The 452,663-nt window shown below is 41.7% G+C and overlaps 40 protein-coding genes across 55 annotated transcripts; 19 read left to right on the top strand and 21 right to left on the bottom strand.

The window, feature by feature from the left end:
* Positions 1 to 11,273: 11,273 nt before the first annotated feature.
* Positions 11,274 to 18,895, top strand: saal1 (serum amyloid A-like 1). The gene is made up of 13 exons (XM_071904794.2): positions 11,274 to 11,413; positions 11,959 to 12,155; positions 12,888 to 12,989; positions 14,233 to 14,316; positions 14,467 to 14,546; positions 14,646 to 14,705; positions 14,799 to 14,914; positions 15,110 to 15,269; positions 15,811 to 15,893; positions 16,054 to 16,239; positions 16,499 to 16,683; positions 16,859 to 16,951; positions 17,838 to 18,895. The coding sequence occupies exons 1-13, from the start codon at positions 11,410 to 11,412 to the stop codon at positions 17,913 to 17,915; spliced, it is 1,428 nt and encodes a 475-aa protein (XP_071760895.1). The 5' UTR covers positions 11,274 to 11,409; the 3' UTR covers positions 17,916 to 18,895.
* A 6,587-nt stretch (positions 18,896 to 25,482) lies between these two features.
* Positions 25,483 to 32,014, top strand: tph1a (tryptophan hydroxylase 1 (tryptophan 5-monooxygenase) a). The gene is made up of 11 exons (XM_071904770.2): positions 25,483 to 25,631; positions 28,329 to 28,463; positions 28,662 to 28,845; positions 28,945 to 29,045; positions 29,148 to 29,215; positions 29,299 to 29,495; positions 29,969 to 30,104; positions 30,205 to 30,331; positions 30,447 to 30,542; positions 30,811 to 30,944; positions 31,072 to 32,014. Exons 1-11 carry the CDS (start codon positions 25,542 to 25,544, stop codon positions 31,244 to 31,246), a joined length of 1,443 nt encoding a protein of 480 aa, XP_071760871.1. The 5' UTR covers positions 25,483 to 25,541; the 3' UTR covers positions 31,247 to 32,014.
* A 555-nt stretch (positions 32,015 to 32,569) lies between these two features.
* Positions 32,570 to 41,936, top strand: sergef (secretion regulating guanine nucleotide exchange factor). 2 transcript variants are annotated; one of them, XM_078283168.1, is made up of 11 exons: positions 32,570 to 32,652; positions 32,908 to 33,046; positions 33,613 to 33,765; positions 34,458 to 34,552; positions 34,754 to 34,814; positions 34,898 to 35,011; positions 35,149 to 35,211; positions 35,816 to 35,974; positions 36,073 to 36,239; positions 37,929 to 37,961; positions 40,516 to 41,936. In XM_078283168.1, exons 1-11 carry the CDS (start codon positions 32,611 to 32,613, stop codon positions 40,663 to 40,665), a joined length of 1,176 nt encoding a protein of 391 aa, XP_078139294.1. In that variant the 5' UTR covers positions 32,570 to 32,610; the 3' UTR covers positions 40,666 to 41,936. The 2 variants fall into 2 exon arrangements, with proteins under 2 accessions (XP_078139294.1, XP_071760902.1); XM_071904801.2 differs by having other exon boundaries at positions 37,929 to 37,965.
* Positions 41,937 to 42,826: 890 nt separating this feature from the next.
* Positions 42,827 to 52,700, bottom strand: kcnc1b (potassium voltage-gated channel, Shaw-related subfamily, member 1b). 3 transcript variants are annotated; one of them, XM_078282846.1, is made up of 4 exons: positions 52,125 to 52,691; positions 48,024 to 48,939; positions 46,954 to 47,127; positions 42,827 to 43,289 (listed from the first exon to the last, which is right to left on the bottom strand). In XM_078282846.1, the coding sequence occupies exons 1-4, from the start codon at positions 52,689 to 52,691 to the stop codon at positions 43,180 to 43,182; spliced, it is 1,767 nt and encodes a 588-aa protein (XP_078138972.1). In that variant the 3' UTR covers positions 42,827 to 43,179. The 3 variants fall into 3 exon arrangements, with proteins under 3 accessions (XP_078138972.1, XP_071752755.1, XP_071752754.1); XM_071896654.1 differs by lacking the exon at positions 42,827 to 43,289 and adding an exon at positions 45,794 to 45,933 and having other exon boundaries at positions 52,125 to 52,700; XM_071896653.1 differs by lacking the exons at positions 42,827 to 43,289; positions 46,954 to 47,127 and adding an exon at positions 45,794 to 45,958 and having other exon boundaries at positions 48,046 to 48,939.
* A 1,844-nt stretch (positions 52,701 to 54,544) lies between these two features.
* On the top strand, positions 54,545 to 161,152 carry LOC139909490 (CD81 antigen-like). 2 transcript variants are annotated; one of them, XR_011784522.1, is made up of 9 exons: positions 54,545 to 54,702; positions 56,760 to 56,874; positions 62,090 to 62,187; positions 62,389 to 62,463; positions 62,626 to 62,739; positions 62,941 to 63,039; positions 63,723 to 63,806; positions 64,034 to 64,153; positions 161,143 to 161,152. XR_011784522.1 is itself a non-coding variant. In XM_071896604.2 (8 exons), the coding sequence occupies exons 1-8, from the start codon at positions 54,637 to 54,639 to the stop codon at positions 64,094 to 64,096; spliced, it is 714 nt and encodes a 237-aa protein (XP_071752705.1). In that variant the 5' UTR covers positions 54,545 to 54,636; the 3' UTR covers positions 64,097 to 64,770. The 2 variants fall into 2 exon arrangements, 1 of the variants encoding a protein (XP_071752705.1); XM_071896604.2 differs by lacking the exon at positions 161,143 to 161,152 and having other exon boundaries at positions 64,034 to 64,770.
* pkp3a (plakophilin 3a) lies at positions 66,424 to 85,056 on the top strand. 2 transcript variants are annotated; one of them, XM_078282845.1, is made up of 14 exons: positions 66,424 to 66,534; positions 70,201 to 70,378; positions 74,356 to 74,447; positions 75,737 to 76,527; positions 77,404 to 77,527; positions 78,125 to 78,329; positions 79,703 to 79,877; positions 80,021 to 80,138; positions 80,334 to 80,498; positions 80,594 to 80,776; positions 80,935 to 81,088; positions 81,301 to 81,496; positions 81,725 to 81,812; positions 83,603 to 85,056. In XM_078282845.1, the coding sequence occupies exons 1-14, from the start codon at positions 66,532 to 66,534 to the stop codon at positions 83,642 to 83,644; spliced, it is 2,514 nt and encodes an 837-aa protein (XP_078138971.1). In that variant the 5' UTR covers positions 66,424 to 66,531; the 3' UTR covers positions 83,645 to 85,056. The 2 variants fall into 2 exon arrangements, with proteins under 2 accessions (XP_078138971.1, XP_071752765.1); XM_071896664.2 differs by lacking the exon at positions 66,424 to 66,534 and having other exon boundaries at positions 70,028 to 70,378.
* On the bottom strand, positions 85,311 to 92,360 carry sigirr (single immunoglobulin and toll-interleukin 1 receptor (TIR) domain). The gene is made up of 10 exons (XM_071896663.2): positions 92,151 to 92,360; positions 90,671 to 90,976; positions 90,135 to 90,342; positions 89,902 to 90,029; positions 88,678 to 88,818; positions 88,432 to 88,575; positions 87,946 to 88,048; positions 87,563 to 87,713; positions 86,356 to 86,533; positions 85,311 to 86,206 (listed from the first exon to the last, which is right to left on the bottom strand). The coding sequence occupies exons 1-10, from the start codon at positions 92,218 to 92,220 to the stop codon at positions 86,034 to 86,036; spliced, it is 1,602 nt and encodes a 533-aa protein (XP_071752764.1). The 5' UTR covers positions 92,221 to 92,360; the 3' UTR covers positions 85,311 to 86,033.
* LOC139909522 (anoctamin-9) lies at positions 92,942 to 104,324 on the bottom strand. The gene is made up of 24 exons (XM_071896662.2): positions 104,213 to 104,324; positions 103,379 to 103,453; positions 103,131 to 103,253; positions 102,839 to 102,975; positions 102,585 to 102,634; positions 102,435 to 102,493; positions 101,384 to 101,463; positions 100,295 to 100,429; positions 100,118 to 100,211; positions 99,976 to 100,036; positions 98,913 to 98,995; positions 98,716 to 98,820; positions 98,173 to 98,337; positions 98,054 to 98,090; positions 97,601 to 97,712; positions 96,698 to 96,755; positions 96,489 to 96,586; positions 95,722 to 95,918; positions 95,449 to 95,601; positions 95,170 to 95,317; positions 94,932 to 95,054; positions 94,458 to 94,551; positions 94,199 to 94,311; positions 92,942 to 93,531 (listed from the first exon to the last, which is right to left on the bottom strand). Exons 1-24 carry the CDS (start codon positions 104,231 to 104,233, stop codon positions 93,516 to 93,518), a joined length of 2,337 nt encoding a protein of 778 aa, XP_071752763.1. The 5' UTR covers positions 104,234 to 104,324; the 3' UTR covers positions 92,942 to 93,515.
* On the top strand, positions 107,161 to 129,830 carry ano5a (anoctamin 5a). 3 transcript variants are annotated; one of them, XM_071896596.2, is made up of 20 exons: positions 107,161 to 107,232; positions 110,889 to 110,956; positions 117,992 to 118,099; positions 118,999 to 119,067; positions 119,467 to 119,751; positions 120,119 to 120,238; positions 120,439 to 120,554; positions 120,655 to 120,789; positions 120,922 to 121,027; positions 121,180 to 121,240; positions 121,911 to 122,062; positions 122,901 to 122,975; positions 123,492 to 123,720; positions 123,901 to 124,079; positions 124,204 to 124,301; positions 125,062 to 125,192; positions 125,627 to 125,832; positions 126,037 to 126,239; positions 127,212 to 127,317; positions 127,511 to 129,830. In XM_071896596.2, the coding sequence occupies exons 1-20, from the start codon at positions 107,163 to 107,165 to the stop codon at positions 127,739 to 127,741; spliced, it is 2,748 nt and encodes a 915-aa protein (XP_071752697.1). In that variant the 5' UTR covers positions 107,161 to 107,162; the 3' UTR covers positions 127,742 to 129,830. The 3 variants fall into 3 exon arrangements, with proteins under 3 accessions (XP_071752697.1, XP_078138970.1, XP_071752698.1); XM_078282844.1 differs by lacking the exon at positions 122,901 to 122,975 and adding an exon at positions 122,438 to 122,518; XM_071896597.2 differs by lacking the exons at positions 107,161 to 107,232; positions 110,889 to 110,956 and adding an exon at positions 116,772 to 116,906.
* Positions 130,084 to 131,553, top strand: LOC139909501 (P2Y purinoceptor 6-like). Its single transcript, XM_071896615.1, has 2 exons — positions 130,084 to 130,104; positions 130,492 to 131,553. Exons 1-2 carry the CDS (start codon positions 130,084 to 130,086, stop codon positions 131,551 to 131,553), a joined length of 1,083 nt encoding a protein of 360 aa, XP_071752716.1.
* On the top strand, positions 132,708 to 140,125 carry slc17a6a (solute carrier family 17 member 6a). The gene is made up of 12 exons (XM_071896598.1): positions 132,708 to 132,793; positions 134,321 to 134,576; positions 135,113 to 135,231; positions 136,339 to 136,453; positions 137,586 to 137,673; positions 137,898 to 137,984; positions 138,079 to 138,221; positions 138,310 to 138,459; positions 139,109 to 139,241; positions 139,331 to 139,441; positions 139,549 to 139,676; positions 139,796 to 140,125. The coding sequence occupies exons 1-12, from the start codon at positions 132,708 to 132,710 to the stop codon at positions 140,123 to 140,125; spliced, it is 1,746 nt and encodes a 581-aa protein (XP_071752699.1).
* On the bottom strand, positions 148,907 to 150,732 carry fancf (FA complementation group F). Its single transcript, XM_071896599.2, has 2 exons — positions 150,663 to 150,732; positions 148,907 to 150,488 (listed from the first exon to the last, which is right to left on the bottom strand). The coding sequence occupies exon 2, from the start codon at positions 150,318 to 150,320 to the stop codon at positions 149,298 to 149,300; it is 1,023 nt and encodes a 340-aa protein (XP_071752700.2). The 5' UTR covers positions 150,321 to 150,488; positions 150,663 to 150,732; the 3' UTR covers positions 148,907 to 149,297.
* Positions 151,350 to 168,943, top strand: gas2a (growth arrest-specific 2a). Of its 3 annotated transcripts, none has more exons than XM_071896601.2 (9): positions 151,350 to 151,514; positions 156,159 to 156,320; positions 158,643 to 158,773; positions 161,784 to 161,925; positions 163,710 to 163,773; positions 163,923 to 164,121; positions 164,273 to 164,380; positions 167,212 to 168,051; positions 168,144 to 168,943. In XM_071896601.2, exons 2-8 carry the CDS (start codon positions 156,176 to 156,178, stop codon positions 167,419 to 167,421), a joined length of 999 nt encoding a protein of 332 aa, XP_071752702.1. In that variant the 5' UTR covers positions 151,350 to 151,514; positions 156,159 to 156,175; the 3' UTR covers positions 167,422 to 168,051; positions 168,144 to 168,943. The 3 variants fall into 3 exon arrangements, with proteins under 3 accessions (XP_071752702.1, XP_071752701.1, XP_078138973.1); XM_071896600.2 differs by having other exon boundaries at positions 161,781 to 161,925; XM_078282847.1 differs by having other exon boundaries at positions 161,781 to 161,925; positions 167,212 to 168,061.
* Positions 168,944 to 169,302: 359 nt separating this feature from the next.
* Positions 169,303 to 172,836, bottom strand: svip (small VCP interacting protein). The gene is made up of 4 exons (XM_071896605.2): positions 172,367 to 172,836; positions 172,013 to 172,063; positions 171,126 to 171,242; positions 169,303 to 170,388 (listed from the first exon to the last, which is right to left on the bottom strand). The coding sequence occupies exons 1-4, from the start codon at positions 172,427 to 172,429 to the stop codon at positions 170,374 to 170,376; spliced, it is 246 nt and encodes an 81-aa protein (XP_071752706.1). The 5' UTR covers positions 172,430 to 172,836; the 3' UTR covers positions 169,303 to 170,373.
* A 9,321-nt stretch (positions 172,837 to 182,157) lies between these two features.
* Positions 182,158 to 209,608, top strand: ano3 (anoctamin 3). Its single transcript, XM_071896614.2, has 25 exons — positions 182,158 to 182,203; positions 191,399 to 191,605; positions 194,487 to 194,617; positions 194,782 to 194,937; positions 195,130 to 195,230; positions 195,354 to 195,398; positions 197,532 to 197,663; positions 198,326 to 198,432; positions 200,727 to 200,782; positions 200,887 to 201,008; positions 201,863 to 201,997; positions 202,154 to 202,250; positions 202,483 to 202,543; positions 204,401 to 204,483; positions 204,667 to 204,807; positions 205,450 to 205,614; positions 205,847 to 205,883; positions 206,001 to 206,112; positions 206,423 to 206,480; positions 206,743 to 206,840; positions 207,136 to 207,290; positions 207,437 to 207,589; positions 208,543 to 208,690; positions 208,798 to 208,993; positions 209,426 to 209,608. The coding sequence occupies exons 1-25, from the start codon at positions 182,158 to 182,160 to the stop codon at positions 209,606 to 209,608; spliced, it is 2,925 nt and encodes a 974-aa protein (XP_071752715.1).
* Positions 209,609 to 213,353: 3,745 nt separating this feature from the next.
* slc5a12 (solute carrier family 5 member 12) lies at positions 213,354 to 219,715 on the bottom strand. Its single transcript, XM_071896648.2, has 15 exons — positions 219,362 to 219,715; positions 218,821 to 218,886; positions 218,653 to 218,704; positions 218,216 to 218,283; positions 217,751 to 217,905; positions 216,596 to 216,736; positions 216,338 to 216,467; positions 216,154 to 216,242; positions 215,931 to 216,043; positions 215,651 to 215,718; positions 215,465 to 215,551; positions 215,050 to 215,222; positions 214,211 to 214,314; positions 213,718 to 213,842; positions 213,354 to 213,635 (listed from the first exon to the last, which is right to left on the bottom strand). Exons 1-15 carry the CDS (start codon positions 219,713 to 219,715, stop codon positions 213,462 to 213,464), a joined length of 1,899 nt encoding a protein of 632 aa, XP_071752749.2. The 3' UTR covers positions 213,354 to 213,461.
* Positions 219,716 to 220,476: 761 nt separating this feature from the next.
* fibina (fin bud initiation factor a) lies at positions 220,477 to 222,490 on the top strand. The gene has a single exon (XM_071896647.2). The coding sequence runs from the start codon at positions 220,518 to 220,520 to the stop codon at positions 221,136 to 221,138; it is 621 nt and encodes a 206-aa protein (XP_071752748.1). The 5' UTR covers positions 220,477 to 220,517; the 3' UTR covers positions 221,139 to 222,490.
* Positions 222,491 to 224,885: 2,395 nt separating this feature from the next.
* On the bottom strand, positions 224,886 to 227,375 carry tmem276a (transmembrane protein 276a). The gene is made up of 4 exons (XM_071896690.2): positions 226,742 to 227,375; positions 226,208 to 226,321; positions 225,966 to 226,103; positions 224,886 to 225,722 (listed from the first exon to the last, which is right to left on the bottom strand). The coding sequence occupies exons 1-4, from the start codon at positions 227,136 to 227,138 to the stop codon at positions 225,475 to 225,477; spliced, it is 897 nt and encodes a 298-aa protein (XP_071752791.1). The 5' UTR covers positions 227,139 to 227,375; the 3' UTR covers positions 224,886 to 225,474.
* A 1,439-nt stretch (positions 227,376 to 228,814) lies between these two features.
* spi1a (Spi-1 proto-oncogene a) lies at positions 228,815 to 232,715 on the top strand. The gene is made up of 5 exons (XM_071896674.2): positions 228,815 to 228,956; positions 229,240 to 229,333; positions 229,415 to 229,599; positions 230,519 to 230,684; positions 231,439 to 232,715. Exons 1-5 carry the CDS (start codon positions 228,930 to 228,932, stop codon positions 231,756 to 231,758), a joined length of 792 nt encoding a protein of 263 aa, XP_071752775.2. The 5' UTR covers positions 228,815 to 228,929; the 3' UTR covers positions 231,759 to 232,715.
* Positions 232,716 to 234,269: 1,554 nt separating this feature from the next.
* LOC139909527 (protein regulator of cytokinesis 1-like) lies at positions 234,270 to 240,261 on the top strand. 2 transcript variants are annotated; one of them, XM_071896668.2, is made up of 14 exons: positions 234,270 to 234,402; positions 234,832 to 234,964; positions 235,061 to 235,183; positions 235,923 to 236,156; positions 236,300 to 236,470; positions 236,592 to 236,741; positions 236,883 to 237,030; positions 237,138 to 237,274; positions 237,418 to 237,513; positions 237,915 to 238,061; positions 238,164 to 238,274; positions 238,375 to 238,482; positions 238,574 to 238,747; positions 239,635 to 240,261. In XM_071896668.2, the coding sequence occupies exons 1-14, from the start codon at positions 234,392 to 234,394 to the stop codon at positions 239,704 to 239,706; spliced, it is 1,815 nt and encodes a 604-aa protein (XP_071752769.1). In that variant the 5' UTR covers positions 234,270 to 234,391; the 3' UTR covers positions 239,707 to 240,261. The 2 variants fall into 2 exon arrangements, with proteins under 2 accessions (XP_071752769.1, XP_071752770.1); XM_071896669.2 differs by lacking the exon at positions 238,574 to 238,747.
* A 262-nt stretch (positions 240,262 to 240,523) lies between these two features.
* Positions 240,524 to 242,346, bottom strand: LOC139909511 (uncharacterized). The gene is made up of 5 exons (XM_071896645.2): positions 242,215 to 242,346; positions 241,302 to 242,006; positions 241,012 to 241,182; positions 240,772 to 240,873; positions 240,524 to 240,658 (listed from the first exon to the last, which is right to left on the bottom strand). Exons 1-5 carry the CDS (start codon positions 242,344 to 242,346, stop codon positions 240,524 to 240,526), a joined length of 1,245 nt encoding a protein of 414 aa, XP_071752746.2.
* Positions 242,347 to 243,269: 923 nt separating this feature from the next.
* On the bottom strand, positions 243,270 to 253,641 carry clpxb (caseinolytic mitochondrial matrix peptidase chaperone subunit Xb). Of its 3 annotated transcripts, none has more exons than XM_071896642.2 (15): positions 253,296 to 253,640; positions 252,645 to 252,716; positions 251,757 to 251,917; positions 251,514 to 251,628; positions 250,033 to 250,187; positions 249,752 to 249,911; positions 249,215 to 249,256; positions 248,241 to 248,417; positions 247,931 to 248,095; positions 246,565 to 246,653; positions 245,745 to 245,909; positions 245,326 to 245,625; positions 244,902 to 244,994; positions 244,710 to 244,816; positions 243,270 to 244,581 (listed from the first exon to the last, which is right to left on the bottom strand). In XM_071896642.2, the coding sequence occupies exons 2-15, from the start codon at positions 252,697 to 252,699 to the stop codon at positions 244,491 to 244,493; spliced, it is 1,875 nt and encodes a 624-aa protein (XP_071752743.1). In that variant the 5' UTR covers positions 252,700 to 252,716; positions 253,296 to 253,640; the 3' UTR covers positions 243,270 to 244,490. The 3 variants fall into 3 exon arrangements, with proteins under 3 accessions (XP_071752743.1, XP_071752744.1, XP_071752745.1); XM_071896643.2 differs by lacking the exon at positions 253,296 to 253,640 and adding an exon at positions 253,105 to 253,147; XM_071896644.2 differs by lacking the exon at positions 249,215 to 249,256 and having other exon boundaries at positions 253,296 to 253,641.
* A 4,892-nt stretch (positions 253,642 to 258,533) lies between these two features.
* On the bottom strand, positions 258,534 to 266,594 carry LOC139909516 (uncharacterized). Its single transcript, XM_078283207.1, has 16 exons — positions 266,220 to 266,594; positions 265,128 to 265,179; positions 264,999 to 265,016; positions 264,842 to 264,913; positions 264,194 to 264,286; positions 263,672 to 263,818; positions 263,322 to 263,402; positions 263,031 to 263,201; positions 262,310 to 262,489; positions 261,542 to 261,718; positions 260,439 to 260,582; positions 260,033 to 260,119; positions 259,573 to 259,635; positions 259,361 to 259,486; positions 259,120 to 259,270; positions 258,534 to 259,034 (listed from the first exon to the last, which is right to left on the bottom strand). Exons 1-16 carry the CDS (start codon positions 266,556 to 266,558, stop codon positions 258,572 to 258,574), a joined length of 2,364 nt encoding a protein of 787 aa, XP_078139333.1. The 5' UTR covers positions 266,559 to 266,594; the 3' UTR covers positions 258,534 to 258,571.
* Positions 266,595 to 269,085: 2,491 nt separating this feature from the next.
* Positions 269,086 to 271,897, top strand: cyp19a1b (cytochrome P450, family 19, subfamily A, polypeptide 1b). Its single transcript, XM_071896656.2, has 9 exons — positions 269,086 to 269,212; positions 269,555 to 269,705; positions 269,808 to 269,962; positions 270,371 to 270,547; positions 270,654 to 270,768; positions 270,851 to 270,965; positions 271,069 to 271,231; positions 271,318 to 271,559; positions 271,646 to 271,897. The coding sequence occupies exons 1-9, from the start codon at positions 269,086 to 269,088 to the stop codon at positions 271,895 to 271,897; spliced, it is 1,497 nt and encodes a 498-aa protein (XP_071752757.2).
* Positions 271,898 to 272,933: 1,036 nt separating this feature from the next.
* Positions 272,934 to 285,329, bottom strand: ap4e1 (adaptor related protein complex 4 subunit epsilon 1). The gene is made up of 21 exons (XM_071896660.2): positions 285,028 to 285,329; positions 284,744 to 284,815; positions 284,484 to 284,607; positions 284,253 to 284,326; positions 283,975 to 284,096; positions 283,615 to 283,774; positions 283,265 to 283,431; positions 283,068 to 283,141; positions 282,844 to 282,966; positions 282,633 to 282,742; positions 282,398 to 282,537; positions 281,839 to 281,951; positions 281,587 to 281,705; positions 280,342 to 280,644; positions 279,569 to 279,680; positions 279,338 to 279,476; positions 278,966 to 279,221; positions 278,317 to 278,865; positions 277,821 to 278,011; positions 277,551 to 277,711; positions 272,934 to 274,922 (listed from the first exon to the last, which is right to left on the bottom strand). The coding sequence occupies exons 1-21, from the start codon at positions 285,166 to 285,168 to the stop codon at positions 274,762 to 274,764; spliced, it is 3,411 nt and encodes a 1,136-aa protein (XP_071752761.2). The 5' UTR covers positions 285,169 to 285,329; the 3' UTR covers positions 272,934 to 274,761.
* A 1,081-nt stretch (positions 285,330 to 286,410) lies between these two features.
* Positions 286,411 to 289,857, bottom strand: gnb5a (guanine nucleotide binding protein (G protein), beta 5a). The gene is made up of 11 exons (XM_071896612.1): positions 289,722 to 289,857; positions 289,023 to 289,159; positions 288,830 to 288,871; positions 288,630 to 288,706; positions 288,158 to 288,290; positions 287,486 to 287,629; positions 287,295 to 287,386; positions 287,062 to 287,110; positions 286,821 to 286,917; positions 286,519 to 286,685; positions 286,411 to 286,422 (listed from the first exon to the last, which is right to left on the bottom strand). Exons 1-11 carry the CDS (start codon positions 289,855 to 289,857, stop codon positions 286,411 to 286,413), a joined length of 1,086 nt encoding a protein of 361 aa, XP_071752713.1.
* A 289-nt stretch (positions 289,858 to 290,146) lies between these two features.
* myo5c (myosin VC) lies at positions 290,147 to 300,978 on the bottom strand. Its single transcript, XM_071896684.2, has 40 exons — positions 300,854 to 300,978; positions 300,260 to 300,370; positions 299,978 to 300,149; positions 299,715 to 299,859; positions 299,470 to 299,626; positions 299,141 to 299,284; positions 298,970 to 299,051; positions 298,670 to 298,777; positions 298,476 to 298,582; positions 298,112 to 298,377; positions 297,932 to 298,013; positions 297,691 to 297,831; positions 297,456 to 297,578; positions 297,217 to 297,300; positions 296,932 to 297,063; positions 296,682 to 296,779; positions 296,487 to 296,573; positions 296,286 to 296,397; positions 295,979 to 296,190; positions 295,706 to 295,871; positions 295,467 to 295,613; positions 295,223 to 295,387; positions 295,001 to 295,094; positions 294,845 to 294,908; positions 294,453 to 294,727; positions 294,274 to 294,337; positions 294,104 to 294,181; positions 293,726 to 293,906; positions 293,524 to 293,617; positions 293,323 to 293,386; positions 293,074 to 293,242; positions 292,869 to 292,953; positions 292,687 to 292,785; positions 292,222 to 292,376; positions 291,833 to 291,922; positions 291,586 to 291,736; positions 291,188 to 291,473; positions 290,921 to 291,095; positions 290,750 to 290,830; positions 290,147 to 290,621 (listed from the first exon to the last, which is right to left on the bottom strand). The coding sequence occupies exons 1-40, from the start codon at positions 300,878 to 300,880 to the stop codon at positions 290,469 to 290,471; spliced, it is 5,226 nt and encodes a 1,741-aa protein (XP_071752785.2). The 5' UTR covers positions 300,881 to 300,978; the 3' UTR covers positions 290,147 to 290,468.
* A 439-nt stretch (positions 300,979 to 301,417) lies between these two features.
* LOC139909557 (unconventional myosin-Va-like) lies at positions 301,418 to 320,442 on the bottom strand. 2 transcript variants are annotated; one of them, XM_071896700.2, is made up of 40 exons: positions 320,330 to 320,442; positions 319,547 to 319,657; positions 318,780 to 318,951; positions 318,346 to 318,490; positions 318,042 to 318,198; positions 317,816 to 317,959; positions 317,339 to 317,420; positions 317,001 to 317,108; positions 316,734 to 316,840; positions 316,314 to 316,579; positions 316,147 to 316,228; positions 315,922 to 316,062; positions 315,666 to 315,791; positions 315,331 to 315,414; positions 314,892 to 315,014; positions 314,350 to 314,447; positions 314,140 to 314,226; positions 313,887 to 313,995; positions 313,555 to 313,766; positions 313,315 to 313,471; positions 312,366 to 312,605; positions 311,593 to 311,841; positions 310,731 to 310,812; positions 310,502 to 310,644; positions 310,010 to 310,123; positions 308,841 to 308,975; positions 308,659 to 308,715; positions 308,139 to 308,366; positions 307,950 to 308,017; positions 307,795 to 307,869; positions 307,515 to 307,713; positions 306,960 to 307,053; positions 306,716 to 306,859; positions 305,970 to 306,124; positions 305,798 to 305,887; positions 305,555 to 305,705; positions 305,131 to 305,413; positions 304,306 to 304,480; positions 304,135 to 304,215; positions 301,418 to 302,963 (listed from the first exon to the last, which is right to left on the bottom strand). In XM_071896700.2, the coding sequence occupies exons 1-40, from the start codon at positions 320,354 to 320,356 to the stop codon at positions 302,811 to 302,813; spliced, it is 5,454 nt and encodes a 1,817-aa protein (XP_071752801.2). In that variant the 5' UTR covers positions 320,357 to 320,442; the 3' UTR covers positions 301,418 to 302,810. The 2 variants fall into 2 exon arrangements, with proteins under 2 accessions (XP_071752801.2, XP_078138979.1); XM_078282853.1 differs by lacking the exons at positions 317,816 to 317,959; positions 318,042 to 318,198; positions 318,346 to 318,490; ... (1 more) ...; positions 319,547 to 319,657; positions 320,330 to 320,442 and having other exon boundaries at positions 317,001 to 317,076; positions 317,339 to 317,391.
* An 875-nt stretch (positions 320,443 to 321,317) lies between these two features.
* arpp19b (cAMP-regulated phosphoprotein 19b) lies at positions 321,318 to 323,466 on the bottom strand. Its single transcript, XM_071896676.2, has 3 exons — positions 323,316 to 323,466; positions 322,624 to 322,746; positions 321,318 to 322,532 (listed from the first exon to the last, which is right to left on the bottom strand). The coding sequence occupies exons 1-3, from the start codon at positions 323,358 to 323,360 to the stop codon at positions 322,362 to 322,364; spliced, it is 339 nt and encodes a 112-aa protein (XP_071752777.1). The 5' UTR covers positions 323,361 to 323,466; the 3' UTR covers positions 321,318 to 322,361.
* A 928-nt stretch (positions 323,467 to 324,394) lies between these two features.
* On the bottom strand, positions 324,395 to 326,521 carry rsl24d1 (ribosomal L24 domain containing 1). The gene is made up of 6 exons (XM_071896678.2): positions 326,378 to 326,521; positions 325,693 to 325,806; positions 325,539 to 325,611; positions 325,373 to 325,436; positions 325,076 to 325,161; positions 324,395 to 324,919 (listed from the first exon to the last, which is right to left on the bottom strand). Exons 1-6 carry the CDS (start codon positions 326,456 to 326,458, stop codon positions 324,843 to 324,845), a joined length of 495 nt encoding a protein of 164 aa, XP_071752779.1. The 5' UTR covers positions 326,459 to 326,521; the 3' UTR covers positions 324,395 to 324,842.
* A 2,687-nt stretch (positions 326,522 to 329,208) lies between these two features.
* LOC139909498 (protogenin B-like) lies at positions 329,209 to 344,049 on the bottom strand. The gene is made up of 19 exons (XM_071896611.2): positions 343,983 to 344,049; positions 342,834 to 343,133; positions 339,404 to 339,548; positions 339,100 to 339,233; positions 338,695 to 338,991; positions 338,174 to 338,333; positions 337,763 to 338,010; positions 336,951 to 337,115; positions 336,350 to 336,655; positions 334,734 to 334,919; positions 332,470 to 332,565; positions 332,162 to 332,348; positions 331,678 to 331,805; positions 331,314 to 331,484; positions 330,728 to 330,910; positions 330,300 to 330,423; positions 330,038 to 330,176; positions 329,707 to 329,811; positions 329,209 to 329,622 (listed from the first exon to the last, which is right to left on the bottom strand). Exons 1-19 carry the CDS (start codon positions 344,047 to 344,049, stop codon positions 329,209 to 329,211), a joined length of 3,555 nt encoding a protein of 1,184 aa, XP_071752712.2.
* Positions 344,050 to 346,515: 2,466 nt separating this feature from the next.
* rfx7b (regulatory factor X7b) lies at positions 346,516 to 360,364 on the bottom strand. The gene is made up of 10 exons (XM_071896689.2): positions 360,130 to 360,364; positions 359,447 to 359,480; positions 356,125 to 356,210; positions 355,593 to 355,631; positions 355,374 to 355,496; positions 355,120 to 355,236; positions 353,974 to 354,058; positions 353,648 to 353,855; positions 352,870 to 353,165; positions 346,516 to 352,744 (listed from the first exon to the last, which is right to left on the bottom strand). Exons 1-10 carry the CDS (start codon positions 360,255 to 360,257, stop codon positions 349,367 to 349,369), a joined length of 4,494 nt encoding a protein of 1,497 aa, XP_071752790.2. The 5' UTR covers positions 360,258 to 360,364; the 3' UTR covers positions 346,516 to 349,366.
* Positions 360,365 to 369,305: 8,941 nt separating this feature from the next.
* LOC139909530 (transcription factor 12-like) lies at positions 369,306 to 380,478 on the top strand. The gene is made up of 13 exons (XM_071896672.2): positions 369,306 to 369,377; positions 371,768 to 371,867; positions 372,691 to 372,830; positions 372,917 to 373,040; positions 373,151 to 373,221; positions 373,615 to 373,711; positions 373,819 to 373,892; positions 374,527 to 374,703; positions 375,513 to 375,630; positions 375,834 to 375,981; positions 377,801 to 378,030; positions 378,896 to 379,070; positions 379,471 to 380,478. The coding sequence occupies exons 1-12, from the start codon at positions 369,306 to 369,308 to the stop codon at positions 379,036 to 379,038; spliced, it is 1,494 nt and encodes a 497-aa protein (XP_071752773.2). The 3' UTR covers positions 379,039 to 379,070; positions 379,471 to 380,478.
* A 1,944-nt stretch (positions 380,479 to 382,422) lies between these two features.
* Positions 382,423 to 393,337, top strand: LOC139909506 (cingulin-like protein 1). Its single transcript, XM_071896623.2, has 19 exons — positions 382,423 to 382,476; positions 383,621 to 384,700; positions 384,774 to 384,868; positions 385,637 to 385,745; positions 385,872 to 385,967; positions 386,075 to 386,223; positions 386,729 to 386,870; positions 386,957 to 387,169; positions 387,285 to 387,491; positions 387,601 to 387,705; positions 387,881 to 388,033; positions 388,389 to 388,559; positions 389,353 to 389,505; positions 390,655 to 390,744; positions 391,759 to 391,842; positions 392,228 to 392,352; positions 392,672 to 392,780; positions 392,888 to 393,051; positions 393,203 to 393,337. Exons 2-19 carry the CDS (start codon positions 383,654 to 383,656, stop codon positions 393,279 to 393,281), a joined length of 3,291 nt encoding a protein of 1,096 aa, XP_071752724.2. The 5' UTR covers positions 382,423 to 382,476; positions 383,621 to 383,653; the 3' UTR covers positions 393,282 to 393,337.
* Positions 393,338 to 394,085: 748 nt separating this feature from the next.
* aqp9a (aquaporin 9a) lies at positions 394,086 to 398,524 on the top strand. The gene is made up of 6 exons (XM_071896624.2): positions 394,086 to 394,208; positions 394,869 to 394,995; positions 396,089 to 396,226; positions 396,519 to 396,637; positions 397,231 to 397,448; positions 397,895 to 398,524. The coding sequence occupies exons 1-6, from the start codon at positions 394,107 to 394,109 to the stop codon at positions 398,100 to 398,102; spliced, it is 912 nt and encodes a 303-aa protein (XP_071752725.1). The 5' UTR covers positions 394,086 to 394,106; the 3' UTR covers positions 398,103 to 398,524.
* A 4,764-nt stretch (positions 398,525 to 403,288) lies between these two features.
* Positions 403,289 to 417,799, bottom strand: LOC139909509 (disintegrin and metalloproteinase domain-containing protein 10-like). Its single transcript, XM_071896639.2, has 16 exons — positions 417,667 to 417,799; positions 415,258 to 415,408; positions 413,621 to 413,739; positions 412,770 to 412,928; positions 412,120 to 412,220; positions 411,384 to 411,542; positions 410,695 to 410,787; positions 410,407 to 410,590; positions 409,239 to 409,402; positions 408,948 to 409,131; positions 408,294 to 408,444; positions 407,924 to 408,107; positions 407,712 to 407,820; positions 407,005 to 407,225; positions 406,772 to 406,898; positions 403,289 to 406,167 (listed from the first exon to the last, which is right to left on the bottom strand). The coding sequence occupies exons 1-16, from the start codon at positions 417,731 to 417,733 to the stop codon at positions 405,965 to 405,967; spliced, it is 2,376 nt and encodes a 791-aa protein (XP_071752740.1). The 5' UTR covers positions 417,734 to 417,799; the 3' UTR covers positions 403,289 to 405,964.
* Positions 417,800 to 418,005: 206 nt separating this feature from the next.
* On the bottom strand, positions 418,006 to 424,428 carry fan1 (FANCD2 and FANCI associated nuclease 1). 2 transcript variants are annotated; one of them, XM_071896691.2, is made up of 13 exons: positions 423,028 to 424,428; positions 422,804 to 422,944; positions 421,667 to 421,859; positions 421,348 to 421,581; positions 421,107 to 421,238; positions 420,880 to 420,988; positions 420,647 to 420,766; positions 420,341 to 420,505; positions 419,774 to 419,936; positions 419,576 to 419,679; positions 419,289 to 419,483; positions 418,988 to 419,116; positions 418,006 to 418,884 (listed from the first exon to the last, which is right to left on the bottom strand). In XM_071896691.2, the coding sequence occupies exons 1-13, from the start codon at positions 424,208 to 424,210 to the stop codon at positions 418,747 to 418,749; spliced, it is 3,006 nt and encodes a 1,001-aa protein (XP_071752792.2). In that variant the 5' UTR covers positions 424,211 to 424,428; the 3' UTR covers positions 418,006 to 418,746. The 2 variants fall into 2 exon arrangements, with proteins under 2 accessions (XP_071752792.2, XP_078139318.1); XM_078283192.1 differs by having other exon boundaries at positions 420,880 to 420,955.
* Positions 424,429 to 426,524: 2,096 nt separating this feature from the next.
* Positions 426,525 to 433,313, top strand: apba2a (amyloid beta (A4) precursor protein-binding, family A, member 2a). Its single transcript, XM_071896680.2, has 11 exons — positions 426,525 to 427,754; positions 427,994 to 428,110; positions 428,475 to 428,514; positions 428,613 to 428,758; positions 429,401 to 429,487; positions 429,594 to 429,779; positions 430,036 to 430,215; positions 430,419 to 430,631; positions 431,252 to 431,371; positions 431,541 to 431,681; positions 432,961 to 433,313. The coding sequence occupies exons 1-11, from the start codon at positions 426,525 to 426,527 to the stop codon at positions 433,030 to 433,032; spliced, it is 2,532 nt and encodes an 843-aa protein (XP_071752781.2). The 3' UTR covers positions 433,033 to 433,313.
* A 905-nt stretch (positions 433,314 to 434,218) lies between these two features.
* On the bottom strand, positions 434,219 to 436,741 carry duoxa (dual oxidase maturation factor). The gene is made up of 7 exons (XM_071896699.2): positions 436,595 to 436,741; positions 436,277 to 436,334; positions 436,018 to 436,152; positions 435,353 to 435,560; positions 435,029 to 435,243; positions 434,693 to 434,883; positions 434,219 to 434,373 (listed from the first exon to the last, which is right to left on the bottom strand). Exons 1-7 carry the CDS (start codon positions 436,739 to 436,741, stop codon positions 434,362 to 434,364), a joined length of 966 nt encoding a protein of 321 aa, XP_071752800.1. The 3' UTR covers positions 434,219 to 434,361.
* A 1,141-nt stretch (positions 436,742 to 437,882) lies between these two features.
* Positions 437,883 to 451,410, top strand: duox (dual oxidase). 2 transcript variants are annotated; one of them, XM_071896683.2, is made up of 33 exons: positions 437,883 to 437,949; positions 438,094 to 438,177; positions 438,261 to 438,425; positions 438,648 to 438,835; positions 439,348 to 439,549; positions 440,343 to 440,509; positions 440,828 to 440,891; positions 441,328 to 441,424; positions 441,620 to 441,710; positions 442,730 to 442,832; positions 442,944 to 443,116; positions 443,243 to 443,418; positions 443,577 to 443,695; positions 443,821 to 443,958; positions 444,076 to 444,189; positions 444,303 to 444,505; positions 444,897 to 445,082; positions 445,345 to 445,570; positions 446,067 to 446,160; positions 446,249 to 446,424; positions 446,531 to 446,600; positions 446,822 to 446,866; positions 447,436 to 447,614; positions 447,834 to 448,064; positions 448,731 to 448,830; positions 448,933 to 448,982; positions 449,100 to 449,227; positions 449,371 to 449,524; positions 449,703 to 449,935; positions 450,041 to 450,199; positions 450,348 to 450,503; positions 450,696 to 450,824; positions 450,957 to 451,410. In XM_071896683.2, the coding sequence occupies exons 1-33, from the start codon at positions 437,883 to 437,885 to the stop codon at positions 451,077 to 451,079; spliced, it is 4,590 nt and encodes a 1,529-aa protein (XP_071752784.2). In that variant the 3' UTR covers positions 451,080 to 451,410. The 2 variants fall into 2 exon arrangements, with proteins under 2 accessions (XP_071752784.2, XP_071752783.2); XM_071896682.2 differs by having other exon boundaries at positions 446,819 to 446,866.
* Positions 451,411 to 452,663: the final 1,253 nt, after the last annotated feature.

The following is a 452,663-nucleotide window of genomic DNA, read 5'->3' as shown; positions in this document are numbered from 1 at the left end:
GCATTTGGTGTGAATGTAAATGGTGCGTCAAATTTGCCTGCAAATTATTTGCAATTTCGTGTCGTTTATTTGCGTAATTCTTGGTGTGTTAAGATCTTTAGTCTTGAGCCTGGACTCTGGGGAACCAGTGCAAGGATGCAAGGATTGGAGTGATATAATTCCATTTATTTGCTCTGCATCACTTTATTTTGATAGCCCACTGTTAACTGTCAACAATAGTTATTCAGTGTCATCAACAGTGTATCACCTAACTGTCGACAATAATTGTTTTAACAGACATCAGACATCAACATCACTCAGCGGTTATTTTCATGCCAAGATAATCTCTGACTGTTGGGACATCATCATTAAGATCAACAGGTGCTTGAATAGTGTACTCACTTCTGCAAATAGTTATAATTAATAATAATTATACAACATAGAAGGTTACTAATCTCACCAACTGGTAGGGGAAATCAGATCTGCCATCATGCATGTTTAGCCTTACAGAACGTCCCATCAGGCATGTTTAGCCATTCAGGAAATACTGCTGGCTAAATTGTGGTTAACTATACAGTCATTTTGCATGTTGTCAAACAGCTACACAGAGTGGGAGCTCCTCCAAGGGCAAACAGATTTTTGGACCCCTTCCATAGTTAGACAGCTGCATTTTGAGAAGTGTCTGTACCTATTCTTATCTAACAGCACACACTCTGTTGGTTCAGGGAGGATGTTAGCCTAGAGGGTTAAATTACGTGAGATAGGCATTTGTAGTCTTAGCCTATTTAACATCAAACAATTGTCATCATTTCCCACTAAACTAGATTGCTCAATAGAGACTGTGTACCAACTAGAGTCCATCAATGCTTGACTGCGTAAATTCCAATAAAAATTACACCCGTGCTGCTTGCATATTAATGTAATTTATGAGTCATGAAGGAAGGTGTCAACATGGCAGTCATGTTTTAAAAACTGGAAAGGGGCTGATTGAGTCTGACCTGTATATTGTGATTATAGTGCAAGTCTGTGAAAGGTTTTGTAGTGTACTAAACTACATGCCTATAGGAACATGTATCATAGGTTACTACCTGTATAAATGTGGCTAAGACTAGGGTAGCCCATCCTGTCGGTTGTCGGACACACAACCCGCTTGTGCTTTGCGCAGCTCAGGTGTAATTATTCCAAGTGACAGTTGACTATCACATCCCTCTTGACACCAGAGGCCGGTTAGACGACATTAAGAAGTGTGACCAAGAGACAATATAAGATAAATTATTTTGTCACTTGCAACTTTATAAATGTTATTTACCTGTTGCAATGTACCTGTGGTCTTTAATATGTTGGTAAAATTAGAAGGCAAGTCAAGACACGCATTATTGAGCATCAGAGCGCTATAAGATGTAATGATGATAAGTCGTCCATTGCAAGGCATTTCTCTGAATATGGTCATGTTCTCAGATTTATCCTTCTCTGTGATCAAACAAATCAGATGGCCAAGGAGAGGATGGGTGTAGACATATTGTTATTGAGAGAGGAATGCAAATGGATATAGTTTTTTGAAAATGTTACATTCCCAGGTTATGAATGAGCAACTGGGTTTTCAATGTTTTGTCTAAATTGTAATGCTTTCTATGGAATTTCTCCAATGTATATCATTAACTGTTTGGACATACTGATAGGATCTTTACAAATAATTTTGAATTCTGATGTGGGTTTCTTGTTTCCCCCTTTTTAGAGAGGCTCTATCCTGGGAGGTGAAGCCTCACTTCAGTAAACTCTACATTCTAGTCTGGCTTAATTCTGTTTCACGAAGGCATCTTGCGCCTCCCTCAATTAAGGTAACTGAAGTATGGTTTGGGCAATAAGGTGACATGTGCGCCCCTGCTGCTTAAAAGCAGGCCAAGTAGTGGAGAGTAGAGAGTGAAACGTTTGGCAGAGAATAAGATCCTTCACAGCCATGGAGCAGCGACTCATAATGGGAGTTTTATGAGAAGTATAAACATATAATTGCCAAAAAGGGAAACACTGCAGTGATTAATAAGGCAACAGCAGCAGCCTGGCAATTGATTTCCACATGCATAAATGCATAAGTTGCAGTTGTTTATGTTCCCATGCAGATTAAATTGATCTAACAGAGTGTACAATTGCAAGTTTTCACTATCCAGGAATTGGAAATTTGCATCTGTTAAAAAAACCCTTAATTTTCACTCAATAGGCCCATACGTGTATCCAAATAGGCCTACTGGACAGACTTCCATTTAATGTGGTTGGACCAGTGGAAGTGGGGTGAAAAGGACTGGCCAGCAGGTAAAATAAATTAATTATAAAAAGATCCTTACAACTGGTGAGTAGACGACGAGCAGAAATGTGCAGAACTCTTATCTTCAACTCTTAATGTTAATGTTAATGTTTGCTTTTAAGCGGTAGGAGAATATACTGCATTGGGCATCTGGATCATGAATTGCACAGGATGGCACCAGTGTAATGAGCTGGTACACACTTGATAAGACTTGTCCTCTTGTGCAGTGTCTCTTGCAGTTTACTGAAGGGTGTGTTGAGAAAGACAACACTGAAGAGCTTATTGAACATTGGACCATACCACAGAACGGACAGACAAACACATTGAAACAACAATATTACTTAATAATATTTAGTAACAATAAACTTTATTTGTATAACATTTTTCTAAAAAAGAGTTTACAAAGTTCTTAATTGTCAGTAAATACAGAAAACATTTTCAATAGAGGAGATTAAAACAAAGTAAAAGGTCCATAGGATAAAAGAACACAAGATTTTTTAAAAAAAAAAAGGGTAAAACAAAGTAATTTATGTAATGTCACATAAAAGCAAGTCTATAGAGATATGTATATGTATATACTGTATGTATATATAATAAGTAATTTAAAAGATGATACTGATTCTGTTAGTCTAAGCTCCTCGAACAGGTTACCCCTTAGCCCACTGTTGACTCTCAACTATGAAATTAATATATATTCAACGATGCATCAGCGGACTGTCAGCAAGAATTGTTTAAACAGGTAACACTTTATTTGTATAGTGCAATGTTGATACTCAACTTCCACGTGACAAAAAGGTTAGATTTAGTTTAGTCACATAAAAAACTGGTTAAAGTTATTGTTATAGGACAGAAATTGACTCATGAAACAGTTTCATATGTAGGAATGTGTTTCTCCCTAGCTGACAGATACTCAGGTGATGAAGTCTGTTGATCATCAACAGTGGACAATCAAAATAAAATGTCACCATTGGCTCCAGTTAAAATCCAAGAAGCTGTGTTTTGTACAAGCTTGAGACGAGGAAGAGACTTTTGACTGATACCAGAATAAAGAGAATTACAGTAATGTAGACAAGAGGTGATTAAGGCATGAATGACTGCTTCCAGATTATTGAATGACAAAAAAGGTTGGATTTTAGAGATGGTTCTCAGTTGGATGAATAGGTGTAAGAATGGAATATGGAGTATTTTTGGGTGCTGATGAACAAGAAGAATGTTGTATGTGATAGGTATGAGCTGAACCAATTTTAAAAAATATGGTGGTCAATTAAAATTTGGCGGTCAGTGGTGTCAAATGCTGCACTATGATCTAAAAGGATTAAAACAGAACTTTCCCCCACATCCGCTCCTAAAAGAAGGTAATTGGTTACTTTGAAAATGGCAGCCTGGGGAGGACTTCCGTGTGGCGAATGGAGTAGACGCGTGTCCCTCAGGCTCCCGCTACATTTTATAGACAACTCAACTTTAAAGCCTCATTTCTGCACACAGCAAAGTGAAATTTTATAGTTTTTTCTTTTTTACATACTTTTTTGCTAAAACAATCGACCAAAAAAGACGTTCGCTCCCACCACCTCCGTTGCGAACATGGCCGCCCTGACTAAGCTACTGGAGGAGCATAGAGCAGCCCTCTCCATGGAATTTAAATAGGCCATAACATCACTTGAAGCGAAATTGGACTATGTCCAGACAACGGTCACAGACCACGGACACCGCCTGACTTCCCTCGAAGCTAACGCGAACCAGCTCAGTGACAAAATGGAGACGAGGGAGGCGTACCGGGAGGTGATGTCGGCGCTCTACCAACGGGGGTTTAAACCATCGCTCCTGTACCCAGTCCTTGTCATTACGGGTTTGGACGAACTACCTCACATAAGACTGAGCACTACATATGGACATTCTTATCATGGGGCTGCGCTTCTGTGATACAGTGACTGATGTGCGCATAACACAATTGCGGTTGTCGAACTACTAGACCTGAAAGACCATAAATGCAAAGTTCCATTTCTTATGTTTGCAATTCTCTTACACATGCTGCTTTCATAGAGAACTCTAACTGAACTATACTTAGTGTTTTATCACCTTGTTTTACTAATGCAATGCTTAGTAATGGTTGGCCTGTCACCCTTTCGACTGGATGTCTTATTCACTTGTTAATTTATCTAACCCTAACCCAACCCTTATTTTTATTTAATTATTAATGAATATTATTATTATTATTACTTTATTTATCTCGAAGACTGTTCTTTATTCTGAGGCACTTGTACCAATACGGGATCGAGGCCTAAAACTGCCGGGAAGGGTATGTACGGATTGGTAAGAGTTAAGAGCTTGCGACTGTTCAACACAGTTACTATCTGGGATATGGTTATATGGGTAGTTTTTATTGTGCTTTCATGTTCCTTGGAAGCTTTCTGGGGCTGGGGGGTAGGGAAGGGACAGTTTTGCTTTAACATTGGCACTCAATTAGGTTCTTTCTGTAAATGTTGCAGGGGGTCTGGTTTGGAATGTATGCTATGCATTGTCTATTTCCCTTTTAATGCTACTACATGGAGTCTACACCACACTGTTACTCTTCAACACGCATTCTTTACAAAATATAATCGGTAGCTATCTTAATATTGTGAGTTGGAATGTCAAGGGGTTGAATCACCCAGTTAAAAGGAAGAAAGTATTCACCCATCTTAAGCAGTTTAACACAGATATTCCCTTTTACAGGAAACAAACCTGCGTTCCTCAGACAACTCCAGATTTCTGGCAGGCTGGGCGGGGCAGCACTTCCACTCTACTTTCCAGGCGAAGGCAAGAGGGGTCTCTATCCTTGTAGCTAATAACGTACTCTTCGAACCAACCAAAATCACAGCCGATGGGAACGGCAGATTTATAATTGTCTCAGGGAAACTATTCAACACAAATGTTGTCTTGGCCAACGTATATGCCCCAAACATAGATGATGTCCGCTTCCTCGATCGCCTGTTTTCTCATTTCCCTGACCTGGGCTCCCACTACTTAATACTCGGGGGGGGACTTCAACTGTTGGTTGGACCCAGTGCTGGACCGCTCTTCCACCAAACCTGGTGTAGTGAGTAAATCTGCTTCACACATTCAGTCTTTTCTCTCTGAGTATGGAATTTCAGATATATGGCAGTTCCACCACCCTAAAGAGAGACAGTATTCTTTTTTCTCCCATGTTCACCACACGTACTCCAGAATAGATTATATTTTTATTGACAACAGGTTAATCCCCCAAGTCCGTTCCTGTACATACCAAAGTATTGTTATATCTGACCATGCCCCTGTTGTGATGTCACTGTCACTTCCTGGTATTCCACGGCCCATTAGGCACTGGCGTTTTAACTCAACCCTGCTTTCCGACAATGAGTTTGTAAAGTATATAGAGGAACAAATCCTTTTTTTCTTGAAACCAATAATACTCCAGATGTCTCTGGTCTTATGGTCTGGGATGCACTCAAAGCCTATCTAAGGGGGCAAATTATATGATTCACTGCAAACAAGAAAATACATTCTCAAAAGGAACGATTGGATCTGTCATCTAAAATCCTAGATATCGATAAGCAATATGCACTGACCCAAACCCCAGAACTATATAACTAAAGACTAGAACTCAAAACAAAATTTGACCTCCTTACTACTCACCAAACGCAAAATCTTTTATTAAAAAGCAGAAGTACATTTTATGAACATGGTGAAAAGACAGGGAAACTGTTAGCTAATCAACTAAAAGGACGGAGGGCTAAGCAACTTATAACAAGTATTCATACAGAAAGTGGAGATGTCACTTCAGATCCCATTAAAATCAATAATACATTTAAAGATTTCTGCTCCCAACTATACTCCTCCCAACTATACTCCCAATTTGATGGAGATGAGATGACAATCAAAGCCTTTCTTGATCCTCTGCCCATCCCAACTATTCCCCCAGACTTGGTGGAGAAACTAGAAGCGCCTCTAACGCAAGCAGAAATAGCCCTAGCCGTATCATCAATGCAATCTGGAAAATCACCAGGGCCGGATGGATTTCCAGCCGAATTCTTTAAGAGGTTTTCTGCGCTCCTCTCCCGGCAACTAACAACCGTTCTGTCTGAATCCCTTCGGCTGGGCTCACTCCCTCCATCTCTAAATGAGGCATGTATAATTCTCATAGCCAAGAAGGGGAAGGACCCTGCAGAGTGTGCTTCGTACAGGCCAATCTCGCTACTGAACACAGATGCTAAGATTCTAGCGAAGGTTTTGGCACACAGGCTGGAAGTCCTCCCCCAAATAATAGCAACTGATCAGACAGGCTTCATTAAAAATTGTCACTCCTTTTTTAATGTCCGACGTCTTTTTGACATACTGTATTCACCCTCTGAAAAAGCCCCCGAGTGCATTGTATCCTTAGATGCGGAGAAAGCGTTTGACCGAGTCGAATGGAAGAACTTATTTACAGTTTTGGAAAAATTTGGATTAGGGTCGTCGTTTATAGCTTGGACTAAATTATTATATGCATCTCCCACCGCAACAGTTCAAACTAACAGTACATTTTCTCAGCCTCTTGCCCTAGGCCGTGGAACCGGCCAAGGGTGCCCACTAAGTCCATTCCTCTTTGATCTAGCTATCGAACCGCTTGCGATTGCTCTTCGTAACAGCGTAGACATTGCCGGCATTTGGAGGGGGGGTATGGAGCACAAAGTGTCTTTATATGCATGTTATACGTCTCAGACCCAACAACCTCTCTACCAGCAGCACTCTCTCTGCTTAACCAGTTTGGATCCCTATCGGGATACAAGATAAATTATTATTATAAATTAATAAGGAAGCATCTGACCTAGACTACAATGACATACCATTTCAAACTGAAGAAAAACAATTCACTTACTTGGGAGTAGCAGTCACACGGAAATTCAAAAATCTTTTTAAAGAAAATTTCTTGACTCTACTAAATCAGGTTAAAACATCGCTACTGCAGTGGTCCCCTCTTGCATTGTCCCTTGCCGGTCGAATAAACTCTATAAAAATGAATATACTCCCAAAATGTACATATTTATTTCAGTGTGTGCCAGTGTTTATCCCAAAATCATTCTTGTTTCACTAGATTCGACTATCTCCTCTTATATATGGCAAAATAAGAAGCCGCGAGTAAGCAAGATCCTACTTCAGAGACTCAAACGAGACGGGGGCATGGGGCTCCCTGATATCTGCCACTATTACTGGGCTGCTAACATTCGTTGTCTTGCCTTTTGGAACCACTTCTACCTTCAGCCCAACAGCCCAGAATGGACATCTCTGGAGCTAAAATCATGCCAGGATATTTCGCTTCCAGCACTCCTCGGTTCACCGCTTAGCCACTCTCTGACTACATCAATAGACAACCCAGTTGTGTGCCATACCCTGAGAGTGTGGGCCCTGTTCAGGAGGACCTTTGGCTACAGAGACTTCTCTCTTTTGAGCCCTGTTGCTTCCAAACATCTTTTCACCCCATCTCGACACGACTCAAACTGGCACAGGAAAGGCATCAGATGGTTTAAAGACATGTTCAAAGATAACTGTTTTATCTCTTTCAACCAACTGTCAGAGAAATACGACTTACCCAAAACACATTTCTTTCGATATTTACAGGTCAGACACTATGTGCGCTCTGTCCTACCGTGCTTTCCTGAAGAACCTGATACTAACCCTGTTGACACATTTCTTTCATTCGACCCACTATCTAAAGGTGCATTGTCAACGTTGTACAGAAAAATTTCCATGCTGACATGTCCACCTCTGGACAGGATTAAAACAGCTTGGGAACATGATTTGGGGCATACACTATCTGCTGACCAATGGGATTCCATCTTCACATCAATACACAAATCCTCACTCTGTGCAAGACACTGCCTAGTGCAATTTAAGGTAGTTCATAGGGCACCACATGCCCAAGGTTAAATTGTCTAGCATCTACCCTGATATCACCCCCACTTGCGACAAATGCAAAAACAATGATGCTACCCTTATCCACATGTACTGGCTGTGCCCTCAATTACAAAACTTCTGGAAAGACGTCTTTCACACCCTATCCAACATCTTAAAGTGGAATCTAGACCCGGACCCTCTGGTAGCTCTGTTTGGCATTACTGATGAAAACGATCCTCATCTGACATTTGCAGAGCGCCGCATGGTTGCCTTTGCCTCACTCTTGGCTAGACGCGCAGTCTTGCTCAAATGGAAAGATGCTTCCCCGCCCACACTTAGTCAGTGGCTTCGAGACATAATGTCCTGCCTTAAATTGGAGATGATACGCTTCTCAATCAGTGGCTCTGGGGAGAAATTCTATAAGATCTGGGGACCCTTTTTGACATACTTTCATAATACCCAAACGACATAGTGTGACATGCATTCTAGCCCTGCCCTTGACACGAAAATAACATCTGACTTCATGAAAATAGCTACATCTTTAGTTTTATTTCTTTATTTCTAGATTCTGTGCCTCGTACCTATTCTAGGTAATCAAGGGGGTGGGAGGGTAGGGACGTCTTACTTTATTACTGTCACTATTGTCACTGTTTTTATTTTTATATGATACTACATTGGTGTATATTTTATAACAATGTGGAATATGCCTGCCCAACCCTGGAAACTTTTGTTGAAAATCTCAATAAAAAGATTTTGAAAAGAAAAGAAAATGGCAGCCTCTATGTAGTAGGGATAGGACAATATATCAAAATTCAATATATCGCAATACAAAAATGTGACAATACATATCGTGGGGCAGAAAAAATGAATCGCGACATTAGCTACATTTTGCCCATCACAATTTCACAAGCTCTCCGTTGAAATTATATTATTTGCACTTTGTAATGACATTTTTGATTGTTTACATTCTGGCAAGCCAATGCCATTGCTAGAAAGATCTGTGGCTCATAAATAAACATAATTCTGCAGTCAAACTTTTGAACATGAACTTTTATTTATTACATCGTATCGTGGTTATATCGTGAACCCCATATTGTGTATTGAATCGTGTCATGAGATAAGCATATCGTCCCATCCCTACTATGTAACGCTCTAAAACCAGACTGGAATTGTTCAAAGATCTTGTTCTGATTCATATAACATATACGTTGAGTTGAAACCACCTTCTCTAAAACCTATAAAAGTGGATACTTGCTTGATTATATCAACTTAATTCGGTATTGGTACATATCAAGTGACATTTCTGTGCTTTTAAACTACGTTAACTGCGTAACTCAAAATAAGTATTATGCGTATGGTAACTCAAAATAAGTATTATAAGTAATTATAATATAAATAGATGGGGAGGGTGGGTGAAGATTGTTGCACCATGATAATATTCATTGTTGATTTGCAACAACAAATTTCCATCACAAATTCTTTATAATACTGCTGCAATGTGTATTTTAATTAGATAAACACAAATAATAACAGATCTTTGACAACAGTATTGTGCAAAAAAAAAAAAAAAAGTGGTATCCTTTGAAGACCCAGGAAATTTCAAGTCACAGTTTTACTCCAACATCACTCAGTGGTTATTTACATGCCTCTGACTGTTGGTCAACAGGTGCTTGAATAGTGAACTCACTTCTGCAAATAGTCACAGTTATACAACACAGGAGGTTATTAATCTCTCCAACTGGTAGGGGAAATCAGATCTGACATCATGCATGTTTAGCCTTTCAGGAAAAACTTGTCATAAGTCGGAACTGTGGTTCTGCCTTGGAAACCAAAGCGTAATACAGTCATTTTGCATGTTATCAAATAGCTACGCAGAGTGGGAGCCCCTCCAAGGGCAAACAGATTCTTGGACCCCTTCCATAGTTAGATGGCTGCATTTTCGAGAAGTGTCCGTATAGCCTACCTATTCTTATCTGACAGCACACACTGTTCAGGGAGGATGACAGCCAAGCCAAATTACTGTGAGATAGGCGTATGTAGTTTTGATTAGGGACAGGACTATTAATCTAAATTGACATTAGCCTATTTACCATCAAACACTTGTTATCAAGTCCAATTAAACTAGATTAAAATGACTGTCACTCGGTGGCTTCAAGACAGGAGTGTGTCTGAATACACATACTTTCACACAGCAGCACATATGCCTGTAAGTGGACAGGAAATATGTGAAAATATGTGACTGATTTCCTATATACTCATTCAGCTGCTGTAGTGCCCCCAAAGCTGAAATTTATATACAGTATAGATTGATGACAAAAGGCACCATACCATAGAGCAGCAGAGAAATCTAGCTCACCTATACTCCACCAGACTGAACGAAATGGCAGACAAGACAGCTACAGACATTTCCCACTCAATAACCAAGAGTTTGAGGTTCTCCCACCTGGGCGCAGGTTCAGATGTCCACAGACTAAAAGAAATAGAACTAGAAACTCATTCATCCTTTCAGCCATCACTCAGTTAAATAGACAATGATTATAAGCTGGAGCCATAAAAGTAGCCATTTAATGCACTCCAGTTCTACAAACTATATGTACTTTAACTCTGAGACTGCTTGCACTTTTTTTTTTTTTTTTAGCTTTCTTCTAAATGATTTTTTATATGTTATTTTGAACTACTTTGCACTTAAATCTGATACTACATTAATAGTTGGTAAAAGGAGGAGTAGGGAACAGAAACACAAATGAAGAGATTATCATATCAAGGTTAAGGATAGGACATAATAGATTAAATAAAACTTTGTACATCATCTCGAAACATCCAACAGGCTAATGCGAATATTGTCAAGGAGTCCGTAGAACATAGGCCTACTAGATTTCAGAGAAAGGGAATTGATGGTTACAGATTGAGAGACAGGTTGGCATGGATTAAAAGGAATATTCTATTTTACTGATGCAAATTTTTTTTTTTTTTTTTTTTTTTTTAAGTGAAACTGGTGCAGTGCATAGGTTGTAGCCAGGCTAGAATCTCTGGTCGCACCATGATTCAGAAGATGGCGGTAATGCACCACAGAGTCGGATACCAACCGCCTTTAAACCTCACGAAGAAGAAGACTGCTTACAGTTCTGCATTCAGGAGGTCGTTTGAAATCTTGTCTGGGAACTTCATTGAGACAAGTTCATGCCATGACACTGCCGTTATCGTTTCCTACTAGCTAATTACATTTATCCAGGGCGATCACCATGGGTGAGTTGATCTGCAAGAGTTTGATCATTACGCGTTATTAGCAAACGTAATCTTTGTGTCAGTTTCACAATAAACAAGCTAACGTTAGCCAAACGCTCGGCGGCTAGCTAAATTTGTTGGCTACATCGGACGGGCTAACTTAGGAGCATCGCATGAGATAAAACATGTAACATAGGTTTGGAGGAAATGTAACGTAACGAATTATTTTAAACTTTACATTTTCTTTAGCAGTGGTGGTATCGGCTGGATAGTCCACTGTTTTATTCTGCCTTCACTTGTTGATTATTACTGATGCCCATGCATAACGGATGATGCTAATGGGGGCTGTCAGACGTATTGTTTGACTCTTCTGTATAGCAAATAACCTAAATACCCTAACTACTGGTCAACTTGCTAAACTACCATATTTCACCAAAGCAAAAGAAAGCGGTTGCCAGTTGAATTTATGTAATTTGTCCATTATTAATATCAGCAACAGCAATGAATGCTAACTATCCCCCAAAACGACTTGCCAAGCCACTTCATCCATCTGTTTTGTTTGCCAGACCACAGTGTTGATGGTGCTGAGGAAGTGGAGGATGATAGCTCCTTGTCTGCAGGGAAACACTCTCCTGTGATGGATCGTAACCCCTCACCACCTCCAGACACAGCCGATGGACAGGAGGACGAGGATCTGGACGCCATTGGAGAAACTGTTTACAGCAAACACTGGCTTTTCAGCACTCTGACCCGACTCATCCAGGTACTGTGGCGTCGGGAGGGTGTTGCACTGATTTTCGTTGCTGATGTCAATATTGAGCCATAAAAAGTGAACAAAGGCTGAGAAAATGTACTGTTAGTTTGAACTGTTGCGGTGGGAGATGCATATAATAATTTAGTCCAAGCTATAAACGACGACCCTAATCCAAATTTTTCCAAAACTGTAAATAAGTTCTTCCATTCGACTCGGTCAAACGCTTTCTCCGCATCTAAGGATACAATGCACTCGGGGGCTTTTTCAGAGGGTGAATACAAACAAAATGACATTGGGATCTCGTGTGGAATAGTTGTATTTCATTGGAAAACATCAGCCTAACATATTGTGAACCTATTTAGAAAAGCTAATGGTATGTACAAATGATGACAAACAATGTCATTTTATTTCAGAAACCAATGTCCATCAATAACCAACACTATCTGTGGCTCTTCCCTGTATACTTAACAACTATGAGTTTGAGTCTGAATGATGTTACAGCTTGAGATTACTAGGCTGAGTCTTGAAATATATGATAATACATAATTATGATCATAATGGGGGTGATCTGGGCAAGTTGCATACCATACATCTACAATGTCATGAGTTTGACCCATGACCTGTGTCACAAGTTATCCCCTACCAGCCCTACCAGCTATTTGACCTGTCGCTCTCCACTGTCCAACTGTCCAATACAGCTGGAATGTCATAATCTTTTAAAAAAATTGGCATGTCTTCCAGATGGTGACAGAGCATGCAGAAGAGGACTCTGATGGTCAGATGCAGCTCCCTGAAGACGAGGAGGAAGATCTGTGTAGAGTTTGGGATATGGCAATGGATAAGGTGGAGTATTTTCTCTCCGTCTCATACCTTTTTAAGATTAGGCTATCTTTGGTTTGCCATACCTTTCTGCTTTTCTATCCTCGTTATTTCATTATTTCATGTGAGGTTCAGATGGATCCTTTTGGTGTTAGAGTAGTCTTAACAAACAAGTGAGATTAGAATGTATTATTGCGTTTCTGGTAATTGTCATGCAAAATGTAGTTCCCACTAAATGGTATTCATAAAGGTAGCTACAACCCATTTCAAAGTTTGGTCAAAATCCTTATTTAGCACATAACCTCTTTTCATTAGTATACAAAAAGTAAGAGGGCCTGAATAGTACTTCATGTTCTGGCCTTGGTCTTCAAAAAAAAAAAAAAGTAAAAAAAAGAGAATCCACACAGCAGAGGTTGTGTGGGAGGCACTTGGTTGTCAATTGCATTGGACTGCAACCAAGTACATCCAGTGATGTACAAGAGAGCTTTTGAAATATAAACAGAAACTGTACATTTGGTGAATAATTATTCCCATTTTTGTAAACTAGCATGTACAAAATTGTATATATGAGAAATATTTACAGCCAAATAATATAAACAAAAACCACAACAAGAAGGGAGCCCAAAATTGATTTTCTTCAGGAAAGTAGAAGATATCTACCTGGGAAAACTCACCAGGATGTTCAGCATAAATCAAATTGTTGTTGTTGAGGCTTTTTTTTTTTCCAGAATTAAAAAAATTTCAATGATTTAGTTGGCAGAATGTTCTTCAACCTCAGTATATTAAAATGCTATACTTTTAGCACTATCCAGGGAGTACTATAGTAAGGCAGGCAAAACTGCTGTGTGACTTGCATCATGGTAAAACTAACCAGTCAACCAGTCAAAACAATAGTTTGATGGCTGACATGGATTGGCGTTTGGGCTTCAGCTTTTGAATTCACTGTTAAAGTTAATTAATGTTAATGTTCTGGGTATATAAGCAGTGCACTGAGTTAATGCAGCATGCTTAGTGCTCAGTAGATAACTGCTGAGTGCAGCATGTAAATTGTGTGAGTGCAGTTTTTGGACATAACCAAGGAGATGTAACTGAGAATTATGAAACAAGTTGCTGGTTGCCTTTGTGTCTGCCATTCATATAGCATTACCAGAGAACCAAACCATGTGTGGCAGTTACCAGTGAACCATGTATCAGTTTAAGCAGCTTTTTCTGGATGAATAGGTTTCTGTGGTGCATGGATGGATTTTTATTTACCAACTGTGTGCAGGATGTGGCTGGTTTCCTACAGGAATTCAAAGCTGCAGATATCCTTCTTGGAGTGATAGCCAAATCTCGCTGTCCACGTCTCACAGTGAGTGAACTGTTTTCAGTTTATGCATTCTGCGTCAAAATGTACTCCTTGCAAATTTACTTGTTACCTTTTATGCTATGCTGTATTTCTGGGCTTTGAGAATTCCCATGGCAGTTCATAGATTTCTCTTTTGCTTTCCCCCTTCTCCAGGAGATTTGTGTAGGAATCCTCGGGAACATCGCTTGTTTCCCTGATACCTGTCTGACTCTCAGCCAAAATGAAGACCTAGGGTGGGTAAGAGGCACCAATTTATAATTTTCCTGAAACAGACCTTGTAGTAAAATATATTGATTCACATCTCTTTAATGCAACTCCTTTTGTGTCCACAGTGCTGTGCTGTTGCTTCTCCTTGGAGACACTGATCCTCCTACTATTTTGGAGACGAGCAGGTGACATCTGCGTTTTCAGTGAATGCGTGTGTTTGAGAGAGAGAGCGAGACTGAGAGAGACAGATATTTATGTTTTCTTTATGATGTTTGCAGATTGCTGCTTACCTGTGTCTCTCAGAAAGATGTCTGCTCCCTGTGGCTTCAACGAATACGACAGCAGCCCTCTGTGTGCTCCAACCTCTGTTTCATCATGTGCAGTTCTACCAACAGTACTCTGCTTTCACTCCTCACCTTCTATATAATTAGCTGCCAAAGTGTCATTTATGTATACGGTATCATGATGGTGTACAATAATATGTAGTCCCTGCAAGCTGCTTAATCTTCTGCATCTTCACTATTTGTAACCTTTTTGTATGCTTTTTAAACTGGTTGATATAAATAGTTTTTGTGTATGTTTTCTCCAGTGGACCTGCTTGTGAAGGTTGGAGAACTGATTGACAAGTTGTTTGACCTGGATGAGGAGCTGATGAAGAATTGGATCACAGCTCAGCCGAGTGAGGAGGATGATGGTGAGAGCCGTCCAGATGTGGCCTCATCCCTTCTTGAAGCTGCCAAGCAGCTTAGGTGAGAATCTGTTTGCAAGAGCCATTTACATTCTTTCAAATGCTTTAGAATTGGGAGGGTTAAATGCTTAAATTTTGATGTTTTTTTTTCTCAACAATGGAAAAGTGTTTTATGAAGAAATTGCTTCAAATTAGAGGTCAGCCAATTAATCAGTTTAGTCAATTAACACAGATTAGAGATTTTATAAACAATTAGGAATTTGTGAATTTGAATGCCAGTTGTGCTCTAAGGTGTTGAAAACAAACAATGTGCAGTTTGCAGGAACTTTCTCAATATTTGGAGTAGTTTTGCACTTTCAGCTCGGCGAAGAAGTTTTAAAAGTCAAGGCAGCAACCATGCACTGACTGAATTCTTCATTCTGTGTGTTTGTTTTGGTGACGTGACATTTATTCTAGCTATTGAGCCAGCTAATCAGTATTATTTTGGAAATATTTTGCCTTTAGTGCTGATGCAGCACGATTCAAACTAAATATATGCTATTTGTGAATCTGATGTTGCAGATGACCATGAACATTTAAGAACATTATATTGTTTTTTGCAGATCAGAGAGTCCAGATGGTTTAGAGGTGTACCTGCATGCGCTCCAACTCCTCACTACCATAGACGAGGGGATTCAGACTTTAGGTGAGACACATGAACTTAACACAATTATGTTCAGCGGTTGTTGAATGGTTTCTGTACTTAAAGGTGTTTACCAAAGTTGTTTACATATCTAAATAAAATATAACACTATAACAAAATACACTCTTAACAGAAAGGGCATCATTCCACTTGTTTCTTCCAGCTGCCCCCGATGGGCCAGGCAAAGCAGTGTGGGACTTTCTGTGCGATGTTGTGTGTGAGGACCTCTGCCAGCCAGACGATCCCCCGCTTGTCTTACAGGAGCAGAAGGTCCTTTTGGTCCAGGCTTTCGCTGTGCTGTCGGCTCTTTATAGATGCCGGGATCAGTGGCATAGCACAACTGACACATGTAAGACTTCTAACAGCTCCTTCTAAATGAACCAGGTGTATAAAGATGGTTGTTTCCTGGTTTGACGTACTGTCCCATAGTACAGAAAACATTCTAGTGTTTGGAAACAATCAGAAACATTGGGTTCATTGATTATGGTGCAATATTAAGTGTATGTTTGCTGTTTTTCATAATAGACGGCATTTTAATTTTTAACGCGCCTAGTTCTTGGTAATAATTAGATGTGTTTTGTCCAAATATCTTTGTCTTTTGTCTCTAGGTCTGCCCCTTATTGGATCTGTTTTGCGGGTGCTGCAGTACCACAGTGAGTACCAGGAGAATAAGGCGGAGGACTGTTCCAGCAAAGGAGACAGCCAGAAAGAAGAGAGTAAAGACGAGCAGCTCCAGGCCCTGGTAGAGACCACATCTGAGTTCCTAGCCGACATCTGCTTTCAGATCCCCAAGGTAATGCCAAAGGAATGCTTTGCTCACATCCTATTGGATCAGATTGTTGCATAAGATGCTCAAATGTAGAGCTTTCCCTCCCTGAGCAGGTATGCAAGGGTTAAGGAAAAGATGCACCAGAATTTTCTTTTCTCTGATAAAGGCTATTAATCTGTGTCTTATTTGTTGTGTGTAGGATGCAGTGGCAGAGTTGGTGAAGAAAGGCTACCTGACAGAGAAGACGTGTCTCTCAGCAGTGGGCAGTTTACTTCCCCGGTTCAAGTCTGCAGTAAGTGCTCTCTCTCTGTAGGGTGGGAGAGGCTTGGTGGATGTAAAAATTGCTTAAATAAATATGATACAAAAACATGCATTTCACTCAATCATGGAGTCATTGGAAAGATAGATTTCCCATCTTAAATTTGAGAATACTTAATACTTGTCAGGTGATCAGAGCTGTCAGTGGAGCTCATGAAATTGATCCTTCATCCATTTTATTTTTACATATTCACCTATTCTTGCCGAAGCCACATTGTCTTTCTCAGCTTACTGTGACCTCTAGGAATGATTTTCAGACCCCAAGGTGTCAAATGAGGTGTAATAAAACCAGGTTCCAATGTGTTAGATAGTATGTTGGAGCCTTGAACTCCTTGAAGATGATTTAATTCCCTTTTCAAGAAGCAATAGCAGTAACTATCACAAAGAGGTGGGGAAACTGTTGTTTGAGGTATTCAGTTGTTTACTGCGGACAGGTGGGAAAAAATTTAATTGACTTGAATCACAATTTCCCAATGCTCAGATTAGTGGAATTAATGGAATCAGTCCACAAGAATTGAAATTTAATTGTGAGATCCTTGCCAATTCCCACGCCTACTCTCTTACACTCTTCATCTCAAAACAGAGCATACTTTATTTGTATTCTCACAGCCTCCATATGTGCCTTCTTTATAGACTTTCACCTTGTTCACATGACATTCATCATGAGTTATGTAATTGTTATGTGTACTGGATGTATAGTTCACCCGCGGCATGTTTACGTGCATGAGGCCATTGTCGGTCGGGATTTATTCTAGGCTTGTGTCAAGTTTAGACCTGTGATGGACTGCTGCTTTATGCCCCCGGCTCCTGTGGAAAATAAACATTGTGTTTTCCACTCCACCCTTCCTCCTCTTGTGTAGTTTCAGCACCTGGAGTCCGTGCTGTCAGAGGCTGATCCCCAGTTGGCAGACATGGTGAGGAAACGGTTTCCTGTCTGAGGCGCCCAGCAGATCTGCGCTCAGCTCTCCAGACTGCGGCAACTGCCCTTTATAGTGTCGTCTTTTTTCCCCTCCAAAGACCTCACTTCAGTCGGACTGTTGGGATTTCCACTGTAAAGACTCGAGACATGAGGTTGTCTCATCGTCACAACTGCCTGACAGTGTGACAGAGACAATGGATGGTGTTAGAAAAGTTGTTATTCATATCATGAGCTAAGCTTTACTTAATTCTCTGAATTACAGTTGCGTTTGTTGTTTTGAGAATGCTATTTTTGTATTGCCTTTGCCTTTTTATTAAAAACATTTTTTCCCTCCAAAAATGGAGGATGGATTTTCTGTGTAGAAATTAGTTGGACTTGTATGTGTTTAGAGCCTTTTACTGACCAATCATAACCGTCACATCCCTGCTATACCAATACATTTTTTTCTTTTAAATCAAGAGGAAAGACAAGTAGGCATCCCAGAGTTCTTTGCTGGCTGCTCTGCCTCAAGCAAATGGAGGAACAAGATAACAGTCCCTTGAAAGAAGGAAAAAGCGCCACTCTATTGATCAGTGAATAAAAAATTAGTGCAATGAAGATTTGAGGTGATGATTTTGATCAATGGAGTGCACCTTTTTTTTTATAATTGTGAACATATCTCTCATTGGCTATTTTTGTTTAAATGCAAACCTGTTGATAATTATACTGTTTTTAAAGCTGTAGTTTCTTCTCTAAAATGTCAACATGAATTGAGAGAGATCAGTAATGAAGTTTGTTCATGAAAAGTCTCCTCACAGAATGCGGCTTTGCCCTGTGGAGGCGAGTGTGTCTCCTGAAAATGCAGTTTCAGTTTGCGGCTCTCCTCTCCAGAGGGATGTACTGCACCTAATGCAACTTCTCTGTAGCTTCACACAACATGGCCAAAGGTTTTCCAAAAATGAACAAAATTCTTTCCATTTTTTTTATATGTTAAATACCTCCACCACTGTATATTTTTATGAATTCCCTCTCATTTCACAATAAATGTTTTTGAAAATGTAAATTTATCTATAAGAGGAAACCGCATTCAGTGAGTATTGAGTCATCCTTTCCAAGCATATGAGTAATGGACATGCTGATGACAACATCAAGTGTTTACCAGAGGGTGACAGTCACTCGGTAAGGACAATAAAATTAGATGAAAGGCCTGAGCCTGTTAACAATGAACTCATTTGGTTTCCAAATGCAGCATTTCGCCCACTCATGGGAGGAGAGCAGGACAACCTGCGCATTTCCAGCAAGCTTACGAAGGCTCTGTGAATATAGCAGCTTTTTAATTAAAGGCTGGATTGATATGTAGAACACTCTTTCTAATGGAAATCCAGAGTTGGTTAGAGTGTATTCGGGACGGAGATCACCCTATGGCAAAAAAATTGTCTTTTAATCCCGCTCTGAGCAGGATCTGAGCGATGACTAGGTGCGTGATGCACATAGATGGCCAATGTGCAGAAATATTGCCTTGATCTGCAGAGTTGAGTCCCTGTTTGTGCTGTAAAGCGCTGTACTGATGTAGATGTAATCATGCTTGGCCTTTCCAGATTGCCTGTGGCCAGTGACTTGCACTTTGCACGGTGCTCTGTCTTCAGGACTCGCTCCCAGTCGTGTCATGTCACAGAGATCAGGCTGAAGCCCAGATGTTTCCTGCTGCCCTGCCAAACTCCATTGTCAACCTGCCAGTCTTCACAGAGGCAGATATGATCTGACTCCATGCTCACGGTATAGTGGGCCTCGCCTTATGTAGAGCCTGGTGCTTGCCAGAGACTAATGGCAGAGAGAGATGTCAGGGTTGTGTGATGTTGATGCTGCATGTCAGTTATTTCTTTTTCTGTTTACCTCCGCCCACACAGCCTGCTGTTCTTTTAAGTGACCTGACATTTTGCCTGACAGTGAAATCTGCTCTATTTTTGTCTCACACACATGTATGAACATTCATATCATATTTGATCGAAGTCCTTAAATCACCGGCCATGAATTTTAAAGATATAAAACTACCATCAAAGAGAATTCACACGACATACCAGTGAAGCTGAGCGTTATTTCACTGTTGAACATTTTAATAATGTTCACTGAGTGATTCTTGGAGAAATTAACGGATCCTCTAAAATTAGAAATCAGAAAATGAAGGTTCAAATCTGGGATCAAGTGGCATTTTCTAGGAGACTGACTTGAACTGCCCATTCATGATCGAAGACAGCTCCCAAATGTCTATAACAATTTTCTTTTTCATTTAAAGTCATAGGATTGAGATTTGCCCATTTGCCCCTGAGCTGTCCAAGATGATGAAATTAAAACGATGACGAAATGATGTAAACTTTATAATTTTGTGAAGGCTGGATTTTCTCTTGAATTGAGCAGACCTATATGTGGAAAATGGCGTTGTCACGTACTGGTAGAGTACCTGTTGCTGGGAGAGCACGAAGGATAATGAAGGGATAAAGAATGCATGTGCAGTGTGTCACGTTCCCTCTCCTTTGATTCCAAGGCCCAGCCTATTCACAACCACCTGGGCAGGCCGTGTTAATAAAGAAACATGATGCTACTGGGTGCAATCAAAGCCCCTTCAGCTCATTTCCTGAGTTCCCTGGCTTTCTATCTCATGTCAACAGAATCACAATGAAACTTTCCCCTCCGTGTTGCCTAAATATCAAAGACACTGACGTTTCCTGTACCGGTGACGTTGATGCTTTCATTTGCCCGTTTCTCCCCCGCAGCCGTTTACATGTAGTTCTGTTTCTCTAACTAGCCTTTTTGTTACATCATTGTAATGATAACAAACTAGACAGCAAGGATGCTAAACAGTGCACAACCTTTGTTAATGACTGTGCAGGTTTATTTCCATCAGCTGTTGTCCGTCACTAACAACAAATAGAAAGAGTGTGCGTCATCAAGGGTCGTCTTCCATGAGGAGTGCTTGGTGAGAAAAAAAATGGTAATTCCATATGATAGGTTACACATCCCAAGATAAAGGCAAGGGTGATGCAGTTCATTTTGACCTGCACAAATGGAGAACTGCTACAGTGTCTAAGCAGTGTGACACAAGTTTCATTTCAATTTATTTCTCAAAGTGAGGTGCTGTGCAAAGTAAGCATTCAAACATCCTTGCCTTTATTTTTGGGTTGTGTTTTTCATTTATTGTATTGAATAATTAATGTGTTATTTGGGGATAAAACATGTACTGGAATGCTACCGCTGGAACAGAAGATGCAAATGTTCCCTTAATTGATCTGGTAAACTACCTGAATGAATAATTAAAACCCATAAAAAAAAGACGTGTGGATTAAATGCGGAGTTTAACTACACTATACTTTTAATAACCTTTTCCCCCTAAAAAGTGATGCACAACTGTATCACTTCTGTGTCACCTTTGCATTTTTTTTTAATGTATTGCCCCTCTCTGTTTTGAATGTGGCAGGTGTTTATGGGTGCAGCTCCATCCTGCTCTGTCCTTGTGTACACTGACGCCTGTCACCAAGTGGCATATGCTGCTGTTTGTTCTGCAATGAAAGAATTGGAGCTAATTAAAGAGACCGAGGCCTCCTTCAGGAAGTAGACGCAAGCAGGAAACCATTCGCCGCTCCGATGGGTTAGTTGTTCAAACAACGTTCAGTATCAGGTGAAAGACTGGAATTCTATTGATGAAGTGCTATTGTAAGACCTTGGATTCTTTATGGAAATTCAAATAACACAGGCATTACAATCAGGGGTGGAAAGAGTGCCCAAACATCCTACTCAAGCAGAAGAACTGTTTGCTGAAATTTGACTGAAGAGGAAATAAAATGTACTCAGAAATACTTAAAAATACACAAGGTTCCATATGATCTTTCCCATGTAATTTACAAAGGATGAGAGGACAGTTCAATATGTTATATTGCACATGTTACAGACTGTTGACCATTATAAAATAAGATTATGAAATTCATGTCATTATTAGATTTGTGATTTTAAAAAATGAAAATGCTTTTCCCTATTATTCAGTAACGTTATGACACTGATGTTTCATTTGCTATTAGCTCTCCAACCTAGCTAGCAAGCCTAGCAAACTAGTTATACAACAACCAGGAAAACACAAACCAATAAAACTGCAGCTGGATGGATGTGAACTAAGCTGCTGTCATGGATAAATTTAGATAGATTTTTTAATGTTACAGTTAGTTAACTTTTCCTCCATGGGCTTGGCAGGTTTTATGCAGACAGAATTTACAATTTTACAATTACAATTTTTGCTTAGCGAGAGTCTACAAAATGTGTACTCTGCAATGGATGGGATTTATAATGTAGTCAAGTAAAATACTTCAGTCAAAATATACTTAGGTAAAAGTAAATTTACTGACTAACATTAAAAACAAAAGTACAAGTCCACAAAAAAGATACTCAATTACAGTAACAAGTGTAAATGTAATGAATTACTTCAGCACTTGATTATAAACAAACATGAGGTGATTCTAAACTTTAATGGGTAACTGCTACATAAAAAAGCAGTCAAACACAAACCAAAAATGTTAGAACAGCAGAGGGAGTGATAGGCCTACAGACTGTTAGAATAAGTGCAGCAGTAGTGTTACACTGTTGCTATACTGTGAGTTGTGGTGGTGAAGACTGGGAATGGGTGAATGAGTTCAAACCCCTGTGTCGGCAAGTGCTGTGACCTCTGACCCCCCTCTGGTCAGAATTTGCCTATGGGTATCAATAGAGTATCACATTACGTCGATGATACTATTGCTACTACTTCTACTAATAATAATAACAATATGATAGATGCTTGGTGAGGTTAGTGCAGTTACACGTTCTGATGCGTGATGCATGTTGGGCAGTTTCTCAGACAGTACCATAAGTGAGATTAGCCAGAAGGAGCTCTCGCAGCTCCATGTTCAGACACTCAGTGTCTGAACAGTAAATCCGTCTGATTGAAGTGAACAGAATTGGGACAGACTCCCCACAGTGCAGCTCTCACACCCAGACTCATCCATAACATCTATACATTTGTGCTACTTTGGGCAGTATCTCCCCTTCACTACTGGAGAAGATCTCTGCCACTGTCAGAGATCAGAGATGAGAGCTTGTCAGAATAATAAACAGGCAATGTTTTTTAGGTGAGAAATGACATTTGGGTATTAAAGGCGATAGATGTGTGACTCTTCCGTGGCCCGGTTTCCTTAGCAGGAGTTTGCGGTTTGGTAATGAGATGGGTGACTGTAATGAGCACTCTCACCCCGTCTCACTCCAGTGAAGCAGAAGAGCCTCATCAGGAGCCACAACAAAGGCAAAGTAAAAGCCTGCTGCCCACTTCTGTAGACCGCTAATCAACATCAAGTCCAATTGTGTTTAAATGTGTGCATATGCAGACTCAGCTATAACTAGCCTCTACAGTACAGTTTACAGTACAGTTTACATATATTTTTAATGAAAACAGAGTAAATGAATTAATTAATGAAGCACAAAATTACACTGCACATTTTGAATGCAATGAGTGTGTGATAGGAAAGGATTTTGTGCACAAATTGTAAAATATGAGGAGGTAGAACTTTTCAATTCATAGCATAGATGGACTAGCGGTGGTGAGAACGACCTAAATCTTCTGCCTGGACAATGTTCATTCATGAGTGAATTCTTGCAGCACATTTCTCCCCCTGAAGCACCGTGCACTAATTATCCAAAGACCTCTGTCCAGATACACAAAGACAGACGTGTCACCAGGAGAGCCGGCGACAATGAGGCGTCTTATTCATGCTGCGTTCTCCGACCTCATCGAACTGCTCAGAGGCTTGAAGCATCTCGTAGCACCTGTGTCAATTACCCTCTGAATGGCAGACCAGAGATGTGCTGGACGGCATGCGCCACATCACATTCATTTATACATGAGTCAGGACTAACTGTTTTTTTTTTTCATACTTGAATACAGCCTAGGGGAATAAAAGGATTAGGTAACATTATAGTCACTGGAGTCATATTTACTGCAGAAAATGTCAGTCAGCCAGTAGAATTGAAAGTGCATTTTTAAAAGAAATATTCCATAGATTTGTAAACTGGATGCAGCAAGAAATCCAGTTAGCACCTGCCTCTTATATAAGACATAAAATGAAGGAGATGTGGTCCAGGCATGAGAAGATCAAAGACTTGGCCACAGCATCTGCAGCATAAAAGTGATGTCTGTGGCTATTTAATTATAAGCAGACTTGGTTGTGGTGCTTGATTCCTGGATCGCAGAGGGCCACTTCAGAGTTTGGGCTTCGATCATCAATGGGCAGAATCATAAACTTCAACTTTATGATGGTATTGCAATGAAATACCATGGCAATAAAATTCCCTCATGCGCTTCTAGTCTTTATCCCATACCCCACCCCTTTTTCTCACCCTTACATAAGAAAACATGTAAAGATACTCGCAGTCTTTTTACAGGGGGCTGGCCATTCTGTATCATGGCTGGATGATAAAAGCTGGTCCTGCTGCAACACTGCTGTAACATCAGAGAGCAGACCAGCCCCTGTTTCCCTTCACTCGCCTCAGTCCCTGAGAAGAGGAAGTGCCCTTCACCGCCTCCTCGGTTGTGTAAAGCTTGTGTCCGTGTCACGAGTGACACAGGCCAGAGACCACCTGAGAGAAACATCATGCGCATCAGCCATGTGTATCACTGCCCTACAGTTGTGTGGAGCTAAAAGTATAAAGGCAGACTATCTCATTATACAGTTATTTTCTTTAGCCGAAAAATATGTCTTACCTGTCACGTTTGTAAAGTAGTAGGTGACTAAGACTTGAGGCTTTAGCGCTCCTTCGTCTCCACTCTGCTTCAGCTGAGTCCTCTGAGCCCTTTTACAGTTATTTTCCTGATCTCATTCAACAGGCTTGCAGTGTTGAAGAAAGCAAAACATCCAGATTATTCATGTCGTGTGCACGTGAACCCATGGGTGCTTACAGTGCAAAGGGATGGATTGTGAAAGGGGGGCGGTGAACAATGAAGGCCAATGAAGTGGGCTAAGATTGAATCCTCTTAAGCCTTGACCTCTTCTGGGTCTCAAGGTGTCAACAAACACTGGAAAACAAAGAAGAAGAATTCAGTTACTTGTGCCAGTATATTGTGAGGAAAGCCTGTGTCCATAGTGACTGATCAGTCTGTATTAAACGTTTTATCTCAGGACATTTTTCACAATTTAATTTCAATTGTGTATTCACTTGGCAATAGCAGCAAATAAGTCTACTTAATAAAATATCCATTTTACCCATATCTTCTTTTTCAACAAAGGCTACGCTTTTAGGACTTTTTCAAATATATTGAGGTGTCTAATAACAAAAGCTACCAATCTAATTTATTCTCTCAGCAAACAGAACTTTGTGCTTTGATCTCATTAAAGATTCCCAGTGTTTCAGGCCTTTAGTTAAAATAAAAGGCAGCCTTTTCCCCCAATGACGTGAGCGTTGCTGCTCTTTTTCCATTTGCTGTTGTGGGTGAGATTATTGCTCCCCTGTGCCCCCTCCTATTTCCTCTGTGTGGTTAAATAGCAAAGCGCGCAGCTTCTCGGGGATAGACAGCCCACTTTACATAGCTGTGGTTATTTAGATAATCCACCCAGAAGAAGTAGCTACATAAATAGGCAGAAAACAGCACTTCAACATGTATTCAAACAAAATCGAGGGACCACGTAGAGGAAGGTCTTTTGACTCCATGAACATTGCCTTTGAGGAAAAACTGCTGAACAACGAGGTAAGAACTTCTTCTGAAAAGACAAGAAAAAGAAAAATATGAAAGAGTACATTAGATTGAAATGAAATGGACTTTAACCAATCTACCAGCGGCACTGATATTTTACTATTCTGTGTCCTATAAGAGAGCTTCGGTATGGCTAACCCGAGGAGCTGAATGATGTTTTCTTCTGCTTGATTCTTTGATTAAGACCACTATTTTATTTGACAGTCATGCGGAGATACGTGGTCTGGGTCTTCTTAATAAATAAGCCTTCAATTCGTCATCAGCGCAGATTAATTTAAGCCGTTTTGTGGTAATAAAGTCTACGTCAAAGCGTTAAGAAGGTTAAAGTGGGATACCTCTGAATTTCATGGTAGAAAAACACTGTCGTTCTTATGCTGCATGTGATAGCTTTGTATAGTAAACATCCTCCACTGATTTCCATAGTAAAAGACGAGAGATAAAATATGATGTCTCAACAGTTTGGCACAGGTGTGAAAGGAGACTGACAGTCGCCAGGCTCCTCTGGGGATAAGAGTTTATTTTCTGGAGCTGTTTTGAATGGAAACGTTCCGACAAAAAAATAGATTGCATGAATCTCCAAAGTCTCTTTTCATTGTCATTGGAGGATCTCAGATGTTCTGTGTGATATCTTATTTGAGGTTTGGGACAGAGATGCTCTTGCTCACCAGTTGGTCTGTGCATTGTCATAAGTATAATTTATTCTTAAATGCAGTGTCTTTCCATTTCAAGGGTGCAAACCGTGCAAAATTAGCAACAAAAAATAAGCTGACAAACAAATAAAATGATTATATTAATAAACAGACAGGCAGACAGACAACATATTGTCTAAACTAATTTTCTAAAGCTTGAGCAGGCGATTTAAAGAAAACAATCCGAATTTATTATTATTATTCTGATTATTATTATTAATAAACTATTATCATTATTTATAATGCAAGAATAAAGGTTTTTTAGAATAGGAGCAGCTTCACAGCAGCACACAAATTATGTGGCCAGAATAGCCTATCATTTGCAAAAAGTACGCACAAATCTTTCTGTGATACAGACATAATTGTAATGTTGCCTATCTCAAAGAAATACAAAACATACTGTAGGCCTATATAAATTCAGTAATCAGTAATTGATTGAACATAGTGACATGTTCCAGTAAACTGAGATTATGACTTAAATTTGGGAGTTTTGATAACACTTGTCAATTTGGAAGGAAGAAACAGTTTAATTGGGGTGCAGCAGGTGGACCCACAACAAATATCAGCCCACTTTATGATAAATGCGCGTTGGATTGATGAAATGCTGCCTAATGTCGTGTAAGATTACAACATGGAGGGAGCTAATAATAGGCTTCCCGCTGTCTAAATGAGATTGCTGTAAGGCGCTTCCTCGAGACAGAGACAAGTTCATCTTCGTTAAACCGAGACGCAAAGAGTTGACCCTGGGAACCGACCTGGGCTTGTCTCCATGCACTAATGCCTTCAGGGATACTACTGACAAGGGTCCACCGACAACTGGTCTGCCGTGCTGTCTCCACAATGCTGGAAGGGCGAAACATGGTAGGCCGCAGTGAATTTAACTGAATTTAACCGATTCTTGTGACCGGCCTGTGCGCTACTTCCCTTCCACAAATAAAGAAAAAAAAGTTTTGTTGAATAGACTAGGCATAGGTCTATGTTTCGAAATGAATTCATAATGCAATTGTGCATAATATCAATAAAGTATAAAATATACATATATATATATAATAATATAGGCTAATATAAAAGTGTCTAACTGCTTTTAATCTTAAAATAATCGGAAACGTGCCTTGCTGCCTGTGGTTCAGAAACACACTGCAGTGCCCTAATAAAAACTATTACAGTTTTGCTACGATATTGATATAGTGTACTTTAAAATGTATTACAGGATTGCTATAGTTTTTCCCTAAGCGTGTACACAATGCAGTCTGTGCGTCAACGCGAGAGTCGCTGTCCGAGGTGCTGAAATGGAGGAATAGAGCGAGAGGAGGGGGCGGGGGGGGGGGGGGTTTAGCTTCGTGTGATCCACTAATCTCAGCTCACTGTCTGCGTGCACAGCGTGCATGCTTCTGCATCTGCATTGTTATTTTTGTCAGTTTGCATGCAAAGATTCAACCCAGAGTTTTTTAAAGGATCACAGAATTGAAAAATGCAAGGCGCGAGGACTCTTACCTTGCATTCCTTACTATTTGTTGCTTGCATTGCATGTTCATAAGATGTTCATAGGATTTTGGGTTGGCTAGATGCTCTTAAGTGATTAGAAGTTCATTCACGTCCTTACTTCTCCTGAACAGCGGTTCAGTGCATGAGTGTCAGCTTAACCCAATATTAGATACATAGGTAGGCTATCAGTTCTTTTAAAAAACCTAATACCTTCATTTCGATTTACAAACAGAACATACTTAATTGTACAATGCTTTTCAAGAGTTAACTGAGAGTTAAAACATTTTGGCATATGTTTTCATGAGAATTAGGCTACTTTTATACCAGCATTCATTTTGTCAAAGTGGGTGTCACATTTCTAAAATGCATACATCTGCAATGAACAGCTGTTTGCATGACAGCTGAATATCTCCCCATAAGTCAATATGAAAGGAGCACAAACATCGCTTGTTGAATCATGGTGCTATGTTGGTGTTCGACAAATTAAAATCTAAAAATCATTCATGACTGTTTTCAGATAAACAAATCAACCTTCACAAAAATTGAAGAAAACACTGAAAAGAAGAACACACCAGAGAAGGGGAGAGCAGCAATAATCTTTTCCCTGAAGAATGAAGTGGGAGGACTTGTAAAGGCGCTCAAACTTTTCCAAGTGAGGACTGAGTTATTATACTGGTTCCTGTAGCCTCTATCTATCTATCTATCTATCTATCTATCTATCTATCTATCCATAATACAGTATCTACATTATAGATCATTTAAATTAGTTGAATTATATCATTTATCATTGTGCTATAGATGTGAAAGATAATGTAGTGTAAAAAAAACTAATTGACAATGTTTTTTGTAGGAAAACCACGTCAACCTTGTGCACATAGAGTCCAGAAAATCCAAAAGACGCAACTCTGAGTTTGAAATCTTCGTGGACTGCGACAGCAACCACGAACAGCTGAATGAAATCATCCAGCTGCTGCGTAAGCATGTGAACATCGTGGATATGGAGCCTCCAGATAACTCCTGTCTGCTTGAGGAAGGTAGGCAAGCAATGAATGAAACGCTGCAGACAGACAGACAGCCTTTTATGATCCTCATTACAATATCCTATATCACCTGATTTATTTTTTTCTTTTCAGATATGGATAATGTTCCTTGGTTCCCAAAGAAAATTGCAGACTTGGACAAGTGTGCTAACCGCGTTCTGATGTACGGCTCAGATTTGGATGCTGATCATCCGGTATGTAGGGAACGAATAAACCTGCTCTGTAGGTGTTGACTAAACATGTAAACTCCTTAAGTTTACAGCATTCTCATATTCTTGTATGTTTTTCTCGATCAGGGTTTCAAGGACAACGTCTACCGGAAAAGAAGAAAGTACTTTGCTGATCTTGCCATGAGCTATAAACAGTGAGTGAAAAATTAAATATTTTGAATATTTCCAAAACATTCATTTTACAGTTTGTAATTTAAATTATTGTGCCTTGTTCCAGCGGGGATCCCATTCCTCGTATTGAGTTCACAGAGGAGGAGGTCAAGACTTGGGGTGTCGTATACAGGGAGCTCAACAAGCTGTACCCCACCCACGCCTGTCGGGAATACTTGAAGAACCTGCCTCTGCTGTCCAAACACTGTGAATGTCGGGAGGACAACATTCCTCAGCTGGAAGATGTCTCGCGCTTCCTCAGGGGTAGATTGCACTTCCTCAATAAAACACGTTTCTTGTCACTTCAAATACAAAATCAGGAACGTAATTGTCTTTGAATTGTTTCAGTTTTGTAAGTTCTACTTTAAGGTCCCTCATGCAGGACCATCATTACAAACACATGTTTCACGGCCAAGCTTTGTTCAAACCCACAGAACTTTATTTTAAATTCTAGATAAGATCCTAAGGTTTCTAAAGATACCAAATATGCTTAATTACGGCATCATATGTATAAAATCATGCACAAACTATCTAGATTTTTTTCCATTTGATGTAATGGTGCAGTGATAAAAAAAATGGTGCTTTGGGTTTGAATATGTCACTCAATATAAGCAGCTATAGCTTCAATGAAGTGTTGGAACGAGCAGATACAGAATATATATGTGACGTAAGGGGAAACTCAGGGAGCAAGGGAGATAAGTCACTCATGTGTGTTTTCCAATGCCTTATCTTCTCAGAACGCACTGGATTTACCATCAGGCCTGTGGCGGGCTACCTGTCCCCCCGAGACTTCTTAGCTGGTTTGGCCTTCCGTGTTTTCCACTGTACCCAGTACGTGCGCCACAGCTCTGACCCCTTATACACCCCAGAGCCGTAAGTAAAGTCACACTAAATTAAGAAAAGCGGCATTGATGAACAGCAATGCTCATATAAAGCTACGGGCCCTAACATCCTGCTGTCTTTCATCATGTAGGGACACATGCCATGAGCTGCTGGGACACGTCCCGCTGCTCGCAGAGCCGAGCTTCGCCCAGTTTTCTCAGGAGATTGGCCTTGCATCACTTGGAGCCTCTGATGACTCAGTCCAGAAACTGGCCACAGTAAGTGATGCTGCTGCCCAGGAGGATTTAGCCAAATCAATTCAAGGAATATATTTTAAAATTTAAGGATCAGAGTAATCATTTTTTTTCTGTTTTACTTAATCCTGTGTTTCAGTGCTATTTCTTTACGGTGGAGTTTGGCCTATGCAAACAGGAAGGGAAGCTACGAGCGTATGGGGCAGGGCTGCTGTCCTCCATCAGTGAACTTAAGGTAATGGCAGTTTAAAGGGATCCTACAGTGGGAAAAGCAGTTGATAATGGAAGTAGATGATTTCTTTTATAGAAGCCAAATATTTATTTAAGAGAGGAAAATATAAGTCAATTGGCATATTTGACCAAAAATACAAATCTGTAACAAATTATTTGTAATGTAATGTTAATCAAATGAGCCAAGTTTATGCAAGTTTATGCAGAATGTGTGCCAGTGTTTACATACAACATTTGCACCTTCTTTATTATGTTTTTTCTCTTACCCACAGCATGCACTCTCTGGTAATGCAAGGATAATGCCTTTTGACCCCAAAGTTACATCCAAACAAGAATGCATCATCACAACATTTCAAGACGTCTACTTTGTGTCAGACAGCTTTGAGGAGGCCAAAGTCAAGATGAGGTGAGTGACATCTAGTTGAAAAATATGTATAAATACAGTAGTTATGCTTTAGTTCAATGGTAATATAATTGCCACTGTAATTAATGTTGAACTTTATCTGAAAGCTTTATCTTTATCTTCATTTCAGGGAGTTTGCCAAGACCATCAAGCGTCCCTTCACGGTCCGATACAACCCCTACACCCAGAGTGTGGATGTGCTAAAAGATACTCCCAGCATCAACAGTGTGGTGGAGGAGCTTCGACATGAGCTGGACATCGTCGGCGACGCCCTCAGCCGGCTTAACAAGCAGCTGGGTGTCTGACTGCCCGAGATCCAGCTCCAGTTATCCACTTACAGTCCGTCAAAGCTTGCCATGTCCATCCCCCAGCACTGCTGTAGAGATACTGCTTGTAGCTTGCCCTTCGTCAGTACTATGAATGTGCATTGCTTTTGGCAAAACGCCCCATTGTTCCCACTGTACAGTATGTAGGCTTTGTACAATTTACTGAGACACGTTGGGTTTAGCCATCGATATTAGTAAACTGAACAAACCCAAGGGACTGTTTAACCCGAGACACTGCTTTGCTTCAATTATACTTGGCTGAATTGGCTTCTATATTGCATCAAGCAGATTGTGCGCTTTCAGGGTACGTAACAGCCGTGGTTAACTGTCCATGGTAAAATATCCCCAGCTATTACAAACTCTGAAGTGCTCCGTCCCCATATTGTTAAAGCTACTGTTGTATATGATCATGTGAAAGTTTTTTGTAATTCATTTCATCGTTATTATTCTTCCTGTTTAATTCTCCACACTTCAGTATGAAATGTACCTTGTTTGTATTCATCTGGTGTATGTATCATGTTCCTTTTTGTGCACTGTTGCTGGAGTTTATGAAGGTGAATATTGGTATTGTGAGAATGTTTTCATGACTGATTGTGACAGAATTGGTACATGTACCCTGTTTCATTTTACAGTGATGTTCAAAAATACCTCCTCTTGAAGTGAAATATAATTGTAGTACTCCTAAAAACACAACAAAACATTATTTTTCTACTGTAAAGAAATGTAGACTATGAGTAGACTATGTATCGAATTATAAAAAAAAATAAAATAAAATGTGCATTGTGGTTTCACTATGTGTCTTATGGTCTGGTCTAAGTATCTATTGTATTATTACCGTTTCCTATCCTTATAGCGGTGGTTTGGTTATGGAAACTGAGGTTGGAATCAGGATGATGCTGCTGCTGCTGCTGATGATGATAATAATAATAGGAATGGTGATGATATGACGACCATGATGATGATGATTATATTAAGGTGACAGTTCTGTCTCATCTCAACTTTACTCTGAATGTTGAATGAATAATTATCCCCAAGGGCCTGAGAGCCACGTCACCTTACCAAGACTACTTAATCAAAAACTCTATTTAAAATGGCTTGAAATAACCTCACTCAACGCTGTAGAAAGACACCGGTTCAACATCAAAACCTAATCAATTGCTTCTTGGCCCAAGTCCTATCTTTCCACCAAATTTCATGGGAATCCGCTCCTAAGTTTTTGAGACATCCTGCTGACAAACTAGCCTACAGGGGGCGAAAACAACCTTCTGGTCAGAGGGAGCAACTGCTTCACGACACTGTCGTAAAGCGTATTGGCTAGTAGTGGCTACCAGGCGAGGTAATCCATGGAAACGAGTCCCCGGACAGAGTTTTGTTTACACGCGTGGGTAAGTTTACTACATAACATGATAACTTAATGTGTTATTAGCTTATGCGTGTAGTTTAATACATAATAATAATAATCTCAGATACTCACCACCAGAAGAGTGACAGTTCACGTGCGAACGTTAACTTTAACTTAGCGTTTTGCTAGCCAGCGAGCAAACTAGCATAAACAGTGCAGCGACAACAAACTTCCGTTAACATTAGCAAACTGAACATTAGCAGTGTTAGCCTGTACATGCATATTTGTGAACATACAGGGAGCCAACAGCTACGGCCAGCTGGGACAGGGACATGTGGAGGACCTGTCGGTGCCCGGGCTGTCGGACACCGCGGCTCTTCATGACACAGCGGTCCGGGTTGTCAGTGGAGGCGGAGGGCATTCCGTGGCTGTCACCGGTACTGTAGGTTCCCATGCTGCACTTTCACTTTATCACTGTTACTATAAAAAATGTCTGTCTCTGTCTGTGGTAACTGTGTTCAATAATGGAAACCAAGTCATAAAGTCTGGTAGAGAGACTGGACTCCCCCTCCTGGGTGAATTAATTATTGCTACATTTTAAATCATATCCAGAGTACAAACTTTCTAGGCTCTACATAAGCATTGCATCAGAAACTGGCCAGCCGTAATTTGGCCAAATGTGGAGTCAGAAGAGCAGAGTAATGTGGCTTTACGTTATTCTGTATCCCCCCCCCCCCAACTAGGCCTTTTAGAATTGTATGGATCACATATAACAATGTTTTCCTTTGTAAAAAGTAACTCTGTTACTTTCACTCAGAGTACATTTTAAGAAAAGCTACTATTTACTTTTACTTAAGTAGATTTTTACACTAGTGATTTTACCTTTACTTAAGTAAAATGTCAGCAAAGCAACTACTTCTACTTGAATAGAATTTTGTTGGTATTTTTTCCACCCCTGGTTGATGATTTGTGTGATTTATGTGGTGGGTTTTGTACTGCACAGAGAATGGAGAGGTGTTTGTGTGTGGACAGAATCACAGAGGACAGCTGGGACTTGGCCACACCGCAGACGTCTCTACGCTTCACCTCTGTCCTCACCTGAGTCAGAGGGTCACAAATGTTTCCTGTGGTTGGGACTTCACTCTTCTTCTCACTGGTGAGCAGCTAACGCTAGGAAATGGTTCAGCGTTTACTAGGGCTGCCATATTATGTCCAGAAATATTTCTGATCTTCCAGTGGATCAGAAGTTTGATGGTGGAAAGTCATGTTCGATATTGTAAGTCTTCTGTTCACCTCACTGACACACAGCTTCCAAGACTCATTTACACAGTGAGATGCCCAATGTGATTTGTCCGAGTTGGTAAAAATGTATCAGTAATTCTCAAAAAATAAGATGCATATTTTGCTTTATCACAGGTGTGTGATAGACGTAAGTAATGACAGCACTTTGCTTGGTGGAATGCTTTTGCTTGTTTCACTTTTGAATCAGAAAGCAGCATTGGGAAAGCCACGTTTCTCCTCAGTTGAGCAGCATATTTGAGTTTGTAAGACAACAATACTTTCATATAATTGTTGAGTTGCAAGCTGCTTTTAAGTTTTGATATCGCATATCGCTGACACGGCAAGTTACTAGATTACCAAAGTTATTTTTTAAGTTATTAAGTGTGGAAAAAGTGGGTTATCACCACCCTGATTTAAATAAAATTTTAGAACTGCAAATGGACAGAACAGGGCATAATATTCATTTAATTAAAAAAGGTTGATAGTCAATTGCTGAAGGATTTAGATGAATATTATGTGGTCACAAATGGTTTGTGTTTTGACTTGAATTGTTTTCCACACTGACAGATTGTGGTCAAGTACTGGCATGTGGCTCCAATGCCTTTGGACAGCTGGGTGTGGGACAGACAATCACACACACTACAGATCTACTGGTTGTTGAGGTGAGTGCAGGGTACTCTGTTAAGTTTTTAAGGAATGCAATACAATATAGGTGTGATTTTGATGATTCGCCTCTGGAATGTGTGTAATAATACCTTTTATCTAATCAATCATGAGTGATCGAAACTACCTCAAACCACACTACTTCTTGACATGATTGGTGTCTTTGAAGCAGATGTCATTGTGCCGTCTTTCCTCCTCAGAGTCTGAAGGAGCGAGTGGTCAGTGTAGCAGCTGGACTTAGACACTCACTAGCTGTCACTGGTAAGTTTGCATTGTAAACCATCCTCAGTCTGTTTTCACTGGGCAGTCAAACCACAAAACCTTTTTTTCTGTTGTGGCTGAAGACTCAGGCTGTGTGTACCAGTGGGGTACAGGTCTCGCCAGTCACGCCAAGAGAGCGCTCAGTCCACTCCCCGTCCCTGCACACCTCAGCTCAAAGGTTCCCTCTCTGGTACCAGGTAACTCAAACTCCCACCAACACTGTGCAGCAAGATGTTTCATTGAAAGCTAAATTTTATAGGCCTTAGGGACATTTATGCTAACTCACTGTACATGTACTGATGAATGTGGCCAAAAAACTGTGCCCATGTTGCAGGTCTGGATCATGTGACATCACGCATAGTAGCTGCAGGCTCCTTACACTGTGTGTGCCTTACAGGTATGACATCATCAGTTATGACAGTCATTATGCTGCGTTCACATCATATCAACTTTACCGTAAATATGAGCTGCCAACTGAGAAAAAAACATAACAGAAAAAACATTCACCTCAGCCTGCTAATGGTAAGTGCCAGTAGGACATGTGAAAATTGTTTGTAGGCTCCGACGTCACATTTGCGTCACACAAGTCTGTCAACATAGGCTGCAAACATGGTGATTACCTTGGACTGCCACTGATGCCGGCAGTACAAGGCAATAAAAATTAAACTTATCAGTTATATTTACACTAATGCAATCAACTACTTACAAAACGTGAGCAGTATCTTCTGCAGTTCATTTCTGGTTGATTTTACATTCATAGATATAAATGATTTTGGTTGTGAGCGTTCCAACAAGTTCAACACATAAACTTGATGTCATCCTGTTCTTCCACTTCTTCCAATGTGGCGTGAACGCAGCATTAGGCACGGTCATACATCATGTCTGGCCTCCTTTGTGCCTTGTAACTACTTGACCGGTACCACTCTATAATTGCTCTACCTTTCTTCTGCTGCTACTGCTGGACAAAGAGTAATGTTGCTCTTGTGGTATTGTATGTGCAGGAGGGGGTGATTTGTTTCTGTGGGGAAGCAATAAGCACGGCCAGCTGACCGCCACAGAGTCCTTCTCCCCGTCTCCCACTCTTCTCAAGCGCTCACTCCTGGATGGAGAGAGAGTCACGCATGTGTGGAGTGGCTGGACACACATTGTTGCCAAAACAGGTGCGACATAATAATGCACATTATGTTGCTGAGTTATGCTGAGCAATTAATTAAACAGGATTCATAGGACAGATGCTGAACAAGATTATCCATTTCAGAGAGTGGGAGAGTTTTCACATGGGGCAGAGAGAATTACGGGCAGCTGGGCAGAACAGCAGCAACCAGCCAAAACCCAGAGCAACAGTCGGCTGGTCCATTGGTAGAAGCTGGCAGGCGGGAGGCTTGTCTCCCTGCTGAGGTTAAGGTTCTTTGTGGAGCAACACAGGTAAGACTTTCAGTGTTTCACAGTTCTGCAGATTGAATAACTTCAAGCCCACAAAACATGTTGTTAACGTATTGTTTATTTTATATAAGATTTATTTAACTGGCATAATTTACTGTTATGGGCTGACAATGTATTGATTATATTGTATTATATTGGCACAAATATATGAATATACAATTAGATGTATTGTGTGAGTAGAAAGTACAATGATGGGGATTTCTCCTTCTCCTTTACTGTATTTTGGCACTCTCACCTCTTCACCACTATAGCTGTCCTCCTCATTTTTAGCAGAACAGTTCTGCCTCAGTCCAGCAGGGGGAAGCAGACACCTACAACTGCAAAACACTTAAAACTGTAGCTGAAGGCTGTTTTATGCGAGGAGAAGCAGACAGTGCCGCTGAATGAGAGCCAGGCTTATCCAGAGTGGGCTCTTAATGATTTGCATCGCTATATCTAGTGTGTAAAGCACATACGCCCTGCCATTATCTTCCCCTAGAGAGAGAACCACTTGCATTTAGTCAAGGCAGAGGTCTCTTCTCCCATTGGAGCAATTATGAGTGAGTAGCACGGGATTGCTGCAGTTAACCTGTAGTCTAAATAGCAGCTGGGAGGTAGGAGATCCTTGCCAATAAAGCAGATGTCAGGGACAGGCAAGGGCGAGCACTGGATCATTCTTCCACCGAATACAGATCATTGCGGCAGCGCTGGCGTATATAAAGGCATAGTCACCTTGTGCACGTAAAGCGAAAGGCAAGATGGATTAGCTGAGTGGACTATGAATCTCTCAGCCCTCCCCACCATGTTAGTTCTCCTAACATGCACACACAGACTCACCCACAGAGTCAATATTTAGTAAACTGTCACATTTTTATGAGGCCTATGAAGATTGTTGCCGTAATAAATTATGACCTGCCAGTGGTTCAGAAATCGATGGGTCTTTATCTATTCATGGCTTGCCACAGCTGCCTGCTATATCAAAGTTATGAAGGGAGGAATGAACAGTCTGGTCCATATTAGCTATAGGCTATATTAGCTAGGCTATATAAAATCCAATGACTTTTATTGCTGGTAAGAAAGCTATAGCAATCTAGAGCGTCATCTAGAGAAGTGTGTCTCAGTGTTTTTACTCTTGTTTGAGCTTAAGAGATTTCAGGATCAGCATTTAAATTTGACCTCCAATAATGTTGGCTTTTCCTTAGCAGTTGCTGAAAAAAAAAAAAAAAAACGGTCCACTGAAAAAAGCATTAAATTGTAAAAGGGTTTGGTCAGCAAAGGCAGGGCACACGCAGCCATGCTGAGATAGTTGCATTAACTCCTCAGGACAGCCCAGCAGGGTGCTTTAGCCTTCGTGATGGAGCCGGCGTTTCTCCTACAGTTTTCTGCTGCGCTTTTTGATGATGCAGTATATAGCGAGGGATGGTGTATTGAGGGTGACTAAGATGATTAGATATGAAAACATCGTCAATATAGTTTGCGCTTGCTGCACTCGTGTGACTAATAGCAGTTGGATAAAAGCTGGATGACTACATCCAGCCACATGTCACTTTATATTTCAGTTTGAGAGCAGGGCAGATTGAGGGGTAATCGGTATCATGTTATCTGTGTTATGTGTTAGTAATTCTTTAACTCGGCTGTCTGATTTCAGCATACATTTGTTAACACCTTTATTCAATTTCATTTTGTTTCCAGATTGCTTGTGGATCTGAACATAACCTTGCCATTGTAGGTGAGTGTATAGGTTTTTCCTTTCTAAAAACCTCCTTGTGTACTTTTTCTTATCTTTTTCTACTCCGTTTGCTTCTGTATGTGTTTTTTTATATGTCCACTACCACAAATCTATGATGTTGGGAGAAAAAAGGCGGAGGAAATAAAGTCTGACAACGTAATATAACAGCATTGGAAAGCTACATAGAGAGGGAGAGGTTTCTGGGAAATGGAGCAGAAACATTGAGAGCCTATTGGTTTCAGTAAGTGGAAGTGACTGAAACAAGAGACACCATTTTTGGCCCCGCATGACTCTGGTCCTGAGTACCTAAATGGCTTGGGAATACACAGATGTCAGGACAAACTATTTTACGTGACCCTCCTCACTATACCATAGGTTTAGCAAGGGACCTGTCTACTACTTTACAGTTTAACATCAGTGTGAAATATTAATCCTTCTGGTGATGCTTATGAGGATTTCTGAGGTCAGCTCATTGCTCTGTGGCCTTTGCTTCAGGAAGTAATTACAGCACAGTTAGATGGGTATCATTGACAGAAGCAATTACCCGAACAGGCCTGTAAAAGAGCTGAATTGACCACACACACATTTATAGGCATGTTTTTCCAGTTGAGTGTTTGGAGAACAGTCTTCCTTTATCCCTATAAGAACAGAACACAGCCAACACGGTCACACACACCTGTAAAATAATATTAAACAAACACTGACATGTTTGAGTATTTGTGATTGTTGTTCAGATTTCCAAAGAGATCAGATTGCTCTATTTGCTCTCTAGGCTTGCCAAAAGTCCTTTTCTTCTCCTGGTTTGCCATAGTCACCAGCTAGCACTCTAAAAACATTTTGGAAGTAAAATCTCTTGCATTAAATTTTGAACGCTGACCCAGTTTTCAACATCAGCGTCTGTATGAATAGCGCAGAAGAAGATTGGAACATGTTTTGAGGAGCATGGGGTCCCATTAGAGTGGAGTTGCTGGAGATTGCTACAAGCAACTGGCCATCCACTTCCAGTGTCCTGACCAATTTAACCAATTTACTGAGTATGCCATTACATTTGGGAAATTACCGATGCAGACTCTGTCCCTCACAATGACAATTCTCACGAGGCGCTGTGCTTTCCTCTCACTCTGTTAAGGGATGAGGAAACAGAACCAGTAAAGGCAGCGCTCATGTGAACCTCCTGCACCTTGCTCCTCTGCCATGCTCTCCTCCTCCTCTCCTCCTGTCTTGAGCATGGTGGCAGGAGCAATGAAATAGCAAAACAGGATTGGAAGCAGAGACCTGAGTGCTGCTATTTCGGGTGCTGAAGTAGGTCAGGCGGAAAGGAACGGAGAGCATTGCACGCTGCTTGTGGGAAGATATCTGTTGCTGCTGCCTGCTCAGCCCTTGCTCATTTACACCTGAGGAAGTTCTGCTCACGTATGAAATTCAACTGGCCATCCAACCTTGAGAAAGTTCTTTTTCAGTGTGAATGTGAGCTCGTCGGACATTGTTATAATGGGAAAGGTCTTAGATCAGATCTTATTCCACCTGTACTGGAGGCATGGTGTAAGTCAGGGGACACGTGTGAAACGGCACCTCCTGCAAATTATGCCGCTCTATTATTGTTAATCAGGCGTGAAATTTTAAACTGTCGAATGTAGAACCCAGAGAGTGGTTTTGTTTACAAGGAAATGGCTTTTGGTGTGAGTGTCTTGATTTTCATCCCTTTGTTGTACAGAATATTGTGCAGGCACTTTGTTTCCATGGAAACACTGATGTGCTGTATACCAGTCAGTGTGTCCATGAATTAAGCTCAGCACCAAAACAAGGCTTTTTTTTTCACAGACAAAAGACTTCAGTACATAAAGTTCATTTACCAATGGGAACCAGGATGTTTATTGAATTATTTTCATAAAGGCATTACATTCCAATTCCAAATACATGTAAGGTGTTTTTGTAAAGACTGGGCCTGTGTGTGTGCATGTAATGCATAAGCCACGGCTGGCAGAATGTCACACCGACATAAGCTGCTGGCGTGACATCTTGGTCTGGTAAGTGGCGAAAGCATATGTGTCTGTTGGCGAACCCAAAGCTTTTGATACCGCTGATTTCAGAGAGGAGCTAGAAAGAAGAAAGAGAATGAAATCCCTCGATGAAATAAATGAAAAGATGGCATAAAAGAAACACAACTGTGGGATGGGGATAGCTTGAAGATGTGTTACCCTTGAGAAAGCAAGCTCGCTTCTGTTGCCATGGCAATGGAACCTATTAGGTAACTGTGTTGCCATGGCACGTGTCTCCTCGGTGATGCAGACCTGACCACACCCACCAACAAGCTCACCAGCTGTGAAGAGCAGGGAAGCTTTGTTGCTGGCTGAGAGTCAGTGTTAGGAACAGAGAGGCTGTATGTGTGATTGCGTGCAGCCTGTTTAGAGGTTTTTTGGTTGTTTTTTTTGCACCCTACCTTTTTTCTATAGGCTGCTATTTTAGCCGACACGGTACAATGCTGCAGATATACTGCATACTGTATTCTCTATACTGTAAGCTCCACTGACCAATGTCTCTCTTTTTCAGGGGGTTGTCTCTTCTCGTGGGGCTGGAACGAACATGGCATGTGTGGAGATGGTTCACAGGCCGATGTCGTCCAGCCGCAGCTCATTTCAGGTCTCAGACCTCTTCTCATCGGCTGTGGAGCCGGTCACTCTGTGGCAGTGTGTGCAGTGAAGGCTGATTGAAGACAAAACTCTGCAGCAAACACTCCAGTAACTTTGGAGCAGGAGAGCAAGCATTTATTAAACATGTGACTGTCAGAGAGATGAGAAGTTTATTTTGAGAAGGAAAGACTTTGTGAGAAATGTGTGAATGAATACATTTCTGAACGATTTAAAGCTTGTCATTGCACTTAGCAAAACCCACATGCTCCACATGAACTCTAAGGTTAATCTAAGGTTTTAAGTGCCTTTGAATATAACTCTCACCTTCTGATAAGCTATCTGAGCTCCTTGAGCAGCACTGTGTTCAAACTGTAATGGTCATAAATATTGTTCTGGGGTTTGGATACAGGTTGAGTTATGGTTCATGTGGACAGAGGCCATCATTTCCCTGACCAGCCCGTCAGTTTGATGGACATGATTTGGGGGGCGGCTTTGCAGGACATGGCCATGCCTATGGCCGCCTGTCCACCTGCCATGCTTGTCTTCCCACTGAATAAAGCCGTTATGGATTGTGTGAAAGATGGGCTAGACTGGTGCTATAGCTCCATCTTCCCATGTCAGGGGTTTTATTGCTGTGATCTTGAGCGTCAGGAGGCACTCAATCTCTGAAGGATCCATACTTGATACTGAAATTGTCACGGTCATCTAATGATTCACCACTTAAGAATTAAGTGCAGTATTTATCTTTGCCTACTGTCCATCACATATTTATATTCTTGCATGCTATTTCATATTCTATGAGGTTGTCATATTGTCATATGTGCACATGAGGGTAAGAAGCAATGTTAGGATTCAGAATGGCTCATTGATGTTATTTTTGCATTGAACTATGTTATGCTTTTTTATATAAAAGTTAGATTTTATTATATAAAATTTATGCAAATTGTTTATGGATAACATCAATGTCACATAAATTATGCTTTTGAAAATTAAATTAAGGCATTCTTTTTAGCTAGATTAGTTTGAAAAAATAAATCAACACTCACTGAAAAATGATCATTTCTGTGTTTTTTTTATTTATCACTATTTATTGTACAAGCCTGAACTGTATTGGTCAGAAAAGACACAAAAAAAATCCCTAAACAACAAACCAATCAAAATGATCACTGAACACCTTATTGAGATAACTAACCACAAAATGCATGGTGTTCAAAACACACACTCTGAAGTCTCACTAAACGGCACACAGTCGCCTAACTGTTAAGTTATTGATTCCAGTAATGATAATAGCTGCTGTTTATTTCCATGTTGGACAATGACCAGCACAGAGTTCCCCCATTTGTGCTCAGTTCCATTGGCAGAGCCAGATCTGCTGTACCTGGCTGCACGCAGATCTCAACAGGTTGTTGGCAGTGTGTTTGCAGTGGTTTGATAAAAAGTTGGTCCCTTTCCACTGGAGTAACTTTTTCTGCACAAAATATGAAGTTGTACTTTGTAACCAATGGCTGTCCTTTTAGTTTTTGATCAGGCATGCCCATTGCTTGCCTTCAGATACTGATGCATTTGGGGGTCTGTGCTTTTTGAATATCTCATGATATGATCATGGCTCCTTTCAATGGTTATGTGACTGATTACTACTTAAAATGAAAATTACATTAGCTCACCATGTTGATTAAACTATATTACTGGAATGGTATAAGGGATTTGTATAACAGAGGCACTTGTCCAGTGTGATGTGTATAAAGTTTGGCATTGGTTAGTATTACCAATTTGCAGAAAAAGTGCAGAAAAAGAAGAATATGTCAATTCCATATGATTGTCAGTTGAAAATGTACCGCAGAATAATTCCAGTATCTGAGCTATGATATCTGAGCTATGATATGAGATAATGTAACTTGAGCTATCAGTTATTCAAAGTACAGATACATTTGTAGATATATCAACATTAAAATAATGTTGAATATCAAATATTCTCTGAATAAGCCCCAAATAGGATTTGCTTAACCGAGATTTGTTTACCAATTCATAACAGCAAACGTAGCCATTTTAATGCCTCATTAATACAGGTATAAGGTAAGAGTGGTGTTTTTGAAGTATGAACTTCTTTCTTTTTTGTGGACGTTATCTCTTTTGGATGCCTGAAAACATATCAAAAGAATGTTAAAGTTCACTGGTGCAAAACAGTGCAAAAGGCTATTCAGATGTGACCATGACAGTGCAAAGTTAACGACTTGTTTTCATCTGTTTAGTTTGCTGACATGACAAGTGACAAGTTTTTGCTGGGAGTGATAAAATCGGAGCAACATTTTTTTTTCAACAGAAGCACACAGATATTTGATGATCACTCAAAAAACATTGGTATACACAACTTGAGCACACAAAAGCGTATTTACAGCACTGGCACACACCAAAAATAGGCACACAAATTACAACACAGTAACCAGTCACAGATACTGAGCTACATAAGGCTTGACAACAAAACTTCCTCAGTGCTACATCTATGCTGAGTTTGTGATGTACAGGTTGTCACTGTCACACCCATTCAAAAATACTAAGTAATACACACAACAAAGCTACAGGACTATCAGGTGGGGGATGGGCCATTATGGGTCATACACATAGTGGTTGGTACACCATGGTTCATAACACAAACTGATTCTGCTGGTTGTCTGCTCCGGTGCTGTCGCTGGGTCTCTATAAACATATAAAAAAACAATAACACAAAAAGTAAATTATTACACAAAGTATGTATAATGGCGGAAATGATGGCGATGACAGGTACCTCTGAAGTGCGGGGGGTGATGAAATGACACTAGCTTTGAGAGTAAAGAAAATGTGCTCCGTTAGTTCCTCATGGTAAACGACAAGTTTACCATGTATTTCCCATGCTTAGCCAAGGCATCAGACGAAGATGTACTGTCTGTGTGCAGAGGTTGGATTCTGAGTAGGTTAATCAACATGCCCAACATGCTGTTTTACAGGTTAATGTTCAGTAGTTCAGTCATTGTCATGCGTTTGTGTACTTTGCATCATGCTCTCACAGTCACCTCGTTTTTAAGCTCTCTTTGACCCGAACACAAGTAGATAAAGGGCCAAACAGCTGCTGAATGCACTAGCTTTAAGCTAGTGGAAAAGGAAAGATGTGTATGCATGTGCTGTTGAATAAAAACGGAGTCTAAACGCTCATTGTGTACAAAATTTATTTCATGCAAGGACTTTTATTTACATATGTTATTTGAATACTTTTCTGTTGCATAAATGTAAAATACATGCATTTACCTTTCCCCAAGTAGACCCACATCCCATACTGTATCGTATTGTACTTTTTTTTTCACTTGAATTGCATTAAGTATGAGCATATAATTCACCTGCATCTCTTTACATCAAATCTTCACAAGGGTTTTTAAGTGTCCATTAATTACCACAGCAAGAGACATGACTGGAAATGTAAAATGTAAAACTCTGCTCAAATAGAATAAAAAAAAACGTATATGAGTTACTATACCTATATTTTCTAGAAATTAACACTTCTGAATTGGTCAACTTAAAATTTGTTAAAGTGCCCTGAAAATTTTGTGCATAAGTAGTGGGACAATATCACTACATGTAACAGTATTGATATGTTAAATCAATACACATATACTAAATACATACTGTAGGAGTCATCATGACATCTCTGGTAGACCATAAGTCGATATATTTTTGGCTCTGTAGAGTTGCAGAGTTTGTCCCCTTTAATAACATTTTGTGCTGTATCATACAAAATCTTTCTAAAGTTGGGGACTATTAATTCAGTAGTTTCAGCTGTCGTTTGCTTGGAGCTGTGTATCCCCTAAACTTAAATCCTAATAACTGCTAGATGCCTATGATCACTGCTTTATTGTAGCTATAATAACCAAGAGAGCATTCTTTACTGTGATTAAGGGTACGATGGTAATGCAACAGGTACGAGGCGCACCTTATACAATAAAGCTTTCGTTACACTGTTATGAGCATGATATTAAGTGTATTGATGCTACAATGTGAGCACTTATGTTATCTCATGTCAATTTATTACTCACTTTTACTTTGCCTCACCAGGTTTGAAGGCACCGTAGTTATATAATAGATGAGTCTAGCCTTAATTTAGGCATCACAGCAATAACAGAAGTTGCTGCAGACTATTGATGCGGTTTAAAAACTCATAACTACCACTAAATATATTTGTATAAAAATTATTTATGCTCATAACAGCATTAGTTGGCTTTATGACAAAGAATTCAAGTTAAATCACACTATTTTAGTTGGGAGGCCCCAGTCAAATAAATACAAGAAAATAAATATATGAATTTGGGGAAAGGCAAAGAATGGCAGCTACATAAAAACCTCTGCTATGACTGAGTCTCTTGTTGTAAAGCTGTTTCAATATGCATAAAAATGAAGAAGCTTTTGAAAGAAAAAAGATTTTTCTTACAGGTACTGCGATACAGTTAGCTTCTTGTTGAACATAATTTCTCATGCAGTTCATGCAAATGAACAAACAGTTTTAGTTCTGTTGACATTAGATTCATCACTAGTATCATAGGAATCGTCATCATTTCCATATTGCATCAGACATTAGAACATCATGCTCAAAAAATTTGAATAGCCACTCAGATAATATTAAGTCTTGTCTGGGTTGCACTTTCGGAATTATAACGTCTCTACTTTGCAACGTACAAAGCACTTAAGAGTTCCCTTAACAGCTGGCAATGGTACCTTTTAGATATGTTTAAAAGCCATAGATTGTGAATGTCCAGCATATTATTAGCAGGGGTTACATCTTATGAAATTGTTTTCTTTCACAAGTTTTTAAAAAGCAGATGAGATAAAAGTTATTGGCAGAGAGTATGAGAGATCAAAAGCAACAGAGCAACAGGCAATGATGTAAACGCAGGTAAAGAGTGGGGAGTAGCCCGTGGTAAGAGTAGAACAGTGCTTTGTCTGCAACTGAGGTGACCCATGCAGAGTGGCATGTGCCAATGTATTCTAGTCTAGTATATGATGACACACCCAAGGAGAACACTTGGGAAGTTTGACAGTTTAGATACAGTTTTCCAGAAAAGAAAAATGAAAAAAAGCAGGAGCGAAGGCAAGTGTAAAGCAAAATCTGACAGGAAAGATAAAAGGAAGAGTGTGAACAGGCCTTCCAATGGCATTGTGTCTGCTACTCAACCATGCTACATAATGGATGGGATGGGAGAATGTGAGTGCTGCATTAGACAGGGTGGGCTGCAGGGCAGGGCGGACACTGAGGACACTCCAGAGGCATCCCCGCTCATGCCAGACATGCTGTTAAGGCTCCAAGGCTTTTCATAACCTTCGGTTGAAAAACAGAGAACGTTCTGAGTACACTGCAGCGCTGAATCCATGACAAAATGTTTTGGTGTTCCTCATTGATATGCTACACCTGTTGCTTTCTTGTTTTTGTCTCCAAAGAAACAGGTCAACACAGACTTCAGACAGATCATTATTCTCCATGCGTTGAGTGCATCAGGAGTACAACAGCATGCACCGGGTGGTATTGGAATGGTTTGGAGTATAACACTGTAAAAGACTTGGTAGGCACCTCAGGCAGGGAATGTATTGTCAGCTTTATGCCAGCTAGATGTGCTTGTTGCACATAGAGCCAAGGCTGGAGACTAACTTTTTAGAGGATTTTTTTGTAAAATCTTTTGTACATTACTATTACAAAGTAAACAAAATGTTCAACCCTGTTGTTTTCAATGTAAGAATCGATGATGGAATTTGGTTCGTCATAATAATGCAATTTGACTTTAGCCTTCCTCCGTTTGTGTTGTGCTCCTTCACCATACTGATAACACCCACCAGCAAGACACTTCATGCACCATTATGCTCAAGACCAACGTACTCATAGTCAGGATTCCGCATGATATTTATCATTAAAACACATATACATACATGGTACACGCATAGCACGTAAATACTTTCTCAGGCAGTTAAGACAACACATTCTAGATCATATAAAACTCTGAAAATAGTTTTCTTACTCGTAAATAAATAGGGGTATGCAATATGCATGGTATCAAAAAATATATTATGTAGATGTGGACAATTATTACTGACAATAGTGGTGATTGTGCTTGGGCTTAATTAACAGATGTTATCGTGACTTGGAATTTATACAATACCCAAGGGGATGAGTGAAGAGAAGCGGCTGTTGTGGAGGTGGGTGAAGGTTGTAAGAGGTTTGTAGTTGTGTGTGTGTGTGTGTGGCTGTGATTAATTGAGGTGTTAAGAAGGAAAAGAACATAGCATGTCTGTTGTCTATGGTGTCAGTGTCTTACGGGGGCCTGTGATTGGCTGTTACTGTACGTACCCCTCCTCACTCTTCCCCCTGTGTGGTTGGGGCGTTCAGCAGTGGTGACCAGGAAGCAGGGCCGCTCTCTCTCACTGGGGCTGAAGATTTCCTCAGGAGATATGGCCTGGTCTATATGAGGGCAATCTTCATTGGCCAGAGCTGCGTTAGCTGCCTCACCGTTCAGTTTGGAATCTTAAGACAATGGGAAACACAAAAAAAATCTTCTGGTTTAATATCTAAGAATGCCAGAGCTAGAGGGATTGGTCTGTCGCACTTGTGGACACCTGGGGGTCCATGAAACATAGTTAGTGGTAGTACAGATAGTATTTCAGCAAGGTGTGTGGGATGGGATTGACATGACAGAAGTATGTTACTCCTAAATCGCCTCGATAACACAAAACAAAAACAAAAAAACATGCACACACACAGAAAAAACTATCCCTATATTACAAGAAATCACAATGTCAATCTCTTAATTATATCATCTGTAAGTACCGGCTGAATTTCTTTTTTTCCCCCCACAATTTAAGTAATAAGATTTTTGTCTCAATTGTTGTTTGTTGCCATGTGTGTCAGCATGTACTGTATCACATATGTATATGTATCACATGTACTATATCAGTTGTCGATATGTCTTCGCACCAATACCACCAAGACAAATTCCTGTACATTTCTTGTACTTGTACCAATCAAGTGATTCTGATGTCTTCTTACATGTTCTTAGCATTACAATATATGACAATAACACCAACTCTCAGTTAGTCTTAAGAGAAAGGATGGGTGAGTCAGTTAAGAATTGCAAAATCAATAGCAGGATCACTCATGGTCTCCCTCAATCTCTCTATTCTCCCATCCAGTGTCAAATAAGCTTCTCATCACATATTTTATCGATTCTTCAGTGGGAATCTCATTTGTTTAATCTCATGCCTGAATCGTCTGGTTGAACTACTAAGTGGGAACAGATAAACAATGAAATGGCTGAATAGTGTTATGACTGCATCAGGAGATAAGGACAGTGGAGTGATGAGGCAATGATATATATCAGCATATATTGGTTATATATGAGGATGTTTTCTTTTGTTTCTTACCTTGAAACTTTATCTCGAAAACGTCGTCATGGGCTAGGGGGCTCGGTTGTTGTGAACTGATGCTTGACTTACAGTAGTTTGGAGAACCTGGTTGGGGGGCCCGAGGGATATGCCTATTTTTTTTCTTTGGTAGTTTCTGTTTCGCCATGGCCAGGGAGTAATACATTCCAAAGTTGTTGACAATCACAGGGACGGGCATGGCGATGGTCAGCACACCCGCCAGGGCGCACAAGGCTCCAACCAGCATGCCGGAGGTCGTCTGAGGGTACATGTCTCCGTAGCCGAGGGTAGTCATCGTCACCACAGCCCACCAGAATCCAATGGGGATGTTCTTGAAGTGCGTGTGGTCACTGGCTCGAGGGTCGTTGGGATTAGCTCCGATTCGTTCAGCGTAGTAGATCATAGTGGCAAAGATGAGGACACCGAGAGCGAGGAAGATGATGAGAAGCAGGAACTCGTTAGTGCTGGCCCTCAATGTGTGGCCCAGCACCCTCAGCCCCACAAAGTGACGGGTCAGCTTGAAGATACGCAGGATCCGCACGAAGCGCACCACTCTCAGGAAACCCAGCACGTCCTTAGCTGCCTTGGAGGAGAGCCCACTGAGGCCCACCTCCAGGTAGAAGGGCAGGATGGCCACGAAGTCGATGATGTTTAGGGCATTCCGGATGAAGTCAAGTTTATTTGGACAGAAAGTTATTCGCATTAGAAACTCAAAAGTGAACCACACCACACAAACGCCTTCAATGTAGGTGAGGTAGGCCACGGTCTCGACTTCCGGGTACACATGCTCCACCGTCACGTTGTCCACCAGCTCCAGCTCGGTGCGGTTGATGATGGGGTTGAAGGCCTCATGGGTCTCCAGACAGAAGGTGGTGATGGACACCAGAATAAAGAAGAGCGAGGCAAGAGCCACCCACTGGGCAGGAAATATGTAGGGTGCAGGAGGAGGGAGAGAGGAATGGGGGGAAGGGAGGGGGGTGAGGGAGAAGGACAGAGAGGAGAATGAGCACAGTAATACATGCAATGTAATCAAGCTCAACGGCCCAGCAACCATTCATAGCAAGACTCAATGCAATTCAATCTATTGTCTGAGACTATGGCGTCTGGTTTGACAATAACAATGGCACTGACTCTCTCTCTCTCTCTCTGTCTCCACTCTCTCCCTGTATGTATGTGTGTGTGTCTTAATTCGGTAGTGTCACTGTAAAAGGGAGAATCAATGTGAGCCCGCTATTCTTGCTTGGGCCTCTGTTCCCTCTGCTGTATCTCAAGGTCACGGCATGTTTCAAGGGTGTGCTACACTCAGAATTACAAAGAGCCGGCAGCAGGCGGGTCATTAGTGCCGACCCACACGACTAAATTTAGCTGGAGTTCTCCTCTTCAGCACTGTTACTACAGCAGGTCTTCCCTACACAAGGTCATACTGTCCAGATGATCAACTCTTGGGAATCAGTGTGAGCTGAGGCTGTTTGGACAGATGCTGCACTCCTTTTATGAGAAACCTATATTTCCCTTAATGGCAGAAGAGTACCGTAGCCTTCATTATGTATTGATTAGATGATCACATTTCATTGCATTTAGGTTCTGGTACGCCTGATGTATACATCACTGGTATATAGAGAGATATATAATATTCTCTCTTGGGTATTGATTGCAACCCTGTCCCCATGTTATCATCCTCCGATCCTGCTGGTTTACAGTATATATTACCATTCATGCATTTTATTTTGAATATCGTCGCAGTAAAAACGGCAAAAAAAAGGCAACTTTTCAGAAACTCAGAAAAAAAGCCTTGTTTTCAGCTTGACCACCATGCATTTTTCTTTCATTTTTATCCAATGAAGTTTGAAACATTTCCATCAGACAGAAGGGGTGTAGAATTTTCTCAACCCATGGAGGAGCATGTAGTCCTTCAACTCCATTTAAAATATGAAAATTACCAAGATTGGCGTTACGAGGAGTAGCGATATGAAAAAACAGGCATATTTTCATTGTAATCTAGGGTCAGTAGGTCACTGTTTGTAGACAAAGAAACAGACAAGCAGGAGAAATCTACTTGATCGTCCTATGAATCTCACAAGTTAGAGCAATAGCAGTTTGCTCATGCATGACGATGTCCTAATGAGTGCTAGTGCAGACCTTTAGTGCTTCTCTGCCAGTGTGGAGCATTGTAAGTAGACAAGAAGACTAATGAACGACATCAGGGAAGTGAGCTGGAGTGGGGCATGTTGGGGCATGAGGGAGCGGCTTATGTTCCACTGAGCGAAGGAAACACAGGCTCAGTCAAGTCCATGGACCACGTCTTGCTAAGGCAGGCACATGAGATGGAAAACAGACACTCATCATGACATCCCATCATTGGCAATTCATCGCATTGTGCTGAGGAAATCACTATTGCTTATGAATGTCTGTTTCCCATCCAGCTATTCCAATGGTCCAGAGGGAAACTGTGTGTTGGCAGTATCTATAGTACACTGAGTTCTGTTCTGTCAGCAGCCTGTCCATTTTGTTCAATGGAGCCAACATTACTGTTCACCTTCTGCATATTAACATCGTTTTTCAAATGCAACGATCATTTCCACACTGTAATATGTTAATTGTTTTGTATATATTTTTTATTTACATTCAGTAGCTGGAAATGTGCATCTTTCAAATGTACATCCATATCCATTCGCAAGAGAGATCAAAAACAGATCAAACACACCACACCACCAGTAGCCTACTGTCCAATATGATAAAGCCTCATTCACATCAGCTACTTTCATGTCAACCAAGCTCATTCCACTGATGTATCCTGACACAGGCTCTCTGCCACCAGGACACAGCACCATAAACATCCCATCCATCATTATTTAGTGCATCATCTTAGGAAGATTGCCTCTTAAATTATATGTATTTGTGACATTTGGGACAACTTGGTATGGAAGGTGACGGCCAAAGGGTGTTTTGTCCTTATTGGCTAATTCTCACCCTTGCTCGCAAACCACAGGCCCAGAGTAATGTGCAGTGACAGGGGTTTTCTACTGATGTATCCACTGTGAATACAGTCTGTAATTAACTCAGACCCTGAGATCTAATTAATCTTCTTGCCAGTCTTAGTTGAGCTCTGTCAATCCCTGCTCTGCTTTGTCTCCCTCAGTGTTAAATGTAGGACACTTACGAAGAGTTCTCTACTTTGAGAAATGTTCCCGCATTCAGAAGGCGATTCTGAAAGACGTGTGTGTGAGTTAAACCACATTCACTATTGCTTACTGTAAGAGTGAGAACATGTCAATACAGTTTACACATGCTGGATGGGGCCTGATACCTAATTACACCAATCACCATGCTACAGCTGTTAAAACAGCGTGCGACACAGCGGTCTTTGTAGGGGGTACTGGTCGAAAAAGCAAAAATATCAGAAGGTGTAAAGTCATTTCATTATCGCCAATGAGAGGCATTAAGCCTGGATGGAAGAGTGCCCATAACAAGTCCAAAAATGTCACCTCTAACAGCAACCCAGTTTTTGTCTGGAGGTCTGCCATTAAATTCTGGTGGTGCCAAAGATCTGGTTTACTAATGTGTGGCTGACCTATTTAACCAAACTGCCAGCCTGCCCAGAGATCCTGCTGCCCTGGAAGTATCTATTCAAAGACCTGTGGGACTCAGAATGAGTTCCTCATGCTCTCCTGTGAGATAGAAGTGGGTGGAGGTAATGATTTGCATGTAAATGATTCTGACGGATGATGAGGTCATTGGTCGATATTTTTCTCCCTTTCTGTACAGTAACATCCCTGCTGTGGAAACCCAGGAGAGAGCAATTTCAAGGTCATCAACAGCCTCTCTGAAAGCCTCAGCTGAGGAGGCTTCATCAATCTTTCTTTCACCATCAAGCAATCTGGGCAGACAAATTCACAATTTTGATCATGTTCATGCAGCTTTGATTGTTACAGCTCAGTGAAATATTAGACCACTTTTACAGCATTTAGATGATATTTACTCCAGAATTTGCTCATGGTGGTTGTACTGGAGGCTCCTAATGAGCTCCCTGAACATCAAGTGTAGCAGGAATGCCACGGCCATGGCTTGACATAAGCAAATATCTTAGATAAGGCTACTCACCCTTGCATATCTAGAGGAGTAAGGGTCCTCAAACAGAGCCCAAACACGTCTCTGCCACCGGCTCCACAAGCTCCCATGCCTGGCATCAGGAGAGTCTCCCTGCGCCAGCCTCCTTGTCATTTCATCCACATCGTCCCCTTCGGCATGCTCTGCCTCTGGCTCCGCATCATCATTCCCCAGGTCTAGCAGGGCCCCCCCGCCGAAACTATCAAGGGCCTCCTCTGCCTCCCGGTGCTGACGATAGGTCATCCAGCAGCATGGCTCCACGTCTGTCTCATCAATGCCCCAGAAGGCCAGCTCCTCCTCATACAGGGGTCCACAGACATCAGCAGGGCAGTGCAATTTACCTGTCCTGTAGTAATTAAGGATATGTGCAAAAACGCCAGGGTGGCGGTCGAAGAAGAATTCCTCGATCTTGGCATCATAGTCAAAGTGGTTGGGTGCATCAGGCTCGGCCAGCCAGGATAACCGAGTGCCAGGTAGAGTGCGCAGGGTGCTGCGGTATGTCTGATGTCTGATCCCTCCCACGTTTATCACAATGCGATCCTTGTCGTCGCTCAGGCCCATTGCGTCCCTTAGGCATTTCTCCAATAAGTTCCCTTCATCACAACGGTAAGTCTAAGCGCACCGTGCAACACATGCACAGCAATGATTAGACAGAGAGAGATACAATTATAAAAGGATAACAGCGTACAAAGCAACCGGTCGTTTCTTACCAACTATGAAAGAAAGGATGCGTGAGACGCATCAGGCTACATTCCCTCTATACCCGATCAGGTCGACTCAGTATTTCTGCACGCACCTGTCATGTAGGCTACTGGAGATCATAAACGCTTATAGCTGCCAGACTCACTACAGTGTAGAATCGAAATCCAAAATGATTGCAGCCAATGGCATCACATTAAGAATGGACGTCACATCATCGGTAAATCCAAGATGTTGAGATAAAAGGGCAAATGCTGGCAATTTTTCCCCCCTCCGCCAACATAAATCCAGCGCATTAGACTCCCGGGATGCGGTAAAACTGTAGATCAAATCAGTCTGTGCGTTTTTGACTTTCACAGCAAGGTGACTGCGGTGGTGCTGAGCGGACAGCGCCTGTTCAGTTCAGCTCTCCTGGAGACTCAGTCCCCTCCTCTGTTGCCTACCAGCTCACCTCCTTCCCACCCGACACTCAATCCGCTCTCTCCGTTTAAGGAGATACCGCCGGTAGATCTAGCTCTTTGTCTCTGCAGCCTTGGCAGATGCGCTGTTGGCCAGGAAGGATAACACTTTCTGTTTTCATTTAACGCATTGTTCGCTTGATTCCCCCGTGAGCGCCGAGAAGAAAAGATCCGCCGTCTGCTGTGAAAGAGTCTTCTCTGCTGACCAATGTGTGGTAAGCAAGAGATGGACAAAAAACAAAGAGCGTCCTCAAAAACACCCAAACTGCCTGTTTATTTATTCGCAGCTTCTTCACACCCTGCCCAGCTCAAGCCTACTCACATCATGTGGAGCATGCCCAGTAAAGAGCCTTGTATTTGTTAAAACAGGCTGTCAAGTTTTCCCATTTAGATGAAATTATCACTGCCGCCCAACCTTTCCCTCGTCGTTTGGAGAGTTATGGTCAGTCCGCGGCTGAAGCAGACAGACTGACGATCTTCATGCACAACTGGGCAGAGAAGGTGTGACCCTGCAGCCATGAACGCGCATCCACCCCCAGCAATAAAGAGTCGGATCTCATAGGCAATGGCGCAATGATTCGTTGATTTAAGAGTTCAGACTGTATTCACTTGGTTATAGTTAATGGGAATCTGCGTAGTATTTTCATATAAATCTGCATGGATAGCTGACACCGTTAGTGCTGACATTTTGAAAACAAAGAGTTGTGAGAATTTCGTTTCTGCTCACCTATGGGCTGCACTTGGTCTGTCTAATTATCCAATGAGGCCCCTTGTATCAAAGCTGCCAGCAGATGGCGCTATCGCTCACCGCAGCTTCCAGCACGCTGTTGCTCTACAGAGTTATTACCTGTATAGTAGACCTATAGTTTAATACATCCATGCCTATAGTAGGCTATGTTGAAAAAAATGGCTAAGGGTTAAATAAACGCTATTTATTTTTATATGTTTCATTTTTTTTCCTACTTTCTTTCTTTCTTTTTTTCTTTCTTTTCTTTTCTTTTCTTTCTTTCAAGCAGACTTTTCACAGGAAATGATTTGTGCTTTGGCCTACATTTGGCCTAAATATATTTTAAATTGCAGAGGAATATAGGGTTCACTTGTGCCGCTCCTCGCTCTTGCAAATGGAGAGCTTGCCGTTTTCTTAGCCCTTGCTTGCCCGCATCAATTGGTGGGCAGTTCTCCGTCTCGGTTTTCACTCTTGATTATAAGGAGGAGTTTGCAGCATAGCGCCTATACCCCGAGTGACTGAATAAACTGAGCCTAGCAGAAACTCTGTGATCCCCGGACAGTAGACTGGCACAACAAACCTTTTGATTTGGTCAAAAAGAGGATCTGATCATACTGGCAACATGGCTGTGGCGGGCTGCACGAAATGCATTAAATATATGTTATTCTTCTTTAATTTTATTTTCTGGGTGAGTTGACCATGTTTTACTCTGTATCCTAAAAGTTGTTGTTGGATATGTAACCTCGGATGTTAGTTAACATATTGTTACTGTCCTTACACTTTCCCTCTTCTTTGTGACTGAATGGACTAAGAGCTTTACACGTCTGTAGCCAATGGGTTTATGCCATAATTCATAAATGATGAATCCTGGAGGAGATGCAGTGAGTTTCCAGTCCTGCTATTAATTATGCTGCTCTGTCTGGGGCTGCTCTTAGAGAGGGAGGCAGCATCAATAGAGTAAGGAGGCACGGCACAAAGCCTTGGCCAGGCAGAGCAGAAATGCTGTTACCCATGATCAACAGTTATTTTCTGCTTGGCCGAGCAGCAGTGCAAGGTGGCTGAAAGAGAAGCAGAGAGGAGCGCTCCAGGCTGTGTGGGGTTCAGGCTCCTCTGTGTTCTCACGGAAAAGGGACCGAGATAACGCCGCTTTTTCCCTCCAGCATGTCTCATTTTTTTTTTTTTAAGACTCTCACATAAGCTCTGGTTCAGTTACTTCAAACAGTGGCATCATTTTGTTATTGAAATTCAGTTATGTTCAGTCCACTCTGGGCAAGAAGGTCTGAACTCTGACATTAGTTTGGGGAGAACGGAAAACATGAAGTTAACTGAGTAGTGGGGGATTTGTTGCTGAGAGGAGAGTGGTTGTCCTCAGATTAAACATACATGCAGGAAGAATGAACAGGGGCAACAGAGTTTCTGGGGGAGGGGAGAGCTGTTTTCCCTCTGACATTTCCTTTGTTCCCACCTGGTCGTCAGTCTGTGGCCTTTGCTGTCTGTGAATGCTCATGAGTGCTCAGGAAAGACCTGTACCGCTGAAGCATTTTAATTTTCCAAGTAGCTGTACATTCCCACTGCAAATTGTATTCTCCTTCCTCTTGTTTTCTAGGAAGGCTGTGTAGTTATTTGAGTCATAAGGGACTTACCACAGTAGTCGTACCCTTTTGCCCTTGTATCTGCCCTTCAAGCTTCATTACACCACATCAGAACTCAGGCAGATATAAATTGCACTTCCTTAATATTCATGTGTTCATTCATGGTCTTACACAGTGAGAATCGATCACTCAATTTGTGAATTTCCCTTGCTTTCATTTTGTTCTCTGTGAACAAGAACTTTTGTCTTTTTTTTTTTTTTTTTTTTTTTTTTTTTTTTAGATAAGCAGAAAGTCGGCGTATCCTGGACACTCTCCACTTGATTTAGTGCTTCCTCTGTTGTTTTTTCTGGAGTGCCTGTCATTGTCAAAACTCTGAGTGCCCTCTCTTCCCCGCTTCGCTATTTTTCACATTGAGGATTCAGCTTCCTGTTTCTTGGAGAACAATGGGAAGCAGGCATGAGCCTAAATGTGCTGATAACTTGGTGTAAACATTGGCATAAAGTAAAAAGGGGCCCCACCATATGAAGAATAAACTACACGACTTGGTGCTGGATGTGATCCTTCTGCTTTTACGCTCCATCACGTTTTTTATCATCACTTTTTTTTATCGGGGGGTTTCTGCTTTATTAGATACGGACGGTATAGAGGAGAGAGACAGTACAGTTGGGGGATTGAGAGAGGGGATAAGATGCAAAAAAAGTTCTTGAGTTGGATTTGAACCAATGACCCATGTTGTGAGGACATGGTATGTACTGAGGTGCCAAGATGTCCTTCCAAAACTTTTTTTTTAAAGAGCATTGGACAGCGCATTCCCTTGAGGCCGAGCTGAGAGACAGAAACATTAGAGAAAAGGTTCGGACACTGATCTGACCTTACAGAGTAAATGTGCGTGTGGTTCCACATGTGAGGCCGCACACTGCTGCTGTCATATAAAAGCTTAATGTTTCTTTAAAAAAAAGTATTAAAAATTGATAACTACAGGTTTATTTTAATATTTATGGTAACATATCTCTTGAATTTCAGACATTTTGAATGGCTATGATCTACCACAGGTTATCACCAAAGTAAAGCAACATGAAAGAAAGTAATAAAACCTCTCTCTCTCTCTCTCTCTCTCTCTCTCTCTCTCTGTCTCTCTCTCTCCCTGGGACAGCTGGCTGGAGGTGTGATCTTAGGAGTGGCGCTGTGGCTCCGTCACGACAGTCAAACCAGCAACCTGCTCATACTGCAGTTTGAAGGCCACCAGGCACCAGGCACCTTCTACATCAGTGAGTATACCGTCATCAGTAAACTACCTCAGAGCTTCCCAACCGCTGCCTTGTTCATGTCTGTGACCCCAGTGTTTAAATCAAATGAAAATATATATCTTTTTTCACATCTTTCATTCCTCAAGGGAACAGAACTAAAGCTGAGCTGAACTGTGCTTGTTAGTGAGACTGCAAGGCTTCTGCAGAGCGGCTTTTTTTTTGCAGTGCAGTGCCATCAGCAGTGAATTTTCATTTGACAATTAGATATTATCATCATCATTATCATTTAGCTGGACTTCAAATTGTTCTAGGGACAATGTTTTCATTTCATTTCATTTAACTCTTTCCAAGGTTGGGAAAGCCCGGACTGCTTGTCATTATTTCATGCTTCATTGCTAACTGTCCACTGACAGTGATGGGTTCAATTTGGACACATGCTGACCAGTAATTTTCATGTGTCCCAGGCTGCTCATCATCACGAGCATTCACCTTGACACAGTAGTTACCTTCCCTCTTCTGCTCTCAGGATTAGTCCTGGGTCTGTTTATGCCACTCCCCACACTTTGTTCTCCACACTACAGGAAGCTCCCTGTTAATAGAGCGGCCATAGTTAACTAATTCACAGAAATGCCCGCTTTTCATCTTCAGTTGGGATCATGTGAGTAAGTTCCAGAAATAGCAGGAGCGGAGTGACCTCTGAGAAAAGACAGGAAACAGGACCTGCGTAAATCCGCAGTGTGACTAAGAGTGGCTCAGCAAGTGGCTATTGCACAGTAGATGTGTTTTACTTGGCTGTCATGCTGACACTGATGACCGCATACGTGGTCAGACTCTGATAAACACACATGCCCCGTCCTGAAGAATAGCCTCCAGATCCCACGACTTTAATAAGTCTCCGCATCGATGTACTTTGAAGAGCAAGTGCCAGATGTTTTGGACAGATGTAGAGGCGTGTGTGTAAGTGTGTGTGGGCAGTGAGTGTACGAACAGTCTGTGTGCGTGGTGCACAAATAAGAGCCATAATGTGCCTTCTGTCCCTCATGCTGTAAGCATCTGATTCACAGGATCTATCGGGAGGTTTGTGTTCATGCAGTGCAGCTTGTTCTCTATCTACACTACCAGTCAAAAGTTTGGACTCACTTGATTGAATGTACTATGTTTTTCCATTATCTTAAAGCCTTTTTGATGTAAAGGCTTATGCTTAAATGCTTGAAATTTGTTTCTTAGACAAATATAAATAGTGAAGTTGATGCCTATGTATGAATTTCTTTCCAAAGCCTTTGCCTTTCCATCAAGGCAAAGGGCGGCTACTTTAAAGAATCTAAAATATAAGATAGTTTTGATTTATTTAACACTTTTTTGGTCACTGCATAATTCCATTTGTGTTATGTCATAGTTTGATTTCTTTCCTATTATTCTAAAATGTGGAAAATAGTAAAAATAAAGAAAAATGTGGTGTGTCCAAACCTTTGACTGGTAGTGTACCTCTGTAGAAATTTTGCCCCACTGCCATGTTCTACCAAAGCACAGACTGAAGCGTGCTCCTGGTTGTGTTCATCCCTCATACCAGAGGCATAAATCCTCCTTCACTGCCCTCAGCCGTCTACAGATGGACCCCAAAACCTACAATATATGATATGATTAGAACATTTCAAAGGTCCATCGAGTCAGTTTGTTGTGGTGGTGAACTTTAGTGCGCCCATTAATTTACATTTGGGCTGCTCCACTCCCATACTTATCCTCAGTAAGTATACGGAGCGCCCAGAAACCCATGCTTTTTATAGAGGAAAGACACACTCTTGATTTTAAAGGCAGGGCGGCAAGAGGGGCCCACCCAAGGGAGATCAAGGGAATGTTCCTTTTTTTCCCCCCATGAACACACGCCCTTGCATAATTCAAATAACCTTGTACATCTGCTCATTACCCCTCAAATTAGAGTCTGGAGTGGATGTTTTTAGCATGCTGGCACACCAAAGTGGTATTTATGTAAGGCTGAAAATACACATTCTCCAGCAGCTGAAATCGTTATTGCTGGCAGTTGTCGCTGGTCCAGCCTGGTCATCCCTGCTACTGAGAGAACAGCATGCTATAGCTGATATAGGTGTGACAGAGTTTGGTAGACAAGAGGACAAGATGTTTCAGTGGCTTTATATGATGCACTAAATGTATAATGCTGAGCGGCTGCCAGAATAGCTTTTGTGCATTTTCCATAATTTAAATAAATAAACAAGAGGGCTGCATTGTGGGAAAGAGTGCTGTAAGAATGATGATGTAAAAAAAAAAAAATGCATGTATATAGTTTTGTACAAGAGCCATTTTCTGAAGCCCATTATCCCTGTCCCAGTGGCCCTAACACTAACCCCAGCCCCGAGTTTACATAGTCACTTAGTTACTTTCCTCTTTAGAAGCCTGCATTGTTGATGTTTTAACCACTTTGTCTAAATGGCAAATTTCCTATTCAAACTGATTCATTGCAATCCTGTTTGCCATATTCTTTTAGTTGTTTATAAAAGTTAAAACCAGAGACAGACAGAGTGACTCCATTAAAGAGTAATGCTGATTCCCACTTCTCTCAGTGTGCGGTGTGTGCGTGCATGTGTGTGTGTGTGTGTGTGTGTGTATGAATGAAAGAGAGGCATTGGCAAGAGAGCCAAATAATGCTCAGTAGTGTAATCGGCTATACAAACCTGTTTTTTTCATCCTCGATTGTTTTGATGCTACATTCAGGACCAAGCTGTCCTAGAATATGTTGGGATGGAACGAATATAATGTTAACTCAAAATGTCTTTACTGTAGAAGGATAGAAAGACCCACTGAGCATCTTCTTTCCCGTATCTTTTTTGGTAACAAGATGACATGTAGGGAGCTTTTTGAATGATTAACCCTCATCTCAACAGTGACATGTGATTGGGTTTTTCTCTATTTTTTGATGTCAATCTCTGACAAAGTGGACTCGGGTTCGCAGCTCATGCTCTGTGCTCTTCTTGCAACAGCGAATGGGAAGTGAAAATCTAAATGGGGGTTTTAGCTGGTGTTCACCTCCCCTTTTTTTCCCTCTGGAGATTACACTGAGCAGACAAGAAATAAATGAACTTCCCTGGTGGTATAAAATTGCCTGTCTCCCTTAAAGTCTCAATACCCTTCAAACCTCAAAGGGTGTTGTCATAGTAATGGAAGGTAGTGGAAATAATGCCTGCTTTGCTGCATTGCTGGGTTACTGGCCCTGGTAGCCATTTCCCTCCTCGACAAAAACACCAAGTCCTGAAAGAGAGAGGGGAATAAAGGAAGAGGGTCTTAGTTTGGTGGAGAGGGAGAGAGAAAGAGAGAGATAGAAAATGTGAGGATGTGGAAGGATAGTGCGTGATATGTGCGGTGGACTGGGAGGTGTTGGGAGTCCGTAGACGCAACAGAGTCAGAGCCTCTTACTGGGTCTGTCTGTCCCTTTAGACTGCTCTGTCAGGGTGCATTAGATGCTACGTCTGTGTGTGTGTGTGTGTGTGTGTGTGTGTGTGTGTGTGTGTGTTTGCGTGCGTGTGTGTGTGTGTGAGAGATCTGTGATCTGAGAAACCCAGAAAAGTGGTCACTTTTCTAGGGATTTTACTTTGAAGGGGTTTTTAGGATTACAGTTAAATTCATAGTTAGACTAATTTTAAGATAAGGGTAAAGGTTGCTATGGTAAAGTTAAGCACCTAACTGTTAAGGTTAGGGAATGAATGTAAGTCATTAGATTGTCCTCAAACATATTGTTAGGGCTGAAGACTGCTGACCCCTAAACTTTCTGGAATTTTATTACCTTTAAGCCTTTTATTTATTCAGGTCATTTAGGTTTATTAATTCCTGTCAGAGCTGAGCCATCCAACCTCTAACCTCCGCTGCACCAACCCTCCTTTTATTACTCTAATGAAGAGATGACCAAAGGATCTGCACTAAATATATTAAATATTTACCCCTACATGAAGTACAGCCTAAACTTAAAGGGACCCTATTGCAGGAATTCACATTTTCCTCTATTTATATACATATGTGATTAAAGATGTTTAATGTAGACATTGTTGAAATTTGATTTTGTTGGTTAAATTTAAAGTTATTGCATTTTCAAAAATCTATCTGTTTCTAAAGCAATTGACGACTTAGTCTTGATTGGCTCTCCTCACTCAAGAATCACTCAAATCCCTCCAATCAGGCAAGTTTGCAGCATTTGAACTGACATTCCCCCGGAAAGCCTCCACTCAGCCGTTTACCTCATTTGAATTAGAGGAGCTGGTGTTGTCAGCCAATCAGAGTCCAGTATTGTGACTGCTCTGCCTGTGAGGATTTCGTCCTCATATTCATTAAATACCCTTTTAACCGAACTACATTTATTTGCAAAACTTCATGAAGAACATTATTATCCTGAGCTATAGTAGATTTTAAAACAGAATCGTGAAAATGGAATCATATGGGACGTTTAACCGCAGTTGTTTCTCTCAGCTTTATCTCCTTTTTTCAGGCCAGTGTGATGCATTCAGTCAGCCCACAGCTGATTGGTGGGATACAGCTTGAAAATCTATTGATGTTAATGCCTTAATGTCAATATGGTCACCTTGCGGTTTATCTTTGATGCAGAGAAAGTCCCTGTTTCTCCATACTCTCTTATTTCTTTAAGTCTACAGGAAAACACCAGACGTTAGAAGTCAGGAAATGTGTTGCTACACATTGGCTTTTTCTTGCACCAGCACATTTCCTCTCTGTGTCTGTCGCATACTTTTGAATATCATTAGAAGCAGAGGCAATTGTCTCAGTATAAAGGGTTCTACGTTCCTCAGTATAACAGTTTAATTACACAAGGGTATGTGTGTGTGTGTGTTCACATGGTTCGCCCCTGTTTCCTGGGGAAGGTTAATGCTGGGGGTCAGGGGTCAGGGCAGAAGGGGTTTTGTGGGGGATGGGGTGTCTGGAAGGCATTTCCTGGCCTGGCAGCATAATGCAGTGTGTGCCCCCCCCCCTCGCAGGACCTGGGAGGTTTTCGTTTCCAGGATGTCAATAATGTCATGTCATCCTACAGGCCAGGCAAGAGAAACATCCAGGAAGTCCATTACCAAACAATGTATGGATCAATGAGCGGGCACCAGCCACCCGCAGCTCTTACACTGCCTCCTAGTGGTATTGCACACACAATGCCACTGAGTTGACCACATTCTCTTAAAATACTCATGTTTGACGCACAGTTTCTTCCTCTCTTTGCCTCTTTCTCTAGGTGTGTACATACTGATAGCTGTCGGGGCTGTGATGATGTTTGTGGGCTTTCTCGGCTGTTATGGTGCCATCCAGGAATCTCAGTGCCTCCTCGGGACGGTGAGTGTGTGGAGGAGGACTCTCTTCTGTTTTGCATGTCAGCCAAATGTAGCTCCGGCAGCTGTGTGATGATCCACAGTTGATGTTAGACTACTTGAGTTTCAGTATGCAGGGAATTTAAATAGACTCATTTGTTTACGTTTTATTTGGCACTTTGGGGTTGAAATATTTCATGTTCTTCCCCCTTTCTTCGTTATTCAGTTCTTCTTCTTTTTGGTGGTCCTCTTTGCTTGTGAAGTGGCTGCAGGAATTTGGGGTTTCATGAACCGGGACACAGTAAGCAAACCACACACACACATACACACACACACACACACACACACACACACATTGGAGCATTTAATGACGTTTGCATTGATTTTCCACCCACACCTCTGTTACAATGAACCCTTTCTATTTCTTGTGTCACTAAGCCAACCTACCCAACTCTCTCCACAGATCTCGAAAGAGCTGATCACCTTCTATGATTCTGCGTACATCAAGGCTGTGGATGTGTCAGGGTCTCCGAGCAAAGATGCTGCCATCAAGGTGCTGGAGGTTTTCCACACTACGGTACGCCATCATTTCCTCATTTGTTCCTTGTGTGTTCTTATACATATCGATGTTTGTTCTATGTGTGAATGCAGCAGTAAGATTTCAGTGTTGTACTGAAATATTTCTATTCATAAGGCAATCTTTCCATTGCGCATTTGTTGAGTGAGTGAGGGAAAGAACTGGCTGACCTCTGGTTTCTGCTCTCGGTCTCTTCTGCAGCTTGACTGCTGTGGTAAAGGAGATGACAGCCCTCTCTTCACACAAGTCACCAGCTCCTTGTGTCCTAAAAAGACTGTAGAGGACTTTCAGAAATCTCAGGTACGTACAAATTCTTATTCAGTGATAAAGACGTGGTTCAATTGATTCATTTGAGGCTACAAATATCTGGTCTGGATATCTCTTCATTGGCTTTGCTTCCTTCACACTTTTTGACATTTTTGTAACAAAATATTTGTAGCACAGCTGACTGATAACGTTATACATTCTCCTCAGTGATTTTTCCTACCATCCAAACTGAATTTATATTAGTATTATACAGTGGACTGAAGAGAAGGCAGTGGACTGCTTAGCAACATCACTTGATTGGTTGTGAGACAGGGAAAAACATTGGGAACAACTTTGGGATTTGTGAAATAGCAAGTTGAAATGAACATCAGTCAACCTTATTTTTAAAATCAGCAGGTTCTGATTGATTAATAAAACAAGCATTTGCTCCTAGTTATAACATCTATTGAACCGTGTAGCAAATGTCACTAATGGATGGGATATCTATTATATTATCAATTATGGATGATGGGCTGTTGGATTATTTACTCATCATTTTGCGATGCTAAAAACATTTGTCATTTGACAACTTTATATCTTACTTGACAGTGAAACCAGCTCTCTATTATCCATAAGAATGTCCTATGAGTCAGTAACTACGCATGAACAGTAGAAAGTTGTCACTTCTCATGCTGGTGTGGCAGTCGTCTTTATTTTCTCTCTCCCTCCCCTCCCAGAGCTGTCACGACAAGCTGATTGAGCTGTTTTCTGAGAAGCTCTACCTGATTGGCCTGGCTGCCTTGGTGGTGGCTGTCATCATGGTGAGTGTCAGAGCGAAGGCGAGGCCTGTAGAAAATGTAGATAGATATTTCACATCCACTATTGTGTGCACAGGCTTGCTACACTCCCCTCAGCCTGTTCGGTCACCATATATATTCCCAGAGATTCATTCTTGAACTCATACTCTTATCTCTTAGCTGTGATAACAAGACAGGTGCTGAAATGCAGACATATTGAATTAAGCTGTCCTGTTCTTTCTCCTATTTAGATCTTCGAGATGATCTTCACCATGGTGCTTTGCTGTGGGATCCGCAACAGCCCAGTGTACTAAGAGCCAGCCAATGGGCAGCAATGGCTGTGATGGCATCATTTTATAATGTGTTTCTATGTGGCAGTTCCTCTTCCTTATGATTATAATACAGCACAATGGATATTTCTCCCCATATTATAGATTAGAAAATACAAATTGCTTTTTTTTAATAATGCTAATCCTAATACATGCAATGGTGTCACGCATTTTTCTTACACAGCAATTCAGATTCTGTATGTTTCATGCAAGACTTCTTTTGGGTCTTTTATATATGTTGTGAAATATTTCTCTGAAGTCATTGAATTCAATGCTCTTTTTACGGTTGTATAAATTGTATATATACTCATCATATGTTAATAACACTTAGTCAGGAGAGTTCTTATGTTCGCTGTTTGATTGTTTGTGATGTACCTCCCTACAGTGTGCCAGTGTTGTATAATTTAATTAAGCAGCAGGGTTTCAGTTGTCCAGGGTAATGTACTGCTTTACTCTAATGATTATCTACAGGTTGTTATTATTACCGGTGTGTTTGCTTTTCACTGTGTGTATCTCTTCTTAGTGCCTAATGAACTGTCCTCATAATGTTATGCTGTCTCAAATAACTTGTGAATCCCTCTCCTTAAATGATGACCCCTCATGCCAAGTCCTCTTACTCAAGCTGTTTTAATAATGCTAATAAATTATGTCTTCTCTCTTATACTTTTTGGGTGGGTCAGTGTGCGCTACACAGAGTGCGAGGAGTCACCTAATGAGAACAGGAAGCTTTGGACAGTTTCAGACGTGGATTAAGCCAAGTCCTAAAATAAGTGTAGCTTCCTTCCAATGACAATCTCCATTGTGATATTTTCTTAGGTCTAGGACTTGGCTCAGCCCGTGCCTGTGACACACGTGCAACATGAACCCTCCATTTTACTAGAAATGACCTTATCTGCAGGAGGATCCCTTTTCCCTCAACGTCCCTCCGGCAGATTCCTGACTGTTCAGTGTCCATTTGGCCTCATGTCACCACCGGGGGGCAGTGTGATATCACTACCCCTCTTGCCCAATCAGCACATTCCCATTGCAACACGCAATGTGGAATACATCAGAAATCAACTGACGGCACTGCTGGTACATCCTTGGCACTGTCCACCACCAGCTTTTATGGCAGGAGCCACACCTAGCATTCATTCTGCCAACAGGTTTACTTTCTCATCAGAGGAAGGAGCAGTTATGTAATCATGTCACGAATAATGAAATATCTAACTCATTCATGATGCCTCCCCCTCCCTACACACACACACACACAGACACACACACACACACACACACACACAAAAACACATCAACATACATTTATTATAATGCACATTTGGTGCAAGATGTTTGCGTAACTTTTGTAGTCCTGTACCAAAATCTAAAGCAATGGTTGTGCAAGTTCAAGCTAAGCAAAAATAAATGCCACACAGTATATAAAAAATCCAATCTATCCTCTCTGTAACAGCTCTTCTCATTCACTCAACAACTTCTGTTTCTTCCATAGTTCAACTTCAAGTTAAGTGACAATCACACTGAAATCAACTTAGTAAAATGCATGCAAATGAAGAGTCAAAAGTGACGCAATAGTTGGTGTCAGAGATCCACACTGGGTGGATCTCTGAATGAAACTTGGGGCTGTTTACTGTAGTGAAGTTACTGCAATATTGATATTTTTGTGTTTATTTTATTTTATTATGCTTCAGAGATTACCTAAGCAGTTTCTCAGTGTCTCCACAGACTCACAGCTGGCTCCTGACGCATCAGACTGTAGACAGAGCAGAGATGTCACTCTCTCACTCGCTCTCGATCACTTTCTCTGACACACACGCTCGCACTCTCTCTCACACACACACACACACACACACACACACAGACACATACGCACACAGGGACACACACTACTCTTGAGTCACAACCTGTGGGCTGATTTCTGTCACTGTACTGTGAACTGGGCTGTGACATCAGTAATACAGCTGGTTTGACTACGATCGTTGAGTCATAGGCCTATAGCACAGAGCCTGAATGAAATAGTGCAACAAAATAAAAATAAAAACTGATGTGGATTAACACAGAAAATAAAATACTGTATCAAACATTTTTGTCTGGCCTCGCAGTCTTTCCTCCTCACAAGAAGAGCAACAGCGAGGCTAAGTGTGTTATTTCTTTTCACTCGTCCTCCCCCTGTGTCAGACACTTCTCCCCCCCTCCATCTTCCACTTACACACCCTGTGGTTTCCTCTCTGAGTCATCCTTTTCTTTTACGTCTGTCTGTATTTACCTGGACCCAAGGAAACAACTGTAATTGTCAGGGGGAGGGCGGGCCAGAACAAGTGAGTTTCACTATAACTTCATTACTTTCAAATATCCCATCAGATCAGATCGCTCGGTTAATAGAGCAGCACTAATCACAGGAGAACCTGCAGAATCCCTCAGCCTTAATGGTAAGTCAAGATTATATATTGTATACTGTATTATTTTAGCTGATACCCATTTTGGTTATAAAGCAAAATTCCTGTCACCACCACAAACTCATTAGTGAGTGGCACTGAGTACCTATGGAAGTTTTTATTTGATATATTATATTTCCCCATCCACAAACATGTATTTTTCACTTGTGTTTTGTAAAATCATACCCACAAAAATATCAGTAAATTGGATTTGAATGAATGAATTTGGTTCAAAGCAGCCTATTGCATTCATATTCCAGGACTTTATCAATAGAAAATGTTTTTACAGTTAGTGATCCATTTCTTTCTGATACCCACGTGTTGAAAACGCAATATGTAGACTATTAGGGCTTATATAATCCTATAATTAGGTCTATTTATTGTCTATGGCTTTTATTGTTGATTATTTTATTATTTTCGCCTAATACTTCTTTTTATAGTTTTGACTATATTTTATATTGAACTCGCTTCGTGAGACAGGCCCAGAAAAATGTTTTATTGGCAGGCACATGTACAGCATCTGGTAAAAACACAAATGAAACGCATGAACATTGAGAGCTCGGACAATTGCTTGATGCAAAGGACCAATCGTCCAAGCCCAACCGCGTGGATGCCTCAATTTTAGGCCTTTTTTATCTTCATCTTGTCGAGCTGATGTCCATTCACTATACTCACAGATATTGATAAGTTTCCTCACCATTTGAGAGATGTAATGTTTGGCAAAGTTGGAAAATCTGCTTTTAGAACTTTGGTGGCCAGTAAGAGCAATTTCTTGAGAATGTGGAGACTGCGAGGCAAAAAAGGCCTTCAGCTTAGTCTGCACTGACCTGAAACTGGTAGTAAACAGGAGAATGCTATCACCTGTTTACTTGCCTCCAGTCTTTGTCTCATCAGATCCGGAAGTAGTCTGCAGGTCTTTGTTAATGGTTTGAACAACATCAGACACTGCAGCATCAGCACACAGAGAGATACTGGATGGCAGCACAGCAGATGAGGCCTCTGATTTTGCACTGCCAGCTCTATTAGTAGTACTAGTAACTGAGCCAAGAGTCAGACTACTCTCACTGGCCCGCTTGACAAGGATGCCACTCACAGCTTTGGTGACTGTGGTGACAAAGCTGTCTGATGCCAGTTTCTCCATGACCTCCCCTGACTCTGACTCTGCTTTGTCCTCGACATTCGCATTGTTTTCAGTGTCGGCCTGCCAGCACTGCTGTCGTGTGCGGCTGCTCTTTATTTTACCCACACATCTCTTCAATATGGTAGCAACATGACCTCCCATATCACGCAGAGCACTGGTGCAAGAGATGCAGCCACTGACAAACACCACGGGCACCTCATTCCCCCAAGTTCACTCTCAAGAAATCTGCGACTGTCTGTGAAGCTACAGTCTGCCCTGTGGGAGAAGAGCTCCTGGACCCCCTCTTAGACAGTGGAGAAATGTCACCATACTTCCTGATGTAACTATAACCCCAAAGGCATTATAGCATCCAGGATAGACGTGGAGACCAACTTAATCATCTCCACACACCTGTCAGGGCAGCACAGTCCTCATGGCACAGTCGACGGTGCCAGCTGCGATCATTTGCCACTGCTCTGGAGTCAGTTCATCCAGGCATTGGGTGACCAGAGGGCGGAGGGCCTCTGATCTAATTATGGGGATTTCTATAATATTGGGCCTCTGGGATCCTGCTGATTTTCCACCGCATCCAATAAAATCTAACAGAGATAAAAACAATTAGTTTATAGGACATATCAGTGTGACATCACAAGATGCGTTACGCTGGCCAGAATAATCAGAAAATTAGACTTCCGGTTTGGGCGTACAGCCTTCAAAATAAAAGCACAATATTTTAAACGTGCAGAAATATTGTTTTAAGCCAATTCATTTGTATTTAATCGTCAAATCCAATAAGTGAGCACCCAGATTATTATTTGATGTAATAATAATAATGAAAATGCTATAATATGTGCCATTTGTAACTATAAAGGCTGCATATATTGCACTGTGCAGAATACAGAGCACAGACTCAATTCGGTAGTGTACAGTTCACCTTTCATTGCTACTCCACAAGATATGTGTCAAAACACTCCTCTACCTGCCTGTCGTCTACTGAAATCGGTGATTTGGCAATTACTTCACAATTACTGTAACACTGGTGGTGGTGAAGAGTGTAAGATTTGGGTGGAGCATGGGGAATTCCTTGCATGAATGCCACCATGGAAGGTGATTTCACCGGAGTTGATGGGTTGAGGAGGGAGGAAGCAAATGGTCATAGATCTACTGCATCCTGTTCAGCGTAAACATATTGACTGCGATCTGCTTGGGGAAATGAAGCCCTCTGCTATCCTCAGGGGAAATGATTGGCTGATTGAAGACATGGTACTCTTGATTTTCAGTTCAAATGCATTGAAACAAAAGAAGAAGAAAAGCAGTCAGGAATCCAGGAAATAAAGGAGTTATGGAGGAGTTTATTCCAGCTCGGCCAAATCCAGACAGATTGATACTCCATTTACTCACACTCTCACTATCAATTTATTGCTTTGACTCATGGTTGCTATGCACAAATAAAACAAGCTAGATAAAACTAAGGTGTGGCACCAACTTAATAATAGAGTAAGACTGCACCACACCTTGTAACAGACCTCCATTCACGTCATTTGCAAAACTGAACTTAATTTCATGTCAATTTGTGAAATCATCATGAAAAACAGGAATGGGAATATACTTTTCAGAGCCCTAAAATGGCCCCACTGGCATTTACTGTTATATAACATAATGTTAGGCCTTGGTGGTAGGTTATAAGCTGTTGTCTTGTGATTACAACTATAAAAAGAACAGCAATATGATAAATAAGTTAACAGCAACATCACACACCATACTGGAAAAAAATGACATAAGCTATACCTCAGAATATGCTTACATATATGTTTCAAAGTCTATAAAAAATGGCCAAAAAGGGTGACTGAGAGGACAAACATGAGGGTGACCTGCTCTTTCTATAGCTGACCAGGTGAACCAAGGTGAAAGCTTATTAATTTCACTAATTAAATCCACTTCAGTCGTGAAGGGGAGATGTAGATGAAGATGAGGCAGGTTAAAGAGGGTTTTAGTTCTCTTTATCATGGATTGTACACAATGGGATGCAACTCAACAGTAGGAGGAGTTCCTAATATTTTGTACACTGAGTGTATATTTTGGACACATTTTCTTCTTATGACCCATTGGCAACATATCTCAAAGTATATCCAAATTATATTTTGGCCACATATTTAGGCTGAACGTAATCTAGTACATGGCTACAAATACAGTTTTCCAAATTTATTTTGAAATATAAATATTTAAACATAATCTGAAGCATGTACACTGTACTTTATTTTTATTTTTTTGCCATGGTAAAGAGACTGTAAGGCGATAGCTCACCTGTGTCAGGTAGTCTGGCCCCCACTCAGTGGCTCCACCCTCCTGTTGATCTGCAGCTGAGAGCTGTTCTTGACTCAAAGCGTCAACAGCGAGCTTCCACGACGAAGTGCAACATTTCTCCACTAATATTTGCATAGACGCCCGACTCGGGACCGACCTAGCCGGCTTGTGGGTCCCAGTAACTTCTCGCAATGAGTGCCGTAACCTCAGAGAGCGTGTTTCTGTCCGCTTTACAGCCCAACAACTCGGTCACCACCTACGGTCTGCCCTCCGAGATACAGATCGGGAATGGGGGCACCACGCCGGACGCGCTGTCCAAGGCCCGCCGGGTCCAGCAGCAGGTCCAGATGAGACTGGCGGAGAAGTCCACACTTCCGCGACAGAATGGTGCAGCCGGTCATTATGCCACATCAGGTAAACACACACTCATTTTTTTTTTTTTTCCAAAACGTTATACCCGCATACGACCTACTTTATTTCCTTATGAGAGAGTAGTTTTAATTTTGAGGAACTGGCTTAATCATCCAGTGCGAATAAGGACAAGTGGTATTTAATGTACAAACTATCAAATTGGAGTGAAATGCTTATGGAGGCTATTACATAGGCTATTCATGTCAAGGCTCCCCAGATAGATACACATAGACCACCATTTGATACAATATTGTCTGAGACAGCCCTATCTTGTCGGATATGCCATGGCACTAAACTGGCTTGAACTGGCCAGCTGTCTATATTGTAGGTGGGCGAAGTGAAACTCTAATCAGAGCAGTCATTCCCCTATAACATTTTCTCATTGTCCTTACTTCAAATGGATGAAATAAAAGTGAAATTAAACAGCTGGTGAGCTTGGAATTATAAGGTCCTATCTGGGTTAAGTGCAATTCTGACATTTTGAGCATCAAATATTTGACATCCCTGCTGGCAAAGCTGTTATGTACTTTATATATTTTTAAAAAAAAATAGGCCTATTTAAAACCCAAAGGGTATTTTTTCAAAAGTAATGACACCACGACAGTATAAATAACATTCAAAGTTCAGGAATATGTGGATAACAAAATTTTGAATGCACATAGAGCCTTATAATTCCACACTCTTCATGTTGCTCATTTTGCTGGGACCCTTGGGAACCCCCCCTAAAGCCCCCTAGAGGTCCCCACACCTGACTTTGGGAAGCATTGGAGTAGCCTATACTTCCCTCTGCGTGTGTGTGTGTGTGTGTGTGTGTGTGTGTGTGTGTGTGTATCTGTGGCGCATGCATGTGCGTCAGTGTCTATAAGCCTATGTACCGTATGTTCCTGTGTGAGCTTGTTCATGCAGCATTCCTGTGTCTGCTTGAGCCTCTGAGTATCTGTGTGTGACTTTCCATGCCGGTCGGCTTGTTCCCACTGCTGAATAAGCTAGAGGGAGTTTGTCCATTCACCCCAGCAGGTCTGTACAGAATGAACCTGAGCTGAAGCCACAACAACGATCTACCTAGCTCATGAAAAAGGGTTAATGTGTAACAGGCCCAAACAAGCGTCGCTTTCATGAACTCCCAGATAGCAGTCTAGGGTGAAAGCCTCTTTCTGTGAGATTGGGTTTCAGGTCTTAGTCAGCTGCAGGAGGTGAGGGTTCAGGGACACCAGACAAATGACAGTGTGTGAGAACCAGCTCTTCGTGATGCCTGTTGAAAGACGTGGCTCAGTCAAATGATTGCCGTCAGTGGTCTCTTGGCACGCAGTCAAGCTGAATGTCTATGTGGGATTGTTATGTAAGCAGTGGTAAAATGCCTGCAGGGGAAATTAAAGGTTTCCTGGAGTGTTTGGAATTAGCTTACTCAATTGTTGGCCGATACCACACCTCTGAGGATTTCATGCGGTTAAAGAACTTGATGAGTCTCAAATGTACGCATATCTTGTCTCATGACGTATTAGAAATCTGATTACGTCTAAAACATTGCTCATACCACGCAGTGCTGAAATTTCACTGACATGTCTCTTTTTAAGCTCGCCCTTCCTGTTTGTTATGTTGTCCGGGCTGTTGGATGTACGCAGACAGTCGCACACCGTGATTCATTGTATTTCCTTTAAGCAAAACTACAGGGAACAGGATGAGTTATGGCCCTTATATATCACCTCTAAGAAGGGCCCTTTTCTCGCTGTTCTAGTTCAAGCGTTTACCCGAGGCGCCAGCACTACCTGCGGCCCAGGACAGACCTACTGTACTTTGTTACTGTACATTTTTACTGAGAGAGGAACATGCAGCACTTCTGCTAAAAGGGTCAACGTCTAAGCAATCTTTTTTACCTCTCTTCCACTTGAGCTAAACGCTTTTTGTCAAAATATGGCCACACTGTAAACAGGCTCACTGTGGTGTTTTTACAGTGTGTCATCTCCCTCTACCCTTTGCTCTGGGCATTGCTGGGAGGAAAGCAAACAATCATTAAAAGCTGTCATGCCATATCCATCTTCCTTTGGGACTGTGTACTGTATAAGAGGGAGAGGATAACTCCTAACAATACAGCAGATAGTGTCACCAATATAGTGGTTTGTGGCTTTAGAAGAGCACATTAACAATGCATGAGCATCGAGCCTGTTCACAGATGAGGAAAACATCCAGAGGGCTTTGCAAGGACCGCCTCCCTCGGTGTCCAAAAGCTGCCTGCAACTCTGCGTTTATGGGAGTGACTAACCGGCGGCCATAAGCAGACAAGTCATAACAGAAAGTGAGAGCAAAGAAAAGGGAAAAATATTTACGAAGAGTGTATGAAGTGTTAGCTTTATGACAACTGCTCATTTTTCAGGTTGGAAAACCTGTATTGGCCAGTAAAAAAAAGATCAGTATCCTCAGTGAAGGAGCGTTCAGGGTGTGTCTTATGTGCATTGTAAAGCCTGTTGACTGGCAGGTGTACTTGGTGTTTGGTGTTTGGGTGTTGTCAGGGTTGGGCTGGGGCCGGGCCAGGGAAGTGTCTTTCATTCTCCTCTACTCACTGCTATACCGACCGGTTTGCTGTCAGTCCCCCATACCAACCAAGCATGAAGCCAGTTCACCCCTCCCTTCTTCTTACATGGGAACACACACACACATGCTGACTATTAATACACACAATTAAACACACACGCACACTTTTCTTTGGTTTTTAAAGTTTCCTCAGATTATTTTGTTATTACTCTTGGCACATGTAGTTGCAGTCTTACAACAATAGCTTATTTTTATGCTTTCCTATATAAGTGTTTGGTCTCGCTCAAGGCGAGGGATTAGTCAGTTTTGAAGTTAGACGTTTCTGACTGGATCAGCTTGGACTCTTTTAGGTCACTCAAAGTAAAGAATGTGTTAGGCATTTTACTGTCTTATCGATCACTGATCTAGCCCCCTTTCAGAACTTTGAAAGGGTTTTTTCGAAGGTGTTGTAGGTCCTCAGAAGTTGGCTGCTATCAGCTTTCTTTCCCATTGACTAGCGCTGCTAGTAAAAGTTAATGGAGCAACAAATGATTTCTCTCGTAATCAGTTGAATTTGAAATAACAAATACTGATTTGGCAGAGCTAGAGTGCCTTCCAAAGAGTTCAACAAACAACAAATGCAAGCAACTCTTTTGGTTGTTCTTTCTCTTACAATTTTAATAACAGCTTATATAATTAAATAGCTTGCATGTGATTTGCAAAAATTAGGTTTGGTGCATGGTGAGTAAGAGATAGTTAGTTTACACAATCAATATAATACAGACAGCTAACAGGATTGTTTCACTGTTGTCTGACATGTTCTGCTTTCAGCCGGTTTAGATATTAGTGTCGATGAACTGTAGGCATCGCTCAGGCCTTCTAACACAGAACGCATTTTGCCACATGCCTGTGCTATCAGACTCACTGCATGCCTCTAACGTCACTCTCTATTCTGGTAAGAGAGCAACATTCACACACTTTATTCAGAAAGCGGGGCGAGTGGCTACATGTACTGTATATGCTGCGAACCGTTCTGTTGCCCAGGTGTAGGATAACCAGTGAGGTCATGCTTTGTGACTGATCGGGTATTGCAGTGACAGCCTGTGTTGGTAATTGTATCTTGTTCAGTGCAACAGGAAACCTGGTTGTTGATTCTGTATTCAAAATGAATGTATTTCATGCAAATGATTGTAAATTGAAGAACTTTGACACCTTGCCATAGTCCTGGTATTGTGATTAGATCTACCTTCACCAAATTCTTTATCATATAGAGAATGTTTATGATAATTATAAGGAGTGAATTAAAGAATTTACTCACCATACCCTTGATAAACTTTGGATGTTTTACCATATTTCTAAGAAACAAGACTTATAAAATAATTCTTGTTTAAGGGTTAGGGTTAGTGGAAATCTGCCTCTAGGCTTTGACTGAAGTGTCCTATTATTGTATTCCTTTCTTTCTTTAATTCCAGAGTATGGCGGTTCTTCAACATTGAAGTACCAGACCTACAACCCAGGCTTCACCTCCAAGTCCCATGTGTACACAGCCTCCAGACCAGTCATGGTATGCACATCAGAGTTATCTCACTATTTCAGCATGTATTCACACATATCATGGAAATATTGAGCTGATCATCCAATGTGTCAGCTATCCCGGTGTTCCAAAAAAGCAGTAGTTCATCACTGACCTGCTGGCTTCACAGTGGGCTCAGCATGTGTGGTATTTCACAGTAGGCTGTAATGAGATCAGCTCAGGGCTTCAAGTCCGCCCTCTAGATTCCTCCATTTTAGTAGTTCAACAGGAAGGCACTGGCTGCATTCGGATCCATATTACTATCTTGTCTTCCCATGATGTCTTCCCTTCAGTGAGCCGCCTAGTGAGGAAATGTCTGACATACAACAAGCAAGGGAAGAAAGGCGAGAGATCGGCACAGGTCAAAACTGAACAGCCCTCGCTACTTTATACAGGAAGGAAGTCCTATTTACTTCCAGAAACCAAATAAAACAAGGCTTTTTCAGCGAGACGTTTGACTCTCATGTTTGAAACCAAATAAAACTGCAGCTAGTCTCTATAAACCAAATAAAGCCTTTTTGAGAATATTGGGTTATTAGAATACTTAAAATGCTGCATCTTTCCACATCTGCCCACTTTTGAATGGTGCAGCATTGTGAAAAAATGAAACACTTGCACGAATGAGATGAAAGCTTGCATTTTCTACCCTTTGTGGAAGGGAGGAAAAACCAGAGATAAACAAGGGCGATAAATGCTCCCTTGTTTAACAGAAGTTGAAACCGAATTCCACTTTGTTTGTCATCCATTTTTCATCCTGGCATTTTGGGGATTCCCCCCCTGATTCTTTGGAAGACAGCATCAAGAAGAAAGCTGAAAGTTCATTGTAAAAATGAATCAATTCCATGTAAAATGCTGCTTTCAGTTCCATGTGGATGTGGATGTTTGTGTAGATTCCATTATGCTTTATGTTTTATGCTTTATGTGTAGATTCCATTATGCTTTATGTGTAGATTCCATTATGCTTTATGTGTAGATTCCATTATGCTTTATGTTTTATGCTTTATGTGTAGATTCCATTATGCTTTATGTGTAGATTCCATTATACTTTATGTTTTGCCACAAGAATGCTTCTGAACTTGATTGGAGAAGAGATTTTTAGAGGAACCATTATGTTGATGTTGTCGTTATCAACCATTTTCATCACCACAGACTCAAACTATTTTTGTGAAAGTCACATATGACTCATGTCAACAGTTCTGTTTGATCCACCTACACAGACAGTACACTGTAACTCTGCTCACCCATTTCAATGTAAGAATCACTTCTCCTCTCTGCCCCAGGCTCCACGCATGTCCCACAGCTCTGCTGGCTTCACTTCCCGGTCTGCGATGGATCTGGGCCAGCTCCAGAGGATGAGTGTTGGGGGTGGAGGTGGCGGTGGTGGCAGCATGTACCAACATGATGACATGCGCCTGGGGGGCTACCAGGGGAGCGGCAGGCAGCAAATGATCATTTCCTGCCCCGTGGGCCGAGTCGACACAGAGACCATCTCTCTGCACTCCATGCGCCAACAGCCAACTCAGGTGAATGCCTGGATGATGGATAGCAGCGATGCTGGCAGCATGGTCTCTGACCGGGACGCCACCTTCAACCGCCAGTATGTCCACAACACAATGAACGGCTACGGCTCCGCCTCCGCCAGCCAGATAAGGCAAGGAGGGGGCACCATGACCTTGCCGTCTACCATGCGCCGATCCCTCAGCGGCACTCTTTCCCGCGGCGGAGGGATGATGGGAGGAGAGGTGGAGATGGCCCAGACACATTCCTTCAAAGGCCCAGCCTTCCGCACCATTAGCAGGATTAACAACCGAAACCGAATGAGTATGGGCTCCATGTCTGGGACCGGCACCCTGCAGCACCAGATGTCCTCAGGTGGCAGCAGCTATGGGGGGGCAGACAGAGGCTTCATCGTAGGTGGAATGTCCTCTGGTTCCCAGGGAAACCTAACGATGCAGCGCCAGGGCACCCTGTCCCGCGCCATGTCTGTCAAGAGCATGCACAGTGTGGGCAAGGGCATGGACATCTTCGATGGGCAGATGGACTTGGGAACTAGCATGGGCAACCTGAGCGGGTGAGAAGCTTACATGACTAACAAAGTCTCAACTATAACGTTTTAATTTGCAGCACTAATAATATCAAATGTTCTCACACTATTTACAAGTTTTTTAATGTCAGGTGGTACATGCACACCAGTATCTCCAACAATTCCTTATCTCTGTGATCTGTAATACTGAACAATCTAAAATAGAAACAAAATTTTCTATCTAAGTTCCTCACAGAATATAGTAAATGAAAATACATGTACCTCAGTGAGTGTCTATATTCAGATTCCACTGGTTAGGTTTTTGCATTAAGGCAACCAAAATACATGTTGCTATCGACAGATATGGAGAGATTAATCAAGTTGGTTATGAGCAAAACAATAGTCATCGTCAGAGCAACAGCAACTTGTCAAAGAACAGGAAGACCAGAACCCTGCTGTGATTCTTGTGACCCAGTTCGAGGTATTTTTATGACCTTGAATGAAATTCCAATGAATGCAATATTCTTGACGAGTGGTGTCACAGCATTCATGTGTCAAGAGGTTTCAGGGAGGGAGTGCATGATGTGAACAGTGTATTTCCCAAGAGCTGCGGATTGGGAGGTCGCTCTATAGTGGCAGGACTGGTTTGGGTGTGGCAGCGCAGTTTCAGGCCTCGCATTTCACACACCAACAGCTTGTGGTTAGCTAAGAAGATTTAGAGGCCGCAGTGTGAAATGGAAGAACTTCTGCAAACTGAATTTTGCTTACCAGAGGCAAATCATCTATGATTAATTACTGTGGCTACTCAGTTGCTGGGACTATGTTTATCGAAACATCCAAAAGACATGTTTATAGTAGCAGGGCAATAAAATCACTGACGTTTTAAATTCCTTGGTTTAATTTGCTCATTTGCTGGTTTGACAGGATCAACAGCTTGGACATGCCCACGGCGGTGCAGTACCTGAGAGAATCTGACCCTAACATGCAGGTCCTGGGAGCCGCCTATATTCAACATGAGTGTTACAACAACAGTGATGCCAAACATGAGGTACTGGAGACAGATTGGATTTGTGGTCAGAATTCCTCTGTTTGTCCTCTGTCTGTCTGCAACTCAGCCATGAATTGTTTTCCCTCAAATGTAGATTTCAGTAGATAGATGTTTCTCAATTGTTAACATAAATTAGCTACAGCATTGTTGTCATACTGGCGTTCTCCAGTTGTTCCACGAGTTGCACAATTTTATCATCGCTGTAAACATATCTGGACTTTGCCCTGTATAGGTGTCAGATGGCAGATATAAAGATTAAAAATCTTATCTGATGTGACAGACATCCTTTTTGTTTTACAAAAATGATAAGTAGTTTGACCCAGATGCTTTAGCTTGTTGAGTCTTGTCATTATTTTCAGCTCTGAGGATATTGTTGGTTTAATGCCCAGAGTTCTTTGAGAAATTACATGAGATGCAGATGCTTTGAGATCTGTGAGATGACTGTTCATTGTTTCCTTGTAGTTTTGATATACAGAAACAATAGGCTGGAAATCATGACCTTTAATCACCTCATTATAGGAGAGAATAGAGTCACCAAAACTTTATTAAAGCAAACTGTACACGGCCTAAGAACTTTCCCTGCCGCTCCATCCTAAGGTGCGTCGCTACAAGGGCATCAGTGACCTGGTGAAGCTGTTCAACTGCGACAACCAGGAGGTGCAGCGTTACGCCACTGGTGCCACACGCAACCTCATCTATGAGAATATGGACAACAAGGTGGCTCTGATCGAGGAGGGCGGCATCGCACAGCTGGTTGAGGCACTGAAGGAGCCTGACGATGAGCTCCGCAAGAACATCACCGGTAGGACAAAGTCTCTGTCACTCCCTTTAAAACACGACAACACTATTAAGCAGAGTTCATCTTGGACTATGGAGCTGGCTGCTTGTTTTGGGCTGTTGACCCAGATACAAATGATGCAAATCATTAGTTACAGTACTTGGATGCAGCACAATCCTCGTAGTTGACACACTCACTGTCAGTAGAGTCCTTGTAATTCTTAGAGCAAACAGTAGCCTCTGAAATTACGTCATTATTTCACATAAAACAAGATGAGAGGAGAGTGAAAAATTATATTCAGACATTTAGAGAAGATAGTGGATGAGAAACAGGAGCCAGGGTTGGATCTTTTGGAGTTCCTGTCTAATACTTGTTTATGATACTAGTTTTTCTGGTACTTAAAGCTGTCTGTTGGCCATTAACTTCCAAAGTACACATCTCCTTCAAGTTTTTTCTCCATTTGGCAGAGCCTTCTCACCCTTTAGCAATCATACATGCTCATGAGTTCATCAACAGTCATTATCCAACATTAGCAACCCTGGGAATCTGCTGTCAGCACTGGCACTCAGGCTTTTTCTCCCAACTGTTTTTAATGATAAGCCAAAATTGAAAATGGTGACAACGGACACACAAAAAGAAAAAAAATCATCAAGGTTTGCATCACCATAGGGTGGAGATTTGCTAGGTCGGTAGTGTGTGTGTGAGTACACGCAGGGTAGGAGGCGGAGCTGCTGTTTTTTCTGAAGGGTGTGTGAAGAGGAGGAGAAGGGAGTGTGTGGGAGTTGTCTGGGCCTGTGGACCTACAGTGTTTTTGCCGCTCCCTTTTATGAGTTGAGGCCTTGTCACTGTTACAACTTGATCTGTATCTGTCTGAACACTCAGAGGCTCATGTCTGCGTGACATGTTCAGTAAGGAACTAACAGAACAGCTGTGCGCCGTCTTCTGAGTAATTTACCAAACGTGACACATTGGTCTCGTCGTCTGTATGTCGTCACTGTAGGATGAAAACCTTGTATTTCCAAAATGTCAACTTTTCAGGAACTAAGAAAATCAGCTTTGCTTTTAGCTTGACTGCCATTTTTGAGTTTATCCCATGGGTTTTGAAAGGGTTTTATAATTTTCTCAAGCCATGCAGGACCATGTAATCTTTCAATTAACATTAAAACACGAAAACCAGCAAAAAGTTACAAGGCTTTCATGTGACATCAGCAATATGTGTGGCTACAGTGTTTCCACAAGAATCTAGGCTTTAGCAGCCTGTCCTCAACCTTTTTTGCCTTACAGCCCTCAAAAACCTCAAAAGTCCCGAGCCTCAGGTGGCTTTTAAGAAACTGTTGAACTTTTGAAAGCGAAACTGGCAGTTGTGCTAACGCTCCCCTTGGTGTGTATTTCTGTAGGCATCCTGTGGAACCTTTCATCCAAAGACAACCTCAAGGAGAAACTGGCCAAGGAGACCCTTCCTGAGCTGACTGAGAGGATCCTCATCCCTCTGTCGGGCAGCGGAGACTCTGAGGTCATCCATCAGAGCCCGTCCGAGGCAGACATCTTCTACAACACCACCGGATGCCTCAGGTGTGTCTTCTCACTATGGATTGCAATTTATGCCTCGCACGCTTTCACCTATGTCTGCTATTTCTCCTGTGACCACTTTTTTTCCGCTGGCTTTAATGGAAATAGCTCTCTAACCTGCCGCTCCCTCTGTGTGTGCCCCGCAGGAATCTGAGCTCCGTGAATGAGAAGACCCGTCAGCAGATGAGGGAAACCCATGGACTGGTGGACGCTCTGGTGGGCTACATCAATGGCTCCCTTGAAGACAGCAAGGCAGAGGACAAGGTGAGACTGAGTGACAAGGGAATAGCAGTTGAAGCTGCATGTAGGCTAAGTGTTTGGGTTCAACTCATAAGGAAGAGGATTAGTGCCACGTGAAAAATGTATTTGAGTTCTGAGAATAAAGTCAGAATTTTGACTTTAATCTCAGAATTCTGACTATTCTCAGAATTCTGAACGCTTGCGTGTTTGTGTTCTCAGGGGGTGGAGAATGCAGTGTGTGTCTTGAGGAACCTCTCCTACCAGCTGTACAGTGAGATGCCGCCATCTGCCCTGCTCCGTCTGGAAGGACCAACCAGAGCTCAGGACACAGGGAAAGGCGAAGCCATTGGTTGCTTTACACCTCAGAGCAGGAAAGCCAAAAATGTAAGCACACATGAGCTTTACCTGTCAACATTTTTTTAAGTGCACTGAGAAGTCGATCTCAACGCCGTCTTCCTGCGCCTTTCTTGCCCTTCCAGAGGAAGAACCAGGACCTCACCACTTTCACTGAGGTTGCTCGGGTGCCGAAGGGAGTGGAGTGGCTGTGGCACCCGCAGATCGTGCAGATGTACAACCGCGTGCTGCATCAGTGCGAGATCAACTCCACCACCCGCGAGGCTGCTGCTGGGGCGCTGCAGAACATCACTGCTGGAGACAAGAGGGTAAGCACCACTCTTCACCTCTTTTTTTCCTTTTTCTTTACTATGCCCTGCTGTTTTCTCTGTCTGGTGTTTCCTCTGTGTGTAAAGTGCGTTGAGACATTTCTTTGTGATAATTGCACTTTAGATAAATATTATCTTGACTTGACTTCTTCCTTTAGTGGGCGTCAGTGCTGAGTCGGGTGGCTCTGGAGCAGGAACACATGCTGCCAGTGTTGCTGGATCTATTTCGTACCAACAATGACCTGGAGCTGCGCTCCCTCACCGGCTTCCTCAGAAATCTGTCCCGCCACGCCAAGGATAAGAATCACATGGGTCAGTCCTTCACGTCTCTCACCTTCTTATGCATAAAGAATTAGATGACACATAGATGTGATTGAGGAGGGCATGTGGACTACAACCCCCCGAGGATGATCAGTCCGTAACTCACTGCCATTTGTTTGAATTTTCCTGTACTGGATCAAGTGTACAGACCAATAACACAATATGAAGCATATAATCTTAACAGTAGTTATTTGTTTGTTTAGCCACAAAGGTAGTGAACAACCTGGTGACCAAGCTGCCCAGCGATGGCCACCAGAAGGAGCCGTCCAGTGAGGTGGTGGTCAACATCTGTGGTGTCCTCAACAACCTGGTGACCAGCAGCTCCTACGCTGCCAGAGATATCACCTACTTCGATGGCCTGCCCAAACTGGTTGGCATCAAGAACTCCCATGACACTAAGTAAGTGGTCTTTAAAATGGCAGATTGGAGGTGAAAATGATGCGTACCTGCACTTCTGCTACTTTGATATTACATTGATACAGAAGTTTGTATTATTCAATGTTATATCTCACCCTGTAGTTCACCAAAAATGTTGAAAAAAGATGAATGTTTGACAGCGTATTTCAACCTGCTGTGTCAGAAGAGGTTATTTGTGCCGAGTGTTAATCTTCAATGTGTCTTTTCTAGTCCTGGGAAGTCGAAGGCAGCCAGAGCGGCAGCCACAGTTCTCTGCAACATGTTCCAGTACAAGAAGTTGCACAAAGACTACAAACAGGTAAGAGACTAGAGAAAATACCAAAAAGGAGTGCTATATGATTGGCAATAGTATAACCATGCTGAATTGTTATTGAGCAACCAAAAAATAAAAATAAATAAACAAAAATATATCACAGGTTAAATCATATCTAGTTAGATACCTCAAGAGAGTGTCTATCAAAATATAAATGTTCAAATCAAACAAAAATTAATTCTAATTCTGTATACCTAACTATCAAATCACACTGAAGCATGTTTAATAAATGGATATGAACGTAAGTGGAATTTGAATGGGTGCTGTGGGTGCCTGGCACACATAATGCCAATAATGTAGAGAATCCCTAGGAACGTAGTAATATTGGTAAAAATTAAAGGTAAATAAGCATATTATGAACAATCAGCGACTATTTTCCATTGCTAATTTACTCTTAATTGACCTTTATCAACACAGCCATTGACCAATATATAAAGATGAAATCTAGAAAATGAACCTGTAGGATTAGTGCAATATGGCAGATTTGGAAAAGAATTATGTTTATGTATGCACTTACATGACTTAATGTGAATTGGTAAATAAATATACCACTGGGTGTCACAGGGAATTAGCACTGCATTTTCTTTAGCATAATAGTATTTTAATTGTAATTTCAGTATGCTGATAAGTTATTATTTTTGCCCTTTTAGACCTTTAACATGGTTGGTAGACAGAGATCACAACTACAGCTTGCACCCATATGCGTGAAAGGCAAGCTCCGCCCCTGGATACGAATAAAGGGAGAGTGATAAAACATTCTGAAAGCCCTGCTTGAACACTCAGTGAATGAAGATATTATTTGTCATAAATAAAGGACCTACTGTAAATACTCCACTTGGGGACATCTATTGTTAAAGGGCACAAAAGTATTTCTGAAGGAATTTCTCTCATTTTGTATCTGCCCTCTGTTTTGTTTGAAATAAGCACCAGTACTGTTTTCTCTCATCTTTCAACTTCATTTTTTCCCTGTTTTTCTCACATTTACATTCACATCTCAGTCGCAACAAAGACACACCCGCGTTTCAACATGTGCCGAAAAACGTTCTTTTTATTGTAAATGCCCCACCCTCATTCTTCTATGGGTGCATGTGTGTGTATGTATGAAAGCGAGCGAGCGAAAGTGTGTATGTGTGTGTGGCAGTTGACATTCCTTCTCTCGGCAATTCCCTTGAGGATTGGGCGGCTCATGTTCAAAACCATACATCCCTATCTGTGTTCACACGCATAATTCTGTCAACACACACACACACACACACACACACACACACACACACACACACACACACACACACACACACACGCACATCTACCTCTTGGGCAGGGTTAGGTAGGTTTATTTGTTTTGCAGATGGTGCCTTGCCCCTCCCAAGGGTGCGGCGTTCAGATTATTTCCTAATGAGCAAGTCGCAACAGAACAAAAAATGCTTTTACTGTATGCTTCGGCTACACGGTTTTCAATGAACTACTCAGGTATCTGCTTTACCACTCACATTTACATGTGGAAAAAATTAGTTATTTCAACATTGGATTATGGAACTCGTAAAAATCGTTTGCATGTACTTACATTGTGCCATGGGGTCAGAGGTCACTCCAGTTTTCATAAGTAGAAAAACAACTTACAGTAAAGCCGTTGCTGACAATGACAGACACCTCAGAGGGTTAATATAGCTTTTGTCCACAATACAATTACTGCCATAAATCAATCCTTTTTTTATGTTGTATGTTCATACAATGTGGTATATAACAAGTATCCATTTTGCTTTTTTGTTTTACAGAAAGGATTTACAAGACCAGATTTTGCGGATATGACAATCTAAAAAAAGGTAACGCAGGTGCAATTTGTATCTGCCATACTTTTGGATAAATACATGGACACATACGTGATTGAGGACCTACCCACTGGAAAAGTACTTTGCTACTTAGTACGCATTACAGAACTGGATGGACATCAGTGCATTGCAAGTAGCTAGAAATATGGATCCAGTATAGTGGACTATTGATGGACTCTAAAGAATACAATGTGTGCACCTTAACAGTTTTACTCTCTTTGTTTTAACACTGTATGTTTTAGTATGGAATCAGGGATTTTTTTTTCTCTCTTAGAGCAGCGTATGAAATGAAACTGCATTAACCAGTTGTTCTTGCCTCTTTTATTTTCTCTCTGGCTGCCGTATGGAGGCAGTTTCAGAGAAGACTGTTTGTTCACGGGTGATAAGGTGGAGACTTTGTGCCTCGTCCTCTCACTGTTGCACCTCATTTTCAGCATGAATGCAGCCACTGTGGTACTAATGTGGCTGTCTGAGAACCAGTGTGTGCCTTGCTCCTGTTAATTATAAACTAGTGCATTGTTGACTTTTTTTGTAAATGTTGCCTTGTCTTTTACAAAGTAATTGGATGAAATGTTATATATTAAGTACTTTCTATTATAGTTTTTGGATAGATAAATATGTTCTATTTGGAACATTTTCTTTATAAGCGAGTCAGAATTATAATGGAGTTATAATTGAATGTATACACAGATGGATGTCTAGAAATAAAGACTACTGAAATGTGGACAAATATGATTCAGAAGTCTGGGTATAATGGTTGTGCTTCTAAAGCTGAACAAAGTCCATTTTTGTAGATAGATTGTGCTTCTCAGAATTTAGCAATCTCTATCCTGTTATCCACAAATGCTCATGTTTGAAATGGATTGATTTGATTTCAAATCATTTTGTCAAACATAACTCTCGTACCATATGTCAGTATATTTTTCTATAGCATGCCATTATAACTGCTGTTTGTCTAATGTAATAAATGTTCTGTATTAAGTCAAGAAACACAGGTGAAAGCATACAGTCCTTCCTTCATTTTCACAACATTCTACAATATTTGTTTTGTACTTTAGTGTGTGTGTTTGTAAATGGTCCATTCTAAAAAGCAATAGTGCACATTTGGACCTCATTCCTGTAGTAAAGCATTTTCAGTTAGACATTGCTAGTACAGTAATTTTTTTTTATTTTATGTTAAACTTGTAAATATTCATGCAAAACCGTTAGTCATCCTAATTCAGATTCTATGCATTGCGAATATTACTACACATTACTGTAGCGCAAATGATAACCATGTGTTTCCATGTTGTTTAGAAACATTAACCATTTTAATATTTGCTTTTGTGTTGTATACGGGCAGATGTTTAAAATGGATATTTCTTAACTAATAAAGAGACCAATTTGGTTGTTGAATGTAATTTCTTTCTCTGTAAGCATGTTTGTCTTTGTTGGATAACCTTGAGAGGTTCTGCAGCGTTTGTCGTACTGTAAGAGACTGACACTGACACAGTGAAATGTCGGCCCCTCCCTGTTTACATATTTGCTCCTGCTCAGACAGGAACAATACCGGCCCTTCCCTACTGCACCTTGCTTCAGCTCTGCGCCACAGTCAATCATTACCCCACTGGGACAGAGATCACCAGCCCCTCCAGAGAGAAACAATAGCCAGATATCTCGTCAAAATGTTTTATTAACGTGACTGCCATGTTATCACGATATGTTTACATTACATGTAGAGCTCCCAAGTGGAGAGAAATGACAAGTACTAAGAGTTTGTTAGTCATGGGCGACCTGCTGGCTCAGCTGGCTGGAGCTCAGACCACGTAACCGGGACGCTCTGGGTTTGCCTCCGGCTTGGGGCGTTTGTGGCATCTCAACTCTTAATTTTTCCTGTCTATCTCTACCGTCAACTATCAAATGAAAGCAAAGTGCTCAAAAAGTAATTAAAAAAATCTTCAGTCATGTTTGAATTTACTCTGCCCTCTGGTGGGGGAATAAAAAAGACATCTTTTGAAATATGAAATTTCAATTTTATAAATTTATATATATACAGTACATTTGCATAAACAATGGCACAGCTTGTGTTATTGTCTTCCCTGATTGATACAAGTATGTTAGTGAGGTTAACTACTTTACCATTTTCTCATAAAATTATCATTAGATTTCAATAAAGTAATGATTCACCAGAGTACAAAATATAAAAATATCTAAAAAATAATAATAATCTTTGGTAAGTGGAAATAGCACAAAACAGTAACACTTGTCGATTTTAAAAACACAAAAAATGTGCCTGTATTTAGTTACTTCACATAGATAAGTATAAAGTAATGAAAATGGGCGTCTTCATGTACAGTAGGTTATGTTTAGAGGCCACCAGATGTGAAGGGACTGTGGATCAAATGTCCTCCTCAGTGACCAGGCAGTAGAAGTCGGAGCGCGCTCCATAATTGCGTGATCCCAGGTCCGACACGTCGATGTCTGAAGGTTTGGGCTCGGACGCTGCGATGGGAGCAGCAGGGAGGACAGGAGCTTTGGATGTGAGGGCCTTGTACACAGGGAGGCGAAGCCCTGGAACAGAATCAGAGAAGTGATGCATGGAAAATATATCCCAAATTTATGCAAATACATCCTTTCTGGCTAAACAGATTCTAGCATAATCATCATACAGTACACCTTGAGTGCTGCTGCATCAGTAGTTGAGGACTGTGTGGCCTTACCCAGGTCTCCAGCAGGGTCAACGTCTGCGCGGCAGTCCAGGTAGTCGGGGTTGAGGGTGAGCATGGGGTCCTTGTCATCCTGCAGCAGAGTCTGAGGGTCTCCTGCAGACTTGCTGTGGAGGACGACCCGGCGAGGCATCGCCAAGGCCAGCTCCTTCCAGAAGACTGAGGACGGAGTCTGTGGAAGATACAGTAATCAAACAAGACACATGAGATCACGCTATAACATTAAATAATTAAATTATTGAAGTATTGCTTGTTCTTATAGCCAAACTACAGAAGCCTTGTTTGCATATATGTTATTATATATCTCTAATTCAGATTTATATTCATGGATTTTTACATTTTAATGCATTTTGACAATCAAAAATAATTGTAATCATATCATTTGTTGTTGTCAATTAAATAAAATCATGCTTATCAGTACTTCAGAAATATTCAGTTGCTCCCCACTGCCTGTCTCCACTGCTATAAATGCATCATTCAGCCTGTTTACTCAAAACAACCAAATTTTGGGTTACTATAGTACATTAAGTGATAACTGAGTTGCTTCATGATGTCCCAGTTATTGTTTCCGCTGATATGACCACTGATATTGTGGGGCTTATAATGCTTAATTGTTTTTTAGGAAGATTTGTCCTTTAATTTGATCTCCTGTGCAAAAAACCCTGCAAAAAAAGACATCACACCTCTCATAACCTCAATAGAACCAAACCAAATCAAAATGAAAACTGAGCAAGGCTCAAAATGCTTTAGAACTGTGTAGCAAATACTACATTAATAATACATTAATAATACATTACCGCCATCGCAAAGAGAAGAAACACCAGTCACCTTTAAGCGCACCCAGTGCGCACACACACACACACACACACACACACACACTACACGCAAAGCTGTCCCCAAGCATTCCCTCTCAACGTAAATATTACAATGTGTATTTAAATTTGTTTTATTGTTACTCCATTAATACTAAACCTCCCATTTATATAATTTCATGTTCATGTCTGAATTCACTTTTTAAACCTGTCTGTCCATGTATTTACTGTATGTTTTTTTTTTTTTTCAAAATGGAAATGTAATGGTGTTCAAAATAGAGAAATTACTCATGCTTCATTACTCATTCGTTCCTAAGCGTGCCCAGCATGTTTTCCTATGCGTATTAGCAGAGAGCAGCCGTCAGTAGAGCAGTGTATTGTGACGTTACCACAGAGTTGTGCCTCCAGGTGAGTACGGTGAGGCAGTGCTGCTGCTCTCTGAGCTGCTGCTTGACCTCGGGCCTCATGTGTTTGGCCTGGCCCTCCAGCGTGATGAGGATGGGCTGCTGGGACAGCTCCAACAGGTGCAGAAGGCCCTGTCTGAAAACACGACACAGCTACGTCACAAATAGGACACACACACACACTGTGGTAGCAGCAACACTGACCTCAAGTGGCAAACTGCAGTGATGCCACAGTAGTTTTACTCACAATTTTATCCATTAAGTGCTGCATCATTCTGCTTGATAAACTGTTATGTCCCTATAACAAGGACATAATGTTTCTAATTTTGTTTCTACTTAGCAGGTCTGCAGGTGTAAGACAGTCTGACCTGAAGTTGTTGGAGCACCAGTCCTGCTCTAGGTAAGCATGGGACAGCACCACGATTAGACGCCGAGAGCGACTCACGTTCATTAGCAGCTCTGCAGAAGGCTCTGGAGACACAATGTATTGTTGAAGCATCACTGAAACTATGCAGATTTAAATTACATGCTAAGCATCTAGCTGACACTCTTAGCCAGAGTAACAACAGCAGAATAATCTTAAATTCCTGCATTACCAACATAAAAAGCAACAAACATTAAGGAGTACAAGGGTCAAAGCCACAGTGGCCAAACAATAGATTTAACATATTCCTGTGTCCCTACAATACTAATGTATAACAGAAGTAATAGTTAAAGAAATAAGACCCACCAGGCAGAATATTTTTTACAAGGCATCTGTGTGATCATGGTCTAAAATCTAATAATTGTGATTCATCCTTAATCATTCAATACTATACATAAGATCACAGTGTAAAAAAGGCATTCGAAGTTACCTGAGCCAGGTAGGATGTCATTGTCATTGAGGTGCAGCTTGTGTCCGTTTTTATTCTCCAGGTGAGGTTTCAGAATAAAGTTGACAAACTTCTTGTCATATTCATTGTTCACATAGGAGATGTAGGCATCATACAATTTGCCATCTGAAGACATGGACAGAGAAAGATACCAGTACTTTCACAGTGGTTTTAATACTGTAATCTTACACCTTCATTATACCACACACACTTCAACAGAATTCTCACCATTGAGTTCATAGTCTCCATACGAGTTCCTGTACCAGAGTTTGATGTTCAGGTGATACCTGGAGTACACAACAGCAGCGATGGCCAGGATGAGCAGGAGGACGATGGCTGCAATAACAGCAGCTGTGTGGCTGGGGTGTTCTGATCACACACAAACACTTCAATTAAAATGAATGATCATGCACTGCTGAATGTGGCTTCTTTCAGTACAGTATGTCTGAACAACAGGGTCCTTGCAGTTCAACTACAAAAATCATTCAGTCATGCTCCTGACAGAAGAGTGAGAGTGAATATGCTCTTTGGGTGCATATTTAATTCAGGGATATATAACACTAATCAGAATCAATTTATTTTATTTATCAATTCCTATTCCTATTTATTAATAGGATTTTGACCTGGATAATTGGTGCTGACACATACAGTTACACAATACAGGACTGACACACTCAAAATGTAACAGGACCTGGCATACAGTTCAGACAAGCCATACTGTATGATAGTATACACAAAAAAACTAGAAATAACCGCCTCGCGGTTGTATGCCTCCGCCAACAAGTCAAGTTGCAGTTTACATCCACGTCTGTCCAGACTCATAAAATATATGTAGTGAAGACTTTGAAGGAATTTAATAAAAGGTATTAAATGTATTTTTTGGCGAAATGGAAGTTATCACTATATTGACATGTATGATTCCAGTGAATAATTTCCAGTGAGAAACATGCTGTCTTCACTTAGAGACTATTTTTACAGAGTACAGAGGACTGATAGAGAGCTTCGTCACATGGTGCAACGAACCTGAAGCTCAATATCAGCAAAACCAATTTTGTCATAATTAGCGTATGAATTCTTGAGTTATGGCCAAAAACGTCTTTTGTGAGGTCAGAGTGACCTTGACCTTTGACCACCAAATTCTAATCAGTTCATCCTTGAGTCCAAGTGGACGTTTGTGCCAGATGTAATGAAATTCCCTCAAGGCGTTCCTGAGATATCGTGTTCACGAGAATGGGACGGATAACCCAAAAACATATTGCCTCCGGCCACGGCTGTCGCCGGCGCGGAGGCATAAAAACACTACAACTATACATTCAGGGCCAAAGCACTGTACTAGCACTGACATAGTTGGTCGCAGCACTGAACCAGGTGAACTAGGTTGATAGCCTGAATAGCTTATATTAGTGTGTGTGTGTGTGTGTGTGTGTGTGTAGGTATCCTAAGTGGTCTTACTTGTATTCTGCAGGCTGAAGTCGGAGGAGGCGTTCCTCACGGTGCAGCTGTAGAGCCCAAAGTCTTCCAGCTCACTGAGGCTGATCGGCAGCAGACTGCTCACCATCAGCTGCCCGGCGCCTGGCGACCTGGTGTGAAGGATGGAAAGCTTGATCTGCCTGTGAAATACTTTCTTTAATGCAATGTAATGCACTGAATAATGCAAAAGTCATATTTTAAACGCTTGAATGCACCAGGAGGAGGTATTCTGTGGGTAAAGGGTGTGGTTGGGGAGAAGGCTGCCATCTTTACTCCAATGCAAGGAAGTGTCACACGACTCCTCACTTGGGTCCCAGCGAAGGAGAGCGGTGCAGTTCAGTTTTGCGACGGAGCCCAGATTCCCCCAGAGCCGAGTCAGCCCCCCATTAGGCTTAAATTCTGGGGCTTTGAAACACTGGGACTCTGTGTGAAGACAAACCAGAGTTATCTTTACTGCCTGCAAGAGCTAAAGACAATAGAGGCCTTCATGTGCACGGCCCACTGTTGTAAGCCTGATACAGCCACATAGTTGCTGGAAGGCACGCTGAAACCAAATGCCTCCTTGCAGGTGTAACAAATCCTGTTTCACTCACCTCTTCACCCCATATGAAGTCTAAGTTTACCTCAAGGAACAAAACAATAGCCTACTTAGAGAACGTGGAACTAGATGACAGTAGCAAGTTGCAGATCATTTATTACACCTATATCGTGGTTTACAACAGGTAGGCGGCTTGAAATTGAGAACACTTACCTTTAATAATGAGACGCACGGTGAATGAGGGTGTGCTGTTGCCCCGGTCCACACAGGTGTAATTCCCCTGGTCCTTGAAGCTGAGGCTGGGGAAATCCAAGAAGGCCCTGCCCTCCACAGTGAGCAGGGCCTGGGCAGGAGAGGCAGAAGGCCCAGGCAGCTGAACACAGTCCTTCAGCCAGGTGAGCTGCAGCTGGGAGGTCTGAGGCAGAGCGGGCGCTAGAGGACAGTTCAGCCGATACGCAGCCCCCCGCCCCACATACACCACCTGCTCCTTTAATCTCTGCTCATCCACACAAGTCTGAGCTACAAATAGGGAGAGAGGGAAGATGGCAGAATGAAGGTACCATTTACACAGCCTTCTGTGCCGCTGTGCAGTTCAGTGCACGCAGTAAGCAAATTCCTGGAAATGCCTTTTCATTTGCAAGGGTCCTTTTCAGCTATAGCCTACCACAGCCTACTAAACACTTTGCATACAGTCTGTGGAGGCAGGCTCTGCCTTCAAAGTAAAAATTTGTAGTTGCACTCCCATAGCTCCGATGCAGAATTCTTTATTGTCTTAAAAAGATGTTTCGACAGCAACACTGTCTTTGACAGGGTATCATCAGGCTCTGTCTTCAACATTAGTGTGATATTCTTGGTAAACAGGGAGTGCCATTGCGGCTAATGGTGCATGAAGGTGAACCTGTTTACTTTTTCACCCTGGCTGCAGCTGTGCAAATGGGTGTTTTGCTGAGTAAGAGAAAGACTGAAACAGTTTGAGGACATGTTCAGTGTAAACATTGGGTGTGCATACAGCGTGTTGAGGGCAACAGAGCCATATTCAAACTAAGCATATTTCCTCTGTGGAGACCTGAAAAATATGTCACCCAGACTGTCAAGGACTGAGCTGTCCACCTCAACCTGGACCAGTTCTTCAACATATTCAGCGCATGCGCAACCACGACCTGGAGGAAGAACTTGCAAAACTGCTCATCTCTAGTTCATCTCTGGTTCCTCTCTTGCTTTGCCCGCTCCACTTTTTCACCATTTCTCAGTAAGTAGCCTACGCGTTCAAAACACTGGGCTACACATCCGGGTGCGAAGTCCAGGTCGGGGCCCCGTGTTGCCAGGCAGCCCGGCTCATGTGACTGTATGATACTGAAGCGCTGACAGAGTGACCACATGTGCATTGGGTATACTGATTTATTTCGGTCATGAGCCATAATTCATAACGTGAACTTTTAACTCATGCTGTTCTTCACTGCTGAGTATTTCCCTTCTCTCACTGTCACATAGATCCACAACCCATAGACTTCCCAGTCAAAATCCCGTAAATGTTACCATACTCGTTTCTTACGGCAAAACAAGCCTATATGATGATCTGATGAGGTGGATATAAGACTACATTCAGTGTATTTGGCATTTGTCAACATAGTGTAAGCCAATCATATCTGCCTAAATGAAAGCCCAGTGTGGGTCTAGTTTTGTGCATCCTTACCGTCTGCCAGGAAACTCCTGTCCCATAAACTGGCGAAAGCCAATATGAAAACGACCAAAATCACAGCCATTATCCACTGTCTTCCTTTTCCGTATTCCCGGGTAAGAAGTGAGTTAAGTGGCCAACGTTTTTATGTATAAGAATTAACGTTACATCACTACCTAATGGCTAATAGCCTGTAACTTTAGTGCGGTTTAGTTACATGGACCTACAGTGACTAAGCGGACAGTGGATACCAGCAGCCTTCAACGCACCTGGAAAGACCTGAAAAGTCACTGGCTATTGGCTACACCTGATCACGTGAAGCATGCCCGGCTCTCACCTGGGTTTAGCCATGTAAGTATTACAGGTGTTAAACTATGAAGAGGTTATTGACTGACTATGAACTCACTATATTATCCCTATAATATTCCTATGGGGCCATAATGTGTCTGTGAGGAGTTTGTAATTAACTTGTTGTGTTCTTTCGTACGGGATCACTATACTAGGCGTATTACTAGTCCCATAATATTCCTAGGGACTTATAGTATCCTTCTAATGTAGCCTATCATAGGAATATTATTGTTCTTTTTCACACACTGATTCGTTGAGAAATTGAAATAACAATTGTGATTAAAGTCATGACTATGATTGAAAGTTCAGTAATAAAGAAGGCATATGACTGCAGCATAATACTTAATATAGATAATTGTCCTTATGTAGTTGTAGTTTGGCAAATTCAGTCTTAAATATTTCTTAATTAACAAACACAGTCTTAAATTACATTTCATGATGACAAAAGTTTACTTTTAGTAAATATTACAAAATATTATAATGCAAACAATTCCTGTGTCTGATTTACAAAAGTCAAAAATCTTCACCATCAGATTCTGTATGATTAATGACAATCATCAGAGCGCCTTTAGACAATATAAGGCAACATCATAACACACAAAGTATGTGCAATAATAGTATAAATTACCTTTAGGCCTTCAATAAAAATAAGCACAAATACAGTAAGAGTCACAACAGCGATCAGCGATCCAACAGAGAGATGTCAGTGCAATTCAATAATAATAATAATAATAATAATAATAAGAGTAATAAAATCTCATCAAAGACATGTTCAGTAAAACCAGTCACACTTGTTTTGTCCAATAAAGATCTATTTTCTCTCTCTTAAGCCTCCGTAAAGAGGAGCAGAAGATGGCCAGCCCTTACATCTGACCATCACATCTGACCATCACATAAACAATAAAGTCCAAAGGTGTGAGTCCTCTATCCATACTCCTCGGAGTGATAAAAATGGCTCTGATGCACTGCAAAGTCACTGTGTCCACCTTGGTTCAGAAAAAAATGTGCCCCCATAAAAACGTCTGAATGTTTTCACACTTCAAATGACCTGTAAGAATTATAAGCAAATTATTAGTTGTGGCAACTATGTCAAGGAACCGTTTTACAGTCACAAAAGATTCAACAACAGAGAAAATCACTCAGCACAGATATATATTGACTGCTCAAAAATGTTGCATAAATGTACAATTATACAGGATTATAAATACAGGTAGAGATACTGCAAAATACCACAGTTGCATTCATGTTTGATCATGTAGGCTGATTCAATTGAAATGTAAAATTAAAGTGGCATTTCATTTTGGTAGAAAATTTGTACTTTTTAATACGAATACCTCTATGAATTCATTTGCTTTTGTTTTGTAAAAATGATACTGCCAACACAATATAAGCTACAGTAAAATAACCCTGGCAGTAGCATTGTTTTATAAGTTCAACGCCACAATTTTCACAACACATTTTTGTTTCTTATGCTAGCAATTGTGTATCACCACAGTCAGACCTTGAATGATGATGAACTCATCTGTGGGTATGCTAAAATGTCAAATATTCTACTAAGGTGAAATATCACTTTAATGTAATATTTGAGCAAAATCAAAAAAAAAATCAACCTGAAATTAACTGCATACCAGACTGGTTGAAAACTACAAATCAAATTTTTACATTTGTTTGACAACCTGCTACACCAGTCTGACTACAAACTGTCCAAGACCCACCTGAGTTCTTCCTTTAGCCTGTTGAGTTTATCAAAGAGTCTGTCATTCTTGACCTGCATTGGAGCGCTTGGGACAAACCAGGCTGCGATGAATTTGCATATGACAACAACGTGCTGCAAGCAGAGATTAAAAAAATAAAATAATGATGTAATATCTTCATGTATCTATTATATAATGGCATTAATATTCTTAAAAGTTACAAAGAAATCAATTTAAGAAAAGGTGATTTCTTGCTCTGTCAAGTTGCATTAATGCCTACCTCAAACAGGATGACAAACGCAAAGCGCACAGCTAAAATTAACCAGAACTGTGGGGTCAGACTGTAGTCCTCATTGCTCCTGTAGTCTTTATAACTGTGAAGAGAAAACAGACCAGTGGAATAACTAACTAATATCTAACTAATAACTAATATCATCTCCCTCATCATATTTTCCTTAAAGGCTAACGGAGATTAGCTGATTTGGGGCTGATTGTGGGCTCTAGCTGCAGAGATCCCTCCCATATTTAATAAGAAATACCTCATTACACTAGGCAGGATACCAGGATGCACCATGAACACTGAACAATGGTTAACACGGCCTGTGAGCTGTATCAGAGATTTCCACTCTGCTTTTGCCAATATATTATATCATGGTTTCCTTACATGGATGTCAGGATCATGTGCCAGTGAAATGTCTGTTTAGCTAAAGGCCACAAACATGATTAAGAAAAGAACAACAATAAGGAGTCCAACCTGCAGAAAGAGGCGTTCAAGCCACTATGAGTCATCATCTGGTTAGGTGAAAACTCGTTGTGGATGTTGTGGTCATCCACTCGCACGGTGGATAGTGTGTTGTTGATGTAGCCAACCATGCAGCTTGAAAAAGAAGAAGAAGAATTGAGCGTTGCACTTAGAAAACAGAGCATGGCAGATCGGAAGACTTTATGAGACAAAATCTTCAAATTAAAGCTGTCAGAATACACAGTCTCACTCAATATCTGTCGCTGTGCCATTGGCACATGGGCCGTAGCGGTAACGGTACACCAGGCGGGGGATGAAGTCCGAGGATACACCGATGACCAGCCCATTAGCAATGACAGCTAGGACACCGATGGCCTCCAATACGTCTGTCCACACACCTGAGGAAAAACACTACATCAGTGTCAGGAGTATTTTACCAATATACCATGAACAACATAGACGTCATTTTACCACTATAATACCAACTAAGAGTCAGCAAATGAAATCTTAGTTCACCAATGACCCTCACCAATATCATTGGTTTTCTTGGGCACCATTCTGCGTTCCAGCGTGACCATCTTAATGGCATCCAGGCGGATCTCAATGATGTTATTAATGAGGGCCAGCAGAGGAGCGAGGGGAAACGCTGCCACAAATATGGTGGTAAAGCTGAATTGGATCACTGTAGAGACAACAAAGAAAAACATTTAGTGCCAAAACTATTTAGTGTTTGTTCATTCGCTCAGTAAATACAACCTTACCCTGCTGTTATTACTGTACAAGTATTCTGCACAGTACATACCCATCTCCAGAAACTCATTGAACAGGCTGAAGGAGTCGACATCATTGAGACGGTAGTTGCTGAGCCAGTCTCTCAGCTTGCAGTTGTCACACAGTTCTGCTTCATATTTGGTCTCTGATTCCTCTTTCAGGTAGCAGTGGGCACACTTTCTCTGTAGCTTCTGGGTCCTTCTCCTCTTCAACCACTTGCCAAACCAGCTGATACAGACAAGAAACAGCTTTGACCGACCTGAGCCCCACACTGGGAAAGTGGATTATATAGTGAATGTGCAGCTTTCTTGACTCTGTGTTAAGGTCACTTAAAACTGTTTAACTTTGGCATATAGTTGATGCGTGACTCAAGAAAAAGGCTCTTCACTCCACGTTCAGTGTTTTACCGTTTACTTAGGATATGCAAATCAAACAAAGGGAACAGGAAAAAAAGCATGGTTGACACGTTTAAAAGCACGTTTTTTTCCTCTCTAGCTCAACAGCTTCTCTCTACTGAAGGAAAACAGATGCGCGCAATTCATTTAATGCTTCTCTGCTGAGAGTAATTATCCAATGTGAGATGAGCATTAATCTAAGATAATTTAAACTATGTGTTACACAAGTACATGTTAAGTATAAGCAATATTTATCAAAACATCAATCAACCTGGCAATTAACAATCAATAAATATATAATAAGAGATACAAAATCTAAATAAAATATAAGAAGAAATGTCTCTTACATATTGTATACATATACAGTATATAAACAGATAAGTGCAAAAAGATTTATACTTACGGGCCAGTGAACTCAAAGACATTGCTGATGGTTTGCTTGAGTACCATAATGATGGCCATTTGGATGAACAGGTCAGTGAGACAGCCACTAGGGTGACACTGTGCAGGGGAGAACAAGACTTTATCTGTGAAATCAGATACTTTCAGAGATTTCCATGTACAAAAAAAAGTACAATATTGTAAATGGGATGCAGATCCATGTTTACTCACTTCCTCCAGCCTCCATTTCCCTGCAATTCGCACATAGCCACCAGGATGACCATTGATCCTGTCAAGGGTGATACAAGCATGTCATTATTACTCTAACAAGACCCAGACACCAGGTGAGGACACTGGGTCCTTGAGGTTAGGGCACTGAGTCCTTTAAGTTAGGACACTGAGTCCTTTAGGTTTGGACACTTAGTTCTTCAGGTGAGGACACTGGGTCCTTCAGGTTAGGACACTGAGTCCTTTAGGTTTGGACACTGAGTCCTTTAAGTTAGGACACTGAGTCCTTTAGGTTTGGACACTTAGTTCTTCAGGTTAGGACTCTGAGTCCTTTAAGTTAGGAAACTGAGTCCTTTAGGTTAGGACACTGAGTCCTTTAGGTAGTCCTTTAGGTTTGGATGCTGAGTCCTTCAGCTTAGGACAATGAGTCATTTAAGTTAGGACACTGAGTCCTTTAGGTTTGGACACTGAGTCCTTTAGGTTTGGACACTGAGTCCTTTAAGTTAGGACATTGAGTACTTCAGGTTTGGACACTTAGTTCTTCAGGTTAAGACACTGAGTCCTTCAGGTTTGGACACTTAGTTCTTCAGGTTTGGACACTGAGTCCTTTAGGTTAGGACACTGAGTCCTTCATCTTAGGACACTTAGTCCTTCATCTTAGGACACTTAGTCTTTCAGGTTAGGACTGAGTGCTTTAGGGTTAGGACATTGAGTTGTTCAGGTTAGGACACTAGGTGCTTCAGGTTAGGACACTTAGTCCTTCATCTTAGGACACTTAGTCTTTCAGGTTAGGACTGAGTGCTTTAGGGTTAGGACATTGAGTTGTTCAGGTTAGGACACTAGGTGCTTCAGGTTAGGACACTTAGTCTTTCAGGTTAGGACACAGAGTCCAGTCCAAGTTCTTACCTGCCAAGAAAAAAGGCTACGTAGAAGAGTGAGGAGAAATAGGTGAAGAACTGGAAGGTGAACATCTTGACAGTGAAACTCTTCTCTGTGGCAGCAAATGATCTTGTTTCCTCTGGTAAAGACAGCATGACCTGATATCAGTGTACATGTAATTTACTAATTGACCATAGGATGGCACAATCTCACACACTTTAAAGCATCCCTATTATAGAAATTCAAATTTTTCCTCAATTTATATACATATGTATATAATCAAAGATATTTAATGTAGAAATGGTCAAAAATCCACCCTTTTTTACAGGCAGTTTCAGACTAACTCCAGTCAAAGCATCACAACTAAACATCCTATTGTTTAAGTCTGCCTAGGGTCATACTAATATAACTGGGATAATAGTGTAATAGCATCCAATTTAACTTTGGTACCATATAAAAATGGAGAATATGGAAACACACCTATTTCACAGAGCTTCATGGCTACAATCCTGTTGATCTGCAAAGACGGAGACATGGTCAGAGTCACAGAGCATGATACTAAAGGGAAACATAGATACACATGTAGAGATTCCCTATACCCGTGTCATGATAGTGATGATGAGGTAGTGCAGGAAAGCCCCCAGCATCATCGCTCCAGTGTTGGAGTGGTCGCTCAGGAATTGCCACGATCCCTCAGTCATCAGCACTGCTGTCATCACCCTGAACACCACCAAGGCATGAGTCAGGCCGATGATCACCAGTATCTGAGGAAACACACACATGTGCACACACACATTTATATTACTACACTTGTGAGGGCCTCCACTGATTTACATTAATTCCCTAAAGTACCTAACCCTACGGAAGAGGATTAGGGCCACGTGTGAAAAATGTATATGAGTTCTGAGTTTAAAGTCAGAATTCTGAGATTAAAGTCAGAATTCTGAGTTTAAAGTCAGAATTCTGAGAAAAAAGTCAGAATTCTGAGATTCTCAGAATAAAGTCAGAATTCTGTGATTAAAGTCAGAATTCTGAGAATAAAGTCAGAATTCTGAGAACACAACTATACATTTCAAACTACTTGTTTGAGTGGCTTGTGAATTTCCATTATACGACTTAGTTAACTGAGAAGAGTCACCCACCATAACAGTGACACAGATCAAAACCAAAGTGCTGCGCAGATAGGAGTGCTTGTGTTTTTTGGGTTTACAGTTTGCGTTGTTCACAATTTCCAGGATCAGTTCCTCCTAAAATTATATAGAAAGAAAAAAACACAGTTATGCATTAGATAATGAAAATATATAGTAATGTGTAAAGTAACGTGTCTGTGTGAGCATACCTCCTCCTCGCACCAATCAGACACCTTCCACTCACACACATAGGAAGCCCGGTGTCTCTTCCAGAATTCCAAAAACAGTGTTGCTGTGAAAAGCAGGAATGTAAATGAGCTGAAAAAGTCCTGCTGAGACAATACCAGCACTGAGGGACAGCAACAGTGTTTTTGACATGCAGGTCCATTGTGATAAGAGTTAATAATGATTTTTTCATTTTGGGGATATTGTGTAACTGTAATTTTTGGCCATAGTAGGCTATGAAGACATCAAAGTGTTCTCATACAACAATCATATTATATCTTACAAAAACGTTAACATTTGATTTGTATATTGCCTAAGTATTGCTGGCTACATAACCAACAACTTAGGGTAAGGTTTTGGTCATGGTTAAATAAGAAAAGCTTCTGCTGAAAATGAAAACTTAACTCGTAGCAGAAAACTTCTTTGCATGTCAGGAATTGAACCCAGGTGGTCAGAGGTAAATGCCCATCCACCACCCCGACTTCCACATCCTTACTTTATACCGCTCCATTTCAATGTCAAACTAAGTTAACACATTACGTTTTCTAAATAAAAAGTATGGATTTGATTTGAGAACAGGCTCGATAACCCTAATATTTAAAAAGAAACACAAAAACACCACATAATATTACATAGCCTTTATAACCTCTGGTGTTCTGAAAACACTCTCCATTGGGAAGGGTGTAAATAGACGCCTCTTTACAGTCCCTAATAAGTAACAGCTTTCTAAAGAAACAGTGGCATATCAGGGGTTAGCATGGTATTTTCATCAAATGTGGTGATTTCATGGGTTTTTAAGGTGTTTAAAGGAAAACTGCATTTACAAGAAAACTATGGCTGTGATAAATCAGCACAAAACAATTACCAAGAATCTCAATAATGGAAATACATGGTGAAATGTCTGATTTGCTAACTTCTATCAAGGCAAGTATGACATACAGATAGGACCTTCATGTTAAAAACACTGTTAATGTCTGTTAAGTGCACAATATACAGTACATATCATGCAGTAAACAGATTTAGCTATGACTGACACACAAAACTCACCCCACACTGCCATGAACATGGCAAAGAGCACCGTGCCGTTATTGTCAAACAGCAGGCTCACCTGTAAACAGACAAGACTACCAGTGAGCACCAACAGACAAGAGCACCGTTTACCTCTCTACTGTTAAATGCATGGATGTACCTTGGCGTATGTGCAGGTGTCAGAGAGCTGCCACACTTTGCATCTCTTGTCACAAAGGGGGCACATGACTGTGTTAGCCTCACAAACCTCCTTTCTACAAGACAACCAGCAGTTCAGTTACTACAGTGTAAAGGCTCCGTTACAATCAGCTGCTGTAGAGTTGTGGGAAAAACTTACATGAGGGGGGAAGTGTTGAAGAAGGCGAGGCCGTAAAGGAAGACAATGAGCCCAATGAAAGCAGCTGGGATGAGCAGATATGTGTACCAGCCCAACCACAGGTAGTACAAGGCCACCTTCTCCCCAAAGTAGTTCCTGATACACATACACACACACACACACACACACACACACAGACACACACACACACATGCTGCATAAGCCATTTTTTGCCACCCCCATGCAAAAAAAATTTGGCTTGACAAAGCCTGGAGGGATGATGCATCGTATCACTGTGTTCTGGCTTTCTGGCATTTAAAAAAGTGACACTTTTGGCCTAATGAGGGCAACAACCACTGGTCCAATTTTGATTAAACTTAGAGGGATGATGCATCTTCACACTGTGTTCTGCTGTTTAAAATCATACGTAATTAAGCATAGAAATTTTAACTCCCACACCATAAGTCCAATTGATATGAAACTTATACATATCCAACTATCCTTATTAATTACACCAATTGGCCTAATGGCCTAATGCTTTACAGATCCAAATTTTGCATTCTGGCACTGTGGTCTGGTGTTTAAAAAATTTATACTTATTGGCCTGATGAAGACGCTTTATAAAGGTCACAATTTCTAGCTTTGAAAGGGACATAATTGCTACACCATGAGTCCGGCTGAGATGAAACTTCCTAGTTGCTACACAAAATTAACTAGTCTTGCAAATTACACTGGTTTGTCTAATGGGGGTGCTATAATTAAAAGTTAAGACTTTTACTAAGACATGATATCTCAGACACCATTTTGATGAAACTTGGAGGGGCGACACATTTTCTGATTGAGATATGACTGCACTATGTGGCAGCACACAAATGAATCCACAGACAAAGACAATACTCTAATCTATACATGCATCGTGTACATAAATAAATAATTAGCCCAAACAATGACTGCACTGCATCATGCGTGGGGGATGACATGCTTATGAATGCCTTGGTCATACTTGAACCTACTCCACAGTAGGATAACATGGAAAATAATCATGCTGCAAATAACTGCAACTGTACAAACAGCAGAATAATGAATAGGTTGTTGTGGTGCAGTCCTAACCTGACGGCAGTTATGGGTTGCCCTTGGAGACAGGCTGTCCAGCGTGCCCAGCTCTGCCTCAGCTCTCTCTGTTTCTTTTTCTGAAAGCAGAAGCACAAAGCATCAGAGGAATTCACCCACATAGAGTAGAGCTTTGTCAATCCAAGCCTGAGATTTAAGAACTGATTGATGCAACATACAGTGAGCACAGAGCTTTACAATGCAAATATATCATCTATTGACAATGCATAACAGTTTGATTTTCCTAGTTGATATATGCAACTAAAAGCATTCAAATCCGGCTTAACGGAGCATTTAAAAATGTCTGTTCAAGCATGCCTCATATTTGGAATAAGCTTTGGAAATTTCTATACAGTTCAGTGTGCCGGACATTTCCGAAGGCTCCACTGTGCATGCAGGTGGGCAGATTATACATGCACATTTGCATATTTGGACAGATGCACACAGGCATGCACACACACCCACATACACACATGGACACATTCACCCATCAACTGATGACTCAATGTACTGATATGACAAAAAAAAAAAGCGTCATTATTTCTGTAAGCAAATACTCTTTTGGCAGCAACACATTGTTTTGGATCGCCCTTGCCAAGTTTCACATCACAAATGGTTGTTAACAATGGCAACACTTGCAGCGTGAGAATGAGAGTTATCAGTAGATGACCGTGTCACTATCTTTAGCATGAAGGTGTGTCAAACCACATGGAGAAACAGCAGAAAACAATGGCAGCCATTGGTTTACTCTTATCATCCAGTTCTGACCTTTGGAGAACGATGATTTGGTTCTCATACTGGGACATTATTCCATGTTAACACATTCCACTGGTTATCAGACTATATCCATATAATCTCACAGGCAAATGTTGGCAAAAAACTACAAAGCTATCAACCATTTCACCTGCAGTTCCTTCATGTCCAAACACTAATGATTACACAATTATCCGGTCAGATAGCCAACAATTAGGCAAGGCAATACACAGATACTGCAAGAGGACAAGACTTGTGCAAGGCAGCAATTTAATAATGATATGACTTTGGAATTTACCTCATGCAAGCAGAACTTTGCCTCGAAAACCTTCTTCTTCATGAGCTCCCGCAGATCCTCTGGGGAGATTAACAGACGAGAGGCAGAATATGAAACGTTAGGAGTCCAATTACCTGGAGAGGAGTGGAAGTGTAAATAAGTCTTTCTCACCTCCTGTATTGATAGGGGTGTGATTCAGGATGAAGTGGACAATCCTTATCCTGCAACAAAGACAATTATCACTTAAACAGCCAAGTTTGCTTAAACATACAGTTTAACTAGGTCAATTTGAAATAATTCTGTTAGGTTTCATAGAAATGTTTTGCGTACTGTAAGAACCAATACACTTGTAACGATTTGATCCTACATAGTACATAATCCCAGACAGAATACACTCTCCCTTTATTGACAGCAGTGTGTCTCACCTGGTGCTGAGAGGCACGACATTCTGATCACAGCTCCAGTTACAGGCATCCGACACCCTGAGCAGGTATCTGTACTTCTCAAAAATCTCTCTGGGGGCTTGAATCCCATAGAAGACTACATTGTCATCTCTAATTTTCTAATAGAAATAAATAAATAGAAGAATATAACTCAGTGGATAAAGTCATGTGATCTTTGCAATACTCTAAGAGTATTGCAAAGAGATAAGATTACCAAGTGTGAGAAGATACAGGCTTCCATCTGTTATACATTTTTCTTTCATTAAAAACTTACTGTGACTTTCAAGTTCTTTCTTTTCAGTTCCTCAATGAATGCTGATTGCTTCCTGAAATTCTCTTTCTCCTGGTCATCAATTGTTTTGGCAACCAGGACATAGTCATACGATAGTGGGGTATGCTGTGTATCAAAATGATGTCAAAGTCAGTTTTTCAGAGATAACATGGATCATACTTCACCTGTGGAATGCCTTAATGAAGCCAACCAGCTTGCATGTTGCAAGCGAACACACATAGTTGTCTTACCACAGGAGGAAGTGATGGCTGTTCACTGCCGTTCTCTCTAACCACTCCAATAAATTCCAGTAGTTCAATACTCGGCTACAACATAATGATGAAAAATGATACAAGGACATGTCATCTGTACAAATGTGCCATATTTATACATCATAAAAAAGCTCTTAGTTGTTGCAATTACATAAAAGGGGTGAGTCAGATATGATGATGCTTTCACCTGGGAGAATTTGAGTCTGTAACTCATATTCAGTTGACATTATGTCAGTCAAATATGTGTGGAAAGGTCATCATCTATTAAAGAACAATCTATAAACATGGGGTGGGGTTTGCTAAAGAATGCTGCTGTGCTAAGAAAAACCCATAGTGATCTTGACTCACTGTGGAGGATTGTTGGTGTATCGGGTTTGGTAGATAGAGAGTTAACCTGACTGAACGGCATGGCATGTTGATGTGTTCTCACTCTCATGCCAATCCATGCAATCACGTTCTGAGGACTGTACACTAGTCAGGCCAGCAGGACAGTGAAGGAGTGGCAGACGTAGAAATGTAATCTGAACACTGTGATCCCAAAGGAGCTTACATTCACCTCAATAAACATCCAAACCTTAACAGTTTATTTGTAGCCTACTCAGAATCTGTGAAAGGGCTGGTCTTGTGCAGCACTCTAGCATATGTAGCCTCAGCTGTGGCTGTTTAGTCTGACAACTAGTTGCTTCCATACAGCAGGAAGACTAAAGACTATACAGATACAGTTCGCCTATTAAACCTCAACAGATTGTGGCTATTAGAGGAATGTGGAGAAACCCACATCAGCCCTTCAGTACTAAGAATAAGATCACCTACCTGCCTCCTGTGGCCAGGCATGATGAATAGGTGCTGAATGCAGAGGCGACGACTTCCCACACTAACAGGCTTCAATCACTGAGCTCACCAATATCCCCCAGCTGAAAATGACATGAGGACTGTTCAACAGGTAGACGACTTCCGCACTTCCTCTAGGAACAAACGTGTTGTTGTTTTACAAGCTGAGGAATGTGAAAGCAACTCTACCTGTTGCTGTGATGTCACGGGGTTATTTTTTATTGCCCCGTGGCGGCTTTTTCAATCGGTGCAATCCAACAATGGATTCAGCAAACGGGAATTGGACGACAGCGCCTATTAGAGCGGCTTCAGACTAAATCATACCGATATGGCTTGTCAGGTGCGATGTAACGGCAATTTTTTATTGTTGCCTCCTCCTTGCTGATTTAAAAGTGACATATAGCCTATCCTCCACTAGATGGAAGCAAACACATTGCCACTGGCCGGCTGTCCATCACTGATTTGGCAGTATGCTCGAGCAGTCATGAGTAGGATAAATCGTCCCACACACTGGTCAGCAAACACTGACCAATCCACATTTTGAGAAGAGTAATGAAAATCAAAGCACCCCTATAGTCTAGTGGTTTCTTGAATGCAAGTAGGCTAATATTCTTGACGATGTAATCGATGCTTAATGCTTGAATGAGTCTGACTAAATATTTTGCGCAGCCACTTTCCTCATGCAGGGGAAAACATCTGGATTTTACAGCATGTGAACCATATCTGATCTTTTCATCGCAAAGTAAATAAAATAAAAAAAATAAAATAAGGTATGGATGTCCAAAATCGCTGTGTAAATGCAGCCATGCCTTGTGTTGTTATATTTAAAAATCTGCCTCCAAATGTAGGCTACTTTAAGAAACTCCAGCTTGCACTATCCAGTGGGCCTGTATTCCTGTGACACATCCTCTCCACCTCTGTGACCCTACATGTTTTTTAAAAAAGAAAGAAAAACAAACATGTCAAATGGGTGGCCATCTGCACCTTGTCATTAGAGAAGATTTTACCATTAATCTGGGAAACCTGGTTCTCTGAGGAGGTACAGCAGTGCACACCCAAGAGCCACATGTCAAGAAGGAGAGGTGATATGAGGCTGAGGAAAAAGTGGTCTGGTAAATAAGCGGCTGTATTTCTGCACACTGCCACACCCCACAGAGAAGGATAACATAATTACACCAGTATGGGACTGTGTAAACCACTTGAAGGGCAAAAGGGGGGCCGCTGCTACTAAATCTGACCAGACTGGGGCTTTAAGAAGAGGGATGTGGCTGGGAGGAGCAGGGGAAGCTGCAGACACAGACCCCTGCCTGGGTCTTCTCTCATTAATATAGACGTGAGACTGACTGTGAGCAGAGCCGAAAAGCCACATTAAGCTGATCAGCTGAAGGTCCCCGGGCCTGTGACAGTTGAGATTTTGCTTTTCAATGTTCAACAGGGTCTGCTTTGACTCTCAAATCGCAATTATCCCTTGTAACTACTGATGGTTAACCAGAGGTTCCCAGTGTGGGGTCCGGGGCCCCTTAAAATAGTCTTATAGGGGTTCCTCAGTAAAATGAAAGATTCAATTTTGCTAGAATTTCACTATTTAAAGTTTTGTATAATCAGAGAATGCATAATCAGAATCAGAATCAGAATCAGAATCAGAATCAGAATCAGAATCAGAAATTGGGTTGGGTTGGTTTCGTTGCAGTTTCTCACAGAAATATATATAGGCATAGAGAAATTATAAGAAAATAAATATAAAAATATGTAAAGTACCGTATGTGCATTATAAAAATATGTGCAAATAAAAATATGTAAAGTATGTGCATTATACTACAATATATAACAACAATAATATAGAAATAAGAAAAATAAGAAATTTGTGGGTGGGTGTGGGGGAGGAGGAGTAGGAGGAAATCCCTGACCTGGGCCTTTCACTCCTGCTTTTTTCCTTCCCCTTTGTTTTAAATTACTGCACAAAATTATTACCGGAATCAGTATTGCACAGTTTAAAATATAAGTTATAAATTATGGGGTTATGCTGACAGGGGTGAGGTCAGCAGCAAGGTTCACTCTGCATCGTTATCTCCCTAGCCATTACAAAAACAGGCATGTACTTTTTTTTTTCTTCAATCATCTAACAGCTAAAAATCTGCTCAGAGGAGTAAAGGAGTATTTTACCCTAGGCCTACCAGCCTGGGATGCTTTCACTGTTGGTATTTCGCCAAACCATTTAACTGTAGGCCTAAGCAAATGCTTTATCTGAGGGAATTAAAATAAAGATGAAACTCCAGGATGGCCTGTGTGTTTGCATAACCTGGTACCATTTACATAAATCAAATCCCATCACTTATTGCAGATGTTACAATACTGTACATCTGTCCCAGCAATTTGCTGCTGTTGATAGGCCTACTCAATTATTAGGTGACAAAAAACCAACAGTGTGTCAACGGTGTGTCACTAACCCTAAAATTAATCCTAACCCAGACATCTATAGACTGCTTTTCACACTACTACATCACCTGAATAGCACTTGATAGCATTGGACCATCCAAATAAAGTGTGACCATTCACCTTTCCAAACTTAAAACGTATTCTATTACCCAACTTGAACCTGAAATGAACAGATGCACTGATTTATATCCAGTAGCCTAACCATATTTAGTTTTCTCCACATGATTTCCAGCAGACAGAGGCCATTGGTTTGTGGGCCGAAAGGCAGTAGAGTCAGAGCGCTGAAGCCCCGCCCCTTTAACGAGCAACGGTCTGCTACTGAAGTGATGCAGCAGTCAGTGGGTGAAGGGCAAGGAGACAGCCTGGTCCCTGAAATGACAAGAAAAGGAAACTAGTTTAGAGTTACAGGCGCGGGAAGGCTGGACAGAAATAACGTGGCCCGGTTTATCCCGGTTTAGATGAAGAGCGGCGGCCACGGCTTGGCCGCTTGAGCAACATGCACCGAATAACGGGAAGGACCGGAGATGCAAGTTTAATTGAGATGAGCCCAACAGACTCTTTCAGTGGTGAGTAAATAAGCTGCCCACAGCCTGTGGACCGAAATATTTTCCCTTCACTGTAACCTTTATGCCGTGAAGTTAACGTGTTGGGTGTTATTGAGTTAGTATTTAATTTAACGGCTGTAAAATTAAGTCTAAATTGAACTTGCTATGTCCCAAAATTGACATAACACCCCTGGGAAGAACTAGTAATACTACAATAAATTTAGTAAGGATACTATACAAATATCACAGCAAAACTATTACATTACAACTATTACCATTCCTATATGCTTCAGCAAAGTGTTGAGCACATTTGAAATTAGCTTGGTGACATGTCTTGTTGGCATTCCTTCCCGGGGCAGCTGGTAGATTATTTGTAGGCTACTGTGGTAATAACACCACAGTGGTTACTTTCACCACCTCCCCCTTCACAAGAGGACGTTTTTCCTTTGCTAAACTATTTTTAAAAATGTATTCACCTTACACGTTTCCCCTTAAACGCCATGACTAGCTTCATAGTCTGGGTTTATTTTCAAGGTAATATCAGTGACTTAGCCAGCCAGCGTCCCACACAGTCTCAGTCACATGTCCAAAACCCTGACAGCTGGCCTGGCCACTGGAAACACTCAGTCACTTACAGGCAGCCTCTCTGCACCACCACCAAAACCCTCTGGAAATCCCTCTGCTTTTGGCCAGTTGCACTCTTGAAACAAACGCCTAGAAAAGGAGGCAGTGTTTCCAGCCATTTATGGTGTTGTTGAATGGAGGGTGAATCACATTGGACAGTCTCCAGCAGCCCTTTCCTTTGCTCTTACTAATCGACTTAAAAGTGTACTGTTTCATCTGTAGAGTAGAGAGAATCATATTGTACCAGACTGTCCGAGACTCAAGTGGGAATATCATGAACAAGGTTACTGTTACCTTGGTGTTGTGTGTGTTTGTGTGTGTGTGTGTGTGTGTGTGTGTGTGTGTGTGTGTGTGTGTGTGTGTGTGTGTGTGTGTGTGTGTTATAGAGATGGCACATTGAGATAGCAGTGAAACCAGTGTTTCCACACAATACACACACAGTTGAACTGAATTAAAACCAATTAAAAGTCCAAATCTAGATTATCTTAATATATCGAGGTGCATAGGGTTCTTCCAGGGTGATAGCTGATGGAAAACAGCCTCCTCTAAACTTTCACATCCTACCATAACTAACTAAAAAAAAAACCTCACTTTCACAGTAACTGTTACCGTCACACTCACAGTTGAACTGAAACCAGCGCTGATAGTTCTTAAAGGTGAAAAAGCAGCAGTGTCAAAACAACATGTGGATAGCTGACGTCTCAAAGTTTGCTTGTACTCTTTCCATTAAAATCCCGAACTGTATTGTTCACTGTACTCATCTACGGCTCCAAACATGAACAAACTGTAGATGTACTGTACGTGCACCTAGTGGGGATTAAACATAATTCTGCCAAACCACATATTGGCCAATCAGGCCTAGATCAACATTGAATATCTCTTGAATATTTCATGGATGCATCAACACTTATCCTTACTGTAAATACTGATTAAATCAACCTGATACTGTTTTGATATGTGTGAAGCAGCATGTTGGTGCCAGGTGTTTGTTGTTCTCTCATGTAACCTTGCAACTCTTAACTTTAAGTTTTACCTGTTGTTTTGAATTATGAGATGGCAGGGGGCTGGAGTTTCCTGCCACAGGAAAGCAGACAAACAAACCCAATGTATTACGCAGCTGAGCAAAACTGCTGCCAGCTTAAAATGAGGCCACTGAGTATCCGTGCACATCTTTGCAAAGTGCAGATGATGAAAATATAAACTACGGGTCCAAACTTCAGTATAGGCATAGATGCAAAAAGGTCACTCTCACTATGGAAAAGAGTAGTGCAATAGCTTTGAGATTAGATATCTCTTATAACAGTATTACACCAGTGGCATTTATTATATTATTTTACAACTCAGATGGTTTTACCTTTTATTATCAGTATAGCTGAGTTGTGCTATAGCTTCCCTATAAATATTTCTCTATGTAAATAATAGATGTATCTGTGTTTTGCTCTCTTGTTGTTATGGTAAAAAAAAAAAAAGACAGAAGTAGCCTTGTGGCATTTCCACTGTGATCAGCTGCTCTCTCTTGAACAAAGGTTTGACTGTGAAGGCTACTTAGGCGTAAAGCGACTCTTGCTGTAGCTGATCTGAGCTCCATTACTGTATCCAACTGTGTAAAAATGTGCCAACTGTTGGGGAGACAGTCTCAGATGCTGTGAGAGACCAACACTTTTTTTTAGGAAGAAATCACAACAGTCCTAATCAACACCCAGCCCAGATTTTCAAAATGTTTTTGTCCCCTTCATTAGAACTGATATAAAAGGAAGATGTAAAAAGAACAGTCTGACTACTTTATGTTGGCCATTGTCTCATATTATGGTTTGGGAAAACACTTTGTTATGAAAGGCTAGCATAAAAGGCTATTTTTTAGATATATTGATGTGCATAGGTGATTTCTAATAGAAAACAGTCTCCTCTAAACTTTCACCATCCACCATAACTCAAATATAAGGTAGCAGTGGGTATGTTTTGCTCCTGTGTATACAAACAATACAAGCAAACTTGATTTTCAGATTCTAAATATATTTGAAACTCACTTTTTTCAAGTAACTGTTACATACTGTCAGACAATATCAAGAGCTTAGTCAAACAATTAAAAAATAAAAAAAGAGCAATTCAGTCCAACAAAATCAAAAAAGGTCTACAGTGGGCAAAAGTGGCATCACAGGTGGTGCTTTATTCCAGAGTGAAGCTTAAATCATGTAAGTCTTGAATAACACCAACCTGCCCTCTGTTGACACTGTGTGTAATAAAGTAAGAGACAGAGAGGGTTTACATTGTTACAAGGTCCAAACGCTTGTTTCAGGTCAGGAGTGTAAGGACATATTCTGTGCTGAGTCGAGACTAAATATAACATCAGGGAGACCATCAATTAGGACTGTTGCATTTAAAAACACAAGCACAGAGACTGAAACCTTCCTTTGCCAGTAATGCCAGCAGTATGTGACGTTTGCCTTGCTTTTCCATCTGCCTAGCCATTTGTTTATGTAAATCGTATTCCCTCTGTGGCTCTGTAACAGTGTAATTATTTCACAGGCTTTGTAGTGCAAGTGAAAAGCAGACCTTTTTCAAGTTTCCAACCAAGATTCCCCTGGTGTTTCCTCACACATACAGCCTTGAACTTTTCGACACATTGAGGGGGTTTACCAAACTTCTCAGTCACATGCCCTACATTCACTTTCTCAGAGTAACAGCTTTGCAACATGGCTCTGTCTTCCTGTTAAGTCACACTGTCTGGGCTGTGGGAGGGCTACCACAAAATCCAATACAAATATAGACCACAACATTGGCTGTCTGTCAGCGCTCCTCTCGTACCTCAAAGATCACGGCAGCTGTTCATTTGCCTGAAACTAAACTACACGGCCACCAATCCATTTGTTTGACATTCACTTTATGTTGTTCTTCTCTTACAGTGGTGAGAGAATACTGCGATGATTAACTCAGCTAATCCCATTTTTAAATATGGTTAATCTAATCAGACTTTCCCCTTGCCTTCGAAATGCTAACCTATATTTTCAGTGAAAATGTCAGTGCATTATATTCCTTATCTTACTGTCTTGCAGATGAGAGTAACGGCTACCACCTCCACCCCACATCCAGCAGAGGCTCCTCCCAGCAGGGACAATCAGCGGTAAACACCAAACCCACCACATGCACCACGTTCACACAATACATTCACATTGAGATTCAACAAAGAAGTGGCCTTTGTCTCTATGTTTTTGTCTATTTTATTTTACAGAAGTTCTGAATAGTAATTTCTCTGTTTTGCCTTTTATAACTTCCTCTATAACAATTTATGCTGACATGCACGTCCTGAGTAGTTTGCATATTCTTGGATCATTCAAATTATATTGCCTGCCTGGTACCAGCTATTTAAATAATGTGACTATTTGCCACTCCTATTTGTGAATTTTTTGCTCTCAAAGACAAATTTGTCATTTCTGTTTATCCATATTTTTCCCTCTGCACCAGCGTACTTAATGTAAACATGGTAACAGGACGTTCATCATGTCCCAGGGAAATCTGCTATTCATATAAGTCCTTCCTTCCCTTTTTGCTGTTTCATAGCCACACTCATTGTCTTATTGTATATACTGTCGCTGGTTACTCTCAACACCCACCACCAATCAACAGCCAGCATGTAGCAGGAGGGTTTGCTTTGTGGATCTCAGTTGAAGCGCACACTTAATGGTCTTAACTTTTGAGATCACCTAAATTTTTCCAGTTTAATCACAGTAGTCTGCTCCTGCAATGCCCAAAGACTAGCAGCAGCCCACATGCTGGGTAGAGGTGAGGCTCGGAGATGACCCTAACATTCCTTTCTCTTCTGCTCCTTTCACGCCCTATTTAAGTCCCCTTTAACCCATGATGTGTGTGTTGAGTCCTGTGAGTCGCTCAACACCAGCCTGGCCTCCCTGGCCCCCTCTGAGCTCAGCGACTACCCACAGTCTGAGCCAAACACCTTAGAGCGCATCAGCACTTTGACTGGGGTAAGACACCGGGCAAGGACACAGGTGCATGCTGCTGTGTCAGAGTCTGTGTGTTTGTGTCGTGTCACACAATCTCCACGCTCAAACCCTTAATTGAGCGAGATTAGATGCGCCCTCACTGTCTTGGCAGCTTCTTACTTTTACCATATAGCGGTTTTCAGAGTGTTATAAAATGCCTTGGACATAATCTATTAGCGTAACCACTGTGCCTTCAAGCTCTAAACATGATGAAGGTGTTGAATGTTTGACAGTGTGATTCGTCCCTCTTGTTTGTCTCTTGTTTGTATTGATGTGTTTGTCCTTAAAGCTCTGTAAGGTTGCCATTGCAGTGTTAGGGTTATGATGTTTTGACGTGTTGTTAGGCTTTCCCTCACTGTCCACTCGGTTCCTCCACAGCTCGGGAGAAAGCGGGCACTATTCCTGATGTTTCGCTCCAGGGTATGGCATGGTAAAACAGGCTTGTGATGTGATGCTACTTTACGCATATGCCTTCCCGCCAGCCTTTATGTCCTTCATGAGAAATGCCTGTTCAATACAGACTTTCTCCACCACTGGCATTAGTCATTCAGAGAGTAAAGGTTGAGCTTGATTTAGATTTGAAAATCAATACACAGATGTTGGTAGAGAGCTGTTGGTGGCTTCTGGTAAGCATGTTTTTCTGCAGAGACTGAGTAATGGAAACACGCTGGCATGAGTGTTGATGGATCATGAGAGTTCTTCATTAAAAATGGAAAAGGCCCTTTCACTTGCTTTGTTTGCACCTGTGATAACAGTCTGCCTCACTGAAGAGAACACACACAAACCTGGAGGTGTAAAAACATAATTAGAAAATGCACATGTACACACGCACACATGCACATGCAGACTTGCACACACACTTACGTTGTATAGTTGTCATTTACTTAGCTGTGCTTGTATGTGTGTATGTATACGTGCGCGTGCATGTATGTGCATGTGTGTGTGTACATGCAGTGTATACAGTCTATACTGTAATCATGGCCCTGCCCTGTGCTCATGACAGGACTGAACTTTACTGTGGCGAACCATACAGGCTTCCTCCTTTAAATCTTCTAAAATGTGGTTTTGTTAAGCAGCATATAACCCATTTTAATGAAGAGTGCAATCATTGCACCATTTAACAGCTTCTAATTTTCAATAAAAAGAGCTGCCATAAGCTTGAAATTTTGGATCATTTCTAGTAGTCTGGCTCCCTCAAACTAAAGCCTACGATTTAAACTACATCTAATGACTAGAGAACCTGAAACTTCAACTTGCAAATTATTTGAATGTTTTAATTTAGCCTCTTTGGGTGTACGTGTTTTCATATTGGCCACAGGCATTTAGCAAGGAAGCCTGTATTCTAACTATAAGAGTTCCCCCTTTCTTTCTCCCATCTTTCCTGTTACTCTTCAAAGTATATTTTGTAATATTTATTTATTTAATTTAATCTTTATTTCACTTCAGCCAAGTTACATAACAAGGGTACACCAATAGAATAAGATAAGATAAGAAATATATATAAAAAAACAAAAACAAAACATTCATCGAAAACAATTACATTCAGTAATTTTTCCTGAGCACAATACTATATATGGGGGGCAATTTATGGAGAAGGGCTTTATAAACAAATACAAGTGCTTATCTCTTGAGTTGGCCAGCCAACTTTTCCATACAAGACACAATGATGAGTCCTCTAGTCATCACCCATTATACTGTAAATCTGAGTGCCAAGTGGTAGATAGCATCAAGGGGGTTTTAGAGTGGAAGCAGCTGTATGACTATAAATGTCTCTGTAATCCAGAACTGAAAGTCCAGAATCCTCTTCTTACAAAACACAGGAAAGTTGGTCTTATATCTGTATAAGTGGCCAAGTTTCAACTGCAACTATATGTTCTCTGAAGGAGAATGATTTATTGATTTGATTTGATTGATTTGATTTTTATTCATGTGTGGTGCACCACATGGTGCCCAGCCCATATGGGCTTCCAGTCACAGAGGCATCATGTTCAACCAAACAAATAGAACCAGAAACAAATAACAATCAAAACATACAAATCAGTCATACATTCAAACAAACAGCTTCTCCCTTCTCAGTTTCCATGTTTCCAAATGAAACTAGCCGCACCACTTCCTCTCTGAATAACCATTCCATCTTTACGTCATCTCCCAACCAGAACAGCTCGGGCTTCTTGTTTTGCATTTTCTTAGTTCCGTGTACAGCATACCGTAAAACTAAAAGTGAAATTCATCTTCGACAGCACCCAGTTCACATACAGCACATAATCTCTCTTCCTCAACAATAGAATTGAACCTGCCCACCCAGAGGGGGGGTCCCAGTTCTCAACTGGGCACACAGAGATCTTCTGGATCTTTCCAAGGGTAAAGTAACATAAGGTTCTGGACTACACACGTTCTTAATTTGATTATATGTTCTAAGTTTTGGTTTGAGCCAGATGTCAGCAGCCCATTTTTCTTTATAGTCAAGAAATAACCTGTGCTTAAAACGCAACATCCTGAACCATTTCTAAAAATATATTGCTGGTCAGCTTCACAGAATACAACATTCATATCATTACACCATGGATAGTTATGTGCTTTATCCCAGTTAAAAACTTTTTTTGCTACTGTACCCTCTGGCATATTAGATAGGCGGTTCCAAAGTCTAAGCATTTCCCCTTTTTGCCTAATCACACATGGCTCCTTACCCATGTCCCCTTGGATCGCCAACACAGGTACAAATGTATGCATACCCAGAAAGCAGCGAATTACCTGGTTTTGAATGGCATTAACCTTGGAAAATTCCTTACTACCCCAGACTCCAGCTGCGTAAAATACAATTGGGGATACAAATTGGAGAATTTGTCATTGATCTTGATACCCAGGTATTTATAATGAGGGACTGTGCAAATCTGGAGATTGGAGTGTTCAGTGTTTTTTAGCTCTGGCATGTATTCAATCTTTTCAGCTTTTAGCACAAGTTTGAGGTTTACAAGGGTTTGCAGTTTCAATACCCACTTGTATAGAATTTGCGTAACGATACAGAACTGTGTGGTCTGCATAAAGATGGACATTACAATTGCCTATTGCTATGACAATGTTAATAATATAAACACTGAAGAGTATTGGACCCAATACTGAACCCTGAGGTACACCTTTGCCAAAGCTTAGAAACTCAGAGCGAAAGTCAGCCACCTTTACACAGTGGGACCTTCCAGACAGATAACTTTTAAACCAATTTAAGGCATCAGAGTTAAAACCAATATGTGACAGACTACTTAAGAGCAAGGAATGATCAACTGTGTCAAAGGCTTTTGAAAGATCAATAAACAAAGCAGCACAGTGGTGACCACTATCCAGGGCAGATACAATATCATTTATAACCAAAGAGGTGGCAGTGATAGGACTGTTTCCAGCCCTCAACCCAGATTGATGAGTACATAATAAAGAGTCCCTGGTAAGAAAAGTCTTAAATTGTTCACGTAAGGTTTCCAGAATTTAAGCCAGATAAACAGTTTCGATAAAGAGAAATATTTAGATCGCATTTATCTCCAACATTATGTAGAGTAATGTGTGCCACACTTTACGAACTGACCCAGAAATGTTTGTTGTATTAAAAATATCAGATGTACAATCCAATATCAAAGGGACAGAGAGTTTAAGGAATAAGGTATTAAATTGTCCTCACCAGTAGCTTTCTTAGTATCAGTAGCATAGAGTGCATTACAGACTTTTTGGGATGTGAAAGCACAGAAACTAAAACTAGACAGAGATTTGTTCTCAAAAGGTAAAGAGTCATCTCTAATAAGAGGAGAAGACTCTATATTATCTGGCAGGTTAGCAGCTCCTCCATATTTAATGTCAACCGACCGGCTTCAGCAAAATGTTTATTAAATGCTGTGCCTAACTCCTTCCCAGAAGAAACGCCTTCAAAGTAATATTTTAAAGAACCCCCCTCCCTGAAACTAGTAGGCTATCTTACACCATGTTCTACATTTACCCTCCTTGATTCAGATGAAAGACATATGTTTACACACCCAGTAGTTAGGGTTAGTTGGTAAATGTATAGAGCTTTGCGGCCTCTTCCAGCTCAACTGAGGAGGGGCGGGTTCCAGTAGACGCAGGGATTCCATATGGGTAATCTGTAATTACGGCAAATTAGAGAGTTTCTGGAGCGACGTCCCAGTTAAAGAAAGCACCCACCCTGCCATGTTCAACATGGTCTGATCTACTCTGGGAGGTAACCCATGGTTAGAACCTATGCATAATTTTGGATGAGAAAACTATAAAAAGGCTGTACACGTGGACACGGACGCCTGTACAAGTTGGCACAGCAGGAACCAGGGTGGTAGAGCCAGAATGTCAAGCTGTAGACCTTAGCCAGTCAGTTGCTTTATGAGAGTCAGTTGTTTTATGTACACTACCCTGCCATTGTCTGTAGATAAAGTGAGCAACATGTCTGAGACAATTCACATGTATTTGTTAGTGATACAGTCCCTCTTTGCACTTTGTACGCGGGTGTTGTGAGACCTCAAGGTTGTTTAATTGATTGAGAGTAGCCACACTGGTGATCTTATCAGTTTTGGGGTTAGTTAAGGAGGCCAAATTCCTGAATATGGTCAGTTAACTTTTCAGCTGCGGTTCTACTGACATTTAGTCCTGTCCTAAATATGAAAAAACATGTTTCAGGGACTGCTCCAGGCTGTTCACTCTCTGCCTGGGGTCTAGTGTTGTACAGTGATGTCACCTCCCCTCCTGTGATGCTGTGCTCTTATTACATTAGCTGGCTGCTGGCAGGGGCTGTGCTACCGGTGTGCTGATGTCATCTGTAGGGGCCTCCTTTCTCTTCCTCCCTCTTCCCTCCCTCTCTCCCTCTCCCCCTCTCTCCCTCTCTCTCGTCTGGATGTCTGAGCGAGTGAGGGCTTGTTGTGGGAGGTGAGTGGACTGGATGGAGCCGCTCTGGCCGGGAGAGCAGGGGAATGAGAGTGAGAGCAGCAGTGCATTAAGGGCTTGACCACGCTCCCTGGAGAAAGGCAATCTTGCTCTGTTTTTTCCGCTGATGCATCATAACCATAAAGGGAGTGGGCCATGGAGGTAAAGTGCTCTTCTTTTCCTCCCTTCCCCCACAGCGCTGTGCTGAAGGACAGGGCAAACTCTGTGGGAACTACAGTCCAGTAGGCATACTGTAGCTGTGGTGGAGTGTGGGGCTGTAGTTTCTGTTGTGCTAAGTGCAGTCCTGTCTAGGTAGCTACTGTAGCGATGTGAACCAAGATATTGTGGTACATGGTGCCGTAGGTATTTATAGCTTTCTGAACAGCTGAAGCAGCAATGACAGCAAGCATGTCATGTCTTCCCTTTCTCCCTTAAAGCATTCCTGTCCAGAGTGTTTCCCTTTAGCCGCTGCAGAGACAGCCACTGCAGGGACGGCATTAGCTGCTACACGTGCCTGGAGTCGGTGTGATTGCTAACTGATGATAAATACAGGTTTCCACCAACATGGATTCCAGATAAGCATAGACAAACTAAGTACAAAAAGGTTGCAGGGTTGACCCGAATATGGCTGCTGGATTCCCCTGTTGTGTAGAGAGTGTGATCTCTGATTTTCTGTCATCATATTGTCTTGTTGCTCTGGCAACAAGGCAATATGAATGACCTGGCATTCTTGCCTATTTGCCAGTTGTTGTAGTCTGCTCCACATACCCTTGCCCTTGCTGTGACTGATATAATCTGAGCTTGTGTTTAATAAACTAATTTCCTGCCAGAGATGCAGTGAAATCACAATGATCATGGGACACTGGACATCTCTCTGGATTTGACTCAGTGAGACAACGTGATAGGCTTTCTACCGAAATGCTCTGGATTCCTTCTTGAACCTATACTTATCCAGATCAATACAACAACCAACATTTAGCCATATCAGATGTCCTGTTATCAGCATGCCGCGTGTGTTTGCAGTGGATACTTTCATGACTGTATGTTCTTGAAACACATATTTGTTGTGGATATTGTAAGCATTGCTCACCAACTTTGGGTTTTGCCATTAGCCGCTGACACGTGTTTGACAGTCTGCTCTGCTGTGGTGAATGTATCCAAGGACTCTTGAGCTGCTGTGAATATCTGTGTGTGTGTGTTTCAGCTGTGTGCATGTTGTGACCTCTGTCCCATCCTTCTCCTCATAGATTGACAAACAGCAGCAGAGCAAAGACTCTGTGTTCTTCCGCGATGGAGTGCGCAGGATTGATTTTGTCCTGTCGTATGTCGACGATAAAGATGGTGAGAGGAAACAGGTAAGAACCACCTTATAGATGACCTCCTGTATGCAGCATATATTTACCTATTTCACTGACCTTTAGCAGATGTCTTTGATTTAACTGATGTTGCATTTCTTGTTGCATGTTTCTTTCAGTATTGTGATAGTGCTAGTTATTACTAACTGAGCAGATGAGTGACACTGAATGTTATTTATCCTGCCCACAACTTTTCCAAGCTATATTGAAGTAACCGCTCAAGTTAATTCCAATGTGCAGGTTCTACTTGATTTAAGCAATAAGAGAGTAACAACTTGTACTTTCAGGATATCTACATAGCCAATGTGAGACAGCTGCGTAACCAAATACCACAAACACTGATAAAGTTAGATAAACTTTTATTCTCAGATTGTGCCAGTAATCCTCTCAAGGAATTTTCTGAGGTCACTTCTACATTGAGATCAACTTGTGAACCTACTAACTTAGGTAAATAAGCTTTATTTGTGTAGTTGTCGAGTATTTGCATACTGAGAAAAAGTAATTGGCCAGATGTGTTTTTGAGGCCGGTCTGGTCACTGACTGTTGAGTGGTGAATGGCCTAGTGTTTGATACTGGGCTGTTAGCCTTCACACCTGGGTGTTACTGCTCCACGGCTGTGAGGCCAGTCTGCTGTGTTTGTCGGTGCCGTCTCTCATATCGCCCTCTGAAACAGCCTTGTCAGTGAGTCAACACCCAGACTCCTGGCCTGAACAGGAACTCACTCATTCTTTCCACAGTGTATGAGGACCAGCATACAGGAGGCGCACTTCCTGTGTGTGTCACCCAAATATGTTATACAATAAATTATAACACTATCAGGCCATGTCAAGGGAGTATTCATTTGTGATAGGCAAATTAAACTACTAAATATATCCTGGTGGTTGTTTTTTCCTCTGTAGGAGAGGAGGAGGGAGTATGAGGCCAATCTAGAGAAAGCGGGCCTGGAGCTGGAGACGGAAGATAAATCGGTAAGAACCCCCTGGCTCCTGATCTGATTATGTCTAATCATGTAATAGGGGATGCAACGGCCTGCGCAGAGATACGTGTGTCCCGGCTGTTTTTGGAGCACTTCTTGTTTTCACAAAGGAAAAAATGACAGTGGCAGTTTTTAGTGTTACAACAATGAATCAGAGCCAAAGCATCTCCATGACACGGCAAAAAAGGAATGCTGTAGTTCCTCTCTATATGCTATCTAGTCAAGGCAGAATATTATGAATTAGCTACTGTTTCAGATAGAAACTGATAAGCACGTTAATCATGACCATCAGTATATTACTTTATTACTAAATTAGTTTATTATTTTATTACTCTGTCACACTTATACACCCATTGTACTTAAACACTTTCCTCACTCTCGTTCTCATCAGGAGTCGGATGATGGGAAGACTTATTTCCTCAAGATCCACGCTCCGTGGGAAGTGCTGGCCACCTACGCAGACGTGCTGAAGATCAAGGTGCCCTTCAAGGCCAACGACATCCCCAGCCACACAGAGATCCCCATGAACTGGCTCTCCACCCCCTTCCGTCTGCCTGAGCACATCATGCACCCCGAGCCAGACTACTTCACCGCTCCCTTCAACAAGAGCAAGTCCGACTTCTTCCTCATCGACGACAAAGAGACGTTCTTCCCTCCCTCTACTCGCAACAGGATAGTAAGGACACTTTGACCGTGACTTTCTTATCTTATTTGTGTCCTTGAACTTATAAGATCCCACTTGACATTCTGGACAAAGCTGAGTTTGTTATAACTATAAAAGTTCTGTAAGTAGGCCTATACATGTGGCTAAAGTTAGATTTTTGAAAATGCTGATTTAAGTGGCTAATACATGCACATTTAAAAGATCATATTAGCGTTGCTCCATGGGATGTGAACACTTGAACACCCATTATCTCCAAACTGCTCTGAATTCAGATGTGACCCTATAATTCCAAGATGATTTTTTTTCGCTCGCACAATGATTTTGTGCCTCTAAACAATAAAACATTACTGTACATCCTCCCGTTTGTCTCTCTGCCCAGGTCTACTACATCCTGGCCCGCTGTCCATACTACAGGGATGAATGTGCGGATAAAGACAAGAAGGGAATCAAGAGGTTACTCAACAATGGCACCTACACTTCTGCCTTCCCTCTGCACGATGTGAGGCTCTTTTGGTCGACTTTTTGGAATTAAGCACTCCTTTATCACTGGAAATGCCACGGGGTCTACAGTGGAATGTGCACTCAAACAGTAATATCCTGTTTGAGGCAGTGTTGGATGTAGCATTGCAAGGATGAATAACATTGCAATAATCTCATGATAAAATAACAATAATAAAATGGTGTCCTCTCTGTGTGCAGTCTAGATACTGGATAAGGTCGAAGGATCCTAACTGCGAAAGTGAGAGATACAATCTCTACAAACACTGGGCCAGATTCTTATGCTTCTTCAAGGAACAGCCGCTCAACCTTATAAGGTAGGACCTCAAAACAAATCACTAATTTCTCTTGTGCATTTAGACATCAACCTGGCAGAAGGATTTACAGCAAGAATTGTGTTGTTTTTGCCTCAAACAGGAAGTATTATGGGGAGAAGATAGGTGTTTATTTTGCATGGCTGGGCTTCTACACTGAGATGCTGTTCTTCGCTGCAGTAGTCGGTGTGATCTGTTTCATCTACGGACTCCTCACCTACGATGACAACGAGTGGAGGTGAGTCCTGCCGAGAACGCTTGGCTAGATTTTAACCATTTTTAACCAATGTTAAGCTTGTTTTGTAGGTGTTTCATATGCCATGATATCAGTATGTTGATAATTGTTATTTTTTGAAAAATTTCCCTTTAGCAAAGAAATATGTAGCGAGGAGATCGGAGGCAACATCGTCATGTGTCCGCTGTGTGACAAGAAATGTGGTTACTGGAAGCTCAACTCAACATGCAACTCATCATGGGTAAGACATCCTGGCTTTGTGATTGAGATGAGTCGTCCTTTTTCTTTATTCATTGTCTTACTGCGTGACATTTATTGGGTGATTGTAACTGAAGGTCTATAATCCCTTGTTCACTATTATCTCATAATTTCTCCAACATGTTGTTCTTTTAGCAATCACACCTATTTGACAACGTGGGGACGGTGTTCTTTGCCATATTCATGGGGATTTGGGGTGAGTAAAAATGTCTGCAATCTGCATTTTGTATTTTCTGATCCACTGCACCACCTAGTGGAGGCTGTTAAACCCTAAAATATGGTGAGATACCAACCGATCAGATTATTCATTCAAAATCACTGCTACTCCCTCTGCCTTTAAGCAAAATACCAGTATGACTAAGCATATGACTAAACATTAGGCTATTGGTTAAGAGAAGAGTTAATGTCTGTTCCTACACCAAACTTTCATACTTGCATGGAATATGATGACTCACTGGACTCTCCCTTCAATTTCAATTCAATTCAAACTTTATTGTCCAAAAAGGAAGAATTATTTTGCAGACAGGGTTGACATTAAAAACACATAAAAAAACACAATAACAATATATAACATCAAAGCACAATAACATACCAACAAAATGCCGTAACATGTAACTACATAATTTCATGTGTATATCAAGCAATCTAATTACAGTGGGTATGAATTTATCATTTGTACCTGACACACCAAAAAACCTTACTGGATATTTTCATTAAGCTTTCCAGTCTGTTTTTATTGCTTAAGTTTAAGCCCCCAAACCAGGCTATGATACAAAAAGGTAAAAAACAAGGTCATCATTTTACCATGACACTCTGTACCATTTTACCATGATGCCCCTGGTGTAACGGGTCATGTGTCTCTGCAGTGACTCTGTTCCTGGAGTTTTGGAAGCGCCGGCAGGCCCGTCTGGAGTACGAGTGGGATCTGGTCGACTTTGAGGAGGAGCAGCAGCAGCTGCAGCTTCGGCCAGAGTACGAGACCAAGTGCACCAACCGCAGGCTGAACCGCATCACTCAGGTGTTTGTGTGCCCATGACTTTCTAATCTATAACACTGAGCATAGGACTGGCTTTAAGTCTGTGCAGCTTCTATAAGGCTTTTCTAGACAGATATATGGTAGGAATTGGAATTATTACACTAAGGATTTTAAGTACTTCATGCCTCTGGTATCTATGCAGTGAGCCATTTGCAGTCATTGTCTAGGACTAGGCTTATGTATGTGAGACCGGCTCCTGTGTTTGGGGGACATGGGATGGTGTACTGATAAGTAGTTGATCATATTGTTTTTCAGTGTCCATTGACTGCTCTAATATGTAGTGATAGACTGATTTATAAAATGAGTAGGGGGGCTGTAATTTGCCCTGACCGTCCACCACATCCCACCCGTCTGTAGGAGATGGAGTGGGTTCTTGACAGGACCGTTGCTGATCTAGCGGGGAAAGTGTTACTGTGCTGGGCCACCGTCATGCTATGGGTAAGGGTGGCACTTAACGCGGAATGCCAGTTTGTTGAGGAAGAGGTGTTGGTGTGGTCTAGCTTGTGTGGATAACATAGACATTTCTGGAAAGACTCAGAGGCATGAGGTTCCATCTCTACCGGCAGCATTATGCCTGGTGGATCAGTATCTTGGACAGGTTATTGCGAAAAGCATGGCTTCACCAGGAGACTGCTAGAGGACGGATTGGGCTCAGGTTGAAATGCCTGCACACACATAGAGCTCTGATTGGGCTTCCTAGCTCTGCCTCTCATCTGAGGCCAGTGGTAATTAAGGGAACCTGGCCATTCAGACCGGTCTTTTCAGGATATAACCAGCGTGACTGACTCCATTGTCCATGCTTTGCTTGGTTACTATGTAGGAAATGGAGCCTTACTTACCCATAACAAGCAAGTGTGCTCGCACATGCCTGTCTGGAGCCACCGTCCTATTCTGGGTGAGCATCATATCTTTGATACACTTTATAAATCAAAATCCCCTTCATCTTCCCTCTGTATCTCCACCCTCTTATCTTTTGTCTTTTCCATCCTGCTCTTCATCATCATCACTATCATGTGACCAGAATGTGTGTCATCATGATCAATAAACCTTCTAATGTGAATATTTAGCACCTAACATTCTAATCCGTATTGATAAAAAAAAAAACTGCTTACTGTGGTTTATATAACCTCTAAAAAATAATATACAAGTTGAAATGTGAATGAGAATGATTGGCGAGATCATATTAGACTCGGGCTCATGGGGCATGTGTGCATTCTGCAAGCATGAGACTTGTTTTATTGTGTTTCCTGTAAATTGTCAATAATTCAGCTTGCTCAATCCATATCAGTGTCTGTTTGTGTTTGCGCCTGCAGCACTTTTGATATGGTATTTTCACTGTACATTTGTCTTGTGATTTGCTGTGCCATGTAGCTGTCTTTCATGTGTCCCTGCTGTTGTGTCTGTCCCAAAGATCTCATTGATCATTGCCTGCATCATTGGGGTGATAGCGTACCGCCTGGCGGTATATGCAGCCTTCGCCAGCATCATGAAGGACAGTCCCACCAACAACCTGGAGGTGGTGGGCTCCCTCATCACGCCACAGCTGGCCACCTCTGTCACCGCCTCCTGCATCAACTTTGTCATCATCATGATCCTCAACCTCATGTATGAGAGAGTGGCTATATGGATCACTGACATGGGTGAGGGCCAGAGAGAGAAAGCATATCCGAGCATTTACTTTATCTACGTATTGATTCTATTTACTTTATCCACGTATTGAAGTATCTCCTGTCAGTCCTTGGCATTGTTAAAGTGTGTCAAAAAGTGTTCTTCCTAATGTTTATGCATTGAAAATGTTTTATTAACTCTTTGTGTGACAGAAATCCCCAAGACCCACCTGGAGTATGAGAACAAACTGACGGTGAAGATGTTCCTCTTCCAGTTTGTCAACTACTACTCCTCCTGCTTCTACGTGGCTTTCTTTAAGGGCAAGTTCGTCGGCTATCCTGGAGACTACGCTTACATGTTTGGCAAATGGAGCAACCTGAGGAATGAGGAGGTACCATACATTACTAGATTACAATACATTAGATTACTACTGGTAATTCTAGTTAGAGAATTTGAGTCAAGGCTGTGTTTTTCTCTTTCCCATCCTCCCTCCTTCCCGGTCTGTCTGTATTCAGTGTGACCCTGGTGGCTGCCTGATTGAGCTGACCACCCAGCTGGTGATCGTGATGACTGGTAAACAGGTGTGGGGCAACATCCAGGAGGCTCTGGTCCCGTGAGTACTTCATCCTCATACAGTACACAAGAGGCTTGTAGTCTCATCCACTATATAGAGGCACACACTCACAAATCTCCTATCAACCACAGCTGCCTTGGAGGTCCATTGGAGAATTGGCTGTGTGGAAATAATGGCTAAATATATAACAACCGGGCAAGAAAAAGACAGATACCTGAAAACATTGTTGTGGTGTGGGTGTAGGTGAATTCAATAATATTATAAGTAAAAGTGAATAGTTTGATGAGGTTGGTAGTTTCCAGATTTAGGATATTGTGACACAGGAAACTCCAAAGCACAAGTTGTAGGTTGAGAAGAGTCAGCTCAGTTAAACTGTGTTGGCTTTGTTAGCTAGCTAACTAGCCAGCAGGCTAATTTAACCAATGTTCATGTTAACATGCAACTACTAAACACTACTAATGTTACGTTAGCTAGTGTGCAGTTCAGATGTGTTTACAAGAAAGTGATAGTTAGCTGACCAGATACTATGGTTTGCTAGCTAACAAACTGACATTATATTACACAAAATCAATCAGATTCAGATTATCAGTGGCTAAATGATCAGTTCTCTGTCAAAAACTGCACAGAAATTAACCGTGTCTATTGAGTTCTGTCAAGACGGCCAAGTTGTATGTTTAGAAACTCAATTAGCTGTTCACAGCCACTGTTGCCTAAGAGCTGTGGACCTCCACTATGGCCAACAGAGTGTGTGTTAGCCTACAACACCTGAAAGCCTGCTATCGCCCTGTCTGCCCTCCAGGTGGCTGATGAACTGGTGGGGCAGCAGGAAGGCCCGGAGCCATCCAGAGAGTCTGTACAGCCGCTGGGAGCAGGACCATGACCTGCAGGCCTTTGGGCAGCTCGGCCTCTTCTACGAGTACCTGGAGATGGGTAAACAATCACACTCAGCCCATTGCATACATAGATTTAGAGAGATAGATACTTGAAAGCAGGGCTGCAGTCAAGACCTTCTTAGTCGAATCCAAGTCAATTCCAAGGCCATTTCCAGTCGAGTTTGAGTCAAGACCAAGTCCAAAGGGGGTCAAGACCAAGTCAAGACCGAGACCAGAGCAGGTTCAATTTTTTACATGTTTCAAAAAAAGTCCAGTCAACATGTAATAGTGGCCTAGACCAAGACAAGTCCGAGTCAGAATAGGCTGACTGAGATAAGCCCTGCCTGAAAGATAAATGCAGATAGATAGATAGATAGATAGATAGATAGATAGATAGATGCACATACTGACTGCTGTACAAGTTGCAGTGTACCTGAGGTCCTACAGAGGGCAGCGTTTCCCTCACCAACATCTCTCCTCTCTGTGTCCCAGTGATCCAGTTTGGTTTCATCACATTGTTCGTCGCCTCCTTCCCCCTGGCCCCCCTGCTGGCGCTCATCAACAACATCATAGAGGTCAGAGTGGACGCCTGGAAGTTCACCACTCAGTTCAGACGGCCTGTGGCAGCCAAGGCCCACAGCATCGGAGCCTGGGAGGAAATCCTCAACGGGGTGGCCGTCCTCTCTGTCGTCACCAATGTGAGTGTTTGACTAGTTCTGTCTACCGGGCGTCCGCTCATTAATCCACTGCTTCAGCCTAAGACTTGACTGTTAATACTTTGTGGAATATCCGATTAGTTTTAAGCGCTCAGGCTCAAGCCATGTCAGGCCCATAATGTTATAATATGTTATTAAATTTGATCTCTGTCTTTCCTTCCCACCTCTTCTTTACCTGCTTCTTAGGCCTTCATTGTGGCCTTCACATCTGATATGATCCCTCGGCTTGTGTACATGTATGCCTACCAGCCAGAGAGTGAGATCACCATGAAAGGCTACATAAACAACAGCCTGTCGGTGTTCAATATCTCTGCGATCCCTGAGCGCAGCAAGCCTGAGGACGGGGAGAACCCTTCCTGGTTCGACAGCTCCATCATGACTACCTGCAGGTATGTATGTGTGTGTGTGTGTGTGTGTGTGTGTGTATGTGTGTGTGTGTGTGTGTGTTTGTGCATTCATGCGTGCGTGTGTGTCAGAAATTACCACCCGCCAAGCGTCAAATGCCGGTAAGATTTGTGTTCGACAGATAAATCGATAAGGGTCACCTGTCACAGTGGCTGTTAACTTTTTTAGATAACATTTGAATGCCTCGATTTTATACAGTCTTAAGTCTTCACTTGTTCTCAATCTTTGTCCCTACTGGCCACCGTACACGCTCCCTGACCATGATCCAACCAAATCAGGGCAAAATAATGGCTCTGTATTAAGCAGCCTCCTGATTGGCTGCCTGTTATGCTGCTCTACACAAAGCAGTAGCATCTAAACTTCTGTTTCTCAGCTGCTTGGATGGTTAACTAGCCTAACATTAGTTTAAACTTAATGTTATTCCCACATGTGAGGCCACCAAAAATAAAATATGAAGACGAAGACAGAAAAAGATGCATTGGATAAGTGAGTTAGGAAGTTTTAAATTAAAACTCTAGCTCACTTGTCTCTTTATTGGAGTTTCATATAGTATCTGATTGTACATAATACATAAATAAAATGCATATATACATACATACATACATACATAAAAGGGTAGGGCAACATATTTCTATTAAAAAATGTATCTTATTTTGGCTAGTAAAAATAATTTTTGGCAGGTGATTATTAGTTATTAGTTATTAGTTATTAGTCATTGGTTTACCAGCATTTGGAAGGTGAGCCAGTTAATTTCGGACACTGGTGTGGGGGGCGTGTGTATGTGTGTGTGTGTGTGTGTGTGTGTGTGTGTGTGTGTGCTTATGTGCATAAACAGTGACGTTTATCCTGTCTGTATCCGCGTGTGTGCGTACGTCAGAAGGGCATAATGTGGTGTAAGCGTACAGTATATAAATAAACGGCCGGATATAAAGTTATGATATGTTCCTTCCTTGTAGATATCGTGACTACCGCTACCCTCCTGGCCATGAGAAGCAATACTCCCACACTATGCAGTTCTGGCACATCTTGGCTGCCAAGCTGGCTTTCATCATTATCATGGAGGTAAAACAGGGCCTCTGCACTTCCACCACCACCAACACTTATCCACCACCTCGACAAATTCGTATCTTAGAAAGTAGTCATTCGTTAGACTCGTAGTAACTCCTCTCTCCCACATTTTCCATGGTCTGTGATAAACACGCCAAGTTACTTTCACACAGATTTCAAATCAACCTGTTGTGTTCTTCCTCCACAGCATGTTGTGTTCCTGGTCAAGTTTTTCGTGGCCTGGATGATTCCTGACGTTCCATCTGAGGTGAAGGCTCGAGTGAAGAGAGAGCGCTACCTGGTCCAAGAGTATCTCCATAACTATGAGGTGGAGAAGCTGAAGATCCAACTCAGCCATAACGGCCACAGCGACTGTACCTGCGCGCCCATGATCTACCCGTCCTTACCCAGACACGAGGTGCTGTCTGAGTGTCTCTAGCCCCTGTCCTCCTCCCCGCATGGGAGGACACGCTGATGAAGATTACCTTACGGTTACCCTGCTTGTGTATAATGATACTGACCATCACTTTGCAATAGTGCCTACATTGTTTTTGCAATATAGGGACACAGCCTTAATTAAAGAGCTACAGAGCTTCCTCAATTCACAATCATCCCTCTTCTACTATTCTGTTCGATGTGGGAGTGTACAGACATAAAAAAAACACTGACTGTTGAGTCATGCATGCTGTAGATGTAGTCACCATGCACTTGAATTTAAATCTGTATCTCATATTTATGGCTTTTCACTCTCTATGTTGTAACTGTGCTATTGAGGATAATCAAAAGTTGCTGTAAAGAAATGAAGAAGAAATGCTATACACTGTCTAAGCCAGGAAAGTTGCCACTATAAGTAACCAAAGACTAAATGCCTTAATATATTACATTGATTCTACATTTTATCTTCATGTCAAGTAATATGATTTGGAAACAGAGTTTGTTATTTTTGGCTTGGAGTATTTCTCATACTTGTATGTAGAGCTGTATCAAGGGTTCCAGTGTCACATAAGTTTATGTTCATCTTTATATTTTTACAGCAATTGTATGTTTGCAACAATGATGACCATTGTTTATTTGACCGTATTCTCTGGCCTAAGTATGTAGAGCACAGTCAAATGTATCACACATTCATCAAAATGTTTTGTTAGCTCTTTTTCTCCACACCACTGCGATGCTGTTCAGAGGCTTGTTCAGTCTTTTGCTATGATCCAGTGATGATGCTTTACGTTTCCTGAGGCCAAAATCTGACATGTGAAAAAACCTTTTATGAAGAGAAATCACTGCATTTTGCCATTGTTGTACACTAATCATCTATTTTATTAGTTTTATTGCTTGTTTGTGTTGTTAGTACTGTGTGAGTAAGGCGGGATCATCTGTAGTGTAGTTTCGTCCTGCCATGGCCAGTAGCAGTGCACTCAGCAGTATTTCAGCTCTCAGGCTCGGGCCGCTGCAGCAGCTGGTGCGTGTTGACTGTTGACAGCGAGTCCTGTTCCTGGAGATGAGAGCCTAAAGCCCTGAGAGAGTGAAGAGATCCCTTTTTAATGTGCCTCTGTTTACCAACACATTGGAGCTAATGAAAGCCTGCCCCCACCTACTGAACTATGTTTGCTCCGTCACACAAAGCACATCAGCCATCGCTTAGTTCTCATGCTTCTGTTTTCCTCAGCTGTGTCCGTGTAGAGAAGGAAAGATACACATTCTTTTTTTTATTTTGCACAAAGCACTTAATGAAACATGACTACCAAAACATAAACATGGCAGTTTAATTGCTGTCATGACACTAATCAGTGTTTTGTAGCAGGAACATGTGATAATATTCTAATCTCTGTTCATTTAAATGGAACAAGGGTTGTACTGTAGATGTAAACATATACTGTATGTAAGAAGTGGTTCCCTGTTCTGATTTTATGTTTATATTGACCTTAAATTTCAAGATAAAAATTTTAAAACGTGTAACGGTGAAATCTGTTGAGTAATGGTTTTGTTTTGAAATTATATGAAGGACATTTTCAAGTTTATTACCTACATAGGAATATGTAAGAAGTCTCTTTCTCTCAAATATTTGAATTCTCTGTGTATATAATAGCTGAAAGGGCGCGCTTCAATCTCAGGCAAATTAATCATACCTTGGTTAGAGATGGACATACTGTAGATGTGATTACCCAACCAAGTGACATGTAGACCTTTGAGCATTGTTGGACTGTTCCACTTTGCCTTTCTGTGCCCTGCTCTGCTAAACTAATGCCTGTCGATGCCTTAATACTTCTAACACTTTAGCTGTTATTTTCTTTGTACATCTACAAATTCTGTACTTTTTCTTATCGCATCAAATTTCTTCTGTCCTCTTTTGTCATGCTTTAGTGTTGATATTTATTTTATATATTTACCATACATGAAAAACAAAGTAAAGCTGTTTACAGTATGCTTAAAGTTGTAGTTTCATGTTTTGTTTCATTTTGTTCTATAATTTTATACAATGCCCTGTATCCAAATGTGTTAGAAATTCAGAATAAAGTACCTGTTCAACTTCAGTATTTGTTGGATATGTTTGTATCAACAGTAAACATACTATCCAATGTTGGAAAAGGAGTATGAAATATTTTATTTGTTACATATAGCAGCTCCTTTGCTGAGTAGATGAAAGTCACTGTTCACATAACAGATGGCCTGAGCGAGCACAGATAGCTATTCAGTGTTTGTTCACACTGGTGGGTGTGCTTTATACCAAAATATGCTGGCATGGTTGTTTCACTTGGCAGGCAACCTAGCCACTGTAACAAAGACATGGGCAACACTCAAGTTCAGGTAGGTGAGAAAGGTTCACTGTAAGCTTTATTTCAGCTTTTTAAACATTTTTATCTAGCAAGGCAAAATAGATTTTTGGAACAATAAGAATTAGTCCTCATAAGTGATTTTTTTTACATGTTTGGCTGACTATGCAGTGAGGTTAGCTTAGGAAGAGCTGAATATGTGTTTCTATGAAGGCAAATAATTATCACTCTGTGTTATGTTGTGTGTACTGATGACAGTGTACAGCTGAAATGAAGCTTTGTTTCAGTTGAAGCAAGCTTTCTTTCCTAGCAACACAGAGGCTGCAAATTGATTATCCTGTAATAGCGCTGTATTTGAGAAGACCAAGTTGATCCTTGATCTGTGCCTAAGGCCAACTCACTGCTGCATGTCTCACTACAGGCTCCAGAGAAACCCTTCTGCGACCTGGGCAGCCCGGGCCAGGAGGGGCTGCTGGTGGTGCAGCTCCGCATGATGCCAGCCTTCTTCCTGGGGGTGCTGATCCTCGGGCTGCCCCTCAACCTGCTCTCCCTCTGGATCTTCTTCCACCGCCTACGGCGCTGGACCCGCAGCTCGGTCCTCCTCTTCAACTTGACCCTGGCTGACACCTCCTGGCTGCTGGCCTTGCCTTTCCTCGTCCAGTACCATCTGGACAAACTGTACTGGAGCTTCGGCCTGCCGTTATGCAAGGCTGTTCGGCTGCTGTACCACAACTACTTTTACCTCAGCATCTTCTTTGTCACCTGCATCAGTTTGGACCGCTACCTCGCCATTGTGCACCCGCTGCGCTCCCTGGTGCTGCTGGGCCGCCGGCAGACCTGCCTGCTGTGTGTGGTGGTCTGGACGGTGACACTTCTCACCAGCATACCTGTTGCCAACATGACTCTGATCCAGTCCTGCCCTGGGATCAACCGCACCGTCTGTACCTTATACATACTGCTGAAGGAGACCGAGGAGAGCCTGCCCTACTCCCTCTTCTGCTCCATCGCTGGCTTCCTCTTCCCGCTGGTTTCCATCTGCTACTGCTGCCTGCGCAGTGTCCGAGAGCTGCGCCACCGCCCCGGCCTCCCCAACCCGCGCAGCAAGCAGCGGCGGCTCCGGCGCGTGCTGAGCGCAGCGCTGATCCTCTTCGCGCTGTTCTACCTGCCGTACCACCTGAGCCGCAACGCTGCCATCGTGATGCGGACAGTCTACCCCGACAGCCCCGCTTCCTGGCAGCCGACAGACCTGCTGTTTTCCCTGGAGATGTGCTTCTGTAGCCTCAGCACCTGTGTTAACCCTCTGTTCAGCTGCTTCATAGGCGGCCAGTTCAGGAGGGAGTTTCACGACACCTTTTCCGTGCTGTTCCCCCAGTGTCCAGGCACAAAGTTAGCCCCAGTGCTATCTCAGCGGGAGCGGAGGACAGAGGGGCAAAGGCAAGGGATGACTACTGTCACTCCTCTGTGCATACTGCCCAGACCATAGAGCCTGGCTGTGCCGTTTCTAATCAGCAGTCCAAATGTAAATTGATAATGTGTTTTGCAATGTCTATTTGTGTCACATATGTCATAAAACTGTATGGAAAACCTTGGTGTGTTATTTGTTCAATCGCTTTGTGTATGTTTTGTTTAATCAGCTGGATTAGATATAAAAAAAATATATAAAACATACGTTGATTTCCAGTCTCCTGTATCTCTATTCATCTCCATCAGTAAAGGTATGGTCTCCATAACTTCCCTACACAACACTGCCTCTGTGTGGTTGGCTGCACATCCACTTCCCACTCTGGATTCACACGCGTGGAGTGCAATTTTCAATGAATACGCTACCATTTGAATTCCCAGTTTGTTCAATTAAGCCAGAATAGCTCTGCGCAATTTGGTTGTGAAGTTTTAACATAGTCGGTAAGGACTAAAGACAAGGACAGACGGGGTGTAGAGGGAGGGAGGAGGATCATTTCTTTGTGCTTACTGCCTCTGCTCTAAAAGTGGACGGAGCTCGTCTTGAACCTTGTTACAGGTCAATCAGTCAGAACTGACGGACTGAAAAGCTATGCAAAGCTTACAAGCAACAGATTTTAAATGACAATACAATTAGTGGATGTGTGGCGGGCGGGGCGTGCTGGATGCTGAGCAGAGCTGCTGACAGGTGCAGCAGACAGCGGAGCTCGCGCTGTCCGCGGTGCTGAAGTCTCCTCCGGCTGCTTCACCGGCGATCCTCACCTCAGATAAGAGAGGAGCTCCCGCGCGTGACTGACTGCAGGGTGAAGCTATTTCCATTTCACCGCGTTTCGACGACGTTTTCTCTTAGAATCCTAAATACTTCCAACTTTTATTATCATTATTATTATTATTTTTTTTGTTTGTTTCCAATCACTGCCTGGATCTTAAGATGGCTCTGCATGGATTAACATTGCGCAAGGCAAAAGCGGACTTATTTGACTGCTGTTTTGTGACTGTGAAACCAGCCCTATCAGACTGAACGTGTTTCCCCCTCCAGCTCGACTCGTCTTTTCAGGACATCGAATCGTTTTATGCTGAGAGAGAAGCACATTATTTGGATTTATATCTCAACAATATGCTCATTAATGTTGCACCTCCATTTGTTATAATATTGTAGAATTTTAAGATATTTTGGATATGGAGCCAGGAAAGGAGAGAGCTTTCCCTCCGACTAAAGAGGGGCTAAAAAATCTCGCAGGAAAGGCCCTCGGGAGTCTGCACAGGTAAGGCGAAGTAATGAGCATTTATGCATGTCTTATATTCCCCAAATTAGTTCTGTTACGAGAAATTAAAAAGGAAAGACATCCAGATGTTAACAACTGGTTCCCCAAAAAATCCGTCGGCTTTGTCTAAATGTGTTTATTCCTACAATTCAATTGAAGCCAAGAGGGAAATCGTATTTCTTTATAAGATGAATTATGGACAGGATGCTGAAAAGCACAGTTGTGGGGCCCGAATATTTAAGGATCAGATATTTCCCTGGAGGATGATCCCCTCCACCAGCAGCTGTGGGTGTTTTTAATAATTAATGAAACAGAACGAGTCGTGACATAAGGTCGGAGGATATCTATTACGTTATGTATCCATCAGTGTGAATTCAAGATCGATGGACTTCATATCAATTGTCTTACTATATTCTTTGTAGCGTCAGAAGGACCTGAATGAAATCTAATCGAAGGAAAATTGATGACTGATTACAAAACACACAGGCTTTCTGTTTCAAAATTAGAGTAGGCAAGTTGGATGTAGCAGGGCCATTTAACTGTCTTTTTCCACATTTCCACATTCTTTTGTCAGATCTTTTTTATTTTAATGCTAATGTTATTTGTATATTTCCATTGAATGGGAGAATAAAATACCCCGTGATCCAATATCACGGCTAAACAATCGAAAATTCCACAAACCATCTGGAAGCACGAAGCATTTGCAAGAGAACAATATTTCAAATGACCGTTTTTGCAGGCATACATTTAAGGCCGAACATTATTCTTAGAGCTAAAATGGCATTAAGTTGCTCAACTTGATTACAGGCTGCAACAGAGAAACGTCACGCAACGCAATGAAAGAAAAAAATGCTGTTGGTTTCATTCAAGCTGTAGCCCAGGCCTGTTGTTTTATAGGAGAAGGCCTGCACCTACAATCTTTCATTTCTGAATGACATTCCTATGAGTAAATCCCAAATTCGAGCTAAGACAAAATGCCGAGACCATATTTATGAGAGCTAATTAAACAACAAAAGGGCAAAATTAACTCTAAACACAGATGATGCTGATAGTGCTGCAATGCGGTATGAAGGTCATTTTGTCTTCGTTTACCAACGAGTCTTTCCTTTACAGAAACGTGGGGAATTTAAGCATGGAACGAAAAACGCAATTTAACTTAGACAAAACGACCAAAACGACCCAGCCTTTAGGCGGCCTATACAAAATGGAAAGAGGAAAATAAAGACTTTGCCAAGGCCTGTTGTTGAAAAACCACATTGTAAAACCGAGAACCAAATGCCTCTGTAGCACAAGCCACAAATAGCCTATAAGAGGCATAAAGACCAGCAGATTTAGGCTTTATTTTATGCTCCTTTTGTGGAAAATCAACGAATTGATCACACATTTTTTCCAGAACGGCCCTGACCTCCCTTTAAATGCCTTAGTCTGTTTGCATGCTGGATTTGACTCAGCCAAGAGGGATTTATAGGTTAGATTATGGATTTATCTATAATTTAAAAGCTAATAGTATATCGCATGGTTGTGTAGGAAGCTGGAAAAGCGGCAGCAGACAGGTGAGGCGATCGAGCTGACGGAGGATGGGAGACCCCGGGAGGACCAGGAGAGGAAGACGCCGCTGTGCGACTGCACATGTTTCGGGCTTCCACGCAGATACATCATCGCTATGATGAGCGGGCTCGGCTTCTGCATCTCTTTCGGTATCCGGTGTAACTTGGGTGTGGCCATCGTCAGCATGGTCAATAACAGCACAATTCATCAAAACGGCAAGATCATCATCAAAGAGGTGCCTATAATCCCCGCCCATTCCCCATCCTGTGCTGTGTTTCATAGGTAGTGTGGGCGCCCAGCACGAGCCGATAGACTAATCAATAACTTTTCAGATCAACACATGGTTAAACCCAGGGCTGTAGGCCTAGCTAAACTGAGGCTACACACTTTTTTATTTGCGTTTTTATTTGAATTATATGGTAAATTCATATAGTAGACTAGGAAAAGCACAAATTAATGCTCCCTGGAAATATAGCCTACATGATTTTTATTTGTATTGGTGGTTTATTGCCTAATGGTGATCACCGCCTGGAAGCCATAGTTTACCCACCTTTTTTACATCACTGGTTAAGACTCAGACCCATTTGCATTGAATCAATTTATCTGCTTTATCTTTGTAAATATTTTCACCGTAAGAACACTTAAAAAAGAAAGACATTTTGAACATACAGTGTCAACAAAATAAGCCTAATTATTCCTATGCTAATTCATATTGAAGGATACTGAAAAAGTAAATGAAACGTGCCTTGATTTTTTTTTTGTGTCTGAAAGAAAGCGAAATTCAACTGGGATCCAGAGACCGTGGGGATGATTCATGGATCCTTCTTCTGGGGCTACATAGTAACTCAAATTCCAGGAGGGTATATTTCTTCACGATTAGCAGCAAACAGGTAACTTGCCTGAATAATAACAAACAAATAGATGGGTTATGAGAGAAGATATTTTCAAACATGCAGTTTCCCTTTGTTTTGTTTTATTTTATTTTAATGTAATTATTAAGTCCAATATGTATGATAGTCAATCAAGTGGATGTGAGGCCCGTGGTTTCAGAAGGAAACCTGACCTTACAGCAGATAAACTGGGGATTTGGCTGATGCCCGGCAGGCGTGCCTCCTCATGTTAATGAGGTCCCACGGGACAACCATGTCTAATCCTTTATATTCAGAGGCATGGCAACCACACAAGCCAAAGCCCTGTGCGAAATGCGGTTGTATGCAATGATTATATGATATCAATGGCCGTACCGCATTACCAGGATTTTATTACCAGTTGATTAGTCAGCTACTACAACAGGATCTGTGCAAAGCCAATGTGTGGTGCAAGGAACTTTTACGAAAAACATCTATAGTAATTCTATCATAAATTGTAGAATACTGTGGACATAATATAGCACACAAATACTATGCAAAATTATCAAGTCTCTATATGAAAATCATAGAGATATTATAGTGATAGGAGATTTTAAAAAAATATCATGCAGTACAAGATCACCATAAACTCATTAGTGAGTATCACAGACACACTATAGATCCCTATAGCAATATTATAGGATTGTTATAGTGATTTTCCGTGAGGAAAACTGAGCCCAAACGGCATGCAAATCTTTGCAGATCTTCTTCATGCCAAGTCAGCTGAGCCACTGACACCTTCTGGTCCAGACACCCAGTCCCACCTCTCTGTGTCCTGGAAATTCAGTCTCAGCTCATAACTGCCTGCTATGTGTGCAGCATTCAATTAGAATATGCTTGTTATATTATTTATCAATGGCATGCGTTTATTATTGTATAATATTAGCATTATACATCCATATATCATATATTATTATTACATTATACAGCAATTCTGCCAATTTTAAATCATCATGACTACAACCATGTTGATTTGATATTCTTATATGTTGTTGTCGTCAATGATGATAATGTTGTTGTTGTTATTGATGCTGATGATCTTCTCTTTATAATATTCTGACCTATAATCCTAATAACCTGTTTATTCAGAGTTTTTGGGGCAGCCATCTTCCTGACATCCACCCTGAACATGTTCATTCCCTCGGCTGCTCGGGTTCACTATGGCTGCGTCATCTTTGTGAGGATATTACAAGGCCTTGTGGAGGTACTGATCAATAAGATTTACACTGATTTTACATACATTATTCTGCGTCTTGGCAGGTCTTGATGTTTATACGACTCAACAATTATGCCTGATTTCCAAGTTGAGAGCTGAACTCTACCTGTATGTATGATGAAACTGACCCCTAATGAAATTGTCTAGATATTCAATATTTGTTCACAGTTTAAAAACAGCTGAAACTACTGATCTCCCTGGTTTACCATATTCATTTGCAATGGAAAACATAACCTATTATGAAGAAGCTCCATTCTTTATGCTGTATACAATTATCAGATTAGTCAGCAAACAGCTCAGAGCATGTACTGAAAACTCGGAACACCAGGGCTTACATGTACTGGCTTACCTGGGAGAAACAGCTCCATGTTCACATAGAAACACATATAACAAAAGAGATAAAATCCACTTGATGTAGGCGGCTGTCCCAACTCTATGGAAAAGACAAGGTTTCAGAGAGGCGCTATTATCAGACTGAAGGTCATCCTCCTTTGTCATTTTGTTTAGCTGCATACTGTCGTTTCAATAGAGGCTCATGGCCATTGAGAAAGATCCGCCTGTGTTCAGCGCCCATCGCCTTATTACTGCAAATTAAACATTAGCATTTCAGGGTGTCTCCCAAAGCAAGCCCCAGCAATTTGTGTCTATCAATAGTTGATTGTGTGCCACTTAGTGTGTAATGAAGATTTAATGGGGAGCAATTCAGTTTTTTTTTCTTGAAGTGGGTAGTCAGCTTGAATTTGCACTGACTCACACCTAACCCATTAGTCTCTATTAGAAAGGTCAGCTACAATGCATGTCAGTTTGTTTGTTATTAAGCACAATTTGTCTTGCATGTCTCTGACAGATGGGAACTGGCTACACCAATCAAATGGGATATCTTTAGATGATGCAAACTCTATTGGTTGAATCATAAAAAGAAAAATAAATGTGAATTGTATTTATGAATCTGGCAAATCACTGACCTACCCCTAGCTGAAAATAGCTTGTGCAGGCACAAGGAGAGTTTGTGCCACAATTTAGAGAAAGCAGTGTCAAAGTCAGTAGAATATGATGTTTGTGTCGGTCAGATGATTTGATCGATGAAAGGTGTGACTGTAATGCTTGTGTCACTGTCCAGGGAGTGACCTACCCAGCCTGCCATGGAATCTGGAGTAAATGGGCTCCACCACTGGAGAGAAGTCGTCTGGCAACTATCTCCTTCTGTGGTACATAACCTACATACTAAGATTCAAGTTACTGTGAAAATGCAAGATTTGCTCATTAGGGTCATATTGATTTTATTATCGTATTACTTTGTATACTGCAATACAATGTTTATAATTACAAAATATTGTTCCTAAAATTTGCACTACACACTGGAACAACACTGCTCTCTGAATAAGAAACAGGGTTCAAGTTCTGGTCACTATGGGTGTTCTCTCCTGTACAGGATCCTATGCTGGAGCAGTGATAGCGATGCCTCTGGCTGGGATCTTGGTCCAGTACACAGGATGGTCCTCTGTCTTCTACCTGTATGGTGCGTATCTCTGTTCTGGATCAGTAACATTAGAGCTATCCCCATAAATGAATGCATTAGATTTTTAATATCACCGTTCTCTCTATCTGTATAGGATCCTTTGGAATGGTATGGTACATGTTCTGGATCTTGGTGTCGTATGAGAGTCCGGCGGAGCATCCCACCATCACTGATGAGGAGCGGCGCTACATCGAGGAGAGCATCGGAGAGAGCGCCCAGCTGATGGGTGCACTTGATGTGAGTTCTCACTGCACATCCCTTGCTTTGTCATGCTGTACAAAGTGCATTCAACTGATTTTCTATGTGCTATGATGTGTTTTAATAGAAATTCAAGACCCCCTGGAGGAAATTCTTCTCCTCCATGCCCGTCTATGCAATCATCGTGGCAAACTTCTGCAGGAGCTGGACCTTCTATCTGCTCCTCATCAGCCAGCCCGCCTACTTTGAAGAGGTGTTCGGCTTTGAAATCAGCAAGGTAAACAAATCCTTCACAATGCCTGGTATCAACACTGCAAAAAACATCCATCCTAACAAGTCATTTAATCAATATTGAGTGTTATAAACTGCCAATGGGGTGAAATGATTTCGCTTCCAATACAAATCAACTTGATACTAGTGCCATGATCTCCCTTATTCTGTCTTGTCTCAAAATACTGAAGTGGAATTATCTCTTCCCATTGACATAATTTTCATTTGTTCTAAGATTTTACGATTTTAGTATAAAAGTAAATGAATTGTTAAGATGGACTTTTTGCAGCAAATTCCTTCTCAAAGTACTGTGGTTTGGATCAATTTTCTCATCCAACATCAGTGAATGCGTCATCACAGCAAAACATCCCAGTTATTCTTAGAATTTCATAATCTTTGCCCTCCTGGGAGAGTGTGAAGCATGAATCAAACTGGTTTGACAGCTGTAATTCAGGTGCAGGTTGAACTGTAGCCACTCTGTGATTACTGCAGGTGAGTTATTGCTCAGCTGTAAGACTGGAGTCAGAGGTTGAAATACACAGAGAGAGATTTGTTCTGAGACTGAAAGAATCATTTTTTGTGACAATCACTTTGTACCTGTCACAGAAGGTTGGCTTCAGACAAGTATTTGATGGCTGTGGTCCGTGGTTTCTCAGGTTGGAATGCTGTCAGCGCTCCCTCACTTGGTGATGACCATCATCGTGCCCCTAGGCGGCCAGCTAGCTGATTACCTGCGAACCCACAACATCATGTCCACCACTACGGTCCGGAAAATCATGAACTGCGGAGGTGAGAGCTTATCAATCTGTCTGTAAACATTACAGAGTAGATCAATTACTTATCATAACAACATTTAACTTTTGTACTCTTGTTTTTAGGGTTTGGAATGGAGGCTACTCTCCTATTGGTGGTCGGTTACTCTCACAGTAAGGGGGTGGCTATCTCTTTCTTGGTTCTGGCGGTGGGTTTCAGCGGTTTTGCAATATCAGGTGAGTCTCCGAGATTTCTGAGGTCTTGCATGGATGAAGAATGGGTTACAACAAACTACAATGTTTAACTTCACAAAACTCAAAATATTTATTCTTCCTTGTTGTAGGTTTCAATGTTAATCATCTAGACATCGCTCCTCGCTATGCCAGCATCCTCATGGGAATATCCAACGGTGTGGGGACGCTGTCAGGGATGGTCTGCCCTCTAATAGTGGGAGCTATGACGAAGAACAAGGTGAATCATTTCTATTCAAATATGAATGTTTATATGATGCAGATAGGAACTTAAACAAATACTTTAGAAATGTTGCAGCCTGGCCCAACTTCTCAACAACAACTGTAATCTCTCCCCAGACCCGTGAAGAGTGGCAGTACGTCTTCCTTATTGCTTCCATGGTGCATTACGGGGGAGTGATCTTTTATGGGCTCTTTGCATCTGGGGAGAAACAGCCATGGGCCGACCCTGAGGAAACCAGTGACGAAAAGTGTGGTTTTATTGATGAAGACGAGCTGGCCGAAGAGACGGGTGACATCACCCAGGGTTACGGTGCGATGGGCGGTCCAGCCAAAAGCTACGGGGCCACCGCACAGCTCAACGGAGGCTGGGTGCAGGACTGGGATAAGACAGAGGAGTATGTACAGGAACCGGCCGGCAAGATGTACGCTGAGGGTGGCTACTCTTAGACCTGACACAGTCATGTTTGCAGTTATGGTGAGTTGGCTCACTTAAACAGACTTTCCATCACGGATTGCACAAATAAGCATTAAATTAGATATTTAAATTCATTCTGTGTATTCAAGTAAAATGGTTACTCGTTTCAAACAGCCAGTGTAAAGAAGTAGTTGAAGTTCATTGCAATGCAGAACAATCCTCATTAGATTCTAACATGTTTATCACCTAGGGCTTCACTATACAGTAGACAGTTGTAAAGAAAACTGTAGGCCTATATTGTACTTCTTAGGCACCCAAACCTCATAAATCTACTTGAACAACATGAGCCAGATATCATTGCAGTTGACCATCATAGGGTCTTTCTCTGAAATACCACTCTGATTGCACTGATACGATAAGTATTCTAAAACAAGATTCTATTCTATTTCTCAAATGTGTTTTATGTATTGTATATACCTGTATACTGTTTCTGTGAGACTATTGTGGATTTGGGTCGTTGATCTGTGTTAACATTAATATAAAAGGCCATATTTTTCATGGACAGTACCTTTTCAGGGAGATGTCTGCTTGCAAAAAAGGTCTTCTTCTTGGGCAAGGCCTAGAAAACACTATAAGACAAAAATAGCGTGAGTGAAGTTGAAATGAAATGTAGAATTTTAGTGTGTATTGTTGCATGAATTTGCTCAAATCAATGTTCAGATACAGCCTCCTCACAGTCACTGATAGTCCTCATTCCGCCTGCTGCTTTGTTCTTAGATAAGTGTCTTCTGCCATAATAAGTAATAAAGTGAACTTTCATAATCAGGTTCTGGTAGTGATGTGAGACAAATCAAAAAAGTTTTGAAGGCGAATGTTCTCAAGACATTGTTTATTGGTGTTTGGTGTGCACTGCAATAAATCCTGTGTACCAGTTGCCACCCATCACATTCTGTTTTGTATTGTAACACTGGCTTGCTGTATCTAACTGTAATTGTTTTGGAGTCATGTGATGATCAACATAAGGTGTGTTTTAACAAAATTACTAGTGTCTGGAGAATCCAGCTTTAGTGCTCATGATGCAGGACATATTATTGCATTTCCACAAAGAGGAATACAGTACTGTACATGAACAACCAAGTTTTGTGATCTCTTGGTGTCTCTTGGTTGTTCTCATTGTCACCAAAAGTACTTTATTGACACTTTGATATTGTCAAGTTTGAGTGGAACGCATTAATAGATGGCTGTTCCATCCCACTTTATTTGCTATTTGAACACTTAATTTGCTGTATGAACTCTGCAAGGATGTTTAAAATATATGAATATTTAAGAATGTTTAAGATGACCAAAAGATGCTATTATGGCTTTGTGCCTAAAGTTTATGTAAACAGATAAATGTGATTTTATGGCTTCTAATATTGTGTTTAATGGAGAGGTATGTTGATGTCAAAAAAGTGTTATACAAATACTCATATCATTTTATAAAAAACAACCAAAAGTCCTGTTTTGTCATTCTTAGTCATCTTTTCATATCCCGCAAATTATTTCTTCAGCTAAGATTTTTCATGTGTTTATTTGAAGGTTAGAGGTCCTGAGAGGCCGTGGGTAGACTACGTATCCAGTTAACCACCCTCTCCAATCAATGTCATGCATCTCCAATTCTCTCCACATTTCTCATTAGTAAATCAATGGCTGAGGTCTCAGGAGCGCAGGGCAGAGTATTGGACCCTGTAGCCTGGTAATTGGTAAAGGGAGTGTGGAACAGCAATTTTAACGCTATTAGTGGAGATTACATCTATACAAACCAAGATCATTGTCTGTCTTCTGAACAGACTTTTGTCCACTGTATGACGTGTAAAACCCCCTGCCGCTGAAGTCCCATGTAGCTGTATAAAAGTGTGATAAAAAGTATTGAATCTTTCAGCATAAAACCTGAACGTGACATCACACTTTCTCAACCGTACAGCGAGAAGAAAGGGTCACAGGCATAATTGAAAAAGCAAAAAAAAGCCTAACTGTGTGAATGTAATGTGTTCTCCCTCCATAGGCGACAGGTGTAATATTCTCTGTGCACAAAGCCGATGCACCTTATTCCCCTCACTGTATCCTCCTCCGCTGTACAGGTCTGAGGTCAATAGTGCTCCATGTAGCACATTCAACTATTGACCTGGCTCCGGCATAGCAAATTACCTTATGCAAATCAAATCTAAACATGTGACAAATCAATACTGTTTAACTCCAGAGTGCATTGGAGTTTTTAAAACAAACGTAGGCCATGGGGGTTTGAATTCAAATGTAATATGCTGATACTTACGAAGGTCATACTATTTCTGGATTTGGAGTTAAAACCTATATGGTTCGAAAACGATGGAGTATAAGACATGAGCGGTGTACACACTCACATTTTTGTCAATTATAGCTGGTGCTCTTACTGTATGTAGAGTGACTTACAATGAGTACAACAGTAGAATCAGCTTCAATTCCTACAGTATAAACATTACAAGCAACCAATACCAAGGAATGCAAGGGTCAAAGTCAATGTGACACGATGTGATATGATGCGACACGATGCGATACGATGTGATACGATACGATATGATACGACACAATAAGATACAAATATAAATATACATGTAATATATAACAATAACAAGGATATAGGAACATGAAGAAATCAGATATGAATAATATATTACAGTAAATATACATGATGAGCCAAATGTGTGTCATATTCTATGTATAAAAGATTAAACCTGCAGTGTTAAAAACTATACACCTTGTCAAATATATTCACTTTACAAATGTAGACAACATATGTTCAGAATGTGCCGATTTGGATATAAGCATTGCTACAGTAGCTGTCCCCTTATCAAAACTCCAAATGGAGGTATATGTACAGTCTGTGTACAGGGAAAATGACAATGTGCAAAGCAGATGTGCATAATTGTCTGTTCTCAGCATCACCATGGAGGTGGCAGGAAGAGGCAGAAAAACGTGTCAGCTGACTCGACACCAGCAGCTCCTTCGTCTTACTGATACCGAGTTGCAGATGGTTCTTCTCGGGCCATCCAACAAATCTCTCTCCATCAGACTTCTATACTTCTTCTTCTTCTTTCCTTCACTGTTGCCTCTCACAACTGAGGAGTCGTCAGAGAACTTCTGGAGTTAAATCTGAAGTCAGAGGTGCACAGAGTGAACAAGAAGGGTGACATTACAGCCTGCGGCGCCCGTGTGCTCCTCTGCAGCATGTCCGACACACCGCTCCGGAGGTGAACAAACTGCGGAAACCGTGGCGTCATCCACCTGCATCGCTCTGCAGCTTCTCCCCTGAGCAGCAGGTGCTGGATGGTGTTGAAGTGACTGGAGAAATCACAGAACATGATTCTCACCATGCCGCCCAGCGTCTCCAGGTGGGAATAAGTCCTGTGGAGAAGGAATATGATAGAATCGTCCTCACCTGTCGTGGGGCCTGATGTGCAAATTGAAGAGAAAAATCCATGGAGTCTGAGGGGCGGCGGGACCAGCCTCTTGAAGGTCTTCATCACTTGCAAAGACACCGGCCTGTAGTCGTTTTGGGCACCAGGACATCCCTTCTCAGGCACTGGGGCAATCTAGGAGGTTTACCACAGTGGAGGCAGCCTCTTCTGACTCCAGGATAGGTTGAACAGGTGCTGGAAAATCTCTGCCAGCTGACTGGTGCACGCTCTGAGCACCGTGGGGAGGATTCGGTCAGGGCCGCTGCCTTGTCTGTGTGGAGCCTCCCCTTCTCTCTTCTCACCTGAGTGGGATTGATGGACAGGTGGGGGTGGGGGGGTGGTGCTGGAGGGATGGGTTTAAGCCTGGGGATGGGTGTCATGGTGGTGACCACTGGTGTGATGGATGTGATGGACAGTCTAGACTTCTTTAGCGTGGAATAATAGTGTTTGGCCTAGTCTAGTATTGTTTTGACTGATGGTTCGATCACAGGAGGCAGTTTCTTGTCTGAAACATTTCCAGCAGCAGTAGCAATTACACTGAATCTCCATTTCCTCCAAACAGAAAAAGGGAACCATTAACACTCGCCCCTGCCTGCTTCCCGATGCGATTGTTAATTTGACAGGAAACACAATTGTGTCACCAGCCACGTGGAACATGTTTCCTCATGCCTAACCAGCCGGAACGGTCATGGCTGTTGCCCCAGTGACACGCCTGTTAGGGTATAATTGGACAAAACCTGGTGTAGACATTTCATGCAGCTCATGGGTGGGGATTCCCGCAGCATTCACCTGCCTGTGAACTGTGTGTTTTTGTAGCATTTCAGTCTTGTGCATCTCTCCTGTCAGCGTGATGTTGGTTGTGTGTGTGTGTGCGAGTGCGTCTGGTTGTGCAATCCTGAGGGTGAGCAAAGGGGGATGAGTAGTCGTCCGTCTGTGGGGCAGGTGCGGCTTGGCTCCTGAGGGACTGTAATGGGATGAGGCCCAGCCAGAATGAGTGTTTGATGACAGGGGCTGCACTCTTCCCCTGGGACTCCGCCTGCATGCAATTATCCTCCTGATCCCTTCCCTCCTCTCTAGTAATACAGCTCAGATTGTACAGTTCACTAAAACTGGCTTCTGCCCACACTGGTATCTGAAGATCCATGAACTTGCAATCTAAAATCTACATTCCTCACATGTTCAACGATCAGGTCAATGGTTGTAATTATAGCCCAACATTTAGGAGTAGTATTGGAGTAATTACTGTTTTATGACACCCTCCAACCCTGCATTACACTACCTCAGGGCAATTGAATTTACACACACCTCCTTTTTCCTCCCTTGCTAATTGCTTTATTAATGGAGAGCTTTGCACCCCAAGTCAGTCTGTCACAGACGTAATAACATGTCGGGTATCTCTGCCCTCCAGCCATTGCCATAGATATGGTAACTACAAAGAATATTTAAAACCCTTTGCTATATTACCAAACTTATTTCAATTAGAAAGAAATCTGAAATCGCTCCTAAAATATTTTCTATTGCTTGCCCTCTGCATTTTAGGATCCTTATTATAGACACACTGAAAAGATCCTCCCTTTTGTGATATGCAAATGGCGTCCACTGTAATACATCTCCATCTTGCTTAGCTCACAACAGCTTGCACAAAAAAGCACCAAGGAATCTGTGTGCTACCATTATTTTCATCTGGGTTTACAATCTCACAATCACGCTCTTGCTGAAACATTTATTGCTGCCAAACTAGGTTATATATGCCCTTGTTCCACAGTAATGAGGCAGGGTGTCTGGTCGGGAAGTAGTGATGCCATATTCTGTAAGGGGTACAATTCTCAGACCTGCGATGGGTGGATTCAGTATTGCATCTTCCACAATCAAAGGAGAAGAAGATTGCTACATCCAATTGTTTTTCTCCATAGAACTGGTTTCCTACAGTTGTATGTGAGGTAATCTATCATAGGTCTTCCACTTCCCCTCCCCCATATCACACAGCGTTGACAGCTTCATACCCCCCTCTCCACAACATGCTCATAGTATCACACACAAAGGATAAGAGCCTGATAAGATTTCGTACGATAGTGAGCACACTGCAAAGCGCTGTGAGCACTGAATCATCTGAATAAATGATGAAACAATTTGCAGATAATCAGCAAAAATGTTTTACAGATTGTATCGCATATTTATCATATCATCATATTTATGTCTAAACATACTATTTCATTCAGACTAAAGAGAAATGGATAGCAGAGCATAGCCATAAAATAGCAGAGAAAATATGTCCTCACATACTATAAATCTTTCTTTTGTTCTTATTTTTTTTTACTGACATCTAGTCCTTGGGTATTTTTTCTCCAAAACAACCCTCCCCCTTCTTCTTCATGTCCTAAAATAGTGTTTCTGCAACTACAGCACTCACTGGAGTGTCTGACAGTGCAGTTTTAGTCTGGGATATCCTGGAGAAGACAATGTGAATTTCTTCCCTCACTTTCACTGCACCAACATTTTCCTCAGCGCTTTTCCTAATAGCTTCACTCTGACAAACAAAATCTAAATATCGCTCGTTATTCCTCTGACTCAGACGCATGCATAATGATCCTGGCCACTGATGATGAGGAGCCTCTGCGTCCCACTGACTAGAGAGCGGGACACAGGTGTGTGGAGGGGCCCTCCTGCCTCTGTGATCTGTCACCGAGGCCAGACAGGGTCCAGGCTGGAGCGGCTTAGGCACGTGCCGAGGGAGGGCTCTACCCCCTCGCCCCCACCCCACCCCAACCCACCCCACCCCACCCCGCCCCTCTGAGGACTCCCTATTCACACCACCAGATGGGGGCTGGATCTGAGTTTTAATGAATAATACCCTTCACCATCCTTTAGAAACCTCTGAATAGCAGCCCCCCCCCCCCCCCCCCCCCCCCAGCATGTCTCACCGCAGTTTGTTTCCCCGCACTGACAGACAACAATATTACATTTAATAAAAGGAAGCAAGAGACAACATGTAAGAGGGGGGGAAATGTTTTGAAATTGTACGTCTACAATCAGCCATTCAAATATGCCATTGCCTTGACGAGAGATAGATCATGGCCTCTGCTGGAACATGTAAAAATGTAGAAAAGGGCCATTCTCATAAATAAAACTTCACTGCCTTGGTATTATTTTTGAGAACAGCCCTCTGGTTTCCATCTTTTTTGACACCAGCAACTTCATTTCTTATGGACAGTGCAGCGCTCTTTGTATCTTCTCTTCTATAATGCCTTACTTAGAGGAAATGTTTTCTAAAAGAAAACAGTGATGTTAAATAGATATAAATGTTGGATTTTATGTCCAAGAGAACTAACATATTTTCAGAGCTTCATATTCCTAGTAAAACTGGTTTGATAGGCACATTTCCATGCAGGCATCAATCATTTAAACTAGGTTAGTGGTAGATATTAAAGGACTGGGCCGGCCTCCTGTCGTTTGAAGTGCTGCAATAGACAAACCCTGTAATTTTATCATGCAGGTTAAGAGCAGTGGGCAATTTGTTCAGATTTATCAGGCGAGATGATGGGTGGGTAAATAGCTGCTCTCTTTCAGAGGGGTGAATTTAATAATTTGAGGTAACAAATGGGATCCCACCCCCTTCCTCACACCTGCAAATAGCTCTCTGTAAAAGTGTGATAGTGAATTGTGTTCATTTGAAAATAACACAAATCCCTGCCATAGGAAATAAGGCATAATTAGATTGCCTATGTTTTCCTTTGTAGCATCAGTTGTCACACCAGTAGGTATTTATACTATATAACCAATGATTCACTACGGATGGATTGATTTTGGCACAGAAACAAATTTGTGGTGTTTGGCCCTGCTTTCGGCTTCTCATTCAGATGACAGTGGAGTCAGACAGCAGCACAGTCAATTCATCACCATGGCTGCTTACCTGCTCTGCCACTTCTGTGCAAGACTGTGAAAAAAGGGGTGAGAACAAGAAAAATCTATCAGTGTCAGTCCCAAAACTTCAGCGCTAATGAGTTTAATTTAGTTTCAGAGAAGTATGCTGGCATCATCATCATCATCATCATCCCAAATGTCTCTATGTTTGTCTTAAAATAAATTTGCATTTAATCATTTTTACATCTTTCTCACATTCTTGAACTTTTTTTTTCTTGACAAAAATCTGATTTACATTAACAACGATATTAATCCACATTAAATGAATTAACATACATTTATAATTTAGGAGCAGGTGAGACCCATTTGAGCATTGTGTTTTCCTGCAGGCCAATTCATATGTTCCTCTTTGGTTGGAAATAAATTGGTTGTGTACATGCTGCCCCGTACTCAGTGACCCTTGTCTGGTTCTGTGTGGATTGCTTTCACAGTGTGTTAAACGAGCCGTGGCCATGTTGGCGTTCCCCCCCCCGCATGGTGGCTGGTGCTGTAATCCGCTGTCTGGCAGTGTCATGTCACACACCAGCCATTGTGCTGCGTCTGATTGAAGATGCCTGATCTGACTAATTGATCCCTGAGCCACACAGGCGCTCTGACACATGGGTGAGGTTTCAGATGCGTGAATTGGCAGTCAAGTCACATGACTGGCATACAGCCAATCACATTTTTAGACTCAGACCCAGTGCAGCTTTGTGGTGAAGAGGCAATGCTGACAGATGGTGTGTGAGAAACAGAAAAATGATTTTAGGTGTGTACAGTCCAAAAAAGGGTGAATTGGATCACACAATGCTTTCACTTCCTTTGCTTTTTGCCATTTATTTATTGCCTCTGAAAGAAGTATGACTCTATAATAAAGATAATTTAATAGCAAATAATGCTTAAAGAGTTTGTTGAAGTATTTTATCACCACAACCATCTCAAGCACCACTTTAGCCTCCACAGGCCTTCCTACCTATGTTGTGTTATGATTTTCATTCATGATTCATCATTTTGCATAAGGAGCCCATTAATCAACAAATACCGAGTGATCATCTTATCTTTGTTTGTCATCTTTGTTATAGCCCCTAGATGCTGATTTGGTAGTAAGGTGGAGTTTATGATGCTGCGTGAGGCCTTGTATCTCCAGGGACGAATTTATAAAGTGTAAACTGTTCACTGCCTGGCAATTACTTTCAATTTAATTCAGTCTAGTCACATGCTGCCACTGATTAGGAGGCAGCACTTGATGCTGCCATCTGTCCATCCCCCATAAGCTGAGCAATTTAACAGATGTCCTAATACACGTATTAAGAAAAAGTAAATAAATTCCAATATCAGAAGGTGCATGGCTAAGTCTTTACACTTATTTTTAATGTGTGAAGAAATGACAAAAATGTGTGAAAAATATGACAAAAATCCACAAATATGTCATGGCAGAGACACAATCTACAATGTGATCTCATCAAATTTTTAACATATACCAGTATGGATCCACATAAAGCTGTGCATTTGTAGAATATTGTCATCAATTACATTTTTTATTATTTTTTCCATCCACTATCTTTGGCCAGTATGTTACATTTCATTTTCTACAAATCTATTTTACAATTATAACCTATATACAATTATATTTCACAAGTATACAAAGTACATGGCATGAAGAGTAAACAATCTGGATGGAGAAGAAACCTGTGTGAACCAAAATGTGTAGTTTGCATTGGAAAAACTTTATGTTGTCTAACACTGCTATACCATAAAAAAATAAGGAAAAAACAACATTCTGATATATTTTGGCTATCTTATCCGGCTCTGAAGTAAAAAAGTTTGACAGTCACTTTTTCATCTCTAACAGGAGGTCTCCCCACACACTCAGACCTCTGACGTCAAAGTCTCCATCAGAAACCTTCAAAACACTGATCTCTTCTTCTGTGTCCTCTCGCAGCGAGGGGCAGGCCTCCAACAAGCCCCGAAAGTGCTCAGCCAGCTTCTCGAAGGACACCCCGGTGTTTTCGCGGGCTTGAACCCATTCACCCTCATGTATGTCATACTCCATATCTGAAGCCCACTTTTTCAGCACATCACAGTACGCCGCCCTGAATTTCACGTTCTCCTTGGCAAGCTCTAGCAAAAGTCCAGCGGGCGATGCAGAGCACAAGTTCTGCAGCAGGTCGTCCCTTTGCTGCAACCAGTTCAAGAGAAAATCCTGTGAAGCGTTTCCCGCAGCTGTGTTTTCCCTTGTCAGTAGAGCTGCAGCGACGAGCAAACAGAAACAGCCCGCTGCTCCTTCACATCTCTGGAGGACAGAGTCTAGAAACTGCTCTGCTTTGCGCGCCTGGCCGCCCTGATGACGCAGCAGTGCATCCAGCCTCTCCATCAGCATCACGCCCTGCACCTCAGCATCAGGACCAACAGCAGCTGACACGGCTCCCACTTTTATGGCACTCAGGACTTTACACGCCGATTTACACTCAATGAGCCGGGTGCAATGGCCGGTAACGTCGTTTTCATTAGGACTCGGGGTGTCGAAAAGTATTTTAACGATGGAGCTCGGCAGCACGGGATTGTTCAACAACCTGACGAGCAACACATGCTGACACCGTGCAAGGTCCGAGAACGAGACTTCCGTGTAGCCCGGGAAGGTCGCTCGTAAACTTTGGTTTGTGAGCTGCAGCTGGTTTTCCATGACCTTCCTTATCGCGGGGTTCGTGTGAAACCGCGAGTAAAGCTGTTCACAGTACCGGGCCCAGTGAAAGGCTCTCTCCACGGTTTGTTTGTCCCATTGCTCCACGACACCGGTCTGTGTCGCGGCTAGCAGCTCCGTCGTGCTCGCCAAGTTTTTCAGCACCGCCTCCATGTGGCGCTCTCTCTGCGTTCAGGAGAGTTCCAACATGGCGTCCAGCTGCTGCGATATTCACTTTGGAGTAAACCAAAATATTCACCTAAAAGTCCCCTGCCGCCCGAACTGTGCGATATCAAAGTGCCTGCAGGAAGGCAAGTGGGCTGGATTTGGACCCGCGTCAAGCTAGACAAAATTAAAAAAGCAGTACTTCCGGTCACAAGTTTCAAAATAAAACCCCTATTCACAGACATTATTGCAGCGCTTTTGAGTAATGCGTTGTGTAAAAGTGAAAATAAGAATATATTTAAGGAGGAGTCTTTAGTGAATTAAAATATAGCCGTTGTTCAGTAAGCTAACCGTCGTTGAAGATGGTCTTCTTGGCTCTTCTCCTCGCCTGACGGCGCCATAGAACTACATGAGATGTGCGCATGCGTGGTTGTGTGCCGCGAGCCAGTCAATTTATTTCCCTTCAAAATAAAAGGCACCGAATAAAGTTCTAGAATTTCTTATCACAAAAAGTATATTATCATGGATGTATGATGCCCACCTACTCAGTTTTCACACATTTTGATTTGCGAGACAGATTACTAAATATTTATGGGATAAATTCATATTATACATCATTGTAAATGATGTATAATGTGGCTAGAGTATTTTAAGGGGGAAAAAAAACATAATTGATATTTGTTTATATTGGTGATTGTTTGTCTCATAATGATCACAGGAGGTCAGGGTTTACCCACATTTTTTTGTTTTATCACTACATCACTACATATCACTCATGTAGCATAGACAAAACTGTATAGTAAAAGAACCACAGACATTCACAGGCAGTGCGTTTTAGGATTGGATTAGATTACATGAAATAAATGGAATGAAATCCATAAAATCGAAGTGTATTGGAAGATCAAATTACCCGAGTTGGACTGCTGAGTTAAGTCAAGAAATGTCATATTGAGGCAACACAAAGAGGGGAGAGGAGGGAGGTATTGCCAGCAGGATCAGACTTCCCTCCCATCAGCACTGTGTGTGCAGTCAGATCCTTGTGCAAATGCGCAGAGAGAGACGCTGTCCTCGTCTACATTGGTTCAATGTTTTGGACGCCTAACCTGTGGGTCGGTGCATCGCTGTGAAAAGCATGAATATTGGGATCCAGGAGTTCAGAGGACGAGCGAGACGAAGGTGCGCACCAACGAGCTGAACCGCAGGGTGAGCACGAGCAGATTTTTCTATCATATTGGCAATATGCAAGGGATTTTCCCTCCTTTCTTGTTATGAAATGAGTCTCAAACCTTTGAATGTCTTTACACACTTTCTATTTTGCGTGTGTGGGGGGATGCACATTATTCTAATATCCTTATCGTCGACTTATTGAGCTCTTCGCAGTCCTATGGGTTTAATCACAGGAGGGGTGTGCGCTGCACGGTCTGATGTGTCAACAGACTCCGTATCAACTTTGACAAAAGTTGAGGCATTAACTCTTTCTTTTTCTCCACAACAGCCCATGTGTTATATTATAATAATAAGCTCTATATTCTCGCTTTTTTACATTTCAGTTTAAAGTCATTCAACCCGTCTTCAATTAAACAAAATGTGAAATATTTTCTTGAAATGCAGTTAGTGAGCTCAGTCATTTTATAGGTTTTAGTGGGTGTTCAGTTGGCTTGCAGTCAGAACCCATCAGACATTGTTCTTTGATCCTATTTCCAGTATGGTGAAATGACAGTCTGTTGTGGTTTGTTTTATTTGCGACAGTTGTAAACGAGGAGACAGCTTTGAAATGTTATTACAGTTGTAAATGAAATGCGTTGCCTGGTATTTTGAACACAGTACTGGCAACACCACGTCACTACTCCAGCCTACAAACACATTCACTGCACAAGATAGCACCAAAAGATTTGTATGTGGTACAGGAAGTAGTTTGTAATATGTAAATGTATTAGTTGCTGATATACTATCTGACTGAAATGGTATTTGTTGGTAGGGTCGTGTATTACAGGAGGCCCCAGCCTATGTGATAACCATGTAATTTATTTAGTCTGGAATAAATCAACACAGGATCACAGCACAGGATTTATGACATTCCATATGGTGCACTAATAAACATGAGATCACATTACTATTTCAGTGTTATTGGAATGTATGATATGATACTGTGGATATATAAACAGCCATAATCCAAGTTCAATGCTATAGGCCTACTGTAGTGTTAGTATGGATACTGGATGAAATGCAAAATTTTGCCTAATAACAATTCCCAAATATTTAAACCCTCTATCAATTACATTTTCCCACTGGACACTTTGTATTTCCTCGGCCACTGACCGCCACAATACATATAACCTGAATATACCACTCATCAATGTACTTATCTGCAGTGTAAACATTGAGCTTCAGCCCCTGTCGAATTGGACCAGTCAGCCTCCAGATCAGTTTTCTGTTGTGGAGGCGAGAGGAATGAAGGGCAGCGAGGGTTAGCGGGACAGAGTGTCTCTTGTGTTTTCTAATTGATGTGACTCAGCAGTCGAAATTCCCATCCATAGTCCTCCCCTGGAGTGATCTGGAGCCAACTGTGGTATGTTATGACTGCTTTACGGAGGGTCATGAAGAGGCCTTGTCATGCTTTTACACTGAGGAAATGTATATTTGAATATCTTTGTGCTAAGATGTTAGTAAATCAAAAACAATAGATAAAGCGACAGGTTTAGGGGATGATACACACTGCAGAAAGCCTAATATTCCAGAGTGATGCTGGTGGGTCGGGACGAGACCCTGTGTTCTTGCCCCGTAGTTGAAGAGGTCAGGCTGCAGCGGGGTGAGAAGAACCAGGTATGTTTAATCACAGATGGCTGTTTCTTTAGGACTGTGTTGGGGAAAAAGCAAGGGGAACCAACAGGAGTAATTATGTAAGAAACAAGCATATGTGTTAAGATTAACATTAAGATCTAGATGAACTTTATTGATTCCCCAATTGGAAAACTGGGTCAGTGCAGCAGCAAAGAATATATAACATATATAAAAATATGTATACAAATACAATTAATAGAAATATTGGAGGTTACATCTTCATCGTGCTAAAACAGAGCTCCTATTGGCTGGAAAGGGTTCTTGCTATGTTGACCATTGGCAGATATAACATCATACTGTATATATCAAGGGTTTGGTGTGAGTGACATTTAGGCCAAAAATGAATATTAGAATCACTGGGAAGCTCTTGTTGAGCTCTATCTGATGGTCAGAAGAACACATTTGTAACAAAAATGAAAACAAAGTGAAAAAACCAAAAGACTCAAGAGAAAACTCTAGGTTAAATTTGGTTAATAGGTCATGTTATGTTTTAAATAAAAAGGTGCAATCATGTAAAGTTTTGGTTTTGCTCTGCTATGAAATTAGGAAACTGTCACTTACGCCCCCTTTTGCTCTAAAACCTCGATATGTCAGAAACAAACAATTTATGAAGTCAGTTTTATTTCACCCATAACATCAGTGAAAGGGGCTTGTATGAGAGGCTGTCCCAGTGCCCTTGTTCTGTCAGTCCTGCACCTCAGCGGACATGGGAATGTAGCACCTGTGTGTCGGTGCAGAGCTCCAGTGTTTCGGGTGTGCGGGCAGTGAGGAGCTGTTGTGTTCAGGAAGATAAGATGACCTTGGCTGGACATCAAGGTCCTGACGTGCAGTGTTGCACCGCGGTGCGATTTGGTCACAGCCAACTCCAAAAAGACCTTGAAATGTTATTCAGCTGTAAAGGTCAGATTCCCCACATTGTGTCACACTCCCTCGGTATTCAGAAAAAAATTTCAGCCCTCATACAACATGAACTAATCGCTCATGGCAGCTTCACATCCTTGTTTGAATAAGATCTTCTTGTAATTTGCATTAAACATCCTGTTGCTATTTGCCTACAGTGGGGAATGTTCTATTTAAAGATGTGCGAGTAGGAGTCCAGGCAGGAAATCAATTGACTTAGATGCAATCAGCTTTCATAGTTAAGTAGCACAGATTGTTGGTCCCACTTTCAATTTCTTTAACTTGGCCCAAACAAAGAAGACGTGTTACATTTTGAGATGAATAGGTAAAGAAGGAGGATACAGTGGAGTCAGGGAGAGTGAATCATACCTTCTTAATATGATTTACATGCATTTTAGAAGCCTAAATGACTAAATGAATTCATAATCAACATTAATGTCATCTCTGTTCTTCAATAATCTGTATCATTGGTCTATTGGTATCAAAGTTAAGATGCCAGTGTTAGTTCATGGATTTAATATGTCATCTGTTATATTGTGAACCACTTCTTAAAAGAACCATTTTTTAAAGAGAATTCTGAAAATGATCCTAGCCCATTTTCTGTTATTTTCTTAAACTGAAGCTGTCTCCTGTTTAAATGGTCGGCACAGTCAGTCATTATAACCTCTGGAGTAATGTGACCCTTGGGAAAATGAGCAGTAGCCTTGTGATGCCACTATCTTCAAGCCTTGAAATTGTCTCCTCCATGTCTGCATAGCATACGGTCTTTACAGACCTTCACCATGTCAGTGTGCGCTTTGAGAAATAAGCCCAGCAGCCCAGCTTTCAAACTGTGAAAATAAACTGCAGAGTTGTTGATGTTTTCTTTTTAGTCTGCTCAGGTCTTACATCTGGTGCCCAGTTGTTTTATCAGTTACTCACTCTTCTCGGCAGTAAATCTATTAATGGAGTGACACTGGAGTGAAATGTTAGATTTTCTCATTATAGCTCATACGATGAATGTTTGGCAAAGCATGATATTGGGAAAGACTATGAGCAATGCCTCATTTACACATGACTTCACAGGCAATAAGCAGTTGTCAAATACTGCTCTGAATATTGATTCCAAATGCAGTGTTTCTGTCATGCTGGGTGATGTTAAGGGCTGTTACAGTGTTGATTGGACTGGCTGGGGCGCTGCGGTTTAGGCTGTATTATAGATAGCATGGTGAGACTGCTCTCTGTTCATCTCCAGGGTTTGTCAAATAGAAGTCCTACTGTACGAATCTGGCTGGTATAAAAGAGGCCGTTGTCAGTGGGAGAGGGGAGTAGGAGCGAGGCTGTCAGGGTCCCTGAGAACGTTCCATGTCATTAGGTGCACTGTAAACCACACCAGGCCACGGCCACGACTGGGCCAGGACTTGGCCAGGAGGACAATAGCGCTCTGATCCCCCTCCTGTAATCATGCACCCCCCCCTCCTCTCTACTCTTCTAGGGGATAGTGGGCCTGAAAGTTAACTGTCATTGAAGAAAAACTGTTTATCTTGATTAATTTAAGTCATAAACTGAAAACAAAAATGGTCCAAAAATGTCCACTTCACTGCAAAAAATGACAAGCTGTCAATTGATTTTAACTTGTTTCCAGATCTATCAAGCTTTTTTGTGATGTTTTTAGTCAAAGGGTTAGGGGTTAGGGTTCATTGCACTGGCAGATAGTCTTGCTGGTTTCAATAATATTCACTTGATACAAGCCAATATGACTTCTTTCAAGAAATCATCATAAAACAATGAAGAAAATCTTGAAACAAGAAACTTTCCCCAAGACAATTTCACTTTTACCAAGTAAATGTCCTGAAACAAGTTACATTATCCTGGAAGAAAGTCAAATTTGTTGAAACCGGTAAAATTATCTGCCAGTGCAGTGAGATGATTTCACAAAAAAAAAAAAATCCTAAAATAAGCTTGATAAGTCTGGATCCAAGATAAAATAACATTGTCAGTTTTTGCGGTGTTCTGTCCTCATTTGTCTGAAGCTCGAAGTTTGAAATTCCACATTGAAGGTTCACACTGTGCCTGTGACCGGTCCTTGTGTGCGCTCTGTGTTGTCTTCCTCCTCCCCGCCCTCAGGCCATCGTCAGGGAACCATGTGCAGCTCCCTGAGCCCGAAGCAGCCCAGCGGCCCGGGCCTGACAGACATGCAGCAGTACAGCCAGTGGCTGGCCAGCCGGCACGAGGCCAGCCTGCTGCCCATGAAGGAAGACCTGGCCCTGTGGCTCACAAATATGCTTGGTAAGCTCCAGTGTAGCTGATACACACACGGTACATTTGACTGTCCATACTGGGAACACTCCCTCCCTAAATGTTTTTACTTCGCTAATCGATGTGGAATTTCTGTCACTGGAGGCTAATTCAGCAGAGTTCAGGGTTACGACAGCATACAAGACAGCTGACTTTTGTAGGTTTAGTCCAAGTAGCAAAAATGTTGCTGATTTACACAGCCAAAGTAGGTCTATATCCTGTTCACATGTTTACTTTAACCTTGGGCACTGAGATCTCATATCACTATCAGTTGTTTGATATTAAAGTTAAAGGGACAGGTCAGGATTTGACATTAATAATGCCCCCGCATTTAGACATTTGGACATTCAAAACATTTTCCTGCAGGGGGTTTTGTATCTTAGGCACCATCCTCCTTTCGGCAGTACAGTCAGTCAGGAATGGAATCATTTCTTTCATAATCCTCACAAGTCTTTTCAAATAGTTCTGTTTCTTATTCTTGCAATTGCGACTGCTAATGGCAGTAAATGGATGGTTTCATGTCCCACTGACTTGCACTAACATTGCTAATAAATGCAGGAGGCTGGTGCTGATGGAGCTTGGTTAGTGATCAATAAGTTACACTTTGAAAAATCCTGAACCTTTCCTTTCCAGACAATAATTTCCATATCTTTGACGTTAGTTGAACTGGTGTTGCTGATGTGAAGGCATCCTCAGGGGGCTGGAATCAATCTGAAGCTCATTACAAACTGTTTTAAAGTCACTAGAAGGTGTGGAGCGCTCCCCGCTTTCGCATGCGCTCCCATAGACTTGCTTTAATTGAATAATGGGCATCATTAACGGTGCTCAAATAATGCACAGCCAGTAGTGAGGAACAAGCAGTGCAGGGTGCATCAGCAGAAGCTTCGTACAAAGTCGCTACTGCATAATAAATCACTCTGTATAGTGCAGTCATTCAACAATGTAGTCGCTCCACGAATACATGAACCATTCTGTTGAGCTAATTTGAATTCATAGACTCCAACTTAACTCTAACTAACTCTTGATTGCGCGTGAGTAAAGTTCCATGACATATTTTCAATTAACACGTCGGCTCTGGATCGCTATCTCTTTTTCTCCCTATCTCAGTCTATCTGTTTGCATTGGAGCCAGCTGAGGCAGGAACCTCTGGCCTGCAGGACAAGGATCAGAGACAAAAAGAAAACAGAAGCACAAGCACATTGTTTATTTAGCCTTGTGCTACCAGTAAATACACAATAACTAACTAGTTTAAGTCATTCGTGTTCTCATTCTTTTTTATGGCTTTGCCAATAATGAGAAGTTTTGAAGGCTCTTTCAGATAAAAAAAAAAAACAGCTTTGTAGGTGGACTTGTTAGACTAGTAGTCTTTTGTACCTTTAAATCCTAAGAAAGAAGGCGCTGATATGCTTAGCAGGGTTTACTATTGCAGATGGGAGGAGCAGCGCTTGTGTACTGTGGGAGGAATAAGGATGAGTCCACTGATTGAGTGGGAGGCGGATGCTTGGTTATACAGATGAGTCATATTGTTGTTGTGATGGGAGGATAGAGGGACTGAGCAATTTATATGGCCGAGTATTTGACTTTAAATGTTTCTTTTAGAGCTTCTGGAATATATTTTCCTCACACAGTGAGAAGGAAGGGATAGTATGAGCATATGACGGGAGCTTACTGAGTATTTCTCAAGCTTTCAATCTCTCCTTTTCTGGGCTCAATTACAACATTTGGAACTCATTAAACCTTGAACCCCCAGCCCCCTCCTCCTATAAGAAACAGAAAAGGGATGAAAAAAAAATCTCTCCAGTTTCTTTCCACAGACACCCCCCTGCCACCACCTCCTATTTCAGAATGATCTAACTGAGAAAGAATGGTCGTCTGGAAGTCAGTCAACTGGACACCACATGTTGATCACCAATCTATCTCTGCAAGTGTGTGGGATAATGAAGCATTACTGTGCAAAATCAGATGGCCCCTTTTCATCTGAGTTTGTCTTTGTTACTGTGTACTATTAGAAAATCTCTGCCGTTGCCCGGTCATGTGTTACAGTACAGTATATGAACATTTGGCTGCTGCACAGCTGCCTAAACCCAATAGCATAAGCCAAGCTCATTCAGACAAGCTATTTGTATGAGCCTTAGGCAACACTGCATGAAGTTCAGCTCAGACTGGGAATGGATTGGAGACAATGTTTGATTTCATTATACTATGATATGCACAATATTTTTTAAATTAAGACTTTTATCATTTCAGAATCATATCATATTTACTGTGTTGCCAAACAGGATTCTCTGCTTTCTTTACCTGTTCCCTGCTCAGGTTTGGAAATCACAGCTGAGAGCTTCATGGATCGCTTAGACAATGGGTTCCTGTTGTGCCAGCTGGCTGAGACACTGCAGGAGAAGTTCAGGCAGAGTAATGGAGACCTGCCTGCTCTTGGCAACAGCAAGGTACTGAGAAGCTGATTACAGTAGTCTGGCATGATAACGGTTACAATGACAACACCAGTCTGGGAGCCGAGTCTTTGCTCAAAGTTTTTGTGGACCAACTTCCACTTTGAATGATGTGAAAGACGATTGTTTCTGAGAGGGGAAACATCATTAAATCAGACTGACTGCCATATATCGTTGCTCTCAACTATTTTAATAATTCCCCTGTCTGATTATGAAAGACTATGAAACCCAGACATAAGATGTGTTTTGTGTTTTCAGTATGTTTTTAATAGTATCCAATTATGAAATCCTTGGTTTCATATGTGACTGTTTCTATTGCCACATAAATGACCCATTGAAGCAACAGGAGGGGGTTATCCTTGTCTTTCTTACTGTGATGATTTATATGGTCCTGGCCAATCAGAGAAGACAGTATTGAAGTTTGATAGAATCTCACTCAAATGGGAAACACTTAAGCTGAATCATCAAATTTCTGTATTGGCCTAAGTCCAGCTATGTCCCAGTATTAGGTTTCCCTGTCTTAATAAAATAAATAAAATCTACCCATATAAAATACCTCCACCAATCTTAACAAAATATCAATATCATAACCTAGTGATGTAATCCCTGGAAGAGAGGCACTCTGAAAACACTGTTTAACTGAAATATTATGTGACTCTTTAGCATTACATTTGATTTTCCCCTGTGCCTGAAATGCAGTTTGTTGATTGAGTTCGATTAACCAATGAAGTCATGCATCCCCCTGCGAGAGTTGGCAAAACAACTTTATGCTCATTTGTGTGCGTTTTGAGTGAAGGTTTGATGAATTTTATAAGATTAAGCGGAACCTTGCAAGCGGGTATTTATCTGTAATTCAACCCAAGTAAACTAAACAATGCCCAAGAAAACAAACATGTTAGAGGGCAAATCCTTAGATTCCCCCCATATCAGTTTCAGTGCATGTTTTGACTCAAAGCCATGTTTTGATGTCTTCAGGAAATAGCTCAAAAGTCACAGGAATATTTTTAATTTATCGCCATTTGTTTAAATGTTTGAAGTTCCCTAGAGCCATTATAGGGTTTTAACACCAGGGATAGTGGTTAGGTCATTTTTCAAGAGGAGGAAACGAAGCAAAAGACTCTTTTGTTGCCTCTTCAGTGAGCATTGTTCATGTTTGCACTGAGGCATTACTTTGCTGATGATGGTGGGTCTCCTGATCCCAGTGTGAGTGTAGCAGCAAAGATGTGTGGAAATACTTGAGGTCAATGGCCGTGGGACTGGAGAGGATCTACTGAAATAGAGGAGCCTATTGATTGAAGAGGCCAAGGGAGAGGGAGCAGAGGAGTCCTCAGACAGATAGGAGCCTCAGAAGAAACGGTGTGAGGCTGTTTGTTTGACGGGGAGAGAGAGTGGTCCACCCTGACCTGTAACTGGGTGACCTACCTGAGAGGATATTAAGGCTCTGACCCACTGCAGCCAAAGCTCTTAGTCATGTTTTTAACAGGCTTCAAAATCAAACAGAGTTGCATTGTGGTGTTTTATAAGGCACATGATTTATTACTTTTTGTCCATGTTGTCTCGTCTTACAGCTCTCATTAAGCCCTTTAAATGTAACGAGCCATAAAAGATTAATCGCGTTCTCCATGCTTGACATACTGTACTTCATCTTCCAGCCATCAGCCATTTCTGCTTTCCAATTTAATGTCAAATAACTGTTGTCTCATCAGCTTATCGTGCCATTGTAGACAGAAATAGTTGTATACTGTTAAAATTACCACTTTAAAGAGCGCTTCTGGCTTGCTTTCAAGTCCCATCATAAGTCGGTGTGGTGTGTAGAGAGTGCTGCTAAGTGATTCCAGCACAGAGAAATGATAAATCACATTTTGTGGATGCTGCCTCTCACACGTCTTCCCACATGTTTACATCAATCAAGATCAATCATAGATGAATAGAGACAGTAATTTTTGCTCTCCATATTATTTCCACGTGCCAAGTTAAATAGGAGCACCGCATTTGCTGTTCAAATTTATTGCCGCAACGCAATAACTAAAAATGTAATAAGTTCTGATGGAATGCATTAGTGCAGGTACAGCTGTGAAGGTAGAGGCGGTTTGTGAATGTGCAGTAAGTCTGTATCAATCACAAGGTTTATATTCTTCCTGAGTGAAAGAAATTGATGTGATTTGTGACCGTCATCGTTTTTTCAAGCAAAATACTTCCATATGCTTTCATTTTATTGCTGGCATCATTGGTTCCTATCCATTTAAATCTAACGTCTTCCAAAGCCTCTGTTAGCTCTATGCAGTTAATAGACACGTAAAGGCGCAGGTAATTCAGCAAGCCACAGCAGAAATAATAACATGTCATGCTAATTGCTTGACCAAACGATATGTGGCAATGCGGGCAGCATTATTTCACCAGGAATGCAAAGTAATTCAACAACAGAAAGGATTCCAGAAAAGCCAGGAGAGCCTGGAAAGAAAGGAAAAATCCCCACAAAAGACTGCATATTTCCAGAATGACCTCATCGCACCTTTCTCATAGCACAGACGCACATATCCTGTATAAAACCACAGCAAGGCGCATAAATCTCCCAGTACAGACCGTGTGGGGGCTGAAACCCATAAGCGTGTCATTCGATCCCAAATTATAGAAGGCCTGGTAAAGTAGCCCTGGTTTACTAACCCGCCATCTCCCATATTGATCTGTGAACGGAAAAGGTCCTTGATCCTGGGCTGAAACCAGAGCCTCAGCAGATGGAGAAGAAATCTGTGTAGATAAAGAGTGTATGGCTCTGTGTTTTGGTGGAAACTCTGGGGGTTGGGCTGGACCACTCACACTGGTGGACTTGGTTGTTTTTTCCTTGTCAAACACAAAGTAAAAGCTCATGTTCAGATGCTATGGATTTCAGTTACTCTCGCTGTCCAAGTTCTATTGATTATTGAAAGTTACGAGGTGTCCTCCATCTTAGTTTGATTTTCAGATGTTACGTGTACATACTGACATCAAGACATTTGCTATCCAGCAGACTATTCCCAATCGGAGGATACCATGTCGGAAAAGTGCTCCCTCTGGCTCTTTCTTTGCCCGGGACAACACAGCCAACTTCCTGGCCTGGTGTCGTCAGGTCGGGGTCGGAGACACCTGTTTGTTCGAGTCAGAGGGTTTAGGTGAGTGTGCATGTTTTGCTGTTACTTTGCTATTGGAGTGTTTTTGTGGCAGTTTGTTGGGTTGGTACCTTGAATAACATTGCAGAACTCTATGAGACTTCTACAGGGATTCTACCATAAACATCAGTGTGCTAAAATATCATGATGAGGACAAAAGGCTAGTTCACAGGTTTGGATTTCCTTACAGAGATATGGCATTGTTGGCCTAGCTGTCACTGGCACTGCCAGGGAAATGGACTCAGATTGCTATCTCTTTGTGAATGGCCTGATTAAACAGGTAGAGGATCAGGCAGGTTGCACGGCACTGACTCTACTCTGTGCTTCCTTCTCCTCCCCTCTGTGGCTCAGAGGACTCGCTTCCCCATGCTGTGCTTCAACTCCTTTGACATCCGCACAATACTCACAAGGACATCGGTCTGCTGGGAGCACTCAGTGTGTCTCTACCTGACGAAAGGGACATGTGCATCTTGAACAGTGTGTTCTCTGCTCAAAATGTCTGAAGCAAAACAAAGGGAGCACAGACAGTAGGGTGTGAGTTAGTGGGAAAGTAGGCCAACCCTATGCAAATGTTTCCCTCAGCATGCAGTAGGGACATTTTGCTCTCTTCCACGTTCACTACTCAGAGCATATTCTGATGTCTGTCTGATCTACTGCAGAGATTGTCATTCTTTGGGTATAATTTAAATGGAATATGCATGCAGATATGATAGGCATGTGCCTGGGCTAAAATACTGTCCATACAGACAGATATACAGTATATGACCCTGCCAGTAACAGAATACCTAGAATGTTTGTGCATTCTCCTAATTTCTGACTAATGGTTGGTCGACCATCACTAAGCACTTGAGAAATACAAACTATGCAAATCATCTTGGAGGCCATGTTACACAGGCAACATTTCAAACTCACAATGTAGTTACAGGAGGCAAATTTGTCGTATAGTTTTACAACAGTAATTTGTCATTACATTTTTGTTCCATATATCCTACTATGTTATCCACACTGAACTAGTCCCATTTGCCAATAATACCATACCATTTCTGCTAAAGGTAATATTTCCCCTGTAAAATTTCCCCCTGCTAGAAATGGAAATTTTTTTTTTTAAATCATTAAACTAATTGTAATAGTTTCAATGATATTCCATGTCATTGTTAGCCTTACAGATTCATAGGTCCTTAGTAAGCTGTCTCTTAATGTATCATACAAAGTCTCATTCTACATACATGTATGTAGTGACTTCAGTGATAACACAGAAGCCTCAATCAAATGCAGTGGATCTGTAATTGTGATACAAAATGTTGCATAAATGCTTTAGAAAACAAAGGCTGACAACCGTATTCTTTCTTTCTCTCCTTTCCTTTCTCTGGATGGATTTATCAGTTCAGCAGTAGATGTAACAACACCAGGTTTGCTATCATGCGATGGTTGTCCTGTCTATAATGCATGGTGTCATGTGTCACATGTATTGTACATCTCCTATCCACTCTCACTGTCCAGTCTGACATTAGGCAAGGTTAGGGTTAAATCCTTAAGGCTGAATATAGTCCAAGTCTGAATAACACTGATTTTAATTTGATCTGGGGCAGGATTGCAGCGGAGCAGAACATTTGGATGCATGAAGTTCATGAACTCATTCTTTATGTGTATCATTTTCAATTCATGCTGTCATGCCAGTGCCTGTTCCATCAAACAGCCACTCATTCCCACTCATAACCATTGACATGTTACATACTGTACAGTGACTCTATGGATATCCTGTTCTGAGACTCTCTCTCTGCCTGTAGTTCTTCACAAGCAGCCTCGAGAAGTGTGCCTCTGTCTGTTAGAGTTGGGAAGGATAGCATCTCGGTAAGGTTCTGTATTTGATATTTTCCCTCTTCGCTAATTAAAGTCTATTCCTTCATATTCTATTTTTGCATGCTTATTTAGATTATTTTGTGAATCTTTTTTTAGTACTAAACTGATGGGATGACATTATTCTTTTATCCTTGCATTAGGTACAAAGTGGAGCCTCCAGGGCTTATAAAACTGGAGAAAGAGATCGAGCAGGAAGAGAAAGCGCCTCTACCGCCTCCGTCACCTGTGTCCCCGGCTCCGCCCCTCTCTCCCTCTCCTTCCTCATCTCCTTCCCCATCCCCCTCTCCCACCAAATGCACATCTAGCAAGAAGAGCACAGGGAAGCTGTTGGATGATGCTGTAAGTCAGCAGTTCTCATCGGGTTGTGCTTGTAAATTTGGCCTCACCGGTGAAATTGTGACCAAAGATTTTCAACAGAAAGATATTAACCAGATAATACAGAAACACTGTGCATACACTATATACTTATATATGTTTATGTGTGTTTCAGGTAAGAAATATCGCTGATGATCCCCCCTGCAGGTGTCCAAATAAATTCTGTGTAGAGAGGCAGTCCCAGGGTCGGTACCGTGTTGGAGAGAAGATGCTCTTCATCCGGGTGGGTATACTATAAGACCTTCATATTACACAACATGAGCTTAAGATATACTTAAAGTCAGATTTTAGCAAATGATTTGGCTTTTAAACATGTCATGAAAGGTGGGTAAAAATATATCCAAGCCAAGTGTGGAGATTTTACCTGCTTGTTTTACATGATTGATAGATTACCGGATAACACAGGGACACAGAAAATCCTCTATTTGCATACACACAAATTAGATGAGTTTATATTTTGGCTAACACATTTTCACCCACTCTATTGACTTTTAAGTCCTGGCTTGAATTCAATTCAGTAACAATAAGGGTTCACATCTCAGTGCAAACTCCTCTTCATACAGTGTCTGTTCACGCTGCATATGGCAGTATGTTGATGTAGTTGGGGCTGGCTTCGGGATGAAAGTCATCCATTGTTTCTGGAGAGCGCACCATTGCTGTGAGGTCTCATTTACTGGTAATGGTATTCCAACAATGTCCATCTTCAGCCAGCCATAATGTGGTTCACTGGCTATAAAGGGAAAATAATGTCCTCAGATTTCCATATGGGTAGATGACCAAGTTATTACGACCTGGAAAATATTTTACTGTGCCATATCGCCTAATACTGGGCATTGCATTAACTTACAATCACACTGAATCTATTAGTCCAGGAAATGTTACTTTACTTTCTCTGAATGGAGGGGCAGGGGCTATTGGAGAAAGATAAATGGAGGCTAATACAAATTAGCGAGGTAGCATTGGTACCCTTGGGATCCTGGTTACTTGGCAACCCACAACCAGGATTCACACCTCTGGGAATGTGAATCATGTGGAGTGTATGTTTAGGATGTGCAGACATGGAAAAGAGAATTCACTCTTGGATGTCCTCTGCTGTTCGCCCGCTGTATTACAGCCACCAACCTCAAATCATTATAAGGTTCAGGGAAACAACACTGTCTTGAAATACATTCTGAGCACTAACACCAAAATCCAAGATTTAAGTCTTCCCAGCCAGAGGCATGCTACCATGAGATACTTTGTAATTCAGACAATGTCATATTTATATTATATTTATATTATATTTAGAGCGCCACTGAAGACTGAATGTTTCAGTTCAGTGCGTTGCTGGGCAACCAAGGACAAATGGTGAGAAGCTCACTATCTTGGTCTATTGCTGTCTTTGTCTCCACTACATTACATGTGTATTTTTTAGTCTACAGTATGTGTGTGCGGTACACCGTTTTACCAGGTCAAAGCAAGCATTAACCCCCCATTCCACTCTTGTCTCTCAGCCAGCACTCTTCACTGGGGAAGATGCTTTAATTAAAATTCCTGAAGCGGTTTTACCCCCTAGCAGCTGCTTCCACTGAAAAGGTGTGAATACAGTAAAGGCAAGTTACTGTCAGTCGGCAACCGTGGAGTGTGAACAGCAGCGGCATGCAGTATAGATACAAGAGCGTGGGGTCTATTCCATACTCTGCACAGGATCTGCACAGTCTGTAAAAGCTGCGAGGCTGACCTTCTCAGTTCCTAGAATAAATGAGATAGTTGTACCTGCAACGAGGGGGCAGAGTAACATCACACTGTTTGTGAGAAAACGCTGGCCCAGCTCCGCCCCGGGCCCCCGTCCCTCTCTGGGGTGCTGAGGAGGGAGTCGGCTCTGGCAGGGGCCTTGTCCCATAGCAGCATGATTGAAACCTCTCTCCACCACACAGGCCCATTAAGTCCACAGTCACAGAGCCTGGGGGCCCGGCGTTGGTGATTGGAAGCGCTGCCCTGCCAATGCCCCCTAGATTGATTCTTTTAAGAGGCTTATAAATGTTGCATGTTATGCTGCTGGAGGGTAGAAAGCTTCATATCTGGCCGGACTCTAGGTGACAATCTGAGGAGGTAGTGTACCGCTTTTCTCAAACTGTTAACGTTGATATCTTTCAGAATCATTCTCTCGCAGGTCTGTTTTTATTTATCAGCCAATGGTCTTTGTAATAACGTATTTATTTCATATTTCTCTTGATTAGGGGATTCTGATTCACCAGTAAATGAGCTTGTTTTATTAGAAGTGTAATGGCGTGTTAATGATGGCAGGGGGGGGGGGTGGAGGTGCTCCATAGTGAGGCAGGCATGTTTTATATGCAGGGCCTCTGGGGAATGCAAGCGTCTGAGCTGCCAGTATACCAGAGCCTTTTATTTCATCTTCTATTTATTATTATGGGAGATGTTGCCATGGTACCCGACCCTGAGAATGTACCCTGATGTAGCAGGTGGCAAGATTTTAGAGCAAATGTTGTAATTTGAAAGACGTAGTTGCAGTTAGCAGTGCTGCGGTATAAAAATGCAAACCACTGCATATAAATCTGCGTATAATTTCTACGTTTGGTGCTTATTAGTGATGAAAAGCCAAATAAAGACTATCAGCTGAATACTTTTATTATAGAAACCAATCACTAGTTCAGTTAATTACACAATGGAAGAACAATATCACCAAATGCATTTTCACTCTGTTTGTGCTGTGCGGTCAGTGGGTGTCATTGACAAACGTCTCCAGCAGTCCCAGTGATCAAACAGTGAGATGCATCTATCAGTGTGGTGCAGCCAGGTGTCAGGTAGTAGCCCGCTCTACATGGCATTAGGCTGGGAGGAGATGGAGAAAGCCTTCCTCCTGGGACATGAACCAGTCAGAGGGCTCCACATCAGTCAACAAGATCCGACATCAAAGCCATGCTTAGCTGTTCATTCATCACCTTCTGCCTGAGATTTAAAGCCTCAATCAAGGAAATGACATGAGTTCTCTAGAGGTGGAAGAGCCCAGCAACAGCCAATACAAGCACTATAATCCCTTTCCCCCCTTTGCAGATGCTGCACAACAAGCATGTGATGGTGCGTGTGGGTGGAGGCTGGGAGACCTTCGAGAGCTACTTGCTGAAACATGACCCGTGCCGCATGCTCCAGATCTCCCGGGTGGAGGGCAAGATGTCCCCCGTCAGCAGCAAGTCCCCCAACATTAAGGACCTCACCCCCGACAGCTACCTGGTGGTGGCGGCCCACTGCCGCAACAAAAAGTGAAGACATGGGACTCAAAAGTGCGATCGTAAAAAGGATGAAGAGGATGATTTCTCGCTGTTGTTTACTCTCTAGCTAGTGGAAGTGGCTACATAATACGTCTCTGTCCATATACATGTTATGGCTACAGAAAGCATCCGTGGAAAGCACATTTTATGCAAATGGATGTTTGTGATCAGATTAAGCCTGGGATAAATACTGGTAGGCCCTTATGTTATGTTTTATTTAGTTTACCAGAACTGTAAAGTAAAAAGCTTTACAACTTTCTTTACTGTTAACGATGTAATGAGTAAATTGGGAGTAAGTGAAGTTGTACATTTTCTTTGGATTGTTTGTTCATTCACTAACTGTATTTAAAGCTATAATTCACTTTGGTAGAACATTTTCACTTTTTAGCACACATGCCTTCAGGAACAGTCTGGAACAATGTAGTAGCTTTCAAGCTCAAGCTCTCCCAGGTAATCTGCCATCACTACTGGCACCAAGGCGTTTTACCAGCTGAACAGAATGACAATATTACCTGGGAAGTAGAAGCTTTTCCAAATTAAAGTAAGTGGTGGTGATTGCAGGTACCCAATATTCCTTGTTAACCATTTATATTTAATTCCTGTGTGTGTGTGTGTGTGTGTGTGTGTGTGTGTGTGTGTGTGTGTGTGTGTGTGTGTGTGTGTGTGTGTGTGTGTGTGTGTGCGCGCGTGCGTGCGTGCGTGTGTGTGTGCTAAAAGAGAAAATGTTCTACCAAAGTGATGTATAGCTTTCCTATTTTTTCATATGCCATTTGGGGGATGCTTTTATCCAAAATGCCTTACAGTACCATGAGTTTTGCTTTGGTGGCTCCAGTGGGAACTCCATTCAAACTGCAAATTAGACTAACTTGAGCTTTAGCAGAATAAGTGGAAGTCTTATCACCCAAAGAAGTGTATTAAACCAAAGCCACATTAAGCCCACATCTCCCCTCTGGAGACCAACCACTGGCTATAAATGGTCACTGCTGTTTTATAAGGCATTTCTTATTAGGCTAACAAAAAGATTAGCAACGGTTAGATTGTTTACATATTGAATAACTATGCAATGCATTTTTGTACTATTATCATTTTTATTGATTATTAATTATTTAGGATATCTCCTGTTTTACATTATTTCTATTGTGAGGATGTGGACAATCGCCTGTACAATATATGCAGCTGAGGTGAAACAATATTGATTCATGAGTGATAATAGATTGATTCATTTGAGCTTCTGCAAATACTTTTTGTTGTACTTTACTGACCTCTAGAGGTGATGTTCAGTTCTGTCAAATTCAGTCATGTAATGGTGATGAGAGACCTAAACTCCCTGGTTATAAGACATTACAGGACTATTTCTTTGACAATTCAAGACCGTTTTCATTTTATGTATTCATTTGTCCAACTTTATCATGGAAATTTAAGATTAAGGTGCAAAGTTTGGTATGTGATCAGTGGCTATGCAGTAAGTAGGAAGTAAGTATCCCACAAGCTCATGTGTGCTTTAAATGAGCTCAATTTCTGATTTATTGATTTAAAATTATTTCAATAAATTCTCAAATCCTAAATCCTCTCAACTTGCAATATCTATTTTGTCAATTTTGATTTCAAATGTTATCTGCGGAGGAAAATGCTAATTTTCATTTAAAAACATATTAGCTATCATAAATCTAAACTATTATGTTTCAATGTTAGCATTGTTCATAATGACAAAATCTAAATCTTAACCATTACTGCATTCTCAGTCAAATACCTTTTAAGGGGTACTTCATGGTAATAAAACTGTGAAGAGCCCCTGCTCTTCACCCTACAAGCCTCAGCGGATGAAAACACCACCTTTCATAAAGCTGCAGATCTACTCATGAAATCCACACAAGTGTAGCAGAAGTGTAATTTATTGTAGCAAATAATATTGGCTAAATTTCCTGTACTACAAAATGGCAAGAGCACCGGAAGCATTAAAGGATCGAGTGAGGGTTGTAAGAAGAAGCACTCAATTAAGCAAGTCAAGTCAAAGTAGGTACATCACTAGATACACACCATGTGCTTCACTTAATCTTTCCTTCAGTTTCTTCCTGTTTCCATTTTAGTGTCAGTCCCAACATATAGCCACTCGAACAAGAGCATATTCAATATTCACCAAACAATTCTCAGTCAATACTGACAAACTGTGTGCAATTTATATGTCTAACAAAAGCTTCTGCTTGGCATAAGGCAATTCACAAATACCACTTCTCATCTCATTTAAATTAAGCAGGTATTTTGCATACATTACAATTCAATAATGCAACAAATAACTCAATTTGTAACAGTAAATGAGAAAAACAAACACAAAGAGGTGAAATGAGTGTAAATTGGGTGTGCTTTTAAACTAACTCTAAAACAAGCACTTAAATGCATTAGTAAACATGTGATTTATCTCAGAAATGTGTCATTTGAGTAATGGATTTTAAGAGACCTCATAATAAATAAAAAAGTAATGTGGCCATTAAAGGATGTAAATATCTAACCTCTAGTATGCAAACCTACAAAAACACTGTAGTATAAAAGCCTCAGTGTTTAGGACCGCTCTGTCTTGATATGAGGACAGTTGCCAGAGTTACTGCTTGACCTTAATGTGTAAGCAAGCACATCTCCTATTCTTGTGTGTTTGTTATTCATTACTGCATGTCGCCTCTGGCTGGTCCAAAGGTCCAAACTGGCTTGTATAGCTTGGCATCAAGGGGGCAAGTCCAGCTGTTCTGTCCGTAGTCACTTCAGATTGTTTAGCATGATGCATGACTACTGTAGTTGTTTGCCTCAGAAGACAATAAAGTAGGCAAAAAAAGATAATAATTATAAATAAAAAAACTGGACAGCATATCAAACATCTTTCAAGTCATCTTGCAGCAATACTTCATGTTGTTTTTAACGTTTGAGTCGAGACTTCAGGGTTTTAGCCTCAGGATCTTCAGCCCACCTGCCACTGCAGAAAAAGCAAAGACAGAAAAATGATCAGAACAATCTGTAATCTCTGAGAAACAAATCCCTCCTCAATGGGAATTTAGAAATAAGTAAGAATTAATGAAGGTTGAATGTTTCATGAGTCTCTTTAAAAGAGGAAGTCAATTTAAGAATTCCTATATGCTTTTCCTTTGGTCTTGGAAAATTCAATATTATATGTAACAATTCTCACTCAAAGCCAGAAACCAGAGAGCACAGACTCAGACTTGTGATGTCATCCGATATAAAATTTGGACCTGCTTCACTGAGTGACTTGGGAAACGGTGACTGGAGGAAAATGCTTATTTTCAGTTTATTTACACATTGCATTGACTTGGGGGGGTAAGCAGCCCAATGGCAGCTCAATGGACTCAGTGTGAACAGCGATTTTTGGCCAAAAGGTTGTAGCCTAATAAAATATTATGACTGGGAGATCACTCATCGGGTGTTTAGAACTGACAAAATTACTATGGATTAAAAGTGTTTCGTCTTTAAAAACTCAAATATTATGTGGGTCTCCCATTCATTGTCCTTGGAGCATCTCCAGACTGTGTGTCTGATGACATCGCAAGTTTCATTCTTAAAGAGAGAGCTGTCTGTGTTCACAGGTATTCATCTGACTGCCCTAGGCCATAGGAATAATCTTTATGAATTCTTAAATTAAGTGATGGTCCCCTTTAGGTAGAGATCACACAGTCTGGGCATCAACATAAGACTAACCTTCAACCCGCCGCCACCACCAGACACAGAGGTGGTCATCGCCTGTTTTTCCATCTCCTCCTGTTTTTTCCTTTTCCTTTCAACTGCTTCTGGATTTTTGACACCCCTGTATGTTGTCTGAGAAAAAGAGTGGCACACAAAAAAGCACTAACAGGAAGGACCTCATAAAACAATTCGTTAAAACATTATGTTTCTACTATAAGTCAATGCAAGTGGTCTTTAAAACTTGTAAGTTATCCAAAAGTATGTTTCAATCAACTATTCTATCCCAATGATTAAAAATGCAAAAGGTGTATTCAAAAACACAAGCAAAAGAGAAGCCAACTGTCAAATAAGGCAATTCAGCCAAAGGATGGAGCAGCTATTTTCAATAGTGTTGTGTTGCTCATTGAAATATGTGCTTTCATGTGTGGTGAAAGTGTGAATTGTCAAGGTGCAAGATAGGAGCTGAGGAGAAATGATTTACATTTCCATATAGTCTTATGGGAGATCTAAAAATGAAAACAGTGAATCAGCGCGCAGAAAGACGTGATAGTTGTGCTGTCAGCCAATCCAAAAGACCTAGCCAAAACAGGAATCTCTGTTTTGGCTCATGTCCACTTACCTCGATACAACTTTTGCATGTCTCTTACGGGTTTGCAAGATGACTCTCTGTATAATAAAACATTACTACTGAAGTGTATCTACCTCGAATAGACTGGGTGTATATAAAGTTATAAAAGTCTATATTGTGCACTAGAATGATGCAAAACTGTTGAATGAGCTGTATGTGAACAGTTAACTTCATCTGTCCCTGCTGAACCTCCATCTCCCAGTATGCATTACATGGTATTGTCAGTGTTTTATCACCGAACTCATGGACAAAAGGACACAAGCACTAAGGCTACCTCTTTTTGTCTCTTCTCAGCGGCCTCAGCTAATTGTCGTCTCCTTGTCTCCTGTGAAGAAAACAGAAAAGTATTGAACTTGCAGGAGTGTACGCAGAGTATCCTGAACAGTATAACGGTGTAAGGCCTGGCCCGTGCATACTTTACATTCCAGTGTTTAAAGAGACGCTCACCATCTCCTAAACATTGCCTAGTAAGGCCTACAGCTTTCGTACTGATGATAAATTGATACATAAAGGTGTAATAAATTTACAGCCATCCAGATTTCGTGCTGGGCGTATTCAGAAGCAATGCCTTCTAACTTATATTTGTGACAGTGTTGGTGGAAAAAGTTGTAACTATTAGTTAACCTACTGGATCTGGAGTCACAACAACGTCGTCTGCCGCTCCACCAAGGCACGGTAAGCACATCCCCATACTTGGGTATTCGAGTAAAAAGCAACGTAAAAATCAGTTATCAGTGTCTCGGTTAGCTAGCTATCTAACTCGCTGATAAGCCAGTTTTGACTTGTGTCGCAAATGGTTAAGGCAACAGAAGCAGCGGCTTCTAGTTCCAACAGCTGTTGGTGGGTCCTGTGGCATAACGTTAACGTTAGCTAACGTTATCTAGCTATGTTAGCTACGTTAACGTTAACGTTAGCATTCTAGCTAACAGCTGGCTACTACTACAAGCCTAGTCACCCATATGCAGCAAGCCGTCTATTAAATGTATTACTCCTCGAACCTCTTGTTAAAGTGCCTCGACATTTGGAAAATAGCTGTTTGACAGTCAAACGTCTGGGATAATTTGCTCACTAGGGGTTTGTTTTGGTCAGCGTGTTCAATCGGCTAGCTAATCTGCGAAGGTATGTTCAATACATTACCAGAGTAGTGAACAGTTAACTAATGCTTTTCACAGTAACGTTATGTGGCAGAAGTCTCACCGTTAGCTACCTAAACACTGAGTATTGAAGCAACTGCTGTTTTTCATTTTAATGAGTCTTAAGTGGAAAAAGAGTATATATGAATATCTCATTTTAAACACAGTTAGTTTAGTTCACTGCGTTCACAATTATTGCAGAATGGTCTTTTGTAACTGCATGACTTTGAACATAGCTCAATAGCTTCTGACAAGGGGTGGATACAGAGGCACGCTCCCTCTCTTATAGCTGGTCCAACATTACCACCTTGTGGTGAGAGGTGTGTAACTGACTGTAAATGTTCATACTGATGGATCAACAGTGCTGTGTGGTCTGACCAGACTGAGACTAATATTAGTTATAGAATATATTTCCCGTGGCTCCTCCGCTTTATGCATGCATGCTACACATGGCTAGATTTCAGGCCAACTGGATGGTAAATGACAAAATCTTATGACATATCTCTCTTTTTCTAAACGTGGGATATGGGATATCCTGCATATGAGACCATACTAGATACTACCAAGAGTCTACATTAAAAAAAAAAAAAAAGTTTCAAAATACACAATAAACATGACAGATTCCGCAGGTGTCACTAATTAATCCTGTTAGTCTATGCAGTCTGTGCAAGCCAAAATTATCAAATTCAAGTCAAACCATCCTATATGAAGAATGGATATTTTCGCGTCGTTGTCCAGCATGTAAGGTAGCTTCAAGTCATCAAAGTAGGCTAGACTAATGAGAATTGCTGTTTGCCTGGGAAGTGAAGCACCAAAGCCACTCCGTCCAATCAATAGACAACAATCAATATCCTAAGAGTTTAATGTTATACCACGCTTCACCCCATAACACTTTAAACTCCACCCATCCATCTCCGCTATAGCCTGGGATACTTTAGCTTACAGTGCTCCAGTGTTGGAATGGCAAGTTCATTTTTGCACCGCTGTTGTGGATGTAGTTGTCATTCAGAAACTTATTGATGGGGAATTTGTACTGAACGCGCAAATCGAGTAATGGAAGTGAGTGTGTCACAGGCTCTTGGCAGCTCCTCAGGTAGGCTCAACTTACTGCTGAAGGAGGTACACTGACTTACAGTAGCCGAGGGTATAGCCAGGACTGACATGATCTCTCAGCTACTGAAAACTGAATTTGACTGAATAATAGGCTATTGGTGATCTATTAATAGATAACACCATAATAGATCATGTTATTCATCCGGATATGCAAAAAGGTCTAATAGTCCATGTGGACCTGTAGTCAATTTATTCTAAAGTATGCATTTGAATAAGCTGTTTAATAAATAGGATTTACAAATTGTATAATGTTAGGAAGTAAATAGTCAACTTCTGTATCATCTCTCTCTCTCTCTCTCTCTCTCTCTCTCTCTCTCTCTCTCTCTCTCTCTCTCTCTCTCTCTCGCATCCTCTGTCCAATCCATGGTGCTCTGATCACCTATTATGTCCTCAACAAACTTATTTCCATTTCACAAAGATAAAGTACACTAGGTATTACAAATGCATGTCCCCTGCATGAATGCAGAGTAGTCCAGGATGTAGGAAAATGCAGTATATCACTAATTCACTTAATGAGAACAGATGCTGTAGGACTGACTTATATTTACAGTGAGGTAGTGGTTAGCTAGTGAAACTATGATAGTTTTCTTAAAATAGCACAGTAGGTCTCCTCCATCATGTCATTTTCAATATAAAAAATAGACAAAGTGGTCATACCTTCATATGAAAGACCATAATAGTAACATACTCTTCTTTTGAGTGTGAGGCATTTATTCTATCATTGGTGTATCAGCCCAAAGCGGAGGGAAGCTGGATTGAATGTTTATGCTGAAACATCTGTGGCCAAATTACTGTCACAAACTAGAGAAAGGAGAGAGCGTGACTATTTTCCAGGAAAATGCTGCAAACATTTCCTGTGTCAATCAGTTTACTGCAGGCTACTATCTGCATGAATGCTGTGGCTTTTATTAGCCTATCTAAATCATCGCTGCCCTAGGCAGAGATGAAAATGGCAAAACTGTTGCTCATTCATGGGCTAAGATTTATTTATTCATTCAATTATATCGTAATATATATTTATATCATACTGGAAACCTATGATTGCTCTACGAAATAAATCAGTTGACCTGTAATTTGAACAACAACTTTCCTTGCTACATTGTAATAAGTGTTTTGCTTCATGAGTTTATCATAATCAAGAATTGATAATAAATCTACAAGCATGGATAATATCTGTAGATGTGAGCTGATGGTAAAGTAAGGCTAATAGGATGGTATACCTGTCTTCATCTAACTGTGTGTGCTGGTGGTCCTGGTGTCTCAGTTGGATGAGGTGTTTACCATATAAATGCATCATCTAGGGTTAAAATCTGGCTTGGATCCTTTGTTGCTTATCACTCCTCTCTCCAATCTTTCCTGTCTCTTTTTACTGTGAACTGTCTAATAAGGCAGAAATGCCATGAAAATAATCTTTAAAAGGACACTTCCCCAGAAATGGTAGGTCTGGGGGCATGATGATGATGAGATTTGTGAAAATCTGCTTTTAAAAACTAATTTCTGATACTGTGGCATAAGATATGCCGGCACTCAGTCAATATTAATATTTCTGGATTATATCACTCTATTTATACAAATAACTATCTTTGGTATTCAGCAACTAAAATTTCCACTTTCATCCACAAGTTGCACTCGTCTATCAGTAACAGTCAACACACAACTCTTTTAGGGGTTCGGAGGCCCAATTCCAGGTGAAACAGCACAAGGCTGCTGGAAGTGAAGAGGCATTTTGAGAATCACACTTTATTGACAGTTTGGCGTGCCATTTTAAAAATATGGTCTATGTTTAAAATTGTGCCCTCATAGTTGCTTCTCAGTACAGTTTGGCATCTCTTACATTTTTGACAGTTTTTTAATCCGAAGGAGCTGCAGACATTTTATGTGCATACATTGGATGAGAGAAGGAGGCAAGTGTGTTATGATTTAATGGAGAGGATGAAGACGTTTATGTGGCTTTAAATGATCACTGCTGAGCAATGTAAGTTCTTGTAGAGCGGTAAGGCATGTGCGCCAGCTTTGAATAGCCTGCATAGAATGGAAATACTGCAGTATAAATGCCCTTCAGACTGGTTATATCTAGATGATCAGTGTTAGTAATGCCCTTTTTATTGAATTAACAAGTTGCTTGGGAAGATGTCCAACTGGCTGCACTCAAACCAAATTACATTTGCTTTATCCACTGCTGACTTGTTCATGTTGTAGGGTCTGCACAATAATCATATTACATAAGCAATTCCCTACAATCATCAATAAACTCAAGATCCATTTTCCTCATTTAGCCAGACTGCATAGAGCCAACAGAATGTGAATATGAATCCACGTCATACTACTTTAAAAAAAATTGTTGTGAAATCATAAGTATTGGCCAGACAGCCTGGTTGTGGTGTTTCCCAAGATAAATTGTACTTTTACATGGTTAATGGTTAATGGAGTCACCGTCTCCTCAATGTCTCATCACAGATTCAAAGTGACTGGACAGTGGAATTTTGTGACCCGGGTCTTAAAGTTACAGTTGGAAATGTTTTAGTTTGAATAAATAATCAATGTGCCAGGAAGCTGAGGAAGAAAGTACCTGCTCATCAATCGATCTGCCTAATGTCTTGTCTCAACACTTGATAAATGTTTGGGACCAGATAATTACTGCACAGCTGTAATGGACAGACGCACATTTTGGACAAAGTGATTTTTCTGACCAGTCACCCAGGGGTTTTGGTAACCTAGACAGCAGTTTCCTTTTCAACATTATTTCTTTACCCCTCTTCGGCAAAGATGTTCTTTAATGGCAGTTATTCCTTCTGTCAGTCACGCCCCACAGGGAATTGTGAAATTCTACTTGTTCAGTGAAAGTACACTGCACTGACTGAAATATCTACTGGAATCACTCAAAGATACTACTGAATTTTCAACTGTATCACACCACCCCTGCACTTTTTGGAGGCTTAGGTTACACAATCCTCTGGGAATCTTTGTGCATAGCAAGTAGGCTACTTAGGCTTTCATCATCTAAGAGCTGCACATTTAGATTTTCATTTAGCATTGCGCAGACATTTGCACCAATAAGCAGGTCTGGCAACCATGTGTCCTTTTCCTTCTGGGATCCATAAGGAAGAGACATTAAAGGGAGTTGTCTCTGTTGGCCTAGTAGAGCATTATTTCTGAAATATACCTCTGAACATTGGTGAGTCATGTTGTTTGGACTCTGAGTGAAGCCCTGCAGCGGTTGTGTTGCAGCTCCTCTCCTTGGTCTTAATGAAGCTGAATGGACACACGAGCAGCACTTCCCCTGACCAGAGATGCAGGGTTATGGTCAATGAGGGAGCGCAGTTCACACATCGGCACGTACTGAATGAGAAACTCAGATTTTAGATGTTGTGTGTTCATTATAAACAAATTAAAGTTGCATTATGGTCTGCAAACCCAGCAAACCTCGGGGGCAGTTATTGTTTAGGCTGATGCATGATAGGCTTAACATTATGTAATAAAGCAATTACTGCAACACAACTCATCGGCTGTATGCAAAGAAATGTTTTGTTTCAATATAGGAATTATTGAGGGTTAACATTCATATTTACTGCTCATAAATAGTTGTCATATGTCATCTGTTGCCTATTGCCTCAAATGTATTTAACCTGTTTCATCCTACATTTGAATTGGGTCAAATTAATATCTGAAAAAATGGTAAAATAACATAATAGTTCAGGCATTCATATCTAATATTTGTATTTCCCTATTTTAAGTATTTACAAGATTTCTGTTACTCTTCCTAAACTAATAGAATATGTTTTGCTCAGTCCTGAAGCTGATAAATAAATTGTATATTCATCCAGCTATAATATAATAATGATTTTGAATAATGATTCTCCCAGAAATCATCCAAATCTCTAAACTAATAATCATCTCTAAACTAATAATTAATAATAAAAGTATTTTGAAGTGTTTATAAGACATTTCCCTCAGTTGGTTTAGTGGTTTGCTAATAAAAAATTTAACTTACTCAAGTGAGCTAGAGAGTTGGTTTGGAAAACCAGCGGCCCTATTGTTCTTCATTAGTGTCAAGTATCAGAGGGTAAAAGGAATTTTAAAGACTTGTTAAAAATGTATGAGTGCAGCAACATGAGAGGCGTAAGTGGGGACTTAGGCTGCTGTGATCTCCTAACTGCTTGACTGTTCTGAGCATATAAGCTGTTGCCTTTAGCCCATGGATAACCTCAGCAACTGGAAATATAGTTTGAAGTTGTGACAGGACGAACGCCCTCTTTGTCCACAAGATAAAAGCAGCAGTAAAGCACCTTGACATAATGTTAATACGATGTTAGCGCTGCAGATGCCCTTATGCTTTGATCACCACATTGTCTCATGTTGATGTTGGTGTGTGTGTGTGTGTGTGTCTTCTGCAGGGTCATGTCATCAGGAGAGCTGTATGTCCCAGCCCCTGCTGGAGAGTCAGGCCTCCAGCTCCTCCAGGGCAGGCAGGCATGTTCCTCTCCACCCCTGCATCAGCCGCTCGGTGTCCTGGAGCTCCTCCCTCGCCAACAGTTTCCACTCAGGAGGCACGGAGACAGAGGCCGAACAAAACTCCGGTGAGTTTGCCAGCAGCATCTATACTCTGACGCTGTGAAACGAGCTGTTTACAAGCATCATATCGATATAAGAACTGCCCTTATGGTTGTAACATATTCAAACACCTAATGTGTGGAGTCTTGTAATAGAGTGCCAGGTTAATACTGAAAATTAAGACTTCCTGTTGAATGATGAATGGCGTGTGACACCAATTTGATGGCTTGCTGATTCTGTGGGTGTGAGTGTTAATGAGGCTGTCCATCATATGCCTGCCTTGGCCACCGCTGTGGTCATTTTCCTGGCAGCCGGACGTCAGATAGACACAACAACACACGCAGGGATGATTCATCAGCTGGATCGGCCTGTTTGATCCCGGTAAGAAAAGGAATATTTTACATGTTCAGTGGAGCTGTTCCTTCTGAACTTTTAAAATAGCACATCCAGCAAATTCCTCGGCTGCTGAGCGTTAGAGGAAGGCATCAGTTGTAATTTAATTACATGCCCTGATGAGTTGTCTTTGTTATTCAGGATCCACTTGGAGTGAAAATGTACTGTAACACACTATAAGTGGAGAGTTATTTTAACAGTGTGTGAACTCAGAGCCTTTCTATGCAATGAGAGATGTGTTGAAGGTACAGCTTTGTGTCGCTGTGTGATTAGACATATTGTCATTGCCTACACTTAGGTTTGTGACCTTTTCATTCACTGGAATTGATTGATTGATGATTTCACAATTATTTCAAGTATTATATGATCTAATTGCAATTTTATTTTGTTATGGTTTGCTCCTTTTAGGGATATTGTTGGCTGTACTGAACCCTCAGCCAGAATAAGAGTGGTTAAACTTAAACTTGCTTCTCTATTGAAACACTGTTGCCCCATGATTGATTTTGTTTACATAGTGATTTGGGGGATTTTAGATATGTTTTCACTCTGAAATATATTGTCTGTGCTTTTGATACAAAGAGTGAAAGTATGCGACAGCTAAACACCTGTGTATTTTGAGGTCTGAAGTCCTTGAAGACAAATACTTCAAGACCATGTGTAAATATGTAGATGGCCAGCTAACATATCAAATAAATTGTGGATTGTATCTTTACATGCCTAGGCTGTGATCACTGCAACCCAAAGGATGAGTAATGACTGCTGAGCCTGCCAACAGTCATTGTGGTTCTTGCTTGGAGTGTGACGCTGAGCTCAGCTGGTGACCACACAAACCACATGGTGGCAGTATTTACTTTCCTAAAACCTTGTTCCCTCTGCAGCGCTGTCATCTGACCTACATCTCTAAATTAACAGGCAGGAATGGAGGAGATAAAATTTTAAATGGGACTCACCCTATAAGAGCTGGTTATTTATTTATTTATTGGCCTAGGAGAGGAAGTGGATTTGCCTAGTTGAGTGACATACCATGGGGTTGGCATGCACAGCCTTGCCACCAGTCCTCCATAAATATCAAAACAGTGGGAAGAGGAGAGGCGTGCTGAGCTGCAAGAAAGCAGATGGTATTTACGTCTACGGCAGATTCCAGACTATTCCCCAAGATACCACCGCAGATAGGGATTGAAACACAAAAGCAGGCCCACACCAGACTGCAGACTGTGTTATTGTGAGTAAAGAAGAAGCCTGACTAGATTACAGCAGTCAGTTCAGTGTGTCTTCATACAGGTAGAGCGAGCAGCACAGGGCTTCCCCTCCTGTGGGTTTCACATCCCGACTGGAGGTGTGGCTGACATTGAGATAAGGCCAATGACCTTGCAGATAAACCACTGTATTGTTAGATCTCTGCTCTGTTTATTTGTTTGGTAAAAGGCCTAAGACAAAGTCATAAGGAGACAATATTGTATGCTTTGTCTTCATATTATTTAACTATCATATAAATTGACTATGTGATGAATGATATGCCTGCAATTTCAATTTTTCCGTTATCACACGTTACACACAATGTTAAACGCTGTCAAAACAACAGCTCAGTTAAAAAACAGTAAATTGTGTAGGTTTCAGAGGCACATCAAGATACTAGTAAAACAAAACAAAAAAAACAAAAACAAAACAACAAAAAGACAGAAAATTAATATAAGGGGAAGAGATAGAGGTAGAAGGAGAAAGAGATCATATTTGAAATAAGAAATGAATTGAGACATTCATAATGAAAGTAAATATATTGGATTCTGATTCTTACTATGGCCCAATTTACATAATCACAGGCAGAAACTTTCACAATATCATCTCTTTGTCTCTTTTGCCTGTCCCATCTGTGTAATAGGGCCAGCACAACAAATAGGCTGCCAATCTTAATATTAAGCTATAAAAGATAAATACTGCAGCCTTTTTAACACCCTGGTCAGGATATTAGCTTCCATTTCCATGACCAATACAACATTTGCTCTTAAACAAGACATCCCCCTGCCACTAGGATGCGCACAGGAACAGTGTGTCAGCACAACTTGGAGTAGGTAATAGTAAGCTACAGTATTGATTATTTGGAGTTTTTCTCACAGGCGGTCTTTAATGCCTCTGCCAAAGCCTACTTTGACCCAGAAAACCCTTAAGCCCAATGGTCCGTATTCCCGCTATTGCTGTTTTGCTTTATTATCTGCATAAAGTTATAGCTAAGCCTGCCCGTGGCTGTAGGCCAACAAAACCATGGCTGTTGTCAGGTGAAAACCCTCCAACTTGAACGCTGGTTATTTTCATGTTTTTACTTGGAGGATTACATGGTCTCCTATGGGTTTAGAAAATCTGATGACCCCTGGGCAAATTAAATCCTTTCAGAATCCGTTGTATGATTTAAAAAATGCATGGTAGACTAGTCCATCTAACAAAAATATATTTTATTTTACTTAATTTGCCTAGAGTTCACATTTTGGAGATTAAAATTTTTCAAAGTTTTTTTTTCCATCCTACAACAACTTGGTAGCACCATACGCTAACGAATAATCACTATAGTATTGCTATGATATTCCAGTAGGGGCTTATAGTAGCCTATGTCTGAGGATATAGCCTAGTAACCATATCGTATGTTATTTTTAGGCTCCTAAGGTATTAGCCTTCTATAGGGTTTTCTGTGGTCTAGTAGTACTGTATGATATTTTATAGTTTCACTGTGATAATTGTATAGCCTACCCTTCTTAAATGTATTATAGGATTACCATGGTTCTTTTTTAAAGGTAAATTGTCCATTAGGCTATGAAATACCTATAGCTGACAGTTTTCAACACGAGTACAGGATGATGATTGATGAGGGAATCGATACATGCCCCTGTCTTTGTCGACAGTGAATCAACTCATGACGCGATCCATTTGACATTGCTGCCCCTGGTAATTTCACGCGGCTTATTTGGAGTCGGTAAATCAGGACCGAGAGGGACGGTCCATCCCAGGACCTCCCCTATAGTCCGTTACCATGACAACAGCCATGGATGGGGGGCGGGGGGGGGGCATGCGGAGCTTAGACAGGTGTTGCTGGGGTTTGCGCATCACTCGTGAGATCGTTTGGCAGGATGGGAGCTGCGAGAACACCTACGCAATCCCACCATAGTTTCCCATGTATTCTGCAATTTTCCTTTTCGAAATACGGAATTTAATTTGCACTGGAAATCTATCGACCGCCGCAATGGTGCACCACTCGGGGTCTATCCAGTCCTTCAAGCAGCAAAAAGGTTGGTGGCAAATCTGTTCTGTTACTTGCGCGTCGCTAAATATTTATTTTGAATTGACTGATGACTTTTTTCTCTTGTTAAATAGTTTGGAAATTGTGATCTGGAATGAGCGCACTCAGAGTCTTAACTGTGACGCAGAGTTGGTGGTCTTGCGGTCTACTCTCCTGGGCTGGAAGGAGTCTATTTCTGAACCTTAGACTTATGCGCTTTGATAATATAATCAGTACTGTATATTACATTGTATTGCCTAAGACATTATTGTATAGTAGGCTACATTGCCCTAAGATCCAACTGTAGCCTGTTAGATTTACTGTCAGTAAATCCTGTCTTAAATATTTACCTCTATTATGAATTATTCAAATTCCATAACATTACATGAAATTTAAATCACATTTTCGCGGTATAGTGAAATGTAGTTTAGTTAATTTTGCCTAGAGGAAAAAAAGGCTGAAATGTCTTCATAATGTAGGCAAGTGTCCAGACAAGTGAGCAAAGGATGTCTCAGTAACATCTCCTTCTCAGCATCACGAACTTGCAGTGATGTGAACTGCACTCCCAGATATGTCCGTTTGCATTAGCTTACAGTGTCCTGCTTTATAATTCATAGTAGTACAGACAGTAATAAAATTAGATTGTGTCTGGATAATGTTCTCTGAGGAAAGACACCCGAACGTCCAGAGTCAGGTTAGAATTCCCTGTAAAATTGTTAACTGCCATGTAAAATAGTATGTGGTAAAGGTTAAGTGGTTTCTCTATGTGTCCCAGAGGTGTGAGGGAATAGCTCCACTCTGGCTTTTTGACTGTGAAAATAATTGAATGATTCTAGGAGAGGCAGTTGGAGTTTCTGTCATGCCATCAATCAGAAAACAAGTCCCCACCCTGCAATTTATTGAGGTTCATCTTGGTGTCCATTTGGCATCCCGCAATGTTTTTGTCTGGCAATAACTAACATAGAAAATGTTATTGTGCAATGAAACACAGGTCTTGGTCTAGAGTTGTATATCTCCAACACACATTTTTTCTGTTTTCACCTTTGCTTGTTGATGTCCCTTCTTTTTAAGGCTGTTTTCCTGCACACAAACCTCTATCAAACTAAAGTTAGATTCATGCCACTTTCTGCTCCTGCACAGTACATTAGATGCAAATTTAATCACTTCTGCACGCGCCATATTCCATGCTTTCTCAGAAACATAATATACACAGTAAATATTTATCAAGTCACCAATCAGCATCTTCCATTTCAGCCAGATTTCATTGCTGGGCAGTATTGATTTTAGAGCCTAAGGAGGGCTCTTTATAGAACATTAGTGCTACTTTAATGCTCTCTGTTAATTATTCATGTGCCAGCTGTCTAAATTCAGAAAAAATGTGGAGGGAAGTTTTTGTTATCGTGCTGATATACTCATAAACTGTGCATAATGACCTCTGTGGGTTTGGAGGATGAGAGGGTTTATCCCCTGGCTTGTGATGAGAGGATGCTGAGCCGAGCTGGGAGGGAGGGATGAGAGCAACTTGAAATCTTGATCGCATGACCAAGGTATGACCTGCTCAAGAGGCTGTTTGATCAGCTGTAGCAGACGTGGCAATGTTGGGTTTTTATGCAATTTAAGTATCAAAACAAACGGGTGGAATTTAACAGCAAAAAAAATGCATAAAAAACAACAGAAAGCAGAATATGGGCATCAACAGACAGGCTGTCTGTTAATGTCCATGACCTACATGCGCTATATGGGCTGCGCCATGCATCCATACAGGGTCGGGCATGGGCTTGTTTGCAGTTTGACCTTCTTCTTAGAGGAATGCTTGATCATTTAACTACACTTTGTTTTTTAATATATTCTGGATTGTATTCCATGCAGCAATTATTTCTTTCCATACTTTTATTTTGGAGAGAATACTAGCATGTAATACCAGATATACCTGATACAGCCCTACAAAGAGCTGTGATACTACTATTACTACTAATAACTTAACAAAGTCACATGGTGCTGTAAAGTAGAATGAACAAAACAAAACAAACCATTAGCAAATCCTGCATGTCTGGCTTCATCAAGGCCTGAACAACAGGAACAAAATGGCACAAGACTAACTGTATTTTTTATCAAGACAATAAAAATTCATATAAAAATATTACTGGAGGCTTGAGGGTCCACTCAACATTTCAGTGACTGCCAAGTCCCCCATTAAACTGAAGCCAAAAGGGCGTCTGCTGGCTCATAAAGGCCCGCTCAGCAAAATTCGGAAACCATATTGGACTTCTTCAAACTAAATCAATTTAGAAATTAGTTTTTAGTTGTGCCATAAAAGAATATACAGAGTTTGCTAATCCTTTTGAGCACCATCTAGAGTTCAAAAGAGCTTTGTCTAGAGACCTAAGATGCTCCTGTACGTCGGGAGTGAAAGCTGGGGCCATTTGTTGCTTTAAAGGAAATCAATAAAATCTTACAATTGATTGTAAAATCGACTGGAAGCCAATATAAGGTGCTGAAAGTGGAGTTATGTGATTCTCTTAAGAGTTACACTTAAAAGCCTTGCTGCAGAGCTGGAGACAAGAACAAGCTTTACAGGCAAGAAGAGGCAAGAATACAGAAAATTGCAAAAGTCAATATGGGATTAAATATGCAGTGAATTAAGGCGCAAATAGCTTTCTCCAACTCAGGAAGGAATAGTAATGACTTCATTTTAGAGATACTAAATTGGTAGAGACAAGAAGACAGCTATTTATGGGCCTCATTAAATTTCGCATAACCAGCTTGACAGATTTCATGTTGCCAATATTTTTGTGAATTTTAAATGTTCAGTTTGGTGGACGAATCATAACAACCTTAGATTGTCTTGAAGAAAGTTGTTAATGTTGTTGACACATCAAACACAGCTAAACAATATTCAAGAGTATCAAAACTAAAATGTAATCTGGTTTTACAGACAAATACTTCAATCTATGGTGGAGCTTTGTTCTTGCCTCAACTCGCATTATTGTGCACTCTGGAAAGCAGCAATACAGTCCACTTCTATTATAGTTTATGAAGAATCAATAGTGTTTATCAGGCAATATCCTGCTCATCTTTCTAATGGAAATAATTAGGGTGTCATTGACCAGAACAACAAAGAAAAAAAAACAAAGAAAATAAACTTAAATTAAAAATAGCCTAGAAGCGAGAAACACAAAGCAGAACACATAAAAGACAAGGTTTGAAACAAAACAATGATTTAGCGTTTGACATTGTCTTGTCTTTGTGTGTGTGTTCATGTTGAAAAGATGCCTAAACCTTTGGTTGCACAATCATAAGCAGGCCACCTGTCCTCTTATGCAAGCAGACAGATGGTTTTATAGATATAGACATCAATTTGGAGACAGATTTGGGGAGAGCACTGAGTATTACAAATAGTATATAATGTCAGGTAGACAAATAGTTAGAAAATAGTTTAGAAAATGTCCAAACAAACTGGGTTCTTTGTTCGCAGTGTATAGACTGGCAGTGATCAGCGTTTAAGATCTCACAGTCTTTAAATAGTGAGTAGAAGTCCTTTTGTTGCTAGGTTATAATGAAAAATACAGGCAGCAGTCCTGCTGGTTCCCAGAGTTATTTTGGTTTACAATTTAATCACATCTACAAACCACACAGCTCTTGGTGACTGGGTCACATGGCACAGCTAAAATGTCCTCCTCTGAACTTGATATTTGAAATTGTGCACTGAAGAGGGTATGATTGATTGACATTGACTGATAAGTTGTGAACACATGGACAGAGGCTTTGCAGAAAATCCTGTGACGTAGTAGAAATCACAAGCAATCAGGGGGCATAAGAAGATCGTGTGGCGTAAAAGGAACGGGGAGATATAGAGATTGAGAGAGAGGGGGGGGGGGAGGAAGATGTTTAATCTGCTCAAATGATGCAACATGCTGTTGTGCCAGGATTGTATAATAGGATCCTGAACCCTATAAATCGTGGTAAAAAGTGCCATCTGCTCTGAGGTGTGTTGACGGTCAGGCTGCTCGGCTGGGCTGCATGTGATAGACAGATGACACCAGCCAGCAATGTCTTCTCACTGTGGACTAAATGATTACTTACTTTAGTTTGTTTTCAGTCTTTATAAGTTTATAATTACACATAATCTAGTTTCAAGTCAATAAGCCAATTTATGAGAAATTAACTAGCCTATATGTCATTGCAGTCACCTAAATCAATAGTTTGTATAGCTAAGTCAATAATCTAATATGTCTACAGTAAGTCAAATTACAGTAGTTCAATCACCATAAGGAATGAATGACAGGCACTACTCATTTGTATTTGATTGGATACATCACTGCTGTTGAAGTGAATCATTACTGTTGAAGGCCAGTGCCTAATGTTTTCACAGGATAACTCAATTGCACATCAAACTGGCAATCAAGGGCATTTATTTATCTCCCAAAACATTCTACAACTCTCTCTCTCCATGGCGTATTTTAGAAAATACTTGATTCTCCCTTGTTCAAAATAAAAAATCAAATCACCTTTAATTTTATCCATCCTTGTATTTAAAGGTACAGACCTGAAGTTACAGTATTAGTGTTGCAATAGGTATGATAACGATACTGGGATGGTTAGACCCTGAAGTACCAGGACTTGGTGAAGACCTCAGATACCACCAACAAGTTCTGCTGTTATTTAATGATGCTGAAATTCTATTTATCATTCTATCCATTACAACCAAACCTAATTAGATTGGAGAATGGAATTAGAATGTTAGAGGAACACAGAAAGTGTTTCAACTTTCAACATTTTGTACAATCATTTCTTTTCACGATTTCACACACGTAAATTAGCGCTGCCAAGATGTTCAGTATCTGGAAAACCACTCATACAATGCTTGTACTTGGTCAGCAAAGCACATTATTGGTGCACCTCTAGTACTTACCACCCACCATTAGATATGAGTTGAATATTCAATGGCTCCTAATGATACCATTCTAAACACCCTCTGTGAACTCAGCGGCGTCTATGTTTTCTTTGATATGGTGCCAGGCGGAGGATGAAACACACACTAATTGCTTAGAGAACATTTCTGTAGGAGAGGCTCCGGGCCTCGCCTCTGTCCTGCCTCCGCGTGATAAGTTTATAAAGGCGCCACAGCAGTTTTTTGGACCTGGTTCTGTGTGAGTGAGTGTGTGTGTGTGTTTTCTTTTTTTTTTTTTTGTCTTTTGCCTGCTCTTTATAGCAGGTCTACCCTGAAATGCACTCTGTAAGGGAAGGCAATAACAACGTCTGTGTCCCATAAAAAGCTCCTGATGCAGAATGTTCCTCAGTTGAAAGCTGTGATGCTGAAAGGGCCATGGGCTGAACACAGATGAATAATTGAAGGTATGGAATGAGGAAACATGGAGGCATGATGGGAAACAGCCCACTGACCTGAATTATCTGGTTGTTACTTTGTGCAGCATCCTCCACAGTACAGACATTGTAGATTCTGCTCTGGTCTTTGACAGTGACTGTGGGGAAATGTGTCTGAAGAGAAAAGTAACGTTTTGATTTTACACCTTTTGGACTGTTACACCTGATATAGTTTGATGGTTTGATTTTACAGCATTGTTTTAGCTTCCCCTGCTATCTGTCATTCTGTATTTGTTCATAAAATCCTCACTGTTTGAGCCAATGAATCTCAGTGTGAAGCTCTGTTCTTCGTTCTTCCCACATGAGATGCATTTCAAAACCAGCCAGTCTTCAGCTGGCTCAGAGGAGACTGCGCTGCAATCACACACACACACACACTGTGTCGGCAATTTGCTTTTTATGACAGAAATAAACAAGAGTAGCATAACTAACTGTCTGATAAACAAGACATCCAAATCTTATTCTGCTTTTTATACTCATCACAAACAAACATTTGTACACAGTTACAATGGAATACGCACAGTGTCATGCCCACACACTTGCACGCACCAAAAAAAATCCTTTTAATCTCACATCACAAGACCGTTACGAGCAAGCTGCACAGGAGAGATCCAAATCCTGGATCACGACCTTCCCTGAAGCTTGGCCAGCCGCCCTTCTGATGAGCTCGAGTGGGTGTTTGCAAGCGTGCACATGGGATTGTTGTCAAGGGCCTCTGTCATGCTGATGTGTAGAAAATTTGGAGGTGTTTTTCCCCACATCACCACACAGCAGTCTCCTCACTCCCTGGGCTTCTTGCTCTGTTAATTCTCCCCTCTCTTTTCACCTTGTTCTTCCACTCTGTATTGGACTCACACTCAGTGGCAACCCACAGACTCTCATACCAACTCTGACACGCACACACAGACAGACAGACACACACACACACACACACACACACTCATACGCGGGATTAACTTTCTCCTGATAAACCAGTTTTAGCCAGCCAGCCATGCAGCCCACAGTGAGATTAAACACAGGATTTCACATTAGATGAACCCTTTATATATTTATATAGACTTACACAATGCGCCGTCTTGTAATGTAATGCACAACTGGCCTGACAGTGTGAGAGAGTTCAGAGAGACTGCCTGCATGTGGAAATAATACAGCAAAACATGCGGAACAAGGCAGCGATTGTCAGATAACCATCATTACATCCGTAATTGCCACAGAGGCTGAGAGATTTGACAACCAGTGGGTTTTTTCAGATACATGTAGAATTTCCATGGAAGCCGTTTCACACAGGGCCATCCCAGTCCAATTTGTGGGACTATTTTAAACTTTGGGAGTCATTTGGGATCACCAAGCCATGCCCCTATAGGCCCATTAGTTTGCTGTGCTCTGATGTATCATCCCAGACATGTTGAGCCTTGTTGTCTGTTGGGGTTGTTCTAGATTACCTAGTCCAGTAAATGCACCTTTTGGTAATATGTTTGTGGTTAATGCACAAGAGCCATCCCCTATGTATCGATCACCATAATGGAGAGAAGGTGGGCATTGTCCTCTAACTGAACAGTTTTATTAAATAAAAATGCATTTACTGCTCAGGCCAATCCACAGAGACGGTGAAATTATGGCACTCAGTCTTCTGGCTTCATGACTGGAGGCTCATACTTCACGCTGATTTACCAGCTAGTCATAAAGCACATTGCTGCTGCTTCTGTTGTGGGGAGAAACAAACCTTACAGATTACTGGACCATGAAAAATCTGGTTTCTGAAATGTCAAAGCAAAGTAATTGGCACAATATGACTCTGCACAATAATGCTTCACAATTGCTCAACATTGATTTGAAAGATTGAATTTGAATTCAACTGATTGAATTATGGAAAGCAATGAGGAGGAACTGAATGCTTATGTACACTGCAGAAGTAATTAGGGCGCTGGGAAGCCAAGCTTTGTTATTAGTCTGAAGACAAATTAACTCACAGACAGGGCAAATGGTTTTATTCAAAATTATGTTGGGGTTTGCAGTGGTGTCATATTTTGTGCCAAGTGATCATACTTAAAAATCTGTCTCTTGAGTAGAGCGAATTTCAGCTGCACGCTCTTGTTTTAATGCAGATTAAAGTTCCTGCGATTTTCACTTTCTCAATTATTCATTATATAGCTTTTAGCTGGAGCTCGCCAGTTTCATTCATTTCATATCTGTGGAGCTGCACAGGAAATAAACAGCATGATTAGTGGTTCCCCTGGGTCCACAAGCTTACATCTTTAAATGGCTCCCTTTCTCACCCAACAGCGCCGGGAAATCCCAGTGAGATCAATGTCATGAGACAGATATGAGTTATTGCACTGCGTACAGCGCGGGCCCCCAGGATACAAAGAGTGAATTATCAATGCAGCTGAACGTTTCGGGAAGGTCGCTGAGAGAATTCCTCACTGGAGGTGAAAGGGAGTCACGTTCCCTGGGTTGTGTGAGAGACCCATTTGAAAGTGAGCGATATTCTAGAGGCGTGAGCAGCGGGCGCACTGGTGTGAAGGTCAGGTATAAGGATGCACTCCCACCACTGGCCATCCATTACCATCATTAGCTTCTGAATTTCTCTTTGCAATTCATAATTTCTGTGTCATTCCCCCTGAATAATTCATTCAACAACCTTTAAAGCCCCGCTATCGCCATATCGCCATATCTCTTAATGCTAAACTAACCTTGAAAATTACCTCTCTACTGAAATTAATTAAACAATGAGAAAAGCCTACGAGAAAGCTATGTAACCGTAGAAACCATTGTTGCAATTGCACGCATCTTTTTTTAGATCCGTTGCAGAACTGCCAAGCATATGGTGTTTAGTTTTGGTAGTCGCCATCACTCTGCTTGGCTCGAGGTAGTGAGCTGTGTGATTTGATGGAAGGGGGTGTGCTGGTGATTTTAATGCACTCCTGTGTGAAGTGCAGACATCATTACCACGGTGGCAGAAACCCTCGATGGGATGGACCGATGAATGATTGAAGTGATTTCTCCCTCCCTCCCTACCTCTTCTCCACTCTTTCCCTTGATTTCATTTCATGCATCAGGTCTATTTTAAAGTATATTATTTTTCTCGCTTTTTGTTTTTGCTTCTTTTTTTCCCCGTCGCTTTCTGGAGTTTTGTTGTCTCTTTTGCAGTTTTTGTAATCTAATTCAGTTGCATTTTTATTTGTCAGCTTGACAGTTGTTTGGTTTTTTGGAGGGTTTTAAGATGAAATAAGATAAGATCAGACTTTATTGGTCCCTGTGGGGAAACTGAGTCCTTGCTGCTGCAAAAGTAATAGGATTCAGCAGGGAAAGGGAAATAGAATATAAACACACAACTAGAATATTCAAATAAGCAATACAATTGTAGAAAAAATGAAACAATAAAACAATAAAACAATAAAAGCAGTAAAGTGGAATGAACTGAAAACTGAACTGAAAAACAGAAAAGAAAAGAAAAACAGCTTGACAAACATGCATTTTTGAATTGGTTTTGAAAAGGTTTTCTCAACACATAGAGCAGCATGTCATCCTTCGATTAAAGTTAAAACCAGAATTGGAGTTACATGGTTATCACCTGACAGCAATGATATGCAGATATAAGTAGATATAAGTGAATATATAAGTATATATGAATATAAGTTTGTATAAACATATTTGCTCTATATGTAGAAATATGCATAAACACATTGTCATCTCTCCTGCTGAGTCTTTTATTTTCTCCTTTCTGTATTTTAGCATTTGTATGTGTCCAAATAAACAAACTCCAGCTCTAAACCCTCCCATGGGCCTCTCTCCCTCTTCCCACCCCTCTGTCCTGCAGGCATGCACACCAGCATCAGCGAGATCCTGAAGGAGAAGAGCCTGAAGCCGTCCCGCCGCAGCCTGCCCTGCCTGGCCCAGAGCCAGACTCATCCGCTCAACCTCAACCACTTCCTGTCTGTGCCTCTGACCCCCGAGCCCAAACCGGAAGCCGAGGTCCTGACCCAGAGCATCAGCACCTCCTGCAGCATCCTCCCCCCAAGGACAGGTCAGTCAGTCCACCTGTTCACTGTCCCACCTGGCTGTTCTTTCAGTGTCTTCTCAAGCAGATGGGTGAATTAGAAATGCTTCAGTCATGATAGAATAGCTGCACCAATTGTTTGCATTAGCGATATGGTTTGGATTTAAAAGGTTGCCTTGCAGGTCGCCATACATCTTAGTTACAGATTAATAAATTACAGACCACAGGTAAGTAGGGATAGGGATGGGACAATATTGAAATTTAATATATCGCAATACGAAAATGTGACAGTATGTATTATGGGGCAGAAAAATTAATCTTGATATTAGTTCCATTTTATTCTGCAGTTTTATTCTAGTAATCACAAATGAGACAGCTTAACCATCACAATTTCACAAGCTCTACATCCAAATTATATTATTTGCGCTTTGTAATGACATTTTTAAATTGTTGTTTACATTCTAGCAAGCCAATGCCATCGCTAGAAAGATCTGTGGCTCAGACATAAACATAATTCTACACAGTCATTGCTTTTATTTATTACATCGTATTGTGGTTGTATTGAATCGTGAGCCCCATATCGCGTATTGAATTGTATCATGAGATAAGCATATCCTTCCATCTCTACAGTAAGTGTTGTATGTAATGTATTAATTGTTATTGGTTAATCTGCTGCCATCATGCTTAACACTGTCTGTATGGTCTATTTCATATTCTCCTCATAGTGTGCACTGATTGTATTTCATTGTGCTCAATAGGAATAGAGTCCCATTACTACACAAAATCTCATAGCGGTGGTGACATTTTAGGCTTGCACATAATATTGATTGAACAGATTGTATTAATGCTTCGGGGGATTTAGAAAGCATTGTGTAAAATCGCAGCTGTCTAGTGCTCTCTCAGAGAGAGTGAGAGAGGGCCTGGGAAAACGCTGCTGCTAGGAAAGCAACACGCCACACTATGGATTGGTAAAATGGCAGCGGCTGTGAGAGAAGGGGGAATTATTCAGTTTTACTCGTATCTTCAGCAGAAGGCCATTCAGAGGCCGTCCACATTGAGATTCAAATTAGCATGACGGGAAAGTCTCTAAGCACGATCCCTCAGTGTGAATTCAGACGGCTTTACAACCTATCCATAATAGCTGGATTATTTTTAATAGAACATACTGCCAATACTCCTGAATAATTTTTCAGCCAAGTTAACACTTTTATCTCCCAAGCCAATACATCCCATGACTGTATTGGCTTTCAGTGTGGAGGAAGTTCATATTGATGTCTCTGAGGAAGACGTATCATTGACATTGGAATCAATTTCCCACTAAGACTTCAGGGCATGTTATGGACGTCAATAGTGTATTTACTCTTGATGTCACCTTTATATATGTGATCATTTTTACACCATTCATTCTGAGGATATTTAAGTTGTGAGTGAAAGAAGTGAAGTTGGTGGATAACGCTTATACTCTTGTACTCTATTACTCTAATGACAATAATACCAAGCAGCTGGGTCGTCTCTCACTATTCTCCAGGGATATACTAGCTAAAGATTACGACACTACTCTAGTCTTGATCCCAAAACCTTCAGAGGATAAGAGAGTTCTCCTCTGCAATCCCTCTGGATTAGGGAGAATGATGCTGATTAAAAAATGCCTTAAGAACTGATGATGTTGCTTTAAAACTCATCTTTTGTTCCCAGGACACTGTTAGAGGAGAGTTGCTTAAAACACAGTGATTATGTATTGATACCGAGAAAAGTAGAGCACATAAAAAAATGGAGAATTGTTGTTCGCTGGGGAATGTCATGTAAATTCAGTTACTCTATGAAGTTGTTAAATCTGGATCTTGGTGTGAAAGAAGTGTTGAGAAAATTGATTTAATTTTTCACTCCACCTTGAATGCAACATCAACATGACAAAAGGGCTTTGTATTTTGTCCTCTATAAAAATAAATTCCATATACGGTATATATAATTCTAATAATTAAAATTGTTGGAAGAGTCATTGTTGGTGTTATTAGTCTAGATTTGTTTCTTTTGGAAATATGGCTCCACTCCAGGAATGTAAGAAGATCCGGCTTAAGTCACATATGTTGAGCTGTGCTGGTGGTTGAGTAGACCAGCACACTTGACTGGAAAAATGATCCAAGCATAGTTTGTGCTGTACTGTCATACACCTCTCTATATACGATGTATGAGGTTTGACTGTACCTCTGTAGCCCAATACGGACCTTGCGCCTTGCAACCGAGCCTTGTGATTACAATGCATTTAGTTTGAGATTTAGACTACGTCATGCTAAGCCACTCTGTTTTGCACTCAACATTGAAAAATGTTCCTGTTAAAGTCCTATAGACGTGTGCTGTACTTGTACATCAAGTTTCCACGCACATAATATAGAAATATAAGGCAATGCCACATAGTGTGCAGGCCACTGACAAGAAAGTGTGCTTCCATTTTTATTGGTAAGTTCTGAATCTATGAAACCACCACTTAGTCTTCCTGCACCAATGTCACCAAGGCAAATTCTTGTACATTATTCCACTTGGCAAGTAACGCAATTCTGATCCTAATAAGGTTTCAAAACATTCAGTGCCTGTAACACTTAGAAAGGGGTTTTTGCTACAGTCTGTTTTGTTTTCTTGCCCCACAGTATGGGTTTAATGAAGCTTCCTTTATTTTTTTATCAGTGTACATCTGTGGGATGTGTGAGGATTCAGGAACCCACATTCAAAGAACCTGGATTTTTTTTTAGCTCAGATCTAATTTAATTGTTGGCAATTGGATTAAGGAAAAGATTGACTTAAGCAGCAGAAGACTATATACAGATAGAATACTCTAGTAGAAATAGAATACTCTGTCTAGTTCCTTACTGATTCATTTACTACCTTTATTGATCATACTGTGTCTGTGCAGCTGAGGGTGGCAAGGATCACTATGTGGAGGAGTCGGAGGCGAGCACCTACGAGGCGAGGGCAGACGAGTCGTTTCTGATACAGAAGCCGGTCACCCGTGCTAAATTAGGGGCCCGCACAGATTCGCTTCAGGTACCACACTCCTAAAAATTCACATTCATTTACAAGAATGGTACAAATCTCTCACAATGTTACACTAGAGTTACTTTGACATTGAACCACTGACAGCCATCAAGCGTTAGCACAGTTTTTAACCTGCATCTAAAGATTCAGAGGTGAAACACTTGTCTCCACAGGGAAAGAATCCAGCTAATTCATCTGGGCTGCTTTTCCGAGATGGAAAGAAGCGGATTGACTACATCCTGGTTTACAAGAAGTCCAGTCCGCAGGTGGAGAAGAGATGCACCTTTGAGAAGAATCTGCGTGCTGAGGGCCTGATGCTGGAGAAGGAGGTAGGAGATGTCAAATCAAGATAAAATGGATGGGTTTACAAATCAGAGAATTACAGATTACATTACAGCTCTTGAGACTTTTGTTTGGTTTTAGAAGAGAGACGCTGACTTTAGTGTGTCAGTAGTCTCACACTCCTGTTATTCATTATTCAGTTTGTTGTAACTAGAATGTGTTTCTTTTCTACTTGAAAGCCTTCCTTGACAAACAATGACATAATGTTTGTGAAGATCCATGCTCCTTGGGATACACTTTGCAAATATGCAGAGCAGATGAACATCCGGATGCCATTCAGGTAACAGTTGTTGGAATAGTAGAATGAGCCTTTGGTGACACTGAAAAACGGGGGGATTACTGTTTTTTTCAATTTCTGGCTAATTCATTGGTTTTGATAACTTATTGTTGATTTTGTTTTTAGGAAAAAATGTTACTTCACGGACTGGAAGAGCAAAACCATGGGCAGGTAAGTCGATTAATGGTATGCGATTATTTCCCCCTCTCTTGCTCACCGGGGAGTGCTGAATGCTTGAGCTTCTCTAATGAAATTCATGAGCGGCACGGCTGCAAGGCTTCAGTCGTAATGTGAACCTTGGATGGTGTTTTAAGATGGAAGTCATCAGTCTCTTCAATGAGGTAGAAAGAGAGACAGTGTGAGTCAACTGTCATTGTGCGCTGTAACCCCAGAGCGAGTATTAATTAGTTCAGGATTAATCCAACCTCTTAAACCTATATAGTCTCTATATATACAAAATGTCGGATTAGACTTTTAAATTGAATGAGTCACCGTGAAGGAAAGTGTCAGCAATGCAAATAAGTAACAATAAGAGTGTGTAGAGTGCAAGGAAAGGTTTTGAAAGCCTACTGTCAAAAATGGCTAAAGCTTAGTCAATGCTGCAGTGCTCTATTTGATTTACCAGGGTAAATGTTTAGTAGATTTAGCAAGCAGTACAAAGCATATCAGTGCTCATTTAGTGTGCCTTTGTTGAAACTGTGGGAAATGCAGCCATTGTAATAACTGTTAAAAACTCATCTGATTAATGAAACTTCGCAAGCCTTTGGAAAGCGCACAATCCAGCATGTCAGGCTCATTCTTGAGAGCACAATAACTCACCCACATTTGACAGCGCTCTCCTATTAAATACATGGGTCCCATGTAATCTTTCACTCAAATAAATGGAGCTGCACAGGCCTATTTGCATACTGTTTTTAGAGAGATGCACTGGCGCTTTGATGTGATGTTGAACTGTTGTCCAAGCTCCGCCCAGGACTCCAGATTTGCACCTCTCATCTCACTGGAATGCAACTAGAAAGAGTCGTAGAACAAAGCAAACCGACTGAAAGAAAACTGTAGCAGCACAGTTTGCTTGGAAGACTGAAACATTAGGCGACATATTACTGTGTGTAGGTTAATTCCTTTAAAGGCTACTGAGTACTTCTATGATGAAATCTGTCAAAGATAGTGAAGAAGCCGACCTTGATATGGGAGATAAATATTGCAGGCTTATTTTGTCATTTCACTTTTCCTCGTCATGTTCATGTTCATGGCCGCACTCTCTCTCTCTCTCTCTCTCACACACACGCACGCACACGCACACACACACATACAATATCAAAGAATCACTTACATACCTGTCCAACTGACAATAAAACACTTTTAGAGCAGGCGTGAGGGTGATCTTAGTCATTTTGAAGAATGAGGACCATTATGTTTTCAGTGCCTCCTCAGTTTTCCACTGAGCTGCTGTGTTTAAAAGAAAAATCTACCCAAAAAGTAAATGGGCTTTATGTGTTTACTGATTGATTGTCACTGACTAAAGTTCCATCAAAGCTGAATAAATGGCCCATGTGCAGGTGGTTGACAGCTGATTTGATATCATCACGTTTTGTACCTGTCCCCTTCCCAACAACATTTACAAAGCTTTCTCTGGCACCAAGCTGGGCTTTTCTTAAATTCAGAGCATTGACAGAATTTTTCATTTATATTCATTTAATCCACATCAGAGCAACAGCCTCACAAAGTAATCAGATCCCACTCTGGCAGCTCTGGAAAGGTGCAGCAGGGTGTTCAGATATTTACATGAATGCTCAAATGGTATCAAGCTAACAGATTTATTTTTTAATTAGACATGTTCATTATTTATTTAATTTTAAATTAGATAAGTTCATTTAACATTAACAGTAGATAGATTTTGCTGCTCTTTGTAAAACTTTAACTGGGGAATCAATGTCTGCATTCTGATTTGGTCCTTAAATCATTCACAGGCCAGACAACATAACATGAGAAAAATGGAAGTTGCTTCTTTGTTATTATCATATAGATCAGTGACTCCCAGTTTGAAATCTTGTTTTTCTGGTCTAATTAATGAGCAATGTGAAAATGCAAAATTATAATCAGCAAGGCTACGCTAGTTGGTGTGTGTGTGTGTGTGTGTGTGTGTGTGTGTGTGTGTGTGTCTGTGTTTGTGTGTATGTGTGTGTGTGTCTGTGTATGTGTTTAGGGAAAAAAAGGTTAGGAACCATTGTTCCATATCAAAGAAAACAATCTTTGTGCTAATCTGTGCAATTAATCCTGTTCTGCTGCGTGTCGGTGCAGCAGGTTTCATCAGAGATGCCGTCAGATAAAGAGCTGGCTGCCCAGAAACCCCATGAAACTGGACAAAGAGGCCCTGCCCGACCTGGAGGAGACAGACTGCTACACAGCTCCCTTCAGCAGAGCACGCATGCATCAGTAAGGAACAAATATACACACACGTTCGCACACGCTTCCCACCCCACAAACCACAAACCACACACACACACAAACCACACACACGCACACAGTATCATATAATGGCAATAATCTCTCAGTGTCAATAGCGTTATCTGATATTTATCCTGGCTGGTGTCCCAAGTTTCCCTCTCATCTGTCACATCCTGTCACATCCCGGATTCTGGATGTGGACTTTAGAACCCAGGAGATGAAATTTGTGATATGAGATCTTGTATATTTTAGGGCTTTGAGCCAGAGCACAGAACACAGAATGATAAAGACAAGTTGATTACAAATAAGATATCGAAATGCAGCAGCAGATGCCTCTGAACTGATTACATTTCTCCACCATCCCTCCCTGCTTCTCATTTTCAAAGCTTTCTCTCTGATGAAAGGCGTCATCTAAATCTCATTTGTCAGTGAATCGTTTGCACTTTTCCTCTTCTTGTCAGCCTTTCGCGCTTTTAAAAAGTGATGACGCCAGAATGGACACCGTTCTCAGACACATTACACCATGACTGGAGTTTTAATGAACGTCCCTCCTTTATTGGCTCAACACTCATTAAGGGCCTTGACTGAATGATACTGACACATTATTACATGATGAAAAACTCTTGAGTGTGTTGTTATTCTCTCCCCAGCTTCACTATCAACAACAGACAGACCTTCTTCTCCAACTCCACCAGAAGCAGAATAGTCCACCATGTCCTGCAGCGCACCAAGTATGAGGACGGCAAATCAAAGATGGGTATGGCACTGTGCTGGATTTTCCTCTCCCTGGTCCTCACATACTAAACAATATTTCGAGCAGTAGGAGGCAGGAGACATCCATGCTTTTTTTATAAAAAATAATTTCTACATCATAACGCCCTATTTAGGACATTCTGTATTCGCTGAACAGGAAGCAGAGTCTACGTGCTTTAGTTATAAGCCAAACTAAATCGTTTTTAATTTCGATTCTGTCCACTATTTAATGACTTTATTCATTAGCAGCATTAGTGGAAATTACAGTGCCAAAGGAACAAAAGCTCAGCAAAACATTAACACACAATATTACTGTCTGTGTTGTTCTGTCTTTCTCTGTTCTAACTCTGTATTTGTCTTTTAACTGTTGTCATTTGTCTGTTGTGTCACTACTAAATCCATTAGAGGCACCAATGAGAGAGACTGAGAGCCGTGTTTAGATGTTTAGATGCAGTGACTTTGCTTTGTTGTTATTTTGACTTCAGAGAGGATAGTAGTGGTGGGAATTGTGGCCTAGTTGTGTTCCTGCCGGCTGATTAAAATGTGGGCTGCTGCTGAGCCGTTGGTATTGTCCAACTTGTGACTGATCCTTCCTCTCCTTCTGGCTGTTGTTTTTGGTACTGGCAGTTAGAGGCTTTCCCCTCCCCAAACTGTCCATCCCATCCCATTCTACTATCTTGTCTGTCTGCTGCTGACATGTTTTGCTGATTAAAGTTTGGCCTTGAAGGGCCGAACGGATTTCACATTAATATTTTAATACTGTTGACCGCTCGACTTTCCAACAAATAAGATCAGCTGTGCCAAAAGAGTGGCAAATCCTTTTCAAATCCTCCCCCTCCCTGCTCCTGTTCTCACTGTCTACTATTTCAGCCAGAGGATGACGTTGCAATGAATGCACTTATGTGCTGTGAAAAATAACATAACACCTCCTCTGTGTTTTCCTGTCATCACTGAATCAGGATGATAAGCATTGTTGCATGATTTTGTCTTGCGAGTCCTGCATCAGGCGAAATACGATATTGGCTGTAGGCCTATGCTGCCTTCCAGGGCTCCATGTATACTCCTATTATTAAGTTTGGGAGTCATAATTATAACATGCAATGCATTTAAATGCACTGGAGATATATAACAAGAAATCGGGCACTGTAACAAAACTGATTTGGTTTGTGGCTCTTTGTATTTTTGAAAGCAAGTTGTACTGAGCTATTTTGTGTTTAAAGTATGTACTTAAAGTTTCAATTAGTGTATCAGCTACTATATGGTGTTTTACATCACTGTTTGCTCCTAGCATGCTGTGCTATGCTAGATATGTAACTGGATACTGTGACATAGAAAACAATCTGAACTGCTAGCTGCAGCTTGTACCTCCTGGCTCTCGTTTAATCTCATGATGTAGCGGCAGTTGATCCTCTGCTGCCTTCCTGCACCCCTACTATATATACAGCATTTCTGTGTTGCAAGCATCTTTGCTGGTTACATCTCCTCCATTTTTCAACAGCTCCTCCACTTTGTTGTCTGTCTCTGCTTAATTATTATGGTCGCCATGACCGGATCTTGCTTGCCCAATCTGTGAGCTCCTGGGAAGGTGCGTATGTGTCTGTGTGGTGCTACTGGGAAGAGAACCAGGAGACTAGACTCTAGTGTTTGACTGGCAAAGCTTTTTGTCTGTCAGACTATCGTTTTACTATCCAGTAGCCAATTGGCACATACTGTATGTGTGAAGGGTTGAAAATCAGACACACTGAAGTAAGAGTAGGGAAGTCTTGTCTATGTCTGTTTTTGTGTTGTGTGTCTTCAGATTTTCCCCACTAACCGTCTGCTGCATTAATTCAGCATTCCATTCATTACTACTTCACACAGGTTTACCACTTTTAAGTAGAATGAGTGCAGCCTGCTGTAAATAATATTATAAACAGTTTATTCAGTTGACTGTGATTATGCCATATAATTAGACAGTAGTTTGCATATTCTGCATCAGTGCTGTTATAGACACCAAGCATTGATGGTCCAGCAAAAATGGAGAAGGAGATGAGTACAGGCAGCTAATTATAATTCTTATCAAAGGGTTTTAATACCATTAAACATGATTGCTAGGGCATCAAGCTCTGTTACATAATGCAGCAAATTATTATCACTGTAGAAGAGTGGGTTTAAATGACTGGACACTTCTGTCAATTATGGCTGTCACTGAATTTTGAACATGGTGTAAACAATCTGACTGTGCATATCACCCTTATGTTATTCTAGCTGTCATGTGTCCATCTTTTGCCATAAAGTATAATATGTTCTTTGTTCTAGGTATTAATCGTTTACTGGGCAATAGCACATATGAGGCTGCGTTTCCTCCGCATGAGGTGAGAAGATTTATTGGGTGCTGAAAAACTGCAGTGGTTTCACAAATTGCACACCATTACCGTTCCTCCTGCAATGTGGCTTGCCGTGCTCTTTGTCTTGTCAGGGTGGTTACAAGAGCCGACATCCTATTAAGACCCACGGTGCCCAAAACCACAGGCACCTGCTGTATGAGAGATGGGCCCGCTGGGGCATCTGGTACAAATACCAGCCTCTGGACCTCATCAGGTAATCCGCGTTTGCTCCGGTGACACCACACACACAGCAGCACATGTTGTGTTTTTAAACTTTATTTTTCCAGGGAACATTTGCACAGTCTTCTGCTGTTGGCCCGAGGTGGAAAATGTATTCAAATCCTTTACTTAAGTAAAAGTAGCAATACCATAATGGAAAAATACTTAATTAAAAGTAAAATTCTGCATTCAAAAGTTTCCAAGAGTTATCCAAGTAAAAGTGTATAAGTATTAGTTTAATGTTGTAGGTGGTCTAAGTGGTGTTAGGTCTAACTACTCCATATACTGTTGGGGAGTTTAAACTCTAAAAATGCAACATGTTTATGAGCTTATTGTATGTTTTGCATGTAAAACCTTATTCTAACCCTAACCCAAAAGTACAATATTCCCCTCTCAAATGTAGTGGAGTAAATGCATAAAGTCTCACAAAATGGAAATACTCAAGTAAAGTGCCAGTACTTCAAAATTGTACAGTACAGTATAACTACAGTACTTGAGTAAATATACTTAGTTACTTTCCACCTCTGCTGAGCAGCTTCACTGGAACAGTTGGGAATTAAATGCCTTGCTCCAGGGCACCTTGACAGTAGTGGTTTTGGGAGCGGAGGCAGTTATTTATTTCCCACCCAGGTTTTCAGCTGGTCCTGTTTTTCAACCGGATGACCTATTAGTCACAAGCCCTCCTCCCTAACCTTCAGTCTAACACCGCCATGCCACAGTACATTGTTTCCACCCACAAAACGTCAGTCTAAATGAACATAGCAAGGTTGGTTAAGGTCTAATTAAAAGTCAACACACCCTATCAGAGAACTGTTACCACTCCGTCTCCCCCACTCTTCTCCCTCCCAGGCGGTACTTTGGGGAGAAAATTGGTCTGTACTTCGCTTGGTTGGGCTGGTACACCGGCATGTTGATCCCTGCTGCACTGGTCGGCCTTTTTGTCTTCCTCTATGGTCTCTTCACCATGGACTCCAGCCAAGTCAGGTCAGCTCACACACCCTGCGCACGATACAAAGATACTCTGCTGGGTTGATACTAATGCAGATTATTCAAAATGATGTGGATGGTAATTTAATATGCATATATGCTCTTGATTGCTACTAACATTTCCTGACATTTCTTGGTTCCTTGCCTCATCAGTAAAGAGATTTGTGAAGCCAACACTACCATCATGTGTCCTATGTGTGAGGAAAACTGCAACCCATGGACACTGAGTGACAGTTGTGTCTATGCAAAGGTCAGTAAAGACTTGATATTCTCCCACAGCCACACACAGCATTACAGTATATTGTGGATTGTCACAATTTCCTGCCATTCATTTAACAAAAATGTACTGATTGAAGCAGTGAAGACTCTTCATTGTACTGAAATGAAACCAAAGTCATGAATCTGTTTAATCAGTAATGCCACTGTTACGTAATACAGTACACTTTGTTTCAGAACAGTCTCTTATGTGCCTGTGTTTCTAGGTGACCCATCTGTTTGACAATGGGGGTACTGTGTTCTTTGCTATCTTCATGGCTATTTGGGGTAGGTTCAGGCTGTTTTGTTTGTCCATTCTCCTAATGGTGTGGTTTTGACAATGCTTGCTGTGTTAAATCAATTGTGTGTGTGTGTGTGTGTGTGTGTGTGTGTGTGTGTGTGTGTGTGTGTGTGTGTGTGTGTGTGTGTGTGTGTGCTCAGCTTGAATACAGATCCTACACTGGAATTCAAATCTGTTTATCCAATAGTGTGTCATGCTTCCACTCTCCGCTGAACCCCAAACACATTAAGCTTTTCACCTGATAATTCAATACAGTAAACATTATGCAGTGCAAATAGAGGAGATCTCCACTTACACTAACACAATTGTCAGCTAATAAATCATAGTCAGGTTTCAGTGCGTGTCTGCACTTACGCTGCCAATTCTGTCTAGATGTAATTAGTGGTATAATTAAACAGTTCTCCAGGAGGGAGACGCTGCTGTCCAACTGTATCATTCTGCTGTCAGGGTTGCAGCAATGCACCATGGAGCTCATATACTGGAGTTATGGTTCCCAAACCTATGATATCTTTGTAATATAAGACTATAGGAGCGCACTGTGCAGTGTCTGGCCTAGATCCATCTATCTGCCAACCTGATAAATAATCACCTGTGCCCAGAGGGAAGCGTTGGCACATTGTGTTCTGTGTTTGGACTAAATGAGGGCCAAGGAGAGCCAGTGAGCCAAGGGAGGTCCAGTGAGCCTCAGTGACTTGGGTCTGGTGGCACACTGAATCCAGCATTAAGACTTTTGGCAGTGTGGAACAAAGTAGCAGTACTGCACCACTGAGTGCACTCCAGGCTTGCTTGTGTGTGTGTGTGTGTGTGTGTGTGTGTGTGTGTGTGTGTGTGTGTGTTTGTGTGTGTGCGCAAAACAGAGATGAAAAATTGGTTGGCCCATGGGACTGAATGTAGGCATCTGAAAAGGCTGCTTTTCTCTCTCTCTCTCTCTCTCTCTCTCTCTCTCTCTCTCTCTCTCTCTTTAAACAAAAGTGGGTCAAGCTATATTAAACTTCAACATCTTCAACAGCAGTCAAAGTTGCACTGACTGAGGATTCACACTCAGGTGCTTTTTAAAGCCGTAATTCCTTTGTGTGTCCCAAGTTCATCTTTCTTGCACACATCATTTTGTTTACCCTTAAATTTATGACTCATGAAAAGCAGGTTAAGACTTATGAGGTTAGGTTAAGATTTATGACACCTGAATCAGAGCTTTTTAACACCTACATGGCACATTTGTCAATACTGATCCAGTCCTTATGTCAGCTTTCATTAGATGTTCACACAGCCTTCTACTACAAAGTCTCTGGACCAATGTCATCTAGACAAATTCCTTAACATATTGTATCTGGTAAACAATTGTAATTATGATTCCAATTTTGACGCTTGTGTGCCATGTAGCCGTTATGAAGATCTAGTTCAGGTGTTATGAAGGTGTAATAAGGAGAGTATGAACATAATCTCTGGTGTTGTATAAAGCTTAAGCCAAAACAAAATATAAAACAAATGGAGCAATACCTCCCAGTCAGCTTGACCCTAACCCTAACCAACCTAAAGTGGTTTTGGCTTGAAACACTGCACAAGTAAAGCTTGTTTAGCCACTTTGCTGTAACTTAATACCACAAAACTAAGCCATCTGTAACCTGATGGCAGTAATCAGTATTCATTCATAAGGGGCCGTGCACATCACTGTAGCCAAATACTAGTTTCGCTCAGGATATCTGACCATGGCGTGGTGTTTGATTCAGTATATTGTCTCCTCAGGGAATCACCCGCTACAATCATATAAATATCAATCATGTTTCACACCAAAGTTGATCAATAATGCGATTGATTTCTGTCCTTATTCCATATCCCCCTTGCAGCCACAGTATTCCTGGAGTTCTGGAAAAGGAGGAGGGCAGAACTGACTTATGACTGGGATCTTATTGATTGGGAGGAGGAGGAGGTAAGTCAGCAGCATCCTTACACAGATTAGATATCGTTTGGTTACCTCATGTTTTTATCCTATACACATACAGTATGTCTTATTAATTTGACACTGCAAAGAAAAAAAAAAGTGTCTATTGATGTGTCAGTCAGACAGAGATATGGGGCAATAGTTCACACTGGAATTTATGCTATGAATCAGGAGGAGCTGCGGCCTCAGTTTGAAGCCAAGTACTCCAGGGTGGAGAGAGTGAACCCCATCTCTGGCAAGCCGGAGCCCTTCCAGCCCTTCACAGACAAGCTCAGCAGGCTCATGGTGTCTGTGTCCGGAATATTCTTCATGGTAAACCCTTTGATCTTTGAATAATCTGCCTGTCGGGATTCAGGCTCAGAGTGAGATCACAGCGTTCCTGTGTGCCACCTTAGGAATGCATTATGCGCCCACAGTGTGGCTTAACATCGCCCCCTGCTGGACATTGTTCTCTAATGTAAAACGTTGTCTTGAGAGGAGATAAGAGTAGTGGGTTTGCCCTTATTCTTACCGTGTTTATCATCTGCTTTTGAATGAGAAGCTTTTAGAGGCTTATTCTTTATCTGCATTATTAATTGATTCTTAGTCAGTAGGCTTTTCTTTTCATGCTGCACAGTTAGTCATTATGTGATAATTACCCAAAATAAAACTGTTACATTCTCAAACTGACAGCCTAAACCGAAATGTTCTATTCCTTAGAGGAGTATTTATATCCAAGAAAATAGAAATAAAACCCACTGGACTTAAACAGATTTTTAAGTCCAGTGGATTTTGTTTCTATTTTCTAAGTCCAGTGGATTTTGTATCTATTTTCTCGGATACCTTACTAACTGGATGACTGAAGTGAATCTACACAGACAAGAGGAGTATTTATTAGAGATGCAGGTTTGTTAAACTCATACATTATCCCCTCTTCTCCGCTTCCCTTTTTACCTCTCTATCGTCTTTGCATAGATTTCCCTTGTTTTGACAGCAGTGTTTGCTGTGGTGGTTTTCCGTCTCATCGCGATGGAGAAGTTTGCCTCGTTCGACTGGGAGTTTGTGAAGAAGAACTGGCAGTTTGCCACTTCTGGCACTGGTGTCTGCATCAACTTTATGATCATCATGTCTCTCAATGTGGTGGGTGTCTGGACAAGCATCATCTGGCACACTCGTATCCCATCCAACAAATGTTGCATGAAACATTTATTTAGAGCTTTGTTCCAAGAACTCTCATTTCGGCAGCCAAAAAGACATGTTTTTTCGCTGAGTTTCCTGTTTGATTATCTGTCTTGTTGTTATCATTACAATCGCCATCATTTTTCCTATGAAATTTCCTATGACTTATGAGTGCTATCATCTGCCTTGTCAGGTATATGAAAAGGTGGCCTATCTGCTGACCAATTTAGGTGAGCATTGCCCACATGCTGCATTTATTTACACATTCATTATCTCTTGCGTTCCAGATGGTTGGCAAGCATTTATTCTCTCCCTCTCCCACCCCACAACCCTCCTCCTCCCCCCAGAGCATCCACGGACGGAGTCAGAGTGGGAGAACAGCTTTGCTCTGAAGATGTTCCTGTTCCAGTTTGTAAATTTGAACAGTTCCACATTCTACATTGCTTTCTTTCTTGGAAGGTAGGCTGGATGCTATAAACTCTGCAGTTCCTGTTTACAGTGAATTTAATGAGGGATTTTGCAAATAAGTTTTGTTTCATCCTCCCTTGTCATGACATCTGCCAAGGCTCTCTCCTGACTCACTGTGTAGTTATTTTTGGACCTCACATTTTAGGATTTACACAACTACTTCCTTACCAAGAAAAGTAACCATGCTGTGGTTTATCTGACATAATTAGCTCCTTTTAAGTGTCCGCTTTTTTCCTGCTCAGTTTATTACTTTTTCTATAATTGAATTTCCCAGCTAATGTTGTCAATCTCAACTGTTCAGGTTTGCTGGCAGGCCTGGAAAATACAATAAACTCTTTAATCGATGGAGACTGGAGGAGGTGAGTGTAATTAGGTATCGCTATAAGCGGATGATTATTTCAAATTTAAAATATTACAGTCATTCATCATTTTAATGATTCGTCTGTAAATTACAGCACAATGTGAGCCAATAATCTCCTACATAATTAATGTGATTTTCAATAATAATAATCAAACAACACAGAATGGGATGAAATGTGTCCCTGGCTTTGCTCATGACTTTGAGTTGAGCATGAAATATGGATGTTACAGTTTTTCATTATTTATAATTTTTCCTCTCAGTGTCACCCGAGCGGCTGCTTGATTGATCTGTGCCTGCAAATGGGCGTCATCATGTTCTTCAAACAAATCTGGAACAACTTCATGGAGCTCGGTTATCCGTAAGTATTATTATTATCCGTATTGATTTAACTCTCTCAGAACAATTAGAGAAAACGTATTTAATGACAAATTCTGTAAATTCAAGTGAGTGACATTTTACAAACCTTGGGTAATTTCTGTATAGCTTTGTGTGGTACATGTCATTTTAGCTCATTACCATATGAAAAGGCTTTTCTTGTGCAGAAACACATCAAATCCTCTTCAGCGGGGCTTAGCTAGAGTTCCTGCAGTGCTCAGTGCATTGTCAAAAATAATTGCTTTGAGTTGACAGTTAGCTATTTGCTACATTTTCAGTTTGCTGCAGAATTGGTGGTCTCGCAGGAAAATAAAAAAAGGAGGCGGTGGAGGGCAAAATGTAGAGAATAAAGCTCAACTTCCACAGTGGGACAAAGACTGGAATCTGCAACCAATGAATGCCCATGGACTGGTGGACGAATACCTTGAAATGGGTAAATATTATGCTCCTTTGAAGTGTTATATTTGACCTTGCTTGAGGATAGGAATCAATGCAAATGTGGCTGTTGTTGAATCATTAGCGTTGTTTATGCCAGTGTTAAGACAGACATCCTCTGAAGTTTGGTTCCTTTCTCTCCAGTTCTCCAGTTTGGCTTCACCACCATCTTTGTAGCAGCGTTCCCGCTGGCTCCCCTCCTGGCGCTGCTCAACAACATCATTGAAATTCGCCTTGACGCCTACAAGTTTGTTACTCAGTGGAGGAGACCCATGCCGGCCCGGGCCACTGACATAGGTCAGCTTGAGCTCTGACTGCCCTCAGATTACCACAGTGTCTTTCACTAATTTTTGGATCGGAGCCACTTTTCCATCAGTAAATCGTTGTGGGAACCACACATTTTCCATTCCAGTTTAAGAGGGTGATATGTTCCCACAGCCCATATTTCTGCCCATATTTCTACCCTCCCTTCCCACGACCCACCTCCCCATGGATACCAACTCCACACTCCAACTACCATATAATCCATATAATATGTGACCAAATGCTTTTTGTGGTACATCACCCTCTAATTAAAGAAAAAAAACACCCTAAAACACTTGGAATTTGCTAGCAGGACATTTTTCAGTTGTAAACGTCAGGTTTTGGTGTCAGTCCCGCAGAATCAAAGATCACCATTTTGCACCAACGTTCAGCAATCATAAAGGGAGAAATGCATCGTAGAAGAGGAAGAGACACCAATTTCTCCACTGAGACGTAATAGAACAAAATGCAATGCAGCCATAAAACATTTTGAGTTTTGAGAAAGGGGTGCAGCCACATTCATAGACACACACCCCAACGTTCACAAACTAGTCAGCTAGCTGTATCTATGAAAACACAAACCCATGCTCCTTCTCTGGGGGAAATCACTAACTGAAGTGGGTACAACAAAAAATAAATTACAACACTTCAAAATGTCACAAAATCATTCCTGGAATGCATTGAAAATCATAAATTGATGATATCTAACAGCGAGTCTCCAAGGGTGGATTTTTCCTTGAAGTTGTCCATCATGGTCTTTCATCTGACACACCTTGTTAATCTTTGCCAGTAAGGGGCAAAGCCGCACAGAGCACCAAGTTACAATAATGGCATGCAAGTTTAGAAACCACCTCATGATATTGCAGTTTCATTGCCTCAGCTAACAGGATAATATATGGAACAGTGTTCATTTCCAGCCTCTCACCACTCTCTCTCTTGGTTTCCAGGTATCTGGCATGGGATTCTCGAAGGTATTGGCGTGCTGGCAGTCATCACCAATGCCTTTGTCATTGCCATCACCTCGGACTACATCCCCCGCTTTGTCTACGCCTTCAAATACGGCCCCTGTGTGGACAAGGGATACCGACATGAGAAGTATGTGAATATGCGTAGCAGAATGTTAAGAAATAAAACATTAAATGCGTCTGGCAGAGCGGCTTGTGTTCCCACCTGGTTTTCACAGCTCTTGTTTTCTCCCTCAGGTGTTTGCGAGGCTACATGAACAGCAGCCTCTCTGTGTTTGACATGGGCGAGCCGAAGAACGGCAGCCATGTGCAGTCCAGATACTGCAGGTACAGAGACTACAGAGCACCGCCCTGGAACAGCGTGCCGTATGACTTCACCCTGCAGTTCTGGCACGTCTTGGCTGCTAGGTTGGCCTTCATCATCGTCTTTGAGGTCTGTTGGCACTCTGCGTTTCTTTTTTTGTGCTTACCAGCAAGGCAAGCATCTACACCTAAATCTTCCTATATCTGCTGAAGTCGCTAAGTGACTATAGGTTTTTTAGTAGATTTGTATTATTTTTACTCACTTATTAATTTACATATCTTTGCTGTCAGGTGAAAACCTCGTAACTCCAATTTTTATGTTTTAAGTTCAATTGAAGGATTGCATGCTCCTCTATAGGTTGAGAAAATTCTATGAGCCTCGGGTTAATGAAGCACATTCAAAACCCACAGTTGTTTGTTTAATGACTGGCATACAGACCATGAACATAATGTTCTATAATGCAGCCCACACAGTGATTAGCTTTGCATGCTCAACATATGCAGGCAACTAAAATATGTTCTCTGGAAGGTAACTCACAAGAATGATGAATTGCTCCCTCAGCACCTGGTGTATGGGATCAAGTCCTTCATTGCATACCTGATTCCGGACATGCCAAAGGATCTGTGCGATCGTATGAGGCGGGAAAAGTATCTGATGCAAGAGATGATGTATGAAGCAGAACTGGAGCACCTGCAGAAGGAGAGAAAGAAGAACGGAAAGCGTTATCACCACGAGTGGCCTTAGCTTTTCCCCCATGACTCTGCCACACATCACACAGCCCTCAGCTCACAGGCACAGCCTCCCCGCCTGCTTATCTATCTGTGTTAGCTTCGAGAGTCTAGTTTCACTCAGCTGATTCTGTACACCAAAGACACCCTCTCCTGTAACTAGACCTGAGATCCTCTCCCAAACCTGCCTGGCTTCAACCCAGGCGTCACCCTGACCGGTCCCTCGCCATCTGCTCCACGTCCAGTGTTGGTGCTGTTCTTGGTTTTGGCTCCGACCCCCCACCCCACCCCGTTCCCTCACTTAGCAACATCCAGCAGGTTGCCCTTGGCCCTGTGCTGTGTCATGGCTTCACTGGGGAAACCTGTGCAATTGTAATGTTTACTATGCAGATCAAGGGCTGCAGATCACCACTGTTCACTTTTGGCACTCATCCTGCACTCTCTCTGTGTGGCAGCTACCACCCTGCTTTGACAGTTCAGTGTAGTGCAGCGCGCAGCTTGGCTATGTTTGTCTCCCATGGACATCAACATGGCCGTTGTTCTACCGGTTATGTGGCAGAGCTACTGTGGCACTTATTGTTTCTTGTCGCAAAAGTGATTCTGGTGATGTGGCTACCAAATATAATGGACAATGTTTATGCAAAGTGACTGTATGTTGCCCTTGAAGCATGCTGATTGTCAATTCGTAAACAGCAGATAAAAAAAAAACTACACAAATCGTGGAAGATGTTAACATTCATACATTTGAAAGAGGATTCTCTGAAATCATGTAAAATGCATGGTAATATTGTTTTGTATCTTTTGATAGACAAAGCCCCTGTCTTGATGCCTGGTTCACATATGTTTGCTCGGTGTGAGCCGTGTGTTAATCCCTGTCTATGCTACTGCTGAGCTTGAGTTGAGGAAATGTGAATTTAGTGCGATTTGATTGTGCCTACAGTTGTGCACACCACAATTGTGTCACCAACATCACGTGTGCCTGTTTGTGCTGCACGTGCTTTTCAAGTGCAAAAAATACTCTATCTCCTCGTTCTATTGTACGATCTGCTGTAAACTCTCTGAACTCTCCTGTAAGGATTTGTCTTGGATGTGAGTCACACCGCACTACCTACTCCGGTCTCAGCTAATGGCTCTGAAATAAGTCGAAAGTATACGTTGTAATGTGACTCCCATCGTGAACAATGTATACACTCACATGCAGGAGCCACAAATCTGCTCTTCCGTTCTGTGCTCAGAGTCTGTTTCTAATTTGCTATTGGAAGCCTAGAAGCGTGGTTGAAAGTTGGATAGATTAGAAATACCTGTGGCTTGGATGCTCGGTTTCTAGAGAGCATCCATATACTGTTCCATGCTCACAAAGCACACCAACATTCACACACTTTAATTTCTAACTTTTGATTGAGCAAAACAGTTCAATGCGGTTTCAGCTGCATTCTTTCCTTAACCAATGTGAAAGTGAGAAAAGTTAGCTCGAGTTAAATACATAGCCACGGCATTGCCTTCCATTGTGGTCTGTGCTGATGCAGTGGATGAGAGCGGCATGTTCAGTCTGACGAGAACTCAGGAAACGCAAAACAGGCAGCATGAGAGATGCATACAGCTGTGACGCTGGGTCAAAATCACACAAAGTCATTTCCCTAAATTCCCTGTTGCGCTCATTTTGAGATGAATGGTTACGGGTTATGTAGAGTGCAGAGTGTGAATAATGGGGTTTTGTACTTTTGTAGCTAATTAGATCTTTAAATTTGACCTAAGCACTTGAAAACAGGTCATGTTGTTGTGTAATGCTAAATATTTAGTTGAGATTTAGAGTTAACAACCGCATTATGCACAGAAGTAGTGTGGAGGCTACACAGATCTGACAATTGAAGGTAAAGAGTATCACTAGCCAGAATGCAATGCACATGACAAAAATCAAAAATCAACGCTTATTCAATATTTTACAATCATTGTACATTTAGTTTTTCTTCACTGATTATCTTCTTTTGTTTTACTTCTCATTGTATATACTTTTCAGAGGTATCATGATGTATGTAATGTTTTTATAGGATTTCTTTTAGTGCAACCAGCATGCGTTCACCTGCTTCCACCCTCAGATAAGGCAATGTACCGTCCGCATTCCTCAGGTGTCCTCCGAATGTTTGCAGATGATCAACTTTTTATCATATTTTGTAAGAAGCAATCAAAGCTATCCTGCTTTTTTAGATATATATTTTTGCACTGCAGTGCATTTGCATGACTGTAATGCACCCTCACAATAGTTAAAAAAAGATGTAACACATTAAAAGCATGATTTATTTAATTGCATCAAATGCACAATACATACATTATGGCAGATCAGAATTATTTGTAATATAATCGTCATACAATTAAGTATGAAGACATATAACGCAGATTGTTGACTGAAAAATAACAATAATGCTTTCAGGTCATAACATTCAATCCAGTGATTCACTAATCATTATTTGCAAGTCATTTGTCTCCTTTCACTCACAAGAGATAGAGATTTTTTTTTAATAATATTCCAATATTTAGGAATTTAGTACAGGTTTTTAAAGTATCTTCCCTGGTATGTGAACATTGAAAATCTATGCATGTTGTAATCCTTGAGTGCTGCATTCATTTTGAACAGTGTCAGATGCAGATGTAAATGTACTGGTACATTTGTACTGTGGAGTATGCATGACTTACACCTGCTTTGAACAGAGCTAACTTCTGTAAAGTTCAAACATATCACCTCCCCTTTGTCATTATTGATCAGTTTTGGAAGTTAAATAGATTATCAAAGAAGCCCAACGTACAAGATGTAAGTTTCTTGATGCGGCATACTTTTATACCGTAAGAGTATTTTCTAAATAATAGCTTGGCCTCAAATTAAGTTCTAGACTGATTAATATCAAATTCTCTCCTGAACTGAATTTCAAGGAAAGCCTGATACAAAAAAAAGATGTGAATCTTCAGACTTGGTCTGTGACGGAACAATAGATTTACTCAACAGAACAATAGATTTACTCAACAGAACAATAGATTTACTCAACAGAACAATAGATTTACATTTACCCCTAGCAGCTGAAATGTTTAACGGGATACTGCATTCATGTAAACTCTTAATGGCAATTGTATTAATGAGTAACTGACCTTGGATGTTTACCTTGTCCGTGCTACAAATACTTTTCAGATGGAACTGAATCCTGTTATCTTCTCCTCTCTGAGAACATCAGTTCACCTTCTCACAAATACAAATGCTGCACAGTGGTGGAAAGGTGTTTCTCATGCCTTCTACAACAGCAGAATAGGGATAATGTATATTAAGTAATAAAGGCATGTCCTTGCACATCTCTGAAAATCCATCGGTCCAGAGGGGGATTAAGCTCGCTGTTCTATGCTATTCCTCTTGTTGAATCCATGATAGGATTGTGCTTGAGCAAGTTGTGCACTTGTCAAGGAAGCACAGTAACGTTAGACCATAGATTTAACTGTACAATAGGATGTTATCAGTTGTGACATGAAGTGTATCAATAACATTGTTTACTTCGTTCCTGTTTACATGTAAAAACATACTGAAATGTATAAAAAGGATGTAACATAAAATAATTTGGATATCACTCTTTTCTGTAATAAATCATGGATTGTATCTTTTAAATCAAACCTGAATGCCGTCTTCATTTGTGTTATTAGAATAATGCAAAGCAGCAGAAAAACAGCCCCTGGCCAACAAGTCTGTTTGATATATTCATTTATTATGACTATCCAAGTGTAACTAAATCTGCTTATGGAACAAACGAGGGCAATGCAGTGTGGACATTTTTTTCCCCTTATTATCACAAACCACAAGTCTTCTTGCCAAAGACCATACACATAACATGCTGTTAAAAAGACTGTGTTTCTACGACAAACCCAGCATTTGTGTAGGATTTTTCCTCCAAGTTATGACTGTTCTCCACCAGTGTCGGCGGGCCTTTTCTTCTGACTGCTGTTTTGTTTGTGTCCTGGTGGTAACACTGGTCTTCATGTTTTACAGCAGAGTCTAAACACTCCAGAGCCTGAGCAAAGACAACGATTTGGTTCATTTTGTGTTCTAATAGCAAAAGTATCAATTTTCTTCATTTGCTGTTTCTGTCTTACCTGTTTTCCATCATCATGACGGACGCCACACCAGCACATTTCCCTGTACTTCTTTGACCAGAAGCAGCAAAGATTACACACTGGCCGGATAAGCAGCGGTGTCACATCCTTGCCCCTATTGGATCCTGGGGAGAAAAGTAGCTGTTTAGAAATGAATTTATGCATTTTTGTCTGTTCCCTACAAAAAATGCAGACGCTCTGTTTTTAACACAGAGCTTATTCTCTAACTCAGCTGCACATAAAATGAACTGTAACTTGTTTTAATATCAAGGAACCTGTGGGTCCGTCTACCAACAAAACAGCAGCAGTGATATTCACATTTTGTGCAGTCAAACAAATATTTTAACAATATTCCAGACATCATCCAAACCACAGCATCATGAGTCAAGGATTTCAACCACTTTCGCTATCTTTCAGTCAACAGGCATTAACTCTTGGTCTCTATGAGAATGTCCAGATGACTGATGTTTTTCATGAAGCACAGATACAGTACCGGTTAGGAAGGTAATCAGGAGGCCCACAGTGACCGTGGCCATAAATCCAACGGCACTGAGGTATAAATATGACAGGGAGTACCAGGAGTCAGCCAAGGATGACCTGCAGGGGACAAAGGAGTCACAACACTGACATCCACAGACACAAATCATCAGACCACTGAGGCTTCAGCCAGCCAGTGTCATGAAACCCTGTCCAGACCAAGAATAATAGAGAGAGGCTGCTTACTGTGTTTTTCCATATATTTAATTAAGGGAGTTTTCAGAGTTTCAGAGTAACTCCTGTCAGCTCATCACAACTGGACCACAACTGGAAAGAATTGCTAAAATCAGGGACCAGTATTGTGTCTGTTCTGCCTGTGAGGACTTTACATTTTCTTTAAATTCATTCAATAAATATCCTTTTAACTAAACTACATTCATTTGCAAAATATCATGAAGAACATTATTTTTATTCTGAGTATATTTGACTGAAAAATCATGAAAACTGAATCATATTGAAGACATTCATTACAACATGAGATATCCACTATTTATAAAATTAAATTAAATTTAAAATTAAAAAATGTGACACCTAATACTTTTATAAAACTGTTGACATGTAAGTAAAGAAACATTTAAGTTACGAGCTATTTAAGACCAGGCAATGGTCTCAAAATAGCTCATAATTTAGATCCAATCTCCAATACTAACAGTTTTGAGATTGGAGTTCTTCATGTTTTTTAACTTCAGGGCAACGCATTTTTAATTAAAAAATGAATATACATCATTTTGGAATTGCAGGTAGTCAGTAGAGATGTCAGTGCAACAGAAGTGGGCCTGGTTGTGAAATGCGTACCTGTGTGGAAGATATGGCGTGTCAGTGACCGGAGCAGTTGAGTTGACCTGAGTGCAGCCGTGTGTGCTGAGAGGCAGCGGCCGGGCGTTACCGGGCGGAGCTGGGTAGATGAAGGAACCCACACCGGCCCAGAAGGCCAAGGTAATACCTGCTATCAGACCTGCTGCAGCACCCTAGGGTGAACTGATAGTCAGTTTGATTCATTCCACACCAACTAGACATTATCTACTGAATTATCACCATCATAATCATCATCACCATCATCATTATTATTACTATTATTAGTATTAATAGTAGTAGTAGTAGTAACGGTATATTTTAAGGCATCATTCTATCATGTGGAATTAAATTTAGAAATAACACTTTGGTATCTGATAATGAAAAGTCAGTTGAGAGGCACTTGTGGTGAACCTACCTTAGAATTGGTGCAGGGAAAGATTATACCGAGTGTAAAAAGCCCCAGCATGGGACCGCCACACATCCCATGGATACTCAAAGCAGCCTTGCAATAGGAGGAAAAAATGAAGCAACCTTTGCAATATAGATCTAATTTATGTATATATGCATATATAAACCATGCAGCACATTTCTTGGCAATTACCTGGAAAACTCCTCCCATGTAGGAGGCAGCCACTGCCATTGAAGTGCAGGTTATTCCAAAGAAAACACCTGCAATAATGTAGATGTATGAATCTCATGGTGTCAGATTTATTGCTAATGGCAACATCTTGTCCTCACATGTGAAAAATGTGAAATGTATTATCTGCTTTGGCACCTTGACAAATGCAATGTTCCTGACGCATGCAAATGTAACATCTTGCAGTGTTGCGTTTGTGCTGTGCAGTGCAGACTAATCTGTAAACTGGATGTTGTATATTTACACAGTGCTTTGCTGGTCCAGGTGCTGGCTGTGTTGGACAGATTCACACACCACTGCTTGACAAAGTCCTCGTAGGTCACTGTTGCGAGGGCATTGATGCTGGCAGCCACTGTGCTGAGGGCGGTAATGAATACTTAAATGGTTTGCTTAGTCATCAACAACCTTACTCAGTGTAATCAGTGTAAAGGAGAAATCTAGTTGAACAGAAGATATGCCTCTACAACCTTAAAGTTCCGCTGAATGCACACGCTACAAACAGTCCTGGGAGACCCGGGAACTCCCCCAGAATTTCCATCACAAAATAAGGCATGAGCTGGTGAGAAAACACATTAAAGTTCATGAGAGTTTTACAGCAGCGGAGCATGCGGCGACATGTCAACAAAGCCTGTGTGGAGAACAGCGACAGACCTGGTCAGGGGCAGAAACTTTCTGCGCTGTCCACGGATCGCAGTTGACGTAGAAAGCGTGCATCATGAGACCAGACAGCACAGCACAAAACAGAATGACCAGGAGACCCAGGAGGTTGAGGTACAAAGCTCTGAGAAGTGAGCAACACACACAGATTGCTGCACAGACTAATGACAAAACACTACTGAGATGGCCTTCACCATAGACACACAGTCTCTTCTGCATCTATTCACTGTCAGTAGGAGAGCAGATGCTTACAGTCTGGCGTGGGTCTCAGTCCTGCAGGAGATGCACCTCTGGATGGTGGACTGGTTGACGCCGTAGATCCCAAGCCATGTGAATGTGCCTCCGATGGAGAGAGTCCAAAACGTGTGCCGTCTCAGAGGGTTCGGGTCAAAGCTGGGGACAGAGATCATTTGTCATCAACAGTAAAGTCCCACTAAATAACAGAGATTCAGTATCACTGGCAGTGTATTAAAGGAAAAAACCCAGCCTTGAATACTTTTACACCGTTAACTATTAAATTGTGATGTTCAGTGGATTCAAGGAGTTATTTTGAGATGAAGTGTCGTTATTTACTTTCTTGGTGTACTCAGTTTCCCTCAACCTGCTTCATCTACTTCAATTTCAATTAGTGATTTCTTACATTTTTCAGAATGACTGTAAACAACCCCCAGAGAAGGGGTGCGAACTTGCTCTCAAACAAAGGTGGGCGTATGGGCATATTTATTTATTTTGTTTATTTATTTAACCTTTATTTAGGTGGATCCCATTGAGATTTGAAAATATAAAAAGCTTGAGAGTGTGATAATTCAGATCAGCTGTGGGTTATACATGGAGGTAATGGCAATAGCGATTATGATAGCATAGTAAGAGCAAGAGAGCGCAAGACGCAACATGTCTTGTGGCTGCATTGCACTCTGGTCTATTGAGGCTACTGTCTGTGGAGAAATCGGTCTCTCTGCCTCTTCCAGGATGGATTTCTCCCTGTATGATTGCTGAATGTCGGTACAAAATAGTGAGTCTAGAAAGAAACCCATCCTTTTTTATTCTGAGGGACTGACACTGAAACCTGATGTTTTAACTGAACATGCTTCTGCTATTAAACTCCATTGTAGCTGCAGTGGGAATATTTTGACATCACATCACAGTCTACATTTGGCCAGTGGGGATATGACCTGTGGGAATATGAAAAATACACCATCAAACGACAAAATGGGCCCAGAAATTCAAGGTACATTGCCAAGAACTGTTTTTGAAGCGTGTTCAAGTGTTTTAGGCTGGATTTTTCCTTGAAATGTCTCCAGTGATCACTGACTAAACTGTTGTTGCTGATGTGAATTAGTGGATGAAAATAATAATGTAAATTCTTGTGGTTTTACATCTCATGAGCGTGAGACCATCAACACTTACTCAAAGACTGTGAGTCTGCCGCTTGCCTTCTCTGTCTCCCACATAGCCTCCAGCCCCCCAACCCTCCTGCCGCCCTGGACCAGCACCGTCAGGAAACCCACCACCATCACCACCATCTGAAAGGCATCTGTCCAAACCACTGCCTTCAGGCCTCCCTACACACACGCACACACACACACACACACAGACAGCATTATACAGTAGATGACCAACAAGGACGTCCCTCACACCCCACTAAATTGTTTCATCCATATTTGTTGTGACATCTGCTGCTACATCTGCTTTAAGGCCGCGCTAACACGCTCTGCCTGGGTGAGTGGCTCCGTTTACCTTATCAGTGTTTATGTTAAGAGAGGGAATATTTATTCAGGTGTGTTGCTTGAGCAGAAACAGACAGCGCCTGCCTGCCAGGAAGTCTAGTCACACTGTCTTCGGTTTCAGAGAAGCTGTAGTTTCTCCACTCACCAGCGAGCAATAGAAGGTGCACACGATGCCTGTGGCAAATATAGATCCCCAAAGATTGAAGCCTGTCACTGCAGAGAGAATATCAGGTTTTAGTGGAAGGCCCACACATGGAACAATGATTAAAATGAAGATAATCCATTTCAAAACAGTAACACTGTGTATCTGCACAGCAAAATCGTCAGTGTTGATCTAACTCTGGGTGTAGAAATCAACAGTTGTGCCAGTGTTTATATAAGTCCACGCCCATCAGAGTTATTTTAAGGCTTTAGTTTTGACCAGCGGCCCCAGATTCACATCAGCTGTGTGGGTGGATAAATACTCCCAAATCAACACTTGTCAGTTCCAAATAATTGTCTCTGAAAAACCAACACTTACTGGAAAATGTGTTGTGTGCAGCAGGGCAAAAAGTAGGTGATAGTCTGCTGAATGTGATTTACCTTGGTTGAGGGCGAGGGCAGGAGCATACACCACAACTCCTGTGTATAGGATCTGAAATGTGGGCAAGCGGCAATGCAATCAAACATTATTTTCTATTCTTCTGTGTTTTTTTCAATAGATGACTCATACACTGGTACCAATATCTCTGTCTGTGTGTGCAAACTTACCGTCTGCATCATGTAGATTAGTGTTGCAGCAACACGAACCCCCCTGCAGAACCGCAGCTCCAAATACTATATGGAAATTGCATTGATGGATCAAATAGAAGATAAAAACAGCAGCTTCAAGCCCTATATTTACAGCTCGCCATATGTTTCTAATTTGTGCGAGGCCGGGAAGCTGTATCAGTGACATATGCTGAAAGCGTATCGGAGACCACCTCGTGCTGATGTAATTATCCAGCACAGGATGTGCAGTCTGGGGGATTACAGCCCAGGAGACTCTCCCTGTGTGCAGTAATGTAATCACCTGACTCAAGTCATCAGTGTGAACTCTAACTACGCTCCACAACGAGCCTGAGCTGGTGCTGATGCCCCTCAGCACCAAGTCACAGGTGCATTGTGAAGGCATTTAACACCAAGTGCTCGCTGCAGCAGAGCATTAACACATCCAGTTGAGCACAGCACTAAATGAACATCCCACACAGTGCCAAATCGGCAATTAAAAAATGAATAACGCATACTGGCAAGCGTGGAACATTAATATTACCTCATAGGCGCTTGTGATCCCTGATCTGTAAAAAACAGGCACAAAGAGTTCTGCGGTGGCCACGACCACAGCGGTGTAGGCGACCCCGAACAGGATGAAGGAGGCCCCAAAGCGGTAGACATCAGATGGGGATCCCAGGACGGTGACGGCTGACATGAAGCTGGCAGTGAGGGACAGAGCCACGGGGCCACAGGTCATCTGCCGGCCCCCGACCAGGAACTCTCTGGACGAGGCCTTCTTCCTCTCCTTCACCGCAAAAAACACCCCTATCCCAGAGGAAACCACGAAAAGACAAGCAAACACGGCATAGTCCCCCGCTTTAAAAGTCCCCACTCTGTTATCTGTGACCGTCATAACTGGTTGGTTAGTGGATGCTGGTTCGGACAGGGAAGCTTTGCACCTTCTGTCTAATCTGGTTTCCAAGTAAAGTGTTTTTCAATGAAGACACTCCCAAGTTCTCAGCATGAGTTGATGATTCAAGGAGAACTGACAGTGATTTAACTTGGGGAAGTTTTCTGTATACAGATAACTTATGAACTGGGTTAAATATTACCATATCTACAGCAGCCATTTAGCATTAACTAGGGACAGTCAGTTTGATTTAAGTCTATTTCACTCTCACAGTTGCCTCTAATTCTCATGATGCTCATCACATGCCATCATTTCCTAAAACTAAACTCCACCCCCCCCACCCACCCCCGACTCCCCAGTTCTTAATGTTTTTCCAATTCCAATGTTTTTCTTTGTCATGTTGACATTTGTGAAATATTAAGTGGGCCGTGCAAATTGCTGAGACATTTAATCCAACAAAGTAGGCAAACTGGGCGTTGAAACACAGACTTAGAGGATAGGCTGCTTCGGTTCAAATCATTTTAACACTTAAATGCAATTTCTGCTCTTGCATGAATTATAACACCACTTCAACTGATGTAATTATACTTGTGTGACTGTAAAACGCCTGTCCTCAGCCACAACAGTTTGCACTGCAGCTCTGTGGTTGCAGTAACAGGAGAACAGTCGGGGGCCCACTTGACTTCAGGCAGGCTGTGCCTTTTAGGTGACGGGGGACTGTGTAACATGAGTCGGAATGAAAACTGTGTGTTGGATCAGACTCGTGCCAGTGCTGATGCTCTCCGCCAAAGAGAGGAGGTGAATAATGGATCCCGTCCCGCTGCTGCTGCTCATGTTCATACATTTGCCCCTTTCCTCGGCGGTCTACACGGGGCCCTTACAGCCGGAGATCTCCAACGGCACTTTCCATCACTTTTTTGTGCCGGACGGGGATTACGAGGAGACCGAAGACCCGGAGAAATGTCAGATGCTGTTTAAGTTCTCGGACGTGCGGCCGTGCGGAGCCTCGGAGGACGGAGACGCGGTGGTACGGGACGACTTCATCATCACCAAGCATCTGACCGAGGACGCGGCCCGGCTGCTGGAGAGCATCGGCAGGACCGTCGCCTACGACCTGGACGGAGAGGACAGCTACGGGAAATTCCTCCGACGAGAGATATCCCAGATAAGCGAGGCTTTTACAAATGTGGACAAGTCTCTGTTGGAGCTGGAGGTGAAGTTCAAACAGAGTCAAGACACTGACCTTAAAGAGGAGCACCAGCTCAACGGCTATATAGTCAAGCCCATTAATGATGTTAGAGAGACTTTGAGGGAAACTACGGACATCTCTGTGGGACTGAAAGACAAGCACGAGCTGCTCTCTCTCATCATTCGTAGTCATGGTACCAGACTGAGCCGCCTGAAAACAGAGTATCTTTCCGTATAGTTGGGATTATGGCGACCTATGGTGTGTGTGTGTGTGTGTGTGTGTGTGTGTGTGTGTGTGTGTGTGTGTGTGTGTGTGTGTGAGAGAGAGAGAGAGAGAGAGAGAGAGAGAGAGAGAGAGAGAGAGAGAGAGAGAGAGACCCTCCAGTTCAATAAACAACTGGAAAGTTCATCGTGGTTGAAGAATGTCCTTCCTAAGTATCTTAAGTATCTCTGACCTTTATCCCCGTTCCTTGTAAATGTATCATTTGGAAAGAGCTCTAACAAAAACATCGACACATTCCTCAGAGTCAGGACACGGGAGGGAAATGAAACGTGAACCTAAATTATGCCTGCACGGGCCCCTCTGTGCCACCTCTGAGACATTTTCACCTACGGAAAGTAGAGTATGATAATAAAGACCCTTCAAGTGGATTTATTGGCCTATGAATCAGTACAGCAGCCCATTTTGTCAGTATGTTTTAAGTGAAGTTGTTTACAATTTGTTAGAGGATATTATGAAGAATTTTTTTTTATCACTGATCAAATAAATACTTAAAATATTCATCATAGATCTGCTTTTTTTCCCCCTTTTTCTCTCAAGCACACATTATTCTACTTGAATATATCACATAAAATGTCATTGATTGATTTTTTTGCATGTGAAATTAATGGGTTTTCTCATTACTGGGCTTACTGGCACTATAGTCTATGGCATGCCCTCCTAACTTTTCCTGAGACAATGTCATACTGCAGTGTATAAACATAAACATAGTGCATACTGGCAGCCATAAACACCCTCCATTCTTTAACGCTTGAGGTTTACATAAACAATGAAAGCTTTGAAATTTGAACTTCTGATTTTTGCCCATTTATGTCAATGGAATGTGACCCTCTCCTGTCATTTCGTTGCGTCACTGCGTCTATTGTTGGTATTACAAGTGACAGACCAAAGAGTTCAAAGTCTAATTGAATATCCCTTCAAGTGGCCCTGCATGGTTAATTGGCGTCTGAAGTCTGTCATTGCTTCCCACTTCCATCTGGAAGTCATCTGCTCCAGTATGAAATATTTTTGTCCAAAGGCGACCACTGTCGTCATTATCTACTCTTTTTACTGTCACAATCCATAAAATCTGTGGTTGATATGAAATGCTTTTGTGTTGAAATTGCGTCTTTGGTTTGGATGACATCATTTCACTTCAGTTAGATGTAAATTCTGAATGGCATGTCTAAATCTTTATCAAAACACTCCTGTTTTGCTGTTCTGCCCTGTTAACACATGACATCTCATTTCAGACAGTCTTTTTTTTGCTCTGAGTTGCTCTGAATCCCTCAGAGGCATTAACTTTGCCCCACAGAGTCACACACTCAAATCAAATCCAGTTTGAAGCAAAATCCAGTTTGCTTCAAAGAACTGATAGTCCCTTGAATTAAATATTTTGAATGCCTCTGATACTAAACTGTGTATTCTCTGCCATTAACTATTGCTTAAAATAGGAACCTTTGCTCTCATTCCTACCAACCACTGCAGCAGCCACAAACCAACTGCTAAGCATGACCACTTTTTTACAGAGATAATGTCCCTGTAGATGTGAGTCAGCCAGATGGGCTGCCATGGGTGCAACTGGGTGTGATTTCCTCTGTCTGGTTTTCCTCACGGTCCGGCTTCCCCTGAGGGACCCCTGTTCAAAAACAGCTCTCTGTAGCACAGAGCGGGGCTGTCCGACCCTGTCAGAAACCCAGAGCCTCTGAGAAACACTGTGTGCCCGGGGTCTTCACTGTCAGGGGCACAGCAGAGAGCTCAGAAAAAAATTGTGTGCCTTTGAATTTCCAATATGCGAGCATGGTTTGAAAGACAATGAAGGTCACTAAAGCTCTCAGAAGTGACACACCCATCTTGCCTCCTTTGTCTATTTTTGTCCTAAACTATTTCTTCTCTCTATAGGAACATTTAATCTGTGGGATATCTTGAGGAACCTAACACTTCAAAGCAGGGGCATGAGAGTCAAACATAATGTTTTGAGAGTGGATTCTCCTCACTGACATATTTTAAGAACAAACAAGTACTGCTGAAGAATGCAGGCAGGCGATGACCTGAGACCCAGTGATCCCACTCTTTGTCCTGCGAGGAGAACCGAGCGCAGACAGCTGGGAGGAAACCTCAGGCTGTGGAGGAATGTCAGTATTTGTAATTCGGCAGCTATGAAAATACTACTGCTACGACTATTACTACTACTTCTATTACTAATACTACAACTACTACTACTATTACTATTACAACTACTACTACTGCTCCTACTATTACTACTATTACTACTACTACAACCACTACTTCTAGAATTACTACTGCTAGTACTACTACCATTACTACTACTACTACTATTATTACTGCTATTATTACCACCACTACTACTATTATACTATTATATTACTACTAATAATAATAATCATCATCATCATCATCATCATCATCATCATCATCATCATCATAATAATCATAATAATAAAATACAAATATATTAATCATAATAATAAAATACAAATATATTAAACCTTAAATATCATAGACCTTTTCCTTCTTTGCTGAAGATACAAGTTGGTCGTTGTTCAGATACTCTAATGGGTATGGAATGAATTCACATCTAACATCTGTGGCTACTTGATGTTGTAAAACTAGGTAGTATACATTAATTTCTAGGTATAGTGCATGTGCCAAGTCTATAAAGAAGACATATTTGCCACTGTGATGTATTTTACTGTGTGATCATTCTTGGTAAACAGACAAAGTTACACTTTTTACTGCATGTACGGTGTAGGACAGTGAATTTCTGCTGCACTGTTGCTCTACCCAGAAAAGAACGGTTTAGTCATTTCAAAATTGCTCATCTTTTCATCTTGTCAGAAGGTGCGAGTAATAATCTGGCAGCCTGCTGAGAGGCTCAACTTTTAATTTCCTTTTCAGTTGTACTTGATATTATTTGAGAAAGAATAGGCTTCAGTGGTCTCTACAGTATTAATCAACAATAAATGTAGGATATACGCATTGTGGGAGACTTCTTTCAAGGCTACCACTGCAGATTATAAAGGTATGAAAAGAATAAAATATAACTTTGAGCAATAGCCTACAATAATGTGGAGGAACCGCTTAAGGGCCAAGCTGAGAAATGTCAGGAAATGAGTGAAGCCAGTGTTTGGATTAGATGTCAGAAAGATTAAATTTCCCATGAAAGTTACAGGAAAGTAATTACAGCTCATAGTGGCTGGTGTGCGTGTTGCCAGTGAAATAAAATTATCTTTAATATAATCAAGCATAGTGCTAACATAATTAGGAAATTATAATGTTGTCTGAATGTCTGAAGTATGTGATTAGAGTAAGCTTTTAATACCAACAACTTACTTTGATGCACAGCTAAGCAATGGCCTAATTTTTATTGTATTGCGTTGTGTATTTGAACTGTTTTATTTTTGACAGTTTTCTCACTCAGTGGAAAAGCTTTGGTCACTGGGCTTTGTTCACTGAGTGTTCAGAAGTGGTTCGATTAAAGCGTGCCTGCATCCCGCCCCTTGTAATACCAACGGAAATGCAAGCAGCTGCAGTTGTAAAAAATAATGCTATAAAACTTTTGACTCCATTAGTGGTCCTCTTCTTCCCCTGCTGACACACCAGTGAACTCGTGATGCCGCTGCACAGAAGACCACAAAGAGCTTTAGATAAATGCCTGACAGGACTGAAAAGATTAGTTTTGCATGGCATTTTATTTTTCAAAAATATTTTGATTGGGGTACAACCTCAAGAACATCAAAACATTTCCCTCAAATACAGTTTGGTCTTAATGCTCATGTTTTTCCTTGAATTAACACAAATGCATTCTGCATACATACAGTTCAAAAAGTACATTTACATATCTTGTTTTGAATGGGTACATAATGATACACAGTTGCCCTTTGAAATGTGAGAATACACATCCATCAATTCATCCTCATTACAGATTTCAAAGTTGTGCTATTGATCTTCTGCCTGTGTTTCTTTTTTCTTTTTTTTTTTCAAACCAGCAGATTTTACAGGAAGAAATTTTGTATAACTATTCTCCTCTTGAAGAGCAAGCAATAACACTGAACAGTTCATTCATAAAGAGGGACAGAAAAAAAGCACCAGAGGAACTGAAATCATCTTCAGTAAAATGTCACCCCCTTTTCATTTCCGTGTGAGTGAGAGCCAGTGTCCTGTGCTTTCTCTGTGCCAAGCTGTGTGGAGGCTCTCACTGCCGAGTCCCTGGGTAGAAAATGTCACTGGAGCAGGGCTCGTCACCGCTTCAGGAAGAGACAGGTGTGTGTGTGTTTGGCTGCGTGGCGGCCTGTCACACGCAGCCGTTCTCCTGTCTGGGCTTGTGCACCACGGGGGTGTGTGGAGGGTAGAGGGAAGGAGCCAGCGTGCACAGGAATCCAGCCAGCAACGTCAGGCCCAGTCCGCCCCACGCGCAAAACATGGACCAACCGTACCCATGACTGATGTCCTCTGGTATTCCAAACATGTAGCGAGGATAGCGGGACAGTTCAAAGTTGATCCCAGCCACACATGTGCAAAGGGAGATGATGCAGCATGTCCCTGAGAGAGAGAGAGAGAGAGAGAGAGAGAGAGAGAGAGAAGGGAAAAAACAAGTCAGACAAGACAGCAACCCAGTTTCACCTTCTTCCCCACACGCTCCTCCAACGCTTCATTTCACTGAATGCATCTGTCAAGGTACTGAAAAGGCATGTTTGCCTGGTCAACCCTTCTCCAAATAACTGAGACTCTGCTGCCCCTCCGTGGTGCTTTGGGGTAGCGCTCTGCATGTAAAGTAGCTCTTACCTCCCATGAGGAAAAGAAGTCCAGCAACATACTGCATCAGATCATGCTCCTTACAGCAGCCCAGCACGCCTACGGCCCAGCCGAACAGGATGATGGACACGGCCATGCCTATGAAGCTGGCCGTCATCCTCTGTAGGTCTGCGTGGGGCACAAGAGGAGTGAAAAGCCTATTATTTGTGGACATGCCAAGTTTCACTGTTAATTCACCCAAAAATATGAAAAAGGGGGCTGTGGGAGCTTACGGAGCGCGTGCCACTCATCCTGCCGTATGGTCTTGGTCAGATTGATTGGCAGATTCCTCGGCAGCGCTGATGATGAGTAGTAGTATTTTATTGGTGTGCAGCGCCGAACCAATCCTGTGGATGTAAACAACACAAAAGAGGATGTCACATAAGCATTGAAATGAGATGAAGCGATATCACACGGCTCTCTGCCCCCCTCCTCCCTCCCTCCCTCCCTCCTCCACCCACCCATCCATCCACCCACACACCCGCACCATTGTAGAGTAGCTTATTGTACACATACGGAGGTTTGTGTTACTACAGCTTGCCCTTTTGTGCTGAAAAAACATCACGCGTCGAATGTGCTGTTACTGTACTGCGTAGGCCTTGAAGGACTGTGCGCAGCATCAGCACCTTGGATAGCGCATTCGTGCACAAAGCCCTGTGAAAACCCCCGTGAACGGCGTCGCACACACAACACTGTAAACACACAAATGCCCCCAAAACAAACACATTTTGATCAAATATTACCGAAACACAATCTCATAATCAAACCTTTAAAGATCAGATCCTCTGTCTCCAAGTCAAATCCCTCCCGATGGCACTTTCTCCACAGTCCGGTGATGGTGGAGTTGAATTGCCGACTGCAGAGGGACTCCATGGCCGGGGCAGGAGGCAAGAAGTGCCGTTTAGCCCGCAGCAGCACTCCGCCGCTGGAGCCCTTTCTCTCAACATTATTCTCCTTTGGTAGCATGCGAAGTGGAAGGTTGTTGTTGGAGATGTAAATGTATCCTGGGTCGTTTCTTTTGTTGGAATAATTCTTGCAGCGTTCCCGGTGCCTCCTTGCGTCGGTCTCGTACCAGTTGTCAGTGCTGATTGCTATTGCTATCAATCCTAAAGCACAAAATGCCAAAAAGAGACCTGCCACCGTTAAAGTCCTCATAGCAGCCATGTTCCATGCGTATCTCGCCTTGCTGCCGTGATAATTCCACGGGACAGCAGGATTCCGCTCCTGGCTGCTGTTGTCAGTGTCTGAGATGGTGCTATAATTCAACAATGAATGGAAATCTAAAATTCAGATAAATTCCCAAAGCCTTCATTTCTCTGATTTGCCTGGCAGCGCCGAAAAGAATCAAATTCTGTGGCACAGGATAAATTCATTTGGGCCTCGATAAGCTGTTTTGGTTGTCTCCTCTCTGCCTCTGAACTCAGTCTAGCCTAGATACTGGTCACTCCAACATTTCTTTCCAGTAGATGGAGACAGAGCAAATATGTGAAAGCACAAGGCCCAGGCCTGCACTTACAATAGATCACTGTCTTTAGGAATTGATCGCCAAAGTTTCACAAAGTCCTGCCAGAGAGAGTTTCCTCTCTTTCCATAATGTGTTATAAGTATAAGTGAATAAATAAGACCTTCCTCAAGCAGCTGGGCTACTATTCTTCTCTTAAGAGTTCAGTTATGATGGCTAAATACCAAATGAGAGACCATATCAAACCCCAGGAGGACCTCATCTGAGACTGCTGTTCCAGGAACAGTGTATCAGCAGATCGGACAGACTGCCTGTGGTAACTTTCCATCCCATTTGGAAAATATGACTAATCAAAATAACAATAAAAATTATCATAATATCCTTTCTATCCTATGGCTATCCTATGGCTCTAAGTGCTGTCAGGTGTGTGTGTGTGTGTGTGTGTGTGTGTGTGTGTGTGTGTGTGTGTGTGTGTGTGTGTGTGTGTGCGTGCGTGCTTGATTCAACACTATGGGGAAAATATAACAAATCAAGCACCAAAACAACATGTTACAGGGACACAGGATCTTAGGCCATTTCTATCATGTTTCCGCTTGTGTTCTGATGGTCAGCACTTCCTCAAATGGAACCATAACACTAAACTTTGAAAAGGGGAACAAGTCCGATTCCAAACTTCACTTTTGGTTTCGGCTGCTCTCTGCAGTCACTCTTGAAAATTCCTATATGAGTAAATCTCATTGGATGTTTTTCTCAGTTGATACATGATACTTAGAAACCAAGTAGAAGTTTAACCCAAGTTGCCTACAGGCCTACAGAGCAAGTTTAGGATATAAGAATGTGTTTCACCCTCAGTATAAAGTGTTAAATCTTATAACAATGTCATTCTGCTTTGGTGTTAACTTGTGATATTCATTTCTGATTACTTCAACAGTTGTCATTAGTGATAACAAATAATGGCAAGAACTGAATCATCAGTGTAACTGTTTCATGATATATTATCTGAAGATATTTTCACATACAAATCACCCAAAGTGGATTCTAATACAAAAAAAATATACTGTTCATATGGTTTGGAAATAACTTTCTGTGATCAAAAAGCATACTTGCTGCTATGACTGTTTTTTTGTACCATGACTACAATATGTGGAAGATTTCTTCTGTGAGTTCTAGTTGCCTGTAATCTAACCTCAAATAACAAATAGAACTGTGAAGTACTGTCCAGTTATGTTTTTTAGGCGAATGGGGAATGAATGTAAATATGATTGGCTACACGACGCTTCACAGTCAGGAACTAACTAGTCATTATGAACTTGACTAATAGATGATATGAATGCAGGCTGTAGGATCCAGCTTATATTTCTCACTGGGACACTTTCAGTTCCTATTTGTCAAGTCAATGTTGAGCGACATTGTACGTTTCTCAACAAAGCAGTAAGAAAAACAACATTTATCACCAGCTTCAGGAACAAAGATTCTCATGCTGCATTGTTTACATGATGGATGGCTATGTTATATCATCTGTAAGTACTATTGTTTGATTATAACATGTTAATACAGATTTTGATGTTACTTTGTGATGGTGAGAGGATCTTGTACTGTATTAGGTTTATACCAAATAGTGACCAAATAGTGAATAACTGTTTCTATATTTAAAGAAGATTAAATATTCATGTATATTACAGTTACAGTTAAAAGTAATTCTGGCCTAACACTTGAAACAATATTTTGTCTGATTGTGGCTAGACAAAGGGGCACAACCTTTACCTTTCTCAATAACAAAATCTTATTTTTTCTTTGCCAAAGGCTTCAGAGGAAATTATTCCAAATGAGCCAGAGATTTATCGGCCACCTGCGGAGTTGTACTCCTACCTCTCTAATGTGGGAGAGATTTATGAAGGTGAGAGGACTGGATTTAAATGTGGAGTATAGAGCATGAATCACTGCGTGGCTGAGCGCCTTGTCTTTTGTCATTTTTCAGACCACAGATGGAACTACCATTCTGAGCGCGTGCAACAGACCGACTTCGACAATTCTCCAGGAAATCACTTCGCAGAGCTTCAGTGTGTTTCTCCTCAACAACTGCTGCAGCCCTATCGCTACAGCAGTGAGGCTCTCCCCCTTCACCTGGACCCGGCACTCGGACCTCTGTCTGTGTCACCACAAGTAAGGTGTTATCTGGCCAAGTTTAGAGCTCATGTTCATGATGGCATTATAGTGCAAAGAAGCAATCTCGACATATAAGGTTTAAATAATTACAAGCATCTATAGTAACCAGGAATATGCAGTATATGATTATACACGTTCCCAACCCAACCCATCATCCTACAACAAAAAAACACATGTTCCTTGAATTTAAGTCAGTTTTCAGTGTAACCTCACCATTAACATGAAGCGGTAATGCTTCGCCCTGAAGAATAGCCATAATGTCATGTATTACAAGGTTTTCCACTGACTTAAGATTGCTCAATGAATATTTCCCCTGAGTGAAGAGACATTTGCCCACTGCAGCCTACTCATCATAAGAATAGGACTAGAACAGGAACTCAAGCACAAAGAGGACACACACACACACACCAAAATTGGGGTAATATACTTAATTAAATTACGGCAAATACTTAAATTTGCTCATTCTAATTAAGTTAGGTACCTGTTTCATATATTCCTCTCTATTTTAAGTGAGGATGATCATAAACCAGTGCACATTGAATGTGGCAGTGCAAAAGGGAAGGGGTTCAAGCTCCCTTGGGACCCTATCTGTGCCCACAACCATAGGGGAAATAGACATTTTTTTCAGGAATTTCTGTAAAGAAGGAAAATGTTGTGGTTTTTGCTCATTTTGTGATTGAAGAAAACAGCATTGTGATGTGTGATTTGGACCGTTGGGGATATTTTCACTGAAATGTCATGCTCCTGCTGAGCATTGAATTCTATTTTGGCATAGCTACTTCCTCTTTTAGCACAAAGAAACCCTTGTCACTACCACACTAAAAAAAAATGTCAGTCAGTCCTTGATTGCGAACAAAATAATGCCGCTCTATTGCCTCTTTGTGTAAACGTGAACCATGACATTTTTCCCCTAAAGATCCCATATTACACCCCCGCCCTGTGCTACCAGTACCCAGCCTCTGCATCACCTGCCCATTACTGCTCAGAAGAGGAACAAAGAGCACAAAGTCCACCGCTCGAGGTGTCAGAGGGGGAAGATGAATTTGAAGACCACAACCCAGCCTCCTTAAGGAAAGACACCGGTGAGTATTGACGTTTACATTAAATCCTAATGAACTGAATACCACATGGTCTCACATCCAGTCGTTTGCTCGAGGGTCATGAACAGGCTAACAGAGATTCTCGACCTCGGCATCCCTCTCTGTCTTTTAGGAGTCCTGTTGAATTTACAGACCCCCAGGCATCTGAGTATATTTAACAATTGCAAAGAAGATTATATTACTAAATTGGAAGGACAGAACAAAACTATCCATAGACCACTTACTAACTTACTGAGTGAACACTCAACCTTTGAGAAACTAACTGCAACTCTAAGAAATAAAGTTAAAAAATATCTGGACTCCTGTGGTCCCCATTTTTTAAATACCTTGAGAGCTGATTCCCCACCACCCATTGTTTCTAAAATATCACAAATACCATGAGAGACCAACGACATGCTCTAATGTACCAGACTTTATATTACACAGTGTGCAATACCCTATATATTACTTGTATATGCTGTATATTATGTGCTGTATTGCTTGTGTTTGTGTTTGTTTACACCTATTTTCCCTTTGACTTTGTACTGTTCTTGTGATGTGATGTGATGTGATGTAATGTTTTGTACTTGTCTTGTCGAGTATTAAGTTATTGTGTGTTCACTATATCACCCCATGTCTTTGTATTTTTCTTGTGATATCTTGCTGAAATAAAGAAAGAAAAAAGAATACCATATGGAAGGCTGAGGAAATGATAACTGCCAGGTAAAATTATCATATTCTCATATTTCCACTCCAGGTAACAAGAAGAAGATCCGCTTGTACCAATTCCTACTGGATTTGCTAAGAAATGGCGACATGAGTGACAGTATCTGGTGGGTGGACCAGGACAAGGGCATCTTCCAGTTCTCCACAAAACACAAAGAAGCTCTGGCCAGCCACTGGGGCCTGCAGAAGGGCAACCGCAAAAAAATGACCTATCAGAAGATGGCCCGCGCTCTGCGGAACTACGGCAAGACCGGAGAGATCAAGAAAGTAAAGAAGAAACTAACCTATCAGTTCAGTGGGGATGTGCTAAGGAAACTCTGTTTAGAGAGCGTGTATCAGTATCCCCACTGACGAGGGAGCAAAGGTTTTCTTTCATTACGCTGAAATCACTAAATCAGCCAAGATGATATGTTCATTTTTGCAATTTTGCTTACAAGGCTGTATTTATTTATTTGTAACACCAGGGTTCTTCCAGTGTGGCATTTGCTAACTTCTACCTTAAACTGCTTGATCATACTCCCGCATGAGGTGTGTGTGTGTTTGTGCTTGTGTGTGTGTGTGTGTGTGTGTGTGTGTGTGTGTGTGTGTGTGTGTGTGTGTGTGTGTGTGTGTGTGTGGCCTAGCAACACCTAACTATATTGCACAGTAGTCATTATCGCTTACTAATTAATGGATTCTGCAAAGTCAACCTTTCCTGGAGGGTAATCCTGTTAACAGACCCTGTCATGTATTTTCCATCCATCTGGTGACAAATAAACCACGGAAAAAGAAGATTATGTGATGAGACTGAGAGTTGAATGAGAATCTTCCCTCAACTTTGCTTCTTCTCTCTCTGGCGAGGCTTTTCCTATCAGAATCAAAGGTCGTTGGCACGTCAAAATATACTGTACATGTGCATGACTGTGCATGACTTTTGATCATTTTCTCATGAATATGTGTAAATGAATGTCATCTTCTGAAAAACGATGTATTTCAACATAGAGGAAAAAAAATAAAAAGTAGTATGGCAGAGTATTTGTTGGCCCACATAATAATGCTGACGCATTTCGGCCTATACAGCCTTCATCAGAGCATATGAAAACATGGTCAAGGTGTATATATCCCTAATAAATAATCTCAACAGGTGAATGTAATAAAGACAATTAATCAGGATCCAATCTTATTAAGTGGGTGGCATCATAACATCACAAAGCCAAAGGTCAATATCATAGTTTCCAAACTGTGGCACAAGCCCCTCTAGTGGTACACAGCAACATTACAAGTGACACTTTGATACAAAGAAAACAAGATCACACCAAACAATTCTATGCAGTTAAAGGTCGACATAATTAGTGGTACTATGGTTATTTATAGAAAGCACTTGAGGTTAAAACCATTATTTAGTCTGTTGGGGATCATTGTATTTAGGGGTCAAATCCAAAACATTGCTTCTTCTTCTGCTTCTTTTTTGTTTGTCCCACATATTCCAGACCACACAGACATGTCAACATGTAAATAACATGAGTGGATTTACAGTTAATATATTGGCGGATTGGAACCATCTTTCCAGTGAAGGGATGTTTGAATGACTTTGTGGTCACTGTGTTGTTTCAACACGCACAACCTCCACATCTCCACATCCCAGTGGCAGAAAGACAAGAGGGTTTTATCCAGAGTCATCTTTCAGTGTGCCAGGTTATCTTTTACTGTCGGAGCTCTTCTAAATGAGAACAGTGGTGTTGATATGTCTTGAAGAATGTGCCAATGTTGCTTTATAATTGTTTTGATTTTTTTTTGCAAAATATGATTACATTCTGTAGTAAAACAGATACGGTTTGACTGGTTTGTTGTTGATTTGTCACCCAAGAGCTCTGATCTAGGAGTCAACTTCGCATGCTTGATGGCATTCTCAATAGAATCCTCTCTTTGCATCTATTGGCCATGTCTGTACATTTTTCATCAAAGATGATGGTTCTGATGGTTCAGAGCAGTTACGCTTGAGTCTCAGGAATTGACCAGCAGAGATATTGGACTTTATATGTGACAGGTGATTGCTGGTAGCATGTAATAATGAATTTCACTTGATGAATTAATGGCTCCAGTTTCACCTTTGGTGATGGTTAGATCCAAAAATGTTATGAGTAGTCATGAGTAGAAATTTCAGGAAATTTGAACTTACATTGATGTAAAGGATAAAGTATTTTAGTTCATCTTGTGTTCCATCCCAAAATAAAAAATCAATGTACCATTTGTAGAGTCTTATTTTGGAGTTATAAGGATTGCTGTTAGGGTCATGAATGGTTTCTTCTTCCCATTTGCCCACAACTAAGCCAGCCACAGAGGGTGCTGCTGCTGTTCCCATAGCTGCTCCTCCTTGCTGAAAATAATACTTAGAATCAAACTTTATATAATTGCGACTCAAGGCCAGATGTAATAGCTCTAAGAGAAAGTTATTAGGTGGATTATGAGTCTCGTCAAGATAGAAAGTAAGAGACTGAATTCAATGCAACTTCATGAGGGATACAGCCATATACGTTCTCAATAACAAGAGAGTATTTTGGTTTAGAGTGATATTCTTTATTATAGGCTTAATAGTAGCTTCGAAATAGCTTCAGAAAACATGTATTGACAAGCTGAAACATAGTATTATGATTTAAATGAACTTCATAAATAATTTGTTAATTTCAGGAAACTATAGCAGCCATGTATGCAAAAGTGTCAGAGGTAAGAACCCAAATTTTCTTCTGCTGGATTGGAACGTTACTTCAACCAGGAAGTTTACAAAAAGTCCCACCCAGAACAACTTCCGCTAACGTTTTTCTAATCGGCCAATCAGAGCCCAGATGGTGTTTCCGTGCAAATTTCAAACAGTGTCGAGTCGACGAACAAAACGAGCAGCCAGACACCGCGGCGGCGGCACTAACATTAGTTGTTTTTTTATTTTTAAAGGTAGCTTTTACCGTTAGGAACATACATATATATTTTACATTTTCTGGACTGGCAACATGAGGAGGAGGTTAGTACACGTTTTAATCAGATAGAGCCTCCATTTTGTTGTTAAGCAAACTGTTAACTCCCTAGTCCCTAACTAGCCAGCTGGCTAGTTAACGTTAACAGTTTCTTTTGAGTAACCGTCTGTACATGCTGCTATGAGTATTTTAATGTATGTTTTAAGTTAATGTCGTTTTCGTTTAAAAACGCTTATTTCACGTAGGTTAAATCGGTACATTAGCTGGCATTAACTTAAACTAATAATAAAATGTCACATCGTTAGCCTCGCCAGCTAGTTAGATGTGTGCTTTATGGCAGCTAACTGTTAGCTTACTGAGTTTAATTACCCATTTTAACGTTCTCGCTAACAGTGGGCTAGTCGAACTGGTTTGTCTAGTATCAGGTGTCTGAAATCCAGACCACTGATTGACTTGAATACTCTCTTTTATTCCAGCGAAGTCCACGCAGCAGAGTCTGTGTCTTGTCTCAATAGAGCATTGGTTAGGTTGAAGGACATTTGGGAGGAAATAGGGATCCCAGAGGACCAGCGCCTACAGAGAACCGATGTTGTCCGTGAGCACATTAAAGTGAGTACCACATTGACTGTGAAAGAAAGTCTGCCCTTCATTGTTTTTCTTATGGACTTGGCAAACTGTTAAACATTGGTTTTACTTCCATTAAAGGGTTTGCTGGACATGATGATTGCTGAGGAGGAGACCCTCAAGAAAAGACTGCAGAACAGCATAGAGACCTGTCGCAAGGAACTCAATGATTTGACCATTGAACTTCAGATGCCCCCCTTTGAGGTATAATCACATTAAAGGATAAGGCCGGTGTTTTTTAATGCATTGCTTACCGTCAACAAATCCCATGAAAATAACAAAATCAACAATGCGTTTGCTCTACTCCCGTTACTTTCTGACTTCCCACGTACCGTTTTTAGCCGTCAACTCAGAAGTCATTGGCTCCAATTGTAAGCTAAAAACCTTGAAATACAGCTCACAAAGACATAGTTTCAATTTTAAAAATCGCTAACTGTTACCACGAAAAATCAGGCTGTTGTAGTTATTACCAAATCAAATTCAAACGGGAACAAATTCTTCATTACGCCGGGGACTATTTTCGGTGCTACGGAACTACTTTCCTGAGATCGCAAAGTGTTTATAGCCGGCTTATTAAGTTGTTTGAGGAAAAAGTCGGCCGGCCCGGTGCATTGTGATGATGAAATATGTTGCCCTGAGCAACGGCATGGCTCTTTGACATGTTTTTAATCGTTTTTTTAATACAATGGAGTTCTATGGCTGCTGGAACATGGTTTCGTTGGGCATCGGCTACATGGACGAGATTTGCTGGCAAAACAAAATCATTGCTGATTTTGTTATTTTCATAGGATTTGTTGACAGTAAGCAATGCATTAAAAAACACCGGCCTTATCCTTTAAGACATACTGTATATGGTTGTTTTCTTCGGCATGTCTGGAAAGCCACTTAATGGTTTTGTCTAACTTTTGGGGTATTTTGACTCTTTACTGCTTTGCCTCTTGAGGAGGAGGAAGGATGCAGCATGTTGCAGTTGGAGAAGGACAGCCGCACACGTCTAGAGGTGATGAGGAAGCACAAGCAGCAAAGAATGGAAGACCTCAGAGCCCTTGCAGTCAAGGACCGCGAGCTGTGTGATATAATGTGTTCCACACCCCTTTGCATCGACCAGGAATCTGTCCCATCACAGGAGCAACTACAGACATACCGCTCCTACCTTGACGATCTGACCAAAGAGAAGGTACCACTGCTTGTTTGTGGATTTATCTGGATTGTAACATTTCTTGCTGGTAACTATATTGAATGACAACATAAAGGTGGTGCCAAATGTGGATATATATGATAGCAATGCTCATTTTCTGTCTGTTTTCCTGGTCTTTTCAGGAGCGTCGTCATGATGAATTTGTGGGCATAAAGAAGCAGATCATCTTGTGTATGGATGATCTGGAACGTCTCCCAGAGACAAGTTTTGAGAAGGATGTGACATGTGAGGATGAGGAGGCCTTTTGTCTGTCGAACGACAATATTGCCGCTCTCAAACTGCTCCTCAGTCAGGTGATTTGCTTATAGAGGCTTCAATTAAACTGATGCTATGATTTAACAGTCCAGTGTCATATGTTGTAATGCGTTTGTTTTTTTTGGGGGTTTTACTTTTATTTTATTCTTCTTTCTCCAGTTGGAAGAATGCAAGGCAGAAAATGATCAGCGTTGTTCAGCATACCGCACTAAGATCCAGGAACTGTGGGAAAGACTCCAGATTCCCCAAGAAGAGAGGGAGGCCCTCGCTGAGCACATGGTCAGCTCAAAGAAGAACAACATGGAGGCAGTAAGAAAATGATGCGATGTCTTTGTCATAGCAATGAGCAATTATTTATTAAAACATTGAATTGCATGTTGTTTTGCCAAATGCTTCCAATTGATCCATAATGCTGTAGTGTTACTTATGGTGTATATTCTTTCTTCCTAGCTCCAAGATGAGGTTAAACGTCTAGATATGCTAAAGTTGAAGAGCATGAAAAGCTTCATTGAGGCCATCAGAGCTGAGGTTGCCCTTTTCTGGGAGAAGTGTTTCTACAGCCAAGAGCAGCGCCAAGCTTTCGTTCCATATCATGACGGTGAGTTGTTGTTTTTATAGCAACGCAAATCCCTATCTGCGCTGAATCTATGTGGTTGGTAATCAGAGAGGGAGAGAGTGGGTCTCAATGCATGTTTCTCCGCACAGATAATTTCACTGAGGAGCTGCTGAACCTGCATGAGGCTGAGATGTTGATCCTGAAGAAATATTACGAGGATCACAAGGAGCTTTTTCAGGGAGTCACACGATGGCAAGAGAACTGGTTGTTGTTCTTGGAACTTGATGTGAGTACTACCACACAAACTGTTGTTGTGACTGCTGAAAATATGCACATTCCTATAATTTTCACTAGCCATAGAAACAAGATGACTGATGATTGGTATGGTAAATGGTAAATCCTCTCTGGATGTATGTTCTTCCACCACAGAGAAAGGCTAGCGATCCCTCTCGCTTCAACAACAGAGGTGGGAACCTTCTTAAAGAAGAGAAGCAGAGAGCGGATCTGCAAAAAAGTCTGCCGAAGGTGAGCAAATGTCTCTAAATGCCTTTTATTAGCATGTGTTCAGTACATTTCTTAACAGGATTGCTGATATTGTGAGAGTATATAAGCAAAGATGTCTTTAGAGGCCCAAAAGAAAACCTTTCTCATCAGATTAGATTTAATTATCCTAACCATAACTGAGATGAACGTGAGCAGACAAAATACAAAGGGAGGGGGGAACAAATGAGGGATTGTTGGTGCATGACCCAGCTTTGGACAGCAGGTGGGGATGTTTGACAGTGTTTATTTTGTCTCAGATGGTATCGGTGATGTTCCTGTGCATGTGGTTGCCAAACACAAACCAGCTTAAACAGTAAAACAAGAACACAGCCACTGTCAGCATTTTAAATTTAGATGCATCAGTGTTGCCCTGTTTGTTTCAGTTGGAGAAGTGTCTGAAGGCCCAGATTGACCTTTGGGAGCAGGAGCATGGCAGGGAGTTCCTGGTTAATGGACAGAAATTCATTGAGCATGTGCAAAAGCAGTGGGATCTCCACCACACAGAAAAGGAGAAAGAGAAAATGGAAAGGGTAACTGATTACTTTCACTTTAAAAACAAAGTCCAAGTCTTATTTCCTTTTCATGAAAGCTTTCATGTGATATGATTACATTGTTTTTGTTTTGTGAAATAGCAAATGAAGAAAAGCAAACAGACTGAGGAGGACATGCTGTATGGAACTTCCTTACGGACGCCATCCAAAAGGCGGATAGCAGGGACTCCCACACCCGGCAAAGTGAGAAAGGTAAGACGCTGTAGTTTTGTTAATTCACTATTTGTGACTGTGCCAGTGTGTGGCAGGGTGTGTAGAAAGTTAACCCACCTTCTTCCCTCTCATCATGTAGCTCAATGGCACCTCGACCATCTCCACTCCAAACAGCACCTTTGGCTCTGGCTTCAGTGGAACCATCTGCCACTCGTCAGTCCAAAGACTGCCTCTGTCCGCTAGCAAGGTAAGCTCACTGTAGTCCTCATCCCTCCTTTGCTGACAAGATTCACATCATGTGTTTAAAGAACAGAAAACAAAACCTCCTCTAATTACAGGGCCTTGGCCTGCGAAACCCCGGGCACGGAAAGACTCCTCGTGCACTAGACCGAAACAAGGAAAACATCTCCCACCTCAATAGAAATGCTCTGAGTGGCGCATTAAGGTCTCAGGATAGTCCGGATCGCAACATCACCTTTAACTCTGTTGCTGGCACCTATTCGGACTTTGCGGTAAAATTTCTGCATTTATCTAGCCCTTTACTGCTAAAAGCCCAGTAAAACACAATCTAATGAAGGAAAAATGTTGTTGGTTGCTCAGTCTCACCACTATTTAAGGGGAAATCAGCCTGAATTGACTTCTTTTTCCTATTTTGAGTTTTGAGTCATGTATTCTGTATCATAGAACATGTGATCCTATGACATTATCTAATTGCTTTTGCCTGAGATCATCAAATGAAAATTTTATGGACAGTCATGTTCGCGTTGCAGATCAAACCTTTACATTACAATTCTAGATGCCATATAGCTGTGATAAGATTTTCCTTCAAGCATCTCAGGCAATGTAATTCGATGATGTAACTGGATTGCACTTTCCTTGATCATGAGAGTTCATTACTTGAAACAGGCTAGCAAAGTAACCAACATTTTGAATCATTTAGTCACACTGAAACTCAAGTTTTTTTTTTTGTTTTTTTTTATTCCAACAAAAGATTGCTCACTTTGGAAATGTTTGTCTGCTACTAACAGACACAGTCGATATGTTTTACAGACAATATTACATGTGGATTTTTTTAAGAGTTTAGTTACAAAGTGAATGATCAACCATCTGAAAAATGTGATAGCTACTGACAAAATTATTAGCATGATAGCAAAACTTGCTGTTACTAGTTTACTTAGTAATGAATGGAGAAATGGAGAAATTAACAGTGGACATCAGGTCATTTTGAACATAAATATATTTCCAAAATGATATATAGCATTTTGGAATGAACACAACCTAACATAGTGTGGATGTGGGAGTGCAGTGACTTGTATATTTAACCGTTTGACTTCTGACATTTGACACCAGTACATATTTATATGAATAATATTGAAAGATGACTGTCTCTCCTTTACAGCGAGACCTCTCAAAGGCCTCAAAATCCAATTTGAAGACGGGACAGCTGAACTCCACCATCAGTCATCACTGATGGGCTGAAGGAGCTGCACCAGCACCGGGAGTCATCCAGCTCAGCGGTGGTTTGGCGTTGTTTTCATAGTTTGCTTTTTTCCTTTGTTGGACATAAGGGAAATGTGTCTATGGCATTTTAAATGTTACTTTTGTGTAAAAATCCTAACTTAGAAAAAATTTATTTTTAAGCTGTATGAAGTCAAGCAGTCCTGCTGAACGATTTTCATAAAACTGATTTGTTCCAGGTTTCTGCCAGGGCAATTTTCTCTGCTATATAAATTTTGGTAGCAAGCTAATCATAAGCATTCATGTGCCATGACTATGTTTTTGTTTTTTTATGCTTTTCTACTAGTAGTACAGCCTTTTTAAATGAACCATTATGAACCATATCTAGCACTACGTTTCTTTGATTTGCTACTATAGCCTTCCTGTATGCACCGTGATCTGCTTTCTGTAGGCTGGAATGACAGCCGTGTGCTCTTCAGAAAGTTGACATTGTCTTGGTGCTGTGGGTTTTTTTTTTCTTTTTTTTTTTTTTTTTTTTGTCAAACTAAATAAATGTTTTTTAACATGAGAGCATAACTTGGACAATGTTATTATTTTCTGATAGACAAAGAATGCATCTTATTTACTATAATTTCACGAACTATGCCTGAGGTGTTTTCATCCCAGCCTCCACAGTCAATTGGATTATTATGGTTTCATTAATCATTTGAGTCAGAAGGCAGTGTCCCTTATTTAGCATTTGATTATGACCAGATACAATATCTTTAGTACATTTGACATATAAGAAAGAATTCTCTCTCCATCTAGACATTAACTAGGAAGATGTTCTGTTAAGCCATGCGTGTCATGAGTTCTTCCAGAGCCTTCTCGCGGTGGTTTTCATGGACAAGCAGCACCTCTTTGATCGCACTTTGCTGGAAGCCCATCTCATTAAATTGTGTCAGGAGGCGCAAGAACTCAGCAGCCTGAAATGAATTTTCAAGCAAGTGTTAACACACACAGAAGTGAAGGTCAAAAGGTGTGGCTATGGTTCTGGCTCTTATCTGCTTTTGTATGTTAACACCGAAGAGATCGTCACCTTGCTCTCACAGTTCTGGAACATTTCCAAGGCCTCGTCTACCTGTGCTTCATCATAGCCCAGTCCACACAGACGGTTACTTGCAACCAGAAAGTTCAGGATCTGTTGAGAAAGGGACAAGTAATTATGAGAATAACATGTTGGGCCTTGATAAAAGCACAGGCACAGATGGCACAAGTTAGACACATTTATCTTACACAGTGGGAAAAATACTGATCACAGCCATTTCAGAAGACTTACCTTCTCTGGGCTACGATAGCCTGTCTTCTGCAGTGCCAATATGGCTGTGCGTAAAGGGTAGCCCTTCTCAGTGACGGCTTCAAGCAGCTCCCTTTCCTCCTGGCTGAGAGCCGACAGCAGCTCTGCAGAGAAGTCAAAGAAAACCCCATGAGAGACACCAGTCCGCAGAGTCTAATGAAAAGTGAAGAAGAGAAAGAAAGATGAAAATATTTCAGTTTTTTCACAAATTAAAGAGATGAGGCTATGAGAAATGGCCTTATCAGAAAAAATGTGACAGAAAAGAAGTTAACCTTCTGCCTGCGGTTTCTGACAACAGGTCCTGCAGACGAGGGTCGTGTCTGCTGCAGCCTGGATAGAGACGGCATGACCGGTATGTTTTGGGAGTACTTTCCGTTCGTGTTCACTGGGCGCTGCTTCTTCTTGCAGTTCTTCTGCGCTTGGCGGAGGGGACTGGCCTGCTGTGACCTGTGCTGCTCCAGAGCAGACAGAGGTCTGCAGTTTTGGAAAGCAGCTGAGGTCTCTGAGGCTCTCCGATGGCCTCCGAGGCTCAGAGGGGAGACAGGCCTACAGTGGTGAGTGGAAGTGCCAAGGTGGAGGTTTTTGACTCTGGAGACTGGGTCTTTTGGTGCAGCACTCCTTGGTCGCTCTCTGCTCTTGGGAGGATGAGGTGCATCTTCAGTGGAGGAGCCCTCATTATCCTCAGAATAACCACCTTCTTCCTCTGAGTCGGAGATGAGGAACTTAACGGTGCGGCGGGGCAGGCAGCGGGTGTCTGCAGAGCTCAGGCTGTGACTCCGGGGACGAGGGGCGGGAGCCCACAGGTCGCTGCTCCAACGACTGGCCCAGCGACTCTCCTGAGGGCTGCTGAACATCAGCCGGTAGGGAGGGCAGGATGGAGAGGCCCCACCTCTCAGAGCCCGACACACTGGCCGTGCTCCCCTGCAGTAAACACCCCGCACCCCAGTCAAAACCCAGTTCTCCAGGTTGAAGACGTACTGCAACACAAACCAACAAACAACCTCAAATGATTTAAGGCAGTGACTGTAATATCGGTAATGACATGCAAGGGTTTATCACAGAAATAAAGGCAACAGCAACAACCTGGCATATCCTGAGATTTTTTTAACAGTTCACTGCTAATGGAGGAAATCTTGAAAGACATTCAGCTGAGATAAAATGAAAATGTGTTCTCGGATGTCTGACCTTATTGTCTTGCAGCATCTGGAGGTAGTCTGGGATGGTGATGTCCGGAGCCGTCACCAGCTCTAGTTGCTTCATGGGCTCCGCCAGTGAGCCCAGCGGGGTCTGAAATGGGACGTCCTCCAGACTGTTCATTGGCGGCAAAATGCACCGGAGTGTACCAACAAATAGCCTGCATCAGAAGAACAAATATGAAAGGGCTATCAAGAATGTTTACAAATGGAAAGCAACTTTAAATGTGATCGTTTTCAGTTATGGATCAGACCTCCATTGCTTTTTCTCAGCACTCACCTCTGTAAAGTGCCTCCTCACTGGTCCACAGCCTTCTGAAGCAATGGCAGGTGTGTGACTAATGAGTGTGCGTGAATGACTAATCCAGTGACATGATCATACCAGATAAATCTCTTCATCTCTAAGCCTCTGACATCATCTGAGGAGTTGTTTACCAAGAAGTACATGGAAAATCTTCCAAAAGACTTCCTGTTTTGGTACAGTTCATTTATATACGTTTATTATTTATTTATATATGTGAATCATTAAAATAGACACAAAAAACAAAAACAAAAACAGGACTGATAGTGAATATATTAGTATCTTTTACTATGAGTACATCTGCAACCTAAGCTATAATGCCATAAGTTGTTTCAATATTGTATTGTATGTATGTAAGTGCTTTGTTGCAAGGTGATCTCATTTTGGATACAGTGTACCTTCTTAATTCCGCTAAGGAGTTGAACGGGGGATTAGGAAAATGCTGAGGTATTGGGAAACGAGGGAGAGCACTCTGCCTTTCCGGAGATTACCTGCTTATGTAAGGGGAGGCAGTTCTAATACAGTGCAACTTGACGTGATGACGTGATGTCTGTCGTGTTACTACTCTCTGTTGCATCATGATTTATGTGTAGTGGACATCTGAGAAAATGTAATTTGTATTAGAATCATTCCACCATCCTCACTTATGGTAACCGAATGAATTTGAACTGCAAAATGTTCCGATCTGAGTGCGAGGTACACATATAGCAGACATGTTCTGGGGTAAAGGACAACAACAAAAAAGGTTCTGTACAGAGATATACATTTTATTTATATATTTAAACAATCACATCAATAAATTTAAGAGTCACAACTTTGGGGGCTTACAGCTTCTGTAACAGACCTCTGAAAACTGAGAGAAAAGCAGTTTTTAAACTTTACTGAAAGCAAAGGGAACTTAAAGCAAAGGGAGAACAAACCTAATCTCATTTTATAGCACATACAGCATTTAAGGGGACAGCAGCATGGTTCAGTCTGATGATTACATTGAAGCAGAGGCTCGATTACAGACATGTCTATTGAGGTACCATTTAGTAACATGACATTACATCACTAAAGGTGAGGTGAGATTCCAACGCTGGGCCAAGCACAAAAAAAAAAATTAGTTTTGCTGTTCTGATCTAAACCTGTGATACAGAGGTCTGTAGGTAAACACATATACATTCCCTAAAGAGTGGGCTAGAGGAAGTAAAACACTGAAAAATAACCATTCTGGCTGTTTAAAAGGTCACCATTACTTTCACCTGCTTTGTGTAGTGTGCTGGTGCTGGTATATTACACTTACACAATATGTTCTCCAAATTAGAGGTCATGTCATACAAACTGCTTACAAATGCTACCCAAGTGATGTAGCTCAACATTTACAGCCCGATTTAATTATGAACACCATTATTAAAATGGTGGTTAAGAAGAAAACATCAAAATATTGATGTGCTCATGGAATATCATGCCCTTATGACATAAGGCATTACTTGTGGTATGCAACATGAAAACATTACATTTGCACATTGTCAGCTCCCTGTTTTCAAGTGTACAGTATGATCCCATAATGTCCATTTGCTTCCCTTGCCATTTCAACCTATCACCACAAAAAAAGAGAAAACAAATCACCTAGCTACGAATCCTTTCAATAATAAAATTGCATTATCTTTAGATAGATAAAATGTTAACAATCCCCAGAGATTGAAAATATTCTATAAGGTCCACCTTGTGAGCGCACCTCTAAAGAATTAACATCTGATGCACGGGACCAAAGGTTGTTACACACTCATAACCTTGTTCATCATGAAAACACTCCTCAGCGAGAACCAGCAGCCTTCATTACCTTTACTACATCTTCCACATGGTTGTTAGGGTGTCAGGGGCTGTAATAAGAACCCAGAGTTGTATCCACCAAAGGTTCATGGTAATCTAGTGATTTTAGATTGCACTGTCTTTAGGACTTGGTGAAATTAATGACAGGGGGTTCAGTTGTTGGCAGCGTCTGCCTGCCGAGGCCAGTTCTCCTCCTCGATGCCCGAGTCGTATTCCTCTTCTGCCGACTCCTTGGCCGGCGCTCTGAAATTCAAATGGAAACTCTAGTTCAGGTTTCACACCGCATAACTTCCGAGACTCAGTGTGCTGGGGCTAAAGGAATCTGATCTCCAACATGAAAGACACACGGCCCCGTTTTGTGAAATACTGACCTGATGTATCTGGGCTCTGATTTGCCTTGGACGACATCTTTGTTCAGCTCTACAGCCATGATGTCAGAGTGAGGCACCTCAAACATGGGCTCTAGAAGGAGCTTTTCCTGTGAAAGACATTTTATACTGGCACGTGAGTCAACAGTACTATTAAAAAAATAAGTTTGTTATACTTGTGGTGAGTTCACATACCATGATTGATCTGAGCCCACGAGCTCCGGTTTTTCTCTCCAGGGCCAACCTTGCTATAGCCCTCAAGGCATCTGGAGTCACATTGAGTTCACACTGCAACAAAAACCAATACATGTTCATTACAATTGTGACATCTTATAGGTCAAATATAAATAAATAGGCACTTGTAGATAACACTCTAGCAAAAAAGGTGGTTCCACATCTGTAGCTCTGATGAAAAACTATTTGAAAATTGGTAAAAGCATTGGAGCTACAGGTGTGTTGAGAGGAGAAAAAATAACCAAACATCTTCGTTGTGGTGCTGGGGGTAAAGTGGCCCCTTAGTTTAGCTACAGGTGTGTAACCAATTCTTTTTGCTTTTACTCATCGTTCTGCCTGCACTTCTAACATTGTACAGTAGCATACACTATAGCAGAGCCCTTACTTTGTCCATGCTGAAGAGAGCCTGGTATTGGGGCACCACGGCGTTGCGTGGCTCAGTCAGGATTCGGACCAGCGTGTCTTCATCCAGGCTGTGCAGAGGCACAACCACGGGAAGACGGCCAACAAACTCTGGGATCATTCCAAACTCAATCAGGTCCCTGGCCTCAACGTGCCTCAGCAGCCTGTCCTTCTCCTCAATCTCTGCCACTGTGTCTGTTTCACCGCTGGTGTTGGCCAGGTCTGCCGCCGCCGCCGCACGCCGCCCTTTCCCCAGGTTGGAGGGAGTTCCAAATCCCAAATACTGCAAAGCAACAAAACACGGGGAAGTAGTTAGAGGCAGGAATGTTGACATGTTTAATCTAGCACCTACAGAGAGCTTAGTCTGCTGACAGTCGGTACATATGGGGGCTTTTCACTTACCTTTTCGTTCTTTCTTCTGCTAATGATTCTGTCAAGTCCATTGAAGGCACCGGATGCAACAAAGAGGATGTTCGTTGTGTCCACCTGCACCGTTTCTCCTCTCAGTTTCCTGGAGTTTTTCTCAGGAACATTGACGATCGTGCCCTCCAGGAGTTTAAGCAAGCCCTGACAAGAGAGAGAGGGAACGGGAACACAAGTTCAGGACATCCATCAAGGGAAGGGAAACAAAATCAAAAGAAAAGAAAAATCAGGGAAAAATAAATAAAGGAAATCTAATGCTGTGCTTTAAATCAAAATTTTACAAAATATGTTGGTGAGATACATTTTGTTCAGTTTCACTCAGAGCTTGATGGGTATAAACCAATTCCATGACATTTCATATCGTATTGTATAGACTTGCTATGGCCTCGGCTGCCTTAACGAATTGTTGGCACTCGCTGTTTGCCACAAGTCTCTCTGATTGGCTCACACTGATTTAGGAGGAGTCTATAAATAGGTCTTTGCATAATGAGTCTTTCTATGGTGCTGAGGATGGTCTTGTGACAGAAACATTCACCTTTTGTTTGTTCACTGCCACTTTTTTGTTGGGCACTATGTAAATTAATATTTTCCCTTTTTTTTGCATCTGAGGAACCTCTTTTGTATTTTTTGTCAGTGTGCGGGCTACTTTCTTCAACCCATTCATTGTTTGCTTGTCCTATGCACCTGACTTACATTTTTGGTAAGCCCTTTTGTCAAGAGTGCAAACACCCCTACTTGTCTTGTATAAACCAATTCCAAGAATGGTGTTTTCTTCTTGTCAAACAGGTTGAACACAGACCTGCTGGACTCCTTCTCCTCCTACATCTCTCAGCTGATGGATTCCAGGCACACTTCCAATCTTATCCACCTCATCCAGAAACACGATACCTGTACATGAAATGCAAGAACATGGTCACACTCCGATTCAAAACTCAGTGCTTTGGTGACCAACTAATGTTCAGAATTAGCCTGAGAATGGTAAATGGATGAAAAGCTAAAAAGGACAACGATGTCTGTACTGACTTTAATACCAAGATTACCATACCAACAAATAATTAGAGGGAAGCCCACTGTAATGAAGTTTGTGAAGGTGGCCATTAAGATAGCAGGAGTATAGTTTAGTAGCCTCAGGGACATAACAGGCAGGTGGTAAACAAAGCAAATGCCATTATCTCTGACTGTGCTCTTCCTTTACATTCTGTTTTTAAGGTAGTACCCTCTGGTCAGCAGCTCAGTCTCACTGCTGTCAAGAAAAACAGGTATCCCTACTGCCATAGGCCTCCTTAATGTTGGTAGAGGGAGGAGGATATCCATGATTGAAGCTTTATGATGTTATGTGTATTTGCTGCTTGCCTGAAATTCTGCATCGACACCTTGCATTGGTAACTGTCAATTGTTGGTTTTATCAGTCAGCCTTACAGACAAGCTACACTGGAGCCATCGGGTGACAGGAATTGCCATCGGGCGTCAACCATCGAGTGAACGCTCCCTTTAAAGTCAATTGACCCTGTTACACTGGCTGCCTTGTGTCCGATGGCAGCAACCTGAGAGCAGCCAGCGTTAAGATTCGCCTATATCCAATTCCTGATCGCTGATGCAAATTATTTAGCATATAGCCTACATATAAATCCTAAGAAATGTTTAAATTCAAATAGACTGTTTCTGGTGATTGATAAATTAGATGTCCATCCATATAATAGCCAAGCGCAATATATGTCTAGTATTTTCAGTTTTAACTGAAATGACACTGAACTGACATGTGGCCCAGATTATGATGATTTACACAGAATACATTAGAACAACACTAAGAGTCTAACAGCTCCTCAATGTTGAATTTTGTGGAAGCGTTTCTGCCAGGAATCGAACTCGGTCTCCCGCTTGTGAGTCTGCAGTCTAACTCCCTGCAGCCCACGTGACCCATAAAGTGGTGAACAGAGCGACCGACCGACCTCTTTGTATTGTTACCTATTTGCACTAAAAAAATTTGCAATAAATAAAAAAAAACCACTTTATTGTCCAATGATTTCATAATGCCCACATTAAAATTAGAAGTGTCCCATTCTCGAAAGGTCTAACAGGTGTAATCTGTGTCTATGGTTGATTAAAGGTTAACATCAAATATTATGGCACGATTCAAACATGAAAAACTCGTTCCTACCACCCACCTTGCTGGGCTTTTTCCACTGAATAGTTGGCATCTTGCAGCAGTTTGGCAATAACTGACTCAATGTCTTCCCCCACATATCCAGCCTGGGTTAGTGTGGTGCAGTCACAAATGGCAAAGGGAACATCAAGACACTTGGCCAGCGTCTGTGCCAACAATGTCTTTCCTGTGAAAAATCAGAGGCAGCATAACAAAAGACAAATCCATATTTGCAATAAACCATACCTATATATAACAGTGTGCATTTTAATGATTGCACAAGGGTCACTGTGCAGCAGTACAATGTGGAACAATGTTGACACAACACTTACCTGACCCAGTTGGGCCTAGAAGTACAATGTTGCTCTTTTCCAGTTTGATGTCGGTGTGGGTGGAGTCCAGGACGTCCCCGCCCCTCCTCTCCTGAGGAGCCTGCTGGCTAGCCTGCTGCTGCATGGACGCTCCCAGGGCATTTCCATGGGGACTGATCCCTGCAATCTGCAGCAGTTCTGCAATCACATGACACAACCAAAGTTTTAGTTTTGTGATTGGCTGCATGAGTACAAAGTGTTCAGTGAATGAAACATAAGAACATTTGTAGGAACAAAAGAGGAGGAATTTCACCAATCACCAAGTTTCTCTTTAGAACCCCTTAGAACCATTACGTGTGCTTTGTTATTGTACAATTTAAAGTGGCCAGTAATTGAGTGTATATGTGCCAAATTGTGGGTAATAATAGTTTCAGTACAGGCTATAAATACATGTGCCCTAGTCAGTGCAAGTGTGGAGTTACTAAGTGAAGAGGGCTGCACTGAAATAACAGACGTACAGATGTAAATGTAGGTCAGTGGGCCACCTAATCGTATTGTCTCCCCAGTAAAAGAATGACAGGTATGATTATCTGGTACAGTTTCTGTAGATCATTTCCACACCTGGCAAAATGGTAATCAGCCAATTCCAGTCAATGCAACTGAACTGGAGCTTTATCAACTCATATAATACATACTGTATCATTTGGTGTCAAGCGGTTGCCTAGAGAGTGCTGGGATTAATAAGTAAAGATCATTTTCTGCTGTATCATTTTATAAATTAATACCTTAGCCAGAGCATCACTGTAAATAAATTACTAGAAATAAGTCACGGTGAAAAGGGCAATACAAAGATCTAACAAGAGCCACAGTGGTCTGTACATTTTGGCATTTGTGCAACTCATGATAATAACATCCGAACAAAATGCTGATTAAGTGACATGACTTTGAAATAGCCAGTGATATCCAGATAACAGTAAGGACGACCAATCACTTACTTGTGAATCTGTACTCATCCTCTCGTCTTCTCATCTCTAGCTCTACAGGGAGAGGATGAAAGTTCTCAAATCAATATTATCATTACCATTACTTCATTACCAATACAATCCTGCAAACAAGTTTATCAAATTGTGGACGATACTCATTGAACAAATGCCAAATCATACAGATGTTATGCTACAAGTCACGTTATGTTTTGAGGCCACAGCTGCAATCTCTAGTAAATGGCTCTTGGCACTAAACCAATCAAGATTCTATAATCTGTTTAAAATGTTACTCCCCAGATTTAATTGCTTTGATTAGACGAGTATTTATTTCAGTATGGGCGCATCAAAAAGAATCACCAAAAAAATGTCATCACTTTGATAAATTACTACATTGAAAAAGTTCCTAAAATAGGAAAAATTCAATGGATTAAAATTACTGTTACTCTTATACAAGCAATCGCAGAATTATCTTAAAATACAACACTGAAGGAGGGTTACACAAATAAATAGCAGAATAAACGTGAAGTATTTAACCACAGCAATACTGACCACGAGGTGTTAGAGAGGCCTGTTTTTCCACCTCCACCTGCTGCCGACTCCCAGCAGGGATGTTGTTGTAGATGCGCTTGTAGTGATTGTACACTGCAACTGCCAACACCTTTTTTGCATAGGACTGGCCAACAACGTACTTGTCGAGGTAAGCATAAATCTGAAATAAATGCATTTAAACCATACTTAATAAAGTCACTCTTGGCAAACGGGAAGCGCAACGCCTACAATGCATGTCATTTAAAAGCATGCAAACATTGGTTCTTGCTTCGATTTCTCACCTTCTTCGGGGGAGGGGGAGGTTTCTGTGCAAATGCCAGCTTCACAGCCTCAGCAGCAGATTCTGGCTCTTTGTTTAGCCCCTTCTTAGAGTCCGTCTCAGAGAGAACCACGAAAAAGTGGTGGCATTTCTCACATTTGACAAATCGTGTTGATGCTACAAAAGAACAAAATATATTCAATACTGAAACATTTCACTACCTGGTGATGAATGAGACTGAAACTCAGAACTAGGGCTGGGCGATGTGGCCTAACAATAAAATCTCTGATTTTTTTCACACCTACACCCGATTTACGATTGTAATCGATTTTTTTTTCTTAAAAACAAACTAAAAAAGACAAAGGCATTATTCAAATAAGTGTATGAAAAATATATGAAACGCCACCGCATCTGTAATGTCTTTCCACCGGGGTCCCTTCTTGTCATAGGGACCCCACGGGAAAATGATGTCACTAATGTTAGCTGGTTTTTAGCAGCCGTTTGGGGGCTGCCACTAGCTCGTGCGTCTCGCAGTGCCGCACACTTCTCCACTCGGCTGCTGCCTTTGTCGGAGATGCTGGAATAAATTTGTCGCGCTGCTGCCTTTAGTTGCCACAGACTTTAGACAAACTTTACAACGGACAGCGGTTTGCTCGACGTCGGACGTTGCAAAACCGAACCACTTCCAAACGACTGAGGAGACGCTGCCTTTTTTGGAAACGAGCTCCTCACTTGTAGAAGCGTGTGCTGCCGTCTTGATACTGTGTTTGTGTCTGAGGGGAAATCTCAGTGGGCAATATCAACTGTGGAAGCTCAGGGAAGCGGTGAGGCTTGACTGACAGAGAGCGGTTCCGTGCCGTATTTACCCAGGTTAAAGTGAAACTCGATTTTCATTTTTACACATCGTCCTAAACCATAAATTCGAATTAATTGATAAAATCGATTTATCGCCCAGCACTATTCTGAACCAAATCAAATAGCAATTACAAATAATTCTCAGCATTTATTTAAATCGAGTAGTACGGGATTAGTAGTGTTTACAACTTCAGACAATTTAAATAGTGTTGTGAAAGTTATCAATCATAGAAAAGAATACTATTTTGACATTCAAGTACTTTGTTGTGATTAGCTCAACGTTTGGGCTGTCCTTTGTGAGAATCCCACCCAGCTGGCATGTAAAAATAGACGAAATAAACCGTAACACCACTTTTTAAATTTGCCTTAAAGTAGAAGTATGCACATCCAACCCAATTTGGGCTCAGGTGCTGGAGAAAGGCAGAACTTATGGAAAATGGAAAACATATCAGCACACGTAATTTATCATTTTTGGGGGGGCTGGAATGCAGTAACTTCCTGTCTTTTCAAGGTGTTGTGGGCCTAATTTAACAAAACATCTGTGATGGGAGGTTTGATAACCCCAATGACATCTCTCACACCCACCAAGGGTTACATCATATCCTGTGTATTGGTAGATGTGTATCCAACCTGCTTAAAATTACTCACATACAAAGGTCTCTACATGTGTGCAGGGATCTCCACATTTAGGGCAGCGGAGCTGGCTTCCCCCCTTGCCTGATCCTCCAGAGCCAGACAGTCTCTTTCCCTCGCTGATGCTTTTCTGTGTTAATGGACAAAATAGAAAAACACAACTGCATCAGCATACAAATTACATTTCTTTACCATTTATTGCATGTACAAAACGGTGTGGGATAGAAAAGATAAGACTCTGCCCTCCCAGGAAAGTACCTTTCCACCATCACTTCCGCTGTCCTTCGTTGTCCCATCTTTAGAGGCGTAGTAGACAGCGGTCTCTGAAAATGACCTCACCCGGACCTGGGGAGGTAAATGAGTTTCCCTCGACCCATGTCTACTCAGAGAGAACAGCTGGATTCGGGAACATGACAATCCTGTAACAAGAACGACATCCCTTTTGACTACAATATTGACATCTGTAAACAAAAGTTTAAAATCAATGGAAATAATACAATTATTTGAAATATAATTTTACACAGAGATGAACTTGAATGAGAACTGACCAGCATGGATACACATCTAATTCTACGCATAGCACAATTGAAAATAAGCACTTTAAATCATTTATACATATTACTACAGATGGTGGTCTTCTTAGTTCACAAAATATCGGGTGCGTCAAAAAAGGCAACATAATGGCCTAGGTCTATGGCATTATCAGCAGGACACATTACAAACTTGATCAACTGCAGAAGATCACAGCTGGGGCCATGAGGAGCAAACCATACTTAAATGTTACGTGTTGTAGTTGTTGCATTTACTATTACTCGTGATATTTGTAAGTGTCGTTCTGTTGAATATATTTCTCAGAGAAGAAAGACAACCTTTACGGTAACAACGAGGTGACAGCTGTACCGTTCTCTGATAGGCAGGTTTGACGTAACGACGTTATCTTAGCTATATTCTAAACAATGTTAGTGACGTTTCCACCTGCCGTTGACATTATGACCGTGGAAAAATATCATAACAAACAGCTATCTGTGTTAGCTAGAGACCTACGTTACTTAACGGGCAGCAGCAAATACCACAATGTCACGCAGCTTTAGCCAGCTGGCAGGTAGTTTTGTAACGCTGAAACGCACTTTTCTTTCCCTTTCTTACCTCTGTGCGCAGAATTTAAGAACAATCTCGCAGCCGAAGTGCATGGACAGGACATACTTCTGGCTCAAAATCCTGAAAATAAACAGGGAAAAAAAACCAAGTGAATATAGTGGACAGAGAAGAGAATGGCTAGATTAGTTGGCAGTTAGCTGTGCCAAACATAACCAATGAAAGGCTGAAGTGTGAGTGAGGCCGAATAAACATTTCATAACTTCAACGTCACGGTTAGCGTTAGCTAACCAGTTAAGTAAATCATAAATTGGTATAGTAACTTATGTCATAAGATGTAGTTAGCTACTATTGAAAACTAGCGTACATACCCACATAAATGTAAAAAGGTTGTCTGTGCTATCACGGCTAAGTTCCTCCTGCTAGCTAACGCTAATATTAGAAAAACAAAATAGACAGCGTAAATGCACAGGCACCGTGCCAAAATGAGTTAGGCCCAGGCCAGAGCCACCTTATGCCGGAGGACAAACAGTCCTGGCTGGACAGGCAGCGCTAATGTTGCATAGCCGTTGAGATTAATGGCTTTAGCCAGCGGCGTGAATACCAATAGCTAAGAGTTGGGTATGTAAGCTAACTTAGCTAGCTAAAGGCCTAATTTTACACAAACAAACAACGAGGCAACGTTTGGCTAGCGATACTTACAGGGCACGATGAAACCAACCGTGTCTTGACAGCTCCTTCGAAACAACAATTTTGCTAAGTCACTGTATCGCTCACTCCCTTTACTTTAGTTTAACAGGTCAGTATGTCATACCAATGTCACTAAGCACCTATCGCATGAATCAGATAGCGTTAGCTCCTTCAGGACGCTATTACACAGGTGGGACTAGACCCAAAGTGATGCAAGTTAACGTTCCTGTTATGAAGTAGGTCGGCTAACGTTAACCCGGCTAGCTAGCTTTCTCTCTCGGCCTTATTACGTATTAGGGACAGGGGAAGGGCCCTCCCCTCTTTCAAAACAAGCCCCTAACGTTAGCCCCTACACCCGTGACACATGTGTGTGTACCTAAACCATGGAGATTACATAGTATAATCTCTACGATTTAATAAATGTAATGTAGTGAAAGCATCATGGAAGCTTCCCTTATCCTTATGCACTTCACACCTATCCAGATCTTTGAGATCTACTAGTCCATTAGCTTTTGTTAGGAGGAGCGAGGAGGAATTCTGGTGCGTTCAATGATCCTCGTAATCTGGCGAATTAACGAGTTAACCACAATGAAGTTATGTCGCATTGGGTGCTCCTCGTAAATGTGTAAACAGTTAAATCGAACGCTTTCTCAGACGAGAAGTCATGGCCACTGAAATCTGAGGTAGCAAATTTAACTATCATTCGACTGTGTTTTTCCTCATTTGACAACACTGTGCGTGGCATTTAGGAAGGATGTAGGCAGGTCCCACTGCTGTGTGGGTGTTGAAAGGGCATGTTTTAATCACTTTTTGGATTCAACTGTTGGAGATTGTGTTTGTAGTCTACCTATTGGACCAAACCGTTCCTGCATATCTGGAGATGTGAAAGCTCTCCAGTGAATTAAGTCAGTGGTTCTCAACATGAGGTCCGGGGACCACCACGTGTCCATGAGGGGGTTCCAGGGGGTCCTCAGCAAATTGATGAATTGTTAAAGGAATAGTTCACCCAAAAATGGAAATTCTGTCATCATCTACTCACCCTCATGCCAAATGAAACACAGGTGAAATTTGTTAATCCATATAACACACAGGGAGGTTGCCAGCACAACTTCGTAGCAGCCTTCTCCAAAACAACTGAAGTCAATGGGGACCTGTTCTTTAGAGTTCCAAAACAAAAACAGCCAAACAATCACACTGTGAATAGAAAGACCTATACACCATTATTTGTTGCAAATCAATCAGCTGTAGTTAAGATTTGGAACTCTGAAGAACTGGTCCCCACTGACTTCAGTTGTTTTTATATTATATTATATTATATTTAATATTATATTATATATATATGGACCTGGACTCTTCTGCCCAGAACCAGGTCCAGTTCATGTTCCTGGGCCTGGCCCAGGAACAGGCACAGGAAAAGTCCCAGGCCCAGGAACAGGGCCAGGAAAAGGCACAGGTCCACATCCAGGCCCAGGTCCTTGCCCATGAACAGGCCCAGGAAAAGGCACAGATCCAGGTCCAGGTCCAGGTCCAGGTCCAGGCCCAGGCCCAGGTCCATGCCCATGAACAGGCCCAGGACCAGGAACAGGAACAGGACCAAGCCCAGAAACTGGCCCAGGAACAGGCCCCAGTCCAGGCCCAGGAAAAGGCACAGATCCAGGTCAAGGCCCAGGTCCATGCCCATGAACAGGCCCAGGAAAAGGCACAGATCCAGGTCGAGGCTCGGGCCCATGCTCGTAAACAGGCCCAGGAACAGGGCCCAGTCCAGGCCCAGGAAAAGGCACAGATCCAGGTCAAGGCCCAGGTCCATGCCCATGAACAGGCCCAGGAAAAGGTCCAGGAACAGGCCCAAGTCCAGGCCCAGGAACAGGCCCACGAAAAGGCACAGATCCAGGTCAAGGCCCAGGTCCATGCCCATGAACAGGCCCAGGAACAGGCCCAAGTCCAGGCCCAGGAGCCTGCCTCTCCTCCTGCCTCCTCCAGTGGCAGGAGGAGAGGACCGGTCTCCTCAGGGCCAAAATTGACAACCAGCAGGCCCTGGAGGAGAAAGACCAAGAGTGGGCAAAGACAAAAAGCTTGATGATGGATAAGATTGCTGTTCTGGAGAGGGACATCAATGAGCTTTTGGAGAAGAAGCAGAAGAAAAAGAAGCGTAGCTTGCTGTGTAGACTCGCTGATACCCTTACTCCGAAACGCAAGGAGAAAAAGAAGAACAAGGAGGACAAGATGGAGTCGACTTCCAACGAAGACTCCTCCAATTCTTCAATGTGAGCACATTGACACCTGTGCTCACACGCACACACAATCACGCATCCATTTCCAACCCCCCACCCCCTCACATCCCCCACTCACTGTCAACACACACACACACACACACACACACACACACAGAACCCCCCTACATCCATTTTCAACCACCCCCTTACATCCCCCAAATTCCCACAAACGCTTTGCCTTGTATTTTTCCTCAATAAAAGATATCAACACTGATATCTAAAATAATGTGCTGCCTGTATAGTTGTATTTCTGTAGAGATTTGTAAGTTCCACTACAGTCAATAGTGTATGCGTAACTAGACTATCAATTGTTTGTGTGGTTTTTCTATTTAAATGCTGTTAAAAACAGGGCCTTCTCTTCTCTCTCTCCTAAACGATCAAACTCAGAAATGGAAATGGAGCTTCCATGTTACTCTACATTTATCTTATCATGGAGTCACATTGTGACCTTGGAATTTAAAGGTTCCAGTTGACATTTTAGTCCAAAATAATTTACTCATATAATGGAGCTCTAAAAGAAGTGTTAATATATTGTTCAAGTTTTATGTAGATGGGTATATTAACTTTGCAATACGGGGGGTGATGTTCGAAAATGTGACTCTGACACAGCCCATAATTACAACCAATAGAAAATAATGAGAAAAAACATGGAGTAAATGTAAATTCTTCAATTGTCAACATTATAAGCAACTATACTTTTCTTCCTCTACAACCTGCCTAGAATACAGACAGTCATGGAATTCTGGACAAAATGGTATCTAACAATAAAAATATTCTCAGATTTGGGTCCGAGAGAAAAAATCAAATCCAATGGGGGTCCGTGGCCCTAATGTGGACTGAATTAGGGGTGCTTGATATGAAAAAGGTTGAGAATCACTGAATTAAGTGATGAATTTTTAAACACAAGGCCCAGATTGAAAATAACCAGAATTATCCATAATGTTTCCAAGCATCACTATCTACTGTATGTTTATAAAAAATTTAGGCTACTAACATTACCTCTTGGTTTTTATCTTCAGGTACTGCATTCATGTTTGCCATTCAGTTTGGTCAGACATACTTTTTTTGGTCACATTAAAAGATCCCGGTTTTCTCTTTGCTTCCCGTTGCTTGAAGGCATGTTTCTTGGAACACAGGAGCATAGTTTTGAACAAAAAACAACAACAACAAAAAAAACAATGCGGTGGCTTGATGGTCCCACCTCTAACATGCCCATCAGTCAATCATAACTAAGGATTTGGGGGTGGCACCTGGGGTGGCCAGTCAGATTTCAGGGGTGGCCCTTGCCACCCCAGGCCACCCCCTAGACACGCCCCTGTACATAGGGAATCACGCTAGGCAAGTGTACTATCACTGTTGATATTTCATGATCTTTTTTCAATCATGCCACAATTTAAAGGGGCATGAACTAATCTCTAACTTTTATTGACCTGCAACAACGGGAATTGCAACAACATCAACAGGTCTCTGGCATAACACAATTAACATAAATAAATAAAGCCACGTTTTCACAGTAAAGATGAGTAAGCTATATAATTAGAGCAGAGGTAGGGCAGACAGCTGATGTCATTGCAGTTTCTACTAGCAGCCAATAGAGGTCATAGATTACTTAAAGACAACAAAATAGCCCTGTTTTAGAAGTACAATGTTTCCCACTAAACTCCAAAAGAAAATTGGGCAGTAGGAACCTCACTGCTGAAGTGATGCAGTATAACTTGAGGCCTGGTCATAACTAAGTAAGTAAAACTTTATTTATATAGCACTTTTCAGACGAGAGGTCACAAAGTGCTTCACATGATAAAAAACAAACAATATAAATAAAATAAATAAAAGAGCATACAACATTCAGGTGATGCAGTACAGTACCAGCTAAAAGGTACTTCAATGCAGATTAGAGCAGCACCAGTAAGCACAAAAAAAATACACAGGTAAAAATCAGCAATAAAATGTAAGAAGGCAGACCAAAATACAAATGGTAAAAGGAACACAGGGAGCAATAAAAATGGGATGACCCGTACATTAAAACAAGGCTTAAAACAGTGCAAGCAAACATTTACCTGCCTCAACAATAAAGGAGTAAACTATAAGCCAGGTAAAAAGATGAGTTTAAGCGTTTTTTAAAACAGTCGACTGAATTAGCTGTGCGAATGGAGGTAGGTAAGCAGTTCCATAATCCGGGAGCCAAAACAGAGTAGCATTTTGGACCAATTGCAGCCGAGCAATGGTGGTCTGGTTGAGGCAGGTAAAAAGTACATTATAGTAATTGATGCAAGACAACACAAGGGCATGAATTAGTATTTCCAGCTCCTGGAAAGGCACAGCAGATCTAATTTTGGCAATATTTCGTAAATGAAAGAAACAGGTGTGGATCACAGATTTGACATGTGTGTCAAATTTACAATGGGGGTCAAAGGTCACACCTAAATTTATATTAATTCCGAGAGGACCAAGGCACTGACTAAGCAGCTGTGATGGGTGATTCAGCCCCAAAAGTGTGCAGTGACCTTTGGCTGGCACAGCTGCTCAGCGAACTGTTGAACATTTATGAAGTCACACGGTCACATGTCTTTATTCCACACTGTGTCAAAACACTGCTGGGCAAAATATTTCCTACAGCTGCAAACATCTGTTGACCTGCCAGCTTCTTAATCTGTTAACATTTATTTATGTTTCATTTATTTATTTGTTGAATCATCCTGAATATTTTTTTTTGCTGTAATTATTTATACATGCTTTCTTTCTGTTCTGTTCTTAACTCAAATCCTTTTCTTTGCTGCTGCAATGACCCAGTTTCCCCACAGGGATCACTAAAGTTTCATCTAATCTTGAAATCCCATTGATCTGATCAATGGATCACAAACTTATTGCAATTAATAGACAGTGAAACCTATTAAGTCTCAACTTTTAACTTCCTCCTGTAACAAAATAATGGGATGGTTTTATGAAATCGAAGTAAAACCAACTGAGACTTTGCAAATCCCCTCATTAATCCTTTCACAAGGGTTGAAATTATTTTTAATCCAGTGTAAAATTAACTTTGCAGGTTTTCACACCGCTGTTCTCCCACATGTACAAAAGCTGTTTTTTGGGATAGTATGACAGCATAGCCAGGATGCCATTAGCTGGCCTTAAATCAAAACTTGCATCAAAAGAGTTCTCTTTCTTCAAATCAAAGGCATATGTAACTCTTCTGTCTCTGTCATCAGTGATATACAGTACCCCGCATGCAATGAAGCCATTTCCAGCTTTCATGGTAGGGTAGGCAGTGTTAATGACAGACACCACAGAAAATGTCTCATGATTTAGCTTAGCAACCATTACAGTGTCATCAGAGTTTGATGCAAAGATGACCCACAGTCCATTTTCATCCGCAGCAAACTTGAAATATGTCTTTGAGTTGTGGAAAAGATAAGCCAGGTTATGGTATCTGGTGTTCTCCATTATCAGAGTGTTTGTCCTCCTGGTCCCTAGGTCAAACCTGTGAAATCAAAACATTGATAATGAGTACATTTATAAGCTGCGTGTACAAAGTCTTATGTTATATGTGCAACACAAGCACTTACTTTAAAAGTTTGCTTGTTCCTGCTCTGTGGAAGTAAAAGGCCCCGTTGTAGATGATGTGACCACAACCCTGGTAGAACTTCTTGATGTCTATGCTCTTCTTGCTGGTATTCAGAGAGGCAGAAATGTTCTTGTATTCCACCATAACTCGACCTGGGCCGGGAAAAGTTTATATGTTAAATCCACAAAGAGTCACTCAATTCTGTTGAAGAAGGGCTGATGTGCATTTGCTCTGCAGGACACCTGAGAAATGCTCCGCCAGCCAGGATCGGTCTTCGTTCAGCCGGGCTGCGTCTGCCATCCAGGCTCCAAACGTACTTTCCATTTTGGTGACTTTCTCAAAACATGTTATAGTTTTGATAATGCATTCTAGATGGATAGAAACAACTTCTTCAGTATTTGAATGAATGTTTCGGTGCATAGATAGATAGATCTGGTACTACGTATTTTCTTACCAGGTTTTGTCCAGCTCTCTGTCTCATTCAACATGTCATTGTTCTGGAGTGGATAAGATAAGGCTAAAGCAATAATGAGAAAATGGCAAATTCATATTTTCACTGTTACAGAGCTCTAAATAAAAACTTTGTTGTTCACTTCAACTATTACCATCAAGGACAGTCAGTTTATTGATCCAGCCTTGGACTAACTGGACTTTTTTTTTGGATGGTTGTTCTATCTACAGCCAATGTAATACGTAAACAGTACAATATATTATTATTATTATTATGGAAAGTGCATCTAAATCACACCATTTGTAATGTATTTCAATAAATCTAGGAATAAAGGAAATATTTGAATCTGCATATTTATTGAAGACAGTGGATGGTTTTTCAGGGGAGAGAAAAACTATTGAAATGAAACACAAATGTGAATTAATCAATACTGATACAAAATATACAGATGGTATTTTCTTACCACTTTTCATGTGTGTGTCAATAATGTTTTCACTGTCAGTTCCATTGAAGGTGTCACTGTTTTGGACCGGATATGCAGACGGTGAGGCTATATAGAAGAAAGATGCAGCTGAACTGAATGGAGAATGATGTTATATAATTTTCACAGATTCTATAGATGTTGTGGTGCAGCACCTTTCAGTAACCAAGCCTAAACTAGATCCTACACAGGCACTTCTGTTTTATTTTTAACTTTGTTTTTTAAGTCATAAACATAATATTATGTAGGCTATTGAACCAGGTCATATTGTTACATTCCTAGCTCATATCAAACAAGGCTATGGGGTTAAAGTGCGTACTGAAATGACTGTGGAATAAAAAATGTTCAATAAAGAGAAATCATCCCACCACTCAAAATGGCCGCCTACCAGATTCCATATTTGTGTGTAGAAGTTCAGAAGTTTGAAGTTTCTCAGAGTGAGTCACATTCCAGACATCAGCGGTGTGATCAGCTGGATATGGTGATGATGATGATGATGATGATGATGATGATGATGATGGTGATGGTGACTCTGTGGAAAGAAAGATGAGGTTCAGGTAGGTGGGACTGTACAGACATCAGACATTGAGAATGAAAAATTTTGCAAATACCGTTGAAGAGGTATTGAATCCCTAAATCACAAGCAGTCTATATTCCAAATGATGAATTCACATTATATGTTGTGATATGCTTTATATTTAAATTCTACCAAAAAACTAAATATCTAGGACTTTTCAATGCAATATGGTTTTAATAGGATGAGTTTGATTTCTATAATCAGTTTCAACTTGAATAAATTCAATCATTCCATACAAATTCAGAAAACAGAATTTAAATTCAGTCGTCTGGTGGAACAAATCTCATCACTTTCAATCCAAGTCATTTACACAAACATAAGATCTCTTGTTAAGACTTTAGAAACCTTTTCAAGTCATCAAAGTACAAGTCAAAGTCAAATCCCAAGTCATCAGAACCCAAGTCAAGTCTCAAGCAATTAAAACTGTGACTCGAGTCTGACTCAAGTCCAAGTAATGTGACTCGAGTCCCCACCTCTGTGTTATATGTTTTATTTAAATTCTAAATGATTTCCTACCAGTCATGTTAATTGGCGAGTTGCTAATATTTTCTGTGTTGGTTTCATTCAAGGTGTCACTGGTCAGTCAATAAGTTATAATTTTCGCAAAACGATTTCACGCCAACATAACAAGACATTGTCCTCTTTTATCAATTTAATCCATTTTTATATCAAACAAGAAACAAGTAACAAAGCCTAAACCTGATCCCACGCAGACACCTTGATTTTATTTTTAACTGTGTTTTTTATGTCATAAACATAATATTATGTAGGCTAGTGAACCAGGTCATGAGTTGATATAGGTCATATTAAACAAGGCTATGGGGTTAAAGAGCGTACTGAAACTACTGTGGAATGAAAATGTTCAATAAAATCAATAAAGAGAAATCATCCCACCACTCAAAATGGCCGCCTACCAGATTCCATATTTGTGTGTAGAAGTTCAGAAGTTTGAAGTTTCTGAGTCACATTCCAGACATCAGCGGTGTGATCAGCTGGATATGGTGATGGTGATGATGATGATGGTGATGGTGATGGTGATGGTGATGATGATGGTGATGGTGATGGTGATAGTGATGATGATGATGGTGACTCTGTGGAAAGAAAGATGAGGTTCACGTAGGTGGGACTGTACAGACATCAGACATATTGAGAATCAAAAATTATGCAAATACCTTTGAAGAGGTATTTGAATCCCTAAATCACAAGCAGTCTATATTCCAAATGATGAATTTACATTATATGTTGTGATATGTTTTATTTAAATTCTAAATGATTTCCTACCAGTCATGTTAATTGGTGAGTTGCTAATATTTTCTGTGTTGGTTTCATTCAAGGTGTCACTGGTCAGTCAATAAGTTATAATTTTCTCAAATATCACAATTTCATGCCAACATAAGAAACTGTCCTCTTTTATCCATTCAATCTCTTATATCAAACAAGAAACAAGTAACCAAGCCTAAACCTGATCCTACACAGGCACTTTTGTTTTATTTTTAACTTTGTTTTTTAAGTCATAAACATAATATTATGTAGGCTATTGAACCAGGTCATATTGTTACATTCCTAGCTCATATTAAACAAGGCTATGGGATTAAAGAGCGTACTGAAACTACTGTGGAATAAACATTTTTCAATAAAATCAATAAAGAGAAATCATCCCACCACTCAAAATGGCCGCCTACCAGATTCCATATTTGTGTGTAGAAGTTCAGAAGTTTGAAGTTTCTCAGAGTGAGTCACATTCCAGACATCAGCGGTGTGATCAGCTGGATATGGTGATGATGATGGTGATGATGATGATGATGATGATGGTGATGGTGATGATGATGGTGATGGTGATAGTGATGATGGTGATGGTGACTCTGTGGAAAGAAAGATGAGGTTCAGGTAGGTGGGACTGTACAGACATCAGACATATTGAGAATAAAAAATTATGCAAATACCTTTGAAGAGGTATTTGAATCCCTAAATCACAAGCAGTCTATATTCCAAATGATGAATTCACATTATATGTTGTGATATGCTTTATATTTAAATTCTACCAGTCATGTTAATTGGCGAGTTGCTAATATTTTCTTTGTTGGTTTCATTCAAGGTGTCACTGGTCAGTCAATAAGTTATAATTTTCGCAAATATCACAATTTCATGTCAACATAACAAGACATTGTCCTCTTTTATCCATTTAATCCATTTTTATATCAAACAAGAAACAAGTAACCAAGCCTAAACCTGATCCTACGCAGGCACTTCTGTTTTTTTAACTTTAGTCATAAACATAATATGTATGTATTATGTAGGATGGTAGGAAATAATTTAGAATTACTGTGGAATAAAAAAATTTCAATAAATGTTCAATAAAATCAATGAAGAGAAATCATCCCACCACTCAAAATGGCCGCCTACCAGATTCCATATTTGTGTGTAGAAGATCAGAAGTTTGAAGTTTATCAGAGTGAGTCACATTCCAGACATCAGCGGCGTCATCGGCTGGATATGGTGATGGCGATGGTGATGATGATGGTGATGATGGTGATGATGATGGTGATGATGATGATGATGATGGTGATGGTGACTCTGTGGAAAGAAAGATGAGGTTCAGGTAGGTGGGACTGGGACCCTAAATCACAAGCAGTCTATATTCCAAATCATTATATGTTGTTATATGTTTCATTTAAATAATAAATGATTTCCTACCAGTCATGTTAATCGGCGAGCTGCTAATATTTTCTGTGTTGGTTTCATTCAAGGTGTCCGCCAGGAGAGGGTGAGATGAAGCTGAGAAGAAACAGAAATGTAACTTATGTGAACTTTTTTGACTTAATTATGATATCAATAATGAATGATATCAAAATGCATATGGAAGTTAAATCATTTAACCAATATACAATCAACACAATTTTGATTTTATGGAAGGACTGAGATAATTTTGAAATTTGACTGATAAAGGGTCATTGCTTTTGAATGAGTTATAATTAGGTATCTGGTAGTAAATATGAAACATGTTGATTCACCATCAACTGAGGAATCTAGAGGAAGGTTCCTACCCACAGGCATGTTGGTCTGATGGATGTGTGCTCTGATGGTCCTGTTTCTCATTTCCTCTGAGGGCCCAGAGGGACTGGGCGGGCCGGGCGGTCCAGGAGGCCCGGGCGGGCCTGCAGGACCAGGTGGACCCCTCGGACCAGGAGGACCTTCAAACACAGAGACAACTCACACATGGTAGACTGAGCTGCTGAACCACACTGATCAATCACACAGGGTCGTCAAAATTAGTAAATTATCAGGAGGTAGGGCTAATCTGGGCTAATAGGTGGATTAAGATGTGAATATACTCACACCTATGAACACTGATTTGTGACAATTAAAAAATTCAGCTGAAAATAAAAAAGAAAAGCATCTATGTATACTCAATCATAAACAATTAAAGTGTTGTTTCATAATGGAGTGAATAGTAGAGCGAGTCTGACTGACTGACTGACTGAGCTTGATAGCGCTGTGAGGCTGTGATGTCACCTCCCTGTCAATCATGTCATTCTTGTCAGGTAGGGCACACAGTCATCTCTTACCCTCAGTGAGAACATCGTTGGAGGTGTCGCCTTTCTGTCCCGGCGGCCCAGCGTCTCCTTTAGGTCCCGGCTCTCCCCTTTCACCAGGGGCTCCTGGACAGTTAAGGCATCAACAGAAGTTAACCACCAATCCAAAGAACTGAGTTGATTTAGGTGTTAAAATGGAAATCCAACCTAAACAGGATTCCCATATGTCAATCCTATGATTTTGAAGAGATGAGCTTAGATTTGTGCACATGATGTAACTTTCTCTCAATGCTAAATACAACGGAGCCAAGCGGTGACGTCATCGAGAGACACTGAGATGACCCAATGAATGAGGCATGAATGAATGACACATAGGCCTCGGAAATCAATCTCCCATTTATTGCCAATGGAGCAACCATAGAAAGTGTCTCTTGGTGGCAAAACTGATTACTATGTGTGTGTGTGTGTGTGTGTGTGTGTGTGTGTGTGTGTGTGTGTGTATGTATGTGTTTCAGAAGAGTTGTTACGAAACAGGTTGAATAGTCCGAGGTTGTTGGATTTATGTGTGAATTCTGTTTCAGGGTGGATTTGTCTCTTCTAGTGTTTACTTCTACACAGGTGTTGTCTACAGGTGTATCCTATCAAAGCTCTACTACACAGTCCCAGGGTAACAGCTCTTACCCTTTTTTCCTCGTCTGCCCTCCAGTCCAGGCGCTCCCTGTGGTCCTGGTAACCCGCCTTGCCCACGCAAACCTAAGCAATAGTGTTGTGGGTGTAGTAAACATATTCCACACTAACTTTAGGTAGATGATAAGTCAATTAAAATGTCTGGTTTTACCTGGAGGTCCTGGCGGGCCTGTAATGAGAGAAATATTGAGGAATATTTTACACAAAGCATATCAATGAAGCACGAAGGACAGTTATCAGCACACAGAGCATATTTATAATGATAATATTTTAAATGTACCTGTTAAACAAATCCCTCTGGAGCTGTTGCATAGATCTACAAAGACTTTGAGCTGAAATAAAGCAAAACAGAGACACAAAGTCAGGTGAATTGGAAATTTAATCACTTACCGATTAACCAAGAGAATGCGATTAATATTAGTTTCCACTGTTATGCTGGTGATACCCAGCTCTACCTGTCTGTAGACCCAAGTGAAATGTGAAGCAACTTTCCATTTGACATTAATGTTTTTTTGCATATTTGGAATTGGAAGTCTGTTTCTTACATTAACCAGTAAGTCTGAAGTTACTATTACTGGGCCAACTGTTAGCGCTCCAAAACTGTAGTAAACCGCTTTCAGTTTCAATCTACATCTGGACAAACATGTTAAGGCAGGTGTGCAGTACAACTAGAGGAGCCTTTCCAAAATTAGAATTTGTCTTTTAATCACCTGGAAAAACCTGGAAATCCACTTCTTTAGGCTTGCTTTTACTTGAACAAATAGCTATTACTGTTATAATTATTCTGTGCATTTCCTTTTCTTTTTTTCTTTATTTAATCCTCAGGTTTTTAAAAGCATTTTGTTTGTAACCTAAACATGATTCCCATATGTCAATCCTATGAGCAGTTTGTAACTCTGTTGGTCTAATACTTGTATCACTGATAACTGTGTTGGCCTCCTTCTCAAAAGACTGGGCAGGAGCCTCTGAAGCGATGCCAGTTCCCAGAGGACGTGAGTGTGGCAGAGGGAGGACCAGGCAGCAGCCACGCTCCACTGCTCATGCTGCTTCCCCAGGAAACACTCAGTGGAAAAACAGACCAGAGCCCTTCTTAATCACTGCAGCAGATTCTTGGATTTCAGAGTATTATTCTTTGCATCAAATGGACATTTTTTTCTGATCCAAAACGGGGAAAGACAGGAAATGTTTCTTTAAAAGATGAGAGTGAAAATACGTCATGTCGTGTTCTCTCTCACAATGACAGTGATCACAAATTCACGCATTTCTTTTTCCACATTTACAGGGTTGCATAATAAATCATTTCTGAAATTCAGACAAACAGCCACCACTTTAGAACACTTTGAGCCTATTATGAAGCGGATTAGTATCTTACAGGGACCATGGAGTACGTCATCATCATCAGCATGTCCTTCTCCTCTTTGCCATGGCTGTGTATTGGTTCTCCACCCCGGCTCCTTCTGCTGCGGTGGAGCTTCGCCTCCGGCCGCCCTGCCTCTCCCGGCTCGGCGGTCCCGAGGGTTCCCGCCCGCAGCCCGCAGCTCAGTGACAGCACCTGCACCCGGGCGTCCAGCCTGACGAGCTCGCCTGTCACCTCCCCGTGCTGAACCAGCAGGAACACCAAGCCGGCGGAGCTCAGGACCAGCAGCGCACACATCCCCACCAGCAGCGCCACCAGAGCCCGCGGAAGAACGACGCTACTCCCCTCCTTCATGCTTGTTCCCCTTTTCCCCCGGTCCTCCAGCGCAGAGTGATCCAGACTCTCTGACATTCACAAGTACATACAGCAGATATCTGAACGCATGCCAACACATGAGACAGACGGGGAAAGTACGGCGGCGGAAATGACACTGGAGCTGCTGGGAGAAAAAAACATGTCAAAATAAGTCTGTAACCACAGGGGAAAAACGCATGATGCATTGCGCAACTGCAAGCATCTGGAAAACAGTTAAAATCTGCAGGCTTATACTTGATTTATAAGCAGCAAGTGTACATATTTCTAGAGTGACATACAGTGTCATGCATAGTGCATTCTCATCATTCTGCTGCTGTTTCTCCCAGTTTTGATGCCAGTCCATCCTACTCCAAATTATACAAAAGTGGAATAAAAAAAAAATGAACAAGGGAAACATTCTTTGGATCCACAAGAGAGCTTTCAGAGCAGTTTCAATAAAAGACAGTGTGTGTGTGTGTGTGTGTGTGTGTGTGTGTCTATAAAACTCCCTTTTCATAAATGGGTTTTCATGTTTTTCACTTATTTCAGTATCTATCTCCAACTAAAGAATTATGATCATCGTATAGATTTTTTCCATGAGCATTGGTGCTATAGTAAGAACATTAATGTGTCTTCAATTCCAAAAAGCCCTCATCGTTGGGGCTTAGTCTCCATGACAACTAGGAGAGAAAGTTTTCTGACCAACTTGTACTTTGGGATAAAAGTCCTGAGGCTCAATATCTTGATCAACGACATACCAGCTATTCATAGGTAGTGAACTTGAACAATGTCTGCATGAACACGGCTTTCCCCTCCAATTTTACTTGCATGCTTTACTTTCAAGTTGTCTAATGCTGATAATCACATAGACAGCGTGTTAAATCATTCACATGTCACATCTCCTGTTTCATGCCCTTGTTCCTCTCTATGTGAATGGCGGCTGGGTAAAACCCTGCTCCCTTTGACTTGGGTCAGCCTGACCTCGCTGACTAATTTCCTCCTGAAAAGGCTCTTAGTTGATGAATTGGACAGTGGGGTTTCTTTGTTTCGAACGACACTAAAGGTGAAGTAAGCCTGCCTCAAAAAAATGAAACACAAGAACAACTGATGAAAGACGAAAGTGTTTTTGTTCATTTTGGAGCTGCTCTCTGGTTCAGATGTGCCCCATTGTCCCGCCTTTGAGTCTGCTGTACAATGTTCTGCCATTTAGTGGTACTTGTAACCCCCAAGTGGTGGTGTTTCCAAGCAACCAGTAAAATGAAAGCTTAACCAAGGATTTATAAACACTTGAATCACTGTGATTTATTTGGCAGAAGAATGCTGCACATCTTTAAAACCAGTGGAGGAAGCAGTACATTTCCAAAGTGCCACACAAATTGCGCTCTAGCTGCTCAGGAGAAGTAAAGGACGAGAAAAGTGAGTATCACTCTTTGATAATTTGTCAATGAGGAATTAAACATTGCTTAGAATAGTAAAGATATTACTAGCAAAGATATTAATTTTGTTTATAAAGATGTAGAATTAATTAAAAAAAATATATACATAATAGCTTGGGAGAATCTTGTGAGTATGATAAAGTTGTAATAACATTAAAGGATCAAGGAAGAATCTGTCTGCCGCCCGCAGGTTTACAGTAGTGATCTTAGATGTGGAATTTAATTACTAAACCTTTATCAGACAGCTGCCTCAGTAAAACAAACAGGTCATCGTGAAAAGCTTTATGTGGGTGTGTTTTGGTTTTTTAAGTGCCAGCACTATGTTACATCCCAGTGCTGAAGGACAAGAGCATTAAGAGGGATCAAAAGGCAAGGCTGTCCAGAGTTTAAAGTCACACTGGAATGAAAAATGACTTTTTTGCCTTTTTAGCTCATTCTAACCATCATACCATACACCTATTTGACAATTTCTACCAAAAAAAAGTCATTATTCTGTTTTATTTTATATCAAAGAAACTCGCATGGACCTAAGTGTGCATAAGTTTTGCTCCTCCACTTTGATTTATTTTGGCCTCTATCACCTTCGCAAAGATAGTAGTCGAGTGTGCAGTGATCTTTCTATAGATTGTATTTTATATCAAAATCTCATTAATTTTACTTCCTGGAAAACAGAAAATCTTCAGAGGTGACCTCATCGTGTACCAGGAGGCGTACATAAAAACTTCCAACCAATAAAAGCATCACAGATTTTTGAACAATCTGCCCCTCCGCCCTTCCCATCAATAAAACGTTCTCTTCCCAACTGATATCCCATTGGTTTACACTTTTGAATGATCCTTTCCCGCGTTATGTCGTGGCTCAATATCCCATTTCAACATGTAATAAATCACATTAAGGAAGAAAGACACTGACAACAGTGACTTTAAGGTTCCTCTCCTATTTTGTTAGGGGTTTTGAGGTGAGACTGATTCACCTGCTGGCTGAAGGAGGGGCAAACTCTATGGGCGCAGGTCCAGCTCTGTGTGTGTGTGTGTGTGTGTGTGTGGGCAGATGACGCAGTGTTGTCGCTCAGGTGTATTTCAGACCAGGGGATGCTGCCTGTGGAGACACTCACCATGAGCCCTGTCACAGTCGAGTCTGGAGTCACTGCCCTGCTGCTGCTGCTGCTCTGCCTCCTGCTCTTCACCTGGAGCAGAACCAGCCGGTCACACACACCAGGTAACAGCCTCCAGCTTCTACTCCTTGTTGAAAATCAACATAAGGTAAGATGAAACTTTACTGAAATTAGATGTGGGCAGGTGACATAGACATAGGAATCACCTGTGAATAGACGGTTTTAAGTGTCAGAGGTAGGGTTTTCTCTTTAAAGTGTTTTGTACCTTGCATGGTAATTGCATTTTTTTTTACATTCAGGACAGGGACAAGGCCCAAAGCAAAATTTTTCTTGAACCGGATACTTGAACCGGATCTTCTAGTTTAAGGGTGGCCTTCGTAATCATTAAACCACCCTGCTGCCCTAAATTATCAGCTGTTTCTCTCTACTTGTCCCATCTCTGCCAGGTCCGTCCTTCTGCGCAGGACTTGGCCCTATTCTCACCTACGCCAGGTTCATCTGGACTGGGATAGGAACAGCGAGCAACTACTACAACAACAAATATGGCAGCATTGTCCGCGTCTGGATTAACGGCGAGGAAACGCTCATTCTCAGCAAGCAAGTCCTCTCTACACGCCACTCATTTTTCAGCAGCTGCAGCTCATGCAGTGAATCAGGAATCAGAGATACGCTGAAGCTAAAGCCAGGCTTCTCTTGTAGGTCGTCTGCAGTGTATCATGTCCTGAAGAGCACCCGCTACATTGCCAGGTTTGGGAGCAAAAAAGGGCTGGAGTGTATTGGGATGGAAGGGAGAGGTATCATTTTCAACAGCGATGTCCCACTCTGGAAAAAAGTGAGAACACATTTTGCTAAAGGTGAGCAATCATCTTAGACAGACAGACAGATAGATATAGATCCAGAATTTCCTTAGGGATCAATCAAGTATCTATCTATCTATCTATCTATCTATCTATCGCACATATCAGTAGTACAAAGATTAAGTCTGAGTATTGTGGTGTCTCAATCTCCATTTACTTTTCTTACATACCATGTTTTATTTCACATCTCTCTACACATTTCTACTTGTAGAGACTAATCCAACTTCTACTTTGAAACTATCAAAAATAATCAAATCAAATGCTTTTATGCAAAAAAAAACAACCTAAAAATTAAAACAAAGGCATGTAAATTAAAGTCTGACAGTGACTGAAATGCTGCCTCTGCATTGCACTGTTTTGACCATGGTATCTGAAACACTTGGTTATTGTTATTTGGTATGACAGCTCTCACAGGACCGGGTCTGCAGAGGACACAGGGAATCTGTGTGAGCTGCACAGCCAAACACCTGGACCGGCTGCAGGACATGACCGGCCCGTCCGGCCATGTGGACGCTCTCAACCTGCTGAGGGCCATAGTGGTGGACATCTCTAACAGGCTGTTCCTCGGGGTGCCTCTCAATGGTCAGTTGGGTGTTCACTCTCCCTACTCATACAGTGTTATTTTCTGCTGGTAAATAAATGATGCAGCTTTCTGTTTCTATTTTTTTTTTTGTTCCTCATAACTCAGCAAAGGACCTGCTAATGAAGATCCAAAACTACTTTGAGACCTGGCAAACAGTTCTGATCAAGCCTGATATATTTTTCAAAATTGGATGGTTGTACAATAAGCATAAGAGAGCAGCGTAAGACCCTCACACACTACAGTAATTCAACATCTGCCGTATGATTTCTACTAACTAATCTGTTGCTTTTTGTGCCAAATAGCCAAGAGCTACAGGATGCAATGGAAAGCCTTGTTGAAATTAAAAGAAAGGCCATTACTGAATCTGAGAAGCTGGATGATGATCTTGACTTTGCATCGGAGCTCATCTTTGCCCAGGTCCGTCTCTTCTGATGAGTCTATACTATCTGTGTCAAAGGGTGACCATCCTGAGGTTGTTCTGCATGTGTTGTGTCGTGTTGTGTATGTGTTCGCTCTACAGAACCACGGAGAGCTTTCAGGCGAGAACGTCAGGCAGTGTGTGTTGGAGATGGTGATTGCGGCGCCCGACACTCTGTCCATTAGCCTGTTCTTCATGCTCATGCTGCTGAAACAAAACCCTGAAGTAGAGCTGAGGATAGTGGAGGAGATGAACACTCTCTTGGGTGACAGATTTACAACCTCAGTTTAACTCTATGGCATGTGAAAATCTAACTATTCTAACAATCCCTCGTTGTATTCTCATTACCAGGCGATAAAGACGCAGAAAACGTTGATTATCAGAACCTTAAAGTGCTGGAGAGCTTCATCAACGAGTCTTTGAGGTTCCATCCTGTGGTCGATTTCACGATGCGAAAAGCTCTTGACGATGACAACATCGAGGGCACAGAAGTGAGGAAAGGAACCAACATTATCCTCAACATGGGTCTTATGCACAAGACTGAATTCTTCTCAAAACCCAATGAATTCAGCCTGGAGAACTTTGACAAAACAGTAAGTTTGGTGGATGTTGTGCAAGAACTTATGAGTCGGGGAAAAAAGAAAAAACAAGGTCATTCTTTACCTCCTCTCTCTGGCAGGTGCCCAGTCGTTTCTTCCAGCCTTTCGGTTGCGGGCCTCGTTCCTGCGTGGGCAAGCACATCGCCATGGTGATGATGAAGGCCATCTTGGTCACTCTGCTGTCTCGCTACACGGTGTGTCCTCGGCACGGCTGCACCCTCAGCAGCATCCGGCAGACCAACAACCTGTCGCAGCAGCCGGTGGAGGACGAACACAGCCTGGCCATGCGCTTCATCCCGAGAACGACACCGCCTCAACACACTCAGCACTGAGAGGCGAAGCCAGCGTTAGATTTTTGACAAAGAATTACCTATAGGTATTGTCTATGTTGAAGGGAGTAATTGGAGAAATCTACAGGTAACTGCCAAAATAAAGGAATAAAGGAAGGAGTTTTGGGACTTAGAGAGACGTGACACTGATACTGCATATGAAATTCAACCCTTTGTTTTGCATTAAACACCAATTCTGAAATATTTCTTAGGGGTTTAACTGGTTTGAGGCAGCAATATGGCTTTCATTGTGTTCATGTTTAACACACAATTCAACCCGGTGCATGGGGACATTGTCATGCGAGCCAGACTGCTTCCGTCAGCACAATGGTTTACCATCTAAGGGGAAGAATGGGACCATATGCGTGCTAAGACATGCACCACAAAAAAAACAGAGCCACTTCTTAAATATATGTTGCATTGCTTATTTACGGACGTGTTTCCTTCGCCTTGGCAGTTACCTGTATGAAATATTGTCAAAGTACTGGTACAATATAGTAAGTAGTGTGAGCTAGATGTAAAAGACATGTTATAATTTCAGTATACACTAAATGTAGAAAATATTAGGGACACTTGCTCTTTTCATGAAGCACTCTGATGAGGTGAATCCAGCCATTATCCCTTATTGATTTCCATTATTAAATCTATACCAATCACCAAGGAGGAGATGTAGATAAAGAGCAACAGACGAGTTAGAGGAAGATTTTTAAGCTTTGAGACAACTGACGTGGATTGTGCAAAAGGGACTGCAACTCAATATCAGGAAGATGCCCTTTATATTTTGTACATTTGGTGTATGTATAAAACAAGCAGCAATGATTAAATTCATTCAATAAACAATAGAAATCTTTAGTTCCATTACATTCTTTAGTTCCAAATAATAAATGTAGACTAGAACTCAGGGGAAAAACATCATAAATTCTTTATTGTCACATCCTCTCCCTTTGCCTCAAGTCCAACACATCTGTTCCGTAACTGTTACAGGCCTACATACTGTAGTAGCCTCTATTGAATGAAAGGTCAGTCAGTCAAAAGTAAGTTAGTTTGCATGTGTCAAATTTATTCATAAGTTAGCAGAATGGAATGACAGGCACTCTAAAAAACAACTATTTTATCTGTACCACAGGCACAAATCAAACACGCCACCTTGGCATTAGAACATAAGGCGTTGGGTTAAATTTGTGTTTTAGACGGGTCTTTAGTTTCAAACTGTGCTTCAAATCCAGCACACAAGCAAAAAAAAAAAAAAAGGTAAACGTTCCTTTCAAGTCGGATTAAATAATACAGACTGAGACAAGTCCTACAAACTGCAGACTAAATCTGGCACAGGGCAATGAAACAGTACATCAAGCACAATGAATGATTTTTGTTTTCTTCAGTTGAAATTAATATAAAATATTTTGTAAGAATATAAATCCAATAAATATGTTTGAAATACTGCATTGATACAAAAATATAATAATCAAAGACCACTAGAATCCACCTCTCGCTGTGAATTTACTAACCGAAAACATGAGTGCATAGATAATCATGTTACATTGAATGCAGCGTCTGCAAAAAATGGAGGAAAATGAAAACTCCCACCGTTCCTCAGCATTAGAAATGGACAACATGGACACCGCCAAGTGAAACCTTGATAACACTGTCACTGCTGTACTTAAGACAAGCTAGCTCAATGGTCGATCTCATCAAAGACCTGAGAGTAATGAGTTTAACTGCTGCACTCCAAGGTTAACATGAACAGAACGTATCCTTTGGACAAACAGGGGTGTGAATCCCTTTTCACTGGACTGACACGTTAGCAGTGAGACTAACAGGTTCTCCTTTGAAAGGCAGCTTACTCAACTCTGTAAATGTAAGTCTGCTTCATTGACAGGTACAGCCGCTTAAATTTTCCTGATCATACTTCAGCCAAATGCACACTAGAAGTAACGAAACCTTTGATTTGGTACAGAATCACGGGCAGGTCACTTTGAGCTGATGCTACTATCTTCCCTGTGCTTATCACAAGCAAAGCTAAGCAGCAAAAGATCTTAAATGGAAATACAAATCAGTGTAAGAATTCATGGTTCATTCAGTATTTCTGAACATGAAGAGAACCAAAACTCTAATCTGTAACAGCATACAAATGTAAAGCTTAGAGTTAGTTACTTAGTGGGCAGTTAATGGGAGACCAATCTTGTTAATTCATATAATGTTTGTCTGAACATTTGCATCCAAAGGGGCTTCTTAGTATTGAAAGCTCTAAACCAGAAAATGTAGCCACATGCCTAGAAAACCATCCTGATTATGGTACAGCCATCTTTTCCAATTCATTCTCTAATGAAGTTACAAATTAGAAAGCAGGACAAAATCTCTCTTGCTACAGCATACAGACGTGGGGCACAGGAAAAATATATTCCCCTTTCAGATCAAAAATATATCATAATTGTTTACTTCACCCATTTAAGTTTTCAAGTCATTGTGGAGCCCGCTCATCATTTTAAGACATGCTTGTGTTTGTTAGTGTTATTTTGAAACACCAGACATCCACTGAAGAGTTCAACACACATTCACTTTCCCCTGAGGTTATTACCAGCGATGACTTTCGAGAATCTGTAATGTAATCTACCAGTTCACCTGTTTAAAAGCAATAAATATCATTCATGGACATAAAACCGGAACCTTCTAAGTAACATATAGTGGAAGAGACAACCAAATGGTAAACAGTGTACTATGAGGATGAGGATGCACAACATCCGGTGCTTTGCACTGTATTCCTTTAAGTCATTGCAGTCAGGCCAAACTTGTGTACCTTCCTCTTTAGCTGTTGAGGGTCTAGGTGTCTAGTTGCCCCTCAGCCTCAGTGGAGGTGTGGCAGTGAGGGGTCAGTGCTCCTGTAAAGCCCTCTGACAGTGGTACAGCAGGCAGTCGGGCAGGTCAGCGACCGGAGAGCGCAGCCACACAGCCAGGGCGCCGGCATGGATACGGCAGTGCATCAGACATGGCTGCCCCTGGAGGAGCCGGCAAGCTACGATCCCCTCCAGCCCTACAGGGAAAATGATACAAGAGTGTAGGTATGCATTTGTTGCTTACAATTAACACATATCAACCTATATGTCATAAACCTTTGGTCCTTGTACATACGTATTATCAATTTTAAAATGTGCATTCTTCATGTTATTACCAGTGTTGGGCTAAACTACTTCTAAAAGTAATTGGTTACTTTATTTTGTTACTTACCTTAAAAAGTAACTAGTTATGTTATTGGTTACTCTTCATTAAAAGTAACTGGTTAGAGTACTTTTGTGTTATCCACTTCCAAAAAACAAAGCCATAGGAATATGGCTTGTGCTGCCAAGTGTATTTTGATCATTGTTTTAAAATGCAATGCATAACTTCTGCTCTGTTTTTATAACAGTAAATCTCATTTATATCAAGCATGCTTGGATTTTGTTTTTTTCAATTAGCAGCATGCCTGCATGAAAGGAAGTACATAGGAGTACATAGTGCAAAAGGAAACTCTGAGCCTGTCCCATGTTGCCCTGCTCAACTGTTCACTTTTACTCCTATCTTAACCTCGCAAGTTCACAAAGCTCTATTAACCCTGGACTGTAAAAAATCTCCAGGCCCAGATAAGATAGAGCCTTACTTTTTAAAAATTGCTGCAGATATTATTGCAGTGCCTATTGCTTCTGTTTTTAATCTTAGCTTATGCTCCAACATCATACCCAGTACCTGGAAACCAGCTATGGTTCTCCCTTTATTAAAGGGTGGAGACCCTTCTGACTTAAATAATTACCGTCCTATTCCCAGACTGTCTGTTATGGCCAAAGTATTTGAATCTCTTGTAAATGACCAATTAAAACAGTTCTTATCTGAAAATAATATTCTCAGTGAATTTCAGTCAGGTTTTAGATCAGGTCATAGTACTATAACAGCGACTATGCTAGTTACTAATGATATCATCAATTCTTTAGATAGCAAAAAGCACTGTGCAGCTCTATTTGTTGATTTGTCTAAAGCGTTCGACTCTGTAGATCACGAACTGCTATTACAGAGACTTAGCTGTATAGGCCTTAGTGAAATGGCTCTAAATTGGTTTAAGAATATCTATCCGATATAACTCAGTGTGTCTCGTTAGAAAACTATACCTCAGCCTCATTTACAGTAAACAAAGGTGTCCCTCAAGGATCTATTTTAGCTCCTATCTTATTCTCTATTTTTATAAATGACTTAGGTCATGGAATAAATCCAGCTAAGATACATATGTACGCTGACGACACAATCATTTATACGATGGCACCCTCTTTGAATCAAGCCATAGAGCTCTTGCAGGATGCTTTTCAATCACTGCAGCTTTCACTGTTAAAACTAAATCTGGTCCTAAATTCAAAAAAGACCAAATATATGACCTTCACTCGTTCTCGCTCTAAAGCAGCTGATCCCACTATCTTGACATTAGAAGGTACATGTATAGAAAGAGTCACCTCTTATAAATACCTAGGCATATGGCTTGATGAAAAGTTGGCTTTTAATGTGCATGTTGATAATCTGTTGAAAAAGCTTAGGCCTAAACTGGGCTTTTTCATCCGTTTAAAAAAATGTTTTCCATTTGAAGCCAGAAAGAAAATTGTGCAAAGCTCATTTCTAACTGTATTAGATTATGGCGATGTGATTTACATGCATGCAACTTCATCCCTACTTAAAAAACTGGATTCTGCATATCACGCTGAATTACGCTTTGTAGTGCAGGCTCACGCACTCACCATTGCATTTTATATGAATCCCTAGGATGGTCCTCTCTATACCAGAGGAGAAAAATACACATGTTGCTATTTATTGTTAAGACATTGCTAGGAAAACTATCTACTTATATCTCCAACCTTTTATCCTATCATACCAGCAACTATAACACTAGATCTACTAATCAGATTCTTTAAATGTCCCCAGGGTGCACTCAGAGCTTGGTAAAACCGCTTTCTCCTTTTATGCACCTTGGGCATGGAATGAGTTGCAAAATACCATTACCTTAGAAGCACTCCCTTCTTTGAATACCTTTAAAGGTCTTTTACAAACTGCCCTGAAGGAAAAGTGTTGCTGTTTTATATAACCTTGACTTGAGATGGACTGTGTTACGGATATCGATGGTATGGCCTGTATGCTTCTCTTCCCTTACTTTTTCCCTTGTGTAGCTTTTATGTATTATATGTGTTCTACCATGTGAGATTGTTTTTTTGGGGGGGGTTTTGTGAAACTGTTTTTTTATGTGAAACTGTTTAAGCTACCATCTTGACCAGGACTCCCTGGAAGAAGAGATCCTGTATCTCAATGGGACCTTCCTGGCTAAATAAAGGATAAATTAAAAAAAATAAAAATGCTGCAGGATTTTGACGTTTTTCTACTTTTTTTTAAATTTGCACTAACAAAAATTAAACAAACTAATAACACACATACAAGAACTGAAAAACAAACATGTTAAGTTACTGGTTACCACTAAAAAGTAATCTGAGTATTCCAACACATTGCCAAGTGACATGTCACCCACAACACTGATTATCATATACATTAAATATGAAATCATACAAAAAATAATGTTGGCTATAATGAACATCTCATTTGAACTGACTATTGAACTGAGATTTCAATTCAGAGAGGGAAATAAACGTCTGTTCACCTATGATGTCCACGACATGAAGCTGAAGTTTCTTCCTCAGTACATTTAGAGTGGCTGTGAGAGGATCTGGGCCATCGTTTAAGAGTGTCAGGTTCTGCTTTGTATCGTGGGAGAAGGCCAGCCACATTGCTCCATACTCCTCTGTGGACACAGTCAGAGGTCTGCTCCAACACAGCAACAGGAGAGATGAGAGACAAAAGTAAGCAACCAATACACTTTGAGTCCGCAAGGCCGTACTTAACTAAATTAAGAAGGTGGAAAATAGTGTACCTGATGAAGTTGGTTAGGGAGAGTCTGTATGAAAACTGCACTGCCTGTGGTTCCCCAACAGGCAACTGGTAGGAAACCGTCCCAGTCACTTCCACGTGAGCCGAGGGCCTCTTCATGATCAGGGAATACTGGCACACCGCTACACTGTGGCGTCGCACCTCCTCCACTGGACTGTCAGACACACAGGATACCTGAAAGAAAAACAGCAAAAACCCTCCTTTAATATGAAAGACTGATGAGGATAACATCAAAGTTCATTAATCATTTTCTGCTTGGTAAATTACCACTTATACAGAAGATTCAAGTCGCACACTCGTCTCTTTTCTTTTAGTTTCAAGCTTTAACCCAAATAATAACTAATAAAATAACGCACAAAACTAAAAGAAAAGAGAAGAGTGTGCAACTTGAATTTTCTTCACAAGTCGAAATATCACAAAAGCCTCATGTCTGCACCTCGCTGGGTGTGCGTTCTTTTTACTGATACTCGATAAATTACCTCAAGCTCTCCTGAGTCTATCTGTAGTAGCATCTGTTTAACGGCAGAGTCAGAGGAGTTGGCAATGAAAATGACGAGCAGTAAGGCATCCTCTTTCTGCACATGACAGGCTGAGAGATCCAGGCTTTGGTTGGAGCAGAGAGGGGTGATTTCTGAGCGGGACAGCCCCGACAGCTCTGCAGGCAGATGGGAGCTGAGGCATAAGTCCTTGGGTCTGTCTGGGTCTTTGTGTGCAGCCGGATCAACAGCTACCATACCGTTACCATCGAAGAGAGACGGACCGCTTCCCATAACGGTCCCCTCAATTAAATCCCCTTCTACGTCACAGGTGCCATTAGTAGTCGTGAGGCCCTGAGGGAGCTGGGAGGTCTGTTTGGGTGTGGAAACAGCCAGTTCTGAGGTGACGGTTGAATCCAGTAGGTTGTTGCACAGCAAGTTATCCACAGTGCTATGAGTAGAGTTAGATAATTGCTCGCTGGCAGCCGAGGACGAGCCCTGACCTTTGGCTTTTCTTCTGAATCGCTGGGGCGTTGGCTCTGACTTTCCCATCTGTTAGAAAGCAAACTTCAAGTTGTAACAAGACATAATTGTTGTAGTATTCATTTCAAGCAGATACAGACGAGCCATTTAGAAGAATTTGCAAGCTCACCAGACACACAGAGCTTTGGGAGCCAAGGCCGACAAAAAGCGACGAGGCCAGCTGCTGTTTCTCTTGTTCGGGCTCGGGAGTGGGCGTCGGAGTGGGAGTCTGGCTGTGGGTGCTATCGGCCCCCTTCTGCTGGCTGGGTGACCGCAGGGGACTGGGAACCTCAACTTGGGCACTCTCCTCCAGAGGTTCCTTCTGGGCCAGATAGCCCTCCCTCCCCCACACCCTCTTCACTCCATCCAGCTTCAGAGTTGCAGTGCTAAAAAAAACATAAGATATCAATCGATAGGTAATCAACCAAAAAACATGTAGCATAACTACACCGGTGATATCCTAATTTGTTAGACTAGGAGTCTTCATGTTGTGTCCACATACCCTCCTTTGTGTGAGAGATCAGTGCTGTTGCCTGATAGACCTGAGCTCATGGATAACAGTGTAGGAGACTGTCTGTCTGCGATGCTGCAGGAGGACATGCTGATAGGCAGGGACAGGCCGTATGGCTCCAGGCTCAGAGCTGAGGGAAACCACACAGTCAGAACATACCAGAACAAGGCAGTGAACATGCTGCCAAATCTGGCACAGCCACAGACTGTATAGGTGATTTACCTTTTGCTTGAGCTAGCTCCTCTTGACGCTGATGGGGAGGCTTGTAAGGAGCAGCACCAGCAGCCAACGCCTCAGACACAAATCCATCCAAAAATGACAGAGAAGAATCCACCTGGCAAATAACATGATGCCAAGTGAAATTAGATCTCAGCAATTTAAGCAAATTACCACAACAAGTTTCATCTTGCCAAACAACTTCCAACAGCCAAAACTGAACATTTTGAAATGAAGGAGTTGTAAACTTGGGATCAAGGAAATACTATCATGAACTATTGATCAGACCTGGGTTAAACAGTGCTTGCAAAAACGTTTCATGTATTATTTTCAGGCTTCTTAGCTGCCAGATGGGTTTAGTTTGCCACATAGGACAATTTGTTTAGTTTAGTATATTCTTCAGTGGTTGTTAGCTTATCTGACAGTATCTGAATTATCCTAATGTGGTAAACCAACCCATCAGGTTACTCCAAGCATGTTGAAACAAATACTAGGAATTACTTGGTTGATGCAGATCTGCTGTAGATGTGCTGTACCTAAGGCTGTATGCTTATGGCTGAAGTAATAATCCCAATTAACAATAATTAGTCTAGATAAGAGAAAAAAAATATTTCCTGTACTTTTGACATCTTATACGAACATCTTGACTATTTTCAACTGTAGCTGACATTCTACCCTATATTATATGCCGATTTTCTATGATTATTAATTGGAAACCACATTAAAATCACAATATACATTTACACATAATTAACAGTGCAGCCCTAGCTGTACCTCACCTCCAGGGGCTCCAGGCCGGCGTTTCGAGGCAGCACCCTGTCCCGAAGCTCTGAGCCTTGGCTGAGGTGCTGCAGCTCCTGGACCCTCTGTCTCAGCACTGTGTCCAGGGACCCGCTGTATCTTTCAGAAACCTCCTGAGCCACACACACACAGGCAGGACCCTCGCTGATCTTGGTCATGGCCATTAGGACCCAGCTCTTGGTTTCGCTGCTGGTGCGCTTCATGTCCAACAGCTTGGCCAGGAGTCTCAGCACTGTGGCCGCTTCAAGTCCCTCCCTCAAATGAGAGTATTCACCTAGAACCTGTGCATAGCAGACAAGGGACAAAACTGTAGTGTGTTTGAAATACTATGAGGTGAATCTCATTAAGGTGGAAGGAGAAACTCAGGAGTGATTTTTGATGGTCACTTGACTTTCTGAAGAACAGGTAGAGTAGTACCGTCTCACTTCTAACAACAGAGAAACAGATCAACAATCAAGTTGTTTTTAATCCACCACAGATTTAGAGAAGGTTATTCATGCTTTGTATCTCATCTTGTTTACACCACTGCAGCTCCCTCTATTCTTGCCTAAGAATAAGTCATTCTCGTCAAAACTCACTCTCATGTCTCCAGCTCATTCAGAATACAGCAGCTAGGATTTCAACTGGTGCCAAATAAAGAGACAGCACCTCTCCACTGGCTACCAGTTAGACGATAAATTGATTTTAAGATTTTACTGATCAGCTAAAAGCTCAGCTAAGTCTGGTCCCTGGCTACACTGCAGACTTCTTCGATCCCTATGAGCCGGGGCGCCGCTTGAGATCGTCTGACAGGGCACTTCTGATTGTCCGACTGAAAAGTCAAACTGACAGACAGACAGAATCGAGACTGACTGTGCTTTTGCCTTCAGGGTCTCTAAACTATGGACTGACCTGTTTGAGGAACTCAGGCCAGCTAATTCTTTATCATTTTTTAAAACACATCTTAAAAAACATTTTATTGACTTTTATGTAACCGTTTTTGATTTGGCTCACTTTTAATCTTGTGTTGTTTCTTATGTTTTTGTCTTATTTTTAGATTTTTTCTAACCAATTTTCATTTGAATGGAGTTGCTGTTTTTCTCTCCTTATACATTGTACTATTCTTGTTGTCATACGTTCCTATAAAGCACTTTAATAATTCATAAAACTTTGGTTTTATTATTATAATTATTATTATATAAGCATTATACAAACTATATTAAAATAAAGCCAGCAGTGCTCACCCAGCTGATGACTTGTAGGAAGCGCTGAGGCAGTTTGGCAGGCTCTCCTTGCAGTAGAGACACATATGAATCCACAGCAAACAGCCTCAACTGCAGGTCCTCATCCACGTTGTCAAAGCCTGGACCAATAAAGAGAAGAAATAAAGAATTTAAGAATTCAATTCAATATCAGTATCAAATAACTGAACTCAACTAATTTAATATTAGAACACAGGAGCAACACAGAAGAAGTGGAGTGTGTGGTTTTCTCACCCTCTGACAGCAGTCTAAGGAAACTGTTTGGGATGTCGGGCTGCATCATGTCTCCACCCAGTGAAAACACAGTGTTCATGGTCTCAATGAACCATTCATTGTCCGGCGCATATGTATTTTGGTTCATAGGAACAAAAACCAGGTAATAAATGGGAAAACCCAAAGTCTATGAAAATACAACAGCATGTTATCTTAAGTTCACACATAATAAATATACTCGTCTACTGAGCCCAGTTGTCACAGCTATCTAAACTAAACCACAGTGTATCATGAAAGACTTTCCTTTCCTGTAATTTTTTTTTGTATATATGGGGTGGTGGGTGTGATTTTGAGCCAGGTTTGCTCCGAGGCTCATTCCAGGATCAGTTCCAGTAGGTGTTGCAGTTTGTGAAAGACTCTTTATGAGGAATTTTCATTGTATTTACACTTCTAGACGTAGGGGACATTTTCCAGCTACAGGGGGCCACCAGAGATAATTGATTGTAATGGAAACACTGAGTGCTACATCTTTTTTATAGTATGATTCACAGGTGCTGTGGCCAAAATCATAAAAGGATATTTTTCTGCCAGTTCTGCCACCTTCCCCACCAGGTCAATAGTAGTGTAGTCATCTGTACTGAGGCGGAGAAACTCCAGCATCTTCTCGACAATGACTGCGACATTCTGGCCGTTGGTGATCCGGAAGAGCAACTCCAGCGTCTACAAGGGAATACAGAAAGCCCCGTGATGCAGTGAATCTACAAGTCAGTGTTGTAATGACAACAAAACCCAAACTGCAGCTGTACCCGCCTCACCTCACGCTTGATGATGAGGTCAGAGTGATCAAGACACTCTATAATGGTCATCTGATGCTGCAGGGCAAGGTTAGCATCCTGCTGGACCACGTAGGTGAGGGCCTTCAAGCCTACAATAACACCAAATTAATAGTTTTACTTCAGTAAATATCTGAAATAGTGATTGGAGAAAAAGTGGCTTCAATTGGATCAAGTTTTATTTGGATCTTACCTAGATATTTGAGATTAATTTTTGGTGAAAGAACAAAGTTGCCGATACACTTTGCAGCTTTTTCCAAAAGATCAGCTTTGGGATGAATTGTGTATATGGATTTCACACACTCATATAATATTGCTGGAAAAAAGGAAGATTTATAAAAAAAAATGGTAGAAATGAGTGCTTAAATGTTTAACAGAACTGAATTTACCAGAAACTGTATAACAGATGTGACATACCATAAGTGATGTTATGGTTCATCTCTGCTCTTCGTAAAGACTCATCAAGGACTTCATACATCATCTCACTTGTACTGTCAACAAGGAATAGACTCAGAAAATCTACTTGGGATAAGGCAAATATAGAGTGCTACTGTAGTAACTGCATGGTACCACAGGCAATCAGCTCATCAATGGATAGAATAGCTAATAATTACCTCTGGTCGTTTTTCCCTAGTAAGGACAGTATTCTGAGCAGCTGGATTTGAAGCCAGGGAGCAGGAACACTGTGGTAGTTAAAATCCATGGGCAGCTTCCCTCCCACCACCTGCTTCAATATGGTTACAAAACTTGCTGTCAGGTCCTTATAACCATCTGGATTCTCCTGTAAGGTAAGGTAAGGGAAATGTGTGACATGACTGGATAACACCGGCTTCTGCTCTGCAACAAAGCTCAAATCAAGACATCAGAGCTGATGCACTACAGTAAGTTTTCACAGAGAACTAGTCACCATTGTAGCGAAGCCTGAACTTGGAGAATAATAGTGGAAGACAGTAAAATGAAGAACCTTGATCATCTGTAAGTAGATGTGTAGTGAAGCGGTCATAACACCAGGATCCTTGTCGCACAGAGCCTTCCGAAACTTGTTGTGGATGTGCTGAACTTGATTAGGTGCTATTAGGTAGAATTTGTACAGCGCCAGGACTGCTTTCCGTCTGATGATTTCCCTATAAATAAGTTACAAGAAACACCATTAAATTATGATATTTGAGATTGACATTTTTCATGTTTAGGGTTAGGATTACCGTATGAATAAATAGGCATGAACACATATAGACAACTAATTTGAACTGGAAAGGCACAGCATTTGTGGGGGGAAAAAAAGACAATAAAATAAAATACAATATTTTACAGCTCTAACCCTTACTTTGGGTGATTGAGTTTCTCCTCAACCAGTGGAAGGATTGCAGGTATCATATCTTTGGGGAACACTTGACTGACAACAGTCAGAGCCATGCACACTTCAATAAGATTTGTGCTCTGAAGATCCTGTAAACACAAAATATATACACATTAGTTATCCTTAAGATAAGATAAGATAAGATAAAATCAGATAAGATAAGATAACACTTTATTGAGGAATTGGAGAAATTCAGGTCCTTACTTGAACTGAAGATGGCAAATATATGAAAAATGAACACTAACCTTCAATACAGTGTTCACAAGGAGAAGCAGCAGCTCATGACTTTCATTCAGAAACAAAGACACAGCTAGGTAACCTGGAAATCATAAACACATCACTAATGAAACCAAACAAATCAATTTTTTATTTTTTTTTAAACCAAGGCAGTGTAGGATACAATGGGATCGTTTCATTGTTATGGATGGATGGGGTTACGGTTGTTATGGTGACAAATTGATTAGAAAAAGACATACCGACTCTCTTCTCCAGAACAGTGCCTTGTTGAGCCAGTTTGATGGCATGAATATAGCTGAAAGATGCCTCATAACCCAGCATTTCACAGTAGATAGCTCTCACCATGAGCTCCTTCATCTGCCTCTGAATTAGATCATGACACAGGGAAGTACAGATATAAATCAGCATGTGATGAAAACACCTCAGTCCAGATATCAGTACTTTCTGGCATCACTGGACCTGACAATCTCTAGAGCAAGACTAAAGGGGAAAATCTTACCATGGAGGTGTTGGGGGAAGACACCTGTTCTTTGATAGAGGACAGTTCACGTTGAATAAGTTTCTCTTCGTCCTTAACAGCAGAAATACAAGTAAAGGCAATAAGATCAATGAAAACCACTGTGGTCAAATGTTATATGTGAGTAAATGCCTTCTAACGTCGGTACTAACTCGCTCTGCTTGATGTTGACCACATTAGCTTAGTCAGCTTAGCAAGCTAGTCCATCAGCAACAACATAATGAGGTTCAGTTTACTTATCGTACCGCTCAAATGGATAGACTCACATGTTTGGACGTCAATTCAGTGATGCCTCTGATGAGGTTTCCTAATTTAGAAGTGGAGGATAGTTTTCCAGACCCAGGCTGTGAGTCTAGAGACAGCAGACTCGGCAGAGCTGTCAGGGTTTTCTCGACAACATCGCTCATTGTGGCGCCGTAAAGCAGACTCGACAGCTGGCTTCTTTCTGGTAAAATACAGCTGTTAAATCATTTACCCATAGCACTGACGCGTTCTTAAAAAATAGTGAATATTTAGTGTCAAGCGCTTAAAAATATCTCCAGTCTCGGAATATTAGCTTGCCAGTCGGCCATTGTTTTGATTCAGCAGACTGGCTCCTTGATGATGTCACTTCCGCGTGTATTTGCAAAAACTTTATTTGTTTCCTTCAATGAAAACAAACAGCAGCTACTGGTTTTACCTGCTGTATTCAGCTGTAGCCGTACCCTCTCTAACAAATATTTTTAAAGCCTTTTTTTCCCCAAAACATGGTTGAAAGAATTGGTAAAATTTTGCGGAAAAAAAAGAAATAATAAAGGTAAAGAAGAGGAAAAACAACAGCAATAACTAAACACAATAGTGATATTCAAAACTCAGTTTATTATGTTTGTGATATTTTGATAAACAGTCCCTCATATAACTGGTATGTACACTAAACTACAATAAAATAATTACAATAAATATGAAATTACAGCCATCAGACAATTGCATGAAAAGGAGTACATTCTAAGAATTCAAAACATGTTTCCACATATTATTTAGTATTTAGTTATTCATCTAGTGGGGTACCATAGAGTCAGGGTATCTGAAGTGACAGAATGTGCACATCAAGCAATAAGTGGTTTCCACAGCTGGGAACAAATAGAGATGAGAGATAAAACAAAAAATTAAAATTATAGGACGGAAATGCAACATCATATATTTTATATTTATCTGTAAATTTGTCTCCTACACCACAGAATAATATTGCCAGGTGAGTTGCTTTCAAGAATGGAATAGGCCTATTTTCCTTAGGGGGGGAAGGGGGGTGTAAAATTCTGTAGGGCACATACATCACTTTATTGTTTCACCTCTATCCTAGATTGATGCTATTCACTACCAGTGTTATTGTCTGCAATATGCATTTTTACATTTCAAACTGTCATCATAAATACTTGTGTGCAATTTTCTTTCAATCATGTCGTAATACAAGTGTGCCATTTGGTTTAATTACTGCCTGAAACATGTAAGTCTACCCTGACCATGAGACTGGAGTATATACAATGCCGTTGTTATGCGATATGTACAACTGAATCTGATCCTCTACCTCTATGATTGTACTCAAGCAAACTGAAACATCTGTGTCTCTTTGACTTGGTCTGTCTACCCTTGAATCTTCTGGATCTTCATCCTTAAGCCCAGATCTGGAATTAAGGAACAGAGAGTCATTAACAAGATCATAAAAATCACAACACATTTTTAAGTCTTCAGAACGGAGCATAATGACAGACTTCTCTCACCCGAAGAGTGTGGTCCCAGGAACCTGAGCAGAAGGCCGTCCCGTCTGGGGAAACGCGGAGCGTACTGACACGGTTCTCGTGTCCGAACAGAATAGACACCCGAGTTCCCTTGAGAACATCCCAGACATTTATGGTGTAGTCGTTGTAGCCACCAAACAGTAGCCGGCCTGAAAAACACAAGTGCTTTTTTAACAGTGTGGCTCTAACGTGTAAAAGCAGTCATTTCAAACTCAGGAGCAAATGAATTTCGCTAAATGCTGAAAAGAGAATAATATTGGAGGGGAAATTTGTATTTGTCTTACCACTGAGAGAGAAATCAACACTGGAGACACCAAATATGATGCTCTCTTTGGAATAAATAGCCACTTCTCTGTCTGCCCTCAGGTCGTACAGACGGCACTGCAACAAACACAAAGTTTAACGTTTGAATTTTCCAGGGAGTTTTGAATATGCTGTCAATAGCACTTTGTGTGGTAAATAGCAGGAACTGCAGTGCCACTAATAGCTTAAGAGAAACTCAATAAATAATAGCTGATTACTTACTGTGGCATCATCTGAGCCGGATGCAAATGCATCTCCACTGGGATAGTACCTATTGCCGAAGAGAAACGGACAGAGACACATTTAGGAACAACGGCAAATTAGTCTCTTAAGTAGCAGATGAGAAAGATTAGCATTTTTTCCTTATTGAATGATAAGTCAACTAAATAGACATGCGTATTTGTACACTAATATCACACATCATAACTAAACTATGGATGTATGGAGTCACTTACCGGACACTATTGATGTCTGACTCATGAGTTTCAAAGGACTGAATGCACTGTCCTGAGCGCATGTCCCATACATTGGCTTTCTTATCACAGCCCTGCAATAACAAAGCACATTTAATAATAATAATTGAATAATTTTATGGAGTTGGAATAATGACAGGCAACGGTTAAAGCGAAGCAGGAAGTGTGCTCACCCCTGAAACAAATGTGTTTCCAGTCTCGGAAGGGGCCAGGTCCAGACAGAGCACGTCCGCTGCGTGTCCATGGAAACTCTGCAACAGCTGCCCACTCTCTACATCCCATAATGCACATGTTCCATCCCCGCTGGACGTCAGGATCTGTAACACAAGCAATGGATGAAGAGCAAGTAGAAACGTATATTGTTTGGAGGTTCAGTAAAGGTTAACATAGGCTGAGACTGCTATAAATGGATTGAGTTTGCTGTGGAAAGATCATGTGACCGGTGACATGAAAAGAGGAGCAATTGACTGTTGTGAATTATTAACAAACTAGGGAAGTTCCTTCCCCGGCAAAATGAAAGGCAGTGATTTCTGCTTACTAATGAGAGAGAAAATGATTGATGACCCTGAACAGAGAAGCAGCCATGTTTGCAATTACCTAAAACATTAATAAAAACAGATAGGAAATATGAAACATGTTAGTCTTATGTCCAAGACAATAGAAAAATGGAAACAAAATCCACTGGGCTTAAAACGAAGAGTTTAGTGGATTTTGTTTCTATTTTCTTGGACATCTTACTACCTGGATGACTGAAATGAATCTACACAGACATTTTAATCGCATCTTCATAAACTAATATTTTACTCAGTTGATGTATGTGTGCTGTGTGTGATGGACAGTCTCACCTGCATATCTGAGTTGGTGAAGCTACAGGCAGACAAGTAGTTTGTGTGCATGGCAACTGATTTCTTCTTCGCAGCCAAGTTCTCATTCTTGTCCAGAGACAGAGGATACACCGAGCATTTGTTGTCCAGGCCCCTGTGGGAGAATACAGAGCCAGCTGACTAGAAACCACACAACCAGATAAATCATATTGTCCAGTGAAAATCTCCAAATGTCAGCTTTTCAGGAACTAAGAAAACCAGCCTTGTTTTCAGCTTGACCACCAGGCATTTCTGAGTTTATCCAATAGGGATTTTAGAGGGTTTCATAAGACAGAGGGTGGTAGAATTTTCTCAACCCATAAAGAAGCATGTAGGCTAATTCATAGAAGAGCATGTAATCCTTCATCTGAAATCAAAACATGGAAATCAACAAGACTGGAGTTACAAGGACAACAGCAAATATGTGTTCGGGAGATGAGGCTGAGACACTCACCCACAAGCCACTGCACAGCCGGAGGGGGCGTAGGCACAGGCCATCACCCAGGTGCAAGGCATTGTCACAGCGTGCTCCTAATGAACATCAAAAGACAACGCATACGCATGAAAACAACAGAACCAACACACAAATACAAATCTAATTCATTAGGTGCAACGAGAATGAATGAGGTGTGCAGGATTTAGGCTGTTAGATACCTTGTTGGTAGTGAAAGCATCCCATACAATTACTTTTCCATCCTGGAAGAACAGATTGGGACACAACATCATTAGACACAGCTATAACACACATAACCTACATTTGCAACAACATCGGCTTGCTTCTATTATTAGCTGCAAAGGGGGGAAAATTAGTCCCAGAAGCACAGAGACAAACTGGAGCATCTCTGACCTGTGAGGAGCTCACGATCCTCCGCTTGTCCTTACACCAGTCCATGCAGAGAACTTTGTTGCCGTGTCCCTTCAGAGTTCTCCGGGTCTTCATCACAAACTGGCCCAGCCCCTCCACCTTCTCAGCCACCTGATGTACTAAACACACACACACACACACACACACACACACACACACACCAGTGCAATGTTAGACTGCTGTCTGCACACCCCTCGACTAGTAATTATGGTGGTGAGGATTAAACTACAGTAGGCCTACGCTAAATGGTGGAATATAGTGAATTAATCTTTTTTTAATCTGTCTCCAAATAGCATGTAGGCTATTATTTTATAAAACATAATGCATTATAAGAAGAAATATTTCTAGTTTTCATTGCGTTTTATTGGACATCTGTACCATTCCAGTGGGAATACTTATTGCTGAAACATTATTGGATAATAGCATTAAATGGACAAAATTCGGATAGCAAAATTATAAAAGGGGGAGGCAAATAAACAGCCTGAGCTTAAGTCGCCTATCGCATCTGAGGCAGGCCTATCAGGTCAATATTACATTTAGAGCAGTTCACGTCTCTGTAAACGGAAATCTCTGAGCTACCGCTACAAATACGTTAGGCTATGATTTAATATTTTAATTTATTTGTCCCATCATACTATCAACGCAGAGGTGATTCAAGGCCTCTCCATTTTCAACACTCACGCTCGACATCGTGCAGCTTTGCTCTTTCCTCCTCGAGCTTCGTCTTCAGCGTCTCCGACTCTGTTTTGAGATTGGCAAGAGTCTCGTTTGGTTGAACCTCCTGTGTCGCCATTTCAGGGATTAGAGGGAATCTCATATATTTCCTTTCTCCAAGCAGCGATCGGCAGCGAAAAGGCTTAAAGCAGAGCTCACAGCTGATGCTGCTGTCATGACGTCAGAGGGAGAGAAGATGCTCCTCCAGTTTCCAGGGGAGGATCCGGATCCCGGTGATGCTGCTTCACACAGCCTGCGTCCTCAGCAGCACATTTACACCAACTGAGCACTAAATGAAGCATTTCCATACTGGCAACAAGGAAAATACTCTATTGTTTGTCTGTCTGTAATGTAAAAATGGAGTAGGCTAGATAAATAATACAAATGGGGCATTTTGGCACGTAAAATAATTTATTTAAAAGAAATAAATCATTGTACACAAATGTTTGAACATTAAATAGATGTCTTAAGAAATATACTAAAGTATACATTTTAGCTCGTTCTTGTGCTGTTATGGGTGATTTCAGTGAGTGAATTGAAATACTGTTTCATTTTATAAAGTCCACTGTGGAGCAAACTATTCTTACATCTTACATACATGTCTGTTATATTGTTTATTAAAAATGTTTACATATTTACATTTTAAAAAATCTATAGCCATATGCAAATGTACTATGAATCAAGCATGAGGAGTCAAAGGTTGTCATTAGATCATCAGATCCTGGTCAGGAAGCCCAGATGGAGGCTGCTGGGGACCTGAAGCAGCTCCAGAGCCTGTGAGGACGGGCAGAAGGGAAACGTGACCTGGAAACGATACTGTGTGTCCAGCATCAGCTGCGTCGACCCTTCATGGTCTTGTAGTAATGACTGAAACCAAGAGAACATTGGCATATTGAGAAAAATGAAGTATGGCAAATGGCAATTTTGTTCCAAATATTAGACTGCAAGTTAGGAAGCTCCACTACAAATAAAAATGAGAATACACAGCAGCTCACCTGAACTTTGCGGACAAATGAAGATGGCACCCTTTTCTCAAAATCATCAATGGGTGTGTAGGAGTTCAAAATCTTCACAATCTACAAATTTAAATGTGATTAGGTTTTGTTTTGCATAAAATATTTTGAAGCTGAAGCTAAAAGTGCACGGTGCACCGCTGGATAAAGTACCTGAACAGAGTTGAGTTCAGTGCATGTTTCAATGATCTCCTTGGCATCGTCGTCAGTCGACTTGTTGACCTGCAGCAGCCAGGCAGCCTGGGACAACGGCCTCAGAGTGTCTATGGCATTAGAGCTTTGCAGTTCCTTCTCCTTCAGCCACTCATCCAGGTAGCTGATGTTACATCTAAAGAAACACAGCAGCTATGGAATCAAGCTTTTTGTTTCCCCAAAATACTCTTTTATTCAAACACCACAGACACAAACACACACACACACCTGATCTGCATGCCCTTCCTGCAGGAACACATGTCTTTGCGGAGCATCATGTTGTTGAGGGTGGTGGCACCCACGAGGAAGAAGAGTTGTTTGACAGCCTGTCTGATGAGGCCCTGCTCCATACCATGCTGGCTCATGGTGGAGTGGAAGAGACTGAGCTGCTGGAGGATGGAGGAGATGGTGTAGGTCTCCGAGTCTTCATAGATACTGCTGGAACGCTTCCTGAAGCCTGTGGGCTTCATGCTAGAGATCCCCTGTAAACTCTCATGCTCCAACATACCAGGTACTGTTAGTCAAGAAAATAAAAAGGTACATTCATATATCTTATAACAGTTGACCACCATCGACGCCTGCATGTTGATCATGTAACAATAATGTACTGTATATTTGTAAAATACCAATCGTGGGTGTGAGGGTCTTTTCCATGACGGTGATGAACAGGTGATAGATGCGGATGGCCAAGTCGCTGAGAATCTGTCTGTGTTCGGACAAATCAAAATTCTGCAAGCAGTTCTTATTCTGGCGAGGCGTGTTTTGTTTCATGAACTCCTTCGACAGACAAGCAAAACAAAAGAATGTCTGTTAATTGTCACTATAAACAGGCAAGGATCAGAATAGTGTCACTATAGGTACATAAAGCCGTACCTCCTCCCCACTGTACTGCTTCAGACAGTTGAGCAGGTGATATGTGTTGGAGAGCCAGAACGACAGCACCTCAAAGTCTTTTTGGTGTTCCTTGAACAGAAAAACATATAACAGTTGTGTTTTACTTTCATTCCTTTGAGGTGAGACATTTTATTAGCCCCTTGTTTTTTACCCTCATCTGTCTAATCTGTAAATTTTACTCTTCTATGTGCATTTTATCATTATCATATCAAAACTAAAGCAAACTAAACTAAAACTAAATGGTGCCAACATATTAAGCACATAAACCTAGACATGGTTATGAATAATAGCTTGTTGTTGTCTATTTATTCTCCATTTGGTAAATCTGCAAGAAAGATCAATGCAAACAGAATGAGAAGCAAACTCACCATGATGACCTTTTTGACAGCGCTGATGGTAGCATTCATAAGAGACTTGAGTTTGGTTCCATCGTTCAGGTAGTCAGCGTGGCGGACGCACATGAAGAGGAGGTTTGCCGGCAGACCAGGGATCATGTTGACCACCACACCTTTGGGCTTCAGCTCTGTAGGCAGATTGTGAAAATTCATTCATTATTTTCTCTATCTGCTTAATCCATTGGGTGGAAGGCAAGGAGGCACTCTGGACAGGTTGCCAGTCCATCACACAATAGACAGACAGTCACTCACACTCACATTCATAAATATGGGAAATTTAGAGTCTCCAATCCAACCTGACTTGCATGTCTTTGGAATGTGGGAGGAATGCGGAGGAAACCCACACAAACACAGGAAGAACATTTAAACTCCACACAGAAAGGGCCATGGAAAGGTCACTATATTAGTACAATGGAAATAGTACAATGGAAAAAGTACCCAGAATGATGTTTTGAACGAGCCGGGATTCGTCCTCTCTCTTGTATTCCAACATGCCAAGGTAATCCTTGGGAATAGTGGTCGCAGGGGTTTGTTTGGCTGTGGGAGAAATTATAAAGTTCTGAGAGAAGTGGAGAATTCATATTCAGTTGACAATACACATGCACAGGCCACAGTGCTACCTTTCTGTGACGTTTCAAGGCTCTTTATTTGATTCTGGAGCTTCTTTATCAATCTGTCCTTCTTATCAAGCTGCTCTTCAAAGTCCTGGAAGAAAAGTGTAATTTGTTACTGTAGTTCATACACACATGACCTTGTACAGTACATGTACACAACTGCACTGCACCCCTCTACCTCTTCCACACACACACACACACACAAACACACCATATTCTCGGCAGTTAACCGTGAAGCCTCTTGGTTCAGTCTGGTCTTGGTCTCGCTCTCCGTCAGGTGCTGTCTCTTCAGGTGTTCATTCTGCTCCTCCAGCTCCTCCACTCTTCCTTGCAGCTCCCTCCCCTCCTCCTCCAACTCTTCAGCTTGCTGCTCAAAGTGCCTACGCAGCAACATAATCAGGATGACTCAGGTCTGACCATCGCTTTATCAACAAGTGGACCAGGAATCTGAGCACTTTACCTGCGTTGTGAGCTCTCTTCTTCAACCTTCTTTTGAAGAACGTTAGTAATCTCCTCTGTTTTGTCTTTCAGATGAAGTGGATGACAAACACACAAAAGCACAGTAAAATATTCACTACCTAAGAGGTACATAGTGAACAATTGTTGGAAAAAAATATCCAGAGGTTGTATCAAGAATAGAGCAAGATTTTGTTAAACCTACCTGCTAACTCTCTGGTCTGCTCCCCTACATGGACCTCCAGCTCTTGCTTCTGTCTTTGCAGCTCTGAAACCTGCAGTTTTAGCTCAGGTATAGCCTGTGGATCACATCAAATAAGGGAAAGTATATTCGGCACCATATCCATCACAGCTATGAATTCACAGCTGGAATCAAGAAAGCAGTAGCTATCATGTTGTACACATACTGAGTTTTCACTGGTGAGCCTGGACACCTCCTGGCGAATGCTGTCATTCATATTACTCTTCTCCTGGAACAGGTTTTTTAACTGGTTGTTCTCATTCTGCAGGTGATCCACTTTCAGTTTCAAGCCCTCCACCTGGCTCTCATAGCTTTCCTTTTGCTCCCTCTGGTGGTTTTCGAGTACTCTGCCGTCAAAGGTGGAACCATTCATGTCAAGTAGTGGCCAATCATGTGCCGTAGAGTGTCAAGTGTATGCAGGTTTTCACACAGGTACATGATTAGACACCACTGACTTTAAAGTGGATGGCTAGGTGTAATGCTGGTCATAATTGGGAATAAGTGGGTCAATACAGAGCGCTATGGCATGACTAGTAAATGAGACCTGGTAGCTTTGTGCAGGCCATCAAAAGCAGTCAGCAAATCTTCAACTTCATAGATAGCAGAGTCATCTGGAGTTAACCTTCAGAAAAACAAGGAGCGAGATAACAAATGCTTTAATGACATGTGGAACGACTAAGTGTGAAATTCATTACACCTAAATAGCTGGAATACCCTGAAAGAACCTCCTCTTCAACCACACCACCAAGAAGTTGTCTTGTAATCTCGTTCATTTTAGCTACAGAGAAAGAGTTAATGGGTCATTAGCAAAGCACAGTCTCAATTTATCCATCGCCATGCAGTTGGCTCACATTCATAGTAAGGAAGAGAGGAACACACATTACACAGTATACCTCTTGCTTGTCCTGATTGCTCCTTCATCTTCCTGTCCATGTTGTTCCTCTGAGTCTGCACGTTGTGGAGGTCTTTCCGGAGCTCGGGGATGACCTTGACATGCTTGGTGAGCTGGATGACCTGCTCCTGTAGGTCCGAGTTGACCTGGCCGCCTTCCTTGATCTGCCGCTGTAGACCGACCCGCTCCTCTTTCAGTCTCCTGGTCTCCTCCTTCAGCGCTTCTACCTCTTTTTCATGGTCCTGTCTCTGGATCTCAATGTTGTTCTCTGCAATTCTGACAAGAATCACTTTGTCAGCTATCTAACTGAATATACATGCTGTGCACAAATTTACTTTTGGCTGATAAATATTTGCTCAATGACAAAGTACACTGCATGTTTACATTACTTACTTTCTAAGTCTTGCTTCATTTTCTTTCTCTTCCTGAAGACTTCTCTTTATTTGATCAAAGCTATCTGTAAGAGTGTAAAATCCATCACAAATTTGGTACATATTACCGAATTTAAAGACTAAGGCTGGTACAAGTAAGAATCTTGACATCTATTACCTTTAGCCTCTTTGGTGGAGGCATCAAACTTTTTCTCCAAGTTCTGCTTGTCAAGGGTTAATGTATCCTTCTCCTTTTGAAGCTGGGTAATTGCCTTGAGTGAGAGTTGAAAATAGCATGTTTTTGCAAAAAGCTCATATATTTTACTTCATCAGCAGACAAAAGGCTGCCAAGACAAGCACAACACTGTATTGAATTGTAAGCATTAAATTTAATACAGACCAGACTAGTATCTTCTTTCGCTTTCTTCTCTCTTGCCTCCAAAGACGCCTTCTCGCTGGCTGATTTCTCCAGCCGAGCCTCCAGACTCTGCAGCTTGTCCAGGCCTTGAGAATGGGAGTTGGCCAGGCTTGTCAGTCTTTCCACCAACCCACGGTTTTCTTTGTTCTGTGGGGTTACAGGGATTCATATACATACCTCTTCTGCACACAAGACTCAGCTGAAATACCCTTGGGAACACCCTTACCTGCTCTTCAATCTTCTTTCGGAGCTGCTGGACCCGGTAGGAGAGCTGAACATTAAGCACCAGCCGACGCATCGTCTGAAATCGCCGTCGAGCCAGCCACGCCCTGGTATACTTCTGTAGAACCAAGACTTTGTTCTCTTCCACCATCTGAGAGGTAATAGAGAGATAGCAGGCCCTAATAAGATACTAAACTTTATTTTATATACAAGTGATTAATCAGGAATCACTCAGTTACAGACCTTTTTGTATCGTTTGCGGGCGATGCATCCTCGTGTGAAGGCCTGGATGGTGATGGAGGCCAGTCGAACTAGCTGGTAGATCTGTCTCATGCGGTATCCTTTCCAGTATCTCTGGATCACCAGTGCTGCCCAGCCCCGCTTCAGTGTTGCAGCACTCACTGTTTTACTAGAGGAGTTCAAACAGAACATAGAAATGTTGCGTCCGAATCATAATAGAGAGACAAGAGATGACGTGGGATAACACAACTATTAGTGAGTGGTGACGCCTCTCACCGGATTTGCCTCTTTCCACGGATGTACTGTTGGAGGACGATGGCCGCCTCCCTCATGCGTCGGTACTTCCTCCTCTGGCTCCAGCCTCGGACGTGCTTCTGGATCGTCACGCAGGCTCCTCGGAGTCGGTCCAGACGCAGCTTCTCTAGATAAGCCACCTGGCCGGCTCGGAAGAAGATCTTCGTCCGACCGAACTTGTACTGGTTGGAGTCCTGGAGGTCGAGCCAAGGTAACACACAAGGGTGAAGTTTAGTGTTAATGCATGACAGTGTTGTATTAAGAAGTAAAAAATCAAAAAAGAACAAACCTGAATCAACCTCTGCAGCACCGTCTTGCAGGTCTGTTTCTTGTCATTGAGGCCAACCTCCTGATGGGTCATGAGGATACTGTACCGGCTGTAAAACTCAATGTATGTCCACCTGCAAAAGAAAAGCATGTTAGCAAGTACAACATTAGCGCATGTAGCTGAGAGTATTGTAGTTTGTGATCTAACGACAGGAGGGAGCACCTGGAGGGGTAACTCTGTGCACTGATGTGAATCGTTTCAAGGACTCCACAGGCTCGCAGCTGCTGCACGACCCTCCTGGAGTCATATCTCAAAAGACGAATAAAACACTCAGTTAAAACAAAAGCATATACACATGCATCGGATCCAGGTGGACACAGAGTGGATCATGTCAATCACAGTTTCATTAGTACTCACTCAAATGGGAGCTTTTCATCGTTGGGCTTAATGCAGCGCACGTAGTGAGGGGTGGTGGCGTTCAGCGTTTCCATCAGTAAGTAGAGGGAGCTGCGGAACTACAGTAAGACCCGCAAATTTCATAAGAAAGGATAAAAGCAGTCAAAATACAGAATACAAACTCAGTTATACCCTGTGCAAAAAATTTAAATACTCAGGAGGTAACTCAGGAGTTCAATCTTCAGCGAGCAGACAGAGTAAACATTTTCACCTTATCTCCAACAGAGGTCCTGAGCTGCTTATTGGCTGGTTTCACTGCCGGCCGGGCAGCTTTCACTTTGAAGTTTTTGCCAGTTGGAGTGCTTTGCTCCTCCTCTTGGAAAAAGTTGGCCAGGAGAGGAAACTGATAACAATTGCAAGCAGGGGGAAATGTGTTAAAATGAGGAAAACAATGCTGCATGAGGCTTTTTACGATACGATTGTATTGTATTACCTACTATTAACTACTGTGTTACTGAAATATTCAATGCTAAGATAAAGTGGGGCCTGAGAATACCTTGCTGATTCGTATAATGTCAACCAGTTCCTCATAGAGAGCATCTCTGTTCTTCTCAAGAAAACCTTTGCACTGGTATTCTACCTGTTGAGGAAACAGACAGTTTTTCAACAGTATTTCAACATGGGAACAAAAAAAGAATTTGCCAGGAAACCAAAGGAATTATTGTTTTAGAAATTTCAAGGATCCTTGTGCCACGTTGTGCAGGCAATGGCTCTCCAAGGGCCCTCAGACTGCACCTTGTCTGCAAAGTGCTGAATCACAAAAGCCTCATTTGATAACCTGGGCTTCTCAAACAGGGGGTTGGCATGCAGGTAGTTGTACAGCTTCTGCAGCCAGTTTTGATCTGTGCCCTGAGGAAACTGCAAAGTAAAAAGAGGCATTATAGGAGGCATAGCGCTCATAAAGACAAAGAAAAAAAAACGAATTGAAAATCTGAATTATAAAAGTCCAAACCATGTCAGTGGATCTTACCAAACATTCTTCATCAAGCAAGTCAAGGATCCCCATCTTAGCTTCAATGAGGTCAATGACAGGCTGATTGTCGTAGAAATCTATCAGCGTCCAGGGAATGTCCTCCTTCATGTATTCCTCTTGCTCCAGCTTGAACACATGCTGATCCAAAATAAGACAAGAGAATAATTTAACCCCCCATAAGCTGATACAGGGGCATATGGTGTGTTTTGCAACAATGTGGGAAGTTGGTGTTGCATACCAAGTTAAACTGTTGCTGAAGTTTTTCATTTGCATAGTTGATACAAAACTGTTCAAAGCTGTTGATGTCAAATGTTTCAAAGCTGAGGACAAAACATCACATTCGGGTCAAAAATGGTAATGAGACAGAACAGTAAAGTATAACAAATAGCAGAAGAGAAAAGCTTTGTATCTAAATTACCCATAAATGTCCAGAACACCTATGAAAGCGTGTTGCTTTCCTGGGACTTGAAGTGCTGCGTTGATCTTGTGAATAACAAAGTCAAACAGATGGGCATAGATCTGCTTGGCCAGGGCGTCTCTGGCATTTACTGCCCGCTTCTTGGGCATCGGCTTCACCACCGTCTCTGCCACCAGAACGATCCTGCGATGGCACAGCCAACGCACCAAGCCCTCCGCGCTCACACCCAGCAACTCACAGAAAGCCGCCAGATGTGGATCACTGGACTGGAAGAGATAGAAATAAGGTTTGTATTTAATCAGGTCATTGTTCAAGACCTAACCTTGCACACAAAATGCCAATAGAAGGCTTCAACAAGACTCACACTAACTGATGATTTTTCACCTCCACCACTTCTGATCTCCACATTTCCCAAATGCAGAATCCCTGCCAAAACTTTGAACACATCTGACTGAAAGTCCTCCTTCAACCCTGGCAAGAGAGGGAGAGAGGAAGGCAGAATTATATAAAAGTTACGCTGACAGCAGGTTATGGTCCAGTGGGTGAAGTGACACTTACCCAACAGTGTGAAGGTCCGTCGTGTCTCCTCCATGTCTTTTTTGTCATCTACACCTTCAATACTGATCTCCCCACCCATGCAGGTGTAACAAAACTTATCTGCACTCACTGCAGATTAAAGGAACATATGAAGTCGTTCTTATTAGCCACTCACAAGATAACATCAGCACACATTAAATGAGAGTGTGACCCTGAAGTCGACGTGACACGATTTAGCCTATGGTGCTAAGTGTATGTGTAGTGAAACAGCAGCAGATCTGCCTCAAACCTAAACAATACACCCTCAGTACAAACACTCACACAGTCTCAGGTGCTTGAACTCTGGCAGGTCCGCACAGGAACACATCTGGTAGAATATGTGATAATTTCGCTCATTCTCCGCCTGGAAAGAACAGAATCTCATTATTATGGATAAGACACAGCAACAATAATACTACAATCGACATCGTCTTCTCATAATATGAAACACACCTGAAAAACCACTCTGGATTTCTCTAGCAGATACGTCCTCATGTTCGCCCCGATGATCTGGTACCTCCTGTCGAAGCTGATCTCAGTGTATTTCCCAAATCGACTGCTGTTGTCATTCCTGGTTGTCTTTGCGTTTCCTATTGCCTGACAAAAAGCCATCTCAGACTCTTAGGTCTACATACAACTTATCACAAAGATACTAGTTGACTTAATGAATGGATCAGGTGCATAAAGATGGCAGCCTACTGGTGTAACATCGTTAGAGTGTTCAGACATCGACATTCTCCAGGCACTGCCATCTTTATGCTCCTATTCCAGTGAAATCCTACCTCTGTTACTGGATTGGAAGCCAGGACCTTGTCTTCCACTCGAGTTTTACTGCCAGATTTGCTTACTACAGCGAAATACCTCATAGCATATCGAGCTGACACTGTTTTCCCCGCTCCAGATTCACCGCTGACAATAATAGACTGGTTCTTGTGGTTTCTGGGAAAGAAGGGATATGGTATATGGTTATGACTACAAAATAAACTATATTTATCTGAGCATTCATTGTCTGATTGATCCACTTTACCTGGCCATCTGTTTGTAAGCCTCTTCAGCCACTGCAAATATATGCGGGTCCATGTCTCCCATGTTCTGGCCTGAGTATGCATGAATGATTGCATCTCCGTAGATATGAAGCTGTTTGTAGGGATTTACTGCCACCAGTATAATACCTGAAGATGAGGAAATGGCACAGCCTGAGCAAAGAGCATAAACTGTCTACACAACCTTCACCTCTCTGCTTAGACACTGCTTGAACGTCACAAGAATACTTTCAACAGTAGGTAGTACCACAGTAGGTGTAGATGATTTTGGACTCCACGAAGCGCACTTTGAGGTTGTGCAGGACGGCAGGTTCGTGGAGGTAGCTGAGAGCCGTGAGGTCATTCTCCCCCACCAAGATATCAGGGTTGCGAAGGGGAGGGAGTTGAGGGTTTGATGAGTCAACAGAGTAGTAGTGCTCCTTTAAAGTAACAGGTTATGTAAAAGAGTCAGATCAGTTGTTAAAGTCAACATAAAGCCACTATATGGTCTTGAAGTTGTTTTTTTTTTTTTTTTTTACATTTTACTTACAGTGCCATCTTCAAGTAGCAGCTCGAGGACGTTATCCCCAATGTGAAAGTCTCTCATAATCTCGGCTGATTTCCACACATGATGTGCATCTGGAATCCATACTCTGTTGTACTAAGGGGGCAGTTTTCAAGGGTGACAGATTAACATTTTGCCAATTCTTATAACTGCATACATTTTATGAAAGTGCCTTTTAATGCTATAGCTGTAAGGAAAAATCCTGACATTTTTGGCTGTGGACTATGTGGTGTCAAATAAAAAGGTTGGTTGAGCACACTTTCTTTTTTCTTTTAACCCCAAGTGCTTATTTCATGTATCAGTCTAGTGTTTATCATGATCTATATTATGCATTTATATAATAAAGAGTTACATTAGCTTGAAAAGTTGAGTAAACTTTATTTCACAGTTAGATGAGCATAAAGTTTTAGTCTAGCCTCCATTAAATCCCTGCAGTTGTCCTGTGACTCCTGACGGGCTTTCCATATGTCTCAGTAAGATCCTGTAATGGGACTGAGCTGCTCTAAGTATTTCCATTAACATTTTTACGTTGGGAATATTATTATTGACATTTTGTGATAAAACAAGTTATCTTCTTACCTCGGTGTACAGTTCCAACAAAGCCATGTTCACGCATAATTGTTGTACTTTTTCGTGTCAATGTGTCTGTTTACTGAACTTTCCAGGTTACCAACGAATTTCCTTTTCTCCTCCCTGCTCTCAGCTGTCAGAAACACCAATGTCAAGCTAGCCAGAATAGAAAGGTCCCCAAGGTCCTGATATTCAAAATAAAAGCCGTACTAAATGACATGCACGACATTTATATCTAGTGTTAAATGTATTACATTTCGACTGTGGTTTTATTACATGGAAAATCTAGTGATTCCATTTAGTATCATCATACGATTTTTGTTTGTGTAATCACTAGTCGGAAGACCTTTACCAAAAGTGACAACGTTCAGGCTTTTATTTTGAAGGCGAAATCATCCAACTTCCGGCTTTATCTTGTCTTTTTCTAGCTAAATTGTCGCAGAAAGACAAACTCGCGCGCATCACTCACCTGCCTCGGACTTTGACTTTCTTGCTCCGCCCTCCCGTCTTGTGACAACCGGCTTGACACAGTGGGTGTGCTCGTTTGATCAAGGATTCAGCCAACAAAAGAAACAGGATACAAACTGAACCAGCGCGCAGTGGGTGAAGTCATGTCAAGCGCCGCTGGGCAGTCAAGTTTACACAAAGTTTACAACATTTAGGTAAAGTGTTTACAGGCGATAATGACAAAAACACTCAGGAATATTTCACCATCTTGTATTCAATCAACTTGACCCACAATATAAAAGTGCATTGGAGAAAATACTGGACATATTGGGGAAATACGATGAGAAAAAAATGACATAACAAAAAAAAGCTTGAAGCCATTAAAGGTTAATCATTTTCAAAATTTCAGGCAATTATTTTCACACATTAAGCATGTGCAAACACTTACAGCAATGACAAACATGAATATGATGATGATATGATATGCTTTGAGTATATCCAGCATGCTGTGCATAGTATGACAGGGGTCCAGATATCAATAAATAGCAATTATTGGAAGACAGAATGACAGTAGACCAGGAAATGTACATTTCTTTGATATAGTATGAATCAGCTACAAGAACAACAACACCCCGTTAGGTAGTGTAAACCTTTGTGCAACATTTTTTATGTTTTGTTTTATTTTAAGAGCTCTTAAGCATGGAAAAGCCAGCCTTGTATATGACCAACAAGATGTTTAAGACTGGTCAAATATATATATTTTTTTATTTTCTACTCCTTCACCTTGCTCTGGCATAAATACTGCACCATCACCTGATATTACTAGTTATTACTAGTAATAAATACAAAAAGAGAGTGCCGCTGAATGTCATCCCACATTTAAGTGTTGGCATGCACATTAATATTCAGATGTTGTCAGGTTTTCTGAATTAGTGTATGGAAATGTATATGACCAGAATAATCTTGCACCCCAATAATCACAGACTTGAAGAGCTGGATACTGGATAATACTGGCCTTTAAAGGCAAATAGCATCAACTATTTTTTGTGTTTTAAAGGTCAAATTTAATGACTTGGGTTTGTATTTCATAACAGCAAAACTCATACCCATAAATACCACGTAACAAAATACTATCTACTTCTGTACCAACAATACATTTGGTGTGGAAATAGATAACCTTTGACGTCATTTTTTGCAGATTCACTGTTGTTGCAGTTACTAGAACAGTCTTTGGCTTTGCCAGGCAGAATAGCAATGATAGGCACAAACACCTTATCCTGTTTTGATTTTTGCAGTCTTTGTAAAATCTGTTTCCATGTAATATTCAAACTGTTTATTCATTTATACATAGATATTTGTGAATGGGGTATAAGGATGCGTATGAACATCATATCATGAAACCTTAACAAAAAAGGTACAAACTTTGGTTAAAGCCTTTGTGAACAGTTTTTTGGTCAGGGACGTAGAGTTTGGAGGTGAGGTTTCAGAGAGTGAGGTGTGAGTGTCGGAGGCCACTGGTCTATACTCGGGTAAGGAAGCCCAGGTTAAGGCTGGCAGGGATCTGGATGCTCTCCAGGGCCACAGGGGAAGGTGTGAAGGGGAGCGTGATGGAGAAGATCTTCTTGGCATCCATCATCAACATGGGTGAGTCAACCCTGTCTTTCAAAAGGGCCTAACAGTGGCACAAAGAAGCAGAAATGTCAAAAAACGGATTAATGGCATTATTAAAAACAAGAGCCGGTATTAAAGAGCATTTCACACGGACTACGTTTACATGGACAGCAATAATCCAATAGTAACCCGATGACAGTAGTCTTTCTGATTACCTTAACCCGAATAAGGTCACAGTCGGAGTAAGCATAATCGCATTAAAGGAATAGTTCACCCAAAAATGAAAATTCTGTCATCATCTACTCACCCTCATGCCAGTTGAAACACAGGTAAAGATTGTCCATATAACACACAGGGAGGTTGTCAGCACAACTCCATAGCAGCCTTCTCTAAAACAACTGAAGTCAGTGGGGACCAGTTCTTCAGAGTTCCAAAAAGACCTACAGTATATTTACACCATAATTTAGTGCAAATCTTAATCTACAGCTGATTGATTTGCAACAAATAATGGTGTATAGGTCTTTCTATTCACAGTGTGATTGTTTGGCTGTTTTTGTTTTGGAACTCAAAGAACAGGTCCCCATTGACTTCAGTTGTTTTGGAGAAGGCTGCTACGAAGTTGTGCTGGCAACCTCCCTGTGTGTTATATGGACTAACAAATTTCACCTGTGTTTCATTTGGCATGAGGGTGAGTAGATGATGACAGAATTTTCATTTTTGTGTGAACTATTCCTTTAAGATGTGGAGTATTCTCATTTTAGTCGCATTATTGAAGGGCATTTAAGACATGTATACACTTTAAACGAACAATGACTATTGGAGTATTTGCTTCTTTTTGCAACACAAGCAGTTTGACAACGCATGCTCTATCTTACAGCAGTTGCAAACTTGTTTACAGAGGAAAAAGATGACTGACACCAGAAAAAACAGAAGTCCCAACATTTATGGGGGTGTGCTGTGGGCATCGAAACGTTTGTCTATTTGTACCTTCAATAAAGGCTTAAACTGTCCATGTTTCCAGTGACTTCTCCGTTGTCCTATTAATCAGACTATGCTCTGTAGCATGTAAATGGGAATATGAATGGAATAGTTCTATAAGCAACCCATGTAAACAGCTTAATCAGAATATTGTCTCATTTAGAATAAGGCCAATAGTCAGATTATTGCTGTTTCATGTAAACAAACACAGTCACACACACAAACACTGGTTACAAAAGTCTCCGGCTACTCACTTGAATGGTTCTGATGAAAGTGGTTGACACTCGCTCTTCAAATTCAATCACTGGGGTGTACAAGGTCAACACTTTAACAATCTGGTGAGAGAAAATATAAACAATAATCACAACAGTGGTAGAATATCATCTCTGTTAATTGATTATTCGGAACCTTTACTGACAGCGTACCTGTGCAGTGGTCAGAGCGCTGCACATGGTGCAGATAGCTTGGGCGTCCGCCTCAGTCTTCTTCTTGACCTGCAGAAGCTGAGCCGCCTGTACGAGAGGCTCCAGAGTCTCTTTGGCACCGCAGTCTGACAGCTCTCTCTCCGCCAGCCACTCCTCCAGCTGCCACACATTGTACCTGCAGCAACACACTCAAACTCAGACAATGTGCTGTCCAGCAAGGCCCAGCCTCCTATCCCATCCATATTTTGTATAACCACAATAACGTTGATGTTGTATGAAAATATTGCTACTTCACTGATCAAACCACTGAGAAAACAATCAAAATTATGTAAAATATACAGTATATCTTGCACTGTCAGAGGTCGGGTTGTCCTTTTACAATGTGTGTTAATATGTACTGTGAAACCTTGGAAGCTGTCAATATGTCTGTGTCTCTGATCGGCCAATCGGTATATTTTTTTAAACATGAGAGCACAGTGACAAAAAGCATCACCCCCTTAAGTTTTGTCAAAACCAGATCAGTGGTGTCTAAGACATCACATTTGAGATTTTTTTTGTAGCGCCCCCATTAGTCCAATCAGTGTAATTGTAAGGACAGCTGGATTTGTGTTTCATATCAATCAGACTTGCTGTAGAAGTTTTAAATAAAATTTTGAAGTTTAATTACGCCCTCATTAGGCCAATCATTGACATTATATATTTGACGTTTGACGGACAGATGTACAGACGGACGGACACAGCCCGATCCACAGTTCGCACCTCCTCCGATTTCATCACGTAGGGAAAAAAACATAAACACAGGCCAGTGAGCGCTGCCTCCTGTACCTGATCTGCAGGCCTTTACTCCAGGAGCACATGTCCTTCCGCAGCAGCAGGTGGTTCAAAGTAACGGCGCAGATGACATAAAACTGCTGCCTGACCACCTGCTTGATGAGGTCTGGGTCCATGCCATGCTGGCTCATGATGGTGTGGAAGAGGCCGAGTTGGTGGAGGAGGGTTTCCACGGTAACGACCTCCTCGTCTGGGAAGCTGGAGCTTCTCTTCCTCATGCCTGTTGGTTTGGACCCCAGAACGCCCTGCAGCGCCTCACGCTCCAGCATGCTGGCCACTACACATATGAAACAAATTGGGGAAAAAGGAGAGGAAGATTTTCAAGTTATTCTGTTATGGTCAGACTTCTGAGGAACACAGAGTTAGAGATCATGTGTGGTGAGATTATTCGAGGGTAATAGTGATTATGTCGCCTCACCAATCAGAGGCTGTAGGATCTCCTCCATGCATTTGATGAGCTGGCGGTAGATCTGGATGGCCAGGTCACCAAACACCTGCTGGTACTCCGACAGTTCAAAGTTGGAGAGGCAGTGCTCATTCTGCTTAGGAGTGTTGTGCCTTACGAAGATCTGTACAGAGGTTAAGCAGACATCCGTAGTTAATTGAGGGGGAATGTGCAGCAGTAAGCTCAACGCTGGCAACAGAATCTCCTGGAGCTTACCTCCTCCCCACCGTACTGCTTCAGACAGTGCAGCAACCGGCATGTGTTGGCCAGCCAGAAAGACACCGTTTCAAAGTTGTCTCCTCTTCTCTATAGAAACAGCGCAAAGATTAGTTTTTTTTAAACACACCAGTCACCTCGTTCGCACAAAGTAAAGTCATATATACTGCACCTTGATGACCCCTTTGATGCTGCTGATGGTGGAGTTGAGCAGTGTGCTGACTCTCTGCTCATCGTCAACATAGTCAGCATAGCGGAGGCACATGAAGATGATGTAGGCCGGCAGCCCGGGAATGAAGCTGACCGCCACGCCGCGGGGCTTCAGATCTGAGAGGATCACAGCATATCAGGCCATCCATCAGAACAACATAATCAAATTACATTTTCTCAAACTGTTTTTGCGTTTATTATGATAGTTTACAGTAGAGAGAGACAAGAAAGATTAAGGGAGAGAGAGTCGGGGGATGACATGTGACAAAGGCAGTTAGATGGTACGCGCCTTAGACCACTGAGACACCAGGACACCCCCCTCAGTGGAAAAACTTTAAAGTCCCCATGAAATGAACTCCCATTACTTTTACTTCCTGGAAAACAGAGTATCTTTAATGCTGATCTCCTGCTGCACTAGTAGGTGCAAATATAAATTTCTAACCAATAAAACCCATCAGATTTTTTAACAATCGTGCCCCTCTGCACCCCTCCCATCAAATAAAATTGCCTTTTTCTCCCTGACTCATATTCCATTGGTTTAGACTTTTGAATGATCCCTCACTGCGTTATGTCCCGCCCCAACATACTGTTTCAACAGAAATTGCATCAAATCCAGGAAGTAAAGATGCCATTTCACGGGGTCTTTAAACATACAATTTTACAATAGTTGACAAATTCATTTACTCAAGCAAAAAAGATTTGGCATACCTATGACCATGTTCTTCACTAGGCGGCTCTCGTCACCCTGCCTGTACTCCAGCATGCCTTGGAACTCCTTCTCCTTGCGGGTGATGTTCACCGGACTGACAGGAGAGATCATCCAGGAAGCCTGACTCTGCTGCTGAGCACTCGCTAAGCACAGCAAAGGCCACAAGGTAAAGAACAACAGGGTAAATACTCTGCTAATGCCACCTTGGGAACACATGAACAGTTCTCCATACCATGTGATTACCTTCAAATTCTTCGACCCTTTTCACATAAAGTTTGAGCTGTTTTTTCAACTTGCGTATGGTTTTGTCCTGCTTCCCTTGCTGCTCCATGAGGTCCTATAAAGATACAAATATGCTAGATTAATGCGAGTGAAAAACACAACTTTCATGCATGGCACAGAAGTGTAAATGTGTAAATCTGTAAACATCTGTAAATAGAAAGTAAACATTGCAAGAATTATTTTATAATAATATAATAATATAATAATATTTTCTCTTTATAAGCATCATAAAGACGCAATCTTTAATCTTAAGTGTTTTTTTATTTTATTGTATTTTTATTCATATCCTATTCTTTGCAGCTACAATGATGCAATTTCTCCTTAGGGATCAATAAAGTTAGTAAACTGTAAAAGGGCCCTTTCACAGGTATATATCCAGGTAAGTTCTGGGACTAAATGAGACATTTGTCAAACTGTTCATCTTCTTTTGAAGGAGCTTTGAATTCTGGAAATAGTTCTGGTCATAGTAATCGATACAAGGTAGAGCGATGGATTCAGGTCAGTGATCCGACCCACCAGGTTCTCGTTGGTGAGCCGTGTGATCTCGTGCTGCAGGCTCGCGTCAATGCGGGCGTCTTGTGGCAGGAGGAGGCTCTGGGCCAGGAGCTGCTGCTGCTGCTGCTTCTCCGCCCGCACCCTGCGCACCTCCTCACGCAGCTCCTCACACTCGTCACGATGGATCCGCTCCTGCTCCTGCATCTGGCACTCCAGAATCCTGCGGCAGGAAGGAGGGATACAGTTCAACCCCATATGGCTTAAACTGCCTTGAATACCACCTATACGGTTCCTTCATTACCTGTTGGTCTCTTTCAGCCCTTCGTAAGCTAGCCACAGTTCCCCGTCTTCATTCAATGTATGGATGTCGGTGGATCTGAGGAACAGCAGCAGTGAATATAAATGACACATAATTCCTGACAGAATTAAGTAAGAGTGGGGGCCAAGAAGGCTTACCTGTCAACCTCTTGAAATGCAGGAATTTCACTTAGATCTAATTTCAGACCTTCTCCCAGTGCAGAGTCCTAGAGATATGAAGGCCAGACCGGATAAATTATTCCTAGGCAAGGCGTCAGTTGAATCCAAAGCAGAATACCGAATAATAATGATAATAATCCTGATCATAAATATAAATTACTCTCTCACCTTATGTTTAAGAGCCTCTTGGCGGACCATATGGGATCGGAGGAGCAGCACCTCCTCTTTGCGCATATCCAACTCCTCGTTGGAGGAGTTGAGCTGTTCCAGCAGTATGTTGTAGGGCAGAGAGCCGGGGCTCGGGGGCGCCAAATCACCGCTCTCATTGGTCAGAGACTTCCGCAGCTCATTCAGGTCCACCTTCAACTTCTTGTTCTCAGACTCAAGTTCCTGGCGCTGTATTGAAACATTTTACAAAAAAGGTGAACAATCAAACATCTACAAATGAAGGGTTTTCATTCCAAAATGCTGTACATCAATTTTGGAAAAAAAGTGCTACCTTAAATTCACCTGTCAATATTTCAAAAACAATGATGACCATTTTGTAAGCAATGGTAATAGGATGACTCTTTTCTCATGGTGGATAGCTCCTTTTAGAATGAAAGTCAGTACATGCCAAACTCAGGTCTTGTTGATAAGATTACAAATTATTTCTCGATTCCAATATATGTAACTGAATGAGCCAAACCTTCAGTGTTTCCAGGTCCAGTTCTGCTCTGCCAGCAGTTCTCTGCTCCTCCACCTCCTTTTCAGAGAAATGCAACACATGCTATTAATATCAACCATTGCATAGGGAGAACTAATAGCTAATCAATGCAAAACTCATCTGTCCATTTATTCATTTAACAAGAGTGGTGTTTCAGAGCGTACTTTGGCCTTTTCTTGCTGGGCTTCTTCTCTCTTATCCAGCTGGCGCTGTAGAGACTGTTTCTCCTGCTCCACTTCCTTCACTCTCCTCTGGAGCTTCAGAAGGACTGGCATGTCCACTATGGACTCGGTCACATCCTAACAAAACACAGAAAATATTAGCTGATCCATCTCTTAACAATCTAACTAGAATGCTGCACTAATGGGATTAAATCACAGACGAGCCAAGCACAATAATCCCAGAGCTGTTCCAAGGCGAGCTTGTCCAGCTCCATGCAGCCCTCGCCCCCCCACTCCCTGTTTTTCCCAGTTTGCAGACAACACCACCTTAGTGGACCTGATCAAAGACAATGACGAGTCCATCTACCACAGAGAGGCATGACCGGCATCTTAATGTGCAAAAATCAAACTTGAGCTTGAAACTCAAGACACTGGAGATGAAGATAGACTTCTGCAAGACCCGTCTCCCCCTGGTAACCTATGATGCTAATGTGAATACAGCAGAGTTGCTCAAATTCCTGGGAACCATCATCTGTAATGCCTTCAAAATGGAATGAGAACATCTCCAATATAATCAAAACGAAACAGAGGATGTTCTCTGTCTCAACTTCGGCAGCTCACCCTGTCACCCTGCCAATCTTGCTCCTTCTCCACAGATCGTTGAAAGAATCTGCACATCATTCATCACAGTCAAAGACAGACAACATGATGCTACGGCAAGCAAAAGGGCAAAGAAGGTCGCTGCCAACCCTGCCCACTTGGGAAATCCCCTTTTTGACAAACTATCATCTGGAAAATGGTTCTGGTGCCTCAGTGCCTGATGAGCTGCACATGGACACTAATATAAGCCATTTAGGCCATTTAGCCATTTAGATTTTGCAAATCTGTTATTTATGGATCTTTTAATATTTATGTGACTATGCCAGTGCTGCTACACTGGAATCAATATTTGGTTTGCATTTATTCTTAGTGTTTATGTTTACACTACTATCATACAGTGCATCGTGAAGTCCTGTTACATTTGGTCCTGCACTTAGTGTGTCAATCCTGTATTATGCAACTGTCTTGTAATGTGTCAGAACCAATTTTTCAACTAAGTCAAATTGTTTGTGCATCTGTCATACCTAGCGAACCGATTATACACTATGATATAATGTTGTTTTGTACGTTACCTCTCTTTGTATAGAGCTGTCCTCTCCCTCGGCATAGTCTGAGCTGTGAGTACACTCAGACGTGTTGCTGCTGTAGTTGGAGTCCGTTCTCTTGTGACCAGATTTGTTTGAATTCTGATTAGGCATGAAACAATTTTTTGTCATACACTATGAAAAACAAATTAACAAATTACCATTTCAACCATTTAAAACCATATTACAGAAGGAACAAGAGGCCAAGGCATGAGAAACTGTTTTTCTGATGTCATGTTCATTCATTTCAAGTGTTTTTATGTAAAGTGATATGCATCGTCAGCTATCTCTAGCACACATTGTCTCTGCACCAATGTCACCATAAAGAATCCTGTACAATTATTGTACTTGTCAATTAAAGTGATTCTGATCTCTGACAGTATTTTGAACAGACCATATTGTTACACTGTTCATTCAGGAGGAATGAAATGACAAGTTTCACTGCATTTTGAGTGTTAAGCCACAGAAAGTGTTTCTCACCATGCTGATATTCATCTCCTCCTTCAGGTCTCCATGACGCTCCTCCAGATGCAGGTATTCACTCAGCAGACTTTGGTAGCGGGAGCGTTCTTCAGTCAAGTCCTTCTCCAGCTGTTTGGTGTTCTCTACACTGGTTTTGGACTCTGAAAACAACAGTTCTGCCTTATTTATTTACGTTCAATGAAGCCAATACTGGAGGACTGGGGGTTTGATGTGAACTGTTCAGTACCTGTTAACTGTTGGACCAGTCTGTTCAGATCATCCTTCTCACTGTTCAACAAGCTGTTCTTCACATTTAGCTCTGCTACCACCTGATAGTGAGAGGAGACAAAAATCATGCGTTCTTATCCCAGAGTCAGAAATGAACAAATTCCACCCGCTACTTAGAAGTTAGCTTTTTTGCATTTCACCCCGTTCACATTTTGTTGTTGTTATGTCAAATATTCACACATGAATGTGACTACTGTCCCCTGTGGCCCACCATAGGTGATTCATGGGAGCCTTCGACTGGGCGATTCTTTCCAGTGCAGAGAAAAATTGGGAGGTTTTTGATCAGAAAACAGCCGAGCACGCAGCCTGAAGCAATACAAATTGTTGGCAACACGCAGCCAGCAGAACACGCACACAAACCACTGGGTCAACAAAAAAATAAAACAACCAAAATCGTAAAAAAAACAAACAATCGAGGGGTAGAAGATGGACTGGTTGGGGTTAGAGTGGGGAAAACGACACCATCCTCTTCTGTAAGGCCTGTCTTGAGTTTCCAGCAGTGGGAAAGATGTGTGGGACATGTGGTATAATATGATTTTAAATAAAACGGTATAACGGTAAATAAAGTGGTACAAATTGATTGTTTATTGCCCAATATGCAATGCCTATGTTTTTTATTTCATAGTTCAATAAAATTGGAAAAGGACCAAAATGCCCCTAAAAATCAGATCAAGGAGGCAAAAAATGCCTTCTTACTCTTAGTATCTTACCCTGGTACTCATTACAACCAATAAAAGAAAGATTACTATTTACAAAATATGTAGGATGAAGTCCACAGTCTGTAGTGTTGGTAAATGCAGATGAATGTGGAGCAGGCCTACCTCTTGTGTCTGCTCCTGGTAGGCCCTAGCCTGCTCCTCTAGGTCCTGTTTCTCCCTCTGGGTGCTCTCCAGCTCCTGGCGCAGGAAGGAGAGCTGCTCCAGCAGCGAGGGGACCCTCTCTGCTTTGGTCTTGGCCTCTCGCTCCGATCCACGCAGGTTTTCCATCTCTCTGCCCAGTTTCTCTCTCTCCACAGTCTGGGTCTTCTCCACAGCACTCAGCCTCTCACTGAGCTCTCTGTTTTCCTTATGCTGCAGGGGGGAGATACACACACACATGCTGTGCATGTGATCCGACAACTCCCAATGACCCAATGTCACCCAATGAAAACCGCTTTTTTTTGTTATGGCAGATAACAGAGTGAACAGCTACCCAACATTAACAAAACTAGATATTCATAAGCAGGGTTCCCACACTCACTATGACATCAAATTCAAGGGCTTTTCAATGACTTTCAAGGTCTTGTTTGGTGAAAATCAACGACCCAAAATCGGCATGTTTTGGGGTAAGAAAACAGTCTAGAAATCCTGGTGAAATTCATTTTAAAACTGAACACAGCTGTTATATCAACACAAATCTCAGGGTTTTCCTCAGGATGTGAAGTCCTAGGATGGAGAAAGGTGAGGCATATCTGGATGCTGTATTTTAATTTTAAAAGTCAAGTACTTTCAAGGCCATCCATTCATTTCCAAAAACTTTTAAAAAGGCCTTATTTTGTTTTAACCAAATCCACAAACTTTGGGAACCCTGCATAACTGATTCGCACAGTCCTCACCTGCTCGTTGATCTTGTGCTGCAACTGCAAGATCTTGTTCTCCATACCAACATTGAGCTTCTTGAAGTGCTCCACCGAGCGCGCATCCACTTTCAGCTTCTTTAATTCCTTCCTGGCCCTCATGCGACGAACGCAGCTCTGCAACAGGACGATGGCTGCCAGGGAGTGTCTGTAACGCCGTTTGGCCAGCCAGCCTCTCACCCACCGCTGGATGACCACGGCCTTGTGCTCATACACCATCTGGGAGCAGAAAGACAACAAAGATATAATAAGATGCCAATAACAAGTGATATGGTGAGGACAACATATCCATGTATGTTAAAAAGATGTGGCGACCCAGGGGCCTCATTTACAAAAAATGGACTTGGAATACATCTTCAACTTGATCATTTCTAAAAATGTGCTTACTTATTTTTTTATAAAATTAACCAACAAGTTAACTGTGAACGCCCTCAATCATTACCATCACCACTATGCATGTGACTGACCGAGAAAGATTCCTTTACACAACAGTAAAGGTTGAGGGAAAAAATCCTCCATTGGCCTGACAAAACAATGTGACATACTGTACGCTGCTACAAGCTGTCACTATCTCAACAGTGTTACTAGTGAAAAGGTTTGCACGTCACTTCTTCTTGTTGCAATTGCCGTTGTCATGTGAAAACCTTGTAGCTCCAACTGATTCAATTGGAGCTACAATTGATGTGGTTTTCATGTTTTAACTTCAATTGAGGAATCAATTGAGAAGTTCCTTTGTTATTTGAGAAAATTCTATGATCTTTGGGTTTTTAAAACACTTTCAACCCCATTGGATAAACTCAAAAATACAGGATAAAAACAAGGCTGTTTTTCTCAGTTCCTTTCTTAGAGGCCTTAAGAGTAGTGTGGCATCACTGTGGTCTTCTTTCATTTCTACGGGCCTCCAAGTTTTCATCGAGCCTGCTCCTACCTTATAGTACTGCTGTCTGGCCATGTAGGCCCTGAAGAAGCACTGGATGACGATGGCTGCAGACTGCTGCTGCTGATAGCGTCTCCTGGCCAGCCACATACGCACGTTCTGCTGGATGACCACTGCTGCCTTGGTCCGCCACAGAAAATGAGCAAGGCTGACAAGAAGGAGACATGTTTACGAAATATCTCAGTAACCTTATCAACTCTTATTTTGCTGTTGTTCCGTTTTTCCACTCACCAGCGGGCCTGGTGGCCCCGCACATATCTCTGTATGGTGATGGCCGACTCCCTCATCCTCAGGTACTTCTTGCGGGCGAGCCAGCAGCGGATCGTCTTCTGGATGCGGACACAAGCCATGCGCAGCTTGTCAGAGCGCAGCTTCTCCAGGTACGCCACCTGTCCAGCCCTGAAGAAAATCTTGTTTTTGCCAAACTGATACTTTTCCTGGTCCTAGGAACAAGACACAATATGTTTACATATTTTTGTATCTGTCTGTGAGAGCTACAATTAATGTATGATCAACATTGTGGAGGATCTCTTCTTTGCTTCCACCTTGCAATCCAGCCCTACCTTGATCAGTTTTTCCAAGACATTTTTGCAGGTCTGTTTTCTGTCAGGAAGCACATCCTTTTGCTTCATCAGGACCCGGTAACGACTAAAAAATTCTTGATAGGTCCATCTGCAATATCCACAAAAACAAGCCAAGTTGGACAGATTCATTTTTTATAGGTCTATGTATTGCATATCTGTGTGTACAAACTGATGATGTTATGTAGGATGTCCAGGGCCCCGTGTCTTGGATCGGATGCTGTTGATAAGCTACCTAGATGGGAAGCCTGCGGCTGAGATCCGGATGGTTTCGAGGATGCCACAGGCCCGTAGCTGCTGCACTGCCCTCACAGGGTCCAAGCTTTGAAAAAAGATACCATACAAGCGCCTGTTATCAATATGCCTTTTCATTCACGGTATACAAACAATTTCCATGTGAACAGGTAATCATATTAGGCAAAAGGAGGGAAATCATCCTGCTCACGTGAACGGAGTTTTCAGGTCGTTCGGTTTGATGCAGCGTACGTAGTGAGGAGTCGTAGCGTTCAGAGTGTCCATCAGCAGATGGAGAGATTGTCGAAACTGTGTGCAGACAATAAATAAATGATTACTAAATAAAAGTATGCAAACACAGGATCAAATTCCATGACTGCACCATGACATGAATTGTTATTCCAATGACTAATATTTAGCAGCGTCTGTTTTTCAAATCTTTTTTATTTTGTTGAATAGCGATTTCAAATGTCCAAAATCTTGTTTGTCTGGCTATAACAATCATAAAATTTGTTGTTGTGGATTATTATTCCCTTAATGGTCTACCAGCCAAAGTTGACACTGACCACCTGACCCGCTGAACAACACCTGAACAACAGATCTATCATCTTCTATAACTTCTCCAGTGTTGGACAACACAACTGTCAAATTCCATGACTTCTCCAGGTTTTTCCAAGACCGTAAGAAATGTAACTGTCTGACAAGCTACAGCATACCGCAGATTGTCATGAGGCCTCCTGTTTGTGCTCTCACCTGCAGTCCAACAGTCTTTTTGTTATCCCTCTGAGCCTGACCAGGCCTTGACTTGATGGAGTGACTGCTACTAGAGCTTGTGGCTTTCTCATCCTCCTGGAACAGCTTCAGCAGCAAGTCAAGCTAAAGACAAAGTTCAGAGATCTCAGTAACAGAATAATAACAGAGTTGTCCTTGAACAGCAGGTGGCAGTATTTTCTAAAATCCCAGAGAAGGTACAGTATATTTCCTCACAATTCCAGGATGTGTGCCCAGGAAGTTAAAACACAAAACACATTGAATAGTCATGTGCTTTTGGCTAAAATGGCATTGACACTGAATTTCATTGAATAAATTTCGTATTGTGACTTTCACAAAGACCGACTAAACTGGAAGGACTGGAATTCAGAACAAAGTGAATGTAAGCCGATACATTGGAAAAAATAAATAAGTATTGCACCTTGCTCATTTTCAGCACATTTATCTGCTCCTCGTTGACTGTGTCCTTATTCTTCTCCAGGAAACCCTCACATTGGTACTCCACCTGAGGACAAAGGGCCAGGTCACACAGTCTTCCCTCACTATAAGGGCAAAGGTCATATTCATCATCCAGAGTCTGGAACTGGACTGATTAGTGCTGCTCTAAGGGGTGGAATAATCATATTTACGGTGAAGGCATTCAACTCTTACACAAACTGACTGTGTGCTGACTGAGTACATACCATTTCACCACATTTAGACTTCTTGGCGCTGTTAACTAGAAGACACAGCTAATTTTATCTGCGCATTAAGTACCTTGTCTGCAAAGTGGTGGATGATGAAAGCTCTGTTGGATAACCTGGGTTTATCAAAGTGAGCATTCTGCTTCAGCAGGGTGTTGTACAGTTTCTGGGCCCATGTGTCATCACAGCCTTTGGGCATCTACGGAAAAGGAGAAGGTTTGGCACATGAATTAGTCATCGCCTTACTCATATCCTCCCGACACAGCATGTTGGAGGTTCTTCCGGCATGTGGAACACAGTTTGGTGAAAATGAACTCATAGTGTTTTACTTTGCACTCCTCATCCAGAAGGTCCAGGACGCCCAGCTTGGCCTCAATCAGATTGATGCATGGCTGGTTGTCGTAGAAGTCGATCAGTGTCCAGGGGATCTGCTCTCTCATGTACTCCTCTTGCTCCAGTTTGAACACATGCTGGAGGGAGCAATAATTGAAAATGATTTACGTATATGTTTTGACTAGAAAATGAAGGTCTGAACAGCAGTGAAATACACGCACCAGGTTGAACTGCTGCTGGAGCTTCTCATTGGCGTAATTGATGCAAAACTGCTCAAAACTGTTGACATCAAACGTTTCAAACCTGAGAAAAAAAATACATTTTAAATGAAAGCAACAAATAGCACCACTGTGGAACATATATGGAAAAGCCAGAGATAAAAACACACCCGTAAATGTCGAGCACACCGATGAATGAGTGCTGCTTAGCTGCAGATTTCAAGGCCTTGTTAATGCAACCAACAGTCCAACTGAAGACCTTGGCATAGATGTGCTTGGCTAGGGCATCTCGGCCATTGACAGCGTTCACTTTGGAGATAGACTTAACATAAGTTTCTGTGGCCGTCTTCAGCTTCCTGTGGCATAACCAGTGGGCCATGTCGTCGTACGGCACCCCCATCAACTCACAGAACACCATCAGGTGGCTGTTGTCTGGCTGAAAACACACCAACAGTGATGATCTGATACAGGCTGAAGCTCCAGATAACTCACTTATTAACATAACATTCTGATTTAAAACATCATCTAAACTACTACACAAAGTGCTTATTGAGAGCCTTGTGGATGCCTCCAGTGGTAATCGTATTTACCAAGATGCTGCTTCTGTCTGCCGATTGATCTTTCACCTCCACATTGCTAAGATGAAGAATAGCTGCCAGAATTTGGAAAAGCGCCATTTGATCACTTTCACCGATTCCTGAAATGAAAATTAAACAGCAAAACAATAAATGGCCTAGGAGCCTCAAACAATTCACTTTGTCTTATTGGAGACAGCTCCTCTACATCACTCATGTCAGGGAAACCAGAAACACAAATGTAAATGCAGTTCTCATTGCAGTCCAACTAGTAAGACTCACCTAATAATGAGAAAGCCCTCCTGGTGTCACACATCTCTTTGGCGTCTTCCACTCCATCGATGACGGGGCTCTGACCCTGGTTAGTACAGTGGAAGTCATCGGCGCAACCTTCAGATATTAATCATACAAAATATTGCACTAATAAAAAACTACCTGTTATAACGGCTGCAAGAACTTTTGACATTTAATAAACAATACTGTACAAGACAGTGGTGGTAATTAAAAGCAGAGGCTGTCTAAAACAAAGAGAAGTAATTATCCAATTCATTTGAATACATTTCAGCCATACTTCCCAACTCCCGCTGAAGAGATGAGAGACATTTTAGAGGGTCACATACCTAACTTGAAGGCTTTGAACTCTGGTAAATGTGAAGAGGCACATAACTGGTAGAATATATGATAGTTCCTTTCTCCATGGGCCTGAAAGTAGGGCAGACAGATGTAAAAATCTGAACAAATACAAATTCAATTTCAAGTTGATTTTCATACCACACAAATATTATATACTGTATAATTTCATTTATAGCGCTTGTGATTGTATAAGCATGCTTGAACTGCCAAGCATATTTCCTAAAGCCAGACAAAAACTAAAAGATTATCAAATTCAGGCTTAAAAATGTATGGAAGTCAATTAACAGGAAACACTATCACCCTTGTTTGTTATTAATATGCTAAGGCAGTCAGTCAAACACACTAAGGTTTCAGGGAGTGTTTCTAAATCAATAAATAACAAAGAAAAGGCCACATTCAGGCACTGTAGGTAGTCATCCATCTTTTAAAGACATGCAAGTCAAATAAATACAGGTGAAACTCACCTGAAACACGACTCTAGATTTTTCCAGTAGGTAGGTTCTCATGTTAGCCCCGATTATACGATGCTTCTTGTCAAAACCAATCTCGATGTACTTCCCAAAGCGGCTGCTGTTGTCGTTCCTTGTCGTCTTGGCATTCCCTAGAGCCTAGACGAAACACGGAGAGGGCTCTTGGTAACTTTTGTCATTTTATAATCCGGTCTTATTTTCCTAATGTGTTACCTCCTACCTCCATGATGGGGCTGGAGGCCAGCACCCTCTCCTCCACATTGGTCTCACCAGACGAGCCGCTGACTGTAGCAAAGTAACGCATAGCGTACTTAGCAGAGACCGTTTTGCCGGCACCCGACTCCCCACTCACTATGATGGACTGGTTTCTTTCATCTCTGACAGAGAAGAAAAATTACAATGATGTGAACAAAGGGAGCAAATATCAGCTAAAACAAATTCAAAGTATCAGTCTAAAAGGAAACTAACATATCACTTTTTTTTTTTTTAAATGTAAAATGAAATGTTCTTGGAGGTGACAAAACCTGGCCATCTGTTTGAACGCTTCCTCTGCTACAGCAAATATATGGGGGTCCATGTCCCCCATGTTCTGGCCACTATAGGCGGTGATGATGTCAGCTTCATAGATAGGCAGGCTCTCATAAGGATTGATGGCAACCAGGACAATGCCTGAAAACCATAGCATGAGGAGGGAAATCTCCATTAGTCTGCATCAAAACATTATAAACTCCTGTTATCTGACATGGGTTATGAATAAATTAACAGTGACTCCTGAATGCATCATTTTGTGTATATTTATCATCCCAAAATTAATAATCCACAGTAGTATGTGTTCCTTTAAGAGCAGCCTAAGTGACAATAATCAGCATAATGCAGATTATGTCAGAGAGTACTGTGAGCAGGACTCCAAAGTCTACAGTGACAATGATAGTGAGTCAAAGGAGTTGGAGCTCTTTACCACAGTATGTGTAAATTAACTTGGAGTCGATAAAGCGCACTTTGAGGTTGTGTAGGACAGCCGGCTCGTGCAGGTAGCTGAGAGCAGTGAGGTCATTTTCCCCCACCAAGATGTTGGGATTTCTTAGTGGTGGCAGGCCGGTGGTTAGGGGATCAACTTTGTGTTCCACGTCCTGGAAAGATACAAGAAGTTAACTTATCTATCTTATGAAGCCAAAGACAACTGTTGCTTTCAACTTGGAAGCATAAGAAATTACATGTAAAAAATCAAGAATGCGTAGCGATACACAAAAATAGTGGCATCAGTCATAGTTCATGTTAAAGCTACCTAGCAAACACTGGGCTCGGCTTGTTCATGTTGATAATATCTTGGCCTCATTTCCATACCTGAAGTGCATGCCCAAACTTGACATCACAGCTGCAGGGAGCAACAGCTCTCAGTGAAAACTCTACAACTTGCAGCCACACTGTTAAAATGCCCATCTTAAAGCAAATAAATGACAGTATCTACTTGTCTTCAAAGTTTCATACACTGGTAAAGTTACCAACAGAGCCACACATTCTTCTCCATGCCTGGAAAATTCTGTGTGCATTTACCAAACATGTGGTTCTCACAGCTGCCTTGAATAAACCCAGCACACAAAGATTTACGAGACTTGATTGCCAATGTTCTTGCAACAGAAATGTGTGCATGGCTGCCCCACAACGCCTCACACACTCATTTCCAACTCAGTGCCTCCGTCTCCGCCTGCCGTTTGCCCGTCTCACCGTGCCATCCTCCAGCTGCAGAGACAGCACTCGGTCCCCAGGAGTGAAGTCCTTGGTAAGCTCTGCTGACTTCCACACCTCAGCTGCATCTGGAAGCCATACACGGGCATACTGATGGGAAAGAGGAGAACCGGGTCAGAGCCGGCCAACCAGAGCACTTACACAGGAGCCTACAAAAGTACAGCAAAACAGCAGAACTGACAAGTACACTCTCAGAAAACAAGGCACAGAAATGTACTTCAAAGGGTACAAATACTTGTCAGTGGGGCTGTAGGGTATGAATATAGTAACCTTAGGTGTGGTACATATTTGTACCCTTACAGATGGCACAGACCAAGAGCTGTATTAAAATAAAACTACTGAATTAAACTGATAAAGCCCCTATTCATATAAATATCTATATATATATAGATATATATATGACACTGCCAAAGCAGCTCTCTGCCTTACTTGCTGCATGCTCTTACTGTACTTTAAGTTGGTGGTGAAATGGTACAAATGTGTACCTTTTACTGTCAGAACTGTCTGTGGACCTGTACTGTAAGTTTCCGCTATTTCTGACAGCGTACCCCGCGAAAATGGCTAAATTAAAACCGAGGCAAGACAGTAAAGTAGACAGAGGAAGAGGCGTTAAAGAGGTAGAGCCAAAGTTGTTAAGCTAAAACCAGGCAGCAACTGACAGACACGAATAAATCAGGCCGTCTTAAGGCTGATGTAGACAGCTCTGTTTCCAGTACAAATGAATGAGCGGGACAGCCAAACTTTTAAACGTATTTAGCCTACCTTGGAGTACAGTTCACTGGCTGCCATGTCGCTCAGCTCGCTCACTTACACACTCTCTGCCCACTGGGAACTGGAGGAAACATTTCTCTGAGTCACACAGCCAGATGGCGACTAGGAAACATAGACTTGAAAGCTGACATGAACTTCTCTCAGCTCGTCTGGGCTCGGTGAGTTTGAGCTGTGGGAAGTTTGCTGCTGCTGCCGCTGCTGCAACAGTTGCGCGTGCCACGACACGTTTTGTTCTCGTGAAGCAGGCGTGCCTCCCAGCGGCTAAAAACACTAATCCCATCCCGATCCCCAACCCCTCTGATGCCTCCTGGATGGTCCCGCAGGGCATAAAACTACCTGACGACTAGACAACATGTGCATCACTAGTGGAGGATGACAAGTCACACTGGGCATCAAGACAAATATCCCAATAGTTTTTCTTTTACACTAACCACTCACCCCCTAAAATAACCTTACATTTATATGAATTCACTCCTTAATTCATGCAAAATCCCCTTAAAATTAGTTAAGGGAGTTGTTAATGGAGGAAACGCCCTTTACTCCCCCATAATTTTTGACTGCTTCTAATATAATGGAAACTTCAGGGAGACAGGAACTTTCCACTAATAAACTGTAAACCATGCACAAAAAGCATTAAAAAAATCCCTTAATTACTAGTGTCTACATGAATCAACCCATGAAAAGATCCCTTAAAACCCCATGATACTAACCCCTACTTTTTTTTTAAAGCTATATTATTTTTTATGGATGCTTATGTAATGGAGAACTTAAGGATATTTCTGGGATAAAATTAAGGGGTTTGGAAAACTGGCCATGATGTCATGACCCCACATACTGAAATCTTTATTTGCGTCTACTGCAGTACATGATAAACTCTAAGCCCTAAGAGCACAGATATATAGTCTCAATATCAAATGGTATTTCAGTGCAAAAGCAAATGCAAAGACACGTTCATTTCAATAAGTCGACTGGTCAGAGCACATATGCAAAACTATTTTATTTACAAAAACAAATGGCACAGTGTGAATGCACAGTACATGTACATGCACACTCCAGACGTGTCACGGGAGTTGCTTTCCATAAAAGCCTAAATGATTCCAGTCAGACAGTGGCAGACATTTCAGGCTAGATTCACAACTAAGATTCTCACTGAGGGAGCAAATATTGCTCAAGAGGAACAGCGGTTCATAACTGTTAAGGCCATTTTAGAGGTCAGGATGAGATGCAGATCAACAGCATTCCTTGAAAACCAATGTCACTAAAATTAATTAAAACATGACCAGCTAGCAACATTTGTGTGATCCAGACTTCAGCACTTAAAATGCACCAAATCAAAGAGCTTTACAGGGAGAGGGAGGGGCACAGACGATCAAGGATTAGAAAAAACAAAAGGAGCAATATTTGATTCAAGCAGAACATTTTCACTTTTTAATAGACATGCCTCCATATGAGCAGGTGTCCATCTGAACACTCAACATCGTTTCAAACTGAAAGGCTCGTCTGTAAGTCACACTTCTACATCACACAAACTACATCAATGGGCACCTTGATAGTATTTGATCTGCCTGTAGTCATAAGGAAATAATTTTGCCTCTTTGTAATAATCAATAACTAGGAGGAAGAAGAGGCCCTCATGGTGAGAACAGCAACTAACGTCACAGGCTGACTGTCCATGCGCTCATTAGGAGGCATACATGCCAACAAGTGAAAATGTTCTGCCAAAATAAGACAGCACTAGCTTCCATTCATATTTCCAGGTGTGATATAATGTACAGTGAATAAGTACGATTCAGTCTTTTTCAAGATCTTGAGAAACATTTTCAGCTACTACTACTGTTGGATGTAAGTTACTGATGATTCAATACCTGCCTGTTGCCAATTTTTCTTAAGTATCCAGCTTGATTCACAACTTGTTCTTTACGAATTCATACAAAGGTGAAGGATGAACAAAACGGAAACAGCAGGTAGATATGCAATGGGGTTGGAATGGTAACAACACAGTAAACATAAAACTGTGTGTCAATCAACCAGCCAGTTTGCTGGCCACAATCGAAGGCTTCCTCTGCGGCAGGTCCTGAGGTGTTGGGATGTGGTCTCCTGTGATCTCAGTCTTCTCCGTTGGGGCGGTGGGCAACTGTTTGTTCTTCATCTTTGCCTTGGCCATGTTGTAGTCTCCAGAATCAAAATACTTTTGCTGCACAAATAAGAAGACATAGAAAGTGAGGATATTGTAAGACTGGAATTGTTTAAATTAGCAGCTAGGCAGGTGTAGCTCTGAAACACACCCCCTTCTGAAGTCTTTTCCTGAGCAGGTCGGAGCCCCCCGGCTTGGCTCCGAGGTTAGGATACCTGGCCTTCAGCTTGGCCTCCTCTGCTTTCTCTGGACTTATTACCTTGTCCTCCATTTCCTGTTAAAAAGACCAGACATAATAGGGATGGAAAATGCTCCATTCGTTTTCAACAAATGTCTGAAATAGAAGCTCGCAGTTGAATGGAAATCAAACTGACAGTAATCACAGTAGAACCTAAACAGTAATGATTAAATCAAATTGCACTGTCCAATCTGACAGCAGCAGCAGTCAACAGCTAGTTAACAGCTAATATGCAGGCGCCGCCATGAGGGAAACTCCAACTGGTGTTTGCAGGATTTAAATTTGCCAATTAGCCTGTTTAGCTACAGGGTTAGCCAGTGTTAGCTACAACTCCACTTATTGATTATGGTTACCTAGCTGACCCCACATTTGCTGGGATTCCGTTTTGTTTATCAACTAACGCTACTGACCTGTATAAGGTTCTTCTAATAGCGGATTACTTGGCGGTAGCAACGACGGTGACATTAGTTAGGAGTGGCTAACTTGCTTGCTGCTAACCGCCTGCTAAATTTACCCGGCAACACTCCATCCAAACGGAGTAGACAAGCTAACTAACCTAGCAGAATTAGCTAGCTAATGTTGCAGTTCCCTCCATTTTAACATACCTGCTGTTCTTCAGAAGTCCGTGTTCCTTCAACCTCCTCGGACATAGCTTTATTAAATCCCAGCTCAGCTCACAAAATGATGGATATCGCCGACCAGCCCTGATACGAGATGAAAGGTAATGCTGGCAGCGACTGAGCGGGCGGGCGAGAGCAGCAGCCTGCAGCCTGTCTGACAACAGGCCGGCCAATCGATCCCAGAGCGGAAGAGTGCAGTCTGTGTGGGATTGATCACGTCGTTTTTCTTCTACTTCTGTTTATGCTACTTATTTATTGTCACCAGCTTTACATAAATGTCTAAATGGCTCGATTTCTCCACGAAGTAGTGGTTTTCTTCTTTTTATTGACAAATACTTTTGCTTGAATGAGTGAAAGACGCAGGTGTGGAAACCATGAAATATCTATTCATCTCAATTCTTGTAGTTTGGGTGGGGGCTTGTTAGCTTGTCAGATAATATAATACTTCCATGCTTGTTAGCAACGATCGTAGAAAGGTTGGTTGGCTAATCTGTACATACAGTTCCCATAGCGAAATTTGAACCTCAAGAAGCTACAAGCTGCCGTTTTACAAGAAAATCATACTGAACCAGTGTTCACAAACTGCGAACAGGATTGTTTCACCGTTGCATATCTAAATTCATTGATCTTCATCTGAAAATTGTGTTTATTAGGTGTAATTACTCTTCTACTACTCTGTAATACCTTTCGTAAAGCTTCATGTATAGACAAAACGGATATGACATAATTGCATACATTCACATGTTCCATTTTGTGTTTAATAGTTGTATAGGCTACAATATCTATGTACATAGATGTGTGCAGTGTGGTATGGTGCAAATAGTAGCCTAGTTTGTTGGTTATTTTTCAGTTGGTTCAATTCAGTTTAATACAGAAATGAACTTAAGACATAAAAATGCTTGTTTTCTTACACTCCCAACAAATATTTAAGCCATCATTGGAGTCTTTGCACCAAATTATTCTTAGGTTATGGCCACTGATTCAGTTCAGTCTGGCCCCATGCCAAGAAGACGCTTTTTCACAATGTGTACCACTGCACTAAATGGTGAATGGAAGAAAAACAATTGTCAAAAGGAGGCTTTTATTCTTTTGTTTCCCAGTTGGTTACCTTCTTTCATTTTCTGCTTCACTGTAATACATTGGGCTACATAACAATCCCAACCACAAAAGGAGAAAATATAGGAATACTGGCAAAAAAAGGAATATATTATTTACAGACTTCCCCCCCACAGGTTGAAAAAAGAACATTATTCACTGCATAGGCAAGAAACAGTTAGGATAATTGGGCGTCATGGCAGCTGACTGTTGTAGTTTCAGAGGCCGATCTTTGTGGGGCGAATGTATCAATCCCTTATACAGCATTTGAAAAAACATGCATGTCTTACAGGGTTTATATTTCAAAGTAGGTACTGTCAGTTATTTGGAAAATTTAATTCCAAATGTACAGTATAATACAAGGTCAACTTGTTCTCGGGTTTCGTGAAACATTAAAAGAACACCTTGGGTGTAAGTTTAATTGTCATCATCCCCCATGTCCACATCCTCTTGTAACTTCTGCACCATCTTTTCTTCCATTTGTTTGGGTTTTCCTGTGAAAAAAGTAAGATTAGATCAAACCCACAAACTAACTAATGCTGAGGATCATCATTGTGCAATATGTTTATTTTCCTTCCCCATTTCGTCTTGATCGTTGTGTACTTCTAGAAAAGGGGAAGGAAGCATCTTGTTTGTGTTGTTTATCTTACCGGCATGTGGTGCTTTGATAAGGTGAATATTTTTCTTCACTTCGTTGATGTCCTCCTCTTTCTCCAATTGTTTGCCCTTCTTCAATCTACAGAGAGGACACAAAAAACATAACCGCATGAAAACACTGCTGCCATTCACTGCCACTGTCCCATCTGTCAAAATCTTACACTTTAAACATTGAAACTACTATAAATAACTGACACTTTACACTTTAAACATTGAAACTACTATAAATAACTGACAATAGTTGTGACTCAAAAAAGATATCCATCATTAACACAAAATATATTGCTCACCTGTTCATGATAAATCTTGCCTGTCGTTTCTGTTTGATTTCTTCGACCTTCTTCATTGCTTCCACTGTAAAAAGGAAAAGTGACATGTTACTCTGCTGCTCAAAATTCAACTGGCCCTACATTTATACAGCAACTACTTGCAAGAAGAAGTAAAACCACAGATTACCTGTCTTGTCCCAGAGCGCCCTCTTGTATTTAACAGGAATATTTCTGCGTTTCTCAAACTCCAAAGAGTTATCCTGGAAGACAGTATTTTCGTTAGGTAGGTAGTAGAAAACAAAGGGGCATTTAAGACAGGACGTTATAGACAACCAGCTCACCACTGTCAACTCCTTTCCTGTCGCCTTTCTGAATGCTTTGGTCCATCTTGTTTTTCTGGGGTTGCGCTTCTTCTTGAAGTTCTTGTGGCACTTGGATTTGCAGAATCTGAACACCTAAACGTAAAACAACCCCAGACGAAATCATTTATTATGAAACCACAGGACTGTGCATGGGTCCGTAGACTTATAACGTTAAGTGTTTTTCTTGCCAGGACACACACACACACACACACACACACACACACACACACACACACACACACACACACACACACACACACACACACACACACACACACACACACACACACACACACGTGTTCCCACCATGTACCGTTAGAGGGCGCGATGCCTCCACAAGCCAGAACTAAAGCTAACAGGCTCGGCTAGTTAAATGTCCGGGCCGCTGTCAGTTTAACTCTTTTTGTCAGTGAATGATGAACATGTAACAATTAGTAAATTCAAAAGTTCCGTGCTTCAACTTCACACCTACCAATCGTATCTACCGCCGATTTACTGTGTCGGATTTACGGAGCTACTACACACTGACATGATCCCACGTGAGGGATTCCAGCACGTTAAGTTAGCTAACGTTAGCCAGCTAGCTAACGGGGCCGCCACCAGCGACAAAACCTCAATTTATGTAATGTTACGGGACTATTCAGTTAGCGAGAAAGCAACATACCTTGCAATCGTTTCGAACAAACATCATCCCATGCCCGGGGTACACAGGCCCCGAGCAGAAATAGCACTTTTCGATGCGCATTCTTCGGAGCAGAAAGCTCGTGTGCGCTACACGAGCAGCTGATGAAAACAAGTCTGTCTTCCCGTCTTCTTCTTCGGCTGTGGCAGCTCGGCTTGGCGACTTGCTGCTTTGCTGCCCCCTGCTGGATCTGCTGCTGCACTGTTCAAAACGTCTCAATTCAAATTACTCTGTCTATAACATAGCTATAACAATCTGAAAACAAAGAGGTAACTATCATGTAACAACTACTTAAATATTCCTCTGACAATTAATAGATTTGATATGGCCACATTATGTTCATGTTACCCTCTCCGAGTCTGAAATGTGGATAATTAATGATGCACTTTTGCACACTTGCATTTGCCCACCCTGGACGTATATGTATATGCCCTTACACAGGATTGTATACCTGACTGAGTCTGGTAACTGCACACACCCCCACCCCTTCTTTTCTGTATCCTGCTACTATTTTGCTACTGCAACAGCACAGTTTCATCTTATCTCATGTCTCGCCTTGTAATAAGCAATTTAACTCTAAAACAAATATAATTAAATGTCATTAACAAAGCCCAACTTAGTACAGCGTATCACTTTCTGGAAACCATTGCAGAGCCAAAAAGTATTTTGTTGACTGTTAAATTTGGTCCACAGGCCTCTTTGGGCAGTCCTGACTTTTTTAACCTTTTTAACTAAGTTTTTAAGGTAAATACTCTCTCTCTCTCTATCTATCTCTCTCTCTCTCTCACACACACACACACAGTGCTGATCATACCAAGGAGACAAAGTGCAACACAAAATGTTTTTTTTTCCAAGAACAAATTTATTATCTATTTTTGACCATCTTGAGAGTATCAAAAAAGGTTTGTTGCAACATTTCAACACAGAAAATATTTTGGTGTTTACTTGGGATTAAAAGATGTATTTTGGTATTCAAATGTAGATATATCAGAAAAGCATAAGTTAAATAATAACAATTAAGTCTACACTCTAAATTTACAATTGGCACCTGAGTTCTGTTAGCAAAATCATCTGTGGCATTCAGCTTTGCATTCTTTAATACATTCCACAGACAAAACTGTAACTAGAAACCATTCTTATTAATTTAGGAAACTGTCACATTAATATTGGGAAAGATTTTTGTTTACAAGAAACATCATGCTAAAAAACACAATCTAAATTAAAAGTCCCAATGTAACCTAAATACAATTTAGGTGAAATCTCATGATCACAATCGAAAAGACAGCAGAACACTTTTTGACCTCTCAAGCTTTAAAAAACAAAACAAATCTGACTAATCTTCATGTAAAAATGCCTTTCTAGCAGTCAAAACCATTGAAAATCATATCACATTAATATGTAAATAATGTTTTTCCAAAATGCAAACCAAAGAAAATCACTAAATAACAGAGACTTCTCAAAGTTTCTTTGGTTAGGATTATTTGTGTTACAAAGATATAAAAATTGATTATGTTGCTCTTCACACATAGGGTTCTCATTTTGATAGTCAGAATCCTTGTCATTGTCACACCTGGACAGGAAACATCATGGAGAGAAACTGGATTTTTTCCCCATATAGCAACAGAGACAAAGAATTAAAATCATCATCATCTATCACTGGCAGAACACGCTGGATCTTTGGTCTGGTGTCGATAATTTCCACCACGTCGTACCGAGGATCAACTGAATGAAAAGCCATACCCATCTGAGGAAGCAGACAACTCTTTGGATAGTAGCATCGGTGTCACCGCTGCATTTAGCAATGATCCAGAAGGCAAGTGGGACACAAGTCAGGGAGACTTGTGCTAAAGCTTTCACCAGAATAAAGCATCAAAAAAATGTACATTGAGAAAAGCATTCATACCACCATTCTAAGGGAAATTTACATCATTGGCAAGAATAATATTTTGGCATATGCTCCCTAAATGTACATCCACTATATTTTTTGGTTGCCTTTGAATATCTATTGTATTATCAAAAACTCTTTCTTTGGGTACATTTCTTCTTGTCTTTGGATCGCATCATCTATAGTATGCAAAGCCCTTTCCATATTAAGGCAATGTTAAAGCTTTAGGAGTTCAGTGCACTGAAAATGTCAATTGATATTGGTATGATATTACTCAAATATGTTGACAATATCTAATGCACTTGTTTTCACAACATACAACATTCTAAGACAAATAATGTGAAACAAAAGCTCTTTCAACCTTGAAAATAACATTTAAGATAACGTTTTCAAAAGAAAAACTATACGTAATAATGCGCCAACACAGGATAACAAGACATGGCAATCAAATGTTTTCACCTTGTCCCCTGAGTCTGAGAGAATACTGCACAATATATGGTAAAAAGGAGGTAGTAATGTATATACAAGAACAGAACACTGAGGTAGACGAGCAGCAAAAAGGGGTCAAATACACCCTTTGCTCCAGTGGAAAGAAATTAAATATAATGAAAATGTATCACAATACATTTCTGACATTCTTTTAAACATTCATCATGGGTGAGCTTTGGTTTAGGACAGACAATGCCAAACACACGGCCAAAAAGGTAGACAGTTTTAAAAAAAAAACAATAAGGGAAATAAAATACTATAACATTCATACAAAATCCTGAGGTAGACCAGAAGCAAATGCCCGTTTCCTCCGTCATAATAGTTGGCTTCCTGATCCCTTGTGCCTCAGAAAACGACCTGGGAGCCCACATCAGGAAGCAAAAGGAGGTAGAAGTGGCGTAGCTTTGGCAGCTGGAGAGCGGGTCCGGGCCAGGCGGTGTCAGGAGCCTGCTGGATGGGACGAGTACTGGGCAGGATGAGAGGCCTCCACCACAGAGACGCAGCAGGCCTGGGCGGCGTCGGGGGCCGAGCGACGGAGGGGACGGCCCGGCATCTCCTCGTCTTCCACTTTAAAAGACGCCTTCAGCCCCGCAACGCCGTCGTCTGGCCCGAAAGACTGGGGTCTGGAGCGCTGGCCGGTCGAAGGGTTGCTCATCTCCTCGTTGCTCTCTTCGTTGGAGTAATGTCCGGAGTCCGCCGTCTCTTGGCTGCCCTCGCTAGTGTGGGAGCTCTCCGAGTGATGCGGCCCATAGATGATCTCCCGGGACGACGGCTGCAGGGGCGCGGCACCCAACCTCTCCTCATACCTCAGGACCGTCTTGCCAGCCTCATAGAAGCAAGCTCTGTTCTCAAGCTACGGATAAAAGAAAAGAAAAGAAGTCTGGTTGACTGGACAAAGATTAAAGCCGATTGAATTGATCAACGTCACACCACTTACATCACTTTCGCTTGGATTCTGTATCTCTCTCTGGAAGAAGAGCCACCTCGTGCTTTGATTGCTGCTGTTGACTGGACCTGCACTTACGACCATATTAGCTTCACCCTAGAACAAATGAGAAGATATTTGAGAAATGTAGACATTTCCAACAGCACAGTATCTAATTATAGCTATCTGAACACAAGCCGCATCACAGTGAAACCCAAATTCCTGTACATTTATTTTACTTTCTAATTCTCTTTCTGACATCAGCTGTCATCAGAGGCTGATTTCCTATACAATGCATTCCTTGCAGATGCATGTTAGTGGTCACTGTTTATTTGGGTCTCACCTTGGTATCTAGGAAGTGATGACTGATCATAGGCATAAGGGCCTCGGCATTCTCTGCATGGTGTTCATTGGGAAGGGACAAACCAGCATGTGGACCTTCACCATTCCCCACACCGATGACTTTGGCACCAGAGGATTTCCTATTAGTTATACAGACAAAGATAATAATGCAAATCAGGGTCAGAGAATCACATCCTTCATGTTGTTGTTTTTTAAGTAACTGGATATTGTTGGTCATAAGTCTGAATGTTTATATACAGTACCTGGATCTGCTCTTGCTGATGAGGATCAAGGCACACATGACAATACAGGCCAAGGCGATGCACACACCCACAATGATCCCCGTCATGGACCTCTGGTCTATGTGATAGAGACCATCGGAGTACACTGGAAGACAAACAACATAGTTTTTCAGATTACACATCAGCTACAACTATTTAGAAACAGGTAAGGTACAGAGGAGAGATAACACTGAAGGAAGGCAGGAGTAAATACTCTAAATATACTTTTTTACCCTATTGGAATGGAATGGAACAGAAATAAACTTTGAGCTTTACCATGTCATCTCTGATCATTTTTATATTTGTGTTTTAAGATGTCTTCTAACTGAACCGTCCTTTTGTTTATTCATCAAAGGTTATCAAATAAAATGTCCCCATCATGTTTGCTCCACTGTCTGCTGCTGACTGACCTGTTGTGTCTGGGAAGCTGTCAGAATGCCTGGGGTTCTTGCTGCGGTGGGAGTTTCCGCGCTGCAGCACCAGCTCCACAGTGCTGGAGAAAGGTCCGTCCCCCACCTGGTTGGAGGCAGAGATCTTCACCAGGTAGACGTTCCCCGGCTCCAGCTTCTCCAGCAGAGCCATGGTGTTGCTCCCTGTCAATGACAGCACAATCAGAAATACAGCAAACAGATCCTGATACACTTACGTTGCATAAATTATAGTAGTATTTAGATCATTTCTTGTTAAGAAATCCCTAACAAAAACAAATCACTCTAATATTCCGAGAGGGACAAAGTGTGTCAGTGGTACTCAATAGTGAGTTTATAGTGATGGCTTAATGACATTTTTAATCTCCTATGGTATCACTACAATATTATATATAATGTATAGTTCTGCTGTGATATTTGTATATCGTTCTAAATTTTATTACAGGATTACTATAGTTCTTTGTAAGGGGTGATGCTGGGGCGATTTGTTGGGCACTGTTGCTCATCAGAGTTGCCCAAAAAATTGCCTTGTGCCTTTAGAGATAACTTGACAGAGCGAACTACTCACCTTCCCTCTGCATTATTTGCCAGCGTCCGGCCAGCCAGGCTTTCTGGGAGGCGTACAGGATGGTGTAGTGTGTAACTACCAGGTTAGGCTCTGCAGGCTCCCTCCAGGACACCAGCGCCGTGTCATCCTCGATCAGAGTTACCCGCACCCCCGCAGGCGGCTGCCTGGGTGCTGCACACAGAGCAATCACATTCACATTCACAATAAACAACAACACTTCGGGGACTCCATTTATTGTGAAAGAGGCAATTATCTAATTTGAGGCTGCATAGTGGAGACAACATTGGAAAGCAGAGAAAACAACATAGCCATAATAAAATGAAGCTACAATAATAATACATTTTAATAATGTCCAGTGTATTACCTGCTGGAAGTGTCCTGTGGTAAACAACAGAACTCCAGGGACTCGACATCTGGTCCAGATGGAGACGGACCACAAACTCATAGCGGGTGTTTGGATCCAGATTCTGCACCATCACACTCTGTTTGGTACTGTGGACAAACAAGAACCAGTGCATTAAATTATGAATATCATCTGCATTTACATTTTAGGCTTTTAGCAGACACCTATCCAGAGCAACTCGCAATAAGTGCAACTGTAGAATGAACTTAAATTCCTATAGCGCCAACATTACAAACAACCAATGATAAGGAGTGCAGGAGCCATATCCACGCATCATTAACAAGCAAGTAACATAACAGAAGTGCTGATCTAAGCAAGCCAAGCAAGGAGATTTTTCCCCAGTGGAGATTTTTTTTCTCCTGCCAGAGGTGAAGTTCTAGGTCACATCTTTGTTGTGTGCATGTATTCCATGTTTCTACTGACAACTACATTGTTCCCAGCTTACGTTTGCAGGTAGCGTATAGCGGAGGCGTTGTGTGTGCCCACAGGGGTACAGCGGACTGTGAAGCTCACTGCCTTCCCAGAGGTGAAGGCAGGACGGCTCCAACGCAGGGACACTGCAGATGAACTGTTGGCCAAGGCAGTCACATGATCAGGAGCTGGAGGGGCTGCTGCCAGGTGGTCTCTTGCCGCTGAATGACACACAATCAAAACTGCACATTTTAGTCACATTTATACATTTTGGAACAAATGGGCTGTATTCAAATTTAAGCTGTATGACTTTGGAAATGACCACTAGAATAATCTACTTACACACACATCCAGGAGTACTAATTGTTTGGTCTGCTTGATAGCCATCTCCTGCTTGACTGAAAGCCAGCAGCTTGACATGATACTTCCTCCTTGGATCTGGAATGCAAATAATATAGTTTCAGACATTTTTTTTCCCATGTTGCCAACACCAAAAACTGGAGGTTTGATTAAACCAACATTAAACATTGCACAGTGTAGCACTTCTTCACTTGAATGCTCAAATAAACCCCCAAATATTTGGTTAGAAATGTTAAAGCCTACAAATTTATCATTAAAATAATTAAACTGACAGTTAACAAATATAATCACCTATTTCAAGGCAAAGAGACACACATTCACAGTGAAGTGCTGCAGGGCAACTTTGTAGGTCATAACTGGCCATCCCCCATGCACGGACAATGCATGGTCTCCAGAGTCACCCCAACCTCTCATTTATCATGTGTTGTCACTGGGTAAGGAGCCTGAGAAAGAGCGGCCAGCCCGAAGGCCCAGTAACTAGGGCGACATGATCAATGAGCCCCACGAAAATCAAGATCATCACAAAATAATACTGTCTTTCCCCATATAGAAACTAGAAAATAAAGATAAAACCCTTTTACCACTAGGTTGTGCTGTACAATACAATACAAACAGAGCAGCAGCAACTGTGAAGGGACAAACTGAGGTGGAGGTGAAATGAGGTCTTATTTGTACTCTTGTACACTTAAAGAACTAATTTTAGCACATAGGTGGTATCAACTACTGGCTCAAAGAAAACAGGAAGAAAAATGAAGCCTGGTGGCAGTATCTTTCCACTGGAAAATATGCAATCACATTTTGTCTTTTAACTTAAAAAGCCACCATTGCCACACCTCCTAAATCAGGACGTTTTTAGGGAGTGTTAAGATTTGTTTTATGCCTCCAGTGTGAAAGGTTAGCCTATGGGTATTGACCAGTGAGGGCGGTGTGTCCAGGCCTGTTGTGGGGGATGGGGCCAGGGGCAGTGTTCAGCTGCTGGGATCCTAGGCCCATGGGACCGGGGGGTTTGACTGGGGTCAATGGGTCAGGCCAAGATAGAACAGAAGGAATCTGGGCTTAGGACTGTGCGATAGAAGCTGGGCCCCTTTTGTTTCCCCTCTCACGTTCTTCCTACTTGCCCCTGTGTTATAGCCTTCAACTTGGAGGCACACAGAGAAAACCCCAAGACAGACCCAAAACAGAAATAATATTGAGATCAGTGATATTATAGAATATTGAGTCAGTTATCTATCTACCTATCTAGCTATCTTCATTGGGTTTTTTTTATGTACTTTATGTATTCTATGTATTTTATGTATTTTGTGTGTCATCTTAAGAGTTGCACTGAGGCAAATTCCTATCAACTTTGTTGACAAGGCAATAAATTACTGAATCTTGAATCTTGGGTCAGTTACAGTGGATTGTGTGATTATCAACATAAAATGGAGCCTTCTACATTTCTAGTAGGCTACAACTAGAAATCCATTTATGTTAGAAACAGTTTCTACCAATCTACTCGTTCACTATTTCTGTCTGCTGAGTATGAAAATGGGTAGGAACCAAACAACTGTGCTTGAAGACTCAGATCAGACAATATGATAGACCTATATGTTAAAAGTCTTGTTCAGTATGGCTCTGGTCTATATGGGTTCTTGTGTCTTGATCATTGTGGGTTATTTACATGGATGGCACAGACAAACAGTGGGGGCAGGGTCCTAATCCAGGACTGCTGTCTCACGGCTAGAGGTCACTGGCTCTGTCCCGCTCTGGCCAATCCCAGGGCTCTTTGTTTGTGTGCTCCAGTGTCCAGCTAAAGGGGGGTAGTGGCCAGGGTCTCACAGGGCGGCTCTGGCCCTGGACACAACACAATGGCCAGGGGTAATTATGCAAGCCAGGGGATGGGAAACGGTGGTGGGAGGGACATCTGGACCCTGACCTCTAACCCTGGGAGTCTGCACTCACACAATACTGCAGCCAGGCTGGAGAGGGCTGCTGCTGTTTAGGAAAGAAGGGTCAGCCCGTATTGATCGGTGACAGAGGGCGAAAATGCAAATGCTATATGTCACTGCCCACTGAAATAAATTGGGCAATGCAAAATAGACCTCTCTTTGATTAAGGACCAATGGGTCACTCTCTGTTGTCTCTACAGCCGTTCGCAAGTCTAGATGGTAAGAACACACACTGAAATACTGTATAGTCAAAAATATATATTATTTGAAGTTTTTCATCCAGCCCACCCATTCTGAGAAGAGGAGTGCATCACTCACCGAGGCCACTGATGGTGTAGTCTGAGGTCTGAGCCTGGAGCTGGATGACAGGCTGCTCTGGTTGGCCCTCCTCATGGTAACACAAGCGGTAGCCCTGGACAACCACAGATCCTGGTGAGATCTGCCAGCGTGCCATGATGGAGGTGCAGTTGAGAGGCTCCAGCTGAAGAAGAGGGGCTGAAGGCACTGAGGGGACACAGAGAGCACACACACATTTAGACTATCACTGTTTTCTTGATCTGATTTCAGTAAGGCTTCCTGAATGTTTAAGTCACAGAAAGGTAATAAAATGAAGTGCAGCGTCACACAGTCAATGTGCACTCATTTACAAAAAAAAATAAAAAAATGTACTGTTACTATACATATCTCCAGTTCATGAACAATCAACAACAAATGTTGGCTGGCCTGGGTATCCATAATGATGTCACTGACCATTGTCCATTTTGAAAACATAGTCCAAAAAGTCATACTTTAAGCTAATGTTGAGCTGAGATTGATTGTGCATGAACTCATATCAGATGAAAGGTGTTAAAATGCAAATGTTTTACCAAAACACCATATTACATTAATATGTTTTTTGTTTTCTTGTCTAATCATTAAATATGTTATAAAAAAAGTTTTCTGTCTCTGGATTATATTGTTTTGCGCTGTACTGTTTTTGTTGTTGCTCTGATCAAATACCAAAATAGTGATTGCATAGTGTAGCAGTGCATAGTGATCTTATTAAGACAATGGTTAACAAATCTCAGAATTGGTTTCATTTGAAAATGCCAATTCATATGGAATTTGCAGAGCATTCGCAGAGCATTTTGGTGCGACTGAGTTGCCATTCAAGTTACACGTTGAAAAAAATGGCTTCAGTAGAAACAGCTGGCGTCATAATAACCATCACCCATCACCCATCACCATCACCACACACACAGCTTCAGAAGACTGTCCATTGACCAGCAGTCAGGTTCAATACCCTACTGTCAAATCAAGAATATGCTATTCTGTCTGTTGCTGCTACTACATGTGCTCTACATCACCTAAATATGTAGTTTAACTTGCTTTTGAAAACCAGAACTCTAGTCTAGGTGGACAAACAGCCTCCCCCTGCACACCAGGCCATGAAAAGAAGCTATTCTTCCCCCCACATAGACGCCTGAGGCCCTCTCTTTATGACCCGTGACTGAGGCCACTCTAACACCACTGACAGCGAAGGGCAAAGGTCCCTGGGTAACCAACACAAAGACTGTGGGACAATGCTACCAGAGCAAACTCTAGTCATGAGTTGGCCACTCTGCATGGGACTATAGAGATCCACAGGACATTCTAAGGGCAGCAAAACACCCATGTGACAAAAGCAGAAGCGCAGGCAGTTACAAGTTTGCCATCGTGTGATTCTATAGTTCATCAGCATGTATCTGTTGTTTTCTTATGATCCTAATGAAGACGTCTTCTTTCACCTCGAAGAACTGATTTGATCATATTTGCAAACCTTGGCAAACAATGCTTTGTCAAAACGAAAAACTGCTCTATGCAACCACATGCAGATGTGACTGTGGAACAAAGAATAACAGATGACTTCATATCCATTTCCACACCATTTTCTATTCTGCCACCTGGAGCTTTACCTTTGCTGCTGGAGGTCTTAGGTGTGCGGTGGGAGGTCCATGCTGTGGGCTCACACCAGCCCACACGTGTGGCTGCAGCCATGCGGAGCAGGTAGATGGTGTCAGGCTGCAGGCCCTCCAGGAGATATTCAGTGCTGTTCTGAGCTAGCTCCACAGAGGTGACTGTGTTGTCTGCGGCTGTGCGATAGGAGAGCCTGTATGCAGAGACCCGACCGCGGCTCAGCTTGGCTGGCAGAGGCTGCCAGCTCACCTGGATGTCTGTAGGGCTTTGGCTGGTCAGACTTAGCTCCGGGGTACGCAGGGGCACTGCAGAAAAACACATACCACAGATATACTTAACAGAGTGAAAGATTTCTTCAGATTCAAAAAAGTGCTGGTGAGCAGCTTAAACTGTTCAGCTGCAGCTTAAACTATTCCCATTAATTCTTCCCACAAATCTATAGCTAGTGAGGAGAGTGTGTTTAAAAAACAGCAGCCCCCCCCCTCCCTTTATCCCTACCAAGAATGCCCTCTGTACACACATCACTCACATGTACGTTAGCTTAACTACTAGAGTGATTTACTGCAAGGAATGCTGGGAGTCTCAGTGCTCTGTGCTTACCATCCTCCAGGGTATGTTGACTGACTTGGTCTGACATACGACTGGCTCCCATTGGCATGTAAGCCACGATGTAAAAGCTGTAGTTTCGTGCTGGCTCAAGGTCGTCGATAATGTAACTGGTTGTGTCGTTGCCAATAACAGCTTGGTATTCCTCGTTGTTTAGACCTGACGTGCAATGGATGAGGAAAAGTAGATTAAGTTAAGATTCCCCAAACAAGATGAAACATAGATGAAAGGTTGTCAAGCATGTTCCATGTAAACAGTCACCGAGTGGCTTGATGCTTTCTGAATGTCACTCATCTTTTCTGTAAACGTGTGTAATGTAAAGCAGAGCCACATTACTGCCTGCAGACCTCTCAAAGCAAATCCAATTAAACATCTAGAAATGTGTTTACCACTAAGAAGCTTTACTTTATTGAGTTACTGAACTGTCAGTTTAATGGTAGTAGTTAAATATCTCCTTACATTACTAGTTTGCAAGCTTGTAGGATTTTTAAAAAGCTACCCTGTCCCTTTAACAGCCAGCAAAATGAGTTCGGGAGTGGACAATGGGCGGCTAAGCCTGTTGTAATTTCAGTGAAGTTGCCATTCTAAGCCCTCCTTGACCTCTGATCTGCGCAGCAACAACAGATGGCCTTCACCAAGGAAAGATGATCAGATGTGAAAGAGTTAGATAGCTTGTTGTGGTGCGGATTGTCATCTTGCCATCTCCTCATACCTTCAGCCCTCCTACATTGGGACTAAGTTTTTCAACATATTTCAACTGATAAGAAAAGCATGAAACATTAGCCGTGTCTCTCTCTTTGTCTCACCTTCAGCCTTCATATAATGGATGGAGTAGGCAATGACTTTGTCTGCATTGTAGAGTGGCCTCTCCCAGGCCAGTAAGATGGCAGAGCTTGAAATAGTCTCTGCATGGACATTTCTTGGTGCACTGGGTCTGTCCTCTGACATGACAACAATAAGTCGTGCCAAGGACAGCACAGAACCCTGTTCACTCTCTGCCACGCACTGATAGATGGCATCATCTTCAGGGATGATCTGGGTGATCACCAATTTACTGTGAAACAAAACAAAAAATTATAAAAATAAGCACAAACCATAGAAAAGTTCCCCCATCACATTGCATCATTATTTGACTTAAGCAAGTTTCATTCATGTTATTTTGTTATGTTTAATTGCCATCTCAACTCATTTGATACTAGGAACTTAGCGACTAATACCTGTTGTACATCTTGATCCTGCCGTTTAAGTGAACTTCTTCTCCATTCTTCAGCCAGCTGATGCGGGGTAGAGGCACCCCCTCTGCCTGGCACATGAAACGGGCAGTGCCTGCTCTTGGACGGGTCTGGCTCTCAGGCCTCTCCACAATGGACGGTGGCACTGAAACGAGAGAGAAATGATTAAAACATACTCTGATGCCTAACATTTATTTGAAACCTGTAAAAACACTAAAACAATTGTGTAGCATCTTGCACTTAACTAGTCTTTCTCTACATCTTACGTCTTTCCATCATAATGCTAGAAGCCTCTAGAAGCCTCTATACTATATCACACTACAAGGTTATGCAGATTTTCTTACAATAACAATAAATCAGACTTTATGATTGGATATTATTGGTACCCCTAAGACAGCTCAAAGACTGTATTACACCATCAGAATTAGGGGATCCACGTGCATTACATGGATTACATGGATGCTCCTCAAGAATTGTCCTGAACTACTAACTACTGAAGAGTTTACCCAGAACTGTGAGGTTGGCAGCAGCAATAGTGTAGTTGCGGGTTCCAGGGGTGGTGGCCCTGCAGAGGTAGACTCCACTGTGCTGGGAGTTGACATCAGTGATAACCAGGTTCCCATTGCCCAGCACTCTGGCGTTGTACACGTCGATGGGCTTGCTGTCGGCACGGCTCCAGGAGATGATGGGCCGAGGGTTGCCTGTGGCCACACACTCCAGCACCACCGTTTGGTGCAGAGAAGCTGTGATATTCTGAGGTCCGGCAATGATTCTGGGCCTCTGACGAGGTTTAGGGCCAGCACCTTCAGAAGAAAAGGAAAACGTTGAAAAATAAATACAAAGTTCTATACAGTAAACAACATGACTGTTTAATATTAATTCTGAAATCGCAATCAATGCAACCGATATACCTAGGTTGACTGTCAGCGTTGCCTCTCTACTCTTCATACGACTGCCAATGTTAGTCGCCACACATCGGTATTGTCCAGCATCTTCTAATTGCACGTTGTGGATTTGAAGAACTCCATTGGGCAAAACCGTAATTCTAGGAACACACAGAGGTAATATTAGGGTAATATTAGACAGAATATTAGAGTAACTGCAAAATTTGACAGCATAAAACAGTCCATAGGCTACAAATTTATGACAAAGTTTATGACAAAATACAAGCTGATGATGTGGTGTCTAAGATGACTGAAGTGCCACAGCAGGTACCTGTCTGTCTCCAGCGGTAATGTGCTTTGGTTGAGCTCCCAGGTGATGGTGGCAGGAGGGCTGGAGGTGACCGCACAGGAGAATCGGGCCACCGAGCCCTCAGTCACCACCATAGGCACAGGATGCACCACAAATTGTGAGATACCTTAGACAAAACATGAAATTATGTTATTGTGAGATATATTAGACAAAACATGAAATTATGTTTTTAATCAAGGCCTGAAGTATCAGAAGTAGAAGAAGAAAAAAAATCCTTATAAACTGATTATGAAATTGCATGGTATTTATTTCAATAGTGGCCTAATGGATCATATGTTAGACTGTATGATTTACATGTATTAATTTAGCAGTTATTTGTACACTTTGTCAATAAAGGATTTTCTTTTAATTTAGGTAAAACATTATGCATTATGCATGCAAAGCTCTGACTTTGATAGATGTTAACTGATTCTATGAAGGGAATTGATCTTTTTAAGGCACCATGATCTTGCCTTTGCACAGCTGAGCTATCAAGTCCCATACTGACCAGCTGGCCTAATCAATGGATCAATTGGAGAACGACACTGAATGATGCATTGTCATCTAAACACTAATCAATTCACTCGCTCTGCACAAGGAGGATTACCAACAACCACTAGGACTAGAAAAATATCTGAAACAATGGTGGAATATAGAAAAGAGTATGGTCTCTTCTGCAGAAGACATGGATGACACACTATACAGACTATTTTACCTATTCCATATCACATTATATTCCACAGTCATGCATCTGTAAATGTGCTGTGTAGATCCTGCCATGTAGAGACTGACTTGAGTGTAAGTACGCTTGCTTTAAATGACTAAACACACATTGTGCTGAGTCACATTCTGTTATGTGCATTCAAAAGATCTTTCAATAAGCACCACAAACAAGTCACCATGATCTGCATTTATCTCCAGAACACACTCTATAAGATATGACCAGTGACCTTCATTCATTAAGGTGATAACTCTCCCATCCCCCTTACTCACAGGAAGGAAGTCAATACCATGTTAAAGAAAATCAATGGCTAGTTCTCCCACTGAAACTCAACATTTAAATCATGTGCCTTGGGAGATTTAAATTAAAGAGCAATCCTTACATTTAAGACCTAATTGCATCAATATTACACAAATAAACTGGTAACCCTTCTCATGTGAAGTGCTTTGGGGGTTAAGCCTAAACCAGGCCCAGATATTAAGCTCCTTTATGGTCTGTTTTTGAATTATTCCTCCAACTTGGCAGTACTGAGTTATGATTAAAAAGTGAGACAAAAATCACTCTAACTAGGTCTCAAGATATGTTTTCATAACCTGATCATGGCCCAAATTATGAAGATAATAACTGGCAAACCATAAGCTAATTCCATGCTAAAATACATTTATTTCCCAAAAATGAGCATTATCATGAATAGTGCAGGATTTAGCCACCATTTCCATCTACAGAAAACACAGCTGACTGGTAAACATCAGGAAAAGCCCTAAACAACGAGTAGGAAGTTTAAAAAAAACTGTGATGTTGACTCTCCACCCAGAGATAACAGAGACCATCTTCACTCTCACTGGGATCAGTGATGTAGAAGGTGGGTGTGGCCAGCGCAGACTGATCTGCTAATATGGTCACCTCTGTTGTAAAGAACAAATCAATGGCCAGGTCAAACAGCATAAAGGTTCCCCTAAAGAGGTCAGAGTTCACCTCAGCCCTCTGTCCATCCAATTTCAGCCCAAACTGGGTACCAGATCGAAGTCAGTTTACCATTTGTCTACAAAAGAGGGCCTTGTGATTTTTATCTTTCTGATGTTTCTTCATATCCTATATCAAATGATGTGTAATAAACCATTAATGCAAACTACATAGGCTATTTATTTTTGCCAATAATGCCAGAAAGACGAAACGCATACTGCACACTCTTTAAAGTCAAGAGGTGTTGAAATCGGTGATGTAACCCACAGTCTATTAAGGATACTTGTAAAATACTTCCTGGATATTGACATGTTTTGAGAGGAACACCACTATTTTACTGTGGAATATAAGGCCTGCTCATTCACATGACAAATTGGGCTTCTATGTTCAACAAAAGGGCTCTGCTTGACAAGGCTACAGAGGGACAGAGCCAGTGAAAGGGACCCTGGGCTGGGAGAAAGGACAGCAGGACGGCCCAGCCAGAGCAGGCCAGTGACATCACAAAGCCTTTCCCAGCTGACCTCTGACCCCCAGGGCCTCTGGACAGAAGGGGAGCCCAGTGGAGGCCCATCCTCCACCCTCAGCCTACAGCTGACCAAAACCTTTAACCCTTTCACTGCCAAAGGCCAGACGCCTCCAACAACTTGACTCTTTGTGGCTTGTATGTGGCCTTCTTATGGAAAACTGGAATAGAAATTTTTAGTTGCACTTTAATAGATGGACAACAACCATAACAGAATCATCCAAGCAGAGTTGATGCGTTGTGCCTCTAAAGTTTGTTTCTATGTTCAATTTTCTGTGCTTATCATTCTGTTCCTATGTGATAGTGGTACCTGGTTCATCATAGGTTTGTACTATTGAGTATTGAGAAACATCGCCCTAAATTCAGTGAAAAACTATTTTCTCCCCTCAAATTAGTATACTTCAGATTGCCACCATAGTCTCCATGACACTATCCATGGCATATAACTGCTAAGAACTTAAAGTGAAAAGTGTTTCTGGTAGACCAGGCCTATTGAATAGACACAGCTGTCCTGTCCACTGATATGTGGACAAACAAATGCCCTGAAAAACCAGTCTTTTCTTCTGGGGCAGTCAGGGGCAGTCAGGGGCAGTCCAAACAAAGGCTAAAAGGCAAATGGCCTTTCAGAGATTCCTCTGTGTAGCAGACCATTGAACAATTACACAGAGCCACAATCTGCACTGACAATGCAAGCCCACTAACATGGAAAGATAGAGGGTGAATTTCAAACTTTTTTATCAGTGTTTACTGAGCATTTTCATAAGTGTGCATGTGTTACTTTTCCTCAAAATAGGAACAGATAGTAAACTTAGGGCTTCCTATTAACAGGAGTATTTATTAGCTTTTAGATAGACTCTCCATCTATCCTTAACTGTCTCCTAAAATTAGCCTGTAACTGCACTGACAGCTTTTAACTCAAGCATGGCCCACTCTGAACAACTTCCAATGACATGGAAACCCTGACTTTAGAGGTTTTTCCTCAATAAAGAGAAAGAAGAGGGGTGGGGTAGCTACATCTGCTTCCCATCTCCAGGTTAATAACCCATGAACCTGCCATTCTGATGCTTGAATGTGGACACCACAAAGTGGACATCACTAACAAGTTCAAAACCATCCTCATCTTGGTTATCCCAACAGAGAACAAAATGGCATAAATTCCATACAGGTCCCAGAGAAACTCCTCTTACCCTGAGCTCCATACTTACTTGCGATAGTCAGACGTGATCTTTGGCTTAGGATAGCTCCATATTTGTTCTGCGAGAGGCACTGGTAGAATCCTTCATCCGAATCCTCCTTGCTATGCTTTACCTTTGGTATGTACAAGGAGCCATTGGACAGAAATTGTATGTGCTCACTCTCTGCCAACCGAACTCCATTCTTTAACCACTTGATGGTGACTGGAGGCTGCCCATGAGCCTGACAGTCCAAGACAGCAGGATCCTTTGGTATTAGAGTAACATCACTGGGCTCTGTGATGAAGGACAACTCACTGAAACAAAAAACACCTGGAGAAAGAGAGTGGGAGCATTAGAAAAGGGAAGGTTGTGTTACTGGGGAAGGACAGAGTACACATAATCTGACTTTCTGTGCATATTGAATATAAACCATTTAAGTTTAAGTTTACTGTCACAAAAGAACTATAGTACTCCTATACTACATTGTAGAATAACACTATGCAAACATCACTGCACAACCATACAGATATAATATCCTATAGGAATATTATAGGAATACTATAGTGATACTACAGGAGATTAAAAAAAGACCCTAGAGTACAATAGGGTCACTGCAAACTCATTACTAAGTACCACATTACTAAGTACCACAGACACACTATATGTCCTTATAGCAATATTACAGTAATAGTTTAGTTTGGGTAACCATACATTCATATGTAATGTGTTGTCATGATACAAGAGTCATTTACAATTAGGGTGGGTGGGCTATTGGCGACCGATCAGCCATTAAACTATGTTCTTAATATTTGCTGTAACATTCAATGTCAAAACTATCAAACATTAAGGAGCATAATAAACTGACAAAACTATCTGAGGTTACCGACTCATATAATGAAAGGGAAACCCTACACAGCGATGTGACTGATGTGACTTCATGTTGCCTATTTAAAAGTATCTAACTCAGAAAGTCAAGCTGCCCATGATGATATCTTCTTGGGTTTAATCTGAATAAAACAAAAAACACTTGACTTTTAACCGTATACTAGCTTAAGTACCACTAAGATGAACGCTAACGTTAGACTATGCAATCAACGGTCCCTTCGCGGACCACAAATCAGGTCAGCTTAGTTAATAACAACAGCAACATAACATCAACAATAACAAGAAGACACTTACTTGATAGAGGTAGAAATAAAACAAAAAACAGCCAATGCTGGTTGACCTTCATTTTAAACTTCGCCATTTATCCGGATTGTTTTGTCATTTTCACCACGAACCGCCGCTCTCGTGCGTGCTGCCCGCAGCTCCCCCAAATCACTACTGTCTTCAGTGGTCCAACGGCTCCACAGGGGTACCAGGGGCCCCCACCCCGCCCTCCGACGCATGCGCAGACAGGCCAGGCCAGAGCAGTGGTTCTCAAAGTGAGGTCCGGGGTCCCCAGCAAAATGAGGATCTGATCAGTTGCACCATTTTTTTAATTCATTAAAAGTTAGCAGGATGAGACAACGATCAGATATTTCTCTCTTTCCAATGTTATATCCTCAACTACAGCTGAAACAGGCAACAAAACTCTTCTCAGATGGGGGTCACAGGTACAAAACATTTACCAAATGGGGGTAATATGTGTCTATTTGGGGGTCCTTGACATGAAAAACCTTGGGAACAACCAGGCTAGGACAGAGGCAGGCCTCCAACCTTACTGTGACAACTGACCAGCTCTCTTTTTATGTTGTAGTTTTACAACTGAAGTTGTAAGGTGCAATTTTTATAGTCAGAACTAACATAAAAAGCTGACATTTTAAACAATTCAAGCTCAGATCAGGTCCCCAAATTACATTTTTTAATTTTTAAACCACAAACTGATCGAGAAACTGATTTCCCATGTAGCAATGTACTGAGACAGAACTTTGTGTCAATCAGATATTTTAGGCGACAAAATAAGATGATAGTGACCAATATCAGTTACCAAGGGCCAGTGAATAAAGTGGTGATAAGGTCACACTGAACGACAGCTGCTCTTACCACAGAACTTGGTAATTATGAAGAGATATTGATGGCTGCAAGTCAGCTGCTTAATGAATTCAGATATTGATCCAATGACCGTGCCTTTTGACAATGACCCTCCCGTCCCCCAGCCCTCATTCAATAGTATTACAATGGGCTCCAGCTGTGAAATCAGCCATGCTGTATCAGCAAAACTCCCACCACTTGGCACAGGTATATCGTCATCACATTCAAACTGGAAAATGGGTTGGCTTCATATACTTAACCCAATCAAAAAAATATATATATATAATATTTCTTATCCTCAATAATATCTATGAATGGTTGTGAGGGAGCGATTGTAAGGGATTACTGCCAGAAACGTGCACCTCCACCTTTCGATATCCAATCAAATGAGGAGTGTGCAGTGTAATTATATATTGATTAGAGCTAACTATTGATTTAATCATCTGAGGCCTTACAGTTATAATTCAAGGCTCAAAACCAATGGTAAGGCTAATAGCACCCAGTAATCTGCTTACTCAATCATTTAGATTTTAAGATCATTTTATAAACTTTAATTAACATAGGTATTCATTTATTGGTTTGTTTGACATGAAGGGTATTACTGTGTTCAAACAAGAATCATGAACATATTAATTACATGCATCAATTCTTGAAGCATATGACTTGTGAGTTGAAAGTGCGTTACATCTGTCACTCCATAACACAAAACTCAATGTTTTCTTGCTTCAGTTTTACAAATACAAGTGATGTGCAAACTTTTTATTTCTTCAGAGAACAAGGAGAACTCTGGTTTCACTGTCACTCTCATAAAAGCTCCATCAATGATTTTAGGAGTGAAAAAGAATGGCAGCCTGGCTATATCTTTATTTCAGTGTAGCCTAAAATGAACTCTGGATGAAGTGTCTGTGTTGCTCTCTATGTCAGTTCACCTATAGGTTTAACAGACAAATTATTTGACCACTGATATGTCATATACAAACAGGTAACTTGATCCTGTATTGCTTGTGAAATCTGTCGACTCATGTAGCCAAATGTTGTGTTGTGGAGGTTGGGGGTACCACAGGGCTCCACATGGCTAAAGGTTAGGCTGGGAGGCCATGATCAATAGGGTAAAGGTCATTAACATGTTATGAATATCATGAGGCCCTGGGAAAGCAGAGCAGCGGACCAACGGACTGGGCTCTGATTGGTCAGCGGGTGTATCTGGGCGAAGCCACTCCCCAGTGACCTTTAAGGTCATCTGAAGAGCTGCTGTGACCTCTGACCTCATGCCAAGAGGATGATGGAAAGGTTTTGCCTTTGCATAAACTTGACTGCCAAAATATTAAAGTGTATGGAGATGGACCAATAGCAGATAAACAGCAGTTTTAGCATAATGCTTAGAAGAATCAATATCATTACATCATAGATAAACATCCGTGTTGTTTTTATCTTGGCTGAAACACATCCATTCATACAAATTTTACATATTCTTACCTAAAAAGACTTGACCATTACCCTGTGACATTTTAACATTTAAAAATGGTAGGTAAAGTTAATTAATAGACAATTCATCTACTACAATGACAACCAAGTCCTGCTGGTTTACTTTGTCAAGAGTTCGCTCATCTAATCTAAGAAATAATGCATTTTAGTAAAATTTGAATCTAATGTACTAAAATACAAAATCATTAGTAATGAACCACACAAGAAAAGAACATTCTTTAAAAAAGGTTTATTGGCTTTTAAAACCACTTTAAAAATCTCACCAGTGAGTACTTTCCATTGAAAAAAGAAACAACGCGTTTGCAATATTAACAAGCTACTGTACATTAAGCAGTACACCAGACAACACCACAGAGGAAGGTTCTTCTACTGGTAGAAATGGACAAGATAGTCAAACAGAGTTGGTTCTGGGTCAGTCAAAGGTACAGAATCAGAGTCACTGCTTGATGGAGCTCCTGTACATCTTAAGAGGTGCATTTTCCTTCATTCAAATTCAAATATCAGTGCCTTATTAATGTTTACAAAAATTAAGAGAAAATGTTAAATTTTTTTCACAAATGCATTTTGCAAAATAAGAATATGTAAAATCGACAGAGAACAGTCATCAACATAACATACAGAACAACATTAACTTAGTAAACAGCACACAATGAAAGTAATGTAACTTATGAAACTAGCACTGCCAGTCTGGTTAACAGAACCTGCCCAAATCACAGAAGACAGTGGTTACCAAGAATACAAAGTACAATAGAAGTCATCACACATGCGTGCGTACAATCATTTATCAACATAATGAGCATGTAGGTTTTAAAAGGTTATTTTAACTTTTTTCCCTCAATGCTTTATATTCTCATGTATGAGAATGAGTAAGAATGTGTATCTCACTGAGATTAATGCACATTTTGCTACAAGACAATTAGTCATTTTCTGACAATTCAGTTAATTTCCTTACTCATCTTGTCATAAAAAATATTTTTTTCTTTTTTTTGCGGGCATCCATCATTACATTTGTCCATAAAGATGTGGCAAAGCCATGTGTCATAAAAATTTAGTGCAATAATGTGAACCTCCAAAGTTTGTTGAAACATGAGTCGATTTTTCCAGTGTCTGCTGAAAGGCTTTGAGCACAATGTCTGTCACAGAAATGTTTGCAACCAGCTAATAGTATCACAACTTTTTTCTCAATATACCATGCTATTGATCTTGCTCAAAGCACACATCACTTCTGCAACTGCAGAGACCTATTATCTTTGAAAAGAAAAAAAAAAATACATCAGCAAGCGAGAGACCAAACAGACAGCATTACTTTTACGACACATCGAGCCAGAAATGTAACACACAACATACAGTATCTTGCCGACTATATTTCTGTTAAGCTTTTTTTTTTTTAAATGGCACATAGACTTAGCTAGAATAATGGCCATAATATAGTGTCTTGATACATCAAATTTCTATGTATCTATCCTATTTACAGATGGAGCTTTAACATGACTTATACAACATTGACAATAGCCAAAAACTCAAGCAAGCATCCTACTATATCACATAGCCTACCTGGCTAGCAGTGATGGTTTCAACATGCTTTCAGGTCCATAGTTACCTATAAAACATAGGACAGTGACCATTTCACAAATTTACATACTGTACATAGATTTTTGCAACATAATCTTCTTCCTCAAATGCAATAAAACTCTTTAAGTAATATCTCCGAGGCTGCCCGTTTCCCGTCGTTGTTAATGGTTACTAGGAGTGTCTGTATGTGTAATAATCTCTTATGTTATTCAAACAGATCATCTTTGGTATGGAAATAAGGCTGGATCTCCAGAAACATAATAATTACAATTCCTCTTGATCTCAAGATGACATCAAAATCAGGGAAGTCGTACATTTCAGCCTCTAGCCTTCTGTGTAACTAAGCCATCTCCATACCATTGATATTCTCATCCAACCTGGGAGTACAGCATGCCAAAAAAATCTTATGACTGAAAGTGTGCCTGCCATGATTTTTATGAAATGACAGCATATCAAATTCCTCTAAATCCATTACTGATAAGGGCACACACAGTGTAGTCTTTAGCCTATACAATATGCATCTATAACACTGCAAAATAAAAAAAGAATAAGAAATAGTACTGAAAATATCAGAGTAACAGCTGCCTTGATATGATGAAGCTCTGGATGGTTCTGAAGATATCTGAAGATTATACTATATACAGTCTCTCTAAAGATGGCATAAGGCCTTGGACTTTGGGAATAAGGCAGCCAGTTGTTGATTCCTCTCAATGTATATAGTCCACAAAGTGGCCTGAATTCCCATCTTCTCCCTACTGATTCATCTACTCCCTTTATAAGATATTAAACAGTACAAGTAGTATAGGCTTTAAGAAAATTTCACTCTTGGACAATGCTCAGATGTGAATCAGTATTTCACTGATTTGGTACATGATAAAGTATAAAGATTATGTCATAAATTCAGCACCTGGTAGCATGAGCTGCTACCCTTTTTAATATTCAGATATGGCAGGCAAATGTACTACGACTATTATGTGCATATACTACAATCCCAATATTGTCTCTCCATTTGGTTGAAGTTGAACTGCACACTTTGAAAACAGTATACAACAGCATACATTTTTGGTGAAGTCTTTTGTGCCAAATTTCCTACTTATCTCACTTTCTTTAAGTGTTTGTTGAATACAAATATTGCATTATTGATTGGCTATATTATGGAAGATTACGTTTCTTTTTATGTTCATATCTTAGAAATCTGCTCTTTGCAACTGCATGCTGCCACCAAGTACTCACACTTACTTGAAATGCATACATTTCTGATTTCAGACGAGGGAGAAAAGTGGTTAAGTACTGCAATTCAGGGTGTTAAATGATAAAGGAGAGAAATAACTAAAACATCAGTGGGAGAGATTTTCTGGTAAGCCTGGCACTTTTAACAGGACAAATGGCAAAGTCCAGACAAATCCCAACAAACTATAGTATAAAAACAGATATACTACATACACACCAAACAAACAACAAGGAACAGAAATTATAAAGAATAAAAGATAACGTTAGCCCAACATCTCTACTGTAGTAGGCTGGTCTTTGCTTTCCAGCCAGTCAAAACCAGAGTTCACAGTATCACTGCATATCTGCTGAAAAAGCGGGTCATTCTTCAGTTCTTCCAGTGTTGAGTCTTCATATTGTTCCTGCTGCTGATTGGGGTCAAACAGCAGGTTGGTGTCCAACGTGTTAAGGTCAGTGATGCTACTGGACAGATCTGAGGTCAGTCTGATGTCATTTGAGAAGTCGGACGCCACGGCGTTGAGCTCCGAGGCTACCTGACCCACCAGCTGGGAGCTGGGGTTCAGGCCGTCATCCCCCAACAAGTCCTTGACAGTGTTGTTGAAATCCAGCTGTTGTTGCTCCTCCTCCGCCTCCTGCTGCTGTGTGCTCTGGAGGAGGAGCTGGGGTTGTGTCTGCACAGCGTTTTCCTGGAGCTGCTGCTGCTGGTCTGGCTCACCAGGGCCCGCTTGTGCTTGGCTGTCCCCAGTGGAGAAGCTCACCTGCTCTCCACTGCCGCTGGTGAGGTAGCCGTGCTGCTGGAGCTCGAAGGCAGCAGGGCTGGAGCTGACAGGCAGCTGAGTCTGGTGGGCAGTTCCTCCAGCGAAGCCGGGTGTGGTCTCCAGGATCTGGGTGAGGTTCATGCGGGCCGTGTAGTTAGAGGGGAGGTTGTTTATGCCCAGGCCGCGGACCGAGTCGTCCCCATCTGAATCCATCTTGCTCAGAAGAACATTGGTGATCTTGGTGGCGTTGCTCTGGCCCTGCACAGGCAGCATCTCACTCTGCATCATGATGTTCAGAGGCACAGACTGGCTACGCTGCACCATGCTGTGGACGGAGCCGACTGTCTGGCTGTTGGACAGGATGCTGAGGACCTCAGAGGTGATAGGAGAGTTGAAAGGTGAGACGACAGCTCGGGTGGTGGTGGTGGTAGTGGTGGCGGTTGGAGGGCCGGTGTTACCGCTGAAGTTCCTCTGGCGCACTGCAGGGCTGACACTGCGGCAACGGAAAGTACTGGACCCGGACGAGGTTGAGGCCTTGTTGTCTAGCGGGGCAGGCACAGCGAAACTCTCCTGTTTAGTGGGGGTAGATACACCAGTTACCTGCTGCTGCTGCTGCTGTTGTTGCTGCTGCTGCTGCTGCACTGGGGAGATGGGGGTCAAACGGCCAAAATGAGCATCCGGTCTCGACTGGGCCTGAAATGACTGGCCGGGAATTGCAAAAGCATGTGGCTTTCGGAACTGGTCATCCACCAGGTCTTGGTAGCTGGGCAGAATGCCAATGCCATGGTTGGGCAGAGGACCTCCACTGTTACTGTTATAGCGGTTGTTGATCCACTCCAATTTGGCCTTGTCCGGGTGTGTTGCCATGGGCCTTTGCATGGGCTTGACAGGGCTGCTGGAGACAATACTGGCGTCGTGATAACCTGTCATGCTGGAGTTAATGGGAGTGAAAGCAAAAGGGTTCCTGCACTCCACTGGGCTGGGGGGGACGCTGCTGCTGCAGTTGGACAGTGGAGTACTGATGGGCGTGTGGCGACCCATGGTTCCATCCACAGGGGTGATGGGAGCCATGCGGGAGCAGGGGCTCTCTCTTGTTAGGCTGTGCCCAAGTGTCATTTCAGAGGTGGGGGTGGGTGTTGGGGTTGGTGTGGGGGTCGGAGTGGGAGTCTGGACGGGAGTAGTACTGCTATGGGCAGAGTGGTAGAAGGTAGTGCCAGCCTGGTGAGCATTGAGGATGGAGCCTTGATTGCTGGCTGACTGGCCCTGTAGAGACATGTCAACACAGCTACTGAACAGAGGCTGCAGGCCCTTCAACTTCATCTGCTCCTCCATTTGGACTAGCTCCTCCACAATGCTGTCCTGGGTCATGTCGTCATCATTGAATGGGAAGTAGTCCATGTTGGGCTGAGAGCCCGCAAAGTCAACCATCTCCTGTGTAAGGGTGAGCTGGCCTGAGGCCTCGGGGGTCTGGGTTATAATGGCAAGTTGGTCTGTAGGGGCTTGTTTGTGTTCTGCTGGTATCTGTTGAGCAAATGCCTGTTTCCGAAGCTCATCAAGCTGTCCCTCCTCCCATATTGTGCTCTTTAAGTCACTCATCACAGAGGCTTCGTGTGCTCCTGAGTTGGCTGGTATGGCACGAGGGTTTCCGGTGATCTGTTGTAGCAACGTCTGATCAGAGGTGCTGTTTCCAGCTGCTGCAGTGCTGGTGTCAGTGCTGAGAGAAGGGTCCTCGTGTTTCACCAGCAAGGCCTGGGGTTTCACAACAGTCTGGGAGCCCTCGGTGTGTGTGATGGGTGAGTCGGAGAGTGCAAGGATCTGCGTGGGCCCTATGGAGGTGTGTTTCACAGTCACTTTGCAGGGGGCACTCTCTGGTCTGGCAGGGGTTCCCGGTCTGGGGATCCTCTTCACTGCAGCACTGACTCCAGGTTTGGGATTGTCAACTACAGCCAGTGGCTGCTGGGAGATAAACACCCTCTTCACAGGAATCACATGGGACTCCACACCTGGGCCTGTGCGCTTCCTGGGGCTCTTGGAGTCCGAGAGGGAATCCTTAGACAACGGGGTAACAGCTGAGGAGCCATTGGATGACATACTGCAATTGGAGTTCTGATTATCAACAGTCAGGTACAAAGTACTGTCGTGACAGTTACTGTTATTGCTGTCCTGGGTCCCAGCTACAGCTACTGAGGTGGGAGGGGACGTGGGGTCATTTTTGATCCTGGCCACTTTGTCAGGTCCTGGAGAACACTTGACAAGAAAGCTAGGTTCGCTGGCCGCCCTGAACTTAGTCACTCTCTCATCTTTGGCCCCAACAGCAGAAATAGCGCTCTGTTTCTCTGTGCCAGCGGTAGGGTTATTGTCACTTCCAGCCTCAGACACCACTTTGGGGTCAGCGTGGAGGGTGAGGGTGGAGGCTGTGATGCTGGGTCTGATTGCAGGAGATTGGGGGGTGGCTAAGGTCCCACTGTGGGAGTGCAGGGAATCATCTAGAGCAGCAGTGGTGGTCACACCAGTCGAGGCGGGCCGCAGGACGGTGGTGCTGTTACTACTGCTGCTGGGAGCCAGAGATATGGCCGTCATTTTCACCACGTTGACCGAGCTGACGTGGGGAGTGGGCATCACAGTCTTGATGGGGCTGTTGGTGATGAGCAGGGTGGGGGGCGAGCGCAGCGTGATGGCACTGGTGGCAGAGGGCTTGGGCAGGATTTGGGCGTAGCGGTGCCGTGCCAGGCGGTCACCCACGGGACTAGCTGAGATGTTCTGGGGCGTTTTGGGGGACTGTTTCAGAGACTGAGTAACCACTTGGAAATTCACAGGCAGCACTTTCCCCTCTGCTGTGCCTACAGGACTGGGCGAGGTCATCAGCTGCCTGCTTCTCTGTACCTGGGAAATGAACAGTGAGAACATAATTTTATACATTAGGCACATTTATCAATAACATACCTGAATACTATGAAGATTGGAAAAAACATTAAGACTGGTATATTTTTTCTTCCAAAGCCCCATACCGTGATTGGGCTCGGGACAGCTGCTACTACAATGCCTATGGTGGGCTGGGGGGAGAGCAAAGCAGGGCTGCCACAGGGGATGGTGGGACCAGGGGTACTGGCTTCAGTTCTCTTGACCTGGCACTCGTTGGGCAGCGGTGAGTGGAGCTTCTGCTCCTGCTGCTTCTTCTGGATCTTTCGCTGCAGTTGCTGCTTTGCATCAACAGAGGGAGAGGGCAGGGTCTTCACCTGGGGCTGGAAAGAGTTCGCCTCAGCCGTGGGCACAAACGCAGAAGCTGGAGTAGGTGTCTTCATTCCTGGCAAGAGAAGAAGAAAAGTTAAAATAATTACACTTAAAAATTAATCTACCAACAGGAAAAACAAATGCTTTGTCTTGGTAGGCAAGCCCCACCTCAAAGACAGACAAAGGTAATCAGTATAATGTAGACTTGTATTTTTTAACTAATCAAACAAACACCAACAGAAACAAAAATCCATTATATTTTTAGAAAAGCATAATTTATCATTTTTTAACTTTAAATTCCCCATCTTTAAATAATATAGTCTGATACTGCTGACTATGATGTATACTTTACATCAGCATAAAAAGGTGGGTAAACTATTTTGTAAATAAAAATGGGAAAATTAGAGGATAGGGTTAGGATTAGACTGAGTTTCGGTGGGTTTACCCTCTACTACATCCCTGGAAGCTTTAAAATAGATTAAATTAAAAAAATCTTTGGAGCAAATCTATACAACAGTAAAGCTGCCACCCCAGCAGACCAGAGGGCATCCTCACCTGTGGGTGTCCCGGTCATAACGGTGAGGGCAGCCATGGACTTGGTACCGATGTAATGGCTATTGAGCAGGAAGCGGGCCAGGTCCTCCACGTTGTCAAACTGACGACTCAGGACCTTCTGGGCCCACTCACACACCAGGCCACAGGCTGCGGATCGCATTTCATCTTCGGCGCTGGGCGACTGACCCGATGGCTCCATCAACTCACACTACGGTCAGACAGAGCAGAGCAGCAGGCGGAGGAGCATTAGACGAGTTTAGAAGTCTAGCGGGATATTTACTTTATTTACCAGCGAATGGTTCACAGTTATTTCAGGTGAAACTTACCCCATCACCAGATTTTTGCAGATCCAGGTTGGGTAAAGATGGCATGTGAACAAAAGCTTTCTTCCTCAACCCACTATAACAGTATGTAAGAATGAGTTAAGGTTTTGAAACCTGGCAGTGAATCACCCTGGAAATAGAGATGGTTATAATATGCTGGAGCTGGCTTTAGATTGAGTCTGGCCAAGATCTTATTCTGTGTCTCATCTATTCCTCTCATCCTCTGCTAGTGTCTCGGTACGAAGGGTCTCAGTAAGCTGTAAATATTTAAATCTGCTTCCCACTGCATACTGGGCGCACTGGCTTCTCAATGAGAGAAAAAAACTGTTTAAAAATCCTGTTTCAAGTGAGAAGTTTACCTCTACCAAAATCTTCAGTTCAGCTTTTCAGCTCTGTGCCAAGGATTTCCTGCGGTCGGCTTTTTAAACCTGTCTGCCATAGTCCTGCAGCAACAGAGGTTTACAGTTCTTCAAACAAGATGTACTCATCACGTCGGAAATTGTTTCAAACCGTTTCTCAAACATTTTCTGTGCAGGCATTTTCATGCGCTGACCAAACTGATAAGTGTATATTTTCTATGCTGGTTTGAATTTCCAGGAAAACGGAATTTCCTTCAGAACAATAAATGTTGTGTCATACTGTATCATAAATGAGAGAAATGGACAGCCATCTCTCTGAAACAGCAAGAAAAACAAAAAAACATTCCATTACCCTTGATTACTCACTAATTAATTAACTAATTAATACTCTACACATAACAACAATGTAATTCCTTAGTAGTTTTGAGGTGTTTGGATTTATCACTAGCATGTTGTTGATGTAATTTGTCTCTTCCTATGCGTTATTCACAGCACAGTCTATTTTTGTGGTTGCCAGTTAGCTATGTTAACTTGTTAAAACAACGTAACATAGGCAATACCAACCAAAAACACATGATTTGCCTGTTCAAAACTTTGCAGCTGCACAAGACCGCTACATAGACGCAATCAGAGCATTTCACACCGCCCACTATTGGTCAGAACAGAGCGACCCATCAACCAAGGCGCTCGCAGTCTGAACGCTCTGCAAGTACAACAGCAGAATATCAGAACAAAAGCACAGGCAGACACAAGAAGGCTTCACTGATATTTTATCAGAATGAAAGGATATTTGGATTTGCCCCTCATGCCCAGCCGACGCGCCTTCATGTTGGGAAAGACATTCTTCATGATCTTTCCAAAGTCTGCTGCACTCAGTGGATTGTAGCCGAGATTGTCACAATAGCTCCTGGAAGAGTAGGGATTCAACCAAAAGATGAGATACTGTGTAGGTCACACTAGGAAACAGTGATGCCTCCAAGACTTGTGGGTGACTTCTGCTCCCCTTCACCTCTCCTGGCCCCATAATGAAGCTCACATACTCACTTGTATTCATCATACACCTCTTGCTTTGGGAGGGAAGTCTCTGGGTGCTCTTCTAGGTGATTCCGTATCCAGTTGAATGCATACATTTGTTGAGTACGGCTTGACGACATGGAACTCTGATCACTAAAATGGTGCATGAAGAAAAAAATAAATCTTGTGAGGAAGTGTCCTTGACTGACATGCATGATTTCTTGTCCTTTAATAGAGAAACTTTAGTACCATAATCCAGGAGTGGAGGACCCCCTCTGATTCTCAGTCCTAATGTGCAGTATTGGGGGGTTGATGAATAGATATGGGGAAACAAATGAAAAACACAGACAGCTGGGTATAGCAAAAATCTACCAGTAATAGTATTGCTTCATAATGATAATCAACCATATAGCTGGGATGAATGAATGACACTCTCATACTAGGCAAATGAGTCAAAAGTGACCAATGAGCCAGAAAAAAATATACAATATGCCATAAGTACAAGTCACAAAATAAGCAACTTCACAATCACAATGGGGATCACAGTCTAATAGCAAAATAAAACCAAAGGCATGAGAAATTCTAACCTGAATTTATTTTTTAGGAGCTGTTTGTGAAGTAGTCGGTGGATAATGACAATTTTTGACAAGAAATGAGACAACTGTGCTACAAATGCGAGAGAGCCAAGACAAAACAGCCGTGTGTGTGTGTGACAAAAATGCCAATGAGGAAAGTGAAATACTTGAGTAAAATGAACGTGAAGGAGCTGTGAAAACAATACCTTTTATCATTGCCATTGCTGGGACCAGAAGGCAACTTAAGGTAGAGGTAGAGTTTTTCGATGTCTGTAAACTTCTCAACATCTTGCTGTAAAAATTAAATAATAAATAGGACAAGAGGAGATTATTTAACAGAAATGGCAAACAGAAAAGCATTGTATACCTCTCATAAAAATTTTAAGTGTAGCTCTGATACTACCTTGAGATTTGCCTAGCTTAATCTGCCCAGAGGGGATAAAAGCGAAATAAAAACCTAATAATTTTATCGCACAAACATGTCATTTCACAAATCAAATAGGTCTTGAGGGGAATGTAAAACTTAACCGGTAGCCCATTTTTCCCCCAAACACATTCGGTGAAATTCTGCCTCATTTGGCAGTATAGACTAGTGGAGAGTGACAGAGAAAATTGGAGAGAAGGAAGGAGACATGAACCAAAAGAGTCGGGCTTAAACTCCCAAGTATGCAACTTACTCCACTCCATCATGGAGCGCCCCAACATTTGCATATTTAAGGGGGCAGAATTTCAATAAGCAGGCTGCTTATTTCAGGCCTATTTGTTGGGTCATTACAATTAGACGTAGTGTGCAGACATTTATCTTCAGTCAATTCAGGCTATCTAGTTCATTATTTAGTTTCTAAATCAAAATACAACTCAGGTATGATGCTTGCACACAACCTTTTCACCATCGACTCCACCCCAACTGCTTTTCAACTGGTTTCTAAGAATGGATTCCATCTCACCTCTTTCTTTTCTATTTGCCTCTTTGTTGCTAGGGGAACCAATACTTGAATGAATGAGGTGAGAGCTGTCAGCCAATGAGCAGTGAATAAGCTATTTACTACACTCCTTTGCTACAAACAGGAGTGAACTACCTGTCTGTGTCCTTTCCTGTTGACACTATGGTTGTGTTTGGATCAGCTAAAAAGAAGATGTTTTTGCACTATCCCTTTACATTTTTTCTTGCCCTCTCTAAAACGGCCTTTACACCTGGCATTAACATGCATCCTGGTAGCCTGAACGGCCGCAAAAATTGGATTTTGTTGGCAAAATCATCTTAGAACATCTCCATGAAAAAAAGAAAACTCCATGTCCAAGTCAAAGCACCACTCTCATGTGCAGGTCCCATTTCAAAATGGGAGCGATACAAAAAGGCTAAGCATTAAAATCCTAATAAACAAGGCCACAATGATGAACCATTCACTGGTGTTTACTGTGTATGTTGGGTCTGTTTGATCCTCGCATCTCTCTTATTTCACAGCTTCATCAGCACATGAGAGAGACAGCACTGCCATGTGCCACAAGGACACAGATTTTAACAAAGAAATCTAATTTTGAGCGTCCATTTTTCAGATGTATCTATTCTGTATTTTCTCAAGTAGGAAGACATTGTATCAGAACTGCTTTTTGACCAGCTCCTTCTTGCTGTACGACATGTGGTCAAGGTTTCCTCATTGCATTCAGACTCAAGATAATAAAGATAGTAAATGCAGCAACATTCAGGGTGATCAGACTGTATTCAGATAGAGTAACAAGACTACAGTAGGTGTCCCAAGTGAAGGCTGGGCCGTTGCAGTGTATTGTTAATGGATACGATTTTTTTCGGAGCCAAGCCTCCAGACATGCGCACTTCAAAATGTTTAACATCAGGGCAACGCATGAAATCCAAGTGAAAATGCACCCAAGACACAGTGAAGATCCGACCACCCAAGTCCAGAGACGCATTTGGCCACATTAACAACAACATGTAAATGCATTGTGATGCCAATCTACATATAACAACTAGGTAAATGGAAATAATTTTTGTACTAGGAAGGAACTAGGAAGCACACAAAATCAAAACAGGTTCCAGGCTGTCCAGACAGCAACATATTTGTCCAAACTGGACTGTTGGGGATGTGGGACGGGGTTTACTGTCAGTGTTAAAGGACATAAACATTATGACAGAAGGGAAATGTGCGTTTTGTGAGGGAAAGAGAAACCTGATTTGAACGTCTACACCAGAGACAGATTTTAATGTAAATGTAATCCAGCTAAATCATATCAAGAGACAGTCCTGATATGAGACACATGTTGATGCCAGGTGTAAAGGCGGTTTTACAGGCATTTATTATCAATAAAGTTTACAATGAAATGAAGCCTACAGGCTAGTCCACTATGCACCAGTAGTCCAAGTCTGACATTTGCATATTCAATGTGAAGCACTCACAAGTGCCAAAGAGTGGATCTTTTTTTATCAGTTTGGGACTTGCACATGACAGGGAGGAGGCCGGGCAATATGGTTGAAATCAATATCACAATAATCATAAGGATTTTTTCCAATATCGATATATATCACGATATGGCTCACGTATGCAAAGTCACATGATCAAATGAATGTTCATCCAGTTGAACCGAGTGGCAATGTTAGGCGTGATGTCAAACAAAAATTTTCAAATAACATTCCTACCATACCTCATTTTGTCAGAGTTGTTAGATAAAATCTGCTTGTTGTTATCGTCATTTTAGACAGCAGAATTGTCACGACGATATCCGAAAATCACCATATCATGACGATATGATTCCACTGAAAGATGCTAAATGATAATATTGAACTATCGCCCGGCCCTAACAGGGAGTAAACTCATCTGCCAAACACCAGACAGACTTGTCAAAATGGAAATAGACATGGTGACAATACAGAGACAAGGCTTTATCTAGATAGGCTTTATCTTTATGTAGATTTCATTGATGAGACTCATCACTGAATACAAGGGGTGGGATAGCTGAGTTCAGATAAATCCACAGTAAACTATATATGAATGGAGTTTATATTGACTTTAAAAACACGCTCATATCAGTTCGGGAAAGAGATGCACTGATATAATTTAGTGATTATCGCTTAATTTGCTAATTTAACTACTGAGAAAGTACTGAGATTAATACCAGTCTCATTACTTGTATTTTTTGCTTATTACTTTTCAGTTTTGCCCTTGTTAAGTTATTCTAGAGAATATTGTGGAAAATTAGGTCTATGTGTTTTTACAGGCCATGTTATTATAATCAAATGCCTTTCTTCCATCTATTGCTAATGTAATTAATAGGTAAACATAGTATCACGGTACTCAGTTCTTGGTATTGTGCCAGTACTTTATGCTATCTTGAGGTCATTACCCCACTTCACCAGGCTATAAACATAACACACACAACATTAAGATTTTCTCTAGCACCGCTCTGCCATTTATGGAAAACACAAAAATAAACTTCTATCTGCCCAAATAGATCAAAGACTTGACATTAATTGGGGAAGATCATATCAGTATACAGTCCATCACTGTTACTCACCAATATGTTGTCCACTTTTGATTGTACAGATTTGCTACAATGAGGGAGAGAGCAAAAACGAGGTGTGAATAAATATGCTTTAAAAACATTCAAACATGCAAGATTTTAATCTCAATCAAGGGATATCTGTGATTTGATTTGGTTTGTGTCAAATTTGTGTCATATTCGTATTGTCCTGTGTTTGTGTAATATTCAATTAAAGGTGATAAGGGACTTGATGTAAGCTAGGTGAGTCACTGTACCATTCAAATCTAAAGGAGTCAGTCATGCTACACTAGTAATATCATCAACACATTAAACCAGCGTCTCTCTGGTATCTGTCTAGTTTGACACCTGTCATGCACGTCATGGTGAGCATCAGCATCACTGCTGGATTTGGTGTCATCCATAACATGGCCTCCTATGGCTCGGTGCTAATGATTATGGCTACTACTGTATGCAACCCGACGATAACGTCTAAATAATCAACAACAAAGAGCTATCTGGTCGTGTTGCTTTCCTTGCTGCTATTGCATTTCAGCCGCTAATGTAACGTTAGCATGTGAGCAGTCGGGTTATTTTCTGTCGCTTTGTGCAGCACAGCCTCCTTGGCCACTTCAGTGCTAGATACGCTAATTACAAGCTACGGCTAGCAAAGGACAGTGTGGTGCGCTGTGGCTGCTGATTGATATTTCCATCCTTACCAAATTGAATTCTTTATTTTGAACTGTAATGCATTAGCCTCAGGCCCCTGAAGTCCTGGCACTAGCGTTGGAAGAGAGCCTAATCCCGAGGTAGGCTTCTGACCAGGTTGTTGTTGATCATCAGCCATCACGATGAGTCTGGAGGGGTGGTGGGGAGCTTTAACAAGTAGGCCTCATCCCCGGCTGTGCATTACACCGGACCCACCGTTGGTGAGCGACTCAATTAGCTAGGACAACCTGCTAAATCGACAATAAAGCATGGCTACCAAACACTATGATTTGACCCTTGGAAAATAGAAAACAAAACAAAAAAACACTCGGGCATACAAAAGACATTTCGCAGAGGACTCCACTGCCGCAAATAGCACGCCTGCAGCAGCAGCAGCTACAGACGAGCGGCGTCAAGCTAGCCACAGAGAGCAGGAATAAGACCGGAAGGCAAGTGATTTTGCCTTCAAGATAAAAGCATAAGATTTGGGGTTTTTTTTTGTTTAGAAATGAAGAATAACGTATTTAGGTGTGCACAGCAGCAAACGTTCTATCAAAATACTCGGTGAGACCATTAGATTATATACGGCGGGAAATTATATTTGAAAAATAGATACTGCACGCCTGGACTAGCCATCCGGCCGACTCAATTTCAGGCTGCAATGTTCTCAAACAAAAAATCTATTGTATTCTATTCTATTTTATTCTATTCTATTTTATACTATTCTATTTGCTGCTTGGTCAAGCTCAAGGCTCTGTCATGTGCTTGTTTGGGTGTGTGAGTGAGTGGCAGGAAGAGGCCAAGAGAGAATCTGTTTCAAGCAGTACTTGGCTGTTGTTTTACCAGCCCCAAGCTTAGGTCAAACTATAGGACTGTAGGACAGCCCAACAAAGGCTGTTCAAACTAAACGACTGGTCTTGAGTAAATCAAAGGGGCGCACACACACGAAGACGAGGGTTCGCACACTACCTGATTCTCTCAGCATATCAAGCAAACAAACAAACACATGCATACATACACACACACACGCACGCACGCACGCACACAAAAATGCCAGGGCTGAAACTGTTTCCAGTCTAGTCCTATTATATTGTGTTATCGTACATTGCATTGCAAAAGTGGTTTTAATTTGAAAATCTAGACCGGAACTGTAGTGTTTCATTGCGGCTGGCTTGACGCGGATCAATGGACGGTAGTTCCGCTGTCAGCCGGTAGGGGCGCTGGCGCAGGAAGCTGCTTGATCAGATAGTGACAATGACGGGTAAACAGCCAGAATAACATCATTTTACCATGCAAACTAGTATTAACGGATGCATGTGTTGATCTTGGTTTTTACGAGTAAGTTTTTATCGATTGATTGCCTGATCAAACCCTCGGTGTGGAATAGCTGTACCCTCATGTGGTCGACAAGACACAAGATAGGCTACATAGATAGATTGTTCCAAAATTTTCCTGCTCATCACAGGTTGCTATTTTTTCCTTCGGCTGTAATCTGAGACACAGGAGCGGAAAAAATAACCTTGGAGGATGAAATGAATTATAAAACTGTCTTTGCCCGTGTAAATATCACATTCACTTATGTCACATCAGTAAATCTATTATAAAATACATTTATTACGCATATGTCAAATAAATGCGGTTATAGTGCCTATTATAATACTACAAATAATGAATCATGATAGAAAAATCATGAAAATATATTATAAATCTGAAAATAAATCCAAAAGAATCAAGTCACCAGGTCAAGAAAAACAAGACCTAATTCTTTCATGACTTATTTTATACTGCCATCTATTGGTGGAAAGGGGTCATGTTACTCCACTGCCACCATGGTAATGAAACATAGCCTAATGCAAGACAGCAATAGACTCAGGCAGGCATGGGAATGGCATGCATAGACAGGCATAGCAACTTGGCTTTCTTATCTCATAAGATGAGAAGAAGACTAGGAAATAATGGAAATGTTGCTGCCTGGTTTCTGTTCATTTGCTGTATTTGAGATGTTTGAGTGTTTTGTGTTATTTTATTTAAACATACAGTATGTAGGCTATTGTATGTTATATAGCTGCTCTTTTCTGTGTGCATTGCACTGCCCAACACAGGATTTGATGTTGGAGTCGTCTGTGCCATTATCCAGAGTGAGCATTTATATAGAAGTCCAATTCAGATGTCAAGATGCGCTAACCCACAAATGGTGGCTACTATTAGTCACCTAATCTAAATGGTACAGGGTTGAGTATGTGAGTGTGGATATGGGGTTATAATTATGTTATGGGCTCCTCCCATCACAGATGTTTTGTTAAATTAGGACCATGACACCTCCAGAAGGCTCAAATTCTGGTGTCCCACTCCCAGAACCACCAGAACTCAAAACCAAACACTGCTAAAATGTCACTACCCTGTACTATGTTTAGGCTTATCCCCTAGTTCCCAGTATTACTCAGTGGTTTCTAAACTTCAACTCCAAAATGTATCAACAATTATAGGAAGGGACAGCTGATTCTGCTGGCTTGAGACGGCCCGTCTCAGCATACACTACATTATTTTATCCCTGAAATGTCCTTAATTTCTCCATTACATAAACCTGAATTATCCATTAAAAATAACATAGCGTTAAAAAAGTAAGGTTATCAAGGGGTTTTAAGGGATTTATTCATGGGTTGATTCTCAGAGACACTAGTAATTAAATAATTTTTCATGCCTATTGTGCATGGTTTACAGGGTTATTAAGTGGAAATGAATGGAAAAGTTCCTGTCTCCCTGAAATTTTCATTAAATTAGAAAGTAAGCAGTCAAGATTAAGGGGTGTTTAAGGAGGTTTCGATGGGATCTCCTCCATTAATAACTCCCTTAATTTTAAGGGGATGTTGCATGAATTAAGGGGTGAATTAATGTAAATTAATGAAAATGTAAGGTTATTTTAAGGAATTACTGGCTCATAGAGATATCAGAAACCAAATTGTATCGGAAAACAATTACATAAACAATTGAGGACAGTGCATCACTACTCACTCCAGCTACCATATCTATGCCATCATAACTCCTCTTCTTTTCAGCCAGAGCAACCATGCTACTAGCAGACTAGAATAGAATCGGACACAGCCACAATATGTCAGCTAGCAGCTAACCAAAAGCTAACAAGCCAACACTCTAAAGAATCAATATACTACCAACATAAAAAAAAAAAACATGAGCAACCACACTACCACTAGTCAGATATCATACTACAAACAAAAGTTAAAAAGCCAACATAACAACATATCAATATTCCAGCAAACACGCTACTATCAAACAGCCATATAGCAAACATGCTAGTAGCAAACATGCTAACAAACAGCCATATAGCAAACATGCTACTATAGCAAATATGCTAACAAACAGCCATATAGCAAACATGGGTAACACTTTATATTAGGGAACACATATTAACTATTAATAAATTGCTTATTAACATGCATATTAGTGTATTGATTCATTATTAGTCATTACAAACCACTTATTAACACCTTATTCTACACTATTGCATTCTACAAGTAGTCTAAAGCCTATTAACTGTGAGTTTTCCCTAAATAGCCTCCTGATTAGTGCTTATAGCAGTTAGTAAGAAAGTTGCTGAACATGAATTGGGCTCTTACTATGCTTTGCTCAGTATGGGGCTTAGGAGGTGCTAGTATCACATATTATTGAGGGAAATGAACAAACTATTGAGGGAAAAGCCATAGTTAATAGGCTAGTTAATGTATTCCCTAATCTAAAGTGTTACCCAAACATGCATGCTATCAAGCAAACATGCCGTTAGCAAACAATTTGTCAGCCCAAACTCCAAGTTATATCGTAATAAAATGGCTAATAAAGCTGAACTTGAACTTACCAACAAAATATAAATAATTATTTAGGCCTAGATGTAGGCTTAGTTGTACAACCTTTAAACATTAAAGCTAAGTTGGAGTCTTAAACACAGTAAAATATAAACCCTGCAATGTAAAGCTGTAGAATTGGAAAGGAGATAATCTCTTAGTGCAGACTGACTGGAGACATCAAAGTGGATATTTTGGAAACTCTGTCTTTGAAGTAGTAAAATATGTTCTCATATGTAGACAGTGAAGCTTAACAGCCATATATTTTGGTTGTGAAAGGATAAGGTCAAAGCTTGTATGATTTGTACTCATTGATTCATGGAGTGATCCCAAGAAATAGCTCGGTGAAATACAGATCTTTGCTTCAGTACTTTTGCGATCCTCAATCAATATTCCCTCTTCCATAATCTATCGCACAGATCTATCAAACCTTGTTATTTGCTGACTTGTTAGCGGCACTGGAGGTGTGGAATGGTGACACTTCCTCTAAATCTCAAGAAAATGTTGTTTCCTTGTTAGTCATTGTTTTCTCACTCTATTTTTGACCTTCTGTTCCCGGCTATTCTGGACTGATTTATTTTACTGTCAATCTCCTGTCACTTCTGATTTGGGTTAGAAGGTCTCATCTCAGCAGTCTTTGCCCTTGCTCATTCCTCCAAATGTTAAAGATTTCCACAAGACTCTTCCAAAAGTTGTTGTCATTTTAGTGGCCATATCATCTCATCCAGAGGTGGATAGTAGCTAAGTATTTGAATTCAGGTAATGTAAGTGAGTTTTGAAGCACTTGTATTTGTACTGAAGTGTACTCAAGTATTTATTTTACACACGTATTTCAGTTGTACACAATGTCATACATTTACACCACTGCTTTTTGAAGAAAATATCCTACTTTTTATTTATCAGACACATGTACTTACTAGTTTATTTGATGGAAAAGGTAGCATGGAATAGCATGGAAATATATAGTGGCAATGGTGAGGTCTATTGTCTGGTCTATTGGATGGTTAGGAAGAGGCCAACAATTTGTTTTTTCAGACTTAGCCTCCTTTAAGAGAAAGCAATCAAAGCAACTGTAACTGGACCACTGACCTCTTCAGCTTAGCTTAATGCATTGATGATGCAGCGCTGTCTAGCACTAAAATACAAGGATGTACTTTGTTTTATTGCCCCTATACACACTACTTTTTTTTGTTTGTGATATGCTTTATTCAGAGAGTTTTGATTTCATGGGACGGTCCATCAACCAGGTCACAGAGTCAGGACGGTGCGTCAGACTGGCCGTGACTGAAGCTGATCTTCTTTTCCTGATAGGTGCTGGTGAATCTGGGACAGCGAGGTCACGGTGGTGCAGAGGTCGGCGAGTCTAGCTCTCACGTGCACAGGGCTGCCTCAATCCTCTTACAACCCCCACTTCTTCTGGCACTCAAGCCAGACTCCAAGATCAGCTTGCCGTGCCCAGGTCTTATCCCGAAGATAGATCCTCACTACAGAGTCACGCCAGCAGGTATCAAACGCCAGGTCCAACTGACTTATCTCTGTCTGTGTAGAGTAGGCCTGTTTGTTTTTGTAAGGCGCCTTTACTGATGCATCCACTGAGGCCTCACTGACAGTTGTTTGGCTGTATGATTTACATATTTAACTGCTTTAGTGAGCATGGGGGAACATAACTAATACATTTGATTTAGGCAGGATTGGTAAGAAAAAGTGTAGGTCAACTGTGTTTTTCAGGGCCAGACACATTCTCATCACACTGATATTAATATGTGGTCAATATGTATGTACTAAAATATTTTTCTGAGCTAATATCAGCCCATATTCACAGCTATTAATGGTACTTATGATGTGATATATCTATATAAAAGTACTCACAAAGAAAACAAAGAAATTTGAAAGAAATAGTCATAAGAGCATTTATCATTGCTATTTTTCTTTAAAAGCTAAATAGAAATACAATAAAATATCTACTGTGTGAAAAGTAATAAGTAAAGTAATGTAAATTTCTCCCTTAAATGCTCATATTCTTATCAGATCCAAAAATCACACACCGGTCAGGGCCCAAGTGTGTACATACATGTGTGTAAAATATGGGAGTCCCTGGTTTTGACGTCACTCCCACAACCTATCCCAGGCCGGGGCTGTTAATGTGGATTTTTTTACAGTGTTGTGTGTGTGTGTGTGTTTTTTTTGTTTTTTTTGCGGTGTCCTGTGGAAGAGCGGATGGGAAATTCTGATGTCATCAACCTTGGCACAGCGGGACAGAGGAGCATGCAGACCCTCAGGGTGCCACAATTGGTGCCCATGTGTTTGTGCCCCGTAGATGGTGAAATAGATGGTGTGGTGCTGCCCGCCTGTGCTGCACCTGCGTCCCAGCATGCTGATTGATCAGTTTGGTCATGTGGAATGTCACCATCTGCTCCCCAGTCCCACTCACCCCTTCTTGTGTGAATGCCAATCACTGGCAGGAAGATAGTTATTTAAGCCATGTCAAATCAGGCGCATGACGATGAGCAATATGCCAACAACACTTGAAATGTGTTTTGCAGGCATCGTATGCACAACAGTGTATTTATATATGTATACAGTGAAAGAATGGCTGTGGTTTTACATTGAGAAGAGTTGGATTCTTTTGTTTTTGATTTTATTGGTTGGCCACATCGATATTTTCTACATGAATTTGATTTTTATAGTATATAAAAGTAGTATATAATCATATTTTCTGCCCCTCACTAATACTTTGTGCCAAAATTGAGGAGTCTCCAATGGTGGTGGTGGTTGTGTGTGTGTAGTGTGCCTGTGTGTGTGTTTTTATGTGTTTGTGTGTTAAACGCAATATATACTGTATGTTTGTGTATTTTTTCATTTTGAGAAAGGCTCCTTGTGTTTTTTCCCTTTCATTCCCTCCAGTTGCTCTTCTTTGGCGTCTTAATGGCCGACAACATATCAGGGGGGCATCAGGAGTGACATTCTTCATTGTAGAGCGTCATAACCAATGACATTTCAACCATGGGAAAATATAGATATGCAAATTTGAACTCATTAACATTTGCATTACCTGTTTGAATAATCGCACTCCTGACAAGACTGCAATTAACTAAGATTGATGCAAAGTTCAGGGTTAGGGGACTGTATATATTTGCTCTTGGATCATTCACCTAAGATGTGTGTGTGTGTGTGTGTGTGTGTGCATGCTTAGCGCCTGAGGTGGGATGGTTATTTTCGCTTTATTGTGATATGGATATAACTGATCTGTCAGAGGAAAAGGTCATTCAGTCACCACTGGTGTTCCTGTGTTATTTGTAAAAAAAATAAAAAAAATAAAAAAACAGCTGCATTTTGCTGCTCTTTTCTGGTTTAGGACACTTATTCCCTGCTTATAACCTCTATCTTAACCGTTTGACAATATGGTAAATAATAACAGAATCTTTATGCCTTACTCCCCCCATGCCAAAAACATCCACCAATAATTGTTCTGATCAGGATGAAGGGACTGACCTGCTAACCCAGTTAACAGGAGCGTGGATAGTCAGGAGCGAGGATTAGACCCTGACTTCAAGGAAGCTGCGTGGACTGCATGGCTCACCTTGAAGAGGCTGAGATCAATGCACAATAGTTTGTCTCTTTGCTCTCGGGTCAGTTTATTACCGCTTATAGTACCTGCTTCCCACAGCAAACACATACAACTGAGTTAGTCTCTTCCTCATCCTCTAGCTCTTTTAGTAAATGAGTAAATCATGATGGACATTTTGCCAAATGCTATGTAGTTTTGAATACAAAAAGTAGTATCAGAAATAGTTGACAGCTTTGGTGCTGTGGTCAATATACATTTGGTCATTTCTAGATTTGGACCAAACTATACTAACCTATTCTTATCTGTGCATTAGACAGCATTGTTGTTGAGCGGCCGCTGTAGACATTTTGCTAAGAATTCATTAGGAAGGCCTTTGGAAAGACTCCATAACTCCTATTAGCTTGGCCACATTACACTCAATCCCCTGTGGCTGGAGTGTAAACAGTCTAGGGTTAGTAAGACGATGTGTTTAAGATACAGACCTCACCGCCGTCTCACTGGGAACTCTTTGATTGGATTCTTGTGAGGTCTGTCTACGACAAAATGCCATGCCAGGGTAGTGTGCCACACTCCAGGTCTCTGAATCGTGCCAGCTATAGTGTTTTGTTGTTGTTTTTCACTTAACATACAGAGGGTAGCGCATAAGGAGGTCAACTTCATGTACTATTTACACATCCTCCATTCTGGCTATTGACACATTTCAAAAGAAAATCGTTACAGTACTTGACCAGAAACAAATCTCACATGGCGCTGTGTAATATTACACCTTTTTTTTGTTTTTGAGTGATGATAGTTAGACAGCTGACTTTCCAGTGGAAATGAGAGGTAGGAGGTTTGAGAGGAAATCACCCAGGTATTGTAACCGAGTATTTCATTTCCACATGCAGCAGGTCAGTGTGACCCCCATCCCGAGGGCAGCAGACAGTGGATTTTAGCTCACACAGGAAGTCTAAGTGCCTGTGTGCCATAACTTAGCGTAGCGCCCAGACAGTGTAACACCCTACAGTATAAATAACCTTTAACCCAGCCACTGGAGGAGCTCACCACGCCACATGTGCCTACAAACTAAGACTAGCTTCTATTTGTAAATGTAGGTCAGACATGGGGTGTGGTGTCCTCTGTTTACTGGAAACCTCTACCTGTCTAATGGGAGATAATCTGGATGCCGTCATCACTGCACTGCTCCTGAGCAGGGATTTTCAACATGCTTACTTCTTGTGATTTTACAGTGCCAGTGAATATGGATGACAGCTGAACAAAAAAACTCCCACAAAAACAAAAAATAGCCCAAACTGATGATGGCTTTCTTTTCCACTTGGTCTGGTCAAGGTGAGGCGTTTGGTCCTGAGTGGGGAATTCCCTGATTGTATGATTTCAAGTATCAGGTATTGTGATTCTTAGTTATACCATCTTACAATAAAAGCCACGGCAAAAGCAAATAAACACCTGACACCACTAATAATTACACCCTGACCAGTTTTATGTATTTTCTGGACTGCTCCCAAAAAAAAGAAGATATTCCTAATTTGCTGTACTAGACATGCACTACTAACGACAAACCCTTGGCCACCCCTCTCTGCTGCCTGCAATGGTCCGGCCCTTATTTGCATAAGTTGTCTGCGGGTAGCTGCATGACCAGCAGGGTAGGGGAGGGGAGGGCGTGCATGTGGACTATACGCACATGAGTAGAGAGGCAGAGAGAGAGGAGCTGTGTGTGGACTGTACTGTGACCCTGGAGTCTTGCACTGAACCAGACAGAGTTATGTACTGTGCTTATCCTGTCTCTGGGACAGGCAACAACAACTCATTGATGTATTGCTACAACATGAAACCAGTGAGTACATTGCTTTTCTGTTTTTTTTGTTTTGTTTTCTGAGAAGATATGCCTCTGTCAGTGTGAGTTTATTTGGTAATGATAGGACACAGATGCTGATGCACTCTTAAATTCTCTTCTTAAAAGCTTTGTGAGTGGATTATTTGTGTACTTCATCAGTAGTCTTTATCTATTTTACAGTGGTTTGAAGGTTGTTTTTTTTCCCTGATAGATATGATTCAAAATTTCCATCAGCACATGTAAGAAAAGCAGCATTTACATGTAGAAGCTGTATGGAAGTTAACAGTTTTATCATTGATTATTATTTTATAGTTGCTTTATGTTTCAGAGTTACAGGGAAATGTTTCTAAGACTTTTACAGAACCTTTGTTAAGACACAAGATGGTTTCATCTGGTGTGTGTGTGTTTGAGTGTGTGTGTGTGTATGAGAGAGAGAGAGAGAGAGAGAGAGAGAGAGAGAGAGAGAGAGAGAGAGAGAGAGAGCTTTGTGTTTTGGAGGTGTCATGATGTCTTTATGTGCTGAATGTGTCAGTGCTTTACTGAGTTGTGCACACATTACATTTAACTTCACTGGTTGTAACTTATTGGAGTTGAGGCTGGGAATTGAGTTTCCCTCTAAGAGTATTATGTTCAAATTTCCTGTGTGCTGGTGAGTGTGAGTTATCTAATTGGTCACTTTTACAGCCCATGTTGAATGGTCTGTGTTGTCATTATGGCCCACTCGTTTTAAAACGTGCCGGTGAGAATCACACTTCCTATTAGCTGAGCACCATGTAGTCAAGTCTGGCAGCAGAAAACATCTTGACATGAAGCAGATTGCTGCTATTTCTATTTGATTTAACCCTGCTATGTTGGAGCAGTCCCTACACCACTGCAGCCATTATCAAAGGCAGCTTTGATCTCTGTGAGACTAACCATATCCAGACATCGTGGATCACAGAGGCAGAAAATTGGTTGCATGTGGCTGGAGTTGGCCATGGTCGACCACAGCGTAGGACTTGAATAGCAAGTTGATATTACACCCATCTGGCATGATAATGCAGTATACATTTACAATGGTATACTGGTGCGTCCTTTGTATACAATTCAAGTTATATTTTTGAATAACTTAATTTTTGAAAAGTAATTGATATATATAATATAATACTGATATAATACTGATATATTGCCAAAAAGGACACAAGCTCAAAAGGATTCTTCAAAGAAAATATGATGGATAGTTTTTATAGAGGTAGAATTCTGTCTTAGTTGTGCTCTTTATTTGGTAAAAAAAAAAAAAAAAAAGTCCCTTATCATTTGTGATGCCATGATTGATGGTTCCTAAATCAATGCTATGCTAAAAGAGGATGCCATGGTGACGGCCCCTCTCCGGCGGGGGCCAGAGAGGGCGTGCTGGGGCGGGGGTGTGACCATTATTAACGGGTCGCCTGCTATGCTGATGGTAAGGAGGACAATTGGCTTTATCCTCCGCCATATGCTGCCCATGGCGGCTCAGACGGGCCCAGTGTCGGCAGGGGCTCCTCTGTTTGGCCTAGCCCACAATCACCATGGGACTCATGCCAGCCAGGGTCACGGCTGTGTGTGTGTGTGTGTGTGTGTGTGTGAGTGCGTGTGTGTGTGTGTGTGTGCCTGTGAGTGTGCTTGCATGAGCATACTCAAGAGAGTCTTTAATAGCCTGCTTTACAGAACTTGTCGTCCGGGTAACTGACACCCCATTGATGCTGCACAGGGAGGTTTATTTTCATTTCCTGGGGCACATCAAAGCAATCGAGGGAGGTGCAGGTGCAGCCCAGACCTCTTGGTGTGTTTGAGTGAGTGAGCATGTGTTGGTGTGTTTTGTGTGCATATGTGCAGTTTGTAGGCCTACGCTTCACAAGAAAAAAACACAAGCTGACACAGTTAAATTCTTAGATCTATTTACTGTCTACGTTATTGTGTTTCTCATACAAAATCGGACGTACACAAAGGAGATCATAGACTCAGTTCTCTATTAGGTTTCTGTCTAAGGACAATACAGAGCATGAGTAGGCCTGTAATTCATTTGGAAGGAAATTCTATCCCGGTCTTCTGCATCCAGCCGAACCTGATCATGATTAGGGCAGGGATTTCTCATGGTGAATGGTTGCTAAATCCGGATGAGGAGGTGCATGGATCTGCAGCTTATGGATTATCGCAATAGCTCTAAGTGTGCATCAGCTCTCTGCTTTGTTTCATAATACTATTGCTTCAGCTCTCAGTCACAGGATTGGCGTGTTTGTGTCAGTTTGAGCGATACAGAGGCATCTTCATCTTTTGGAAAATCATTGTTTTAATGTACATTTATTTCATGGTTCAACATTATTTTTCAGCAATGCCTTAATCAAGTTGTGGTTCCCCTTTTTTTTTTTTAGGTTTATGGGCAGTCTCCCAATAATGATGACATCAACCAAAACTCATCTTCACATCCATCCAACAAGGCGCCCAGCAATGTTTTTGCAAGCACGTTCTTTGGTGAGCTCAACCCCTCCAAACTCATAGACACTCATCCTAATGCTGTGTTTTTCTTTGCTCCATTGTTCGGTCTGAAACTGTCATCTCTGAAGCAGTTTTCAATGATGCCTAAACAGGCAGCATGCTCAAGCTGAATCAAACAACCTTAGCTGTTGACCTGCTTTACCCATGTAGATTTTAACCAACACATTTCTAAATGGGCCGCAATGAAATGGTCTGAACTCAGGTAAGTTCTGTTGGTCTTCTCTGAATCAAAGATGTCCCAAATCCAAAGTAAGTTTGAAGATTGGGCATGGCCAGTGATTCAGGGAGCTAGTCTCAGATCAACTATCTCACATTTGTCATATTAATTAACAACAATACTACTGTCTCTCAAAAACAACATGATCAAACTGATTCAGTGGATCCTGTGTGCTCATTCATGCCACGAAAAAGGTCTGGCCTCCATTGAAATTCAAATAATTTTGACAAGTGTTAAAGTTGATGTAGCATTCAATATGTGCATGGGGATTTCAAGAAAAAGCATCATTAATTGTTTGCATGCTGCACAAGTGGAAAGCCAAGTGAAGAGGGAAGGAAGCTGTGCAGGAGAGGGGGGAGGGACTTCGGTTACGCAATTCTTTGCTCTCACATGTCACAGTATTTTGCAGCAGTCATTTTGCACAGCTACAGTGGGTTTAATTCAATTGTTGAAACAAAATGGTATGGCATTTACTGATAAGACTTCACTAGTTTCCATAGAGGCCGCTAGAGATTCATGGGTGGACCGGGTGCTTGAGATGTCGTTACAGTGAAGGCTATAACATATCATTATCCGTTTTAGAGGGGACAAGCAATTCACCTGACATCTGGAACGCTGTAAATGGGCTGAACCAGCAGGGCTATGAAGGTGCGCTGGGAGCGGCCACATCCCTCCAAACACAGCTGGGGAGCTACAGCAACCTGCCGTCACACACTCACCTGGTGAGATTTACCCACAGCACCTCGCGTGTTAACAGCGATGCGCTTTAGACCCAGAGAGACTTACTGTGTATGTGGTTACTTTTCAGGACTACTCTCCACATTCAGTAATGGCTGCAGATATCAACAGGAGTCTCCCGCCCATGTCCACTTTCCACCGCAACAACACTGCATCACGCACTCCATCCGTCAACACCTCAGAGAACTCTACAGGTCAGATGGGGAAAATAACATTCACAACTTTAAGAGAACTTTTACCTTGTTTTCCACTGCAACTTTGACTACTCTTGGTTCTGATATTTTAATCTGAATGCTCTTTTCAGTCTCAGGGAGCCAGGGCAACGTGTCAGGAGGGTCACAGACAGGCGACGCCTTGGGCAAAGCTCTGGCCTCTGTAAGTATCCGCCGCCTCCGTCGCATTAGACCAGCTGCTCTATGCCCTGTTATTTTCATACAGTCAAACCAGAGCGTAAAACTAAACCCTGAGACCCCAAAGCAGTATAATGCAAAAGGGAAATACTTGCTCTTCCCTGCCAGAGGCAGACTAGTGCATATTAACCAAGCGCTGCTCTCACGCTGCCGGACTTTTTATTGGCTGCCGACTAGTAAAATGACCAGAATTGATGAGTTTAGTTCGGGTTACGAGCCCTGCTCCAAAGGCTGTGGCAGCAGCTGTAAAATCCTACAGAGAAATGACAAGTTGTGCTTTTAAAATGATCCATGCGCTCGTGCCCCATCACCCCCCGCCCCCCTCACCCCTCTTCTCTTTCTCCCTGTCTTCTGCTAGATTTATTCCCCTGATCACACCAGCAGCAGCTTCCCCTCCAGCTCGTCCACACCGGTGAGGTCTCCGTCCCCACTGCTGAGCTCCGCTGAGCCCACAGGTACTGGACTGCCACAGGGTCTGCTGCTCTCAGTAAATTAAATGGTTTCTATTTTGTGTATCTCAATCCCCTCATGGTCTACTTTGGTTGTTCTCTCTCCCTCCCAGTTACCAACATGTGGCCCCGGGGTTCAGTTCAGGCACCAGTCTCACCAAATTACGAGTCCTCTCTTATATCAATGGTAAGGACCTGATTTGACGTCACGTGTCTAAAGTTTAGGTTATCTATTGCATCATATAGATAGATAGATGATAGATAAAACTTCATTGATCCCTGTGGGGAAATGAGGCCGTTGCAGCAGCAAAAGTAATAGGATTCAGCAGGGAAAGACAAATAGAATATTAGCAAAATAAAAAAGCAATGTAAAAAATAAGCCATAAAAACTGTACAAATACTAATAAAGCAATAAAATACAATATAAACAATTGTGGAGTTCTGCAAACACATGCTGGTGTCAATTATGTGCTCTATATAAATATAAGTATGTAGACACATAATAATAAATGGTAAAATACACAATATAAAGCCATCAGTATGTGTATGGTATAAAGAAGTGGAACCATTATGAAAATACTATTAATATAAGCAGAATATAACAATGAGGGAGATGTGTGAAAAGTGAAGAAGCAAATATGTGGATTTACAGCAATGTAAATGATGTGCAAATGTGCATTATATTCACATTAACTAGTCTACAGAAAGCCATACATACAGTATATACATAATAATAATATACATAAAGTGTTGTGGCTCAATCAGACTCAGTCATCAAAGTTTTCACCATTCTAATGACAGTATCTGTGTCCTGTTTGTAGTCTCAGGTGGAGGACCGTCTGGACAGACTGGACGATGTGATCCACGTCCTGAGGAACCACGCCGTGGGTCCCACGGCCGGCCTGCCCACCGACATCCACAGCTTGCTGAACCAGGCGCACCATGGCCTCCCGGGCTCCGCCAACGCTCTGCCGCTGTCCTGCCACACATCGGCCATGGTTAACGCTCGCTACTTTGAAGTATTGGAGGAAAGATAGGGCAGCGTGTATGAAATATGGAATGTGTGACCAGGCAGAGAGCTGCAGTGTGTGTGTGTGTATGTGTGTGTGTGTGTGTGTATTTAGTTTCAGGAATCTTTCCACGCGTTATGTCCACATGTTTTCCACACATGAGGATTGTTGTCCTTGAAATAGGAAACGGAGCACAATGGGGGAGTGCCATGACGCGCTGTCCCTTGTATGGAAAGGCTATGTGTGGACTCTAATTCCACTATGGGGTGATGGGGGATGCCTGCATCATGCAGCTCGCATGTTTCCCTCTCAGACGAGGGGATTTTAGCCCAGCTGGAGTGGAAGTATATACAGGGGAAAGGGTTTTTAGTCTAATCCTTTGGTGGGGGGGGGGGGGTGGGGTTATTAAATTCCCTCACTTTTTATTTTTCCAAACGATGTGACAGTTAGGAGTGAATCATTCCTGAGAAGAATTAGGGGTATGTTTAGGGAGTATATGGTAGTTTTAAGGGAAGGATTAAGATTCTCTGAGATTAAATTAATTCTGTAGAGCGAGAGATCTATTCGGGGTTATGTTGGAAATGAGGGGGCAGATGTTGGTTTGGTGACTTATTTGTCAGATCCGAGGGATGTATGTATGTGTGGATGGGCTGTGCATGCTGTCTTTATTTATAGAGCGACCACATCATTCACGCTCAACAGTTAGGGAATTCTCATGCAGTGAATACTCAACCATGGACTTATAAACACATGAATATTGCCTTTATCTCATCCTGTCCTTTCTGTGTGTCATAAAGGTTGAAGCTGTCAACATGAACAACAACCACGCAGCCTTCCAGAGCCGCACACAAAATGGCCACCCGTACCCAGCCAGACAGCGGGCCACACTTCAGACCCTGCAAGGCGGAGGCAGAGGCGAGTCATTCCTCTCATCTCTTTTCATTCTTAATAATCTGCCCACTTCATCCGTCCTTTTGAATCATTTCCTGTTGTTTTAACTAGATGTGCGTGAGTCATTTCCAAAGTGAATAACACATCAAGCACCTGACGTAAGAGACGATCATATCTATTTTTATTTCGATTTCTAAATTCCGTGTGCCTTTTTTGGTCACCCACAGGTGCCCTGGGAGTCCTGGCTAGCCTGGAGCTGAAGATGGAGGGCGGGGAAAGGGAGGAGATGATGCACACCGGTCACAGCCACAGCTCCGACAGCCAGAGATCAGATGAGGAGAGCGAACACAAACAACAAGGAGACAGCAGCACCAGGTGAAGACTCCTACTTTGTTCTGAAGGGAGCAAAAAAAAAAAACCCACAGTGTTCGCCTGGTCAGAAAAAAAAACTATTTTGGTGCATAAAAGCAGCAGAGCATGACTATCAAAGAAAAATGGCTCCAGACTCGTTCAGGAGCTGATTATTAGGAGACTGTCGCCGCTGTGCTGACAGTGCAGAGTAAGGCCTTTGTGCTGAAACGTTCCTGGTGTGCATGATTTATATTCTGCATTAAAGAAAAGAATTAAAGATAGAAAAAAAAGAAATAAAGACTGAACATTGTTTTTTTAAGTGTAGACCATTTTTCTTCTAATAGAACTGTTGCCAATTTGCTTCTGTTTCCTTAAATCAGCTCAAAAGACTAAATCTGAACTACAGGTAGCACTTTCTTTGTAAAGTTATTTACAGTACATCTATATGATGTGTTTCATGACTGATTAATGAAGGAGCAATCAGCATTTATAATTGGTTCGTTACACATTCATGCAAATTTGTTTGTGATTACATGGCATATTTCAAAATAAAAGTCCCAAGCTTTAGTGTAATGTAATGTATTGGTAGATTGACTCAACAAAATTGACTAATGGTTGCCCCCTCCATCCCACTGCACTCTTGCCATTCAATTTTAGAGATTTAAAATATTGTCAGACCGCCTGCTGTGAAGAGCAGCTTTGTCCATGGAAGCCTATTTAGCTTTGTCTCAATATTTCTCCTCTGTCTCACACCAAGTTGTAATGAATTAAAAGGGGAATAACTCCCAATTTCATTTAAATATTGATGTAGTCTTTTTACGATGTCCTACCACAGTTCACTTTGCATTAGTGACTGTCCCCTGTAGCCACAAATATGAATTAGATTAGATGATACAAGCCGAGTTTTTACTGCAACTGCATTATTTGTGGAATCAAACTGATGTAAGAGGTGACTGTAAAAGTGGGTATGTAGATGCAATTTCTGGTTCATAACTCTTAGCAGTGCTATTAAATGAGCCACTTGGTGTGAAAACCTAAACAAGCTATGTGTATTCACAACGTCATGTCAATGGAGCTGCACCGTACATCTTGATAATGTCACAGATCAGACTCTATGTTGTGTTGTCTAGTTTTTTTCGAGGTCACTCCAGGCCATGCTGCGTGATGACATGAGATCTGAGTGCATGTTCTCTTTGTGTGTAGATTTATAAGACAGCTGTGTTGGAGGGAGCAATACTGATGCTGACATATTTGGATGACCTCTAGCGAAAAAATTTCTTTTGGACATTTTGGATTTTTTTTAGTCATTCAAACTGAATGAGACGATGATAGAAAAGCAAGCAGTTGTGAAGATGTGACTAGAGTGCATCTCTCTACCGGTCTAGTATTAAAATGAAATTTGCATTGCTTTGGGGGATGGATATTCTGAAATCTACTGTTCAATTGTCTTAAAAAATGTGTAATGAAGCTCTCTGAAATCATAAACTGTTAATTTAAGATTTAAGGTTTAATTTTTTAAGAAATGTGTAATGAAACATGAGCTTGTTATGAATGTACTATGTAAATCCCTTTTAAAGAAAGAATGAAAGAATACATGAAAAGACCTTTGGAGATGCAATAACCTCTCACTTCAATTCTGTATCCACAATGACCAGCAGAGGGCATAGAAATCCATAGAATAACTCACCACAGACCTCTTGTGTGATCCACTGAAGCTTTAAACTGGATCCACTTAAACTTTAACGGCAATTTCAAAAACATGGAAACACAGAATCTGAAATTTGAAAAGACACAGACAACAGATTTATACACATGCCCATACATTGTGTCTGTTGTGTCGCAGTATCCATGAGGACGAGGACCTGAGCCCCGAGCAAAAGGCAGAGCGCGAGCGTGACAGGAGGATGGCCAACAACGCCCGCGAGCGCCTCCGCGTGCGGGACATCAACGAGGCCTTCAAGGAGCTGGGCCACATGTGCCAGCTGCACCTGAAGAGCGAGAAGCCGCAGACCAAGCTGCTGGTGCTGCACCAGGCCGTGGCTGTGATTCTCAGTCTGGAACAGCAGGTCAGAGGTCAGTACATCGCTACAGCAGGCGGGGCAGCGCAGGACGGACGGGGCGGGCGCTGCTGTGTGTCGTCCGCTCTGAACTCCCTCAGAGGGAGATGCGGGGACGGGGCCTCTTCCTCTCTCTGGCAGGGCAAACATGTGAGAGAGAGGGATAGAGGGCAAAAAGGAAATGTTAGAGTGAGATAAAAAGCTACAACAAGGGGAAAGAAACTAGTGGGTTTCTTTCCCCTTGTTGAGGACACAGAATGTTTTTCTAAAGTATGAATGCAGTGATACTCTACGTCTGGTCTGGGGTTCTTAAAAAGACGTTTGAGTGGCCTTTGGCTCATTCTTACATGAAAACATTTCTTTTGTTCTTATTCTGGCTTCTTATCCCCAAAAAATCCATTGGTATGGGTCGGTTGATAATGTGGTTTTAGTTGGTTAAAAAAAACTTCCTGAACAGGCTTTCAAGAATTTAGGATGGTTTAATCTGAGTATATTTAACCTGAGTTTATACCATAGAAGCAAATGATACTGTGCAAATTATTTACTTAATGATTGCAGTGGAAGGGAGAGGCTGGCACTGATCATATGACAGCTTTCACCTTCCTCACCCAAACATCTCCGGCTATTGCTACACTGCTTTGCCGTGAGCAATAATTAGTGATTACACTAGGGATAATTAGTGATAACAAATATGTTAGAAAGGTTGACAGCCAAAACAGAATCATTTGGCCCCTGGCTCCACTGCTATTTTCCAAAAGTGGAGCCTAGAGCTATAGTATGCATCACGTGGGGGATGGGAATGTGTAATATCCATGTACTGTTACCTTCCTCAGTTTATTTATACGGTCGAACTCTAACCCCTGGTTTGTTGAATCCGACAGAGAGGAACCTGAACCCCAAGGCAGCGTGTCTGCGCAGGAGGGAGGAGGAGAAGGCGTCTGCCGCCATGACAGATCCGCAGTCCATGCATCTAGCGTTCCACCCCGGTCTGACAGACGCTGCCAACCCTATGGGCCATCTCTGAACGTCTGCTGATGCCTCTATCATCAAGTATAGGTTATACAGTTTGCTGGACCAATGATAAAACCATTACTCTACCTGATATAAGTTCTGATTGAAACAAATGAGGAGTTTTTTTTCCCATATGAGATATACGCCCTTTGAAAATGTGACACCTACTGCACTCATAGCAAATGGTTTCCAGCAAAAAGGGAAAAATATTACTTTTTAAAAGATATTTGATAACCTAAGTCCTTGGTTGATGAAATGCTAATGCATACAAACTGGATCATCTGTATTTCAGAGATATTGAATTATAAACTTCAGAACATTTTTTTTAATATATATAGCATACTGGAATAGAACTCTTCAAATGTTAATAATACTGCATTTAGCACCTCTGATGCAAGGGTAATTTTATCATTATTTCTAATATGAGTGTGTCTTTGATCTACAGATGTTGAGCGAGGAGCATCCTAAGAAGATGGAGGTCTGCTGAAAAGCGGAAGTCGGTCAACTCCTGTGGACGTCCAGCGTCTCTTCTGAATTCGGACCAGAGCTGAGAGAATAAGCTCTCTGTGTGTAAAGTGTGATGCAGTTGAACAATCATCTTCTCACCTTCCAAATGGACTTTTAACTTGTGCCTAAACTTTACCTGTAAAAGACAAATGCATTGTAAGCTGCAGATGTTTTTTTTGTACATATTTTCTATTTATTGATTCTCTTTCTGTTTGAATATATCTAAATGGGGTAAAAACCAGTAGCGGTGAGGCGTCATCTGCAGTTAGTGGCTGAGATTGGCAAGGCCAGGTGTTATTGCTGACTAACTTTTACAATGTATCACTATTTACCATGTACACTCGTGATTTCAACCAAGCTCAGAGGACTGACATTCCCACGTGTGTGTGTACGGATCACGGATTGTGAGTGTGTGAGTTGACATGCTTGTGTTGTTTGTGTGTGTGAGAGAGTATTGCAGGAGTTTGACCATTCTGTGAATGAACAGATCTCCGAGAATGTTCTTTAATGTGTGGGCATCATATACCTTGAAACTGTTCTGTTATTTTGTATGTTTGTTACAACTTTGTGTTATAGCGACGTTGGTTAACAAGGAAATTACACTTTAGGATACACTGGCTGACGGAGCGTAACGCTTTCCAGTGTTACTCCATCTGCTTCTCAGTGTAATTACCGCTCTTCAGATGTAGTCTAATGGCTCATTGCATGTTTGAGTTTTTTAATAGAACATTTAATTTTTCTAAGTTATCTAAGTTATCTTTTATACAAATATTGTGAATTTAATAACGTCTCTATTTACTTTTTGTCACTCTAATTTTACACAAGACGACCCTTTTGTCCAATTTTACTAGATGTAGCGACTTACATTTTCGATGTTTCATGCCCTGAGCAATACAATAAGTATTACAGAATACATTGATGTCTTGTTTACTTATCACACTGCTGAAGAAATAATCTGAAATACTCCTATCATAACATGTACTATATGTGTACAGTTTTAAGTAGCCTATAGGCTTGTGTCGAAATAATAATGTAGCAATAAATGTTTTCTTTTCCAATAGCTTGGGTGTGTTTATTTCTGCAAAAAAGAACTAATAATCCTATAATACATTTTAGAAGGGTACAATACACAGACACACACACATAGGCCGGTATATTGTGTATAGTGTGTATACATATCATATTACTATTAAGTTTACTGCCACTTATCAGTTTGTCAGCTTTAAAAGAGGTCTGAAAATCACCACTTTTATACGTCAGTTTTCAAAACAATATGAGGAAACTAGTTACAAAGAGGCTAAATAGTTGGTGCCTCAGTCACAAAACCAGCAAAATTGTTCAGTGCAGCAAAGGGGAAGTCATGGAAAATTTCAGTCTGGAAAATCATGACAACAGACAAACTGCAGCAGCAATGAGGAACAATGATGGCAAGTCGAAGCTCACTGACAGGGAAAGACAATATACTTAACAGGATAGTTTCTAAACACCACAAAACTACAGCCTCAAAAATGACATGGGGTTGAATCAACACCCCTGTAACACAAAAACTGTATGTTATGAGCTTCAGAGGGCTGTCATTCAATAACTGCATGTATCCAAGGCCAATTTACAAAGATGCATAACCTGGTGTAAGGAGCACAACACCTGGATCCCTGAGTGATGAAAAAAAGCAGTATGATGAGTTGTCTTTCACCCTTTTTATATCTGGATGGGTTTACATCTGGAGAAATTTAAGCCAAAAGATGCCTAAAATTTGTTATGGGATGACGATAGTTCTCTTCCCTAAGGTTATTCTATCACACAGCGTTGTTTAATGATTGCTCTACACGGTCGTGCACCCGGACCAGGTGCAAACACTGTTCCCTCATGTTTTTCCCATAATCCAAGATGATAATTCACCCACACACACACACACACACACATGGCTAAACACCAGGATGAAGTCAGACACCCTCCATGGTTTCCCCAAACATCCTTGAACCTTTACGGGAAGTTCTCCTTCATCCCTCTAAGAGGCTTTCCGTCTTGAGTAATGGTCCAATGTCCCACTGCACACAGGTCAGCATCCCAAGGAGGAGTGAAGCTGCTGTGAAGGGGAGCAGTCTTGTAAATCCAAGGGTGACCTTACTGCTTATGGGCTACTTGATATTCATATTCTGTTAGGTGTTCCAGTTGTTTTGTTCAGTCGTGTGTGTGTGTGTGTGTGTGTGTGTGTGTGTGTGTGTGTGTGAACAGGGGATGGACAGAATAACTGGAACACCTAACAATTTATTAAAGATTTGGTTCTGTGTCAGATTAAAACCACCTAGCTGCAACATTATAGGAATATTATATCATTACATATAAATATCATAGGAATATAACAGTGTAATAAATGAATTAATTTATAGTATAGTATAATTAGTTCACCTATTGCACAGTTCCCTAGAGGCTACATTGTCATGTTATAACAGTCTGTGCTACACTTATTTCTAGGAACCTTGTATGTACATAAACCTTTTTAAAAATCTATTCTGCTGATCTTTTAATTCCTTTTCATCTTTAATGTTTTTGGTTTTACTTTGTCTTGTCCACGTGTCCAAATGAGCTCTTTTATGGATTCACTGTTTCTATGTATAATTCTGCTCAGTTTCAGTATACTTTATACTGCAAGCATGAATTAATAATGTCAGTGTAAAAGTACGTAGGCATAATCATTCTTAGCTCTATTATATTCACATATTCGTCAATATTCATATGTCATATTAACCATCCAACAGCAGTTAGGTGGTTTCAGTCTGACACAAACCAACCAGTGAATGCAGTTGGACGCCGGAGCGCTTCTTCCTGTCCGGGAGGAGACAGGACAGGACAGGACAGGACAGGACAGGACAGGACAGTCCGAGCGCACTGCTCTTATTTGTCCAGACGCCTCCGCTCACACAGCACGCAGCGCGTACAGCTGGTAAGTTTACGCCTTGGACTAATTTCTTTCTTAACCTTTTGTCCAAACTACCCGGACGAAAAATCACCCTAACGCTTCTACAGGGGCTTTTTATAGTGTGTCTGCGGTGCTCAGCGGTGAGTTTATAGGGACTTTATGGGATTTTTTTTCTTCATCTCCTATAGTACCACTATTATGTTCCTATAATACACCTAAAGGGATTTATACTTTTGCTATGATGTTTGTATAGTATTCTTTAAAAATGTCGTAGGATTAGTGTAGTTGTTTTTTCCCATAATGTTATTCTATCATACCGCTTTGTTTCACGTTAAAAGGGCGAGGCGAACTGAAGTTCAATATCATCAAGCAAAACCGGATGACAAAGCGCAGATCCACAGATTTAGTATCTGCGTTCATATCAATAAACCCAGCTGTCTCTGAACTGATAGGCTGCGAAATTGAGGTTTGTTTTATAGCCTACTTATTTGAGAGCTGGCGACAAAATTCAAAAGTTTGAGCCTGAAACTAAAAACTGCTAAACTTATGGCTTATAGTCTCACTGTATATGGAGATATCTTCATTTTGACAATTATGCTGCTCTAGTGTTCTTGAGCCGGTGTAATTGACTAAACTGCGGTCTCAAACCTGTCCTGCAGTGTTTATTCATTAAAGTAGCCATGCTCAGGATGGTGCCTTTAAGTAGATATTGTCTGCTGCACAACACGTCTTGTGTTCTTCTGGTTGTTCAGCCTCACAGTAACATATTTGTTGATCAACACTTTCTTCAAGTGTTACCCATCAAGTGGGTGACGACACTGGAGACCGGGGCCAGTTGTAGTCGTCATGCAGTTGGCTCAACTCTGGCTGTACAATAGTATACTGTCATTAGCACACAGAAGGAACTGTTTTCATTGCACAGCAATATCGACCTCTTGTCAGTGTCCATTTATTCTGTCTTTATCTTTGCTGTCTGGTTGAGTGCAGCTGTGTGAGCTGCTCTTGGCCTGTCATTGTCCCGCTGGAGCTCAAACCCGCCTCACATGTTTTGTAAACACGTACCATGATGCATCAGTTTTCAATTCACCTTCCCATGCAAGACCTTTCTGCTCACTTTGTTCATGCAAGTGTCATCATGATAAACACATACCTGCCTGTTTCTTCACAGCTGTGAAACTGTCCAGTTAAGGAGTTTGTCTGAATGGAGTCTCACAGAATGAGCGGTTCTCCAGACATCAGGCTGCAGAGAGGCTGCATGCAGCAGCACGGCTCCAGAGGAAGCCACGACGACTTATTCGGCGTGAGGGTGCAAGTCCAAGGGTTCAAAGGTCACCCGTATGTGGTTCTGAACAGCGGCGGGCAGGAGAGCCACAGGGACGTGTCTGTCATCACTCACCAGGCCGGGTACAACCCAGGCGTGGCGAGGGTGTCTCCGCTTGGTGAGTCTGTGGACGAAGGACCGGCTGACAGACCGGCGCAGTATGGACGTTCACCAGCTGAGTTTAGGGAGTCACAGAGGACTGCGGCCTCCAGTGCTTTTCATTATCAGAGACACCCAGAGATTCTCAGACCTTACGATCCTGCCAGCAACAACCTCAACCTCCTCGTTCCGTCACAAACTTCTTCAGTTGCCCGACCGGGGCAAATACACACCGGCCTTCCGCCTGAGACGACCCAGGCTGCTAAAGCGACCAAAGCCAAGATCCCTCTGCCTGCCGAGGGCCCCGGGGGAGACCAGGGTGAAGCCCAGAGCGAGGCGCCTTCCTCAGGCGGAGCGACCCCTGCACGGTCCCCAAACTCAGTGGACACAGACTCCTTCTCCTCCGTCGGGAGGCTGATAGACCGGTTCAACAGCTCCCAGCGGAGGGGAAGGTGTGGCCCGAGGAACAGGCTGGACCCGGAGGAGTGCAGGAGGTCACGCAGTGTGGACAGCAGCCGCAGGTCAGACTCTTCCTCCTCCTCCTCCTCCTCCTCCTCCTGCAGCGCCACCTCCTCTCTGAAGGGCATCAGGGGCGAGACCTCAGGTGGGATGCGTGCTCCCGGGTCGCCCAGGGCCCAGTTCTTCAGCGGAGAATCCAGCTTGGCAAGCCAGAGAGAGGAGAGCAAGTCCACCACGCTGCTCAAAGGACAACACGGAAAGGAGCCGATGTCTCCGCGGGCGTTGAAAGTGCTTAACAGACTGGAGAAATCCGCTGTGTCCAGATCGTCCTGCGACCAAACTGACGAATCTGATGAGAGAGACACACAGGTAAAGAGTTTTACTACGGGACACAGTCGTCATTTAAAAGGTTGTATTTATTTGCTATGTATTTCGTAACCAGGTCACTCCTGATCTTCTGAAAGGACAGCAAGAGCTTTCAGTAGACCCGAATGAAGACACAGCAAAACAAATACTGTTCACCTACCTCAAGGATGGGTAAGTCAGTACAGCCTGGGCTGCTGTTAAGCCAACCTAACTTAATATATGATTTTGTATTTGCACTTTCATCTGAAAGTTTAAAACTAGGCTCAGAACTATTTTCTTCTGCACTGCCTATGCAACTTGATCTTTATTCTCTTTTTATGCATTTTAATTATTTATTTATTCTCTCTTCTTGTACACGTTATTATCTCTCTTTATATTTGTTTTTTATATTTATCTTATCTTAACTATTTTGAAACACTCTTTTGGCTGACCTCGTAAGAAAGAGATATTCCATATGACCGTCTCTTATTTTTCATACCATAGCCACCTTTTGATGATTAGCCTGTGGGTGTGATCATGCAGTGCAGTGAGATAAAGGGGGTGCTGTGCTGTTACAGCTGCTTGTGCTCAAACACACAGCAGTTAGGAATGCAGAGCATGAACTGATTTCCACAGCGCCGATGAAATATGGTTTTCACCTTTACCTCCACATTGAGCGAGCGTGGAATACTTTGAAGACGCATCAGTACCCAGCTTGAACCCCTGCACTGAAGTATAGATATCATTTTTTAAAAACCTCTATGTGTCCGGGGCAGGTCGACTGAACACCCTTGTGCTTTAAAACAAGGGCACTTACAGTTTTCACTCTATTCTCAGACTTCCATCCTCCAGTTTCCACCACTTTCACTTTCTCGGTCACAATTAGTTAAGAACGCTGTGATTTTACACTGTTAATACTGTTAATGTGTTGCTGAACTGGCTGTTTTTCCTGCTTTTCAGTACAACTGATAATGATCCCACCACCCAGAGGAAAGTCAACCTGTTGTTTGAAAGGATCAACAAACTGAAGTGGAAGACTGCTGAGAATGTGGAGGAGGAGGAGGAGAAAGTGAGCTTTGGGATGAGGCGGTTGTTGGCCTTGTTGATCACTGTTCAGCATGAGAATGTGTCTTTGACAGAAACTTCAGAAGATGATATCATGTTCTTGGACTTCTTTTCCTCCAAATAACTGTAGGATCATGCTGCTGAGGCGAAGCTGTTGCAGGAGAAGCAGGCAGCGCTGGAGAAAGAAGTGTCTGAGCTGAAGAAACAGCTGCAAGTGGAGACAAAGGTATAGTGCAGTACCCATCCTTAAAACCTATTCTATTCTATTCTATTCTGTTCTATTGTATTCCTGGCTTTTACGATGTTCCTTTCTGTTGTGTGTGTGTTCTGCAGAATGAAAAGACTCTGGCCAAGGCCTGTGAAAAGGCACGGACAGAGAAGAAGAACCTTCAGGAGGAATTGGCCAAAAGTCAGGAGGAGCTGAACAAACTCAGGGACAGACTGGCTGAGATGGAGGAAAAACTTCAGTCAACCAAACAAGAGTAAGGACTTAACAGTCATTCAGCTAAATGTGCGATTAAAGCTGCACTAGGTAAGATTTTTATGTAAAAATACAACAATCTTATCAGCTTAAATCACAAAGTGGGGTTGCAAAAGAGATCCTTCCTAATTTAAACCCTGAAAATCCATCCTATTTGCCCAAATGCATTGACAAATAGAAACGAAATACAAATAGTCTCCTAAACTGCAGCAAGTGAGCACTCTGTTCAGAGAAAACTGGACTCACCGATATTTTGCCTCTCTTGTCCCTTTGGTATAAAGCGATCACAGACTGGCCGGGTTGGTAAACATGAGCGTTCACTGATGTCACGTTACATGATTCTTGTTTGCGTAGTGCAGCTTTGAAAAAAAAACAGTAGCATGAAACATTGAAGTATCAAATAAAATGAGATGTTTTGCATGGGAAACCATAGAACTGTTATGAACTATAGGACTAAAAAGTGTCTTTCTTTCCTGCATATTTTGCGTTGTTGTGTGGTGTGTCAGGCTGGCCCGGATGAAGGCGGAGAGAGACAGATCTAAGACAGAGATGAAAGACCTTCAGCAGCAGCTGTCTGAGATGCACGATGAGCTGGACCAAGCCAAGAAGATGGAGGTGGTAAATGCAGAGAAAGAAGTCCTGCTGAAGGTAACGAGATACACCACACAAATAGCAACTGCAAAGCTTTGTGTTTGGACTCCAGGTAGTGATATTTTCATGAATGTCTGTGTCAGGATTTGGCCCAGCTGCGGGTGGACTTTCAGGAGATCCTACAGGTGCAGGAGGAGCAGGAGGAGGTGCTGCACCGGAGGGAGAGGGAGCTCAGTGCGCTGAAGGGGGCGCTGAAGGAGGAGGTGGAAATGCATGACAAAGACATGGCCACCCTGAAGGAAGAATTTGAACAGGAGGTCCAGACGCTCCTGAGGGCTGTAGAGCAGGCTAAAGAGGTAACAGGGAAAACGTATATTTCTCCTAATTTCTACTTATTTCCAATAGCCTAAAAGGGGATTATTTTGCCTCTCATGCTATCAATCACTCTTTTTTTTTCTGTCTGTTTCCTAGAGCAATGATCTGCTTGGACAAGAGAAGGTGGAGGCAGACGAGGAGAGAGGTGCAGCGAAGGTGCAGGTGAAGTCTCTGAGCCAGGAGAGAGACCAGCTGAGAGGAAAGGTGCAGGGGCTGGAGAGCAAGGTGGATCAGCTCAGCCACACAATCCAGCAGTCCAAAGACTTGGAGAAACTACTGGAGCAAAGAGCAAACCAGCTGGAGGTGGGAGGGGGGGAAAGGATATTCATTTTGAAGGAAAACTTTTCTAAGTGAAGCAAGTTCTGACGTGGAATAATGCGATTTTTAACTGTATATGCTTATTGTTCCACAGAGGGAGAAGCAGCAGGTGGAGGAAGTGTTGATGGATGTGAGGAGGAAGGAGGAGGAGATGTGTCAGTCGAACCAATCCCTGCTCACTCGCCTGGAGGATGTGCAGGTAAGTCCTTTTGAAACTCACAGACCTGGGTCAAATAGTATCTGCGAATAATTCCATGAGTTTGGAGTACCATATGGGTTGGATTTATAGTATGAGGACAATTTGACTTGATTTATAAATACTATTTTAGACAGATCTGGAAACTCACGCACTCCCCTCTGTTTTCCTCTGACAGAGCAAGTTGACCAAACTCAACCATGAGCACAGGGACCTGAAAGAGAAGCTCAAGGATGAGAGGAAACAAATCGAAGAGCTGTGGAGGACAAAATGCGAACTGGAGGAGGAGAGGAGGCTGCAGGACAGGACTGTGGAGCAACTGCAGAAGAAGGTGAGAGCAATATTTGAAAACATAAATGATTCTGTCCTCAAAAATGAACAATTTTATAAGCAAATTTGTTAAGATGACTCCTAACTTAACCATAATGTGCTTAACTTTCATGCCAGCAGTCAATATGGGAGAGTGGGTGTCATTTTTATATCGGATTTTGAAACGAAATTCATCTATAATCTGTTCCCCTAACATTTGAAGCCTCTTTAGAGCAACAGAAACAGCTGATGTTTCTTGTACTTGGACAGCATCTTTCAAATAGATAAGATGCACCTTGCCGTATGTGTAAGTTTCACAGAACGTCCAGTTATCTCACTGCAGCAGCTCTTTGCTTACCGTTCGTCTGTGTGGCCAGATGAACAGCATCATGGAGGAGTGCGAGGCGTCGACGGACACACTTCAGAACCTGGTGGACGAGGCCAGAGAGAAGAGTCAGAGGGAGCTGGCCGAGCTGCGGAGACAGCTGCAGGAAAAGGGAGTGGAGCTGGAGAAATCCAGACAGACGGCCAAAAAACTGCAGGAAGAGGTGTGGCACGCATTCCCCCTCTGACTCATCAGTAGATGGGTTCAGCATGCTTAGGAGCAGAAAATGTTTACGCGCATCCCATAACATACAAAAATCAATGCCGAGATGAAAATGAGTGAGGTCCAAAAAAAAGAAAGTATCTGTATGTATATATAATGCAAACCTCGGTGCTTTATTACCCACACGTTCCCTTTTTTCTTTTTTGTCTTTTGGTTTCAGCATTCCTCTTGTGATAAGGTGCTGAGGGGATTCCCATACAAGTTTTCCAAGTTTTGTGTGTGGGGGTGGATGGAAACATAGCTTCAGAAATGTAAAATGTACTTGTGTGAAAATGACGCAGTAATAATAATAATAAACTTTATTTGTATAGCACTTTTCCAGGGTTACAGTGTGCTTTACAAAACAAGATAAAATCACCAACAGAGTTAAAAAACAAAGTCATAAAACATAAGAGCAAAAGGTTGTAAAAAAAATAATGAAAAGGATAAAACAAGGATAAAAGAGACAATAAAATTATAAATCATGATGATGAAAATAATAAAAGAGAAGGAATAACAGCCACACTAAGAAAATGCCTTTACATAAAAGTAAGTTTTAACGAGTGACTTAAAAGATGATACTGATTTTGGCAGCCTGAGATCCATAAGAGAGACGTAAGACATGTAGACTTGGATTCGTTACCAGACTTGATTAATCCCGTGCCGCTCGATAACGTCTGATTGCCCGACAGTAGAAATTGCATATTACCGTATCTCAGCGTGTGTGTTTATTCTGCGGTCTGCTCTGTGTTCAGCTGCTTCCTCTGGAGGAAGACCTGCGGCGGTGTCGCAGGGAGCAGCAGGAGGCCCAGCTGAGGGGCCGGCAGCTGGAGCAGAGGGTGGAGGAGCTGGAGGAGAGGAACTCAGCCAGAGTGGACGAGCGAGGCCGACAGGTCAAACTCATGGAGGTAACGACTCCGGAACCTCAGCTCAGGAAAATCACTGACCTGAGATGCTCTCTACAGATAAATATACTGATATACTTAAACTGATAAATATAATTATACTCATAATTATACTTATTTCACTGTGTATAGAATAGAATATGAATGATAATTGTACTTTTTTCTCATCGTGAAGCAAATAGAATAGAATAAAATTTACATTTGCATCAACATGAATATCAATATATAGCTGCTGTTGGGTGAAAAACTTCATATCTCCAAAATGGAAGTAAGAAGTAAGAAAAAACAGCGTTGTTTTTAGCTTGACAGCCATGAATTTTGAGTGTATCCAATGGGGTTTTGAAAGGGTTTCATAAGGCCAAGAGACATCAAATTTTTTTCAACCCACAGAGGATCATGTAATCCTTCAATAGAAGCTAAAAACATGAAAATCTCCCATAACTGGAGTTATGAGGAATTCAGATGACAACAGCATTATATGCTTACATCACGATATATTCGCTTACGTACACCAAAAATATAACATTCTAAAGTAATAACCATGGGGAGTTTTCAATGTTACTTACACTTATTAGTACACGCATTAGTTTATTATGTGTCTCGAAGTGTTTACCTCTTCAGGTGCCTGTATTTGCACCCGGCTGTCCCTGTGAATTATAAGGGTGCTGAGCAGAGCCATGGCCACAACATCTCACACCTCACCACTGTTTGTCTTGCTGATGACAAAACATTACACAGTAACACCACTGTGTTCCCCGCGCTGTCTGTTGACTCTGGGTATCGACCGAGGAAGCTCATGTTTACTGTAAAAGTTATCAGACCTGTCTGAGTTTACTCAGACGTCTGAAGTCACCTTATCAAAGATAAAGTGACTTCCTTTCAGCCATAACCAGCTGTCCTAAATCTTCAATTCCTATAGTTTTTGCAAGTATTATTTTCTTCTTACTGTCTTTTTTTCCATAATCCCCTCCATGTATCACTTTACAAATCCAACAATACGGCGCTCTCACCATCACACTTTTCTCTAACATCTGAGCCAGGTTTCTAACCCCAGCCCTAGTTTAATGGCACAAGGGAGTCTGCGTATTGGTAAACGTTATCATGTATTGTAATATAAATAAGGCGTTTTTTGGCGTTTTCCTCTCCTCTCAGGGACGTATCAGTCAGCTGGAAGAGGATCTCAGCGAGGAGCGCAGCAGTGCCGACCGCCTGATGGAGCGAGTCGACAAAAGCAAAGACCAGGCAAGTCTAGTCCCTCAGCCTCTCCCATGTTACATTCCTCCTTTTTCTAGACAGAGCTCTCATTTTGCATTTGCTTACATTCATGAATATCATTTCCCTGATTGCTAAGAGATAACCTTTCCATCAGAGAATGATGCCACGACTCAAGTTTGAACATAGTCAGGTTTTTATCATAAACAGATGTAAGGCTGAGTCTCAGATTTCTCTCCAAACACTGAAAGCTGCTGACTCAGTGTGTCCACAATAGGTTGGGAAACAAGTTTCTATTCCGCTTGTTAACATTCACTGTGTGACAGCCTCAAAACATGACTGAACGCCGCTGACTTCATGTATGTTTGTTAATCACTGATGTAACCATAAGCGCCTCACGTCCCGCTCGTCTGTAAAGTAGGCCACCATTCATGGGAGCAAAGTGGTGCAGACTAATTGACACAAAACACTGTTTTGGGTGAACTGGAAAGACAAAAATAGAGCTAACTATTGTGAGCAGCTATTCACACTCCCTTCACTGGGCCTCTGGATGTTATTAGAGAAGAGAGAGTTTAGATCCCGCTCTCTGTCTGATGCGGCAGGTCAGACCAGACATAATTTCCTCTGGTCTTAGGAATTAGGCTGGGAACTTCTCACTGAACCTGAAATTGTTTATCATCAGGTCCTGCCCTTTTTTAATGAGGTACAGCCATGTTTTTGACAACATGTCATGTACATGTCTTTATATACTGCAGCTCCATGGGTAGAAATTGGCACTAAGAATGCAAGAGTTAGTGGTTTAGTTCCCACTGGGCCGACCCATGCTAAACCTGCATGCACTCCTTGTACAGTAAGACGCTTTTGATTAAAGAGTCCACCAAACCCCCTAGGTCATATGTTACGACCATATGCTCTATTAGCTGCTCATTGGGAGACTGTGATAGGTCCTCATGTGAGTGCAGGTATAAAACTGTGTTTCCCTTTCTGTCATCTGCTCTCAGTAGCTACACACTGTATTGACTCCCTGCTGGTTGTGTGTGACAGATGGATCAGATGAGGAATGAGCTGCAGCAGGAGAGAGCAGTCAGGCAGGACCTGGAGTGTGACAAGACGAGCCTGGAGAGACAGGTACGGCCTGGACACCACACCTGTGTCCAATAGTATTTGCAAAATAATGGTCACTGTGTTTGAACCCGCATGGAGTGCCTGATATTTGGGGTTTGCCACATCAGGAAAATGCAGATCAGGTGTCAGGTAAGTTGCCAATCACAGGAAAGTAAACTAAATTGACTTTCAAATATTTTTTGTGAATGTTGAAACCATCTGGCACTCTGGCCCATCTGTAGCATGGCAAACCCCACCTATCTAGCACTTAAGTTGGCTTAAATCCGATCTGCAGGGAACAATATCAGCCATCCATACTCACCCCGCTCTGTTGGCATCTAAATCTTTGTGTAAACCACCTTAACTTTGCCCCGTCCGTGACATTCTACTGTTTCATGTCCTCTATCAGAATAAAGACCTGCGGAGCAGAGTGACTCATCTGGAGGCGTCCCAGAGGAACAACCAGGACTCCTTGGTCTCCAAACTTAACACCCGCATCCAGGAACTAGAGGAGAGGTTGCAAGGAGAAGAGAGGTGAGCAGTATCACTCTTACCTAAAACCACTTATGTATATTCATGTATACAGTTTTTAATGTTCTTATTTGCACTGTATTTGAAGTGTCAAATTAGGATAAGTTTGAAGATGTATTATTTATTTGTGTGCTGGGTAATGGCTGTATCAGATACTTGATGGTAGTAGTTTAGCAGTGAACCCACTCGTATCACTTTCCCTCTGCATTGTAATGCAAGGTTGTAAGAGTGAGGGTATTCTCTGGTGTGAACGCACTGGCAGGGTGTTGAGTTACAGGAACCCCCCTGAAGTGATGTGATCTCTTGGTGCTTGTGTCCTCAGAGACAACAACAACCTGCAGCAAGCAAACCGCAAACTGGAGCGCAGGGTGAAGGAGATGAAGATGCAGGGGGACGAGGAACACATCACTCTGGAGAGCCAGAGAGACCAGGTAGGCATCTCTAACTGACCACAAAAAACACATAAAAGTTACCAAGAAGTGTGGAACAGGCAGCAGACTTGAAATGATTCGATATCTCACTTTGGTGAACTCTGTAGCTGACTCAGAGACTGAAGACAGCAAAGAGACAGATGGACGAAGCGGAGGAGGAGATCGAGCGTCTGGAACATGCGAAAAAGAAGCTACAGAGAGATCTGGACGAGCAGCTAGAGGCCAACGAGCAGCTCCACGGCCAGCTCAGCGCTCTGCGCAGCGAGATGAGGTGACCGCTCACACTCTTCCACTGAGCCTCTGTGTGCCATGTTTGTGTGTGTGAATATGTGTACTCTCATGTTCATGCATGTGTATTACATTAGTTGCCAAAGCCACATATTGTTCTCTAATGCTGGTAATGTTTCTTTTCCCATAAACAGGCGTAAGAAGAAATCAACCCCACTCATGATGATTGTGGAGGATGATATGAACGACGTCGACGACTTTGGCTCTGACTGACTGATGAAAGCAAAACGCTGTCAAACAGTCTGAACTTTATTTAGAGACATTGGAATTACTGTGAGGAATCCTTGTGTTGATAATTTTACATAATTCTGCTAACAACTCAGGTGTGACTTTATCATGTTTCCATTTGTGGATAGCATGGCATCTTGCCAAGGCTGGCCTCTAGTGGCAATATTTATAACTGCATTACTCAAACTGTCCTGACAAACTGATGTTACTCTTACAACGCAGCAAACAACAGCAAGCCCGTCTAGCTGCCGCTTATTTACACGTACTCAAATTAATTCTTTGTTCCCTAAGTTATTACATTGCTGTGTGAGTTAATATGGTGCAAACTGCAAATCTCAGAGTAATGAATAATCGTACTAAGATGCTTCCCCAACATTCACTCACATCCATACACTGACTGCAATTCTTGAAACTGAAATGAATTCAGCTGCATGCTGTTTCTGTAAATCAGGGATTATTATGATCCATGCTGATTGTTTGTCTGTGCTGTCTGTGACTATACACATGAATAAAGAAAATCTGATTTAAGTTAACATTTCATTTAGATACAATGCAAAACAAAAAGGTTGGATTTGACTCGCTCCCTTTATAAAATTCACCTGTCGTTCACCCCGTCTGGCCTCTGTCCTGAAAACAGTGTTTTGACGAGGCTGAAGAGGAATGCGATGGGTTTTACAAGCGGATCAATGATCTGCGCTGAATGGCTGCGGATGGGCAGAGGTGGGGATTAGACGTGACGGCTCTGATCAACTCCAGAGGTTCACACTGCTGGACATCTGGCAGTTCTGACAGCAGTTGGCACAGTGATACATGGAAATAAAACACAGGAGAAGCATGAGGCAACACTGTGCTCTGAAACATGGAATACTCAAGGAATTCCTGGCAGAATTCCTGGGAACTTTTGTCTTGGTTGTAAGTAACATTTCTTCTGATAAAATGGTGTTTCTGCTGGGTTGGGCTGAGTTACAGTACAAGAACCTTTCACAATAGTGCTTTATACTTTATACAGTGTCTTTGCTTTACTGTTGATCTCACTGCTGGGACTTTTCCTCTCAAATCTGAGAACTTGTTTACATCTACACTACCAGTCAAGAGTTTGGACACACCTGAATGTATTATGTTTTTCATTATCTTAAAGCCATTTTGATCTAAAGGCTTATGCTTAAATGCTTGAAATTTGTTTCTTAGACAAATAGAAACAGTGAAGTTGATGCCTATGTATGAATTTCTTTCCAAAACCTTTGCCTTTCCATCAAGGCAAAGGGCGGCTACTTTAAAGAATCTAAAATATAAGATAGTTTTGATTTGTTTAACACTTTTTTGGCCACTGCATAATTCCATTTGTGTTATTTCATAGTTTTGATGTCTTTGCTATCTATTTCTAAAATGTGTAAAATAGTACAAATAAAGAAAGATGTGGTGTGTCCAAACATTTGACTGGTAGTGTGTATTTCTGGTTGGTGTTGAGGTCAAGACTGTTTCATCTGATGTTCAGAAATGCTCTTTCAAAAGAGATTCAAATCACTCGAATGAATGTGGCTGAAGAATTGTTTTTCTCCTTCTGTCTGTCAGTTGTTTGGCTGTGGGTCCGTCGCTCAGACTGTCCTCAGCCGCAACACCCTGGGCGAGCCGCTCACCGTCCACATCGGCTTCTCTGTAGGACTGATGATGGCAGTGTATGTGGCTGGTGGAGTGTCAGGTAAATATCATGCGAAGTCCCCACAGTGCCAAATACTTCTGTACTTAATAACAGCAGATTTCCACCCAACTTATCTCATGTGAGCCAAAACACCAGACCAACTCGGGTATCCTGAGTTAAAGTGCATGGCATAAAATTCTGCATGTGCAATATAAAGTAATGAATTGTTATTGGACTTCTGTTGGATATCGGCATCTCATCAAATCAACTGAAAATGGCACGTCAGTTTTAATAATATAGTAGTTAACATTAGTTTGTTGTGTGCCTTTTCAGCTTTTTTGTTGTAGTAAACAACCATGGTGGCACATAATCTATTGTTTAGTACTACAGACTCTATGATGTATTTAATGTGTTTAATTCATAAGTAACACAACCTGCGCCAGAACATATAAAACAATCTGACATTGTTCTCCTTTACGTGTTGTAATAGTATTAACAGTGTTATTCATACAGTTTGCAGCTTGTACTAACATAACTGTGACTGCTGGTCCAGCCATGTGCCACCTAAGGCTCCAGTGTCAGCAAGAACGTGCCAGCGCTCCTGTCCAGATTCAATGAATGTGAACTGACCATTGATTTCTTAGCTAGCGCACACAGCCTCGTTGAGGTCATACATAACCCAGGGCACTAAATGTCCTGCAAACTCCATTGATCATAGACTACACTCATCCGTCTATGACAGAGATCAGACTCAGTCCCAACAAGACTGCTTCCCTCTGAGCAGAAGCTAGATCCAGTTCAGTTCTCTAAAGGGATTGAATGGTTTTCATGAGGACAGATCACAAACAGACAATCAAACAGGTCAAAAAGCGGGCAGAATGGAATAATGTCTACACAGTTTGACAAAAACGCACTGAAAAATGTTGCTTGCTTTTGTTTTTTGACTTAAACTTTGCATTTATAATGTGTGACCATTATTCTATCTCTTTGCCATTGCACATACATAACAAAACCCAGCACCGCCCTCGGGGCTGCTCCCCTTCTGCTGTCTCTCGTAAATGTGACTGCCTAACTAATGATGGAGAGCCTGTCGCTCCAGCCTTCTCCACCCCCAGCGCCCCTCTTTCACTCTCTGCTTTGTCCTGCGTCCCAGGAGGCCATGTGAACCCTGCTGTGTCTCTGGCCATGGTTATCCTGGGCAAACTGAAGATCTGGAAGTTTCCCTTCTATGTCATTGCTCAGTTTCTCGGTGGTTTTGCTGGAGCTGCTGCAGTCTTTGGATTATACTATGGTGAATATGTCTGTATTATTCAGCCACACATTTACTCTCCTCATGCACGCATATTAAACCGTAACAAATGAGGCATATGGTGATAGAATACATTATGGACTAGTTTCCCCAAAAACTAGTTTCCCAAAAACTTAATAACTAACATTCTTTAAAAATGAGTCTGTTTTTATGCAGCTGGCATAGTGAACATGTTTCAGCTACACAACGTCCATCGAGATTAGAGGCTAATGGACAAAAGCATTCTCTGTGTACAGTTACAACTATTTAATTGTCAATATTTCTGTCCTCGCAGATGCTTTCATGGACTTCACCAGTGGGATTCTGTCGGTGACGGGCATCAATGCAACAGGTCACATCTTTGCTTCCTACCCTGCCAGACACCTGTCGGTCCTGGGCGGCTTCATTGATCAGGTGAGCTGTAACCCGATGACCTCCTCTCACTGCTGTCTGCTCTGGTTATACTGCCGCTCCCATTCAGCCACTAAATGCTGCCTTCTCTTGGAAATGTGGCTAATGCAAATTGATTGCCCTACTTAGTCTGAGAACACCCCCTCATCTGCTTAGTTTTGGGTCTAATGACCCATTTCCTGGCTTTCACTGGAAGGTCAAATCTATACTTAACACCCTTTTCAGTCTGTTTAGTTAAGGTGGCGCAGCCATCCAAAAATAACATGTCTGTCAGCTTGAAACCACATGAAAACCACATCAGGTGAACGCTTAAGATAAGACAAATTAGTGTGAATATTCTAATGTTAATATTTACTCTGTATTTTTAATTAGTTCTGGTTGCACATCTGTTCATGTTTTGGTCCCAGTTGAGGTTCTAGTACAGGTGGCAGTTTTTCTTTAGATACTTAGTAATAGTAAAACATGACTAGACTTCTTTCTGTATTGGGGAGAAATTCTGCCATAGAGGGAAACTCTACATGTTGATCCGGTGATAGTCTACACTTTCAGCTTTAACTTTGCAGTTTACTAAACAAAGTGATGTGTCCCTCCTCCAGGTTGTGGGGACCGGCATGCTGGTCTTGTGCATCCTGGCTATCATTGATGGGGGAAACATTGGAGCTCCCAAAGGTGTGGAGCCGCTGGCCATCGGCCTGATCATCATGGCCATCGGTGTGTCTATGGGACTGAACTGCGGCTACCCGCTGAACCCGGCCAGAGACCTGGGACCCCGGCTGTTCACTGCTGTGGCAGGATGGGGCATGGAGGTGTTCAGGTAACTGTAGCAGAGACATGCAGAGGAGCTTAGGATTTCATTGTTATACATCTGAGTTTTGTCAACAAATTAAATTATTACAATATAGGTACATTCCAAATTAGCACAAACAATGTTTATATTAGCTGGTATGGAGTATGGAAACAAAAGTTCGGAGAAATCTTTGTCAGCCTGTTTCCAACTCTTCCAAATTGGATCCCTTTATTGTTATCGACATTTACATAGTAAACCCGTTGAGTTAGACATGCGCTGTTGAAACGAACCAAAGGGTTATATAATGTCACATGCACCCATCAGATGCAGTCGATGCTAATGAACAGCCTCATGGCAGCAGCAGTGACCCACAGCGGCCTCACTGCCGGCTTCCTGAGTGACAGCCAGCACTGTTTGTGATTCAAGCTGCTTCTGTTGTGCTTTATTTTAACGTTATGTGTCGGCGCTCGCAGCACCGCAGACTACTGGTGGTGGATCCCGGTGGCGGGGCCCATGGTGGGGGGCGTGGTCGCCGCCGTCGTCTACTACCTCCTCATCGAGATGCACCACCACCGCCACGAGGAGCCAGAGAAGCCCCACGAGGAGGAAGAGGAGGAGGAAGAGGAGGAGGACGAGGACAGCAGTCTGAAGGACAAATATGAGATGATCACCATGAGCTAAAACAAAAAAAAAAAAAAAAACAACTTCCAGGAGTGTCTTGTACATCGTCTATCAGATTCATTGTTTTATTGTCAGTCAGGTGAATCCGGCCCAGTACTTCTGTAAGGACAGGGTTACTCTCATGGGCAAACCCTTTTATAGCAGGATAGGCCGTAGTTACACTTCTGAGTGACTGAACGCTCTGCAGAGACCAGCTTTTCCAGCTCACTGGTGACACCATTAGAACACTTGAGGGTCAAACTGACAGGTAAAATAATTTAGAAAACTTTTTCGCGTAGATGAAAACTGCAGCTTTTCATACACAATAAGCAGTGCAGATGCTGTTATGAAACACAGAAAACAAGCAAAAAGTTGTACTATCCTTGTAAAAATACTTCAATCCCAAATAATTCAATCCCATACTGGACCGTGCCCTCTACTTTTTAGTTTTTTTTTATGTTTTATGTCTCACAAAAACATGAAATTCTCAGTCCTGTGTGTTTCTCTCTTTGTCATAACTGCATATATGTGTTGTAAATATTGTGTTGTAAATACTCAAGAAAAATACCCTTCACTTGGATATAGTGGAAATAATAGGTATTGGATCTCCTTTCAGGTATGCTCCCATTCTCTTCAGTGGTGGTATTTTGTGATGATATTACCTGTATTCACTTGAATATTCATGCTTATTTCTGTTCTAATTTGTAATTATTTTCTTCTTTTTTTTTGCAAGTCATGAGGAATTCTCCTTTATGTTCATTAATATTTGTTACTTTTACTCAGTGTTGTTTTGCCTACATTAAAATTGATAGAAAAATCAATTTCTAGAAAGATTATTATTTTTTTTTTTACAATAAACAGCATATTATCAGAGACTCAAATCACTCTATCAGTGGGACTCCATCTATTAGATTTATCACTGCACAACGGTCAAAACACACAGTGGCTGAGTTTGTTGATGTGATCCTTGTTGCTTAGTAGCATGAACACCATTAACCCTCCAAGATATTCAGTTCCTCAGATACTGTGCAGGCTCTTAAGTCTCCTGTGTCATGAAGTGTGAGAGAGAGAGACAGTAACAGCAGACACATGAATCTTTCAGTAAACCTCCACAGCAGGCAAGCAGATGTATAGCTGCAGATTGAATACTCTCTGCTAATTGGACAAGTTCTGACATGAGACAGATTATTTGTATTTAGTTGATGTTTATGCCACACAATGTCAGCTCAGAGCATTATGCTGTAAAATATTTACTGTGTATTATCCAAGCTTGTCACTCCAGTGAATGCCTTTCTGCAGAGCTAGGATCTGAGTCACACACACACACACACTGGGACGTCTGCTTTGAACTCAACCGTTAGATCTGCAGTCATTGTTGCAGAGCTGAGGATTTCTGAGGAGCGCACTGACACATGGCAAATTAATGGCAAAACACTATCTCAGTATAAGACAGCCTTCTTGTTATCCTGTGGAGATTCGTTACGCTGTCGGTGCTGCTGTCTGTTCAACCTGGGTCAGTGTATGGCAGGGTGGGGGTCAATTCATGAATTAACTCATCAATTCCAATTCAACTGAGGAACTGGTATTGAATTGGAATTTCAGGAAGTTTAATTTAATCTAATGAAATACTGTAAAATTTCATGTTTTTTTGTTTTCTCTTACCACATATCTGAGATTACACATAGTGTTATATATTATCAATACTGAATATCATAAAAATGTTAAAGGTGGGCTACCTTTCAGGTGGTATTCGATGCATAACATGTAATTGTAATACATATTGAATGTATTTGATTTGTTTAACTGTCTTTTATTTGAATTTCATGGAATTTCATGGAATTCAGTTCTGTTTCCTGCGGCCCCAACCCCGGTGTCCATGGCTGTAGGCAAACTCAGATGCCTTCAGAGATGCATGAAGCTACAGGAGCAGAACGGCTGGCCAGACGGAGATCTGCACTTCAACACACTGCTCTCTCTGGCATATGAAGGGCTGGGGAGGCATGAGAGCAGGCAGAGGGGAGGTTCAGGTTCAGGGATCCCAGCAGCCAAGGTGATGCTCTGGTGAAGCTTTCCCACTGCTGGGCCGGCCTGGAGGATAAAGCGGCGGCCGCCCAGTCTTTTATCCGTGCTGCCAAGGCTTACCAGCAGGCCGGCAGGAGGGAAGAGGCCGCCGTCGCCCAACAAGACGCAGCCAAGTGCTCAGTGCTGAGTGGAGAGGCATCTGAGCTTTTGCAGCACTGTCACGAGACTGCAGGGAGAGGGTATCTGACACCAGCCTGAGGGGTAAAGTAGTGTAGATCTTGTATATTGTATATTGATATACAACATACGATGCACGATAGCAATTGTGGAACAGAGAGGAAAATCAGTTTGTATAGATTGGTGAACTGCTCAATAAATGTTTGTACAGGGAAGTGATTGTAAAGCTCTCTCCCTTCTTTTCTCTCACCTAGGACAGCTGTTGAATGCCGTCGGGCTACAATAGTGCACTCTGGGTGGATTCAGCCAGGCAAAGGCCTAGCTGCTTTCAAGAAGCACTGATGGACTGATCAACACCAACCAGGCTCAGTGTTTTGAAAGCTGTGCTGCTGCAGAACCTGGGGGAGAGGGGGGGGGGGACTTCTCCATGTCCCTTTCAGATCACATGGAGGCTGCTGAACTGTTCAGTATGAAGAACGCTATCCCTCTAAAGCACCTCTCACTTTTAATTCAAATATGATTAACTCTAACTTTTAATTTAAAGTATGATTCAACATTTTGGAACAACAATTTGGAATTGTGTGGAATTGTGAATTGTTATCGGTCTGATTTCTACCTGTCTTGTGTATGTTGTTTGAAAGGATTAGACAAGGGGAGAGTTTTGGTAACTTGGCCTATGCCTACTACCAGATGGGATGCCACCAACCAGCAGCAAAGTATTACCAGGAGGCTCTTGATTCCTTCAGAGAAGCAGGTAGCTAATGTTATCAGGAGACAAAATGAATGACCAAATTAAAAATACTGATACTGGGGAATTAGTTATTTCTTTATCAGCAGGCAAAAGAGGGAATGAAGCCCATTGTTTGTGGTTAAGAAGGCTGATCTCCCCCAGAAGAACAGTCCAAGGCACTCTTCTTTGTTGAAAAGGTTAAAAAGCCTTTAATTTATGGGCTATGCCTACGCATTTCATGCCCTGATGAAGACTGTACAGCTGAAACGGGGAGATCAGCCTTCTTAACCACAAACAATGAGCTTCATTCCCTCTTTTGCCTGTTGATATGTAAACCTTGACTCCAAAGAGCACCGTCTTTGATACCTGGTGAGCACAGCAGCGCTCCTAAGCCTCATTCTATAATAGTTATTTCTTTGCTTCCATTCTTTATTTTGCTCCACTTAGAGTATATGTTCAGGGTCAGTTGCTCGTGTGTGAGAGCTGGGTGACACTCAGCAGGCCAATGCCACTTACAGTCATGCTTTGTCACTGCCAGGACAGACAAAGGTTTGCCTTGTTGGCCCTGACGTCAGCTCCTTGCACAGAGCTGAAACTCTAAATGTAGAATATTGACTCGGATTAGCAACATTGTCCTCTTTCCTCTTTACTGGCACATTGTTTCAGCCACAGAGTGACATCAGCACATGGAGCTGAATTGTGAGAAAATGGACCAAACTATCGGGGATGACAACAATGTAGACGCACGGAACGCAAATCACCGCTTGCTTCATCCAGAAAATATTGAACCAAAACTATTGTTGTGGGTGACTGTGCTAATACATGTCACACCCAGCGACTGCAGCTGAGGATCTGCATTGAAAATCAATAGCATGCCACATTGCATTGCATGTGCAGCTGCGTGCTTCCAGGATCCCACATGCTCTTTCCTATGGTTGTTACATCATCAAGTGTACTCATTGGGGGAAAAACTGATCAATAGGTATAAGCAATAAATCAAAAAATTTAGAATAACAAATGGATTAACATGTAAATTGATATTGCAAATAGAATTATGATTTATTGTGCAGGACATTATAGCAGGCTCTCCTGTAACTGAGGAAAATAAAACTATCTGAGCAGTTGCAATTGCCTCTGCCATCTTCAATCAAATAAAAGGTCTATTTCTGATGTATCAGAGCAAACGCAAAGATTTGACATTTGGTTCTCAGGTTAAAACCTGTCATCAAAGATAGCTGAAGTACTGTTTTATGGAAACAGTGGAGATGAAGGGAAGTGACAGTGGCTGTGTGGTCCTGATGCTGATGACTCTCCGGGGAGCAGAGGCTGCTGCTGCTCTGCAGGGCAGGAGGCAGATGGAAACAAACCTCTGATACCAACACTTCACCCCTCGTCAGCTGCTCCCTCTGCTGTGGACGCCCTCCCACTGCATTTACCACAGCAAACCAGGTTCACTTCACAGGAATCTAACACTATAAATGATAAATTCAGCAGCAGCAATGCACTTCCTAAATTCTAACCGCCTTGGACGCTCTCCCACTGCGTTTACCAAAGAGAATAAGGCTCACATCACAGGAATTTACCTCTAATGAATTATTGCACAGGCATTTAACACTATGAATGATAAATTCAGCAGGTACACAGCTTCCTAAATTCTAACCCTGCCCTTCAGGAAAGGCAGATAAACATTTGACCTTTCTTGTCCTTCACTCTACTCCTGTCTTCTTTGCTGAATGTCCATCCATAGACATTATAATTCATCCTCAGCTCTTATGTCTTAACCTCACACTTCTATCATACATGATAATTCAAGAGACTCAAGAATCATCTGTAGATCTGACCCTCGCCCTCCTTACTATTGATTACTTGTACTGCTGGTGATTGTTGCACTCATTATAAGTCACTCTGGAAAAAGAGCTTAACACCTAAAAATGTAAAACATAATGCAATCGCTGTGAGTTGGCAGATCGATGTTTTAAAGGTCAATTTTCAGGTCAGTTTTTTAAGTAGCTCCTGCTCCCTTCCCTGCAGGAGACATCTGTATTCACAGCTAACACTGCACCAAACAGATGGGAAAAGGCAAACAGAACACACATTAGAGACAGTAAACAGGGGTCTAGTTTATTTTGAACGAGTCTTTTAATTAATGCATTTCAAGTACTCCAAAAATTACATCTCTTTGCACAATACAATTTGAAATTTTTTTTTTTTTAGTAAAAATGTTCAAAGTGAACAAAAATTTCCGATACTGTATAAAACACAGTGAACATTAAAATCAGACAGTAGTATTACTTTTTAATCTTGTGTTCTTTCGGCCTACATCACCTACAACATTTCAACTCAATTTGGACATTTCAGTGCACGTTTATCTAAAAACTTTACCAAGACTACGAAATTAAAATGAAAGTAAATTTACAGGCATTATTCTTCTGCTCTTCTACCCAAACCATGCCACAGGATAACAAAGACAAAAATGAGAATGTAACATTAACTCCATCACACTGAATTGTTTTTACCATTGATGATGGTGGAGGAAAGTATCATAAGCAAACCCCATTTCAACTAGCACATATAAGAACATAAATAACTTAGAAGAGAGGAAGGTTTGTCACATATGAACATCTTTGAACAATTTACTCTGGAATTAGAATACAAAAAAGAACAGATGTATCAAAATGTAATTTTCATTTTCAAATGAAATGCAAATTTTCCCAAGTACTGTACAAGTTTACATGTAAATAATCCAGGCCAACTGGAGTGATCCAGCCTAGAAGATGAAATTTAAAAACAGCTCCACTTTGTACAGACAATCTCCATGAGGAGTATAGCGACCGTTCACCTGCCAAATTCATCTGCCATGTGAAATAAATTGTTAACTGTGAGACACACACTAGTTTTAAATCTCCTCCAGAGCCCATGTGTGCGTGATTACCACAGCCATTGGGATAGTTTGCACAGTAAGAGAGGTGTGATATTAATATTACATGCATTATTAAAACAATGAAGCCAGGATAAACAAAAGTCAGAAAAAAAACATATTTGTGCATAATATATAACTCAAAACCCTGTGCTTTATTAGCTGTTCGCCCACCTGACAAAGCCTGTTGGTGGGTGAAATGTTTGCTTGGTGCAGGCAATGAATCACAGAGTTTTCCCATTATACATCATGTACAGATACCCATTTTCTTTCAGTTAGTGTTGATACCAATGAACAGGATCCATTTTCTGAGGGGAGGAAGAAAACACCTGAGGTCAAACAATCCCACAACAGCAATGACATCTCCTCCAGTCCTGAGACTTCATCCATTTAAAGTGGCTCCAGAAACCTCGCGGGCTCTTCCTCTATCCTTATGAGAGATAAAAGCGGTCTACAAGTTTTACGTTTTATGGCACGCTAATGTAAACTAACACTGAGGGCTACACTCATGAGCTCTTAAGGGGATTCGGTCCGTGAAGAAACAGGCACCTGCAGACACCATGTTGACCAGAAGATAAGTGCACGTGGATTTAAAAACAAACCGCCAATTATCTCCTGTGACACTAGCTGTGAACACACTGCGGTGTATGTTAGTGAATAGTGTGACAATACCACTGCCTTACGTTACTCCTCCATCCCTTCCAGTTGTTTTAAGACTAACATTAACAGCTGTCAAAGCAAAAAAGTGATCAGTTGTGACATACAAATATTACAGACCTTTGTCAATTAATAGTCACATTTAATAAATGTGTCTGCATGCCCACATTGAAAAGTTCTTAGATTCATTATCTGAAGAATAATAGAATGATGTAATCTTACATTTTTTTTGTACATCCACACTGGAATCATTTTTAAATTTATTTCCACACCCATGTAAACTAGCTGTATAACATTATACACTCTCACTTCTAAACTAAGCCACGGCAGCCTTCGCTTTTCCCTTGTCTTCATATCTGAACAGGTAGAATCATAATTTTTCAGTTAGTGGTTATTCATTCTTCACTATCAAAAACAAATCGGTAAAGACGATAAAGGTGTATCCGACTAGGTGATCTTCCCTTTCTGTTCCCATGACTCTATAAAGTATCTAGCTTGTTACATGATGTGATCAGAACAAGATGTTAGCAAGACAATAAAAAAATATCAGATGAAAAGAGGGACCTTGAACAAAGAAGGCCAAAAAGTGGGATATGGTGACCTTGTTGTTCAACTTCCAAATCTAGCAACCTAACATAATTGTAAGAGGTCCACCTGATTGGACGACTGCAAAGAGAACTTGACTGGCATCAAATCCTCAACGACAGCGTCCAAGGAACTCATCACAACGGATACCTTCATTTATGTGTTAAGAGTCCTGAGAGCACTAACCAAAAAAAAACAAAACAGTAAAGAATTATACATTTACAGTAGAAGAAATAGTTTGTTTTCACTTATGATACACTTAATCTGTACAGTCACATGCAGAAGACTGTCTGCACGAGAGACCAGAGCCTGTGTCTTTTGCCATTTGAAATGTGTAAATCACAAAAGTGCCGCAAATCCCCACTGAGTGTCTCTCATTCCTGGCTAGAATGGCGAAAGAAAAGCACAGAACAATTCACCAGCAGCCACGGGCGTGTCACTCAAGAAGACGTTGCAATAGAACGAAAAACACATCACATAATGTACTAAAGCTACACATGATTCCTTAACTCCTTGGCACTCCTTAAAAAAAGAAAGAAAAAATGGTGGAAAAAGATGCCAGACCGCACTGCATTTGGAAATGGCTGATGGTTGAGTCCACTCCACAAAGAGCCAATAAAGTTGCTAGATAGAATGTTTTCTCTTTTTCACGTCTGTTTTGTCCGTCTGGATGGAGGATAAGATGATGACTGACAACCATGTTAGGCTTTTCTTTGGATGGAGTGACGCTTTTTTTTCCCACTGTAGGCACAAGGAGGAGCCAAGGCATTGGGGAGGGGGGAGGGGCCCAGGGTCTCAGCGTCTCATCTGGCCCATCTGATAGTTCTCTCTGGGCTGACGGTGGTGCCTCTGGGGCTGGGCCTGCCGCTGAGGCTGCCTCTGGGGTTGCCGCTGGCCGGCGTGGGCTGCGTGGCCGTGCTGGTGGGAGTGGGGGTGCTGGGACTGGTGCTGCACCTGGGAGTTGGCGTGCTGCTGGGCTCGCCGCCGCTTCAAAGTGCCTGCCGGGAGAAAGGCCATTAGATACACGCAAGTCTGTTATTTTATAGATCGATGCTGAATTCAACGCTGGATGTCGAATCCTCTGATTGCTCTCAAAAAAAAAAAAAGGTCTCATGAATATTGTAAGAGCTCAAAGGTTGTGACTTCTGCAATCTGTTAATCTAGGAATTTAAATTTATTCCACTGTTGCACTCATTGTACGCTGATGTCTGTGTACATTAATTTCAGTCATCCAGGTAGTAAGAAGAAAGAAGAAGAAAACACAAAAACACAAAATCCACTGGACTTAAAATGAAGAGTTGAAGACGTTTCGCCGCTCATCTGAGAGGCTTCATCAGTTCTACTTAGTGATTCTCACGTGATTTTATGGTGTGAATCACCCACAGAGGTTAAATGCCGGGGAATTTCCCAGCACTAAGCAGAACTGAAGAAGCCTCTCAGATGTCTTCAACTCATTTTAATTCAAGTAGATTTTGTTTCATTTTTTTGGACATTGTAAGCTGACACGTTTCTGTTTGACAGCTAAATGCCTAAAATGTAACTATAAATAAAAGTTCCCCTCCCTGGATATGTCACGCTTTCTTTGTCGATAACTAGACTCACCTGGAAGTGGTTTGGGAGGGGGCAGTTTGGGGTTACTGCTGGGAGTGTGCACACTGCAGATCTTAATGAAGCCAGCCATGAGCATGATGAGGGCGATACCCATCAACAGCACTGCCCACCAGTGGGCCTAGAGAGGAGAATGAAACACAAAACCACTATCAATACACAAACACCTCGTAATAAAAACGAATCTAGTGGTTGGAATCAGATTTCAGCCAGAGGTCGATACGTACCACAATCCACTCTGCAATGTTTTCATAGAGCTCAGGGTTGAAGATGGCTTTCTTTAGCCTGGCAAGCGGTCCATCTGCATCCACCAGACGGCACTTCATGAACACGTCACAGTAGCCCTTGAAGTCGTTGCAAGGCGAGCCGGCTGGCAGGGTGGTCACCTTCTTATTGAAGAACCGAGCCAGGCGCTCTGATCCTGTGCTGCTGCACGTGTTGGGATTCACTGTAAAGAAATGAGTCACAGCCGGTTAGTCACCGTGACAAGATCAAAAGGCAATGACAAAATGTCCCGGCACCTAACACACGCTCAGCCGTCCTGGTGGGGGATTTCTTAATGAATTGGTTCGCCCAAGGTTTCTTCCATTTCTTTTCCTAATAAGGTTTTCTTGGGAGTTTTTCCTCATCTCCACTGAGGGTCTAAGGTTGGGTTAGGCTCGGTAGGTTAGGTCAGCCTGTTATGTCTTCCAGTATGCTATCTTATGGGTTAGGGTGCTTTGTTCTGTTTCCTTGTGTTTTAATCTAGGTAGGCTTGTCTTTGTTACGTCCTTTGAGACATGCTTTTGTAATGAAGGACTATATAAATAAATCTGACTTGACTTGAAAATCCAAAGCACTTAAAAAAAAAAAAAAATCCAGATAAGCCTTCAAAATGGGGTGATTTTGAATGGGGGAAATTTGACAGTGGAGGTGTAAAAGGCAGATGACTCACTCTTCTCCATGCAGCACACATGGCAAAGCTCAGTCTCGTCTTTGCCTTCTTGGCTGGCACAGGTGCAAACCTCGAGCCCGTACTTCTCACAGATGGAGCCGGAGCAGCCCTGCGGGGGAGGAACACGAGGACAGGCCAGATCAAACACTGACTGGTATGGCTATAAGGCTGCTATAACACACGGTTCCTCCAGGTATAAAGTAGACACTCACCCCGTTGAGGCAGACTTGGGTCTCCCCGTGGCAGGCGGTGAAGTTGGCCTTGGGCTCAGAGGTGGGGCACTGGGCGGTGCCTCCGTTACACATGCCCTGGTGAGCGCACTCCGACTCCTCTCTGCACTTCTCATTACGACCCTTGTAAGTGCACTCTGGAGTACAACAAGGGCCCTGGCTAGGACTAGGAAAAAAGAGACAAGGGTTTAACCAGGATGTATCACAAATACATGAGCAGATCTTCTGAATGAAACAGAAATATGGTCAGGAAAACACAAGCTGAAATAATGAGCACTAAAACAGTTAGTGACTAAAAAGCTTGACGGGGGAAAAAAACACATCACATCCATGTTGAATCCAGATAGCTTACCTGCAGACTTTGTTGGGCTTTAATTTGCACTTCTTGTTATCAGGCTGGTTGGCATCATAGCAGCACTGGTCCCTGCACTGATCGCTGTAGCCACAGTCACACTCCTCTCCCGGCTCCACCAGGCCGTTACCACAGATGGGCTGGCCAGACTCTGTTTGGGAAAGCAAACACACTCATGATGTCTGTTCCCCAAAAACTGTCAGTACAACAGAAACATCTTGTACAGACAGCTAGAAAATATAAGAGAAATCAGACATGAAAACTGTTAAGTCTCACTACAAAACTAAACCAAACCCATATTGGTCAAACAGAATATAAGAGTCGCTGCAACGCCCAAGCAAACAAAACAAACTGGGTTCAAAGAGAGTCTGAAACAGACTCATGGGACTGTCCAACACAACAGTAAACCCAAACAAAAATCTTGTCAACTGGTCCGTATAAGAGCACAAATCTCAGGCGTGTCTGATATGCTGCTGCCAGGATCAACTCTCTAAATAGAGCACTGGGCCTAAAATCACCTCAGGTCATTGGCACAGGGAAAGCACAATCTGACTAATGATGTGGCTTGAATTTGCACGTCTAAGTCAGAAACCAACTTCAATATAGACAGTTAGGATAAGGGTTTAATTTACCAACTTCCAGAATAAAACCTACCGACAAAACAGTTGCCTCTCTTCTTCTCCAGCACCTGGCTGATGTTGCGCACGCTGCAGACGGAGAACTTATTGTTGTTGAGTTTGTCTCCTGACGTAGCTCTGGCATACATGATGTAATTGCCCTTCTCCTTCTTGTCTTGGCTCTTGGATTCCCCTGGGGTGCACTCAGATCCAGAGTCGTGCTGAGAGCAAGAAAAAGAAAAAAATCACAGGTTAAAAGATGTAGAGAGGACAAACCTAATAAAGCCCTTCTCACCATGCATAAGTGTGGCATATCTAACTAACTCACCGGGGATCCAAAGTTGTGGCCTACTTCATGTGCAAAAGTGATGTGGGAGACTTTTGGAGGAACGTGGGAGGCGTAGTTCTGTACAGTGATAATACCAGTGTTCAGAGACTTCTTTTTTCCATCCGAGTACAACTTGCTTTTCTCACAGATTCCTCCCGAGCTCCCTGTGAAGGAAACGTTAGAGGGAAAAGTTAGAAGGAAAAGTTAGAGCGAACCTTCTTCCAACAGAAAACACAGCTACATTTGAAATGTGAAGAATTTAGCTTATTAACAGGGGAAAATTAGACTAATGTCATGAGAATTGTTCAATTAATGTACAAATGACATAACGCCTTATTTCAAAACATAATGTGCCTCATTTATCAACGTGTTTACATGTTGTTTGTATATTTGTGTATAAACTGTAGCCCTAATGAAATAGTACTCCACATTTTTGGCACTGCAGACGGGGGAAACATAACCTCCCAACTTAAATAAAGGATTTCCACAGTGCAGAGGGTTCAATAAAAACATCAAATTCAGCCATGTGGCACAAAAAATATCTAGTTACATTTTCAGTTTCTCTCACTTCACCACATCAGTAAGAAAGCCCAACCAATATATGATCGAGACCATAATTAAAACCTCTGGGAATCATTCATGGTAAACCACATTTGCGCATTTTCCGAGTTGATATGCAAAGCCACAATAGACTCTCATAACATTCTGAATCAGTCAGCAATTGCTTGTTATATTGTTGATACTGGGGAAAAACTACTACTTTATTTCTTTTCCTTATTGAAACTGCAAAGAGAAACGCATATAGATAAACCGCATTTACCGCATGCAAATAACACTCACCATCTGGTCAAACTTATTTTTAATGTCTAAACTTCACACCTCGGGAAAACCCTTGTATTTTAACACAGTCTTGAGATATCATAAAAAATACTAATCTCATGTTCAAGACCAGTGATGGACTACTTCAAAATGTTAAACTGGCAATGCGTTAAACCCCAGGGCAATGTATGGTGCTTCGCCTACAGCCCAGCCTAAGAAATAAGATATATTTTTCATCTGTTATGGAAGAATTTGTTCATATCTTGCTTGAAAAATAAGACTCATTGTTGGCAGCTGCAGTCAATCACAGCACATTAACACCTAAAGCACATCGGCTGTCTTTCAGTACCTGCGGGTGCTCCCACCCAGGCCAAACCCAGCACCCCATCATCAAAGTCTCTGTCGGTGAAGACGTAGGCCAAGCAGTAGTCGTCATGGTTCTGCTCCGAGTTCAGCTCCAGGAACTTCTCCACCCCGATGTTGGCAAAGCGGAACGGGTTGGACCGATCCCTCTCATCGTTGGTGGTGTTGATCTACACAGGGGAGAGCGACAAAGTCAGAGGGAAGACAACGAGCAAATCTAAAACGTACAGTTAACGCTATTCATGAAATTAAAACCAACCAACAACAGACTCACCCTGATCCTTTTCACCATGAAACTGATGTTGCGAATGCCCATGAAGTCTGTGCCCTGATAGATGGCATCAATAGCCTTGACATGACTGGAGATCTGAAACAGCAAGACAAGACACAACACTATTGTATGTACTATGTGTATAGACATGCATGTATTGTATTTGTGTATGAAGTAAGTATGTAGTTTTTATGGATGGGCAACTGCAATTGTGGAAGATAATGTGTATTTATGTGTTTTTTATACAGCAGGCACTGTTGTATCCAAGACAAATTTCCTTTGGGACAATAAAGTCTATCTAATCTAATCTAACTATTCACAGACTGGAAAGAAGAAAAAGCTTCTACTGCGAGTATCTAGGCACAGTTTTAGGAGCCTGAGGTATCCCACTGCTGCCTTCAATCAATCACTACTGTGTGCAACCATACTGTATGAGAACGCTGAATGTATATATGCACTGATGTGGATAGTCTTCCCTCTATTGAAGGTCTGCCATTGCTCTGAATGAGAGGTGCTGCTGTTTCTCTACCTTTATGTTCTTATGTTACTGTGTTCGTTGTAAATATGCCCCTGCACCAATGTCACCACGACAAATTCCTGTACACTGATTGTACCCAAGTCGATCTAATTGTGATTCTAACAGCACCACAGTGCGTGTGTGTGTGAATTGATTGTCCATGACTGTGTCTTACCTGTGCGATAACAGCCTCTCTGGTCTTGTAGTACTTGAAGAAGAGGTGGTCAGTCTGAATGAAAAGCTGGCAGGTGTTTTTCTCAACCTGGGCCATCCTCTTCTTCCTCAGCAGCACGGGGTCACTGGAGCCGGCCTCAGCCTCCTCAGTATGGAGCTCCTGGTGTGGGGAGCAAAGGAGATGGAGAGCAGGAAATGGACAGTTAAATAAAACATATGTTGCATTCTGAGACGAACAGTGGCTAAATAAATAATGTCCAGTATTTTTAGGCCACGTTTTTCCAGATGCAATGCATTCATGAATGCCTATGCTGCTAAAAATATATGCATACAGTATTCAGACCCCTTCACTTTTTCCTCACTTTGTTGTCAAGTACAGTCAAGTGAAGTCTGTTTATTTGTCATATACACAGCATACACAAGGTAAAGAAGAATAGTAAGAAATACTCACAAAGATAAATAAGTTGTGTTATAGACTTGATTTAAAATGGATTTAATTTATTTTTTTGCCATCAATCTACACACAATACCCCATAAGGACAAAGCAAAAACACGTTTTTAGAAATGTTTGCATAACACAACAAAATGTGGAAAAAGTACAGGGATCTGAATACTTTCCGAAGCCGCTGTATATCACATACAAAGATATGATGGGGATAATACAATAAAAAATAAAACCAAACACGTTAGATATCGCATTAATTGGCAGCTGTTCAGGGGTTACTGTGTAAATTCACCTTGGGTGGCTCCTCCATGCTAGAGGATTGGTACTTCTTCATCCTTTCAAACACTGAGTGGTCAGCACAGCCTCCCTCTGGGCCGTACTTGTGTGGGTAGTCTGAGTGAGAGAGGGAGACACAACACTGTTAGGATTATGGGAGACAATGTTAGCTACTTAACCCCCTGAGTCACTCTATTTCTGGCACTATTCGCGATCGGCTAATGGATGTACTTACACGCCACTTGAGCCTCGCATTGCTGTGTGAGCCGTTACTTTTCCTGTCGCTCTCATTAGCCATTCCTCTCACATTTCTGTTTAATTTGCCTCTCAGCCACATACTATATGTACACAGATGACTTGAAATTAGGGGATGCCTGTGTAGTGAAGTGTGCTCGGTGCTCGCTATCAGTACCAACAGTGTAAAGACCGCTTAATTGAGCCATGTAGCCTGAGAGGAAGATCCTGTTACTCAGCTAATGAGCACCCCGGGTATCTCTGTTCCCTGGGGGGGATCACACCAGTCTGCCTCCATCAGCTCAGCTGGCCTATGCTCGCACTCTCCCAACCACACATTTACATATGCTTGCATCAAATCAAACATACTGTACAATTAACAGAAAACAGCCCGTAGACTTATTTCTGTTGCTGGGGTTGCCGGGGACTCACTAATGTCGTCTTCGTGGTAGATGACAGAGTGGAAGGGCACGTCTTTGTCCTTCAGGTATCTCTCAGCAGGCTCCACGTAGTAGGTGCCGTGGTACGTCTGGATGAAGCCCTCAAACTTGCCGTCCACTACAGAGCCGTGGCTCAGGGTGCCCTTCTCACCTGGGGAGCCACATGGTAGAGTTATTGGTCGTCTGCTACCAAAATACTTCTTACCTCAAATAATCTTCTCCTAGAAACTCCTCGGATTAATACTAATACAGGAAAATCTGCCTTCAGCTATTTTGTGCCTCATATGTGGAATACATTACAGGAATCCCTCAGTCTAAGTACTCTCATCTCACACGCACAGTTTCCCCTCTCTTATTGCTGCATTACCACAAGTTGTGTGCGATTGCTTTTAAACATTTTCACTGTATCCTTAATTGTATGTTGCATTTAACCTATTATTAATGATTTTTACTCTTGTTTATGTATTTATTTTATCATCTCTATTTTTATTTGTACCTTCCTTTGTATGAATTGTAACTTTTAAAGAGAAGGCTAAGAGAGAAAAGAGCTTGCTTTCAGAGAGTTTTCCCTGTATAAATAAAGGTTTGAATGAATTGGTGTCAGAGGACTCTCACAAGCTCAGATATCCGTCTCAGGTCTCAGAGACCTAACAGAGACCTAACAAAGACCTAACAGAGACCTAACAGAGACGTAGACTGTAACTCCAGATAAAGTACATTTAGAAAACAAAAGCCTTGCACAGTATCTTCCTTTTCTTTTTTAACACTCTCATAGTAAATTAAAAAAAACAACAACAAAAAACAAACACACAAATATCATCGTCACTAATCGCACAGTCTCACCATAGACTTCTCCTGTGTAGATATGGGAGGTATCAAAAGGAATCTCTTGTCCTGAAACGTCCACCTTCAAATCTTGGGCAAATAAGGTGGTATCCCTCTTCATTCGTAAATTAAAATGCCTGAAATGAAAGAAATAAAAGTATAGGCAAAACAAAAAGACACTTTAATGTGACAACAGATAAACAAGAGTGAATTAAGTTTGTCTATCTGTTTCTGTGAGTCAATAATTTTGGGATTACAACACAGGACAGCAGTGTTGTGTATAAACAATGCAAGAAGTTTGTCTCCACAACTCCTAAAACTGTCTTCTGACCCTTTATTCATGTCACACTGAAAATGTGCCTTTGGGTTTGGGTGTGAATCTGAATTTGTCATCACTGGGAGGTAGACTATACTCACCCTGACTTTGGGGAAAAGGAAAATGCAAATGAAAGGGAAAAAGCAGGGTGAAAGCAAGGGCAATGGCTCAGCAGAAAGAAAACATCTAAGCTATTTTCGGTTACATTATGGGGAAAAAACTGCAGTCTTTATCTTGTAAGAGTAGCAACGGAAAAATTACGACATCTTGAAACAATGGCACTTTCCTGTTGATCAAAATATGGCAAGGAAACAAAGAAGTTACACTTAGCATTGGGTCTCATGTAACACCTACACAGATTTAATTTTAAAGTGTGGGCAAGTGCAAATTAAAGTGCTTATTTTGTATTTGTTCATTGGCACTTTCTGTGTTCTCAAGGTCAGCGCAAAGCAACGAGCTTAACTGCAACAAAGGGAAGCTATTTGTACATTTTAGATCTGCTAAATATGGACAAATATGGGCATGGTGTTACACAAATATGTTACCGGATGAACAAACAAAATTCAAGCTGTACATACATTTCATGAACCACAGTTGTTTTCCGTTATGCCTTTTTCTCAAGAAAAAAATGTAAAGTATATAGGCCTATTAAAAATTAATTTAAAAACATATCTGTGCAAGAGACCAGATTAAAGCACTCTATTCATTACTTAAGCAGCAAGATATCAGCTTATTCAGGCACATTTACACTTGTCTTTGAATGTAGGCAAAGGAAAGGTGAATGGTGTGGTACAAAGAAAATGTCAGGATGAAACTGTATCTTTAGCCTTGTTATGAATTCAAAGCAATAGAAGCAGAGGGACTTCAGCTTTTCAAAGGAACAGACATTTTCCTTCCTTGTGTTTGTTTGTGCAGCTTTTATCCTTTCCCTCCCCTGTTAAGCAGCATCTGAGTTTGGGAACAGCAGGACCTGCTACAGGCAGGAAGAGCCCCGGCCTCTGCCAAGCTCCCAGCCAGATGGTCTTGACTGGGTCGATCATCCCATGGAGAATGTATACTTTCTATCAAACCACCACCACCACAGCGTTTTAAAAGGTAGGTGCCGGATCAAGCCCCATGACGAGGACTATGATCTCAAGAAATTGGATTAAATGTACGCAAGTTTCAATCAAACTGCAAATCTCTGTTAGGGCCGGTCTCTGCCTCTAATGACAAACAATGTAGGGATATGGAATAAGCTTTGCAAATACACAAACAAACACACATACATAGTTAGATAGGTAAATATATAGGCTAAATAAGTTCCCCTTCAGGCTAATATCAAGGAAAACTGACAAACCTTCCATGGGCGTGGAAATCTAAATGAAGGAACTTGTCTTCGTGGGAGAGTGCCCTCTTGGCTCTCTGGTGGTTGCTGTGCACAAGCTCTGTGTCGTAGGACAGACCTTCATAGTGACGGATATACTTGCTCAGGGGATTCCCATAGTGACCTGTGCGAAGAAGTCAAAACCAAAAACATGGAAAATATAAGCCTCCTTATGAAATCCAACACAGACAACCCAAGTCTAAGGATATAATCTTTTTGTTATACATTCCTGGTTGTATCTTGGAGTTTGTAACCAAAGGAGGCTACTTGAATAATGGAGGGGAAAAAAAGATGTGTGTGTATATATACTGTATAACCTGGGTGTGAACTACTCTGAAACCAACATGAAATCAGCTTATAGATGGTCTAACATACCTAGAACAGACAGAATATTAGGCTCCTAATGTTGGGACAAAACACTAAAATCCAAGTCCACAAGTTTCTAACAGCTTCTGTGTCACGGTATTTCTGTCACACACACACTATCCTTAATGGCAGATAGACTGAAATGTACTTCACGTATTGAGAAATATTTTGGCGATGGATAATTTAAACCTTAAAGAAATCTGTTTCAGTACCACTGTGTGTCAGGCATAACAACTAGCCTACATTTTAGACGTGAAAGACTGAGGCATAATAGTTACATGTTGGCATTTAGGTACCAAAAACAGATCAAAATGTTTCACATGCTAATTCTTAGGTGGGTGATCAGGCAGGATGAACATGACGGATGCTGATGGGAAGCCAATATGATTTGTGCTTTAAAATTCAGCAAATTCTATATAAGCCAAATGGATGCCAGTTTTGGATCTCTGCTCAACAACAGCCCCAAGCGTCATGACATAATTATTTCGCCACTGGAAGAGTGGGTGGTGGGCTCCGAGGAAAAGATTCTTGAGCACAATATCCACCTTACCTCCACCCATTTCACCAATCACTCCACACTCAAATAAAGCCTAACAAACTCCATGTGAGAAAAAAAAAACCAGTAAGCAACCTTCAGAGGGGCTTAAACCGCCTTAACAAAATTACTGTGTTGACTGTGTTCACTGAGCATTTAGGCCTATTTGTGAGATCAAGTTATTGCCCCACACAAAATTAACCAAAAGGAAATATATACAGAAGATATATGGAATTTCTTGGACATATTATTAGCTAGCTATAATTACAGGATTGTTACTATGGAAAAGATGGGAAAGTAGACCAGGCTTCAGCTAGTTCTCAGTGCATTATGAAATATTTAAGTATGAACATTAAATTTTTCATTGAGGTGACTATGAGAAATGAAGGCCATGACTATTCTGAAGTAAGTTAATTTTTCAAGTAAGTTACTAGGCCTACCACAAATATCACTGTCAACATTCAACAAAGATCTCCTTGATTTTCGTGGTCAATTCGTTCGCATTTGAAAATGTGTCCATAGCAGATTTACTCAAAAGCTAAACAAAACAACATTAATGGCTGCAACGAAATTAAGCGATGGAGCATTGGTATATAAGCCCTCTAAGGTTGCTTATGGCACACGGAATGTACCGTTACATGAAGAACAACTTTTAACTGCTACTTCTAACAGTTTGACAAGGTAATTATATCTTAACAAGACAACTATTCGGCTTACCAAGGATAAATATGGACACAACAACTGACTGTGACTTAAAACAGAAGTAGAGGGACGCTGTAACGTTACACAATTTCATTTCATTGGTACAAAGAAGGTTTAAGAGCACAGTAGCCGCATATTACAGGTGTATACATAAGTCAATACGGTATTTTGCAGTTACAATAGCGCAGTTATTAAAGTATTTCATCCAAAAGCATTGTACCGTTAATTGGCAGAATAACCTCAGCTAGCTACCCAACGTCGGCCAGTGACAACACGAATCACGAAATTGTGCAAGCAAGCCTGATGTTTCACATACAACATTGGCATAGCGCAGGTATACAAGTAAACTTAGCAATTTTGTCAGAATTGGTAACGTTAGCAGCTAGCATTAGCACAAAGCTAACGTTACGTTAACCTAGTCGGCATCTCCATCTTCTCATAACAATGGCTGTCGGCGCTGTTTGCACCATAACAAACTGACACAAACCTGACAATAAAATTGATGACAGCATCTGGCAATAACTACGCAATATCGGTCTATTTCAATCAACTGAACGAATCTAAGTCAACTTTTATGCTGGTCTATCATTTGTTAGCAAGAACTAATCCAGCAAAAAGGGTGCAGTCCTCTACATAACAAGCAGGCCCTGCTCCGCTATGTTAGCTCTCTAGCTAGCTGGCTGGCTAGCCTGTGTTAGCTCGCGCTACCTTTCAGCTCCTCAGTTCCTTCATGTATTGAACAGCACTTGTAACAAATTCACTGGAGTCGCCTCACTCACCTTGGGTGTAATTTAGCAAGTATACGAAGAGGAATACTTTAAGGAGAAGCATATCTGACAAATCCATTGTTAGAGCATTGATACCGTTATCACTTTATTGTCCTACTTAGATAGGCGCAGACGCCCTGTGTTTATTGCAGCTTCCTCTCATCGCCTCCCCTCTCTTCAACGCCATGACGTCAGACGCACAACAGAGATTGGCATCCCTTCCCCCAAATGCATCCAGGCCTACATACATTACGCCCAGGCAATCAAAGCAGATTTCAGCCATAAGAGAATCCTTTTCCACCATTACAGACATATCAGAGAACAGGAAAATAATACCAAAGTTGTCTTTTAATATTTCAGTTTCACATCAACAACAGCTTCTTCTATTTCGTTTGTATCAATACATTTAATGACAGATTATGTTAACCTATTATATGACAAAACAGCCCAGATTAGATGCCCAGTGCCAGAATGTTTTTTTGAGTACCATGACATACGGTTTTCTTCTTTCTTGGTCCCTAATTTCTTCTTTCTTCTTTTTTTTAGGTACAGTAGCAGCATAACCATTTGCATATTTATAGGCACATGATCACAGTAATTACTTGCATGACAAACTCATAGAGCTGTCATATAATTCATCAGTGGCCAACAAAATGTGAGTTTCCGTTGCTTGGCAACCAGCGATCCTGTGAACATAGTGTTACCAAAGCAAAGGAAACACCAACAGTTATGTGCTGCTGTGGGATCCATTTCCTGCCATGCTTTAGCTCTAATTATCTGTAAGAGGGCTAAGAATATTCTACTACTGGCAAATCTCAGTGCTGACCTCCATCCCACAGTGCACTTCTTTGTGGATATGTGGGAGATAAATGCAGTTTTTGAAATGTTTTCCACCACTGTCAACAAGTTGGAGGGCCAAGATGATAATTTGCAACTGTGACAAGCAGCAACTTTAACCTCTGGTCTGCAGGATCAGATACCAGAAAAAAATCACTTTTGCTGAGAGTCTTTCTGCTGATGCTTCCATTATTTTGACCACACTCTTTCATTCATTAGCAGCAAAGCCACGTCTGTCAGTTCTGGGGTGTCTCTTTATTCAGGACGAACTCCTCTGGCTCCAGTAGCAGTCACGTGACAAACCTCCACATCGGCCCCCAGTTTCTGCAGCTCATCCAGCCAGATCTGCTGCTTCTGGGACAGCCGGTCGCTGGGCCCCTTCACCTCCACCAGCTACAACAACAAAACATCCCACGTCATTGCATGCTGCACAATCCATACCATCAGGTATGCAAAATATCTAATTTCAAAGAGCCAGGATGTGATGTGATGTCACCTTGTAGCTGTTGTTGGAGCTGCTCCACACCACCAGGTCAGGCAAACCTGCACGGCAGTGTCTGTAGTCCTTTGCCATCCGTGTGATTATCCCTCCTAAGAAGGCTCCACCCAGGCAGGACACCAGACCCTGCCAACATCCATTCACACAGACCGTCATGTTATTACCATGTAACGATATGACATGAGGAAATGGCAAAACATCTACTCCTCATTATCTATCCAAGTGTATCTATCATAATTTGAGAAAAACATTATATCTCTAATATTTAGTAGACATTTTTAAGGTTGACAGTGAATACCTGTGCCTGTTGAAGAGAAGAGAATCGCTCCCAGCTGACCAGCGAACACACTTTACCCTCCTGGGAGGTCCAGGCATCCTCCAACATGCTATGCAGAGTCTCCACAGACGCCTCACAAAGTAACTGCACACGAGAATCGATCGCCTCTTTTCTGTTCTCATAGAAACAGTCGGTGAAAATGTCCAGTGGACAAGTCTGTGAGGGGGAAGGAAGAGGTGTGAAGCGTGCATACTGTAGATTCAAAGATATCCCACACACCTACATACAGTATATAGAGCTTATTGTACCTGGTAGGGGTTTCGGAAAACATCTGGAATACCCTCCATGAAAATGATGTCCCATAATAGAAGACCGAACAAAGTAGAGAATGTCGAGCCCTCCCCATGGATCCCTATTACATGATAAAAAAAAAAAATTACTTTTATATTTTTACAGTGAACAAAGAATACCCGAATATTTTTAGAAGGAGAAGCAAAGCTGCTTACCTTGGTCAAAGCCTTGCTGGCGGTAATGTGCTAGAGACAGCTCTTCCACAGAACACATTACAGTGGCATTACCACTCTCTCCACCCTCTTCACTTGCTGGCATGAGGAAAACAGATTTCCCCATGCCGGCCTCATGAGGAAACAATTTCCCTCGGATCGTCACCTGCAGACAAAAGTACAAACACGAAGTCATGGCTGTTTTATTTGATAAACAGAGACAAAAGGAAAGATACTGGTTGCGCTGGTTGTAAGGCAGGTGCTAAGGCAGGTGCAAGAATCAAATTATTGCAAACTAGAAAAAAAGGAAAATAGTTCTCTTCATAAGTGCCCAACTTAAAGGTGCGAGTATAAATATATAAATATATGTGCAAAAGAACTTGTACATACATTTATTTTTCACTTGCACCTTTAAGTTATGCACTTCTGCAATACATTTTTTTTTTTTAACTAGACTTTTTTGTCCTAGCCTTTTATTTGCAGTGCAGAATTATTTTCCTATTCTTCTTGTATTATTTGCTACTCATCAAATGATTTAGATAAACAACTTGACATCTTGTGCAAACTCACATGTGTAACATCATTGATGTGGATAGCGGGCAGGTCTCTGAGCTGCAGTCGATACTTCTTGAAGCTGGCAGACTCCTTCATCCTAACTGCTCTGTGGTGAAGAGACAGCTGATGTCCGGTCCGCACCAGCGGGTCTGACAGCCCATCTCTGATAGCACTAATAGCCTGGTAGTGATGGGGAAAGACCACAGTCCAGCAAATGAAAATTATGGGCAACCTACATGGATCACAATCCAACGCAAAGGGATAATCATTGAAATGATCTCTGTAGAGGTGAAGGAAATTGCCGCTGATATTATTACTGACTTGCTCAGGTTGTTTGAGGTGCTGGTGAAGGTTAAGTGCCAGTCTGTCCCACCATCGTCCCCGGCTGTCAGGACAGTAAACAGCCTGAGCCAGTAAGGACCGCAGCTCTTCTACTGCTTCCTGCAACACAACAGTAAAGACATAACATCATATGACATAATTTTGCAAACAACTTCATATATACTTGAATTTGTTTGTGTGTGTGTGCGTGTGTGCAGATGAGGTCAGCCAACCTCATAGCGGCGTAGCCTCTGCAAGATCTCCACCCCCCTGGACAGGATACGAGCGTACGCCCATCCTGTGGTGAAGCTGCGCAGGAACACAGGCAGCTCCTCCTGGTGACTATCCCACCGCAAAAATAACATTAACATAAAAATAATTCCTAAGGACTTATTACATATATGTTTTAGCCAAATACAAATAAACAGGTGGGAATGAATATGATTTATTAGGTCCCCACCTGAGGTCACAGATTGTCCTCAGCTCCTGCCAGGTATTTTTGGCACTGGTGTAAAATCCCAGGGCCTCTTCCCACTGGCCTGCCTGCATGGCTGAGATCACCTCTTGCAGAGCTCGCATGGACGCCTCATATCTGGCATGATGGACAGATAGATGAATATTTCTTTTCTATTCCTATCTATTCTACTAGTATAGAACACAATAAGCTCATTTGAAAGAGCCCTGTCCTCAGTAGCTCTCACCTGATAAGGTCGTCTCTGTCCTGGAACAGCTTGGCACTGCGCTGCACTGTGTAGTCAGGGAAGGCCAGACGGCCTGAGTTGACCAGCAGGATGGTGTAGAGCTGGCCCTGTCCACCAGCCGCCATCTCCTCCTCATCCATAGTGTCTGTCAGAGAGAACAGTAGAAGGATGCGAGAGAAGACGGCCCGAGGACCGCGACAGAGACGCACACAGGAACCTGCAAGCTGCTTCGCTCTGTAAGAGCAGAGAGGAGAAATACTGAAATACTAGCTTTGTGATTGAGCATAATGTATGTGACGAAGGAAACTTTTCTTCACACCTTTTGAGGATGACAGCCCCGATGTTGTTCTGACCAGTGAAGAAGGACTTCTGCCTGCTCAGACGGTGAAGCCCATCCACTAGCTGCTGTTTCTGAGTCCCAGAGGCACCCAGGTGGAAAGTCTTAGCCAGACTTTTGAGTTCTGGAGCAGGCAGAAGATCCAGAGCCTCCCCCAGGTCCTGAAGGTCACTCTCTGTGATATGCAACAACACCTTTTACACGAGTGGGCATTAACAAGAGAGAACTAGATAAAGTACACATGTCTAGTGTTTAGACAGGCTGAGGGGCACACTACATACTTCCAATGTTGCCAGTTACACTCTCAATCTGTGTCACATGTCATCCCCTCTCTTTCCCATTTTTCTTTTCTCACTCTCGGTACCATTCACTATCAAATAAACCAGAAATATCATAAAAATAAACGTTAAAAAAATTGCATTTCTGACAAAAACGTGCGAGCTGAGAGCAACTGGAAGTGTTATTTCTAGGGCTGAATCAAACGATTAAAAATAAATGTTAAATATGTCGATAAATGTTGACAAAATGTAAAAATGACAAATGCCCATTACAAGTTTCCAGTGCCAAAGTGATGTCTTATAATTGCTTACTTAGTCTGACTAGCCAATGTATTCAATCTATAATGATATGAAATGGAGAATTGACTAACTGACTTATTCTTTCTGCACTAGTTATTTCAGCAACAAATTCTGTCACTGAGTTATTGTACAATTAAGGATACCATCTCCTTCATAAATTATAGGTGTGTCAAAATGTGGCTTCACAATATGATGAAATTACAAGTGTGAGTAGGAGAGTTTAAGTAAGAAGAGTTTCTGAAGCATTCAGGAGGTGTGAAGTGTCAGGAAGTAGAGTCCAGAGTATATCTAAAAAATTCAATGCAGAAGAGTACAGTGCAAAGTGCAAAGATGAGTAACCAACATGAGTATCATTAACTGTAATTAAGCCAGTGATAATAAATAATGGGAAGAACCTGAATGTACAGGTTCCAGTACCACACTAATGAACACTGGGAATATCAATAGTTTATTAGGTTTCAGCTATGAGTTAGCTAAGCTAGCTATGAGTTAGTGATATTGCATAAGTGATGTGAAAAAAAATATGGTAAGGACCATTTACCTGTCTGCAGAAAGCCACTTTGAGCGAGCTCTTGAGCAACAGGTCCCAGGTCACTGCAGATCTCTTCATAATCCAGTTTGTTTACTTGGAGCCACTTCAGTTTCCTCTGAAAGAGTCTCACATACAGCTTCTGCCCCATGACTTTGAGAAAGGAAAAAATGCATGAGTAAGGAAGCTTTATAACAGATTCTAAATTGCAATGCTTGGTGGATATTTCAGCGTACCTGAGAGCTTCTCAAAAGAGTGTACAAGTGACATGTCCTCCTGGTCGAACAGCACCCTGTCGTCCTCGTTCTCCAACACGGCCTCCAGCACTGTCCGGAAGTTACGCAGGTAGTAGGGCAGTCTTGGGGGATGAGAGTGCTCTACATCCTTCTCACTGGTGGTTTTATCAGTGCCAGACTTTGCCAGCGTATCACTGTTGATCGCTGCAGTGCTTCTCTCATGTGCTTCCTCTGAACTGTAATTCAAAGGGGGATCACAGGAACTAGTAGAAGGTTCCTCAGTTCTATGTTGGTCTATATCAGCTGTCTCCACTAGACCTTCACTAGACGAGGCCTCCTTTGGCTCTCTGCTGCTCCTCTCATATCTTGCTTTCTTTCTAAAAGCAGACACCCCACCTTTGGAAGGATTTCCCGTTTTTCTCTTTGTTAGTTTGGAGGAAGGAGAAACAGCCAGCTTTGGAGAAACCAGTCGGTGGATGGTCTCTGATTTAGATGCTTCACGTTCAAGACGGTCTCCTCTTTCTAAACATGGGGGATCTGCTGCTGCACTTGATGTCAGGTCAGTGACTATCACACAATCTTCTGTGTCTGAACTCTGAATGAGATTTTCTTTCTGCGAACTGCTCAGAGTCTCTGGGCTTTTCTCCCTGTCAGGATGAGCCAGCACACGCTCATCCTGTGTCTGTGTCCTCTCAGGAAACTTATGACACCTCCTGGATAGCTTGGAGGAGAGACTGCCCAGGTCAATTGTTCTGACCACAGACCTTCTGCGTATCTCCCGTGGCGGCTGCTGGGAATTATTCTTTTTGAAATAAGGGCTGGTCTTGGTCTCCTTGATCTCTTCCTTTTGAACCGATGAAGGATCCAGTTGTGGGGACATTGTGGGATTCCTTTTGGGTGACAGCTGTACGCTTGGCACAACACTACTGCTTGCTGAGGTAGCACTGTTTTCTCTCTCAAAGTTCTGACATTGCAAATCAATGTGTTCATTGATTCTGTATCTTGGTACCAACTGGCCACACAGAGGGCAGGCCAGCTTAGGTGGAGGCTGGTTGCTGAAGAAGGAGGTAATTGGAGTTGTTGCAGCACTGGCAGAAACCCCAGCTTTATCATTTCCTTTCTTCTTGCTCTTGGACACTGATAAACTCCGCCGGTGTTTGGCTTTGTTGACTCTCTCAGTCATGATGTAGGCGGCAATGGTGTCATTCGATAAAAACAAGCATATGTATTTTAGTAGCTATATTTTGTTGCATCTTCTGAGTAGAGTTAGCAGCAGTGTCAGTCAGTGTGTGGAGAAGGTTGCTAACGTTATAGCTTGGTTCAACTAGCTTAAAATGCTAAACTAGCTCACTAACTATTAAGAAAGAGGTCATCTAATAATAGTCACATATCTGGCAGATGTTCGGGCTCTCTGTGCATCACCATCATTGCGAAAAAAAACACACAAATCAAAACAAGGCTAACGCTGGTCCATAGGTTTGCTAGCCATCTCTCTTTGACAACAGTGCTGCATACATTATTCCGCTTCACAGGCTTAACGAGTAGAGCACAGAACGCCTCTTAGGATGTACTAATCGATCACAACTACATCGATATTTCCTCACATAAACCTCTTTTCAGAGACCGCAATTAGCTTAGAATAAATGAAACGCCAAGCGTCTAATCTAGATGTGTTTTTTTTCCTCATTTTTTTTATATTGAACATTCATGCTGGAAAACTGCCTTGTGAGAAAAATATGTATCACAGGGAATGTCACCCCCTTCATATCCTAAATGACTTCATTACACTTGATACATTTGCAAATAATTAAGAATAAATACTTTCAATCCTTAAAAGAAGAGGGATATAGTCTAGTGGGTTCTCATTTGAATTTTTTTTTTTAGCTGAATTTTAAATTTTATCATTGCACTCATGCCCCTTACAGTGTTTTGTCTTGGGCAGCAGAGCAGTGAGCACAGAGAATAGGGGGTGTATTTTCTACACAGGTTCCTGGGCTGGGTAGCTTTTATTCAAAAATCACCATTCCGGAGCAATCTGATCGGCACACGGGCATTTTAAAAGGGAGGAGGGTCACCGACAAGATCGATGTTGGTAAGTGGCACATAGAATTATTTAAGTAAAAAGAAAAACACAATCTTATAGAGATGCATAGGCCTGATAGTCCTGCTAAAGACAATAGTGCAGGGTATGCACGTATGGTGCCACACCAGCCCATAAGGAGCCTAGGATGTCAGCATGGTGCAGTCTCTCTGTTTCAAATCAAGGTCGATGTGAATTGCACCAGTAGGAAAATGTGATGCTTCCAGATGTCTGTAAAAAAAACACCAATATGAGTCTATGGAAGGACTCGGCACCATCAGTGCGTGCTAGCAGAAGCTGCCGGGCGCAGGAAAACCAATATCCGATTATCATATCGATATTTGGGCTTATGAGGATGCGGCGTCCACTTGTGGGGAAGCCGGAGGAACCACAACACCCCTGCAGTTGCGGCAAAAGTTTGGCGTAATGGTTTGTAAAATCTCATCACAGATTAGTCAAGGGTGCAGCAAAAATGCGAGAAATCTTTATTTCCAATACAACGAATCTATTTTTTTAAATTGCCAGTTCAGCACCATGGAGAGTTCGTGTTGTGGTCCGCGTGTTAGACATTTGTGTTTGTGTATATCTGGGGGGAGGGGAGGAGGAGGAGAAGAGGGGGATTAGGTTACTGTGCTCATTATCATTGCATAATCTCAATAGCATTATCAGCTGATTAACATTGTGAACAGTTGGGATTTATTTGTTTAGTAGGTTAAACTCTAAATCACGTCCAGAGGCTTAAATGAGTGCAAAGAGCCCAATCAAACGATTTGCCAGTTCAGCATCATCCATGTACGGTTCATGTTTTGATGAGGCGATGCTGCTCATATGTTTGGATTGGGCGGGGTGTTGGGGTGATAAACCTTTTACATGTACCATTCAGTGATTAAGCCTTTATTACAAGATTTAGAACCCCATAAATATATTTTAGATGTTATTATTTGTTATTATTGTTTAATTAGAGTTTAAACACAAAGCTAGAGGCAGAGAAAACAAAGACTGCAAAGACATACCATTTTCCTCCAGTAGGCTATGTTTGTGTTCTTATTAGATTGTGGCATAGTTTATTCATTTACCAATACACAGGATGTGATTTTGCAATCCCTTGTGCCATAATCCAGAGCATGCATCCGTTCAGAGGCGCAATTCAGATGTCAAAAGAATGATGTACTAACCCACAGATAGCCTCCTTAGAGGACATCAGTTTATGTTGTCATAAATCTACAGGGCCATCAGACTTGCAGCACCATTCACTAACCACCTAATCTAAATGTTAGACTTGAGCGTGTAATTCAGGGTATTTTATTGGGGTTATACTATATTTACACAATGCATAACACAAGCTAATCTAGAAAATCTGATTTTGGTAATTTTCTAATCTTCACAGGGTTGAGGGTAGTGGGTTACAGGGCCAGCCATGGCTCATGGAAAGAGGCCAGGAACCATTTCCAGAATTCTGGGTCCCAGCCCTCCACCCTGCCCCAGTCCAGGACTTACAACAGAGAGTCAGGAGGAGCAGAGGGGTTTGATCAGGGAGGCGTCCGAGCAGCCACACTGCAGCTTCAAGGAGCAGGATGATAACAACGACCAGCTGACTCCCCCGGCTTCTGCGAACCACTATTTCATGAGTTGTGACCCCAGTCCTGAGGACATGGAGGAGGAGGACACCTGCTCTGAGTACGACAATGTGGGCTCTGATGTCGAGCAGGACTATGACGAGGTGCTGCGCGCTGAGAGAGAGGGCACAGCGGGAGTGAGGTACTACAACCAATACGGTCCTGAGGATGGCGGCTATGTAAAGCATACAGCAGATGGTACCGATGAGGGCGGCGGCGCTGTCGACCAGTTCACACCCAGGTCTCCTCATGGCACAGAAATGAGTGAGGGATCGCAACCTGACGCAGAGCGGAACAAGACAGACCAGCGGTTTAGCTCACATCGCACCCCCACAGCTGGGGGAGAGGGGGAGGGGGAGGCAGAGGAGGTCCAGGAGCACGGGTATTTCCTCGGTGACACAGACGAGATAGAAGAGGTGCTGGACGGGGCCAAATTCATAGAGGACTTAGAGGAGACAGGAGATGGAGTCCAGCAGCAGAGTAGCCTTTATCAGGGCAATGAGGGCGACAGGATTAGAAAGGCAGGCGATGATAGGGTGAGAGAGGATGGCGCTCGCATCACAAGAAACAACGATACCCCAGGGGCTGGTAAGAAGTTAGGGTGCGAGTCTTCTCACAGGGGCCCAAAGGAGAAGGAGAGGCAGGGCAAAGGGCGAGGGAGGAGGGCGGCAGGGGAGGACAGTGAGCACATCGCTTCTGAGGTGAAAGGATGCATGAGCAGTAGCGCTGAACCACGTCCAAAGATGCTGTCAAAGGACTGCAAAAAGGCTGCTGTACGGACCAAAGCCAGATCCAGTTCCAGTAAAGCCCATCCTCCTCCCCCGCCTCGTCACACCCACGCTCAGCATGCCCACTCCCAACAAGCCCAGCGCCGTAGAGAGACTCCTCCCGTCCCCAGACCCAGTCCCTCTGCTCACAGCCAGGAGAGCCATCCCAGGGTTATCAAACCATCCCTGGCTCCTCATCATACACCAGAACAACAGAAGGAGCCTCTTGAGGAGAGGCAGAGACGGCCAGAGAAACCCCAGCAGGTAACTGATGCAAATGGGGCAGGTTTTGTTAGATCTCATCCCCTGTGGCACATCTTTGTTAATGTGTCTGCACAATCTACCCTCACTCTGCTTTCGAGTGAATGAACGAAGATTTTAATTACATGTTATGCCACACAGAGGGTCTGTGTGGCCCCTTCCCCATAGGATTAGATTCTGCACAGGATTACAAGACGCCTTTAACCACGACTTGGCAAAGTGAAAGAATTGTTTTTACACAGCAGGGTGAGAAGCCAAGCACAACCGTGATGCCTGAGGACTTGCCAGAGCAGCCGAGTCGGCCTCAGTGTCCAGAGCCCGTCCCAACAGAGGAGAACAGCAGCGACAACACGCCCAAGGTGAAGGCTTATTACACAACAGCTAGTCTCAGCCAAGCAATCTGATTGGTCAAAGATGCGATCCAACTGCCCAGTAATCACCACAGTGTAGTCTATGCTAAATCCTGTATCCAGGGAGGTAGAGCTCCTATTTTTATTCTTAAGTATGCATGCTACATTTTGGAGAAACACATGCTTTGGTAACTATTGTATCGGCCATAATACTCTAGAATCTTTCATCTCTCATGTGATAATAAGTATGTGATAAGTAATAAGTACGTGGCACTGAGTACCCATAATCACATCTTCTTGAATATTATTGCCATAAAAATGTAAGCACTTGAAGTCCTGGTAATGAACTAATGAACTCATTAACTTTTTCCAGAAAACACAGGAAACTGCTTCATTCCCCAGCTTTGTCGATGGTAATTATTTCAAGTCATTCTTAGATTTAATAGTTTTCATAAATATTCACAGCATGTTAGAACATTTTACGATGAGCGCCTTTTGATTTGCTGTATAGTCCCAGGTCCCTGTGAGCCAGAAGATCTTATTGATGGGATCATCTTTGCTGCTAACTACCTTGGCTGCACTCAGGTGTTGTCTGATAAGAACCCATCCAAATCTATCCGCATGTCCCAGGCCCAGGAAGCTGTCAATCGTATCAAGGTAATGCAGCTCTTTAGGATGACGCTTGTCAGCAGCCATTGATTTGATTTATAAATAATTACCTCTGCCAAGGATGTTATGTTTTCGCCCGTTAGTTTGTCTGTCTGTTTGTCAGCTGGATATCTCAAAAAGTTATGAACGGATTTCCATGAAATTTGGCGGACAGATCGGCCTCGAGCCAAGGAACAATTGATTCGATTTTGGTGGTGATTCGGATCTGAGATTTTTGCCATTAGACAATTATCCCTTTTAGCCATAACTACCAAACTAATGGAGATACAGACTCGATTCCCAATCTTATGGGTATGATTGTAGGTTCAAGAAATCTATTAAATTCAAAATTCAGCAAGTTGGAGAATTGCTAAGCGTTGGCGGAGGTTTTTGATCTCGTGTGCCTTCTAGTTTTCAATGAATTAGAGTGGCTTTGTAAGTGCAATAGATGTATTCCTGAGGGGGCATTTTCCAGCCATACACTTTCACACCACATGGTGGAGCTGTTGTATGAATTTTTGCTCACCTTTCCATGTCAATGTTTTTCATGTTTTGGTATTGAACATATAGTTTGCTTAGAAATTTGAAATGTCTGATCAAAACAATATTTTTCAGTAATTTAATTAATTTTAATGCTTTGTCTTTTCAAAGAGCCAAGATGAAGACTCTCAAATGATGACTGAGGTGGACCTTTTTATCTCCACTAAGGCCGTCAAAGTGCTGAATGCTGACACACAGGTGAGTAACTCACATATCTTTGTGTGTTTAAATCAGCTTCCCCTCTGTGTTTATTCATTTTAGTGAATCTATTCTATAATTTGTCGTTCTTTTTTGCTCCACGTAGGAGACAATGATGGACAGTGCCTTGCGTACCATCTCCTACATCGCAGACATTGGCAGTATTGTGGTCCTGATGGCACGGAGGCGCATGTCCCAGGCGACTTCACAGGACTGCACAGAAACCCCCGTCTCCACCAGCGAAGGGAAGAGTCAGTACAGGATGATCTGCTACGTCTTTGAGTCGGAGGACGTGAGTGTTGGCTGCTTAACCTCACTAATGCATCTAGTGCTGTATATTTCTCAAAATTTAAACCAGTGTAATATCCTAAATACATTTTTAGTCTTGACTTTTTAACTTGGGTAACTCATACTTGTAGGTAAGTTGTGTTTTGGCTTTTTATTCTGTGGTCACTTACACCAATGTGCTCTTTCTCACCTCCGTGTTGTTGTCAACTGGGATAGCCTTTCTGCTCAGTAGTTTTCCCCAAACCCTCCACTTCCCGTAGGCGCAGCTCATTGCACAGTCCATTGGTCAGGCTTTCAGCGTGGCCTACAGAGAATTCCTCAGAGCCAATGGGATCAACCCGACGGACCTGAGCCAGAAACAATACAGTGACATCATCAACTCCCAGGAAATGTACAACGACGACCTCGTCCATTTCTCAAACTCAGACAACTGTAAAGAGGTGTGACACTTTCTTTTGTTGCATGTTCAGGTGAATGGTGACTGATGTATTTCTATAAACATGATTGACAACACTAGAAAGTCAGGCAGAGCGGCCTATAAGAGACTAGTGCTTTAAACGTAGGCAAGTGAAATTCCAAATATGCTTGAAAATAATTGGCAGAGCTGAAATCCTTCGACCTCCTCCCTCTCTGTGTCTCCCAGCTGTATGTGGAGAAGCAGAAAGGGGAGAGCCTCGGTGTGGTGATAGTGGAGTCTGGCTGGGGCTCCATCCTGCCCACCGTCATCCTGGCCAACATGCTGAACAGCGGCCCCGCAGCCCGCTCCGGGAAGCTCAGCGTCGGGGACCAGATCATGTCCATCAACGACACCAGCCTGGTCGGGCTGCCGCTCGCCACCTGCCAGGGCATCATCAAGGTACGGAGCGTGTCAAGCACCACCTGTGTCGGTTAATGTCTGCACATATTCAGTCTTCGTGGAGTAATTAGATGAGAAAACATTTGATTCACCGCATAGCAAGAAGGACGCTGACCCGTGTTCACGTGGGTTTGCTCCGGTTTCCTCCCACACTCCAAAGACATGCAAGTCAGGTGGATTGGAGACTCTAAATTGCCCCAAGGCATGATTTGAGCATCTGTCTACCTGTGTTAGACCTGTGATGGACAGGCGATCTGTCCAGGGTGTCTCCCTGCCTTCTGCCTTCTGCCCAATGCATGCTGGGATAGGCTCCAGCCCCCTTCTTTGTGAATGAATGAATGAATGAATGAATGAATGAACATTAGATTCAATCAGAAAAACTTAACATCCTAAACAGGGACGGTTCTAAACTGCTGGAGGCCCTAGGCAATTTTCTATGGAGGCCCCCTTTTAAGACAAATCCAAATAGCAATAAAGACTGAGTAAACCATTTTTATTACATGCACATACTCGCGCAATAACACACTGAAATACCAAATGACTTCTTAAAAAGAAATAAAAATCACAGTAAAATCAGTGTGCTTGAAGTACAGCGGTGGTTTTTTTTGGCCATATTCCAGGGTCTGAAGAATCAGGTGAAGGTGAAGCTGAGCATTGTGAGCTGCCCTCCTGTCACCACAGTCCTCATCAAGAGGCCGGACCTCAAGTTCCAGCTTGGCTTCAGCGTTCAGAATGGCATTGTGAGTGAGACTTCATCAGTCAATAGCGTATGTCAGTAAAATTTAGGTTGAGACCCGCTATGAATGGTGGGCAGCATCTAATGGGCTCCCAAATGACGAGAGTACTGTAATTATATATGGTAAGTTAACCTTTTAGACTTACGGAGTGTTGTTTTTATCACCTTCTCAGATCTGCAGTCTGATGCGGGGCGGCATTGCAGAGCGAGGGGGCGTTCGGGTTGGACACAGAATCATTGAAATCAACGGTCAGAGTGTGGTTGCCATGGCACATGAGAAGATCGTGCAAACGCTGTCTGTCTCAGTGGGAGAGGTGACACCCCCCTGATCCACAGTGCTGCAATTTTCACCAATCACTGCACCGCACATTACACCGCACTAAACAGCCAATTTTCTTTTCTGCTGTACCCTTACTGCAGTAAAACACAGAGGCACAGATTATTGCAGACAAACTGCAGAATGCAGTAAATCAATACAATGCATTGGGTGACTAACTATGAAAAGGGCATGGTTAATTATATTGAAATTATATATTGAAAAGCTGTGAAATGTTTTTAAACACAATGACTTTAATTTCTGTGGTTGTGACTATCCATTTGTCTGTATTTTGATCAAAAATTGGCACATTAAATTTAAGATATGAGCTAAAGGTAATACATGGGACAATACAGTAAGTTAAATTACAGATTGCTCAGTTACTGACCAGGCAATAATTCTCAATCAGCCTTGGTCTGCTCCAGTACCAACACCCGATTTCCATCAGCAGTTAACATGCTGCCATTTTGTTGTTGTCTGTTTTCCCCAAGTTGCCCAAGTTTTTCGCCTGTTACTGAGCCCTTCTATCACATAGTTATCCAGCTTATATGATGTATCTGTTAAAGCCATGAAGGCTTATTGTATATTTAGGAAAACCAGAGGAACATGGGAATAGCGGCCCTCCAAAAATCCAGAAAACAGCAAACCTTGGTCTCAGTTTACCATTTGTATTATTTTGGCGCGTTTCGGCAAAAAGCCTTCATCAGAGCACCACTACAATAATGGTACCAACTGTTTTAAAACTGCAATAGTGATTGCCCACAGGTTTGTGGGGGCGGTTCATAAGTGAATACTGTATATCTATGCTAAGTTACAAACTTACAATTCATAATATCTGATCCTATCTGACACAGCGACATGATTAATTTTAAATAGCACGATATTGGGTCTACCATTATTGTAATGGTGCCCTGATGAAGGCTTTATGCTGAAACGTGTTAGTCTGATGAAGCCAAAATAAAAAATGGTAAACTGAGACCAAGTCTTGCTGTTTTCTGGATTTTTTGAGTGCTGCTATCCCATGTTCCTCATGGTTTTCCTCATGTTTCAGTGATAGCAGAGCACCCAGCCAAAAGGGCCACAAGAGGAAGTGCACCTGCTGTACATTTCAAGCTTATTGTATATTTGTCAGGGTCTTTACTGACTTTTTGGTGACAAAGAAGGAACTGATTTGGCTTTAGGATTTAAGCGATTTGATTATGACCATGACTTGATAAATGGGCGCTTAAGTTGACAACGTATTGGTCACCACTCGTCTCCTCTCTGCCTCCCTCTAGATCAACATGAAGACCATGCCTGCTGTGATGTTCAGACTGCTAACAGGACAGGAGACACCGATCTACATATAGAGACTTGACTCTGCATGGATTAGCCCACTGTAGTTCTGCATGTCTGGCTGGGGGGAGAAGGACAGGGGGGCTCAGTGGGATGAGGAAAATTTATTTTTCTATCATTTTATTTTTTGGCCTATTGTTGTAATGCTGAAAAGAACATCCGGTTCTCATTTTCAGGTTTTATCTTGAATTACATTGTCATAATGGCCTTACGATGTGAATACGCTGTCTGTAGTACTGTATGTGAGTTTCTGGTATTGAAGAGAAGTAAATATAAGGTCATGATTATTTTCTTATGAAGAGACAAAAAAGTACATTTATTTTTTATTTACTCATTTTTTATAATGTGTATGGAGTTTAAAATGTAATTCTACTATAAATAGTTTGGTTTACACAAGGACTTGGTTGGAAAGGCCATATTATTCCTATATGCATGTTATTATGAAGAATTACTGACCAGGCATTGATTTTCAATCTGACATGACAAACTATAAAGTATTAACAAAAGATAATATGCTGTAAAAAGGCACTAAACTATGTGTATTACGGTGATGCTGAAGGCCAAAGATACAGCTACTTTTCAAAGACATTTGGGTGATCATCACCTTTACCAGAGAGTATAAGAATGTATCAACATGTACATTACTAAATGAATGTAATGTTATCCAACACTAAGAATACAGTGTCACTGCTGAATGCTTGTTGTTGCTTTATTTAATTTTATTAAGGTGTCATTGCAAAAAGTGCTTACAATCATGCAAGGCAGAAAATGCATTTGCTTGCATTTGAGATTAATCAATTACACTTTCCAAAGCAGATTGGCATTCATCCTTCCTCTCAAATTTATTTCACATTTATTGAGACCTCAGAAAGTGAGGAATAGTTCAACCTGGAACACTGCTTGGAAACTAAGCACATATTAAATAACATATTTGTGCCATGGCAGTCTGCATGCTTAGCATTAATTGGAATACCTGAATAGGCTATTAAAGGTCAAATTAATCAATATCAAACTATTAATATTCCACCTGTGCTTTGTCTCATTCTCCATTCTGATAAAAAGGAGTTCAACAATGACGGACCTATAATAATATAATAATAATAGTGCATAGTGTATGTACTTTATATTGTATTTATTACTATTGACAAACATGACAATGAACATCAAACAGTTACAAAAATGTTTACAGAATGCTAATATGTACATCATTTTTACACAAAACATTTACAGGCTCATGTAGGTAATGGTCGGGTCTGAAAGGAGACATTCCCTCTGTAACACATTCAGCAAAAATATTTTCAAGTATTGGCTGGAGAAGCTGCCTGAGGGACAGCTGGACGGCTTCATACGTTTTCCTGAAACACAGAAGCAAAATGATCACAATCAACCAGCGACAACGGTAGAAATTGTTACTTTAAATGTTGTGTCATTTTCGGAAAATTGGAGATGCAATGGCCACTGCAGCGTATGATTTGTCAAATGTTCCAAAGTAGAACTGAATGTGTATTTTACAACACAAAACTTATACCAAATTTAAATTTTCCAATCAATACATATTGGGGGAGAATAAACAGTACAGCAGTGGTATCCATTCACAAGCAGTAAAAATTGGGACTTCAATGATGGCTAGATGTGTCAAAAAGTAGTATAAACATTTCAGATTCTGCCACTTACCGCTATGGATATTGATGTCAAAGGTGTAGTTGTCACGCTATCCAGGAAAATTGAGTTCAGGTAACCCTCCCCGTAACAAATGTCATCATCTTCATAACTGTCGACAACGACACTGAACGCCTCTTTCATCTTCTCTGGTATCAAAAATTCAAACATCACCACCAGAATCCCAATGACAGCACACAGCACACCTGGAAATCATTTCAGATAAGAGAAATTATTGCCAATTCGTAGGCTTTACATGCAATTTTAAAGCGCAAAACATCTGAAAGTGTTTAGCAGCAATACAAAGCAAGCCATCCCTGAGTAAGTATTGTGTTTAGTGCAGCTCATCACCTGTGGCAAGTGCCAGCCAGAACGAATGGCTGTACTCGGTTTCAAACGAGCCGGTTCCTATGGAGAAAATGCACTGAGGCAAATTCATGATGGTGGAGAAGGAGGCCATGGAGAAGAAGATGAAGGCAGCGGTGGCCAGCATCATGTAACCAGCGTACAGGATGACCGGCATGGACAGTAGGATGTTGGCGACCATCCAGCAGCAAAACGCAGTCCTGCAGAAGAAATAGTGTGCAACCATTTAAAATTCTGCTTTTTGAGAAGGATCTACTAAAACCGACAGGCTATTGACATATTTTCAGATTGTGAGTTAATTATTTTTACCAGAGAGTAGCAGAGGCGTATCGTCCGGAGTATCGATACTGAAAGATGAGGCCACACGGGCTGTTGAGGGTGAATTTCTCAGCAATGTACAGGATGGGGTTCGGCAGGCCCTTCTCCAAGGCGTCCTCATACTCTTTTTCAATAGTGTCCCGCCAACTGAACATCTCATTGTAGTCTATGGTCTCATTGAACTGTATGACAGGATTGCCTGAGAGAGAAAAGAGCAACACATTAATGTATAATCTTTTTGTCAATGTGAAAATGAAAGTGTATAGGATAAGGATACATCTGCCTTTCTAAATCCTGATAAAGATTAGCTAACTCAGACTGTCCCCAAAGACAGAACACACACTGTTCAGTTCTTCCATTAATGGTGAATGGACACAATGGTGGATATATGTTTGTACATTATGTACATTATGACACACATTCATTAACAAAATAAATGGATAAAAAGGACTTATATTACTGTAAACATCCCACCCACTGGAGTCAAAGTATTGCGTTTTTATGAAAGCAAGTGCAGAAACATTTTATGACACTACTGAACAAAGTTCACTGTCAAAGATCTAAGTCACACAAAACTTCACAGCTGCCGATATACGGGTGTAACCTACAAGAAACCGACATGCAGCAGCTAATTGTCTGCAGCAGAAATGACTCACCTTTTAGTGTAACATTGATGCCATACAGTCCGACATGCAGGCCGATGTCAGCGTTAACCACCGCGTTGCTGAAAGACTTGTAGGTGGCATTAGTTGTCGTTCTGGCCTCGGCCCAGTCGTTGGTGAAGTTGAGCGCTGGAGAGAAAGGACAGAAAGATGAATCATGAACTGTGACAATGACAGGAAAATGAAAACCGGCGATTTCATCAACTACAATTCACCAGGCTTAATGATTTCAGAGGAGAAATTCCAAACTCACCCACTATCACAGCTCCAATGAACAAGCTGATTATTATCCGAAACATCCAGAACAGCCTCTAACAGGAAGGAATAGAAAAACATACAAATTATTTAGGATACATTTTACACATAGGTGTCACAATACATTTGACACAGACAAGGAAAATGCATAAGGTGAGGACAATTCAATAAAAGCATGCAACTACACTGTCATTATTTTTCAGTTTTCACTCATATTTAATTAAGCCATCCTCTCAAGCACAGAGGAAGACAATCATTCTGAGGTCATACAATATATTTCCAGTGTGTAATAGTTTATCTGATGGGTTGCACTTACCGACTTCCCTCGTATCCCTGGCAGAATGAGGAGGAGACTGACTGCTAGCACAAGGAAAACCAGAATAATGGTGAGCAAGCGGCCACTAAAGATGAAGGAGGTCCTTTGTAGAGGGTAGAATGGGTAAATGTCATCGTAGAAAGTCATCTTTGCTCCAGATCTTACCAACACAGCTGAAACCAGACAGTGCAACAGAGAAGACAGTGTTAGTGGCAGGGCTCTCAGTTACCTTTAGATGCAGAGATAGCAGCCCTTGTTCCTTACAGTAGATAGGGGATGGCACATTATTACTGTTGTGTAACGGCACATGATTAAGAACACAGATGTCTCAATTATGCATAACTATTTCACTCTGCCTGCCTCGAAATATCTTTTTTGCAAACAAAGAAAATAGTCCATGTGCATAAAGCACAAAGCCATGCAATTCTATACAGTCATGTGACCTCTTAACTCACTGTAATGTAAATAGGCTCTCTGAATTAGGTCCATCCTGTTATTAAACACTCTAATTTGAAAGGAAACTAATAGAAAAGTTCCAAAGCGACAGATAAAATCCAGCACTGAAACACACAAAGGTAAAAATCCAGAAGACGTTTCTTACCTGGAAGTTGAAAGAAGAGGAGTGCAGAGGGACGGAAAGTGTGAATGTTGCAGGAACATACACTTCTTTTATACCAGTGGCCTCCTTTGTGTCACTGGGGAGGAGGATGCATTGACTGGAATACTTTGGAAAAGAGGTGTGAGCCAGAGATGATGACCATTCCCATTTGGGCAACACAGGTCACATGCAGTTTGTGATAAGCTGTTCAACACATGTTGGCTTTAGTATTGCACCACCTGCCATCCACAATAGCTCACCTGCACTTCTGCTTTACCTCTGCACTACATCCCATCCTCTAAAGTGGGTAAGCTGCAACAATTTCGTCTTTTCCTATGAAATGTAGAATGATCAACGTAAAATGACATAGGCTACTCCTTGGAGCTGCTGTCTACCTATAGGTTTCCAGTTTGTACACCTGGCAACAATGTTCAGTGCCAAACTTTTTGCAACACTGTTCATTCAACCAGAAAAAAAAGGCGTCACCTGTTCAGCGCGACTTGAATTAGACTGCTTTTCTTTCTCAAAACTTTGCTAAATCAATAAAGCTTGATTACAATCATATGCAAACACAAAAACATTCAATGAAGTATTATTGTCAGTTACCTTCGCCTTGTCTTCCCATTCAGAAAGTGCTCAACTACTCTTGTCTGTTCCTGCGGACTGAGCCGAGGAGCATCTCTCGCACCAATGGATTTGCGTAAACGGGTTTGGAGTATCTCAGCAGTGGTAGGCTTGCTGCTTATTGCCATTGAACGTAAGTACACGAATCTGTTTCTAGTTTTATTTCACATTCAGTGTCACTTTAATCAGTTAACAGTTAACGTTGAAAAAAAAAAAGACAGTTCTGCAAGAAAGGCTGTTTAAACACGACATTTCCCTTTTTGCTTCACCTGCACAGGTTCACACTGTAAAATAGACTGGGAAGTTCCCCGCTGTGACGGCTGGTACAACAGTTTGGGCAATCCCAAACGCGGAGCAGTCGGTGAGTTAACAGTAGCCAAAGTGTGCAGCCCAGCCCGGCGGGTCGCCGCACCGGGTTACCTGACTGTGTTTGTGTTTGCGCAGGTTCACGTCTTGTGCGCCTCGTGCCCGCGCAGTACTCGGACGGTGTGTACCAGCCCGTTCAGGAGCCGCTGCTGCCAAACCCTCGAGGAGTCAGCCGTCTGCTTACAAAGGGCCCCTCCGGTCTGCCCTCCACCCGCAACCAGACAGTGCTGTCTGTGTTTTTTGGTAAATATGTCATGGGGTTATCATTTAATTGTAGTTGCATTATGATAAATTGTTAAATAAGTGGGAAAAACTCAGCCTCAAACTGAAAAAACTCTATACCAGCTGGGGTTTCCTATGATTTAATGTGTCCCCGTGTTGCACCTTGAGTTCCCAGCAGAGCCCCTGTTTTGTCAGAATCAGGATGCTGACTAAAATACTTTCATTTTCACTGTGACTTTCCAGGTTATCATGTTACTTTTGAGATTTTTGACTCAAGACTCCCTGGCTGCCCTCCAGAGTTCATGAACATCCCAATCCCAACCGGAGACCCTTTCTTCGACCCCTCTGGCACCGGGAAAGTCCTGCTTCCCTTCCAGAGAGGACCATGGGACAAAGAGTCCAGCCAGAGTCCCAATAACCCTCGTATACAGGTGCTGCATGTTGACTCTGGCATTTCAACAAGAAATTCCTCCAGAAAAATACACTACCAGTCTAAACTTTGAACACACACATTTTTCTTTATTTTCACTATTTTTCACATTTTAGAATAATAGTAAAGACATCAAAACTGAATTAACACAAATGGAATTATGCAGTGACCAAAAAAGTGTTAAACAAATCAAAACTATCTTATATTTTAGATTCTTTAAAGTAGCCGCCCTTTGCCTTGATGGAAAGGCAAAGGCTTTGGAAAGAAATTCATAGATGGGCATCAACTTCACTATTTATAGTGTGTATATTTATAAAAAAAACTAATTTCAAGCATTTAAGCATATGCCTTTAGATCAAAATGGCTTTAAGATAATGAAAAACAGTACATTCAGTCAGGTGTGTCCAAACTTTTGACTGGTAGTGCATGTGAGCTTCGTTTTTTACATTATGTTCACCTGAAGTTCCCTTTCCCAAAGTGCAATCTTTGGAGAATAACAAATATTATACACAGGTCAACCTGGTGACAGCGTGGATAGATGGCAGCTCCATCTACGGTCCCTCCACATCCTGGTCTGACTCCCTGAGGAGCTTCTCTGGAGGGCTCCTGACTTCAGGCTCTGAATGGGACATGCCCAAACAGGGTGGGGAGCGCTACCTCATGTGGAGCGCCGCCGACCCCTCCACAGGCGAGCACGGTCCCCAGGGCCTCTACGGTGAGAGATGTTACACTTTATTATTCAAACCAGACCTGGATCAAATGTTATTCATCAAGAATTCTCAGCGTTGAGTTTAGTCTTGAGTGCCAGATGGGTGGGGTTTACCACATCAGGCAAATTCAGAAAATGTCTAGTAATGTCAGCTGCTGAAAAGTGCACTAAACTGACTTTCAAATACTCTCTTGTGATTGCGTAAACATTCTGATATTCATCGTATCGTCATATGTGGCAAACCCCACCCTTTTGGTACTGCAAGCTGATTAAAACGAACACCTAGAAGTATTTGCAAATACTATTTCACCCAGGTTTTCTGCGATCTTGCTTACATGCCTGCAAGGCTGAGCGGAGAGAGGCTCTGCCTGACGTGTATTATGACTCTCTATTGTGTAAACGGCCTGTCACACTCACCACAGTAAATCCCCATCTCTATAGCGCAGAAGATGCCGTACAGCTGTCCTGAAACCAGTGTTTTGTTGCTAGTGTTGTTAAAGGTGTGTAGTTATTATCTGGGGCGGAGGTGGAGGATCTGCTCCTGTTGTCACCGCTCTGTTGTCAGCTCCTAGAAAACAAACACCCACATTATCGCTCCATTAGTGGTCAGAGATCCTCCTCATGCAATGGGAGTATGATACTACACCAGTAAGACACAGTATCTTTTTCTTTGGAACAGTATAGTAGGACGGTTACAATACTATCTCTTCTCTGTTTACTGTGTTGTAACTATAGCAACGGTGCATCATATGATTGAATAGGAGAATTCCCTGTAATTTCTGCCATCTTCTGTGTCCAGAGTTGGGAAATGCCTGGGCCAATGAGAACATGTTCACGGCAGCAGAGGGGATTATCTGGTTTCGCTACCACAATTATGTAGCCTCCAAACTGCATGAGGAACACCCAGAGTGGTCAGACGAAAAGCTGTTTCAAAACGCCAGGAAGACCGTGGTGGCCACATTCCAGGTAGAGGGAAAAGTCTCCGTGTAATCCTCTCACTGCACAGGTGCTGCTTTAATTTGCACTCTGGAAAGAAGGAGGTTGCATCAACACCAGGTGGTCGTGATTTTATGGATGAAATGGTTTTAGTTTAAGGGCGATTGCATCACCTCTCACTTGTTTAATTAGCGACGTCTTATCCTCTGCATGACCTGTCCAGAACAACATCACAGTCATCTTAAATTAATAGTTCTATGAAGCGGTTATAGTTTTATTGCAGACGACTAGTTCAAAACACGACTAAAAAAGTTGCAATGAATTTAATCTCTACTGCTTTTTCAACAGAATATTGCTCTGTACGAATGGCTGCCTGGCTACCTTGGAAACAAAACGCTTCCCCCTTATCCAGGTAAGAATCAGACAGAGTGTGTGTGCGTATAAGGGGAAGAGAACGAGTAATGCACCGGTGACCACAAGCCATGGTTAGGTGAGCTATCGTTGGTGGTGTCGGACAAGTATGTGCTCTGTCAGCAGAGCATCACACTAAGGTGAGCCTTCTGCTGAGTAAGCAGCTACTGTGGAAGAGAGTTAAAGGGAGAATGGCCAGATGATCCCATCCGTTTGAATTAACCTTAAGTTTAATATCTATACTGCATTTTCTTCCTCACTTTGATAAGATGGATAGTTTATGGTGCTCACCAGTATCAGGATTCAGTAGTAGTCAAGTTTCCACAGTGTTTTCTTTGTATTATATTACACAGCTTAGTTTACTAAATTGTTTTTGTTATCATCTTCCTGTATTACAGGATGGGTTTTGTATCATATTATATTTTGTCTGCATACAGGTTATCAGAAGTTTGTCGATCCAGGGATTTCTCCTGAGTTTCAGGCTGCTGCCATACGCTTTGGCATCACTATGGTCCCACCTGGTGTTTACATGAGGTACTGTTTCTTTTTCCAAGTGTCCCTGCCTAGTATATTCTGAAAATCAAAGCTCATACAAAACCCACCATCCGTATCAGAGTGTTCTGATGTCAAAGAGCTGTTGTGCACATTTTCAGACACCGTCTAAAATGCAGCACAGATTTTTCATAAGAAATATATAATTTTCTGCATTGATTCATGTTTTTGCTACAGAAACAGAACCTGCCATTTTCGGAAGATCATCGACATAGATGGCAGCTTATCACCTGCGATGCGTCTTTGTAACAGCTTTTGGAAGCGGCAGGTATATCATGATCATACTGGCACATTTTCAAAAGAACGCAACACAGAATTTGGCCATAAATGAATGAATGAATGAATGAAACCTTTATTGCCCCTCGGGGAATTTGCTTTGCACAAAGAGCCTAAAAGAATATCAAAAACATCAACAACCATGCATGACAGCACATAATATAACATAAAACATAAGCATGTAAAAACATCATAAAAAGCATCATTTGGGTGATCGACATCAAGTGCAAGTTCAAGAAAGTGCCAAATTCAGACCATGTGATCAGAGCTTGTTAAGCAGCTGAATGCTGCGTGGGACGAAGGATGTGATGCCTCTTTTAGTCCGCATCCTGGGCATGCTATACCTTCGCCCTGAAGGTAAAGGTACATATTCAGACCATAGAGGGTGCAGTGGATCTGCTATGATCTTGTGAGCTAAATTCATGGTGTACTGGTCAGGTGTGCCCATTGAAATCACTTTCATTATTTTTATTTATTTATTGAGACTGGGAAAGTAGAGAGGGAGACACAGGAGAGAAAGCTCTGGCAGGAGTCAATCTTGGCCATTGCTTTATTTACAGATTACTTTTACATGCATTATCAGTATTTCTTTAGAGAATTAAAAAAACCCTCTTGTGGGACTATAATGTATTTTGTTTTCATGCAGCCCATTAAGTCTAAAACTAAATGCGTTTGTGTTTGAGAAATTCTCAGTTGTCATATAGGAAGTGCTTCATTTTGTAATTAGTGCACACCTAATGAGAATAGGCTACATTCTGTTCAAAGTAGTTCTTCCAAAGTTAGGTTTAGGCAGGGTGCGGTGTGCAAAGAGATGCCAGGATGGTTTATGATGCTTTCTCTTCAAAGTTGCTCTCCAGAGAATGGGCATAGTCTGCTTCCACTGTTAAGCTGCAATATGCTTGCGCTCTTTTGAAAGTCTTCCAGATAGCATCTGTTAGCTGTTAAAATGTAGAGAAGAGACTCCTGATATATTATGTACAAAATTTTTTCGATATAATTCTGCTACACCAGAGTCCCAATGTGAAGTCCGGCCGGGACGTAGACGACCTTCTGATGGGCATGGCCTCCCAGATCGCAGAGAGAGAAGACAATGTTGTTGTGGAAGACCTGCGAGGTCTTTGATCCTTCTTATTCACCGTCATGCACCCGCTCAATATCACTCATTCACACTTATTCGACTTGTTGACTAATATTCACAGCTCTGATCTGATTTCCACCCTGCCAGACTTTATGTACGGCCCGCTCAGGTTCACCCGGTCAGATCTGGTGGCCATGACCGTCCAGAGAGGGAGAGACTTTGGCCTCCCTAGTTACAATAAGGTCCGACAGGCTCTGGATCTGCCTCCTGTGAAGACTTTTGAAGACATAAACCCTGAACTCAACCGTATCAGCCCTCAGGTAAATACTAGAGGCTCCCAAAGCACTTTACCTTAAACAAATGCTGATCTGTAGGTTCACAAACTACATAATAGATTTTATTCTAATTCTGTGCATTAAAGTGTGTTGTGTATCCTGTTCCAACAGTTGCTGCAAGATATTGCAGAACTGTATAACGGCGATATCTCGAAACTGGAACTCTTCCCTGGAGGACTGCTGGAGTCTCTCGATGGTCCAGGTCCAGTTTTCTCCACCATTATCTTGGACCAGTTTGACCGCATCAGAAACGGAGACCGCTTCTGGTTTGAGAACAGACAGAATGGGTAAGCTCCTCTGCAAGGAAGCTCTCTGAACATAGAAATAGCTGTGATTTTATCTACTCCTGCTGCAGTCTGTGATTTATCTGTGAAATATCATCCATTCATATCAAGTGGGTCATTCATCTTACTACAGTCACCTGCTCACTTTGGGGTGTTTTCAGTCTGTTCACAGATGAGGAGATCCAGACGATCCGCAATGTGACATTTCATGACGTCCTTGTTACAGTCACTAGTGCAGAGGCCACCGATGTACAAAAAAATCTATTCTTTTGGAGGGATGGTAAAAATAAATTCTGTTTTATCTTACATTTGGTTTGTAGGGAAATATCAGGAGTTTCATTTTAAATAAAGGAATAGATTATTTAATGAATCAATGACTAAAAATGGTCTCTCTGTGACCCTAAGGTGACCCCTGTCCTCAGCCCGCACAAGTGAACGCATCACTGCTCCATCCCTGCACTAATGCCACCAAACTCAACTACTTTGATGGGAGCAAAGCTGGTTTTGGCATATTTATCATTGTTCTGTTCCTCTTTCCCGTTGGTCAGTAGCCTACCCATACTAACAAATCCACCACTATTCATTGTAATAATTCTGATATTACCAACTAGCGCCTTACTGTCAAACTGGTGATTAATTGTGATTGCTTTACCCTCACAGTGAGTTTTCTCGTGGCTTGTGTGGTGGCATATTTCCGCAAGTCTAAGTACAGGAAGTTCCAGAAGAGAAGGAAAGCGGTCGACCGAACTGAGGAGCCTGCTGTGGGAATCATGGGTGTGGAATCATATGTCATATTTTTTCTCTACTATATGACATCCCATTATTTTGCACTTATGCTCTATAATATCCAATATCCCGTCTTCTCACTCTCACTTTTGCCCCCCCAGCCTATGAGTGGCAGGGCCCTAAGAAAGCTCTGCACCCCGTCAGTGTGGAGGTTGATAAGAAGAGGAGGCTGCAGGTGTTCGACAGGTCGGGACCCGCGCTGCGCTGCCTCAATCTGGGCAACCAGACCTACCTGGATGTCCTCCTCTCCAATGACCGGCAGCATAAAGCGCTGCTGCTCAAAGTGCCGAAAGAGTACGACCTGGTGAGTAGTTGGAGATGAGGGGGAGCGGTTTGTGCTCTCAGACGCTCGATCTGAATGCAAAAGCAGCAGCAGTCTGTTTGAAGTCTAAGAAATGTTGCTGCCTTCTGTATTTGCAGTCAGCATGTCGAGCCAAATTCTGTGTTCCTGTTTGCTTCCAAGCGCTGTTAAGTTTGCTTGCAATTTAAGCACATTTAGCTCTCTTTCACTTTTGCATTGAAGTGGCGTTCACTCTTATTTTTGTACCTCATCCAATCCTTGATGCAGGCATCATTCATGACACCACTCATCGCTGCCATTCTGCCAATGTGCTGTACCTGACCACATCACTTTTATCTCTCAATCTCTGCTGGTTTGTCTTTCTTTCTTTGCCGATCTCTGTTTGCATGCCCAGGTGTTGTTTTTCGAGGAAGAGAACAAGCGTGCAGAGTTCATCAAGCAGCTGCGCCCCGAGGTGACAGACATCGGGCAGGAGATCAGAGTGAAGGAGATGAGAGAGAGGGAGCTGCTGAACGAGGCTTTGACCAGAGAGCAGAGAGCTCAGATTGTGGAGACTTTCATTAGACACGCTTTCTCTAAGGTACGGTCGGCCTCTGGATGTTTACCTCACCCTGCACTCTGCTGCAGCAGCGGTGGCAGCAGCTTTGGCCTCGGTCACAGAATGTCGTCAAAACTTGTTTGAGGTCAAATTAGGTCCGACCTCAAGCCAAACGAACTAATTGGTGGTCTTGACGGTGACCTCATCAGTGATGGACATAACCTCAGCTGACGTTGGTGATATTCCTAATGACACTATTGCGACATGTAATGACACCGTCCCTCACTGTTCCGCTGGTGTACAGGTCTTGGAAATAGAGAAGAGTGACGCTGGGGACATGAGCGGTGTGTCCCGCAAGAAAGCCATGGCGGTTCTGCAGTGTGAGCTGACAGCGACCGAGTTTGCTGATGCACTGGGGCTCAAGCCTGACTCCTTATTCGTCGACTCCATGTTCACTCTAGCTGATAAAGATGGCAACGGTTACCTCTCCTTCCAGGAGTTTCTTGATGTGATGGTCATCTTTATGAAAGGTAAATCCAGCCAATATTTTGTGCTGATATAAAATATCTTTAAACTGTTTTCATGCCTAAAAATCACAAGAATCTAGGGTTTCCCCGAGAATTTTATTCTTGGCACGGTGGAAAAGCCTCTGAAACAGCAGACCATCATAACTAAACTCTCCATTGAAACCAATACCAATGAAATTCATTTAGGTAGCTTAGCAGCTCTTTGATGTAGGGTGACCCACCCCACTTATTCAATGGAAGGAAACTCTTAATAATTAGTTTACAAAAAACATTATTGAACAATGAAATGAATGAATAAAATTTGCAAAGAAAATAAAATTTCATTGCAGGTTTTATAGACTGTTTTTATGTAGCTGTGGTCAGGCAGGAACCTCCATCATATTGTCAGTGGCTGATTTCCGATATTTAATAAAAGGCCAGTATCTTTCCGATATAGTTCCAAACCAATATATCGGTCTAGCCCTAGATCATATTGTTAATAATATGTCTGTTTACCCAGGGTCTCCTGAGGAAAAATCTAAACTGATGTTCTCCATGCACGACATTGGTGGAAATGGTTTCTTATCGAAAGAAGAATTTTCCAGGATGCTCAGGTTTGGCCTGTTATTGCTACTTGTTCATAGTCACATCGAATCTTCTTGTGTGTCTGATGGTCCATCTTTGCCTCTCTGTGTGCTGCAGGTCCTTCATTGAAATCTCCAACGGCGCCCTGTCCAAGAGCCAGGCAGACGACGGTATCCAGGCCATGCTGCAGGCCGCAGCCTTCGACGACAAGGAGAAAATCACATGGGAGGACTTCCACTTCCTCCTGCGGGACCACGAGAAGGAGCTGCAGTTCGCCCAGCTCAACGTCAAAGGTCGAAGAATGTTTTCCCCAAGACTTGCTCCAGGTCTTTTTTTAAGATTGTCTTGCTTTGTCTAACCTTGTGTGATGCGCTCGGTGTGTCTCCTGTGTGTGTGCAGGGATGGAGAAGCAGGGGAAGAAGCGGCTGAGTCGAGACCAGAGAGTGTCCTTCATCTGCCCGGCAAGCAGGTAAGAGAACAGGCCAAATCCACACGTTTAACAACAGGGATTACAACACGCGCAGGCAGTAATCACTGTCTGTGTCGTCCAAATTATACAAGTGGCAGCTGTTGGCAATCGCTGTGGAAAATAATGATTAATTTGAACTTTTCATAAAGTTTCATGTGACCCTTGAGACCGTTCTTTCCCAGCTCACCATCTGATCGTTCTCCACATTTTGTTTGCAGCAGCAACAAGACAGATGGACAGGAGATACGCAGACGGCAGGGGAAAAAGTATGCTCCCTGTTTCATTTTTCAAATAGTCTGCTGCTATAAATGATTTTCTGGAATATTAAGTATAGGAATACAAAGTTTCAGTCTAATTGTACATGTTGGAGGATATAATACAGTAACTCTTTCCTTTCTGTGGTTCATGAGATGAGAGCATCTTATCATTTCAGCAGTTTTGTCATTTACAAAATTGTATATTTACACAGGAGAAACACACATTAGTAGTTCAGTATCTACTGAAAACTATCACCTAGTTGATGAATTTATGTTTACTAGTTCTTTTTGCATGAGTGGTGCCAGTAATTACACATTGAGGATACTGTGGTTGTGCAGCAGACCATGTTGGATTGTGGTTCACCAAAAATTCTTGAATGTGTTTAGTTGCTCACATGATGCAATTGCTCTTGAGCTCTTCAACCGTAGCAAGTTACAATGTCATGCTTTGCTTTCTCTGTGATTTGTGTGACCTGAATATGGTCAAAATATTCCACAGCTCCACAAAACACAGATCAAAGGATATTCATTGAAAAGCAATCATACTTAAAAGGTCCAACTGCATTGCCTGCTTTCAGATTAGGCCTCCACACTCCGAAGGTCTATGTGAATCCCAAGCGCGAGCAATACAAAAGGAACCCAATCAAGCAGAAGATTCAGCATTTCAAACGCTTCGTCGAGAATTACCGCCGCCACATAGTCTGCTTCATCATTGTGTATGGCATCGTGGCTGGCGTGAGTCTTGAAAGATGTTACTGTGAGTAGAGCTCATTCTCCTCTTTCTACTCAATCTGCTCACTCTGTCTCGTTTATTATCCCCTAATGCATTATAATCCTTTATTGCCTTATAGCATCTGTGACAAAAAAAAGTTTTCATTTCACTCCAGCTGCTTCTGCCTGAACTACCTACAGTGTGATCCTGCTGTGGAGTAAAGCTCTGAACTAACAGATTAAAAACTCCTAGCTCTGTGTTTAGATTATGGTTTGCAGGCCGACTCTACAGGTATCCCAGAAACCTCGGTGGTGGGCATCATCGTGTCCCGCGGCTCGGCGGCCGGCATCTCCTTTCTGTTTCCCTACATGCTGCTGACCGTGTGTCGCAACCTCATCACGCTGTGCCGGGAGACCTTCCTCAACCGTTACATCCCCTTCGACGCCGCCATCGACTTCCACCGCTTCATGGCCATGACCGCCATCATCCTCGCAGGTTGGAAGATGGGACACACACACTTCACAGTTTGGGATGGATTTTCTTATTGAGCAGATTCATCTCCCTCCTTACTTGTATTTACAGTAAAAGAAAAATAAAAGAGGTTTGATTTCAGACAGCTGCTAATGCTCCGTCATACATTTGATCACTTACCTAATATCCTGGAGATTTATATGTTTTATAAATATTTGTTGTACCAGTTTACTAATCACTATTATGTAACTACATTTCAGTAATTGTATTTTCATTATTGTAACTACTGAAAATGAACTTTCAGTGTTTGTAACTTAATTAGTATAACCTTGTGAGGTTTTGATATAAGCTAATTTTGGGCTTTTTACCTCACCTGCACACAAACATTTCTTTCCCTTTCTTTCTTTGGTAATTCTCTTAACATATATATATATATATATATATATATATATATATATATATATATATATTGATTGTTTATTTGTTTTTGTGCAAATAAGCTAAACTAAACTACAAGGATTGTGGGTTAATAAGAGACTCCAGCGGACAGTAAAGAGAAGTCATGTTTTGAGTAGCAGCATCTTCGGCTGTTTTATATCCTGACACCTTTGTGATGTTTGTGCAACTTAATTTTGTTTTCATTGTTTGACATTTTTGTGTTGCTCACTCCCCTTTCTCCTCTCACTGTAGTCGTTCACAGCTTGGGTCATGTGGTCAACATCTACATCTTCTCCATCAGTGACCTCAGCATCCTGTCTTGTCTGTTCCCCAAGGTCTTAGCCAACAATGGGTAATGTTTAACACATCTGTCTGATTCCTATATGCTTTGCTGCAGAGGCGTGATATGTTGCATTTTCACTGTGTAGCTGATTTACAGTGTTTTCATTTTTAGGTCTGAACTTCCTCTCAAGTGGTCATGGTGGTTCTTTCAAACCGTTCCAGGTATGGTAGGAAGACAAAAGATTGATGTTAGAGCTCACTAGTTCCTTGCAAAACTCCAAACTGCTTGTAATATTGGAACATAATTCTGTTTTTTGTTCTGTTTTGTCCTTGTTCTAGGAATGACCGGTGTCTTGCTTCTCTTTACCTTTGCTTTCATGTATGTTTTTGCCTCCCACTATTTCCGTCGCATCAGTTTTCGTGGATTCTGGCTCACACATTACCTCTACGTTATTGTGTACACTCTAGTGAGTACTTCTCTTCTTTATCACTCAAAACCCCCAAATAATCAGCATTCACCAGGCTTTTCATAATGGATTTGGGTCCGCTAGATGGAAGGAGGTTTTATCAGTGGTGTGACGCTGGTCTTGGCTTTGCGCTCCTCCAACAGACGGTCATCCACGGCAGCTTCGCTCTCCTCCAAGAGCCCCGCTTCTACATCTACCTGATCCCCCCCGCTCTGCTCTTCCTGCTGGACAAGCTGATCAGCTTGAGCAGGAAGAAGGTGGAGATCCCTGTGGTCAGAGCTGAGCTGCTGCCTTCAGGTGACACTCAACAAACCAATCACAATGGAGTCTGCTTTTTTTAAGTGGCTCATTTTTCTCTCTCTCTTTGTTTTTCAGTCTTTGGTTATGAAATTGCAGCTTTTTCAATAAAAATCATGTAACTTGTGCGTGCATGTTGCGTTTGAGTTTATACTTCTGTCGGCTGTCCTACCTGCAGGCGTGACACATCTGGAGTTCAAGCGGCCACAGGGCTTCGTGTATCGTTCCGGCCAGTGGGTTCGCATAGCGTGCCTGATGTTGGGCACAGATGAGTACCACCCATTCACTCTGACGTCAGCGCCTCACGAAGAGACCCTCAGCCTGCACATCCGCGCCGTGGGGCCCTGGACCAGCCAACTGCGAGAGCTCTACACCGAAGACAGCCTGCTGGAGCTGGGCACCTATCCAAAGGCAGGGCATCGTTTTATGTGTGTGTGTGTGTGTGTGTGTGTGTGTGTTCTTTCTGCTTCTCCACTCTTTTATAACAATGACAATGATGTTTTATTCCATCCCAAGCTGTACCTGGACGGTCCGTTTGGAGAGGGCCATCAGGAGTGGATTGACTTTGAGGTGTCAGTTCTGGTGGGAGGAGGGATCGGAGTCACCCCGTTCGCATCCATCCTCAAGGACCTGGTCTTTAAGTCCTCTATCAAGTCCAAGATTCAGTGTAAAAAGGTGCTGCTTAAAATAGAGCGACCTACATTTAGTCTCACACACCTTACTGCCGCATTAAAACCTCCTGGTTTCATTTATTTATCTGTCGTTAGACAACTCACTTACAAACAAATCCTTGTTGACAATGACATTCACTGTTTGTTTGAAGGTTTACTTCATCTGGGTGACGCGGACACAGCGTCAGTTTGAGTGGGTGTCGGACATCATCCGAGAAGTGGAGGAGATGGACACCCTGGAGCTGGTGTCAGTCCACACCTACATCACTCAGCTGGCCGAGAAGTTTGACCTCCGCACCACCATGCTGGTGAGATCTGCAACCGCCATTCACATTTACAAGCGTTGCATATAATGGAAAGTGCACCGAATAATAAACCTTGATTTTAATAATGGTGATTTTACTTAAATAGATGCATTGTACATTAATGTTATATGATATTGTAAACCACGAATGTGCTCCTCACCAGTCTGTATGTGTGTGTGTGTGATGTGTGCACAGTATGTGTGTGAGCGTCACTTCCAGAAGGTGTGGAACCGCAGTCTGTTCACCGGCCTGCGCTCTGTTACACACTTTGGCCGCCCGCCCTTTGTGTCCTTCTTCAGCTCGCTGCAGGAGGTTCATCCTGAGGTCGGTGCTGCATCCATCTTCATCTGTCTTGTGTTTCTGCAAAGCTTTGCCCAGCACAACCACACAGGAGGCTGAGCATGACATTAGATGCTTATTTTTTTTAATTTAATTTCATGGTTGTCTTTTCTGTAGGTGGGTAAAATCGGTGTCTTCAGCTGTGGCCCTCCTGGACTGACCAAGAATGTGGAGAAAGCTTGCCAGCAGATGAACAGGAAGGACCAGGCGCATTTCATCCATCACTACGAAAACTTCTAACTCGTCCTCCTCAGCATGGGACTGTGTGGTTACAGAAGGAAAGATGAGCCAATTTTAGCCATTTTAGCAATTTTAGTTACTGCAGCACTTAATGAGTAATATTTTGTCGCACGTAATTGTAGAACCAATTCAAGAAGTTTTGATTTCATGCATTATTATATGAAGTGAAAGAAGTTGCTTATTGATTATTTGCGCCATCAAACTATTGTTTTACATATTTAATTACTGATAATGAGTCATATTGTGTTACATTCAATTGTAGAATAAACTGTGGAAATTTTTATTTCATAGTGTCACAAAGTGAAAAAACCTTATGTATGTTGGTTATTTCTTGGTCTCTTTGTCATAGTCACTGGAGTTAGTTGTCACAGTTAGTTTGAACACATCATTTGAGATTATAATGTATAATTAATTCTTAGTATTAATTAATTACACATTTTTATGTTTATTTTTGTGTGAAATATCTGAAAATACCTTTTGAAAATATCCACAAATAAATTTGCATTTTACAATGGAGCTTCATTTTATGCTCTCAGGGGAAAGCATCTTCAAACTCTGAGTAGGATAGCAACTGAGCTGCTAATAAAAAAAAATACAACTGAGCTGCTAATAAAAAAAATACAACTGAGCTGCTAATTAAAAAAATACAACTGAGCTGCTAATTAAAAAAAATACAAAATACATGTTTCCAGATAGTACACCCAAATACACACCCCTCTATAAGTGGTAACAACTGTGCATTGAGGCTCTCAAAAAATGACATGCCTGACTCCACATGCAATATATGGTGTCCATTCATTTATGCGAGGTTAATGAATGGCATGCAATCTTTTTATTTTATTTTATTTTATTTTATTTTGGCTCATTTCAAGCTGTAGTGCACACATAACCCTTGCCACCTTTAGTGAATTTGGACTTGTGTGTCATGGTCGATGCTCTAACCACAGAGTCACCAAGTGGCTGCAATTTTGAACAGAAACCTCAGTCAACAAATAGGCTGATACTTCCTCCACATGTTCATAACAAAGTGCCTAACAGTATGAGTGCATGCATTTTAGCACCGAATCAAATACAATAGTGGTGTTATTAGCTAAGCTATTTCCTTGTAGAACATTTATTATATTATATATATTATATATTATATATAATATTATATATTTAAGGGCCTGAGGGGATTTATGGTTGAAGCTTGCTACAGTTCTGCAGTTGGCTCCTTCCGGTGCCAACTGGGAACTCTAGCTTTTGGACTAGAATAACACCTGAATGAACCCCTAAATTTGATTTGTTGGTTGTGTGGTAAGCTAGATAGTTTACCTGTCCAGAAAATGACTAAACATTCAAAATGTAGAAGCTCTGCAGGGAGCCAGGTTGTTTCTTTCTTACCTCACGTTTTTCATTTTTTATTTATTTATTTTTTATCAATATTCTGCCCATCAAGGGAACAGGGAACTGCATATGTTACCTTCACGTGTTTTATATTTGAACAACACACTGACTTCTACCTGCCCATATCTGTTACAGTCACAAAAGCATGGGCTGTACACGTTTCATTTATTTACCTTCCATATACACTCAAGATAGGGT

This window comes from Centroberyx gerrardi, chromosome 4 (assembly GCF_048128805.1).
Source record: "Centroberyx gerrardi isolate f3 chromosome 4, fCenGer3.hap1.cur.20231027, whole genome shotgun sequence".
Classification (NCBI taxonomy): Eukaryota; Metazoa; Chordata; class Actinopteri; order Beryciformes; family Berycidae; genus Centroberyx; species Centroberyx gerrardi.
The sequence above is the reverse complement of the archived record's forward strand: the minus strand, read 5'-3'. Positions and strand labels throughout refer to the sequence as shown.

What these genes read in the sequence shown, in the direction of transcription:
- ap4e1 (XM_071896660.2), bottom strand. Translation starts at nt 285,168, where the DNA reads ATGAGCGATGTTGTCGAGAAAACCCTGACAGCTCTGCCGAGTCTGCTG. An exon ending in CTAGGGAAAAACGACCAGAG is followed by an intron (nt 283,142 to 283,264) that starts GTAATTATTAGC and finishes CCTTGTTGACAG; the next exon opens with TACAAGTGAGATGATGTATG. An exon ending in TAGACTCAGGAGAGCTTGAG is followed by an intron (nt 278,012 to 278,316) that starts GTAATTTATCGA and finishes TTTTTCTTTCAG; the next exon opens with GTATCCTGTGTGTCTGACAG.
- rfx7b (XM_071896689.2), bottom strand. Translation starts at nt 360,257, where the DNA reads ATGGCTGATGATCAACAACAACCTGGTCAGAAGCCTACCTCGGGATTA. An exon ending in CAAAAGTGGACAACATATTG is followed by an intron (nt 356,211 to 359,446) that starts GTGAGTAACAGT and finishes TAATTTTTACAG; the next exon opens with CAAGATGTTGAGAAGTTTAC. An exon ending in TATGACCGGGACACCCACAG is followed by an intron (nt 353,166 to 353,647) that starts GTGAGGATGCCC and finishes TTCTCTTGCCAG; the next exon opens with GAATGAAGACACCTACTCCA.
- LOC139909530 (XM_071896672.2), top strand. Translation starts at nt 369,306, where the DNA reads ATGTACTGTGCTTATCCTGTCTCTGGGACAGGCAACAACAACTCATTG. An exon ending in TGCCGTCACACACTCACCTG is followed by an intron (nt 372,831 to 372,916) that starts GTGAGATTTACC and finishes GTTACTTTTCAG; the next exon opens with GACTACTCTCCACATTCAGT. An exon ending in TCTGGAACAGCAGGTCAGAG is followed by an intron (nt 378,031 to 378,895) that starts GTCAGTACATCG and finishes TGAATCCGACAG; the next exon opens with AGAGGAACCTGAACCCCAAG.
- fan1 (XM_071896691.2), bottom strand. Translation starts at nt 424,210, where the DNA reads ATGACTGAGAGAGTCAACAAAGCCAAACACCGGCGGAGTTTATCAGTG. An exon ending in CTCTTTTGAGAAGCTCTCAG is followed by an intron (nt 422,945 to 423,027) that starts GTACGCTGAAAT and finishes CCTTTCTCAAAG; the next exon opens with TCATGGGGCAGAAGCTGTAT. An exon ending in ACCTCAAACAACCTGAGCAA is followed by an intron (nt 420,506 to 420,646) that starts GTCAGTAATAAT and finishes CATCACTACCAG; the next exon opens with GCTATTAGTGCTATCAGAGA.
- duoxa (XM_071896699.2), bottom strand. Translation starts at nt 436,741, where the DNA reads ATGACTTTCTACGATGACATTTACCCATTCTACCCTCTACAAAGGACC. An exon ending in CATTGGAGCTGTGATAGTGG is followed by an intron (nt 436,153 to 436,276) that starts GTGAGTTTGGAA and finishes CTTTCTCTCCAG; the next exon opens with CGCTCAACTTCACCAACGAC. An exon ending in TACGCCTCTGCTACTCTCTG is followed by an intron (nt 435,244 to 435,352) that starts GTAAAAATAATT and finishes TTTCTTCTGCAG; the next exon opens with GACTGCGTTTTGCTGCTGGA.
- sigirr (XM_071896663.2), bottom strand. Translation starts at nt 92,220, where the DNA reads ATGGCTGTGATTTTGGTCGTTTTCATATTGGCTTTCGCCAGTTTATGG. An exon ending in TGGAGACTATGAACTCAATG is followed by an intron (nt 88,576 to 88,677) that starts GTGAGAATTCTG and finishes CCATGTCTTCAG; the next exon opens with ATGGCAAATTGTATGATGCC. An exon ending in TGACCCTGCTGGAGACCTGG is followed by an intron (nt 86,207 to 86,355) that starts GTAAGGCCACAC and finishes ATTCTGTTCCAG; the next exon opens with GGCTTCGCCTCCCTGTGTAC.
- duox (XM_071896682.2), top strand. Translation starts at nt 437,883, where the DNA reads ATGGATTTGCGTAAACGGGTTTGGAGTATCTCAGCAGTGGTAGGCTTG. An exon ending in CGGTCCCCAGGGCCTCTACG is followed by an intron (nt 439,550 to 440,342) that starts GTGAGAGATGTT and finishes TTCTGTGTCCAG; the next exon opens with AGTTGGGAAATGCCTGGGCC. An exon ending in AACGCTTCCCCCTTATCCAG is followed by an intron (nt 440,892 to 441,327) that starts GTAAGAATCAGA and finishes GTCTGCATACAG; the next exon opens with GTTATCAGAAGTTTGTCGAT.
- tmem276a (XM_071896690.2), bottom strand. Translation starts at nt 227,138, where the DNA reads ATGGCTGCTATGAGGACTTTAACGGTGGCAGGTCTCTTTTTGGCATTT. An exon ending in AGAGGATCTGATCTTTAAAG is followed by an intron (nt 226,322 to 226,741) that starts GTTTGATTATGA and finishes TTACATCCACAG; the next exon opens with GATTGGTTCGGCGCTGCACA. An exon ending in GGATGAGTGGCACGCGCTCC is followed by an intron (nt 226,104 to 226,207) that starts GTAAGCTCCCAC and finishes TGCCCCACGCAG; the next exon opens with ACCTACAGAGGATGACGGCC.
- LOC139909557 (XM_071896700.2), bottom strand. Translation starts at nt 320,356, where the DNA reads ATGGCAGCCAGTGAACTGTACTCCAAG. An exon ending in AAAAGACTGTTGGACTGCAG is followed by an intron (nt 314,448 to 314,891) that starts GTGAGAGCACAA and finishes GTCTGCACACAG; the next exon opens with TTTCGACAATCTCTCCATCT. An exon ending in AGGAGATGAATATCAGCATG is followed by an intron (nt 310,124 to 310,501) that starts GTGAGAAACACT and finishes ATGCCTAATCAG; the next exon opens with AATTCAAACAAATCTGGTCA.
- slc5a12 (XM_071896648.2), bottom strand. Translation starts at nt 219,715, where the DNA reads ATGACGGTCACAGATAACAGAGTGGGGACTTTTAAAGCGGGGGACTAT. An exon ending in TAATCTACATGATGCAGACG is followed by an intron (nt 218,705 to 218,820) that starts GTAAGTTTGCAC and finishes CCCACATTTCAG; the next exon opens with ATCCTATACACAGGAGTTGT. An exon ending in ACATGGGAGGAGTTTTCCAG is followed by an intron (nt 215,552 to 215,650) that starts GTAATTGCCAAG and finishes TCCTATTGCAAG; the next exon opens with GCTGCTTTGAGTATCCATGG.
- clpxb (XM_071896642.2), bottom strand. Translation starts at nt 252,699, where the DNA reads ATGTCCTGTCCATGCACTTCGGCTGCGAGATTGTTCTTAAATTCTGCG. An exon ending in TCTAGGCCCAACTGGGTCAG is followed by an intron (nt 248,096 to 248,240) that starts GTAAGTGTTGTG and finishes GATTTTTCACAG; the next exon opens with GAAAGACATTGTTGGCACAG. An exon ending in AGTGGAAAAAGCCCAGCAAG is followed by an intron (nt 246,654 to 247,930) that starts GTGGGTGGTAGG and finishes TTTCATGTACAG; the next exon opens with GTATCGTGTTTCTGGATGAG.
- LOC139909516 (XM_078283207.1), bottom strand. Translation starts at nt 266,558, where the DNA reads ATGAAGGAGGGGAGTAGCGTCGTTCTTCCGCGGGCTCTGGTGGCGCTG. An exon ending in AGAGAGCTGGACAAAACCTG is followed by an intron (nt 259,487 to 259,572) that starts GTAAGAAAATAC and finishes CTATCCATCTAG; the next exon opens with AATGCATTATCAAAACTATA. An exon ending in GCTGGCGGAGCATTTCTCAG is followed by an intron (nt 259,271 to 259,360) that starts GTGTCCTGCAGA and finishes TTCCCGGCCCAG; the next exon opens with GTCGAGTTATGGTGGAATAC.
- aqp9a (XM_071896624.2), top strand. Translation starts at nt 394,107, where the DNA reads ATGGAAATAAAACACAGGAGAAGCATGAGGCAACACTGTGCTCTGAAA. An exon ending in TGTGGCTGGTGGAGTGTCAG is followed by an intron (nt 394,996 to 396,088) that starts GTAAATATCATG and finishes CCTGCGTCCCAG; the next exon opens with GAGGCCATGTGAACCCTGCT. An exon ending in TGGGGCATGGAGGTGTTCAG is followed by an intron (nt 397,449 to 397,894) that starts GTAACTGTAGCA and finishes CGGCGCTCGCAG; the next exon opens with CACCGCAGACTACTGGTGGT.
- gas2a (XM_071896600.2), top strand. Translation starts at nt 156,176, where the DNA reads ATGTGCAGCTCCCTGAGCCCGAAGCAGCCCAGCGGCCCGGGCCTGACA. An exon ending in GTGGCTCACAAATATGCTTG is followed by an intron (nt 156,321 to 158,642) that starts GTAAGCTCCAGT and finishes TTCCCTGCTCAG; the next exon opens with GTTTGGAAATCACAGCTGAG. An exon ending in GGAAGCTGTTGGATGATGCT is followed by an intron (nt 164,122 to 164,272) that starts GTAAGTCAGCAG and finishes TGTGTGTTTCAG; the next exon opens with GTAAGAAATATCGCTGATGA.
- spi1a (XM_071896674.2), top strand. Translation starts at nt 228,930, where the DNA reads ATGATGGATGGCTATGTTATATCATCT. An exon ending in ATGGCTATGTTATATCATCT is followed by an intron (nt 228,957 to 229,239) that starts GTAAGTACTATT and finishes TCTTTGCCAAAG; the next exon opens with GCTTCAGAGGAAATTATTCC. An exon ending in TGTGGGAGAGATTTATGAAG is followed by an intron (nt 229,334 to 229,414) that starts GTGAGAGGACTG and finishes GTCATTTTTCAG; the next exon opens with ACCACAGATGGAACTACCAT.
- fibina (XM_071896647.2), top strand. Translation starts at nt 220,518, where the DNA reads ATGGATCCCGTCCCGCTGCTGCTGCTCATGTTCATACATTTGCCCCTT.
- ano3 (XM_071896614.2), top strand. Translation starts at nt 182,158, where the DNA reads ATGGTGCACCACTCGGGGTCTATCCAGTCCTTCAAGCAGCAAAAAG. An exon ending in GGACGGCAAATCAAAGATGG is followed by an intron (nt 198,433 to 200,726) that starts GTATGGCACTGT and finishes TCTTTGTTCTAG; the next exon opens with GTATTAATCGTTTACTGGGC. An exon ending in CAGCCTCTGGACCTCATCAG is followed by an intron (nt 201,009 to 201,862) that starts GTAATCCGCGTT and finishes TCTCCCTCCCAG; the next exon opens with GCGGTACTTTGGGGAGAAAA.
- LOC139909498 (XM_071896611.2), bottom strand. Translation starts at nt 344,049, where the DNA reads ATGGCGAAGTTTAAAATGAAGGTCAACCAGCATTGGCTGTTTTTTGTT. An exon ending in TTACCGCTGGAGACAGACAG is followed by an intron (nt 339,234 to 339,403) that starts GTACCTGCTGTG and finishes GTGTGTTCCTAG; the next exon opens with AATTACGGTTTTGCCCAATG. An exon ending in CTACACCATCAGTGGCCTCG is followed by an intron (nt 332,566 to 334,733) that starts GTGAGTGATGCA and finishes TTTGCATTCCAG; the next exon opens with ATCCAAGGAGGAAGTATCAT.
- LOC139909501 (XM_071896615.1), top strand. Translation starts at nt 130,084, where the DNA reads ATGGGCAACACTCAAGTTCAG. An exon ending in TGGGCAACACTCAAGTTCAG is followed by an intron (nt 130,105 to 130,491) that starts GTAGGTGAGAAA and finishes GTCTCACTACAG; the next exon opens with GCTCCAGAGAAACCCTTCTG.
- LOC139909527 (XM_071896668.2), top strand. An exon ending in TTGTCCGTGAGCACATTAAA is followed by an intron (nt 234,965 to 235,060) that starts GTGAGTACCACA and finishes CTTCCATTAAAG; the next exon opens with GGTTTGCTGGACATGATGAT. An exon ending in TGCCTCTGTCCGCTAGCAAG is followed by an intron (nt 238,483 to 238,573) that starts GTAAGCTCACTG and finishes CTCTAATTACAG; the next exon opens with GGCCTTGGCCTGCGAAACCC.
- LOC139909490 (XM_071896604.2), top strand. Translation starts at nt 54,637, where the DNA reads ATGGCTGTGGCGGGCTGCACGAAATGCATTAAATATATGTTATTCTTC. An exon ending in GTTTCATGAACCGGGACACA is followed by an intron (nt 62,464 to 62,625) that starts GTAAGCAAACCA and finishes CTCTCTCCACAG; the next exon opens with ATCTCGAAAGAGCTGATCAC. An exon ending in TGGTGGTGGCTGTCATCATG is followed by an intron (nt 63,807 to 64,033) that starts GTGAGTGTCAGA and finishes TCTCCTATTTAG; the next exon opens with ATCTTCGAGATGATCTTCAC.
- LOC139909511 (XM_071896645.2), bottom strand. Translation starts at nt 242,346, where the DNA reads ATGAACAGTCTGGAGGACGTCCCATTTCAGACCCCGCTGGGCTCACTG. An exon ending in GCTATCGTAGCCCAGAGAAG is followed by an intron (nt 240,874 to 241,011) that starts GTAAGTCTTCTG and finishes CTTTCTCAACAG; the next exon opens with ATCCTGAACTTTCTGGTTGC. An exon ending in TCCAGAACTGTGAGAGCAAG is followed by an intron (nt 240,659 to 240,771) that starts GTGACGATCTCT and finishes AATTCATTTCAG; the next exon opens with GCTGCTGAGTTCTTGCGCCT.
- LOC139909509 (XM_071896639.2), bottom strand. Translation starts at nt 417,733, where the DNA reads ATGGATTTGTCAGATATGCTTCTCCTTAAAGTATTCCTCTTCGTATAC. An exon ending in CTTGCTAAATTACACCCAAG is followed by an intron (nt 415,409 to 417,666) that starts GTGAGTGAGGCG and finishes TTCTTCGCACAG; the next exon opens with GTCACTATGGGAATCCCCTG. An exon ending in TCATGGTGAAAAGGATCAGG is followed by an intron (nt 410,591 to 410,694) that starts GTGAGTCTGTTG and finishes TCCCCTGTGTAG; the next exon opens with ATCAACACCACCAACGATGA.
- cyp19a1b (XM_071896656.2), top strand. Translation starts at nt 269,086, where the DNA reads ATGCTGCCTGTGGAGACACTCACCATGAGCCCTGTCACAGTCGAGTCT. An exon ending in CAGCCGGTCACACACACCAG is followed by an intron (nt 269,213 to 269,554) that starts GTAACAGCCTCC and finishes CATCTCTGCCAG; the next exon opens with GTCCGTCCTTCTGCGCAGGA. An exon ending in TGGAGAACTTTGACAAAACA is followed by an intron (nt 271,560 to 271,645) that starts GTAAGTTTGGTG and finishes TCTCTCTGGCAG; the next exon opens with GTGCCCAGTCGTTTCTTCCA.
- gnb5a (XM_071896612.1), bottom strand. Translation starts at nt 289,857, where the DNA reads ATGAGATTCCCTCTAATCCCTGAAATGGCGACACAGGAGGTTCAACCA. An exon ending in GGATCGTGAGCTCCTCACAG is followed by an intron (nt 288,872 to 289,022) that starts GTCAGAGATGCT and finishes CTGTTCTTCCAG; the next exon opens with GATGGAAAAGTAATTGTATG. An exon ending in ATGCTTTCACTACCAACAAG is followed by an intron (nt 288,707 to 288,829) that starts GTATCTAACAGC and finishes GATGTTCATTAG; the next exon opens with GAGCACGCTGTGACAATGCC.
- saal1 (XM_071904794.2), top strand. An exon ending in ACTATTTTGGAGACGAGCAG is followed by an intron (nt 14,706 to 14,798) that starts GTGACATCTGCG and finishes TGATGTTTGCAG; the next exon opens with ATTGCTGCTTACCTGTGTCT. An exon ending in GCATAGCACAACTGACACAT is followed by an intron (nt 16,240 to 16,498) that starts GTAAGACTTCTA and finishes TTTTGTCTCTAG; the next exon opens with GTCTGCCCCTTATTGGATCT.
- ano5a (XM_078282844.1), top strand. Translation starts at nt 107,163, where the DNA reads ATGCACCGAATAACGGGAAGGACCGGAGATGCAAGTTTAATTGAGATG. An exon ending in CCCAGCAGGGACAATCAGCG is followed by an intron (nt 110,957 to 117,991) that starts GTAAACACCAAA and finishes TTCTCCTCATAG; the next exon opens with ATTGACAAACAGCAGCAGAG. An exon ending in TCCATCATGACTACCTGCAG is followed by an intron (nt 126,240 to 127,211) that starts GTATGTATGTGT and finishes CCTTCCTTGTAG; the next exon opens with ATATCGTGACTACCGCTACC.
- LOC139909506 (XM_071896623.2), top strand. Translation starts at nt 383,654, where the DNA reads ATGGAGTCTCACAGAATGAGCGGTTCTCCAGACATCAGGCTGCAGAGA. An exon ending in CTGATGAGAGAGACACACAG is followed by an intron (nt 384,701 to 384,773) that starts GTAAAGAGTTTT and finishes TTTCGTAACCAG; the next exon opens with GTCACTCCTGATCTTCTGAA. An exon ending in CTTCAGTCAACCAAACAAGA is followed by an intron (nt 386,224 to 386,728) that starts GTAAGGACTTAA and finishes GTGGTGTGTCAG; the next exon opens with GCTGGCCCGGATGAAGGCGG.
- myo5c (XM_071896684.2), bottom strand. Translation starts at nt 300,880, where the DNA reads ATGGCTTTGTTGGAACTGTACACCGAG. An exon ending in TGTTGGAACTGTACACCGAG is followed by an intron (nt 300,371 to 300,853) that starts GTAAGAAGATAA and finishes CTGCCCCCTTAG; the next exon opens with TACAACAGAGTATGGATTCC. An exon ending in GACCCTCACACCCACGATTG is followed by an intron (nt 291,474 to 291,585) that starts GTATTTTACAAA and finishes CTTGACTAACAG; the next exon opens with TACCTGGTATGTTGGAGCAT.
- rsl24d1 (XM_071896678.2), bottom strand. Translation starts at nt 326,458, where the DNA reads ATGCGCATCGAAAAGTGCTATTTCTGCTCGGGGCCTGTGTACCCCGGG. An exon ending in CAGGAAAGGAGTTGACAGTG is followed by an intron (nt 325,612 to 325,692) that starts GTGAGCTGGTTG and finishes ACTGTCTTCCAG; the next exon opens with GATAACTCTTTGGAGTTTGA. An exon ending in TATCAAAGCACCACATGCCG is followed by an intron (nt 324,920 to 325,075) that starts GTAAGATAAACA and finishes CTTTTTTCACAG; the next exon opens with GAAAACCCAAACAAATGGAA.
- LOC139909522 (XM_071896662.2), bottom strand. Translation starts at nt 104,233, where the DNA reads ATGCCTGGCCACAGGAGGCAG. An exon ending in TCATCACTATCATGACACGG is followed by an intron (nt 98,091 to 98,172) that starts GTATAGGGAATC and finishes CCGTCTTTGCAG; the next exon opens with ATCAACAGGATTGTAGCCAT. An exon ending in CAATGAGTTTCTGGAGATGG is followed by an intron (nt 95,602 to 95,721) that starts GTATGTACTGTG and finishes TTGTCTCTACAG; the next exon opens with TGATCCAATTCAGCTTTACC.
- arpp19b (XM_071896676.2), bottom strand. Translation starts at nt 323,360, where the DNA reads ATGTCCGAGGAGGTTGAAGGAACACGGACTTCTGAAGAACAGCAG. An exon ending in GGACTTCTGAAGAACAGCAG is followed by an intron (nt 322,747 to 323,315) that starts GTATGTTAAAAT and finishes TCTTTTTAACAG; the next exon opens with GAAATGGAGGACAAGGTAAT. An exon ending in GGAAAAGACTTCAGAAGGGG is followed by an intron (nt 322,533 to 322,623) that starts GTGTGTTTCAGA and finishes TTATTTGTGCAG; the next exon opens with CAAAAGTATTTTGATTCTGG.
- apba2a (XM_071896680.2), top strand. Translation starts at nt 426,525, where the DNA reads ATGGCTCATGGAAAGAGGCCAGGAACCATTTCCAGAATTCTGGGTCCC. An exon ending in GCAGCGACAACACGCCCAAG is followed by an intron (nt 428,111 to 428,474) that starts GTGAAGGCTTAT and finishes AACTTTTTCCAG; the next exon opens with AAAACACAGGAAACTGCTTC. An exon ending in TGCTGAATGCTGACACACAG is followed by an intron (nt 429,488 to 429,593) that starts GTGAGTAACTCA and finishes TGCTCCACGTAG; the next exon opens with GAGACAATGATGGACAGTGC.
- pkp3a (XM_071896664.2), top strand. Translation starts at nt 70,156, where the DNA reads ATGAGTGCCGTAACCTCAGAGAGCGTGTTTCTGTCCGCTTTACAGCCC. An exon ending in ACAGTGATGCCAAACATGAG is followed by an intron (nt 77,528 to 78,124) that starts GTACTGGAGACA and finishes CTCCATCCTAAG; the next exon opens with GTGCGTCGCTACAAGGGCAT. An exon ending in CAAGGATAAGAATCACATGG is followed by an intron (nt 81,089 to 81,300) that starts GTCAGTCCTTCA and finishes TTGTTTGTTTAG; the next exon opens with CCACAAAGGTAGTGAACAAC.
- sergef (XM_071904801.2), top strand. Translation starts at nt 32,611, where the DNA reads ATGGAAACGAGTCCCCGGACAGAGTTTTGTTTACACGCGTGG. An exon ending in CAGATCTACTGGTTGTTGAG is followed by an intron (nt 34,553 to 34,753) that starts GTGAGTGCAGGG and finishes TTTCCTCCTCAG; the next exon opens with AGTCTGAAGGAGCGAGTGGT. An exon ending in ACACATTGTTGCCAAAACAG is followed by an intron (nt 35,975 to 36,072) that starts GTGCGACATAAT and finishes TATCCATTTCAG; the next exon opens with AGAGTGGGAGAGTTTTCACA.
- slc17a6a (XM_071896598.1), top strand. Translation starts at nt 132,708, where the DNA reads ATGGAGCCAGGAAAGGAGAGAGCTTTCCCTCCGACTAAAGAGGGGCTA. An exon ending in GGCAACTATCTCCTTCTGTG is followed by an intron (nt 137,674 to 137,897) that starts GTACATAACCTA and finishes TCTCCTGTACAG; the next exon opens with GATCCTATGCTGGAGCAGTG. An exon ending in CTCTGTCTTCTACCTGTATG is followed by an intron (nt 137,985 to 138,078) that starts GTGCGTATCTCT and finishes CTATCTGTATAG; the next exon opens with GATCCTTTGGAATGGTATGG.
- kcnc1b (XM_071896654.1), bottom strand. Translation starts at nt 52,691, where the DNA reads ATGGGCCTGAGCGACGACAAGGATCGCATTGTGATAAACGTGGGAGGG. An exon ending in ACTCCTCTAGATATGCAAGG is followed by an intron (nt 48,940 to 52,124) that starts GTGAGTAGCCTT and finishes TTTCCTGCCCAG; the next exon opens with TGGGTGGCTCTTGCCTCGCT. An exon ending in AGGGGGAAGAGTGAGGAGGG is followed by an intron (nt 45,934 to 46,953) that starts GTACGTACAGTA and finishes TTTCAACCGAAG; the next exon opens with GTTATGAAAAGCCTTGGAGC.
- svip (XM_071896605.2), bottom strand. Translation starts at nt 172,429, where the DNA reads ATGGGGATGTGCTTACCGTGCCTTGGTGGAGCGGCAGACGACGTTGTT. An exon ending in TTGTTGTGACTCCAGATCCA is followed by an intron (nt 172,064 to 172,366) that starts GTAGGTTAACTA and finishes TTTTCTTCACAG; the next exon opens with GAGACAAGGAGACGACAATT. An exon ending in CTGAGAAGAGACAAAAAGAG is followed by an intron (nt 171,243 to 172,012) that starts GTAGCCTTAGTG and finishes TCTTTTTCTCAG; the next exon opens with ACAACATACAGGGGTGTCAA.
- fancf (XM_071896599.2), bottom strand. Translation starts at nt 150,320, where the DNA reads ATGGAGGCGGTGCTGAAAAACTTGGCGAGCACGACGGAGCTGCTAGCC.
- tph1a (XM_071904770.2), top strand. Translation starts at nt 25,542, where the DNA reads ATGTATTCAAACAAAATCGAGGGACCACGTAGAGGAAGGTCTTTTGAC. An exon ending in CAGTCCAGAAACTGGCCACA is followed by an intron (nt 30,332 to 30,446) that starts GTAAGTGATGCT and finishes CCTGTGTTTCAG; the next exon opens with TGCTATTTCTTTACGGTGGA. An exon ending in CCTCCATCAGTGAACTTAAG is followed by an intron (nt 30,543 to 30,810) that starts GTAATGGCAGTT and finishes TCTTACCCACAG; the next exon opens with CATGCACTCTCTGGTAATGC.